At 39.3% G+C, this 542,761-nt stretch overlaps 22 protein-coding genes, 1 long non-coding RNA gene and 1 pseudogene across 36 annotated transcripts; 16 read left to right on the forward strand and 8 right to left on the reverse strand.

Moving 5' to 3' along the window:
• Positions 1-339: 339 nt before the first annotated feature.
• On the forward strand, positions 340-10,177 carry LOC146678155 (adhesion G protein-coupled receptor G2-like). The gene is made up of 10 exons (XM_085411093.1): positions 340-471; positions 1,898-2,005; positions 2,149-2,194; positions 2,367-2,461; positions 3,950-4,092; positions 4,362-4,630; positions 4,711-4,807; positions 5,334-5,463; positions 6,348-6,504; positions 9,576-10,177. The coding sequence occupies exons 1-10, from the start codon at positions 340-342 to the stop codon at positions 9,668-9,670; spliced, it is 1,272 nt and encodes a 423-aa protein (XP_085267219.1). The 3' UTR covers positions 9,671-10,177.
• Positions 10,178-11,133: 956 nt separating this feature from the next.
• On the forward strand, positions 11,134-32,602 carry LOC146678156 (adhesion G protein-coupled receptor G5-like). The gene is made up of 14 exons (XM_085413130.1): positions 11,134-11,364; positions 15,232-15,361; positions 17,239-17,314; positions 17,474-17,615; positions 18,321-18,440; positions 19,129-19,254; positions 19,377-19,422; positions 21,832-21,926; positions 24,430-24,548; positions 24,773-25,041; positions 25,130-25,217; positions 25,507-25,636; positions 25,795-25,951; positions 32,241-32,602. Exons 1-14 carry the CDS (start codon positions 11,134-11,136, stop codon positions 32,333-32,335), a joined length of 1,824 nt encoding a protein of 607 aa, XP_085269256.1. The 3' UTR covers positions 32,336-32,602.
• A 28,542-nt stretch (positions 32,603-61,144) lies between these two features.
• LOC146678157 (adhesion G protein-coupled receptor G2-like) lies at positions 61,145-73,337 on the forward strand. Its single transcript, XM_085411888.1, has 13 exons — positions 61,145-61,283; positions 64,432-64,507; positions 64,647-64,788; positions 65,057-65,176; positions 65,890-66,015; positions 66,137-66,182; positions 66,493-66,587; positions 68,821-68,939; positions 69,281-69,549; positions 69,626-69,722; positions 70,000-70,126; positions 70,298-70,454; positions 73,065-73,337. Exons 1-13 carry the CDS (start codon positions 61,145-61,147, stop codon positions 73,157-73,159), a joined length of 1,608 nt encoding a protein of 535 aa, XP_085268014.1. The 3' UTR covers positions 73,160-73,337.
• A 14,341-nt stretch (positions 73,338-87,678) lies between these two features.
• On the forward strand, positions 87,679-98,545 carry LOC146678158 (adhesion G protein-coupled receptor G5-like). The gene is made up of 12 exons (XM_085413142.1): positions 87,679-87,782; positions 91,237-91,381; positions 91,563-91,679; positions 93,714-93,839; positions 93,992-94,037; positions 94,207-94,301; positions 95,140-95,255; positions 95,559-95,827; positions 95,908-96,004; positions 96,261-96,390; positions 97,575-97,731; positions 97,856-98,545. Exons 1-12 carry the CDS (start codon positions 87,679-87,681, stop codon positions 97,948-97,950), a joined length of 1,497 nt encoding a protein of 498 aa, XP_085269268.1. The 3' UTR covers positions 97,951-98,545.
• Positions 98,546-111,035: 12,490 nt separating this feature from the next.
• Positions 111,036-118,839, forward strand: LOC146678159 (adhesion G protein-coupled receptor G1-like). The gene is made up of 12 exons (XM_085413151.1): positions 111,036-111,040; positions 111,309-111,450; positions 111,847-111,963; positions 112,710-112,832; positions 113,014-113,059; positions 113,241-113,335; positions 115,186-115,307; positions 115,418-115,686; positions 117,412-117,508; positions 117,803-117,932; positions 118,100-118,256; positions 118,730-118,839. Exons 1-12 carry the CDS (start codon positions 111,036-111,038, stop codon positions 118,837-118,839), a joined length of 1,413 nt encoding a protein of 470 aa, XP_085269277.1.
• Positions 118,840-132,825: 13,986 nt separating this feature from the next.
• Positions 132,826-135,576, reverse strand: LOC146678160 (uncharacterized). The gene is made up of 2 exons (XM_085411188.1): positions 135,269-135,576; positions 132,826-134,953 (listed from the first exon to the last, which is right to left on the reverse strand). Exons 1-2 carry the CDS (start codon positions 135,348-135,350, stop codon positions 134,562-134,564), a joined length of 474 nt encoding a protein of 157 aa, XP_085267314.1. The 5' UTR covers positions 135,351-135,576; the 3' UTR covers positions 132,826-134,561.
• Positions 135,577-138,146: 2,570 nt separating this feature from the next.
• LOC146678161 (adhesion G protein-coupled receptor G2-like) lies at positions 138,147-143,860 on the forward strand. Its single transcript, XM_085413164.1, has 11 exons — positions 138,147-138,230; positions 138,630-138,743; positions 139,397-139,522; positions 140,277-140,322; positions 140,482-140,576; positions 140,671-140,786; positions 141,086-141,354; positions 141,435-141,519; positions 141,742-141,871; positions 142,986-143,142; positions 143,766-143,860. Exons 1-11 carry the CDS (start codon positions 138,147-138,149, stop codon positions 143,858-143,860), a joined length of 1,317 nt encoding a protein of 438 aa, XP_085269290.1.
• An 896-nt stretch (positions 143,861-144,756) lies between these two features.
• LOC146678162 (adhesion G protein-coupled receptor G5-like) lies at positions 144,757-155,621 on the forward strand. The gene is made up of 14 exons (XM_085410765.1): positions 144,757-144,819; positions 145,535-145,594; positions 147,197-147,415; positions 147,533-147,692; positions 148,022-148,172; positions 148,355-148,477; positions 148,647-148,772; positions 149,189-149,237; positions 150,565-150,671; positions 150,881-150,996; positions 151,085-151,353; positions 154,043-154,148; positions 154,780-155,108; positions 155,197-155,621. Exons 2-14 carry the CDS (start codon positions 145,543-145,545, stop codon positions 155,307-155,309), a joined length of 1,920 nt encoding a protein of 639 aa, XP_085266891.1. The 5' UTR covers positions 144,757-144,819; positions 145,535-145,542; the 3' UTR covers positions 155,310-155,621.
• Positions 155,622-156,916: 1,295 nt separating this feature from the next.
• Positions 156,917-182,287, forward strand: LOC146678163 (adhesion G protein-coupled receptor G1-like). 4 transcript variants are annotated; one of them, XM_085411288.1, is made up of 14 exons: positions 156,917-157,209; positions 158,490-158,622; positions 158,813-159,152; positions 159,477-159,531; positions 160,283-160,367; positions 160,510-160,638; positions 162,428-162,577; positions 162,655-162,709; positions 162,789-162,880; positions 163,528-163,646; positions 175,893-176,173; positions 179,230-179,323; positions 179,426-179,754; positions 179,841-182,287. In XM_085411288.1, exons 3-14 carry the CDS (start codon positions 159,095-159,097, stop codon positions 179,963-179,965), a joined length of 1,572 nt encoding a protein of 523 aa, XP_085267414.1. In that variant the 5' UTR covers positions 156,917-157,209; positions 158,490-158,622; positions 158,813-159,094; the 3' UTR covers positions 179,966-182,287. The 4 variants fall into 4 exon arrangements, with proteins under 4 accessions (XP_085267414.1, XP_085267600.1, XP_085267540.1 ...); XM_085411474.1 differs by having other exon boundaries at positions 158,813-158,855; XM_085411414.1 differs by having other exon boundaries at positions 158,533-158,622.
• LOC146678164 (histone H1 pseudogene) lies at positions 170,711-172,543 on the reverse strand (annotated as a pseudogene).
• A 12,197-nt stretch (positions 182,288-194,484) lies between the features above and the next one.
• Positions 194,485-205,859, forward strand: LOC146678165 (adhesion G protein-coupled receptor G1-like). The gene is made up of 12 exons (XM_085411679.1): positions 194,485-194,600; positions 194,933-194,984; positions 196,622-196,709; positions 196,852-196,980; positions 199,573-199,713; positions 199,791-199,845; positions 199,924-200,015; positions 200,806-200,924; positions 204,397-204,677; positions 204,856-204,949; positions 205,045-205,373; positions 205,460-205,859. The coding sequence occupies exons 1-12, from the start codon at positions 194,543-194,545 to the stop codon at positions 205,582-205,584; spliced, it is 1,563 nt and encodes a 520-aa protein (XP_085267805.1). The 5' UTR covers positions 194,485-194,542; the 3' UTR covers positions 205,585-205,859.
• An 867-nt stretch (positions 205,860-206,726) lies between these two features.
• LOC146678166 (adhesion G protein-coupled receptor G1-like) lies at positions 206,727-217,090 on the forward strand. 4 transcript variants are annotated; one of them, XM_085411872.1, is made up of 13 exons: positions 206,727-206,862; positions 206,968-207,003; positions 207,141-207,192; positions 210,163-210,247; positions 210,450-210,557; positions 211,550-211,711; positions 211,789-211,846; positions 211,937-212,028; positions 212,875-212,993; positions 214,499-214,776; positions 215,693-215,795; positions 215,922-216,256; positions 216,347-217,088. In XM_085411872.1, the coding sequence occupies exons 1-13, from the start codon at positions 206,805-206,807 to the stop codon at positions 216,391-216,393; spliced, it is 1,533 nt and encodes a 510-aa protein (XP_085267998.1). In that variant the 5' UTR covers positions 206,727-206,804; the 3' UTR covers positions 216,394-217,088. The 4 variants fall into 4 exon arrangements, with proteins under 4 accessions (XP_085267998.1, XP_085268074.1, XP_085267920.1 ...); XM_085412029.1 differs by having other exon boundaries at positions 206,789-206,862; positions 206,941-207,003; XM_085411948.1 differs by lacking the exon at positions 207,141-207,192 and having other exon boundaries at positions 216,347-217,089.
• A 4,568-nt stretch (positions 217,091-221,658) lies between these two features.
• On the forward strand, positions 221,659-231,254 carry LOC146678167 (adhesion G protein-coupled receptor G1-like). The gene is made up of 12 exons (XM_085410778.1): positions 221,659-221,860; positions 222,167-222,224; positions 222,911-222,998; positions 223,139-223,267; positions 224,098-224,247; positions 224,338-224,392; positions 224,488-224,579; positions 226,545-226,663; positions 228,732-229,006; positions 229,603-229,705; positions 229,874-230,202; positions 230,288-231,254. Exons 1-12 carry the CDS (start codon positions 221,803-221,805, stop codon positions 230,398-230,400), a joined length of 1,569 nt encoding a protein of 522 aa, XP_085266904.1. The 5' UTR covers positions 221,659-221,802; the 3' UTR covers positions 230,401-231,254.
• Positions 231,255-232,532: 1,278 nt separating this feature from the next.
• Positions 232,533-243,667, forward strand: slc7a6os (solute carrier family 7 member 6 opposite strand). 2 transcript variants are annotated; one of them, XM_085412160.1, is made up of 5 exons: positions 232,533-232,791; positions 234,130-234,459; positions 237,160-237,366; positions 239,610-239,742; positions 241,037-241,404. In XM_085412160.1, the coding sequence occupies exons 1-5, from the start codon at positions 232,603-232,605 to the stop codon at positions 241,387-241,389; spliced, it is 1,212 nt and encodes a 403-aa protein (XP_085268286.1). In that variant the 5' UTR covers positions 232,533-232,602; the 3' UTR covers positions 241,390-241,404. The 2 variants fall into 2 exon arrangements, with proteins under 2 accessions (XP_085268286.1, XP_085268364.1); XM_085412238.1 differs by lacking the exon at positions 241,037-241,404 and adding an exon at positions 242,788-243,667 and having other exon boundaries at positions 232,540-232,791.
• LOC146678169 (uncharacterized) lies at positions 240,566-241,103 on the reverse strand. The gene is made up of 2 exons (XR_014912539.1): positions 240,981-241,103; positions 240,566-240,733 (listed from the first exon to the last, which is right to left on the reverse strand). It is a non-coding gene; the product is annotated as an uncharacterized LOC146678169 (long non-coding RNA).
• Positions 243,668-247,540: 3,873 nt separating the features above from the next.
• On the forward strand, positions 247,541-251,464 carry LOC146678170 (uncharacterized). The gene is made up of 3 exons (XM_085412439.1): positions 247,541-247,734; positions 248,185-248,260; positions 248,384-251,464. The coding sequence occupies exons 2-3, from the start codon at positions 248,186-248,188 to the stop codon at positions 250,238-250,240; spliced, it is 1,932 nt and encodes a 643-aa protein (XP_085268565.1). The 5' UTR covers positions 247,541-247,734; position 248,185; the 3' UTR covers positions 250,241-251,464.
• Positions 251,465-251,632: 168 nt separating this feature from the next.
• LOC146678171 (uncharacterized) lies at positions 251,633-254,870 on the reverse strand. Its single transcript, XM_085412559.1, has 3 exons — positions 254,239-254,870; positions 253,601-253,718; positions 251,633-252,098 (listed from the first exon to the last, which is right to left on the reverse strand). Exons 1-3 carry the CDS (start codon positions 254,830-254,832, stop codon positions 251,881-251,883), a joined length of 930 nt encoding a protein of 309 aa, XP_085268685.1. The 5' UTR covers positions 254,833-254,870; the 3' UTR covers positions 251,633-251,880.
• Positions 254,871-255,526: 656 nt separating this feature from the next.
• LOC146678172 (uncharacterized) lies at positions 255,527-258,250 on the forward strand. 2 transcript variants are annotated; one of them, XM_085413769.1, is made up of 4 exons: positions 255,527-255,626; positions 256,018-256,759; positions 257,058-257,276; positions 257,925-258,250. In XM_085413769.1, exons 1-4 carry the CDS (start codon positions 255,530-255,532, stop codon positions 258,121-258,123), a joined length of 1,257 nt encoding a protein of 418 aa, XP_085269895.1. In that variant the 5' UTR covers positions 255,527-255,529; the 3' UTR covers positions 258,124-258,250. The 2 variants fall into 2 exon arrangements, with proteins under 2 accessions (XP_085269895.1, XP_085269967.1); XM_085413841.1 differs by having other exon boundaries at positions 256,681-256,759.
• Positions 258,251-258,533: 283 nt separating this feature from the next.
• On the reverse strand, positions 258,534-265,045 carry LOC146678173 (G2/M phase-specific E3 ubiquitin-protein ligase-like). Of its 3 annotated transcripts, XM_085413511.1 has the most exons (14): positions 264,988-265,045; positions 264,475-264,667; positions 264,282-264,394; positions 263,419-263,728; positions 263,102-263,181; positions 262,883-262,938; positions 262,744-262,771; positions 262,637-262,656; positions 262,200-262,289; positions 261,793-262,103; positions 261,461-261,648; positions 260,951-261,123; positions 259,520-259,734; positions 258,535-259,012 (listed from the first exon to the last, which is right to left on the reverse strand). In XM_085413511.1, exons 2-14 carry the CDS (start codon positions 264,665-264,667, stop codon positions 258,777-258,779), a joined length of 2,013 nt encoding a protein of 670 aa, XP_085269637.1. In that variant the 5' UTR covers positions 264,988-265,045; the 3' UTR covers positions 258,535-258,776. The 3 variants fall into 3 exon arrangements, with proteins under 3 accessions (XP_085269712.1, XP_085269637.1, XP_085269786.1); XM_085413660.1 differs by lacking the exon at positions 258,535-259,012 and having other exon boundaries at positions 259,602-259,734; positions 260,940-261,123; XM_085413586.1 differs by lacking the exons at positions 264,282-264,394; positions 264,475-264,667 and having other exon boundaries at positions 258,534-259,012; positions 264,988-265,042.
• Positions 265,046-269,169: 4,124 nt separating this feature from the next.
• LOC146678174 (adhesion G protein-coupled receptor G1-like) lies at positions 269,170-275,473 on the forward strand. Its single transcript, XM_085413176.1, has 9 exons — positions 269,170-269,338; positions 269,381-269,652; positions 269,974-270,160; positions 270,391-270,433; positions 270,637-270,715; positions 271,768-271,890; positions 272,083-272,199; positions 272,729-272,771; positions 275,280-275,473. Exons 1-9 carry the CDS (start codon positions 269,170-269,172, stop codon positions 275,456-275,458), a joined length of 1,212 nt encoding a protein of 403 aa, XP_085269302.1. The 3' UTR covers positions 275,459-275,473.
• A 4,732-nt stretch (positions 275,474-280,205) lies between these two features.
• Positions 280,206-290,629, reverse strand: slc7a6 (solute carrier family 7 member 6). Of its 2 annotated transcripts, none has more exons than XM_085412762.1 (10): positions 290,505-290,629; positions 286,036-286,618; positions 285,820-285,945; positions 284,525-284,669; positions 284,285-284,408; positions 284,088-284,191; positions 283,861-283,957; positions 283,438-283,587; positions 282,888-283,071; positions 280,206-282,792 (listed from the first exon to the last, which is right to left on the reverse strand). In XM_085412762.1, the coding sequence occupies exons 2-10, from the start codon at positions 286,523-286,525 to the stop codon at positions 282,725-282,727; spliced, it is 1,488 nt and encodes a 495-aa protein (XP_085268888.1). In that variant the 5' UTR covers positions 286,526-286,618; positions 290,505-290,629; the 3' UTR covers positions 280,206-282,724. The 2 variants fall into 2 exon arrangements, with proteins under 2 accessions (XP_085268888.1, XP_085268809.1); XM_085412683.1 differs by having other exon boundaries at positions 290,333-290,585.
• Positions 290,630-291,987: 1,358 nt separating this feature from the next.
• adgrg1 (adhesion G protein-coupled receptor G1) lies at positions 291,988-313,657 on the reverse strand. Of its 3 annotated transcripts, none has more exons than XM_085413047.1 (15): positions 313,265-313,657; positions 302,709-302,783; positions 301,434-301,705; positions 300,926-301,112; positions 300,653-300,692; positions 300,371-300,449; positions 299,308-299,430; positions 298,999-299,115; positions 298,499-298,541; positions 298,282-298,388; positions 297,996-298,111; positions 297,652-297,914; positions 297,474-297,573; positions 296,970-297,247; positions 291,988-293,519 (listed from the first exon to the last, which is right to left on the reverse strand). In XM_085413047.1, exons 2-15 carry the CDS (start codon positions 302,752-302,754, stop codon positions 293,392-293,394), a joined length of 1,899 nt encoding a protein of 632 aa, XP_085269173.1. In that variant the 5' UTR covers positions 302,755-302,783; positions 313,265-313,657; the 3' UTR covers positions 291,988-293,391. The 3 variants fall into 3 exon arrangements, with proteins under 3 accessions (XP_085269173.1, XP_085269093.1, XP_085269012.1); XM_085412967.1 differs by having other exon boundaries at positions 291,989-293,519; positions 300,653-300,695; positions 302,709-302,778; XM_085412886.1 differs by having other exon boundaries at positions 291,990-293,519; positions 300,653-300,695.
• Positions 313,658-325,935: 12,278 nt separating this feature from the next.
• On the reverse strand, positions 325,936-331,638 carry syap1 (synapse associated protein 1). Its single transcript, XM_085413172.1, has 9 exons — positions 331,333-331,638; positions 330,967-331,085; positions 329,739-329,805; positions 329,086-329,159; positions 328,810-328,949; positions 328,447-328,598; positions 326,917-326,966; positions 326,655-326,808; positions 325,936-326,551 (listed from the first exon to the last, which is right to left on the reverse strand). Exons 1-9 carry the CDS (start codon positions 331,532-331,534, stop codon positions 326,421-326,423), a joined length of 1,089 nt encoding a protein of 362 aa, XP_085269298.1. The 5' UTR covers positions 331,535-331,638; the 3' UTR covers positions 325,936-326,420.
• A 297-nt stretch (positions 331,639-331,935) lies between these two features.
• phospho2 (phosphatase, orphan 2) lies at positions 331,936-334,320 on the forward strand. Its single transcript, XM_085413292.1, has 4 exons — positions 331,936-332,010; positions 332,520-332,597; positions 332,797-332,891; positions 332,971-334,320. Exons 2-4 carry the CDS (start codon positions 332,527-332,529, stop codon positions 333,534-333,536), a joined length of 732 nt encoding a protein of 243 aa, XP_085269418.1. The 5' UTR covers positions 331,936-332,010; positions 332,520-332,526; the 3' UTR covers positions 333,537-334,320.
• The last annotated feature ends 208,441 nt before the right edge of the window (positions 334,321-542,761 follow it).

Here is a 542,761-nt window from a genome sequence, read left to right on the forward strand (position 1 = left end):
TGTTTATATCCTATTGATGTCCAAATGTGCATGTATTTTTAGTTACTTTTGTCCTTATTTTCCCTAAGCCACAAAACAGCTTGTTTGATATTGCTTTAGCTATGAAATATCTGAACATGTTCTTTATACTGTAGATTAAACTTTCCTGCTGCTTTGCATTTCGGAGTCTGTGAACCTTAATGACTTTCCTCAAGTTCCAGCAATTTGAGATCATTTGGACTAAAATGGCTGAAGAGCAGTTTTGGATTTCCATTAAATTTATAATGCATGTTTAGATATATGCTAAGTTGAGAATAATGTTACTCTTATTCACATCATCTTCCTGTTTTTGGCACGTTGATGCATATGCAGGTACAACCAGGCCAGTCTCCTCCCAGCAGCAGAGTGAGAGTTCAGCTGCCGAGTGAACTGCAAGCTGGACCAAACAACAAGATTGTGTTCTGCATGATTAAGTGGCCTGAAATAAACCAGGTCAGAAATTAAACTCTGTTATACAAAATCTTGAATTTTATACAGACATAGATTTTACACTGTAAATTAAACTACAATCGTTTGTTGATTTAGCTTGTTTTAGCCAAGTAACATTACTAAAAAAAATCTTTTTACATAAGCAAACATTTGGTCCATATTTATTTTATCTTCCAGTCATTTAACATTATTTATTATTAAGAAACTTTTGTCTCACTATCTTGATAACAGACCTTCATCTGAGCACTCAAACCTGCCACCATTCAGCTCAAGTCACATTATTTAAAAACAAACAAACAAAAATATAAGCATATATACATAATTGACCCTTGACTTTAGAGAAGTAAAGCAGGAGACAAATAATAGATTTTTTACTTAGTGCAGACCTCTAGGAAACTAGAATAGCTAAAGTAACATCCACATAAAGGCCCCAAGGTCTCATAGTTTTTTGTAGTAAAACACTGCATTGTAATAAAATCAATTCTACACACATTACATGTCAATTGTTTAAATTTAGCTGCTTATACACCAAAAGTGCTTCAGCCTCAGCTTCATTTGGAAATATATGATAATTATCGGATAGAGTTGCTGGCAGAACAGTAAAGTGATTGCTTTTATGTTCATGTCAGGAAGACAGATGTGTAGATTTTATAAAGATTTATTTGGAACCTGCCGTGCCTCTGCACATCAAACTAGTGACAAAAATATAGCAATTTATTTTGAGTTAACTCGCACAGATATCTTCATGTGGAGAAACAGTTTTAAAACTGCAATGATTATTTACCCTGCTGTGTATTCAAAATACCTTTATGCCATATAATAGCATTTCTCCCAAGCTACAAATATTAATTCATATATGCAGTACATGAAAGCTCCAACACATGTAACAATGTACAAATAACTTTGTGTCCAGTACGTTATTGCCTCCATGATTTAATAAATGGATTGGATGTGTCTCATGAAGGAGCAATAAGTTTGGACTTAACATTGTTCTTTATGGTTTAATGTCTTCATATTTTAAACATAAAAGAATGTTTTGCCACAGGAACAATAAGTGAAATATTGTTAGTCATTTATTTATTTACATTAAATTAGTTTAATTTTATACATTAAAAGACAGCTATGGGAACTGCTCTAATCAGTAAGAGTTAATCAATTTGTTCAACTTTCAAACAGGAAGAGGATGAGTTATATATTTAAACGCAAATGTGCTGAAGGTCTTTAGCAATAATGCACAAAATATAAATGTGGTATATATTAAAGACACTTCTATGTATATTTTTATGTAGAAAAGTTGGTACACCAGGGAAAAATCACTACAACCTTTTAATAAAATGTAAATTACATTAAAATTATTTCATAATAGACAACAAATCTTAAATAAATATTTTCTCAAAAAACAAACTGAGGAATGTGTGTTTTATTGTAGACTGACGTTTATGACAGAAGACTGTTTGGCCTGAGTGTGCAGCGCAAGAGGATATCAGGACTACAGCAGCGTGTCAACATCACCATAAACCTAACCAAGGAAATAAATGTACTTAATGTTGTCATTTACTGCAGATGTGCCTTTTACAATATTATATTATTAAATATGTTTTATCTTTTGTTTAGCAAAAGTTAATAAAAAAAAAGTTAGGCATATATAGTATTTAAACATGCAATATTTCTGTGTCACAGGACACCCAAAAACCCTCGTGTCAGTTCATTAACTTCTCACCAAACAGTGAGTAACCAAGCATCACATCTGCCAAGAATAATGTAAAACATTAATATTTTTTTAAATAACCTTCAGTCATTGTTGTTTGTGTTTTGTCTTAAGATCACAAAGCTGATCTGATCTGACTTGGATATAAAAACATCTTATGTATCACTGATCTCTATTTTTGATGTATCAGCTTTTAGTGAGGATGGATGCATTACTCTATGGACTCGTGGTCAGAATAATGTCACCTGTTCCTGTGACCATCTCACATACTTTGCTGTGCTTCTGGTAGGACGGACAATTTTTCATTCTAAAAAAGTGGAATTTCAGGACTTACATGTCTTTAGACTTGAGGGAAACTCGATCAACAAAATATAGACAAACACCTCAGTAATAAAATGGGAAATCTCTTTTAGCAGGTGTGTTGCTAACAATCCAACAATTTCACGCTGAGTTGGACACAGTTTAGCTATCTGGTTCTGATGCTTTGGTAAAAAGTTGTTGTGTGTAATGGCCAACTTCAGCCTTAACTCACATAGTCAAACTTTCTATTGTAATTCCTTTAAGCAGTTGTCAAATTTTTGAAGAATAACTTCTTGAAGGACATTCAAAGCTCTTTTTGGATGTTGTCTGCCTCTTGCTCCACTCTCTGTCAGGATGATTGGATAATAACGCTTCAATAATGTTGTGGTTTTTTCTTCTCTTCTACTCTTTAACTGTAGTAATAGTATCTTTGGAATCATTTTAATGCTGAAACTGTCAACACATAGTATTGCATGGACAAACAAAATCTGACAGTACCTTTACTGTGTTCATAATTACATCAACTTTGATAAGATTTTCAACACCACTGTGTAAACATAACAGAGCCCCCGCTGTGTTCTACAGACAGCTGCAGACACTCACTGTTGTATCTCTCTCCTGACCTACTCCATATAAAAAAATGTGAACCAAAAAATGTCATTCCTCCATCAGGCATGTTACCAGTGATTTTCAGTACAGTTCTTATGTAATTTAATGTGCATCAGCCTTTTCTGAAGAATTAGAAGCTAAATATAAAGACATGAGGTGTGACTCAAGACTTTCATAGCACTGACTTTACAGTATGTTTAATATATGTTAAAACAAAAAAGATTCATTTATACTGTACAACGTACAACACTCATCTCTTGCCAAAATGTTTCCTCAACTATAGTGTGTTATTAAGAATGTCGCTGCACTGGGTGTGCCCTGCCGACGTCGTGTGATTCCTGATACTATCACTAGATGCCCCAAAGTGAACAAAAGTAATCTTTTTCTGTTACAAATGCTCCCTTTACACCATGACTACAATCTTCATTCTTTTGTTAGTATCATCTGTTCTCACGCACAGTTCATTGGCTCATTGACTTGTCATTGATTATCTTATCTGTGACTTACTTTTCCTCATCTACATCTTTGTTTTACAACACCTAATTTACTGAAAACTTTCTGAAATAAAAACCGTGTTCAGGGTGTTGTGATTTTAATTTGATATAGCCAAAGACTTGAATGATGAAGAAAAGAAATACTAAAACTGGACAAACAAGACTGTATTTCCCCAATCACGTGTCTGTCTCCTGCTTATTTTATTGTATAGAACTGTACTCTTGCATACACCTCCTCTATTCCTGTTGCTTATTTTGTATTGACTTTACTGCTTCACTGTTTGCGTGTCTTATGTTTAATTTCTACTCACTGACTACTTCTCACAATCAAAATGCTGCAAAATAAAGTGAGTGTGTATTTTCTGCACAGCTGCCTGTTTCTGGCTCTGATACAAATGGCACTGGGTCCCTCTCACCTAAAGACCAGGAGATTTTAACATACATCACTCTGATTGGCTGCAGTCTCTCTCTTTTTGCCCTGGTCATCACTGTTTTGCTCTTCATCACAAATAGGTAATTCATTTAATGACATTCTTCATCCTTTCTGTCTCTGCTTTTGTTATTAGACTCCTCCTATCCCATTGACTATTCAGTATGTACTATCGCCTTCCAGTCCTGACTTTTTTAACACCACAGTCAATTAATAACCTTTTTGTCTTTTTTCCTTGTTTTAATCTTTGTTCCTTATCACATCATACATGTAGATTTGGTCTAATTGTATTCCAAACAGAATAATACTAAAAAAGATGTGACTTACCATGAATCACATCTGTATTTGCCAGAAAGGTCAGAGAAGATGTTTCTATGAAGGTCCACATCAACCTCGTGATTGCCCTGATCCTCCTCAACCTGCACTTCCTGCTAAGTTCCAGGGTGGCAGCAGTGTCCTCCACTGGGGTCTGTTTATACATGGCTCTTGCCCTTCACTACTCCCTGCTGACTACTTTCAGCTGGATGGCTTTGGAGGGATTTCATCTCTACCTTCTCTTAGTCAAAGTCTTCAACATCTACATCAAAAGATACCTGCTCAAACTCAGTGTGGTGGGATGGGGTGAGTGGAATAATTTAAGCAAGAAGCTATTTATCATCGTCATCATCATCATCATCTAAATAACAGTTCTTGTTTTTCAGGTGTTCCTGCAGTCATTGTGTCAGTGGTGGTGATCATAGACAGAGGCTTTTACAGTCCTGTCTCTCTGGACGCATCTAAATCCAACAACACTGATATGTAAGGAAAATATCTGCAAGCATCTAAAATTGAATAAAGAAAATTTAAAATAACAATTCATATTTATTTATTAACTGTTGGTGTACGCATCAGAGTGTAGAGGGGAAAGTGTCATACAAGGGATAGGAATCAAACTCAATTTTACCAAACACTTATTTGCCTATATGGAGAAGACTCTGGTATATTTCACCACATGCATCTAAATTATCCGCTATACCCACCCCCAAAAAAGTTAATTCTGTTCATCTGGATGTAATGTTTTCAGTAGGAGAAACGTTTCACTCATTCAAATGATGGGAAAGGCTGGGGAAACCTGCAGTCAGCTGAGACTGAAGAAGTCACTTGGATGAGTGACGAAAAGTTTCTTGCAATGAAAACACTACGTCCATATGAACAGAATCAAGCTTTTGGGGCGATTTCCCATCCTGGATGATTGGGCATGCATCAATACGCCTGCAATAAGATTTCTATTACAGAAAGTACTTCTTAACTGAAACATGGGTCATCTGAACTCCCTTTCTTTTAGATGCTATATAACCAATGACAAGGTCAAGATGGGGACTACACTGGGACCATTCATCTTGGTGTTCCTCTTTAACATGATCATGTTTGCGGTGACAATCAGACGAGTTTGGACTCTACGCAAAACCACAGAGGTACTGGGCAGTTTTGTGTTGCTATTGTCAACATGTCCTATGAAAGCTTAAAAATAACAATAATGAATTAGTCTTATAAACAACTGGTAGTTTTATATAACAAGAAAAATAAAGGCTAACTCTAGTCATCACTATTGTTAATTTTTATTTTACATTAGTCGTTCCTTTTAAAGGATGAACTGTGGGATGGGTTGTCTGTTAGCTTTTAAGACCAAGTAAATTCTCAGAAAAAAATAAAGGAACACTTTTTATTCAGAGTGTAGCATTAAGCCAACTTGATGAAGTAAACTTCTGGGATACTGATCTGGTCAGTTAAGTAGCAGAGGGAGTGTTAATCAGCCTCAGCTGATTTGACGTTAATGAAATAAACAGCGAGAGCTATGGATGCCATTAGATATCAGGATATCCTTGATCCATTGTCAGACCCTAAATTGGATCAGTGGTTTCTTGGTTCCTCCTGGTGCATGACAATTCAAAGACTCATTTGGCAGCTCCTGAAGGAAGAAAGACCTGATACCATTAACTGCCCCCACACCTATCTGACCTAAATTCAATAGAACACCTCCGGGACATTATGTTTTGGTCCATCCGATGGTGCCAGGTTACAGCTTAACTGTCCAGAAGCTCAGTGATGCACTGGTCCAGATCTGTGAGGAGATCCTTAAAGACACCATCCAACATCTCATTTTTTTGCAATGAGATCTGTTGTGTTTTTAAAGTGTTCCTTTAAATCTTTTCAGCACTGTATTGTGTTTTGTAGTCATTTATCTAAAAACAAACAAACAAACAAAAAACATACTTTAGTATTGACTATTTAAACACATTTGTCTTACTGTGTGAGATTGTATATAATCTCCTGTGTCATTCTATATTTGGCAAATCAGTTTGGGCAGAGTAACCGTGACAGAGCCAAGAAAGACATTTGTACCCTGCTGGGAGTCATGACTCTGCTCGGCATTACCTGGGGCCTGGTCTTCTTCTCTTTTGGATACCTGACCACTCCTGGCATCTACCTCTTCTGCATCCTGAACTCACTGCAAGGTCTGTATAACCATTTGTATGTTAAGGCAAGGCAAGTTTATTTATATAGCACAATTCAACAACAAGGTGATTCAAAGTGCTTTACAGAGACATTAAAAAACAAAAACAAATATGAAGCACGATTTAAAATTGAAAAAAAAAAGGAAGTAACAGTAGATAAAATCAGTAGTTAAAATGTAAGTTTTGAAATTTAAGCTTAAAAGTAAAACAGTGTGGATTTGCTTTATTCAAATGCAGCTGAGAACAGGTGAGTCTTCAACCTGGATTTAAATAAACGGAGTGTTTCAGCTGATCTGAGGCTTTCTGGGAGTTTGTTCCAGATATATGGAGCATAAAAGCTGAATGCAGCTTCTCTGTGTCTGGTTCTGACAAAAAAACAGATCCAGATGACCTGAGGGATCTGGAAGGTTCATACTGGGTCAGGAGGTCACTGATGTATTTTGGTCCTAAACCATTCAGAGCTTTATAGACCAGCATCAGAACTTTAAAGTCTATCCTCTGACGGACAGGCAGCCAGTGTAAAGACCTCAGAGCTGCACTGATGTGGTCCACTTTTTTGGTCTTAGTGAGGACTCGAGCAGCAGAGTTCTGAATGAGCTGTAGTTGTCTGACTGATTTTTTAGGTAGACCTGTAAAGATGCTGTTACAGTAATCAAGCCTACTAAAGATGAATGCATGGACTAGTTTTTCCAGGTCCTGTTGAGACATCAGATCTTTTATCCTTGAAATATTCTTGAGGTGATAGTAAGCTGATTTTGTTATTGTCTTAATGTGTTTCTCTAAGTTTAGGTCTGCATCCATCACTACACCCAAATTTCTCGCCTGGTTTGTGGTTTTTAGATGTATAGATTGAAGTTCTCTGGTGACCTGTAATCGTTTTTCTTTGGCGCCAAAGACTATTACCTCAGTTTTATTTTTGTCTAGCTGGAGAAAATTGTGGCACAACCAGTCATTAATTTCCTCAATGCATTTACCAAGAGCCTGTACAGGGCCTTGGTCTCCTGGTGACATTGTGATATATAGTTGTGTGTCATCTGCATAGCTATGATAGTTTATTTTGTTGTTGTTTATAATCTGTGCCAGTGGGAGCATGTACATGTTAAACAGAAGGGGTCCCAAGATGAAACCTTGGGGAACTCCAGATGTGATACTTGTCTGCTCAGATATGAAATTATCTATTGATACAAAGTATTTCCTGTTTTTGCAAGTATATTTTGAACCAGTTTAGTACAGTTCCTGAAAGACCTGCCCAGTTCTCCAGTCGTTTGAGTAATATGTTGTGGTCAACAGTATCAAATGCTGCACTGAGATCCAGCAAAACAAAGACTGACATTTTTCCACTGTCTATATTCAGACATATGTCATTAAACACTTTAGTCAGAGCGGTTTCAGTGCTTTGGTTCTGTCTAAAACCTGACTGGAAGGCATCATAGCAGTTATTCTGTGTCAAGAAGTAATTGAGCTGTTGAGAAACTCCTTTTTCAGTGATCTTACTTAAAAATGGGAGATTTGAGATCGGCCTGTAGTTGTTCATTTGTGACTTGTCAAGATTGTCCGTTTTCAGTTTACCTGACACCTGACATTAAAGAAAGGTGGACGAGCTGTAACAGGTCTGACTCCAAAGCCTTTGAGACCTTTTTGAAAAAAACTTGTTGGCAGGACATCTAAACAGCAAGAGGAGTTCAGTTGACCTAAGATGTCCTCCAGGTCTTTGCTGTTAATAGGGTGAAACTGTTTCATGGTGTTTAAACAGTTTTTCGGTGGACACAGTACACATCCTGAATCTGCTGTTGATGTACCAATTGCTTGTCTAATCTTTTGGATTTTGTCTGTGAAGAATTTGGCAAGGTCATTGCAGGCCATGGTCGAATGAAGTTCAGCTGCCACTCACACAGGAGGGTTTGTTGGCCTGTCAACTGTAGCCGATAAGACCCTCGCATTATGACTGTTTTTGGTGATGATGTCAGAGAAGTAAAATCAATTAAGATAAATTCTGTCATGATTTTAGAGCTATTGTAGGTCACAAGTTTCTGTGTGGGCCCCGCATGGGAAACAAAGTAATGCAGGTGGCCAGGTCATTTACAATAATTAAAAAAAATATTATTTCATAGTGATTCGAGATTTTGGAAAGTCACAGAATATTTTCAAATTTTAAAAATAAACTAAAGAATTCATAGGCTTCTAAATGTCTACTGTACAATATTGTTTGCACTGCATTTCTGAGAGAAGCACATTACGTTTAAGGGAAAGCACTTTCTATTATACATGGAAAATAAATCCACTTAGCTCTCTCATGGTGAAAAACCCATGTTTCTGTTTATAGTTGCTAGTGTTGTATTCATCATGGTTATCTTGTGTCCCCTGTGTTTACTGTGTTAATTTCTGCCACCCTCTGTGTACTCATCCTTTTATTTCAGGAACCCTGTATTTAGTTTAGTCATGTTTCTGTATTTTCCATGGTTAGTTATCTCACTTCCTGTTTTATTTTAGAGTTTGTGTTCCTTGTTTGTTGTCATGAGTTTTACTTCCCTTGTGTTGTCTGATCATTCTGTTCAGCCATGTCTTGTTCTCCCCACCTCTCTTCGCTCCTCAAATCAACCTTCGGTATATATATTGTCACTGTCTACATGGATCCTTTTCAAAAAGCACCTGTTTCTGTTACTTGCTTCCCAGTGTTTTTGTTCTTCCTTTCTTTGCTCCTGCATCTCTCCTTGGCTTTATATTCTAGTTAGTGTGTTTTTAAATCTGTAGACTTCAGTTTCCCTTTGTACTCATGTTAGTCAGCCTGTGGTGTTTTTGCATTGTACATGTACAATGACAATGAAGGTATATTCTATTATATTCTATTCTATTAAACTATTCTATTAAATGAATGACTTACTTTAAGTTTCAATCAATCTGTCTCCAAGCGTCTGCGTTTTGGTCCTTCACAACTTACAATCTGCACATCCTGCAGATTCTGACACACAGATGAATTACTACTTTCATTTTCAAATGTGCGTACTCATTGCATCTCCTGTATAAAGTCTAAACATTTACTTCTCTTCCTCTGTCTTGCTTGTTCCATGCAGGTTTCTTCATCTTCCTGTGGTTTATGATGTCACTGAGAAAGGCTAAAACTGCAGTTACTAAGACAAGCAATGAAACACGAAGCACCAGCACCTAGCTTACACACAACTACCAATACCCCGAGAAGTTCCTTTGTGTGTGCTGTTGGAATGTTTAATGCAATATTAACTTAGAAACATTGTTGTATACATGAGTTCAAGAAGAAATTGTATCAGATAAGAGATCAGCTGACACTAAAAAAATGTATGTGAATGTATTAATTGTGAAGATTTTAACAGCTCAAATTTAGTTTGAAGTTTTCTTTTTATTGCAATAGACAGAGTTTTTATGGCAAGCAGTTTATCTTATTGTTAGAGGATAGATCACCTGTCTCTTTTTACACTCGCTTTCAGAGATCAGAGGCAAAACAACATAAAATTGCTATTTTGTCACATTTTCACCAGTCTGCACATTAGATCTTAGTTTCAAATGAATCTCACCTGGCATTAGTTTAGTATTTTAAGACGCTGTTATGTTGATTGATTGCACATACAGCATTTTGCTTTATTTTAATTGAACTGGTCTGAAAATTATTTTATATTAAAGCACATTGTGAATCACTAAAGGCTGTGGTGTTAGTAATAACAGTAATAGCTGTCTTATTACCTTCACCCTATGGACATTTACGAGTTACGGGCATTCTAAAGTGAAAATCTCAGTTTTGTTCAGTATCATTATCATATGGTAACTCATAGTTTAAATATCAAAAGTGTACTAATTTAATGTTTACAACACAGAATGTCAGAAAAAAACCAGCGGGACCCTGCATATAGGTAGAGAACCCTTTAAAAAGTGTATTTTGGGTAAACAGTGGTCATATCACTTCGTGGGACCGGTGGCTGCTCAGAGACACAACATGAAAGGTCTCTTCTTTACCCACACTTTGATAACGTACGGTTACTGTACAACCTTGGTTCTCTTAGTGAAAGACTATCTCTCCACACCATCACATATTCCATATGTACGGGGTACGACTCCCCTTGGTCGTGGCACAAGGATACTTACTTAAGACACTCCGGCACGCCCGGCCACAGCTCATGTATAAAACAGCTGTGCAGACTTGACACCGGTAATAGTTTGATCAGAGGGCGTCTTCAAGCGGCCTGATGGTGGAGAGATAGTTTCTCGCTAAAAGAACCAAAGCTACACAGTAATCGTATGTTCTCTAGCATATCAAGACTATCTCTCCACACCGTTACATATGTACGGGGTAACTCTGTAAGACATCCCGCGATGAGACAGTGCAACCGAACCGCCGAGAATGAAGGGTGCAATAAACTATTGACAAAGTACCCATAAGCAGACCACCCCGGTCAGGGATTTGCCAGACGCGAAGGCCAAGCAGGGGGATTGGAGGCAGCAGTCTGCAGACGCTAGACTGGCCCGAACTGGTTGTGCAGGATGCAGGACCTCAAGTGATCAGCCGCTCGAGGTCAGCCCGGGAACCACGAGGCAGACCACCAGGGAGCGCAGCACACCGGGCTGCCAAGTAGGATCCCGCTGGTCGCATAGGCCTACAACATGCAGGCAATGCCAGACAAAGAGTTGGCGCTACAGGCTGAAGAACTCTTACTCACCACAGCGAGTGTAAGCCAGCAAAGCGGGCAGCAGGCCAGGGGGGCACAGCCTATAGTAGCAGGTCAAGCAAGGGATGAGACCTGTCCATCCACAGAGCCGAAGCCGCCCAGTGCTGTTGACAGACAGGGAGGGGGCCTGCTGAAGTGGAGGGCTGAGCAAGGCAATGACTCAAAGGTCCACCCCCAGCACTGTCACTACGTGCTGTCCGCAGACAGATGAGCCTCAAGAGTGAACTCGAACAAGATACTCAAGCTCAGTCCCTAGAACAGGGCTGGCCCTTCTGATCAGCCTCGAACTCAGGAGGGGGATAATATTGTTTCCAATGCATTTCTGTTTAAGGGAAAGAAATTTCTATTATACATGGTGCTTGAGTTTTTTATGAGAGAGAAAACAAATATGCTCAAATGATAAGTTTTCACAATCTATTATTAACCGGTTAGACCGGTTCAAATTAGTTTGACATGGCACCATTGAGTATGTCAAATGTTCCCCACTGTGTACCCTTCCTTCTATTTCAGGCATCTTGTATTTAGTTCATTCATATGTCTGTGTTTTCTCTAGTTAGTTATCTCACTTTCTGTGTTATTTTAGAGTTTGTGTTCCTTGTTTGTTGTCTTGATTCTTCTTCCCTCGTCAAAGTAGATGCTTCTGTTCCTCCCTTCTCAGTGTTTTTTTTTTGTTAGCTCCTCCCTAGTCTTGCGTCTCTCTTCAGCTTAATGCTTTAGCTAGTGCGTGTTTTTAAATTCTAGATTTTTAGACTTCACTTTCCTTTTGTACTCACTCAAAAAATGACTCACTTTAGGTTTAACGCACTCTGTCTCCACATGCTTGTATTTTGGTCCTTCACAACCTACAATCTGCACATCCTGCAGATTCTGACACACGGATGAATTACTACTTTCATTTTCAAATGTGCGTACTCAATGCATCTCCTGTATACAGTCTAAACAGTTTTTTCTCTCGCTCTTTTTTGTGCCATGCAGGTTTCTTCATCTTCCTGTGGTTTATGATGTCACTGAAAAAGGCTAAAACCGCAGTTACCAAGACAAGCAATGAAACACGAAGCACCAGCACCTAGTTTACACACAACTATGTGCTTCTGACATATTTTTTGTCCTTGTCTCAGTTCAATATCTCAATATAGGGTGGAGAGCCACCCTATCCCTAACATCACAACAACCCGCTACAAGTCCTCGTTCACTGCATCCATGAATCTTGTCTGTGGTCTTCCTCTTTTCCTCTTACCTGGCAGCTTCATATTCAGCCTCTTTTTTCCAATACAGTGGGGCAAAAAAGTATTTAGTCAGCCACCGATTGTGCAAGTTCCCCCACTTAAAATGATGACAGAGGTCAGTAATTTGCAACAGAGGTACACTTCAACTGTGAGAGACAGAATGTGGAAAAAAAAATCCATGAATCCACATGGTAGGATTTGTAAAGAATTTATTCGTAAATCAGGGTGGAAAATAAGTATTTGGTCAATAACAAAAATACAACTCAATACTTTGTAACATAACCTTTGTTGGCAATAACAGAGGTCAAACGTTTACTATAGGTCTTTACCAGGTTTGCACACACAGTAGCTGGTATTTTGGCCCATTCCTCCATGCAGATCTTCTCGAGAGCAGTGATGTTTTGGGGCTGTCGCCGAGCAACACCGACTTTCAACTCCCGCCACAGATTTTCTATGGGGTTGAGGTCTGGAGACTGGCTAGGCCACTCCAGGACTTTCAAATGCTTCTTACGGAGCCACTCCTTTGTTGCCCGGGCGGTGTGTTTTGGATCATTGTCATGTTGGAAGACCCAGCCGTGTTTCATCTTCAAAGTTCTCACTGATGGAAGGAGGTTTTGGCTCAAAATCTCACGATACATGGCCCCATTCATTCTGTCCTTAACACGGATCAGTCGTCCTGTCCCCTTGGCAGAAAAACAGCCCCATAGCATGATGTTTCCACCCCCATGCTTCACAGTAGGTATGGTGTTCTTGGGATGCAACTCAGTATTCTTCTTCCTCCAAACACGACGAGTTGAGTTTATACCAAAAAGTTCTACTTTGGTTTCATCTGACCACATGACATTCTCCCAATCCTCTGCTGTATCATCCATGTGCTCTCTGGCAAACTTCAGACGGGCCTGGACATGCACTGGCTTCAGCAGCGGAACACGTCTGGCACTGTGGGATTTGATTCCCTGCCGTTGTAGTGTGTTACTGATGATGACCTTTGTTACTTTGGTCCCAGCTCTCTGCAGGTCATTCACCAGGTCCCCCCGTGTGGTTCTGGGATCTTTGCTCACCGTTCTTATGATCATTTCAAACCAGACACATTAACATCAGACATGGACTTTCAAAGTAAAACAGGAAACATAACACAGACTCACAGGCAGGCACTATAACAAAGGGAACAGAGACGTAGGACCAGGGCAGACACAGACACTGACTGGATGTGGGGATACAGCAGACAGGGGAGACAGCAACATGGAACACAGACAGAAAACCAGAACACTAAAACTCTAACCAAACCCCACCCAGAGAACCTAAACTAAGAATAATCCTAAAACCCATAAAGCAAAGCTAGAATATAATGAAATAACAAAATCAAAGAACCAAAAACACAAAACACTGGGTCAACGACCCAGGGACCCTAACAGAAAAGAATGTGTTTTAGTGCTGAAAATGTGAACAGTGTTCAGTATTATATTTTAATAACGTCATCCTGTATTTGCTGCATGCTCAGTAGTGACAAGGAAGCGAAGACGTGTATTTTTAGCTTTCCAACAAGTTGATACTTCCTCTTTCTTACTTAGAATGTCATTTACATTTGTTTCATCAACTTCCTTTACACCTCTTCCTATTCAGCTCTTTTCCCCCCCTGCTGTCACTTCTGCTGTGTTCTCTGTCCTGATGAACTGATTTCCACAGCAACATGCAAAGGTAGGCTATGCTTTGGTTCACTTTAAAGTACATTATACTTTTTGTGTTGATGCTAATAACAAGGATTAAAAAAAATATACATTTTATTTCAATGTATTTATTAGGATTATTGGTAGTATTACTAATAGTAGAAGTAGGAGGAGAAGAAGTTGTATAAGTTTTATTTCTTAATCTTTGTTTTTTTTTTTAAATAAGTTGGTGCAGTCTCTAAAACTGGACATCTTTTTATAGAAAACATCTTGTGGAGTAGCACTTTGACTGATGAGTCTTCAGGGTGATGGTGTGAGAGCTTTGGTGGCTGTCTCAATATCTCTACATTGACTAAAGGTCTTACTTTGTCAAATAGACCACAATGATAATTTAACTTTAAATATCTTTGTAGTATTTGAATTTCAAATTGTTTAACAGTATAACATTAAATCGATTAGTGTGCTACAGTACAATGTAAGACGCTATGACATGGAACCAATACCATCTCACATGTGTCCAGTTAGAGGAATTTGAACATCTGAACCTGTTACTCATTTACAATCAGTTTGCTGAATAGTTATAAACAGTGTTGATACTGATAACCTGTAATAAGTTCTGGTCTGTTACATTACCACTGCATTCATTACTCATGCTGCATTCCAATCTGAACAGTAATAGGTGGTTTGCCCCTGTCTGTATGGGATGGCCATACATCAAAGGAACATTGACTTTCAGTTTGAAACAGGAGCGAGGGCAGTTTCCAATGGTTTGATGACCCCTCCATCCACCGAGACCTCCTCTTGTGGTGCAGTTATATGGTTATATGGCTCAGTACCAACTTAAATCCCTTTATCCAATCATACATTCTGTGAGACAGTAAAACATAACATTTTTCACTCCCCGTACTGTACAATCAAATTACCGTTTTTAATCAATTAGAAACCTTAAATGCGGTGGGAATGATTTTCTGTCTACCTTCATCATAATGGCAACAAAATAAAAAAAGACAAATAACATAATGCTTGAATAGCTTTGTAAAATAATTCTAATCTAAATGAATCAACTAATTTTAATCTGAAAGGAACTTTGACAACATTTGACGGAAAAGCATAGATTTTATTTTTCATTCTAAATGTGAGTCTCTTCACAGGAAGAAGAGCTGGATATTCTGGTGGCTGATGTCTTTTGTATCTTATGAAATGCTTTATGAGAATTGGGTGTCAGGACAGGGTTCCTGTGAGACTATATGCAATATAACATCTAACATAGGTAAGTTGTTAACTGCTGTAATAAAATAATTACTTAAATCTGGGGACAGCAGACAATTTAGATTCTAACCCAAGAAACAAGGGGTGAGAGTTATTTACTTTTTCCTTTTGCCTTTTATGAGTTTATATAAACTCAGCTTGTTTTCTGTCAGTCTTTTAGCTACATGTGTCTATTTCTCTCCTACTCCTCCTCCTCCTCTTCTATTCTACCACAGCCCTAAAATGTCAGACATAAAATGTTATGTCCCTTTAAATCACTTTACTATACTTTAGAAGAAAGGATTCAATCCTCATTTAAATGTTCTTTAAATTTCTTTAAGTTTAAATTTCTTTAAGTGTTTTAGTTTAATAAATAAACTAAAACACTTTCAAATCACATGAGCCAATATTTTATTCAGAACAGAACAGAAATAACACAATAGAAGTTTAAAATGAGACATTTTTCAATTTTAAGCACAAAATTAGCTCATTTTAAATTTGATGCTTGCTACAGGACATGTTTACAATAGTGTAGCATCTGCTCTTCTTTTCAAAACATTTTGAAGACGTCTGGGCATCAAGGTTTTGAGTTTCTAGGGTTTTGGTGTGGGAATTTGTTTGATGTAGTTTTCATTTAATGATGCACCAAATGTTCTCTATAGGTGAAAGATTTGGAAAGCAAGCATAGCAATTCAGCACCCAGACTCTTCTCCGATGAAGCAATGCTGTTGTAATAGTGGCAGTATGTGGTTTTGCAATTTCCTGCTGAAATACAAAAGGCCTTCCCTGAAACAGATGTACTCTGGAAGGGATCATAAGTTGCTCTAAAACCTTTATGTATTTTATTTTATGAATCTTTTTATGAGGATTTTGTTTATATACAGAAAAAAGAACATATTGCAGATGACAGTTCCTTTCAACATTCAATGTTTCTTCCAAAACACGCAAGTTGCCCATATTGAATGCATTTCTTCCAACACATATCATCAAAGATGCTGACTTTTGAATTGAAAGCTGATAACACGCTGGAATGTCTCCCACTCTTTAGCCTGGAGGATGAGACGTCTGTGATTACCAACTAGGATGTCAAATCTGGACTCGTCTGGCCATAGAAAATGTTTCCATTTTGAAACAGTACATTTCACAGATATGACGCCGCCTCTCGATCATGTTCAAACATGGCTTCCTTTTTGCATGACAGAGCTTTAGTTAGTATCTGCAGATATCATATCAGATTGTGCTCATCGACAGTGGTTTCCTGGGCCCCTTAGTAATGTCAGTGACACAATCATGCCGATGAATGATGCAGTGTTGTCTGAGGGCCCGAAGACCATGGGCATTTAATAAAAATTTTCAGCCTTGTCCTTTATGCAGAGAGACTGTAGCACCTTCAGTGTAAATGGTTACAGACGCATCTCCAGTTTCTCTGAATCTTTTGATGATGCCATGCATTGCAGATGATGATGTTGAGGAACATTTGAAGTATTCCACAATCTTTTAAGGTACTGTTTCACAGATTGAAGAGCCTCTGCCCATCTTTTCTTCTGAGAGACTCTGGCTCTGTAAGACATCCCTTTTATAGCTTATCGTGTTACTTGCTGTTCTCCCAGCTGAAACGTTTTGATCTTTCTTGCTATTTCAGCCATTGTTTGTGACCTGTATCAAGCATCAAGTTTGAAATGTAAAATTTCTCAGTTCAGACATTTATTATTTATGTTTTGTTGTAAATAAAATACTAGCTTGCGTGATTTGAAAGTCTTTTGGTTCTCATCTTTGTCAAAATTTAACGAACATCCCTACTTTTCTGGAATTCATGTTTTATATACTATAACTTGTTTTGAACAGCCATTTTTTTAATTGTACAAGGGTAAAATGTGTGTTCTTACATTTTCTCTACAGGTCGTAATCATACAGAGTGTTGTATGGATTATACAGACAAGGTTTTGAGAACTGGAAAAGTCACTGACGCTATGACGTAAACATTTTAATTATTACACAAAATTTTCAGTATTTAAAACAAGATTTCAAATTTGTGTGGTTTTTTGTGTTTATTAATTATTTTGAAAAAAAATTACATTAATTTAAGGATGTAAATCATTAATATTGTTAATATTTTCCTATCCTCCTTCCCAAGAGCCATTACGACTCTAGAAAGTGTTCTAGAGAGAACAGAGGTGAATGTGAGCATGCAAGTGTGTGTCAAAACTTTTGTGGCGCTTCTGCACAAACCCAATGATACCTTTGGAGGCCTTAAAATTTATGCTGATGACACACAGGTAAAAAAAAAAGAACATCACATGATCCTATTGAACAATGGTTTGTAGTCAGACTCAAAGTGTAGCCAGAAATACCTACCAACTACTGAGCTGATATTTGGATCCAATTTTGAGGTTGGGTCAGATATTGGTTAGGACCTGCTTTTTTAAGGTCTGATACATTGTAATAAGTCTAATGTTCTGTTCAAGGTAATTATGGGGAACTTAATTACATCGAACAGGTAATTAACTCTTTGTAAAAAAGGAAATAATGGAAATAAACGTCAAACTAGGAAAGCTTTTATTAAATTTATGACAACGTCTTGGCATTACCTTGAGTGTTTTACTCCATTTCTATTTGTCAGCTCAAATCTGTGTGCAAGGAAGTGAAGAAAAATTCAGCCCACTTTTCTTTACACATTGTTTATTTCACTGAAGTCTGTGGGCATTAGTTTATGTGCAGATTAAGGTCTGGATAGTTATCAACATTATATTTTTATATTATAATTATTATATTTCTTATAAAATATTATATTTTACATTTTATTATACTTTTTGTGAAAAAGTTGGGAAAGTGAACTTTTAAATTCAGTTCACTTTCCAAACAGCAACACCATGACATCAATGTATTTTATTTACAATGTCAGTAGCAAGGGTTGCATTATGTTACTGCTATTCACATGCAGTTTTTTTCTTTCTGTTCTTGGCATGTTGATGCTGATACAGGTAACACCAGATGTGCCTCTTCTCAACAGTAAAGTCCTTGTCCAGCTGCCAAGAGAACTGGATGCTGGACCGAATAACAAGATTGTGTTCTGCATGTTTAAATGGCCTAAAATGAACGAGGTCATAAACTACATTTTCTTATATAACAATATGTAGGAAAAGGATTTGGTGAGCTATAGAACAATAGGATTTTTGCCAATTTTGTATTTACACATTAAATTTAAACTACTGCGAGGTTTTGCTTGTTTTAGTCTAATGAAATAACATTTGGATTTCAGGTTATATTTTTTTCTTATTTTTACCACTTGTTAGGAAATATGTATTTCTAGCTAATTTAGTAATTCTTTAGTGTTTTTGGTGATTTTAGTCTTTAGGTTTTGTTACTGTGCCTCCTTTGTCTCCCTTGTGTGTGTCTAGTCATCCTTGTTTCTATTTTTGTGTATTTCCTGGTTTATTTTGACAGTCCTGTGTCCCGGGTTAGAGTATTCTGTTTTGCTTCCTCCCCGTCTTGTTTGTCAGATTAGGTTCAACTGTTTCTCCCTTCTGTTATGTATTCCCTTTTTAGCCTCTGTATTTATTGTGTGTTGACCTTTTATTGATTAATAAAATGTAAATTAGTACACATATTTTTGAAGGAAGCTGGGTACACAAGGAAAGAAAAATCTCATTTTTAACTAAATGTAAATTATTTGAATATCAAACAGTGCATCTAGATCATTGAGTAGTGTGTTTTTCCCCCCCGAAAATAATATTAAAATTGTCTTTGCAAAATTGTTAAACCAGCTGACAAATTTGCATTTTATTGTAGAGCGTTTTTGAAAGCCCACATGAAGTATATGATCAAAGACTGGTTGGTCTGAGTGTGCAGAACAAGGAGATATCAGGACTGCAGGAGCGCATCAACATCACGATGGAGTTTACCAAGAAAATCGACGTAACTATGCTTTTTTTGATCATTTATTTCATTTCTACCTCTTGTTACTTTATTGCATAATTAATTGATACATATAATATGCTGTACATTTTGTACAAACATGAAATATGTTTGTGTCATAGGAAACTCAAAAACCCTCGTGTCATTTCCTTAATTATTCAACATGCAGTAAGTAACAAGCATCACATCTGTCATGAACAGTAATGTACACTGCTCAAAAAATAAGTAAAGGAACACTTTTTAATCAGAGTACAGCATCAAGTCAGTTAAACCTATGGGCTATAGGTGTGGTCAGCTAAGTAGCAGAGGGGGTAGATAATTTGGCGTTAATAAAATTAATACCAGGTGTACTAGATGGATAATAATGAGACAAACTCCCAAAAAAGAATGGTTTTACAGTTGGTGGACACCGATATCTTTCCATCTTCATCTATTCTGTTTTTTCACTAGTTTTGCATTTGACTGGGATCATTCTCATTACTGTTAACATGAGGACATACATGAACCCTACAAAGGTTGCAGAGGCAGTCAAACTCCTTCAAGATGGCGCATCAAGACATGTCATTGCCAGAAAATCTGCTATGTCTCCCATCACACTTTGCAAGAGCATAGAAGAGATTCTAGGAGGCAGGAGGTTACTTTAAGAGAGCTGGACAAGACTGTTAAAGGTCCTTAATCCATAAGTACCACATGTGCCCTTTGTGTAAGGAAGAACAGGAAGAGCACAGATAGAGGCCTACAAAACGACTTCCAGCAGACCCGACATCCTCAAGTAGGCTCATTGATGCCTTTGTCCAAATCTGGGAGGAGATCGCCAGGGACACCATCCAGTCTCATTAGGAGCATGCCCCAGCTTTGTCAGGCAAGCACAGAAGCATGTGGGGGACATATGAACTACCAGTGATGGGAATAACGGCGTTACAAGTAACGGCGTTACTAACGGCGTTACTTTTTTCAGTAACGAGTAATCAAACTAATTACTATTCCTATCGTTACAATGCTGTTACAGTTACTAACAAGAAAATGCGGTCCGTTACTATTTTTCAACAAACAGACGGTTGAAGCTGTGTTCAGCTTACCACATCTTGTATCAGTTGCATGGAAGTAGCTGACTACATAAGTAATCTGGACGCTACAGCTTTAAGCAGCTGCGCGCGCTCCCGCGGACAGTGATCACGATCACTGTCTAGCACAACACCTGGAGCTAAGGGGGCAAAACAATCGCATGAGTGCTGCTGTTTGACTGAGGAAGAGTAAAGTAGCTGTGGTAAGCCAATCACATGACCACTTAAAGACAAAGCAACAAGGTGATTCATACCAGTTTATAAATTGCGTTGATAGGCCACATAAAACCAGAGTCATGATAAACAATAGATACGCGGTGTTTTTCCTCAATAGTTTCGCAGCGAGACCTCTGAGCAACCCCCCCCCCAAAAAAAAACCAAAAAAAAAAAACCAGGATAAGTTTTAGGAGTGACAGTGAGAGAGAGAAAGACAGCAGAAAAAGAGGGAGAGAGAGTTTTGAGATGTGAGAGAATTGTGACGTTTAGCGTCTTTGGAGTGTGTAGTTAATATGTTGCCTTGTGTAGTTAGTGTGTAGTGATGTGGATAGTTTTGTGTTGTGTGTCAGAACAATGAGGCGACTGCTGTCTCCAAATAGAAAAAGGAGTGATACACCTGCTGCTGTCAGGCCTGCAGGTATCAGGCTGTGATGTTCTCCTTTATAGTGGACATAAATTGTGTTTTTGGAGTGGAACAAATAACTTGTGTGGCATCTTATTGAATGCAGAACAGCTGGTTGTTCTGTAATTGAAATGGTTATTTAAAAAAAATCAAGGTAAAAGGTAAATTGATGAATTTGTTGTTTGCAAAACTTGTGCATAGGATTTTAAAATTGATCATTTATATTTGCATTTAAAGTTCTGAAATATGATTCATTAAACATGTTTGTGGTTGTTAAAATGTAACTTTTTCTACTCTGATTTTACATTTTTTGTCTGATTTTAGATCAATTGTGTTAATACAGTATGTCAAAATGAAAAGATAACTGTAAATTCAGACACGTGAGGTTGTGCTTAAAAGGATGATACCAAACAAGGCAAAGTAAATAGTTTTTAAAGGTGAAATGTGGAGGGAAAATCAAAAGTAGTTTGAGTAGTTAAAAATGTTAACTAACTAACAGTTACTAACTTTTTTGGAGAAGTAACTAGTAACTATAATTAATTACTTTTTCAAAGTAACTTCCCCAACACTGCGAACTACTGAGTACCATTTTGAATTGGTATTCAACCCACTGTAGGTTTATATTTCCCTTTCTATCAAAAAATGTGGGATCTGTTCATTCTTAACACATTACCCAGTTGATATCATTATAGATAACCAGCGTGATTCTTTTCCCCCTCAAAATCTGATGTGTTTTTAAAGTGTTCCTTTAATCTTTTTCTGAGCAGCAAGACACCTATTTCTTTCATAAGTTGGACTCATTGGGGTTTGTGTTTTCACTCAGGGCCCCGACACTGAGTTGACGTTCAGAAATTTAATCTTTTGCATAATGGATCTGTTTGTTTTGTTTACCAGATTTTAGTGAGGATGGCTGCCTCACACACTGGACACGTGGTCAGACTACCATCACCTGTTCCTGTAACCACCTCACATACTTTGGCGTCCTCATAGTAAGATTGGACTCATTCATTATATAAAGAGGGATTCAGTGAACTGCAAAACAAAGTATAAATACAACATCTTGTAAAGAATTTGAGAGCTCTCTTGTCCTTCTGTCTGTCCATCTCTTCTCACCTATGTCACCAAACATTTATCTGAACTGCTTCAAACTTTGCAGCTGAATTTCCTGGGTCTCGAGTTAATGTGTTACTGAGTTGATGTTCATCAGATGAGTGGTTCTCATATAAGTCTGTTAAAAAAAAAGAAGAAGCCATTCTCCGTCAATTGGTTTTCCCCATGTATTTCTGGCACAGCATGCTTGGGAGGGGCACATTAACATATAGACATGTTTGTTTGGCTAGCTTCACAAGGACATGCCAGACCATTAATCAATCTACCTTAATTTTACCTCAAACCTTCAAACAGGCTTGTCAAGTGGTGTGGGGCAAAAGACAGCAAGCTTAAAAAAAACCTAGCAAAATGTAGTCATAGTGGTGACTGAAAGACGCACAGCTTCTCAGAAAGATAAGTGTTTTAGATTTCTTCTTTAGATCTTCGGTTTCCTCAGTTTCCTTTATCAGAAATGGTGATGAAGTATTAATAAACCCATAAACTTGCACAGCTACACACACATACAAACACCCACCCACACACACACCCACACACACAACAATTCAGGAAATCCGCATGTGATATAAATTTATAAATTAAAGTGACTAAAACATGGGTAACTGTGCGCTCATTGTATTAGTACAACTAATGAAAGAAAAAGCCAAAAGCATCTTTTATATGTTAGCAAATCTCTTTATCCGGTGTGTGAAAGTAAACAATGTAGTTTGCTCTCTGCATGCAAAGAAAAGAAACATTTTGCCATGTTACTGCACATGTATGTAATAAATGTGCAGTTTATATAACCTACACATTCATTGAATGTAAAAATTATGCATGAAAATATAGTAACAAATATGATTTGTTATAAATGTAGATACGTTAGTTGTGCATTTCCTTCTTTTCTTCTTTTCAGTTTGGTTTCATTCTTGATGGTGCCACCAGATGACACCAAACTGAAATGATTTCTTGTACAGAATGTGTTCTCCCTTCACCTGCTCTGCTCAACTTGTTTTCAATCAAATTACTATCCTGCCCTGGTCAGAGCATGGCAATGTTACATGCAACTGCTAAGGGCACAGTCTGGCTTGCGGCATAGCCCATCATTGCACCTTTATTCCTCTGACCGCACTTGAAAACACTGCAGCCAAAACTATCCACACTCACACAGAGAAAGTGTTTGCACTGTAATCACACACACAGGAAGTGTGCAGTGCTGTCTGTTATTGCATGCCGTTCCTGTATTGCTGCTATGTTGTATTGCTTTTCATGTTAATTGTTTGTGTGTGTTGCTCGTGCTTGCTTACCTATCGTTTGCCTCCGTTTGCCTCTGTTGTTATGATTGTATGTAGCATATTTATTTAATGCTTTATTTTATTTTTCAGATGTATTCAGCTGTTCTTTTAACTTTCTTTTTAGCCCTGCCCCCATTGTCTTCAAGGGACTTGTACCATTAGGAATAACAAGCATACTTATTAACTTAATGGGTTAAAGTTAAAGTTACAGTGTAAAAATAATAAGTAAGAAAGTATTTGCTTCTGGAATGTGACTAATTGTTATAATTAGGGTTGCACCGATACCCATACCGGTATCGGGTATCGGCCTCGATACCCCATTTTCTAAAGTACTCGTACTCGTTAAAAGTCCCCCAATATTGGGGACCGATACCACGGTCTGAGACCTGTCTATGTTTGAGCGGCATGTAAGGGGTTAATCACAGGCGCCGAGTAAATACCGAGTAAATACCTCTCAGCCCCATGTAGGAGTGTGGAAAGTGAAAGTCTTTGTAGCTCAGTGTCACACATTATAGATGAAAACAGAAACAGTCTGACTGAGATAATGCAGAAAAGCTACTTTTCTTAAAAAAAAACTGCCACTCACTTATTCTCTCCATTAAGTGAGTTATCTTAGACATGATGTTAATACCTACCTCAGTTGCACTGACTGCCACAGTTCTATGTTGGTGGATGTTGTTAGTTTATTCAAATATTGTGCACTAAATAGCAAAGATGTTTATTAATGCCCCTTGTGTTGTCCAAAGCGGCAGAGTTTACAATAAACTGAAAACAATACTTGAGTTGCACTGTCACTGTTTAATTTTTTTTTCATAATTATTTATTCTGTAATATGCTGCATACAACATGCTTTTCATTTTAAATAAATGCTCTTAATTCCAAACCAGTCCCTTGTTTGTTTGTTTTTGTTTGTTTTGGTTTTTTTTGTTAAATTATAGGACTAAAGCTGTTACCTGTAAATTTAAATCATGTTTTTATTAAGTACTCTGTATCGGTATCGGCGAGTACTGAAATGCAAGTACTCGTACTCGTTTCCAAAAAGTGGTATCGGTGCATCCCTAGTTATAATACAAATAGTGAAAGATGATATAAACATGTGTTTTCTCCACAGATAACTGATCCTTCCATCACAAAGAAAGACCAAGAGATTTTAACACACATTACTGTGATCGGCTGTAGTATTTCCCTTTTTGCTTTGGTCATAGCCATTTTGCTCTTTATTACAAACAGGTAATAAATTCATTTTTCATATTCTTCCCATCTTCATCAGTTCTTCCACTCGTTTTTAGTACCTCCTGTAATCTCATTTGCTTCAGTTCCTGTCCTCTTTTTCTGAATCATCTCTTACAGCAAATGCTCTCTTTATTCTGTACTTATCACTTCATCTTTTCTTTCTTCTCTTTTTACGGCCTACTATTTCTCCAGTTGTGATACAGTATGTTTCTGTTTGACAGAAAACTCAGACAAGATGTCTCTATGAAGGTCCACATCAACCTTGTAATTGCCCTGATGCTCCTCAACCTGCACTTCCTGCCCAGTCAGGCAGCGGCAGCAGGGTCTTCCTCTGGACTTTGCTTATACATGGCTCTTTTACTTCATTATTCCCTGCTGGCCACTTTCAGCTGGATGGCCTTGGAAGGTTTCCACTTATATCTTCTCCTGGTCAAAGTCTTCAACATCTATGTCAAGAAATACCTGCTCAAACTCAGCGTGGTGGGATGGGGTGAGTGGAATAATTTTAATCAGGAACCTGTCATTATCAATCTGGAAATGGTATGGTGAATAATCTTTTTTTTTTTTTTTGGCTCCAGGCGTCCCTGCAGTGATTGTGTCAGTGGTGGTCATCATAGACAGAAAGTTTTATGGTCAGGTTGCTCTGGAAACATCTAACTCTACAATGTAAGATTTGCTAGCATGTAAATTCAGGAATAGTAGTTTACATTTACTTATTTACTTATTAATTGTTTTACACATGGGTTTTTGTATACATGCATGTTTATTTTTTTAAGGGAGAATCAGAAAGCTTCATTTCACCAAGCATCTAACTTGCTAAAATTGAAACATTATTTCCTTTGTAGCCCTGGGGATGCTTTTACTACATAGATCTGCATTAATGTGTCTTTTACAGAGCACATTGTTAATTTTTCAGTTTGTGAGGTTAAAACATGATCTGCTCTTTTTTTAATAGATGCTATATAACCAATTCCTACGTGAAAATATGGACTACAGTGGTACTGTTCAGCTTGGTGTTCCTTTTTAATGTAATCATGTTTGGGGTGACAATCAGACGTGTTTTGATTCTCCACCACACCAGAGAGGTAATTCTGTAGTCTTAAAAGAAATATTTAAGTAGTAATCCATCAGTGTATCCATTGGAAACCCAAAACCAGCAATGAAGTATTTTTTTATGACAATTCAAGGTCTCAAACTTTGATTGTGTGTAACCTGGTATGTCATTTTATATTTGGCAAATCAGTTTGGGCAGAATAACCTTGAAAAAACAAAGAAAGACATTTGCTCCCTGGCTGGAGTCATGACTCTGCTCGGCATTACCTGGGGCCTGGTCTTTTTCTCATTTGGCCTCCTGACCACTCCTGCCCTCTACCTCTTCTGCATCTTGAACTCACTGCAAGGTCTGTAAACACACACACACACACACAATCATAGCGGCAGAGTTGACAATGTGGATTGCGCCCACAGAAAAACTGTGATTAAAGTTTCTAGAAACTAGACATATTGCCATTTTCACAGTTTATTAATTCAACAAACAGGGTTCTCAGTAGGGATGGGTATCGTTTAGGTTTTATCCGATACCGGTGCTAAACCGGTACTTTTGAAACGGTGCCGGTGCTTAAACGGTGCTCAAACCGGTGCTTAAAGAATGGAGAACACAAAATTGGTCCAAAAACCTCTCATGTTCAGCTGTTTTTTGTAAAAATATAACAATGTTAGCCTTTTCTGCAGCTATGGGGCATATATGGTATCACTCTTGGCTGGAAGCAGTGCTTAAACAATGGAAAAAACACAAACTTTGTCCAAAACCTCTCATGTTTAACTGTTTTCCACTTTTTCTTTGGTCATTTTAGCCTTTTTGGCCAGGGTGAAGGGAGTATCTGCCATGAAACAAGAAGACAGCCGCATGTAGCTATGATGCTGTTTGCTAGTTCACCTTACATGCATTAATTTAATAACGTGGTTAGCCTACTCAATGTAAATTACACACAAACAACATTAAGCTACTCACGCAGAGAAGAACGGCTGCTGCTGCTGCCACCATCATCCGTCATCATTTCTGCTACACTGGCAGGGCTAGGGGCCAGGACTCTCCTCTTCGTGTTTTTGGGGGATGTTGCTCCGGGTCCGATAACAGGCAACCCACCCGCAGTAGATGTGCACGGTGTGAGATCTCGCAGCAAGCTATCAAATACGGCGCATTCCTCGGCTTTTAAAAAAAACGCTATGCGTCACCAGGTGTTTCATCGGATTTCAGGTGTTACCTCCTTTGACAGTATCACAGTATCAGCTTAAAGCACTTGTTGCTGCTGAGTTTGCATCTTTTGCTGTGAAGTACAGCCAGACTTTTGACCGCTTCGCCTTGGGCATTTTTAATCTGTAGCTCTGCTTAAAAGAACGTCCGTACCTGGACCCGCCTACTATCCTCGGAAATGTAAAATGATTGGCTAGAATCTAAAGTGTATCACAGCTCAGGAAAAAAAAGCACCGAAATAAAGCACCGAAATGTGCGCTGCTTTTCGGTCTGGTTACTACCGTTTATGTCAGAACCGGTGCCATCATGGCACCGGATACCGGTACCCATCCCTAGTTCTCAGTCATATGTGCTAAATCTCGCTTTGTGGAAGTGCATGTTGCTATCTTGGAGGATAGAGTTCTGGCCCAGACTGTGGAGATATGGGACTGCCACTGGTTGCAGAATCTCAATGTCAATATCTCTGTTCCTTGACATGGATGAAACTAATGACAAGACTTGCTTTTCTAGTAAGGGAGCTGCTGCCTCACAACATCACACTGATTCCACCAAACGCTGTCACCCATGGTGCAGCGATCAGCACATCATTCTCTGTGTTTGCTCCACACTTTCACTCCATGCCTTAGGCAGATTCAGGACACATTGCTGAACATAACATTCCTCTACATGTTCGGGTTCTAGTGCAGATGTTGCTGACACCAGCTTAAACAGGCCGGACTGTGAAGTTCAGTCATGTTAAGCCCCGTGAGTCTGGGATAGGCGGCTTGCAGCCTATTCAGGATTGTCTGAGGACAGAGTTGTCAGCCATTGTCGCGAAATCAATCAATGTAGAGCAGTGTCACAAACCACGGAGGCCCCAGAAAAGTGCAATCAAACGATGAGTTTATTAACAGCCCGGAGAGAACATCAACATATGTCTTCTGACCAAAATACATGTTACATGGTACACGCCCCCCCATGGCGTCAATGACAGATTAAAATAGGTTCCAGGCATTAGTCACAGTTAACCGTACATCTTTAATAGCTATAAGCAGACATAGAACTTCTCCTTTCTATAACACCTTCCATACAAGGTAATAAACTTCAAGCCCTCAGGGTCTCTGAGGCTAATTATTGACTCTGATCGTCTGTTACCAAGTAGAATAAAATATATTAAGACACCAAATGAATTCAGGCCTCAGGCCGGATACATTCCTAGGGTGTGTGTATTATGTGTACTGTAAGCATGCATTGCAGTTATCCTTCTATGTTCTAGTTTCCCTCAGCATGTATCACCTGGACAGTCACGCCAGTGAAGCTTAAGACCCTTAATGAACTGAACATCAACTCAAAATAAGCACAGTATAAAGCAATGTGTATAAAATACTTCTAACCGTACTTGTAATAAAAGTAAACATAATAAAAGGATCCTTAAATGAAGATCTTCAATAAGCAACTTTAATGCAATCCCAATACTGTACGAAATATTATTAAATGGAACAATGCTGTAAAGAATGATATTAATGCAGGTATAATGATGCAGATTGTATGGCAGGAATAAAAGAATTTCTATATCTCCACATTCCCTCTTTTGACATTCCAAAAAAGGAATGTCACCACACCTCGTGTTGTATCACTCCTCAGCCCACTCTATGGCATCTAAGTTCCTCAGGTAGATTGAATCCACCCGTCCAGGGTCCGCAACCCTAGCCATCGTTTTACCAAGAATCCTCTGACACAAGGAATGACACAACAACCACAGGTGACCAGTATCCCTAAAAGTGTAGCGAATGAAACCATTGCTGACATAGCCAAACCTTTCCACCGTCCAAACACGGATCCATTCATACGTATTCACACCAGGTATTGCTAATAGTGGAGACCCCCGCGCAAATAATCAGATTCTGCACTCTCAGCAACATGAGCTCATTCATTTGTTTTATTCTGTTTTGTTTTTTTTTGTTTGTTTTTTTTAGGAAAATAGTTTTTTATGCTTTTGACTGGATTGAATCGCTACAATCCTTTTAGACAGGGACTTAGACCTAATCCGGTCCCCACAGGTAGCTTTCTCCTCAGCCAGTTGTAATCTGGAAAGCCCACCTTATGTTTGTTCTCCCAAGAATTTTCAGCGCTGTTATTCACTGTTGCAGGCCTGCTTAGAACAAAAATGAGAAAAAGAGAGCTGATTATTAGCTCATCAAAGCACAAAACAAAATCACCTGACAGGTTTTCTCTAAGTGCACTGTTACAAAAATCATGGGCCCCTCTCAGACAAACTGACCGAATCAATCCATCACTACAACAACAACCTCAAAAATCTTAAACACAGAACATTTTGCCACAAGTTCTTCAAGGTCCTGGCACTCTGAAGTCAACTGACATAATTTCACCTGCTAAATACACAGAAAGTTTTGTTAAACGCCACACAGTCACAGTGTCTCCTCCAGTGCAAGCTTCACTCACACAGTCAGACAGGAAACCCAAGTTCCTCTTTTTCTTTTCCTGTCCCGAGTCATTCAACTACTTTGCATACTGAGTCGTCTCTCAAGAAATTGCCGTGACAAGAGAAATACATGTTCAAACATTACCACCTTATTAAATTATTTTATTTCTTTCTACAGTGATCACTGGTTTTGATCACTCAGTACGAGAGCACTCCTAAGTCACTCTTTTAAAACTACTTTAATCACTGTTTCTTTTTTCCATAACTCCCTTGTCATATAGCTTCTTTGAGTTATTCCTCAGCTTCAAACTCAAGTGTATTTTATTAAACATTCACACCAGTCTATCACTCATACTAGTAGCAAGCTGATCTTCATTGCGTATGTTTGTGTTCTAAGCCAGGTTTAATCAATGTCTATGCATTAATCATCATGAGCTTGTCTTGTCTTTGTAAGGTTAATGCATTTTCTGTTTGTGTGTGTGTGATTTTGCATGTGTTCCTTTGCAGTGTTTCAGACTCCTTCACAATTTTCCCTTTAAACAGTCAATTTTCTCCTTCCCAAATTTGCTAACCCAAATTTTGATTTCCCACCTTAAATAACAGCATTCCTGGTCCTCAGCCAGAAGTTAGGGCCCACTTGTCAGGTTTATGGAGACACGGCGCTGTGAACAATTCAACCAGAAAGAGAGGGAGTGTTTTCTCTCTTTGGCTCATCACTGGTCATTGTTAATGACATTTCACCCTCCGCGTCAGCCCAGCGGCTTTACCCTTGAAGTCCCGTCTTCTTCACTTCATCTCACCAGTGAGTCTGAGCTCACAGGGACTGAGGCCAAGTAATCGTGACTGTGCCTGCCTTAGGTTGTCCCAGGGTTTCGAGGTGGGATCTTACCCGTCATGGGCTATCCAGCCTTCCATACTCGCCTGATACGGGGGTCAGGTGGGCAGGGGTGCTGTGAGGGGAGGGGACACACTGGCTCTGGAAATTAAAGGAGTGTAAGCTGCTTCCTTCATTGCATCTTATATTATAATCAGGTTTAATTCATGCATCTTTTCACTGAGCTGTGGATTCAACTATCTCACTTCTGATTCATTCCTAAAATAATTTCACATATGGCACTTTGTGTATGTGTGTTTTCTATTCATTAATGTAATTGTCAGTTATTTTCTCTCTTTATTTTACTTTTTTATCTGTTTGTTTGTAACGTTCTACTTTAGTTCTACTAAATCTTGATGTAAAAACAATACCCCCTCTTTCACGCACACACTCTGCAGTTTGCCTACGCACACACTTCTCTCTCAGACTTCCTCTGTTCACACACTCGCCTATGAGTTATTATTAGTTATTTATTATTTTGTACAAATCACACAGAATCATTCAAATCGAGTACTCACAGCATTCACACACTTAGAATCACTCAAAATATGCTTTCCTAAGAGTATTTTATCAAACATGCTTTCAAGAATCAGAAAGAGGAAGTAGACAACACTCAGTAACTGCGTCTGTCCTCTTAAAAGAGAAGCGAAATAAACACATATGGGACAATTCTCCCCATCTTAGACAAAATGTGACCTTAAATGTCCTTTTCTAAGTCATGTTCTTCTCTATACACAACTCTTGGCCTCCAGGGCATAACCTTTGGACTTATAACTCTGATATAAGTCCACACAGTACGGAGAACCTGCAAGTTCAGTTTTTTCTTTTTTAAATTCTCCACACACTTGAAGAACTGTTTGTCATTTATCTGCCCAAGAACTTCATCCAATGGACCTCGCCGGGTCCAGTAATCTTCAGCACATGTATCTCACCGCTGCCAGTGAGGATTTAAAACAGTTTCTTGTCAGCATTCACTTATCAAATGGACCACAGCCGATCCAGCAATATCGACACAATTGTGTATCCTCATGTACACAACTTAATCTTCACTGGTATCACAGCACATCTAGTAATATCTTCAGAATTACTTCATCATAGTAAACATTGATTTTCCTTTAAAATCAATTTACCATTAGAACTCAAGATCACAGCTGATTCGATTCTCTGAAATCCTGAGTCAGTTAAACACCTTGCTCAACTCAAGGTGTCCTCTTTCTCGGACTTCCTCGTCCGAGCTCACTCTTTTTACCCCGGCATCTCCACCAGAATGTTACAAGATCCTTAAATGAAGATCTTCAATAAGCAACTTTAATGCAATCCCAATACTGTACGAAATATTATTAAATGGAACAATGCTGTAAAGAATGATATTAATGCAGGTATAATGATGCAGGTTATATGGCAGGAATAAAAGAATTTCTATATCTCCACACCATATTGTCCTGCAAACTTTGACTTGAAAGTCTGTCTGCAGTTCCAAGTGCTGACAGAATGAGGACACAGTCTTTTTGTGGTGTCGTCTTCTTTGGACGCCCACTTTGTTGGTATTGACAAGTTTTTTTATGGGTGGACACACATACTCAACTCTGCTGCTTAATACACAAATGCATTTTCCTTATAGATACCATTTAAGGGGAAGTAATAGTATAAGACTTATTAAGTTTAGGGCGCACATAGCTCAGTAGGTAGAGTGGCCGCCCATGATCGGAAGGGTGGGGGTTCGAATCCACTGAGGTATGCTTGCCCAGAGGTATGCATTTGACCCATACCTCTGGGCAAGGTATGGGTCAAATGGAGAGAGAGTGCTTTCCCCATGGGAATCAATAAAATCCACATTATTATTAAACGTTTGCCATGTAATAATAGACTGTAAATGTGACGTTACTTTCCATTATAGGGGAGACATGAACTCTCTCTTCTGCCTAATGAGGACCAATGAACTATTTAAGATTTTTGTTAAAAATCTGTTTATGTTGACTAAAAGATAGGTAAGATTTCGTGTTGGATATGGATACACAGTGACTTGACAGATTTGACACAGATGCATTCTTAGAGCCAATTTCATGAACTCATCCTTTTCCCATCTAAACCTGAACATCTCTCTCTCTCTCTCTCTCTCTCTCTCCTTTGTGACTGCAGGTTTCTTCATCTTCCTTTGGTTTGTGATGTCACTGAGAAAGGCTAAAACCTTGGCTACTAAGATGAGCAGTGAAACACGCAGCACTAATAGCTAGTAGCAACACCTCCATAAGAATCTGTGTGTGTTGGTATAATTCATATTGTGATACAGTGACAACATGATTATTTCTTTTTTAAATCATGATGTTTATTTATAGAACAGCACAGCAGAAAAGGCAGCTGAGCAAGTGTGAACATTAATGTTATGTTTGAAGTATTATTGAAATACATGGAGTAAAACATTTGTGGTAAGGAATTAATCTCTCGTAAGAGCAACTTAGAGGATGGTTTTCCTATGCATTGTAAGCTTTTCCATATTTGAGCACAGTTTTCTGCCTAAAGTCAGTCATTTACATATATGCATGTTTTATAATTATCTCAGTTATAATTTCTTATTATTTTAATGTATATTAAACAACAAATTTGTATCTGAACATATATTCTTGCATACCTTGAGTGCCAGTATTAAAAGCATAATCATGTTACTGGATGCTTGTTTAGCCCTTGACAGGAAAACAATTATGGTTTACCGAGTTTATGACTAAAACTGTAGATATCAATCCACGTTAAACCAATCAGATCTGAACAGTTCCAACTTGACTCCTTACGAATCAACTGATATTTATTAATTTGTAGAATACAATTCTAATGTAATGCAATATGGCCAGACAGATTTTTACTTTCATCAACTGATAAAATTTAGAGTTAAAGTCATCTAATGCCAAAATCTTGGTTTATTGTCAGTGGCTGGGTCTGTGACCCAGCATTTTCAGTTTATGTTTTTAATTTCTTTTGTTATATTTTGAGATAATGTTGAGTTCTAGGGTTATTAATAGTTTGCCTTGAGTTTTAGTCTAGGTTATGTTTCACCTAGGTCTTCTTTGTTAGTCTGTCATGTATTTCTTGTATAAGCTAAATGCTGAGCTTATATTATATCTGTGTGACAAATACCTTAACAGCGGCCTCCCATGGACGAACATGACAGAGCCTGCCTGAAACTAGGAGAAAAATTGAAACGGTAGTGGCATTCAGGGAGGGAAACGTGGGTGTACGGGGCACGGGAGCCAACCCTGATGCGCGGCCTGTGAAATGCTACCCAGGGGTACTCTGGGACCCCCGGGGTCCGGAGCTGCCCCGACGGGGAGCACGAGGGTTAATACCTTACTCTTGCATTAATCTATAAAAATGAGAACAAGGCTTCAATGTTCATGTTGTGCATTTTCCATTGTTATACCCCTCCGACCTGTCTTCCCCATGTGATGTTTGTGTAATGTATGTATGGTCGGAAGGGTAAGATGGCGCTGGCACGGCTGGCTGCCTTAACCCAATTTCCCTCGGGATGAATAAAGTATTATCAATCAATCAATCAATAGAACACAATGAGATTGTTCAATCACTGAGAGGAACATTTACTATATTCGTCTGTGAAGGTTCTCAGTCATCCAGGTCATCGTAGTCAAAGGAGCTTGCAAAGAAAAGCGTCTGGACTTCTTTAAGTTGCTTGAAGACGTTTCACCTCTGAGAAGCTTCTTCAGTTCTAAGGTCAAATGGTGGAGAGTCCCAGATATAAACCTAGTGGGAGTAACCCCCCACAGAGGGACAAAAGGACCCCCTGATGATCCTCTAATCGCCTGAGCCAAGGTGTGAAACTGGGCGTGGGTCCCAATCAGCCAGAGTTTCGGGTGTGTTCATTGTGATGCCATACCCTGCATCTATGGACTTCCTAAGATCCACAAGGAAGCTGTCCCACTCAGACCCATAGTCAGTAGCATAAACTCAGCCACTTACAACATTGCTAAACACCTTGCTACCATCCTTGCGCCTCTCGTGGGGAACACCCCACACCACATCAAGAACTCCACCGACTTCACCGACAAGGTCCAGAAACTTACCCTGGATCCAGATGAAACCATGGTGTCCTTTGATGTAGTCTCTCTCTTCACTTGCATACCCACCACGGAGGCCGTGGAGACTGTCAGAAAACGACTACAAGAAGACAGCTCCTTGGAGGACAGGACCAACTTCACACCCGATCAGATCTGCACACTGTTAGACCTCTGCCTCACCACTACATATTTCAAGTACAACGAAGGCTTTTACAGACAAAAACATGGCTGTGCCATGGGCTCCCCCGTGTCACCTATTGTAGCCAACCTTTACATTTTAAGCAGGCTGCCACCTATAACAACACCACTGACCTCCAGGAGTACGCAGAGACTGTTACTGCCTACATCAACAAGTGTATTGAGGATGTAACAGTCACGAAAACTATAACTGTCCGGGCAAATCAAAAACCATGGATGACAGGAGAGGTCTACAGGCTGCTGAAAGCTCGGAATGTTGCCTTCAGAGATGGAGACGAGGCGAGCCTGAGGACAGCAAGGGCCAACCTTTCCCGTGGCATCAGAGAGGCTAAGAGACAGTACTCCAGGAAAATATCTCATCACTTCAAAGACAGCAGAGACTCACGGAGCCTGTGGCGGGGCATTCAGACCATCACAGATTACAAGCCCCCACCACAGACCTGTGATAGCACTATCCCCCTGCTGAACGAGCTGAATACTTTCTTTGCTCTCTTTGAAGTCCAAAACAGCACCACTGCACAGAAGACCCCACCCCCTCCTGGTGACCAGGTGATGACTCTGTCCCCGGACAGCGTGAGGAGATCCCTCAGCAGGATCAATGCACGTAAAGCTCCGGGTCCTGACAACATTCCTGGTCGTGTACTGAGAGACTGTGCAGTGGAACTCACTGATGTCTTCACAGACATCTTCAACATATCACTCATCCAGGCTGTCGTCCCCACATGTTTTAAAGCCACCACAATCATTCCGGTTCCAAAAAAGTCATCTCCCTCCTGCTTTAATGACTACCGTCCTGTTGCACTTACTCCCATCCTGATGAAGTGCTTCGAACGACTAGTCATGAAACACATCAAGACTGTCCTGCCCCCCTCCCTGGATCCCTTCCAGTTTGCGTATCGGCCCAACCGCTCAACCGATGATGCCATCTCCACTGCACTCCACTCAACACTCACACACCTGGACAAAAAAGACTCATATGTTCGAATGCTGTTCATAGATTTCAGTTCAGCATTCAACACTATAATCCCCCAACAGCTCACTCAAAAACTGGTCCAGCTGGGGCTCAACACCTCACTGTGCAACTGGCTGTTGGATTTCCTCACCGGAAGACCTCAAGCAGTACGGGTCGGCAGTAATACATCCAGCACCATCATTTTAAACACGGGGGCCCCGCAGGGATGTGTGCTGAGCCCCCTCCTCTTCACTCTGCTGACCCATGACTGCACTCCATCATATAGCTCCAACCTCTTCATCAAGTTTGCGGATGACACAACGGTGGTGGGTCTCATTAGCAACAGGGATGAGACCGACTACAGAAGTGAGGTGAGACGCCTGGCCACGTGGTGTGTTGACAACAATCTCTCTCTGAATGTGGAGAAGACGAAGGAGATTGTTGTGGACTTCAGGAGAATGCACACCCAACATGCTCCTCTGACCATTGACGGAGCGTCTGTGGAGAGAGTGAGCAGCACCAAGTTCTTGGGTGTGCACATCACAGAGGATCTCTCCTGGACGTACAACACCACAGCACTGGCCAAGAAATCACAGCAGCGTCTCTTCTTTCTCCGCAAACTAAGAAGAGCAGGAGCACCAGCCCCCATCATGTACACTTTCTATATCGAGAGCATCCTGTCGAGCTGCATCACTGTGTGGTTTGGAGCCTGCAATGCGTCCTGTCATAAAACCCTCCAACGCATAGTGAGAGGTGCAGAGAGGATCATTGGTGTCTCTCTCCCCTCCCTCCAGGACATTTACAGCACCCGTCTCACTAAAAAATCCCTTTGCATAGCGGCTGATCCCACGCGCCCAATGCAAAGCTTCTTCAAGCTGCTGCCGTCAGGGAGGAGACTGCGGAGTCTCCAGGCCAGGACCAGCAGACTGAAGGACAGCTTCATCCATCAGGCTGTCAGGAAGCTTAACTCCCTCCCGATTCTGCCCCCTCTCCCCTCTTCTCCTCCATGGTCTCACTGAACTCTGTCACATACACACACACACACTCTCTGACTCACTCACTGGCCTGCACCAGTTACCAGTCACTTTGTGGAGCATTGGACTGCCATTACCTCATAAGACTTTGTTGTTATACTATCTCTTACCATATATTACTAAATCTCCATTTGCACTATTTGCGTATTTGCACTACTCTGCCTGGTGTACACTCAATGTCATTTACCCTTACCTGAATATTGTATATTGTATATTGCATAGCTTTTTTGTTAAATTGTATTGTATTTATTTAAATTTTTACTTTTTAATTATTTTATTTGCATTTTTTAATCACTCTTATATTTAAATGTTCATTTGCTATTTCATCTAGGGTTTGAGAGTAATGAAATTTCTATTCTCTGTATGTCCTGTACATGTGGCAGAATTGACAAATAAAGTTGACTTTGACTTTGACTACATGGAGGAAGTGGAAAGGAAGGCTCTTGGCTCTTTCAAAGGAAGAGTACCCAGCCACTGGTACAGATATGTGGACGACACCTGCGTCAAAATCAAGACACAAGAAGTGGAATCCTTCACTGCGCACATTAACGCTGTGGATAAAAACATCAAGTTCACCAGGGAAGACACAAAGGACAACTGTCTGCCTTTCCTGGACTGCGCTGTGCACATTGAAGAGAACGGCAAACTCAACATCGAAGTTTACCGGAAGCCCACACACACGGACCAGTACCTCCTCTTTGACTCCCATCACCCTTTGGAACACAAACTTGGAGTAATTAGGACCCTACACCACCGGGCAGAACATGTTCCCTCTAAGCCTGAAGGAAAAAAGAAGGAACACACACATGTAAAGGAAGCACTCAAAACGTGCGGCTATCCTAAATGGGCGTTCTTAAAGTCAGCAAAGAGGCACAGAAAAGAAGACCAGACACCAGCGAGGGAGGATAAGAAGGACAGACGCAACAACATTGTCATCCCCTATGTAGCCGGTGTATCAGAGAAACTCAGGAAAGTTTTCTCCAAGCATGACACCCGGTGCATTTCAGACCCAGCAACACGCTCAGACAGAAACTGGTTCACCCGAAAGACAAAACGCCAAAACACAAACTTAACAATGTGGTGTATGCTGTACAGTGCAGTGAGGAATGCTCAGACCTCTACATTGGAGAGACCAAACAACCACTTCACAAGCGCATGGCACAACACAGAAGAGCCACCTCCACAGGACACGACTCAGCAGTCCATCTGTATCTTAAGGATAAAGGACACTCTTTCGAGGATGCCAATGTTCACATTTTGGACAGAGAGGACAGATGATTTGAAAGAGGAGTGAAAGAAGCCATCTATGTCCACTGTGAGCGACCATCTTTGAACAGAGGTGGGGGTTTACGACACCAACTCTCTACCATCTATAATCCAGTTTTGAGATCCCTTCCCAAACGCCTTAACACCCACTCACATCCTGGGCCATCTGACCTCAGGAATTCGCATGATAAGGTGGGGCCAGGTTTCACAATGAACACACCCGAAACTCTGGCTGATTGGGACCCACGCCCAGTTTCACACCTTGGCTCAGGCGATTAGAGGATCATCAGGGGGTCCTTTTGTCCCTCTGTGGGGGGTTACTCCCACTAGGTTTATATCTGGGACTCTCCACCATTTGACCTTAGAACTGAAGAAGCTTCTCAGATGAGAGGTGAAACATCTTCAAGCAACTTAAAGAAGTCCAGACGCTTTTCTTTGCAAGCTCCTTTGATTTACTATATTCATGCAATTAATTGTTTTTAAAAAATTGTGTGAATTTTTGTATTGATGTATTTTTCTTAACTTCATCTGTAAAGGTGTTCCACTTGGGGCTGGGGATCAATTTTGATTCCTATAATCGATTTGATTCCGATTCACAAGGTCCCGATTAAATTCAATTCACTTTTGACTCAGACAGTCAGAAATATTATAATTCTAATCATTTATCAGTACATGTTCATATTTTTATATCTACGGTATGTATAAAAACAAAGCTGACACTTGTGAAACCTCGTCAGCCGTGTAAGCGTCACAGCAGATCCCTTTGTGTCAAAGTAACTGAGGATAAAACACAGAAAAACATGAAGGAGACCTCGCCTGGCTTTTTATAGATGCCAGTCATGCTTGAAAAACACCATTTTCAAGCCTGACTGGCATCGTGTTCAGTAGCATGGATTGAATCCATCGCCATCTAAGTATATTTGGTAAGGACAACAATTTAAGGATGATAATACACTAAATGTGGTTAATGTATACTAACTGATAAACTAACTTTAAGGGATGGTTGGCTCAATAGAGCTCTGACTTTTTGTCAGCCTGGCTATAGTGCTGAAGACAAACCTGGGGTTGTTCTTATTTTCTTCAATCAGTGATGAGTCCTGGCTTTGCGGAGGGCTTTCTTATAAAGCAACCCTTTGTGCGGGTGTCCGCTCCCCAGGCTCCGAAAGCCTTGCCAGCCCTTGTGATCGGGTGGCACCGCCCACCAGGCGTGTGAAAGAAAGAAGAAAGAAGAAAAAACCCGGACCGGGCCGCCTGGCCACCCCTTGTGCGGGTGTCCGCTCCCCAGGCTCCGAAAGCCTTGCCAGCCCTTGTGATCGGGTGGCACCGCCCACCAGGCAGGGAGTGGACACCCGCACAAAGGGTGTCTCTAGTCAAAATGCCCGGGCCGATTTTTTGTCCCAGTCCAGCCCTGGGCTATGGAACGCCAGGACTGCCATAATGAATTAATCTGAGAGGGTGCATTAAAAAATAAATGGCCACGCCAGCGGTGCACATCGCAAATCAGCTCACATAGACACATTAATTGTGCTGCTTCTTAATGACGGTATCTTAGCTAACAAACCTAACAATCAGATTCAACTTGTAATTGGGTTAAAATAACTTAGCCTACTGGTGAGAGGGACGTTGTTAGCTTTCTACATTCCGACACTTCAAAAGCTTCAGGAGCTTTCCGCTCAGCACAGCATCAGCACCGCGGAAATACACGGATACATCCGTAGACTCGAGACAGAATTCACACAGAATTTTTGGGACTTTCAGGTGTTTGGACCAATGTTTTATTTTCTGATCAAACCAGAAATCTTTAATGAGCAGCTGGATTTGTCTTGCATTAACTGGCTGAGTTAATGTCAGTTAATGCGACATCAAAGCAGCTGGAATCCACTGCTGTGCGTATTCATGGAGCTGCCTTTTCACCTGTGCTTCACAAACAGGGAACAGTCTGTCTATTCTCTCCATCTGTCAGCTGCTGCTGACTCTTCCTCCTCCTCTTCCTCACACACTGCTGAGTTTGTCCTGGTGGATCATCAGGGGTGCAAAGCCTCACAGATGATGTGCAGCAGTGGGTCCCTCAGTCTGTCCTCACTTTGGACACTTGCAGTTGTCACACATGGAAATCAAATGTGTGATAAGCTGCAGGATTCAAACACAAGTGTAACTTATAAATACATGTTCATACTTTTATTCCACAATCAGAGAGAAAGAAACAGAGAGAGAGAGCAGGACAGACAGACAGGTGACAGTCTCAGGTGTACACACTGCTACAAAACAGCACAAGAGAAGGAGGATTTAGTGTTTGTGTTATTACGAGTGCTAAACAAGAAGAGTTCCCAGATGGTACAGTGGACACATGTGTGACTGCTGTGATTAAAGCATCTTTCTTTCAGCTTAACGAGTGAACCGTCAGCTCATTCAAACACACGTTAAAGTCCGTTTGGCTGGACACCACCGAACAGAGGCAGCAATATAACATAGCTAACATTAACAGTGCAGTGAATCCTGCTTGTGCCGTGATATTCAGGACTGCAAACCGAGCAGCATCACTGACTTTCAGCTTGTTGTGTTTGTGGATATATGGCTGACTTTAATTATCCATAAAATCATCACATTCTCTGTAAGATTAAGGTCAACTATTGAACGGGGTATATTTAAAAGTAAAGGCTTTAAAACCAAGTTAGTTGTACACCACTAATGTCACATAACTCTGCTGACATGTGGCCAACAGTCATGTTTTAATGTTCTTCATTATTAAACATTCGCACATAAATAAGTGACATCATATTCAGTAAACTTACTTTTGAAAGTTTACTCTTCGGCTGCTCCGCTTCTGCCCTCTGCCGTATTTTTCAGCAAAATTATCCACAACCCCCACCGCGCTATGAATTGTGGGATATATGGGACCACGAAGTGTACAGCGGACCACACTTCAAATTTGGGGAAATCGATGGCGCATTTGGAGTACACTTCAAATTGGGACAGCCGTCGTCACGTCGCTGTGACATAATAGGTTTCAAAATGCGTACTCAGGAGCGTGCGGTCGCTGGATTGGGACACAGCCAAGGTCTGTAGCTGTGTCAGAGCAAGCTTGTGTGAGCCAGCGGTGATATCTGTACACGCAGTACCTTTAAAATACTCGTGTGTCATTCTCCTGCTAGCAGTGGAGGAGACTTTCCTGCTGAGGAAGAGGCCCTGCTGTCCTGCCGTCTTACTGGTGCCATTGAGGGATCGGCGGCTTCTATATAGTCTTCTCGACCTCGAGTATTTGGACTGAAGGACTCACAGACACGTTTTATATTTAGCTCTATACATTTTAAAAAGATTTTTTAAAAATATTTTCTTATTCACAAAGGCTGTATGGAGACATTTTGGTTATTGCCACAGACGCTTTCTCTTACTATGGATGTAGGATGTTGCGGTTTTACAACCCATGGACTGAGAAAGGACTCAATAAGTAATATGTTCACATATTCCAGTGTTAAGGCAAGGCAAGGCAAGGCAAGGCAAGTTTATTTGTATAGCACAATTCAACAACAAGGTGATTCAAAGTGCTTTACAGAGACATTAGAAACAAGAACAAATAAAACGCATGATTTAAAATTGATTAAAACAAGCAAATAAACTAACTAACTAATTAACAAACAAACAAACAAACAAACAACAGTATATAAAATCAAAACAGATAAAATCAGAACAGTAGATAAAATCAGTAGTTAAATGTAAGTTTTGAAATTTAAGCTTAAAGTGTGGATTTGGTGCTTTATTCAAATGCAGCTGAGAACAGGTGAGTCTTCAACCTGGATTTAAATAAACTGAGTGTTTCAGCTGATCTGAGGCTTTCTGGGAGTTTGTTCCAGATATAAGGAGCATAAAAGCTGAATGCAGCTTCTCCGTGTCTGGTTCTGACTCTGGGAACTGATAAAAGACCGGATCCAGATGACCTGAGGGATCTGGATGGTTCATACTGGGTCAGGAGGTCATTGATGTATTTTGGTCCTAAACCATTCAGAGCTTTATAGGCCAGCATCAGAACTTTAAAGTCTATCCTCTGACGGACAGGCAGCCAGTGTAAGGACCTCAGAGCTGGACTGATGTGGTCCACTTTTTTGGTCTTAGTGAGGACTCGAGCAGCAGAGTTCTGAATGAGCTGTAGTTGTCTGCCTGATTTTTTAGGTAGACCTGTAAAGATGCTGTTACAGTAATCAAGCCTACTAAAGATGAATGCATGGACTAGTTTTTCCAGGTCCTGTTGAGACATCAGATCTTTTATCCTTGATATATTCTTGAGGTGATAGTAAGCTGACTTTGTTATTGTCTTAATGTGTTTTTCTAAGTTTAGGTCTGCATCCATCACTACACCCAAATTTCTCGCCTGGTTTGTGGTTTTTAGATGTATAGATTGAAGTTCTCTGGTGACCTGTAATCGTTTTTCTTTGGCGCCAAAGACTATTACCTCAGTTTTGTTTTTGTTTAGCTGGAGAAAATTGTGGCACAACCAGTCATTGATTTCCTCAATGCATTTACCAAGAGCCTGTACAGGGCCTCGGTCTCCTGGTGACATTGTGATATATATTTGTGTGTCATCTGCATAGCTGTGATAGTTTATTTTGTTGTTGTTTATAATCTGTGCCAGTGGGAGCATGTAGATGTTAAACAGAAGGGGTCCCAAGATGGAACCTTGGGGAACTCCACATGTGATACTTGTCTGCTCAGATGTGAAGTTACCTATTGATACAAAGTATTTCCTGTTTTCTACGTATGTTTTGAACCAGTTTAGTACAGTTCCTGAAAGACCTGTCCAGTTCTCCAGTCGTTTGAGTAATATGTTGTGGTCAACTGTATCAAATGCTGCACTGAGATCCAGTAAAACTAGGACTGACATTTTTCCACTGTCTGTATTCAGACATATGTCATTAAACACTTTGGTCAGAGCGGTTTCAGTGCTGTGGTTCTGTCTAAAACCTGACTGGAAGGCATCGTAGCAATTATTCTGTTTTAAGAAGTAACTGAGCTGTTGAGAAACTGCTTTTTCAATGATCTTACTTAAAAACGGGAGATTTGAGATCGGCCTGTAGTTGTTCATTTGTGTCTTGTCAAGATTGTCCTTTTTCAGTATAGGTTTGATTACAGCAGTTTTTAGTGATTCTGGAAACACACCTGATAATAAAGAAAAGTTGACGATCTGTAACAGGTCTGACTCTAAAGTCTTTGAGACCTTTTTGAAAAAACTTGTTGGCAGGACATCTAAACAGCAGGAGGAGGAGTTCAGTTGACCTAAGATGTCCTCCAGGTCTTTGCTGTTAATAGGTTGAAACTGTTTCATGGTGTTTAAACAGTTTTTTGGTGGACACAGTACATATCCTGGATCTGCTGTTGATGTACCAATTGCTTGTCTAATTTTTTGGATTTTTTCAGTGAAGAATTTGGCAAAGTCATTGCAGGCCATGGTCGAATGAAGTTCAGCTGCCACTGACACAGGAGGGTTTGTTAGCCTGTCAACTGTAGAAAATAAGACCCGAGCATTATGGCTGTTTTTAGTGATGATGTCAGAGAAGTAGGACCTCCTTGCATTCCTCAGTTGTAAATTATAATTGTGAAGTTTCTCTTTATAAATGTCATAATGAACCTGGAGGTTTGTTTTTCTCCATCTGCGCTCAGCTTTCCTGCACTCTCTTTTTTTCATTTTTCACCAGTGTGGAGTTTCTCCATGGAGACTTTTTCCTTCCAGAGATAACCTTCACCTTAATGGGAGCAATAGTGTCCATTACATTTAACATGTTAGCATTGAAGCTATTGACGAGCTCATTGACTGACCCTCTGGGCAGGTCAGGTGTTAATGGGAAGACCTGGTTAAAAATTACACTACTGTGTTCAGTTATACACCGTTTTGTGATCACTGTTGTTGATATATTTGTGTGGGCTGAGATTTTACTTTCAAAGAAAACACAGTAATGATCAGACAGGCCCACATCAGACACAGTAACCTTTGAAATGCTCAGGCCTTTGGAGATCAGTAGGTCAAGAGTGTGTCCTCTATTATGTGTGGCCTCTGTTACATGCTGAGTCAGCCCAAAGTTGCCCAGAGTGTTACTCAGGTCTTTAGTCCCTTTGTCCTGAGGGTTGTCCACATGAATGTTAAAATCCCCAGCAATAATTACACAGTCAAAATCAACACAGATCACAGACAGCAGTTCACTGAGGTCATTAAAAAAGTCTGTGCAGTATTTGGGAGGCCTGTAAACATTAAGAAACACAACTTTGGATGGGGCCTTCAGCTGTAAAGCCACATATTCAAAAGACTGAAAACTTCCAGGAGATAGCTGCTTACATTGAAATGATTCATTAAATAAGACAGCAACCCCTCCTCCTCTCCTGCTCGCCCTGACCTCACTGATAAAACTGTAGTTAGGAGGGGTCGTCTCGATGAGAACAGCTCCACTGTTACTTTGGTCCAACCAAGTTTCAGTTAAAAACATAAAATCAAGGCTGTGCTCAGTGATTAAATCATTAATTAAAAATGTTTTCCCAGCTAGAGATCTAATGTTTAATAAAGCCAACTTAAGTGTTTTAGAGGTATTACTTGTCCCCTCGTGTTTGGGAGCAGTCTGTGGCACACAAGGTATGTTTACTATGTTTAAAGATCTTTTAGAGTGCAGCTCTCTGTGTTTTGACCAGGCCACATGTCTCCTGTCACCTAAAAGTACAGAAATTTTAAAACCTTCTAGTAAACAGGGTCCCAGCTTCTCCTGGGAAAAGTCATCACTGCCATAATCCTCACAGCCCGGACCCTTCACACATCACGCATCAGACTGCGGAGACAGGGCATGAAGAGGAACTAAGGGGGGCGAGGCTGGGCAATGTGACTTCGATTGCTCTGTTGAGGGTGGGGCTCGATGGCGAACCTTTGGCCGCTCTGGTGGGGGGTTTATGGGGGACAAAAAGGGATTGGGACGGGGGGTAGATCTGAGCCCAGCATTGACCCGCTCCATCATCTCCTCAGTGAATTTCAGGTGTGGGGAGGAGGGAGAAAGGGAGGGGGAGGAGGGTGATGGCCTGTCAGGGGTTTGGGGGACTGGGGAAGGTCGTGGTCCCTTGTCCTGGTCGTTGGTGTTGTTGAGAGAGTTGGAGGCAAATAGGGACCCCTCTTCTTGCCTTAGATGTCTCTCCTTTCTGAGGCTCTTCCTCAGATGCCATGGATGTCTCTCCTTTCTGAGGCTCTTCCCGGGTGGGGGCAAATGGAGCTCCTCCTCAAGGTTTCTGCTGGGCTTTGTCTGTTCTTGGAGTACTGTTTGTTCCTCTTTATGAGATAACTCCTCGTTTATCTCAGCCTTGGCACCAAGCACGGATGGATGACGTATGGAATAAAACAAGTTGGAGGTGAACAGTTTCACCCCTGACTTGTTAAAATTAAATCCATTTGCTTTGAACAGATGCCTGCGTTCCCAAAAAATATTAAAGTTGTCGATAAAGTGCACTGAGTGGTCAGCACATGCTGATATAAGCCATTTATTCAGTGTAAACAACCTGCTGAATCTCTCGTCTCCTCCTCTGACCGGCGGTACAGGTCCACTGATGAATACAGCTGCATTCAGAGAGTTTACAGTATTTAATAATCCAGTAAAGTCCCGTTTCAGAACCTCCGACTGTTGTTTGGACACATCGTTTGACCCTGTATGCAGAACAATGTTTGTCACAGTTGGATATTCATCTGCAATTTGAAGAATTCTCTCCTTCAGGTTGTTGACCATATCGTTAGGAAAGCAGAGGACTTTAGTGTTCTTACCGCACATCCTTTGTACATCCTTTACGGCAGAGTCACCCACAATCAGAGTTTCAGGCCTAGCCTTTAGCTTTCCCTGTGGCCTTTCACTTTTCAACAGATTTTCAGACCTTATTTCGCTGCTTTTAGATGGATGGTTGTCCGATATAGATCCAGGGTCCTTTGATAGTGGAGCAAATCTGTTCTGCAGTTTCACATTCAGTTGTTTTGGAGGTTTGTTGTTAACCTTCCTATTCACGGTTGTCCAGTCCTGTTTCCTCCCGTATACAGGGGTAGAAGAGCTTCTCTGTCTCGTAGGAAGTGAAGGCCAGTCGGTTTCAGAGATTTCAGCTCGCTGTGCCCTGCCTGTGATACGTCCTCCCCCTTCCAGGAGACATGATTTATGTCTTGGTTTTGCACCAAGACAGTCTAAGGGGGGATTATCACTTGAGGATTTATAATAATGCACAGAGTCTACTTTCTTGGTCATGTTATCTGTGCTCCTTAGCTGTGTACTAGCTTGCTCATCGCCATTGTTTTGAATCAAAGGCAAGGTTGTTTCATTTCCACACAGTCCATTTACCTCCACGTTTACTTCTAAGCGATGAATTTTTGTCTCCAGTACTGCAATCTTCTGCAGGAGGCTGTGGTAGTCATCTGTGGAGAGGGAAGGCATCTTGTTGCTAGTTAGCCTAGCGGTTAGCACCTTTCCAGGCTATTGAGGCTGCTCGGTGCCCAGATGCTGTAATCAGGCTTCAGCTGTGTCTAGGCCACAGACACAAGGAGCGCTGAGGACAAGGTAACCATAAAATGTTGCTGTTTCTGTTAAGAACACTCTAGTCCTAATGATCTACAAGTGTCCAGAAGTTATCGCAGGTAAGCTCACACGGAAAAACGGGAAAAAATCAGCATAAAAATCAATAAAAATCAATATAAGAAGCAAAGCATTCAAGAGCAAAGAGATGAAGCGTCCACACTCACAAAGGGGAGGAGCAAAGTGAGTCTCAAACACAAGTGAGTCTCAATTGAGTGAAGTGTTGGTAACTGATGCCAATATTTTTCTTCTTTCTCCCTGTTTAAATCCCATTCATATAAGGGACCCTAATTTTATCCTGCTACAGACATATTCACCCAGTGTTATTTAAGTTTCCTGTAAACTACACATGTAAAGCGGATGTGAGAGAGGCTGTGATGAAGTCCTGGAGTTTTTAACGATGTACGTGCTCCAGTCCAGAAATTTGTATTATATGTTGGACACAGGTGGTAAAGTGCTGTCACACCCTGAATAAATTGCCCTCTGTTCTTTGGTAAGCTGACATATTTGTTACATAATCATATGGTTTATCAGAGGGGAAGTGCGAGTTTTAGAATACTGGAGCCTAAGGTTAGGTGCAATAATATTCAACCGTAATATTAACTTTTAACTAGGTCTTGTCAGTTAGCTGGTGTGGTGTCAAAAAATCTGCCATAAACAAATTTTCGGTATTTGTCAAAAACCAGTTGATCATATTTAACCCTCCTGTTATGTTGGTTTCCAGGAACACCAATTATGCTTCTGGGTTAAGATGACCCGGGGCAAATTTACTCATCCAAAAGTGTCAGAAACACTGGCATTGATTATTTTACAATTTTCTTTTATAATTTAGATTTTTTTCGTTTTCGGTATTGATGCAGATGACATGTGACATCTCTTCTGTTCTGGGTCAATCTGACCCGCAACATAATAGGAGGGATAAACTGCTATAGACAACTTTTTGGTCTATAATATGTGAAACATGTCATATGTATCCCTCATGAGTGATACTGAGTCATCTTGTGCCACAAACAACATTCCTGTCACAAGGTGGAAGCTGCAATCACTTTTTGGCAGTGATTTTTACTTCGTATTTATTCATTTGACATTAAAATTACTTTTTTAAAGAGTAATCTGGCCAAGAGGACAGCAGGAATTGCAACAAATATAATAATAGTTCTCTAAACATATTTTAAGTGTCCCAAAAGGACTGGGTTGGTTTTAATATAGTTATAATAACACAGAGTTATAAATATACTTGAAAAAATGGGTCGTTATTAAACTTGATATATACCCTTTTGTAACTCATGTTCACTAAAGTCTATTTACCAATATAAGTAAAGACATTGGAAATCAGTTTTTGTCAGACGATCACTTTTTGGCACAATACCAGAGGTAAAACAGGTATGAGCCTTCATATCTGGAGTGTGAAGGTGCCGACATAAATTCAGATATCTCTGGGATGTTTAAGAGTTTAGAATTTCTCTCGTTCATTAGCTTTATTAAGATAATTCAGTAATCACTCAAGGTTAGTTCACTAGTACTCCTGAATTCGAAGAAATAGTCAGGGTATTCGGCGCTGTGCTTTCCCACAGGCGAACTCAGGTGAAATGAAAGAAGTATTGGATGCCCTCCTCCTCTGGCACAATGATAACTCACAAAAGCTCCTTGGAGTAAGGAGATCAGGTTCAGAAGTGGTTCTTTCTAAGAACGTATATCTGTATTTATAAATGACATATTAAGGATGAGTAATGCTTAAATAATGAGGAAATTAAGCAGTGACCAATGACACATTTAACAATGTGTCATTTTTATCCACTATTCTATGTTTATTTATGAGTACAAGATCCTTTTTTTCCTATCAAATAACCTAAAAAATGACTGACTGCACCTTTAAAAATACTAACTTAAATAAACCAAGATAACCCAGCAGTCCATAGGAAATAATGTATGCACTATGTGGAGCAAGTATATTTGGCACATGCTGATTGCATTCTAATTCTAACCAGAACAGGAGCCGAGAGAAGAGAACAAGAGTGCAGCAGTTTAGTGAAAGGAACAGGAAAGGTGAAGAAGAGGCGAGCATCCAAAAGACGAGCAAGAGGACAGTTTCAAAAGAGAAATCATGGCACAATAAAAGCACAAGCTGTAAGAGCAGAGATTCATTCATGTTTTTACTATTTTTTTCTTTAGGTTTTACTCCTGCTGCTTACAATAAATCAAATATATAGTACAAACAAGAAAAACTCAAATTGCATTGTTGTTCAGTGTAATTGAGTGAACAGCTGAGTTTAGGACTCGGGGTAAAGGGATCAATTAAAATTTATATTTTATAGTTTGATGATTTAAAGTCTCACACACAACCCGTCGAAAGGGGAGGGATGTGTCATTGGATAATGGCAGGTCATCCTGAAACAATCAGAATCAGAATACTTTATTAATCCCAAAGGAAATTAGGTGGGTTACAGTTGCTCCTAGAAGAAATGGTAAAAATAGTAACAGTAATAGACTAAACTACAAACAATACATTATGTTACAGATTTTAATATTAATTAGTCATTGTTAATTATTGATGTGTCCTCTTCTCACTGTATGACAAATTATGATGGCTGTTTGGTAGACGTTTGCATACTATGCATACTCTCTCTTCATATGTGTGTGTCTGTCTTTTCTCTGGTGAAATTCATTATGGTTGTGCCAGAGGGAGTGTTCGCCCAGGGCGCCAAACAGGCTAGGACCGCCACTGGATGAATGTATGGATCAGAGTCTCTGGGTGGCATCTAGACAAGATGAGCTTAATTTTTTAGAGCCACGTCAACTGAAAGAAAGAGGACTTGACTACAGTATTCCTTAAAGCTTTACTGTGACTCTTTGGGCACATGCATTTGAGACTAATGTGGGATAAGTCTGGGTTTGCCCTGCCCATACAGCTTTAGAGTTCATCCCACCCACTTTGGGCCTGCGCAGCCATTTTTGATAAAACATATTTATTAAATAGGAAATGGTCACCACCTTGTTGCTGCATTTTCTTTTAATCAGTCTCCAACAGCAAAATAATTTGATACAATTACCAGAAAACCATTTATTTTTCCTAGTCACAAGGACATGTCATCCTATTTTAACTCAAAATAGATGAAACAACACAAACACACACAGTCATTAAATGCAGATAAACCTCAGATAGTATCAGGTTCCATCGCCTTACAACATCACTTTGTTGTTCATGATTTGCAATGCAAATCAAGGTTTTTTTTTATGCAAATGCAAAACTTTAACACCAAGCTGTAAGATTAGAAATACAGTGGGGCAAAAAAGTATTTAGTCAGCCACCGATTGTGCAAGTTCCCCCACTTAAAATGAAGACAGAGGTCAGTAATTTGCACCAGAGGTACACTTCAACTGTGAGAGACAGAATGTGAAAAAAAAATCCATGAATTCACATGGTAGGATTTGTAAAGAATTTATTCGTAAATTAGGGTGGAAAATAAGTATTTGGTCACCTCAAACAAGGAAAATCTCTGGCTCTCACAGACCTGTAACGTCTTCTGTAAGAAGCTTTTCTGTCCCCCACTCGTTACCTGTATGAATGGCACCTGTTTGAACTCATCATCTGTATAAAAGACACCTGTCCACAGCCTCAAACAGTCAGACTCCAAACTCCGCCATGGCCAAGACCAAAGAGCTTTTGAAGGACACCAGGAAAAGTATTGTAGACCTGCACCAGACTGGGAAGAGTGAATCTACAATAGGCAAGCAGCTTGGTGTGAAAAAGTCAACTGTGGGAGCAATCATCAGAAAATGGAAGACATACAAGACCACTGATAATCTCCCTCGATCTGGGGCTCCACGCAAGATCTCATCCCGTGGGGTCAAAATGATCACGAGAACGGTGAGCAAAGATCCCAGAACCACACGGGGGGACCTGGTGAATGACCTGCAGAGAGCTGGGACCAAAGTAACAAAGGTCACCATCAGTAACACACTACAACGGCAGGGAATCAAATCCCGCAGTGCCAGACGTGTTCCGCTGCTGAAGCCAGTGCATGTCCAGGCCCGTCTGAAGTTTGCCAGAGAGCACATGGATGATACAGCAGAGGATTGGGAGAATGTCATGTGGTCAGATGAAACCAAAGTAGAACTTTTTGGTATAAACTCAACTCGTCATGTTTGGAGGAAGAAGAATACGGAGTTGCATCCCAAGAACACCATACCTACTGTGAAGCATGGGGGTGGAAACATCATGCTATGGGGCTGTTTTTCTGCCAAGGGGACAGGACGACTGATCCGTGTTAAGGACAGAATGAATGGGGCCATGTATCGTGAGATTTTGAGCCAAAACCTCCTTCCATCAGTGAGAACTTTGAAGATGAAACGAGGCTGGGTCTTCCAACATGACAATGATCCAAAACACACCGCCCGGGCAACAAAGGAGTGGCTCCGTAAGAAGCATTTGAAAGTCCTGGAGTGGCCTAGCCAGTCTCCAGACCTCAACCCCATAGAAAATCTGTGGCGGGAGTTGAAAGTCGGTGTTGCTCGGCGACAGCCCCAAAACATCACTGCTCTCGAGAAGATCTGCATGGAGGAATGGGCCAAAATACCAGCTACTGTGTGTGCAAACCTGGTAAAGACCTATAGTAAACGTTTGACCTCTGTTATTGCCAACAAAGGTTATGTTACAAAGTATTGAGTTGTATTTTTGTTATTGACCAAATACTTATTTCCCACCCTGATTTACGAATAAATTCTTTACAAATCCTACCATGTGGATTCATGGATTTCTTTTTTCACATTCTGTCTCTCACAGTTGAAGTGTACCTCTGGTGCAAATTATTGACCTCTGTCATCATTTTAGGTGGGGGAACTTGCACAATCGGTGGCTGACTAAATACTTTTTTGCCCCACTGTAGCTGTTTTCCCATGGGCTTTAACTTTTGACTTGTAACAACTGGAGGAAAATCACACTGTGCATAAACTGGAAATTTGTGTTCATCTTAATTTTGTTTCTCAAAATCAGAATCAGTTTTATTTTCAATTTTATACACACAAAACTTTTTTTTTTTTTTTTTTTTCTTAAATGACATCAGAAACAGCAGTATGCGACATTACGTGATGGCAGAGCTTCAGTTCATCCTTTGTCATTTTTTTTTTTTTTTTTTTTTTTAATAAATAGGACAGGGGGAATGAATGAGAGAAAGAGGGGGAGAGAAAGAAAGAAAACCAAAGGGGAGAAGAGACGGTGAGAAGGGGGGGGAAGAGAGAGAAAAAAAAAAAAGAACTCCTGGGTCACCTGTATGGAGAAAAAAAAAACAAACAAACAAAAAAAACAAACAGAGGAGACAGCAAACAACAAAGAGTAACATAATAATAGAGAAAACAAAGCACCATCACAATAAACTAGCTAGTCATAGACATCAATATTTACTAAATAATAAACGATATTGTGCAGCACGCAAGATAGACAGCGCACAGTGTGCTTTGAGGCAGCAGCCAAGAAAGCTTTAGTCCGCGTCTGTGAATACCCATGTGTGCATACCTGTGTGGATCAGCATGCTTGCATTCCAAAGGTTTCTCCATGTAATGATCTGCTAGGGAGTGTGGGGGGGCCACAGCCCCGTCCTCCAGGGTGTGAAGCGGGTATGGAGGAGATCAAAACTCCAGACATCCAGAGGCCCCCAGAACACAAGAGACCATGGAAGACCAACAGAGGGGCAGCCGCGCCACTGTCCCAGTAAGAGCTGAGGAGAGTCCCAGATGAGGGCTCGCCCAGCAGCCGCGGAGCAGAAGTCAGGGGGAGTTGCAGTGACGCGCCCGTGAGCTCCGCCGGCCCCCAGCTGTGCCTGAGTGACCGAGCCCCAGGCCGAGAGGCCGGGGGCACCCCACCTCCAAAGGGGCCCGAGCGAGCCCCAGGCCCCAGGCCCCGACAAGCGGCCGCCAAGGAGTGAGCCGGTGTGTACCCGGACGCCCACCCCCAGACACAAAGAACCACCAACACACCGACACCTGAGGGAGTCCGCCACCGGCAGGGGAAGTGGTGGTGGGTGGAGATAGGCCTCCAAACCTTGGAGGGCCTGAGGTGTCCCCAGAGAGGTGGCGTCTGATACCCAACCTGACATATAGACACAGACATACAGGCACACACAGATACAAACATCCATTCCCACCCTCATGCTCTCATATGCACTCACTCCACACTCAACCAACGTGGAGACAGACATAAAGAGACGCTGTACACACAATCACACTCCCCAAGCGTACTCTACAAACCGGGTCTAGGTACCCTTGCCCCTGGAGGGGGGAATTGCACCCAGACCCAGGTGGTGTTACCCTTTTCCCTGCGGTGGGGAGAGGCAGACCACCCCGACTCCGCAGCAGCAGGGAGGCCCCACACCCCAGACCGCAGTCGGACGGCCAACTCCTCCTACTAGCCCTCCCGCTCCAGCAGGCCGCAGAGAATGGGGGTGGGAGAAGACTCCAAACCTCCCTCCACCCGCTCATTGTAGTGTTGATGCATATGTGTTCTAAGGTGCAATTAAAACCCAGGAGGGCATGGAGCTACCTGCCAAGGAGCAGCAGGTAAGCGCATAGTCCCTCCTGCTAGCCCTCAATGACTAAGTGTATTTAAAATTGAGAGGTGGGCAACGACGTCAGGGGTGAGGTATACACCCTGATGGTGATTTGGACTCCGTGATTGTGCCCACCCCCAAGATCCTATATGTATGTGTAATGAGAGTGTGAATAATGTGAATGTCTAAGTTGTGGGATAAAATTGAGGCAGAGGCAGCCAGAAGGGGACGGGGGGGGGGGGGGGTAGCCTCCTCTGCACCCTGGTGACATACCCCTACTCCAAGGCCCTGCATGTGTGGGTGGTTGTGGAGGAGCGGGAAGAGGGCGGCAGCTGGAGATGGGGAGGGAAGGAAGGGAGGGGCAGGTAACCCCTCCCTGGGGCCAGCTCCCCCGCTGACCCCAGTAGGCACTCCCACCCTCCGCGACCCGCCAGGGAAGGGGGGCCCAGGCCCATCAGACCGGGGCCCAGTGCAGTAGCGCCCCCCGGCTCCACAGAGCCCTGGACAGTCCACCCAACCCCACCACAGAGAAAACTGCACCCACCCCACCATCCACACATCTTCCAGATTACATAAGACGGTAAACGCCCAGGCTGAGATCTTCCTCCACCTCTCCTGTATCTCCCCCTCCTGCAGAGAGTTCCTGAAGAGAAGAAAGCTCCTGCAAGATGTGACCATCCCCCCCACCAGTTGAAGAGCCCCCCAGGCGGCTCGACGCACCGGCGGCACCCTGCTCCAGGGCCGGGCCCCCATGCACCCACCCGCCCACAACCCCGGCAACACACCAACCAGGACCCAAGCCCCCGAGGCCCGGCCCGGGCCCCAGCCCAGAGACGGAGCGCCCCCAGAACCTCACGCCCATCCCGGACCCACCCAGGGGCAGCCAGGCTACCAGGTCAGTAACCCACGTCCGTCAGCACAGACCCTCCCCTAGCCCCGCTGCACGCAGCCGCGAGGAAACAGTCACCTGAGAGCCAACAGAGCCCCCAACTGGACGTGACCGCTACCCCGGGTTGAGCTCCCCAAGGAAGATGCCTCCGGGGAACCCCCCGACACCCTAAGCCTGTCCCTACCCCCTCACCAATCACAACAGTGAAGGCGGGACCAAACTATGACCCCCCACCCCCACTAGGTGATGGAGCTGATAAAAGGGGCCCAGAGCAATTGATCTAATGTGGTGGCAGAGGCTGTGTCAAGACTAATGTAATCTAATAGATAATTTCTATATTGGTTAGAATTAAGATTATTTTTATTTTTCCAGTTCATGAGGACTGTTTTCTTGGCTATGCATAGGGCAGTGAAGATCATATGGGCTATATTCTTTTCTGAAGTGACATTATCTAAGCTGCCCAGTAGACACACTAAGGGGGAAGTTGGGATGTTACATTTCAGACACTTTGATAAGTCTTCACATATCTCGCGCCAAAACTTTTGCACTGGTGGACAGAACCAAAGAGCGTGGATGTAATTGTCTGGTGTATTGCCTTGACAGTGTGAGCAGTTGTTGGAAGATGTAAAGCCCATCTTGAACATCCGATGACCTGTATAGTGCACTCTATGAAGTATTTTGTATTGTATTAATTGCAGACTGGGATTTTTAATTAATTTAAAAGTTTTTAAGCAAATCTGAGACCAGAAGTTTTGGTCTAGGTTGACTGATAAATCTGCTTCCCACTTTGCAGTAGGAAGGGATATTGATTCATCTAATTTAGAAAGTGTTCTGTATATTTTAGATAATAATTTGGGGGATTTAAGAGTAAGAAAATGTGCCGCACTTAGTGGTGTTTGTAATTCAACTTGACTGAGGTTAAATTTCTTTTTTACTATGGATTTAATTTGTTGATATTCTAAAAACCTTGTCTTGTTGATCCCATATTGTTCAACTAGTCTGTCAAATGGAATAAAGTCTGTTCCTTCTAATATATGTTCTAAGTATTTAATTCCTTTACAACTCCATTCTGGGAAATTAATCATATTATTGTTTTGTAATATGTCAGGGTTGTTCCAGATAGGTGTACGTTTGCATGGGATTAATGAAGACTCCGTTATTTTTAGAAACTCCCACCATGCTGTTAGAGAAAAGCTGATGTTGATACTTTTAAAGCATTCATGTCTTTTGATGTTTGAGCTAATAAATGGTAGGTCTGAAATCTCTAGATCCTTGCATAGTGCCTGTTCAACATCTAGCCAGGGCTCAACTAAGAAGGTATGTTTTAACCATTCTGAGATGAACTGAAGCCTGTTGGCTAAGAAGTATTGGTGAAAATTAGGCAGATCTAATCCTCCTCTAACGCTTCTTTGTAGCGTTTTTAAGCTAATACGCGGGGATTTATCTTTCCAAAGGAATTTGGAAATATATGAATCCAGAGATCTGAACCAATCTTGTGATGGTTTGTTAGGGATCATCAAAAATAAGTAATTTATTTTTGGCAAGATCATCATTTTTATAGTGGCGACCCTTCCCATGAGTGATATGGGTAAAGATTTCCATCTAGTCAGATCGCCTTCTACTTTCTTTAGAAGTGGGATGTGGTTTAGTTTAGTTAAGTCTGAAAGCTTAGGAGAGACATTAATACCTAAATATTTAATATTTCCGGATTGCAGTGGGGCAGAGGAAGAATTATGGAAGGAGCAATTAATGGGGAGAACTGTAGATTTTGGCCAGTTAATTGAATAATCTGAAACTCTTGAAAACCAGTTTATTAAAGTAATTACCTCAGAGAGGTTGGTTTGTGTGTTTTGCAGAAAAAGCAACACATCATCCGCATAGAGACTGATTTTATGTTCTATGTTCTTACATTTTATGCCCTTAATTGTTGTAGCCTGTCTAAATGCTGCTGCTAGAGGTTCGATAAAAATTGCAAAAAGTGAAGGGGAGAGTGGGCATCCCTGTCTGGTGCCCCTCAGGAGACAGAAGCTGGAGGATGTCTGGTCATTTGTTCTGATACGAGCCGTTGGGGAATTGTATAATATTCTTATCCAGTTTATGAAAGAGTTTCCAAAACCAAATTTGTGTAAAGTTGCGAATAAAAATTTCCAATTAACTCTGTCAAATGCTTTTTCTGCATCTAGAGATAATATTATGGTTTCGATGTTTTTATCGTATGAGTAGTCTATTAAATTAAGTAATCTACGAGTGTTTGTTGAGGAGTGCCGACCTTTTATGAAACCAGTTTGGTCAGGATGAATTAAGAGGGGGGTCATTTTCTCTAATCTCTTTGAGAGAGCTTTGCAGATTATTTTAAGGTCTACATTTAAAAGAGAAATTGGACGATAGCTTGAGGGAAATAAAGGGTCTTTGCCTGGTTTTAGCAGGAGACTAATGTTGGCAGAATTCATATTTGGTGGTAGTCTGCCCTTTTCCTCGATTTCCTGCAACATGCTGTGGAATACTGGTGCCAAAATTGTCCAGAATTCTTTGTAGAATTCTGCAGGGAAGCCGTCTGGACCTGGAGCCTTATTATTGGGCATACTTATCAGGGCTTCCTGGAGTTCACTTGGCGTCAGTGGCAAATCCAGTTCCATTGCTTGACTGTCTAGTAATTTTGGAAGAGTTACGTTGTCAAGAAACAGATCAATTTCATTTTTAGATGGGTTTATTTGTGGTGAGTATAAAGTTTCATAGAAATCCCTAAAAATGTTGTTTATTCTTCCAGGATCATATATTGTGTTCCCCGATAAATCTTTAGCAGCACATATAGTTATTTTTTCTTTATTTATTTTTAGCTGGTTAGCTAGAAATCGACCTGATTTGTTACTGTGTTACTGTGTTACTGTGTTCAAAATTCTGCAAGCGAAGTCTTTGTATAAGGAATTGTGTTTTTTTATTAATAGTTTCATTTAATTCTAGTTTTGTTTTGCATATTTTGTTCAATGTTTCCTGATCTTGGTGGGACGCGTAGGCTTCTTCTAGTGATTTGATGTTTTTTTCTAATTCCTGAATATTTTTGTTTTCTTCTTTCTTTTTGTGTGATGAGAAAGAAATTATTTTACCTCTCATCACAGCTTTCCCTGCTTCCCATAGAACAGAAGCAGATATTCCGGGAGTGTCATTAAAGTCTAAATATGAAGTCCATTCCTTTTTAAAGTATTTAATAAAGTCTTCATCTTTAAGTAGTGATATATTAAATCTCCAGTTTTTACTTGGCGTAGTATTATTCTTGTGCATTAGTGTTAAAGATACAGGAGCATGATCGCTGACAGCTATAGGATGAATCTCAGTGTCTGAAATGTCACACAGCAGTGAGCTGCTGACCAAAAAATAATCCAGACGAGAGTAAGAGTGATGAACATGCGAGAAAAAAGTATATTCCTTACTGGTGGGGTGAAGAGAGCGCCATGCATCGCAAAGACCAAAGTCGTTCATATACTGTTTGATTATATTTGTGGACTGCCAATTACGCTGAGTTCCTGTTGTGTTGAGCCTATCCATTTCTTCATTTAGTCCAAGGTTGAGGTCACCGCCAAGAATGAGTGTGCAATCAAGGTGTTCAGAGAGTGCACTAAAAAAACCGTGGAAGAATGAGGGTTCATCAACATTTGGACCATATATACTAACAATACATAGTTTTTTGTTCAATATTGATAGTTTAATAATTAGAAATCTACCCTCTGGATCTATAACTGTATCGAGTACTGTAAAATTAACATTTTTATGTATTAAAATTGCTACTCCCCGTTGTCTAGAATTATTGTGGTGTTCCTCAAGGTTCTATTTTGGGACCTAAACTCTTTAATTTATATATTAATGATATTTGTGACGTATCTAAAAGGTTAAATTCGATTTTATTTGCAGATGACACAAATTTTTATTGCTCTGGAGAGAATTTGAAAGACTTGGTTGAAATTATGACTTCTGAGATGTTAAGAATAAAAAAATGGTTTGATGTAAATAAATTATCTTTGAATCTGACAAAAACGAAATATATGATATTTGGCAATCGTGTAAAGGAGGATAAAGTCATTATGTTTATAGAGGAAGAATTGATTGAAAGAGTTACTGAATTTCGTTTTTTGGGTGTAATAGTGGATGAGAATTTGACATGGAAATCTCATATTGAACATATTAGAAAGAAAATGGTCAAAAGTATTTATATTTTGGGTAGTATAAGAGATTTATTAAATTATAAAACAATGCGTATTTTATATTTTTCTTTGTTTTTTTCATATATCAACTATTGTGTTGAAGTTTGGGGGAATACATATGAGAATACCATAAAACCTTTAAACCTATTACAGAAGAAAGTTATACGAATAATTCATAATGTTAAATATAGAGAACATACAAACAAATTATTTATAGAATCAAAATTATTAAAATTAGGAGATTTAGTGAAATTACGGACATTATTAATTATGTTTAAGGCTAAAAATAATATTTTGCCTTTTAAGTTACAAAGAGTATTTTTGATGTGTTCAAGGGGAGAAGAGAATAGAAGGAAATTTTATTTTAAACATCAGTTAGCCAGGACTACACAAAGATTAATGAGCACAACGGTTAGGGGTATAAGACTGTGGAATTCACTTCATTATAATTTAAAGAATTGTATAAATCTACAATGTTTTAAAAAGTGTTATATGTTTAAAACGATAACTCAGTATGAAGAATGCGAATGAATGTGATGTTGGTTTGGGATTCGACCGGAGAGAAATGTCAATATTAGTTTGTTCCTGATTTTTGGTGCCCATCGGTGATATAAGTTCGATGGTAGATAGGGGGCAGGGTTTAATAAGAATATTTTCTTCTTCCTGCTCCTTTTCACACATGGTTGTTGTGTTTTGTTGATAGAAGATGTGGTTGTTTTGTTTGATTTGTAGTACCAAGTGTGAAATAAATAAAAATGAAATGAAATGAAATGAAATGAAATTATAACCGGCTGCAAACACGTTAGGAAACTCAGGTGTTTTAAGTTCATTTAAACCTGTGACAGGTTTGTGAGTTTCTTGTAATAAAACAACATCTGCCTGTAGTTTTTTAAGCTGGTTAAATATTTTTAACCTCTTTCCTCTGGTGCCAGCTCCATTTACATTCCATGTGACAAACCTCAGCATGCCCTTAATTGTGCGTGTATGTCTAATGATGTATGCTGGGTGTTTCGTTTAGACAGGTGGAGAGAATATGGAAACATCCCTTGTTTGTAAATAGAAAGAGAAAAAGAAGTGTGTTGAGAGACTCCATAAGTCTGACTATGTGTGTGAATATTCACTAATATGAACAAGCGTGGCTTGCTTATGTGTCCTGCAAGTCTGTGCGTGCTGTGAGGCTGTTGTGAATGTGCTGCCATTGAGCTGATGTGTTTGCGTGATCGTGTTGTGAAAATATGGAGAAATAGAGGGTGTTGTTTGTAGGTGAGTGGGGAAGTAGGTGACCACAGCAGTGAAAGACAAGAGAAAGAAAGAAACCACATGAACTGTGAGCGACAACAAAAAAAAAGAAACGAAACGGAAACATTCCAATTAAAGCAATGACGGAGGGTGACGGTGTTATATCTGCTATGACATCATATTGATATTACTAGCTTAAACTCATGTTAAAGGAGAAAGTGTGAATGAATAAGAAAAGAGTGTAGCGGGTTCTTATCTGGAGTGCAGTTAATATAACCACGGTGTGGTGCCGAGGTCGCGGTAAAGCTGTCCGTCCACGTAGAGCCGGTCCACGGCGATGACAGCACGGGAGCCTTTCTGGATGAAGCTACGTCGAACTGGGAACAGGACCTTGCGTCGTTCCAGGATCTCTTTGGGGAACTGGTCGTTCACGCTGAAGTCCGTTCCTTTCAGCTCTCTGCCGCGACTCTTCACCTGTTCCTTCTGTTTGAATTGACTGAATTTGGCCACAATAGGCCGTGGTCTCCCGGTCCGCGACCGCGCGCCCCCCAAGCGATGTACTCTATCGAAGTCGATGTTCTTTACGGTGTCCTCCGGCAGCTTCAGGTGGATTTTAATGAAGTTTTTCACCGTTGCCTCTGCGTCCTCTCCGGCAGTTTCTGGAATACCAGAAAACAAGATTATCTCTCATGCTACGGGCTTGTAGATCGATAACGGACTCTTTTATTTTTTTATTTTCAATGTTTAGCTGGGTCACGTTATCGGTGAGAGATTTAACCGACTCCCGTAGCGTGGCATTTTCAGCGGCAAGCGTTTCCACCTGCCGCTGGCTGAATTCCAGGGATTCTCTCAGAGATTTAAATTCCCGGTGTAAAATCTCCACCAGGGACAGCCTCGCATCGAAACTGGACAATCGCTTGTCGATTGACTCCAGGATTTCTGCGATGTCTTTGCCGGCAGGCGATGTTGTACTGGGGGAGTCTGCCTGGCGACTTCTCTTCGATGACGGCGTCTCGATTTTGGCCGGGGAAGATGCACTCTGGGCCTTATGCATTACTAAATCTTGAAAACAGCGGTCGATGTAATCTTGGAGAGCGTCTAAACTCTCCCCGTTGTCCTCCAGGGTGTTAGAGATGATAAAACAGATGTTGTTAGTTATATGACAATTGATTAGTATATTTGGTAATACTGAAGCTTGGAAAACCTTTGTTAAACTCTATGCTACCATTTGCTTTTTCTCCGCCAAAATCTCCGGCGTCTGACGTCACCTACAACATCACTTCCGTCACTTACCGTTCCCTTCCGTCCTTACCGTTCTCCTTCCGTCCTTACCTTTATTTTCAATTTTATACACACAAAACTTAATGTAATACTGTGTTCTGCTGTTCATAGTCATAATACAATTTTCTTGATATTGATCAATGACTTGCTTTGAGGGGAAAAAAAGTAGCTTTAGTAGTAGTTTTATTGCTGAACATGTGAACAGGGTAAAGTATAATATTTCAATGACGTCATCCTGTATTTGATGCATACTGAGTAGTGACAAGGAAGATAAGAAATGTATTTTTTGTCAGTTGATACTTCCTCTTTTTTACTCGAATTCAACCAACCCCCCCCCCCCCCCCCCTGTCACTTCTGTTTTGCTCTGTGTCCTCTATTAACTTAGTTCCACAGCAACATGGAAAGGTAGGGTATGCTTTGGTTCACTTTAAAATACATTTTACTTTCTGTGTTGATGCTAATAACAAGGGTTGTTAGTGTTATTAGGGTCATTCGACTTTATACTTTTTTTAATTTGTGATTTTGTTTCAATGTATTTCTTAGGATTACTGGTAGTAGAAATAGGAGGAGTAGAAGTTGAATTCGTTTTATTTCTATACCTGTGTTTTTTATAACTTGGTACAGTCTCTAAAACTCAAAATCTTTATGTAGAAAACATATTTTGCATTGTTCTGATGATGAGTCTTCAGGGTGATGATGATCTACCTTCAGCATAATAGCAACAAAATAAATTTTGTGCTAATCTAAAAAAAATTAAGACATTTTAATCAGAAAAGAACTTTGACTGAAAAGCATTGCCTTTTTTTCCATTCTAAATGAGAGAGTCTCTTTACAGGAAGAAGAGCTGGATATTCTGGTGGTTGATGCCTTTTATGTCTTATTACATGCTTTATCAGAATTGTCTGTCGGAACAGTATTTCTGTAGGACTGCATGCAATATATCAGCTACAATAAGTAAGTTGTTATATTAACTACTGTAACAAAAGAATGACTTTATTACTGGAACAGCCAGACAATTTAGATTCTAACCTAAGAAACAAGGCTTATTCACTTTTTCTTTTTGCCTTTTATGAGTTTGAATAAAGTAAACTCAGCTTGTTTTCTGTCAATTTTAGCTACATGTGTTTCTTTCTTTTATACTATATAAAAAGTCTGTACACACTATATTCTACCACAGCCCTAAAATGTCACGTCCCTTTAAATTACATTAAATTACGTTACTACACTTTAGAAGAACACATCCTATCCTCAGTGTACTGTCTGCAGCTACTGTAGACACTACGTCATCCTTTAAATTTGAAAAACATTATTACTGAAAGACTCATGTGAAGTCACATGAGCAAATATTTTATTTACCACAGAACATAAATAACATAAAAGATGCTTAAACTGAGACATTTGTCACAGGCTGGGTCTCTGACCCAGCGCTCTGAGTTCATGTTTGTATTTGTCTCATTTTGTTATGTGATTTAGTTTGTGTTATTTCCTATCTGCCTTTAGTTTAGGCAGTTATTGTTCCTGGGTTTTCTATGTTTTGGGGTTTTGTATTTATTCATCACGTATTAGGTCTGTTAAGTTGTGTTGTCATGTTTAGTTTTAGTATTTCCTGTTTTATTTTGACAATGTCATGTGTTCTTTGTTCATTGTATTTAGCTTTCCTCTCCCGGTCCTGTCATTAGGTTTATGTCTGTCAGCTGTTCCCCCATGTGTCCCCACTTCCCCTGATCACCTCATGTCTGTATTTAAGCCTTTTGTTTTCTTCATGCCATTGTCGGTTCGTCTGTTTACCTCAGCCATAGTTCTAGTTTTCGTCTGTTAGTTCCACGTTAGTCTTAGTCTGTTTATCTCACCAGAGTTACAGTTATAGTCTTAGTCTTTGCCTGTTATTTTCCACCTCAGTTATAGTTATAGTTTTTGGTCTTAGTACCTTTAGTGTTTTGTTTCTTAGTGTTTTGCCAGTTTAGTGTTTTGTTTCTTAGTGTTTTGCCAGTTTGTTTTGGTTTCCTGGTTTAACCCTGCCGTCATTTAAATAAAGCCTCACCTTTCTGTTAAACCTTACTACTCCTCATCGTCATCTGCTTTTGGGTCCTGTTTCCACACACACCGGCGCACCCCGCCGTGACAACATTTTACAATTTTAAGCACAAAATTAGCTCATTTTAAAATTGATGTTTGCTACAGGTGCATGTTTACCTTGGTCTTCTTTTCAAAGCAGTTTGAAGACCTCTGGGAATGGAGGTTCTGAGTTTTTGTAGTTTTGGTGTTTGAATTTGGTCTCCTGTTTGCCTGCTGAAGAGTTTGTAGTCATCTTTGACATTGTTTTCATTTAATGAGGCAGCAAATGTTCTGTATAAGTGAAAGATCTGGACTGCAGGAGAGGCCATTCAGTACCCGGAGTCTTCTCTGACAAAGCCGTGCTGTTGTAGCATTATGCAGTTTTGCAATGTCCTGCTTTTTATTAGGATTTTTTTCATATACAGAAAATGGAACATTGCAGATGACAGTTCAGATTAGAAGTCCATTGACAATGGTAATTCAAAATTTCTGGTGATGCCCTTCACTCCCGCCACCCAATGAAAACAGACAGCCAGTGGCCACAGCCCCGTCCTCCAGGGCATGAAGCAGGTATGGAGGAGATCCTGTGGTGTTCGATACTGCAGACCATAATATCCTATTAGAGCATTTACAGCATGCTCTAGGTATTACAGGTACTGCTTTGCATTGCTTTTTGTATCACGTCTATTTAATAGACTCCAATTTGTTCATGTAAATGGAGAGTCCTCTTCACACAATGAGGTTAATTATGGAGTTCCACAGGGTTCAGTGCTAGGACCAATTCTGTTTACATTGTACATGCTTCCCTTAGGCAGTATCATCAGAAGACATAGCATACATTTTCACTGCTATGCAGATGACACTCAACTTTGTCTATGATCCATGAAGCCAAAGAACACACACCAATTAGTTAAACTTTTTGTGTCTTAAACACAAAAAGACCTGGGTGGCAGCTAACTTTCTGCTTCTAAATTCGGATAACACTGAGGTTATTGTAGTCTGCCTTGAAAATATAGTATCTAACCAATATGTACACAGCAAAATCTCCAGTGTTAAATTAACACTAGAGAGAAAATAACTCAAAATGTTAGAAATTTTCCAGTGTTAGAAAATCAGCACTGCTCAGTGTTAGCCATTGTTAATCTTCAAAACTAACTAGGTTACTTTTAAACATATAACACTGTCAAAAGTGTTAATTTAACACTCAACAGTGTTGTATTTAACACTCAGAGGTGTGCACCCATATAGACACTCTCTAGTGTTAATTTAACACTGGAGATTTTGCTGTGTGGAAACATTCCTTGGCCCATTAAGTAATGTCAGTGACACAATCATGCCAGTGAGTGATTAATAAACATTTTCAGCCTCGTCCTTTATGCACAAAGACATCTTCAGTTTCTCTGAATCTTTTGATTATGTTATGCACTGAAGATGATGAGAGTTGCAAACCCTTTGCAATTTGATGTTGAGGAACATTTGAAGTATTGTACGATATTTTTACACACTCTTCCATAGATTAGAGAGCTTCAGCCCATTTTTACTTCTGAGAGACTGCCTCTCTAAGACATCTCTTTTATAGCTAATTATATTAAAGACCTGATATCAGTCAACTTAATTACTTGCTAAATGTTCTCTCAGATGAAACCTTTTCATCTTTCTTGCTTTTTCAGCCATTTGCTGCATCATGACATTTTTTGCTGAACTGTAGCAAACATCGGGTTTGATTTCATTTGAAAGTCTTTTGGTTTTCTTTTCATTTTTTTTTTTTTTTTTTACCAAATTTAACAAACATTCCAACTCTTCTGGAATTCAGGTTTTATATATTACAACTTGTTTTAAACAGTCATTATTCTAACATGGTAAAATAGCATTTAAAAATGAACCTCTAATGCCTTCCTCTCACATCTCCATTTCCCAATAAATGTCTTCATAAAGAAATGTGAAATTGGTGTTTTGAGATTAAACCTTCATATATTCTGTGGATATGAGGGGTGCTTTAATTAAACTGTACAAGGGTTCAATGTGTGTTCTTACATTTTGTCTACAGGTCGTAATCAGGCCGAGTGTTGTATGAATTATACAGATAATGTTTTGAACGGGGGAAACCTCAATGACACTTTGAGGTAAACATTTGAATTATTTATAATACATTGTGTGTGTGTGTGTGGGGGGGGGGAATTTAACACTTGACTGTTTTCTACATTAATAAAAGGATGTAAATTGTTAATATTGTGTTAATATTTTTGCATTCTACTCCCCAAGAGCCATTTGGACTCTAGAGAAGGTTCTAGAGGGAACAGAGGTGAATGGGAGCATGCAATTGTATGTAAAGACTTTTGTCGCTCTTCTGCACAAACCCAGTGGTCCCTTCGGAGGCCTTGAAATTTATGCCAATGACACAAAGGTAAAAAAATTAAAAATATTCACACAATCTTATTGAACAGTAGTTTGTAGTCAGACTCCACATGTAGTCAGAAATACCTTCCAAGTAGTGATGTACAGAGCTGATATTTAGATCCAATGTTGAGCGTGAGTCAGGTATTGATAACGACCGGCTTATTTAAGATCTGATCCACTGTATTCAATCTAATGTTGTTCTGTTCGAGGTAATTTTAGTGAACGTAATCTAAACTAAATCTTTTTCTATTCTTGGCATGTTGATGCTGATACAGGTAACACCAGATGTGCCTCTTCTCAACAGTAAAGTCATTGTCCAGCTGCCAAGAGAACTGGGTGCTGGACCGAATAACACGTTTGTGTTCTGCATGTTTAAATGGCCTCAAACAAATAAGGTCATAAACTACACTTCTTATTTAAAAACATGTAGAAAAAGGATGTGGTGAGCTATAGAATAATATGATCTTTGTATTTACACATTAAATTTAAACTACTGCTCATGGAGCTTGTGGGTTTTGCTTGTTTCAGTCTAATAAAATAACATTTGGATTTTTTTCTTTTTCTTTGTCAGGTTATATATTTCTTTTGTTTACCACTTGTTAGGAAATGTACTCCTGTTTATTTTCACATCATTATAAAGTTGTTTTAATCAAATTTACATGTCCTTAACAAAGGAGGGGTGTATACACATGGCATACAAAAAAAAACAATCAGATTTTAAAATCCCAGCTTAACAAGCCTATCAAGCTTACTTTCACCAGCTACACCTAACAGCCAATAAAATTAAACCCTGAATTTGAAGCTTCTGAATTTGCTGGATGCTTGAATTATTTGTCCAGCGGGGAATTTGTATTCTTTAGCATAGTGACATTATTTTATTAACACGTGAAATGTAAAATTAGTACACATATTTTTGAAGGAAGTTGAGTACATCAGGAAAGAATCATCACCTTTTTTTCTAACAAAATGTAAATGAGTTGCATATCAAACAGTGTAAGTAGATCACTTAGTAGTGTTTTTCCATTTAACACAGAAGATTCAGAAAATAATATTAAAATTGTCTTTGCAAAATTGTTAAACCAGCTGACAAATTTGCATTTTATTGTAGAGCGTTTTTGAAAGCCCACATGAAGTATATGATCAAAGACTGGTTGGTCTGAGTGTGCAGGGCAAGAAGATATCAGGACTGCAGGAGCGCATCAACATCACGATGGAGTTTACCAAGAAAATCGACGTAACTATGCTTTTTTGAACATTTATTTCAGTCTTACCTCCTGTAATTTAATTGCACAATTAGTTGACACATATAATATTCTGTACATTTTGTACAAACATGAAATATGTTTGTGTCATAGGAAACTCAAAAACCCTCGTGTCAGTTCTTTAATTATTCAACATACAGTAAGTATCACATCTGTCATGAACAGTAATGTACACTGCTCAAACATTAAATAACGGAACACCTTTTAATCAGAGTACAGCAACAAGTCAGTTAATCTTATGGGACACATTACCCATTCCACTTGATTATAGATATCCATCACGATTTATTCCCCCCTGAAAATCGAATCTTTTTTGAGCAGTATAGCGTAACAATATTTTCATAAGTTAGACTCATTGTGGTTTGTGTTTTCACTCATGGCCACTTAACTGAGCTGATGTTCAGAAATGTGATCTTTTGCGTAATGGATCTGTTTCGTTTGCTTACCAGCTTTTAGAGAGGATGGCTGCGTCACACACTGGACACATCGTCAGAATAACATCACCTGTTCCTGCAACCACCTCACATACTTTGGTATCCTCATAGTAAGACTGGGCTCATTTATTATTTAAAGAGGCCATTGTTTGTCCATTGTTCTTCACTTCTATCAACAAACACTTATCAGCAAACACTTATCTGAATTGCCTCAAACTTTGCAGCTTCACAAGGACATGCCAGACCATTACTCACTTTACCTTAATTCTGCCTTCAAACAGGCTTTTCAAGTGGTGTTAGGAAAGAGACCGCAAGCTAAAAATACACTGCAAAGTTTAGTCATACTAATGGGTTTAAAAGTCACACAGCTTCTCAGAAAGATAACTTTTTACAATATCTTATTTAGATCTTCAGTATCCTTTAACCTTTAAAGGTTGAGACCACAAACCACAAAATTGTACAGCTACATTTGGTAGCCGTGCACACTACCACACACACACACACACACACACACACACACACACACACACACACACACACACACACACACACACACAAACACACACACACACATGTGCGGACAGAGCAACTGACTGCTTGCATGTGAGGTCTTTAGAAGTAATAGTTATAGTAACTAATACACAGGTTACTTTGCATTCATTGAATTAGTACAACTAAAGAAGGAAAAAAGAAAAAGCATCTTTTATATGTTAACAAATCTCTTTCAAATCTCTTTTCTAAAAAAAACGTCTAAATAGAGACATTCACTTAATTTCAACATTTTCCCTTTCTTTATAGTTCAAGAAGATCATTTCTTTATAACTCTTTTTGAACTGTTTTATCTTTGGTTATTGCTTTAATTCCATATTCAAACTGTTCTACAGTTTCACTCCATGCACAGAAACAAAAAGCTTTTTCTTGCAGTACATACCTCCCCTATATTGAAGTTACAAAAACCCCTTAAATTATAACTTCTTTCCAAAAAAACATACTCTGAATATTATTGCAAAAATAGTGAGTTTGTATGATCCCCATAAGCTGCATTGTGGATGATTCGAACTACTTTTTTTTGAAGAGTACAAAGTGAATGTAATGTTTTTTAAGTTTTTCATCCATTATTTTCCCCAGTAATCAATTTTCACTGACTCTTTCAATATCAACACCAGTACTATTTCCAAATAACATAATTTTAGTTTTATTCAAATTTAATGATAATTTGTTTTTATCCAGCCAGAACTTTACTTTACTTATTTCATTAGTCATATGATCCAATAAATTCTGCTTCCATAGTGTTTCTTTTTTTTTATTTTGTTTTTTTAAGTGCTTGACGCGCTCCGATGGCACATGCATGTGGGTTTGGTATACAGCTTTTTGAATCTTTCTCCTTTCATAAAATCACATTTGATTCCTTAGTAATCTGCAGTTTAATGTATTTTTAATTTTTCTGGAGGGAGTAGTGAATATCTATGTATCTATCAGAATCATTTATCATTTAGAATCATTTATTTGGCCAAGTTTGTGCGCGCAAACAAGGACGGTTCACTTTGCTCTCTGCATGCAAAGGAAAAACAACATTTTTGCCATGTTACGGCTCTTCTATATAATAAATACACCGTTTAACCTACACATTCACTGAGTGTCAAAATTATGCATACAAATAAAATAACAAATATAATTTGTTATAATTGTAGATACATTTGTTGTGCATTTTCTTCTTTTCCTTCTTTTCAGTTTGGTGTCATTCTTGATGGTGCCACTAGAAGACACCAAAATAAAAAGATTTCTTGTACAGAATTCTACCTTCACCTGCTCTGCTCAACTTGTTTTCATTCAAATTACTATCCTGCCATTCTTGAAAACAGTGCCAAACTGTAACAGTGCTGTCGGTTATTGTATGCCTTTCCTGTATTGCAGCTATGTTGTATTGGTTGCTCGTGCTTGATTACCTACACTTTGCCTACCTTAATTCTGTGTATTTCATTGCATGTTATTGTCTCTTGTTATTTTATGCTTGTTATGATTGTATAAAGCATATTTAGTTAATGCTTTATTTTATTTTTCAGATTTATTCAGCTGTTCTTTTAACTTTCTTTTTAGCCCTGCCCCCATTTTCTTCAAGGGACTTGTACCATCAGAAATAAGAAAGCATACTTAATAACTTAGCAGGTTAAATAAAGTTACATTTGCAGTGTAAAAAAATAATAAGTAAGACAAGTATTTGCTTCCAACATGTTGTACCTGTTGGTCTGTTGACCTGTCATCGAGCAGAAGGTGAAAAGGCTTCTGACTAATTGTTATAATACAAATAGTACAAGATGATATAAACATGTGTTTTCTCCACAGATAACTGATCCTTCCATCACAAAGAAAGACCAAGAGATTTTAACACACATTACTGTGATTGGCTGTAGTATTTCCCTTTTTACTTTGGTCATAGCCATTTTGCTCTTTATTACAAACAGGTAATAAATTCATTTTTTCATATTCTTCCCATCTTCATCAGTCCTTCCTCTTTCACACTTTTAGTACCTCCTGTAATCTGATTTGCCTCTGCTGTTGTCCCCTTTTCTCAAACATCCTCATACCTTTGACATATGAGTAGCCTGTTTTTATCTTTCAGTTGCCTTAAAACATACTGAAATCTTCCTCCATTCACTGGCATTCACTGATCTTCTTACATCAAATGCTATTCTTACTCTATAAATAACTCTTCATCATTTCTTTCTTCTCTTGTTATGGTCTACCATTCCTCCAGTTGTGATACAGTATGTTACTTAACACAGATCAATTCTCTGTGTGACAGAAAACTCAGACAAGATGTCTCTATGAAGGTCCACATCAACCTTGTAATTGCCCTGATGCTCCTCAACCTGCACTTCCTGCCCAGTCAGGCAGTGGCAGCAGGGTCTTCCTCTGGACTTTGCTTATACATGGCTCTTTTACTTCATTATTCTCTGCTAGCCACTTTCAGCTGGATGGCCTTGGAAGGTTTCCACTTATATCTTCTCTTAGTCAAAGTCTTCAACATCTATGTCAAGAAATACCTGCTCAAACTCGGCGTGGTGGGATGGGGTGAGTGGAATCAATTAGGGAGGGAGCTGTCATTATCAATGTGGATGTAGATATTAATTAATTAATTTTGATCAAGGTGTCCCTGCCATGATTGTGTCAGTGGTGGTGATCATAGACAGAACGTTTTATGGCCTTACCCCTCTGGACGCATCTAACTCCTCCAGTACTGCAATGTAAGATTTGCCAGCATGTAAAATCAAGAATAATGATTCACATTTTCACATTTACTTATTAACTGTTTTGCCAATCAGAGTTTCTGTAAACATGCATGTTGGAGAAGCAGAAAGCTCCTTTTCACCAAGCATCTAATTTGCTAAAATTGAAACATTAATTCCTTTTTAGCTCTGGTGATGCTTTTACTGCACTACCTGCATTAATGTTTCTTTTACAGAACGCATCATTGATTTTTCAATTTTGGAGGTTAAAACATGATCTGTTCTTTCTTTTTAGATGTTATATAACCAATGACAAGGTAAAGTGGACTACAGCGGGATTGTTCAGCTTGGTGTTCCTCTTTAATGTAATCATGTTTGGGGTGACAGTCAGACAAGTTTTTATTCTCCACCACACCAGAGAGGTAATTATCTAGTCTTAAAAATAATATATGAGTAGTAATCCATCAGTGTATTCATTGGAAACTATAAACTAGCAATGAAGTGTTTGTTGTTTTTTTAAATGACAATTTAAGGTCTCAAGTCAAATTTAAAACTGTCTGTAACCTGCTTCTATTCTATATTTGGCAAATCAGTTTGGGCAGAATAACCTTGACAAATTCAAGAAAGACATTTGCTCCCTGGCTGGAGTCATGACTCTGCTCGGTATTACCTGGGGCCTGGTCCTTTTTTCATTCGGTCCCCTGACCACTCCTGCCCTCTACCTCTTCTGCATCTTGAACTCCCTGCAAGGTCTGTAAACTCTCTCACACACACACACACACACACACACACACACACACACACACACACACACACACACACACACACACACAGTTGAGTATGTGGGTTCTGGCCGAGACTCAATATCTCATGTCAATATCTCTGTTCCTTGACACGGATGAAACTGATGACAAGGCTTGCTTTTCTAGTAAGGGAGCTGCTGCCTCACAGCATCACACTGATTCCACCAAACGTTGTCACCCATGGTGCAGCAATCAGCACATCATGCTCTGTGTTTGCTCCACGCCATGCCTTAGGCAGAATCAGGAGACATTGCTGAACATAATGTTCAGGATCCATTGCAGATGTTGCTGACTCCAGCTTAAACAGGCCTGACTGTGAAGTTCAGTCATGTTAAGCCCTGTGAGACTGGAGATTGACTGTTTGCAGCCTATTCAGGATTGCCTGGGTAGAGTTTTGTCAGCCATATTGTCCTGCAAACCTTGACTTCAAATCTGTGGAAGGCAGTGTTGGGTAAGTTACTTTAAATTAGTAACTTAGTTACATTACTAGTTACTTCTATCAAAAGTAACTCAGTTACTTCAAGTTACTCGTTACTTTCAGAGTAACTAGTTACTAGGGAAAGTAACTTTGGTTTTACTCAGAATTCTCTTGTTAATGTGTTGCTTCCGTAACTGGATACCCAGCAAGATTGCCAGTCTTCTAGCTTGCTTACTTGACACAAGTGCACTGTGCCACCTACCAACAGAAAGGAAAACAATAATGTGCACATTTCCACGAGAGAAATCCCACGCCTGATTCTATCCTAGCCTGCTTTTTACATCCAACACAAAAACCGCAGTCGTGGTGCTTTCGATTGTACTCAGAACTTGGAAATGCTGCCTTCTGAATAGGAAGATGTAGGTAACACCAGACTGCAGATGAGCTGCATACAGGGCTGGACTGGGACAAAAAAATCATCCCGGGCATTTTGACTAGAGACCGGCCCACCATTATAGGAAAAATCATAAAGCCTTTGAATGAAAACAAACACTGTTGTGACAGTGATGTACACTGTTCTGATGGTATATATGTATCAATTTATCAATCGTTTGTTGTAAGATTCAGATAATTATTTTTTAAAAGCGAGACATTTTAAATGGGAATAAGAAAGAAAAGTATTTCTTTGTGCCCCCCTTTCCCTTTTAATGCCCTACATGGACCCCTGGCAACACTTTGCTAGACCCGCCCCTGCACAGTTACCAGCTGTGTCTCTCAGAAACAGTTCACAACTTCCCTTCAACTCATTCATGTCACCTAAAAGGTAAACCTGTTTCTCCATCACAGCTCTGATGATTCAGTAAGGACATCTCCTGGTTTCATCTTCATGTTTCCCTCTCACCACATAACCAAACCGATATCATGACCAGCAGGTTTACAGCTGAGGCTCCAGCAAACATCAACTGATACTAGAAATTAATATTAAATAAATTCTAACAACAGCTGATCAAGCTTAAACGTGCTGCTGTTGTTTAGCGCGAAATCCGCTGGTTTCCTCTTTCTGGCGCAAAGTGGGCGGTAAACAAACGAGAGAAAAGCCGATCAGCTGACCATTGATCAGTTTCATGACTGAAGTAGGGGAGGGTGAGAGGATGAGAGAAGAAGAGGCAGCTGTGCAGCGTAAACACAGAATAACTCCAGCTTTGTGTCTTTTTCATTGTAGCTGAAGTCCGGGACAAACTGTGTTTCTTTTCACCTCAATACGAAACGCATGATATTTTCTTTGAATACGAGACGATTCTGTTTTTTACTGGACGGTTGGCAACTCTAATAATTAACCTTATGAACAAAATAAAGTTCAACATCAGTAACATAGCACCACCCAGCTGTATAGAAACTCTGTCATGCTAGCTAGCACGCAGTACGAAAAAGTCAGCATAACGAAAATAAACTCCACATAAACTTGGTTCATATCTGACCCAGAGAGACTGCAGGTTATAACTTCTTACCTGAAGTTCAGTTCACCTGATACTCTCGGACCAGCGGCCGAGAGTATCAGGTGTCTCTCCTCTTGCCTCCCTTTTCTTTCATCCACCTGCTGGCCTCCACCACTTGCTAATGTTATTGAATCTGTGGAAGCTCCGCGATAGCCACCACACGAAGTAACGAATAACGAGCCTATCTAAATCCCAGTAACGAGTAACGCGTTCCCGGTTTTGGCATAATAACTAGTTACTCGCTCGTTACCACAATAATAACGTAGTTACTGTAACGCGTTACTTAATAACGAGTTAGTCCCAACACTGGTGGAAGGCTGCCTGCGGGTCCCAAGTGCTGACAGGGAGAGGAAACAGTCCTTTTGTGGTGTCCTCTTCTTTGGATGCCCACTTTGTTTGGTGTTTTTTTATGGGTGGACACACATACTCAACTCTGCTGCTTAATACAAAAATCCATTTTCATTATAGTTACCATTTAAGAGGAAACAGTAGTATAAGATTTTTTATTACATTTTACATAACATTAAAAAGGAAATCTCACTAGAGTTAAATTTGACACAGATGCATGATTTCATGAACTCATCCATTTCCCATCTAAACCTGAACATCTCTCTCTCTCTCTCTCTCTCCTTTGTGACTGCAGGTTTCTTCATCTTCCTTTGGTTTGTGATGTCACTGAGAAAGGCTAAAACCTCGACTACTAAGATGAGCAGTGAAACACGCAGCACTAACGGCTAGTTTAAACACTAGTAGCAACAACTTAATAAGAGTCTGTGTGTGTCGGTATAATTCATATTGTAATACAGTGACAACATGATTATGTCCTCTTTAAATCATGATGTTTATTTATACAACACCACATACAACAGTTTATTTATACAAGGCAGGTGAGCGAGAGTGAATATTAATGTTATGTTTGAAACTTTATTGATGAAATACCTAAAATCTTTGTGGTGAGGAATTAATCTCTCCTAAGAGCAACTTAGAGGATGTGTTCCCTTTGCATTGTAAGCTTTTCTATATAGCTTATAACTATATGGTTTATAATTTATGTCTCCCATATTTCCAACAACCATATCCATAGTCACATTCTGTGTATGCTACCATTGTATATAGTGTATTATCTTACTCATTTTATATTTTTTTATATTTTATTTGTATTTTTTATATTTTCCTTCAGCTATCTGTACCTGATAAAGCAAAAATTTTGCCACCGTGGGATCAATAAAGTCTTATCTTATATATATATGTACATTATAAGTTTGTATCCGAACATATATTCTTGTATACCTGTGTTCCCAATATTAAAAGCATAATGCTTGTTTTGCTGTTAGGAAAACTATTCTGTTTTACTGAGTTTATTACTAAAACAGAAGTAACATTAAATCTATCAGATCTAAAAACAGTTCCAACTTGATTCCTTAAAATCAGCTGATTTTTATTTATTTGTAGAATACGTTTGTAATGTAATGTAGCCAGACAGAATTTTCCTTTCATAAACTAGTAAAATTTAGAGTTGTAGCCATCTAAAGCCAAAATCTTGTTTCATTCCCTCACATCCTTTTTGTCTAAACAACTTTGAGCATCAACATGGGATGTATCACAGTTTTAGTATAAAAACTGCACCATTTTAATGCCTGTAATACCATTAGTTAATATAAACAAACAAATATGTACGCTATTTGAACTTTAAGATAATTTATTGGAGAACCCTTCAAAAGGTACATTTTGGGTGCAGTCCCAAGAGTCACATCACCAATATCGTGACCGAAATTAATTATGACATTTTTTTATTTTTTTACCTACTTTTGATATCATGCCAATATTTTCATTCTCTCTGTATCTAAACAGTTTTCTAATATACTTTTATATGTGAGTCCGTAGTGGCTCTCCAGCCTTCTGATACTGCCATTTCTTGATGAATTTTAAACAAATGGCAGAATTTTTTTTTTGAAAAAAAAAAGAGAGAAAGAAAAGAGAGAAAGAAAAACACCTCGCTCCCTAACCTTTCTGTATTATTAGCTAACAATTCACAGTGTATTGATTCGACTAATTATCCACATCTGAGACATTCTGTTCAGACTCACTTGGCCCAGAAAAATTGTCCCCCTGACTTAATAACCAATTATGATGTGTAAGCATGTTTTCAAATTCCTCTGCCCCCAACATGTCAGTCTCAATAATTCAATTCAATCATAGTGCTGAATTGATGCTTTTGACCCTTTTTACATAAAGTGCCACTCTTTAATGAGCACAATTGAAAAGTGTACGTAAAAAAATAAAATAAAAAATAAAGACTTTTATTTAATCATTTTGTTCCTAACAATGTATACATCCTGGACAGGGAGGAGTGCTGGTTGGGAGGAAGGTGCCTTCATTTTGCTTCTTACAGTCCTGTGAACTATCTGTGAATGGCAGACAGAGGAGGAAAAAGGCTTATAGTGGGTTGTATGTGAGGCTGGACACTGGTCACAGACAGAGTGATTAAGCTGGAGAAGATGTACAGCAGATTAAGGTCGTTAAGGATAGAGATGGAAATATTTTAATGAACGAAAGAAGTGGAAATGTGGAAGAGAGCCCGGAGAGGTGGAATTATTCCTTGGAGACAGGAGGTATGCTCAGAGGTGGGAAGAGGAATATCAGTAGAAGAAAGATTAATTATTATACTGCACCGTTATTATTAGGGATATATTAGAACTTAAGTAGCAAATCTGTGTTTAAAAATTCAATAGTCAAGATCACTGAATATAAATATTTTGGGATTTGATTAGATAATCATTCATCCTTCTCCTCTCCACTAACCTTTGCACCTTTATCAAAGGTCACCACTATAAATAAAAATATATTCTCAATGTCTGGTTAAATGAATAAGATATACTTATGTAATAAATAAGTATATAAAGGGTATAGAAAATTTGTATTTGTAGTTTTTAAAGATTACAGTTAGTAATGAAAAACAAACCATAAATTAGAACCTGTGGGTTTTAAACTAATGTAACACCATTGTGAAGATTTATTCACCCTTTATATAGGACACAATTTCGATTCGAAATATATAAACATCTCAGATAAGTATGGCATGACAATATAAGTGCTACAAGTCATTGTGAATGTGTATTTTCTCTACAGGTGAGTGCTTCCCTCTCAGAAAACGACCTGAAGATATTAACAGACATTACTCTGATTGGCTGCAGTCTTTCGCTTTTTGCTCTGGCTGTCACCCTTTTGCTCTTCATTACAAATAGGTAAATTACTCATCTTTCAATGATTTATTTCCAAGATAAATACTGTCCACTTACCATGTTGTCCTTGCTCCCAACAACTCTTCAGACTTTTTTACTGCTCTTTTCTAATGCCTTTGTCTTTCTCTCCTTCAATTCATTACTAAAAGGCAATGCAGGAGTGCTCTTCTGCTATTTTCCTCTTCTTTTTGCAGAAAATATAATGCCTTCATCTTTAATACTGTCATCTAGGCTTTCTTTCCTTACTTGATGATTGGCCTAATGTTCTTCAAACAATGACATCACCTGACAGGAAACTCAGACAAGATGTTTCTGTGAAAGTCCACATCAACCTTTTAATTGCTCTGGTGCTCCTCAACCTGCACTTCCTGCCTAATCAGGCAGGAAGAATGTTCAAGAATGTAGGTAAATATGTGTGATTTGACATTTTAATAAAAAACAAAAATCCATTTGTTTTACAGCTTTTTTGTGAAACAGTAAGAAAATTAATGGATAGTAATTATAATTATAAGTTTTACTATTTTTTCTGAATTTTTGTAAAAATGGTAAATTAGAACATTCAACAATAATTTAATTTTAACATTAAAAATATTATTTTGATTAAAGAAATAGTGGTGGCTGTAGCTCAGGAGGTAAAACAGGTCAGTCTTCAAATCAGAAGGTTGGTGGTTGGTGGCTGCTCAAGTCTGGATGTCAAAAATCCTTGGGCAAGATACTGAACCCCAAGTTGCTCTGCAATGCATCCATCAGAGTGTGAATGTGTGTGGATGTTGGGTAGAAAGCATTTAGCATACAAAAAAAGTGCTTGCATGAATGAGTGTGAATGAACGAGGAATGTTGTATAAAGCACTTTGAGTACTCGGATAGAGTAGAAACAACAATAATTATATCATAGCATTAAAATATAGCTTCAATCAAAAAGCTTGCATCCACCTGGCTTAATAGTGGATTAAACACTATAGAAATAAAAAAAAAGATTTTGGTAATTACCAGTTCTGTTAATTTAGACCAGCTGTAGCATAAACCCTGCACTGGGTGTGGTCTGAATATGTTAAACACTGTTAAACAAACCAAATAAGAAATGTGATTTCCCTCATTTGGCAAGAATGTTGTCTCTGAATTTAAAATCACTTTTCAAAGTCTCCTTCTACCAGTTTCAGATGTTCTGTAATCTCCTGTGTCACTGTAATCTCCTGTGTCACAAATCAGTTTGGACAGGTCGACCTTGACAGAGCCAGAAAAGACCTGTGTACCCTGCTGGGAGTCATCACTTTGCTCTGCCTTACCTGGGGGGCCTGGTCTTCTTCTCTTTTGGCTATCTGACTACTCCTGGCCTCTACCTCTTCTGCATCCTGAACTCCCTCTGCAATGTCTGCAAAACCTGCTTCTTTGTTCAATTGGTGTTCTGATAGTAACTGAAATGACTGATGATGAGTCCACCTAATGGGACATGAGGGTACTGCAGATGCATAATGAATGCTTATTCACAATTAATCAAAAAACATTTTGTCTTCACATTTTTTGCTCATTTTAAAAAGGGAAAATGTTAAAATTTTCGTTTGCCATAAAAAAAGAATAACAACTACAAAACCAAAAATCTATTTCACTCCAATGTGTTGATCAGAGATACAACCCATATGGAAAAGATATATATAAATCTTATAAAGTTTGTATCTGTCTTGTGTGAAACTTGTATGAAAAGCATACAATAGAGAAAACAGATATAAGATCCCTTGAAAAATTATGTAATGAAACTTGTATGTTTTGGATACTTACTCAAACAATATATGAAAGTGGCCACTTTCATGAGTAAATCATGTAGGTTTTTACTATTTCTTTTCCATATGGGAAGGTTTTGGTGTAAATCAAAAATAAAAATAAAATAACTGTTTTTGCCAGAGTATTTAAAAGTTGTAACTACTGAGGTATACTAATGTCTGCACTTCACCTATTGTGTATAGTGACATTAATGAATGAAGTTCATGAGTGTTGCTTGTAAATAAACAACCTACCTTCCTAGGTGGGAAATTAATCCTCTCCTTGTCACAGTGGAATTCATCCAAATTGTATGTTGTGTGTAGAAGGCAGTTAGGGTACTATTGTCCTTTGTTCTTACCCACATAGCAAGGAGGTCTGGCCCAGATCTGGTATCAAGCCGACACTGCTGGTTGACTTCTGGCATGATAAGACTTTTACCTTCTTGCTTTTTCTTTGCCCCCCAAAAAAGGAATGTACAAAACGAAGGAGAACAATGCCGGTCCGTACAAAGACAGACTTGATGAAAAGTCAAAGAAAAGATGCGAGGAAAAAATCAAAGGAGTGAAAGGGTTAGACCCTTACGAGCACATAGAGTGGACAAAAGACATTAGCGTGCTGCCCAACTTTCACCACGCTCATATTTATAATTATATGGTTCTTGGAGTGAGTGCATGCATTCATGAAGTTTTTAGTAACTTCAGGTCACAGCAACAAGCCCAGATACAGTTTACTGACGGATGGGTACAGGACCTCGAAATGCATCTAGTAGAACAAAAGACCATCGTACGAACAAAGGTAAGTTTACCAGTCTCACAAATCGTCTTCATAAATACACATTCGTTAAAACCGTTTATTAATAGGACCTTTGAGCTCAACGGTAATTAATTAGTAGTGGAAATAATTTCTGGTATGCGTTACAGAAATGTAGCAGTGACAATAATATTGTATGCTGTAATCATACTGGGCAATTAGTGATACAAAAAAACTATTTTATCCTGTGAATAAAAGTATATGTTTTTGTCAATGTACCATGGTAATAACAGAATCGAAACGCAATATTCTGTCAGGACAATTCACTATTTATGCACAATAAACAAAGGAGCATAGCGCGACAATTTCTGTTCAGCGCCAGACAGAGCCGCGGACCTTCAGTAATAGTAATAAATCACATTCATGTAGTTGTAAAAAGCATGAAAATATATTAAGTAATCCAAAGTATTCAGAATACGTTACTCTCATTGAGTAATGTAACAGAACACGTTACAAAATACATTTTGGGGCATGTATTCTGTAATCTGTAGTGGAATACATTTTAAAAGTAACCTTCCCACTTCCCACTGTTTGTACTTGCTCCTACTACTGTATATCAACTCTTATCTCCACTCCTCACTCATGTGTCCACTCTTATCTTCCTTTCTTGCTTGAATTTTTTCGCTGCATATTCCTGATTGATTTGTGGATTTATGCATTTAGTAATTTTTTTATTTTATTTCAATGCTTTAACTCTTTCTTCATTTTCTCATTTTTACTTCTTATCAAAAATGTAAAACTTCTTCCCAAGAACGATATGACCCTCGACAACAACCCAGAACTTGTCACTTGCCAAAGACAGCTTCTGCCCATTCTGAGTGGACACACAGAGAAGATATACCCGTGAAGATTGACATCAATTTTGTAATCACCCTGACCTTGCTTAACCTGCATCTCCTGTTCAGGCACACAGTGGCAGCACTGTCCTCCAATTGGGCTTTTTGTTTTGCAAGGCTCTTGGCTGTCACTGCTCCCTGCTGGCCAATTTAAGTTGGATGGCCTTGTAGGGGTTCCACCTCTGCCTTCTCTTTATTAAAGTGTTCAACAAGTTTGTCAAATGATTCCGGCTCAAACTTAGAGTGGTGGTATGAGGTGAGTGGAACAATTTCGGCAGGACGGTGTTTGTAAACATCTGAATGACTGCTCAGTTCTTGTGTTTCAGCTGTCTCTGCAGTCATTGCATCAGTTTCAGTGACTGATAGAGAGGTTTTTATGGCTCTGTACAGTTCTATAAAAACAAAGCAATGCAAGGAATACATTTGCAAGCATGTAAAATCTTATACCTGTTTGCTGTTTTGCATTTACATCAGAGTTTCTGGATCTTTGCATGTTTAAATAAGGATGGTGCATGCACGCATGCATGAGTCACATGCATAATTAACATTTTCTATTAAGAATTCATTTTTCATTGTTTCAGTGTGAGGGATTATATCATCAGTCATCATTCCCTCTATTTCTTTGTAGATGCTAGATGCCTGTCATGAGGCTCAGATGGTGACTAAGGTAGTGTTCAGGTGGGTTGTTCTAGGTTGTTCTCTGTTTTGTGATCATCCTTGAGATGACACTTACATGGTACATGCTAATGTTGTCATCTTTATGTATTGAAAAGTATAGTTATATGTAACATTTTCTCCATCAGTATACCCCTTTTTGCTCATTTTTATTATTGACCACATCTTCCAGGATACACACACTTGATGATAGGTTGTCGAATCTGTCAAAACAAAAAGTACCAAGAGCATCAAGCAGCAAGTTAAAAAGAACCGCTAAAAAATGTGACACTATTGATGTATTGTGATGTGCAGACAACAATATTTTCCTTGAATGGCAGTTTTAGCAGTCACTCTTGAAACACAATTTAATGTCTGTTAGTTTCATGTTGTAATCTGCTGTGGCATTTTCTGTTTGACAAATCAGTTTTTGTATGGAGCCAAGAAAGACATTTTTACCCCACTGGGGGTAGGGATGGGTATCGAAACCCGGTTCTTGTTGAGAACCGGTTCCCACTGTTTCAATTCCTTGGAATTGTTTGCTATTTTTGCAAACGATTCCCTTATCGATTCCAGTCGCCCCGAATGATGTCACCACATTGCGGAGCGTCGCTTACCTGGCAGGAAACATGGCTCAAATGCTCAAAAGTTTGGCTATACTTTACGAGAACGGATGACAACAGGGCAACTTGCAATACTTGCAAAGTAGATATTTCATTTATCTATCTATTTCATATTTCCACGAATATGCAAAAGTATTTGCTCACAAAACACACGATGACCTTAAATGAATGTCGTGTTTTTAATTCCGCTCCGGATTCGTGAATCTCAACCCAGCAGCAGCGCCAACGTTTGCACGTGCTCTCCCGTTAATGCGGCAGGTAAATAATCAACTAACAGTGCATATTATGTTAGCGCGATCTGCCTTATTACAAAATCTGCCATTACTGTGCATTTAGGTGACCATGATGAGAGAGACAGACAGAGTCTGGCTCAGATGCTGGCAGTTGTCGCTGCAGTCTACCGGTAGCGTCTCCTTTCAGGCCAGGATAGACGAATGTCACCGAGCAGTGACTAAGTTTGTGGTCAAAGATTTGGACCTATTTGCCACAGCAGATGCCCCGATTTTCAGTAAGTGAATGTGTTTAATTGTAGGCAGGGACATTACTGGATATTCTTGTGTAATTGCTACTGAATAATTTATGTTATACTTTGTTATTGCTACAGAAGAATATTTATTTTATTATTTTACATTTACTATTTTTTTCCCGGGGACCCTGTGACACCCCATTGAAGAGCCGTAGGCTGGATCTCTTAAGATCTCACTGCTGGGTTTGTAAGGCCATGTTACTCCTAAATTTCTATCTTGTTCAAAGAGAAGACATAAAACAAAGTTCTAAGCTAATCGACCTTAGTGTTCTCCTTTTTTAAAAATAAGAATCGATAAGAGAATCGATAAAGACTTGAATCGTTAAACAAAATCGAAAATGGAATCGGAATCGTGAAAATCTTATCAATACCCATCCCTAACTGGGGGTCATCACTCTGCTTGGCATTACCTGGGGTCTGATCGTCTTCGCTTTTGGCTACCTGACAGCTCCTGACCGATAAATCTTCAGCATCCTGAACTCTTTGCAAGGTCTGAAAAATGTTTGTCTTAGTGTTCAGCTCAGTTGTATGTAAATAATATTGCAAACTAAGCAAGTGCTGTGTGTGTGTGTGTGTGTGTGTGTGTGTGTGTGTGTGTGTGTGTGTGTGTGTGTGTGTGTGTGTGTATATATATATATATATATATATATATATATATATCTGAATCCATCTGAATATATTGCAGATATATGATATATTGCAAACATAATTCAGAATAGATGAATGAGAGAAAAACATGTCATGAAAAAACTACATCATATATAACATAAGAATGGGAAAAAATTCAGACATTCATAATTTGTGAATGTTTACTGTTTATAGTTCATTACAAGCAATGCTTGTCAAGTAAAAAGTATAAGAAATTTATCAGGAACTTTTAGAATTGCAAAACATGTGTATGCAGTGGAATTTTGCTAAAAGCAGGCTCCTCTGTCTACAGAGTATGGAAATCATTCTATGAGGAAAGAACATGACAGAGGCTAATGCGCAATATTATAATGGATGGTTCCACATGCAGATTTTGTTTTGTTTAGGGATAAACAGAAAACTGCCACTGTTGTTGTATCAGTTTGTAGCAACTACCTCTAATAATAATGGTTTTCGCTTAAAAATAAAATAGCAAGATGGAGACAGAAAACCTTTGTGGCAGCAACTTTACTCTTCCCACACTCAGCACCTCCACTTACAACACTTTGTTCTGACCTCTCATGTGACTAAATTGAGAATGTAGAATATGGAAAAGAATACGGAAATCTGAAAAACATGCAAACACCAAATGCAAATGCAAATGTGCAAATCGTTAGCTCTGTAAACACTGCAAAGACACGGCAGTTTCAGTGTTATTCTGTAGCTAATGCGGGAGACCTCAGTTCCCAAGTCGCCACCTCGGCTAACCAGACGCCGCTGGACCGGCCTGTGCGTCCACAGACAGGAGGGTTGCCACAACATGAACAAAATTAATTTCCACAGGTCCACTAGGTGTCAACCTTTGATCCTAAAATGTGTCTTCGCTCTAGTGCCCTTCAATTCACACATTAACCGTCACTGTCACCATGTTCCTATTTCACACAATGAAACACACAGAGAGCGCGTCTCACACGCAGAAACACACACAGAAACCTCTGAGCTCAACTTACAGTTTCTTGCCACAAAAGCCAGTCATAGACAAAGTTAAATGTGGAAGGTAACGTGGGCTGCAACTCTAGTCTCAACGTAGAATGTTTTTAGTATCTTGCTAGAGCCAGTTCGTATGACACTGGAATTCAGCCTCAACTTATGATGTTAGTATCTCGTGCCGAAAACCAGACACCGACAATTTAATGTGAAAATACGTGTAACTCAGCGAACAGATTAATTTAGAATTTCCAATATGAACATTTGGTATTTTTGATACAACAGGCTGTGCTTACCTTTTTATATTTGGACCGGTCCTCTGCTCGCCTCGCCTCACGATCTCACCACAGGCCAAATCGGCCTTCCTCAGCACACCAAAGATCCGGGTCGCGCAGCACCAAATTGTTAAAACCTCCCAATTGTTTTGATCTTTGGGCTGAAGGAAGGACAATACTGTATATAAATGGTGTATAAATGCTCAATCAACAATCTTTTATTCCATACTCAACACTTTATGAGCATAAACCATCCGGAGGAGAGATGAGCACGGGAGGGTGTCTGCCTGATCCCGAAGTGTCTCAGCGTTCCTCAGATTCTTATAGCTTCCGCCTCCCCTCCACCTAGTCATAAAACCTAAACATCAACATTCTTTCTCTCTCTCAGTGAGCCTGAGTTATGACCTTGGCTCCCTGTTTTTCTGCTTCCAACAAAGGTGGGGGTGAAGCTCCTGTGGAATGTGTTCTGTGCTCTCTGCACACAATATTCTCTTCTTAACTCAGCAGTATGAAATGTCATGAAACAGTGTAACTCATTCACAGTAAATCAACAGTATAGGATAATACAAACCTATCTAATAAATCTAATGATTTTCACATTCTTTTTAATTCAGAAATATAATGCAAACTATACTACATACTGATTATACTCTCTATAATAAGAAGTATAATGCGTCTTACAGCAATATAATGATTCACTGTTTGATACTTGAGACGGGCAATTGTGGCTCAAGAGTTGGGAGGTTGCCTTGTAATCGGAAGGTTGCCGGTTTGAGCCCCGGCTTGGACAGTCTCAGAGGGCCCGTGGCGCCAGTGTCCGGCAGCCTCGCCTCTGTCAGTGCGCCCCAGGGTGGCTATGGCTACAATGTAGCTTGCTGTGTGTGTGAATGGGTGGATGACTGGTTGTGTAAAGCGCTTTGGGGTCCTTAGGGACTAGTAAAGCGCTATACAAATACAGGCCAATTAACCATACTTGGGTGTTTTCGCTGCATTATTGTAGATTCTTAACCTTACAATATAAAGCATGTCTAAACATAACATATACAAATAAGGTTGGAGAAACCTGAGTGGTGAAACGTTTCTTTCTCCCACTGAAAACACTGTGTCTAGAAGAACAGAATCAACCTTTTGGGATATACATATTATATGACATATATAAATAAAACTGAATTTAAATAATGACCATTTTCATTCATCCATCCTTCCTGTTGTTATACAGTGAGAGGCAGGGACGGGTCTGCTACAGGGATAACATATAGGTAGAAAAATATTCATGCCCATACTCACATATATGTTCAAATTAAAATTGCCACTTAACCTTCATGCATGAAGCCACAGGACGCACAGAGACAGCTGGAGACCCATGGTCCTAAGTGCATATGAGAGCATGAGGGTGGGGATGGATGTTTGTGTCTGTAAAATAAATTCATAATTATAATAAAGGTCAATCAAATGGACCAATATGGCAAGGCCATGATGATCCACTTGGTAAAATAAATTCGCTTGGCATCTTTCTTGGCCTTAAGACAACAATTCTGATGGCTAAAGATCCAAACGGGACACAAAAAAAAAAAAGAACTGCTTTGAAATTCATATGAGCTGTTCGCACTAAAGTAAAAATCACCATCACTTCATACGGATACCCTTTGGGCGCCAGCTGCGGTCGCAAGGCTGGAGCCGAACAAAAACACCCTGATACCGACTGTGTTTAGTCTGTTCCTTCCCATTCCATGCAAGGCCACCTGGGTTGGCTGGAAGACTGTTTACTTAGCCTGGCAGGGCGAAGGACACTGTCTCAGCTGAACTCTGGACACGCACACACATACATATACACTGATATGCACACACTCCTCCCCCCTCCCTTTCCAAACGCCTTCGACGCTTATTCCCTTCCGATGCTGACGGAGACCAGCGCACGCAGGCCCGGATGTACTGTCTAATTAGGCTGTCTCTCACCCTTTACCCACCCCTGTTGCTTGTCATGTGTTTCTTTGGTGTATTAAGAGTTTTTTTTTTTCATGTGCTATGTGCAGATGTGTTTTTTTCTGCCTGGGGTTAGCTTCTGTTTCTGGGGATGAGAGTTGGGCATTCCCCCTTACCTTCTCAAGGTAAGCTATGTTAGCCTCCCATAAACCTTAAAGTGCACTTGAAAAGCTCGCACAAGCTTTTCAAGTGCACTTTAAGGTTTATGGGATTTTTTTCCCTTTAGAAATGTCCTGCATAATTTGTCTCTTTCCACTACAAGACACTTGCTTTATCTAAAACATAATCATATTCAAAGTAATCCAAAATTGGACTCTGGCGATTTCTCCCAACTTTTACTGACATGATTCTACGTGGGACGGAGCAGCAACACAGACGACTCGACTAACGTACTTGCCACCTGCTGGCATAATGAGACACAGCATAAAAAAAACCTGGAAACTACACTTCATTTTCACCCTAGACACACACACATCAATGAAAACTAAAATGGTAAATGGCCTGTATTTGTATAGCGCTTTACTTAGTCCCTAAAGACCCCAAAGCGCTTTACACTACATTCAGTCATTCACACACTGGTGATGGCAAGCTACATTGTACCCACAGCTGCCCTGGGGCGCACTGACAGAGGCGAGGCTACCAGACACTGGCGCCACGGGCCCTCCAACCACCACCAGTAGGCAACGGGTGAAGTGTCTTGCCCAAGGACACAACGACTGAGACTGTTGGAGCCGGGGCTCGAACCGGCAACCTTCCAATTACAAAACAAACTGCCAACTCTTGAGCCATGATTGCCCCAAACTAAACACATTTTCGCTCTAAATTCCGTTAAATTTAGTTAGTTTTGTTAACACTCATTACAGTTTTAGTTAGTTTTCCTTTTTTTGCAAAGTCTTGTTTTTATTTTTATTTCCGTTAACGAAAAAAAAATTCACTTCTAGTTTTCGTTATTTCGTTAGTTTTCATTAACGATAATAACCTTGTGCATTTCTACAAGATGTTTGATATCATCTCTGTCAGGTTGATTCTGGCATTTTATAGATGTAGAAAGCCAAGCCAGTGTGCAAACTGAGGGCCCTTTTCCCTCAATCAAACTTGGATTAAGATACTGATGTTTTGCAGAGAACTTGTTTCAGCTTCTTTTTCTTCCAGATTGAATATATCTTTATTTAACTTGTTCTCTTATTGGCTTATTTCAACAACTGTACAAAAACATATGACCAGTGAATTGCTTTCAAAATTGAGATAAACTAACTTCTAAAAAACATAACCTGTTGCTGAATGTGTGGGAACAGAATTTACAGCATATGCAGTTTCCAGTTTGCTTCAGTTATTTGACATCAGCCTGTATTTAGTTTAGGATCAGTGCCAACAGAGGGAATATTTTACTCTCCTGTCTGTTAACACTTCCTCTTTCTCTCTCAGACAGTAATTTACATCTTATTTCATTTCCCATTACCCTGCTCACTTTCAGCATGTTTAACTCATTTGCTTTTTTCCTACCATCATATCACCTGTGTTCTCTATTCATTTCAGAAGTATAAATAATATTATTTAAGAGACCCAGCAACATGCAAAGGTAGGATATGGTTTGGTACTCTTTGCATAAAAAGATGTTTAGCTTCATTATCAATATTGGGACTGCAAAATATATATTAGCTATTTAACTAAGCACACAAAATTGTTTTGTGCGAACACATAAAGCTGTAGATGAGTGTTTGCTCTTTGCTGTGTCTCTTTTAAAGACTTAGATTCACCATTGCTAAAATATATCTGTCTATCACTAATGTTCCGCATGAAATGGAATGAGATAGATTAATAACACCATGTGGTTTTGTCAGATTGTTTTATGCACTGCTATGTAATAAGACCTCATCTGCAGCCACTGGCTTTTGGTTGAAAAAAGGAAACCCATAGTTGTCATTTGTTATCATAATTACAATAATAAACGTCCACTTAAGTATATGGGGTCACCTTATATGAAAGCTATAAACACTGTCTGCTTGAAATGAGAGACAACACAATCTCTTGTCTTGTCTTCATCCTAGACCTCCTTTTGGCTTGTAAATTGCTTTCATGACAAACATCCTTTTTTTGTTAAGCAGAGACTTTTTTTAAAAATAGATTAATTTTCTCAATTTCACAGGATTAAGTGGGGGATACTTTGGTGGCTGGTGTCTTGTGTGTCTCATGACATGGTCTCTGTAAACTGTGCATCAGAAATGTCTATCTGTGGAAACTCTAGTTCTTTTTGTGATCCACATAAAAACATTACCATGAGTAAGTATTTCCATGTATTTATTGAAATTCCTATTGCTAACAGTATAGGAACATCCCCTTACTTTAATACTGTTGTTTTTTTGGCATAAAGCAGGTCTAAATGCTAGCCTATAAATTCTCTGAAACTGTCAAACTGCTGCAATACATGTAAACTCACCATTAAAACATCTTAAAATATGAAAGACCTCCTCACAGATGAAAAGGAAGTACAGGCAAAAACATACCATACACTTCTTGTGACTAGCATAAATAATCAAAACACAATGAATCATGGTCTGTAAATTCTAACCAGCATACTAATGGAGCTAAACAGGAAACAATACAAAATCAAGAAATAATGAGAAAAAAACTGAAGTGGAAGAAAATAACTAACAATCTAAACAAAAACCAGATAATCACAAAATGCAAAAATCAAAGCAATTAACAGTTTCACCTCCAAGCAAAATATGCGAGATGCTCAGCTATTGTCTGAAAGACTGAAAACAAGAGGCCTTATACACTGTAAACATAGGAACTGATGATACAGTTACTTATATGTCCCACCAGGCCTCCTCTCGGTGGGACATGCCTCCACCTCAGCAGGAGGCATCCTTGTCAGATGCCCGCAGCACCTCAACTGGCTCCTTTCGATGTGGTGGAGCAGCGGCTGTACTCGGATGACTTCTCGCCCTAAGGGAGAGGCCAGCCACCCTTCAGTGGAAGCCCATTTCCACCGCTTGTATTCGCAGTCTCGTTCTTTTGGTCACTACCATGACCATAGGTGAGTGTAGGGTTGTAGATCGACTGGTAAATTGAGAGCTTCGCTTTTACACTCAGCTCCCTGATTGCAGACTGCATCACTGCAGCCGCAGCACCAATCTGTCTGTCAATCTCCTGCTCTCTTCTCCAATCACTCGTGAACAAGACCCCGAGATACTTAAACTCTTCCACTTGGGGCAGGAACTCGTCCCAAACCCAGAGTGGGCTCTGCACCCTTTTCCGCCCACTCCGGGTCAGAGACGAGCTCCTGCCCCAAGTGGGGCATAATTATAGAGCTAATGTGAATTCAGCTAAGGTATGCTGAATCTTTAAGCTGGATGATTGTTTGCTTTTCTCCGACCTTTTGTGCTCACATTCTAATACATTTTTATAATTCTACATTGTCGATTTCTACATTCTAATATAACCCAAGTACAGCCGGATTCCTAGTAATGTCTTTTTTTTTTAAATTTGACAGGCAATAGAAAGAGTATATGATAACAATTCAAATACCACACAATAACGACATTAACCCTTTAACTAACTGTTGAGATCACCATTCTTCATCATCATCATCATAATCGTTTATTTGTATAGCACTTTAAGAACACACCAGGCAGACCAAAGTGCTGAACAACACAGATCAAAACAACTACCAAATTAAAAATACCATAGAATCATTAAAAAATAGACGCTTGTCTAATATGGAGGGGAAGGTTATTCCAGAGCATTGGAGCCGCGATTGAAAACGCTCGGTCTCCTCTGCATTTCAGCCATGACTTAGGGCCCGACAGCAACAGCCACTCAGCTGAATGGAGCAAGCGAGGAAGAACGTGCTTCAGCAAATCAGATAAGTAGACAGGAGCCAAACCATTTAAAGATTTAAAAACCAATAAAAGGACTTTAAAACGAACCCTAAATTCAATGGGAGGCCAATGCAAGGAGGCCAGAACTGGAGTGATGTGATCGAATTTCCTACTACCGGATAAAAATCGTGCCGCCGCATTTTGCACTAACTGCAGGCGTGACAAGGTGTCCGACCCAACCCCTATTAAAAGGGAATTACAATAGTCTAGACGTGAGGTGATAAAAGCATGAATAAGAGTTTCCAAATTTGTCACGGTTTGCCGGGGCAAGCCGTGTGGAGTAGTAGAAAGGACCCAAAAGGCGGCAGCTCTGGTGCAGGTGAATATTTATTTACAAGGGTGGGTACAAACAGCAATGGTGGGAAAACATGAAACCGGAAACCTAAACTGGGTAAACTAACAACACAAACCAGAAATGAAGATGCAGGGAGGTCCGGGGAAATACATACGGAGAGACGTAGGGAGACCGAGGGGAAACAACACAGACGAACCAGCAACTACCATGACAGAAGACACAACTTAAATACACTCAGAGAACACAGGGAGATTACACACAGGTGGGGAACACAGCTGGGAGTGATTACGTGACGAGACTAGGGAGGCAAACTGAAAACACTCACATAAGACGCAGACCTTCACAATAAAACAGGAAACACATACACACAATGACACAACACACCAACTTAACACAGACTGGGGGACACAGAACATAGGAACATGAACCACGAAACAGAAGAGTACAAACACCCAAGGCAACCAAAACCACAGAATACTAATAAACTAAACATAAACACGGAGTCGCAGACTCCAGACCATGACAAAATTGGGTTTGGAAAGGAAAAGCTTAACCTTTGATAGGCGTCTGAGGTGATAAAAAGCTGATTTTACCACCCCATTTACATGACCTTCAAAAGTAAGCGCAGACTCAAGTTTACCACCAAGATTAGTGATTGAACTTTTCAGATGGGAGGTCAAATCACCAAAATCAACATCTGGAGAATCAGTAGAACGATGCAGGCCATATAAAATTGCTTCCGTTTTGCGATCATTAAAATTCAGAAAATTATTTGTCATCCATAATTTAATATCGCTAAGACAGTCAAGCAGTGATTGACATGGGGAGGTATCCAAATGACTAAAAGGCAAATAAAGCTGACAGTCATCGGCATACAAATGAAATGACACTCCGTGTTTACGAAAAATCGCACCAAGAGGGAGTAAATACTGCGAGAAAAATAATGGCTCAAAGATAGATCCCTGGGGCACACCCCAAAGCAGAGGGGCAACAGAGGAAGTGGGCAGCCCCAGCTTAACACAAAAACTCCTTTTGGAAAGATGTGATTTTATCCATGACAATGCCAAATCAGAAATTCCCACACAGTGGTGTAAGCGGGAAATCAGCAGGTCGAGGTCCACTGTGTCAAATGTAGCTGTTATGTCCAATAACACAAGCACAGCATATTTACCACGATCAGTAGCAAAAAGAATGTCAGTCATAACTTTAACAAGAGCTGTCTCCGCACTGTGAAAGGGCTTAAAACCAGATTGGAAGATTTCAGACAGTTGCGAGTCATTCAAGTAATCCAACAGCTGGGTATGTACAATCCTCTCCAAGATCTTGCTTAAAAAGGGAAGCTTGGAGATAGGTCTAAAATTTGACATAACAGAACTACCAAGGCCAGGTTTCTTAAGTAAGGGGTGTATGACTGCATGTTTAAATCCACTAGGAACTTGACTGGTTAACAGACTAGTATTGATAATTTTCAGGATATAAGTCTGCACTTTAAGGTTTATGGGATTCATAAACCTTAAAGTGCACATCCATACAACTGACAAAAGTCAGTTGTATGGATGTGATGTAATGAAATGAGTGTCTACCGCTCACATGGACTGTTTCTGTCTGTTACTCTCTGAACTCTTTGTAAATGCAAGGTAAACAGCAGTATGCTGTTGAATATAAAGCTACAGATGCATATACAGTCTAGAACAGAAGTGAAAACACCACAGACTGTACATTAGCTACAACACTAAAAAGTCTGTTTCAAAAACAAAGAAAAAAAACCCTGAATCAAGTGCCCTTGAACTCTGTTGGAGTGGCTATAGCTCAGGAGGTAGAGCAGATCATGTGCTAGTTGGAAGGTTGGTAGTTTAATTCCTGCCTCCATGTTGCTGGGCCAGATGCTAATCCTGATTTGCTTTCCGATGAATTGATTGGCATATGAAGTGTGTGACTGTTATATAGAAAGCACTTAAGCATAGAAAAGGAACTCTAAAAAGTACTCTCATATATATGAGGGTATATGATATGTATCCTTTTTTTCCTTAACAGCTGAATTCTGTTTGATGAATACATGCAACTTTTCAAGGGGCCCTGAGGACACCATCACGTAAACATTTACATTTTTATGATTAATTTTTTGTCTGTGTTCCTTTCTGTTTTTGAGTTTAAAAAAAACCTCTTAGATCTAACATTTATATGAGAGTAAAGTATAAAGAATTAGTAGAGTTGAGATTTAAATCATATTCAAGAACAACACATTCTATGACATGAAATCACTGAATAGTTATAAATCAAAATGATTCATATTATCTTTTCCGTTTTTCTCTAAGGTCCTTAAAAAACATGGAAGAGGTTCTTAAGAAAACAGGCTTAAATGGAAAAACATTGATCGCAAATCCTTTCTGCAATTTAGTGGTCCTCGTGTTCCAGCCAGAGGCCAGTAAACGCATTGAAATGTATGCCAGTGACACGGAGGTACAAAAAAAGAAAGAAAATATTCTTAGTGGCAAACATGAAGTCAAACTACATCCCCCGCTGGCATTTTTTTCATTTTTCTGTCTTGACTGAAATTCACTACATTACCAAAAGTATTTGCATCACTCAAGTGATGCAAAATATTTACATACAGTGTTTCTCTCTGTTTCTGATGATATAGGCGGGCGTGGCTCCTCTCCCCAACAGCACAGTGAGTGTTCAACTACCAGCAGAACTGGATGCTGGACCAAACAACAAGATTGTGTTTTCCATGTTTACATTTCCTGAAACTAACAGGGTAAGACATTACACTTGGTTATATAAATGTATAGAAAAGGATGTGAATAGCTGTTGTTTAAGATGTGTTAAAATGGGGTGGCTGTAGCTCAGGTCAACTACTGATTGGAAGGTCGGTGGTTCGATGAATGTGTGTTAGTAAGTACTTAGAAGCATAGAAGACCTATGTTGTGTGAATGGGGTGAATGTGGCATGTTGTATAGAGGGCTTTGAATACTCCTGTAGATTATAAAAGCACTATATAAGAATCATTCCATTCCATTTTAAGGGCATCTATACCAGGGGTTGGCAACCCTTAACCCTTTTACGCAAGATAAAGATGACTTTGTAGTGGAAAGCACAGTTCTTCATTTCCTACCATAGAAGAAAGTGGTCAGTCAGAAACTCCACATCCTTTGCAGAGGTCATTTTCATACCTTCAGGGACCTTAATTAAAGGTGTCGACCAGCTCTCTCCCCGTGACTTGGGCCCAAAACATGACTCCATCACCTCCTTGCTGACGTTGCAGCCTTGTTGGGACATGGTAGCCGTCCACCAACCATCCACCTGGACCATCCAGGGTTGCATGCATCAGTGAACAAGACTATTTAAAGATTAGTCTTTATATACTTCTGGGTCCACTGCAGCTGTTTCTACTTGTGAACATTGGTTAGGAGTGGCCAAATAGAAGGTTTATGCACAACTGCAAGTTTCTGGAGGATCCTACACCTTGACGTACGTGGGGTTCCAGAGACACGAGTGGCTTCAAATATCTGTTTGCTGCTTTGTAATGGCCTTTCCGCAGGTGCTGTCTTAATCTGATGTATTTGTCTGGTAGAAACCTTCCTCGTTGTGCCTATATCTGCACAAACCTGTGTGTGCTCTGACTCAGCTACAAATCTCCTAACATTATGGTGATCACGCTTTAGTTTCCATGAATTATTTAAGGTTTTCATTACATGTCCAAGGCATTTAACTATTTCACGCTTATCAGCAGCAGACAGATCCTTTTTCTTTCCCATATTGCTTGAAAATGGTGATCTGTTTAATAATGTGGAATATCCTTCTTTTGTAGTTTTTCCTTTAATTGGGCTCACCTAGCAAACAAAGTCACTTTCATCAACGCAGGACTGTAAGCTGTCATCTGTAAGGCATGAGCGGTGTTTGGTTTTAACATAGCTCATAGTGGAAAATAGCAGTTCACATACATATGTGTATCCGAAGATCGTCATGAATCTGAATGCATATTTCTTCATGTTTATGTGTCGAGGATGGCATTCCATGTTTCAAACACAAGTTAATAATTTTATTTTAATATTTCAAGATCACACTAATCTTCCAATTTAGAACTACAATTTTAAAAAAAGAACTAATGCAAATAAATTTAACTTTAATTAAATTATTATAATTTATTTTGTAAAGTCATGCGGAGCCACAGTATAAGGACGAAAAAGGCTGTGGAGCCGTGGGTTGCCGACCACTGATCTATACTAATTCTGTCTATTGTTTACACTGTATTATTTAACTACCATGGTTGGTTAGTTTTGTTTGTTGTATCCCAAAGAGATTAAAGAAATATTGCCTCTAAATAGCACTTTGGCTTGAAATCAGTTTGTCGCTGCCATTAATTCCATTATTCACATTAATACCAGGCCTCAGTTTTTTATGTCTGTGCAGTTCTGCCAATAACCACAAATACACATAAGCTTTGAATAAAAGACACTAGAAACACATACATATATTTTTTATTGTTTTAGAAAAACAAAAATTGGTCACTATACTCTTTGGTCCTTCACGCCAATATGCTAGAGGAATATGCCAGATGTGCAAAGTGAATGCTCTTCTGCAGTTACTGTTTACAACAATACACCAAATGTAAATCAATATAAATTTAAATTAACTTGTAGGAATTTAAGTACACCGGTAAGAAATAACCATCACTGGGGGTCTTTTTCCTTTGGATACTGTAAAAGCCCTTCAGAATAGTGAAAAAATCTTACATGATGCATGTTTTAAACAAACCTTCTCATTAATATCAATGTGTCTTGTATTTTAGAAAATGTCTGAAGTGGCACGTGACCTATATAATCTAAAACTAGTTGGCCTGTTGGTACAAAATAAACCTATATCAGGACTAAGTGAACGTGTCAACATAACCATGGAGGTTACCAAAAATATAAATGTAAGTGCAACTTCATTTCATCATTTATTCCATTCATACTTTACATATTATAGTATTAAATAACATGGAATGCATTGTGTATGTGACTAAATATATAGCATATATATATGCATGTTATGCATAACATAACATGCAGTATAATTGTGTTACAGGAAAACCAGAATCTCTCCTGTCAATTCTTAAATTTGTCAACAGGAAGTGAGTAACCAGTAATCACATTTGTGATGAATAGTAACATGTGACACAAATATGTTATTTTATGAATAGGAATGATTGAGGTTCATGGTTTCAATAGGGACCTAAAAGTTGAACTGTAATTCATTGGTGGCATCTTAACTATAATGGATCTCTTTGTTTTGCTTACCAGGTTATAGTGAGGATGGCTGTGAAACACTTTGGACACGTAACCAGAGTAATGTCACCTGTTCCTGTAACCATCTCACGTACTTTGGTGTACTCCTGGTAAGACTGGACTTGTGCATTATATAAAGAGGAATTCAGGATATACAAAAACAAATATTAATACAAGAGCCATTCATTTATAGCAAAACAAACAATCATTTAAAAAAAAAACATCTACTATCTACTAGAGATGGACCGATCTGATATTACGTATCGGTCCGATACTGACCTAAATTTCTGGATCGGACATCGGAGAGAAATAAAAAATGTAATCCGATCCATTAAATATCACGAAAGCACTCCTCAAAACGTACGACATGGCGTAACTCTGCTCATAACCATAGCACGTCGGAGCAGTATGCGTCACGTGATAGAGCAGCTGTGGCGTGCGAGACCTGTCGGTGGTCTGGTTGAGCCTCGCTACCAAACCGGCATTTCATCTCCTAGAAAGTTATCCCAGAGAGAAGTAAAGCAAGTGTGTAAGTTCATCTCTGAATGTTTGTAAAGCATTCCCACCTTAAGCTTAACAACCGATATATGGAGCGACTGCCTCTCTCTCTCCCTCCCTCTCCTGTTGCTGCTTCAATCATGAAACTGATCAATGATCGGCTGATCGGCTTTTCTGTCGCGAGTCCGTCTCTCTTGTTTGTTTTTGGCCCACTTTGCACGAGAAAGAGGAAACCAGCGGCTGAACAACAGCAGCATGTTTACGCTTGATAAGCTGTTGTTAGAATTTATTTAATATTACTTTCTACACCAGGATACTTTTCTACGTAGCTGACGGCTGGTAACTGTGCAGGGGCGGATCTAGCAAAGTTTAGCCAGGGGGGCAGGTAAGAAAGGGGGTAAATCAACAAAAACATTGATAACTTTATGTAAATATGTATTTTCTCCACAGGTTTCTCCACATGTGTCAGAAAAGGACACAATAATATTGACGTATATTTCCCAAATTGGTTGTAGTGTCTCTCTTTTTGCCCTTTCCGTTGCAGTTTTGCTGTTCATCACAAATAGGTAACTTTTTTGATGATATTCTTTCAACATTCGTCAGTCATCTCCCGTCTCACATATTTAGTATCAGGCTCTTCTCACCAAACCTCTGCTCATTTCTTTCTGTCTTGTTTGTTGTTTGTTTTTGTGAATTTACATATTTATTCATTACTTTAATAAAAGGAAATACATTCTTTTCGCAACAAATTCTTTCTGGTTTATTATGTTAGTAATTCTGTCAACCATCCCATCCTTCTTCTTGATATGGCTTTCTTCAATGACATGACCACTAAATTTGCCACTTACTCTGTCTCCATTGTCTAACAGAACACTCAGACTAGATGTTTCTATGAAGGTCCACATCAATCTTGCAATTTCTCTCATCATCCTCAACCTGCACTTCCTGCTAAGTTCCACAGTGGCAGCAGTGCCCCCCACTGGGGTCTGTTTATACATGGCTCTTGTCCTTCACTATTCTCTGCTGACCACTTTTAGCTGGATGGCTGTGGAAGGATTCCACCTCTACCTTCTCTTAGTCAAAGTCTTCAACATCTATATCAAGAGATACCTGCTCAAACTCAGTGTGGTGGGATGGGGTGAGTGGAGCCATTTAAGCAGGAAGCTGTTATTATCAGTCACATAACATTTAAGTGACTGCTCGGTTCTTGTGTTTCAGGAGTTCCTGCGATCATTGTGTCAGTGGTGGTGATCATAGACAGAGGTTTTTATGGTCCTGCTGTTGTGGACAACTATAACTCCAACAGCACTGCAATGTAAGGAACAAATGTGATTGCATGTAACACCTCAACATAATTAAACTGTTTTGTATGTGCATTGGAGTTTCTGATAATACAATACAATAAAAGCTTAAAAAGGGAAAGGCATACAATCCTATTTAACCTAACATGTAATCTCACAATTTGACTCTGAATCTCAGTAGTTCCACCTACATGCACTCTTACTATGTGACTCTAAATCACCTGGGCAGGTGAGAGATTAAAATATGAACTGTAATCACTTTCTTTGTAGATGTTATATAACTAATGACACGGTGAAGGTGTTGACTACAGTTGTGCTGTTCGGCTTGGTGTTCCTCTTTAACGTGATCCTATTTGTGACAACTCTCTGGCATATTTTGATTCTCCGCCGTGTCAAAGAGGTATGGGTTAATCTTTAAATCTTTATAATGCATCTTGAAAAGTTTATGAATCTCCACATTTTTCTCATCGGCAATCCCTTTGAAAAGGCCACAAGGAACACGTGTTAAACATTCAGTAGCATCTTTATTTTAAAGGTAAATAAAGTGAAAGTGGGTTACCAGTCATTTAGTTTTTCTGATAAACATTTATCCATCTTCTAGTACATTTCTAAATTGTGTAATGGGTTAGGTATAAACTATTCCTGAGTGTAAATGCTCATCCTTGTGTATTCCTATCGATTTTCTGTCCTTAGTAATATTGCCTGATTACTGTAACCTGTGTTTAATGTGTCAGCTAATCACACATGTTGTTTTCCTAGTGTTTAGTGTTGATTTTCCCATGTTTGACTTTTTTGGAACAGTTTGGAATATGTTTTTTCCCTGCTTCTCACTGAGAATATTTGCCTCAAAGGATACCTTCCAGTGTAATGGCCACTGCCTATCTTGTGCCTAAATTAGTTTTTTACTCCTTAGCCATAAAAGGCTGATGGGGTACTGACATCACCCTGTTGGGCACATAGCCAGAGAGGTGGATGGCATGGACACCCAAGTTTGTGAATGCCAAAATTCAATAATGGGGTGACATTGGGTTTTGAAATTGGCACTGTAGGTGTAGCTACTAAAAATCTTGGACAAGTTCAAACCCTGGTGACACTGACCTCAATGTCAGAGCTCAGCCTTTCTAAAAATCACTTAGGATTTACAACTTTATACCATAGGTGTATCTACCAGGAGGCTGATGGGTAGCACTGGAATCGTATAGTATTTGTATAATTTTACTGTTTTTTACTTACTACCGCTGTGTGCGAGATACCTCTTCCTTGTGTCAAAGTGCTTGCTTGTATGTTATCAACTTCCATTTAGCATGCTGTATGAGCGAATGAAAGAGTCTAAAGATAATACACAAACTGAAAGAGATGTGATCTCATTCACTAGACAGGAGGCAGTTTTAGTGGTTACTGTTCAAACACATTTAAAAGTCATGTTAGCTTCAAGAGCACAATTTTACATAAGCTGAATAAGAGACATGCTTTCCCTGATGAGATAAGAATAGTGACAACGAGTTATAAAACAGATTTCAAGTTCTCATGCTGCTTGTCAGATGTTCTATAATGGGATGTTTCATTTTATGCTTGGCAAATCAGTTTGGACAGCGCAACCGTGACCGTGCCAAGAAAGATATTTGTACCCTGCTGGGAGTCATCACTCTGCTCGGCATTACCTGGGGCCTGGTCTTCTTCTCTTTTGGCCATCTGACCACTCCTGGCCTCTACCTCTTCTGCATCCTGAACTCATTGCAAGGTCTGCATAACCTGCTGAAAGATGAAATACTTGCTTTCAATTTTGCCATGAATGTTTGTAAAGTGTATGAACGAACTGTAACCAGGCACAGTCTTTACTACTTTCTCTCCTTTGTGTGATGCAGGTTTCTTTATATTCCTGTGGTTTGCGATGTCACTGAGAAAGACTAAAAATCCCCGTGCTATGCCAACCAGTGAAATGGCTACAACAAGCAAGTAGTTTGAACAACTACCAACTCATCAAGAAGCTCCCATGTTTGTGTAGTTTATAGGTAATACTGTAAGATGTTCCTACTAACATGTGCTTTCATTATTAATAATATGTCATGAAAAGAAGTGTAGCAAATCCAAATGCAGACTCCAGAAGCAGACGTAATGAAACGAAAAACAAGCCTTATGTGGCTGATTTAAAGCCAAAAGAATGAATCAAAACACTCAGGTCAACAATGAACATCATGCTGTTGTAAGAAAGTTGTAAAGTTTTTGCCTTGCAGGACGAATATAAGCTTACATAAGTGATATTAATCAAGGTTCTATATAATGTGATTTACATTAGTAATACTGTTAATAGGCTACATGTATAAATATACATCAGTGTAGGGTTTCTTTTCTCAGCTGTCACAAATTGGAAGATTCAGGAATTTATTTTACACTAACTGATTCCATATGTTCCTTAGTAATGAAGTGATGATTTTTACTGGTTGTTCTCATTCATATGACTTGCACGAATTACCACAACAAGAGCATTCTGGAGTAAACCAATATATCCCATATGGAAAAGAAATAGTAAAAACTTATATGATTTACTCATGAAAGTGGCCACTTTCTCATTACTTTCATATATTGTTTTAGTAAGTATCCAAAACATACAAGTTTCATTATATAATTTTTCAAGGGATCTTATATCTGTTTTCACTCTTGTATGCTTTTCATACAAGTTTCACACAAGACAGATACAAACTTTATAAGATTTATATATATCTTTTCCAAGGAGTCTAGAATAAGTGTCGCCAGATGTATCAATTTTCTTCTCCTAATTATTATTATAAACCTTTCCTTGATATGATGACGTTTTCCACTGAGGTCAAGAAAAATACACCTTCTGCATTGCCTACTGATGTGATTTGGTTTTGGAAAGTACCTCACCTGGTGCTGGTTTAGTCCTTTGTAGTGTCCTTTGTACATCTGAACGAGCATTGTTAATTCACTAAATGCTGTGACATTAATATCAACAATAAAAGAAAATTAAAATTGTTTATGTAACATGTTTGTCAAGGGTGTAAGTGTGTGGCAGGCAGAGGTGTGGATCCAAAACACATGACTCTGCAACACAGAACAATGGCTTTAAAGCTGGTGAAAAGGGCAACAAAAACAAAAGGCAAAAATACCAAAGTAAACTGTACCAGACGTAAAATAAACTCACTCACTATAAGCTGAACTGAAGGGAAACAATGAGGATCTTCAAGGTTCAAAACACTCAGTAAACTACAAAATCTGAAGTTTTGTTTCATTTCATTCCAGTTTCAACAGGTGGCGTACCTGCTGCTTCTAGGCACTCCGAGGTGTCAGGAAATCTATTTTTGTTAACCAGAGTAAATTGTAATTAATGAATTAATGTTTTATTGACATTACCACTTCTATATATTTAACCTTTATTTATACAGGTTGTCCCAATAACATTCACGATTTACAAGAGGGCTCTGTTTCAGACATACAGATTGTAATTACACCCATGTGTAAAAGAAAACAGTACCCTATATCTCATTATTTTTGCTGCAGATTGTGAAGCCCAATACAACACTGGAATCAAAAGTGTAATCAAGTAAATATGATATAGAAATTTGAATAGTATTTAAATACATTATTCAAATGATTAGAAGCATATAGATGAAAGAAAGAGAGATACTGCTGGGTGAGCTCCATTCACTCACATCATCAGAGAGTGTTATTTATGTATTACTCACATTATTTATTGTATATTGCCTTGGTGCCACTGGGTTTTAGCATGTCTCAATGTCTCACACATTGATGCCATTGAACAGCCGGATTATTTTATCTCAGGAAGTTGGGGGGAAGCAGACAATTCAACAGGAACAGTCTTTTGTCTCTTCAACCACTGTAAGAGGTAGCAAGGAAGTGTGAACTTTTCTTTGGGAGAAGACCAAAGGTGTAAAAACTGCCTTTTGTTTATCTCAGGATGGCTAAAACATACCCTCTTAGATGAACCTTGGCTAGATGTAGAACAAGCACTTTGCAATAATCTAGAGATCTCAGACCTACCATTTATCAGCTCAAACATCCAACGACATGAATGCTTTAAAAGCATCAACATCAGCTCTTCTCTGACAGCATGGTGGGAGTTTCTAAAATTTCTAAAAAGCGTCTTCATTAATCCCATGCAAACGTACACCTATCTGGAACAACCCTGACATATTACAAAACAATAATATGATAAACTTTTCAGATTGGAGTGGTAAAGGAATCAAATATTTAGAACATATACTAGAAGGAACAGAATTTATTTCATTTGACGGACTAGTTACACAATATGGGATCAACAAGAAAAGATTTTTAGAATATCAACAAATTAAATCCATAGTAAAAAAGAAATTTAAACCGGGTCAAGTTGAACTACAAACACCACCAAGTGTGGTTCAATTTCTTACTCTTAAACCCCCCAAATTACTTTCCAAAATATACAGAATGCTTTCTAAAACAGATGAATCAATATCACTTCCTATTGCAAAATGGGAAGCGGATTTATCAGTTAACTTAGACCAAAACTTCTGGTCTCAGATTTGCTTAAAAACCTTTCATCTAATTAGAAATCCCAGTCTTCAATTAATTCAATACAAAATATTACATAGAGTGCACTATACAGGTCATCGGATGTTCAAGATGGGCTTTACGTCTACCAGCAACTGCTCACACTGCCAAACCAATTCACCGGACAATTATATCCACGCTCTTTGGTTCTGTCCACCAGTTCAGAAGTTTTGGCGCGAGATATGTGAAGACTTATCGAAGTGTCTGAAATGTAACATTCCAACTTCCCCCTTAGTGTGTTTGTTGGGCAGCTTAGATAATGTCACTTCAGAAAAGAATATCGCCCATATGGTTTTCACTGCCCTATGCATAGCCAAGAAAACAGTCCTCATGAACTGGAAAAATAAAAATAATCTTAATTCTAACCAATATAGAAATTATCTATTAGATTACATTAGTCTTGATACAGCCTCTGCCACCACATCAGATCAATTGCTCTGGGCTCCTTTGATCAGCTCCATCACCTAGAGGGGGTGGGGGGTCATAGTTTGGTCCCGCCTTCACTGTTGTGATTGGTGTGGGGGTAGGGACAGGCTTAGGGCGTCGGGGGGGTCCCCGGAGGCATCTTCCATGGGGGGCTCAACCCGGGGTAGCGGTCATGTCCGGTTAGGGGCTCTGTTGGCTCTCAGGTGACTGTTTCCTCACGGCTGCGTGCAGCAGGGCTAGGGGAGGGTCTGTGCTGACGGACGTGGGTTACTGACCTGGTAGCCTGGCTGCCCCTGGGTGGGTCCGGGATGGGCGTGAGGTTCTGGGGGTGCTCCGTCTCTGGGCTGGGGCCCGGGCCTCGGGGGCTTGGGTCCTGGTTGGTGTGTTGCCGGGGTTGTGGGCGAAAGCCATTGCAGAGGATACTCTGAATGTAAAGGGAAGCTTGATCCAGCGGGCGTTCCAGGGACAAAGCTCAATATCTGACTATGTCAAGAAATGTGGGTAAAAGTATGTTGTGTTAGATGGCAGAGAAGGGTTTTGTGGGAAAGGGTTCAGCATGAACCAGTTGAAAGTTAGAAAAGCAGTTGGAGAGAAAGAAAAAGAGATGTTTGAGAAGTGAGTTAATAGGTTGATGTGTGGGTGAAAATTTTTAAAAACAATGGTGTAAAAACAATGAAAAATAGGAAATAAAGCAATGAAAACTAAAGAAAAAGAAAGAAAAGGAGAGGAGACAGTGTGGAAGTGTGTGAGAGGGGAATTGTCTCCAACTAGTGGGAGAAGGTGGTACTGCAGTCACCAGCTACCCTTGGTGCACACAAAAGAAACAAAATAGGAGTGTTATAATATTATGAAGAGCAATGTTCCCTCTAATTTTTCATGTGTCTGAGCGAATGCACAAACTCCCTGAGCGGTCCCTTGGACCACTGTGAGCAACAGCAGATGTGTGCACTGTGGTCACGCCAGCATCGAATCCATCCAAGTTACATGGTTTATTAAAATAATCAAATTACAACATTTACATTTATGTGAGACTACCTGTGTGGTTATAACAATAAACACAGCATCCTTTTCTCTTTATGTTTAACTTTATGAATTGATTTATTGTGAGCAACACGAATTTTTGCAGTAAAACAGGAACTAACACACAGAGAGAGACTCAGACACGTGGGCTTGATTCTGAGACCAGAGAGAAACAACATGAAAGCATGACAGACCAGAGAAACAAAGGAACGGAACACAGAGAAGACACTCAGACAACTTGGTATTAGTATCTTTCCCAAGGATATTTGGTATGCAGACTGGAGGAGACAGGGATCAAACCATCAATCTTCAGATTAGTAGGTGACCTATTTTACTTCCTGAACCACAGCCACCCCCGAATAACTGTATCCGGTATATATTGTAAGTGGAATCATGTGTGAAGAGATTTCACCTCCACAAACAGCAAATGCATGGTTTGTGACACAGGAGAATTGCACTGTTAGGTGATTTAGTTAATTAATCTGACCTTAGCACTGCTGTTATGTTGCAGGTCAAATTGATCCACTTTAAAAGTTAAATAAAAGTGCAGGTTTAAGGGTTCAGATGTGTCAAAAGCTAATGTGAGACATATTTCACCACAAACAAACAAACACACACTCCCTATTGACCTCTTGCAAAAATAGGGTTGTTTTGACTTTTGATGGGACCCTTTTCCCCTTGTGTGGGCAAACTCCACCTACACTTAGTGGAAACTCACCAGGAAAGGAGCAAACCATATAGAGTTTTACAAAATGAGCAGCAGATGTAAACAGCTGACAGCCATGGAGGCTTTGATCACAGAAGAGGAGGATGTGTCTAAAGATAAAGACCATGTTGAGGTTGCTGCTATTCAGGTAGTCTTGTTCATTTTGTTAAATTGGAAGGAGCTGGATAAAATGCATTTACATGTGTTCTAGGGGTGTGTGTGTGGGGACTGGTAACAAATGGGTCCAAAACAGAAGGATAGGAAAACAGAGGTGTTTAGTAAATAAAATAGTTTTTATTATAGATAATCTTAACTAGAAGAGCCGGCAAGGCCGTTCTTCCAATTACACTAGAAAAAGAAAGAAGGTCGCAACAACAAAGAACACAACCAAACAAAAAACTCGACATCACGAGGAGGAACTTCCAGGGGCCCACAGGCCCATCATGTCACTACCAGCAGCTAGCTTTACTGCGGCTGAGGCCCACAAGCTCACACTACTCACATGAAGCAGCTACACTCCCCACTACTCCCCACTGCTCCCACTACTCCACACCATAGGCTCTCTTCTGACACAATCTGGAGACACCAGAGAATACCACCCTGCCTCATCCAGTTCATCCCCAACTTCTATGACCTCAGAGAGGTGATTGCTGACTGGGCCCAGGTGGTAAACAAGCCCAATGAACAGCAGCTGTGTCCTGGGAAGAGAGAAGAGTGAGAGAGAGACAGATGGGTGGCGCAAGAGAGGAGGCGGCAGAGAGAACACCACACTCACACAAGAGTAGTTTCAGGAGGCCCGTAACACATGGATATACATGAATATATCCTCGCTCGGGTCTGTAGGTCAAAGGATACATCAACTTTCAGTCTGTGGGATAATGGTGTGCAGATAAATACTGGAATATCGATTCTCATTTTAAAATATTCACACTTTAATAATTTAGGGTACATTTATACTTTAACATTAACGGAAAAACAGTGAAAAGTAGTTATATTATCGGGTTCATCGGAATGATTGACAGAAGCTACTTGACAAACCTGTCACGGTGATATGTAAAATACAGCTGTATAAATGCGTCACAGCTCACGTGTGCTTCCAGGTGCAGCGGGAGAAAACGTGGAGCTGGAAGCACGCGTGTAGCTGAATTTGGAAAGTGTTGACGTTCTGTTGACATTTAAACAACAGGGACTTCCTCGTATGATAAATATTACAGAATCCCATTTGTTCAAATTTACATTCACAAATATGGTTATGAAATTAGTAATTAGTAAATAAATACATGCTACAGTACATAGCTGTATTAGTTTACCTTGGGGGTCATATGTGTGTCCCTGCCATCACATGGATTCAGTTGGACTAGATTTAGTCAGGTAAAGATGTAGCGTAGAGCATTTAAAGAGCATTACGTAGGTTGGGTATCATTAAAATATATGCAGTAGCTGTAAGCTACAACTCATAATATTTCATACATAAGATAGATCAATATAACCTGTATTGATAAAATGTTTCTCAGTTGTTTTATGATTTTCAATCAGTCACACTCATTTTTCATTTGAAAATTTAGGTACTTACTTTTCATGTTTTTTTATTTCTTGTATAATAATTCTTTCTAATTAATAAGAACAAGAAGTCTGATGTCTTTTATTCATTACAAAAGGTATACATTATAGTATACTGTATCATCGATGCCATCCTGAATTTTACTTGCTATCAGATCGGAATAGAAATCAGTATTGCACGTCACTGGCAGCCAGAGAGCAGCAGGCGATAGAGATGCTTTGGGTTTGTTTAGGGGAGCTGTTAGGTGTCCATGTTTTTCAACTGGTATTTCTTTCTATATTTTTTTTTCTGTTTTGCAACACAGATTCTCTTTGGGGTTGCATAAGGAAGGTTGTCTGGTGTTTAAAAAACTCTAACAGCTCAAACACAGCTGGCGAATGACAAGGGACAAGCCATAAATGGTTTGTCCAACCTGAAAAGAGAAGAGAGTAGTAGAGATAGATATAATTGATAGTTCCGCCTCTTGTTTCAGATAGTTTACATGTCATTTTATGAACTTGGCAGGAATCTTTCCAAGCGGAGCAGGTTTACTCATTTGCATTTTTCCTGCTGTCACATCAGGTGTGTTCTGGATTGTTTTCAGGTGAAATCATTTCTACAATGAGATCCAAAAAGGGTAGGCTATCATGTTGTTGTCCTTATATTAGAGAGCTCTTTTAGCTTTGTGTATTGTCCTTTAGTGTATTGAATTAGAGTATTTCGTCGTATGTGTTTTTATGTGTCCAGTACTAGTTTATGTGTAACTGCGGTTTACTTATTGATGCCTTTTTTAGTGAGGAAGTGGACAGTGCATCCTCGGTTTTTTAACATAAAACTCATTGTTGCATCCCAAATATGATCTCCTTAGACTAATTTTTAGTTTTAGTATCCTTATTTTCCTCTGACTTGTCTCTTCTGTGTCTAGGTTCTAGATCTAACATAATGTAATGGAAGTTTGTTAGGCACAACCACCACAAGACACAATACTGAAAGACAATGGCACTACACATATTCCTTAAAAAGTAAACTTTTAGCACTTACTTCAGATATCCTGCTATCAATCGGCAACTGAATGAAGTCAAGCTTGCTGTGATAATTCACTGAAAATTACGTCTACAGCCGAAATTCTCATTTAACGTAACTTATATCAATGTGACATTTAATTATTAGATGTCCATTCAACATCCTTCCTGTTCTAAAGGATTACAACCACAATACAAATGCCATACAAATACACCTGGCTGCAGGAATACAGATTGAAATCTGTCTGGAGATTCTCTCTAAATTACAAAGAAGTTACTTGCAAACTTCCAGCAATCTCTCTGAGAGGGACTGCAATCAGTCCAGGTCAGACTGTCACTCTTTGCAGAATGGTGGCTATCAGGCGGTCTGTGCAATTGCAGTGTGATCAAAAGTGGTCATGAGTGTTCAAGAGCCTCAAGTTCTGGGCATCCACCAGTTATAATCTGCTGGAGAATGTGAAAACATTAAAAAGAGCCACCAGGCTGCCACTGATTCGTTTTCATTTGTTGTTGTTAATTCAAGGAGGTTGCAATCCTATTTGTATTTGTGTGATTGTTTGATTCTCCATATTCAAAGTGCGTTTAGTGTTGGACAAGTTTGTTCAGCTAACGTTATCACTGGATGGTGGTGCAGGGGATGAGCCCTCTTGATGTTTAGTATTCTGAGTAGGGCTGCAGATTAATTATTATGGTAATCTATCAATTATTTCATCGATTCATCGAGAAATTAGATAAGAAATGCTTTTGGCTTATCAATGAGCAATAATAAATATTCAAATGAGAACAAACACAGGTCTTAAGTTGAACTACATTCAACATCTGTCCAAAAACAACAACTAAATCATTTGATTTTATGTCCGTGCCATATTGAAATTTAATTTTTAAAATAAACTGTTTCTATGTCAAGCATCATATGTATAATTGTCTACTTTACAATATAAAAGGGCCATTGGTGCTGTACAAATAAAATTGAATTGAACTGAAAGAAAGCATTTCTTAAATGCAAAAAGTATCTAAATAATCAGAAGTACAATCAAAGGTCAAAGTCACATAAAATACGGTATATATGGAATCTAAGAAATTTACCTTTACTATGTGTTCTTGGAAACCTTTCTGACATTAATAGGAGGCAAGTTTTTGTGTAGCTGAAAACAGACATTATAATGTCTCAGGTCATTTACACGTCATTTTTTATAAATTTACAGAAAACATTGTCAAAGACAGCAGTTTACTCATTTTCTTTTTTTCCAATTGTTACATAATTCGTGTTCCATTAACTTTTCAGGGGAAATGAATTCTACAAGGGCATCTAGCATCATGCAAGGGTATGCTTCATTTTTGTTCTCTTTATGTTAGAGATGCTTTCTTTATTAAGTATTTAATCTGTTTAATGCTAGTTTAAGAACACAAAATAAATATGAATATCAGGACTAAAAGTTGCCTATTGATGATTTTTGCAAAGGTACATGGCAGTAAGATTGTGGGGGTTTCTACATGCATGTTTTTTCTAAACATATTTTTCTATGAATATAATAATCATTATCATTATGATTATTGTAGTTGTTGCTATTGTTATTTTCATATATTCCATTCCATTGGATGAGTATTCCACATCCAAAACATTTTTCATTTAAATAAGGATACATTCAGATAAATATTTTGCTAATTCTCTTACTGACATGTGCAGTAAGGGGAAACTGTGCAATCTTATTGAAACACAAATGCAAAAGTACCCTGCCTCACTATTCCTAATGTTTTCTTTTTTTAATTAACACGCCAATTCTTTGCCTGTTTGATGTTAGAAGGCAATTGCATCAAATTTTCAATATAAACAATAACATCTTATATATAGAATCAGAATCAGAATCAGAAAGGGTTTTATTGCCAAATGTTGAGCAGGTTTACAACATTAGGAAATTGCTGCGGTGCGGTGGATCATAGCTTGGTCATTTTCAACCACACTAGGGAAGCTCGTCCCATTTTGACCCTGGGGCCTTCAGGTCATGCTCGGCACAAATGTTCCTGTATACTATGCTTGCCACTTTATGGCATTCTAGCATCTTGCACCTTGCACCCGAGCCTGTCCCAACTATTTGAGAAGGGTTCCTGCCATCAAACTCAAAATTACCTTATTTTTTTTCTTAAAATGTTGAGCTTAAAATTGTTAGATGTTTTGTGTGCGTTCTATTGTGAATAAAATATGGGTTCATATTTATAATCAAATGTATATTTATAATACAAATCACTGCATTTTGTTTACATTTACATTTAACACAGTGGCCCAGCTATAATTGAAATTGGGGTAATAGTTATATAAACCGATGCTCTTCACATTGGACTGATGATGATGAAGTTTATCACAAGGCCTATTCACCTTGATAAAAAACATGTAACTATAAATGAATAAGTGGTGTTTTGTTGTTGTTGTTGTTGTTGTTGTTCTAAACTGATTCTCTCCATTTCCCCAGGATAACATGTTGCATGCTTTGGTGGCTGTTGTCTTTTGTATCTCATGGAAGCTTCTCCTGGAGCTGTGTATCAGGAGCTTCCTGTGGCAATTATTGCAGTTCAGTTTGTAATGAAACATTCTGTAAGTGGTTTAATGCATTTCTCTTAACTTTATCTTAAGTAAACTGAGAAGAGACAGGGACAAGTTTTAGATGAATTTCATAAATATTCTTTATTTATTAGGGTGGCAGCGTGGTGCAATGCTTAGCATTGTCGCTTCACAGCAGAAACCCCAGGTTTTGAATTCACTGTGGGACCTTTCTGTGTGGCATTTGCTTGTTCTTCCATGCTTTGGTGGGTTCTTTCCAGTTACTCTGGTTTTCATCCACAGTCCAAATATATGCATTGGCCTAGGTTAATTGGTGAGTCTAAATTAGGCATAGGTAAAAATGTGAGTGTGAAGGGTTGTCTTTCTCTCTGTGTTAGCCCTGGTTGTGGTAACCAAATCTTCCTTAACCACAAACACTTCCTTCCTTCCCTCAACTTTAGTTGCCTCTGGAACACATTTAGAGAACAATGGTTCAAGTGTTAAATCCTCTTTCTGTAGCCAAGCAACCTCACTAGCACTAGGGAGAGCCTCGGACTTCAAAGGATATAAAATGTGTTCAGCTACTCTTGTTCTCTTCACCTTTTCATGTCTTCTCTGTCACGTGCTCTTTTTTGGTTTAGAATGAGTGCTAGACTCGTCCAATGGCGCATCCTCATTTGCAAAAGGCAATTCATCCAAACCCAAAGCATTAACCTGTTGCTCCTTTGCTTTTGACCTTGTGACCGCTAACAAACTTTCAACTGCTTCAGCCTGACATGAATGCTTGGTTATTAGCTCTGTAAATATTGGAAGATCACGGCCCAACACCACTTGATAAGGCAGAGTTTGCAGCACTCCCACTGAAAGAGTGTAACACTGGCCTTCAACTTCAATTGCAACCTCAGCAATTGGGTACGATACCTTATCACCATGAATACAGCACACATTCACTGTGGAGGCCTATCTCCCCCCACCACTTTCGCTGCCAGTGGCAGACGCCCTCAGACAAGGGTGGATGGATGGGCATCCAGGTACCCATCGGCTCACTCCTGGTGGCTGCTTGTCGGGGCCTGGAGCCTGGGGCTCTCTCGGCCTGAGGTTCGGTCACTCTGGCACAGCTGGCTGCCAGCGGAGCTCACGGGCACGTCACTGCCCATGAGCTCCGCTGTTTATTATATTGCTCTCTTTTTCTTTGCTTGTTTTCTCTTTTTTCTTTCTCAACAGGTGATCCAGGTCATTGATATATATATTTTTTTGTCTGTTTGTTTTGTTGGTTTTTGCCCTTTATCACCGTCCCTCTTCCCCGCTCTTTTTCTTTCCCTCTTTCTTTCTCCCTTTTCTTTTCCCCAGTCAAGTCTGTCCCGTGTTCAGCAAATGAAATTAAAATAAACAATAAAAGCAAAGGTGAATCAAATAGACCAATACGGCAAGGCTGGGGTGGTCCATTTGGTAAAGTAAATTCATTGGGCATCTTTCTTTGCCTTAGACAACAATTCTGATGGCAAAAGAACCAAATGGGACAGGCAAAAAAACAAACAAACAAACAAACAAAAAAAAAAAAACAAGTACCCCAATTGATGGCTCATGTTGCTGACATTCAAATTCATTTTTGTGATTCTCACTGACTTCAGTTTGTCTAGCAGAACAAATGTAATTTTTACTAACAGACATCTTTGTACACTGAGCTTTAAGATGACCTATTTGACCACACAAATGACATGTTTTATTGGTTTTATTTTTTGTCTCAGATCTGGCAGGATCTGAGTTATACCAGTTCTGTCATGTGTGCTTAGCGTTTAAGTCAGTTCCACCACCTAACTCGTTCGATGGCATGTTGGAAAAAAAAACCTAGCTTGAATGAAGTCTTTTGATGGTCGACAAGCTGCTAAGAAAGCTTCAGCCAGTTCTGCTGCGTGCTTGGAAGTCTTTAGGATATGTTCCTTAAACCACATCTGCATATCAGGATTCAGAACCTTTAGAAACTGTTCCATAACAATGGAATATCCAATTTGATCGTTCGTCTTTGGGGTTCCCTCTTCTCCAAAAGTACTAGAACAAAACCTCATTCGATAGGTGTCAAAACTTATTTCATACTTCTGCAAGACAGCACACTTTACTTTTGCATAGTCCATAGTGTCATCAATATCCATAGCTACATAGGCGGAACAAGCTTTCCCAGTTAGCAGTGGTGCTAGGTGAAGAGCCCACTGATCTCGTGGCAATTAGTAATTCTTTCAAATGTGATCAAATAATGTTCAATGTCCTTACCTTCACTGTCAGGTTGAATTTTTGGCACCTTCCAGTCTGAATGTCTCATCAGTGTTGAAAGCTGTGCTTCACTGGGTTGATGTACTGGCTCCAAGTCAAACTTATTTGATTCTTGTGTGCTGGAAGATGGTTCTGGAGTAGGTCCTCTTGAAGACGCAGATGTAGATGCTTGAACTTCAAGCAACTGACGCTATTGGTTGCCCTGCTGCACCTGCTGTTGAACCTGGGCAAACTGATGCCGGATTTGCCTGCATCTATCCTCCTGGTGCTTGTGCTCTTGCTCCAGTTTAGCATCGAGTTCAGCCTGCTGTTGCATCAGAGTTCGCAAACGTTTGGACAATTCAGCCACATTCTCTTGTCCATCAATATAGCCACTTACTGCCCCTTGTTGGTCGCTGCCATCTTGTAAATCACCTGCTTCACATTCTGGAACAAGCCCTCTCTTTGCTTGGGTAGACATCTTCTCCACTCATTAATTGGCCTGGAAACCCACTGCTGCTGCCACCAAATGTGGTAGAACTTGACTTAAGCGGCCAAAGAAGTGCAGGAGACAGATGCTGTCCAGTGTAGCGAGTGATTTATTCACCATTTTGTGACCAAACCATATTTACAAAAATAAATTAAAAAAAAAACTCAACTCCATAATTAACTCAGTTCAAATAAACATAACTAAACTTAAATCAACGGAAATTAAGGTCAAACTCCATACAGCTACACTGACCTGGTCCTTCCTTCCTGAACACCTGCGTTCACCCGCTTAAATAGTCCACTCACCCCTGGACTATTCCATTAGGTAGGTGAGAAGAACCAGAACCAGTCCATTTACTTCTTTTGCACAAAGTAGTCTATGGCTAAAAGTTCATGATACAATGAATAATGTCTATTTTGAGCTGAAACGTAATACCCCCATGAAAAATTTATTTAAATTGTTTCCTTTAATTACTTTACAGCCAGCTGCTGTATGAGGTATACAACAAACATCCTGGATGGTTCAACCCAAACAAACCCTGCTGAGTAAGCATTTTATTTACCCTAAATACATGATTTTTTTTTTCAGTTTGTCAGAATTTGGTGTTTGAACATTTGTGTGGTGGGTGAGTGCAATTTGTAAAACACTTTACATTAAAAATGAAGAATTTGGTAATATTAAGAATATTTTTGTGTTATTGAATCGATGACAGGGTGTAAACTAATATAATACTTGTGATGAACTATTCTTGTCCTTTTCCACCAGAGCCTTGATGAGCCTAGAAAAAATTCTAGAAGAAACTCCAGTAAAAGGAGTCATAAATATATCTTCAGGCAATTTTGTGGCTCTCCTCTTCAAACCCACTGGTTCCTTTACAGGCCTTGAAATTTATGCCAGTGACAATGAGGTAAAAACCCAAAAGACAGAAAGGATTGACACTGCTGTTTTCACTTTTTGGGAGCAATACTAACCACGTCCAATCATTTCTTTGGCTTGGGCTGAAATATCTGAACAACTGTTAGACGATATTTAAACAATGTGTACACACACTTTGATCTCAGATGATGACTTTTACTGATTACTGCTTTGATTGACATTGCCTTGAGCACAATTTGCAGGTCATATTATTTTCTTATCAATTATTACATCACTGAACAAATTTCCATTTCTAAATTTCCTTGCTATTAATACTTCAAAAAGCCTTTTAAATACCATCAACTGTGCAGTAGCTGTGACAGTTCTATCATACTACTTCATGTATTCAAATGCAATATTTCTCCCTCTGTTTCTGGGAATGATATAGGCAGGATTGAGTCAGGTCCCCAAGAGCAAAGTGCATGTTCAGCTACCAAGCACTCTGAATATTGGACAACAGGACAAGATTGTGTTCTCCTTGTTTAAGTTGCCTGAAACAAATGGGGTAGGGCAGCATATGGGCTTCTGTAAAATACTTTGTTTCTTCTGTTGTGTATAAAATTCTCCACAATTTTCTCACAGTCAATATGAAATATGTTTTGAGTTCTAAATCAAGCTTGTTCCAATGAATCCCATGGATACTTGATTCGACTGGGTATTGGGGAGCTATCTTTTTATTTGATTTGTGAGCAGGTACCATTTTTAAACCTGATTTATCTTTTACTGTTGTAGTGTTTATAGTTTATTTCTGCACGTAACTCCAACTGCAAATTCACATAGATTTTTTTTGTGATTGATTGTATATCATTGGCCAAGTTTTAGCCAAGTTCACACTCATTCAGAATTCCTTTCAGTATTTTTGTACATAATTTGCTTTATTATTATTACAAAGGAAAAAAAGTAAATGGGTTAAGGGTTGTGTTACACATCATGCAGGCTGAATTATGTTTTGAAAAAAGAGGAAGAGTTACTCAAACACAGTGATGCACAAGAAGTTGATCTTTTGGTATTATGTAAATCAAAATGTAAAGCAATACAAATTTAGAAACATTTGAATTTAGGGGGTAGAGTAGTAGTACATGGGAAAAGACAAACCTCTTGTTTTTACTAAGATGTAAATGACAGATTCAAAACAGTGCGACATTATCTCTGAGTTGCTTTCCCCTTTTGCAGTTAGAATTTTATAAAAATCTTACGTAAAATCATTATGAACAAACTTTTAAATGAACTGGTGTATGTGTTGCATTCTAGACTGATGCGGGAGTGTTATATGATGTATATGATCGAAGACTGGTTATCCTGAGTGTGCAGGGCAAGCGAATATCAGGTCTTAAGGATCCTGTCAACATCACCATAAACTTTAAGGATATAAATGTAATTATAATTTCATTTCATCACTTGTTCCACTCTTGCATATTGATATATAATCCTGAATATTATGGAAGTCTGTGTAAATTATTATTATTACTAAAAGTTAGTAAAAAAATATAGATGCATAACACTAAACAGATATAAAATAGTTATTTTGTTATATGTCTGTTTATTTTTGCCATAGAAAACCCAGGAACCCTCCTGTCAGTTCTTTAATTTTTCAACAAACAGTGAGTAACCAAGCATGATGTCTCTCATAAAAAGTAATATGTACCATAACTATGTCTTTTTTAAATTTGTAGTCATCTGGGTTTCTAGTTTCACTCAACATTACAGATTTCTGAGTGAACTGATATAATTAAGAGGTGACAGCATCTCATGGATAATAGTTGTTTTTGTTTCACTTACCAGATTTCAGTACGGATGGCTGTCGCACTCGGTGGACTGATGGTCAGAGTAATGTCACCTGTTCCTGTGACCATTTCACATACTTCGGCGTGCTCATGGTAGATTTATTCTTTTTTAATATACAAAGTATAATGAACAAAAAAAGGCATAAAATTATGCCAGTAATTTAAGAAATCTTTTAAATAAATAAATAAGAAGGAGAGTTTTAAAAAGAATTACATCACAGTTTTGTCATGCCTCAGTTAGGCTTGTTAAATCCAAAAGTTTAGGAAAACACTAAACAAGTATTGCTTGCTATGAAGGTTTGCCAGGGTTAGGGCTGCCACGATTAGTCGACTAGTTACGATTACGTCGACTATCAAAATCGTCGCCGACTAATTTAATAGTCGACGCGTCGTTTGAAGCTTTGTAAGATCACAAAAGACGCAGGAATAAGTAGCAGGATTTAAGCGTGTAATAACGGACCGAAACAGAAGATGGCAGCACTGCATGTACAAGGATGCCAGCTGCCATTAACCCCAAAGAAGAAGAAGCTGTGTCCCAGAATTCATAGCGCAGCCCAGCTCAGTTTCCAACAATGGCAGCAGCTAGTTAGTTTGAATATTACTGGTATTATTCTTTCTGGGTCACAAAATAAACGTTTAACATATATTCAGGCGAGAATGTAGCTGTGTAAACTTTAAATATCTGCTCAGTTTATCAAGACACCACATACTTTCAAAAACACTCCGACGTTTTCGGAGACGTCTGTTACCCACTAGCTCGATAGCTAGCCGGGGGCAAGGCTCACTAGCGCCGGTGAGAACACTGGACTCCCAGCAAACAGTTTTCAAACCCACCGCTGTCTTTCGCTACTCAGGTTAAACATATATGAGTCACTTAGATAACTTAAAAATGTTATTGTTTTGCTTTTTTTTGTATTTTATTTGTTCCTGAGTAAATCGGTTTGGCTGAGATTAAAGTTACAGTTTTTACACAGCTGAATAAACGTCAAGCAGACAGCTGATCATCAGAAGTGTGAGATGCTCGAGAATATACTCCGGTGTCCTGTTATATTTTAGATAGCAAGGAGCAGACGGCTGAGTTTATTAAACTCCACCGAAACAATCTGCAAATTTCATTAAAATGTAATAAACTAACATCTTGTCTTTTTTAGTTAGCACAGACCTTAAACACTTAAAGCTGTAAGCTAATGATAGTTATATAAGAGCAGATGCTGCTGGTGCAATAAGCTGTAGGTTTTACGTCCAATGGATGCATGATCTGATTAGTCGACTAATCGCAAAAATAATCGGTGACTAGTCGACTATCAAAATAATCGTTTGTGGCAGCCCTAGCCAGGGTAAGAACATTTATATGCAAATATTAGTAAATGAGGTCCAGTGTCCTTCAGACAGGCAAGAACAAAATGGAGGCAACGTACAAGAATACCAAACATGGAAAAGGTCCACGCAGCTCATACTCAAGCGTGGAATGATGTGGTACCTTGCAGTCATTGAGCTGACTGCATTCACGGTGTACCTATGCATTACAGTGTCAAATGTGAGGCACTCTGTCTGACAGCTAAAGCTTGGGTCAGGCAACAAGCTAATGACCCCTACACACCAGCTACTGGAATAAAAGTTGTGAGTTTATTATAACGGATACAGTAACATTTAATTAGCTTTCTGTTAAAAACAGCAGAGGTGATTTAATATGCCAGTTAACTTGCCAATTGTAACAAAAGCAGTTAGGTCTGAAATATTGTTATTAAAGTTAAAAAGGCTAAACTTAAACATTTTGTAAAATGAATACATTTAAAAAAACTATCTTAAATAAATAACCGACCCATTTTTAGGATTTGTCCACCTAGTAAATATAGAATCACTAAACTTAAAACATCTAAAAACCTCAATTTTGTGCCACTAATAATGTGAACAAATAATGTGAAAGTGTATTTGCTCCACAGACATCTCCTTCTGTGCACGTCTCAAAAAAAGAAATTGAGATATTAGCATACATTTCTGTGATTGGCTGTAGCGTGTCTCTCTTTACTCTGATCATCACCGTTTTACTCTTCATCACAAACAGGTAATTTGTGGTTTTTTGTTTTTGTTTTTTTCCCCATCAACATATTTTTCAATCAAATATGACAAAGAAAGTTGTCATTTACAATAGATCCCTTCTTCTCTATCCAACAGGACACTCAGAGAAGATCTTTCTATGAACATCCACATCAATCTCGTCATCGCCCTGATCCTCCTCAACCTGCACTTCCTGCCCAGTCAGGCAGTGGCAGCACACCCCTCCACTTGGCTCTGTTTCTACATGGCTCTTGCCCTTCACTACTCCCTGTTGGCCACTTTCACCTGGATGGCCTTGGAGGGGTTCCACCTCTACCTTCTCCTAGTTAAAATCTTCAACATTTCTGTCAGCAGATACATTTTCAAACTCAGTGTGGTGGGATGGGGTAAGTGGAATCCTTCAAACAGGAAGCGGTGGTTATTAGCAGTGTTGGGCAAGTTACTTTGAAAAAGTAATTAATTATAGTTACTAGTTACTTCTTCAAAAATGTAACTGACTCAGTTACTGAGTTACAAGATCCTAAAAGTAATTAATTACATGAAAAGTAACTATTAAGTCACTTTAAAAAAAGGTTTAACCCTCTGGGGTCCAGGGTATAATTGGCCATTTTAAACCACTTTTGATTTTACCTCTACATTTCACCTTTAAAAACGATTTACTTTACTTTGTCTGGTATCATTCTTTTCAGCACAACCTCACGTCTGAATTTACAGTTGTGTTTTCATTTTGACATTCTGTATTAACACAGTTGATCTAAAATCAGACAAAAAAAACATAAAATCTGAGTAGAAAGTTATATTTTTTACTGCAGCAACCACAGACATGTTTAATGAATCATATTTCAGAACTTTAAATGCAAATATAAATGATCAATTTTAAAATCCTATGCACAAGTTTTGCCAACAACAAAGTTATCTGCTGCAATTTACCTTTTACCCTCTTTTTAAAAAAAAAAAAAAAAAAAAAACATTTCAAACTGTTGACATAACAATCAGCTGTTCTGCATTAAATAAGATTCCACACAAATTATTTGTGCCACTCCAAAAAATAATTTCTCTCCACTATAAAGGAGAACATTACAGCCTGATACCTGCAGGTGTATCACTCCTTTTTTTACCTGGCGCCTCATTGTTCTGACACACAACACAAAACTATCTACAACACTACACACTAACTACACAAGACAACACATTAACTACACACTCCAAACATGCTGAAGGTCACAAATCTCTCACATCTCAAAACTCGCTCTCTCTCGTTTTCTGCTGTTTCTCTCTCGCTCTTTCTCGCGGTCACTCCTTAAACTTCCCCCTCTTCCTAAACAACCAAATGTCATGTTGCCATATCATTTTTGATTGGTCGACATGGTGCATTTTTTCACCAACTGTTTTCTGTTTTATTTTTTGGTCATAAGCAGAGAGTGCTTGCTAGCGCTGTCCTTAGACAGTAAACGTGACGAAACTATTGAGGAAAAAACGCCGCGTATATATTGATTATCATGACTCTGGTTTTACGTGGCCTATCAACACAACTGGTATATATCACCTTGTTGCTTTGTCATCTTGAAGTGGTCATATGATTAGCTTACCACAATTACTTTATTCCTCCTTAGTCAAACAGCAGCACTCATGCGAAAGTTTGCCCCCTTATAGAATAGAATAGAATAGAATTCAACTTTATTGTTATTGCACATGCACAGGTACAGGGCAACGAAATGCAGTTTGCATGCATCCAGAAGTGCTTTAGCCATGATATAGATATATTACAATATATGTAAGCTCCAGGTGTTGTGCCAAAAAGTGATTGTGATTGCCATCCGCCGGAGCGCGCACAGCTGCTGAAAGCTGTAGTGCCCAGATTACTTATGTGCATTAAGCTGAACACAGCTTCAGCTGTCTGTTTGTTGAAAAATAGTAACGCAACAGCACAGCATTTTCTTGTTAGTAACCGTAACTGCGTTGTAACGATAGAAATAGTAATCAGTAATTAGATTACTTGTAACTTAAAAACGTAACGCCGTTAGTAACGCCGTTACTTGTGATGCCATTATTCGCATCACTGGTTATTAGTCAGCAAACTTCAGAGTGACTAATCAATTCTTGTGTTTCAGGTGTTCCTGCAGTGATTGTGTCAGTGGTGGTGATCATAGACAGAAGCTTTTATGGCCATGTCCTTCTAGACAAGTCAAACCATGATGACACTAAAATGTAAGGAAAACCTTTTAAAGGGTATGAAATTAGGAATTATAATTAATGTTGACTTATTAACTGTTTTGGATGTGTATTAGAAATTCAATATATATTTCAATGTTTTAAATTGTCTTGTACAGCACTTTGCTCAATGCTCCTATTGTAATTAAATGTGCTATATAAATAAATAAACTATAAATTAACAAGTGGAAAAAAATATTAAGCAATGCTGAGACACTCAGTCATCTATATACACTCAACAAAAATATAAACGGGTAAGATGAAATCACTGTCTATTTCCTTTCTTTGTAGATGCTATATATCTAATGAAATAGTGAAGGTGGTCACTACCACTGGACTGTTCACCATGGTGTTCCTCTTTAACATAACCATGTTTATGGTGACAGTCAAGCGTGTTTTGAATGTTGGGTATAACAAAGAGGTATGAGTTATTCTTGCAATCTTTTTTAAATGAACATTAACCATTGATATTTCCAATAATTAGACACTGAAGAACAGCTTTTGTTCATACACAATTCAAGGCCTCTGTTAGCTTCAGATTGTCAATAACCTGCTGTGTCATATGTCATTGTGTATTTGACAAATTAGTTTGGGCAGCTTCACCATAAACAGGTCAGGAAAGCAATTTGCGCCCTGCTGGGTGTCAGCGTTCTGCTCGGGATTACTTGGGGCCTGGTTTTCTTCTCATTTGGTTACCTGACCACTGTTGCCCTCTACCTCTTCTGTGTTCTGAACTCCCTGCAAGGTCAGTATAGTTTGCTCCTATTCATTTATCTCACTTCTTTAACGACTTCGGTCACTGTGAGTGCTGAAGCTGGCATTTTAAAAACATGCATATGCAGCGCCAGGGTAACAATGCATTAAACAACAGCCATTTGGCTGCTGTTTATGCTATATATGGTATTTTTTACAAAATCATATGTTGGGGTCTTATTTTAGGTTTATGAAACCTGTTTATGCTCATAAACAGTTAATAATAGGAACGTAAACTTTTTTATAGGCCAGTTTGGGAATGTTACAGTGTTGGGATTGAATGAGTGATGCATAATATTAATATACATCCTTATACTTGGAGCAGATTTTTGACATTACTGTTATATACTCTGTATGAAACAGTAATGTCTGAAAGAGTTGAATATCAGTTTCGTTTGCATGATTTGTACTTCTTGTACACAGCCTAAACCTATTTCACCGTTTCTCCCCCTGTATGCTGTGCAGGGTTCTTCATCTTCCTGTGGTTTGTGAAGTCACTGAGAAAGGGTAAAAGCTCTGCCCCTAAGATAAGCAGTGAAGCAACTTCCCCCAACAGAAAGCTTAACAAAAACTAACAGCTCAGGAACTGAGTTGTTGGAATTTTTGTCTGATATTATTATTTCTGCTTTAGGTTGTTTACAGCGACTGATTTTTAAATTATTTAAATGAATGTGATATTTGTGAAATTTTTAAAGGCACTATTTAAATGTTATGTTTGATGCTTTGTGATTATAACATCCAGTGTAAAATAGGGCACTTCTGGGAGTGAAAGTTATAAATGCTGATATGATGCATCTTCATTCATTTTGTGTGTGAACCAACTGCCATTGGTTTCAGTAGCCTGAGTAATTTTGATATTGTCATGCAGATTACACCATCACTGTTGTGTTTTGCTGTATACTTATATCCTATTTCATGTGATATTTGAAATATCTTTCCTATATCTTCTTATCACATATATAAAATAAAATATATGAATCCTTTCAATAAAATCATGTATATTTGAACCTCTATTTGCACACATTGTGAGTTGCATACATTCACATTTCACTAGAATCTGTGTTTATGAATGCAGACATATTGCTGCCTGATGTTTTGAACTATTGAACATGTAAAATTAACATTTCCAACTGCAGCTATAAAGACAGAACCTTCTTTAACAGGCTGAAATTTAAATATGAGTGTTATGTAAGTGGCTAAAGTAAATAGCTTTTATCAAAAGATAGTCCAAGTTTAAACTATACTCTTTCTGTACACATCGGTGTTTCTGCCTCAGGTCATTGGTGTAGTTGATGATAGGGAGTTGGTTTAACCACATTCAGGTCTCTAAAAGCATCACTTACTCTAAAATTGTCCGGACATTAAACTCAGCCTACGGTAACCAGATGCCAAGAAATAAAGCTCCTACAATAATACAGTAAACAGAGAAAAGCCCAACAATCATATGACACCCTATGAGCATAATAACTAATGATTAAATGCAGAGACGTGTATAAACACGTAGTGAATGAAAAGGGTGGCTGAAGAAAAACTCACTCACTGATGTGCTGTTTGAGTGAGTCAAGATATTTAACAGTAACAGCTTTGAAAGTTATAACACATGGTGACACAAGATATATGTCAAGCTTTTATAAACACTGGAATAAGTGTCTATATGACTACCGCCCAGTAGCCCTCACCCCCATCATCACAAAGTGCTGCTAGTCCTAGCACACTTCAAATCCTGTCTCCCACCCCACCGTGGACCCCCACCAATTTGCATACTGTCAGAACAGGAACTCAGAGGATGCAGTCTCCATCGCACTGCACTCTGTCCTATCACACCTGGACAACAACAACACCTACGCCAGAATGCTGTTTATAGACTTCAGTTCAGCATTCAATACAATCCTCCCCTCACAACTCATCAGGAAACTGACAGACCTGGGCATCAGTTCCCTCATGTGCAAATGGTTACTGGACTTCCTGACCAACTGCCCCCAACATATCCAGCTGGATAACTGCTGCTCATCTACAATCACAATGAACACCACAAGGCTGTGTGATGAGCCCTTTCCTCTACTCCCTCTTCACTCACCACTGCAGACCTACCAGTGGTTTTAGCATCATCATTAAGTTTGCAGATGACACCACGGTGATTGGCCTCATCAAGGACAACGATGAGGGAGGAGGTGGATCGTCTGGCTGAGTGGTGCGACACAAACAACCTACTGCTTAACACTGAGAAGACCAAGGAGCTCATCGTGGACTACAGGAGGAATGCTGACCTACATCCACCCATCTACATTAAGGGGACGGAATGCATGTTAAATTCTAAATCTGCCTGTTCTCTTTCAGAAACCTGCCTGCAGAAAATTAACCTAAAGTATGTAATGCAAGGATGTCATCACTTTCAAGATGGAGAAAGCATAAAGTGACAATTATGAATCACTTAATATGATAAGGAGATTCTGCAGGTCATTAATCAATGTATAAAACTAAAATAAAATGTATTTTAGTGACACAGGACACAAACATGGAAGCAATATGTATAATTAGAATTTTTTATAACAATAAATTATTTCAATTTCTTTAACCATAAAGAATAACTAAATCCTTCAGGACAATGTCACATCAATGCACTGAACTCACTATGTTATCCCTCTAACAGAACCTCCACATGTTCTCACTGTAATTTCCCCCTCGTGAATGAATTTATGCTGCACTAATTTGAATGTTCGGGGGAAAATCAAACGCAGTACTCAAGCTGACTCACCTTTGTTTGAATGACGACTTGTAAGCGGTGACTCCACAGACAAGGTACGAAAATATGTCAGGCTACATCAATAGCGGTAGGTCTTCAGGGTTTCTACTCCACGGCCGTATTTCATACGGGTCCAAACCCCACCCTATCATGTGATTTCCTGTGGTCAGATGGCCCAGGATGTGAGTGGGTGTAAGGTGTCTAGGATGAGATCTCAGAACTGGATTATAGATGGCAGACATTTGGTGTCATAAAGCACCGCCTCTGTTCAAAGATGGTTGTTCACAGTGGACTTTCAGTCCTCTTTCAAAACATCTGTCTTCTCTGTCCAAAATGAACATTGGCATCCTCGAAAGAGTGACCTTTGACCTCTATATAAAGATGAACAGCTGTGTCTTGTCCCATTGAGGTGGCTCTTCTATGTTGTGCTATGTGTTTATAAAGCGGCTGTTTGGTTTTTCCAATGTAGAGGTCTGAGCATTCCTCGCTGCATTGCATAACACACACTATGTTACTAAGTTTTGTGTTTGGGAGTTTGTGTTTGAGATGAACCAGTTTTTGTCTAAATTTTTGGCTGGGTCTGAAGTACACTGGGAATTAGTGCTTGGAGAAGACTCTCCTGAGTTTCTCTGATATACAGTACCTGCTGCATAGGGGATGAGAATATTGTTCCTTTTGTCCTTCTGATCCTCCCTGGTTGAGTTTGATCTTCTTTTCTGTGCATCTTTGCTGATTTGATGAAAGCTCAATTGGCATAACCACATGTTTTAAGAGCATTCTTTATATGTGTGTGTTCTGTCTTTTTCCCTTCTGGTATGGCGTTATTTTTGTGCTGCTCGCGTTCTCAACATTTCTGCCCGTGCGCGCTCAACTCTTTCTCTACACCGTTATATTTGTGCCACAAAACCACCCAATCACAGACTTGGATGCAAAAAAATATGATTGTCTGTTTTGGTCTCCAGTGAGCTCGAAATGACGAAATGCATTATCCCAGAATGCATTTCGTCCAAAACTCAAATGAGGCAGTGGCGGAGGAACACAGAGTGGCAGAGTTTGAAATATTCCTCTTTCTGGGTCACAAAATAAACTTCTAAGATATTTTCATGCGAGAATGGTGCTGTGTAAACTTCAAATGTCTGCTCGATTTATCAAGACATCACATATTTACAAATGTGCTCTAATGTTTTCGGAGATGTGAAAGGGGCTGCTATTGTGTGTGTGTATGGATAATAGCAAACATTGAAATACATTTTTTGCACGCAGCAATGCATTTTGTTCACTCAAATTTAGCTTTTCTTCGCTCAAAATAAATTTCTCCTCAAAATGCAACACTTGCACCTGCTAATTTTTTTTACATGGACTCTATTTTTTTATACGTGCGGTCAGAGTGGCACAAAAATAATGCCATATTCTGGCTTACAGGGACTGGGCACTGGGCAGAAAACAAGATTGATTAAAAAGCTTGAGTGGAAGACTGCCCCAATTGGTTAAAGACAACCAATTGGTCACCCTAAATTCAATTTGTTGACACTAGTGAAAAACACAATGTACAAAACCAGGTTTATACATAGGATGTAAAGCTGTTTACAGAAATACCATGTGAGATAAAATAATTCATTTTTTCTTTATTAAAATCTCCCAAGGGTGTTTTAACTTTAGTTTTTGTCTCAAAGTAAAAATAAATAAATACAAAGAAAATGAAAATTGTTGAACAGAAACTATAAAAAGACAAACACAATATTGCTGATCAAGGAGAAGAGAGAGCTTGTAAGCAGTTCTTCTGCACCAGCCTTTATAGGTGATGACATTCCTAATTTAGGAATTGCTCCCTAACATTGCATGGTCAGGCCTAAGGTGGGGTAGGCCAGGACTACAGTACTCCAAGTACTCAAAGTTTGTATCAGGTTACACTTCCTCTTTTTTCCCCAAGTGTTTTTTACATGTTGTTTTTGGCGTTTTTAATGAACAAGATTATATTCTCCAACATTAAAACAAACAAGGTCAGAGACTACATATGAAGTTTTTAAAAGTGCTGTAATTAGCTATAGTCAAAATTAGATGCCTACCAACTTTGCATTGTAGTTGCACTATAAAAATATGATAATGAATAATAAAATAATATTTTGAGTTGTATTTTTGAGAACTGCTTTTGGAAAAGCATTCAGTAATTTCTATTGATTGTAGTGCACTGTTTAGATTTACAACTAAATGTAAACATGTGTCTTCATGAATCTCCTTTTTTTTATTTGAATGATTCTATAACAGAGTAATACAGTTGTATTGTAGTGATTTTTAAATACTGCAATGAAGCGAATAAATATAACTTTGTGTAGTACTTTGGCGTTGATCAGTGAAGAAATATTTCAGTCATGTAAATTTCATTTTAAATGCTCTTAATAGAACATTATTATAAAACATAAAATAAAAGAGTTGGTCAACATTTTCACATTTCATTCTGACTGAAATATGCTACCAAACAGAAAGAGAATCACAGTGAAGCAGAGGTTGTTTTTGTTTTTTCAGTAACAGACAAAATGTAAATTAATACACATTTATACAGGAACGTACGTACACCAGGAAATAACAACCATGACCTTTTTAATAAAATCTAAATAAAAAATGTCAAACCTGCTGAAATGAGTGTGTTTTGCAGAGTGTTTTTACCTCAAAATAAACAAGCACTAAAAAGACAAGAGCCTTTTCCCTTTTTAGCTCAAAGCCTTACATACGTGAAGGATAAATGGCAAACCAGGAGAGCAAACACAAAGGCTCAGAGTATTCAAAGAACTAAATGAACAAAACAATGAAAAAGGCTCATGGTAAGGCAAGGCAAGGCAAGGCAAGTTTATTTGTATAGCACAATTCAACAACAAGGTGACAAGGTACTCAATTACTCTACGTTATCGTGTTTTACTTACACTTTTCAGTTATAGTTGCTGACAATAAATAATATTGATTTGAATAATTAATGATTTTAGTACAATATAGTGATGAGTATAGATACCTATTTCACAAATATTTTGATTCAGTTTTAAACAAAAATATTAAGTACATGCAAAGAAGGTATTCTGTGAACCACATACTGAATTTTTTGTCTGAGATAAATGTAAATAAATACCTTAATTTTACACAAACACATACGCTAACATTTCAGACGTTTATTTCAAATTATCAAACTCAAATAATTACTAAAAGGATATTCATAGATTTTATCAAGCTCACCCAACTTATATATAGTGATTATATAAGTTGGATGTACAGTGGGGCAAAAAAGTATTTAGTCAGCCACCGATTGTGCAAGTTCCCCCACTTAAAATGATGACAGAGGTCAGTAATTTGCACCAGAGGTACACTTCAACTGTGAGAGACAGAATGTGAAAAAAAAATCCATGAATCCACATGGTAGGATTTGTAAAGAATTTATACATAAATTAGGGTGGAAAATAAGTATTTATATATAATATATTTATAGTATATATATATATATTTATAGTGATTAAGCCTCTGAATTACTTTTTAGAGTGTGGAGTGTCAGCTTTTATTGAGCACATAATTTGCAATTTGTATATAAAAAATCATCAAAACAGCTTTATTTTATCATTTTAGCTGGTAGAAATGTCCTCCAAGGAGGTACTTTTTACTTTCTTACCTTGAGTACATTTCAGAGCCTGTACATTTTTACCTTTTCCTGAGTAAAGAAGTTAAATTAGTACTTCAACTTTTACTAGAGTATTTTTTAACACTAGTATCTTTACTTGCACTTAAGTACAGAATATCTGTACCTTTGCCACCACTGCAACATTGCAAGGAAGAAGGGTTAAAGCAAGATAGCAAGTTCTTATGCTGCTGCATCACTTTCATACAAATAAAACAAGACAAGAACAGGTTTCCAAAAACAGAACAAGAACGGGTTTCCAAAAACAGAACAAGAACAGGTTTCCGTAAACAGATGGTGCAGGGGTGGGTGGCATTTCCTTCTTTCCAGTGGAAAAAATATGTAAATTTACCAAATGTAGGGATTAGTACTAGAAGGAAGACAGGTACACCTGGAAGGCATAACCACAAAATTAACATGATTTTAATGTTGATAAAATGCAGTGTAACTAAAAACAGTGAGTGTTCTTATTTCCTTTAAACACAATAAAGGTATTGTAATCCAACCACGCTTTTTTTGGGGCGATCGTGGCTCAAGAGTTGGGAGTTCGCCTTGTAATCGGAAGGTTGCCGGTTCGAGCCCTGGCTCCAACAGTCTCGGTCGTTGTGTCCTTGGGCAAGACAAGTTGCCTACTGGTGGTGGTCAGAGGGCCCGGTGGCGCCAGTGTCCGGCAGCCTCGCCTCTGTCAGTGAGCCCCAGGGTGGCTGTGGCTACAATGTAGCTTGCAATCACCAGTGTGTGAATGGGTGGATGACAGGCTGTGTAAAGCACTTTGGGGTCCTTAGGGACTAGAAAAGCGCTATACAAATACAGGCCATTTTCTGCTGCTGAGTCATTCTCAAACCAGCCAAGAGATATAATCTTTCCAGTGAGTCCTGGATCTGTCCCCGAAGGACATGCCCAAAACACTTGGCTAAGAGGTGTCCAGGAGGCATCCTAATCATATGCCCAAACCACTGCAATGTTAATAAATAAATATATTTTATTTACTCTGTATTATTTTATTCCTTTCCTATTCTGCCATGATGGTTGAGAGTCTGTACACCATAAAATCTATTAATCAAACCCTGTATCTCAGTAATTCAAGTTCTTTCAAATAATTTCTCCTCATTGAAGTGTAGTTAACTGTAGCTTCCTCCTCTGTTGTAAAAGGTCCTAATTGCTTCACACTTTTTAACTTGTGAATATACTTTCACTGCTAAAAGTGTGTCAGTTCAGACAAGGCCTTTATGTAATGGACACGACTCACATTCTATCTGTATTTTTATACCATTTGTGGCTAAATGCTGAAAGGGAAGGTTTACACATAATCTACTTTATTCAATGTAGATTCAAAGCAAACGGTAACAGCAGAAATGCAGTTATTCACTATATGTAATATATTCTTGACCCTCTCACAAAAATCTCAATAATAGTTGATATAATTTTTTCGATGGCATTTCATAAAATCAAGTAAATTGTTTACCACCGCTAAAGTCCCACTGCAATGGCCTCCTTAACAAATACTGCAACTACACAGGCTACAGACTTGGATCCAAGATTTGTAAGTTCCTCTTCACTATTTTTTGTTTCATCTTTTTGTCTTGCCAATATGCTTTGACTCAATGGCATTTATTGTATCTCAACAAAACCTGAAATCACACTCAGAAATAATGGGTGTTACAACGTAACAACCATTATTGGGGTCCCTAAGGACCCCAAAGCGCTTTACACATCCAGTCATCCACACACACATTCACACAAATGTAGTAGCGTACTGGTATGGTAAACTGCATGGAGAATAAACTCCTTACATTCGGTATACCTGTAAGGACAAGTTGCTGAAACATGTAATAATAATGGATTGGATTTATATAGCGTTTTTCAAGGCACCCAAAGTGCTTTACAATGCCACTATTCATTCACTCTCACATTCACACACTGGTGGAGGCAGCTACAGTTGTAGTCACACCTGCCCTGGGGCAGACTGACAGAAGCGAGGCTGCCATATCGTGCCATCGGCCCCTCTGGCCAACACCAGTAGGGTAAAGGACACAACGACCAGGACAGAGAGCCCCGGGATCGAACCGGCAACCTTCCAGTTACAGATGTGCTTCCCAACCCCCTGAGCCACAGTCGCCACCTAAATATCTAAATATATGTAAATATCTCCAAACCAAGTCATTTATCCTGCATCCACTCTTGTGTTGGGAATTCCAGCAGGACGTACAGCTATATAAAATCTATACAGTTTCTGCATAACTAACTGAATAGATTCAAATTTCGTTTAATATTTTAATCATATTAGTCTGTATGTGATATGGAGTTAGTGGCAAAAGAGGAGTGGGAGTACATTTAGCTTTCTATCAGGTTATGCTTCCTCTTTCTGTGTCAGAATGTTATTTACATGCGGTTTTCTCATTCCATGATCCTATTCCAAGCCAGGAAGAATATTTATTTGCTTTTTTCCTGCAGTTACATCAACTCATCTCTTTTCAGATTGTTTTCTTTCTCAGCAACATGCAGAGGTAGGATTGTGATCTTAATCATTTTATTATGTAGTTCTTTTTTTTTGTTGTTAAAGATGAGAAATAATAGTGCTGGTTTTTGTTCTAAACTTCACAGGATGAAGTGGTCAGCAGTCTGGTGGTTGGTGCTTTTTGTTTCTCTGGACATGCTCTCTCAGAATTGTGTTTCAGAAATTGGCACCTGTGCAGCCTGTGCTAAAAAGTGTGGTGAAAACATGAGTAAGTGCGTACATGTTTTTCTTTAACATTTTCTTGACAGTTATATTAAGATGTTATAAAAATTGCCATACCTTTTTATCATAATACAGGTGGCTATAAATACCTTGAATCCAGTAACGATGTATGGCAAATAGAGACACACCATCAGGATTTCCATAAAGCTGTATTGCCACAGTTTGACAATGACAATATTCCTGTGGGTGTTCTGTGGTGTATGATACTGGGATGTAGTAGAGGCATCTGCGGTGCAGCTGTTTATAGTTCTTTTTTTTTTTTTTTTCTTTTTTTTTTCTAAATGACATCAGAAACAGCAGTATGCGACATTACGTGATGGCAGAGCTTCAGTTCATCCTTTGTCATTTTTTTTTTTTTTTTAATAAATAGGACAGGGGGAATGAATGAGAGAGAGAGGGGGAGAGAAAGAAAGAAAACCAAAGGGGAGAAGAGACGGTGAGAAGGGGGGGGAAGAGAGAGAAAAAAAAAAAAAACTCCTGGGTCACCTGTATGGAGAAAAAAAAACAAACAAACAAACAAAAACAAACAGAGGAGACAGCAAACAACAAAGAGCAACATAATAATAGAGAAAACAAAGCACCATCACAATAAACTAGCTAGTCATAGATATCAGTATTTACTAAGTAATAAACGATATTGTGCAGCACGCAAGATAGACAGCGCACAGTGTGCTTTGAGGCAGCAGCCAAGAAAGCTTTAGTCCGCGTCTGTGAATACCCATGTGTGCATACCTGTGTGGATCAGCATGCTTGCATTCCAAAGGTTTCTCCATGTAATGATCTGCTAGGGAGTGTGGGGGGGCCACAGCCCCGTCCTCCAGGGTGTGAAGCGGGTATGGAGGAGATCAAAACTCCAGACATCCAGAGGCCCCCAGAACACAAGAGACCATGGAAGACCAACAGAGGGGCAGCCGCGCCACTGTCCCAGTAAGAGCTGAGGAGAGTCCCAGATGAGGGCTCGCCCAGCAGCCGCGGAGCAGAAGTCAGGGGGAGTTGCAGTGACGCGCCCGTGAGCTCCGCCGGCCCCCAGCTGCGCCTGAGTGACCGAGCCCTAGGCCGAGAGGCCGGGGGCACCCCACCTCCAAAGGGGCCCGAGCGAGCCCCAGGCCCCAGGCCCCGACAAGCGGCCGCCAAGGAGTGAGCCGGTGTGCACCCGGACGCCCACCCCCAGACACAAAGAACCACCAACACACCGACACCTGAGGGAGTCCGCCACCGGCAGGGGAAGTGGTGGTGGGTGGAGATAGGCCTCCAAACCTTGGAGGGCCTGAGGTGTCCCCAGAGAGGTGGCGTCTGATACCCAACCTGACATATAGACACAGACATACAGGCACACACAGACACAAACATCCATTCCCACCCTCATGCTCTCATATGCACTCACTCCACACTCAACCAACGTGGAGACAGACATAAAGAGACACTGTACACACAATCACACTCCCCAAGCGTACTCTACAAACCGGGTCTAGGTACCCTTGCCCCTGGAGGGGGGAGTTGCACCCAGACCCAGGTGGTGTTACCCTTTTCCCTGCGGTGGGGAGAGGCAGACCACCCCGACTCCGCAGCAGCAGGGAGGCCCCACACCCCAGACCGCAGTCGGACGGCCAACTCCTCCTACTAGCCCTCCCGCTCCAGCAGGCCGCAGAGAATGGGGGTGGGAGAAGACTCCAAACCTCCCTCCACCCGCTCATTGTAGTGTTGATGCATATGTGTTCTAAGGTGCAATTAAAACCCAGGAGGGCATGGAGCTACCTGCCAAGGAGCAGCAGGTAAGCGCATAGTCCCTCCTGCTAACCCTCAATGACTAAGTGTATTTAAAATTGAGAGGTGGGCAACGACGTCAGGGGTGAGGTATACACCCTGATGGTGATTTGGACTCCGTGATTGTGCCCACCCCCAAGATCCTATATGTATGTGTAATGAGAGTGTGAATAATGTGAATGTCTAAGTTGTGGGATAAAATTGAGGCAGAGGCAGCCAGAAGGGGACGGGGGGGGGGGGGGTAGCCTCCTCTGCACCCTGGTGACATACCCCCACTCCAAGGCCCTGCATGTGTGGGTGGTTGTGGAGGAGCGGGAAGAGGGAGGCAGCTGGAGATGGGGAGGGAAGGAAGGGAGGGGCAGGTAACCCCTCCCTGGGGCCAGCTCCCCCGCTGACCCCAGTAGGCACTCCCACCCTCCGCGACCCGCCAGGGAAGGGGGGCCCAGGCCCATCAGACCGGGGCCCAGTGCAGTAGCGCCCCCCGGCTCCACAGAGCCCTGGACAGTCCACCCAACCCCACCACAGAGAAAACTGCACCCACCCCACCAACCACACATCTTCCAGACTACATAAGACGGTAAACGCCCAGGCTGAGATCTTCCTCCACCTCTCCTGTATCTCCCCCTCCTGCAGAGAGTTCCTGAGAGAAGAAAGCTCCTGCAAGATGTGACCATCCCCCCCACCAGTTGAAGAGCCCCCCAGGCGGCTCGATGCACCGGCGGCACTCTGCTCCAGGGCCGGGCCCCCATGCACCCACCCGCCCACAACCCCGGCAACACACCAACCAGGACCCGAGCCCCCGAGGCCCGGCCCGGGCCCCAGCCCAGAGACGGAGCGCCCCCAAAACCTCACGCCCATCCCGGACCCACCCAGGGGCAGCCAGGTTGCCAGGTCAGTAACCCACGTCCGTCAGCACAGACCCTCCCCTAGCCCCGCTGCACGCAGCCGCGAGGAAACAGTCACCTGAGAGCCAACAGAGCCCTCAACCGGACGTGACCGCTACCCCGGGTTGAGCCCCCCAAGGAAGATGCCTCCGGGGAACCCCCCGACGCCCTAAGCCTGTCCCTACCCCCTCACCAATCACAACAGTGAAGGCGGGACCAAACTATGACCCCCCACCCCCACTAGGTGATGGAGCTGATAAAAGGGGCCCAGAGCAATTGATCTAATGTGGTGGCAGAGGCTGTGTCAAGACTAATGTAATCTAATAGATAATTTCTATATTGGTTAGAATTAAGATTATTTTTATTTTTCCAGTTCATGAGGACTGTTTTCTTGGCTATGCATAGGGCAGTGAAGATCATATGGGCTATATTCTTTTCTGAAGTGACATTATCTAAGCTGCCCAACAAACACACTAAGGGGGAGGTTGGAATGTTACATTTCAGACATTTTGATAAGTCTTCACATATCTCGCGCCAAAACTTTTGCACTGGTGGACAGAACCAAAGAGCGTGGATGTAATTGTCTGGTGTATTGCCTTGACAGTGTGAGCAGTTGTTGGAAGATGTAAAGCCCATCTTGAACATCCGATGACCTGTATAGTGCACTCTATGAAGTATTTTGTATTGTATTAATTGCAGACTGGGATTTTTAATTAATTTAAAAGTTTTTAAGCAAATCTGAGACCAGAAGTTTTGGTCTAGGTTGACTGATAAATCTGCTTCCCACTTTGCAGTAGGAAGGGATATTGATTCATCTAATTTAGAAAGTGTTCTGTATATTTTAGATAATAATTTGGGGGATTTAAGAGTAAGAAAATGTGCCGCACTTAGTGGTGTTTGTAATTCAACTTGACTGAGGTTAAATTTCTTTTTTACTATGGATTTAATTTGTTGATATTCTAAAAACCTTGTCTTGTTGATCCCATATTGTTCAACTAGTCTGTCAAATGGAATAAATTCTGTTCCCTCTAATATATGTTCTAAGTATTTAATTCCTTTACAACTCCATTCTGGGAAATTAATCATATTATTGTTTTGTAATATGTCAGGGTTATTCCAGATAGGTGTACGTTTGCATGGGATTAATGAAGACTCCGTTATTTTTAGAAACTCCCACCATGCTGTTAGAGAAAAGCTGATGTTGATACTTTTAAAGCATTCATGTCTTTTGATGTTTGAGCTAATAAATGGTAGGTCTGAAATCTCTAGATCCTTGCATAGTGCCTGTTCAACATCTAGCCAGGGCTCAACTAAGAAGGTATGTTTTAACCATTCTGAGATGAACTGAAGCCTGTTGGCTAAGAAGTATTGGTGAAAATTAGGCAGATCTAATCCTCCTCTATCCTTGGTTCTTTGTAGCGTTTTTAAGCTAATACGCGGGGGTTTATCTTTCCAAAGGAATTTGGAAATATATGAATCCAGAGATCTGAACCAATCTTGTGATGGTTTGTTAGGGATCATCAAAAATAAGTAATTTATTTTTGGCAAGATCATCATTTTTATAGTGGCGACCCTTCCCATGAGTGATATGGGTAAAGATTTCCATCTAGTCAGATCGCCTTCTACTTTCTTTAGAAGTGGGATGTGGTTTAGTTTAGTTAAGTCTGAAAGCTTAGGAGAGATATTAATACCTAAATATTTAATATTTCCGGATTGCAGTGGGGCAGAGGAAGAATTATGGAAGGAGCAGTTAATGGGGAGAACTGTAGATTTTGGCCAGTTAATTGAATAATCTGAAACTCTTGAAAACCAGTTTATTAAAGTAATTACCTCAGAGAGGTTGGTTTGTGTGTTTTGCAGAAAAAGCAACACATCATCCGCATAGAGACTGATTTTATGTTCTATGTTCTTACATTTTATGCCCTTAATTGTTGTAGCCTGTCTAAATGCTGCTGCTAGAGGTTCGATAAAAATTGCAAAAAGTGAGGGGGAGAGTGGGCATCCCTGTCTGGTGCCCCTCAGGAGACAGAAGCTGGAGGATGTCTGGTCATTTGTTCTGATACGAGCCATTGGGGAATTGTATAATATTCTTATCCAGTTTATGAAAGAGTTTCCAAAACCAAATTTGTGTAAAGTTGCGAATAAAAATTTCCAATTAACTCTGTCAAATGCTTTTTCTGCATCTAGAGATAATATTATGGCTTCGATGTTTTTATCGTATGAGTAGTCTATTAAATTAAGTAATCTACGAGTGTTTGTTGAGGAGTGCCGACCTTTTATGAAACCAGTTTGGTCAGGATGAATTAAGAGGGGGGTCATTTTCTCTAATCTCTTTGAGAGAGCTTTGCAGATTATTTTAAGGTCTACATTTAAAAGAGAAATTGGACGATAGCTTGAGGGAAATAAAGGATCTTTGCCTGGTTTTAGCAGGAGACTAATGTTGGCAGAATTCATATTTGGTGGTAGTCTGCCCTTTTCCTCGATTTCCTGCAACATGCTGTGGAATACTGGTGCCAAAATTGTCCAGAATTCTTTGTAGAATTCTGCAGGGAAGCCGTCTGGACCTGGAGCCTTATTATTGGGCATACTTATCAGGGCTTCCTGGAGTTCACTTGGCGTCAGTGGCGAATCCAGTTCCATTGCTTGACTGTCTAGTAATTTTGGAAGAGTTACGTTGTCAAGAAACAGATCAATTTCATTTTTAGATGGGTTTATTTGTGGTGAGTATAAAGTTTCATAGAAATCCCTAAAAATGTTGTTTATTCTTCCAGGATCATATATTGTGTTCCCCGATAAATCTTTAGCAGCACATATAGTTGTTTTTTCTTTATTTATTTTTAGCTGGTTAGCTAGAAATCGACCTGATTTGTTACTGTGCTCAAAATTCTGCAAGCGAAGTCTTTGTATAAGGAATTGTGTTTTTTTATTAATAGTTTCATTTAATTCTAGTTTTGTTTTGCATATTTTGTTCAATGTTTCCTGATCTTGGTGGGACGCGTAGGCTTCTTCTAGTGATTTGATGTTTTTTCTAATTCCTGAATATTTTTGTTTTCTTCTTTCTTTTTGTGTGATGAGAAAGAAATTATTTTACCTCTCATCACAGCTTTCCCTGCTTCCCATAGAACAGAAGCAGATATTCCGGGAGTGTCATTAAAGTCTAAATATGAAGTCCATTCCTTTTTAAAGTATTTAATAAAGTCTTCATCTTTAAGTAGTGATATATTAAATCTCCAGTTTTTACTTGGCGTAGTATTATTCTTGTGCATTAGTGTTAAAGATACAGGAGCATGATCGCTGACAGCTATAGGATGAATCTCAGTGTCTGAAATGTCACACAGCAGTGAGCTGCTGACCAAAAAATAATCCAGACGAGAGTAAGAGTGATGAACATGCGAGAAAAAAGTATATTCCTTACTGGTGGGGTGAAGAGAGCGCCATGCATCGCAAAGACCAAAGTCGCTCATATACTGTTTGATTATATTTGTGGACTGCCAATTACGCTGAGTTCCTGTTGTGTTGAGCCTATCCATTTCTTCATTTAGTCCAAGGTTGAGGTCACCGCCAAGAATGAGTGTGCAATCAAGGTGTTCAGAGAGTGCACTAAAAAAACCGTGGAAGAATGAGGGTTCATCAACATTTGGACCATATATACTAACAATACATAGTTTTTTGTTCAATATTGATAGTTTAATAATTAGAAATCTACCCTCTGGATCTATAACTGTATCGAGTACTGTAAAATTAACATTTTTATGTATTAAAATTGCTACTCCCCGTTGTCTAGAATTATAACCGGCTGCAAACACGTTAGGAAACTCAGGTGTTTTAAGTTCATTTAAACCTGTGACAGGTTTGTGAGTTTCTTGTAATAAAACAACATCTGCCTGTAGTTTTTTAAGCTGGTTAAATATTTTTAACCTCTTTCCTCTGGTGCCAGCTCCATTTACATTCCATGTGACAAACCTCAGCATGCCCTTAATTGTGCGTGTATGTTTAATGATGTATGCTGGGTGTTTCGTTTAGACAGGTGGAGAGAATATGGAAACATCCCTTGTTTGTAAATAGAAAGAGAAAAAGAAGTGTGGTGAGAGACTCCATAAGTCTGACTATGTGTGTGAATATTCACTAATATGAACAAGCGTGGCTTGCTTATGTGTCCTGCAAGTCTGTGCGTGCTGTGAGGCTGTTGTGAATGTGCTGCCGTTGAGCTGATGTGTTTGCGTGATCGTGTTGTGAAAATATGGAGAAATAGAGGGTGTTGTTTGTAGGTGAGTGGGGGAGTAGGTGACCACAGCAGTGAAAGACAAGAGAAAGAAAGAAACCACATGAACTGTGAGCGACAACAAAAAAAAGGAAACGAAACGGAAACATTCCAATTAAAGCAATGACGGAGGGTGACGGTGTTATATCTGCTATGACATCCTACTGATATTACTAGGTTAAACACATTTTAAAGGAGAAAGTGTGAATGAATAAGAAAAGAGTGTAGCGGGTTCTTATCTGGAGTGCAGTCAGTATAACCACGGTGTGGTGCCGGGGTCGCGGTACAGCTGTCCGTCCACGTAGAGCCGGTCCACGGCGATGACAGCACGGGAGCCTTTCTGGATGAAGCTACGTCGAACTGGGAACAGGACCTTGCGTCGTTCCAGGATCTCTTTGGGGAACTGGTCGTTCACGCTGAAGTCCGTTCCTTTCAGCTCTCTGCCGCGACTCTTCACCTGTTCCTTCTGTTTGAATTGACTGAATTTGGCCACAATAGGCCGTGGTCTCCCGGTCCGCGACCGCGCGCCCCCCAAGCGATGTACTCTATCGAAGTCGATGTTCTTTACGGTGTCCTCCGGCAGCTTCAGGTGGATTTTAATGAAGTTTTTCACCGTTGCCTCTGCGTCCTCTCCGGCAGTTTCTGGAATACCAGAAAACACAAGATTATCTCTCATGCTACGGGCTTGTAGATCGATAACGGACTCTTTTATTTTTTTATTTTCAATGTTTAGCTGGGTCACGTTATCGGTGAGAGATTTAACAGACTCCCGTAGCGTGGCATTTTCAGCGGCAAGCGTTTCCACCTGCCGCTGGCTGAATTCCAGGGATTCTCTCAGAGATTTAAATTCCCGGTGTAAAATCTCCACCAGGGACAGCCTCGCATCGAAACTGGACAATCGCTTGTCGATTGACTCCAGGATTTCTGCGATGTCTTTGCCGGCAGGCGATGTTGTACCGGGGGAGTCTGCCTGGCGACTTCTCTTCGATGACGGCGTCTCGATTTTGGCCGGGGAAGATGCACTCTGGGCCTTATGCATTACTAAATCTTGAAAACAGCGGTCGATGTAATCTTGGAGAGCGTCTAAACTCTCCCCGTTGTCCTCCAGGGTGTTAGAGATGATAAAACAGATGTTGTTAGTTATATGACAATTGATTAGTATATTTGGTAATACTGAAGCTTGGAAAACCTTTGTTAAACTCTATGCTACCATTTGCTTTTTCTCCGCCAAAATCTCCGGCGTCTGACGTCACCTACAACATCACTTCCGTCAGTGCATGTGGATTCTCAATCAGATCGAGGTCTTAGGATTTTGGTTTCAGATCAACATTTTGAGGTCTTTTTTGGGTTCTTCAAGTTGTTATTCAGTAGTTTGGGGATTTGATGTGTTTTTCTGTCTTTAATCTAATAAACTTTAGAAAGCAGAGGTAACCAAACTGTTTAAGAGTAAAGTGAGATCTTTAATTTAATGTGTTGCTTAGTTATTCCTTGTATGTGAGGAGAGGGATTGTATTAAACAAGGAGCCAATAAACAGAAGGATATATGGGAGAAATATGGTCTTTCTTTCTAGTCCCTGTCAGTACTCTCACCGCAGCCTTATGGCTCAACTGAAGGTGTTACATACTGATGGAAGGTGATGTTCGTCCAGGTGCACATTGGGGTGTATCACTCTAAAACATAGCAGTTCTGTGTCACTGCCGGCTTCTATTACTGCCCTGCATTACTTTTGTAAGGCATTACTTGTAATGAACCTTTGGTAATCAGTTTTTGGTAAGCAGGATAACTAATAGACAATAAAATAAAAAGTTCATAACATAAGATATGTAGCCTGGTCTCTACCAAAACATTTATAATAACATTTACTGAATCCAGTGAATTTCTGTGAATATATTTCATATGGAACAACACGGTTAAAAAGTCAAACGTAGGAATAACGTCATTTAGTTAGCACACCCACGTTACTCATCACAACTAATGTGCATTATCTTTGTTATTTGGTCACATTTATACCTTATAAACAGCAATTACACTCCACACATGTTAGTTTAAAGAAGTATCAACCTTAGTGCTGCACTATGATGTCAAATTATTGTCACAACAACAAAAGCAAGGTGATGTGTGGGGGCACAACCACATTAAAACAGCTTCACCAATAATTCTGAAAACCGTTTTTAACGTTTCAAATACTCAGGCTGCCACAAAGGTATTTCAGGACGGTTCGGGGAGATTTTAATGTTAATGTGCTTCAGCATTTGTTCGTGGCGTTCCAAGATTGCTTCCGGGGTGAGGACGGGCTGCGGGGGGTGTTGAGTCCGCTGAGTCCGTGCTGGCTGGATCGTTATTGTGTTATTGTTCAACAGGGAGGACTCAAGTGCGGGACTCCAAAATCAGCTGTACAGAATAATTTATTTACAGAATCCACCTTGTGTCTTTACAGGCAGTGCAAGGCAGTGCTATATACAATTAAGTCAGGGACGGGGCTCAAGGGAAATCCAAGGGGTTAGTCACGTGGTGTCCAGGGGTCCAGGTTTTAGATCTCACCCTGAGTAGGCACACCTGAATCACATGATTAGTTCATTACCAGGCCTCTGGAGAACTTCAAGACATGTTGAGAAGGTAATTTATCCATTTAAATCAGCTGTGATGGATCAAGGACTCATCTAAAACCTGCAGGGACACCGGCCCTCGTGGACTGGGATTGGGGACCCCTGAGTTACACAGTTCACTTTCAAACACTTGACTTAGCTTAGCTGTAGACTTCACTTTCATTAACGCGTGGCAGACAACAATCCAGCGAAGAACAGCAGTCACCTCCTGGCTTAAATGCATGCCACCCTGATTAGGCTCAGGTGTTTCCTCTCACCGAGAGCGTGGGCCGAGGGCGTGAACCTACAAAGAGTTCCGCCCCGGTGATAGAGAAGAGGTGAGAGAGAGAGAGTGGACGTTTGGAAAGAAAGATAGAAAAAACCTCTGATCAGCTGGACGCTGATTCCCCTGGCCGTGACAGGTATTAATGGGTAAGAAAATAAAGTAATAAAGTTACATATTATAATTTTAAATGTTTAATTGATCAGAGAAATCCAAAGACAAAAAACGTTAGACCCTACTACTAAACTCATACAGAGGCCCAAGGGATCGTGGGAATCATAGAATCATGATGTCATTTTTCTGAAGAACTGATTGTTCACTAAGTGGTGATTTGAACCTTTTGAAAATCTAGAACATGTAGCGATGACACATGTAGAAAATTGTGTATGATCCTAAATTTTTTTCGTAAATTAAAAGCTTTCAATATCTTCTCTCTGATATTTTTTGCAAATCACTTTTTTATATAATCTGTGGCATAAAATGATGGTAGAATAAACAATTTTTTTTGTGAACTGAATCTTTAATACCATTGAATATGTGGTACCTTTAATTGACCTTTTAAGCTTAGTATGATATGTTTTCTTTATTCCTTTAACAGCTAGCTGCTGTTTTCAGAATGTGTGGAACCCTGTGCAAAATGGCACCAAAGAAGACCCCATTAAGTAAATGTTTACATTTTTTGGTCATATTTATGCTTGTCTGAATATTTCTGTTTCTGTTTGTTTATGACTGATTTCTTAGTCTTTGATCAAGCATGTATATCAGAGCCAAACATAAAGAATTCGCTGAGAATTAAGATTAAAATCACGTTCAAGATACGTATTCTGTGATGCGTAAATACTCAAAAGATGCAAATACAAAGGATTCATGTTAATATTTTCTTCTTTATCTCCCCCTCTCCCTACAAGAACATTGGAAATCCTAGAAAATATTCTTGAGCAAACAAAAGTGGAAGGGGCCATATCAATGCATTTCCCTGATTTAGTTGTTCTCCTGTTCAAACCCAATCGTACCTCTGACAACCTTGAAATTTTCGCCAGTGACAGTGAGGTATGAAAGAAAAAATAATACATAATACACATAATAAAATATAATGATTTTGACATAATACATAATATGTTGATCCATGATTTTGTATTAAGCCCAATTAACATTGTTCTTGTGCAGCTCTAATGCCTTTGTTGTGCAGAATAATTTTTAGCAAAATTCTTCACATCATCGTATCACAGATACATTGCCATGAAATTTTGTTAGAATGAATTTAATAATTTTTAATAAATAATAATTATAAAATAATAATAATTTAATAAATGTTCGGATAATCCACCTTTTCCTCTAGCATGACTGTCAGGTCACTGTTTGTCATGTAAACACAACCTAAAAAATCGATCTCATCACTCTCAGCTGAAGTATTCACATGCAATGCTTCTCTATCTTTCAATAATATAGGCAGGATTGACGCCAGTCGCCAACAGGAGAGTACACGTTCGACTACCAAGAGAAGTTGGAGGAGGGGGGAACAAGATTATCTTTTCCATGCTTAAGTTTGCTGAAACAGCCAGCGTGAGAGACTATACTTTGTTATGTATTATAAAAAAGACATGAGCAAATAGTCCTACCCATGTATACTTACTATGTAAATTTAAACTCCCACTTACTTTGGTTTGGCCAGTAAGATTTTTTAGCAAAAATATAATGTTAATATTAACTTACATTAGCGTTTTTGGTATTGCCTTACTTGGTTTTTGAACATGATTAGTTTTAAAACTGGAATTATCTTTTAATGTGGTTTAGTTTATAGCTCATGTTTGCAGTTCTCCTATACATCCAAATACACTGATTAGGGGGGAAAAAACTCCACCATATAGCACCTTTACTTTCTTTTAACCACATGAGAACAAACCACATCAAATTGAATGAATAAAAGTCAATTTATTAAAAAATTCTGAATATTGGATCAGCACTTTTGTTGCAATTTTTTTATTTAACTTTAGCAAGCTAATAAATCTACTAAAAGACAACTTATCAAACTACATAGACACGACTTGCAGGTTTAGTACAATGAGTTTATTTACAATTAATGTTGCACAAAAAACAGAATATGTCCACAAACACAGACAGACTGATAGAGAAAAGAGGGGAGAAATGGTAGACAGCAAAGCAAGTAAAGAAAAACTTTCTACAAGCCAACTTGATGAACTTGTGTTGTATTGCAGAGCATGGTTGGAACCTTCCATGAAGTTTATGATCAACGACTGGTTGGCCTAAGTGTGCAGGGCAAGAAAATATCAGGACTACAAGAGCGCTTCAACATCACCATGAATTTCACCACAACAATAAATGTAACTCCTGATGTGATTCAATATTTTACTCCAGTCTTACTTTCTATACCTTTATATCATTGTTAAAACAACATATCAGGTTTATTAGTTGTTAAAACACATGTATGTATGCTGTATTGCATAAGATGTAAAATGATCGCCATCTCACAATGCTGTGATTGCAGCTATTCCCCAAAGCTGTATGAATGGTGCTCATGGCCACTGATCAGTGGATACTGATCAATGGTCATCGCAATTTGCATATTAGTGATCAAGAAACAAACCTCACAGCCCGTTTTTGGTCAGCGGTGCTGGTTTTTTCCTTATGAGAATGTTCTCTTCGTAACGTTCGGGAAACCTTCTTCAATCTGGGCTGAAGAAGTCACTTTGATGAATGATGAAACGTTTGTACCACTGAAAATGTTACATTCAGATGAACAGAAGCAATTTTTGGGGGGATATAAATGTTAGAAAAAAGATATGCACTCACCGACAACTTCAGTAAGGACACCTTACAAGTGGACCCTGGTTTTTCATTAGAACTGCATTAAATAGAGACTGAATGAAGTTTTTATTCCCATCTACTAATATTGTTTTATTATTACATTATCATAGCACAAGGTTCAGTTGGGTTTCCATAAACACAGGTGGTAGAAACATATTCTCCAAAGAGCTACTGTTCACTTTCTTACTTTAAGTACTTTTCTTGACCATGCCTAAATGAACGCATGAACAGACACGCATATATAAACACACAATATTTTTTGTGCCATAGGAAACCCAAGAGCCATCCTGCCAGTTTTTAAATTTCACAGCAAAGAGTAAGTAACCAAGCGTCACTATTCAATAGTAATCTATAATACATTGTTTGTGTTTGTATTTCTCAATTGTGGTTTCACTCAGCATCAGGAATTTGTGGTGATGTCATTCAGCTATCACAGCAACTCATGCATAATGGTCCTGTTTGTTTGACTTACCAGATTTCAGTAAGGAGGGCTGCCTTACCCTGTGGACACGTGGTCAGGGTAATGTTACCTGTTCCTGTGACCACTTCACATACTTTGCTGTGATCATGGTAGAATTTACCTTTTTCATGATAAAAAGGGGCTTTAAAACCATTTATCCATGCTACATCTCTAACTGTAACAATGTGTATGTATTCTCCTCAGGTATGTACTTCCATCTCACTTAAAGACCAGAAGATTTTATCATACATTACTATAACTGGCTGTAGTCTTTCACTTTGTGCCCTGGTCATTGCTGTATTGCTCTTCATCACAAATAGGTATTATTCCCACCTTCATCATCCCCCCTTTCACATCTTCAATATGTGGAATCAGTATCAGTATCTTTAGTTTCTGCTCCCCTTTCCTTTTACCTTTTTGCTGGTCTTCTTCTTTTCATTAATTTAAAAAGGAATGCAGTCATCCTCTCTTACATTCCTTCTCTTTTCTTTTTTATTTCATTTCTCTCATCAAGTATTTTTTTTATTCTTCCACTTAATTTCCCTACAAACATGATATGACCATTAACTTTACACAAAAGTTATCACTTACCACAGATACCTTCTCCCCTCTCTGACAGAAAACTCAGAGAAGATATCTCTATGAAGGTCCACATTAACCTTGTAATTGCTCTGATTCTCCTCAATCTGCACTTCCTGCCCAGTCACATGGTGGCAGCAGAGTCCACCACATGGCTTTGTTTTTACATGGCTCTTGCCCTTCACTACTCCCTGCTGGCTGCTTTCAGCTGGATGGCCTTGGAGGGATTCCACCTCTACCTTCTCTTTGTAAAAGTTTTTGACACCTATGTCAGCAGATACCTGCTCAAAGTCTGTGTGGTGGGATGGGGTAAGTGGAGCACTTTAAACAGGAAGTTGTCTTCACCAGTCTGCAAACCTTTGTCTGACTGATCAGTTTGTGTGTTTCAGGTGTTCCTGCAGTCATTGTGTCATTGGTGGTGATCATAGACAGAGAGTTTTATGGCTACATCTCTATCTCCCCTGAAACTGCAGTGTAAGAAACAAATTTGCATGCATGTAAAATCTAACCTTACTTCACATTTATAAGGTGATTTGCATGTGCATCAAAATTTCTATGTATTTGCATGTCAGGGAGGAAAATGTGTCTAATTTGTTTAAAATACACTGCATGTCCTACATTTCTGTTACAGAATGCTTTTCTGGCTTTTCAGTGTGAGACATTAAATTATCATCTGTTTCTGTTCATTCTCTTTAGATGCTTTATAAACAATCAAATGGTGAAAATGGTGACTACAACGGGACTGTTCCCCTTTGTGTTTCTCTTTAACATGTTAATGTTTGCAGTGACAGTCAAACGTGTTTTCTCTGTTGGACAAAAAAAAAAGGTAAATTTGTCAAAAAAATCTTTAAATTACTTCATTTCTAAATCCTCCATGTCAGCCTGTCCCTTGGAAACCCCAGACCAACTGGTCTTGCCAACATTATTCCTCATTTTTCAATTTAAAATGGATCTGCCCGGGACCTCCTCCAGGTGGGACATGCCTGGAACACCCAGGAGGCATCCTGTCAGATTCCCCTATCACCATAACTGGCTCCTTTCCATGTGGAGGAGTAGCAGCTTTACACTGAGCCCCTCCCAAATGGCTAAGCTCCTCACCCTATGTCTAAGGGAGAGACCAGCCACCCTGAGAAAAAACTTAGAAAGCTCATTTCTGCCATTTGAATCTGTGATCTCTTTCAGTCACTACCCAGAGCTCATGACCGTAGGCGAGGGAAAGGATGTAGTTCGACCAGTAAACTGAGTGCTTTTCTTTTACGCTCAGCTCTCTTTTTACAATGACGAGCCGGTACAGCGCCCGCATCACTACTGCTGCAGCACTAATCCATCTGTCGACTGTCCCACAATTCTCAATTGAAAACAAGAACTCGAAATATAATATAACTTCTTTACTTCACTAATTATCTCATCTGTAACCCAGGGTGGGCACTCCAGGTTGAGGGGCATGGCCTCAGACTTGGAGCTACTGATTCTCATTCCTACTGCTTCACACTTGGTTATGAACCACTCCAGTGCAAGCTAGAGGCCACCACCCGATAAAGCCAACAGAACCATATTATCTGTGAAAAGCACAGATGAAATTCTGAGATCACCCATGTGAAAGCCTTCCAGCACTTGGCTATGCCTGTCCATAGAAATTATGAACAAAATTGGTGCTAAAATGACAGCCCTGGGTCCAACGCGGACCGGGAACAATTCTGACCTATTCCTGCCATTGTGAACCAAGTTATTGGAATGGTTGTCTAATTTTAAATATTCTGAAGAAAGTTATTTACTGGTAATATTTTAAAATGTGTTTTTAAAGCTTAAAACATTTCTATTAAAATCAGACTCTATAAATGAACAAGTGCATCTGGAGAACACAAGCAATTTTGAAAACATTTTGTGGTCATCTGTGTTTTTTTTAACCTGCTGTGTCATGTTTCATTCTGGTAAATCAGCTTGGGCAGATTATCCATACCAAAGTCATCAAAAGTATTTGTCGCTTGTTGGGAGTCTGCGCACTGCTTGGCCTTACCTGGGGCCTGGCTTTCTTCTCATTTGGACAGCTGACCACTCCTAGCCTCTACCTCTTCTGCATCCTGAACTCATTGCAAGGTCTGTACAGTCTACTGCTATGTGTGTTTCTGTCAAAGGGAATAATGAGGATTAGCTTATTGATTCCCACCCAGTATCCAGTAAGGGTCCTGGCTAGACCACCCATATTGAAAACCAAGCCCTGGAATGGCGCAGCTACATCTGCAGCCTGTCTGCAACTCGGACACAAAAACATTTAATTCTTCCCGTCTCACCACCATGGGAAGCAGAGCTTTTAGCTGCTATGCTCCCAGGCTGTGTTCTATTTTATTGTAAAGTGTCCTTGGGTGTCTTGAAAGGCGCTTCCAAGTAAAATGTATTATTATTAGTAGTATTATTATCAGTGTTATTATTGCATGTTGTTCTGTGTATGGTTGTGTATGTGATGAATAAAGCTTGTTTGTTTGAAACTGAACAAAATTTTCCAACAAGGCCACTTGTTAAAGTGCACATGCTATCCATTTCATAGACATTACTTCGAAATACATTATTGTATGCAGTAGATTTTGACTTTTCGTGTGTATAAATGAACAGTAACCTAACACAGTTGACTTATCAGTTTATTTGAATTAATTGCACACTCCTCACACTTCCTGGACTCACTCTGATCCTTTGCCTAACACACTCTTCTTTGTGCCACACAGGTTTCTTCATCTTCCTGTGGTTTGTGATGTCAGTGAGAAAGTCCCAAAACTCTGCTAAACAGACGAGCATTGAAACACGTAGTAAAAGCAACTAGATTAAAGACAACTGGAAAAATACCAAAAGGTGTGCTGGTGAAATGTGCAACATAATGCTGAAATCTGACAGTAACGATTTTGTTTTACTTCTGGATTTTATATGCCCGGCAATTTACCATAACTGGCAGGAGCTGATTCTAAATGATGAAAATAAATGTAATAGTATGAAGATTTTGACAGTTCTGCTGCTTTATTTGAAATTTTCTTGTTTATATAAATCTTTGTGGAAAAGGGGTTATCATTCCAAAATAAAGCTTAAATAGGATGACAACATCCTATTTAAGCTTTTGAGAGTAAAAGTTGCCATACTGAAGAGAATCTAGAATGACTAGATTCCATGTCCGACTGGATTGTCAAGAGGACAATCATCGATTATTGATATTTTTCCCTTGAAGTCACCTGTCCTCTTTTTTTTCGATTGCACACAGAGCAGATCTTGCTTTTAAATGCAGTTCACCCTCCACTGGTTTAGTGCTTTGAGACATTTTGATATAGTTATGTTGATTACACCATTGTGAATTTACAGCATGTTTCCTTATAATCCAGCTTTGAGATTATTAGAAATTGTGTTAGTTATTTTATGTTTTGAACTTTTCTGTGCCAGTTTGTACATCTGAACATGCTCAATGCATTGCTAACTTATAAAAGCTACAGTGTCAGTGTGAATAATAAAAAAATGATATTTTTTTTGCTTTGCTTGTTTGTTATATTTCATAATATTTCTATTAACAGACCTAGTTTAGAAAAGACTGATGTCAGACTCCAAACTCCACTGAAAATAGTTTTTAGAACTGCAGTCATATTATTGCCCCCATAAAGAACATTTGCCTAAAACAAATACCTCCCAAAGACCACACAGAAGCGCCTCTTAAACATTAAACACATAGTCACTCAGGCAGATTACTGGTGACTGTCTGGTCCATCGTGCTCACCTCAGAGATGTTGACTGAATGTTAAGGTAAGTCTTTCTTTATTTTCTCATTATTTATTTCTTTGTGTGCTTTGTATCAAATGAAAAAAAGACATACATTCAAAAGTGAATTTTAGCTAGAAAAAATGCTTAACATCTTTATTAGTTTTGTAATGTATTTCGGCAAACACTTGCTAACTACTAGTCAAGCATTACTAAATCTTGAAAGACTGCAATGCAAACCAGGAATGGAGAAGACTGACCCTTGGACAGTAGCTAAAACCTTTCAAAAGCTGCAACTTTTACTATGAAGGCAAATGGTCCCAATTTCTAGTTTGTGTTGCACTTTTCACAGCATCACTATAGCTGGTCTTGAGGGAAAAAAATAGATCATTGACATTTGGCTACACCTGTATGACTGAGGCTTTAGCAATTATTTCCCCAGTGATTGGCATCAACCTTCAGAAATTACTTGCAAAGCGTCAGAAAATGCTCAAAATGGTCAATGGATACTTAAAATGAGAGAGAACTTGAGGGTAGGTAAACATTTGTATGTTTTTTAAAGGACTTGAAGACAGTCAGACAAGTGCATTATTGTTATCAGTACATGCTTTCCAATATGCATATTCGAGCTTACTTCCTACTACCTTCCTCATATATGAATGTTTATTGACATGGATTTTAAATAAAGCTGATTGAAACTCTCTGAAACACATTCATTTTGTTTTATATTTTCTTTTAAATTTATTCCACATATTCACAGGATAAATAATGTTGACCGTACTTCTTTTGCTACTGCTGCACGAATCACTGGCTGACCAAGGTATGAATGTCTGTTTTGTTTGCTCACTCATAGGAATTTATATTTATTTATTATTTATTTATGTATCTATTTATTTATCTAACATTTTTGTGCAGTCTTCAAAAAATAACACAAATACAAATTGGATTTAAAATTCTGGTTCTCACCACTTATTTCTGTGGAATATTTTTTTAAATTTACCTCATATTTTATATTTTCTTCCATTTTTTCTGCCTTGTCGTGTATAAGACCTCATGTTTACATGAAGCTGTTATACCAACCACAAAGATAATTTGTAACACACGATTCAGAAAAATTCTATTATTTTATAATCTTACAATATATAGCACCTTGTGGCGACTGTTGCTGTGATGCTGTACTACTTGTTCCTATGTAAAACATTAAAGTTCTAGGAGATTTAGAGGGAGCAAGAACTGCAATCAAGCTCTATTTACAGTTTTTGCTATAACTTGCCTGGAAATTTGTTCTAACTGGCAACAGTTTTTTCACATCTCTGTGGAGGAATTTTGGCCCTTTTTCTTTGCAGAACTGATGAGTAAATTGGAGCGGGAGATTGAGAGACAGATTGGGGCTGCAGCTGCAATGATGTGGATGCTGTATCAATCTGTTGTGGTAAAAGGAGAACTGAGCATAAAAGCGATACTCTTATTTACCAATCAATCTATGTGCCTCCTCTCACATATGGTCACATTAGGTGTGACCAGCCGCTCACCAGCCTCTGTTGGCCTCACCAGCTGTTGTTTATCCGGGGCCTTGAAGTGGAGAGGGTGAGCAGCTTTAGGTACCTGAGCGTCTACATCTTTGAGGACCTCACCTGGACCTGGAAAATTTGGTATGTCGGCCAAGATCCTCAGCAGGTTCTGCAGCTGCATTGTGGAGAGCACACTGACAAGCTGCATCACTGCATGGTACAGCAGCACTACTGCCATGGACCGCAAACACCTGCAGAGAGTGATAACAACTGCTTGGAAGATCACTGCTGTCACTGCAGAGCACTTACCATCGCAGAGCCCAGAGGAGAGCTGCCTCCATCCCCAAAGACCCCCCACACCCCCAACACGGGCTGTTCACACTTCTGCCATTGGCATGGAGGTTCAGAAGTCTGATATCCAGAACATCTATACTCAACAACTCTTTCTTCCCCATTGCCATCAGACTCTTGAACAGCTGACCTATTTTTGACCAGTAATAATAATGTTTTGCACATCAGGCTGCATATTAAGCTATAGCTCTTTTGCACACATCTCTGTTTCACACTTCAATATTTTGTCTCCTTTTCTGTACTTTTGTACTATTTGTATTTTATCTGTTCTATTTCTGTTGTCTATATTAACCGGCATCTGAGGGTGGACAGCAAAGAAAAAAATTCATTGCACAGAGAAATGCCCTTTCCCCCCCTTTGGACACGTGACAATAAACACTTTGAATCTTGAAAAATGAAAAAAACTGTGAAATCAGGGAGGGGGCTTAAACTTTTTCACAGCACTATATGTGTACTACTTGGTCTCTCTGGAATAGTTGCTCTTAACTTAACCCTGACTGAATATGTGTAAGTTTATGTGAGTTACATCTTTTTTTTTTGTCTTCTGTGTCTGTGCACAGTGTGCCTCACCATTTCTACTTACACCACTGAAATTAATGGAACTAATGCAAACATCACTGAACATCAAAGTACGGTGGACTGTCAGATGCACTGTCAGACTTCCTGCGTCTTTCTATGCATCCCTGGAGAAAAGGCATGGTTCAATGGTACGTCTTACTGCTTGGATGTTAAGCCTGAAACAACACCTGAAAATGGAACAATTTATCAACTGGGAAAATGTAAGTGTGCTGAAATCTAGTCTGATTAGGATAGAAATTGTTCTGCCGAACTGCTGATTCACAGCCATTCCCACTTGTCCTCTCTTTTTCTTAATCTCTTTCGTGTCTCTTTTCCAGATCACACTTGCTACCTGTACCCATGCCTGAACAGTTCCATCTTGCGACTGATTGATTCACTGGATTATAAACAGAAAAACTTGATAACACTCTTCAACATAAGAAACTCGTGTTTGAACCTCTTCAATAATAATCAAAAACTCAAGTGGACCTTTATAAAGTAAGTAGGAGTCCTGCAGCAGGCACTCCTGCACATGCTGTTGAGTAGGCACATGTATTTGTCTTTTTTTCCTTTGTTCTATTTTTTCCCTTTAGTACTGTTAATCTTTAGCCCTGTGACCAAAATTGCTCACAGGATGGTTGATCCATCAATTTGGGTCAGACTGAGACATCTTAATGACAGTCGGGTCACCTTGGCACAAATTTTCGTGCCTTCACGTCACACTAGCATTTGTGGTTGCCAAATGCTAGTTCATTTAATGCAAATGTATAAATCTGATTGCAGAAGATGTTCTTTCATTTGCAAACATGTGGATTTTATTTCTGCAGTGAAGAAAGAAAGGCCATCCATACCCTCATAAATAACACCCAGACTGAGGCTGCATTGTCCAGTACCTACAACCAGCAGTACTTGTCTCTGAATGTGATCAACATCAGCAAGGCCCCAGTGAATTCCATAGTGGAAATAGAAGCTCCCCAGGTACACAAGCCAGATGTTGATGAAAAACACAAGGGAATAATATGGACTCAGATAGCATGACAGTGGTTGTTTAAAAGTATTGTCTTTGATCTAGTTACTTATACTGTATGCTTGATTAAAACTACCCTTAAATTGTTCTGCAGAAGGATATAAATGGACTTTTTTTCCCCATCCACTGTTAGCTGCACCCTCAGAACCATTCATTCATCCCTAAGATTTGGCTGCCTGTCGATGCTCTAAAGACCATCCCAGAGGAGAAGAGGATTATTGGCTTGGTCAGCTTCATGTATCACGACCATTTCCAAGTATATCCTAAATCTTTTATACTATTTCAATATGTTTTGATGAACTTTTTTATATTCTCAGTCATGAGCATTATCCCCATTTAAAACAAATTATGTACATAAAACATTTGTATTTATACCATATAATAATGGTCTTTATTTCCTCTCTTACTGTACATTCCTTTGTTAGTTTGATCAGGAAAAGATTTTATCAGTGGTTCTCAGGATAGAGGTGCTGGGGGAAGAGCGCCTCAGAAATCTGGCTTCTCCAATCAAGATGACCTTTAGAGTTAAAACAGACAAAGGTCAACTGGATGTAAGTCTGTTTGTACGGAAATGTTTATTCTTTTAGTTATTGAAAATTTGTAATCGGATTATGGTTCCACGGTGTAATGGTTTACATATTTGTCCAACATGTCAAAAGTCCCTTTGATGCTGTGGCAGTAAAGGCATCTAGCATAACAGCCTGTCAGATCAAACATGCAGTTCCTCCTTGTGATTAAGGGAGCAACTGAGATCACTGTGTCTGATAATCTCGGTGTCTGTTGCCTAATCATACACTGAACCACTAAATTGTGCAACACTAAATGTTCTGGCTCATAAAAAGGGGAAAAAAGATGTGACTTGATTTCATCATCATCATAAGTTTTATAGAACTTTTCTTTTACTAGTTTTATTCTGTTTAAGAAGCTTAATTGACTTTGCATTATTAACATTTTTCTAATTTTACAGAATGACTCACAGTTAGTCTGTCACTATTTTGATGAATTTGATGAAAATGGTAAGTATATATCAGTTTTATTGGTTACTTCAAGATGAACACCAAAGTAATGAGATTGGACACATTAATATTTTTTTACCTAATTATTTGTTAACTGACAATTTGGGGAATCTTTAACTACTGGCTTGATTTATTTACGCTATATTGGCTTTATAAACATGGTGTTTTAAAACTCCTGTAGTTTGGTGTAAGTAAATGGATCTTTGTACGTGAATTAGGACATGTAGTGTAATAGACACAGTGCAACATTGCTGCAGAGACAAGCATAACTGTATTTTGATGCAGTCGTTGTAACCTCTAATCTAATCTTTTGTTGAGAGCTTCCTGTTTTATTTCTGCATGTTCTTCCTGGGGAGGGGGGTGTTTCTATTCAGTACTCTAACCTCTTTGTACACTCATTTCTACTACACTCATTTCTACTACAAACACACCGTTCTGCCCTGCTTCATAGATTGAAACTCGCCCAAAATGCCGCGGCTCGCCTTCTAACTGGTACTGGTAGGCTTGAGTTTATCACCCCAATTCTCTCTGGCTTCCACTGGCTTCCAATTAAATACCGCATTGATTTCAAAATCCTACTGCTCACCTCTAAAGCCGTAAATGATATCGCACCTAGCTACTTTATTGATCTCCTCAGTGTGTATATTCCCAGTAGAACACTGAGATCATCTGACCAATTTCTCTTGGTGCATCCTAGGTCACAGCTGAAAACCAGAGGTGACCGTGCCTTCGCTTCAGTCGCACCTAACCTCTGGAACAACCTCCCTCATGCTATTCGCTCGTCTGACTAAAGCCAGACCTTCAAGTCTCGATTGAAAACCCACCTTTTTAGTTTAGCCTTTCCGGCTTCCTAGAGCATGCCTTTTAAGTGTACTTTCTTGCCCTCCCATTTTCCTCTTTTGCTTATATTGTTTTATCAATTTTATCTTTAAGTCTTACTTGCTTATCTGCGTACTTGTATGCTTGGTTAATCAATGCCTCCCACCTGCTAGCTTATCTGCTTTTGTATTTTGCTACTGTTTTATTGGATTTTGTGAAGCACTTTGGTGTATCTCTGGTTTTAAATGTACTATACAAAAGTTGTATTGTATTGTATTTCGTCTCTAGATGTGGATGTGTGGATCCACATCTGTGGATGTGCATCCTCAGTTAGGCCTGTGATGGACTGGCGGCCTGCCCCACATTCTATCTCTTGCCTTTTAAAAATTTTGCATATGCTTAAGTGAAGTTAAGAAAGCAGTAATGAAAAGGCACTGATGTATAGATTACTGCACTTAAAATAGGAAACTGTTCATGTACAAAGAACGAAGTTTTACTTATTTTTTAGGCTCACCCTGGAAAACTGATGGATGTGAGACTCAAAGCTTCAACCAATCAGATGAACAGGACATTGCGTGCTATTGTGACCATACTACACCGTTTGCTGTTCTTCTGGTAAGTTGTTCCTGATGAACTTCTTGTTTTTAGCCGCTTTCAGTTTTAAGATATAAGAAAATAAATCTAATTATAGAGATCTTTATTCAATATGTGTTCCAGAGGTTAGGTGCGACTGAAAATCCCCTATTTCCTAATTTTCTCACTTGTTTTTAGATATTGGTAAAAGTAAATATGTAAACTACAGACAATTTTCATCACTTTTGCAGATAAGAGGTCAAATTGCAGCAGTCCACTGGAAAATATTGTCATACATCAGTTACATAGGCTGCGGTCTGTCAGCTTTCTTTACTGCTTTGTCTCTTTTGATGTATGCTTTCAGTCGGTATGTATCATAAAATTAGCATGCATAATAATGTGCTTGTCTGTGGACTTCACATATCTGATTGTTTTTTTATTTGTCTCCTCTTCAGTAACCACAAACTGGACTACTCACTATCTATTCACGTATCCCTGAGTGGGGCCTTGTTTCTGCTCAATTCATCCTTCCTGCTGACTGAGTGGGGAGCTACACTGGACCTAGAGGGCGTGTGTGTGTTTGTTGCAGCATTCATGCATTACTCCTTGCTCTGCAGTTTCACCTGGATGGCCATAGAGGGACTTCACCTCTATCTAATGCTGATCAAGGTGTTTAACACCTACTACAAACACTACCTACTGAAACTTTCACTTGCGGGTTGGGGTGAGTATTGCAAAATTTTCAACGGTATTTACTACATGAGAAAAGAGGAAAGGGTTTATGAGGAAACTTGCACTGAACCAGAGATCATGTAGACAATGGCTGCAATCACTATTGAATGTGAAAGTATGGGTAGCTACTAGGGCTGGGTGATATATCAAGTTTTTAAATATATCGATATATTTTTATAAGAGATATTTGATGTGACAATATTGTTTATATCGATATAGTCTATGCTATGTTATAATTATACTTGTGGAGCTGCAAGTTTACCTCTCTTTCTCCCACTTTTGCCTACGCTACGTTACTCTGACTCCCCTCTCTACTTCACTGAATTCACTAGCTGGGCCCACGTCCTCAAATTAGGTTTGACAAAGTACTGGTAGGTAAAAGTGAATGCTTTGACACGAATTGAGCTGCGGTTTGGGGAAGGCCTCGAAGGGGACTGGCGATGGCTCCCAGGCCTGGCCGATCCCCATGCACTAAATAGAAATGAGGAAGTTAAAGAATTGAGAACAAGGAGGGAGGGAGGGAGGGAGGGAGGGTGAGGCACGTAAACAACGATCAACTGCTTGCAAGAAAACCATTAATCAGCATATGAACATTAACTGATGCTACTGAAGTGAAGCAGAGCAAAGTTACAGAGGTTTTATTAGAGAGCGAAGCAAGTGAATAATGCAGAAAACAGAGCGTTTTAGACGGGAAACAATTCCTGAGAGAGAGAGAGAGCTCTGCACTAAGCATGATTTTATCATGGTGGAAGCAAAACAGCAAAAGTCAGAGGGAATTCATGACGATGTTTATGTGAAGCGAAATGTGAAGCGATCTTCTTTTGCTGCTGGTTCAGTCAATATTGTTTGGAGAGAGATAAAAACCTGCAGCATCAGAATCGAGCGCAAAAAGGACGTAAACACAAAGCTTTCGGCTTTCAGCCCCGACGGCGTGTCCATGCCCGTGCTGTCAGGTGAGAAAGGCGACATCTCACTGATTCTGATCAGTCGGTGGGTCCGCGTTTTGTGTTTACATCTTTGTGCAGAATCCCTGTACCTGCTGTCGTTTACTGTTTTAGCTGTTTGGTGGTTGTTGAAGTTTTTTGATGTTTAACCTGAGATTCAGGCGTTTCGAGCAAAATAAATGTATATTTAAAATTCAATTCAGCATTTTAATGAATCGATATCACGCTATCCAAGCTAGAATCGATTTTAATCAATAAATCGATAATCAAAACCCACCCCTAATCCCGACTAAAGGCTGGAGGACTAATAGTATTTTCACCATTTACAACAGCGCCATAAAGTGCAAAATGAAGACTGTGTGAAACTGCGTGCTGTAGACCGCAAAGTCTCCCAGCCTCCTGCCCCGAAACAAACCACCTTACCAAACTCGTATACCGTATTTTTCGGACTATAAGCTTACACTAAAATCCTTTCATTTTCTCAAAAATCGATAGTGCGCCTTATTTATAAATTCTGGTTGTGCTTACTGACCACGGACCGATTTTATGTGGTACACAGCACTCAGAAATCTGTCAAAAATGTTTTAGTACGACTTTGTTAAGCTACATTGCTGCACCACTTGCTGGAATTGTTGGAGCATTACGGCTACCGTAGTCAGGAGCCTCGCAGAGTGATACGTACTGTGCTTCAACGTAATATTGCCATATTGTGTGTGTATAAGGACCACAAATGACACCTGTTAAGAGACATGATTATGAAGCGGATTTCAAACTCAAGGCTGTCAGTCACGCAGTAGAACTTGGGAACAGAGCAGCTGCGAAATCTGTGTGAACCTGCATCGTGAACTACGAACGATTAACCCCTGTGTTACGTCCCCTGGCTAGTCTAGGGGGTTGAAGGGACGAACATAAAGGTGGATAGTGAAGGAGGAGCCAAGATGGTAACTTTAAAAGGTTTATTTAATGCTGGTGATGAGATTTGGGTTCAGACTGAGGTATAACTTCAGGGAGAGCCATGGCCAACATAACAAACAAAACATCCCTGATGTAAAAATAAAAGAAACTTACCTAACTCCAAAGAAAACAAAATATACAACCTATAACCATAACCTACCTAACAACACATAAACAGGAGAAAACGGGATGTCAAAACAAAAGGCAGCTCTCCCCTACAAGCAGTCTGAACATGAAAACAACAATGCTCATACAAATCACAAAGGCATGCCAGCCTGTACAGGTATGGCAACCAAAATGGCCAGAGGGCACAGAAGCACAGCTCCACAGGCCTTAAGTAGTGCTCTGCTGATTAACAATTAGCCGGACTCTGAGCAGCATCCAATCAGGACAGAGGAGGTGGAGCCTAGACGAAACAAAGAGTTAGTAGGGAGAAGAGACATCCTCCTGGGGGATGTAACACCTCTGAGTCAATTGTGAAGTTTGAGCAGAAGCTGAATAACGCGACTGAAAAAAATCGCACAGTGTATGCCAGCTTAAAGAATATCAATACCAGCCCTAGTAGCCACCCCTTTTGAGATTTCCTTCTACATTCACTGTATGATTAATGAACACTGTTAAAATTGAACAACATCTCTTAGAAATATGTCTGACTTCTTCAGACTCACTTGACTGCCAGATTTCCCTAAACTTATGAATGAAGTCTTTCATATGCTGGGTGCCTCTTTGATAGTAAATAACTTGGTGTTAAACTGTGTCTGTGTCTTATTGTGTGCTTCTTAGGTATTCCTGCTGTAATTGTGGCAGTCTCTGTAGGAGTGATGGATTGCAAACAGTTTTATGGAGTTAAACAGATGACCATGGCTGACACCAACCAAACTAGTTCGATGTAAGTAAACCTGCTTTTGGCAAGACTATAAACTAGCACTATGCGCCTTTAGCAATAGGAATCCAAAACCATGACTGAGTTTGCAGGGCAACCTGTCTGCTACACATGACACAGGCCATGTCCACATGAATACGTTTTTATTTGAAAGCGTTTTGGCCTTCCATCCACACTGGCAAATGGAGCATTTTGAAAACACTCTCCAAAGCAGATACATTTGAAAATGCAGTTTTCACGTCGCAGTGTAGACAACGAACCCGGAGCCTTTTCGAAAACGATGACACATTTTAGTTTTCAAATTTATCCAGGCTAGTGTAGACGTAGCCACGGTGAGAATTTTCATGCCACACAGACATATTTAAAAACCTGCTGAACATTATGTAGTTTTTAATCAGGATAGCAAATAAATTAAATAACGCACTGGAAAAAATGTTCTTTACAGGATGTTCCTGCCTATTAAAGTAAGATCTGTCTTACAAAGAAGTGCGTACTGCTGAAACCATAAAGTACCAACAACCAAGTTTCATATCATTATGAAATTATACTGTTTCTGTTCTTTGTATGCTGGACTGTAGGCAGACTATGCAGCCACAGATTTTGAAACTGTACTTTGACAGCTCTGCCTGTTTTACAGCTGCTGGATCACTGACGACACCTTCTTCTACTCCTTGAACCTGGTATATTTCACCCTTGTTTTTATCTTTAACACTGGCATTCTCATGGCAGTGGCTTCTAGCATATGTAAGATGAAACAAGTGTTACAGACTACCTTAAAGACAGGAGCCACAGCTAAGGGGAAATTGTGGGGAGACCGAGAGAGGCTTAACGCATCCTGTAAGAGTGGCCTAACATTGTTTGGTCTTACCTGCCTGATGGGTACCACCTGGGGCCTGGCCTTCCTGGGTTCTGGATATATCAACTACCCCATTCTCTACCTTTTCTGTATCCTCAACTCCACACAAGGTCAGTTTAGTGGTTTGTGTTTGTGTGCAAGTGATTTGGGCATTTTGTGTCTGATCTGTTCATTTGTTTCTCTGGTTTTCTTGATAAGGTTTCTTTATCTTCCTGTGGATTTGTCTGTCAGCAAAGAAGCAGAGAAAGAGGGCTAAGGAGGACCGAACATCTTCAGCTCCTGTGAGAACTACAGAATTCAAATCTGATTAGAGTTACTCTCTACCATTTCTGCTCTACATGTAATCTTCTGTTATGTTAGATTTAAAAACACACTGAAACTTTAAATACTATTGCTTTATAGTATGTCTGTATTGTCTATATGATTTAATATTTTTTCTGTTTATATTCTGTTTATTTATTTTTTTCTGTTTAGTCAATCATATATATTTTACCTCTAATATTCTTGATATGTATAATTGAGCAATTTGTATATATTAGAGCTATTTCTTTTTTTTTTAAAAAACTCTGTAACATATTTAATTACTTTAGTCTGTTACTGTTAGTGTCTTGGAGCAACTATAACCCACATAATTTCCTTAGAGATTAAAGTATATTCTGATGTATGCTTCTGAATAAAGTTGTACATGATATATGGTAGACTGGTAATGGACTGATTCTTATATAGCGCTTTTCTACTCTCCCGGAGTACATAAAGCACTCTATACAACATGCCTCATTTACCCAAGCACTTCTAAGCTCAAGTGCAAACTAATCTACATTCACACTCCAATTAACATATCAGAGGGCAACTTGGGGTCAGTATCTTGCCCAAGGATATTTGACATGCAGACTGGGGAAGCCAAGGATCAAACCGCCAACCTTCCAATCAGTAGCTGATCTGCTCTACCACATGAACCACAACCACCCCACTGAAGTGTTGTTAAGTTTCTATGGGCCTGAACACGATTAACTTTGCCCTTTTCAGACTTCCTCACACGACACACTGAAGAATTAGACCATTTCTTCAAAATGTAATATGCTAGTGAAAAATATCTCTGTATCCATCCAGGTTAATGTTAGGTTAACTGTGCTTTCATTTCAGCACATGCACCAATAGCCCAGTGACCTTTGGACAACCCCCTGTTAAATAGATAACAATTCTTTATAAGACCGATTTATAATATAGTGATGTCATCAGTGTGATAAGTCGGTCTGACTGATTTATTCAGAATTCATTGAGATATGCATATGATAAACAATTTACCGAACTGTGGATTTTGCAAAGCTGAGCTAGTGAACTAATATTAACATCTGGAAAAGATCCGGAAAAAGAGTAAAATAGATCCATTGCAATGAACTCCTTATGGAGATTTAACTTTTCTTCCTTTCCTGGTGTGGTCCAGAGAGACTCAATTTTTATTATTACAGCATTTAATGCACCATTTATTCCAGACTTCAAATAAAGGGTGCAACAGTGGTCTGTTTTCAGTTTGACATTTTTTAGAGAAATCAACTTTCTTAACTTCTACATGTTTAAATCCTCAGTTCTTTTCTCAACCTCAGTGGGTTGTAATAGTTCTCTGAGGTTTGGCCAAAGGGGCCAAAGGTAAGAGATGAGAATTCCGGAGTAAGTACTCAAAATTCCCATGGGATTAAATGCAACAATAATATATGGTATTCACAGTTAAACCCATGTGATCTAAATATAATCTAAATGTAATATGCATTTTAATACGTCACAAAGGTAAATGTAGTTAATTAGAGCAACAAAACTATCTTATGAATCACAAAATATAATTCCCTCGTATGCAACTTCGAATGTTCTAGAGATCTGTGAAGGTAGCATATTAGTTTTGAGCGGAGACTGAGAAGGAGAGAACGTATAGCGGAGAAACACACGGGTGTCAGTTCAACACGTGCGACATACTTGGCTTTGTTTGTGTGTGACCAGACGTTAACAGTGTGAGGTGACATTTCCGAGAGTCGCACCACAGTGTAGAAAGGTGTTTTCAACTGCAACTGCTAAGGTTAAAGGTTGGTCGCGACAACTCGTCTGATCAGCGGACCCTGATATGGACCGTCGGAGAGCTGTAAAGTGACTTGCTGGCGCGCTGTAGCACAGACAGCGCGGTGTCCTCAGGAGGAGCCGAGAACTGGATTCAGTGGACTGGTGAGCAGCCACCGACAGAGCCACTGTGTTTCCATTTTTATGTGCAGTGTCTTTACTTATATTGGTCAAGGGACTTTAGTGAACAGGATTTACAAAGGGGTTATGCATAAAAATAAAAATAAAATAACAGTTATGACTTTATATCTTTATGACTGCATGTATGTTACTGTACATACATAACCAGTCCAGTACTTTTTGGCCACTTAAAATATCTTTATAGAACTCTTGCTATATTTGTTGCAATTTCTGTTGTCCTCTTCGCCAGATTACTCTTAAAAAGCCATTTTTTAATGTCAACGAGACTTTTTAACTGGACAGTAAACTAAAAGGCACTTTGCCAAAAACTGATTGTGGCTTCTACCTTGTGATAGGAATGTTGTTTGTGGCTCAAGATGACTTGATATCATTCATGAGGGATATATTTGACACATTTCACATAGCATAGGCCAACAAGTGTGGTTTGCTTTTTTGTTTTTTTTGTTTGGGGGGGGGGGGGGGGGGGGGGGGTAGCAGTGTAACTACGGGCCATCGCTTCTTGGTAAATACCAAAAATCAGTTTTTGACAGGCAATCACATTTTGGCACAACACCACCAAGATGTGATAACCTGCTTCTGTGTTGCTTAATAATATTTCATATGGTATTATTTAATTTAAAATATCTATTTCATTTTCTTGTGGGGATAGGTTAATTGGATAATCCAAATTGTCACTATAGGTGTGAATGTGCGAATGAATGTCTGTCCCTGTGTGTTGGCCCTGCGACAGACTGGCGACCTGTCCAGGGTGTACCCCGCCTCTCGCCCTATGACAGCTGGGATAGGCTCCAGCGCCCCTGCGACCCTGAAAAGGATAAGCGGAAGCGAATGGATGGATGGATGGATGGATGGATGGATGGATGGATATTTCATTTTCTAAAGTAACTGTGATATCATTTGAATTTATAAAAAATGTGTGTTTTTGTACATTTTTATGCTGCACCAAAGTACAGTAAATGTTCTGTTCTTGTGCTTAAGTTGTCTGGGATCAATTCTTTCATTAGTGTTTAAGTGTAACCTGCAGGCAAGGGGTTTATGGTTAGTTTCCTTGATTCCTGTCCATACCAAAACCATTGTGGAATCTGATGCAATAACTAATCCAACACCCAAAATAGTGGGTCTAAACTGATGTAAGAGGGTTTAGACTCAGTATAACGGGTGGAGTGCTACACTTTTCATGACATCTGTTGAAGTTCTTAGACCTGATATATAATTTTGAATAATTTGTGCATGTCTTTATGAAGGTGTCTGACACATCTTCTTGTCGATCTGGTTACCCACTAGCAGAGGAAGAACAGAAAACTTTCCTTGCCACTACTTAAAATGATAAACCTGTAATACCACAAGTCCATCACACCAAACCTCATTAGATCTAAGGTAAGTTTAAAGCAAACCACTACTAACGGAATTTTTGGAATAATACATGAGCTATTCTGATTAGAAATGAAATAGACTATGTAAAGAGAAACAGGTCAGGAAGAATAGAAAAATACAGCAGTCCAGTTACCTCCAAAGACTTTATTTTCAAAGATTTGCATCTTATTTTACTGTGTGCTGCAACCTGTAGAACTGGTGTGGCGCAAGTTCCTGTTTTACTTCCTCAGCAAGCTGTAAGTATCAGCACTTCTTTAGTACTTAAAAGTACTTGATTATTGTGATAGCACTGAAAGAAATTGCCTGATGTGAGTCATTTCCTTTTCTGAGCTGTGAACCACAGATCTGTTAAAGCATGTGATATATGTAGATATGAAACTCCCATTTGATTTCATTCAGCAAACACAACCAGACAGAAAAAATTACCCTCTGGACCTCTTACAGCAAATCTATATCTGTTGATGAGTGAGACGCAATGTGGATTATACTTTTTATCACAACAGCCCTCTGTTTTTCTATGTCCCGAGCTATTGGTGAGTAAACCTACCATGTTATCACTCTTATGTTGAAAGGAGTATACTTGTGAAGTGAATCTCAAAGTCATGAATCCTTGAAAAAGTAAAATTACCCAGCTTCTTTGTTACCAATAGCTATTAAAGACTCTAAGTCAACCAGTTTCACAAAACTACCTGCAATTTTATCAAGTGCTGATCAAATACTTGTAAAATAACATCTTGTCTCTCATGTGTCTCTGGAGTTAGATGCCACTTAGACGTTTTATCAGCTTCCAGTCTTGTTTAAATGTATTCATTATGCTAATTTTGGTCTTTCCTTTTCTGTGTGTTTTACTTTGACAGACTTCTGTGAAAATGTTCTTAAAGAATGCCGAGACAGTGACCCATCATGGATAGGGTAATGCAGCTTCTACTGTACATGTCGCATTCCTGTTTGTGAAAAATAAATTGTCCTACATGAATGAATAAATGCTGTCAGTACTTGTTAATTGTTTTCAACAGTGGCTGCTTTTCAGTGGTTTTACATGGCTTCATCATCAAATAAGAATCATTAGAGTATTAGTATACAGCCTCTAACATATACTCATTGTAACAAATACTGCTGTTTCAAACAAGAACACAGTGTAACACTTTGGAATAACCATAATTTTGTATTATTGTTTAAGTGTATTGTGTATGTTGGCGTGTATTTAAACTTGTTACATACTTGATTTATCTAGAAACATTATTTGGATGATTTACTGTACTTTTTATATTTCTTTCTTATTTTTCTTTTTGGATTTTGTTAGCTGCTTGGAATTGACAAAGCTGTAGAATGTGATACTGTGATAATATGGACATTATTATTTAATTATTGTCAGAGTTTCACAGCTCAGCATTATTTTGTGCAAATTGAAAAGCACTGAAGGATGCTTAAACCAAATACAACAGAATCTATTTCTGTTCATCTCAAGTTCTTGCAGTTTCATTTTTTCTCCTTTAAATGTATATCCATGAACAAATGAAGTAATCAAATAGCAGAGAAAGGTCCACTATGAAATAATTGATCTTACTTCTCATCTCTTTGCATTAGTTTGTCTTTTTTATCCTCAGTTATATCCCTGTTTGCATGTTTATATATCTGAACTATGTTAAATATCTGTTGGTAGTTGTTACGAGGATCGAATTATGACCTGCAAAACAGGCCGCTCCTTGACAGGCATCAAACAACTCAAAGTAGACTCGCTTCAAGAGGTGAGGTCATTTGGAGCTGAAGTGCTTTTTAGAAGTGAAAAAGTTACATTTGATCGGAATTTCTGTATTCTTGTATTAATGAACTCTAATTACTGACAATCAACACATTTTTTAAAGTTATGTTTTCGTGTATGCTTTTTAGGTTGATGTGAGTCCTACATTTGAACATAGAGTTCACATCCCATCATCAGCTCTCCAGAGAAGCATAGGAAATGTGCCTGAGGTGGATGTCCTGGTGGTGGCCTCTGTAATAAACAGCAGTTATTTTAAGGTTGGTAACGCTAAAAGCAACAGAAAAAAAACTTAAATATTCCCACGAGCAGAGTCTCTTCACAATCAGCTGTTGCTTATCATGAAAAATGATTAAAAGTTGCTCCTTTAATAAAGAGTTGTTTTCACTGAGGGCCACAATGAGAAATGTTTGCTTTAATTTAGTCTAAAATGTTTGTCTTATATTTGTCTTATATGACAAATTCCTCAACCAGTGTACAAACAACTTTATTAGACTTTAAAATGTTTATTTCAGAAAAGTAATGCATTCTGACTACAGTTCTATAAAAAGGCTACTCACAACAACAATCTTTGGCTACCTTTACCTAATATTACTGTCACGGATTGCCGGGGCAAGCCGTGTGGAATGTAGGAAGGACCCAAAAGGCAGCAGCTCTGGTGCAGGTGAGTGTTTATTAACAGGGGTGGGTAAGTACAAACAGCGGTGGCGACAAAACATGAAACTGGAAACCTAAACTGGGTAAACTAATAAGACAAACCAGAACAAGGATGCAGGGAGGTCCGGAGAAATACATATGGGAAGACGCAGGGAGACCAAGGGGAAACAACACAGACGAACCAGCAATTACTAAGACAGAAAATGCAACTTAAATACACTCAGAGAACACAGGGAGATTACACACAGGTGGGAAACACAGCTGGGAGTGATTAACATAACGAGACTAGGGAGGCAAACTGAAAACACTCACATAAGACGCAGACCTTCACAATAAAACAGGAACACACGGGCAGAACAGAGTAAACACTAAACAAAGGAAGAACAGAACCAAAATCGAAGAGAAAACACAAAATGCTGGGTCAAAAGGACCCAGGATCATGACAATTACAATTTGTTTAATGGTCTGAAACATGTAAGTGCGAGAAATATAAAAGAAATCTTCAAAATGCAAATACTTTGTTCATAAAACTGCGCTTGTGGCTGTACAAACTGTAGCTACAACTAGCCAACATTTAAAAAAAAATATCTTGAAATTTAACTACAAGTCCTCTGCCAGGATTAAAGGCTAGATTAGTTTTTGAGATTTGAGATACATTTTTTCATATTAATCCCACCCTAACATTTTATTTATTTTATTTATTTATTTATTTTTTTAGAAAGAGGGGCAATACATATTAATGAACATTTTAACAAATGTAAATATGCCAGATTATAGGCTTGGGCTAATTTCCATCTGCAGACCCTCTGGCAGGTTGGTGTTAAACACAAGTTAGTAAAAACATACAGAGACACTATTTACAGGTCATGTGACAAGGACAAAAACAGTGATCACATTATACTAGAACAAACAATGACAAGGAGAGTGGACACAGAGGACAGTATAGATGACAATAACGGAAACACATCAATTATATTGCACAAACCCCAGTATTGTACATGCCCTGACCATCGTGATATTGCGTTCACCCATTGCACTAACAGTTGTTTCCCTTTTTGTAATACACTAACTCTTTTCCCCGTCCAATATAAAACATGATTATTAAACATGATTACATGTTTGTGTGTCCCTCAGCCGCCCTTTTAAGTGACTCTTAAAGATGGGTAGACTTGTACTTTCCCTCACTGACAGTGGAAGACTATTCCAGAAGCTCACTCCCTGATATGACAGAGCATTCTGTGAAAAGGTGGTCCGCCTGAGTGCCAGTTCACAATCACTTCTAACAGTGGCCTGAGTTAGTCGAGACCCGGCAACACTGCTAGACTTTTGTTTAATAAAATCACTCATTGGTGGAGGCGCCACTAACATAACTGTTATGTGCCGTCCTTTCAGCTGAGTCCTCCCCAAAGAAGTAGGATACCACAAATTCACCGCAGAAATGGCAAAGTATTTAGGGACTCAGCCGTATGTGTGCGGGCAGGAAACCGTGCAGTCGAGAATCTCTCACAACCCATCACGTTAACCTTCAAACACAACAAAGAGGTAAAAAGACAAAAGTGTTGGACGAACATCTTAAATAGAAAATGTAACAACCTGTTTACCGTTCATTTTGATTCCAGGTTGAAAGTGGAACGTGTGTATTTTGGAAGGAAACATCAGCAAAGGATGGAACAGGTACTACTGGAGATGTCAACCTTCAGTGTTTTTGTTTCTAAATAAAATGACTTAGTTACTCCGAATGTTTTCTTTATAGGTTACTGGAGCAATGAAGGCTGTGACACAAATTACACGGCACATGAATTTATTTGCAGCTGCAACCATCTGAGCTTCTTTGCTGTGCTTGTGGTGAGCTGAAAATCTCTTCCTACATATGATAAAAGCCTTTGGCAAACACCATATTTATCTAATTAATATTTAATTAGATAAACATGTTGATAAACAATTTGAATTGAGAGGCTGTCTCAAATTTATACTGTATAAATAGCCACATATTTAGTTCCAGTCTTTCCACAACCAAATGACCAGAACTGAAATGTCAGCAATACACTCAAAGATGATAATTATGATATTTAAATTATAATTATAGTTATAAGTTCACTGTACACATACTTTGTTGTGCATGTAAAATAACAATAAAGGGCTATTCTATTCTATGAGCAAACTAGTGTGTTACACATAGATTGTATAAAAGATAGAGGGAGCCACCATGGCATCAAGTCACAATTTAAGGCTATGGGTCAGCACACCTGTCACTCTAATTTTAAGCTTTGCCAGCACATGGATCACTTACAAAAATAATTAACTCATCATATAGTTGTGATGAAGGGTGAACCAACCGATACATTCCCAACCATGTATTGCACCAAAATGTCTTGCCATCTTAACATGGAAATTTAGCAATTGATAAATTAACAAATCTTGGTCTACTACTAAAACAAATTTCTTATGTAAAATACATTTCAAAACAACAACTTCATCTTTTTATGTTGCAGAATCCAGGAATATCGGTGACAAAAGCTGATGCCGACAAGCTAAACTACATCACTTACATTGGATCAGGATTCTCCGCCCCCTTCGCACTGATCAGTTTGTTCATCTATATTTATCTACAGTGAGTAGATATCATATTATTCACATTTAAAACTTTATAGTTTTCAGTTCCCAATTGTGATCAAATGAGAAACTGGAGAAAATAGACTGTATAAAAGCTATTGAGTTCGTTAGTGACAGCAGCTCAGTGATAAGGTCTCTGACCACAACACCCACACTCAAACATGAGCAGATGAAAATAAGAGATGAAAAAATAAGAACAAACCGATACTCTTAAGAATTTTGCATCTCAAACGATGAAGAAATTAAGGAAGTACCAGGTTGTTTCCAACTGCTTCTTAAGCAAAGTATGCACAATTTGGACTTCTATACCTGGCTGATGCTCATACTAGCCTTTGGCTTCCAGCTGTCTTCCCCTAAATCAGTGATTAATGACCCACTCTTAGTCACGTTAAGTTTAAGGAAATCGTCATTCCGAACATTTAACAAATGCAGGCAAAGCATCAGCCAGACCTGACTGTGAGGTCTGAAGAGGAGGCAGCAGTGCAGTGTTATCAGGAAACTTCAAGTCTAGGAGCTGTCTGTGTACATGATAAAAACCAGAGGAGAAAAAACACAGCCCTCAGGAGAGCTGGAGTTTGATAGGTTTGAGAGGGTTGGACATTTTACAGAAATCCCATTCAAGTTTCTCAGTTAAAAAATTCAAATGTAACATTAAAATCTGATCAAGTAAAATAATTTCAGAGGCCAGTCAGTCCATCAGTACATGGGGCTGCACCTTATCAAAAGCAGAAGATGCTTATATGCTGTATGATCTAGAACAATGAGCTTATCATCATCTATATCAATGCTTACTTTATAAGCAAACAGCAGTGGCTCTAATCTGTCATCAGTTGAGGACACAACCTCATCAGTTTTTTTTTTATCACAAGATGTGTAAATACAGCTGATCTTAACTCATTTAGTTTTCTTGCATCTTTTTTTAGTATTGTGATTAATATGTTTTTTTTCTAAATGACTTCACATCAGTTACATTTCATTTGTTCTGTATGCTGGTTATGTTTCCACCCTCTACACATCTCTGTACGATTGTAGAAAAATCCTCACTGAGCTAGATGGCATCGGGGGCCAGCAGCTGTCCTAATATTCACCATTTTCAAGATGGTTTCAGCCTGTTCTAGTGACATGACAAAATGATTCTGAGAAAGATTCACTAGTATGAAAAAAACATTTTTTCATTTCACATTTCTCCATTGCTTCCTCACTTCTCCACAGCTGGTGTTAGCAGCAGCACCAGCAACCTGTAAGGATTGGTTACTATTTGTTGCTGGTTCACAGTCAGGCAACCCTGACGGCTTACATGCCGTTACTTTGACACATTTTGCTGCATTTATGTTTAGTTTAGTTTTTTTTTATTGTTTTCTCTCAGCTTTCCAGCTCCACCTTTTCACCACTTCTTCCACAATAAACTTTTTCACAAGGTGCGTGAGAAGGTAGAGGGGAGCCGGTCACATTAAGAAAGTTGATTGAACAATCCAGTGGCAGTATTTAAAAAATGAACAAATGGTGTCAGTGCTTTGACACCTGTTGTGCCAAGGTAGTTATCTCCTACAGCATTTGTGTCTCCTGCGCTCCCAACGGGGGAGAAACTAATTCTGTCAGGGATAACTAGCTTTGCATGACACCTGGTGCATGGTGGCCCTTCAGGCAAAGACAAGCAAAGGGAACCCATACAGTTAATATACATACATTTAATAAAATGTAATGGAGTAGCATGATGGTGCAAGTATTTCCCGTTTTTTCACAATATTAGTTTTGGCTATGATATTATACAGAAGACAACTTATTACAGGAAGAAGAGGAGTGGGAAAAGGTGGTGGTACTAGGGGAATCGAGGGGGGCAGTATATCTTGAGGTTCAATGTTGTTATGGCACTGAGAAGTAAACTGCTTTTGACGCTGTTTCTCAGGTGGCAACAGGTCAAAAGTGAGACCAAGATTATTTACTCAATCCTGCTAAATTGAGTAAGTCCTGTAGAGAGGCCGTAGTTTCTGCACAATGTGATACAGTACTTTCTGTAAAAAGTCATGAGCTGTTTTTGACTCACTTTGGTCTTCCCGAGTACTCTGATGAAATGAAGTCATAGCTGTACCTTCTGCTAACTGCAGAGTCTTCTTTAAATTGCAACAATTAAAGTCTCACAAGGAGGAATTTAGCAAATGGAGCAAATAGAGTCCAGTTTGTGCATTAGGTCAGCGATTATCTGAGGAGTAGCTGACATGTTGACTTGTGGATGATTAAACACTGCTGTATAAAACAACTGTTGTTGTTTGGCAAATAGAATACATGGAGTGAATTTATCCACAGTTCCACTGCAGCAGTACATATCCTGATGTTTGCAGTATTACACCGCTTCCATTTACATAAACAGCTGGTATCTGTAGAGCTCTGTAGGGAAAGAAGAAACTCTTGACTCAGACTAACTCTCCTATGTGTGTCTCCACAGCAATGTAATTACATAAAATAAAATAGAATGCACTCATACTCTGTGTTAGGTTTGTAGCTTGAACCTATTCGCTGGAACGTTAAGACAATATAATTACACTGCTAAGCAAGACACAAATAGGCAAAGTTCTTCATGTTACTCGTGCACGGGAGAGAACCGGACAACCGCTTGACTCCAGTTGGTCTCGTCCGTTCTCCCGTATCACTGTCCTTTTATTGAGGTTACATGAATATGCATAAGTTCATTAACATATGACGTCTACATACACAAAGAGTACCTTGCCTGTGTGTGTGTGTGTGTGTGTGTGTGTGTGTGTGTGTGTGTGTGTGTGTGTGTGTGTGTGTGTGTGTGTGTGTGTGTGTGGACTGCTGATCAAAGGGTCAAACATCCTTGGTCAGGAAGAGGGTAGCCTCCCCCTCACCCTAGATGGTTCATCCTAGATAACACGGTGAGGAAGTCCTGCAGTTCATCTAAACAAAGAGCACTTAGACTAGAACAGACGCAACTACGTTAATCCTACCATAAAATAATAAGACACGGTATGACCTCTCATGCTCCCAAAGTGCTGTCTAATACACACAAAGTTTGCAGACTATCAAGGATCAAAACCTCTACCAATCTACAACTAATTACAAAACTCTAAGCATATATAAGTAAATATTTCTAAGCATAAATGACAATCAACAATACAAATCTAACATTTCCCCCCTTTTTGACCTTTATGCCTGAAAAGTTCCCAGGTATGAATACCTCATGTCTGACAGTTTCAATGCAAACATTTTTATACTCAGCATATGTCAAATCACCCTAAATTACTGAAAAGGTACACAGTTCAACAAATGTATTAGCAGTTATCCCATTCATTGAGCTCATCTCATGGCAAACTGCATCTTACGAGCAAACAAAGAAATTGTTAATTTAATAGTGAAAATAAAAAAGTAACATTTTCAAAAACATCTCAGCTTGGTAATGCTTCCTCCAGGTGTGCACATCACATGTCTCTCTGCAGAGTGGTTTGAGTTCTGCAGGGCGTCATGAATGTCTCTTCCAGTTGTTTCCATCGTTGTCCATAGGACCAGAGTCCAAATGTATGTAGAATAGACATTCAAACATACCAGTTGGTTTTGTTGTTTGTCAACATGGTTCTCAGCTATTTCCAAAGCTGCAGACCTCTCAGCACTCTAGTTTTATGGCCTCCCATTACCTCACTTCAGGCCTTCGTCCTGTGAGGGGGATATTTATGACTCCTTCATTGTCCTTCATTGTCCATACTCTGCAGAAAACACCTCTGTGGAAAGGGTGCAGGGTTGTCTTACTGCTATTATGATCCCAGCAGCCTTCAGAGTGTCATCGTATGCACAGTACAGTGGCACAGCGTTAGGTGATGTTCATAGGAAACTGCTGTTATCACCACCATAGCTTCTGGTTCCTGTGCTTTTCACAGAATCATGATGTCATCCTCGAACTCCTTCTACGCTGTCGATGGAGCTTGGCACGCTCCTCATCCCCTGAGTGTTTATGTTCCAACGCTGCTGAAGGTTTAAGGCAGAGCACGTCGTACACCTTAGTCGTCTTCCTCAGCGTCAATATTGAATCTTTCATTGTATTTAAAATCTTGCTGTGGGAAGTCTCCTCTTGATTTCCTGGAAGCTTAGTAGCACAGCTCTCTGTGTGATGTCTGCTGTGCTGAAGATGATCTCTGATCCTCCTGAAGCCTCTCTCCCATCTTGTGGACGATCCTCTCCTCTATTTTGCAGGCAGTTTCATGGTCCTTGCTGTGGCTCCAAGGTCTGATTTCATGATGGGCCCCAATCAGCTTGATCTTTGACCTCAACCACTGCCTGGTCCTGTCAGCTATGCGCTTCTCACTGGGCCTCTGAAGATTTCTCAGGAGATTACTGCTGCACCTGTATTTCCTTGCTAGGAAGACAAACTATTTGGAGAGTATGTCAACAATCATCAAACCACATTCTTTAGTTCAGTGAACTTTACTTATAGGCCATCAAAGCCTCATCTGAACATGGGTGCACCACTTGCATAGGTTTAATATTTGTAAATAAAACGGCTAATCACACAAATCACTGCAACAATAATAAAAAACATTGTTTAATGTTAATCCTTGGACCCCTCCTCTTGACGCATGGACACACCCATGCGTCAACTCACCAAACCTGGATTCCAGTCTTAAAGAAAAAGATTAGCTAGATCATATCCCAGGCAACATCAGGGCATCTCCTCCCCTGGAGCAGCACCACCCTGGACCTATAATCCTGCAATGAAAATGTTAGTGTGCTTTGCATATTAAGTTTGCTTAACACCCGGCTCTCCCAGGAGCCTGCATACACACCATCATGGCCTGGAAAACAAAATCTGGAAGTAAAATCAAACTCCATACCTGTAAACAATTGTATCATAAGGACAAGAAGCATTCAACATCAGCAAGACAAGTGTCATGTGCAGGTTTTCTCAAATCAGTAAACTACAATTATTTTCATAAGTCGCCTCAGACATGGATCATCCCATGTACTCAGGCAACATTAATGTAATCGGTGACTGCTCTTAAGCAAAGTCACTCCACTTATATACTACTATGGGCTCAAAAGTGGCCAGCTAATGAGCCCATATCAAACTATCCCAGAAACACTGTATCTCTTATTTGTTTTACTCATGTCACTTGTCCGTTCCAGCTGAATCTTCCACAGCATTCTCAAAGAAACTAACATTAGCAATACACATTGACTGTAGTCAGACAGAGGTCAGACACAGGTCAACAGGTCCCAGAGGTGCCATAAAAAGACCATAAAGTTAGCCATCTATAGCTGTGGAAAGAAGTAACACCAGTTCTCAACACAGGAAATTTCACACAGGTTATTCACATTATCAAAGTAACCTTCACATTTTCCCATCAACACAACGCAACAGCATCACCACTCATAACCTGTAAACACAGTTTTCCTCACACATAAACCCAGAAATCCTGTAGTAGGAAAAAACATCAACCAGTTGTCCTGGCATAAATCGCATCATCAATTCACATGAAGAACTGGCATGCTGTAAGAAAAGAAAATGCAAATATTAGCGCTTGCGCAGGCGTATGCATACTTTGTCACAGTTATCTCTGTGAGCAACTCAAGCCTATGAATAACACACCTGATAAATGCACAGACACAGAAAATGGCATTTAAAAGGTTAAATCATCATGCAACCTCGAGTGTTGCTGTCATCTTTCTGCTCCTGTAAAAGGAAACACATGGGTTCATCTGCACCTTTGTCAGGTGGGGGTTAACTTCACACAATCATGTTCAGTCAGTCAGTTATTTTAAAATTCTTACTCATTCACTCAGTGGTTCCTTCTTTTGCTAATTGTGGAAATTATCATCGCATTCGTTTCCACGCTCAGCAAAACGACGTTATTTCAAAAAGAAAAATAATTTAGACTGGATTTCCTCGTTGAATCCTTTTTGGGGGGGACTCTCATTTCCTAATTGTCCCAAATAAGTGGCTTTCTCCTGAACCCATTTTAAATGTGGAGAAACTCACTTGCAACAATTTTCTTGACGACGTGTAACGCTTTCAATTCCCGACTTGCAGATCTGCTCAAAGAAAAGAAATTCACAAGCAAAAATCAGTGCTTGTTCAAAAATGAAAAATAAAAAAATAACAGAGATTATCAAACCAAACTCTCAGTGCACTGTGAAAGTATCAAAATAAAAAGGCCTTGTTAAGTCATGACACAAACTCCTCATCATCTTCACAACAGGAGAAGAATCATCAGCTAGATTCACTCCAAACCAACCATCAACTGCACAACACACAACATAACCCTAATGTCATATTAGCTATGAGTTTAATCACCCGGTCTGTGCTCTTCACTCGTTTAGGCCACAGATCTATTTTATTCAATTTTTCCTTTTTCCCTTCATCATAAAACATGTGACATGCTGTCATGCACTTCACAAAAGACGTTTGTTCTGATGTATTCAGAGTTGTGTATCTAAATACAGGATTCACTCGCACATCAAAACAGGAAACTCAGTGTTTTAGAGTCTCCACTCAACACACAACAACTCCAACACATCTCATTCACTCGTACTAGAATTCAGTCACCTTTCATTAATCTAAAACCAATCAACTAATTTGCATATCAGCTATTAACCCACTAAGTTGACAGGACGACAGAAAAGCATGTTCAAAATAGTATCACAAAAGACAATTTCCCTCATACAGTAAATTACATGTGCTGCCTCAATCAAGCAGGAAGCTTCTCCCAATTTACCATTTTAACAACTAAATTTATTGTCTGATCACTGGTTGGTCAAACCAGGATCTTTTTTCCCACAAAAGTTAAACTGTTGTCCTGCAACCTGGAGAGTCAATTTTTTGCATTGGATAAATTCAGTATTTAATAACAAGTGTCTGCTAAATTGACACTATTTTAACACTGATGAAAGATAACAAGCTAATTTTCATTGCATGGGTTTGTGTTATTAGGCAGGTCTAATGCATGTCTGTGGAGCTGCATCTCCAGCAGAGCATGTTCTTAAAGCTGCCTTTCCTACACACTTCTCTGCTATTATTTAATCATTTCTTAACTAATGTGCTATGAGTCTTCATGAGTCATTTTGTGTTTGGAATTGTTAGTAGGGTTAATGCATGTTCTGCTTGTGTGTGTGTGATTCTGTATATGTTTCTATTTTCGCAATGTTTCAGACTCCGTCTCAATTTTCCAACTTAAGCAGTCAGTTTTCTTTTCCCCAGGTTTGCTAACCCAAATTTTGATTTCCCACATTAAATAATTCCTATGTGTTCTCACCTAGTCTTCTCACTCTGTTGTCCTCTCACTCTTTTGTCCTCTCCCACTTCAACAGTCCCGGCAGTTCTCCTTCAGCTTTGTCCTGTCTAGTAGCTGAAGTGCTGCTGCTGCCTTCTTGGGCGACTTCTTAGCAGCTGCTGCCGGTTTCTTGGCTTTGGCCGCGGCGGGCTTCTTGGCTTTGCTCTCAGTAGCCTTGTTCATCTTGAAGGATCCGGAGGTCCTGGTGCCCTTGGTCTGCACCAGAGTGCCCTTCGCCACCAGGCTCTTGATGGCGGTCTTGACACGGGCCTTGTTCTTGTCCACATCGTAGCCTCCGGCAGCCAGAGCCTTCTTGAGAGCGGCCACAGACAGGCCGTTGCGCTCCTTGGAAGCGGCCACGGCTTTCACAATCAGCTCGCCCACGCTGAGGCCGACCTTCTTGGGCTTGGAAGTCATCATCTTCTTCTTCTTGGCCTGAACCTCGGCGCAGGGCGCAGGGCGTGTTTATGATGGAGCCTTTCCCACCACAGCGCTGGCACGTTGAACGCATCATGAAGGGTCCATTTCTTTCATGTCGCTAGCCAGCATGCTAGCTGCATGTGGCTTGCCCGAGTCACTCAGTCCTTTTTGAGCATTTCAACATGCTGCCACCGCCATCTTGCTCGCCCCTCCGTGGAATTCATCCAATCAGACAGGAAGATGGGTTTGCTTTCTTCTTCTGCTGCTGTTTATCCACATTGCTGCTGCTTTGCTGGGACTTTTTGTGCTCAGGACTTGCTGCTGTCTCTTTATCATGTTATTGCTTTGGAGCTGCATTCCTTATCTTCAGGGAGGAGTGAGCTCGCTTGTGAGGTTGAGAAACACATGGCACTGTAAATAAGTCAGCCAGAAACTTGGCCTGCATGTTTCCAATGATGTTAAACTATAACTTTCTTCCGACCGCTGCATGTGGAAAATTGATTCAGGTCTGCTTTTCACCTGAAAGTGACAAACTAAGACATTTCATTATTATCATCACTGCTTAATCAACACACATCTCTCTCTCTCTCTCTCTGTCTGTGTTTGTGTGAACAATCCTTTCTTAAAAGCAGAAAATGACATTGTAGTTGTTTTTCGGCTGATCAACACAAAACCTTTTTCCTATGATTATTTCTCTTCGTCTACAATGTAGTAATTTGTCTCTTTTTCACTCTTTTTTTTTTTTCTTCACAATAGCTGGTGGTCTGCAAAATCACCGCTCTCACTCACAATCAGAGGCAATCACTTTTGCACAGTGCACAAAAACACTGTGATGTCAGACACATTCACACTCACTTTTTCATCTGCATAAATAAACCATATGGCTGGAGATATGTGCCATGGTGATCCATAAGCATGATCACCAGTTTATTTAATTATTTTTAATCCAACAACACAAATAAACAAAAACATGATGCTGATGCTACACACACACACGAGTCAAGGTGCAGAAAAACTGCTCATGGAAACGCTGCACACTCTCTGTTTCCCTCTCTTTGAGTAGTTCTCAGACAGCTCTTGATCTGATAATGTGTAGCTTGCTCATCAGCTCAAAAAACAAAAACAAAACTGCAACGCGACATCACACAGTAGTTGCATGCTCTGCCCACAGTGGCAAAGTCTTACACTTTCATATTCAACACAGCTTCTCCATCATGTATTTTTAGATGTTTCATACAGGGTTGAGCATATTAGTTGTTTTCACAGATGTGCTCTATATCTCAACAATGGCTCATAATAAGACGAAAGTCTTCCACACAGGTCAAGTGCCTCTATGCACTTCATTAGTTTAAATATTTACCTATATCACTTCACCTCACATGTCATTGTACTGAATTTAAGCAACCACAAGTTTAATGTAGGTTACTTTTAACAACTATCCACCTCAATGGTTTGGCACACAGGCTGTTAACATTTTGTGTCAGGAAGGGGTGGGGGGAAAGCCACCCACCAGAGCACAGCTGCTGATGTGGGCTGGCCTTTTCCACACACTCTTCAAGGCTGGTGTGTTTTCTGAAAACTTCTAACATTTGAATCTCTTCCATTTATAAGCCTGCGATTAACCGCACGGCTCAGGTCCGCGTGAAACCCGCGCGACCGCATTCGCGTGCACCCACGCAGCTGTGGAGCCTTCGCTCTCTCTCTCTTTTATACATAAATACTTTGTGCTGCCAGGAGCAAAGTCCAGCACAAACGTCTTTCTCCCTCTAACTCACTCTTGGTTGCTTAGAAACCCATGATAACAACAACAGTCGGTGTTACAGACCACGTGTTCTGCTCCGCACACACTCACACAACAACAACAACAAAAACGACGACGACGACAACAATGACAACAACACAAAATAGGCCTACTCCGGACTCACACCGGACCGCTCGGGACCCTGACCCAGTTGTGGGACGCTCACCCACTCGCGCGACAAAACCCAATGAAGGGACGCTCGGGACACACACCCAGGGCGATTTCAAAACCGGACACTCACCGGACGCTTGGGACCCTTGGGCGATTTAACCAAAACTTCTTTTTCGGGACACTAACCCAGTTATCGCTCCACAAAGCAGCGAACTTCTCAACGCCTCACAAAATGGCGGAGACTGCACAACGACACGGTTATAGAGTCGGCCTCTTTAAACTTACTTGGCGTTGCTTAGCGTGTAATATCAGCCTGAATCCCGCCGATCGCCATTCATCGAGGAGAAAGACAGACAGCGAATCCACAGGAACTTCCTGGCTGACGTCAGTCTTTCAGCGTGCCTCCCCCCCCTCGGTGAATGCGATCCCAGGGAGCCGGCATCGAAGGACCAATTAATGTTAGGTTTGTAGCTTGAACCTATTCGCTGGAACGTTAAGACAATATAATTACACTGCTAAGCAAGACACAAATAGGCAAAGTTCTTCATGTTACTCGTGCACGGGAGAGAACCGGACAACCGCTTGACTCCAGTTGGTCTCGTCCGTTCTCCCGTATCACTGTCCTTTTATTGAGGTTACATGAATATGCATAAGTTCATTAACATATGACGTCTACATACACAAAGAGTACCTTGCCTGTGTGTGTGTGTGTGTGTGTGTGTGTGTGTGTGTGTGTGTGTGTGTGTGTGTGTGTGTGTGTGTGTGTGTGTGTGGACTGCTGATCAAAGGGTCAAACATCCTTGGTCAGGAAGAGGGTAGCCTCCCCCTCACCCTAGATGGTTCATCCTAGATAACACGGTGAGGAAGTCCTGCAGTTCATCTAAACAAAGAGCACTTAGACTAGAACAGACGCAACTACGTTAATCCTACCATAAAATAATAAGACACGGTATGACCTCTCATGCTCCCAAAGTGCTGTCTAATACACACAAAGTTTGCAGACTATCAAGGATCAAAACCTCTACCAATCTACAACTAATTACAAAACTCTAAGCATATATAAGTAAATATTTCTAAGCATAAATGACAATCAACAATACAAATCTAACACTCTGCATCACCAAAGAACTTACTAATAGCCTGTAATACTCTGACAGAGTATATCTGAGTCTGGTTTGTGGCAAAAACCTCTGAGGACACAAATACTGTGAGTTCCTACTGTGCTGTTTATGAACTAAAGGGTCGAACTTTTGCTACAGATGTATTTGCTAACTTTTGTCAGGGTTCCCTGTATAAAGAAACATCCCTCTTCCTTTAACAGTTGTCTCTGCAAAGAATGATGAGCGTGTGTGTCACGGTCTGGCTGGCAGACCGTGGGGATGTGGGGAAAGGAGGACCCAAAACGCAGACTCTGCGATGCAAACAGTGCTCTTTATTTACAGTGAAAAGGCTGTAAATACAATAACTCCCCGTTGCTCCCTCGAACCCCGTGTGCGTGCTTCCCTCCGATATCTGTGCTCGTGCTCCCCGCTGTTGTGTTTTCGCACCCCCGTGCGTGCTGCCTCTCCGGACCACTCCTCCTCCTGTAGGGAAACCAGAGACGCAGCCGTCAACACTAACCCTCGGCGGGCATATACGCACAGCACAAACCTAAGCTAACACACACTGACTTGGTACGATAACTCAATGATCCCGCGCCGGTGGGAGCTCCAACTCTCTCCTAAGTAGCTCCCCCGACGAGCCCTGATCACCAACAGGTGTGGCATGAACTTCAGGTGTGGCCAGTCCTTCCGCAGGGCCACACCCCTCAGGCCTGCAGGTGGCTGAGCTCCATCCTCCAGCCACACCCGCAGACATACACACCCATACCCTGCCTATACATATGAGTGGGACACAGACTAACACAGCACAGTGCAGAAAAACACACACATCACCAAAATAATAATAATAACAACAATAACATCAACAGTCAAAACTGCTCACGGACCCCGAGTCCTCCAGAGCTGGGTCCGTGACAGTGACAGTGTGAGGTTGCAGAGATTGCGTCACAAAAGCTCAGTTGCTGCTTACATTTTGGGAACTATTTTTTTTCAACATGTTGATACTGGTATAAACAAAATGTAGTCACTTCCCCAGAGACATCTTCTGTCAAGTAGCCTCAAAGAAACACTGCTACGAGGGCCTGGAAATGCCATAAAAAAAACCCTGAACATTAAGAAAACAAACTCAATAATATTAATGGTAGAAAAAAAAACATGTGATTGTGAATGAAATTTGTAAAGTAATTAATTAAAGAAATGTTGTGTACAAATGTTGTGTCTTTGTAATTTGTTTGTTTAATGAATTTGTTGATTTTCCCATTTCAGTTCAACCCATATTCTGTTACATTTCTAACATTATATGATGCAAATGAGGCGACTGCTACTCAAAGTGTGGTATTAAGTGAACTTTGTGGCTACATCTAGTTATTAAGAGACCATTAGAGAAGTGAGGCTACAGCCTCATGGCCTTTCTTACATATTGTTTTATCTGCTGCATTAGTGTGGAGTTATTACCATCATCTCACATCTAAAAAGGCAAGATAATATCCACTATCTCCACAGTTGGCAACAAGAGAATAATTCTGTTTCTGTTTTAGTCGGCGGCATCCTGAGAAATCCATAAGTCTGCACATGCAGCTAACAGTGGCGATGTTCTGCCTCCATCTCACCTTCCTGCTGTCCAGCCTCCTGGCCCAACTACTGAAGGAAAAAGAGGACGGCTCATCTTGCCTGGTACTGGGTCTGGTTTTACACTGGTCCCTGCTGGCCACCCTGACCTGGAGTGCTCTGGAGGGGTTCCACCTCTACCTTCTGCTCATCCGGGTCTTCAACATCTATGTGAGGAGGTACCTGCTCAAACTCAGCCTGATTGGATGGGGTGAGTGTCGTTTAGGTGGGACGCTGCTCTGCAATACACTGTCACAAATCTTTAAATGAAAGTGGATTGTGTTGAAGTGTTACATCACAATAAAGGCTTAAACCCTTTATTCTGATGTATTGTGATGTCAAGTAAATTCGCCTTATTTGCATAACCTACTGTATTTAAGCACAACAGACACTGACCAAACACTAGGGCAAATAGGTACAAAACTACTTAAAAAAATCACGAATCATGAAATGTCTTGTATGTATTTTAAAAGTAATTAAATGACACTGTTATAAATTAGGCCTTAACTGAAAAGCCTGTCTAAGAGAGATGTGTTTTAAGTTCAGATAATAATACTGTGAAACAGACGATCTGATATGGACGATTGTATATTGTTCAGCTTTAGTCATTCTAATTTATTCTGTTGTTTAGAATCAACAGCTGTTGGTAAGATCACCTGTGCAGTCAGCATGGGGCACAAAATTTTAAGGACAGGGTTCGTACAGGTGCTTGAAATCCTTGAAAATGATAGAATTTTAATATTGTCTTTTCAAGGTTTGAAAAGTGCTTGAATTTCAGATGTGGTGCTTAAAAGTGCTTGAAAGTGTAACTGTATGTCATCACCACAAATAACATTCTGATTGAATAGTTTTCTTATCAGATAGAGAAATAAAATGAGTCGCAAAATGTAAAAACAAAATTTCAATTTGGGTCGAAAGTGCGGACTTCAAACTATACACCAGTTTTTAAATTGTGTTGATCGGCCATGTAAAACCAGAGGTATGATAAAAAATACACGCAATGTTTTTTTCTTAATAAAACAGTGGTGTTTGCAGGGGGAACAAACAGCACTAGCAATCACTCTCAGCCTGGGAGTGAAAAAAAAGGAAAAGAAAAAATACTCCTTCCCTATTGGTGGAAAAATGTACCATTTCGACCAATCAAAAAATGTGGCATTTGGTTGTTTAGGAAGAGGGGGAAGTTTTAGGAGTGACACCAGCGAGAGAGAGCAAGTGAGCGAAAGAAAGAGAAAGTGAGTTTTGATAGATACGTGATAGATTTGTGACGTTTACCATGTTTGGAGTCTCACGTTAGTGTGTTATCTTGTGTAGTTAGTGTGTAGTGTAGTCGTTGTTTTGTTTTGTGAGTCACTTCTACTAGAGAATGTCACAGTTGCTGCAAAAAAGCCACAAAAGGCAGATCGCAGTGTAAACGCTGTCTCCAGGTGGAAAACAGGAGTGACACACCTGCTGTCAGACCTGCAGGTTTATCCCTGTGCTGTTCTCCTCTGTCTTAGTGGATACAAATTATATTTTGGAGTTGCATAAAGAATTTGTGTGCCTTCCTATTTGGTGCAGAACACCTTACTGTTCTGTAAGTAGTTTTAAATGGTTATATAAAAACGTCTTAGCCTTGGTTGCATTTTTGGGTGTAAATAGTACCATATAACTTTGTTGTTTGCAAAACTTGTGCATATTTTTTTTAAATGTACAATTTCTATTTGCATTTCAAGTCTGAATTTAGATCAGTTGTGCTTATACAGTATGTCAAAATGAGACCATAACAGATGGGCAAGATAAACAGTTTTTAAAGGTGAAATATAGACGCCAAATAAAAAGTAGTCAAAAATGGCCAATTATACCCTGGACCCCAGAGGGTTAAAGGCTAAAAGCAAAGTTGTCACCAAGTACTGTTTATATTTCTATGTATTTCTGCAGGCACTAAGTATTAACTTAGTGCCTTTGGGTGAAATAATGATAATATGAGGGACCGATCCATTCGGTCACAAAGAATAGCCACTTGCTACCAAAGTTCCCCGGCTTTCATTCACAATGTGATTATCGTCAGCACCTACACATTAAACTACTTAAACATTATAAATGTCTTCAAGCTCACAATGAGGCCACAATAAGGCCTGTATCTACTGTCTCAGCCACTGAGACAGTAGATACATTTATATGTGTTTTTATAAATGAATATTTCATACTTTAAGGCTGCCTGTTTATTTAAGGGAGATGAACAAAATACTGTAGCGGGTCAGGGCTGTTTGGGGTTTGACAGCTATGTTTTGTTGTTCCAGGCGGCAGCGTTATGTTGCCATGGTTACAGGTGATGCTCTCTCTCTCTGCGACTGTGTGTTTCTGGGTGGAGAGAGCGCCTTTTTCTTGTGGTTGTTGTTATGCTAGAGCTACGCCGAGCAGTTGAGTTAGCAGCGTTGTGTTTCCTGTTGAATGCTAATAAACGGCTGTGCTCCCTGGCTAACTCTGTGGGAAGCAAGACCAAACGATCCCTCTGTCTCCTCCTTGTCTGAGCTCGCCACAATGCATTAGAATTGTACGTGATAATATCATAGATGATAGATTAAATAAAAAATTTTAAGTAGATGCTTGTGCGTTCTTAAAGTCTTATATATTGAATTGAACTATGTGATCTATTCAAAGCCTCTTGCAGTCAGTGCTGTTCTCCATGCCTGTCTGACTGTACATGATGTTATTAGCACAAACACTTTAAAGGTGATCATTTAGGACTTCAGCAATAATGCAAACAGCAATGTAGTTAAACATCTTACAGTTAGTTTTATTAGGAATTAACTTAAAAAACAAACAAACATCTGTCTCCTATTTTTTGTGTCATACAGGAAAGAAGCATCAATATCTGATAAGAAGACTTATTTATTTCTGTTTTGTTTGTTTTTTTCAATAGGAAATGAATATCTAACAAGTTGATCTGATCACATTTTCACATCTTAATTCTTAAGTGAAATGCGCATTTTGAGTTTATACAATATATGCATTTAAGGCGACCATTTCCTTTTGCAGTATGTTTGTCTGGTGCGTTTTTCTATGTCTTAACAAAAGGGCAACAAAGATGTTTAAGTTCACCTTGGATGATCTGTTTTAATTTTCACATGGTCTTACTGAGGTGATGCGAACTGAAATTTGCATTCTTTGGGGGGGGGGGGGGTAAATGTGAAAAGGGACCTTAAAGCAGAGGAACAGTGACAATAATGCCTCACGCTGTCCTAAAGAACACTCAGCTGACATTAATTCTGTCTTCCATGTTTTCAGGTTTTCCTACACTGGTTGCAGCTGTTTGTGGGATTTCACGTGTTTATGGCAAATACACTCTGAAATACAGCAACAGCAATTTAACACAACACATGTAAGAACCTATCTTTGGTATCATTTTATATTAGAGTGAGCCAGGAGATTTTATTTCTTAGCAAATTCATGCTGTTTTTTTAATTTCTTTATTAATGAGCAGGTGCTGGATGAGCAACGAGTCTGAACAAAAGCTCCTCGTAGTCAGCTACATCACTACCGTGGCCTTTCCTTTCTTGGTGGTTGTGTTCAATGCCTGCATGCTGGGGCTGGTGGTGTTTAAGATGTTGGAGCTAAGAAGGGGTGATAGAAGCTTTGGAAGCAGCAGTGACTGGAAGAAGATAAACAAAGAGAGAAAGAAGAGGTTATGGAAGGACTGTGTCACAGTGCTGGGCCTCAGCTGTGTGCTTGGGTTACCTTGGGGGTTAGCCAGCACTACATACGTTTCACTCGCTGGGATCTACGTATTCACCGTATTGAACTCCCTTCAAGGTTAGTATGTGATCATCATGTCAAGGATTAATTGGACTTTGATCATTTAATAGAAGAACTGACAAACTATGTCTCTCTCTTCACAGGTCTATTTATTTTCCTGTGGTCTGTGGCGATGGCCTGGTCAAAATCTCAACCTGAAAATAACTCATCAATCAGAGACTCTTCCTCTCAGAAAATGATGACTACTAGTTTCAACAGCAGAAACTGAAAAGACTAATGCATTATCCATGACCTATATTAGGTGTTGCGCTTCTATTGATATGTAGTTCAGTATAACCAATAGGGCTGCCACGATTAGTCGACTATCAAAATCGACGACTGATTTAATAGTTGACGCGTCATTTGAAGCTTTGTTTGCTTTTTTTGATGTATTGTGCACTTAGAGATGCTCTTCTGTATAACCTGGTTGTAATGAGTGGCTCTTTGAGTTTACATTGCATCACCCTTTGAGGTCTTTCTGATAAATCGTTCCTAGTGCTGTACCTACTTATAATTAAGTTATTATTTATAGCAGCTTTCAGGTAAAAAGGAAAAACAACTAGAGTAATCTCTAAATGATCTATATACATTAAGAGTATTTTAAAATACATTGTATTTAATCTCCCCAATTCTTCCCAGATACTGATACTGTTAATATTCAACTCCATCATCATGACCTGACATAAGAAGTCTAACCAGGTGGCAGGTGCCACAAGGTGGCAGCAATACCCACAGGAGACACTCTTCTTCTTTTTTTATGCATGAAGATAAGATAAGATAAGATAACCTTTATTAGTCCCACGTGTGGGAAATTTGTTTTGTTACAGCAGTGGAGAGTGGAAAGTTACATGGAAAATTAGAAAAAAGAAAAACACTGGAATAAGATATCAATAGATACTGTGCGCAACTGTACACAATAGAATATAATAAAATAAAATACTATATACAATTGAATAAAATAGAATACAAATGCTATATACAATTGAGTATAATACAACGATGCCAGAAAAGAGTATTGTACTTAGTGTTATTGCTATTGCACATGTGTGGATGTGTGTGTTTGATCGGTTGAAGTCTTTGTTGTGGAGTCTGACAGCAATAGGGAGGAAAGACCTGCAAAATCTCTCCATCCCACATTGTGGGTGCCACAGCTGCCACTGAAGGAGCTGCTCAGTGCTCTCAGAGTCTCCTGCATGGGGTGGGAGATGTTGTCCAACAGGGATGACAGCTTAGCCACCATTCTCCTGTCACTCACCACCTCCACTGCGTCCAGAGGGCATCCTAGAACAGAGCTGGCCCTTCTGATCAGCCTGTTCAGTCTCTTCCAGTCCCCAGCAGAGATGCTGCCCCCCAGCAGACCACACTGTAAAAGATGGCTGAGGCCACCACAGAGTCATAGAAGGTCTTCAGGAGTCGGCCCTTCACTCCAAAAGACCTGAGCCTCCGCAGCAGGTACAACCTGCTCTGCCCTTTCCTGCATAGGGCGTCTGAATTATGAGTCCAGTCCAGTTTATTGTTCAGATGAACACCAAGGTACCTCTAGCTGTCCACAGTCTCAATATCAATACCTTGGATGTTCAGTGGTTGCAGTGGAGGACGTTTGTGCCTGAAGAAGTCTACCACCAGCTCCTTGGTTTTACTGGTCTTGATCTGGAGGTAGTTCTGCAGGCACCAGTCCACAAAGCCTTGGGTCAGTCGTCTGTACTCCCTGCCGTCCCCATCAGTGATCAGGCCAACTATTGCAGAGTCATCAGAGAACTTCTGCAGGAAGCACTGGGTGGAGTTGTAGAAGAAGTCTGCAGTGTAGATGGTAAAGAGGAACGGTGCCAGAACCGTTCCCTGTGGGGCCCCCATACTGAACTCTTATGAATTGCTCATGCATTTCATGCATGACTCCATGATCTGCTTTTTACCTGGATGGCCAATGATGCACTTCTGTCTCCTGCTGATAAAGGTGTTTATCACCCACCCCTAGCTCCTGAAACTGTCAGGAGTAGTGCAACATCACTATGTAGTACATGCTGTTTGGATCAAACAGTGTGTGATGTTGTTTAAGCTTAGCACAGGATATACCAAGAAACACGTTTCAGGTTATAGATGGAAATAGAGGAAACAGTTTGCTAGGAAGCCTGCTGAGTCTCTCTTACGCAGAACCCTGTCCACATCTTCTAAGATGTTTTTCTACACTGATAAGATAAGATAAGATAACTTTTTATTGTCATTGCACAGTCATACATAGTACAGTAGTACAATGAAATTGGAAAACTGTCCTACGTCGGCACTACATATAACACAACACGACACGATATGACACATCACAACGCAACAAACAACACAACACAGTATATTAACTTAGTATAAAAAAGAAGAATAAGTGTATTTGTATTGCACACTGTTATTATTGCACATTAATTATTATTGCACCTTGTTATAAATATAAATATTATTATTGTTATTGTTTTAAACATTGTTACCTCTGCCTTAAAAATTCCAGGGAGGTAGCCAGTCAGGTCAGCTATTTACATTGTGGGCTTTCATCAAATCTTTTAGAAATGGCATAATATGATTCACATCATGTATTATAAATGAAATCTTACATGTGCTGGTTGTCTCTTGAATATGATCTTTGACATGTCACTCTGCATGCATGTTATTGTGTGAGGATTCCTGGTGTAATCATCCAAACCAATTTCCTCTCATATGAGGGTGACAGATTAGGTATTCTCAGACCTCGAGAAAGTGGTGACACATCTGAATAATTTAACTTAAAGAATAACTTAAAAAACAATTCAAATAAATAATTAAAAGACCAAATTTACCACTGACATTCATGCCAGTGATGAGCGTATGTAAACTTCTGGCCACTACTGTCAGTATCCGAGCTCTGATACCAGGGGAAAGGACAAAACACATTCAATAAAAGCATAATAAAATAGAATACTCATATTTTTATCAGTGTAGAAACGAAAGTTTCCTTAAATATGACAGATGCTAGTTTTTAAAGTTCAGATTTGAATCATGAATTCTTCCGCAATATTTACAAGACTGAACGGACTCCACTGACTTTCCCTCAATGGACCGTGTTGCCTATAAGACGATTTAATTCTCTCTTCTTTTTTGCCTGTCCCGTTTGGTTCTTTAGCCATCAGAATTACTGTCGGAAGGCCAAGAAAGATGCCCAACGGATTTACTTTACCTAGTGGATCATCGCAGTCTTGCCATATTGGTCCATTTGATTGACCTTGGTTTTATTTTCAGTTGTTACAGACATGACTGGGAGAAAGAAAGAAAGAAAGAAAGAAAGAAAGAAAGAAAGAAAGAAAGAAAGAAAGAAAGAAAGAAAGAAAGAAAGAAAGAAAGAAAGAAAGAAAGAAAGGGAGGGAGGGAGGGAGGGAGGGAAAGAAAAACAGAGGGGAAGAGGGACAGTGAGAAATGGCACTTAAAAAAAATCACCTGGATCACCTGTTGAGAGAAGAATAAAAAGAGAAAACAAGCAAAAAAGAGAGCAACATAATAAACACAACACCATTGCAATAATCTAGCTAAGCATAAATAACAGTAAATACTAAATATTGAATTTTATTTTGCAAATGTCCAGGGTGCGAGGGGTCTTTGATGATGATGCTGGCTTTCTGCTGAAGTCTGCCAGTATAAATGTCTCTGAGGGGAGTTAGTATGGTGCCAATTGCCCACCCACGTGTTTTTTCCTCTTGTCCTCCGCGGTGCAGTAGTTGAAACAGAGTGTGCAGTAGTAAGTCAGAACGCTCTCGATGGTGGAGCGGTAGACGTTTCGAGAACCCTCTGACCTACTGCTGCACACTCTGGTTGCCATTTTTAGAAAAATAATAAGATGCAAGTTCAGGTTTCACTTCCTTGATAACCTATAATTCTCAACAGTTCCTGACAATTATGGCTTAACTTCTTCTTATCTGTTGCGTATATGGAAAGCAGTACCATTTGATCACTTCCTTTTTCTTCAAAACATCATCTCATAATAGTTATTTAGTTGCAAGCAATTGACTTTTGTTTCTGTGTGACCGTTATGTCATTGTTTTTTAAAGTATAATTGTATAAATGATCAAGACTAGCGCCTCAAGGTGCTTTATATTAACTCCTGGCTCCACCCGGAGCCTGCACCCATACCGCAACTGCCTAGAAAAAAAAACCTGAGTTAATATGAACTTCACATTTGCAAGCAACTGTGGGTCAGAAGAGTAATAAGGGATCTAGCACTGTTGCCATAATTTGCCCAAATCATGGATCATCCCATCTGTTTACGCAAAACTACTGTAACCAATGACTGTTCTTAAGTAATTTCACTTAGTTGTTTTTCTTTCTTGCTCATTGTGTCAGATGTTTAGTTACTCCTCGGCCTCCTTTAGCAGTAATGATATCTGTAACAAATGTAGCATATTTGCAGCGCTGGAGGCCAGGATTACTGAATTGGAGACTCGGCTTCGCACCCTTCATTCACCCGTAGCTAGCCAGGCCCCTGGAGCTGGTGCAGCCGAAGATAGCGTAGGCCCCGCTAGCTGTTCCCCGGCAGATCCCAAGCAGCTGGGGAAAGAGGGCGGCTGGGTCATGGTGAGGAGGAAGCATAGTCCTAAACAGAAGCCCCAGGTACACCACCAACCCGTTCATGTGTCTAACCGTTTTTCCCCACACCCGCCGGGGGTCAAACTCTGGTAATTGGCGATTCTGTTCTCAGACATGTGAAGCTAGAGACACCGGCAACCATAGTCAATTGTCTTCCAGGGGCTAGAGCAGGCGACATTGAAGGAAATTTAAAACTGCTGGCTAAGGGTAAACGTAAATTCAGTAAAATCATAATTCACGTCGGCAGTAATGACACCCGGTTACGCCAATCAGAGGTCACTAAAATCAATATTGAATCGGTGTGTAACTTTGCCAAAACAATGTCGGACTCTGTAGTTTTCTCTGGTCCCCTCCCCAATCAGACCAGGAGTGACATGTTTAGCCGCATGTTCTCCTTAAATTGCTGGCTGTCTGAGTGGTGTCCCAGAAACGATGTGGGCTTCATAGATAATTGGCAAACCTTCTGGAGGAAACCTGGTCTTGTTAGGAGAGACGGCATCCATCCCACTTTGGATGGAGCAGCTCTCATTTCTAGAAATATGGACAAATTTATTAAACCCCCCAAAATATGACTATCCAGAGTTGGGACCAGGAAGCAGAGTTGCAGTCTTACACGCCTCTCTGCAGCTTCTCTCCTCCTGCTACCCCCCCAAAAACCCATCTCCATAGAGACTGTGTCAGCTTCCAAAAAGACAAAAAACAAACTAAAAACCAGCAACAAACAACTTAAACATAAACAATTACAAAGAAAGAACAATACAGTATCCACATCTGAACCAAAGAGTAAAACAGTGAAATGTGGATTATTAAATATTAGGTCTCTCTCCTCCAAGTCTCTGTTAGTACATGACTTAATAATTGATCAACAAATCGATTTACTCTGCCTTACAGAAAACTGGTTGCAGCAGGATGATTATGTTAGTTTAAATGAATCAACACCCCCGAGTCATTCTAACTACCAGAAACCTCGAAGCACAGGCCGAGGGGGCGGTGTGGCAGCAATTTTTCACACCAGCCTATTAATTAATGAAAGACCAAGACAGACTTTTAATTCATTTGAAAGCCTGATGCTTAGCCTCGTCCACTCCAGCTGTGAAACTCAGAAACCAGTCTTACTTGTTATCATCTATCGTCCACCTGGGCCTTACACAGAGTTTCTGTCTGATTTCTCAGACGTTATATCTAAATTAGTTCTGAGCTCAGATAAAATAATTATTGTGGGTGATTTTAACATCCATGTAGATGCTAAAAATGACAGCCTCAACATGGCATTTAATCTGTTATTAGACTCAATTGGCTTCTCTCAAAATGTAAAAGAACCCACCCACCACTTTAATCACACTCTAGATCTTGTTTTTAACATATGGCATAGAAACTGAACATTTAACAGTGTTTCCTGAAAACCCTCTCCTGTCTGATCATTTCCTGATAACATTTACTTTTACAATAATTGATTACACAGCGGTGAAGAGTAGACTTTATCAAAGTAGATGTCTTTCTGAAAGTGCTGTAACTAAGTTTAAGAATATAATCCACCCACTGTTATCATCTTCAATGCCCTGTACCAACACAGAGCAGAGCAGCTATCTGAACGCTACCCCAACAGAGGTCGATTATCTTGTTAATAATTTCACCTCCTCACTACGTACGACTCTGGATACTGTAGCTCCTGTGAAAACTAAGGCCTCAAATCAGAAGTACCTGACTCCGTGGTATAATTCTCAAACACGTACCCTAAAGCAGATGACTCGTAATCTGGAGAGGAAATGGCGTGTCACAAATCTAGAGGATCATCATTTAGCCTGGAGAAATAGTTTGCTGCTTTATAAGAAAGCCCTCCGCAAAGCCAGAACATCTTACTATTCGTCACTGATTGAAGTAAATAAGAACAACCCCAGGTTTCTCTTCAGCACTGTAGCCAGGCTGACAAAAAGTCAGAGCTCTTTTGAGCCAACCATCCCTTTAACGTTAACTAGTAATGACTTCATGAACTTCTTCACAAATAAAATTTTTATCATTAGAGAAAAAATTACCAATAATCATCCCACAGATGTAATATTATCTACAGCTACTCTTAGTACCATTGATGTTAAGTTAGACTCTTTTTCTCCAATTGATCTTTCTGAGTTAACTTCAATAATTACTTCCTCCAAACCATCAACCTGTCTTTTAGACCCCATTCCTACAAAACTGCTCAAAGAAGTCCTGCCATTAATTAATTCTTCGATCTTAAATATGATCAACCTATCTCTAATGATCGGCTATGTACCACAGGCCTTCAAGCTGGCTGTAGTTAAACCTTTACTCAAAAAGCATCTCTAGACCCAGCAGTCTTAGCTAATTATAGGCCAATCTCCAACCTTCCTTTCATATCAAAAATCCTTGAAAGAGTAGTTGTCAAACAGCTAACAGATCATCTGCAGAGGTTTATTTGAAGAGTTTCAGTCAGGTTTCAGAGCTCAGCACAGCACAGAAACAGCTTTAGTGAAGGTTACAAATGATCTTCTTATGGCCTCTGACAGTGGACTCATCTCTGTGCTTGTCCTGCTAGACCTTAGTGCAGCATTCGATACTGTCGACCATAATATCCTATTAGAGCGATTAGAACATGCTGTAGGTATTACAGGTACTGCGCTGCAGTGGTTTGTATCATATCTATCTAATAGACTCCAATTTGTGCATGTAAATGGAGAGTCCTCTTCACACACTGAGGTTAATTATGGAGTTCCACAGGGTTCAGTGCTAGGACCAATTCTGTTTACATTATACATGCTTCCCTTAGGCAGTATCATTAGAAGACATAGCATAGATTTTCACTGCTATGCTGATGACACCCAGCTCTATCTGTCCATGAAGCCAGATGACACACACCAATTAGTTAAACTGCAGGAATGTCTTAAAGACATAAAGACCTGGATGGCCGCTAACTTTCTGCTTCTTAATTCAGATAAAACTGAGGTTATTGTACTCGGCCCTGAAAATCTTAGAAATATGGTATCTAACCAGATTCTTACTCTGGATGGCATTACCTTGGCCTCCAGTAACACTGTGAGGAACTTTGGAGTCATTTTTGACCAGGACATGTCCTTCAATGCACATATTAAACAAATATGTAAGACTGCTTTCTTCCATTTGCGCAACATCTCTAAAATTAGAAATATCCTGTCTCAGAGTGACGCTGAAAAACTAGTTCATGCTTTTATTACTTCCAGGCTGGACTACTGTAATTCATTATTATCAGGATGTCCAAAAAACTCGCTGAAAAGCCTTCAACTAATCCAAAATGCTGCAGCAAGAGTCCTGACAGGGACTAGAAAGAAAGAGCATATTTCTCCTGTTTTGGCTTCCCTTCATTGGCTTCCTGTTAAATCCAGAATTGAATTCAAAATCCTGCTCCTCACATACAAGGTCTTAAATAATCAGGCCCCATCTTATCTTAATGACCTTGACCTATTAGAGCACTCCGCTCTCACACTGCAGGCCTACTTGTTGTTCCTAGAGTATTTAAAAGTAGAATGGGAGGGAGAGCCTTCAGTTTTCAGGCCCCTCTTCTGTGGAACCAGCTTCCAGTTTGGATTCGGGAGACAGACACTATCTCTACTTTTAAGATTAGGCTTAAAACTTTCCTTTTTGCTAAAGCATATAGTTAGGGCTGGACCAGGTGACCCTGAATCCTCCCTTAGTTATGCTGCAATAGATGTAGGCTGCCGGGGGATTCCCATGATGCATTGAGTTTTTCCTTTCCAGTCACCTTTCTCACTCACTATGTATTAATAGACCTCTCTGCATTGAATCATATCTGTTATTAACCTCTGTCTCTCTTCCACAGCATGTCTTTATCCTGTCTTCCTTCTCTCACCCCAACCGGTCGCAGCAGATGGCCGCCCCTCCCTGAGCCTGGTTCTGTCGGAGGTTTCTTCCTGTTAAAAGGGAGTTTTTCCTTCCCACTGTCGCCAAAGTGCTTGCTCATAGGGGGTCATATGATTGTTGGGCTTTTCTCTGTATCTATGAAGCGCCTTGAGGCGACTTTTGTTGTGATTTGGCGCTATATAAATAAAATTGAATTGAATTGAATTGAATTGAATTAACACTACAAGCTCAATAGCTTGAGATGAACAGTAATACGATAATGAGCCCAACACTAAGATATTCTGTAACCACTGCACATCCTGCTTTTTTCACTCATGTCTCTCTGTGTGATGCCAAATCCTCCACAAAGACCCTTAGAGAAAAAAACAGCATTTCCCAGTGGAGCATCGTGGAGGTCCAGCCTGGATCAACAGATGCAAGAGGTGCTGCTGTACATCATGTGATCAACTCTCCTTGTCTTTGAAAAGAGTGATACTGATTTTAACACCGTATATGTTTCACATTGTATACATATTTTTCAACAATACAATGTGATTGCATAACCAACAAGCCGCCAGTAAAACCACAGTTTCCTTCACACACACACACAAAAAAACAAAAAAAAAACACAAAAGCCTGATAAATCAGACACAAAAAATTGTTTCCTTGTGCAAAAATGTGGTGTGAGGATTAGAACTTCAGGTGCCATGACATGCAGTGTTGCAATCACTGCTTCTGGCAGTGATATTACCATTACCATTACTAAAGTGATATGGTGGGTGCTGGGGTTACCTTGGGGGTTGGCCAGCACTTCATACGTTTCACTCCCTGGGATCTACGTATTCACCATGTTAAACTCACCTTAAGGTTAGTAGGTAAATCCTTATATGAAGTGTGCATAGGATGAAATATGCTAGAAAAATTATTAATCTTTAATAATGTGGGGCTTTGGCTCAGAAAGCAAAGACTCTTCAGACAATGATGAACACCAGTTTAAACAACTGCAGCAGAAATGTATTATCCATGACCTATATTAGGTGTTGACTGTTGACTGATGAACAATAACTTTATTTTTTGATGTTTTATTTCTTCTTTTATATGAAATCTTATTAATATTATATCAGTTTTGAAAAAATGCAGCTATGATTCTTATGGTTGCATTATTTTCAGATACGAGAAGGCAAAGATTTTCAGCAATTTAACAACAAATCACTTATTTAAAAAAAATAATAATGTGTTGTTGTATTATGGCTTAGATACGTTGCTGTAGATGGAAATTATAGATGTCCTGCACTCGTTTCTCATTTAGAGCATTTACTTCCAATGCCCTGTCAGATCCCATTTGGCTTCACTGCAGGTCAGTTTCTCAGTGAGGTGTACACTTTCAGGTATTTTCTTCTGGCTTTTACTTTTTCATTAAGTCCAGGATGACTCAAGCAGAAACATTTTGATCACAATATTGAAATTCACAATATTAAGCCTTCACACTTAAAAATGACACTTTAATGATCAGCTCTGGGAACTGTCATAAGGTTCGAGGTTTCTTGTTGGTTTCATGAGCTAAAAACCAAATGTAACCTCTTGCTTCAGTGGTTTGGGTGCAGTGATTGTTGTCGGTCACATCATGACTTTACAGGTGATTGTGAAACATGAATGTTGCATGACAGCTAAGTGGAAACATCAGTCATCAGTTTTCATGGTTTGTACACACATAAACCAATACTCTGATTGGTTTGGACTGAACTGACTTTTTAGTAAAATGGGGCTGCAGACGTCATGTGATGGTATCTGAGAGGAAGTGAAACTTTTATAAACTTCTATGAAACTCCACAACAGAGTTTCTCTGGAGTGATCCCTTGTGCACAATATTTTCTGTGTGCTTTTGGTTTTGCTCGTGCCTCTAATGGCTGATTGTTAGATTCTTAGATTCAATTTAGACACCCTAGTCTTTATGCAATTGAAATACTAACTTCAAGTGATCAAATGAAATGAAAAGGCTTTCTTTCCAATATGGAATATGGTGTTGTAGAGCTTTTTACCCCACTTCACATTTTCACTTTAGGCTCGTTGATTCAGAACAGTACGTAATATGACAGATTTCAATTCAATTAAGCTTCACGGCACCTTATATTGTAAGGCAAAGACCCTTGGAAGGAAAACCAAAATCATATGGTGGCCCCTCTGTAAGCAGCACTTCAGCATAAAGTAAACAGACAAGATCAGATCTTCAACAGAAGCCATCTGCTTTTGTTGTTCCAAGTGAGGGGAAATAGAAGATAAAAAAGAAGAGCACATAGAGATAAGGAGGGCACAAACTATGAGAAGGCAACATTTTGTGGCACGCAGTAGCGCCGAATTGCTCTGTGCATCATGGGAAGTCCTCTAGCACAGGAAATTCGGGGGTAGCTCTACACTCTTTTATACTATACTATTTTCAGCAGTGCCGTCCTCTGCTCAACGGACATGGTAGCTTCATAGGGCTTTATAATTATTTTAGCTGCTGCTGTGTAGCTTTATCTATACAGATAAAATATTTAAAAAAAATGTGTTTCTAGATTGAAAAAGTAGTTCTAGATTGTTATTTTTTTTAATCTGTAATATGTAATAATAATAATTTAATCTGTAATAATAATATTAAGTAATAAGTAACCAAAAATATCTACCATTTTCTGCCCACACCCACACAAGGGCAACTCCTCCTGAAGTTGCCCTTGTGTGCGTGTGTCCGGCCATATCTCCTGCCTTAGGTGCCACCTTTTTTTATTCAGCTGACTCCCATCAGCAATTAGAAGTACTTAAGGCCAGAAAAAGGTGAGCTCTAGTTCCAGAGAGCCATGCTGGTGTTTGCAGCTAGTGAGCTGTGTGTGGTGACTGGTTGCTCCTGCTCGATGGGGAGGAGTGTTTGGTGATTAATCCTTTTTTTACTTACTTTTCATTTACTGACCAACACCTGAGTTTTGTTTTGTTTCTTCAAATGGTGATAACAGCTTAACCGTCTCTTTTAGTTCAGTTATTAATAGAAGGATTACTAAAACTCTTTAACTTAACCATTTTGCCTCCATCTCTACTGGGTCTGCCCTGGTGGTCCTCCCAGTAGGTCTTGGAATTGGAAGTGCTAATTCTCATTTCTGCCACTTTCACACACAACACAAACGGCTCCAGTGCAAACTGAAGGTCACATGATGAAGCCAACAGAATCACATCATCTGCAAAGATCAAGGATAAAATCATTAGGCCACCAATCAGAATAGAAACAGAGTACTTTATTAATGGAAATTATGTTGGTTACACTTGCTTCAAGGCAGTAACAGTGACAGACTAAACTATTTAAACAATACATGTACAATGTTACAGATTTAACAACTTTAAGAAATAGAACTGATATATACAAATCACTCGATTAAAAATATCAACATTTAACAGAGGTGATTATAAATAAATATCATATTTATGCATGCATATCATATTGAGAAGAATATTACAGAGTAGATAAAAGCGTGTGAAAAAGGCTGTAACTATTGCAGTGTTTACAGTGTATTAGATGGAGGAGGTGTACAGTGAGATGGCCATGGCCAGGAAAGATGTCCTGTGCCGTTCAGTGGTGCTTTTTGGTAATCTCGGTCTCACTGAATGTGCTCTCTGACTAGCCAGCACATCATGGAGTGGGTGGGAGGTAATGTCCAGCTTTGTCCTTATCTTGGACAACATCTACCTGTTAGACACCACCCTAAATGAGTCCAGCTCCATCCCCACAACATTACTGGCTTTGCGGATCAGTTTATTTAGTCTGTTGGCATCAGCAACCCTTAACCTGCTGCCCCAGCATGCAACAGCATAGAGGATAGCACTGACCACAAAAGACTCATAGAAAATCCTGAGCATCGTCTGACAGATGTTGAAGGACCTCAGAAAATAGAGACAACTCTGGTCCTTCCTATAAAGTGGAGTGGTGTTTTTTAAAGTGCAATTTATTGTCTATGTATACTCTGAGGTATTCATAGTCCTCCACAATGGCCATATTGACCCCTGGATTGAAACAGGAGTCAAGGTTTTCCTGGTTTTCCTAAAGTCACAATCAATTCCTTGGTCTTTGCCACATTGACAAAGGAGTCAACCACAGCCCGGTACTATATCAGAGTGGGTAGTAATAATAGAGTGGATAGTAACAATAATAAACATCATCATTATCATCATAATCATAATAATACATTTTATTTATAAAGCACCTTCTAGTGTCGCATGCAGCTGTGGAGTTAGCAGAGGAAGGAACGTAAACAGCCACCAACATTACTTGGGTAAATTCCCTGGGCAAATAATACAGCCGGAGTCCAGCAGTGCACAGTTCAATGTCAGGACAGGAAATCCGTTCTTTGATTGATATGTGGGCAGGGTTGTTGTTGTTAACAAGAATGGCAAACCCCCTTGTTTCTGCTTACCGCTCGCGGCGCTGCAGATATCCTGTTCATAAAAAGATTTTCTGTTCATAAAAAACTATGAAAATTATGAACAGAATCATGACAAAGGGCAGCCCTGGCGGAGTCCAACACCCACCTGAAACAGGTCTAACTTACTTCCAGTGTTACAAACTGAGCTCTATTATTTATATTTTTATATTTGTACAAGGACCGAATGGTCTGTAAAAAGGGGCCAGACGCACCATTCTCCCGAATGGCCTTAATAAAACAACAACTGATAATTCTCTTTCATGTGACCATAGCAGCACAGTCTCCAGCAGACAACTCTCAAACTGATTCAATGCCTGTCATGTCACGTGGTTATATGCTGCCTGTGTGGATATTTCTATCATAACTCAGAACCACAACTTGTTACGTGATCTTTGAGATATTTTGGAAAAAGTAAACGTTGTCATGAATCACCTTCTCCAATGAGGTGTTATTCCTCCCTCTGCCAAGAACATAATGAACATTATTATTTATGAAGTACCAAGCATGATATTATTAACAGCCAAAATATAGTGAAAAAGTACATGTACATTCAAAAAGTACTTTAGTTGCAGTCCAGTGACCCCTGTCAAATAGATAAGAATGTTTATACGACCACATAGTGATAACTCATCAATGTGAGTAATTTATTCAGAATCCATTAAGAAATTCCATACCACATATGTGATAAACAATTTACTGAACTGTGAATTCTGCAAAGCTAAGCTTGAACATTCAAAGAATATTAATATAGATAGGGAAACGAGCATAATAGCTCTGTTGTAATGAAATCATTCTGCAGATGTAACTTTCCTGGTGTGCTCCTCAGTGATGCAGCTTCTAATATTACAGAATTTTATGCATCATTTATTTAAGACTTGAAATGGAGCTTTGCAAAAGTAATCTGTTTTCAGTTTTACATTTGTCAACTTTCTTAACTTCTACATGTTTAAATCTTCTATTTTTTTAATCTTTTCTATGAGGTGTCTTGGGTTTGGCTGGATTGTTGTCATCATATTTTGATTGTTCATCACAAATTGTTCATCAATTTTGAACAAACTGTGAATGTCTTTATTTTCTCGTGGACCAGTTAACCCACAAAACAGAGAAGCAGAGAATACTTTCTTTCCTACCATTACTTCAAATGATAAACCCGGAATACCACAAATCTCTTGCATCCAATACTTCTAATGTCTAAGGTAAGCTTAAAAAAACACTACTAACTGCATTTTTAGAATAAAACATTAACTGAATAGAAATGAAATACTATGTAAAGAGAAATACATCAGTAAGAATAGAGAAATAATATATAGTGCAGACCCGTAACCTTCAAAGATTTAATATTCAAAGATTTGCATCTTATTTTGTGTGCTGCAACCTGTAGAACTGGTGTGGCGCAAGCTCCTGTTTCACTTCCTCAGTAAGCTGTAAGTATCAGTATTTCTTGACCATGGTCCCCTGACCTTTTGTTTTCTACACATGAAAACTGTATGATTTAGAAATGTCCTCCTCTAGATGCCATCTAATGTCAGCCATTCAGTTACAGCACAAATATTTGTATTTGTTTCTAAGTTATTATTTTTTTTACAATACATAAATTATTAGAACTGTCTTCACAGACAGACTCTTAAATGGTTCTACTGTTTTTTCTACACAGTGTACCAGTCTCTATTCTCAGTTAATATTTCTGTGGAAATTTAGAGCAGAAGCTTAAAAGTATTTGATCATTGTGATAGCACTGAACAAAAAACAGCCTGATGTGAGTCATTTCCTCATCTGAGCTGTGACACACAGATCTGTTAAAGCATGTGATATATGTAGATGTGAAACTCCCCCTCATTCAGCAAACGTCAACCAGACAGAAAAATACCCTCTCAACCTCTTACAGCAGATCTATATCTGTTGATGAGTGAGACGCAATGTGGATTACACTTTTTATCACAACAGCCCTCTGTTTTTCTATGTCCCGAGCTGGTGGTGAGTAAACCTACCATGTTATCACTCTTATGTTGAAAGGAGTATACTTGTGAAGTGAATAGCACACTAAATATCTCAAAGTTATGAATCCTTGAAAAAGTAAAATTACCCCAGATTCTTTGTTACCAATAGCTAGTAAGGACTCTAAGTCAACCAGTTTCACAAAACTCCCTACAAGTGTGCTGATTAAACACTTGTAAAAGAACATCTTGTCTCTCATGTGTCTCTGGAGTTAGATGCCACTTAGACGTTTAATCAGCTTCCAATCTTGTTTAAATGTATTCATTATGCTAATTTTGATCTTTCCATTCCTGTGTGTTTTACTTTGACAGACTTCTGTGAAAATGTTCTTGATGAATGCCGAAAAAGTGAATCATGGATAGGGTAATTCAACTTACTGTACATATCACATTCCTGTTTTTGAAAATGTATATAGTTAAATGTTAGATAAATGCTGTCAATACTGGCTAAAATGTTTTCATCTCTACAGTGGCTGCTTTTTGGTGTTTTTACATGGCTTCATCATCAAATAATACTTGTTAGAGTGTTAGTATACAGCCTCTAACATATAAATCACACACTGATACTTGTATGCTGAGAGCAAGACCAGTCTTATCTGAGAGGACAGTGGAGAAATGAGTCACAGATCTATAAACTAGAGCAGGCGTGGGAAACTCCAGGCCTCGAGGGCCGGCGTCCTGCAGGTTTTAGATGTGTCCTTGAACCAACACAGCTGATTTAAATGGCTAAATTAGCTCCTCAACGTGTCCTGAAGTTCTCCAGAGGCCTGGCAAGGAACTAATCATGTGATTCAGGTGTGTTGACCCAAGGTGAGATCTAAAACTTGCGTTACACCGGCCCTCGAGGCCTGGAGTTGCCCACCCCTGAACTAGAGGAACACAGTGTAACACTTTGGAGTAAACATAATTTTGTATTATTGTTTAAGTGTATTGTGTAAGCTGGTGTTTGTTAAACTTAATACAGACTTGATTCATCTAGAAACATTATTTAAATGACAATTCTAACATTTTAGCTGATGCTCATGTTTCTTGATTTAAAGAGCTCAGACGTAGGCAGAAGTGCTGGAGATGGCGTAAATCATAAGACTGCGAACCTCTGTGTCCTCTTTCTCTCACTGTTGACTTTTGTCTGTACTTGTCTTTTTTACTGTACTTTTTATATTGGTTTTTTATTTTTATTTTTGCCTTGTGTTAGCTGCTTTGACAGATTTAGGCAGCTAAAAGTTTTGAGTTAGGTTTAGTAAAAAAATGTGGACTGGGTTAAAATACCACAACTTATGCCTTGTCTTATCATTTCTGCAGCTCATGCATCAAAGAACCAACTGCAGTAACACTGCGGTCTCTGGCATGGCAGCAGCTTTGTCTGAATTTCTCACATTGTTTTCCTGTGAAAGACAACATCATAGTATTTAAAAAATGTTCTATGTACCAATGGCTTCATTTAAATATATTTATGTTTATCAAACTATGAGGTTCTTATGTATTAGTAATGGTTAGATGTACGAATCAAGATTAGTTGGTAAAAAATGTAGTTTAGTCACTAGTTTGGGTTAAAATAAGCCTGTTTACTTTGAAAACTAACCGGTTAGACAGTACATTCAAATGTTACGCTGAGGGCTCAAGGTTAAATGTTTATTTTAAACAGGAGTTTATAATCGTTGATGCCAAAGGTAGCAGTGTCCCATTTTGAAATGCCAAAAGACTTAACAAAGCTGTAGAATTTGATATATGATAATATGAACATTATTATTAAATTATTGTCAGAAATTAAAATTAAAGCAGTACAAGAGAATTTATTTTTGTTCAACTCAAGTTCTTGCAGTTTCATTTTTTCTCCTTTAAATGTATATCCATGAACAAATGAAATAATCAAATAGCAGAGAAAGGTCCAATAATTGATCTTACTTCTCATCTCTTTGCATTAGTTTGTCTTTTTTATCCTCAGTTATATCCCTGTTTGCATGGTTATATATCTGAACTATGTTAAATATCTGTTGGTAGTTGTTATGAGGACAAAATTATGACCTGCAAGCCAAGAGGCCGCTCCATGACAGGCATCAAACAACTCAAAGTAAACTCGCTTCAAGAGGTGAGGTCATTTGGAGCTGAAGTGCTTTTTAGAAGTGAAAAAGTTACTTTTGATCTGAATTTCTGTATTCTTGTATTAATGAACTCTAATTACTGACAATCAACACATTTTTTAAAGTTATGTTTTCGTGTATGCTTTTTAGGTTGATGTGAGACCTACATTTGAACATAGAGTTCAGATCCCATCATCAGCTCTACAAGAAAGCATAGGAAATGTGTCTGAGGTGGATGTCCTGGTGGTGGCCTCTGTAATTAACAGCAGTTATTTTAAGGTTGGTAACGCTAAAAGCAACAGAAAACAAACCTTAATTATTTATCCACAGGAGGTTCAACATTTTCTAATGCTGATGCGTCTTGCATTCCTCCAGCAGAGTCTCTTCACACTCAGCTGTTGCTTATTATGAAAACTGATTAAAAGTTGCTCCTTTAATAAGATGTCCAATTACGTTTCACTGAGGGCCACAATGAGAAGTGTTTGCTTTAATTTGATCTAAAATTAAAGTTTGTCTGATATATCTTACAAATTCCTCAACCAGTCTACAAACAAAGTTAACCTTTATTTCAGTAATGCAATGCATTCTGACTACAGTTCTATAAAAAGCCTGCCATACAGCCAACTCACAACAACATGCTTCACAAGCATGAATCCGAAAGCTTCTGGAGCATTTAGTTTTGTCCATCAACATAATTCTAAAAATCTTACAGAGCCTGTTTCACAGGCCTGAACATAACAATGCAATTTGTCTTTACAGCTCTATCTCTTTGAGATTGAACCTGAAGAAGTGTTCTGGGTTGTATTTTCATTAGTGGCTCAGCTCTCTACCATGAATGTTTCACATGGGTCTAATCGAAGTCTGGACTTAAGATATCCTGCTTGAGATATTTAAACACAACTATATACAAACCATTCATCTTCAAAAATCCTTGTTTGACTGAATTAAAACAATTCTGCAAAGTAGACTGGTGTCACGGCTAATGGAAGGTATGGACTCAAGTGCGGAGCTCTGGATGCAAAGCAGACAGTGCGTTTATTTACAGTGCTCAAATACAGTCTTAAACAAGAAAGAAGTGCGATTCTCCAAAGGTGATTTTCTCCCAATTCCCGAAGGTGGTGCAGGTGAGTCTCTTCAATGAAAATCTGTGTGTGCTTCTCCTCCTGAGTGATAAAGGGAGGGAGGGAGACACACACACACTCACACACAAGCAGGTCGTCCGGGGAGGACCGTCTGACTGTGAAAACTAGGACAAATTCCTCCACAGTTATGTAAAAAAATTGTTGACAGTTATTGCAAAATAATAATAATAATAATAATAATAAAAATAAAAAACTTTATTTATAAAGCACACTGAAAACCAAGGGTATACCAAGGTGCTTAAAAAGTAACATAGAGAATAAAAGAAAGATAATAGAAATAGAAATAGCAAGTACTAAGTATGCAAGCAGATAACTGTCACTGATACATAGAAGAAGAAGCAGATACACAACAAACAAGGAATTAAATGAGCATAAAAGTGCATAATGTAAAATCATAAGTGAAATGTTAACTAGAGAGAAAGGCAAGATTGAATAAGTGGGTTTTTAGTCGTGATTTAAACAGTGCAATAGAATCAGAGGCGCGGAGGTCGAGAGGGAGGGTATTCCACAGTACCGGGGCAGCCAGAGCAAACGCATGGTCACCCCGAGACTCAGCACTAATTTACTAATAGTTTTGAACGTAAGAAGTAATAATTTAAATTGAATACGGTACTTTATGGGCAGCCCGTGCAAGCCGGCTAGAACAGGTGTAATAGAGCAGAATTTCCTTGTACCAGTCAGAAGGTGAGCTGCCGCATAGAGATTAGGCGCAGTTGGTGGAAGCTATATCTCACTACAGCAGACACTTGCTTCTTACTGAGTTTGAACGAGCTATCCAGCAGTACACCCAAGTTACAAATATACCAAAATGCAAAAAATTTTTCATAACACTGTACTTGTGGCACTTCAAACTGCAGCTGCAACTAGCCAACATTTTCAAAAAAAATCTTAAAGTGATGTGGAAATTAGTGGTGCAACGGATCATGGTTGATCCGTAACCCAAACCGATCCCACTCCACGGTTCGGCACGCACGTGATCCGAAAAAGAAGGAAAAAAAGGATGTGTATGGTGCGCGTGGTCAGTCTGTCAAGCGATAGTTATGGCCAGCGTTAGCGGTCCAAGTGGAGGAGCAGAGGAGTTTACGGCATTTAAGCAGCCCTTTGCTGCCCAGTCTGACCGGGCTAAAGCTATTACAAAAGCTACTGGGGTGTTTAGCTGCAGACATTCTGCAAAATAAGGGGTTTAAACTATGATGAACGTGCTTGAGCCACGCTATGATATCCTGTTGCACGTCCACTTCAGTGACAAGATTGTACCCAGGCACGTATGAGCAGGAAAAGTATAAAGTTATGGCTGAACTGTCCCAGGCATCTTCTGTTGCCCAACTACAAATGGGTGGACCTCCAGGGCAACGGAAAGCTGCGTGACCGTGACCGCTCATTATATCACAGCGGAGTGGTAGATACAAAGCCCTGTACTGCCCTATATTGCACCTTAATTAGTTTTTATACAATTGCATGGAATGAGTCTTGAGTTGAATGTTTTAATAGCCAAAAAATAATTAAATAAGTTAATAAGTAAATGTTTTTTTTCTTTCTTTTTTTTGCTGATCTGAAAATTTATCCGATCTGTGACTTAAAACCGTGAGCCAATCTGAACCTTGAGATTTTTAATCCGTTGCACCACTAGTGGAAATGTAACTACAAGACGTCTGCTAGGAATAAAGTTAAAAAAAATTTCCAATTAATCTCACCCTAACATGAATGTTATGTATCATCCTTCTTTCAGCTGAGTCCTCCCGAAAAAAGCAGGAGACTTCTTGGGGGTCTGGAAGTATTTAGGTACTCAGTCATATGTGTGCGGGCAGGAAACCGTGCGGTCAAGAATCTCTCACAACCCATCACGTTAACCTTCAAACACAACAAAGAGGTAAAAAGACAAAAGTGTTGGACGAACATCTGAAATAGAAAATGTAACAACCTGTTTACCGTTAATTTTGATTCCAGGTTGAAAGTGGAACGTGTGTATTTTGGAAGGAAACATCAGCAAAGGATGGAACAGGTAATTTGGAGATGTCAACCTTCAGTTAGTTTGTTTCTAAATAAAATGACTCAGCTACTCAGAATGTTTCCTTTATAGGTTACTGGAGCAATGAAGGCTGTGACACAAATTACACGGCACATGAATTTATTTGCAGCTGCAAACGTCAGAGGTTCTTTGCTTTGCTTGTGGTGAGCTGAAAATCTCTTCCTACGTATCATAAAAGCCTTTGGCAAACACCATGTTTATCTAATAAATGTTTAACAACTGTTACTGTTGATAAACAATTTAAATTAAGGAGCTGTTTCAAATGTATGCTGTACTCTTACTGTGTAAGAACACAACAACAGACAGAGGGAAACACAGAGCTTAATCTGACAAAACGAGACAGGGAGGAAGCAAAACTGGAAACACTGAGCATGGGAGGCGAGACTATCACAGCAAAACGGGAAACAAGAGACATACACAAAGACGCGGACTTAGCACTGTGACGTGGAGACATGACTTACTAGGGAACTAGAAACATGAGACAAAAGTAACTAACCATGGAACACAGAGAAGGCACAGTAGAAGAAAACTAAAGACTAGGAATGATAAATATAACACAAGCAGAAAACGATAAAGAGAACCAAAATTGTGTAAAACATCAAATCAAAGAAAATAACTACAAAAACACAAAACACTTGGTCACAGACCCAGTACGGTAACAAGCACACCTGCCACTCTAAGACACACACACTTAATTTTAAGCTTTGCCAGCACATGGATGACTTCTACAATAATTCACTCATCATATAATTGTGATGAAGGGTGAACCAACCAACACAGTCCCAAGCATTTATTGTTCCGACATGTAAACATCTCGCCATTTTAACATGGGAATGGGGAAATTTAGGTATAGATGCTCCTGTACAGATGTCCATCAAACACGTGAATGTAAATTACATTTCAAAACAACAACTTCATCTTTTTATGTTGCAGAATCCAGGAATATCGGTGACAAAAGCTGATGCCGACAAGCTAAACTACATCACTTACATTGGATCAGGATTCTCCGCCCCCTTCGCACTGATCAGTTTGTTCATCTATATTTATCTACAGTGAGTAGATGTCATATTATTCACATTTAAAACTTTATAGTTTTCAGTTCCCAATTGTGATCAAATAAGAAATTGGAGAAAATAAACAATTTGCAAGTTTATCCACAGTTCCACTTCAGCAGTACATATCCTGATGTACATATCCAGAGTGAACTGCTTTGTCTCACACTGTGAAGTTCCACAGTATTCAGTTGAACAGAGGTAGTATGCTTTATGGTATTTTAGTCAAAGAGATGAAAAATATGTTTTTAAAAACATATTATTATTGGATTTATTTAATCAAAAAGTGTTTTCATTCTAAAGTCAAACCACTGTAACAAAGTCACAGATAGAATCAAAACCACAATCAGAATTTATTAATCCCAGAGGGAAATTGAGTTGTCATAGCAGCAAATATGCAACAAACATCAAGCACTCATATAAAATGAAGTGTAGAGATTGAGATATTTTTAGATAAATATTAAGATAAATATAGAGGTATCAGTATAAATAAATATATATACATTTAAAAGGGACACACATATGTGTGTGCGTGTGTGTAACACGCCCCTAGTGAGAGGGCAGCCAACAGATTATATCTGGTCCTGAAAAAAACAGGTAAATGCTGAGATGGACGACAGGTAGTTTGTTTTCCTCTCTCGCTTCTGTCAGATCTTTAATTATACACATTCATGTGTTCAAAATCGGTTACAAATCGTCTGAATCTCTTTATCTCACATTCCTAAAATCAGAATAAACTTAATGATAATATAAATAATATAAACAAAAATCTAAACAGCCATATCGCTTGTTTGTTACTCAGAGCTACAAATCACACTCTTTTTACCCACACATAGTTTAATAAAACAAACATTCCTGCACTCTACCATATACTAGTGGCTTATCTGTGTAGTCAAAATCTCCACATCAACATTGCAGAGTGACCAGAGTTGTTATTTCTCTAACTTTAGTCAGTTACAGTGGCAGCACATCAAACTGTCTCTGTGAATTCACTAACTCAAATATACGGGAGCGGTGTTGTACTTTTGAGGGAGACTTAAGTTTAAAAAAAGACAAAGCCAAAGGCTACACGCAACTCCAGCATGCGGCGAGCTAAGCTAGGTCCTCCTGTCTTAACCGTAACAGATTTCAAAGACCAAGACAAATACAGATCCCACCGAGACAAACTAATCGTCAGGTTTTACTTTTACTTGGCATGTTAATTACGTGGACCACATTAAATTTTTCAGTTCAATTAAATTTTATTTATATAGCGCCAAATCACAAGTGCAGTCGTCTCAAGGTGCTTAATATTGTACAGTAGATCGTACAATAATAGATACAGAGAAAAACCCAACAATCATATGACCCCCTATGAGCAAGCACTTTGGCGACAGTGGGAAGGAAAAACTCCCTTTTAACAGGAAGAAACCTCAGACAGAACCAGGCTCAGAGAGGGGCGGGGCCATCTGCTGCGACCGGTTGGGGTGAGAGAAGGAAGACAGGATAAAGACATGCTGTGGAAGAGAGCCAGAGATTAATAACAAGTATGATTCAGAGCAGAGAGGTGTATTAACACATAGTGAGTGGGAAAGTGACTGAAAAAGAAACACTCAATGCATCATGGGAATCCCCCGGCAGCCTGCATCTATTGCAGCATAACTAAGGGAGGATTCAGGGTCACCTGGTCCAGCCCTAACTATATGCTTTAGCAAAAAGGAAAGTTTGAAGTCTAATCTTAAAAGTAGAGATAGTGTCTGTCTCCTGAATCCAAACTGGAAGCTGGTTCCACAGAAGAGGGGCCTGAAAACTGAAGGCTCTCCCTCCCTTTCTACTTTTAAATACTCTAGGAACAACAAGTAGGCCTGCAGTGTGAGAGCGGAGTGCTCTAATGGGGTGAAATGGTACTACAAGGTATTTAAAATAAGATGGGGCCTGATTATTTAGGACCTTGTATGTGAGGAGCAGGATTTTGAATTTAATTCTGGATTTAACAGGAAGCCAATGAAGGGAAGCCAAAACAGGAGAAATCTGCTCTCTCTTTCTAGTCCCTGTCAGGACTCTTGCTGCAGCATTTTGGATTAGCTGAAGGCTTGTCAGGGAGTTTTTAGGACAATAAGGCCACAGTAAGGAATAAGGTCCACATGTGGCCTTATTACTTACTAAACTGAATAAAATAATTAAATGATGAGACGGCCTCTGCTAGATCTGATGAAGAGCAGTAGCATTACACTAAACCATCTCACTAGGGCGGAGGTGCCCCCTTGTGGTGCAACTTGGGATCTCAGAACATGTTGGCTCTCCAACAAAAATCACAAAATTAAGGCCCTTGTGTAACAAAACTACACCTGAAAACAATGTACAAAAATTAAATCACATAATATGGCCATACACATTATAGTGTTCCTTGTGCAAATATATGTCATGGAAGAATGAAGTTATGTTGTGAAAGATCAGATATATTTCACAAGTATAACCAGTTTAGTTATGCTGTGACAAAGTCGGTGGAACACAAAACCAGTTCGTCATAACTGATCACATTTCTTCTGAAAGTCTAGCAGCCCACAGTCATGGGGGAAAAATGTTTAATAAATTGATCATTATCAAGCTGTGGGTATTAATCTGCTTATATTTGCCATTCGATGGGAGAGAGCAGCTCAGTGTGGTTTGTGGCAAAAACCTCTAAGGACACAAATACTGTGAGACCCTACTGTGCTGCTTATGAACTAAAGGGTAAAACTTTTACTACAGATATTTTTACTAAGTTTCGTCAGGGTGGCCTATATAAAGAAATGTCTCTATATCTGAGCATTTATAACAGTTTCCTTTAACAGTTGTCTCTGCAAAGACTGATGAGCGTGTGAGGTTGCAGAGATTGCGTCACAAAAGCTCAGTTGCTGCTTACATTTTGGGAACTATTTTTTTTCAACATGTTGATACTGGTATAAACAAAATGTAGTCACTTCCCCAGAGACATCTTCTGTCAAGTAGCCTCAAAGAAACACTGCTACGAGGGCCTGGAAATGCCATAAAAAAAACCCTGAACATTAAGAAAACAAACTCAATAATATTAATGGTTAAAAAAATGTGCTTGTGAATGAAATTTGTAAAGTAATTAATTAAAGAAATGTTGTGTACATTAATATATCTGCCTGAGAGTGATTTTGTCATGTTTGTCTTTGTAATTTGTTTGTTTAATGAATTTGTTGATTTTCCCATTTCAGTTCAACCCATATTCTGTTACATTTCTAACATTATATGATGCAAATGAGGCGACTGCTACTCAAAGTGTGGTATTAAGTGAACTTTGTGGCTACATCTAGTTAAGAGACCATTAGAGAAGTGAGGCTACAGCCTCATGGCCTTTCTTACATATTGTTTTATCTGCTGCATTAGTGTGGAGTTATTACCATCATCTCACATCTAAAAAGGCAAGATAATATCCACTATCTCCACAGTTGGCAACAAGAGAATAATTTTGTTTCTCTTGTAGTCGGCGGTATCCTGAGAAATCCATAAGTCTGCACATGCAGCTAACAGTGGCGATGTTCTGCCTCCATCTCACCTTCCTGCTGTCCAGCCTCCTGGCCCAACTACTGAAGGAAAAAGAGGACAGCTCATCTTGCCTGGTACTGGGTCTGGTTTTACACTGGTCCCTGCTGGCCACCCTGACCTGGAGTGCTCTGGAGGGGTTCCACCTCTACCTTCTGCTCATCCGGGTCTTTAACATCTATGTGAGGAGGTACCTGCTCAAACTCAGCCTGATTGGATGGGGTGAGTGTCGTTTAGGTGGGACGCTGCTCTGCAATACACTGTCACAAATCTTTAAATGAAAGTGGATTGTGTTGAAGTGTTGCAGCAACATTGAGAAGTAGAGAAACAGTGATAATAATGCCTCACGCTGTCCTAAAGAACACTCAGCTGACATTAATTCTGTCTTCCATGTTTGCAGGTTTTCCTACACTGGTTGCAGCTGTTTGTGGGATTTCACGTGTTTATGGCAAATACACTCTGAAATACAGCAACAGCAATTTAACACAACACATGTAAGAAACTATCTTTGATATCACTTAATATTAGAGTGAGCCAGGAGATTTTATTTCTAAGCAAACCCATTTTTTATGTCTTTAATAATGAGCAGGTGCTGGATAAGCGGCAAGTCTGAACAAAAGCTCCTCGTAGTCAGCTACATCACTACCGTGGCTTTTCCTTTCTTCGTGGTTGTGTTCAATGCCTGCATGCTGGGGCTGGTGGTGTTTAAGATTTGGGAACTAAGAAGGGGTGATAGAAGCTTTGGAAGCAGCAGTGACTGGAAGAAGATAAACAAAGAGAGAAAGAAGAGGTTATGGAAGGACTGTGTCACAGTGCTGGGCCTCAGCTGTGTGCTTGGGTTACCTTGGGGGTTAGCCAGCACTACATACGTTTCACTCGCTGGGATCTACGTATTCACCGTATTGAACTCCCTTCAAGGTTAGTATGCGATCATCATGTCAAGGATTAACTGGACTTTGATCATTTAATAGAAGAACTGACAAACTATGTCTCTCTCTTCACAGGTCTATTTATTTTCCTGTGGTCTGTGGCGATGGCCTGGTCAAAATCTCAACCTGAAAATAACTCATCAATCAGAGACTCTTCCTCTCAGAAAATGATGACTACTAGTTTCAACAGCAGAAACTGAAAAGACTAATGCATTATCCATGACCTATATTAGGTGTTGCGCTTCTATTGATATATATTTCAGTATAACTAACAATTAAAAATATATACACATTTAGATGTGTTATTTCTTCCTTTTTGTGCAAATACTATGTAGAAATTTTGAAGAAAATTCTTGTGATTTTCTGTTTCCTCTTTCAAGCAAATATCAATAACTTGACTGTAATGAGTGGCTCTTTGAGTTGACTTCCTATCAGTTGGAAGCAGTGCAGTTATTCTACTCTGACCTCTGGCAACAACAAGGCATTTTCTTCCAGAGAACTGATGCTCTCTGGATATTTTTTCCAGCTTATTCTCTGGAAACTGCAGAGAACTTAGTGTTGGAAAATGCCAGTAGATCACCAGTTTCTGAAATACTCAGGCACCAATGAGCACACCATGCTCACACCTCCGTTCTGTTTCTCCATCTAGTTTTTGTGGTTAGCGTGTGGGTTCAAGGCCAAGCCTCGGAAGGGGTGATTTGGGAGTATGGGGTATTCAGTCCACTGTTACAGACAGTCTGGTTCTTATAGAGCTGCAGACAAACACTATATACTGGAATACAGATACCTTCAAAAATCTGGATTTATTTTCATGTATTGCCATCTTTAGAAAAATGACAAGATGCGAGTTCAGGTTTCACTTCCTTGATAACTTATAATTCTCAACATTTCTTGACAATTATGGTTTAACGTATTCCTATCTGCGTATATGTAAAGCAGTAACATTAGAGTAATTCCTTTTCTTCAAAAAAAACTAATATTCATTATTCAGTTACATTTTTTGTTTCTGTGTAAGTGTCAATTAATTTTTTTAAATGGTCAAGACTAGCTTCAAACCAGTTAAAGCTCTGAAGCTTGTTTTGGTTAAAGCAAACTAAAAGACCATGATGTGGTCTGGCATCATGGTCTTGGCTGGTTAGTCATGTTCTAATGCTTTTTCACAGTGTGTCAGTCTATGTTTACAATGAAATTTTCAGTGGAAATTTAAACCAGCAGCTTCAAATTGCTCAGTCATGACATCTTTGAAAAAAACCCAAAACATTAGCCATGAATCACTTCCTCCTCTGACCTCTGAACCACAGCTCTGCTAAGAATGTGTGAAATTCTCAGCTCACTTGGTTAAGCACACTTCAACCTGGTAGGGCAGCACATTGAATGGTCCTCTTACAGCATAGAGCTATTTGTGGACGAGTGAGACACGATGTGGATTACACTTTTTCTCGTCAAAATCATCTGTTTTTCTATGTCCCAAGCTGTTGGTGAGTAATCTTACGATGTAATTGCTGATATGTTTACAGTTGTTTCCTTATGAGATGAGTAACACTAACTGTAAACAGCCCCTTAAAACACTTCTCTACTACCAGGTGGCAACAACAGTTTCACAACGCAGAAGCCACTAAGTAAGTACTGACCAAACAGCCGAACATCTTGCCTTTCATTTGTCTCTGAATTCAGACTTCAAAACTGTATCAACTTCAAATCTTGTATGACTGTTATTTTCTGATTCCTTCACTTTCTGTTTGCTTCACTTTGACAGGGTGTGAAGATGTCCTGCTTCACTGTACACAAAGTAGTCTTTTTTGGACACGGTAATTTAAATGATGGACATCTAAACACTCCTGTTTTGGATAAGTTGCATTGTTGTACTACATGAATGAATTAATGTGGACACTATTTGCTGTGGATAAATGCTGGATTTGACTTAACGTGACTGTCAAAAAGAGAAACACAGATATACATAATAAATTTTGTTTATGGAATCAGACATTAAACCTATTGAAATTAAGATGAACAACATGTTCATATCTAGATTGTCATCATTTATGTGTTTTGAAATATCTGCCTCAGCTAAAGGCTACGTCCACACTAATACGTTTTCGTTTGAAAATGCATCGTTTTCTCTCTGTTTTGGCCTCCCGTCCACACTGAGACGGCGTTTTTGCTGATGGAAAACGCAGCGTTTTCAAAAAGTTCTTGAAAATGCATATATTTGAAAACGGTGCTTTCACGTCGCAGTGTGGACAGCAAAAACGCAGACTTTCTAAACGATGACACATGTTAGTCATATGATGCAGTCATGTGACCAATTAAACTAAGATAGCGGAGGGCATTATAGAGCAGTTGTTTTCTATTGCTCTCAATTTTGACAGCCTTATTAAAGATTAATATCAGTTTGTACATGCTCCAGAGACCTTATTTAATTCTCACTCGCTTTTGCATCTTTGTACTTTTGTGTTACTCGCAGCAACAACTCCACCTCATTGTTAGTCCATTTAAAAAACTCTGTGCTTTTCCTAAACATTTTGCCGCGACATTTCAAAGAGCCTGAAACTAAATAAACGGCAGACAGAAGTGAGGCAGGTCGAATCTTCTTGTTTCACGCATGCTCAGTACTGGAATGTAAGCGTTTTTGGCCGTTACAATGTGGACACGCAACTCTGTGAAAACGACTGAAAACGCTAGTGTGGACGCGGAGCATTTTCAGACAAAAATGCCGTTTTCAAATCTATCCGGGCTAGTGTGGACGTAGCCAAAGAGTACTCCTGAGAGTGTTAGTGCCTTTCAGAGTCATAAATGATGCTATCCAACTGCCTGTTAGGGTACCTGGGTGGTCGACCCACTGTTTGTCCAGCAATAAAGCAAAGTTTGAGTTTACTTCCGCCTCTTTGAGTCTGCATATTGGGTCCCCAAATCTGCCTGCCACACACAGCCACCATGACACTGACTTTTACTAAAAGCTGACAGTGTCATTTGGTGTCAGTGCGCGGCTTAAATCACCAGACTGTCATGCAGGAAAATGGGGTTTGTGTGCTTTTAGAGAACTTCATGGGGTTTTTTTTTTTTCTTGAACTTTTGGAATTCGGAACATATTCCATTAAACAATGTGTTCGATCAACTTAGTAGATCCATGTTTATGTTTATCATATATACACTACTAGTCTGTTTACTTTTTACATCGTACATACATATTGAAGATATCAAATACCCAATTTCCTTGCGGGCCAACCTTCGGGATCAATAAAGTTTATTGAATTGAATTGAATTGAAATATATAAAGCAAGATATATGGAATTATGCAGCAAAGAACAAAATGACAAAATGACTCTAAATATGTCTTATATTTTAAATTCCTCAAAGTAGCCACCCTTTGCTTTCTTGACAGCGCTGCAAACCCTTGGCCTTCTGTTAATGATCTTAATGATGTAGTCACCTGAAATGGTTTTCACTTCACAGGTGTGCTTTGTCAGGGTTCATTTGTGGAATTTCTTGCCTTCTTAGTTGGGATGGGACCATCAGTTGTGTTATGCAGAAGTCAGGTTGGTACACAGCTGACACCCTGTTTCACAACATATGTTAGAATTCGTATGATGGCAAGAAACAAACAGCTAAGAGAAACAGCAGTCCATCATTGTTTTAAGAACTGAAGGTCAGTCAGTCTGGGAAATTGCTTAAACTGAATGTGTCCAAGTGCAGTCGTGAAAACCATGGAGTGCTGCCATGAAATTGAGGACTGCCACAGGTAACGAAGACCAAGAGTTACCTCTGCTGCTGAGGATAAATTCATCCAGTCACCAACTTCAGAAATTAACAGCACCTCTGATTAGAGCCCAGATAAATGCCACACAGAGTTCCAGTAGCAGACACATCTCTACATCAACTGTTCAGAGGAAACCACGACTAAGGAAGAGCAACAAGCAGAAGAGATTTGTTTGGGCCAAGAAACGCAAGGAATGGACAGTAGACCAGTGTAAATCTGTGCTTTGGTCTGATGAGTCCAAATTTGAGATCTTTGGTTCCACCCGTTGTGACTTTGTGCAATGCAGAAAAGATGAACAGATGGTATTTGCACGCATGGTTCTCACCATGAAGCATAAAAGAAGAGATGTAATGGTGTGGGGGTGCTTTGCTGGTGACACAGTTGGAGATTTATTCAAAACTGAAGGAACACTGAATCAGCATAGCTACCACAGCATCCTGCAGTTGGACCATCATTTATTTTTCAACTTGACAATGACCTCAAACACACCTCCAGGCTGACCAAGAATGAAAGTGATGGAGTGCTGCGCCAGATGACCTGGCCTCCACAGTCACCTGATCTAAACCCAGTCGAGATGTTTTAGGATGAGATGGACCTCTGGGAACTCTTTCAAGTCTGTTGGAAAACCATTTCAGGTGACGACCTCATGAAGCTCAGTGAGAGAATGCCAAGAGTGTGCAAAGCAGTAATCAAAGCGTGGCTATTTTTAAGAATGTAAAATATAAAACATGTATTGACTTTTTTCACACTTTTTTGTTTTCTACATAATGCCATGTGTGCTCATTTATAGTTTTGATGCCTTCAGTGAGAATCTGCAACATAAATAGTCGTGAAAATTAAAACAAACCAGTAAATGTGAAGGTGTGTCCCAACTTTGACTGGTAGTGTTTATCAATATTTGCAGGTAATATATTATCTGATTATTGTAATGGAAACGTCACCTTCAGTATATATTCATAGATTTAGTTGTGCCATTTGTTTCAGATCAGTGAATACTTATATAGTGAGTATATCTTTGCAGGTGTTATGAGGAAAGAACTGCAGCCTGTGAACTCAAAAGGCGTATATTCGGCTTCAGTCGTCAAACCGTGGACTCATCACTAGAGGTGAGCACATTTTTGGGGGGTGAGTTTGTTGTTTTTATAATATCTTTTCTTGAAAGATCTATAAATACCTGAGACAAGGAACAAGGTGCAAGCAAAGGTAACTTTTATAAATTATAACCTGTGTTATATATATTTGTATTGATATACTGTGGAGGATGTATGCATTCAGATCTTTTTTCATGCTCTTGTTTGTGCTTTTCAGGGTGATATGAACCCTACATCTCACCACAGAATTCACATCCCATCCTCAGCTTTCAAAGGAGCTGCCACCACAGTGATGGCTTCTGTTATCAACAGCACTTATTTTAAGGTAAGTAGAACCTTAAGAGAGAACCTTAGTCCCATCATACCGTAAGAATACATAATTTAAGTATTGTCTTTCATAGAAACATTTTGCATCAACTTTTTTTTCCAAAAATTTTGTTTATTTACTTTATATCCTCTGTCCCTTGAAGTGGAGATCAGGTCTTGTTTGATTGCAGAATGATATGATGGCTGAGCGAGGCAGAAAGGATTTTACTCAGAGCTGTAGAAGTTTATTTATAGCTGTCAGAAGGTGATGTGGAAGAAAGCCAGACGTTAGAGACACAAAGGTGAAAGTTCAGATGGAGGATGGCAGCTTTTGAAAAGCCTGAGCAGGGGCAAAATGACAACATCCAAAAGTCCATTATGGCTTTGCAAGATAGGGCGCTAAAGTTGTAGGATTTGGATTCTCAACAGGACACTGCCCTGCAAAACGAATCATCTTTCCATGGCATCCTTGTTGCATTCTCTTTAAGAGTCCTCACTTTTCAGAGGGCTTTATTATTTTCTCACGCATCAGTAGGAATGGAAACTTATAAGAATTTAGCAATGCTGATTCCATTATCAATAATTTTTACCCACTCGATTGCTTATTGATGCTCATTAGGTTCTCGTGGGCTTTGCTTTAAGAGTCACCACCAGCTCCAAGCAGCATGTCAAAGATATGCAAATGAATTGCATGCTGTGAGCTATTTCCCCTCTTTGTTGTTATCAGAATTGGGGTCTTTTAAAAAGCAATGTATTACACATTGAACAGGATACTTTTCTTCAAAGTAACGCAGTACGCTACTTAGTTACATCTAGGGCAACATAATTCATTATACTACTCCTTACATTAGGAGTAGTATATATACATACTCCTTTCTCTGTAAAATGGCCCAAAATTCACTCTTTCATAATTACCATTTCATAATATAAACCTACAGCCTACAGTCCCACACACAACAAAAATCCCATTTTCAACACTAACATTACTGTCATGTGTCTGCCTCATTGCAGCTGAGTCCTCCTCAGAAAAGTAGATTCCAATTCCACCGCAGAGAAGGCACTGTGCTCAGAGGATTAGTCCTCGCGGTGAAGGCAGTTAACATGACAGAAAATGGTGAAATCATCAGAAATCTCTTACAACCCATCATGTTATTCTTCAAACACAACAAAAAGGTAAAAATACAAACATAGTTGGGCTAACATCATATTTAGAAAATGGAATAACCTGTTTCCATCTTATTTTGATTTAGTCTTCACAGATTACAGATGGAACTTGTGTATTTTGGCAGGAATCAGACAATGGAACAGGTGCTGTTATCGATGTCATTGTTTGGTATTTTTATTTCTAAGTAAAAAGGTGACGCACACTTACTTGCTCTGATTTTTTTTCCTGTGTAGGTTACTGGAGTGTTAAAGGCTGCAAAACCAATAAAACTGAAGATGAATTTATTTGCAGCTGCGACCATCTCAGCTTCTTTGCTGTTCTTGTGGTAATATAATTTAACAGAAAATGATCAAACTTTGGTCATAAAAATATATTTTTGTCTTATTATTGTTTAGCAGCTGTAACTCGGCACAGCATATCAATTAGGAGACAAAATGCCATGTGTATAGCATTTGAGGGGTGACATATTTTGTATAATTAAATATACCAGAATAAATGAGAGGAATAGATTTTTTAATGCCAGCGTGAGCTAACTAGTGTATTACATATAGATTGTATAAAAGCAGGATGTAACCTGATATGTCACTCGTTAGTTTTGGAATCAGCATTTAGAAGCCTCAGTGTTAGCCGCCTTGAGGAAGAGAGGACAGCGGATGTTAGGAATCTTCATCAATAATCTGTATTGGTACATTGTACAGATACAGATATCTGCTTTTGATGACTTACGAAACAACAATAAAATACTGGAATACTTGTATTCTCTCACTAAAACTGAAGTACAAATTGTTTGACTGGGTTGTGTCACACCACATAGTATTTGTTAAATAATATCACTAATCTAAAGGTTAGCTGACAGTATTTAGCCAGAGCTGTTTATGCTAGCAAACATGTTACTCAAAGCTGGCGCATGCCTGACTTTGAGCCTCTCGTTATAACTACAATTATAACTCTATTACAATTGTAATAAATAGGATGAAATTATCTATAGAACCTCAAAACTATTTTTGTACTAAGCTGTAAACTTGATTGTTAATATCATTATGGCAATTTTAACCTTAGTAATTAACTTGCTTTTGGGGGAACTGCAGTGTTTAGCATGTCTACACCAGCTTCTTGGTCACACTGGTACTTCCCTTATTTTTACATACGTACATATTGTCTTACGTTTCAGAACCCTGAGATATCAGTCACAAACTTGGAAGCGGAGAAGCTAAGCTACATCACTTACATTGGATCAGCACTTTCAGTCGTCTTCACATTCATCAGCCTGATTGTCTTCATTTGGTTACAGTGAGTGTCCTCATGTCCCGTGATGTGTCATATTTAAATATTGTAGAATATCTCTTTAGTTTAGCAGACGAGACATTTTTTTCATCCTTTCATCAAGGACCTAAAGTAATGTGTTCATACTAAGTGAATTACTGCCATCTCATTTCATAGAAAAATTACATTTTGTTTTGTTTTTTACTATGTTGTGAAAGATTAGACATTAGTTATTAAGCATCAGAAAACTAACTTGTCCCACACACTTAACATGACATTCATTGTGAAAGATTTCACATCAAGCATTTCATTCTGAGTGGCAAAAACCCAGGTCACACAAATAGCCAGGAAGCCCACCACAGTGTTTGGTGGCTAAGTAGATGGCTTGCCTGTTTCTGAGAACACTACTATGTTATGTTGCTAGGTTACAGCGCCTCTCACCACATGTTGCTTCATAGGACCTCAGTTGTTGCTCCAATTTTTGAAACTTTTTAAAAATAATGTTTGAACTTCCCTGCATGAATGCTTTTTTGCAAAACCTATTTAGTTTGTAAACCTAAAGAAATGCCTGGGTTTTTGCCATTTGCAGAGAGTAGGTTTTAGTTCCTTATAAATAAATTATTGTTCTCTCTTCTATAGTTTGACTTGTTGTCTGTGACACTGCACCCTGCTGATAGTAAACCACTTCAGCCCCCAGTCTAGTTTCAACACACCTATATGTCAGTATTGCGCAGCAGCTATAGCTATAGCTGATACTTTCGCTTTAGTTCATTGTAAATTTACATTGAACTTTGGCCACATCTCAATTTACCTTAAAGTATTTTACGGGGTTGGAAAGCTTTGAAACACTGTGAATCCTGACACCTATGTCAGTTGTTGTGAAAATGTTTATATTTAATGGCTCTTGCATGTGACGGTGCCAAAATGACATGGTTACCAAATCTGCTCCAAACTTCACGTTTGATAAGAGTCCAAGTGTGGAGACGTCTCTATGTCTTTTGGTCACAGATGAACGAACTACTGCATAGGCATAGAAACAAGAAATTGGGTACTTAAGTTGTAAACATCATTCAATGTTCATGAGATGTACAGGAAATTTTCATTGTGGGTTCTACACAGGACAAGCAACTCCTTCATGAAACTACCATGAAGAAATGTGTAAGCTATTCATGTGACAACAGGAAATAGCTTGACAGTAGCAACAGTTGGCCTCAGCTGTAGCACACTTTGACAAAGTGTGAAGACCCTATCATCACTGCTGCCAGCTTCAGTTTTTTGTCTTTTATTGTTTAATCCACAGGACCACGTGCCTCACTTACACATAGACAAGACATTTTATCTTGTATATTTAGTCTTATAGCCATTATAAACAAACAACAAGCTTATAATCTCTATTGGTGTAAAGTATGGAAAAGCATGAAAAGTATGAACAGATATTGAAACTGATTTTAAAATTAAACATCTAAAAATGCCAGATTATGTCTACTGTCTGCAAAACTGGTGATAAATAAATAATCCTGTTTCTCTTGTAGTCGGCGGTGTCCTGAGAAGGCCACAGGTCTGCACATGCAACTTACAGGGGCAATGTTCTGCCTCCACCTCAGCTTCCTGCTGTGCAGTTTCTGGGAATGGCTGAGGAAAAATGAGGACAGCTCAATTTGCCTGGTTCTTGGTCTCTTTCTGCATTGGTCTCTGCTGGCCACCTTGACCTGGAGTGCTCTGGAGGGGTTTCAAATCTACCTTTTGCTCATTCGGGTCTTTAACATCTATATCAGGAGATACCTGCTCAAACTCTGCCTGGTTGGATGGGGTTAGTGAAGTTTTGTTGGGACATTGTTTCTGTCAAATATGGAAAAAAAAAAAGAAAAACACTAATGAAGCAATAGTTCCAAGACAAGACTGAGGGCAATTAATATAGGCAAGGTAATTAATGATTTGAAAACAGGAGAGTAACAAGACAGCTGAATCTAATCTAACTTCTATCGTTATCCTTCTATCAAAAATGAGAAACTACCTAAACGGAAATACTGAGCACAAGTTGGGGTGAAACTCATAACAGTTGAGACCTGACAATAAAGAACACTAAGAAACCAAAAAACTGACAAATAACCTTAAAAACAAGTAGAATTATACAAAGAAAAATTCAGAAACAAGAGTATCCTGAGCTCTCTTTGGCTGTTGTTTGAATTGGTCACCTTTAAATTAAGAAAAAGTTATAGTGGGACATTTTCACACATTATCTACTAAAGCTGCTGAATGTTATTGACTTTTTTCCATTGTGTTGCAAATCACTTCCTCTCTCAGTTCAGCTTCTAGTCAACTGAACAAACTGACAAAGTCTGGCAGTTTAGAGATAAGAGGAATATGTAGATGGGGCTCAATCTCAAAATTTCTCAAGGTTGGTGATTTGTGTAGACTCGTATTATTGTTTTTTGTTTGTTTGTATTTTTTTCATGTAGAGCAATTTCTTTTTGAATAAATTAAATTAAGAGAAGCCACATTCCAGTGTTTGCGTTTTACCCGTACACACACAGACACTGGCAAGGTTCTTACACTGAAGCCCAGAACTTGGTGATAATCTAACATTCTCCGTATATCTTTTATTTTATGTTTGAGAAACTGCAATGGATATTGCAAATTTAAAAAAAAAAATGTTACATTTGATCTTATCTTGGTCTTTGTATCTAATGATTCAATTAAAGGTAATTGATCATTCTCTTGTCCAGGTTTTCCCACATTGGTCGCAACAATTTGTGGGATTTCAGGTGTTTATGGAAAGTACACTCTACAACTAAGGGAAACCAAAAATGGCAATTCAACAGCACAAATGTAAGAAACTCAGTGGTTTTGATTTTAAATATGTAATTAGCATGGTATTTTGATTATGCACAGATACATGCTGTTATGTTAAAGGAGCTCACTGTATTTTTTTATTTTATCTTTTTTAATGGGCAGGTGCTGGATTAGCAGCGACTTCCAATCAAAGTGTCCTCTAGTCAGCTACATCACTACTGTGGCCTTTCCTTTGTTGGTGGTCCTGTTCAATGCCTGCATGCTGGGGCTGGTTGTGTGTAAGATGCGGAAATTAAGAAGTGATGATAAGAAGATGAGCTTTGTAAGCAGCAGTGACTGGAAGGAGATAAACAAAGAGAAAAGAAAGAGGTTATGGAGGGACTGTGTCACAGTGCTGGGCCTCAGCTGTGTGCTGGGGTTACCTTGGGGGTTAGCCAGCACTACGTACGTTTCACTCACTGGGATCTACATATTCACCATTTTGAACTCCCTTCAAGGTTATTATGTGAATGATTCTTATATCAAATATGCACTGGACTTTGATCACTTGCAAGAAGAATTAACACTCGTTTTTCTTCTCTTCTCAGGTGTATTTATATTTCTTTGGTCTGTGGGTTTGGCCCGGAAGTCTTGATCGGGCTATGTTTCATTAGTCAGAGACTCTTCAAAAAATGTTGAACACCAGTTTCAGCAGCCAATAGCCAATAACAGCCAAGATGTATTATCTATGATGTATATTAGGTGTTGACTGTTGAATGAGTTTTTGGGTTTTTGTTGCTGTTTTGTTTCTTCTTTTATATGCAAATGTATATTTTCAAAAAATGCAGCTATGATTCTTATGGTTGTATTATTTTTAGTAGAGAAGGCAAAGATTCTCAACAATTTACTGATTCATAAAAGACAATTCATGTATTATGACTTAGGTAAGTTACTGTAGATGGAAACTTTTGTGCTTTCATAAAAACATTTGGTTTCACTGCAGGTCAGTCTCTCAGTGAACTATACACTTTCAGATATTTTTGTCTGGCTTTCTCACGTATGAGTCAAGTAGGAAAACTATGATTAAAATATTTTAATGCACAGCATCATTTCTACACACTTAAATGGTCTAAATGATAATTTCTGGAAACTATCATAAGGTTTAAAGTTTCATGTTAGTTTCTTGAGCTAAAATTGCACCTAACCTTTTGCTTTAGTGGTTTAGGTACAAAGATTGCTGTCAGTCCTTCTGTTTTAATCAACAGTACATCCTGAAACACAAGCCAGCCTATCACAGAGCCCACATACCCTCTCAGCAGCTGACTCAATGTGTATTAGTCACCTATAATTGAGGAGACTATGCAGACACGCCATGACTTTTTGCTACTGTACAGATGATTGTGAAGCATGAATGTTGCAACATAGCTCAGTGGTTAGTACTGTTACTGATGGAGTGTTTAACATGAAAAAATACTTTAATTGCTTTGGACTGAACTAACTTTTCAGTGAAATGGGGCTGCAGACATCATCTGATGTTATCTGACAGGAATTGAAACTGAGTATTGAACTATGAAACTCAATAACAGAGTCGCTCTAGAGTGACCCCTTGTGCACAATAATTGCAGCCTTTTTTTGTTTTATTCGTGGTTTTACTCATAGGCTGGTTGATTTACAACAGCACATAATGTGACAGATCCTCCAAAACACATGCAACCAGAGTAGCATTTAATTCAATTAAGCTGTAGTTATACATCCAGTTCATAAGAACATTATTCTCAAGGCACCTTACATAATAAGACAAAGACCCCAGGAAGGAAAACCACAACCATATGGTGATCCTTTATAAGCAGCACTTGGCCATAAAGGAAAGAGACAGGAACAGATCTTCAACACAAGCCATCTGCTTTTGTGGTTCCAGGTGAGGGGAAATAGAGGATAAATAAGAAGAGCACACAGAGATAAGGAGGGCACAAATTATGAGAAGAAGGCAACATTTTGTGGTAAGCAGCAGTGCCGTAAAACACATCAAGAGTGAAAAGAGTTTAACAGAGGAAGAATTCTTTTGTGCATCATGGGAAGTCCCATCACATCTGTCAAACAACTCACGGTTACAGCTGTTCAAAACACCACGAGGCTGGCTGACATGATTGTGATGGGCAAGCCGTGAGTGCTCAGACTGTGTTTATTGAACGCAATATGGATGAGATCTTGGCTCTGCAACGGGGAATTGATACAGGGAGTGCAGAATTATTAGGCAAATGAGTATTTTGTCCACATCATCCTCTTCATGCATGTTGTCTTGCTTCAAGCTGTATAGGCTCGAAAGCCTACTACCAATTAAGCATATTAGGTGATGTGCATCTCTGTAATGAGAAGGGGTGTGGTCTAATGACATCAACACCCTATATCAGGTGTGCATAATTATTAGGCAACGTCCTTTCCTTTGGCAAAATGGGTCCAAAGAAGGACTTGACAGGCTCAGAAAAGTCAAAAATAGTGAGATATCTTGCAGAGGGATGCAGCAGTCTCAAAATTGCAAAGCTTCTGAAGCGTGATCATCGAACAATCAAGCGTTTCATTCAAAATAGTCAACAGGGTCGCAAGAAGCGTGTGGAAAAACCAAGGCGCAAAATAACTGCCCATGAACTGAGAAAAGTCAAGCGTGCAGCTGCCAAGATGCCACTTGCCACCAGTTTGGCCATATTTCAGAGCTGCAACATCACTGGAGTGCCCAAAAGCACAAGGTGTGCAATACTCAGAGACATGGCCAAGGTAAGAAAGGCTGAAAGACGACCACCACTGAACAAGACACACAAGCTGAAATGTCAAGACTGGGCCAAGAAATATCTCAAGACTGGTTTTTCTAAGGTTTTATGGACTGATGAAATGAGAGTGAGTCTTGATGGGCCAGATGGATGGGCCCGTGGCTGGATTGGTAAAGGGCAGAGAGCTCCAGTCCCACTCAGACGCCAGCAAGGTGGAGGTGGAGTACTGGTTTGGGCTGGTATCATCAAAGATGAGCTTGTGGGGCCTTTTCGGGTTGAGGATGGAGTCAAGCTCAACTCCCAGTCCTACTGCCAGTTTCTGGAAGACACCTTCTTCAAGCAGTGGTACAGGAAGAAGACTGCATCCTTCAAGAAAAACATGATTTTCATGCAGGACAATGCTCCATCACACGCGTCCAAGTACTCCACAGCGTGGCTGGCAAGAAAGGGTATAAAAGAAGAAAAACTAATGACATGGCCTCCTTGTTCACCTGATCTGAACCCCATTGAGAACCTGTGGTCCATCATCAAATGTGAGATTTACAAGGAGGGAAAACAGTACACCTCTGAACAGTGTCTGGGAGGCTGTGGTTGCTGCTGCACGCAATGTTGATGGTGAACAGATCAAAACACTGACAGGATCCATGGATGGCAGGCTTTTGAGTGTCCTTGCAAAGAAAGGTGGCTATATTGGTCGCTGATTTGTTTTTGTTTTGTTTTTGAATGTCAGAAATGTATATTTGTGAATGTGGAGATGTTATATTGGTTTCACTGGTAAAAATAAATAATTGAAATGGGTATATATTTGTTTTTTGTTAAGTTGCCTAATAATTATGCACAGTAATAGTCACCTGCACACTCAGATATCCCCCTAAAATAGCTAAAACTAAAAACAAACTAAAAACTACTTCCACAAACATTCAGCTTTGATATTAATGAGTTTTTTGGGTTCATTGAGAACATGGTTGTTGTTCAATAATAAAATTATTCCTCAAAAATATAACTTGCCTAATAATTCTGCACTCCCTGTATACCTGATGACCAGTGAGGGACATTAGCCCGACTGCAAAATCGGATGCAGTTGTTCACATTAACCCAAACAACAGCAAGTTTATTTATTCATGCGGGTGGCTGTGGCTCAGGTGGTAGAGCAGATCAGACTGGAAGGTTGGTGGTTTGATCCTTGGCTTCCCCAGTCTGCATGTCAGATATCCTTGGGCAAGATGATGCGTTCATCGGAGTGTGAATGTGTGTGAATGTAGATTACTTTGTACTTGTGTTTAGAAGTGCTTGAATGGGTGGATGAGGCATGTTGTACACAGTGCTTTGAGTACTTGGGGAGAGTAGAAAAGCACTATATAAGAATCAGTCCATAATCATCTCCTTCACTCATTCGGCTCTGGAACAACAAATTCTTCTCCTTGATAACAGGACTCTGTTTTGACTCTCTGCCCCTATCCTTCAAGGACACCTGCATCAGCCGAGGACTGTTGACTTTTGCTTAACCAGGTGAAAGGACACACTCTCTCTCAAGCTGAACACAGGATACACACACACACACACACACACACATATGCATGTACACTGATGCAGATATCACCCCCCCCCCGTCCCCATTCCAAAGCCTCTGATGCTTGCTACCCACCTGATGCAGACGGTCCAGTCCAGCACTGGAAAAGGCTGCAGGACAACATGGCTGCTGTCTACACCGGATCATTCCTTACCCCATAGAAGCCTAGACTTCCCACACCCCACCTAACTCCTCCAACTCACATTCCCAGGCAGCTGAGAGATACAATCTCTAGTGAGTCCAGGGTCTGCCCTGGGTCCTCCTCCCAGTAGGATCATGATCTTGGAATGGGAAGTGCTGGTTCTCATTCCTGCTGCTTCACACTCAGCCACAAACTGCTCCATTCAAAGCAGAAGGTTACCGCACGATGAACACATCATCTCAAAAAACCCAAACAAAGACCCTCCACCACCTTGCCATGCTTAGATATTCTGTCCAACACCAACCGGAAACAAGTACAACTTACTACCAGTGATATGAACCGAGCTCTGGCTTTATTTGTACAGGGACAGAATGGTCTGTAAAAATGAGCCAGGCACCCCATTCTCCTCAACAGGATATCCTGAGGGACCCTGTCAAATGCCTTCTCCAAGTCCACAAAACACATGTATACTGGTTGAGCAAACTCCTACCCACCTTTGAATATCCTTGAGAGGTTTAAGATGTGGTCTAGTGTTCCACAGTCAGAACAAAAAAGTCATCATTCCTCCAGAATCCAAGGTTTGACTAACTGGCAGACTGTCCTGTACCCTGGCATACACTTTCCTAAGGAGGCTGAAAAGTGTGATCCCCTATTGTCGGAGCTCTTCTTTAACAGGGGAACCACCACTACAGTCTGCCATTCCAAAGGCACCCCCTGAGATCTCCACTGAACATTTCAGAGGTGTGTTAACCAGGACAGCCCTACAACATCCAGAGCCTTCAGGAACTCAGGAAGGCAGCATCAAAATAAACCCATAGATATATTATAAAGACATGAAGTACAAAATACAATATTTACATACAAAATATAGTGAAGGAGTAGCAGAAATAAGCTGGAAATAAGCATAATAGATTAATTTTAAATGGTTTCTATGACTCAGTAATGAAACCTTATTTAACTGAGGCTTTTGTAATGGTACTGATGGCTGTAACTATCAGCATGGTTTGAAACAGGGTGCAACAGTACTCTGTGTTGGATTTTTTTACTTTGGAAATGTCTTTTATTTTTTTAAACTTATTTCCTAACTCTCTTTTTTTCTTTAGGGTGGATTTTAAGATTTCTGTCAGACTTGTTTTAACATTAATTTATTGAAGTTCTTTGCCCAAGTTATGATCTCATCAAGTTATCTTGTGTTTATGAATGTTTATCTTTCTCTGGCTCTCTCTGTCAACCAAGAAGCACAGCATAGAAAGGATTAAGGTCATACCATTAATTCAAATGATAAAGCCTTGATAAAACAACTGATAATTTTCCTTCATGTAACCATAGCAGCAGGGTCTCCGGCAGACAACGCTCAAACTGATTCACTGCCTGTGTGTTCAGTGTGGTTATATACTGTCTGTGTAAATATTTCTATCATAACTCAGAGCAACAACTCGCTACTTGAACTTCTGCCTCTGCCAAGAACATGTGATATATACAGATGTGAAACTCCCACTTTGTCTCAGTTAGCAAGCCTCAGCCAAGCAGAGCAACACCCTGTGGACCTCATAGAGCATACCTGTGTTTGTGGCTGAGTGAGCCACGATGTGGATTACATTTTTTCTAGTTACAATCTTCTGTTTTTCTATGTCCCAAGCTGTGGGTGAGTAAATTTACCATATCATTCCTATGATGTTTAAAGTTGTGTGCTTGTGAGGGAAATACCACTCTAACTGTTATTATCTCAAGGTTGTGGATTTTCTCAAACCACGAGAAAAGTAAAATCACTGACTAGCATCTCAGCTATCAGGTAGCAGGAACGCTAAGTTCCTAGTGTTGATCAAACAGCTGCTTCTCACTTGCCTCTGGAGTTAAATGTCACTTTGATGTTTTATCACCTTTCAGTCTTGTTTAAATGTATTAATGATGCTAATTTTGATCCCTTCACTTCTGGTGTGTATCACTATAGCAGACTACTGTGAAAATGTTCTCCAGGAGTGCCTAAAAAGGCCCACTGCATGGACACGGTAATTCGTTTTATTCTGTACATCTCACATTCCTGCTTTTGAAAGGTTATATCATCTTTCTCATGAATAAATAAACTTGCTGTTGATAAATACTAGTTTAACATAATTGATACAACCTGAAGGAGAGATATGATCACTGTTTATGCATTCACTCCATATAACAGAAGTTACTGCCTGTTAAAATGTTTTTATCTCTACATAGGCTGCTTTTCAGTGTTTTAACATGGTTTCATCATAAAAACGTACTAAGTGTATAATCTTTTTAATTTATACCGTAATCTCAATCAAATGTGACACTGAGGGCTCCTGGCAAAGTGTCTGTGTATAAATAAATATTTATGACATGAAAGGACACTTTGTCACATTTTGAGATGCATTTGACACTCTGGAAGCGTAGGACATTATTTTTAAATTACTGTCAGGGGTTTTCAAAGATCAGTGCTATAATGTGTCTAACTGGAAAGGGTGTTGGTTGCACTCCCCAAAATAACTGATACTTTTTAAAGCAAGTAAATATAATATATAACTGTGAACAAATGAAATCAATAAATTCAAATCACACCAAAGCAGACTGTGAAATAATTGTTTTTTTCTTATTTATTAATTATTTCTATTAGTTTATTGTCTCTGTCTTCAGTTATATCACTAATTTGTATATCTGAACTATGTTAAATTTCTGTTGGTAGTTGTTATGAGGACAAAATTATGACCTGCAAGCCAAGAGGTCGCTTCATGGCAGGCATCACACAACTCAAAGTAGACTCGCTTCAAGAGGTGAGGTCATTTGGAGCTGAAGTGCTTTTTGGAAGTGAAAAAATTACATTTTATCTGAATTGCTTTATTTTTGTATTAATGAACTCAATAAATAACAAAAACAGAATATTTAAAATTTTGTTTTTGTGTATACGCTTCAGGTTGATGTGAGTCCTACACATGAACATAGGGTTCACATCCCATCATCAGCTCTCCAGAGAAGCAGAGGAAATGTGCCTGAGGTGGAGGTCCTGGTGGTGGCCTCTGTAATAAACAGCAGTCATTTTAAGGTCAGTGACTCCAGAAAGAGAACGTTGATGTCATTCACTGAAAAAATGCTGATCTGTGGGGGTTGCAGGTTCAGTTTCACTGAAGGCCACAGTAGGAAATGAGAAATACTGTCCTTTATATCATGTCAAATATGTACGTCTGGTAGTATATTTAATCAAATCTTAAATTTCCATGTACATATACCCAGAAATCTCACCAGTTTTGTTTCACATTCCTGAAAATGACAAATCAGTTGTGTGGGAAGTTTCATAAACAAGAGTAAAAACATGTTTGAGCACGTAGTTCAGCCTTCAGCCTCCCTTCTTCCCTCGAATTAGTGCACATAAACTTGCCTTTACAGCTCAGGTACAGAAAACAGAAACATACTGGGCTGTATGTCTCTTGTAAATTTGGCAACTTCCTAAAGTCGCTGGTGTCCATCTGTAACTCCACGTCTCTTGTCATGCTGGTGTGTGGATTCAAACATCACAATCACAATGTAAATTATGTTCTTTAAAAACAGATATATGGCGCTCTGTTATACAAACGTCTTCTGCTAAAAACAACCTCAGACTTCCATCTTTGCTTGCATCTGCTTTCCTGTTTGTTCTATTCTGCTTTTTCTAGCTTGTAAGCTTTCAGGTGGTTTTGAGTGTTGAGTCTGTTTAGGCTGTTTACTGCGTGGGTGTGTGTAGTTGTGTAAACCACATACTAACAAATGTGTTAGTATGTGGGCTGAATTTAAATTAGTGAAGGGCTAGATTTGGCCTGTGGGTCTTCATGTTAAGAGGAGAGTTTTTTGCAGTCAATCTCATCCCAGCACTTTGTTCACGTGTCTCACACATTGCAGCTAAGTCCTCGTTCAAAAGGCAGGCAAATACAGTTTCACCGCAGAGAAGGCACTGTGTTTAGGGGCTCAGTCCTATCGGTGAAGGCAGGAACTCTTTCAGTGAATAACCTCCAGCAACCCATCAAGTTAATCTTCAGACATGACAAAGAGGTAAGAAGACATCAAAATGGTTGCAACAGCATCTTACTTTGAAAATCTAATAATCTGTTTTCATGGTATTTCTATTCATTTTTTTCACAGGTGGAAAATGGGACTTGTGTATTTTGGGCGGAATCAGCAATGGGAAATGGAACAGGTATTATTACAGATGTCAGCCTCCAGTATAGTCATTTCTAAATCTAAAGAAGATTTACAACTACTTAATGTATTTGTACGTATTTATTTTATTAGGTTATTGGAGCACTGAAGGCTGTGAAACCAGTAACACAGGAAATGAATTTATTTGCAGCTGCAACCATCTGAGCTTCTTCGCTGTGCTTGTGGTAAAATGATAACTTCTTTCTACAGAATGTAATAAAGCCCTGTGATAAAATCTGCGCTTGTCTAATCAGTGTATAGCAACTTTAATTAGGAACAGCATATGAATTGAGTCTTTAAAGAGCTTGAAGGGTGATATCTTCAACTTAAATGCAAGCAACAAAAGAGCCATTTTCTCTTGGAAGTTCCCACATATAATAACAAATTCTAACAAATTCAATTCAATTTTATTTATATAGCACCAAATCACAACAACAGTCGCCTCAAGGCGCCTTATATTATAGAGTAAAACCCAACAATCATATGACCCCTTATGAGCAAGCACTTTGGCGACAGTGGGAAGGAAAACTCCCTTTTAAAAGGAAGAAACCTCAGACAGAACCAGGCTCAGGGAGGGGCGGCCATCTGCTGCGACCGGTTGGGGTGAGAGAAGGAAGACAGGATAAAGACATGCTGTGGAAGAGAGACAGAGATTAATAACAGGTATGATTCAATGCAGAGAGGTGTATTAACACATAGTGAGTGAGAAAGGTGACTGGAAAGGAAAAACTCAATGCATCATGGGAATCCCCCGGCAGCCTACGTCTATTGCAGCATAACTAAGGGAGGATTCAGGGTCACCTGGTCCAGCCCTAACTATATGCTTTAGCAAAAAGGAAAGTTTTAAGCCTAATCTTAAAAGTAGAGATAGTGTCTGTCTCCCGAATCCAAACTGGAAGCTGGTTCCACAGAAGAGGGGCCTGAAAACTGAAGGCTCTGCCTCCCATTCTACTTTTAAATACTCTAGGAACAACAAGTAGGCCTGCAGAGCGAGAGCAAAGTGCTCTAATAGGGTGATATGGTACTACAAGGTCATTAAGATAAGATGGGGCCTGATTATTTAAGACCTTGTATGTGAGGAGCAGGATTTTGAATTCAATTATGGATTTAACAGGAAGCCAATGAAGGGAAGCCAAAACAGGAGAAATCTGCTCTCTCTTTCTAGTCCCTGTCAGGACTCTTGCTGCAGCATTTTGGATTAGTTGAAGGCTTTTCAGGGAGTTTTTAGGACATCCTGATAATAATGAATTACAGTAGTCCAGCCTGGAAGTAATAAATGCATGAACTAGTTTTTCAGCGTCACTCTGAGACTTTTTTAGAGACTAATTTTAGAGATGTTGCGCAAATGGAAGAAAGCAGTCTTACATATTTGTTTAATATGTGCATTGAAGGACATGTCCTGGTCAAAAATGACTCCAAGGTTCCTCACAGTGTTACTGGAGGCCAAGGTAATGCCATCCAGAGTAAGAATCTGGTTAGATACCATATGTCTAACAAAGTAAGAGATGCTTTTCAGAGCTTAGCTAACCCATGCATTCAATTTTTAAATAACATTTGATTGAAGGAGTTTTAATTTAGCACTTCAATTTAAAAAAAACAAAAACAAAAACAAACAAACAACTGAATTCAGTGATTTGCAAATCTTATGAATGCATGTGGGAAAATACCCTTAATTTGAATTTGTTGGCAACAACAAATCTCAAAAAGGTTGGGACAGGGGCTATAAAAGGCTGGAGAAATAAAAAGACAGCTAGAATAACATTTTACCTCTCATTATATATATTCCCAACAGATTTGCCTTGAATAAATTTCTGTCCACAAAAAAAGGCAGAAAATCAATAGTGGATACTCATGATTTCCGGTGGAACTTACATGATTCTGTCATGGAAGTCACTGAATGGGCTGAGGAACACATCCAGAAATCTTTGTCTGTAAAAACGGTTCACCATGCCATATGAGAACTTGAAGCAGGAGTGCAGCAGTCTTCTATGGGTCAAAACTAGAGTGAAAAAAGTGGAAAAGTTGTTATAAGAAGAGGTGGAGTGATTTTAAATTATAATACCGAAACTATTTGACCGAGGCCCGTGGATAGGCCTCCATTAAACATCTTAACATAGACTTCATTTCAACAGTGTCTTTTTATGTTCCAGAACCCACAATTATCAGTGAGTAAATCTCATTCGGAGACACTCAGCTACATCACTTACATTGGATCAGCACTCTCCGTTGTCTTCACATTCATCAGCTTGATCATCTATATTTGTCTACAGTGAGTACATATGTTTTACTTGAATGTCCTTTTAACTTCTGCCATGTTTTGATATTTTCTCTAGTATTACATTTTAAAGAGGTGATGTGTTGATAAAGAAATATATTATTGTTGGCTTAGTTCATAGAAAAAATTCTAAAGGTCAACCACTGACAGAAGTTATGTTGTGAAAGACTGGTTTATTGCATCAGTCAGACCAGTTTAAATGTACTGTGTCACATCTGGTGGGAAACAAACACTTGCACATAATCTTTCCTAAAGTGTGGCACCCCACAGTCGTCGGTCAAAAACTGTTCACACTTGACTGATCCTCAGTCAAGTGTGAACAGTCCTGAAGCCCTCTGCATGTTTGCAGACAAAATTGGATTTTTTTTTTTCTGAAGCTGAAGTCTAGGCAGTTACATTAAAACAATTTCCCCTAAAGCACTGGTTCCCAAACTTTTTTTGCTAGGCCCCCTTTGTTTTATAAGATTCCCACTGTAACTTCACTGTATAATGAGCTAACATCTCCAAAATTTCAGTAATTATAAGAAGTGTTCATGTGAGATAATGTTTGTCCGTTATTTGGACAGTGAGCCCAGTGCGTGCTCCCGACGCAGGGGAAACCTACCTTGGCACAAGGGCTGGGTATCATCAATGATTTCTAATCAATTGGATTCAGATTCGATTTGATTAAATTTTGCCCCAGACAATCAGAAATATTATAATTCTGATCATTTATCAGTACTGACACTTGTGAGACTTCATCAGAGGTGTGAGCATCACTGCAGACACCTTTGTGTCAAAGTAACTGAGGATAAAATACAGATGGGAAACTGTTTTAAAAAATACACTGAGAGAGAGAGCTGTGCAGGAAGCGTGATTTTATCGTAGTGGACACAAAACGGTGAAAGTAAGAGGGAAGTAATGATGATATTTATCAAATGTGAAGTGTAATTTTGATCTTTTGCTGCCGTTTCAGTGAATTTAGGTCAGAGAGTGATAAAACCTGCAGCATCAGAAGCTGTGAGGTGTCAGCTTTCAGCACCGACAGCGTGCCCGTGTATGTGCCGTCGGGTGAGAAAGCCGACATCTCACAGATTCTGATGCGTCGGGTCTGCGCTTTGTGTTCACATCTTTGTGTGGAATCCTTTTTCCTGCCATCATTTACTATTTTAGCTGTTTGGTGGTTGTTGATATAGTTTTGTGAGTTTTAACCCGAGATCCTGGCATTTCTGGCAAAATACATTTATATTTAATAATCGATTCAGGATTAAATAAATGATCGGAAAATCGAGTTTTGAAACCCACCCCTACTTGGCACCACTGTTGTACAGGTGAAGCCAATGGCAAGATATGCTTCATCACATTTGCTAGTCTTTGGCTTGGAAGTTGGTTCGGAAGCATATTTGGCGATGCTTCATCTTCTGCTTTGTGTTTGTGTGGGAGCTCCGTCAAAAAACCTGTCCATAGCAGTGTCCAAGGCTTCTTTTATTATTCATACCCCACCCCCCTCCGCCAATGGCTTTGCACCCTCCACTTTGGGAACCACTGCCATAAAGGAAGTAGCTGGAAGAAGAAACAGAAAAAGGAGCACTGGATCCTCTGACACTTATCTCCTTGGATTAAAGGCAGTTAGGATGCAAAGATAATCATTATTTTACATAAAACCTATACATTATTAAAAAGGGGTTATAGTCTTCAAATAAATAAATATAGTAGCAAATTATGAAGAAATATCAACATATGGGTCATACTCTAAATTGCTACATTTATTTATTTAAATTTACTTCATTTATCTCTAATATTACTTTGAAAGGGTTTAGTTCTTTCTTCCTCCAGCTTCATCATCTTCTTCCCATTTTTGGCAGTCTTGGTTCCCGTACTCTTGGTTACATATAGAACAGGATACATTATCTGGCATATTTAGTCTGACAATAATTATGGGAAATCACAAGCTTCTCAGTTTCATCTGTGTGGAGTTACTATTGTTAGTGTTATCAAAATTGAGGGTTCAAAGCGAAAGGTTTAAAAAAAGGCCAAATTTCTTCCATTGTTAAAAAAATTGTAATTCTGTTTCTCTCTTTAGTCGTCGGCGTCCTGAGAAGACAACTAATCTGCACATGCAGCTAACAGGAGCAATGCTCTGCCTCCACCTCAGCTTCCTGCTGTCCTGTTTCTCGGCATGGCTGCTGAATGAGGACAGCCCAGTTTGTCTGGTTCTGGGTCTGATTTTACACTGGTCTCTGCTGGCCACCTTCAGCTGGACTGCTCTGGAAGGGTTCCATCTCTACCTTCTACTAAGTCGGGTTTTTAACATCACTTTCAGGAAATATCTTCTCAAACTCAGCTTAGTTGGATGGGGTGAGTAAAGTAAGGTTAAAACACAATTTCGTCAGATGCTGTCAAACAGGCCAAATGGAAATGGATAGTGTAGGTTTGTTGTTGTTGTTGTTGTTGTCGTTTGATACTACAAAGTTGAGAAAACATCATAAATTTGGTGATTAAAATCCAGGTAAATGGCTAAATGAGATTGGTTTGTCCATATGGTATGTATACAGTATTTTTTCCATTTTCTACAACTTTTTTTTACTACAAATACTTCAGTGATTTGCTGAGAGTGTCGAATAATACTATATGAAATTGTAGTATGTGCACAAATGTCGAGTGATTACAATGAGCATGGAAAAAAAAAAAGAAAGTCCAGCAATCAGTGTCGTAATAAAGCCTCAAGGATGGATAATCTTGAAAGGCTGGTGAGTGGTCTAGATCCACACTCAACTTTTGTTTTTAATTATTTTTCATGTAGAGCAACTTCTTTTTCAATAGAAAGACTGCAGAGAAGTCATGTTTGCTAACATTTGCACTTCAAGCTGTAGCACATACAATTTTTTTTTATTTTATCTTTGTAAATGCATTTAATACTTCACTTCAAAATCATTCTATTTCTACTTCTTTAGGCTTCCCGACACTAGTCGCAGTGATTTGTGCGATTTCAGGTGTTTATGGTAAATACACCCTGCACATGCGGGACGCCAAACTCTCCAATACAACAGCACACATGTAAGAAAATATCATCAGTAGGACTTTTATGCATGCAGTGACCCATGAGATTTGATTTCTCAAGACAAAAAAAATCATACTTTGGTGTTAACATTGGTGACATTTATATCCTGCCTCCAAAATGTTTTATATTTATTTAATACATATTTGTTTTTCAACAATGAGCAGATGCTGGATGAACAGCGAGTTCCCGAAGAAGCACCTTATAACCAGTTTCATCACTACAGTGGCCTTTCCTTCCTTGGTGGTGCTGTTTAATGCCTGTGTTATGGGACTAGTTGTGTTTAAGCTCTGGGGGATAAGAAGGGGTAGTGGAGGCTTTGGAAGCAACACTGGCTGGAAAAAGACAAACAAAAACAAAGGCTGGAATTTATGGAAGGACTCTGTTAAAGTGTTGGGCCTCAGCCTTGTGCTGGGGTTACCTTGGGGGTTAACCAGCATCACATATGTTTCACTCCCTGGTATCTATGTATTCACAATATTCAACTCCTGTCAAGGTTAGTATGTGACCAATTCTCGTATAAAGTATGCACTGGATTTTGATCATTTGTGAGAAAAGTTGCATTTTTTCTCTCTTATCAGGTGTCTTCATGTTCCTGTGGTCTTTGGCTTTGACCAGGAAGCCTCAATCGAACAATAACTCATCAACAGACACCTGTCAGAAAAAGCTGACCACCAGTTTAAATAACAGCTAAGACAAGTGAATTATCCTGACTTACAAACCCAATTCCAAAAATGTTGACATGGTGTGTAAAAGGTAACTGAAATCAGAATGCAAACAAATGAAACAATTAAAACCTCATATTTTATTCACAGCAGAACATGGAAAATATATCTAGTTTTTAAATCTGATAAAAATGTACCATTCTAAGAAAACTCCCAGCTTGAATTAGACGCCAGGAGAACATCTGAAAAAAGTTTGGACAGGGCCATATTTGCCAGTGTGTAGGATCCTCTTTTCTTTTATTAGAGAGGAAGCTGCAGACTCTATCACTGCAATATACAAGGTATAAATATGCAATAATTTACAGTATAAAGTGTCTTGAGGTGACTGTTCTTGTGATTTGGCACTATATGAATAAAATTGAATTTAACTGAATTTTAGGACGCAGAGACCAGCTGCTGGATTGGCTGTGCCAAATGTTTTTAATTTGTGAAAGGTTCAGACTGGAGACTGGGCAGTTCCACACCTCCACTCTCCTATTCCTATTATGCTGTTGTAAAACGTGCCTCTTTCCATTCTAAATTAGCTTTGAGAGCAGCTGGCAGTCCTCTCCATCTACTATATTTTTATATTTAAACAACTTTTAAATATTTTTATATTATCTACGTTCCACTGTGAATAAAATATGGCTTTATGAGAATTGGAAACCGTTGCATTCACTTTTTAGTTGCATTTTACACAGCATTTTCTTACATTTTCCCAATGACATTCATATATGGTAATGAAGACTCATTTTATTTGTTGATGTTTTTTTTTCTCTTCTTTCTTATTTTGGAATCAAATACAAATATGATTTTTGTTAGTATATTCAACAATTAACTTGTGAATCATTTAATTAAAAAAGCAGTTACTGTGAAGATCATCTATATTCTTTAAACTGTATTATAGGTATAGGTCAGGTAATGTATCTGTCCTACAAACTTAACCTATATACTACAGAATGTTATTAATTATTGTTACTGTTATTGGCTAGACATGGTAGATATTGATCTTCATAAAGCAGGTGACTTCACTGCAGACTAATCAGTTCAGTTATGTACTCTGTGGTATTTTAATATTTCTGCATTGTTTCATCAAGTATACACTCACTAAAATGCTTGTTATGTTAGCTGACTCACTGTAGGGGTGATTCAAATTGTAATAGAGAGACAGACAATAACTGCAGGAGTAAATAACGGATAGGTTGTTTTTGACACTGCCCCCTGGTGACAGTAAACGCCTGCAATATGTTGACAAAGGTCTACATGACTGTCATCAATGTAGGGAATGCGAAAATCTATATAATCTATATTATTTTGCATAACCATTGTTTTACTTTGGGCAGCTGAAGTCTATTTTGTGGACAAAATTGTTGCACTGTTAGGCTATATAAACAGGATTATGAAATTTCACTAGTAAAAGGTCTTTGTAAAACAGTTATTCCACCCGAAACAATTTTCAGGTTAGTGCAGCACCATCTTTGTGTGATAACAGATTTATTTTTAGGTTGATTTTATGATCAAATGTTATATTATGTATAATATTATGTATAATACAATTTTTGTAATAAAATAAGTACAGTTTAAAAAATTTAAAAATATATATCAACACTGATCATGTTTTATTATTATTTTATTAACTGATTAAACCATAGATTGGGATGTTGGACTATTTTTGATAACTATGTTTGAAAGCATTTTTAAGTTTGGCAAAACGTTTGAGAACCACTTGCGACTCTTTTGTCCGGAGACAAAACACTGTAGAACTTTGCAGCTCCATCATCACAAAAACAAAAAAAACAAAACAAAAAAACATTTATGTATTTGAAAAAACAAAACACAGCAATCACAATGACGTAATGTCTAAAAAAAATAGCAGAAGTCCACAAAGTCAGCTTTTAATTGGACAACGTTAACAGGAAGTGCTTTTACTTTGAAGTTTTAAGAAGTAAAATGTTTAATGTTTTATTGAGATTGTGGATTACAGTGATACATTGGAAACTCGTGACAGCAGTTTAGTTAATTTAACTATATAATAATACGAGGAAACGTATCAAGTAAACTACATCAAAGAAATTATTATAGTTTTACGAGTTTCTTCACATTCGTAGTCACCGGAAATAAAAAAGGATTGCGCTCTCTCGTGTTTCCTTTCTTTCCAACTGCCAGACACACTAAAGAGAGACGGAGACAACATGGATCCAAATACTACGATTCTCCGAGTGAAAAGAAAAAGGGGAACCGACCCCGCAGATGCTTTGCTGCTGGCATGCAAACGTATCCGTCCCGAAACGTCCCAGAGCTCAGGCGAAACGGTACCTGAGCCCAACGAAGCCGAAGTGGAAAACTCTGTCTTCAAACTCGTGGCGACCGTAGCAACACAGGTGAGGGGCCCAATGCTATCGCCAGAGCAGCGGTCAGTGGAAGGGGTAGCTTTTGAAAAATAGTGGTGGTGGGGGGTGGTATTTATCACGATAGTTGAAACCACTCAGAAGAGCTGAGTGGGTGATAGCGAGCTGAATAAAGCTGCTGAGAGCGTCACTTACTGTCCGGAACAACGCGCCTTTGTGCTTATTGTTGTTAGCAATCATGCTAGCCCTAGCTACCCCACAAACTGTTGTTAGCTTGTTTTGTGTTTTTTACGTAATCTGGGCCTTGAAAACGAAGTGACAATTAAAATCCAGGCTGTGGTATGACTAACGTTTGAAGTAAATTAAATATTTACATGCGCAATTCAATAGACGAAATAAGACCCATTACGTAAGCTAATTAGATTAGCTGTAAACACTGCTATATACAGTTGTAGCACTGCATTTGTTTGTGTAATGTGTATACCGACCACTATGGTTTTCTTTGTGGGATTCGGTAAAACGGACAGATGGCTAATGCATCTTTTTCCACTTCAGTACATTTTGAGAATGCTTCCTTTAGTGAATGATGGGCGCAATGACTGAAAAATTGATATCACAATATTGATTCTGGTGAGCTTTTATATTGGGTTTTTTGTACTCAGTCTTGTGTCAGAAGTAAGCTGTCTTAAAGTTTTTAATGTCATTAGGAAGTGAAATGGGTATGAATAAAACCACAGCCAAAATGAGGAATACACCACTCCTAGGCTCTGATGAAAAAGTTAACTATTTGGGAGGCGGATAAGGAGTCTCTCCTTAACAGGCTTTTCTGTCTTTTCTGCATTTTTAGGTGCGTGTAATGTCTTTTTATTTTTTTAACAGTAGGCTTTTCCTGGTGATAACTATGCTTTGGGAGGTGACCAAGCAAATAACCATAATTGAGTCACATACAGTTAAGGCAAAGACTCTTTGTTACCTTACATATTTCTCTGGATTTTCCTTTTATTTCTTGCCATTTGATGAATGTTGATTGTCATTTTTGTGCTAGACCTATATTGTCTTTTGAGGGCACCAAACATTTCTATGCGCAGAGAAAATTCTGGTCATTGTGTTTTCAACATGTGAATCTTGCATCTTTGCACATGTCCTATTGCTACTATTGTCTATTGTTACAAATTGGTTGTTTCCCCGTTGTAGAAAATTGGATGTGGGGTTTTTAATTGTTGGATTTCGATAATATTTGCATTAAATTAGTGGAACCGCGAGTAAGATGAGTGTGCAGTTCCGGCAGCTTCTATGAGTTGGGAATTAAAAGGGAAATCCATATTTATGTTAAAGCCTCGTGGGTTGTTATCTTTGTCATCCCATCACCAGGAAGCTCCCGTTCAGACGCAGGTTCGACAGGCTTTGGCTCGGCCTCGCACAGCGCATGCACTGCGTCCCTCTGCTGCCAGCTCACAGCGGATACTTGGTGATTTACGCAGCACAAAGTGGAGTACTCGGAGAGAGGAACGCTACAGAATACTCTCAAGCCACCGTGCTGGTCTGTCAGCCCCAGCAGAGCAACAGACACCACAGATGGGTGCTTCTGAGTGTGTAGAGGAAACGGGGAAAGAGACGGACAAATGCTGGGGGCTGGGTGAAATCCAGGTGGTGGATCTGATCCATGAGGATGGAGAGGACCAGGATAAACCTTCAGGCAAGGTAAGTTGATAGTTGGAGATTCTGGGTTTTGTTTGCAGCAGTTGTCCTAGTGCTGTTTGGCAAGCGTACTCATGAACAGCCCAATCATCAGTTATTATACTCAATTTAGGGTCCTGATATGTTGCACCTTTTTCACTTAGTGGAGGCTAAATTACAGAAACAGTCAGTTAAAAAAATAAATACCATGCTGCCGTCAGACTGTTAAAAACTATAAGTGGTTGTCCTCATAGGGCTGCTTGATTGTATTTGGGATTGTTTAACACAGATTATCATTTTACCAGAATTTACCAGGCATTAAGCTTTTACTGAACACAATTGTGCAGTTTAACAAGTGCTTTTCAGAAGGCAGATGCTACAAATATCAATATAATTCAGTTGCTGAGAGTCATCCAGTCTTAGCTCAACCACATGGCTAGCACAGTCATCAACTGTTACTGACGCTATTATCATTGGTCGGTCTCACAGATCCAATCTTCTGATTTCTCATCGTGTCAGCACATTTCCTATTCTGTTAAGTAAGGATTGTCCTGGTAATTCATTTACTATAGTCATTAGAAATTAGAGAAAAAAAAACATTAACTGGTCAAAAGTAAGAAATTGTTCAGCAAACAGGCAGAATTGTTAAACAAATAGTGCATGTCTTCTTGAGCTCTCAGCGAAGGCGGTCGCACTTTCTCCTCTCCTCCTCACCCTTATCTTCCCTGCTTCGCCTCTATGTCCTTGTCTTGTCTTGTGTGAATTTACTTTCCCTGGAACAGTCTCTCACTGTCGTTCTCTAAACCTAAAAGAGAATTATGGATTTGATCAACTGGTCTCTGAGTGCTATTGACACCCTTTTCTCAACGAGAAGTCTGGGCTCGGGAGAGCCTGAGTGCCCTGGAGGGACTTTCCCTGCCGGTTACACGATGGACGGGTGGCAGAACTGGAGGACCGTGTGCCTGGCGGGACTGTCGATCGAGGACGCTGAAGATATCTACCTATTCGGAACCATGATAACAGGGTTATCATGCAGGCCCAAGGCTGGAGCCCACCAAAACAACTCCCTGATAACGACTGTGTGATGACTATTCTTCCCGCCCCATGAAGGACACCTGGATTGGCTGGAGGACTGTTTACTTAGCCTGATAGGCCGAAGGACACTGTCTCAACTAAACTATGGACACACACACACACACACTTACACTGAAAAGCACTCACTCATCCCCCTCCCTTTCCAACGCCTTTGATGCTTGTGCCCTACCGGGGATGATAGCAGTCAACTGGACCAGCACAGATGCTGCAGGACCGGATGCGCTGTCTACGCCGGCTCTCTTACCCTTTACCCGCCCCTGTTGCTTGTCTCGTGTTTCTATGGTGTATTGATAGTCATGTGCTTTTGTGCTGAGGTGTTTTTTCTTTTATCAAACTGTTCTCCCACTAGGAGCTCAGTCTGAGTGGAGTTTTTTTTCTCCTCCTCTTACCTCATGTAGTGTATTTTCGTTGTTTTTTTCCTATCAGCCTACCTTCTGACATGTCTGCCCAATGTGATGTTTGTGTAAAGTTGGTCAGAAGGTTCCTTTGTGAGTGCGCATGCGCCATTAGCGTGCTGCCTGCTGTAACCCCTAATTTCCCTCGGGATGAATAAAGTATTCTGAGTCTGATTATTTAAAAACCTTTTGGAAGTGCATTCTTCCCCAATCGAATCACATTGATCTCTGGTCTTGCAATGTTGGATTGGAAGTGTGGCTAGTGTTAGCAGGGCTAGCAGGAGCAGCAGCAATCTTTTCTTGGAGTTTAAAAACCATGCACGAACAACACTGCATTACTCCAGTTGAGCTTTCACTGCTGACAAATAGACAGGGAGGGAGAGAGAGACACACACACACACACACACACACACACACACACACACACACACACACACACACACTGCAGGCCTAGCTAGTTCTAGACCAGGGGTGTCAAACTCAAATACACAGTGGGCCAAAATTCAAAACTGGAACAAAGTCGCGGGCTAACGTTAATATTTATTGAAACATATTTATTCCTCCAGATATAAGAATGAATCTTTTCTTATGGACTCAAACACGTTTTGCTGAAAAACTGAATATGGAACAAGCAAAAGTTAATACTAAACAATATATATATTAGCTGTATAATACCAGTAGGCCAGCTCTAATAGTAATTTGGTATGGCTTCGCGGGCCAAATGTAATTAGTCTGCGGGCCAAATTTGGCCCGCGGGCCAGAGTTTGACACCTATGTTCTAGACTGTGACATAACATCTCAGAACAGTTAAATAGTGTTGCACGTGTATAATTAGCTTAACTATACCAACCAGCCAGGTCAGCTGTGTTAAGGTGTCTGATCGAAGAGTCACGTTCATTTGGCTTTTTAAGAAGCGTTCAGGCTCGACCGTTTCAGTCACAATTTCAGTCGTGTGCTTCAGCTGTAGGAAAGATCACTTACTTTAGTGAGAATGTCTGGAGTTACTGCAGCCACTGGTATTACACTGCCTACCAGCAAACACATGAAGCTCACAACTTGCCTCTTCCTAACAGCATGTGTTTTGATAGTTACCGGTAAACAGCTGTGAGATTTTTTTTTTTTTTTTTTCCAGTATTGATGTAAATGTCATTTAATTTGCCATTAGGCCCAACTAGACTGACTATCAGCTCATTAATTTGTTCCATTTCTAATCACTTGCTTTATTTTTCTAAAGATACTGTCCTCAGAACCAGATGAGATTCTCTGTAACAACACCAAGATGCTGCGGGAGCGTCTGAGCATATCTGGAGATAGACTGGGGGAAGAGCACCGAGAGCAGGACGATGGCTACGTCTATGATCTTTACTACCAGGAAACGGTCACCCCAGGGTGGATCCAGGACATCCTGTCTGTCAGAGCCTATGCTGATGAGGGAGAACTGGTGTGTGTGGATGGATGGACGGACAGATGAATGAGTGCTGAAATTGGAGTGAGTGAATGGGTGGAGTGGTCCAAATTTTACAGTGGGGCAAAAAAGTATTTAGTCAGCCACCGATTGTGCAAGTTCCCCCACCTAAAATGATGACAGAGGTCAGTAATTTGCACCAGAGGTACACTTCAACTGTGAGACACAGAATGTGAAAAAAAAAATCCATGAATCCACATGGTAGGATTTGTAAAGAATTTATTCGTAAATCAGGGTGGAAAATAAGTATTTGGTCAATAACAAAAATACAACTCAATACTTTGTAACATAACCTTTGTTGGCAATAACAGAGGTCAAACGTTTACTATAGGTCTTTACCAGGTTTGCACACACAGTAGCTGGTATTTTGGCCCATTCCTCCATGCAGATCTTCTCGAGAGCAGTGATGTTTTGGGGCTGTCGCCGAGCAACACGGACTTTCAACTCCCGCCACAGATTTTCTATGGGGTTGAGGTCTGGAGACTGGCTAGGCCACTCCAGGATTTTCAAATGCTTCTTACGGAGCCACTCCTTTGTTGCCCGGGCGGTGTGTTTTGGATCATTGTCATGTTGGAAGACCCAGCCTCGTTTCATCTTCAAAGTTCTCACTGATGGAAGGAGGTTTTGGCTCAAAATCTCACGATACATGGCCCCATTCATTCTGTCCTTAACACGGATCAGTCGTCCTGTCCCCTTGGCAGAAAAACAGCCCCATAGCATGATGTTTCCACCCCCATGCTTCACAGTAGGTATGGTGTTCTTGGGATGCAACTCAGTATTCTTCTTCCTCCAAACACGACGAGTTGAGTTTATACCAAAAAGTTCTGCTTTGGTTTCATCTGACCACATGACATTCTCCCAATCCTCTGCTGTATCATACATGTGCTCTCTGGCAAACTTCAGACGGGCCTGGACATGCACTGGCTTCAGCAGCGGAACACGTCTGGCACTGCGGGATTTGATTCCCTGCCGTTGTAGTGTGTTACTGATGGTGACCTTTGTTACTTTGGTCCCAGCTCTCTGCAGGTCATTCACCAGGTCCCCCCGTGTGGTTCTGGGATCTTTGCTCACCGTTCTCATGATCATTTTGACCCCACGGGATGAGATCTTGCGTGGAGCCCCAGATCGAGGGAGATTATCAGTGGTCTTGTATGTCTTCCATTTTCTGATGATTGCTCCCACAGTTGATTTTTTCACACCAAGCTGCTTGCCTATTGTAGATTCACTCTTCCCAGTCTGGTGCAGGTCTACAATACTTTTCCTGGTGTCCTTCGAAAGCTCTTTGGTCTTGGCCATGGCGGAGTTTGGAGTCTGACTGTTTGAGGCTGTGGACAGGTGTCTTTTATACAGATGATGAGTTCAAACAGGTGCCATCCACACAGGTAACGAGTGGGGGACAGAAAAGCTTCTTACAGAAGACGTTACAGGTCTGTGAGAGCCAGAGATTTTCCTTGTTTGAGGTGACCAAATACTTATTTTCCACCCTAATTTACAAATAAATTCTTTACAAATCCTACCATGTGAATTCATGGATTTTTTTTTTCTTTTTTTTTCACATTCTGTCTCTCACAGTTGAAGTGTACCTCTGGTGCAAATTACTGACCTCTGTCATCATTTTAAGTGGGGGAACTTGCACAATCGGTGGCTGACTAAATACTTTTTTGCCCCACTGTATATTTGGAAAAATAAATGATGGTCAGGTGGTAAACAGGTGGCCTTTAAAGCAGAAATATTATTTGATATTTACAGGGGAGTATCCTGTCATTGCTATAAAATGATCGCTTGTTTGTAAACAAGCATCACTACTTTGTAATGGTGCCTGGGGAATGTAGAAACATTTTGTTGCATTACTGCCACCTTCTGGTGGTGGTAGTTCATTACAGTTTGGCACTAGTTTAAAATAATCTCAAAAGGGTAGAAGAGGGGTTAAGATGAGAAAAATGTTGGGGTTTTTTGTAACTTAACTGATGATTTTTAAATGGTGTTTATTTTAAAGCATTGAAAGTAAAAATTTAAGCAAGAAGATTGTTTAGTTTTGTTGCCCTGGATGTGTGGAGAAGTAATTTGCCAAAGCATACCGTTAGGGTTTCTTCTTATCAGTGATGACTCAAAATCTCACTGGTAATTTTTAATATCAAACCACAACACTGACTTAAACATTTATAAAAAAAAAAAAAAAAAAAAAGCTTTTCTGATAAATGTGGTGTTTTTAATCTCAGGTTCCTGACCTTGTGGTTCATGAAGAGGAAGTGTATGAAGATGAGGATGATGAGAACGAGGAAGGCAACTGGAGGAATGACTACCCTGATGAGGAGAGCAATACAGACAGTGACAGAGAGGAGCGCTATGGTGGTATGTATTTAGAAACATGTCAGTTATTCAGTGCTGCAGTCTCTACTTGAACTCCTGTTAATTTAAACAAATGTCTCCCATTTCATCTTTTACTATGATAGCAAGATGCCAAAAGTTATTTGGTCAAACCAGGTTAGTGTGATATTCTAGTCATTTTCACTCATAGACAGTATCCTAAGGTCTTAGTTATACTTTTGATTGTCTAGACCTCTGCATTACGAAACTTAGTGTGCATAACTTGAGAATTGGTTCTCTACAAGAACTCATTCAAAGTCGTTCATTTCCTTCCTTCCTTTGCTTGCCAATCAATTGCACTTGCACTACATTTAGCTGATTTCAGTTGTTGTGCCAGAGGAGGAAAATGGTGGCGCAGTCTACAGAGTGGATATAGACAGTACTTTTATTCTTATTGTAAAAGAGGCTGCAGTGTCCGTTTCTACCTGTTCATGTTTCTAAAGTAGAATCACTGTGGCGATCCATTTGAATGTCTGTGTGCTGGTTTTCATCTTTTGCTTTTTGTTGTCAGTTTTGCATTCATACCGAAATACCAAGAGAAAGCTCATATGAGTATCCTCATTAAAATACAGATTTGTGTTGGTGTGTGGGACTGTAGCCTGTATGTTTGTATTGTTACATTGATATTTATGAGAGTGCATTTCAGTTCATTTTAAGGAGAAATGCCAAAGTAATGTAACAAGTAGTGTATCGTGTTACTTTCTCCTGAGTGTAATTCTTTTTTTTTTTTTTTTTTTTTTTTTTTTTTTAAATGACATCAGAAACAGCAGTATGCGACATTACGTGATGGCAGAGCTTCAGTTCATCCTTTGTCATTTTTTTTTTTTTTTTTTTTTTTTTTTTTTTTTTAATAAATAGGACAGGGGGAATGAATGAGAGAAAGAGGGGGAGAGAAAGAAAGAAAACCAAAGGGGAGAAGAGACGGTGAGAAGGGGGGGGAAGAGAGAGAAAAAAAAAAAAAGAACTCCTGGGTCACCTGTATGGAGAGAAAAAAAAAAAAACAAACAAAAAAAACAAACAGAGGAGACAGCAAACAACAAAGAGTAACATAATAATAGAGAAAACAAAGCACCATCACAATAAACTAGCTAGTCATAGATATCAATATTTACTAAATAATAAACGATATTGTGCAGCACGCAAGATAGACAGCGCACAGTGTGCTTTGAGGCAGCAGCCAAGAAAGCTTTAGTCCGCGTCTGTGAATACCCATGTGTGCATACCTGTGTGGATCAGCATGCTTGCATTCCAAAGGTTTCTCCATGTAATGATCTGCTAGGGAGTGTGGGGGGGCCACAGCCCCGTCCTCCAGGGTGTGAAGCAGGTATGGAGGAGATCAAAACTCCAGACATCCAGAGGCCCCCAGAACACAAGAGACCATGGAAGACCAACAGAGGGGCAGCCGCGCCACTGTCCCAGAAAGAGCTGAGGAGAGTCCCAGATGAGGGCTCGCCCAGCAGCCGCGGAGCAGAAGTCAGGGGGAGTTGCAGTGACGCGCCCGTGAGCTCCGCCGGCCCCCAGCTGTGCCTGAGTGACCGAGCCCCAGGCCGAGAGGCCGGGGGCACCCCACCTCCAAAGGGGCCCGAGCGAGCCCCAGGCTCCAGGCCCCGACAAGCGGCCGCCAAGGAGTGAGCCGGTGTGTACCCGGACGCCCACCCCCTGACACAAAGAACCACCAACACACCGACACCTGAGGGAGTCCGCCACCGGCAGGGGAAGTGGTGGTGGGTGGAGATAGGCCTCCAAACCTTGGAGGGCCTGAGGTGTCCCCAGAGAGGTGGCGTCTGATACCCAACCTGACATATAGACACAGACATACAGGCACACACAGACACAAACATCCATTCCCACCCTCATGCTCTCATATGCACTTACTCCACACTCAACCAACGTGGAGACAGACATAAAGAGACGTTGTACACACGATCACACTCCCCAAGCGTACTCTACAAACCGGGTCTAGGTACCCTTGCCCCTGGAGGGGGGAGTTGCACCCAGACCCAGGTGGTGTTACCCTTTTCCCTGCGGTGGGGAGAGGCAGACCGCCCCGACTCCGCAGCAGCAGGGAGGCCCCACACCCCAGACCGCAGTCGGACGGCCAACTCCTCCTACTAGCCCTCCCGCTCCAGCAGGCCGCAGAGAATGGGGGTGGGAGAAGACTCCAAACCTCCCTCCACCCGCTCATTGTAGTGTTGATGCATGTGTGTTCTAAGGTGCAATTAAAACCCAGGAGGGCATGGAGCTACCTGCCAAGGAGCAGCAGGTAAGCGCATAGTCCCTCCTGCTAGCCCTCAATGACTAAGTGTATTTAAAATTGAGAGGTGGGCAACGACGTCAGGGGTGAGGTGTACACCCTGATGGTGATTTGGACTCCGTGATTGTGCCCACCCCCAAGATCCTATATGTATGTGTAATGAGAGTGTGAATAATGTGAATGTCTAAGTTGTGGGATAAAATTGAGGCAGAGGCAGCCAGAAGGGGACAGGGGGGGGGGGGTAGCCTCCTCTGCACCCTGGTGACATACCCCCATCCTGAGTGTAATTCGATTAAATGAAATTTATTGATCCCTAGGGTTTTTTTTTTTTTTTTTTTAAGTATTCTGATTCTGATTAAGGAAACTACTGCATTACTTTTAAGAAAAGTGTTCTGCTTAAGACTGTATGTAGGACATGGATGGAGCCACCACGTCACTCAATGGTTTTTGTAGTCTTTCAGACCAGGAAGTTAACATATATGGGTGAGAAGGTTCGGTGCTGAGGTTTGTAGATTGCATCGATAAACTCGCAAGACAGACATAGATACGTGCTAGTTGTTGCTAAGCAACGGACTGATGAAACACTTACTAAAACTAGAGTACAGATTTCGCAATATTTACCAACTTCAAATGGCAATTCAGTGAAGTTCAGTTCACTAAGCTGTTGTTTCTTGCTCCCTGTGTGTTTGCTTCATTTTTCAGCCTCAGTGTCACTTAGTGCAAACAAGTGTTAAATGGTGTTTATTTGCTAACCATTGCATTTGCCTTCTGTGCAGGATACTGGGAGGAGGAACACTCCTACAGCAGGAGGAGCTGGCAGCGCTACCAGAGGGAAGTGATGCATGAGCTGGGCTGCCGTGGTGGTGACGACGACGACAACGGCGATGATGACGATGGAGACAAATATGATTCCGATTGATCTGCTCTTCACCCCACTTGTAGTGGATCTTTCCAGTTACCTTTCCACAAGTAACCCCTTACTCTGTGCAACATCTGTGTAGCAGAGACTGAAAAGGTTATAAAGAAATCACTTTTCACAGTGTAGCAGTTTATGTGTAGCACTCAACAAATGGGCAACCTTTCTGGAAAACACCGGGAAACAATACCTTGGTTAAAAACGTGCCAAAAGTATTTTGTCACAGTTATGAAGTTCAGTGGCCACTAACTGATCAGATCATTTTCCTACACAGATGGTGATGGAGTAGGTGAGTTATTTGCAGAAGGGTCCCGTGTGTCCTTTTTGGTTTTTTTAAACTGTGGTGGAGTGAATTCATGTGTGGATGTTTGTTCAAAGTGGATGTGTGTTAGAAAATGTTGCACATTAGTGTGGTATGCCTCGTATGCTTTGTGCTCTTATCCTTCTGTTAGTGAGACGTCTCGGGCCGCGCGTGGTTGCAGTTTAGGGTGTTTGCATTTTGTGCATGGTAGTGCGTGAACGTATAACTGTGTTAGATTTTTTTTTTTTTTTTTTTTTTTTTGCATAATGTGAAAGCGTGGTGCATCAATTCTGTTGTGGGTGTGCGAGTTGGGTTCAGAAAATCTCCTCTGGAGTTTAAATTGTTTCTCTTGGATGCCTGTTCTGTTAAGGTTTTTGTAAATATGTAGATGTGTATAAAAGAAAAGCTTTCAAAATAAACATGAAACATCTCAGTGTCAGTTTGTCCTGCATTCTAAAGAAGAGGTTAAAATGTATTACTATGCCATATCATTGGTTTGTAAAACATGTATAAATATCTTATTACTTTATAAACATAGTTTGAGTTCAAAGGCTTAGATGGATTAATGGCAGGTTCTTTCTTTATTTTAATTTTTTTTTTCAACCTGGTTAAGTGACCATGGTAACTTCTGCTCAACCTATAGCCAGTTAAGAGCAGAGACCTGTACTGTGAAGCAGGATTTGGGCTAATCCAGGGCCCCGTACAATAAAGGGGGTTCTGACTATCCAGGGTATCATTCCACTATCACTTGCTAATATTGGCAATTGGGACACACAGACCACTTAAAGTGGTTATCAACACTTAAAAGTTATTCCAGGGTTTCCCCTGGATGTTCACATGAAAGGAGCGCTGTTAACAGAATTTAAGCAATTTATAAGTTGCAGGATCATGACTCTTCCACAGAAACTGATCCCCAAAAGTGCCACCTACTTCAGAAACACAATGTGCCTGTGAAATGCAACACACAATTAATAGTGCAGAAACTGGTTAATCTGGTGATTTAGCACATAAAATAAACATTTTAATTTAATTGGCTGCGTCCCTGTCAGTGCTGCTGTTTATTTCTAAGGTGACGGCCCATTACAGCTCAGAATTCCAATATATAAGCTTAGTTTACATACTTAATGTGTGGTCACCAAGTATCTTCCGTAGATGTCCTATTTTAAGATCAGATTTTAATGCTATGGAACAATAATTGTTTCCTGCCAACAGGGGAAAAAATCAAGGAATGAATGTGTCTAATAATCTTTATTTATTACTAACACTCATTATGGAAAGGAAAAGACATTAGAAACAGCAGAAAAATTGAACACTCTGCTACTCCCCCCACAGAGCTCTTTGTCCAGAGCTGGTTAGTTTCCAGAGTAGAGATCAACAGATCATTCTGCTGATGTGGGTAAACTCCTTCTGTTGGTAGTCCTTTTCAGTATGGTGTCAAAATACACCAGATGATGTATTGTTTTAATCAAAAATATGAGCACAGATGTCTGTGAGCCTTAGGGTGGTAAACTCCACCACACAAGCACATCAATTAATACTCTGTTACCCATCTAGACTTTAGAGCAGCGGTCTCCAACTCCAGGCCTCGAGGGCCGGTGTCCTACAGTTTTTAGATGTGTCCTTGATCCAACACAGCTGATTTAAATGGCTAAATTACCTCCTCAACATGTCTTGCAGTTCTCCAGAGGCCTGTAATGAACTAATTTGATTCAGGTGTGTAGACCCAGGGTGCGATCTAAAGCCTGCAGGACACCAGCCCTCGAGGCCTGGAGTTGGAGACCCACGGAATACAGGAAGAAAATGTAAATTTGAGGGGTTGTTTTTATATACAGCAATTACAGAAGCTTGAATTTCATCAGGATACTTTTCATTTCTCACATAAGAAAAATAATGGTGAGCATCACCAGCGTGGTACAGTTCCAATTGTAACAGTTATTGTTATGTAAATATATCAATTGCATATACATAGGAAATTGATATCATAGATTGTGATACAGTTTACTTTTTGTTGTACAGTAAACCTGTCAGCTGGTCCAGCTGAGGTGTACAGGGACCAGTATCCCCGCCCCCTGCTGCTAGGTAACTTTCCCACCCATCCTCCAGCCAAACACAGCTGCAGGGTCAGGTAGCAGCCAAGGTCCTGGCCAGAGGCCAGCGACAAGTCAAAGCCTTTGGCTTTGACTCATCACAATTGTTGGGCAATCGTGGCTCAAGAGTTGGGCGTTCGTCTTGTAATCGGAAGGTTGCCGGTTCGAGCCCCGGCTCAGACAGTCTACTGGTGGTGGTCAGAGGGCCCAGTGGCGCCAGTGTCCGGCAGCCTCGCCTCTGTCAGTGCGCCCCAGGGCAGCTGTGGCTACAATGTAGCTTGCCATCAGCAGTGTGTGAATGGGTGGATGACTGAATGTGTAGAGCGCTTTGGGGTCCTTAGGGACTAGTAAAGTGCTATACAGGCCATTTACCATTTTACAATCGGTCATCACACATTAATCTTACCGTAATTATTAAATCTTACACAGCAAGTGGCACAATCTTATAATATACCTTATAACAACATTGGTTACATACTTAACATGGTGATTCTCATATATAAAAGTGTGTGTGTGTGTGTGTGTGTGTGTGTGTGTGTGTGTGTGTGTGTGTGTGTGAGAGAGAGACAGATTATATCACATGATATTTTATTGTGATGTGTTCAGGATCTCTGTTACAATGTTACTGTTTTGGTTGTGCTGCGTGAAAGGCGTTGAGTGTGCATTGGGGGAGGTTAGTTACTGGAGCTGCCCTGTTACTGTACCACCTTAATAAACCATGTGCTTAAGACTTTACGTGAAAGTTAAAATATATATGTTCAGTGCATAGATATATAGTGTGTATAGTTATATAGTTATATGTAGCCGCTAAGACTGGTGAACCTAAATCTTCACCACCACGTCTGTATACATGCAAGCGAAAAGGGGAGCGAGCGGATCAGCACTCAGGGCACAGAAACTAAGCTGGCTTCAAACACACCATTTATTTCCATAAAAAAAAAAAACACAGCCAGAATCACAAATACAAGTTAAAATTCCCCATATACAATAAAAATAGTGTTTGCAACCCGCTAAAAACCCTGCCAGGACTCCACACCTGAACACGGCCTCCCTCGTCTCACCGTCAGATGCAGGCAGAAGGGCATCCCTGCCCTGTTGTGAATTGCGGCCATCGCCACCCACTGTTGCTGTTCCTGCGTTGGGACTGGATCGCCGAACCCCCCCTACGGTGGCCCCTAGAGACAAAGCACGTACAAAATACAAAACACATGCAAAACCCATAGCACATGCAAAATACAAAACACTTACAAAATACAAAACACATGCAAAATACAAAACACATGCAAAATACAAAACACTTACAAAATACAAAACACATGCAAAATACAAAACACATGCAAAATACAAAACACATACAAAATACAAAACACATGCAAAAGACAAAACACATGCAAAATACAAAACACATGCAAAAGACAAAACACATGCAAAATACAAAACACATGCAAAAGACAAAACACATACAAAATACAAAACATATGCAAAATACAAAACACTTACAAAATCCAAAACACATGCAAAATACAAAACACATGCAAAAGACAAAACACATGCAAAATACAAAACACATGCAAAATACAAAACACATACAAAATACAAAACACATGCAAAAGACAAAACACATGCAAAATACAAAACACATGCAAAAGACAAAACACATACAAAATACAAAACATATGCAAAATACAAAACACATGCAAAATACAAAACACATACAAAATCCAAAGCACATGCAAAAGACAAAACACATGCAAAAGACAAAACACATGCAAAAGACAAAACACATGCAAAATACAAAGCACAACGGAAGTGCTCCAGGACGCTAGGGGCAGTGTTGAGTTTTTGTTACCTAGTGGCTACATAAGCCATGAAGTTTCTAATGACCGGATTTGGTGTGTGGCAGTAAAAGGTAAATGAACCTTTTTTTTAAATTATTTGAATATATATTAGTGTTTGTGTATAAATCAACAACTAATACACATATGTATGGAAGCCCGTTTCCGCCACTAAAAAAAAAAAAAAAAAAGATCCATAACTCGAAATTTCGAGTTATCTTTCTCGAAATTTCGACTTATTTTCTCGAAATTTCGAGTTATTTTCTCAAAATTCGGACTTATTAACTCGAAATTTCGAGTTATTAACTCGAAATTTTGAGAAAATAACTCGAAATTTCGAGAAAGATAACTCGAAATTTCGAGAAAATAAGTCGAAATTTTGAGAAAATAACTCGAAATTTCGAGTTAGCGCTGCCAATAAGAAATCTACGTGGCTGATGTCATTTCCTTGTTACCCGGAAGGATATGGCGCAAAGGGGTGCGCACTCAAAACTGGATCGTGTCGTGAGCTGCTGTATTAACAACAAATGGCGCCAGGTTCTTCAGTTTTGAATGCCTTCCTACAAATGATAACTGGATAAAAGGTATATAAAAACAGTGTGACAGCGATTGTTACATACAAAGTTGAATAGAATGCAACGTCAGGGTTAACCAAAGGTACCTATAAGGTTTCTGTTACACGCTAATGACACCTGTTACGTCTGATGAAACAGACGTTTTGCTGAAAGCATGCGTAATAACTATACAGCACTGTATAAAACAAAATCACAAATCACCCAAAACAGGGAATATGACTGACAACTATATAAATAAGGAACAAAACCAATAAAACTGTAACCAGACAACTGAGAAAATGTGGGATTGACTGTATTGTGATGCTGATTGTAGTTACAGTGCAAATGGACACTTAAAAATGCAGTTCCCACTTCTCCACCATAGTCAGAGCTCATAATGTAGGTAGGCACAGATACTTTGACGATAATATGGTGGCTTTATTTTAATTTTGTAATTTTAATTTACATCCTTCCTTACAGCATGGGAGACTTGACTGAATTCTTGAAACAAAGAGAAGTCTCTGAGGAAATTATACAGACCTTGGAGAATGAGAAGGTACTTAATTCCAACAAGATACTGGTTGAAATGCAACTTTTCCTCATTGTTCTTAAGTTAAAAATAGAATTGTATTTTCAAGGCTGGTTGTTTCAATAAATTAAATTATTTTTCCATCTTTAGATTGATGCCAGTGTCATAAGTCTAATGACAGATGAGGAGCTGAAGACTTATTTGCCATCATACGGTGATCGTCTAGCAGTATTTGGATTTTGCAGACGGAGGGGCAGCAGCCGCAAGTCAGCGCTTTTTGAACGGCTGAAATCCAAACTGTCCAAAAGAAAATTATCTGAAGAGGATGGCAGTAGCACACGGCAAGAAGAACATTCCCAAACAACCCATAAAAGAAATGCTCTGAAGAGAAATAGAAAAATAGAAATAGGATGGATGCATTATGATGAAGACACTGAGGTTTTCAAGCAGGTTAGAGCTAGACGAGGAGGAGGAACAAGAAAAATAGACATCTGCAAGGATGCCAAGAAAAGGGACATATTACAGGTTGCAACAGGCCTGTTCTTTCCAGATGGAGGAAACATTCAGGGGCCCTTAACAGATTTTGACTGTGATCTGAAGGATTATCAAGAGATGATAGTCGATGATGCATTGACAGTAGGAGAACTTTATCATGTCACAAAACTTAATATCCTCAGGTTCTACCTCACCACAAAGAAAAAACAAAATGACAGCCTTCAGAGCTCCAACCCAGGTTTGCATCCATCTTCAGAAATTGAAGCGAGTCCTCAAAACCAAACCTCTTCTTTTACTGTCACTACAGTCCAAACATCTGCTCCATTTGAAACAATCAGCCATGATGTGACATACATTGAAGACACTCCAAACGATAACCTTCCACAATCTTCCACGCAGTCTCTAAGCGCTAACACTTCTCACAGCAGTGACATTATTTTTGTTGGCCCCTTTTCTGACAGTGAGCCAATAAATTTGGATGACACCCTGATTTTTTCTCCACAACCTGGTCCATCCAGTGAGAGAGTGAGGAGAGTAGTGGTGGTCCACAGAGGGCAGGTAATGTCAGAGCTCATTTCACATTTTAGTGATAAGGACCTTGAAGATGTCGACATCAAAATCCAGGTCTTACTGCCTGATGGAACACCTGAAATGGCCCATGACGATGGGGGAGTTGTGAGAGACTGTCTTTCAGAATTCTGGAAAGAATTCTATGACCAGTGCACCACTGGAAACGTTTACAAAGTGCCCTTCTTAAGGCATGATCTTGGGCAACCGGAGTGGGAGAGTGTGGGCAGAATCATTGCATTTGGATGGGTTAGAGAGAAATATCTGCCTGTGAAAATTTCACCTGCCATTCTGGAACAAGCTGCCTTTGGATATGTAAAGAGTGATATTGTGGAGAATTTCCTTAAGTTCATGCCTGACTCTGAGCGTACAGTGTTAGAGGCGTGGCGATCAGACTTTAGCACCGTGGACCAAGAAGAACTTATAGACATACTTGATAACCACAGCTGCAGAAAGATACCAACAGCCTGCAATGCCACTGAAGTCCTATTGGAGCTTGCACACAAAACACTTGTCCAAGAGCCTGCCTATGTTATTGAACAGTGGGCAAGAACACTCAGCACTGCATGGGAAAGCCTTTGTGATCTATCTTCAGTTTATGAAACCCTCCAACCAACTGTGAGAAAAGTTCTCAAGTGTCTCACTTTCCCTGAAACAATGACGGCTCACCAGAAGCTGATTCAGAAATATCTAACTACATATGTGAAGAATGCTGAGAAGGAACATTTGTGTTTGTTCCTCAGGTTTTGCACAGGTTCAGATTTACATCTGGGAAAGAACATCATCATTGGGTTTAACGAACTGAAAGGTTTCCAGAGACGACCTGTGGCACACACATGTGGGTGTGTACTGGAGCTGTCGATAAATTATGACAGCTATCCTGACTTCAGATCGGAGATGAACAGTGTGTTGGAATCAAATGTGTGGGTTATGGACATTATCTAAAGGTTTGATTCACGGACAATGGCTTAAAAGCCATTGTTGTTTTACAACAGATTATATTTGAGTTGTGAACTAAGACTAAAGTGTTCCCATGTGAATGTCACAGCAAAGGTTTCAGGTGTTTAAAAACTGAGTTCCAAGAAAAAGTATTTGGTGAAATACCACTGTAATGCAATTTGAGGTACTTCTTTGTGTTTCTGTGTTTTCCTATTACAACTGAGGCAATATTTTTCTAAACACTTGTGAAATGCATTTCTGCAGAGGTCTCAGAGTGGCAGTCTGGAGACCATTTATAAGCATTCCCATTTCCTCAGTCAGCATGTGTGCATGTGAACAATGAAAGCAGTTTTTCCACCTTTTATTCATTTTTTCTATTATTTGAATCCAAAATCAACTTTAAAAAATGCATTAGGTTAATTTTAATTTGTCAAATTTTATTAATGTAATGTCAAAAGATGACATGTATTGTAGTGGTTCACCAGAAAATTAGAGATTGAGACCCCTGCAATATGTAGTGTATAGTACATGTAGGAGATATATGCAATATCTCCTACATGTTTTATCATTGTGCACACATTTTACAGTTTACAAGTCAGGTTTTACTTTATCATTGTATTTTATTACAGTTATGTTTGTACAGTTCTGTTTAGCCATCTGGGTTATGGTGACTTTTGCTAAATTGAATGGCCATAAGGCACACCTATATGCTTTTATTTTGGATTTCTGTGAAATCAGCAATTGCTTAGCTGAAGGTTGATTTTTGGTTGGCTTTTCCTGATTTTTGTAATGGAAAAAAACCCCTGTGTATCATAGCCCCCTTTTTCAAAACTACATAGCCGATGGGGTAGTTATTTAAAAGATATTTTCCTATATTTCTGTTTTCATGTTTGAGCCTAATGTATTTGCTTCATAGTGGTTTTAGACCACACGTTCTTATTCTTTAATTGTAGGATATTGTTATCAGATCTTGCCATATTATCCTCAATCTCTTTTTATTGTCCCATTCTTTTTGTATTTTTAATAATAATTGAACTTTTGCAAAACATATTGCATATTTTTGTTGAGTGTATTATCGTACTTTTTCCAAGTCTTGTGCTTGCAATTAGCTTTTTATAAGAATACTTTAAGGTTTTTTGTGTTACTGTAAATACAGTACAGTTATTTTGTTTTAAGACAAGATGATGGCAAAAGATCTGTGTTTTATAATAAAGTGTTCAATGAGACAAATTACATCTTTAATTTTGGTAATTTCTGGGTTTTTATTATTCTGAGGCGCAATCCGAAAAAGCATATTTACAAAAAGTTGAAATCATAATTCCAAGGTGACATGCGCTGCATATCCTCCAAATAGCAGGTCTAACGGACATTATGTTTACATATGTTTTAATAATAAGGCTTTTAAAACAAAAAATTGGTTTGTTAATTGAAATAAACCATCCAAAAAAAAAACAACCCTCCAAAAATTAAATACAATTTTTATAGCCTTTTTCAATTGGCCCTGTTCGTGAAATACATTTTCAGGCCCTCAAAACCCATGTATGTGTGCCCCAAAAACGACAACCATCCAAAAATTAATAACTCATAAAAGTTTACAATTTAAATATGAAAATACAGAATTAAAAATGCATAACGATGTCTAACCTTTAAGGCAAAAGCTCCAACTCAGTAAGCATCAACTGCCTTAGCTTTACATACAGATCCACTGTATGAAACACATCATCTGAGAAGTCCAGGTTATGTTCTGACATGAGTTCTACACAGAGATGAAAGACATCCTCTTCACATGGAAAGTCTTTGAACACGCATTCTTCAAGGCAGGCTTCAACTTTGTCCATATTGACATGTTTGAGACAGTCCCTCGTAGGGCTGAACGATATATCGCATTTGCGATAATATCGTGACATGATCAAGTGCAATTTTCTAACCGCAAAGGCTGCGATTATACTGCGATTATATTATACAATTCATGGGCTGCATCCTCCTGAGGCCGCATTTGTAGACCGATTACGTCACAGCGACGCGCCGAAGGCTGTCCAAATTACTACCATATCCCAGAATTCATAGCGCGGCCCAGCCAAACTCCAGTTTCCAGCAATGGCGGCCGCTACTAAGTTTTAAAATTACTCATACTAATCTTTCTGGGTCACAAAATAAACTTTTAACATATTTTCAGGCGAGAAAGTAGTTGTGTAAACATCAAATATCTGCTCGGTTTATCAAGATATCCCATATTTGCAAAAGTGCTTCGACGTTTTCAGAGGCGTCTGCTACCCACCAGCTCGACAGCTAGCCGGGAGCTCGAGGGTTACTGATGCGGCCGAGAACGGCACAACTCCCGGCACATCATTTTCAGATCACCGCGGAGTTTCGCTGCTCGGGTTAAACGTAATATATAAGTCACTTAGACAACCTAAAAATGTTATTGTTGGGCTTTTTTCAGTGTTTTGTTTGTTCGTGAGTAAATCGGTTTGGCTGAGATTAAAGTTATTAGATTAGATAAAATAAAACTTTATTAATCCCCCGGGTGGGTTCCTCCTTGGTTTTCACACAGCTGACTAAACGTCAAACAGAAAACTTATTAAACAGAAGTATGAGACAGTCGAGAATTTACACCAGTGTCTGGTTATATTTTAGATAGCAAGAAGCAGACGGCCGAGTTTATTAAACTCCACCGAGACAGCGGTGACGCTAATCAGAACTAGCCTTCTGATTAGCTAATCATAAGGCTAGACCGTCCAATTTCACGCCTTTAAACTTTAAAGGCGTGTTTGTGTGTGTGTTTATACAATTGCTATTATGTTTGCACTTTATGTGTAATGTTACTGACTGCAGAGATCAGTAAGATGTGTGTATTTTTTATTTATTAGTTTTATTTATTTAATATTATTTTTTAATTGAATGACTGTCTAGTAGTTCACAGATGTCGAAAAACTGAGTGTGGTAAAGCCACTGATTTTTTTTATGTATATTTCTGCAATCTGCACATTGTACTGACTTTCATTTTAATGTTTACACCAGGGTTCCTTGTCAGCACTTTATGCTCAGATGTTTGTAAGCTAAAAATAAACTATTGTGTATGTTCAAATATACTGTTGTGATTGAAGAAGTTAAATAAAAATGTCAGTCATCAATTCATGCATCACCTCATGTCATCATAACAGAGGTCTGTCTTCCAGGAAAGAACAGTTTAAAATTAATGTAATATAGTATTGGCCATACTATATGATGTATTGCTTGTCTTTGTTTAATAATACAGAAGACAAATACCTTAAAAAATAATCGCATATCGCATCGCAATCGCAATATTGGGGCAAAAAATCGCAATTAGATTATTTTCCATAATCGTTCAGCCCTAGTCCCTCGCGCCATAAATGTCTGGGAGGGCATACATAAAAGATGGTCGGCCATGAGGACTTCGGGAGTTGTGGACTGGGCGCATTCTGTGGTCATTCCAGGCCAAAGCAACTTCATTTAATTCTTCCTAGATGAAAACAAAATGAACAAAAGAAACATTTTCAGGCATACAATATGAAAATGTTAATGTACAAAAGCACAACTAACTTCTACATTGATTTTCTTAGCTTACACACCATTAATTTAGCTTTGAGCTACATTAATGATATATATCCGTATATATACACACACATACCTATACACACACACACACACACACACACACACACACACACACACACACACACATCATGAACAGACAGATACTTATTTACTTAGTTTTGACCCACCAAAAATGCTAACCGAGTACAGAGAGAGGCCTAAACACATAAATAATCAATGTGTTATAATGTATAATTGTGTTCCTTGATATATATGTGGAATTTTTTTTTTAACAAAACAGTTTAAAAAAAAAAAAAAAAAAACACTACTTTTCACGTGTACTTTAATATATCTGATGTTTCTATAATATACAAAGGCCGTGTGAGTTGTTACAAATTAAACAGTTACAATACATGTCGTTTACACAATCACCTATGTAAACTCACCTGTATAATGTGAAGAAAACAGAACTGGACCAATGATTTGTCCAAGAAAGAGTCTGAGAAGTGGCCATCCTCTCTTAGTTTGTCAAATAGTTCAATCCAGTACTGGATACACTGGCTTCGTAAGATTAGCCACCATCTTTCAATGCGTTGATTTCCTGTACTTGCTCCAAATATGACGTGCTCTCTTTCTGGTTCATTGTCTGTAAAGTGCAAAAATCGTTGCATGTGAGCCACATGGACGTTTTCTGTTCCTAGATCTAATCTCACTCGATCAGGGCAACCACCTTGTTGAATCACGGCATCCATGAAGTAGCCAGCAATTACTCTCGGGTCATTATTTGTCTTGTAAGCGTCTAGCCATATTATACTCCTTGAAAATCCGTCAATGCATCCACTGATTGCAATCCCAAATGGCTTCAGTTTATCGTAGCCGTCGATATGCCACACATAGTTGGGGCCTCTGCTATGATACACTCGCCTCCGCAGTCGTCTACGTGACCTCAAATCCACACCTTCTCCATCGAATAAACGGAGCAGAAGACGAACGGTTTCTCTGTCAGTAACAATGCCATTCATCCAACACTTCTGGTGCATCCAACGATACCCATGACACTGTCCTGAGGTTGCCAATTGTGCTGCCACCTCTCCCACCTCTGTTTTGTTCTTTCTGCGCCAAAGTCGGTTGTTGTGTAAAATCCTTTCAAGTGTACGGAGGCTGATAGTAATGCCATGTGATTCAGCTAATAACGCAAGAATCTCCTCATTTGTGAAGCCACGCTTAAAATACTCAGCAATTTGTGAATTCATGATCCGTATCTATAATTAGCATTTCTGTAGCATTTGTAGCTGAGGGCTTCAGCTTCCGGGTAACACGGAAATGACGTCATTCACATAGATTACTGATTGGCAGAGCTAACTCGAAATTATGAGAAAATAACTCAAAATTTCGAGTTATTTTTCTCATAATTTCGAGTTATTAAGTCGAAATTTCGAGTTGCTAAGTCGAAATTTCGAGTTGCTAAGTTGAAATTTCGAGAAAATAACTCGAAATTTCGAGTTAAGTATCCTTTTTTTTTTTTTTTTAGTGGCGGAAACGGGCTTCCATACATATGCTCTCAATTGTGTAATTTAAGTTATCTAGGTAGTTGTGTTTTGGAAGTTCAGTTTTACGCTAGCAACGTAGCTGTTGTGTTGGAAATGCGTCTGTGTATATACACTTTAGCTTAGGTCTGCCCTTTTCCGTTTTAATACTCCATTTTAAAAGAAAAATGCTGTTTGTTTCAGGGTAAGAATGTTTTGTCCATATTGTGGCCATAACGTGAGAGAAGTTGTCAAGTTCTGCGGTTCATGTGGCAAACATATTGAGTTTTTGGCGTTTGTCAACAACAGTAAGTATTTCACAAATAACATATATAAAAAAGGTTGTCTGAACCAGTTCACAAAGCTGCCATTTGGCTGTTTACAGTTTATTTACATTTGAATGCAGTCCTTATTTACTATATTATTTTTATGTTATATAAATTGCATACACATTATTTTGCAATCATTTAAACCAGTAAGGTATATATCTGTGAAGATTCTTAGTCGTCCAGGTTAGGGTTATAGTTGTAGACTTTATTTGTCTTGAATTTACTGAGGCCCAAAGAAGCAACATATTAATTTCGTTTAATAATGAGACAATACATTGGTTTTTAAATGTCATTGTTATTTAAAACTGCACATTTCTTGTCTGATGATCTATATTACCATTTCCCATCTTATTTTTTTTCTGTTTATAAGGATCAATTCAAGAAAACATTTCCATTGAAGACCTCATTCAGAAATATTTCAGAGACGGTTACTCCTATAATGAAACATTGGACATTTTGGCCTCAAAACATAAACAGAAGATCAGTCTGACCACACTTAAAAGTAGATTAAGAAGTTTATCACTGTCCCGCAAAAAACATTACTCAACTCAGGCCTTGATTTGTGCTGCAATAATAGAAGAGCTGAAGGGACCTGGTCAACATTATGGATACCGTTCAATGTGGCAGACACTGCGTCAGAAACACCATCTTTCTGTGAAAAGGCATGATGTAATGGTGATGATGGCAGAGCTCGACCCATCTGGAGTCCAAAAGCGCTCAAAGAAAAAGTTTTTACGAAGAGTTTACGATTCACCTGGACCAAACCACACTTGGCATGTTGATGGATATGACAAATTAAAGCCATATGGTTTGACTATCAGTGGTTGTATTGATGGCTATTCGCGGAAGATATTATGGTTGGTTTGCGGAGCAACTAACAGCAACCCAGAAGTCATAGCTCAACACTACGTTCAGTGTGCTTCAGAGTTTGGAGTCATACCAGTGCGACTTCGCACAGACTGCGGCACTGAAAATGGGACGATGGCAGCAATGCATTGTGCCTTACGGTCATCTCATCAGGATTTTTTTGCAGGAGCTGCCAGTCATATGTATGGATCTTCAATAACAAATCAAAGAATTGAAAGCTGGTGGTCGTACTTCAGAAAACAGCGGTAGGTTTTAAAATTTTTCAAGAAACAACTATATTAAGCAAATAAAAGTGTGGCTGTAATATATAGTCTGTGATGCAGAAGCCTTGATTTGTATTACACCACCTTTCCTTTATAGCTTCAATGTGTAGCCAAGTATAAGATAGAAAATTTAAACTGTCAATAAAGAAAGTGAGATGAATAGAAATCCAAAATGCACGCACTTTACATCAACTCAAGAAACAGTTTCATAAACGTAAGAAATAGTGAGGCTTTGAAGGATAGTGATTTTGAACTGATGGTATGTTTTTGTCTCTTCTAGAACACAGTTCTGGATGGACCTTTTGAGTGACATGAAGGAAATGCACCTCTTTAATGGTAGTCATGAACACATGTGCTTGGTGCGCTTCATTTTCATGGCTGTGCTTCAGAGGGATCTGGATGAATGCAAAAGAAAGTGGAACACGCACCTGATCCGTCCAGTTAGCCAGTCACGCTGTCCATCTGGTAAACCGGATGTGATGTATTACCTGCCTCATAGGTTTGTATCACTCTTGTCAATTTAAAATGTGAAAAATCAAAAGTCTGTAATTTAAGTAGAAATCACAAAAATGACATTTTTTTTAGCACCTTTTAATCTCTAAATGGTAAATGTCCTGTATTTGTATAGCGCTTTACTAGTCCCTAAGGACCCCAAAGCGCTTTACACAAACAGTCATCCACCCATTCACACACACATTCACACACTGGTGATGGCAAGCTACATTGTAGCCACAGTCACCCTGGGGCGCACTGATCTATGCACTTGATCATATAGTCTTCTTTTACTGTATGGTCATAAAAAACAGACACCACAGTGTTTGTACCACCCAAAATTTGGACTAAATAGGTCTACTTTTTTCACATGTTGATTCCAGTGCTAAAATTTATGAAAAGCCGTTTTATATTATCTCCTTAAATACATGACAAAAATCTGCCAATGTTTTCAGCAAGTCAATTGTTCAAGACAGGTAGTTACAGGAACTCTGACCACCTTCTAGTCTATTCAATGCCATAATACAGCCAGTGGTCTTAAGTAAAAGCATATGTTCACTTTAAGCATAATTCCCCCCCCCCCTACAGAGACAAGGATGTTGTAGCGTTTTCTTAGTATTTTAATAGTAAAAATTTTCCTTGTACAAACTTTTAGGTTTGGTGGACGCGACTGTGGCCTTGCAGTTGGACATCAAGAGCTGAGCCAGTTCAGGATGAGTTCAACTCCCGATTTCTGTGGAGACCCTCACCTACAGGAATATTTTGAAGGACTAAACAGTGGCTTCAGTTCATCACAGACATTGGAATCTTGTGTGGAGAACTACATCAGACTAAAAGGACTTGCTGGGTTGTAATGCCAAGGTTCCCACACATCCCAGAACTGTGGATTCCACTTTGTGGTTATAATAATGCACCACCTGCACTTTTGTTAAGGCAAAAAAAAAATGTTTTTTGCTTCAAGTAGATCACAATTATAGTTCATCAGTTTATAGTCACTTAAAAAAATAGCCTTTGTGTTTTTCCAAATAAGAATATCAGTTGTGACGATGAGATCAAATAAATTATTTATCCTAACAGATGATATTGTGAAGACTCTCTTAACCTCCACCTTAAATGCAAGACACGTGTTGGTATTATTAGCTTTATTAATACAGGTTGATATAAAATAAAGGAGTAAAAACACTCTAATTTAAGTAATAAGATTTATTGTTAACGTTAACAAGGCAAATTACACTTTGCACTGAAATAGAAATTGTGTAAAATGTACAATATCTATGAATATATCTTTTCTAAATGCTGGATAGTAGTAAAGGGAATTCTAAAGCTAAGGGTACTAAAAAGTAATCCTTTCAAATCACAGACATTTACTTTAGCATTGTAACTAAAACAAAGGCCTTGGCCCAACAGATATCTAGCCAATTTCTTTAAACAAACCTTTTTGTATAAGAACAAAAACACAGTTGAAATGAGGACTATATTACAGTGTGAGGATCAAACTGTAAGTCGATCAATACAGACCAAAACCAGGAGAGTTTAATATTCCAAAGTCCATATCATCCTGGAACTGCTTATATGACTGAGCCATTGGTATCACAATGGTGTTTGCACATGTTTTCCCAATTGGGAAACGTGATGCATCACCAAACAGCAATCTTGGTCTTGGTTCCATTCCAGCTGGTGGAATGCTGTTTAGGCCCGTGGCAAACATCAGGATGTCTTGTAGGGAGACTGCTGTTTTGGTATCTATAATTAAATAGAATGTAGCTAAAGATAATTCTTTATTTTATAATAATTCCAAATACAAAGCAGAATATCAGAAACTTGGATCCTCAAATGTTCCAAAGTGTTATGTTTTTACTGTTTTTCCAAGATTAATAGCACAAACACCCATACCAGTTCAATATAAAAAAATATATAAAACAGCAGCTCTGTGGTGACTTACTATTGCGGTACAATTTTTCCATTTTAAACAGAAACTGTAAAGGTGATAATTTGACTCTGTTATTATTGTTTTGTTCATGCTAGGTAGCTCCCCAATAGCCACTGCTGGCAGCACATTCATCCCCCAAGGGATGAGATTCAACTGCTAAAAGACAAAAAAAGTGCTTCTGTTCTATAGCAGAAATATCACCTGACAGTTTAAACTTAAAAAATATATATCATAAAAGTAATATTCATGAAAGAGCTGCTTTATTGGTTTTCACTGATCGTAGAAATTTGTTTGCAGTACAAGTTTTGTATTAAACAAACCTTCAGCGTCTATCAGATAGTCTCGCCAGAATCCAAGCACCCTGGTTTCTTCCTGCCGTCTTGAACTGCCAGGTTCGCTCAGGACCACAGCAAACATGTCCTCTAAAAAATCAGATGTCAGCGGCTCTGGTCTTGAGCACATGAAGGGTTGGAACAACAAAGGATGCTGCTGCAGGGCATGGATTACACCAAGTGTTGCGAGGCCATCCTTAAATCTATAAGGGGAAAATTGTCATCAGCACTACAATAAAAAAATGAAAAACACTTTTTGAATGTTTTATTTTAATTATTCCGAAAGCACAATGAATTTTACAGACTTTATTGATCCTAGGGGGAAATTAGATCTCAGCATTTAACCCATCACCCTTGGGGTGAGCAGTGAGTTAGTGCTGGCTGTCTTACTCAAGGACACACCTGGTGTGTGGGCTCTCATCGAACGTGCTACCTTCTGAATCCCAGTCTGATGTTTTATCCATTGCTCCACCATGCCACCTTCCGAATTTATATTTTACCATCTGCATTTCTATTCATCAGCAAGTGAATGTTGGAAACTGGAGCTTAAGTTACTTCAGCCACAATGTTGCAAATGCATTTTCAGTCAGTACAGTACTGTAACGATGGTTAAGTGTTACTGGACAGTGACATGTTGGTTTTCTCTGCACACTGTTGTTGTTCCTTTAAGATTCATGTTTGGTTGGGCTGCAGAAAGTAGTGAGGGTGGTGTACAGGAAGGGGTGGGGTGACCTGGTTGTTCTGTGTGTGTGCCAGGCTGAAGAGAGGTGTAGTTCGAGAGCGCTTCCCCCTGAGTTAACAACCCGCTGGCTTATGTGCCGAATAAACGGACAAACTGAGACCCCAACCGTCTGGTTCTTGTGAACGTTACAGTACGGTTTATTCTCAATAAAATCAATAATGTAAAAGATCAAACCACCTGCAAAGATCAAATTTGCACTGCATTTTTTTAAAGTACCTGCCTAAACATGGTCACTGGCTGAACTTGTGTTTGCAGCTTTATCCAGTTTTATGCGGGGACTGATAAGTAACAAGAATTCTAATAGAATAAGTGTTTAAAAGTTTGAAATTTGATCTCTGTCCTCGCAGCTTCACATGATTTTTTCCATACTGAGTAAAGCACATGCATGATAACTCAAAAACTTTTTGCAAACATTAGGCTCAAAGTATAATTAACCATGGAAACTATAAGTAAAAAGGGAAGATGCAAAACTGTAAAATTAAGCAGAAACATACATATTATTCGAAAAAAAAATTGGTCAAAAGAATAGGCGGCTTCTGTAGCTGTGGTTTGTTATCAATTCATTATAGTGTTGCTTATGGTTTAAAAAACAATTTTGTTAAAAAACTATTATTAAAATACTGTAGCTACATTGCCCCATTATTTAGTATCAGTCCAAATACTTACAAATATGTTACCTTTGGATTGAGAAGTGGTTGCGGTATATGATGTACCACTTAAGGTAGTCCTTAATGATGTTGCCTTTACCATCTAAAGAGTCCGGAAATACATAGCAGCCAGCTGTCTGCAATAAGCTGCAATGCATTTCAATGCACCCATGGAGTTCCTTCAGCGTTGCAGCATTGGATATCTAGTGTTTACATAATAAAAAAAAGAAAATTGCAGTATCACAAGGTTGTTGTCCATGACGTTCACATCAAAATCATTTTAAATATAATTACTAGTGCACTTCAATGTTTGGTCTATATTTTAAAGCATGTTATTCTGGTATTGTTTTCTACTCCTCTACTTAAAGTCAAACATTTATCTTTGTTCATAATTAACAAACATTGGTACACTTAGCATGTTGATTAAAATTACAACTACTATGGAGCACAGCGTTACAATCCAATGTGCAATTAACACATCAAGCTTTGTGATAACAAAGGAAATTGTAGTTTTACAATCGAATATTTAAATCAACATACTTCCAACAGAAAAGCTTTTGTAGCTTCATCAGTTACATCTTCAATCGTGACCTCCACCACATCAGACTTTGTTGTCCCAATCAGATGCTGGTAGAGTGTCTTGGAGAGGAAGGCAGGCCCTGGACCACCATGTACCAATGATGTGGCAATCATTCTGCCAGTAAGGAAATATTCATCCTCTCTTGCAGCTGGTAATGGATTTATTTAGTTAGTTATGCTAAAATAATGCTTTAAATTATATGCCTTTTTATTTTAATAAAAAATTAATCATCCAAGCTTAACTTCAGAATGTATTAATTTAATTTTATAGTCAGATGGTATAAATTTCTCACCAGCGCTGTCAAATGTAAGAAATTTGCTGTCCTCAGGTCCATCAAAGATTCGTCGCGATCTAAGGCATTTCATTAATAATGTCAAAAATTCACGTTTAGGACCACCATTATCCATTCCATCTTCACGCTGTCCTGCATCATCGCTGAACTTCACAAGTATATCATCAGTTGGGTTGTAAGACACACGTCTAAAGCCCCGAGCTGCTCCATCCCAAACATTTGCCCTGTTTATATTAAATCTGCTGACAGATGTTTTTATTGTCTTAGACGCCAGCTCTTCGAGTACTTCTGCAGCAGACAGGCCATTTGTACTAGAACATAAAAAAATTATTAAATATCACATAAAATGAGGATGTTATTACTCACTTTTATCATATTTACATTCTCACATTTAAATGTATACTTACCTTTGTGTTTCACTCTCATCCTTTTCGATGAGAACTTCTTTGTCTGAGTCACTATCAATTACAATCGGTGCATAAACACTTGTGTATGTGCTGCAATGAAAAACATTTAGTGGGCAAAGTAGAACATTTCTTAAAATCTAAAGTTAACTAATATTTTATTGGTCTAGTGCAGTGGTTCTTAACCTGGGTTCGATCGAACCCTAGGGGTTCGGTGAGTCGGTCTCAGGGGTTCGGCAGAGCCTCCACCATGACATGCACGGCTCATTTTGTGCACCAATAAAAACATATCTATGTCTTGAATTTGAATTTATTTTTTTTTCACTAAAGAGGGGTTCAGTGAATGCGCATATGAAACTGGTGGGGTTCGGTACCTCCAACAAGGTTAAGAACCACTGGTCTAGTGTGTCAATACACAAATTTCTGTGTCCAAAACATACCTGTAGCAGGGACCTTGAGTCTAAATATCAAAAATATATGAACAGTTAATATAATTTATGTTTGTAGCCTGTATGATAATTATTAATGACATTTTTCAGAGTCTTACTTCAGAAGAAGTTTGCAAGTTTGACCCCCTGTAAAGAATTTAAATAATTTCAGAATTTACAATATAATACACAAGAATGTATTTTGGCTCCACCCTATTCACGGTCGCCGCACTGTATTCTCCACAATACAAAACTTACCTATTTCTTGAAGGTGCTCTTTCCGGCGTGCTGTGATTATCTGGAAAATCCCATACCTGATAAGTAGTAAAATAAGATTAACAGCACTTTTTAAAACTTTAAACTTTTCTTGATTATATTGGTGTATACAAACACACACACACACACCCACCCACACACACACACACACACACACACACACACACACACAAAACACCGTTAAAAAAAAAAAAGACTAACCACAGTGTCCGACAGTGGGCTTTCTACTACTTTTACTTGAACTTCATTGTCCTCTTCAAATTCACACTCTGTGTTGCAATCTGCAAATATTCAATGATTCAAAAAATACAGTCTAATTTAAATATATGTATGTATTGAAAGGTATATCTAACAATTAGCAAACATATACAACACTTTGGCTATGCAGCACAAATTAAATATATTTAAAATCTGTGGCAAAATCATGTCACTCTCTGATTAACATTTTTTGGAAAAATCTTGAATTATTTTTAATATCTAAACTTTATGATTGTCACTGCTTTATCAAAATCACTTACCAGTATTAAAGAAGTCATCATGGTTACAAATGTAGAGAGTTACTCTTTGATAGGCCTTCCCTATGGCATCCTTGTATTTTTGGATGGTGAAAGGGGTGTTGGTTCCAGGAATTGTGCTAACTTCCCTTGCATCAGGGTATAGCAGTACATAGGGTCCATCGGCCATGGCCTGGTTAAAGTCCTTATGTTTTTTCACGCTGGCAGACAAGATTTGCTCAGTTGACCAGTGAGAATGAACATCAACCGGAAGTGACTTTCCTCGAACAGGTCTTATACCATCACTGGTCCTTCTCATGATGCCAATCTGTATCTAGAAATGAGATTAACAATAACATGTTTTTACATCTTTGTTCCTACATGGTCTTCCATTTTATTTCTGATCTGTAGTTGTGCTCCAGCTGTGCTATGACTCAAAAGACAACATTAGCGACTAAATATAGTTTTAACAGGGGGCATATATTATTGAAGGACTGTTGACCAAAGGCTGACAATTAAGAAATTCAGATCAGGTTAAAAATTGTAAGCCCTGTATCAGTGGTGAACTACAACCCCCAAGAGCGGCAACTAGATCGTTTCTAGTTTCTTCGACGTTCCCCGAGCAACACTAATGTCCAAGGTTGTGATTAGCTGAACACACCATATACAGGCAATGAACAGCAATCAGCCTGAAAGTAAATTAAACAGAGATAGTACGGGGGGGGTCCATAGCTGTAGAGGACATAGTTAGCCACCCTTGCAATATATACAGTTCCTTTCATATGCATATGGAAGTTTACAGTGATGCCTTGGCAGTGCTAAAGGTAATTTGGATTTTGTATTAGCAACAAAAGTGGTCAACTTCCACGTTCAAGTTTATGACATACCTTCACTGGTTTCTGTTCCTTCTGTTCCTGGTGTTTCTTTGAAAAAAATGCCTTTCTTTCCCTTTCTTTCACATCCCGAAATTTTATGAATGACTCCACTAATGATTTCCCAGCTATAAACAGAAAAAAAAAAGTTATAATTTTAGGGAAGGGACAGTTAACAAGATTTATTTAATACAAATATGTTTTTTACCCTGTGTAGACTGTATAGTTGTGCCAGTCAGGATGCTGGAACTGGTAGATGGAAGAGCTGCTGCCTCTTCACTAAGGGCAGGATTTCTCGACACAGTGCTGGTGATGTCCTTTAAAAACTTGATGTTTTTACCACATAGACTACAAAAGGCTGGACTGTCTGCCAAGAGGTGTCCACAGAAGGGACAGTACATCTGTAAAAATGACCCCATCAAATGTTTTACAAAATTAAGATTCACTACAACCCACAGAAAATACAAGTATTTCACATCTTACATTAAGACTCCTGAATGCACAGGAGATTACATATTTTATCTTAACTTTCATTATATATATGTATATAAAGTGCACAGCATGCTACTTTGGATGTTTAGCAAAGGACAGAAATCGCTAAAACATTACGTTTTCATACTTTTATCCATTTTTTAAAACCAGTTGTCTATGAGCAAAGCATAAACCAAGCGTTCATATTAATAAAAACAAACAATCAAACTAACAACAGTTTGCACATTACCTTTATTATGAGGCGTGGTGACTATCCTTGATGGTGTTTTCCGCTGGTATCCATCTCCATGTGTTTTCAACAAAATTGCCGTTTATTTTGCAAATCTAGCTCAACACTGCCCCTAGCGTCCTGGAGCACTTCCGTTGTGCTTTGGATTTTGCATGTGTTTTGTATTTTGCATGTGTTTTGTCTTTTGCATGTGTTTTGTATTTTGCATGTGTTTTCTCTTTTGCATGTGTTTTGGATTTTGTAAGTGTTTTGTATTTTTGCAAGTGTTTTGTATTTTGCATGTGTTTTGTATTTTGCATGTGTTTTGTCTTTTGCATGTGTTTTGTCTTTTGCATGTGTTTTGTATTTTGCATGTGTTTTGTCTTTTGCATGTGTTTTCTCTTTTGCATGTGTTTTCTCTTTTGCATGTGTTTTCTCTTTTGCATGTGTTTTGGATTTTGTAAGTGTTTTGTATTTTGCAAGTGTTTTGTATTTTGCATGTGTTTTGTATTTTGCATGTGTTTTGTCTTTTGCATGTGTTTTGTCTTTTGCATGTGTTTTGTATTTTGCATGTGTTTTGTATTTTGTATGTGTTTTGTCTTTTGCATGTGTTTTGTATTTTGCATGTGTTTTGTATTTTGTATGTGTTTTGTCTTTTGCATGTGTTTTGTATTTTGCATGTGTTTTGGATTTTGTAAGTGTTTTGTATTTTGCATGTGTTTTGTATTTTGTAAGTGTTTTGTATTTTGCATGTGTTTTGTATTTTGCATGTGTTTTGTATTTTGTAAGTGTTTTGTATTTTGCATGTGCTATGGGTTTTGCATGTGTTTTGTATTTTGCATGTGCTTTGGATTTTGCATGTGTTTTGTATTTTGTACGTGCTTTGTCTCTAGGGGCCACCGTACAATATAAATATCAATAAACAAACATGCAATATAAATATCACAATAAAATCATGCAAATAAAATCAACACTATGTACCAATACACAGATTGATAAAACATAAAAACATAAATTTCCACTGTATGACATATACATGTCATACAAACGTCCACCACAAGATGAGTATGGAGACCATGAATTATAAATAGAAGCAGACATGAAGATAGTGTTAAACCACCTGCTAGCCAATACGCCACATTGTATGCCATATCTTTTTATGAGGTATGAAGATTCATGTGCTTTTGTGCTGAAGGTTTTCTTCTGTTCTCAAACTGCTCTTCTCTAAGAGATCAGTCTGGGAGGAGTTCTTTTTTTCTCCAACTCTCTCCCCTCATGTATTGTGTATTTCATTGTTCTTCTCGTGCTGCCTCTTCTGAATTGTCTTCCCAATGTGATGTTTGTGCAATGTATGTATGGTCAGAAGGGGTCCAACTTCACTGGATGTAACATGCAGAGGTGGGACCAAGTCATTGTTTTGCAAGTCTCAAGTAAGTCTCAAGTCTTTATCCTCAAGTCTCAAGTCAAGTCTCAAGTAATGTCAGGCAAGTCAGAGTCGAGTCTCAAGTCACTGGTGTAAAAGTCCGAGTCAAGTCACAAGTCTGAAACTTTGAATTTCAAGTCCTTTCGAGTCTTTAAAAAAAAAAAAACGAAAAAATAATGTTGCAGTTATGCTAAATGTAAATATTAGACCATGTAATTTTAAAATCTGTGTTTTTCTCAACACATGACAAAATAGTGAACTTAGAAAATATACACAAATTGTGAAATTGCACCTCTTTAAAATGCAGCTCCAAGAATAATTTTCACCGACAGTTCTGAGATAAGCTGCATGTTATTCTTGGATGCGGTTGTAGGACCAGCTTTAAAATCGCATGACAAAAATATCATACACATTAAAAAAAACTGTATCACCAACGTAGCCTGGACAACATTTGCTAGTTAGATGAAGTCAGCTATCTCATCTTAGCATATTTATATGCATATTTATAATTATACGGTTCTTGGAGTGAGTGCATACACTCATGAAGTTTAGTAACTTCAGGTCACTGCAACAAGCCCAGGTACAGTTTACCGACGGATGGGTGCAGGACCTTGAAATGCACCGTGTAGAACGAAAGACCATCGTACGTATCATAAGTTTACCAGTCTCACAAATTGTCGTCATAAATACACATTCCTTAACCGTTTATTAATAGGACCTTTGAGCTCAACGGTAATTAATTAGTAGTGGAAATAATTTCTGGTAGCGTTACAGAAATGTAGCAGTGACAACAATATTGTATGCTGTAATCACCGCGCGGATAGGAGGCGGCTGGCTTGACCGCGGCTCACAAATGACGGCTCACTTTACCGCAGTCTGTAATCGCACTGGGCAATTAGTGATACAAAAAACCTGTTTTATCCTGTGAATAAAAGTATATGTTTTTGTCAATGTACCATAATAACAGAAGCGAAACGCAATATTGTGTCAGGACAATTCACTATTTATGCACAATAAATAAAGGAGCATAGCGCGACAATTTCTGTTCAGCGCCAGACTTGCTTGTAACCTATATCACTAATTATGTTATGAAAATGACGTATTAACTACTAAAAAACACTGACCTTCGTGTAAATGCTTGGAGCAGACTAACCTGTGAGCTGGAGGGTTCTGGGACGTTATATTTGGTCTTTGAATGGCTGCAATCCAGGCCATCCGTCGCGTCTTTGTTACTTCGGAAACATGGCTTGAACAATTTCTCTTCAACGACGTAATCCGATAACAACCGATCTCTTTACCCGTCGGCTTCCCGTGGCTGTCATGCGACCGGCTATTGCAGTTAATAATACAACGGCTTCTTGACATTTTTGTGTTTCTTTTTATCGCTGTATAACTGATTTTAATTGAAAGCCTGCGTGCGCTAGTACCGCTTGCCACGAGTTCCCAGAATCCTTTGCGGTTCTACCCGTGAATGACGTCACATTTTCAATCTCTATATAATATGCATGTTAAATTTTATATTTGGGGTAAAATATCAAGTCTTTTCAAGTAAACCGGTTCAAGTCCAATTCAAGTCCCAAGTCATTGGTGTAAAAGTCCAAGTCAAGTCACAAGTCTTAGAACATTTTTTCAAGTCAAGTCTAAAGTCATAAAATTAATGACTCGAGTCTGACTCGAGTCCAAGTCATGTGACTCGAGTCCACACCTCTGGTAACATGTACGTGTAACATTGCGGTGACAAATTAAGGCTCATCATCTAGAGTGCTAAATTGTCAGAAATGTAAGGTAGCTCAGTAAATGAACTTGTGCTCATTGCTCTGTATTATTTAAACATTCAGACCCCCAAAGGTCTTTTTAGTCATGTTTGTTTTGTCTGTGGTTCAACAGGTTTCTGTCTTCCTGTCTTCCATTTCTTACAACACATTCACACTGTTACGCATACACAACCCAACTCTGCATGGCCACAGATGCAGTATTTGTTAGTCCCGCAGTGGGAGCTTAGATGAATATGTTCAAGCTATTTCTGTTTGGTTATGTGTTTTGCGCTTATGAGTGTAAGCTTACAGTACACTTTAGTGGCAGATTTTTAATGGTGGAGTATACTGAATTAATGTTTTCTTCCATACTAAATAGTGAATTATAGGTTTGTGTAAAAACTTTTTTTCATTTCTACAGAACAGGTGTGAGCAACAGAACCCTGGCTGATGGAGAACATAGTGCGCTTCTTAATCATCCTCTCCACTGGTAAGATCACCACACAGGAACCACACTTTGTGATAGTTTGTTCATACATGTGTGCTGTATTCATGCTGTGCTGTGTCATACATTATACGTTGTTGTATGCTGCTGTGTGTAGGAATATTCACTTAGAAACATAAAAAAATAGGAGCATTTACTAACTTTTCCTCTGTGTAACCGCTATTTAGTTTGTGAGCATCTCAAACTAAATAAATAATTTAGTTTGAGGTGTGAGAATTAGAGTTTCCACTTTCACCTATACTCTTTCACTTATATAAGAGCTATTAATTATTAGCTTAAAGCACAGTACACACTGGCTTCAGTGAACTTATTTACTGATGAATCACATCTGTGCTTGTAAACTCTGATCTGAAAGACTGTAATGTAAACTCCTGCAGTGCCATGTTAAAAGTCCATCCATCTATTCATCTTCTGCTTATCCAATTCAGACTCGGACCCACACAGTGTACTGTAACTGTTTGTTTGTCTCTTTAATGTTATGGCACACACAATGCTTCCAGCTCAGCACCTTTGATTTCTCCATGGCCAGCTTTCCAGTTGGATCCACGCTCCACTGCAGGTCCCCAGCATCATTAAAGAACAAACAGTTCAGCAGAGTTCAGCAGTGTGATTCCTTCCACCTGGCCCAAAGCCTCCATGGCACTGCCCCTCCACTGCAGCAGAGCCAGAGATCACACCACTGCCACATAAGTTGAATATTTTTTTTTAATACTGTGTGCTGTATTTTAACAGTTTCCAGTAACAATGACAATGACCTGGACTGGAACTTTTGCGGCACATGGCACCATGGCAACAACCCCCTGAGCCTGAACCTCAACATCTCTACTGGCTGTAAAGGAATCTCCATTTCAGCCAATGAGAGCTTTCTGTCCATCAACGGGCAGATCACAGCCCAGTGTAGGAGATCTGAAGTGATTACCTTCAAGCACCTTGGACTTGAGTCAGGGGAGGACATCAAGTTCTGTCTGGACTGGGAGCCACTGCTGGACCAGTTAATGCTGACAGTAAGTGATAACAATTTTTAAATTTAAGTGTGGGTTCTAAATGCTATTTTTTTTTGTTTCATCATTTGACACCCATTATTTTACTCAATAACATTAAAGTTCAGGAGAACTCAACTAAAAATGAGCGTGAGGTAGTTAAATGAAAGATGTGGAAAAAGCACATGTGTATAATAATATACCACCACCACATTCTAAAAGCCATATAACAAAATGTAAAATTTATATGATGTTCTGTACACTGCATACACTACACTAGCTAAATTCAAGATTATTATGATAATTTCTGTTTTTTGTTTTTGTTTTTCCTGTTGTGATGTTCAGGTAGGAGAGAAGAAGCTTATTCTGTGCTCACCTGCAAGCCTGCAGGATTCCTGCTGCACTGACCTGAGTGATGTCCAAAACACACAAGAAGCAGACTACGGCATCCTCAATACCGAGATTAATCATGATTTCATCACCGACAAAACACGGATGGCGTACAACTTTCAAGCAAATTCCACCAACTACAGTAAGGAAGATTACACATATTGTGTCAGCATATTCTTGATAGAAAATCTATGAATGAAATATATTTAGCAAAAAATAAAATTGATGTTCTGTACTGTTTTATTTGTTCCAATAACTCAGTTTGTCTGTAATGTTGTTCATATTTAGCTTTGCTGAACCAGCATTTCAGATTTCTGTTATCAAGTGCAGCATGTCAGAATCAGAACTTTCTCTTCTTTTCTGTTTTTGCAGCAGAATTATGTGAACAGGCGAAACGGGAATCCGGCCCCAACAAGTAATTTCCTCTCTTTTCCTCACATGCACCAGTTTATTGCAGGGATATCATGGCAGGATGTTGTAGACTTGATCCTTCCTGAAGTACACAAACTTTGATTACAAACGAGGAGTGAAGACATTAGCTGTCTGATGTAATATTGCTCCATTCAAATGAAACATGACAAACTTATAATCATGGCTGTGCCTGATGTTTGTGTCCAGGTGTGCTGAGCCTCCATACGCTCACAAATCTGATGTGGAGATGAAGGAAGATTTCAAAGGCCACAGCGTCACATCACCTGTAAGACAAACACACAAAAGTTAAAGAGACTTGTCTTCAGATTAACCTTTTCTTTTCCAAACCAACCAGTGTGAGAAGGCTTTGATTTATTTTTAGAGAGTGGATGCTCTTTGTGATAGTGTGTCAGCTGTTGTATTGCAGTGTTACTGTTCTGAACTACCTCATCTTACAATCTCATTTAATTATAGCTACATTATAAAAACGATAAAATTGAACAAAATTTTATTTGTAATAAACTATACTGAAACAAAATGAAATTTATTAAATTTCAATTATTTTTCAAAAAAACATTTGCAGTTCATTGTAATTCATTTATGTCGCCCACTGTGGCACACAGATATATTTTTATAGGTTAAGAGGAACACAGAGGGCAGAAAACATGTCAGGTTTTGGATTTGTGTACACTCAGTAGTGTCAGTTATTATTTGGTGTAGTAATGAGTTTAAAAACTGGAGGAGTGAAGAATGAAGTTAGCCTTACCTTTGCTTTCTTTAGTGCTCAGGCTGTGATGAAATGCAACCTTTCCTCCTTAGACACACAAAAATGTCCCGCTCTGCAGAGTAATATCACCTCTTAAATCCAATTATTAGGTTTCTGTAGGTTTCACCTGAATCACACATCTGCAGAAGTGAGGTTTCACTTTCAGTCATACGACTGGGATGAAGATTCATATTTTTAGAGTTTGCACTGCTGACATTAGCAAAAAACCTTCTTTGCATCTGAGACTGTGTGCTTCCATTTTTAATCCAGACTTACTTTACAGCACATTTTTGAATAACCTAGAGTATTCATGCAAGTAGAGGGGAGAAGTGATGTAGTACAGAAAATAGGGTGGGAGGTTAGTCACATAAAAGTGACTGATGGCAGCATTCTACTGACGATTACAGGATGGTGTTGAAAGCTGACTTTTTTTTCCCTCTAAACGACCCTAAAATAGAGTCATTTAGTAACCCAACAATCTCAAAGCAGAGCCACAAGCAGAGCTGCAGAGTGAAGCAGGTTTTGCTTACATTGTAAAAACTCACAGTTCTTATATGTGCTGTCTTTTCCAGGCCATTGCTGGTAGACCTGTCAAGTCCAATATCACTGTCCACCTCCCTGCTGCCTTAAAACAAGCTGCGAAAAATGTTAACAATGTAGCCTGCACTTTCTTCAAGAACATCTCCCTGTTACAGGTAAGGCTGTTTGCCTTCAGTCGATACAGGCACATATGACAGGATTTCAGGTGACCTTATTTAGCTGTCAGCCTGCAATTTTTTCCAGTGTTCACATTTGCGATTCTATCTGGAATACTTTTGTTGCTTTGTGTGCAAATATTTATGCTGCATTGTGTAAGATGAAGGTCAAGTTGTGTGTGTTTGTTTCAGGAGGCTCACAAAACTGCCAAGCCTATCAATGATGTGGTGGAAATCACGGTGGAGAACGAGATCATCAGAAATCTGCCTGAACCCATTAGGATAGATTTTTACCATGAAGCCGTATCTGTAAGTTTGTGTGTTTCTGTGGCGTTTAGCCTGTATCAGTACGCTCCCCACCCACTTTATATTACTTAAAGCTACTTCCTTAAACTGACACTTACTGTACCAAATAGTAACTGCTGAATTGACTGCAATGTGCTGCAGTGCAAATATCAGTAAACACTCAGGGTGACAAATATGGCTCAGGTGCAGAAAACAAAAGCAAAATGCTGTTAAGTTCTGTAATATCAGCCTGTTGACCTCAAAGGTGCAACAAGCACAGAAACCATGTGTAGCAAAAATAGACTGCGGTCTTAATGTGCATAGTTTCTGTGAAGTAGTCACGGTGACACATGAAACTCCCTGTTTTTATGTTAACTGTGATCTAAACATTCTTTAGCATTATGGCGATACACAGTAAGCCAGATTATGTATGCAGCAAATAGGAAACAACTTTAAAGGAACTAAAATGTAAATATGTCCAACAAATGCGATATATGCAACTTCTTATTGGGAGATGTCTGCAGCTCACATCTTTGTTCCCTCTTTATTTCAGGAAAGCTATTTAAGGACATGTGTTTCTTGGGACACTAGAAAAGGTTGGAATCCTTTAGTGGCCATGCATACAGAGGTTTGCAAAAGTATTCGGCCCCCTTGAACTTTTTCACATTTTGTCACATTACAGCCACAAACATGAATCAGTTGCATTGTATTGGTCTTTCACGTGGAATTCCAAAGTGGTGTACACATGAGAAGTGGAATGAAAATCATACATGATTCCAAACATTTTTTTTACAAATAAATAACTGCAGGGTGGGGTGTGCGTAATTATTCAGCCCCCTTTGGTCTGAGTGCAGTCAGTTGCCCATAGACATTGCCTGATGAGTGCTAATGACTACATACAGCGCACCTGTGTGTAATCTAATGTCAGTACAAATACAGCTGCTCTGTGACGGCCTCAGAGAATATTGGGAGCAACAACACCATGAAGTCCAAAGAACACCAGACAGGTCAGGGATAAAGTTATTGAGAAATTTAAAGCAGGGTTAGGCTACAAAAAGATTTCCCAAGCCTTGAACATCCCACGGAGCACTGTTCAAGCCATCATTCAGAAATGGAAGGAGTATGGCACAACTGTAAACCTACCAAGACAAGGCCGTCCACCTAAACTCACAGGCCGAACAAGGAGAGCGCTGATCAGAAATGCAGCCAAGAGGCCCATGGTGACTCTGGACGAGCTGCAGAGATCTACAGCTCAGGTGGGGGAATCTGTCCATAGGACAACTATACTAGACCTCAGTGCATCGTTCGATACTGTTGACCATAATATCCTATTAGAGCGATTAGAACATGCTGTAGGTATTACAGGTACTGCACTGCAGTGGTTTGTATCATATCTATCTAATAGACTCCAATTTGTACATGTAAATGGAGAGTCCTCTTCACATACTAAGGTCAATTATGGTGTTCCACAGGGTTCAGTGCTAGGACCAATTCTGTTTACATTATACATGCTTGCCCTAGGCAATATTATTAGAAGACATAGCATACATTTTCACTGCTATGCAGATGACACCCAGCTCTATCTGTCCATGAAGCCAGATAACACACCAATTAGTTAAACTGCAGGAATGTCTTAAAGACATAAAGACCTGGATGGCCGCCAACTTTCTGCTTAATTCAGATAAAACTGAGGTTATTGTACTCGGCCCTGAAAAGCTTAGAAATATGGTATCTAACCAGATTGTTACTCTGGATGGCATTACCTTGGCCTCCAGTAATGCTGTGAGGAACCTTGGAGTCATTTTTGACCAGGACATGTCCTTCAACGCACATTAAACAAATATGTAAGACTGCTTTCTTCCATTTGCGCAACATCTCTGAAGTTACAAATATCCTGTCTAAGAGTGACGCTGAAAAACTAGTTCATGCTTTTATTACTTCCAGGCTGGACTACTGCAATTCGTTATTATCAGGATGTGCAAAAAACTCCCTGAAAAGCCTTCAGCTAATCCAAAATGCTGCAGCAAGAGTCCTGACAGGGACTAGAAAGAGAGAGCATATTTCTCCTGTATTGGCTTCCCTTCATTGGCTTCCTGTTAAATCCAGAATTGAATTCAAAATCCTGCTCCTCACATACAAGGTGTTGTGTCCCCCACAAGCCATGTGGGGGACACAGCAAACATGTGGAAGAAGGTGCTCTGGTCAGATGAGACCAAAATGGAACTTTTTGGCCAAAATGCAAAACACTGTGTGGCGGAAAACTAACACTGCACATCACTCTGAACGCACCATCCACACTGTCAAATATGGTGGTGGCAGCATCATGCTCTGGGGGTGCTTCTCTTCAGCAGGGACAGGAAGCTGGTCAGAGTTGATGGGAAGATGGATGGAGCCAAATACAGGGCAATCTTGGAAGGAAATCTCTTGAAGTCTGCAAAAGACTTGAGACTGGGGCGGAGGTTCACCTTCCAGCAGGACAACAACCCTAAACATAAAGCCAGGGCAACAATGGAATGGTTTAAAACAAAACACATCCATGTGTTAGAATTGCCCAGTCAAAGTCCAGATCTAAATCCAATCAAGAATCTGTGGCAAGATCTGGAAACTGCTGTTCACAAACGCTGTCCATCTAATCTGACTGAGCTGGAGCTGTTTTGCAAAGAAGAATGGGCAAAGATTTCAGTCTCTAGATGTGCAAAGCTGGTAGAGACAGACCCTAAAAGACTAAATAAATCAGTCTTTGCAGCAAAAGGTGGTTCTATAAAGTGTTGACTCAGAAGGCTGAATTATTACACACACACACACACCCCACTTTTCAGTTATTTATTTGTAAAAAATGTTTGGAATCATGTATGATTTTCATTCCACTTCTCACGTGTACACCACTTTCTGTTGGTCTTTCATGTGGAATTCCAATGCAATTGATTCATGTTTGTGGCTATAATGTGACAAAATGTTGTCACATTACAAAAGTTCAAGGGGGGCCAATACTTTTGCAAGCCACTGTATTTGACATTATTAATTATTATCTATCTGTATTTCCCATTTTCTTTCCCATAATTCCCACCAATGAGCTTTAACTGATTTATATTTTCCTGCTGCAGATTCTCTGCAGGTGAACTGGTCAAATGATGGATGTGAGACACAACAGAAAGGGGAAAACCACACTGTGTGTCTGTGTAACCATACAGCTTACTTCACTGTCCTGGTGGTAAGACACCGTTTTTCATACAACAATAAAAACAGTAATGAGATGTTGCTTATAAGTACTAAGTCGTTTTAAAGATGTATAAAATAGATGTTCTCTAGCATATCGAGACTATCTCTCCACACCGTTACATATTCCATATGTACGGGGTACGACCCTCCCCCCCCCCCCCTTGGTCATGGCGTGTGGATATTTCTTTAAGACACTCCGGCACGCCCGGTGTGACCATGAGCTGGGTCCCCTCCAACACCTGCTGCTGATTCACTGCTGGCCCCTCCCACAGCATCCCTCCCATGGCTCCACCTCTGAGGCCTGGGCCAGTGGAGGTTGACTATCAAGCAGTGGAGGTTGACTATCAAGCGGCAGATGTTGAAGAGGTTTCCATCCTCTCCTTCGGTGTTGCCCACCTCTCCCTGGTCTGCTCCCTGCTGGTCCCTAGGCACAGTGTTGGGCGAGATGGGTCCCTTCAGCTCTTGATTGGAGCATGCCAGTTGTGGCAACTTGCCCTTCCTGGGGTCCCGTCTAATAGAGCGGACCTCAAAGTTGATGCTATCACGCAGCCATAGCGCCTCCTATCTCAGGTGCTGCTGCTGCCTGATTGGTCTGGTTGCAGGCAGTTGAGTGCCCTGCCCCCCAGCATTTATGGTCCCCTTCCCGCAGTTGGTTGCTGCCATGGTGGGAGTAGTAGCCTTTAGCCCTGCCCCTGGTCCCTCTGGATACCCCTTCGGGCCCTCATGTGCAGGGCAGCATGCCCTACAAGGGCGTGAGGGTAACTGCTGCCCTGCTGGTGGCCATTTTGTCGCTCGCTTTATAGGGATGGAGCTTGACACAACAGCTGCAGGCAGGGTGGGGACATGGTGAGCCTCCCCCATCTGTGCCTCTAAGGAGAGCAGGCTAAAATGGGGATGATGGCTGCAGTGTTCCCTCCCATGGCTCCGCCTCTGTGAGGCCTGAGCCGGTGGAGGTTGATTATCGTGAGGTGGATGTTGAAGAAGCTTCCTTCCCATCTGGCTGCCACTGGAGTGTGTCCCGGACGGGTGAACCCATGTCTGGGTTGCCTGATTCCGGGGCCCTCCCACAGTGTTCCCTCCCATGGCCCCGCCTCTGTGAGGCCTGGGCTGGTGGAGGTTGATTGTCAGGAGGTTGATGCTTATGACGCTTGGCTCCAGTCAGACGACCAGAGTTGCCTCATGGGACTGCCTGTCTACCCTGCAGCCACCTCGCTGTGCTGAGGGGCCTATACAGGCGTGTGGAGACAGCCGTGTTCAGTTGAGGCGAGTAGGACCTCGGAGCTTAGGCTCAGCTGTACTCCAGCCACCCTCCTCCCTCCTGACATCTTTTGAGTTGGGCCTCGTGGCCAGGACTGCTGAAGGCTGTGTTCCCCTGGCATATTGCCCGCGCTTCACCAGTTTATGCGCCAGTTGGCTCGGCCACCAGTTGACAGTTCTCCGGCCTGCGGCGCTGGCTCTCTGTCTGGGAGATTGCCCAACTGTTGCGAGTCTACGTGGCCAGCAGGGCCCACTCAGTGAGCTGACACCCATGGTGAGTCACTTCCCTGGCTTCACTGTAGCTCCAGGCTGTCTTCCCCTGGCGTGTTGCCCGCAGTTGCCGACTTACGCGCCAGTTGGACCTCGCTGCAGCGAGTGAGCATTCTCCAGCCTATTTTAGACGGATTTTCTCTGGCATGTCAGCTGCTGCAACTCCTGGCTGTGTTCCCCTGGAGTATTCCCTGCATTTGCCGGTTTACATGCGAGCTGGACCTTGCTGTGTTTGATTCTTCAGCCGGCAAGTGAGTGTTCTCCAGCCTGCAGCGCTGTGCACGAGTGTCTTGTTTGAAGTTCACTCTTGCTGCTCCCCTGTCTGCACACAGTGCTAGCGACCGCTCAGCCCTGGGGCAGACCTTTGGGTTAAGTCCCCGCTTGGCCTTCAGTGGGCTAGACCGCACCTCCGTCTGTGGACAGCTGGGCGGCGCCGTGGCTGTGTGGATCGACCCTTCAGGTCGCATCCCTGCCTTGGCCCTTCATCTTTGCAGCTGTACTGCTGCTGCGGGCTGTGTTCCCCTGAGTGAGCTGACACTTGACCCTTGACTGTCCGCCAGTGTCTCGTCAGGCCCACTCTTGCTGGCCCCCTGTCTACGGATGGCTCAGAGTGGCTGCTATGCCCTGGTGGCGAACCTTGGGTCGCTCCTCACTTGGGCCCTCAATGGCCTGAGCCACCAGCCCCTCCCCTGTCGTGGATGATGCAGGTTGGCTGCTCAGCTCCTGGGACAGGCCCTGGGCCTCGTCCTACCTCGGCCATCCACTGAGTGGCCGAGATGCTGCGAAAGGCTCTTTTCCCCTGGCACTGTGTCACTGCCTAGTGCCAGGCGGGGATCTGTTGTGACTTGGCAACTCCAGCCGGTGGCTACGACTTCCCGACTGGAGCGTCATCGCGGATTTCGGTCACGGCGATAGCCAGCTGCTGTGCACGAGTGGCTTGGTAGGTTGTGTTCCCCAGGCGTATTGCCCGTGTTTGCTGGCTTTCATGCCAGTCTGACCTCGCTGGGGCGAGTGACAGTTCTCCAGCCTAGTGTAACTTCAGCCAGTGAGTGAGAGCTCCCTAGCCTGCTATGCTGGTTCCCTGTCTGGTGCTTTGCCTGTGTGTCACGGGCTTACATGGCCAGCACGGGGACACCCAGTGAGCTGGGACTTTGTGTCTGACCTCGAGTGTCTCGTTTGCGAGTTCACTCTTGAAGCTGTAGTGACAGTGCTGGGGCAGCTACTTGGCAGCTCGGTGTGCTGCGCTCCCTGGCGGTCTGCTTTGCGGTTCCCGGGCTGACCTTAATCGGCCAATCACTTGCGGTCCTGCATGACTGATTCAGGCCAGTCTGGGGTCTGCAGACTGCTGCCTCCACCCCTTGGCTCAGGCTATGCGTCTGCGAAGCCCTGACCAGGGTGGTGTGCCTGTTGGTGCGTGGTCACTGACTCCCAGCACTTTCACTCTCAGCGGTTCAGTTGCACTGTCTCCTCGTGGGGTGTCTTACAGAGTTACCCTGTACATATGGAATATGTAACGGTGTGGAGAGAGTCTCTGACTAAGAGAACCAAGGTTACACCGTAGCCTTACGGGGGGGGGGGGTTGTGTTGCTTTTTTTTATTTTTTTTTTTTATTTTTTTTGTGTATGAAGACCTTTTTCTGCTCATTGCACTGTCCACTTGTAGGACCTGAAGCCTCGATCAGTGTGCCAGCCCCTGGAACTCACTGCTATTCGATATGTAGGCTGTGCTGTATCTATGATCAGCAGTTTTGCTCTTATAATTTATCTTGGCAGAAAAAAGGTATGTGTGCATACAGTCTATGGAAACAGTTTTTAGATTTTTTTTTTTTTTTTTTTTAAATTTACACTTAGGTAATCTGTTTCTTTTCAGTACTCCCATGCAAATATCTAGCAATGACTATTCCATTAGACACATGCCAGTATCTTCAAACACAAGGAGTTTGCATTGTATTTTGTATTCTTATACTATAACTGCATTTCTTGCATTATATAGTTCTGCTTCTAGATGTTATATTTCAACACTGTCATCCAATTAAATACACAGTACATACAATACATAGATTTGAGGATTTCAGTTTTTTGTACTTTCTCTTAAACTGGCTGCTGTAACAAGGTATTTTCTTAAGTTTTGGAATAAAGTGTTTTTGTCTTATCTTATTTGAAGAACATTTGGGGTATTTAAGTATAGTATACATATTAATATTAATATAGGATTACTGAATTATTGTAAGTGCAAGCAACAATAGAACAAGTTCATACAAAAACTTGGTGGCATTACTGTGATCTTGTGGTTAACTTGCTGAAAATAGAGATGCAGCTCATGTACCAAAATATGTGAGCCGTATCACCCTTGATGTTAATAACAGAATCGTATTACTGTTTTCTCACCACATTCTTGTCATTTAAAAACTGGAAATGTTTCTTTGTTTTGTTATGTTTTTTTTTTTTTTAACAATTTCTGGACATGTGAACCAAATTTATTTTCAGATTAAAATACCTTTGCATGGTCTGGCTATGTTTGCACAACTGATTGTCGAGGTGTCTTAACCTCACACTATAAAGTGCTTTGAGATGACCGTTGTTGTGTTTTACTGCTATATAAATAAAATGTATTTGATCTCAAGTACAGCTGCAATCTGCAAAAAGTGAAAGAAAAGTGCTTTTTTTTTTTTTTTTTTTTTTTTTTTTTTTTTGTTTCATCTCATCATAGATTATGCTGCCATTTGTCATTTTGGCTGTTTTTTGTTAAAATCTTTCAGGTTTGGTAAGCAAGAAGTGCTGTTTGTTGACATCATGCAGCACCCTTCACTCTACCTGAGGAACAGGTACCTGGCCACAGGAAAGACTTCAGCTTCAAATCATAATCCAACTACTCCCACAGTTAACTATGAAGAAAACTTCATGGTTAACTGTGTATTATGCAGCATTTTAGAGGCAAACAGTTTATTTATATGTACAGCAGTATGACTCTTTATCTCATACCAACTGTTGCACCTGTGTTTCAGTTTGGATCTCATATCCAGTAGATGTTCTTGTACACTGTGTCATCTTTATAAAGTCTCACAATCCAGCTTGTCACTTCAGCGTTTTCAGCATACCAAATCTAAGTGATCTGCAATTTTATACAAGCTGGAACAGCTGAGGTAGGTTTTGTTGCACACAGGTGAAACAGCTGTGGTCAAAGGTTTTGGTTTAAGTGTCACTAATGCCAAAAAATGTATTTATTTGCCATTAAAAGTCTTGAATGAATAAATGAATGAATTGCTCATGACTGCTTTTCACTGTGTCACAGAAACATGTATTAAAAAATAAATAAACAACTTGAATAAAAATGTAAGCAGCAAAGTGTATGAAACAAGGCCATGAGCGAAGCTGGTTTGGACCACGTAGTTGTTTGCCAACAATATACCCACCAATACAACATCACTGTAGTTCTCACCAAAGGGAGGAAAGCAGCAGTAAGATGAGCTCAGTAGTAGAACAGAATCAATACAATACCCATAGTTCATTAGATCAGAATTGTACAGCTCATGCAGCACCACCTGAGGCAAATGTTCCAATAGCTCGACTACCATGGTGAACATGACATCAATGATGATGATGACAATGACAGTGGAGACAAATATAATTTAGATCAATTACCCCAGTTGCTAAGAAAGCTTTCTACTTCCCTTTCCAAAAATAACCTTTTACTCTGTATGTTGTGTAGCTGAGACTAGACGGAATATAAGCCAAGAAAGAAATCCCATCTTATGAATGCTACGTGTAGCAGACTACATGTAGCATGCATAACATTTTATGACAGTTCATAAATTCATGTAAAAGTATCCTGATAACACCTGGAAGCTTTGAAAATAAACATGACCGTTTGTGCTTTTGTTCTGCGCCATAAATGTAATGTTGTTGATTCAAAATAATGATTAATAACTATATATTATGATAACTTGTTCGAAAATTCCTGACAGTCATTTTGATTGCTTAGAAAAGTCTCCAAATGAACAGCCACTATACTGTAGTGCAATTATAAACATCTGGATTAGAAATCAAGTAAAAACAGATGGTTTAAAATACTAAAGAATGTATATCTAATGCTCATCCTGTAATTTTTGTCCTGCTTCACTCAATTTCTCATTTTTGCTTTTAGTTAGTTACATTTGCTAGTCGAAAACATGTGGTTTAATGTTAAAATGCAGTGAGTCAAAAATAGCTATGAGACTAAACAGGGCACAACAGGATTGGACTCCTGTGCAGCTGCTGGAGCTGATCAGGCCCACTGAAAATTTAACTAAAAATGCTAATCAATCTTAATGAAACTAACTTCAAGCTGCACAGAGCAGATGAAACAGCAGGACGTCTGCTGAACATTTAGTCTAATTTCAAAATGGAAGACCCTGAACAGACTGAATGCTTTGCTTATGAAATGTTCCCGGTGTTTTTCAAGCCAGGCAAAAGATGTCACATACACAGACACACCCTTTATATTCCTGGGATAAAACCAGTCTCAGGATCATACCTCTGAGACAGGAACCGCTTTGACTAAACAGCAGTATTTGATGTACTCAGAATTAGACTGATCAATTGAGCTTCTTTTATCCATATCGCCCTGTAAAAAAAAACAAAGCAACCTCTATTATAAAACATCTACCTTGCCAAGTCACACATATTTCTACATATAATTCCACAATTCGCTACATCTTGCTTAAGATGATGGCCATTGCTGTGCAGCAAATCAATAACAGTGATCGCTCTGTGATGTTTACTCAGAATGTCCCAGGTTTATATCTGTAAGCCAGCTAGACTAGCTGTTTTTTCTGCAACTTTTCTCATTTGCAGTCAGGTTTTGACAGGACAGATCATTTAAAATAATAATTATGGAATTTTACAGACAATTTTCAAAAGCCATAAAGCAGCTACGTGCATACAACAACAGCTAGCAGACTGGACTAAAACTAAAGCTCCAAATCTGACCAAGGCACAAATCTGAAACTAAAAGTTTCTCTTTTGAGATGAAATGAAGATTCTGAGATACAAGATGTCTGGAGCATAGTTTACTTTAGGAGACAGGATGTGCAGAAGTTCCACAACTGGACTAAAGATGTGGAATGAACAAAGTGTCTGTGTGGACATGATTAAGAACAAAAAGAAATAGTGCATATTAGTTATGTGTTTCAAAAATAACAACAGTGGGTTTAAAAAAAAAAAAAAAAAAAAAAAGGCTTACAGCATCTCATACTGTGAAACAGGGTGAGTTACACTAAACCCACCTCAGCTGGTCAGCTTGAAACACTCAAGAGTCACTGAATTCAACACATGGAAAACATGTTATGTTGGTTGAAAAAAAAAAAAAAAACAGCAAGAAACTGCAAGCAATGAGGCCAAGAGTAAATAAAGGCAATGACATTACAGGGATGAGTCACTGTCCTCAAATAGCAGTAGTAGTATTTTCTCCCCTTCTTCATTAGAAAATAAATAAGACCAATAGTTTAGATCAATGTTAAACACACTCACACCTTTTAGTTAGAACCCAGGAGAGAATATTAACCTGCATTATGCTCTGGTCCCTGCAGTCATGTTCATAGCACCAGTGAAGTCTCAAAGGCATATACTGTTTAAAAGGCATATAGTATATAAAATTACCTGCTAAACTTAATAAGGATTAATAATAAATAAACTGCATAACCACCTCTCTACTGCACCTTGAAATGTTTTCCCAGAACAAAAATCTTTGTTTGTTTTATACAGCTGAAGGCCACATCTGTTGGCTGTGAGGATGCACAAACTCCTGGGTTTTAAAGTGTAACAGTCTATTGACTTTTGTCCATCTCAGTCAGCACACAGAAGCAGGTGTACTGGGTGAAGTCAGTCAGAGAACCTGCAGAAAACAGACAACACCATGTTGGTTAGTTGACTCAGGTGAAGTTAAGTGAAAATGACAAATCCTTCTTGCTTCCCATGTAGTGCACTCACGCAGCAGCTTAGTGATGACAGGTGGTCGTTTGGACTCTGGCAGGTAGACACCCAGGAAGTAGACTGGAACACCAGACAGGGCAATGGCAATGCCGATCAGGGAGTTGATGGTGTCGCTGTAGAGAGGAACTGCCACCAGGAAAATGGTACAGAGGCAGAACACCACCGGGTATAATAATGAGAGCTGCAGAGAGAGTCACGAGTTCAAAAACAGATCCTCCTAAATAAAAACATAGTATGAAAATATTTGCTTCATCATTATTATTTTGGATTTTATATGAGTAAACCTACACTGTGACATTCTTCATACCTCAGCATAACATCCATCCAGTTACTGTAACTTTACTTATTAGTGAAACATTCAGCCTAATGTTGGCAAAGCAGAAAAGTGTGTGTAGAAGCTGTTTTTTTTTTCTAAAGCATTAAATAAAACCAAATTAAATCTGTTTCATTACTTTTAATACTATAATTACATATAATTAAAATGAGTCACCCACATTCTAACATTACATGCATTATATTCAAACTGAACATGGAAAACCTGAGATACCTTAAGAGGTCTGGGTCTGTCTGGCTCCTTCATGCGGAGGTAGATCTGGCCAGCGATGGACAGCCCCATGAAGAACCAGTAGCTAAAGCTGTAGTAATTGATAAGCTGGAAGACGTCTTCCACTGTCAGGTAGATCAGTGACATGACACACTGGACAGCAGACGGGGAAAATGACACCAGAATCTGAGTTTGTGTCATAGTTTGAGCAAGTACAATAGAACAAGTGTGCCAAGGGCCCCTTATGGTTTACGGCCTATGATAGCAGTTTGTATTATATCCTTTTATTTCCCAACACAAGAAATGAAACTGACACCCTTGAGTTTCAATAATGCAATCAAGGAGTAGTAATCACAGGATTCCCAGTGAGCTGTTATTAAGTAGGAGTTTCTTCCACCACTATAATCTGCATTTCTATTTACATACATTGAAGATCAGAGCAGGAATCGGAGTGAATCTCTGTATATGGATCATGGACAGAGCATCTGGAAGGTGACCCTCACGAGATCCCACAAAGAACAACCTGGACACAAAGGATACCATTTCTGCCATTTAAAGATAAATCAACCCGTAAAAATAAATGGTTAAAAAAAAGAAATCACCACAGTATATTTATTGCACTTCTTAAATCATTGCATATTTGTTTGTTCTACCTGGATGCAGCTATAATAGATGCATTGAGGCCTCCATAGCAGGACAAAGCCACAGCAATGGGAATGGTCCAGCTCATTACACCAAGCGTGTGATCAGCAAACGTCTAAGCAGTAAACAGAAACTGGTTCAACAACTTAAACTCAAACACAAGCATAGTTTTCCATTTCATTAGCTACTTTTCAGTTTGTTTACTCACCACTGCAACTGCATCACTGGCCAGTATAGCACTGACATCCAGAACAGCATAATAGGCAACATTAGTGAGGATGTAAATAATGGTGACAATCGGCATAGAGATGGCAATCGCCATGGGCAGGTTCCTGGAAAAACGGGGTATTTGATCAGGCTGAGTATTTTTGTCACATCTTTTCTACTGAGGAAAATAATAATAATATTATTAAAAAAAAAAAAAAAAAACACTGAAAAGAAAATGTACTTTTCAGGACTTTTGATCTCCTCAGTTACAAAGTTGAGAGTGTCCCAGCCAGAGTAAGAGAACAGGGCAGAGTACAGCGCCAATGCAATGTCACCGGGGTCGGTAGATGATCCCTGAAAGGATGATTCGAAGTTGCCTGTGTAGCCTAAAATGGAAACATGACAATCAAAGCAACAGTCTGTGAAATCTCATTGCATTCAAATTAACAGTGATAAGATGCCACAGATACACAGCATTAGGTGTTCTGGCGAGAAGTATGTTGATGGTTCCCGAGATTTCAGTTTGGTTTGTAGCACCAAGCAGTTATAAAAGGATTCTGAGGACACATTCGTATGGTAATTAGTAGCTGACTTGAGGTAGCCCCTGCTTTATCACTCACTTTATTCTAAATGAACCTGTAATTTTCAAAATTTTATACCATATTCATTACGACATTGAACTTGCGATTAAGACCATAAAGTCCTTAGGAAAATGTTTACTGAAGCAATATCCAGAGTCAATTTGTCATAAACTTTCATGCAAAGATCTCTGCTTTACTCCTAAGCAGAAGTGTTATTATTTCTGAAGGCACTGCTGACCTTCAGAAATAATAACAATCTAAAGCAATCCATTAATCAGGATTAATGCATATCAATATGATTATACAGACCTTATCATTAATTGACTTTTTCTTTGGAACTGGAAGGATTCTCGTTTCTGTTTATAGTTTGGGTTTGTTCACCAAACACATTACAGTAGACTTTGTGTGGATGAAGTTAATCAGTCTTTGTACTGATCAAAAGAAGGACTTGAGACTGGTGGCTGCCATCTGATGATTTAGATTTTTTTTTTAACTTGTTTTTTTAATAGTGTGCATTTGCAGGCGATGACCACCACAGAGAAGAGGAAGACATCTTGACTTTACTTGAAGACTCCATAAATAGTTGTTGGCCTGACCAGGTAAACTAGAGAACTATCCAATGAGTTCCAAGACTGCTTTTGCATTGGGTTTGCTTTAAAACCTGGAGGATACATTCATTTTTATGAAAGTTCTGTACTATTTCAAGAATGGGTTTACAGCTACACTGTTAACTTTCTTCAGCTGCACTGATAATTCAGGACTGAAGTCCTGATTTAAAAGTTCCTAACTGACAAATAGACATTCCATGAATTATGCGTCCAAAACAAAATTAATTTTCCTGACACCTAGAAAACCTCCAACAAGCACTAAAGCCAAGGGATCATCTGTCTGTGGATGTTATTTAATCATAATTTCCAAACTACATGAAAAGGTGAGTACTGTCGTCACCACTCACCTTGGCATAGCTTGACGATGCCAGTGACTATAATGACGATCAGGGCTGCCACCTTAGCGTAGGTGAAAATGTCCTGAACACGGGTGCCCCACTTTACATACGCAGAGTTGATGAATGTCAGCAGGCCTGGAAAGAGAGGAACACTTACTACTGCAGAAAAGGCTAGATAGATATGAGCAGACAGAAGTTGGATATAAACAGAACTAAAGTACTTACAAACACATGCTGCAGCAATGAGCCTGGATGCCGCATACGGTGGCTCACATGTTGGAAAGAGCGGCTGCACCAGGTAGTTTGCAAATGTGATGGCTATGACTGCCTGGCTCGTGGGCTCAATAATCAACAGAGATGTCCACAAACGAATAAATGCAATAAAACCACCAAATGACTCCAGTATGTATGCATAAGAGGCTCCTGATTTGGTGATTGTGGTGCCCAGCTCAGCATAACAAAGGGCCCCAATTACTGAGAACAGACCTCCAATCGCCCAGATGACTAGTGAGAGTCCGTAAGAGGCACTGTAAATGAGGACACCCTTCGGGGACACGAAGATCCCAGAGCCTATCATGTTTCCTACGATCAGACTGACTCCATTAAGCAATGAGATCTCTTTTTTAAGCTGCATGCTCACTTTGGGTGTTTCCAAAAAGGTAGAAGAGTCACCAGAATTGCCATTCATCTTCTTGGACTCTTCACGGTTGGCCATGGTGCCGCTGCAACAGGGCAAAACCAGCAAGAACTGAAGACCGGCTGTGTGTGCTACAGTCCCTTGTCAATTTCTGAGAACCTCTGAAACAACCTGTCCAACAGAACCAGAAGAAGAAAATTCTTATTGGTAAAGTAGAGAGTAAATAAGATAAGATAAGATAAGATAAGATAAGATAAGATAAGATAAGATAAGATAAGATAAGATAAGATAAGATAAGATAAGATAAGATAAGATAAGATAAGATAAGATAAGATAAGATAAGATAAGATAAGATAAGATAACCTTTATTAGTCCCACACGTGGGAAATTTGTTTTGTCACAGCAGGAAGTGGACAGTGCAAAAGTTATGACGCAAAAATTAGAATACAATAAGAATAAATACAGTACACAGCTGTACAGAATAGAATAAAATAATATACTATATACAGTAGAATAAAATAGAATAAAAATATACAATAAGATAAAAATAGAATACGAATACTATATACAACTGAGTAAAAATACAACGATGCCAGAAAAGATTATTGCACTTAGTCTTATTGCACATGTGTGGATGTGTGTGTTTGTTCAATTAAAGTCTTTGTTGTAGAGTCTGACAGCAGTGGGGAGGAAAGACCTGCGAAATCTCTCCGTCCCACACCGTGGGTGCCGCAGTCTCCCACTGAAGGAGCTGCTCAGTGCTGTCACAGTCTGCTGCATGGGGTGGGAGATGTTGTCCAACAGGGATGACAGCTTAGCCGCCGTTCTCCTGTCACTCACCACCTCCACTGGTTCCAGAGGGCATCCTAGAACAGAGCTGGCCCTTCGGATCACCCTGTTCAGTCTCTTCCTGTCCCCAGCAGAGATGCTGCCGCCCCAGCAGACCACACCATAAAAGATAGCAGAAGCCACCACAGAGTCATAGAAGGTCTTCAGGAGTGGGCCCTCCACCCCAAACGACCTGAGTCTCCGCAGCAGGTACAGCCTGCTCTGCCCTTTCCTGTAGAGGGCGTCTGAGTTATGAGTCCAGTCCAGTCTGTTGTTCAGATGAACACCAAGGTACCTGTAGCTGTCCACAGCCTCAATGTCCATACCCAAAATAAATTCTCAGCAGTCAGAGAAATGTCCAGTGATTGATTTTCAGGGTATCACTTATTGCCAGAGATAGTCAAGTGGAGAAACATAATTTATAAGGCTATGACATGGACCTTTTTCATTGTGCATGGAGGATGCTGAAGGTTGTTCAGCCTTTAACTTCTGTTAAAAGGGAAATAATTATTTAAAAATAAAAACCAAATTAGAAATTATAAGGCTGCAAAAGTAGTCTGAATATGGGAGAAGCAGTTTAGAATATCAGTGGCTTTCTGTGTTGTCAGTGTGGAATGTGCAATTTACAGCTCAATTACATGACCACAACTTGATATGATGAGCTGCTTATTAACTCTTATTATATTCTGCATTAATCATCATTAATGGGCAGCTGCTTGTGCCTGTGTGCATGCGAGGTACATGCTTCACTTCAATCATTAGGCATCTGTTCCTCACGCACAACCTGGCCAGCACACCACCTGTTTACCTCATGATAATTTAACAATCAATGAGTCAAACAAGGTCACAGCTGTTGACTCATCACTCAACAACAGAGGAGATAGAGCTGCCTTCATGGCTGCGTTAAGCTGCCTGTGCCTCATTAAAGCAAAGGGTGACGGTGGTGTGAATCTCCATATGTGCGAAATGCAACAGGTATCATGCAACTCTGCTAACGATCCTGAAGATTACACAACACAAGAAGGATTCAGCATTCAAAGAGAGTTAAAACTAAACAGGCATCCCTTGGAGATCTTTTCATGCAATGGTGATATTCTGGATTTCAACTGACTTTCTCCCTGTGGTTTCAAAAGAAGGCTAAAATATAAAAATAACAACAAAGTACACTGCGTAGTAGGTCAACTGTCCAATGTTAAGAAACACTTGACTACTGTATATACAGAAGATTTTTCCAAGCACAATATATCCAACTGTTAGATTGTTTGACTGAACTGAATCCATATCCATGTTATTTTTATCCATTAGATAATCAGTACTGTACATCAAGCTTCAGTAACTGCAACCCCAAAGCTGGTTTAAAATCGGTAGCATTCAAATCAAATCACATCTAATTTATTTCTATAGCACATTTAAAAGCAACAGAGTTGACCAAAGTGCTTCACAATTAGTTAAAAACATGAGAAAACAATAAAAATAAAAAAAACAAATACAGATGAATTATGTAAGGCAAAGACAATGTATAACATAAAAACAAAATAAACATATTGTTTTGTTTTCCACATTGGAAACGGTGGCTAAAAAATAAGGTTGGTAACAAAAATGTTTATTGTTAAGGAAAATCGCTGCATTTCAGAGGAAAATTGTGTTCATGAACCAAGTAGTTGCATCCTCATTCACTTCATATTCTTTTGATTAACAGACCCAAAAAACCATAACCAATAGTTAGCCGAATCCTGCTTTTGAAGATCTGTTTTGTAAAAGAATCAAGAAATATTCCCATGAGAACTATTTCAAAATTGCTTCCAAGCTTTCTTATATTTTGCCTTACAGTTGTACATTGCGCAACAAAGACGTGATGGCAAGGAGGGTAGTTTTTATAGAAGAAAAATGACCAGGAATTAGTAGGTGAAATGAATCATACTGAAATCTATCTGTACACATCATGTATTCTACTGGTCTCAACAAGTATGTAAGCATGCCAGCATGTTCTGCAATTACAACAAAAAAAGGTTTTATCTGTCCTTGCATTCCATTCAAGATGTGTGTTCAGCAGTGCAGGAGGAGCTACAGGCAGGTAAACACGATAACAGACAGTCCCTAGTAACAAAAGCAAGCAGGGCTTTTAGGGTTTGTTTGTTTTTTTGTTTGCTGTAGTCACAATATGTCTATTGTTTTATATAATTATTAGAGTGGACCACCGTAACAATCTTTAATTTTGGTTTTTTGGTTTCTAAAACGCGGTACTGTTGTGCTGAGCAAAAGCAGCACGTTCAATGACACGTTATTCCCTCCTTTGTGAAATACATTTGTTGGAAATCTAATAAATAATGATGTGAATTTTTTTTCTTCTTAAATTAAATCTGTAAAATGTTGTTTTTAAGGCTAGAGAATTAACCTATATACGGATATGATCTAATAGCTCTCTTGCCAGTCCCCTGCCTACCTCAAAGTCAAAATAAAACATCTGTCAACGCAAAACAGCAGCAGCCGGTGTTTTCTTCCTAAAACAATAACCTTACTTCCGCTTAAGACTTTCAAAATAAAGTTACAACCATCTAGTGAATCTCTGGTAGAAAAGGGCTTTCTCTATTTTCTCGCACATTCTCTCTTTATTTTTCAAGGCAACCTTGCTACATTTTGTTGTCAATTTTATCAGTCAAATCCACGTTCATCAGGTTCTTCGTTACTAAGCATTTACCTCAATTCAAAAACGAAAATGCGTGCGCGGTGAATAATGATATATAGTAAACGAACAAAAAAGTGTAACAATTAATAAAATGGAAAAAATTGGTCTAGTTTACCTTAATGTTAAAAACAGTTAGAACATGAGACTATCCAAATTATATTAGCCTGTTAGCTTATTGTTTGAGCCGACTCACTGCATATCATAGCTTTGATTTCTTTGAGAAAAACCATGAAGTTGCTTTTTTCTTTGTTTTGTTTTTCCCTAACAGCAGAAATTCCCCATCTTTTATCAAGCGACACAGCTTTAATTTCTCACGAATTTAATTGGCTAATTGTAATTTTGGCTTTAATTTTGAATGCGGAGCTTCTTACCTCCTGTACCGTCTCGCCTCTTTGCGGCTAGCTTGTAGCAAACGGACTCCCCCTTTCTCCCGTTTCTCTGTCTAAATTCAGATAGTGCTAAAACTTCCGAACACGAACACATTTAACATAAACTATGCCCGCTAAGTGACGACGGGTTCAGAGCCGTGCTTCCCAGTGGTACCTGTGCTGGTTTTCCTCCTGTCTAATGATTTTGACAGCTGGCCAGCAGTGCGTCCTCATCACCCAGTAAACAACCGGCTGCTGCTCAGGAGGAGACGTCGTCACGTGATCTTGCAGTATTTTTGGCTCTTCGTATACAACTGCGCATACCCATGATCGACATATCATTGTTCCGATACCAAAGAGGGACTAATTGTGTTTACACTGAGGCAAAAAAGATGACAAAAAGTCATCACAGGATGCTACAAATAATAGTATCATCAAGTTGTTGCTGTCATGTTCCTAATCACTTCTCTCAGTTATATTGGCCCCTTGGCACTTGATGTGAGTGTGTAAAAAGCACATGTGTAATTAGAGCATTCCTGTTAGAAGCATGGGGCAGAGGGGTACTTGAACAGAATGTGCCAATATTCTGTTAGTGAGATGTCAGGTGATGAAACAAATGTATCCATGTCAGCACACCCGCAAAAATCCAGGACACATTCATAGCTGTAGACCTTTTGTGCAATGCATAAAAAACAAAGTAGTGTATTACAAAATAACTTTAAGTGATGGGTCTTGTTTCCTAAACAGCAAAAACCATGAAAGGCTCACCACAGAGCAAGTAACTGCTGGCAGCCAAAAACAACCAGTCATAAGTTATTTATTAATGCAACAGTACCGGTAACCTTTTGAGCTCTGATGCCTCACATCACGAGGGTCCTGGGGAGTTTGCATATTTTCACCATGTGCTAGTTTCAAATTCTTTGATTAAACTCAAAATGTGATCTTTTAAGCTTCAAGGAATTATACATGCAATTTCAATAATCGTTTTATCCTTTAAACACTAAAATTGACCAATTATGAATTTGAACAATGATTTTAAGACTTGATTTTGGCACAATGTGTATATATAGCAGCTGGATGGCATAGTGGTAACACTACTTCCCTCCTGACCAGGGTGTCTGTATCCAATAGGGGTCGCCAGGCTAGGGCCTGCATATTTAATATAATGTATTATTATTCCTTTCAATAGGGAAAGTCAGTGTGAAGTGTTCTGTTTTATTTAGTTTATTATGAATATATTACATGTTAAGGATGATGAAATAATGTTTCCATTGAATCTTTGGAACAAAGACCTGTCCTCTGAAAGACACCATGTCTGAAAAGACAGAATAATGTGACATCCATATGCTAGGAGCAAGGATGTATTTTATTGCTATGGTGCAAAAAAATGTAAAACACTATCATGAAATTTATTAATGAAAGTCTTTTGAGGCATTAAGAAAAGCCATGAATTTTTTCTTCGAAGTATCAGGCTGGCTTCTTCCACCAAATACGTACGCACTGTATCACAATAGAGATGGAAAACAAGCAGCAAGAAAGCAACAATTAAGAAAAAACAAAACCCAGGGGAGGAAGCAGATAAGAGGGAGGGAACAGGAAAACAGCAAGCTGCAAATGTTCTTGTTGTGCAGTGTGGCATGCATCTACACAAACACACAGCAGTTCGACATTTTTAACCAAAAGATTTTTTTTAATTAAAAGTCAATATATATCCAGAAAACCAAAATATACACATTAAATTGAGTGACATATATTTTAGTTTTAAAATTTTGAAAAAAGTGCAAACATCACAGTATCTAAAAGCTTACATATGTGAGTTCTGCTGGACATGACTGAAACATAACGCCAATGAAATACATGACAATTTTACATTTCTATTTATTACTGGAACGCATCCAACCAAATAAATGCATTTTGGCCCATTTTAAAGACAAAGGTCTGATAATCAGGTTTGAAAAAAAGAAAAACAGTCACTCTGGATTCATTTATAAAATATTCACTTATTAATTTACAGTGTGGACAAATGCAATATGGAATTTACCATCTGCACATTAAAACAGTTCAAAAGAAAACTCACTGAGGCTCAACAAGTACATGTTTAAATGACCGAAAATCTAAAGTGCTACTTTAAACAACTTAGGAAGCAGCTATAAAAAAGCATACATGATACAAAATATAAAATAAAAAGCTTATCTAAAGTTCAAAACATCGTCAATAGTATTATATAGCTTTCTTTTTTTTATATACAATAGAACAGTAACCTGCATCTATTCCTGCTCGCAATTTCCGTGTTGGGAATAATTCATAATTATTTCCAACTTACAATTTCTAATTTCACATACGTTAGTTTGAACTTTGACATCCCCCTCCTGTACAACTAGAGCCAGTCTAGCTTTTCTGCAAACGCAGGCTTTAGGCCTGATTAAGGAGTTCCTGAGTGATACTGTCATTTCTTTGCCACGGGCCTAAATTAAAAGAATCAAGTGATTAAATGCCTTTTTGTAATGCAACTTGAGTGAATTATTGATATATAATATTTAGCTAATCGCCACCAAAATTAATTATAACTCAGAATGTGTGACATATAGAGCTATAAATAAACAGCAAATATATTTTGTAAAATGTTTCTTTTTTCTCCTGTTGTAATGATTACTAAATAGAACACAAGCTCAAGAATAAATAATTTAGAGTGAATAAAAAAGGTTTGTACACTCAAAGTTTGAGAAGTTACAGCAGCTGGATTATGTTTGGGAAGGAATACTGACCCATCTTCACTTTTACAGTTACACAGCAGGTCATATTTGTGTTTGCCCGTACAGCTAACTTGTGCTCGTTACTACCGAGTTACAGAGTTAAGAAACGTAGGATATATGGAGAACCTGCAGTACCTTTTTTTTTTAGCTGTAGCTCATATTCTCCTGCAGTTACCACCCCTGACAGACACATTTCATCAGAACACTCCTCCAGGAGAAACGTCCTGGTCGACCTCCAGCTCCTCCATCACTGGTGGTATACTGGCATTATTTTTACATTCAAAGTCCGGCTTCTGCATCTTTGTTCATTTAACTCTTCTCCTGGGCCTGGAGCATGTGCTGCCTGGTAGATCCGGTGCTGCTGCTGCCAAGACCAGAGCCACCAGCCTGCTTCTGCATCCAGTCCAGCATGCAGAATCGCAGCATCAGGAAGAAACCTGTGAGCGACAGACGAGAAACCAAGATTCAAAATGGATTGTTTTTACTCAGTTGCCACAGTATCTGATTGTTTTAAAAAATCTTTGACGTGAGTGTTATAGGGACAGAAAATTTGCAGTAAATATGCTAGCAGGAAACGAGCATGATTTGCAGTAAGAATAAGTCAGTGGCAAAACGTTCTCAGATATACTACATAAAAAATGAGCCTTTAATATCTGTTATTTGCAGTAAATGCCACCACAGCTCTGGAAAACCTCCTGTGTTGTACCAGTGCCAAAGACTTCACGCCCCAAGGACCTCAACAGCTACAGGCCGGTGGCTCTGACATCCCACCTGATGAAGACCCTGGAGCGGTTGGTCCTGGCTCAGCTTCGGCGCCTAACAAGCTCATCACTGGACCCACTTCAGTTTGCCTACCAGCCTGGCATTGGAGCGGATGATGCCGTCATTCACCTCCTACATCGTTCCCTCGCTCACCTGGAGACCGCTGGAAGCACTGTGAGAATCATGTTCTTTGATTTCTCCAGTGCCTTCAACACCATTCTTCCCTCGGTTCTGAAGGACAAGCTGGAGAACTCTGGAGTGGACCATCACCTCACTACCTGGATCCTGGACTACCTCACCGACCGACCACAGTATGTGAAGACTCAGGGCTGTGTGTCGGACAGGGTCGTCTGCAGTACGGGGGCCCCACAGGGAACGGTTCTGGCTCCGTTCCTCTTCACCATCTACACTGCAGACTTCTCCCACAATTCCACCCAGTGCTTCCTGCAGAAGTTCTCTGATGACTCTGCAATAGTCGGCCTCATCACTGATGGGGACGACAAGGAGTACAGAGGACTGACTCAAGACTTTGTGGACTGGTGCCAGCTGAACTACCTCCAGATCAACGCCAGTAAAACCAAGGAGCTGGTGGTAGACTTCCGCAGGCACAAGCATTCTCCACTGCAACCACTGAACATCCAGGGTATGGACATTGAGGCTGTGGACAGCTACAGGTACCTTGGTGTTCATCTGAACAACAGACTGGACTGGACTCATAACTCAGACGCCCTCTACAGGAAAGGGCAGAGCAGGTTGTACCTGCTGCGGAGACTCAGGTCGTTTGGGGTGGAGGGCCCACTCCTGAAGACCTTCTATGACTCTGTGGTGGCTTCTGCTATCTTTTATGGCGTGGTCTGCTGGGGCGGCAGCATCTCTGCTGGGGACAGGAAGAGACTGAACAGGGTGATCCGAAGGGCCAGCTCTGTTCTAGGATGCCCTCTGGACCCAGTGGAGGTGGTGAGTGACAGGAGAATGGCGGCTAAGCTGTCATCCCTGTTGGACAACGTCTCCCACCCCATGCAGCAGACTGTGACAGCACTGAGCAGCTCCTTCAGTGGGAGACTGCGGCACCCACGGTGTGGGACGGAGAGATTTCGCAGGTCTTTCCTCCCCACTGCTGTCAGACTCCATAATAAAGACTTTAACTGATCAAACACATCCACACATGTGCAATAAGACTAAGTGCAATAATCTTTTCTGGCATCGTTGTATTTTTACTCAGTTGTATATAGCATTCGTATTCTATTTTTATCTTATTGTATATTTTTATTCTATTTTATTCTACTGTATATAGTATATTATTTTATTCTATTCTGTACAGCTGTGTACTGTATTTATTCTTATTGTATTCTAATTTTTGCGTCATAACTTTTGCACTGTCCACTTCCTGCTGTGACAAAACAAATTTCCCACGTGTGGGACTAATAAAGGTTATCTTATCTTATCTTATCATTCCTCAGCAGAACAGCTCACTTCACGTGTTTCTAAAATCATTCAAAAGCCTTAAAATATTTTTTTAACTCAAAGATATTGCATAATTTTAATATTTTTTTATTTAAAGAATTTTTGAAAATAAATTATTTTACAGTGTACAGAGGTGAACCAATACACTCGTGTTTTTATCAGCTGCCTGGATGTAGCTGAACAATGACTCTAAAAATGATGAACAGAAAATGAAAAATTATATTCTGTTTTGTAAAAAATAAACCATATTATTTACAACAACTTCTGCTGACAAAAATATAATACAATAAATAATCTGTGGTATCATTTATGTGGTAGTTCTTACAATGATATCATAACGATTCAGTTTAAAAATAATCTTTAATCTTGTTTTACTGTTACGAGACATAGTTTATTCATTTCTATGCTGCCTGCCTTTGCTTGGATCAGATGGTCTTTGTGTTCGTACCATTCCAAGCTTGTGTGCTAGCAACAAGGAAGTTGCAGAGAATCCTATTCTATACAAACGTACAGCCATTATAAATGCAGATAATGTCATGTCAGCAAACAGCTAGATTGGGCTCTAAATTGTTTCTATGTTTAAGAAAATAATACACCTGTAGGTAGGGTCATTTACAGACGTAGCATTTAGCCACTGCATGTTATATGGCTGGCATAGAACACATTCTGATACCACTATGCAGCAATAATGGGGTTAATAAATCACATATTTGGTGCTGAATCAAAAACAAGCATGCTGCATGTGAGAGGAAACAGCTTTGTCTCTGATAGGCAACAGCAACTGAAGGCCTTGATTAATCATGGCCATTGTCTCATTCCCACACTGATACAATAGGCCACTGGCTCCACATGTACAGTCACAGTGTATGAGCCAACAATGAATATACTCCCATCTAACAACCGACTATAAATAGTTAAAAGCTATAAAAGCACGTGGAGATTATTCCAAGTCACTTTTTCTTTGGATCTGTGTATTTATTAGATGACAATGATGTAATTTAATGTTGAGAAGCATCATCATCCTCTTTTGACAGCTTTCTGGAATGTATTCATAAATAAGAACAAATGCAAAGTAGTTCATAAACATGAGCTCATCATGTTTGCAAAGCCAATGGCATGTGTCCAAGGAGTCTGTCATTTCCATTGTTTCCATCTACTGTGCTACAAAAACATCTACATAACACACTGAGGTAAAGTTGCATTGTGTTACAGGCTATGTGGTGTTGAGGTACACATTCCTTATTTGCATAAAGTTGAGGTGTAGGGTTCTATATGCAAATTAGGGGTATCCAGCATAATATAATGCCTCTGGAAACTCCCGAAGGATTTTGAAAGATGAAGATGCATGGCATTTCATGCCTCAGTTTAATTTTTTTTTCCTTTTTTCTTTTGCTGGATATTTACAAGTGAGTGGCCATGTTGGTTTTTGTCTGAAAAGCAAAGAGTCCATGTGAGCTGTATTATCAGGAGCAGTTCAGTGTTCGCACAGCTGTAGGAGAATGTATGAGAGTGAGAGCATCTCTCAGTCATCATGACTGTCGAACTGCTCATCTATCACGTGATGGTCTGCAAAATATCCTTATGGTACTTGTCCTTAAGTATAACATCTCATTTTAAACCTGAAGTGTAATCTGGAATCACTGTACAGCAAAAGCACTGACCTTGAAATGAGTTGAGGATACAGGTGATGAAGAGAATAAAGGTAGAAATGGGCTCAAACTTAAGGAAGGCCAGACCCCAAGTGGTCCCATATAAGCAGCTGAGGCCCCAGATGCTGAGAAACGCCACTCGGTTCTGTTTCCATTCATCCCTGGTGCGGATCTGCCTGTAGACCAGGAACAGCATCACAAGGCCAGATGACACCAGGAGGGCCAGAGTCATCATGTTGGTCAAACAGAAAGCTAGCCAGCCTTTATTCTCATTTATATCCATCCAACACCTGGAAAAATCAAACAGTCAGAAGACAAAGAAAAAAAAAATCCAGAATAAAAATGCAAATATAAAGGCCAAATGATGTTCAAAATATGCTCAGCATTTTATTAAAGATTCCCATAATCCCCTTGAAATGTTTTGCTGTTGCCTTGAAAGCATGATTTTAAATACAAGCATGTGCTTGTATTTATTCACTTTCCAAATAATTTTAGATCAGATAAGGAAAGGCTTACATCTTATATGGATTCTCAGGGTCTTCGCTTGGTGGCACCTCTATGAGCCCATAAATATCACCTATTGGAGCCAGGATGACAACGGGAACAGCAGGAAGAGCTGGAAAAGAATAATCAAGAGTCTTACATGTGCTTTACCTTTATGTGTCATGAGATACATTTCAGAAATGAAACTCACCAAAACCAACTAGGTTCCAAATGTAGGGCTTCAGACGGGGGGTGAAGACCATGTAGACCAACCAGAAAGTGTGCAACACTTCGATGCCCATCCAGGCGAAGGAGCAGAGGAGGGCGTAGTGAAGTACTGCTCCTACCCAAGTGCACACACTTTCCCCTCCCACGTTAGCCAGGACTCCATTGAAGAAAAAAATCAGGCTGAGGAAGGCGAGGGACACAGCTAAGCCCACATGGATGGGCAAGGACTGCTCCTTTGATCGCCTCCTTGAAAGTCAGTGGAAAGTTAAAATAATAAAATAATAAAAAAAATATCTATATTGTATATTACATTAATAACATCTGTACCTTTTCCTGCAGAGATATATTATAAGAGCAACACAGCTGATCAGAGATACGGCACATCCCAGATATGTAATGACAGTAAGCTCCAGCAGGTGGGGCACTGGTTGACGATTCAGGTCCTGCCATAGGAAACAGTGCAGTGAGCAACATGGCCTTCACAAGACACACTGGTACAATGGAGACTGTTGATTTCTGTGTATCTTTTAAAAATCATTACTAATCTCATCACTATTGGTTTCTGTCTGTTGTTTATTTGTTGTATGAAAAGCAGTGTATCCGCATGTCTCACCACCAGCACAGTGAAGTACGTCAGATGGTTACACTGACACACAGTGTGGTTTTCCCCACTCTGTTCTGTCTTACATCCATCCTTCGACCAGTTCACCTGCAGAGAATCTGCAACAGGGAAATATCAAATCAATCCGCATTGCTGAAAATTATGATAAACGAAAATACAGATAAATATGTAAAGTAGCACATAATATTCATCTCTAAATGGTTCCAACCTTTTCTGGTGTCCCATGAAACACATGCCCTTGTTTTTCTTTTCTGAAATAAAGAAGGAGGGGAGAGACATGAGCTGCAATGTCACCACAATGTCAAAGAATATCCACGTCACAGGTGCTTTTATGTGTTGTTGTGTGCATTGCACAGATGCAATAGACAGCCTCATAAATTGCATAAACAACAGTCTGTTTCTGCCAGACATAAGGTTAGAAAAGAAACCTATAAGTGGTTTCTGTGTGTTTGCTGCACCGTGGAGGTAGATATGCAGACGTCACGGAAGTAAAAACCATCTTGTTTGTCTTTTAACAGCATCCACACCTGAGCCACATTTGACAGCCTGTGTGTGTATTGACATCTGTACTGCTGCACATTGCAGTCAATTTCAGCAGTTACTATTTGGTACAGTAAGTGTCAGTTTAAGGAAGTAGCTTTAAGTAATATAAAGTGGGTGGGGAGCGTACTGATACAGGCTAAACGCCACAGAAACACACAAACTTACAGATACGGCTTCATGGTAAAAATCTATCCTAATGGGTTCAGGCAGATTTCTGATGATCTTGTTCTCCACCGTGATTTCCACCACATCATTGATAGGCTTGGCAGTTTTGTGAGCCTCCTGAAACAAACACACACAACTTGACCTTCATCTTACACAATGCAGCATAAATATTTGCACACAAAGCAACAAAAGTATTCCAGATAGAATCGCAAATGTGAACACTGGAAAAAATTGCAGGCTGACAGCTAAATAAGGTCACCTGAAATCCTGTCATATGTGCCTGTATCGACTGAAGGCAAACAGCCTTACCTGTAACAGGGAGATGTTCTTGAAGAAAGTGCAGGCTACATTGTTAACATTTTTCGCAGCTTGTTTTAAGGCAGCAGGGAGGTGGACAGTGATATTGGACTTGACAGGTCTACCAGCAATGGCCTGGAAAAGACAGCACATATAAGAACTGTGAGTTTTTACAATGTAAGCAAAACCTGCTTCACTCTGCAGCTCTGCTTGTAGCTCTGCTTTGAGATTGTTGGGTTACTAAATGACTCTATTTTAGGGTCGTTTAGAGGGAAAAAAAAGTCAGCTTTCAACACCATCCTGTAATCGTCAGTAGAATGCTGCCATCAGTCACTTTTATGTGACTAACCTCCCACCCTATTTTCTGTACTACATCACTTCTCCCCTCTACTTGCATGAATACTCTAGGTTATTCAAAAATGTGCTGTAAAGTAAGTCTGGATTAAAAATGGAAGCACACAGTCTCAGATGCAAAGAAGGTTTTTTGCTAATGTCAGCAGTGCAAACTCTAAAAATATGAATCTTCATCCCAGTTGTATGACTGAAAGTGAAACCTCACTTCTGCAGATGTGTGATTCAGGTGAAACCTACAGAAACCTAATAATTGGATTTAAGAGGTGATATTACTCTGCAGAGCGGGACATTTTTGTGTGTTGTTCAAGTGTTGTTTTTTACCTATAAAAACATATCCGTGTGCCACAGTGGGCGACATAAATTAATTACAATGAACTGCAAATGTTGTTTTTAGTTCATCCCTGACACAATGATCATCTTCTTGAGCTATCATTAGTTTTTATTAAATTTCAATTATTTTTCAATTTCATTTTGTTTCAGTATAGTTTATTACAAATAACATTTTGATCATTTTATCTTTTTTATAATGTAGCTATAATTAAATGAGATTGTAAGATGAGGTAGTTCAGAACAGTAACACTGCAATACAACAGCTGACACACTATCACAGAGCATCCACTCTCTAAAAATAAATCATCAAAGCCTTCTCACACTGGTTGGTTTGAAAAAGAAAAGGTTAATCTGAAGACAAGTCTCTTTAACTTTTGTGTGTTTGTCTTACAGGTGATGTGACGCTGTGGCCTTTGAAATCTTCCTTCATCTCCACATCAGATTTGTGAGCGTATGGAGGCTCAGCACACCTGGACACAAACATCAGGCACAGCCATGATTATAAGTTTGTCATGTTTCATTTGAATGGAGCAATATTACATCAGACAGCTAATGTCTTCACTCCTCGTTTGTAATCAAAGTTTGTGTACTTCAGGAAGGATCAAGTCTACAACATCCTGCCATGATATCCCTGCAATAAACTGGTGCATTTGAGGAAAAGAGAGGAAATTACTTGTTGGGGCCGGATTCCCGTTTCGCCTGTTCACATAATTCTGCTGCAAAAACAGAAAAGAAGAGAAAGTTCTGATTCTGACATGCTGCACTTGATAACAGAAATCTGAAATGCTGGTTCAGCAAAGCTAAATATGAACAACATTACAGACAAACTGAGTTATTGGAACAAATAAAACAGTACAGAACATCAATTTTATTTTTTGCTAAATATATTTCATTCACAGATTTTCTATCAAGAATATGCTGACACAATATGTGTAATCTTCCTTACTGTAGTTGGTGGAATTTGCTTGAAAGTTGTACGCCATCCGTGTTTTGTCGGTGATGAAATCATGATTAATCTCGGTATTGAGGATGCCGTAGTCTGCTTCTTGTGTGTTTGGGCCATCACTCAGGTCAGTGCAGCAGGAATCCTGCAGGCTTGCAGGTGAGCACAGAATAAGCTTCTTCTCTCCTACCTGAACATCACAACAGGAAAAACAAAAACAAAAAACAGAAATTATCATAATAATCTTGAATTTAGCTAGTGTAGTGTATGCAGTGTACAGAACATCATATAAATTTTACATTTTGTTATATGGCTTTTAGAATGTGGTGGTGGTATATTATTATACACATGTGCTTTTTCCACATCTTTCATTTAACTACCTCACGCTCATTTTTAGTTGAGTTCTCCTGAACTTTAATGTTATTGAGTAAAATAATGGGTGTCAAATGATGAAACAAAAAAAAATAGCATTTAGAACCCACACTTAAATTTAAAAATTGTTATCACTTACTGTCAGCATTAACTGGTCCAGCAGTGGCTCCCAGTCCAGACAGAACTTGATGTCCTCCCCTGACTCAAGTCCAAGGTGCTTGAAGGTAATCACTTCAGATCTCCTACACTGGGCTGTGATCTGCCCGTTGATGGACAGAAAGCTCTCATTGGCTGAAATGGAGATTCCTTTACAGCCAGTAGAGATGTTGAGGTTCAGGCTCAGGGGGTTGTTGCCATGGTGCCATGTGCCGCAAAAGTTCCAGTCCAGGTCATTGTCATTGTTACTGGAAACTGTTAAAATACAGCACACAGTATTAAAACATAATTAACACATTTAGCTAATTGGTTCTCCCACTTGTTTTGAAAATGAAAAATTTCGTCTACTTCACAATGGTATTAGTGACCAGTCCAGATGATAAAAACAACCCTCTTGCTGCACTCTACTGTATGTGCTTTCATCCTGGTGGTAGTTTAAGGGCAGGGATTATTCAAGAGAGAGAAGTTAAGCATTTCTAAAGTAGACCTCTTGCAGGGACTTTGCAATGTGGACTACAAGTGCTCAAATAATATTTTTCACTTCTCTTCACTGAGGTGATTTAAATATTTGTGGTTTGAAGCTACTGGGAAACTTAGTGGGTTGTATTGCAGTTCTATAGTACTGAGTGTTTCCTAGCATGTTGTCGCTATATTATTTTCCTCCTCCAGGGCTTTGCTTTGGTTACATGACTGAAAGCAATGAATACTACACCTCCGCATTCAGTAACACAATCCTGCCATCTACCTGCATTGTTTGCTAAAATGTCACTACTTTGGCTAGACTTTAGGTTCAGGGCAGAAAACTGACATGTAAATGAATGTGTGTCTGCCAGCACTTGGGTAATAGGTCACAGTTACAATTTACAAATTTTAAACTTATGATCAGTTCATGAGCTCGGCGTTGCATTGATTCCTATTGGAGCCCATGTGTCCTGCCTTGCTTTATGATACTGACCGAAGAGTTCTTATGGTAGTGGAAGCTTTAACTCTCCTGTGTCAGCAAAGTATTTCCTTACTATCTGAGGCACTCTAGTTGTCTAATGCTCACAAACAGAGGTCACATAGAGAAAAATACTATAAAGGAAATGCTATGAAAAACTGATAATCTAATATATTTTTGAGAATTCTGTCATGTTCATTTAATGTCTCTTCTAGAATATCTATAAAAAGGGCAACATAACGTATAATGTAGGAAGTGGCACAACATGAATGCAGTTTGCTTTATGATGAACAAGATAAAGTATCTCTAAGACCTTACCAGTGGTGAGGATGATTAAGAAGAGCGCAAACTTCAGATTATCCATCGGCTGCAGCTCGGTTGCTAACACCTGTTCTGCAGAAATACAAAAAGTGAAACGGTTTTAAAAGGGGAACAAATTTATAACTGCGTAAATGCTTATGCAAGGAGAACAGCAATTTAGCACCATTAAAATCAGTGGCTAAAACTGTGTGTGTGTGTGTGTGTGTGTGTGTGTGTGTGTGTGTGTGTGTGTGTGTGTGTGTGTGTGTGTGTGTGTGTGCATGGTTAAATGAAAGAGCACAGTGTTAATTTGCAGCCAATTTTAACCACATATAGAAAATGTTAGAACAAATAAAAAAAGCATATCAATTACATTCTTTTTACATGAAGTCATAAAAAACGAAACAAAAAGTTCCCAGTTTAATGTAATGACATTTTCTTAGTGATACCATTCTCATTTGGACGCCTGGTTTGTTATCTGTCCTTATATATCAGTGAACACAAATGAGTTCAGCCTCAAAATAAACACAGCGACCTTTCTAAGCTCTTATCAATGGAAACAGTCTTCCCCTTGTAACGGGAATGAGAACACATACACATGCATCAGCAATTCAGTCTTTCCATAACCCTACAGTGAGCTGCTTTTCCTCCAAGGTCAAGTGCTGAATAGTCAAGCAAGCTTATACTGACAGTTTCCATGTCCACCACCAGTTAGTGTCTAAAGCAGAAAAATATACAACTGGGAATTTTCTTTGAAAAAAATCCACTTTGCATCATATTAGAGAATCACATGACTGTCAACAGACGGACATGTCTCAAATAACCACAAATGCATTTTTGTCATTTTCAATTTCAACCAAAGACGGAAACTCATCCTAGTCTGGTGTCATTGCTTTACATCACCACATCCAGACAAGCTCATAGCGTGGAAGTTAAAACCTAACAAATACTAGATCTGTGACCACGTCGCGTGGGTTTACTGCATGGTATGCGTGACAGTGAGAATGTCTGGAAAATAATCAAAAAAGCAGACAGGAACCTGTTGAACCACAGACAAAGCAGGCAGACAGACAGAAAAAAGAACAATAGAAAGACAGGGAAATATCACACTGCATATCCTGAGAGGACAGCTTGCTATTTATAACACCCACACTCGATACTTGAGAAAGATATAAGCCTTGCACAACCCACCCATTAATGCACAGAGACATACAAATAAGCAAACAAACACACACAAACAGGAGGTTTATTTGATGAACACACAAAATGCTACCTTACTTTTTTGCATTATGCGGCACTTTCACTGATGCTCTATTGGCCTGGCTTCAGTTTTAGAGTTTGATAAGTCGGTGATGTTAACATGCTCAGTTCTTTGTTGTTTTTTTGCCTCTATATCTTCCTCTTTCCTCCCTTTTCCTTCTCTTGACACCCAAATTGGTCAATGCAATTGGCTGCCCCTCCCAAGGCCTGGTTCTGCTTGAGGTCTCCTCGTGTCAAAAGAGAGTTCTTCACCCCCACCATTGCCATATACTTACTCATAGAGGATGTCTGTTGTTAGGATTCTCTCTATAAAAACAGTAGGGTTTTTAGCTTACAGTACAAATTGCCTTGAGATAATAATCTGTCATGTAAATAAAGTCATATTGAATTAACTGCATTTTCTTATATATACCGACATGAGAATGCTCTAAATTTTAGAGCGTTAGTCTGTTCTATCGTTATCTGTGTCACATGTCTTCACTATGGTCATCCCAGTCAACACACAAGCCTCACCACTTGTTACTCAAGCATTTAGTTTGAGAGCGACAGCTGAACATTAGCTTTCCTGTGAAGATGCCACGTCACACCAGCCAGTTCTCTCAGCTGCGACACTTCTTGTGATGCAGAACTGTGGTTTGACATAAGATATCTTCTTGAAATGAAGCCAAGAAGACAATATCAAAATATCCCACAGTTTACTTTTCAGTTCAGTTATCTAACACAAAGACGTGTGAAAATGAAACCTTTGTATTTTCCGTGTCAAAGTGTGGTTTTGGCATTTCGTTCTCTGATAATTTAAAAGTGACAAAAGCAAAAAAGTTGCTAAGGTGTAACTTCAAGCGGTGCATGCTTGAGAAACTAATGTGTAATATAGTGACCTGCCAGGAAGGAGTGCAGTAATATTTCTCTGCCTCAGTTAAACAGATATTGTAGTTTAAAATATGTTACTGTCTTTTCATTTATCAAGGCTTTAGGATCTTTAGAAAACTTATTTATCTGAATTACAACTTTTACTAGAATAGCATGATACAATATGATATAATAACATGATTCATTGTGGAGCTCTGTATCATAATTTCAGCCTCTATGTCAGGAAAAAAGTGATTTATGAGATATTGAAAACGATGTGATTGGTGGTGTCAATTTACTGTATTTTTTCCACCCAACTATCTCTACGGTTAACCTTGAATGGTCAGAAAAAGAGAAAATATCCACTGAGCGGCAGTTCTCTGTGTAAAAATATCTTGTTGTTCAGAGGAGGAGCTTGCTTTGAACTGATAAGAAGGCAACAATTACTCAAATAACAATCCACATATGTTCACCAAAGGTAGATGATAAACTGTTGCAATAGTTTGATGGGTGAGAATTTGGTGTTAATAAAAGCATTCTGTCCTGTATCAACAGGTCAGCAGGTCAGAGTGGTAGTGGTAGAGTCTTTGTACATAACTTCCAAAATGCCACTGACTCCCTGAGTATTGTTGCTATGGTTGTCCATCCCTTTACAATCACAGAACAGCCATCATCTAATGACTGATTTCAGGATGATGATGCACCGTTTCACAAATTCAAATGGCCTCTTCATTCACTAGATCTTAATCCAACAGAGCACATGCAAAATGGGAGATTCACATCACGCATTTGCAACTGATAAGTCTGCAACAACTGTGTAATATCATCATGTCAATATGCTCCAACACATCTGAGGAATGTTTTTTTGTTGAATATGTTACAACAGTTCTGAAGGCAAAAAGGATCCAACCTTGTAACACCAAGGTGTGCTTAATGAAGTGGCTTAAGAAGAAGTAAGCTTGAGCATGGGATAATTGCTGTTATCAGTGTGTCTCATGAGAGAGACATCTGTTAAGGAAAAACATCAATTCCATCGGTCTGTTTCATGTATGTTATTACAACGGAAACGAAAGCTCAAGAGACCAGAGCTTGGATGAATCTTCAAAAGCAGTAAGTGATGAGCTTGTTTGGTGGCCCTTGTACCATGGTACCATGCTAGGACAGAAATGAGCTGTTGTGGTACCTTAACCTAAACACACACCTCTGTCTCTCCTGGTGGACTCGGAGGAACAGGAGTCCCTCCCTCTGTAGATACAAAAGGATCATTCTAAGGTTATAAAAACACGACAATAGTGTCATCAAAGTCCTACATATGACCTTTACACCTACATACCAATTTGGACTTTTTCGAGCTAAAATTCCCAAAATGATCCTTCCACAAAACCCTAATTTAGTTTGGCTCAAAATGTCAGCTGATCTCCTCCTACATATATACATATAAGCTGAAATAATGAAGTTGTGAATAAACATGGGTGTGGTTACTTTGTCAGCTGTTCCGTTTCTCATGAAAGTACATTTTAGAAACTACCCATATCATCAAAGAGAGTTCCTATTTATATAAATAAATAAATAGGTAAGAAGGCCAATCTTGAGGCTTTAAAATGTTTGTCTTAATTTGTTATGTCTTATTGTTTGCATCTTCATAATAGAGTCCATGGTCCCAATACGTACTTAACACAATCCCCAAACTTTAAATTTAGAGTTGGGGTGAAATATCAGGTGCATCGCAGTGGTGATGAATTCACACACAGCATTAGTGTATGATTTGTAGCAGCATCACCCACGAACTGCTCATTACAGTTTTCTCATTATATCTACGAAGAGATCAGAGGTTAAAAATAAATGGCCACTGTCACCACACCCAGAGCTACAAGAGTGAACACACACTGTAAGCTTAGTTAAGGTGACAATGATGCCTATTATCAAATCTTTTATGTGCAATTATATAATTGGGTTCGAGTCTTTGCAAAGTTTGCAGTGACACAAATAATTTAAACAAATATATCCACTCTCTCTTACACAATATTTCAGCTTGTCGTGTAAACTATCTCTAATTCTGCACTCACTCTCTATTGTTCATGTACACTGGCCAGGGATCAATTCAGCACAAGAATTTCCCCTTTTCTTTCACTTCCTATGCTTGTGTGAATGTGGGTGTGAAAGAGATGCAATGACCAAAGCCTGGCATACGTGGAAGTGTGTTAGTGAGACGCAGTGCTCGCATACCGTAGCAGTCTTAGAATTTCTCACCTTTCAGCACAAAGACTCCACACATCCAGAAACTAAATTCACTCCATTTGTCACTCCTACACATTTATAAGATGATATGATAAGAGCCTTTGCCTCAGCATTTATGTGAACACATGCATCCATTCAAACTACCCACAACTGTGTTAACGAGACAACACTTGTGATTCCCCCGTCTGCTTGATTCTGTTTTCCAGTAATGACATATGTGGGTCTGACTCACCTGCCTATATGAATCATCTTTACAAGTTCTCACACTATGGCACAAAAGTCAAAACAATGTGTGACACAGATGGCAGAAAATGATACCAGACGGAGTACGCAATCTGTGTTCCAAGGTACATGGATATGTAACACTTTTATATTTGCTAGTGAATTATCCAAACCTAATATATTTTGCCACAAAAGTTTGAAACGTTTCTGCTCATCAAGGCCGACTGTCTTTGCCGTTCTTCATTCTCATTCATCAAACATAAACTACACTGAGAAGTGGACATGAGAAGTCTGCAACAAATGCGTTATGCTATTGTGTCAATATGGACAAAAATCTCTGAAGATTGTTTCTCTAATGTTTTTGAATCTTTAACACGCAAATTTTAGGCAATCTGAAGGCCCGAGGGCCCAACCTTGAACTACCAAGGTGTTAGTAATGAAGTGGCTGTGAAGCTTGAGGTAGGGCTGCTCGATTATGGCAAAAATGATAATCACGATTATTTTCACTGAAATTGAGATCTCGATTATTTGACGATATTTATTTAACCCTTTAAGACCTACCATAGAACCAAGTCCACCAGAGCTTATATATATTTTTTTTTACATGCTGTAGTGCCATTTTTGGGAGCATTTCAAGTTGCTATACAACTGTTATAGCCCATATTTTAATAATATGTATGCATTAAGTCCATAGTAATTACATTAATTACAAAAAAGTGCAATAAACTACAAAACAATTGAAAATCGTTTTTTGTTTTTGTTTTTTTTACATATATTTCTACTTGGGGAAATTTAAGAGGCTTATCCCTCAAAACTTTAAATACAAAAAAGTTGCAAAAAATAGTTTCCCACCACAGTAAATTTATTTTGAGTGTCTTCATAGTTTTATTTTGGAGATACATCAATTTTTATATACTGCAGGAAAAACAAAAAACAATCCTATGATGCAAATTTGCAAAGAAAGCAGCATGTGCATCAAAATAAACTATTTCCAGCAGTGCAATTCGAGTTCTAAGCATCACAGAAACTATTCAGAAAAGTCAAACATGACTTATAAAAACACCAGTATAGGCTTTTAAGGCCTACAAGTAAAAAACTACATTTTCCGTGAAAATGAAGTCGGTTTCGGACAGGAAATGGCGGACATGCGATAGTTCGCGTTGACGTCTTGTTCAATGTGGGAAGTGTTACGAACAGCTGATCAGATCGGCAAAGCGTGTTTCTGGAATATTATTTTTTTGTTCCTGCAAGCGCTTTTTATGCAATTTTTGCAAAGCTTTATGTGGAAGGGAACCGTGACCGAGGACAAGCTGATGGCATAAGATGTAAGTACAACTCCTCTGGTTTCATATGCAAAACAAATTATTGCGCTAGCTTACGCGGTTCAGGTTCTACAGGGATTTAAAGGGTTAACAATAACAATGTATTGAATAATGACTTTAAAAAATAATATAAAATAGTGTGCAAATACTGATAACAGTGCAAATGTTTGCAATATAAAAAATAAATGAAAAATGTAAACATCTATGTTTAGTGAACTTTGCAGTGTTGCTCTCAGTTACGACACTGTAGCAAAGTGTACACACTATGTCTACTTGATCCACGTCAAGTAGAACCCATAATGTTTCCACACCACTGAAGTTTTTTTTCTTTTACCTCTCTTTTCAACCAACGGCAGTCACTCTCCTCCCCAAATAACTTCTGCATAGCTTTCCGAGCTTCCCTTGGGTCTTCTTAATTGTTGTGACACATGTTGGAAATGCAGAGAGGTGCGCTTGATTTGCCACACGGAGCAGCGTGAGAGTAAAGCACGAGGGAGGGGCTAATAATCGGCTCAGTCATTTTTAATGATCGTTGAAAGCCCAGATCGTAATCGTGATTAAAATTCGATTAATTGAGCAGCCCTAGCTTGAGGATAGGTAATTGTAATAATAATAAAGAGACAAATCTGTTTCAAAAATCCAGTAGTTTAAATTTGTTTTATGTATGCCTTTACAATAGAGACTACCGCTTGGTTATCAAGCAGGGTTATAGTTGTTATACTTACAGTTGCGGTGTATGTTTGGTAGCAGTTTACTACCACAAATACACTGTGCTAGAGTACCAATAAATCTGCTGCGGTTGTACTTTGACCTACATAACCAACCTGGTTTACGCTTGTACTACAATATAAGGTAGTCTAAGGTAGTGATCAACATTGTGGCCAGCGCTTACAACTGTATGGGCTGCGTTGACAGCAATGTGTAGTTACCTTTCTAGGCAGGCATAATCTTGTTTTGGTTCTGGCATATGTGAAAACGAAGTACTGACTACTGGTACTTTTTGGTGTGGGTGATATAAAGCAAAAGAACGAAAACCAAAAAAGTGCCATCTACATCTAAATCAGACACATGGACTTATTTTTTTCTTACAAGGGCAAGACAAAGTAGATGGATTTGTAAAGAGTACTGTATGATAGTAAAAAGTCTGAAAATAATCAGCCATGGATGCCAAAGTAAACACTAGAGCTACCTCCCAATTCAGAGTGAGCTAAGAAGATAACATATCGATCACCTGGTCTTGATGAAGACAATGGGATCCAGATATTTGACACCATCTCAATGCTTTTTCATGTATACAGCCACACCTAGGTTCTACAGAGAAGGGAAGTGCAAAGTTGAGGAAAGGTACAGCAGAAAGGGTTGCATTAACCTGACACATGTGGACATCACAGGCACTGGATTCATACAACACCTCACATCTCAGAAATGGTGATCACTCTCTAGGTTCAAGACTTATTTAATGGTACAATAGTCTACATGTTTGCATTGAATTGGTAAGTAAATAGAAAGTATTTTAGTTAGTCAGTAAACTGGACTAGATTGCAATAGAAAAAGTTCAGTTTGTCAGGTGCATGCAACTTTAATTACAAGTTTGAATAAACTGTGTTGGTCAGTCTGGCTGGTTAACAATCACACTTTGCTGTAGAAAAAAATGACTGAAGACATCATTTGCAACAGAAAATATATGATAAAACACAATATATCACAATAACTTATTGCAATATTTAGCAAAAGTATCAGAATCACAATAAATTGTATCATTGAGTTGGGTATTATGATAATATTGCCCCTTTGGGTCTTTGGTAATTCACACCTCTAGCAGATGAACTGAAACGCGTTGCATCGCCTCAGACAAAGACCTGTGCAATGTGGGCTAGATGTTAAGTGTGTTGTGTTATTTTGGGACACAGCCCACGCCACGACTTCTAGCATCTATGCAGCACACACATTTGCTAGATATAGCCATAACTGAGCAACGAAGTATACCAAAAGTATCTTAATGTAAATGCGTGTGACAGACTTATCTTCTAGTGAATTATAATTTACTTGTCAGTTGGGTTGATTTTCAACCAAACACGAAAAGATGAAGCTCTGACGACAGTAGACGAAACTGCTAGGATCAGCATTTCAGCGTTGCCACTGAGGGCATGCTAGGATGCTCACATTAGCATTTCTCTTCAAAAGTAAATGTTTATTTCATATACACATCTCACAAGACTTAGGTATCACATTATACAATTCACTTGTGAAAAGGGGCAACATTTACATTTTTAGTCTATTCTTAGTTTAATCTTTCATGAGTTAATGAGAATGTTTTCTACAAATGATAAGCACCTCCTATTAAACCCTTTGATATACGTGACCTGGTTTCAGTAAAAGTACCTTGAAAATACCATTTCCTGTCATTCTCAAAGATTTAAAGTACCTCAGGGTAACATTTTCTGTCACTGCTTTTCATGTCTGTCCTTCTATTCTGCTGACTAGTCACCTGAGTTAAATATGTGAAAAAAAAAAACGACCCATCCAGTTTCACCATTTCTTTTACCCTCAGTCTTGGAACAAGCTGGAGCATTTTAAATTATAGACATATTAACATATTTATTATGAATGTGCCTTTAAAGTAGCCTGAGTTTGTTTCCTGTGGCAGTTTTCAATCTAAATTCACCCCACTCGTCTACAAGCAGCAGAGTGAAGCAGCAAAGAATGTGCATGGAAGAAGAGTAAGCCAGGGAACAAAAGCTGCTCTTTGTTGTCAGGCTTTAGAGCTGAAGTGACAGCGAGCATGAATAAGGGTCAAAGACCACTGGCTGATTCAGAGGCTGGTTCAGCCAGTGGTTAAAAGAACTGTGCACACCCATACTGACAGCTTACACTTACAAAGCTGTCACTTACTTTTAAATTAGAATATTCGCTGATTGCATTGAAACGTACGTATGTGTTTGGATTTACTTATTTTATGGCTCTATATGATTTTTCATCAAGAAAAATGACAGAATCAATTAAGGGACAAAAAAGGGGTCCTTAATAAGCATTTCAAGCCTTTTCTAACACTGGCTTAAATGGTGCTGCTAGGAGGAGACTTCACTGGGCTACACTTTTGTGCAACCGTTTCCTAAAAGATAAGACGTTTTTGTTTTTCTGAAGCACATTACATGAAGCAATGGGCCCAGCAGTGCTGCTGCTGTCATGTTGATTTACAGCACTAACGCTGAGCGGCTACTGAATGAGTCTCAAAGTGAGATTCTATTTGTAATAAGTTGTTTGTTTTTTCTCATCTCACCACATGCAGCAGACACTCAACTAAACCCCAGGAAAGCTGAGTCAAAGCAGGAATGCGGAGATATTTTTCAAGGTTAGGTGGAATATGGGTCGTGGGGAATGTTCCTGAGGGTACATTTGCATTGGACCTTGCATACCTTCCCATAGCACCACAGTGATGCAGGGTGCATGTCTGTGCATGTGATTACATGGCTCCTTTATCTGTATCTCGACATACTCTGCGAGGAAATTGGAGGAGCAGGTGGAATGCTGCACACATTTCCTTCGGGGATATGAATAAATCAATAAAACAACACACATACGAACTCTGGCACGGACAAAAGACTGCATATTATTAAGTCTAAATCACCCCCAGTGTGGCCTTAGGTGATCGCCAAGGGCTTTGGTTCGCCATCAACGGCTTTCTTTTCCTCATTATTAAAAAAAAAGAAGTCAGCACAAAGGAGAAGCGCTTTCTGCAATGAGTCACACAACCACAGCAGCATTTGCATTTCTCAAGATGAATGGTTAAAAAAAATACCCTTCTCATTTGTTACTTTATCACTTTCAGTTTCCAGTAGTTCTCATATCTGCATGTGCTGCTTTATCTAATTTAATTTGGGCCATTGCCCATCTTCTGTTGTTCAGGAGTTTTTTTTTTCTACATGAGTGAAGTCTTTTGATTGTGCATCTCATCACTGACAGGAAACCGCACGCTACAGCTGTAAGGAGAGCAAGTTCGAGCTGTTATCACTACCTTTGATGGCTGCCTTCAGGCAGCAGCATGAACCCAGACATCACCTCTTTGTACAGATACAGGCTGAGAGAGGTGAAGAAAATGGTAACCAATGTCACAACCTTTTTACTGTAAACAGCGCACTGATGTATTCCTAGCTCAAGCACGCACATAAGCAATGAAAAAAGAAATTAATGTGAAATAAACAAGGCAAAATAACACATTAAAAATGGGTCGACCACTGTTAACCAAGCCATTTATAATAAATACTAACACTGAACCACCATTATTATCTTACAGGGCATGTAACAAATGAGCCTTAGTATCTCTCTCCTTTTTAATGTTTTTGTAAATTAATTATCACTTTATAGCACAAAGATTATTTAGTAAGATTATTTTAGTTTATATTTTATTCACAAAATGTTTTCATAAATTAATTGAGGTGCAAATGTATATCAGAGATACTCAAACGCATACATAAATAGATACACACACGTCTATCTAGCTATCTATAATGTGATATATACATATCTCTCTGTCTCTCTATACACACGCACACATACACACATATATATAGAGAGAGCGAGAGATAATGTGATATATACATATGTGTGTGTGTTTAACTTTAGCCTAGGTTTCTAAAGCCAACCAATATGCAGCATTATTCTTCCATGAGCGCGTAGGCTTACCTTGAATATTTCCCCCGTCAGTATTCGAGGTTTCAGGTCTCCTCGTGAAAATCACCACCACGCTTTATGATGTTCAAAGTCTTCACCTAACACTTTCGCCCACTGTTCCACTCGCAGTGAACCCACTAAAAATGGAAAAGTGTAGTTCCACACGCCCGGGATTCTCCAATCAAAGAAGCGAAAATGTTAACCGGGATAAGGAAAAGTTCATCCTGGACCGTTGCTGCTATTTTTTTTTCCCGGTAATTGCGGCAGCAGCAGTTCGAAACCGTGAAAACGTTTTTTGTTTTGTTTTTTAAAGGAAAGTGAGCGATTAAAAAAAAAGTGTCCCAGTAAAACGATAATTGAAGCCGACCACCGCGAAGCCTGTCCACAGATAACTAGGTGTCCGCGCCGGCAGCTGTCGAGTTTACTATAATAAGGGAACTTTTCCTTTAGACTTTCAAAATAAAACCTAAGCAAAATAAATAAATAAATAATAATTAAATAATGCAAAAAACTCATCTTGTAATCTCAGACAGATTCTATGTGTTTGTTAAAAGCATATGCATCTTTAAAAAAAACAAGAACTAAATTTAGCCATAGAGTAATTTAGTTACCTATATTTTTTAGGAAACTGAACTTGACTAAGTTTCAATTTCACACTTTGGTCATTGGTGCTTTTATTTTGAAGCCACGCAATTTTGTCCGTATCTCTCTCTCCCTCTCTTTAAAATTCCGAGTTTCACTTGACTGCTGTCACAGCAGCAAGGTGTTCAACGGAAAGCCAGACAGAGTGACTATCCCTGGATCTTGGGGGGAGGGGGGGAGCAGAAGAGAGCGAGAGAGAAAGAGAGGGCTGAACTGAAGAGGACAGGCGAGAATCCAATTACTCATTCTACTTCTAAGAACATTCTCAAGGGGACAAACCTCAGCACTGCATAGCTTTATTGAATAACTACCCACTTAATGCGATTGTTATTGGCATATAGACATTTATTACATTATGCTTTGTTATCACATCTTATAAACCTCCTAAAATTTATAATTGTATTCATATCGATTTATTTTGTTCACTGTGGGAAGGTTTGTTCTGAGTTGGGCATTGCTTAAAAGCGCAAATCAGTTATTCTATGCGTGCTTAAATGCCACTTAAGTAGGCTACTTCTTAAGTGCCTGAACACTTGAAAAGGCAGGCCTGTCTCCACCTTATCAATAGATCAACATGCCATAAAAGTGACTTATTTTTTGTGATACTGATATCAGGAAGGCAGTTATGACTGTACAACGTCAATGCCACAAGCAGCTGGCATGCTTTTAGACTTCAAATATCACCACAAACCACAGCTTCACCTTGGAGATGCTTTGAACAGAGATGCAAAGAAATCAATGAGAAAACCCCACAGGTGAAGTGCAAAAGACTAAAATTTTGTTATAATGTGATATTTAGCATGAACAACAGACAACCAAGGCCCTCGGTGTCCTTAATTACAAAAAACAAAAGTGTAACATTACGAACAGCTGTAACACTGTTCCTTCCTTGTGGTGTCCAAGATAGATTACATTCTATCAACTAGTTTATAAAATAATCTTCAGCTGCATGAGACTAGGAGAAGTATTACTCTACATATTTGAGCTGAGTTTATGGCTCAGCAGGCAATTCTTCCTAATCGCGACAAATTTTATGTTGCAAGATATCAAGCAACAAAGGCTTGAGTGTCTTACTACTGGCAACTTTCAAGAAACCCCAAAGCTGCACAAAATATAGACATAACCTTTTTTCAAGGTGCACACATGCACAAAGTGTATGCTTGTATATGTTCAAAATCTTTTTTCGTGCACTGTCTTGTGTGGAAGTATTATATGCAGTGGCTTGCAAAAGTATTCGGCCCCTTTGAACTTTCCCACATTTTGTCACATTACAGCCACAAACATGAATCAATTTTATTGGAATTCCACGCGAAAGACCAACACAAAGTGGTGTACACGTGAGAAGTGGAATGAAAATCATACATGATTCCAAACATTTTTTACAAATAAATAACTGCAAAGTTGGGTGTGAGTAATTATTCAGCCCCCTTTGGTCTGAGTGCAGTCAGTTGCCCATAGACATTGCCTGATGAGTGCTAATGACTACATACAGCGCTCCTGTGTGTAATCTAATGTCAGTACAAATACAGCTGCTCTGTGACGGCCTCAGAGGTTGTCTAAGAGAATATTGGGAGCAACAACACCATGAAGTCCAAAGAACACACCAGACAGGTCAGGGATAAAGTTATCGAGAAATTTAAAGCAGGCTTAGGCTACAAAAAGATTTCCCAAGCCTTGAACATCCCACGGAGCACTGTTCAAGCCATCATTCAGAAATGGAAGGAGTATGGCACAACTGTAAACCTACCAAGACAAGGCCGTCCACCTAAACTCACAGGCCGAACAAGGAGAGCGCTGATCAGAAATGCAGCCAAGAGGCCCATGGTGACTCTGGACGAGCTGCAGAGATCTACAGCTCAGGTGGGGGAATCTGTCCATAGGACAACTATACTAGATCTCAGTGCATCGTTCGATACTGTTGACCATAATATCCTATTAGAGCGATTAGAACATGCTGTAGGTATTACAGGTACTGCACTGCAGTGGTTTGTATCATATCTATCTAATAGACTCCAATTTGTGCATGTAAATGGAGAGTCCTCTTCACATACTAAGGTCAATTATGGTGTTCCACAGGGTTCAGTGCTAGGACCAATTCTGTTTACATTATACATGCTTGCCCTAGGCAATATTATTAGAAGACATAGCATACATTTTCACTGCTATGCAGATGACACCCAGCTCTATCTGTCCATGAAGCCAGATAACACACCAATTAGTTAAACTGCAGGAATGTCTTAAAGACATAAAGACCTGGATGGCCGCCAACTTTCTGCTTAATTCAGATAAAACTGAGGTTATTGTACTCGGCCCTGAAAAGCTTAGAAATATGGTATCTAACCAGATTTTTACTCTGGATGGCATTACCTTGGCCTCCAGTAATACTGCGAGGAACCTTGGAGTCATTTTTGACCAGGACATGTCCTTCAACGCACATTAAACAAATATGTAAGACTGCTTTCTTCCATTTGCGCAACATCTCTGAAGTTACAAATATCCTGTCTAAGAGTGACGCTGAAAAACTAGTTCATGCTTTTATTACTTCCAGGCTGGACTACTGCAATTCGTTATTATCAGGATGTGCAAAAAACTTGCTGAAAAGCCTTCAGCTAATCCAAAATGCTGCAGCAAGAGTCCTGACAGGGACTAGAAAGAGAGAGCATATTTCTCCTGTATTGGCTTCCCTTCATTGGCTTCCTGTTAAATCCAGAATTGAATTCAAAATCCTGCTCCTCACATACAAGGTGTTGTGTCCCCCACAAGCCATGTGGGGGACACAGCAAACATGTGGAAGAAGGTGCTCTGGTCAGATGAGACCAAAATGGAACTTTTTGGCCAAAATGCAAAACACTGTGTGGCGGAAAACTAACACTGCACATCACTCTGAACGCACCATCCACACTGTCAAATATGGTGGTGGCAGCATCATGCTCTGGGGGTGCTTCTCTTCAGCAGGGACAGGAAGCTGGTCAGAGTTGATGGGAAGATGGATGGAGCCAAATACAGGGCAATCTTGGAAGAAAACCTCTTGCAGTCTGCAAAAGACTTGAGACTGGGGCGGAGGTTCACCTTCCAGCAGGACAACGACCCTAAACATAAAGCCAGGGCAACAATGGGATGGTTTAAAACAAAACATATCCATGTGTTAGAATTGCCCAGTCAAAGTCCAGATCTAAATCCAATCGAGAATCTGTGACAAGATCTGAAAACTGCTGTTCACAGACACTGTCCATCTAATCTGACTGAGCTGGAGCTGTTTTGCAAAGAAGAATGGGCAAAGATTTCAGTCTCTAGATGTGCAAAGCTGGTAGAGACAGACCCTAAAAGACTGGCAGCTGGAATTGCAGCAAAAGGTGGTTCTACAAAGTATTAGTGATGGGTCGGTCGCGAACGAAATGGCTCTAGAGCCGGCTCTTCGACGTGAACGACGCGAGCCGGCTCCTTATCACGAGCCAGTTTTTTTGTTTGTTTGTTTTTTTTCTTTCTTTCTCTCACCCTCTCTCTTGCGCTTTTTTTCCGCTTCATTCAGCACGCGAGCCTTGTGCTTTACGCTGGGCAGAGGGGGGAGGGGCGGTAGTTACACTCAGTAGCACAGGAACAGAGCAGGAGGGAGAGACAGAGAAAGAGCCAGGGATAACAACGTCACATTAGAAAGGTATAGTAATCATCCACAACTATTTTCAGTTGCAGATGATAAAGGATTGAGAAAGTTTATTCATGCAGGTCCATATGACAGACAATATGCATGTTCTTTTTGTTTTCACATTATAATTTATATTTAATTGTGTTGTGGTTTGCAGTGTTTTGTGTTGTTTCACTTTAAATTTGTAAAAGGAAAAAGCTGAAAATTTAAATAGTTAAAAATTGAAATGTGAATAGTTGACTTTTGTATTATATGATTTATTTATTACATTTTATGTGGAGTGAATAAATAAAAGTATATTTACGGTGGCCCCTACAGACAAAGCACATACAAACTTCAAATCACGTACAAACCCTGAAGCACGTACAAACTCCAAAACACATAAAAAAACACGTACAAACTCCAAAACACGTATAAACTCCAAAATACGTATAAACTCCGAAGCACATAAAAACTCAAAACACGTACAAAAGGCAACAGAAGTGCTCCAGGATGCTAGGGGCAGTGTTGAACTTTTGTTACCTAGTGGCTACACAAGCCAGCCAGTACCAACGACCGGATTTGGTTTCTGGTAAAAACTGTTTTTTTATTATTTGACTATATATGAATGCTTGTGTATAAATACACAAACAATACACATATGCTTTCATGCTTTCAATTGTGTAATTTAAGTGATCTAGGTAGCTCTGTTTTGGAAGTTCAGTTCATGCTAGAAATGTGTTTTGGAGTTTGTACGTGTTTTGTCTCTAGGGGCCACTGCATATATTTATATATAAACATATATAAATAAAACCACTTTTTTTTTACATTAGTAATTCCTTTTGTGCATAATTTTATATTATTGTTAATAATAAATTAATTAAAGCAACAAAACAACCTGAAGAGCCGGTTTGGAGCCGAAAGAGCCGGAAATCCCATCACTACAAAGTATTGACTCAGGGGGCTGAATAATTACTCACACCCCACTTTTCAGTTATTTATTTGTAAAAAATGTTTGGAATCATGTATGATTTTCGTTCCACTTCTCACGTGTACACCACTTTTGTGTTGGTCTTTCACGTGGAATTCCAATAAAATTGATTCATGTTTGTGGCTGTAATGTGACAAAATGTGGAAAAGTTCAAGGGGGGCGAATATTTTTGCAAGTTACTGTAATATCCAAAACAAAAAAAGAAGTTGTGGTTAAAGCAGCATTTCCTTCTCAATGCTGTTTCCTTGTTAATAAAATTAGGTTTGAATGAACTTGACTCTGATTTGCATTGCACAAAACTGAGAAATCCAGGAAATATCTTGAGCTGCAGGTTAATGTTTAAACCCCCAGCACTGATATCTGATACCATTTCTTGTACTCACACAACAATTTAAAACCTATTTTCCACTGCAAACCTCTTAAAATATCAAATTTAAGCTTTTGTATTCCTCTGAAAAGACAAATATAGAAGAATAAGAAGGGAGAAAGAGAGAAGGAAATGGCTTGGTCGAGCACCTGGCTCCTATTTTCAGTTTAACTGTCTACATGATTGGTTGGTAATACGTGCATGTGTGTGTTCTTGTCTGGAGCTGAGTTTGTCAGCTGCATTGCGTGGGTTAAGGTAATAAAGGGCTCACTGTGTGTGCGGTGGCAGGTGTGCTTGGAATCATGCACACACCCAAAGACAAACACAAAGGACAAACAGGAACAGAACTAAAAGTGAGAGACCTTTGTCATCTAGAAGAAGTGCAGTGCAGTTTTGAAAGTAGAGGTGAGAGTGCAAGTCCGGTTGGTGAATGGGTGCCAGACAGACAATTGAGAAGAGGAAGAAAATGCTGATGAAAGGCAGCAGTGTAAGACCATTACGCATCTGCGCAACTTAGCTATCTTATCTTCCATCACCATGCAAAACCATAACAGACTACTCGAGTGGCTGAAGTCCTTCCTTAATACATGACCTATTAAAGGCTTTGTGCTAAACGGCTAAGGTGCAGCAGAAGAGAAAATATTTGATCATGTTTGCCAACATCAAATAATGTCCTGCGTATTCTGCCTCCTGAGTGTATTGGATATACACTGAATAGTATCCCCTGTGGAACGCTCCAAATGCAGTCAGAATCTAGGCTGAACTGCAAGACAATTACTTATACAATGCACGCGGTGATGTCACGTTGTGCAAATGTCAGCTTCACAGGAAAAACAGACAAGCAAAAAACTGTGTTTCAGTCAATCGTACTGCAATTATGGTTTCCCACCAGCAGCTACCAAAGAATGAGATCCAAAAGAAAATCCTCTTCAAGCTCAAGTATTATTTTGGAACAAACATGTTGCCAACACAATAAAAAGTAACTGTGCAAATACTCAGTAGTGGTAGGGGAAACACACACACCACTTTGGAATGAGACACTTGCTAAGGCATTCTGTTGCACTGTGCACACAGAAATGTAAGGCTCTAACAACTGTAACACATTTAGCTACATGTGAGGCCTTGACAAGTTTTTTCTTGTTTCACATCTTGTGTGACGTTTCACTGGTTCGACCATCTTGACCTAAATCTGAAGTGTTCTGAAATGTAATTCTCACTTTCAGTCTTGCTCAGACTATGTTAGCTTGTGATCTCTTGGTAGGTGTTTCTCACGGGGGCCCCTTTCTTGTTAAATTAAGAAACAATGGTCAAAGCTTTCTGGGGTTCTCAATAATTACTTTATAGCTCTGTCATAAAAGAGAAGCTAGCTTTTGCAGCAGAAACAACAGGGTCCTGAATCAGCTCTACTTGCCACAAGTTCATCTGACCTCGGTACATTTCACACCATTTTAAAACAATTATTCAAATGGGTATACAACAAAGATAGTTTAACTTAAAGTTGTTAGTTCCTGACACATAATTAGCTAATTGGATGGGGCTAAGGCACTTGAATTCTCTGCTTTGTCCCAATTGACTCTGAAGGCAGATGTTGGCGGTGGGAGTGATGTCACTCGCAAGTTCAGAAAAGACGCCTGGTCACAACTGTGCAACAGTGGTAGTGCATTGTACAAGTTTTTACAGTTTTGGTAATGTTCATGTGCACGACTACCATTTTGGACTGTGAAGTTGGGGTTTGTGGAGCTGAAAGTCCAACTTGAGGGAAACTGGGACTCAGAAATTCAGAGATCAAATGCAGCAGATCCATAAACAGCAGTAGAACTTTAAAACTTGTAATCTCTACTGCAACCTTTGTGTATTTCGTGTTATTGTGACTTGCTAAATAAGTTATAGACATGATCCATGAATGTGCTACAGGGGGGTTTTAACCACAAAATCAAGCACTGTGCTGTCTTTCTAATGATGCGCTACCTTGCTAAAGCACAAAACAAATTCTATTTTTTCTTGCTTTTCTCACTTCACTGCTAGAATCGAGTCACTGAGTGGAAAGTGGACAACTTGCAAATGACTCCCAGATCAGACATCCAACTTCTGGGGGAAATGGAAATCAGCACTGCATACAGGCTTTCTGGTTGTAGGAAAAGTGGAACAGACTACACAGGGTACCGCTGGCTGGAATGCTAGCCTGGAATAAAACAAACAATAACAAACTTGTCAGATATGAAACTATATCTATCAAAATGACTGAGCACAACTTTAAACCACTTACTTCCTTTTAGAAACAACCAGAGAGAATGAAGCAGCAGCAGGTCCTTCCCCAATTGATGCGACATCAGGTGAAATCATATAATAGCAACCTAAGGTTTTTCCAAGCAATCATTTGCATTGATAGCAGTTTCAACAATACTAAAAGTATTATCCTCAACTGTATGCTGGACCAATGGTTCTCAACTAGTGCACAATAATGTAAGCATAACTTCCTTAGGAAGCCAGTGTGCACAGCATATTGAGAAAAAAAATAAAAATAAAATAGAAATATTACAGTATAACTTCACTCCATTGGGCACATTTCTGGAAACTCAAAGGAGCTCATACAAAACTCTATTGTTAACCTGCAAGACACACTAACTCACTCAGGGGGCAATCGGAACAAGTCACATGTAATAAAACATCTACTTCAGGTGACATTACGGAAATCAGAAAAGTCAAAATCTTTAGATTTGTCAGTAAGCATGTGTTCACCATTTTTTAGCTCCTAAAAGTCTTATTTTACACATTTTTCTTGACAATAGCAAAATATTGCTGACAATCACCACACATAGCGCCAGATCAACAGATTCTCATCAATCCTTCCTCTTACAATCCAAGAAGTGAAAATATGCTGTTTGTCACATCTGTTGTTTGCACGCTTTTCCATGCTCGATCTAGATGTTTGTCTTGCAAGGTATGGAAGTATGTTTAACAAAAATCATATCTTAAAAATGTTCTCTGCATATCCGATTGAATACTGTGATGATAACTCTTGGAGAATAAAGCTACTTAGCGCATAATAACTTGTCACAAAGTGACAAGTCACAAATTGTTTGCACAATCAACAAAATGTGAAAATGTTTGCTCATCGTTCTAACAACTTCAACTCTAATTTCAGAATTGCGCAAAATAAAAACTGTAATAAGTAGCACCATATGTGAAACCAGCCACAGCTGCAGTCCAACCACCAGACAAGTGTGTCTGATGACTGAAAGGAAACCTTGTGTCTAGAAAGATAACTTACAGTTTACCACGTTCCTTGCTGGGGCCCCTGGGTGTCTCTGAGTGAAGACTTATCTTTGACATATGTGCACATTTAGCACATGAAAATTGGGTGTTAGGGATTTTAGATTAGAAGCTGCACAAGATGCTTCAAGTCCAATTATGAAAGCAGATAATGGTAAAGGATATTCAGACCATATATGTATAAAGGTTGACATTTGTGTTAAGTGTCTGTCCCTGGTTTTCTCACCTTTACCTCATTCTAAAAGCCTCTAGCTCCTGATTGGTTAGTTCATGGACAAGGGCTCAGAGGGAGGAAATTTACATGGTGGTAGAGATGAAATGTGAACAATAAAGATGCTTCTTATAAAGTTATCCATCTCCCTCTTACTGATTCTTCTAGATAAGACAGAACTGCATGTGGACCCACATATAACAACAGGAGTTCAACCTTATCAACTAAAACAGTCATGTTTGATTACTGATTTAATCTCCCCCAGCCTATTACAAAATAAATATGGTCACTGTCTTTGTAACACCACCAAACAAATCAATAAATGAAAGCATCTTATTTTATTCTGTGAAGGTGAAGTCAATGCTGAAATGCATTATGCTTAGAGACAAGGTGGGGGAGGTTGACGGATTAAGGAAGTGTGAGAAGAGACACAATAGACAACATGCACCACGATAATTAGTATTGTGTAGTAGAGTGTGTATTATGTATAGCAAAACAATCACCTTACCACTTAAATAAATGAAAAATAAAAATTAACTTATTCACTTGGAACATTCAAACTGAGGAATTCATTTGTGAGGTTTTTTAAAGAAAAATATGCTTAGGAAATATTTCTATGCTAACATGAATTCAGTGGTGGTATACTTTCAAAACAAACAAACAAACAAACAAAAAACAAACAAACTTTCTTTGTTGTCTTTGTTTGATAGCAGCCTCCACCCTTTAGCAGACGATTGGGAGTACAGTACCTCCTCTGTATGTTTCTTTCTTCTGCAGTCCTCACCTAGGATGTCTGAACACCAGCAGTAAAATGTAATAACAGCATATTGTGTGCTGCACATGAAGTGTGAAGTGCAGTTCAGAGAGTTCAATGGGGTTTTTCTTCATTTCTGTTTCTTCTTCATCCTCTTTATCTTGAAGTCAGACAGAAGATCTGCAGGCTATGGGGGCTAGACACACAACAACACACATACGCACAGACAAGTCTGCCCCTATGCATTATTAAAACACTATTAAAGCAGCGTCGCACACAAGCAGTAAACCACACACATGGGTCCTCATCTGCTGGGCTTTATCACCATGGTGATGGTTGTGCAGCTGACTTGAGGCCAGCTGGTGGAGTCTAGCTGTGATGATGTGATGTGAGTGACATGTATGTGAATTAGAATGAGAGACAGAACAAAGAGAGAAGACATCACACAGCAGCACTGAGAATGAGCCTACCCATAAAACTGCCTGGAAGCACCTCAAACACAAGGCACAGCTCACATACAGGGTTTATTGATTCTTGTATTGATTGCTAGTCCCAATGAGCATTCATTTTGCAATTCATTTCAGCATCCTTAAAGTGGTAGGAGTAGCATTAACACTACAGACAGTGTGGCATCTGTTCCTTCCAGTCTCATATAGACTGTAAGGAGCGTGCTGGGGCAGGTTTGCTGTCTGGTTGGCACAAGCAGAGATATGTGTTTGTTTCATTTCATGATTACAGACTTTCTACTACCAAACATCCAGGACATCATTCCACGCTGACTGAATCACTCTTTTGAAGGACTTTCTTTTCTCACCTTACTCCGAATTCCACTTCACATTTGGCTAGGACAAGCATTGTTTGTACATAGAAACAACACATTATATTGCAAGTACTTTAACTCAGTTTTGAGGGGGTACAGGTATGGGCATTTCTGGGAATTCAAAGGGCTTCAGAACTTCCATTTTATTCTCGTGGGAAGAATGTAAGAATGTGGCATAATTGCAAGGTCAACACTGTGGACCTCTGAAATTATATTGAAGTGGAAGAAAAGAACATTTGAAAAGCACTTGACCTGGTACTGAAAAGTTAGATGAGAAATTTGAATTGGATTGCCATGTTTCTCACACGACATTTAGTACACAAATGAAATTATTATTCGTTAGGATCTCACAAGAGACTGAAAAAAAATCTATTCATCTGCAATAATTAATATTTGGTGGCATGTTTCTGTTTTGGAAACTCTCTGCATTCTACACAAATATAGCATAGAAAAGAACAGGCATCAGTGACAACAAATACAGCATCAAGTGTACTATAGGATTAAAAAGTCAGACACTGTATGAAAGCAGAGGCTGGCCTCCAATACTAATGATGTACTTGAATGTTCATTTAGTTTACTGGAGGGTTCTCTTGAGTTTTTAAGACTGTACTGCAAACAAAACAAAACAAAACAAAAAAAAGATCACTGACTTCTACCGTCACTGACAGTGGAAAATAAAACTTTTCACATTTTTGTCAGAATGGATTTAGTGGATTTTATTCCTCATCATCCCCCAAAACCTCTATGTTATAGACTTCTAAGTGGCATGACTGTATGAAATATTTCGAAACATTTCAAAAGTTAGGCTGAAAGCTGAAAATGATAATAGGACGTGTAAAGCACACCGATCATGTGAGTTTGATGTTTACAACAAAGGTTACATGACTGTGTCGGTTGCACATTTTTCCTGTCTGCGGTCTTTGTCTTCATTTGTCTGTGTGTTTGTTTTTTATACATCTCTTGCTGTTTTAGACTGATGGCTATTATGAATGCCTGTTTTTTTCTGCTGAAATACTCGTGTTCCTCCCCCCAGTTTAACAAAATTATTTTTAATGTTTCATAACTTTCTTTAAACAAACATTTAAAGAAAACTGTATTTTTTTAAGCACTGAATATAAATTACTGTTGAGGCAGGAATGACTCTAATAATCATGCAGTTAACTGATAAAGCCTTAGACTTTGATGTATTGATTATTTTCTTTCCTTTTTCGTAATCCAGCAACCTGAGATTAGTCTCAATAGAATATCTAGACTTTACTTTCAGTTAATGAGCATGAGATAAACTGATATGTGGTTGCTAACACCATTGTTGTAGCTCTGGCTCCACCCTGAGGCTGAACTGTGTTATCTGCTCTGGATACTCTTCAGCTGGGTGTAGACAGAAAGTGCTGAGTATATGGCATTTCAAAACTGTTTAATATGCAGGACTGCTTTGTTTTTTCAACACAGGATTAAATATTTATAGTGATTTGCAAATTGCTGTTTTCTTTCATTTATATTCTAAAGACTGTACCAGTGATTTTGGAACTGGATTATAAAGCGTGACCACTTGTGTGAAAAGCAGTAGGAATGTATATACAAATGAATCCATTACCTGTCACTGAAAAGTGTCACCAGTGTTCGATCTGGGTGAGGGGGCACTAAATCCTCACTGAAAGTCACCAAACATACCTCCGACTGTGCAGACAGTCACAAAACATAAAAGTAAAAAAACATAGTCAAGTCATTACACATAAATATTTTAAGGTAGAATAACGTTATATGTAGTAGGTCAGAGCTGATTTAAAAGATTTGTAACATAGTTTAGAAGTTTCCAAAGGAAGGTTTTCAGGTTATCAGCTGCGGTTATCAGTTTTCCTTGACTTTGTGTCCACCTTGAACATGAGGCATAATTTTCCATAACAGATGCATTTTTATTAAAGGCTGACATATAAAACAGAATGACACAGCAGTAGCAGCAAAACACACAGACAGATATAATTAGAGAGAAATGCACCTGGCAGTTTAGTGTTACAGTCTTCTTTATTTACATACACGTTACTTTACATTTGACTTTGACTAGTACTCTGTACTAAGATTATAGCAAGACGTATATACACGACTGTCCAAGCCACCAGGAACCAGCAGTGAAAAACTAAGATTAAAAAACAAACAAACAAAACATAATAAAGACCATTTTTCTCCATTATAAAATTCATAGTACTTGTACTGGAGTATCATCTAGTGATATTTCTCATCAAAAACACAGCTGATTAGGAGAACCAAATAGAGGAAACTCATTTAGGAGGGAACAATGAACTCACTAATATGCCAGAAAATGACTGCTGCCTCCAGCAGAGGTGACACATTCTTGCTATAATTGGATCTACGACACTTCATCAGATACGAGATAGAAATGAGAGTCGTGTAAAGTTCCTCCCCTTGTGCATCAATGGTCACGATTCATTAATTTCAGCCCAGACAAGTGACTATAAACGCATCAAACACACTAGCTGTCATCAGACTGGAGCATCTTCTCGATCTCTTGATCCCACTGGTCGTCTTTGTTGCCCGATTCAGTGACCACCTCATACTCCTGAAGTTCTTGCTGCAGCTCCTTTTCCCAATCTGCTGATTCGTCTGGATATGAAAGGGAGGAAATATTATGAGCAAAGCCATTCTCTTACAGAACAAGAAATACTTTGAGCTTAAAAAAAAGGATAGGAACTCTTCCAAAGCCAACCATCAGGAGAAGGACTGTCCTTCTTGTCCAGCACCAGCTGCTCCATCTCTTTCCTTAGGTCCTCCTGGTTTATGGCCGTTGAGTCAAAAGCATCACTAACAAACTCGGACACTCCGGGACTTGTTGAAATCTCCTCATCTTCTTCATGTGTTGGCTATGAGGAAAACAGGCAGCAGAGAAAGAGGAGAGCGACTCTTGGTTTTTTTTTTTCTTAACTTCTCAAAAGGTGGTTGGAAAAGTTCAACGTGTGCAGTGCTTTTACCTTCTGTATGTCACTGATGGAAACTGGCGGCGTTTTTGGTCTGACATTGTCTACAAAGAAATAACACATTGATATTACAATGGACTTACTCTTTAACCTCTGACCTTTGGATGGTGTCTGAGGTCATTTATCAAAATATGAGCACAAACCTTATTAGCTTTTACCATGGATGCCGCCTGATCCATTTAGGTAACTCTATAATACTATATGATATGACTTCTTTACCTTTCAGTCCTTAAATAAAATATCTAATTTGTTTACCAGTTCAACCAAGCAGAAAATAAAAAAGAAATGACGTTTTACATGTTTATATTGAATAATTAAAAAAGACAGATTTCTTTCCCTAATTAAACAATTGAATCAGACATTCAGATATTGTGTTGGAAGTCCACAAGTGCTTCCCAAACAGTCCACAGGTGCTTCCCAAACAGTCCACAGAGCTTCCCAAACCGTACTAAAACAGTATTTAGCTCCATTTTATACATTGTAGCAAAGTACTGTGACTTGGGGGTAGTGTTAAAAATATATGGAACAACTGGTAATGTGGGCTGCTCTTTATGTTTCCACCGGTTTTGATCCTTTAGCTTAGAGAGGAAGCCTTCATTACATAACATGCCTCTTCCTGGTGATCATCCTTTTCCTGGTTCCTTTAGCTTATCAACCAATCAGCATTCTATCTACATAAACCATCACTGTTGGGTAACTTGTTCTTGGCTTTTTGGACAACTGCTCTCAGCGCTACTGAAAGCCTTTGTGTTTGCTGGATTACAATTTCTCTCTCTCTGTAGCCAATGAGCTACTCAAACAGACAAGGACAATAAATTCCACATCAGTCTTAACAAACACTGTATGTGCCCATTTAAATAAGGGAGGAAAAGAGATTTCAGCGATGCATTAAGATGATTGGGTTTTTCCATTTCCTTCATTATTATTTCACATCAAATAGACACCTTCCTTTTATTCTGAATGCTGTTGCCAGAGTATCAATAAAGCCCAAGAAAAGAACACATGGCAGCAATTTCTGCCATCGATTCCAGTGTGTCAGAGAACAATTTAAAGTACTGCTGTTTGGATATAAAGCTCTCTGTGGCTCTAGACCACAAAAGATCTGACTGAGTAATCTTTATTGTACAAGTACTCTTGAATTCTCAGACCATCTGCCAACTTTTCCTAGAGAACAAAATAAATATAGCTTTTAGCTCCTTTCACAGTATCTGCTTTTACATTTTAAACTGATATCTTTCCAACTTTAAGAGAGAGCTGTGCCCCTTTCTTTCTTACATGGTGTTTAGGTGCCTGCAAACTGTAAAATAACACAGCCTAAGTTGCAGGACTGTGAAGGTCTTTGACTGTATAAACCACCTTTATAAAGCCATGATCAAAGATTTTGAAAAGAGATTTTCAAATCACTACATTTTAATTTTTCCACTGTGGAATTGGGGTTGTAAATCCGCCTGCCTTCCTGCAGCTGTGATACCACAAAGTTTTCTTGGTGATCTCTACCTCTCTAGCAGAGCTAAAAATTCAGACCTGTTAGGACGATGTCTTCAGGTGAAACACTGGCCCCTTTGTCCACACTATCGTTCCGCTGCTGCTGGGCTGCCAGGGCTGTGAGCTGAGCCGACTGCTTGATCAGAGACACCCGGTAGAAATAGTTCCGCCAAAACATCTCCTCCTTCACACTGTCAAACACAAACATGTCACCATCCATTTTTAAATATCAGTTTTAGGTTGACTCTGCTATAAATGGAGGCAAAAACAGGTACATTTGCACGCACACACACACACACACACACACACACACACACACACACACACACACACACACACACACACACACACACACACACACACACACACACACACACACACAAATGTTTGAGGAGCACTGACTGTTTAGGAACCAGGTCAAAGCGCATGCGATTGAGGAGCTCATCTTCTTCCAGCATGACTGCAGCTAAAGGATACATCTGCTCCATGTCAAAGTGGAACTGAACACCAGCGGGAGGGTCGCGGAGGAAGTTCCTCTTGTCCTAGAATCAGCAACCAAACAGCTCAGTTTCTACTCAAAGCATAATTTATAAATTTAAATAAGTAAAACAGTAGCCACAAAAATAGCTACCCATTCATACATTTGTACTATATACTGTGCATGATGTCTTTGCTTACAGCGGACAGAGCGAGAATCTGTTGCTGGATTGTCTCCTCTTCATTGTAGCCGACCCAGGGTGGCACTGCTGCTTCTACACAAACATCAGAGCATGTGTGCACACACACATTCAGTCATGTACCATCAGTTCTCTGAGATGCACACATGTACAAACCTGGCTCTCTGTAAATAGAAGCTGCTTGGCCAGTAAGTGACGTATGCTGATAAAATCGTGATAATATCATTTCTGCTGCCCCTCACAGGCGCAATGTAAAAATAAATATTAAACAGTTTATCCCAGTCAGGTCTCACAAGACTCCAATTTTAAACAAAGTGTGTCAATTTCAAAGTGTAAGTCTTGCTTTCAGAAATTAATATTTGAACTTTTGATTGATATATTTATTTTCATAGTGGTTCAATAATTGACTTTGGAAAACATTATGACTACACTTCATTCACCTTGTAGCACCAGTTTAATTCTTCATTGCTCAGATTCAATAAAATTCTGGAAATATCATGCAGCGATTTTGATCCATATTGACATGATAGCACCACACAGCTGCTGCAGATTTGTCACTGTAATCCCAAAGGTGTGTAATCAGCGTATGTGGTGACTGTACGAATCATTTGAGGTCATCAGTAAATAACATTCATGCTTTAAAGTCTGGTTTACCTGATTTCTTGGCCTTCTTCTCCTGGACAAATTTCTCTTGCTCTTTTTGGAAGTCCCCTAAAAATGTCTACACACACACACACACACACACACACACACACACACACACACACACACACACACACACACACACACACACACACACACACACACACACACACACAAATAAATAGATTGGAAAAGCTGATGCATAAATGGAAAGTGTTAACAAAGCAGGAAGTCCTGAAAAAGTTATGATAAAATCCAGGATTTTACTTGCATATGAAAAAATCTGGAAACTTTGATACAAATTTTAAACTTTAACACTTTTAGACTTAAAAATACTTTGAAATTTTTTTTAAGTAATGTTTAATCTATGGAAGCTTTATTTGCCCCTGATATTTTTTATTGATCAAACTGCCAAAAATAAGAAGAGGGTGTGTAGACTATATACAGCACAGTGCGCTTATGTGTATAATCAAACCTTTAAGTCCAGAGGCCAATGCTACTTAATAATAATACAATACTGCTTATCCAGGTAAGCTCAGGCTTAACCCCTGGGTTTTCTGTACTTTGAAGGTGGTTCACTTCTTACTCGGGGTAAATCGCTATCTGGAGCAAGTTAAGATCCAGAATAGAGATCAGCAGATATGAACTCACTGCCTACTAATTAATCAATTCTCCAGAAAATAGCATCACTATTCCTGGAAGATCCCTCAAACTTCTGTGCATAAACAGGAGTCTAAAGTTTTCTTCTATAGCGTCTACTGTCTTTGTTTTCCTAATAAGAATCAGAAATAAATACTATAGATTTCTAGACACAACTTTATTCTTTTGGTTTTAATAAACAAACTATAAGTATTAATATCTGATCCTAAAATAGGACGCCGACAGTGTACTTGCTGAACTCATATGAAACTTATGTAGACTAAGCCAATATTTGAATAAAAAAAACCAAACAAACCTTTACTCTCAAACCTTTAAAGTTTGCAGCTGAGAATATCAAAAATAAAACTGCTGGGAGAAGGTTATGCTCATCTTCTTATTAGACTGCCAGACAGTAATCTTAGGTTTCAGAGTTCTAGGAGAAACCCTGGGTTAAATTAGCGAACTGATAACCAGCTTTGTGTGCCAGTTCGGGGAAAGCAAATACAGAAAACTGACCTACAAACCCACAAATGCACAGATGAACCCCACGCCGTTTTTAAAATCTGAAAAACCAGTCAAAAAGAATCTGAGAGCAACATGCCTTGTCTATGATGCCATCAATTTTTCCTTCTTCCACTGTCTTCTTGATGGTCTGGGCAGTCTCCACCATTGAATCAGAGATTTTCTTGGTGGCACTGGAAGCAAAACTGAAGATGTAACCTTCAAATGGAGAAAGAGTCTGTTAATAAAACCATTGCCACTGCAATAAAAGATACATATATGAGAGAACAGATTCTCCTGCAGTCATATTTGCTCTTGCTGGGAGTGAAGAACATACAAAAAAGATGAACAGGAAAGCCTTCAGGGTTCAACACAGACAGAAAGACTAACGTCACGCTGAGTAACTTTGAGCACGTAGCTTAGAGTTAATTAAGAGTTAATCATCCAGATATGAGCTGTTCCTCACCGCCGAGTCCTGTGGACTGTTCCGAGTTTTCCTGCTCCGCCTCTGGTGTTCCATCCTGGTCAGCTGGCTGCTGTTTGTTTACCTCGGTTTGTGCTTCTACCACCTTCTCTTCCTGCCCCACATTCAGCTTTTCCTTGTCAACCGACGTCTCCGTAACGGTCGGGCCCTCCAGACCCAACCACGTCCCTAAACCTTTTAACATGTTGGTGGAAAAACACCGATCGATTAAATTAAAGATACGGAAAAACAATCTGCACGGACTCTCCTGACTATACAACCAGGAAATAAACTGACGTTTTCTTCTTCTGCGTTCTCGTGTGTGCACTTGTGCGATACTGCCACCCGGAGGCCAAATATGGGAAGTCTGGTTTGATGGGTTGTTGTTAGTGCTATGGTGGAATATATGAATAAAAAAAACGGTATTTATCAGTAAAAACTATCACAAAAGTGTTGCACGTTGAAAGATCTACACATTTCCTAAAGTAGAAAAATGGTATGTCTTATAAAGTACGTGCTCATTGTTGGCAGTAGAGGAACTACTACGTTTTAACGCAACATCCAAAAGAAGCTGCAGGTGGCGGTAATGAGCTGAGATTTGTTCCACTTTTTGCGGCAAAGCAAGATAAGGAGAAGGAAGATAAGGAAGATCGGTGAATTCCTGACGGAGGACTCGTACCGGTAATTTTGCAGTTGCTCAAAATTTTACATTATTATTATGTGTTTTATGTGTATTTATCTTGGGTATAGTTTACTACAGTTTATTACAGAAAGCTATGTAATCCCAGTCACGTGTCTTCAGCACGTTAGGAACCGCTGTGACTGACTGACTAGCTCTACCCGTGGGCTGTTTACTTGTAAGGGGACGAGTTTACACCACACTTCCTTTAAAAAATAAGGCATTTAAAAGTTCGTTAGTTTTAACGTAGTTTTGATGGAGAAAGGAATAATAAATATTGTTAAAAAATCTTATTTGACATGTCAAGTAAGGATCGGCTTTAATGGGAAGGGTAATTTTTAAGAAGCGGAAGTGTGGGCTCAGTTACTTGTGTTTTGAGCTGATAAGACGTAAATAGACCGGTTGAGAGCAGTATCCGTTACCAAACGAAATAATAGAAGGGTGGAGCTTAAAAATAACTATTATCTTGCTTAATTTATTAGTTAGTTTTGTGTGCTATTTTGCTTTTAAGGTGCCAAATGAAGATTCTGATGGTGTTTGATTTTGACCACACCGTGGTCGATGCCAACAGTGACACTTGGGTGGTCAGGTAGGTCAAGAAAGTTTTACTTCAGCTCTTTCCATGTTTCTTGTCATCTGTATGTATTATCTTGACAAAGATTTTCTGTTGCACTGCTCCTGCTACTACTCTGCAATTACTGTTTTATACTAGGACCTTAATACACCATTAGAGAAACACTATAGCTGAGTTATCCTGATTTCTCTTATTTATATATTCCTTGTGTCAGGTGCCTTCCTGATAAGACACTTCCTGGCTCTGTGGAGAATTCGTACAGAAAAGGCTACTGGACTGAGTACATGGGCAGGGTGCTGAACTACATAGGTGAGTCTGTCATGCTGTTTGTTTTTGTTTTACTACTTCCTGAAATCTGCCTTCAACATTTTCTAATCTATGCCCGCAGGTGAGCAGAAGGTGAGCCCAGACAGGGTTCGCAGTGTGATGGAGACCATCCCCTTCACAGCTGGAATGACTGAGTTGCTGACATTTATAGCAGAGAATAAAAGTGCCATTGACTGCATAGTCATCTCTGATTCCAACACCTTGTTTATAGAATGGATTCTCCATGCTGCAGGACTCCAGGCGGCTGTTGACAAGGTTTTTACCAACCCAGCTAAGCTCAATGAGTTGGGCCACATTGAGGTGCAGTGCTATCATTCTCACGCCTGTGATCAATGCCCTGTTAACCTCTGCAAGAAAAAAGTCCTGGAGCTTTACCTTTCTGAGCAATCTGATGCCGACGTGGAGTATGAGCAAATCTTTTATGCGGGGGATGGGGGGAATGATCTCTGCCCTACTTCCTGTCTGAGAGGCCGTGATGTTGTGATGCCAAGAAAGGGATACACTCTGGAGAAGCTGCTAGCCAAACTGGAAGGTCAGGAGGGCAACTTTTCTGTAAGAGCTAAAAACATTGCCTGGAGCAGTGGCACTGACATTCTCCGGGAGCTGAAAGCAAGCATGCAGTCGTAGCCGTGGCACATGAAATATTACAAATATTGAGCCTGCACTGCAGGATCCATTGTGCCGCCTGTATTCTTTTTTTTTCATATTATAATTCAAAATTTTAGAATATTTTATGAAATTTTTAACTTATTTAAAACGACAGCATTTGCACATGTAAACCAGTCTTTTAAAAAGGGTAATTTGTCTGCAGGGAAATTTACCTTTATCTTTTATCTTCATGATCTTTACAATTTTTCTAATTTTCCGTGGTGATCGAAAATAGAGGCGCCTGAAACCACTAACAATACATAGGCAGTGTGTCACAACGGCAGCTTTTACATGTGCAGTGTATGTTAAATACTACGTAAGAATTCAGTTAAGATTATATTTAGTATAGTATTCAAGATCTGTTGTTGGGGCTGATCCAAGAAGCAGAGATGAACCAGCAAGTTAACTTGATCTGATAAAGTAGAAGTCAGGGAAATTTCTGAGCAGATTTGAGACATGGATTAATTTTAGTCCCAGACTACAAGAAAAATTAAAAGATGTCTCCATTGAAATGTTTCTGGACTAGGGTTTCTAGAAAGGTTCATGTTAAAGGCATTTTATTAACCTGAAAACCTTAAATCAGTGTACTTCATGCAGTCTGCACTATATCTAGCCACAGTACTGTGCAAAAATATTGAGCCACCCCTTATTTCTTTATATTTTGGTGGAAAGATAGAAAATTGGTACAGCAGTTTATTGAAACATGTGGAAACATGCATGGAAATTAAGTATGTATATATATATATATATATATATATATATATATATATATATATATATATATATATATATATATATATATAACAAAAACAGCATTTTTATACAGTTATAAACATAAAAAGTCAATATTTGATACGACCTTTACTTTTCAAAATTTTTAAGGTATTCATTTATTTTATTTTTTATTTTCCCCAAACCACGAAAGAGCCTCCTGTTTTACACACTGACTGATGTGGATTTCTTCTAAAAACACTTTGGAAATCAGCTCACTGGTACTATAATGCAAATTCATGCCTGTCAAACTGTGTCATCTTTGGTGTTTTTTACTACAGAAGTGGGGACATCATTGTGTTTTTGTGACAGGCTGCTAATAAACATGTTCTAATAATAGGCCAAAAGATAAAAATTTTAATTCGTTCTTTGTTTTGTGGGTCTCAACACACACTTGCTCAATTTCCCAACCTTGAATTAAGCCTGGTGATTAAACTCTTTACTCAGTGAAGACCTTCACTGATGTTCTTTTCTTTCTTTTTAAAATTTTATTCATTTTGTGAGCACCAGACTTGGTCTGTGTTTGGGAAACTGGCTGACTGGATATATGTTAATATTTCCAAACCAATGAACAAACAATGGGTTCTGGATATCGCATTTAATTAAATTTGGTTTATAGTTTACAAATGTTAGTTGTCTCTTCACATTATGACCGAAAGCTTAAAGCACTCCTACTAACTTGAGTAATTTTTCTTTATGAATCTGAGAAAAACACTATACCAGTTCTTCCCTGCTATATTCTGTGTAAGACATTTTGATTTCTGAAAAGAAAAGCACTGATGTTACTGATGGCATTATGGTGTGTTATATTTAAATGCTCCAGACAGTGTTACAGCATGCACCATACCAGGAACTTGAAACTGCCAAATGGCATGAAGTTGTCTGTCTTAGTGTAAACTGACTAAAAATACGTCTGTAAAAGGCACATTATAATGTAACTACAGTTTGATAAAATAATATTTTGTGTTGTTAATGTGTAATTCCAGTGATTAAATCAAATTAATTACCTCTTTGATTATTTTTTCTCAGGTTTTACTCAAATCCTTCTAGAGGCAAGTCTTACATCTCACCAGCAGTGATAAAATATTGGGGCCATATCTTTAAAGTATTATCTCCAATATATTTCCAAATTAATGTAGTGCAAATATTTTCCACTGCAGTAATTAAGATGGTTTTGTAACACTGTGATGGTGAGGTGAGATTTCATTATATTGTGAGGTATTGCTTTAAATCGTGTTTCACAATGAACAATTATACTAAAAATACTAAATGTAGTCCAATAGATTTTTGAGGGGTACTGACTATACAGACTCATAAATGGATGAAAACAAGCTTCTCGTTAGAAATATTAAATGAGAATTGAGAATGAGACAATTATGAGACTAATTAAGATTAATTGTTGTCCTAAAATCTAAAGTAATTTTACGACTCAGTGACAAATATAAAAGCTAGCTTCTAGACTCTCTAGATGAAAGGATAAAATGAATTGAATTTAACGACACATATACATATATACTAGGGGTGCAACGATATTCGTATCGATATTGAACCGTTCGATACAGTGCTTTCGGTTCGGTACGCATATGTATCGAACAATACAAAATTTGTAATTTATTTTATCAACTTTACTTCTGATGATGCTGTCTGTGTTGAGCGCTCAGTGAATCTGCGTTCGACTGCTCCGCCTAGGGTCGACAGTGCAGCCTAGGCGGAGTAGTCGAACGCAGATTCACTGAGCGCTCAACACAGACAGCATCGTCAGAAGGAAGAGTGCAGGGCAAGCTAGCGAGACAGAAGTTAAGCTCTCCTTACAAGATGGACCTCCCCCACCCTCATTCAGATCTGGCGTTTGGAATTATTTTGGTTTTCATGTGACGTATGACCCTGAAGGTAAGCGAGTCATGGACTAAAGTAAAACAGTATGTTGGATGTGCCATGCAATGCTCAATTACATGGGTGGGAACTAGTGCGTTAGCGCAGTTAGCTCGTTAACGTGTTGGCCGTCTAGCCCCATGCACGGGCGATCGGCGGTAGCTCGTTAACGGAGATTTGCCGTGTTGTGGCGTTAAGGTCATTTCAACGAGATTAACCTGAAAGCACTAGTGGGAACACAACGAATATGACTGCACATTTACACCGACATCATCCTAGTGCAAAGACAAGTGGAAGCAGAAAAAAAACAAGCAAGCATGCTACTAACTTTAGCCGAGTCATTTAGACAGCTGTTTAATATGCTGCTGAGAATATAGCCCAGAAGAAGCGGATAGTATAGCTTTATTTTGGAAAGAGACATTTCTCTGTAATAAACTCTCTTTTCCAAAGATGAGTGATTCCTCAATCAGATACAGGGCTCGCAATATCGCTAGCCCGATGTCCCGGGGCTAGCGATTTTTTCAGTCGGGGTACCAAAATCTATCTCTGCCCTGCCCGTCGGGCTATTGTAGGAAGGAAAAATATATGTCAATGCTTTTGCATTCTTTCGGAAATGTAGCTGGGTAATTATGTCATTGGCATCGGTGAGCCACTGTCAATATGTGACATATTGAAATCGTGTTTGAATTTGCGCTTGTTTTTTTGCTTTCACTTTGCAATCGCGCGAACTGTGTATAGAGAGCGACAGCACTGATCTGTGAGTGATGATAATTTGTGCACCAATTCCTCTGACATCGTCTTATTAATCGTTAGCTTACTATGCAAACATGACAAGTGAAATCTCCCGCAGCTTAAACATGTGAGAGGTTGATCGCGCAGAGAATCGCTGAGCTTATGTGAGTGCGCGTGTAAAAGCATTTCAGTTCTGCTGAGCCAAATAAGACAGGTCAGGGTGAAGAAGTGACAGCCAAAGAAAAGCTTACCACAAAACGGAGAAGTTATGACAAATCAGACTATAAGGCAAAAAGAAAGTGCAGCTTTATGGTTTCATGGACAAAAGAATTTCTGTGGATGTAATATGACGAGCTAAATAACCAGGGCTGCACATAAGTGGTCCGCAGGTGCGTATTCGCTGTCAAAATAAAAAACACGCACAAGGGTTAGGGTTAAATTTAAAAACTGTACTTTTGAGTTAAAATATATATTTATAATTTTAATAAATGACAAATTAAAAATGCATGAACATTTTTTTTGTATCGAAAAAATATCGAACCGTGACACCAAAGTATCGAACCGAACCGAACCGTGAATTTTGTGTATCGTTGCACCCCTAATATATACATACATATATACACACATATGTATGTATACGTATATACATGTACACACACACACACACACACACACGTGTGTGTATATACACACACGTGTATACACACACTACTGATGATGTGTCCCTAAATCTTAATATGATAATCTAAATCAGCTCTCTAATCCCCCCCCCCAAAATGGCAGATTAGCTTGGGTAAAAGATGGAAAGTTGAGGCACACAATGATGTGTGTTGCTGGTAAAGTAAAGTTTCTGGGCTGCCCTTCCTCATAACAGCCATCTCTTAAGATTCTCGCCTTTTAAAGCAATGCATTATCAAGGACTACAACATTTGGTCCTTTTTCTTGCCCAACACTAGCCCAAAATATTTAATCCTCTGGGGTCCAGGGTATAATTGACCATTTTTCACTATTTTTGAGGTTTCCTCTACATTTCACCTTTAAAAACTATTTACTTTGCCTTGTTTGTGTAACCGAGGACAAGGGATGAGTAAACGGGGCAAAGAAATAAATTGATAATTTATTTATTACATTAATTAGACATACAAATTCCCAGTTATTTCCAGACAGGACTTACAAAACATCCGGCTGATGCACATGAGACTTACCACACAAATGGTGCGAAAAATAACACAACACTGCAAACCGTTACACCCCGTTTAGCGACACTGCAATCGATTTACCTGTGGCACGCACTGCATTCAATAAGATGCCACACACACTCCAAACATGCTAAACGTCACAAATCTCACAATCTCAAAAAATCTCACGAAACTCACTCTCTATTGCTGTCTTCCTTTCTCTCTCTCTGGACTTCACTCCTAAAACTTCTCCGTGTTCCTAAGCAACCAAATGTCATGTTGCCATATTATTTTTGATTGGTCGACATGGTGCATTTTTCCACCAACACGGACGGGCTGTTTTTTGTTTTGTTTTGTTTTTTGCTCATAAGCAGAGAGTGCTTACTAGCGCTGTCCTTAGACAGTAAACGTGACAAAACTATTGAGGAAAAAACGCCACGTATATATTGTTTATCATGACTATCAACATAATTTAAAAACTGGTATATATCACCTTGTTGCTTTGTCATCTTGAAGTGGTCATGTGATTGGCTTATCATGACTACTTTATTCTTCCTCTGTCAAAAAGCAGCACTCATGTGATTGTTTTTCCCCCTAGCTTTTGTGGTGCCCAAATTTATGCACCTACTTGATTTTGTTTAAACAATTATTGCACACTTTCTGTAAATCCAGTAAACTTCTTTTCACTTCTCAGATATCACTGTGTGTGTCTCCTGTATGACATATTTAACTGACATTTTTTTATTGTAACAACCAACGATTTATACGGGAAAATAATGGCTATTAACAAGGTTGCCCAAACCTTTGCATCCCACTGTGTTAGTATATTTTGTCGTTAGTATAATATGAAATAAATTCTACATGTGTCAAGTCGTGTGCCAACATTTGCTGTGTAGTAGAACTGAGACATTAGTCATTATAAAAATTTATTTGAAATAATATTAAAATTTACAAACAGAAAAACATTAAACATAAATATATAAAATATAAGAATTTACAGAGAGACAGGAATAAAAAGGACCCAGCTGCTCTCCAGAGCAGGAACAAGACTGAGGAGGAAATGCTCCGTTGAAGACTGGCGTGGCATCTTCAGGGACACCAGGATGGCCAGCTCCACTGCCGATGGACCGTCCTGGGACCTGTCCCTCATCTGCCTCGGAGCTGTCCTCCTCTGTGGGCCTGTAAAACACAGCACAAAACACAAAGAAATGAGAAGGCTGCTACTACACTGTTCCAAAAAATAGTAATGTCAAAGTATCTTACTGTATATCTTACAGTTTTGTACTGTCTTTCTAGAATATCATTAAATTTACATAAGTAGACTGTGATTTTACATGTCAAAGGTAAAATAACATAACATCACTGTAAATATAGTAAAACACAATTTACTTGTTTTTTAAATATATATTTTTTGTACATATGCATATTTAGATTGTAAAAATACATTCAGAAATGTATCATAATTTCACAAATATTTGTCTGTTATGTGAGAGAATGATCTGTTAAATTCAAATGTAATACTATGGAAAATATATAAAATGATCGAAAATGAATGAAAATAATCAATAATTAAAGGAGTATTTCAATTATAATTTTGCTGAAAATTTCATGTCATCTTGGTCTGATTCAATGATTCAGAGATAACAAGTGAAAATATAATTAATAGGAATAAAAACAAAAAAAACAAACATATAAAACACTGCACGGCCACGCTGTGCTAATTATATATTTTAAAAAATAAATGTAGAGGTAGGAATTGCAATTAATAAAAATCTCAAAGTATTCACAACATTCCTGAACAGAAATAGGCCTCTGCACCTGGGGTGAGGGTGTGGCCATGAAAACAATGTGACATGCCATTGGATGTTGGGACACATAATAACATGACGCTAAGCATCGGCCAATGAATGTGAACTAACAACCACAAGGTCGTGGGTATGGCTGTACTGTAGGAAAAAATCCTAATATAAAAGTATTTTACTGTGCATTGTACAGTTTTGTTCTGTTCTTCTAGAATATCTTTAAAGTTACGTAGATAGACTGTGATTTCACATTTCAAATGTAAATTAATGTTAAATCACTGTAATGTAATAAAACATAATTTTCATGATTATTAACTGTATCTGTCTGTACATATGCATATTTAGATTGTTAAAATACATTCACAAATGTATCATGATTTCACAAATATCTGTCCGTTATTTGAAAGATTGAACTGTTGAATTCAAATGTAATGCTATGGATTTGATTTGATTTGATATACCTTTATTAGTCCCACAAGGGGAAATTTCATAAGGCTGCCGACCCATTGCACGCAATGGCGTCGCCATCTTACCCTCCGACCATACATACATTACACAAAACATCACATGGGGAAGACAGGTCAGAGAGGTATAACAATGGAAAATGCACCACATGAGGAAAGATAAAGAGAAAAAAATAACTCCCACCAGACTGAGCTCCAACAGGGAGATCAGTTTGAGAACAGAAAAAAACACCTCTGCACATAGCACATGAAAAAACTCTTAATACACCAAAGAACACAAGTATCACATAAGTATTATTATCATTGCTATTTAGGACGATCGTGGCTCAAGAGTTGAGAGTTTGTCTTGTGATCAGAAGGTTGCCGGTTCGAGCCCCGGCTCGGACACTCTCGGTATTGTGTTTGTGGTCAAGACTCTTCACCTACCGCTCACTGGTGATGGTGCGATATGGCAGCCTCGCCTCTGTCCCAGGGCATGTAATCCATTAATATTTAAACTAACTATATATTTCTGTACATTTACGTATTATGATTCATATTGCCACATTCATTGACCTTGTTTATAGGTAATTTCATTGTTTAATCACATTAACATGTTCCTAATTTAATGTTTAAAATCACTTGAAAAGGCAAGATCCCATGTAAAATTAGCGCAACAAACTGTATTGTCATTACTGGAAATAACTGTATTTTTACAGCTACCTCCGTGCAACTGATATAAGGTGCAGTAAGCTGAAGACAGCTTCAACCGTCTGTTTGTTGAAAAATAGTAACGCGACCGCACCGCATTTTCTTGTTAGTAACGGTAACGGCGCTGTACTTGTTACTGAAGAAAGTAACGCCGTTAGTGACGCCTTTACTTGTAACGCCATTATTCCCATCACTGCCAAAGCCATAAGCCTTGGTAATTTTAAAAACATGATCATTTCATTGCTGGAGGTGGACACCTTAACATGGGCCTCTATGGGGACTGAGTCACTTCTGGAGCCAACCTCAGGTTACAATTAAAGGAAATGTGTTTGGTACTGGCTCACTGGCTTCATTTTTCAGCCCTGGAGGTTGCTGCTTGGGTATTTAGAACTTCATGGTAGAGCTGTATTGGTTTGGTGGAATGATTTACCAAATTTAATTTAGGAGCTTGGAGCCCAGCCTCTGAGTTACTGGACTAGTTTGCACTGCCTCTGTCTATTTCTCTTGCTTGATTTTTCACTTGTTTCTCCAAAATAAAAATAAAAAAAAGGAAGAAGAAGAAAGAAAAAAAGAAAATTACAACACACTTGTGTATTACATCACACCTGGAAGGGTTTTTTTTCTCAGTTCTTGATCTGCTGTGCTTTGGATTGTGCCTCAGCGGTACATCAGTACGGATTATAGTGTCTGCCAAATGAATAAATGCAAATGGGCTGTTGTCACCCAGACTTCAATCAGTGGCAAATGAAGGACTGATTTATCATTTCTATCCAGAGAGGCAGTTACATCCTGTGGAGATGCAAAGATATTCCTTCCTAAGACTGAAAGCCCCCCACACATCAGTAGGTTGGCACAAATGCATCACGGTTGGAACATAGATTTAGAGTATGAATCAGGACTAACAACTCAATTGCACTTGTCTAAGATCTAACCTGGTATTACAGTCCAAGACAAGCAGGCTTTGTTTACTCTCTGAATTCACTCTTCAGTAGCAAGAGGGTTTAGATGAGGATTTTTGTATTAAACGAAGATGCTTAGAAACAGCCATCTTGAATACTGAAGCTGTCAAACTTGGGTACAAGTTTTCTGAATTTGGACTAGTTTCCTTGGAAAGTTTGGCAAAAGATTGTTCGGAAGCAGTCAGTTTCATTCCAACATATGATTTTTGCATCTGTAACTCATTTGGCATGCATAGTAAAGGAAACTGGATGCAAATGGACCTGCTTTCCCATTTTTCTTTCACAGCAATACAACCAAAGTAGGTCGTCTTGCATGTTTTAGAGTTGGGAGACCTTTTACACCTTTCAGGATTCCTCTCCTGACAAAAAAACAAAGAAATTAGTCTCTCCTTCCAGGATCAAAGCAGGGATCGTTTGGTTGTTAGAGGAATGTGCAAACTGCTACACAGTGGAGCTGTTAAAGTAACTATCATGCAGTAAAAACAACAATAACAACAAAAAAGAAACCCACAAATAATATAAATGTGTGGAAGTACAGGGCAGGTCCTCTTCACACAAATGTAATCATGAGATTGGCATTTAGAGGTTAACTTTCATAAGAAGTTCTCAAATGTGTACAAACATTTTAGTTTGAAAGTAAAGATGTTATTTACTTCTCTCATCCAAGCTGCTGGGGGCAGACGCGGCGCTTGTGTTGGCCTTGGGTGACTCGTGTCTACTCCTCCAGAGTCAACATAACCTTGCTGAACGTGAAAAGCTTGCTAAGGGCTGCTGACCTACTGCAGTTTTGAGCAGTAAAAGGGGCCTGAGAGGCCCTCCTGGTTGTGGACAAGTGCTTCAACATGCTAGCATTCTCTCAGCTCTATGCGCGCCCTCCTGCTGATGAAAGAAGCCCACAGGCTGCTAGCAGGCAGGTCAGAGATCAAATCTCTATTCTGCTTTTCTCTCTTTAACATTTTGTCAGGTGTTGAAATTATGTAGCAGATGGATCTTTTGGTTTCAAGGGCAACTATATCTAAGAAAAGGTGTAAAGTTTCACAGTGGATTTCAACCACCATAATATTACCCACATCCACGTAGCTGTGTTAGCAAATCTAGTCACAAAAAACAAATAGAAAAGACAAACTTATCTGAGATTTGTTTAGTATTAAGTGCCTGCTCTTGACTGTATGTGCAAAAAGACACATTACTTTTAATTTAACCTTTTTATTAAAATAAATCTATGATTGTCATGCTGTTGCTCCCTGCAGAGTATGGGATGTGCCTGGTGTCTTTGAACAGCAGGCTGCGCATGGTAGGGGGCCAGACCACCCTCACTGAGTGCTTCAACCCAGACACAGAAGAATGGATCCCACTTGTCAGCATGAAGGAGAGAGGGGTAGAGTGCAGGGCGGTGACCATGCTGGGCTGTGTGCAAGTCACAGGGGTTTCTTCCTCCACTAAAGGGACCTACCTGCAGCGCATAAAGAAGTATAACCCTCATACACAGATACAGAATATGACAAATTGTTAGAGATGTGCCTGGAGTGTAAATTTGCATGGCTGTATCTGAGTTCATGATGGTACATTATGTGGATGGATCAGACCATACTGAATTGCAAAAAAAATGTAAGTTTAATCAATCATGCACTTACATTTCAATTTAAAAATGACAAATATTAATAAATGAGTAAACCTATTTTTCACTGGATTTATTTTGTATGATCAGTGATGGAAAAGAACAGATCTAGGAAGCACAATGTGTCCGTTGGACATTGGTCATGGTTACAGCAAAGTAAAATGATTGAGACCACCGGTGAAAATGTATTTCTTTTTTATGTAATTTAATTTGCTTAAATGAATATGGCTCATATTTAATATTTAATAATTCATTATGATTGAACATTTAATTATTTCTGAAACGCTGCATAAGTCAGAGAATCCCAATCAATCTGTAGTTTTATTTGTTCTCTGTCTCTCTTTCTCTTTGTGTGTGTGGCTGGGTGGGGCTCGCTAAGGTACACCCTGCTCTGTAGAACCTGGTTTAAGTTAAAAAATGTAAAGGGACATCATTAAACTGGGGAGGTTTTCATGAAAGGACACCTGAGATTAAGTATGAACTCCAAAAACACAAGCAGCACTGCGCTTTGTGCCTCTACAACACTGCTAAGAAAAGGTTTTGTGGGCTGATGACACTATATTAATGACTTCAGGCTCTAAGGTGATGGATGAGCATCAGGATTTGAAGCATGCTTGAAGTGTACTGTTTTTTTTAGTGTCCCAAAAACTGGATGGATTGTGCTTCGTTTACCCGATGATGACCTCTCATGATTCCTTCCATTGAGGCATTTCATTGTCTGTTCTTAAGCTGCTTTCTTTGTTTTCTGACCTGGAAAACTCAAGCACTTGAAATGAACTGGACCTCTTTTTGGTTTATGAAGGCATGTCACCTCTCATCCAAGAGGCTTTTCAGTTCTGATGCACTAAAAGTGTTTAACCCTTAGTGGGCTTGTCCCCTGGGAGGTGGTGTTGAGAGTGGTTAATCCACTCTCCAATCCTCTGCTCATAGTAACTTACATGATGGGGGTGGGGTAGGGTAATGTCTCACAGTGGATTCACACCTTGGCCCGTGCGACATTAACAACTCACACCTTGACTCACAACTTGACTCATGTGACTGCAAACGTCTTACATGATTACAGGGTGGGTCATTTACTCTCAGGATCACTTCTGAGGGGACAGCTCCAGTTCTGGTTACACACCTGTGACTTTCAGTCAGTTTTTACTGGGTAATAGTTAGAATGTATCTTTATTTTGAACTTGTTAAAATAGTATAGCAACAACAACAGAAAAAAAAGGAGACAAACAAATAATATATCAATATAGTGCCAAATAAATATTGTGAACACGGTAAACAATCTGTTTAGTTTGGCAATATCAGTGATAGCATGTTAGCAGAGTTAGTATGTTAGCATGCTAATATGAGCTTTAAGCTAGAAGTGCAACACCCTCTAACTTTGTCACATTCTTCTTTTTGAAAGAAATAAAAACTGCAATTTATTCATTTTTTCTAAAATTTTTTAATTCAGAATTACTCATAGTTATGGCAATTGTAAAAAGATTGAGTTCCAGATTGTCTGATTAATTGATAATCTGTTTTGAAATGGAATTAGTGCATGTGAAATTGCTAGTGCTGGATATTTATATAAATAAATCTTTTACTATTAAAGTTTGCGGTGTTTTAAACTATAGAAAGAGGAAGCAACTAAAGTGTGACACATTAATTATACTCAGTGACAGCAAGTCTGGCATTGGCTGTAATAAAGCAAATATGCCTTTGTAAATCATGTGAAACCCTATTAAGTATGTGCAGAACTCAGTCTGAACTAACATGACAAATGCTTACCCTTTTCTACCAATTACTCCTACATCCATGCCCATTGTTCTCTTTGACAATAATGGCCTAGATCTAAATCTCCTTGACCCATTTAATTTCAAGTTCCATGCAGGACTGCATAACTCTGCTCTTTCTTGCAAGTTTGGTGCCCTCTGCAGCATTGTCGGCGTGGGTTCAAGTCAGAGTAATGAGCAGAAGCTGCCAAGTGATGGCAGTGTTGTTCTATATTGAGTAGACTTGAAAAGCAGTAGAGTTTGTGAATAAAAATGGCTCTTACACACGCTTTTGAGATTTTCTTACATTTTGAGACCAAACTCAGAGGAGCTTTGCTCTTGACAAGCAAGGACATGAACAATCATAAAATCAATGAAAGAGCTGATGGACAAGAAAGTCGTGGTGAATTGCCTTTGGATGTAGCCAGAGTGAGTGATCATCCCTTATCAGGTGTGTGGTGCAGGATAAAGCCTTCTCATTTAAACTGTGTTACTTGCAGAATACAGTTTTCCCACCCTGTGAAAGCCAGAAACCATGCAGAATTTATCAAACCCTCAGAACATTTTGTCAAGTTACCCTTGAGGAAGGCTGTTAATCCTCAGCAGTAGTTAATATAGCACACTGCAATGGGGATGGAACCCGTGTTATTTTATGCTTTCATATTAATGTAACAGTTTCAAATAATTTAGCACTAATATCAGCCCATAACAATAGAAGACAATTAAACTGTGTGATTCTGTAGTTGCACATAGCTGTCAATAGAGGTTGATAGAGGTCAATGTGACTAACAGGAAAATGAGGAGGGCATTTCTTTAAACACCCAGCATATTCTGCTCCTGTTCCTCCCTTTCATCCGCCCTCTCACCCAAGTTCTGCTCAAAGCCCCGATTCTTGTTGTTTTCGCCCACTTAAAGCCGATAATGAAATGTATGCACTGGGTGATGCAGGCGATTTATCAGAGCAGATGTGTATCTAGGTGAGTGCCAGACCAAGTCTCTGGTGCACAGCGGCCTGACAGTTCAAACTCCACACCGGCTTTAGTAGGGAATCCTCGCCTCGCCTCTCACCCAAGGGTTGTCACTGCCAACGTATGTGCCAGCCAGCCTTATTACAATTAATTAGCCGATGCTGAAATGTTCTCACACTTCAGAAGCGATCATGTCTCATCTTGGCCAGCGAAAAGGCTGCTGGTGGGCTGTTGTCATGTTGGCTGGCCTGATAAATCTGGGATGACAATATACTAGCAAATCATGTTTTTTTATAAGACCACTTTAATCTTCATGTGATATTTTACTCTGAACTAAGAATATTACAGCTGTTGAGAAGTTGGATCGCTTTTTCCCCGGGCACCTTATGATATTTTCCTTCTCCTAAGTTAACATTATAATATTAATCTTATATTTGCATGAATATCTCGCATGTTAATAATAGTATCTAACTTTAATATACCACTATTACAGTTGCGCACAATGCATAGCAGGGAATATATAACCTATATAGCCTGAATTAATAAAAAAATTGTTTTACAGATTCTACATTATATTCATTGGCTAATTTATTTGATCCCGATCACGCTGCAACGTTCCATAAATCCTTATTAGATGTTACAGATAAATTTTGGTTCCATTCTTCTAAAATGTCTTTGTTTACAACAGTTTCTCTTCCTGAGGGCTACAGCATTAAATCTGCTAGTGTGTTAGTGTGTGACTGAATATTCCATGATGTTGCCTGCATTATGTTGCAAGATTAATTGTAACTTACAAGCTGGGCGTAATTCAGTCCACTCTGTTCATCACACACATTTTCAAACTGGCAAGAGCAGATGCCTTACTCAGTTGATTAGTCAAAATGGAAATGATGCTAAACCACTATTAGGTCCATTGCGTGGGACCTGATGCAGCTGAACTTGACTCTTGTACATTGCTTGCCTAATGAGGTGTCTAGTATTCACAGATATAAGCTTTACTTGTAAGTCTTTGATTGGGAATTACAGTAAGTGTTATTTCATAGTGTTTCTGTGAGAGGTGTCGTTGCTTCACAGAATATTTTGACCACTTTCTGATTGAGGCAAAAATGACCCTTTTTTAACCATGAAGTAGTAAATTGATAATGAAATTTTCACTTGCTGTAGGTAACTGGTGTCAGAAAATAGAACATTATATGCTATTATTTCTTTTTCTTTTGTCTTTTTTTGTTTAAAGCAAATTTGGTTTTATACATATTGCAGCAGACAATATTGGTGGATGAGACGTGTGTGCAAAAAAGTGAAGAAAAATCCTGAAAAAGAGAGATATTGGTTTAATTTATCTGATGTGTACACAAGTGGTCTCACAGCAAAATGGCACACGTTCTTGAGTTTGTCAAAATTCCTATTCCGAGATTGTAACTTTACCGTAATCGCTTGCCAGTCTCATATTTGCGCCATTTCCAAATTAAACTTTGATTCTCAAATGCAAACAACTACAGAGGCCCCACTGAGAATTAGAAAATGTTTCCAGCACAAATAAAGTGATCAGCTGGTCATGCAGATGTTACAACAAAGAGTAACGTTATTAGTTAGCACTAAGCCAGCTAGCGAGCTAGCTGAAGTCTAAAAATGAAATATTAAAACAAAGAAACAACTAAATACTAGGAAGAGTTAGTCGACATATTTGCCACTGCATGGCTAGCTGCAGAAGTATCATTAAAGTAATGAAGACAACATATTTGAGAAGCTTTGGGTGAGGGGTGGTTAAATAGATACAAGACAGTCTTTGCGGGTCAGTCATTGGGGAACACCTACACACCTGTGAGTAAATGAAGGGCAGACCAAGCTCATCAATTAGGACAAAACTGGAGCCGACAAAGAGATTCAGATGGCTCTATCCACAATGAAGTTTGTAATTAACATCTTGCTCTATGATTCGAAATATTTGCTACCAAAATGTCACAACCCCAATCAAATCTGATCAAATCTGTACACCATAAGGTTTTAAAAACTGAGCAGAAAAAAATGTTAACAGAACAGTGGCCAATTTTGAAAGGGACTCAACAAATGAAATAGAAGATTAAACACAGAGGCAGGTTCACGTGTTGTCAATGGACTTCAGGACTTTCAAAACGATGTTAAGAGAAAATACTAGTAAAAAAGTAGTACATGCAAAGAAAGCTTGCTAGTCAAGGCACTGCTCTTTTATAAAACTCCCATTTCTAATCTCTGAGAAGACTGTGTACTTAAAAAAAAAAATCCAGAGCTGTAGAGACATAACACACTTTATGACCTGGCTCTTTTACTTAAAATGAATTCCTTTATGAAGCTGGGATCCTCAGTCAGAGGTGACTTTTATATGCGGTGCTGAAAGATCACAAATCATAATTGGACCTCATCTCACCAGTCTCATCTGAGGAACCAGACAATGGTGATGTGGCAGAGAGCTGATGGGAAGAGAACAGCTTTATCTCTCCAGCACTGCCATTAGTCTCATGCATCTTCACAACATCTGTACTAGATGAACACAGAGATGCATTCAGCCTGTGGTAAGGGTAGGTTTTTTTGCCCATCCTGACCCCCGCTGTTCATCCGCTGACATCAGTGTGATGAACTGCCTGTCAGTGAGTAAAACAATTTGCTTCTAAAGGATGTGTTTGTGGAACTATGTGTGAAAACTGAAACTATTATATTTCTGATGCCTTAGTTTTTTTATGCAGCTGAGCAGAGACTGGAGATATGTGGGCCAGTTGTGCAATAAAACACCACATTGTTGTTATTTTGTGGTTAGAATTAACCACTGCTCATTTCTTGTCTCCTATCAGATACTATTGAGTAATTTAAGGTACTGGCAATCTCCTTCCCCCTTCATTTCCTTCTCTGCAGGCTGTCATTTACTCTTCTCTCATCTCTGAACTCATAATCACTGTCACTCAACACATCTTCACCTTGACACATAAATACTTGTATTTTATTGTGTGCGCTTGCCATATTTGCAATACAAAAGCGTTAGTTTAAATAGAGTGTTATTTTAAAAAGTGTTGATCCTAGAAACTGGTGTCAACATTGTTACCATAAGTTATCAACCCTAAGGCTAAAATATACAGCTTAATAATAGGTTTGATAATATGAAAAATAAATACTCTGATGAATCAGAACTAAAGTATTCCTCTTCAAACATATTCATTGCCAATGATTTAAACTGAATGTGAGGTAATAACTGGTCATGGAAAATAACCTTCTATCATCAGTGGTTTGGGGTTTGACAATTAAAAAAAGGTCTGTTTGAGTGGTAGCAAAGACTATTTCACAAAACCTTGATGGGAAATTCTAAAGCAGCTTGAAGCACCCATATATTTACCTTTCTTCTGTTTGTTGCTGGCTGGGTAGTGTTCAGAGCTATTGGGGAACAGAAAATACAAAGAATGAGCTTAAAGTCCAAAATTTTTTGTTGATGCAAAACAAGGCGTTAAGTCTCTGTGGGATCGTCACTATAAACAACTCTTTGTCATTATATATACTTCATTTTTTATTGCATTGGCACAGAAAGCTGCCATTAATTGCAACATAAATTACATAAAAGATAGCAAAGTGTGAACATAACCCCCATAACCATTTGTCTGAAATACTACCTCAAGTCTGGGAAACATATCTGAAGATCCATTTCTAGTTAACATTCTAGTTGCTACAAAAGTTTTCTTGCAGAACTTTTTTTGTTAAAAAAAAGAGTGTATATATTAGGGATTTTCATTTACATATATTTCCCTTCATATCCCATATGAGTGAACATTTGGTTTAGAAGCTTTGATAAAACCAAGGTTGGTAACTCTTTCTCAGCTGTCGTGCCAATGAGCTCAAAACCCTGAATCTGAACTGCTTCACTGCTGAAGACTGCTGCGACTTTAAAAAGTTACATATTAATGTCTCAATTAAAGGTTGAACAGTATACTGTTACAATACTGAAATACTGAGTTCATTTATTTATTATTATTTGGTTTATTTATTATCCAAAGATATCAAATTAGTGTAATTGCAAAATCAAAATACCTTTATGTGGTGAAAAAAGAGATATATCACACAGTCCTGTTTGGAAAGCATAAAATACTTCAGATTGAAACCCACAAAAACTTGACATCACACCAGACGAGGCCCCCTGGGAGATCTGTGGCATAAGGGGAACTCTACCACAAGTAGAAGTGGCCAAGCAGAACCACAGAAGACACAAAGTGAGGAGATTCTCATTCTTGAACAATTCTGTTGCATGCTGCATGCAGAGGTCAGTGTATGGGTCAAGGAACTGCATGTAGAGCTGCTTGAGGCCTACCTTGAAGCAGGACAAGAAACCATGACCTTCTTTCGTGAGACCAAGCTCAAATGCACTGGCAGCTCTTGTGTTCTATTTCAGATCCAAGTCAAACTAATACAAGACAGAGAAGGCAGCAAACAAGTAAAAAGTCATCCATCTCCATTTTTTGTCACTGTAGGCAGGAATACACATCAGGCTAGAATGTAGAAGGTCACACAAAAGATGCTAAGACTCACCATCTGTGCACTTTGATAAAGCCAGGAGGTATTAGAAAGTCAAGCAAAAGGCATAGATCCTGTGTGATGACCTGTGGGTGTTGCAAAATGTGCCCATGTGTTTGCCTTCCAGGGGAAGACGTATCGGAAATGAGAAAGGCTTAAGTTCAAAAGGGGAAGAATCTTAAGATCAGTTCAGTGTTAGAAGGAGTAAGGTGCCAGTGTTTCAGGGGATGCAATCTAGCATCTTTTTGTCTTTAAAATCGGCAAAAAATATAGATAAACCCAACCCTGACATGGCCAGTCTGGATTGTGTTCTACCAGCTATTTGTAAAATCATCTTTTCATTTCACTACTTCAAGATTTTTTTACCGCGTTTCAAACTTTTTGTTGTACAGCAGGTATAACAAATAATATTTGTGAGACAGGTTTAATCTACCTGCTCAGAAAGAGGCAAATGCTAACCCTCAGCACTGTTAGAAACCAAAAACAAAGAAATTCACCTTTGTCCAGACACTCTAAACAAAGGCAATGTTACCCTGGGTGTGTAAATAAGGAAATCTTTGTAAGCACGCCATTATCAGCTGAAAAGGTCACATCACTGTTAGGATGATAGCCTGTAAAGAGTGGCAAAAAATCAGATATTGCAGGTTTAATAAGTGCCACAGGCAGGGAAGACTTTAGTAATGTGTAAATGACTTGGTTAAAAAAAGAAGTCGCTGCAGCACATGCTGATTACTGGCACACATGAATATCATGGGTTTCATTTCACTGAGTTTAGACTGAGTTGGACATACTTGACATACATTCATATCTTTATGGGGATGTTTCTCTTTGGTTTCATCTATGTTAAGAAGTGTAGAATTAACATTTGCATAATTCATGTTTAGTCAAGTGCGTCACAATATTTTCCCCATGATTCCCTAGTAAATGTATGTATGCATCATAATATAGTGATTCAGTCATACTTAATAGAACAATATGATCAACAGCAGACATTGTATTGTTATTCATACCAAACGAATGCCACTGTGTCTGAATTATTATTTCAGTTTAATAACGTATTGATACAATACACTCTCTAACTTGCTTTACCTCACTTTCATGTAGTTTGCCCCGGCCTGGTCTCGTGGCAGTTCACGGAAGAGTCACAAAATTATGAATCTACATTTTTGTGTTCATAAACACAAAGTATGACATTTTTTGTATGTGTGTTAGTGAATGCAGACGTGTAAGAAATTCATTTCTATAGGAAATATATTGAGTGTCTGAATTGCACATTTATTTTTGCATAGAAAGAAGGGAGGTATCACCATGGCAACCAGAAAGATAAAGATTTGAAAGACAAGGCTGCCATTGTGTTATAACCCAATCAATGATATTTGTCCTCGTGTTACCCAGTAATTTTAAATGCCTGATCTTATCGACCGATTTATCGATCCATCCATCTTTTTGCTTGCCGACTTCTTAAACAAGAACTTGTAACAGATAAACCCAACTAAGTAAATGGCTTGTATTTATATAGCGCTTTTCTAGTCCCTAAGGACCCCAAAGCGCTTTACACATCCAGTCATCCACCCATTCACACACACATATTCACACGCTGGTGATGGCAAGCTACATTGTAGCCACAGCCACCCTGGGGCGCACTGACAGAGGTGAGGTGACACATTTTATTAACATGAGCCAAACCTGGAGCTCTGATGCAAAAATCAAGATGATATAGGGCTCAAACATCCCTCTGACCTCCATATGAGGAACAATAAATATTTTTGGGAAATTCACATTGAGAAACACACACATACACACACACACAACAATGAAAATTTGTGTCTAACACCACCAATCATTCGATTAAATGTTATTACTACAGGATGAACGGCCACAAGACCAGATTGTTTCTTCCCTGTTAGTTATCCTTTAACCTCCAATAATTGTGGAGTAGTACTATTGTTAGAAAAACGAACAGGGGAATGTGTTAGTTAAGAGGACCTGCTTGTCTTAATAACAAATACGTGAATATAAAAAAATATGGTATCCATAATTCTACAAGATCTTAACAGAAAGCAAAGCCATAGCAATATTTTAAATTTCTTTTACATCCTGACTCCATACTTTAAACATTTTTTACACTTAATTGTCAAACTTGGCAGTTATTTGGACTAAATGATAACAGTTAAATTGTCTGCATGGTGAAAACTGTTTAAATTCAGCGAAAAGTTCCCACTGAGTAAAAGCTGTTTCATAAAAATCAAATTTTAAAGCCAGACCACATTCTGCCAGAAAGTTGATGGCAAACAAACAGAACTGATGTATTTCTCTCTAAAATGTGTTTAGGCTGTGGATGAGAAAGACTTGAACAGGGCGGGCATCTGACTCGCCACAGTTATAGGTCATCCTCCCAACAGACATGCCTCAGGAGAGGCCTGGGTTGTTCAGACATCATAGACAAAGTTGTCTGGTGTCAGCTTCACTCTAAAGCCAAGAGCATCCATTCACGTGGAGAACACCTTCAGATGATGAAAGCAGATGCCCAGTGGGAGTGATTCTAGACAACAGGACAAAATGGAGGCAACTGCGGGGTGGCACATAAAACCAGCTGACAGTTATGGATGTTTTAAGCCCTGGTGGGCTGGCACTGATCTACATATACATTTTTTTTTTCAAATTCTTTGACCTTTTGTCTCACCACTACCAATAAAAGTAAGTTACCCTGGGGTGAAGGGCAGGAGAGGGCATCTATGGATCTCAAAAAGCCCCCCTGCAATGAATCAGAGGAAGCCACAACCCACAACCTTTTTTTTTATACCCTCTGCATCCAAGCACATGCTCTGGTAAAACTGGTGTCCTTCTCTGGAGCACACAATCTTTTCTTTCTTTAGTTTGCTGCTAACCAAATGCTTTTAAAAAATGTCCCCCTCTTCCTTCTAAGCCTTTATTCTGAAAACAAGTGTATAATGCATTTAAATTATTAACACTGACCTACACTGACAAATAGTGCATGGAGAGGTATTTGCACTGAGACAACTTACAACCCTATGTGATGCTATATGCTTCTTATTATATGGTAAGTGTCATGAATCGCTGTGTGGCAGGCAAGCAGGAGTGGTGGACCCAAAATGCAGAACTCAGACGGAAGTGAAACTTAAGGCGCAGCTTTATTGCTGGGAAAAACCTCGTACAACTAAACTCACCAAAAGAAAACCAAAAGTCAGAACAGCGGAACCAAGGACTGAAACACTGGAAAGAAACACTAAACTGGAGCAGGAGACCAAACACTAGGAACATAGAAGCAGAACACACAGCTAGTTGAGGGTACGACGCGACACTGACACAGAGAAACACAGGGCTTAAATACACAGACGGCAGTAATCAAGGGATGAGAGACAGAAGGGGAACACACCTGGGAGAAATCACAGCTGACGAGACAGGGGAAACGTAACTGAGCACACTCACATATGACACAAACCTTCACAATAAAACAGGAAACTCAGACACATGGAACCAGGCAAGACATTGAACTAAACAGACAGATTCACAAACAGATGGGGTGACACCATAGACAGAGACAGACTCAAAGGCAGACCAAATATAACACACAGAACTCAAACAATAATAATCATCATCATAAACTAGAAAATGATAACTAAAAGCGCTGGGTCACCGACCCAGGACCATGACAGTAAGTCTATATAGTATGTTTTTAGGTCTGAAAACAGGCTGCAAAAAACTGTAAACTGTGAAGGTTGAGAGGTTAGAGGAACACAATTAGACTTGCTGGTAGATTTTGTCTTAGGTTTGTTAAAAGATTTGGATTTATCATGGTGACACAGGCAGCAGGGCATTATGTGGATAAGCTTTGAAGAAGGCACTCCTGTGCTGAAACGTCAGCTTATGGAATAAAGTCTGTGTGGCATAATGGTCAAAGTATTCCCGCCTCTTTGCAAGTATTTTTCAAATACTTTTATTGTGTCACTGTGTGCTTATAATAAACTTAAGGATTATATGTAACTCTACTGTATGAAGTGTATGCACCTTGTGCAACAGTTCAAGGATCAGCCATGATTTATGTTAAAAAATGCTTTCAAATTGAGACTTTTGTGACATCTGTACTCTATAACTCAACATGCCTCTGTTTCAGTCGATGATCAGTAAGCAGGTGGATCAAAGGGCTGCAGCATATTTTCTAACAGGAACAAAGAAACAGCTTAAGCTTCTTGCAATCAGATTCTGGTGAAATACAGAATTCAAAACAAAGTTCTAGTTATGAATTATTGAGCTCTACAAAGTGAAGTTTGTGAGTACATTTGTGGCTTGCTGAATTCGTATACCTACAGATTGGCAAACCAGTTTTAAAGCGTCGAGATTCAGTTCCAGTGAAAAAAGAAAGAAAAAAGAAAAAAATTCCATTTCCTCTTTTCCATTTTTTAATAATTTCTGTCTGGTTTTTTTTTCATGCTTTTAATGCAGAAAAAAACAACGACTCACATCTTTGTACATTTTGGAGTGCATTAGCTACACAATAGACTGCATGATGGCTACATCCGTGAAAGAAAGTAGAGAAGAAAAAGACCAGTTCACAGCAAAAACCTTGAACATATATTTCAGCAGTGAAAAATTTTCAAGGATCAGTCATAGTTCTAATTAAAAAATGCTGTTAAACTCAAGCTTTGTCACTTTGATACTCAGCATTCTGCTGCTGGTTCAGCTGTGGTGCTTTAGTCTGTCTGCACATAGTTCATAATGCTGAAGCCCTTCATTCAGTAAGGACAAAGCACAGAAGCAAATTGTCCAATGTCAGCCTTTCTCTGTTGGCTGTGAGAAGAATTTACAATTCAGTGCAAGGTTTTAGTTATTACTACTACTTTCTTTATCTATAAATCTCTCCTTGGGCTGGTTCCATCTTATTTATGTGTTTATATGTGTAAAAACCACAACCAATACAGCCTTCGTTCTTACAATATCATACAGTTGATTGTCCCAAAAATCAGAACAGAATTGGGGAAAAAGGCTTTTAAATACGCTGCCCCTGCTTCCTGGAATAATCTGCAGATGGAACTGAAATTATCAGAATTGATTACCTTGGGAGAGTTTAAGTCTGTCTTAAAGGAACGAGAGAATAACTCTTCTACTCAGTGTGATTGTTTTTAATGTACTCTTATCTTGATCTGTTATTGTATATCTTTCACATGTTTGTACGGGATATTGTATTTGTTTTAAATGTTGTATACTTATGTGGTACGTGTATTTTGACTTTTGTTGCCATGATGCCGAGTCTCTCTTGGAAATGAGATTTTTTTTTTTTTATCTCAATGAGCTTTTTTACCTGGATAAATAAAGGACTAATAAAAAAATAGTTATTCAGCCAGTGACTACCTTTCTAACTTGTTGCCCTATAGTATTTGTTGAATAAGGCGAGAGCTTGAGTTGTAATAGCAGAAGGCCATCTTTGCTGGTTTTACCCAGAAACACTCTATTTACCTTTTACTATGAGATTAGCCTTTCTGACAGTCCTGACCCTTAAAACTGATTTCATTTTGTAACCTGGTATTAAATAAACAAAAACAAAACAAAACAAGATATTGATTTCTTTCACTCTCATTTCTCTTTTCATGTTTTTGAATGTGAAACTCTTTGCAATGGTAATGCAGAATAAATAGGCTTCTACAGAGCTTTTTTCTCTAGTAAGTTTGATCATGTTTTTGATAGAAGGGGCCAAAGCCAAAATGTATAGTTATTGTTTGGATTTGAGGGAATGTGTCCTACCATGAATTTGTGGGCAAAATCACCATCTATCAGGACATACAATATAGGATATATATTTATATAGGGATGCCGCCCGTTGATCTGTTTATATGTACTGCAGTCTTTATTGCATTAGGACTCCATCGCCTCTTCTTTGTCTATTCAAAGAAAGTGGAAAAAAAACCTGAAATAACATTTCTGCTTCTATGTGTGTCATTCTGTCTGTGTCTTTGCAAGCTGCATTGATGGCAGTTCAATGGCTCAGTGTTTTCTAATGGTTATTGCAAACCACAAAACCTTATGCTCCACTGTTTGGCTGCTGGCTGCATAACACACATTTCATGCTATAGCAGTTGTTCTGCTTTCCTTAGATTATTGCATCATATGACACACAAAAGATTGTTTTATATTCTTATTATACTAACTCTTCAGTTAAACAGAACACTTTCTTCCCTGGGTGAGATTTCACGTATGTTCTGATGCAACCCTTTTTTAATGCAGGTGACATAATTTGTGAGTTTGACATATGGTTTCTCAGAAAATGGATAGTTGGATCTTTTTCTGCTCTTTCCACTGTATTTTTATCGGTGAACCAATGGTAGCAACTTACTCAGTCTGCAAAAGCTGATTTTACACTACCAGTGTAGATGGAGCATTTCTTATATAACTATAGGTGTTAAACAGACATTACAGTGTAGACAATGGTCATCTGATAGTTAAAGCCATACAGTAGGCCAGCTTTGGGAAGTAATGACAAATTGTAGCAGTTTCTTTTGTGTCATTCTTAACTTCATCTTTCATCTGTCTTTCATCTTGCAGCCCTCGTCTGCTGCACAAAAACGCTTCCGTATCTGCTGCTCCAAATAACCTTGTTTGAGGCTCAAAAGCACTGCAAGGAGCACCACTTTGACCTAGGCACATTTAGAACAGTGACTAAAACAACTGGACAACAGATTGTCCACCAGCTTCCCTCACACTGTTGGATTTGTCTGTAAAGACACAAAAAGATCTTACCTATATCTGCAATTGTTCTATACAACTTGAATGAGGACCAGAAATTATGTGATAATCTTCTTGGAAAAGAGTTTTGTTGCCATGGGAATTCTGGCATTGTTTGCAATGTAATGATAAGATTGAATTTATATGTCATGACAATCTGATCTTAGAGAAAAAGAAAAAGACGTGGGAGGAGACACTGGAAGACTGCATTATTCCTGACACATATCTCAGTTCGAGCAACATCTGCTTCAGTCATCTCTCCATCCTCCCAAACATAGGCTTTGAAGGTGACAACTTCAAGAAAGCAAGAAAGCAGCCCTCAGTTCTCAGACATGATAGATGTGGAAAAGGTCTTTCGGCTTGCAAGGTCTACTTTGGCTGGATGTGGGTGAATAGGAAGCCTCTGTAAAAGAAACTTCACCCATTGTGATGTCAAAGATAGATGAACTTTTGCGACTCAGTATATGCTTGAAAATGACTATTTTGTGTGTTTTTGATAGATTAGAAACCAAAGTACATGTATTAGATGCCATGGATGCATGTTTTATTACATTTAGCACTAAATTTAATTTATATTTTAAAAAAAAGCAATTACTGTCTTTATAATTGTGAGACATGTAAAAGAAGGATTTAAGAATTTCATCTGTAAACATGCAGAACAGTAACTCTTTAATGTTCTTTTCTTAACTTTTAGGATTTATTTTTGGTCTTTTTTTGTCTTAAATACATAAGACGATGCAGACTGGAAATATGGAAGAGCGTTAGGGTAATGAAATGCAAGAAATGGTCTGGGCCTGACTCCAACGCTGGCCCCTGCAGATAAGCTATGGCGGCATCCTGGATTTCATTTCTGCATTACCAGAAATTGCATTTCCTAGACTGGCCACATGAAGGTGATTCCAGAAGTGAGGCAACCCCAACGGACAATTTTACAATTGCCCAAGTTTTTCATCATTAAAAACATGTCTACAATTACATTTCTTGATATTGAATTTTTAACAGAAAGTTTAACAACTTAACAGTCATAATTTATCTGTAGACTTAATTACCACATTTTAAATCACCATCAATTAAAAAAAAGTAATTAGTATTTACATTATTCATCATATAATCATATGCCATATTGAGCTACTTATTAACCAGTTATTAACTAGAAAATCTTCTTTGTTTTTGTGTTGCTTCCTAGCAACTAAAATTAACTGTTACTACTTTATTTATCAAATTAAAATGTACTTTCTATGGCTTCATTAAAGTCCTGCCGATGACAGTAATCAAGGAGCTGTTTCTTTTTAAAGAGAAGCCCCACTTTTCAAGGTTTCTCATAAGTCTTAGTTTGCAGTTCTGTTTAATAATGGTCTAAAATTCCACGATATCATCATTGATGATATCTGCTGCTCATAGGACTGTCAGTAGGGTTTAGCTTATGTAAAGAAGTGCAAACATTACATGCTGGTCTGTGACAGGAGACAGGAGGACAATGCTTGTCTTATAAAGTGCAGGATCATTGCATGAACAAGATAAAAAAGGAAATCCATCCAGAGGAACATTGGCCAGGTGACAGATAATTGATATCTTGACAACAGAGAGTCTGACTTTTTAATGGGGACAGAATTTCACCATTTGTGGGGAAAAGGGAACCTATGTTTATAATTACCTGGAACAAATACAGCATAAAAAATATATATATTTTTTTGTCATTGCTTAATTCTGTTTTCTCAACACCAACAAAAATCCAGGAAAAATAAGAAGAATACAACACAAAAATCTGTCAGACAGAATGGGATGGCAGCATTATTTTTAGAGCATCATAACTCTGAATATAGAGTGTTCACCTCAAATACACACAATTTCCTTGCCACACTGGAATGTATTCTTAGCTGAAGGCATGACTTCGTGCATGCTATTAGACCAATGCAATTGTCCCAGCTAGTTATGGTAAAAATAAGTTGCGCTGTCAAGGCAATTACTAATGGACCAATGTATTACTTCTCTAATTAGCTTAGACACAGTACATGTCAGGCAAATTTAGACTGAATGCATGACAAAAAACATGCTGACAGATGCATGCCAGTAAATTAGGAATAGATATTTTTTCATTGTAAGGTTGGGCAGTACTGCACATCCTGGTGGGTTGGTACAACAGTTTGGCATAAACTGAAATATTGGAAAGCTACCATGAGTTCGTTTTAGTGAAATATTTCCACAACTAATTGATAAAGTGTCATGAATATGTCTACAGATGAATAGACCGAAAGAAGTCATGTAAATAAATAAATAAATAAATAAATTTTATTTATTTATTTATTCATGTACTGAATTACATATAGTTATATACCTAAGCAGAGCTTTTGATAATCATAAAATCATTAAATTTGTAAAGAATGTGATCAAACAATACTATGGCTTGTTAATAATGGTATTATGATATTATGTTACTAAGATACCTGTTGAAGCCAACCAACATAATTCCACAGCTCCAATTACAAAAGAAACAAAAATTGGGGTTCTGTGTAAAATGTAAATTCAAATAGAATGCAATGATTGTAAATCTTATCACCCAAATTATTTTCACAAGACATAGTTTACAGTCATGTGACTCACTCACAGTTCTGGCAGGCAAAACATTACTGTGTCATGATGGTCAATAGTGGACAGACAGTAGTACTGCAGGACAGAGGGGTGTATTTTTTTCACCTGTCTCAATCCAAGACTACTTCGATCATCTATCCATGGAGGAAAAAACAAAGAGATGCAGAGAAACTACCAGTTTTGACAACTTGTAATCGATAATCTGCCCCGTCTGCTTTATTTAAATCCCTCCAACTGGCAATGTCTTTTGCAGAGCCAAGTTTGGTGACATATACATGTATCTTTTAGAGAATAACTCATCTTACACTGCTGCCAGGATGAATGCTTCCAGCAGCATAGATTTTTGCTGGATGGGTAAATAATGCTGCTGTGTGAGAGAAAGAACAGGGTGAAGAAAAAGAAATTATTCACTGTAAAAACATTTACAGTTTACAGGTAGTATTAATTTGCCACATCAATGTTGTGTCATAACAGTAAAGGCCACAATATTTTTCAATGTCAGGTAAATCATACCTACAGTTTAAATGAGCCACTGACAGCCTGGGCTGCTGTGGAGAAGCAGGAATTGGTGTGATCTGGTCTGTAAGGCAGGGTTATGAGAGGTGTGCTCACATGTTGATGCTATACTAAACACCCTTTTTGGCAGCTATAAATAAACTTTGATTAGTGCATCCGATAGCACAGCAACTATCCACTGCTAGGCTGGATGGCAAAGGACGCAGTATTGTTTTTGGGCGTGTCCCAGTAGCCACAAAGATGACCACAAATTATCCCCAAAAAGTTGACACAGGGACATCAAAAGGTTAGAAGAGTAAGTGGTAGTAAAAAGAAACAACTGGAGCAACATTTTGGGAATAATTAGATCAGCAACAAGACTGTATAAAAAAGCATCAGAGGCAGTTTCTCAGAAATAAAAATACGTAGAGATTCATCAGTCTACAAAAAGACAATTTGTGGAACATATCCGGTATGTAATCCAGTATTCCACATAATCCAAATCCAGTATTCTTCCTCACTGTATAATTTTATTGCTCATTTAAAATGGATGGAGACAAAAAGAAAAACCTGTTCTGTTGTCAGATGAATTACATAGAAGACTAATGAGAAGAAGCAGCAATCAGTTCAAAGTCTGCATTTTTGGTGGTATTAGTGCCTATGGAATTTGGAGCTTGTACATCTGGAAAGGCAACATCAATGTTGAAATGGATATGCAGGTTTGAGAGCAACAGATGATCCCATCTACATGTCTTTTACAGGGAATTTATTACATATTTCAGCCAGACAATGGTAAACCACATACTGAAGCTATTAAATAGCATTGCTCCATAGTAAAATATTTAAGTGCTGAAGTGGCCTGCCTGCAGTCCAGACCGTTTGCCAACTGAAAACAAGATTAAATGAAAAATATGACAAAGAAGACTCAGGACTGTTGTGAAGCTATAGTCCTATATCGGACAGAAAGGGACAGCAGTCCTCTACCAAAGGTCCATCAAATGGTCTCCTGTTCCCAGATGTTTAAAGACTGCTAAACAAATTGGGGATGCTACACAGTATGCATACATGTTGCTGCCATCAAATTTAAAATTATCTCTTTTTTTCCCCTAGAAATGACACATTTTCTTTTTTTCAACCATCTGATATATTTTCTATCATCTATTGTGAATTCATTATGAGTTTATGAAATTTGCAAATCTCAGATTTTGCATTTTGCATGTCTGAACTTTTCTTTGGAACCGGGGTAGTACCTCAAGATTGCATAGCTTTATCCTAGTGTTCTATCTGCCCTGAGTCCAGCATGGGGTGAAGCAAGAGTGCTGAACAGAAAATATCTTTTTTTAAAGGTCTTATCCCTACCTCTTTGCAAGGCATGGTGAAGTAGTCAGAGTGCTGGATAATGACAGACAAAATTGCTGGATGGGATATGTTTTTAGCCCCAGCATTGGCCACAATCATCGTGCACTCTGTTACACTTCCTCAAACACTTCTTATGATATACCCTCCCCTGGACAACAGCAATGGCAAAAACTGGAGGCTTGATTCCTGCAGCAAGACATGAATTTTCAGCCGATCATTATGCAGGTTGGTGGTTGGATAATGTGTATGCTGTAGTTGTGCCTGGCAGTGTCTTCTACACTGATTTAAGTACCCTAGTCAGTATTAAAACACACATATAGCTACATCATGAAAGTGGCCTCACCATCCAGGGCTATTTAACAGAAATAACAGTGACCCCTTCTGCTATACTATTTTCTACAAATGACACCTCTAAAGATTAATGTTCTATACACGTGAATGTCTGCCACATATCTTTAAGTTTGGAACAAGCTATCATGCAGTGAGAACACGTCTGTAACGGTCCACATGATATGAGTGTAAAGCTTAAGGCAGTTTAATGCTTCATGTAACTCATGTTACTACGTAGCTGACCTTGAGTCAGTTATTCATCAGAATCTCATCTCCCTCCATTATTGTGCATAATGAAAGCAATGTACAAAATGCTGTGCATGTTCTCTTCATGAACACCCCCAGTGACAATTTTCTGGCACCCTTGGATGAAAAGTGATGACAGCCGTCCTCAGAGAGAGAGACAATCTGCCTTACTGAGTTATACAATGCGATCTAAGGCAGGATTCACTTGTGAACCAGCATGTAGCGTAGCGGTACCCTACATAACTGCACCCCTCACCTTTTCTGTCATTTTACAGGACGGGCTTACCTGGAAGGCCCTGTTTAACAGTTAAAGCCTCACACAATCCCATTTGAAGTCTACTCTGTGGATTCAGCCAGTTTTTAAATTCAAATCACTCACACCACAGTGTCAGGACACGGGGAGGGTGGGAGGGGAAGGTGGACTTAATATAAAACCCAAATCCCATTAGAGATGGACCGCAGGAAAATGAGGGGTTGGCACTATGTCGCCGTACCTCACGATGTGACGAGAGAACTCTTTGATGGAGGTCAGAGATGATGTCCCATACTGCACACTTCTTACTTTTTTTGTTTTCACATTTCTACCCATCAAACTGGAAATAGCCAGAAGTGAAATGTATCATTACAGGATCTGTGTCCGCAGAGGAGCAAGGCTAGAAGGAGTAGGTGACTTATCTGCCACAGACGCAGGTCTTTGGGGTAATAAGGCATGCATGAGAAGCTGTTTCCCTCCTCTGAATGGGGTATCCATGTCGCTTGGTCCCTGTGTAGCCTGCAGACTCTCTGAAGTGGTCGACTTAGCATGGCCTTCTTGTATAATTAGTCTCCTGAACCATGTAGGATGTGTTTCTCAATGGCTTACCCCCTCTACTTTCATTTTTACCTGTTCTTCTCTCACTCTTTCTCTCCCTGTGACTCTTCCTTTTTCTTATTCTGTCAAGGCCACACACACACACACACACACACACACACACACACACACACACACACACACTAGTCATTTTCAAAACATGACTACCTAGATCCTTAGTGCTAGTCTTGATTCCTTTGTTGTTATTGACCTTTGAACAGTAATGAAATTCAAGTAAAGCAGACACCTCAATGCTGAATAGCTCTAATCTCAACCATTTTAAAGCTGTGTTTTTTTTGTCCTTCCTCTGGATGTTGCTGTTCTTCCATGCAGACGATTCCTAGCGTTTCAAGGCAGAAGGATCCAATAATATTCATATCATTCATATTTTATTGTTCTGTAATGATCTCTCCAATATTCCTAAGAAGAGAAACACTGCAGTCACATGGATTCTAATAGGTTTATAGCATAGTGCAATAAGCAGTTACTATATCTGCCAAAGTTGCCATTGGTTAGATGATAGACAGTGTATGAAGTCACCTTTAACACCAAATCATAGCCCCTGAATTCATCTCCTCATGTATTTCTGAACAAAATCAAGAAAACAGGCAAGCCTTGGCCTGGCTACACCAGGAGCCTTGTAAAAACTGGCTAAAACTGCAAAGTTTTACTCTTGAGGAAATCAGTTTACCAACTGACTAAGAGATTGAAACCCATAGATGTATGATGCTTGCATGGTCAAATGATGGGGGAAAAAAACCCTTTAAAAATGCAAATTAAAGTCACCAGTTTGGGCTCTCATCAGATTTCACACCAAAATACTGAAGTATGTGCTTGTGGACAAAAGTATATATCTATTATGTCAGTATGTTTTAATATTTATCTTAACTAGCAAATGCTATTTTAGTCAAGGTAATTATATTTTGACTATATAGTTTCTATGAGTTACTGCTCACCTTAGATTTGTCATTTTTAATTGAATATTGGGAATACTTTAAGTATAGATGCTCATATTTTATTAGTCTAATTCAACCTGGCAGACACTCATCCATGTCCATCTATAGTGCACGATATAACTGTTACCTAATATAAGAAGATTTACCGATCCAATGATGTGTTTTCTTAACAACTACTGCAGCTGTGTGAGGCCTATCCCAGCAGACGTTTGGCAAGAGGTGGGGTAGACCTTGGCAACCCAAAGCCTTATTGCTGTGAGGTGACTGTGCCACCCTTATTTACTGATCCGTAACCCCTAAATAAATCCTTCCAAGCTGCAGCTCTACAGAAGGGTAAGAAAGGTTAGTTAGAATTCCCTACAATTGGGCAATTAAAGGAATGCAATGTTTTACAACTTCTGGTTGACCTGCAATAACATCCAGTTTATTTCACTTCTAACAATCACCTGAGAGCTACAGCGAGAAATACAATTTACAGAAAAAAAGCAAGCATGTAACACTGAGGTCATTTGGTTCAAATACTCGGATTGGCAGGGGTAAACCACTGTGTAGGAAGACAATGAGCCACTTTGACCTCTAACAAAATACTGCCAATCATGGTGCCTTTGAGCAAGACCCCTGAACCACCATCTTTGCCAGTGCAGCAAGAGCAACAATAGAAGACATATTTTGACTTTGCTCTGCTCATACATGTGGGTGTACATTGTTTTTCTACGTATAAAAATAATCTATGCACTAAATCAAGCTTCCCTGGATTCATAAACCTTAACAATAATCAAGTCTCTTACAAAGTGTAGCTTAGTGTGCTATAACACTGATTAGCCTTCGCAGATTAGCTAAAGAGTAGCACTCCCTGGGTCACATTTCCTCCATGCTTCAGTACAAATAAGATTGTTCCTAAGTTGAGAGAAAATGAAGAAATAAATGACTGAGACATGGGAGGGAAAGAGGGCAGCCTGGCTTTGCTTGCCTGCCTCGTTAAAGGAAAGAATAATTACTGGAGCATTGCATAGTAATGCATCAAATGATCATGTCAGTTTTGACCATGCATGGGTAATGATTAACAAGCTAGTAGAGTCATCTTGCAGTCTGAAATAGGTGCATGGAAAAAAGGGATTTCATTGGTTTTTTTTATATTTTTTAAATTAAAGAAAGAAGAACACGGACAGATTCTGTCTTCTGTCGAGGAAATGAGGCTTTAAGGGTCACTGCTGAGCTTTAATATTCAGACATGCACACAGATACTGTAGTTCCTGGACAACTGACCCTGTGATATACAGTATCATACATTAGCTCATATGAATGCTGACAGCACTGATAGATAATCTAATGTAATGCAGATAATATAGATAGTGGACCTGTTCTTTTTGGAATGTAGAAGCATCCTACGATGGGGCGATCGTGACTCAAGGCAGTTCGTCTTGTAATCGGAAGGTTGCTGGTTCGAGCCCCGGCTCAGACAGTCTACGTCGTGTCCTTGGGCAAGACACTTCACCCATTGCCTACTGGTGGTGGTGGTCAGAGGGCCAGGTGGTGCCAGTGTCTGGCAGCTGTGGCTACAATGTAGCTTGCCATCACCAGTGTGTGAATGTAGTGTAAAGGGCTTTGGGGTCATTAGGGACTAAATAAAGTGCTATACAAATACAGGCCATTTACCTTTTTTTTTTCTTTACGATAGATATGGAGAATGTAATGTTCACAGTAAACCCAAATATTTTGAATGCCCTTCATTTCATACGTCTTTGGTTTATCTCAAGGTTGGTCAGCTCAGACTACACTGAAGCCTGGAGTGACTTAACATATCTTTAAACTCACAGCTATGTAAATTACAATGTTTAGCAGGGACATAGCAAGAGAACATCGGGTGGTGCCAGTTTTTTTTTTTTTTTTGGTCAAAGTAATTTGACTAAAATTATTACACATTTTAGTCAAACTACTAAAACTAAATTTATATCAGGTGCCAAAGTTATCACTTACAGTTCCCGTATTTCATCATACGGGTCCACATTACCAATGCATGCTATTTTTTCCAAGTACGGTCTCTTGGCGTCCGGGCGCAACCGGTCTCGATACAGGCCTTTGACTTTTTAGCTGATTTTAAGCATGGTTCTGGCAGTCGTCCTTCCAACACAGTGTGTTTGTTTTGATTTGTGGCCTTCTCAAATGGTGCCGCGCTCCCACAATGCATTGCGGTGTTACGTCAACTCCAAAGCCCTAGGGTGGGGGTTTTTTTGGTTTTGTTTTTGCTCACAGGCGGAGAGTGCTTTCGAGCTAAAACGCTGTTTTTACCGTTTCTTCCCGCAGTAAATATAAACAACAACACAATTTAAAAACTGGTATAAAGTCCACACTTTTTCCATCAATTGTTCCGTCTGTCCTGCTCACATCTCCAATGGTTGTACACGTTGTCATTAATGTGGCTTCACTCCACATCAGCCACGCTGCTTTGCTAGCTAAAACACCGGTGTCAGCACATAAGAACGCTGTCATAGCTTGTCAACGACGTTGATTAGCTGCATATATACGAATGTGAATCACATCATTGGCTGGACTATGGGCTAAGGTGGCATCGTTCTAATCCCATACGTGAGTCGCTAGTCACTTACTGACCAACACTGCAAAACACAATTGTTCAAGTTTTAATTTTAATTGCAATTCAGGTTAGATTTTTTTTTGTGCGCAATGCAGATTTTCTGTGCGCAGAGACCGTGCCAGCAGTGCGCAATTGTGCACGCGCGCAGCTTAGAGGGAACATTGCTCCAGAGTAAGACACATCATTTGTCTAGCAGATATCTAGTGTCTGCAACTTCCATCTACAGCTGTCAACACAGCAATCAAAGTAGCCACAGCCCTACCTTTCAGCTTTTAAAAAACCCAAATGTAATGTGTCTTTTTTAAAGTTGCCCACCAACATGCACTTTTCTACCAGAGTGAAAACTTTTTATTATACTGCAGAGGTTTTTTTTTTAATGATGTGTTCATTATCCTGGAAATAGAAAACACATGAGGTGTCCTTTGCACTAAAGAGTGTACATTTTGTAATACACTATTTTATGTTTAGTCCTATATATTTATGGAACAAACTTTAGTTGCAGTTCACAGCTGAACAAAATTAAGAAGAGCATCCACTGAAACTCAAATCCATAATTAAAAAATCACCTGAAAATATAGCTTAGCTTACAAACAGTGGCCACCGTCTGACGTGCAGAAACATGCCACCGAAGATAAGAACAAGATGGCTGCTGTAAGCCAATAATAAAGATGAGTTATGAAGAATGTCTTTGTAAATACCTGATGGATATCAGAGTACGATACATATATAATGCTGAGACAAATATGTCCAGAACCAAACAACAGAACTGTATATCTGACATTTATGTTGTTCTTTTCAACTAATCAATCTTGACTCACTATAATCACAATCATAACTCCAGTGCAGCCCAGAAGACAATCCATTCAGTCATAGAACATATTGCATTTATAGCAAGAGTTCCCGCAAGTGGTAAATGTTCCCTCAGCTGGACTTATATAATGTATTTAAAGCACGGAATCCTATCTCACTTCTTTAATTAATTCCATAAATCATTATTAATAACCTTTAAAGCCCCCCATCTGCATGGTTATAATCACCATAGTCAATCTTTGGTGTCAGGTTTGATTGCCAATCCATGTCCTTCTCTAATTGACCTTGTCCAGTGAGGGAAGAGCAGACAATATTGCTTTTTCCCACTGGTGCTCCACTCATTTCTGCTCCAAATGAAGACTGCTCCCAGTTTGTTCAGCAGATTGATTTCCATCACTTTATCCTTCAAATAGCTGACACAACGGTTACTTCAATTTAAAGTTATTGAATGCGGAAATTCCACAGCCGCATCCAACATAAACTGATGTCAAATAATCTTATCTAATTTTACACGGAAAATGTGTTTTGAATGAATATTGTTTGATTGATATATCTCATTCAGCTGCATGTGTTAAAGGTTCATGGTATATATGAAATTATGGCCAAAAAGGGAATTGCACCGAGAAAGCAGGTATATGCAACATCCCTTCAGTATATTGTCAAAGGACTTGAAAATCTTAGAAAAATCCCATTTTCATCAAGCTTTTTAATTTTTTTTTAATTATTGTGGTGACTTTCTTATCTGTGGCTAACAGGTCATATGCTCCTTGTCCACTGGTTTTCCTTTTTAAAAACAGTCATGTGATGATATCTTTTCTTGTTATCATATCATTGATGTCAAAAGTTTTTTTCTTTTTTATGTACTATACAGTATGCAGAAAGCCTGCAGAATGTATGTAGACTGCACAAGCCTACTGATTTCAATAGATTCTTTACTCTTATACTCATGGTGGTAAAAACAAAATAGGCTGCTGTGCACATTTTATAAATTCAAGTGTCATTTGAGGAATAGTTTTTATTCAGCTTAAAATCATTTTTAGTTAGACATTAGTGAATGAGATCCTAGTGTTCTAGGACACATCATGTGGTTACACGGTGGATTGTGGCATGCTGCTTTTTTGGCATTTCTGTGCCAAAGATCTCACATGAATGTCCACAGTGAGTCCTTAGTACCTATGGGGCTAGATGTACTGATGGCAATAGTCAGATGTTTCACTCCCACATGGTCACATTTGGACACATGTAAAGAATCCCTTGGCAATAAACACACTGGGTTAACAGTAGGCACTTGCAAGGGTTAGTGTTGTGAAAGTGCATCATTTTTTTAAAACCTAAACCAACAAGTGAAAAGGACCGTCAGGACAAACAGGAAATGAATATGGTTTCCTTCTGACAGAAACAGTGTTTCACATTCTGGGAAGAGAATGCATTGGAAGTAAGGGGCCAGAAGGTATGTAACATAGCAGATGGAGTCATGATATAATTCAGTCTTCTAATATGTCAAGCACTTTGTCAGCGCTTTATGAAGCTGTTTTGTTAACACTGTCCCTTGGGCTTTTCCTAACAGGTGAAGGTTTGGCCCCAAGAGACGAGTCATCAACCTGGAACTGAAGGCTTAGAGAAAACTGTTGGAAACTGTGTTGCTACAGTAGAGGTGCCAATTTATGGATCTCTTTAGGTGAAAACTGAAGCAACATCTCAGTGCTTAATCTGACTGGGATATGTTTGCCCTCAATTTGTATTGTGCTTCAAGGTCAATCTACCTGGTTGCAGTAGTCTATTCAGTCACTTTTTAAACAGTTACAGCTCTCTTTTTTCTGAGTTAAGCTATCCAATTTTGAGACATGTTTACTTTCTGAACTGTTATGAGATTGATTTTGTGTCTGTCAAATAAAAAAAAGATTGCTTTAATTTCTGCAGGATCCTTGAAATAGAAAGGTTTTAATAGTTATTGAAACCGTTGCCTATTTAGCTCAGCCCCCCCTGAACTTTTCAGGATACCACCACTCACTGTGTGCAATGTTTCTTCAAGTGGTAGCAATGCACAAACCCAATTCAACTATCAAATAGTGCTGGAAGTACAATGAGGGAAAAGCTGACACTACCACATTTACTCTTGTTTTGATATACTGTGCAATGACACAGAAGTTAAAAAATGTGGCCTTTGTAATTTTTGTTCTTGTCAAAGATTATGCTGAAGAAAACAAGTTTTCAAAAGTGACCCAATAACACATATACACATGCAGACACATACTCTCATTGGTAGCATGATTTATTTTAAGACTCAGAGAGTCTAAGAATGCCATTTAGTAAAGATGGCAGTAGGTAATAAATCCTCATCAAGTCTGGTACATCCTGTTAGCTTCTTCCCTCCTAGTGACAGCTTTTTAATAAGCTGTGTGCGGTCCTGTATGTGTACTTGACATTTACTAGCTGACGTTACCCCTCCCTGTCCGTCAGTGCACATTATGCATATTCTACTAGAACCTGCGCAAAGCATTACAATGTACTATAACCATGTCATTCATACTGTTCAAGGTCTAAGGGAATGGGACTAGCCTGTTTGTTGCCATAATTGATTTCTTTTTATCCCTGCAAATGAGTTTCTTATTTCTTAGGAAGTTATTTATATGGAAATGGTGTGATGTTGTGACTACATTAGTGGAGTTATTCTCACCTCTCTCTAAAGTCACTACCTCCTGGGGAAACTCCCTTTGTTGCCATTTGCTGTTTTGCTGATTCTGTCAGCAAAAATTAATTGGTGTCCATTTTAACTTCCCTCGAGCCTTAATTTCTATGAGCAGAGAGATACCCGCGCCCAATTACATGGTGTAAATAACATTTGCTCTATAATTGCTTCAATAAAGATTTATCACCTTCTCTTCATTGTCCTTATGTTAAGGCATTGCACAGCTAGCCAGGGGAGACTGAGTCATGGCAAAGTTTTGAGAGAGTGGTAAAGACAGGCTGCATGAATGAATATAGCCTAAATGGTTCTCTATGTATCTAAACAGTATCTACGCATGTTTATCTAAGGTATTATGGGTTGCCAGGAATTGAACAGTGTGTGCCCTTCCTAGTGTCAGTTGAGGAAATCTTTTTAACAAGACCAGGAAGGACAATCACAAGGACAGACTTTTGTGAACTTCATTTATGGAGCATATACAGTGGAACCCCGACTTAATTAATTAATACTTAATTAATTTGTTCCCGAGGGTCTTTCGTAAGTCGAAAATCTTCGTAAGTCGAAGCACCCATCGCGTGTTTTGACTGAGGTGATGCTGAACGATAGGCTATAGGCTAATCGCTAACTAGAACAACAATACGTCGTTCAAGTGGAACAATGAAGCGCAAGTACGGAAGCCAAGGGGTTGTCACATGATTCGGAAGGCATTGTGAGCATTGTAGGCTCAGCCAATCAGAGCCAGCGGATTTCGTTACTCGGGCATTTTGCCATAACACGGGCAAAAATATTGCCGTTCAGTGCCTTCGTAACTTGAATTTTTCGTGAAACGGGGTATTCGTAAGTCGGGGTTCCACTGTATAATTAAGTAAAATTCCCTTTAATGCAGATATATTGTGAAACTAGAAGCAGACTACTGTATGACAATATTCCTGGTTGACTCTTTGCTGTTTTGTCAAACTCAGCTTCAGTTTTCCAGCTTACTTTGGGTTTCCAATAGCCTTACATGTTAGAGTAGCATATGTTTTGTTCAATAACAGTATGAAATACAACTAACATCCATTATTAATCTGAATAAAAGCTTCACTGAGTTTTTGTTTTAAGAGTAACCTGGCCAACAGGGCAGAGACTGACACAATGTATGAGTGAGTGAACGCAACATTAGAATGATATGCAATAACATATCAAGAACAAGTGCAACTTCAATAATGTGTCCTTCATTTCAGATGAAAGCAGTTTTAGCCTGGTGGGCTTAGAGAAATAATGCATGAGGAGTGCGAGCTGTAGGTAGGTAGTCCAGTGGTGAGAGAAGTGCCCTAGTATCCTAAAGCTCCTCTTCTCCGATAGGTTATTATTTTTGAGTGCAATTCATAATAAAACTCAATGCAATGCAGAAGAACTTAACTACTACCCACACTATTACCTCATAGCAAGAGGGTCTTGGGTTCAATCCTGGGAACTGCCCTTCATTGTGGGGTTTTCATGTTCTCCCTGAGCTTGCAAGAGTTTCCTCTTCTCACACACACACACACACACACACACACACACACACACACACACACACACACACACACACACACACACACACACACACACACACACACACACACACACACACACATTTATACTATAGGAGTAGTGTCCACTACAGGGTATGGATGCGCTCTGTGCTAGGAATCAGAAAGGCTGCTGATATTTCTGTTTGAATTTTTCACCAGCTGAAGACAATAATAAATCCTTTTTTTTTTTGAACGTTTTTGATCTGTCTGGCCAAAATATATGTTTGTTGGAGGTGATACATGTGACAGAGCTGCATCAGTGGATGTTGAGGAAAGCAAGTTTTTCATTTAAACTTCTGGATGATGTTTTGGTATCTCTGACTGATTCGGATAAAAAAATAAAGAGAACACTTTGTACCTATATTTAGCTGTAGGTATGAATGTGTGCATGAATGGTTGTTTGTGTTTCTGTGTGTCAGCCTTTCTTTGGACTGGTAACATTTTCCAGAGTGAATCCTGTTTCTTTCTTTTTGACAGCTGGTACAACTCCAGCCCACCCTACGAGTCTGAACTGGATAAGTGGAAGAAGGATGGATGGAATAATGTGCATATAGATCTTGTTAACATAGCCTTAGTTGCAAATAGCCACCACTAACTAAGCTTTCACATGGTGAATATTATTAAATCATGTAATAAAAAGAAAAGCATTTATATACATTTGTTTTTGGTGAAAGTTGGCCAGATAAACCTCCCCAAAGCAAATAAAGAGCTGAACCTATCCTACTAAGCTAAACTCTGATTGTGGTTAGCATCAAGTACTTGCTGTATCAACTTTAAATGGTGCTATTAGAAGGTTAAACAAAACAGAGTCTCAGTTTTTAATCTGGCATATGTGAAGACATCATTTGCCAGGTTTTCTAACATTAACAAATTACTTTGGGGTGTACTGTTCATACTGCACTTTCTTTTAGCATTTTTGGGTTTAATTTCACAGGCTCATGACAACCGTCACGTCTAATTACACATCCTAAGCTTGCTCAGTCCTTTGCTGTTAATGATCAGTTAAGAACATGAAATCTTTTAGTATTGCTCAAATTAATCCACAAGAAGTGCATGGTGTGTGAGTGCTTTGTGAGCGGGATTTACCTGGAGGAGCATTTATATTATGACCACAACACCAGTCGAGTCAAGAGTACATTCAGGTCAGAGGAATCCACCGCTCACTGACACCACATTGCATTGTTTCTGAATAATACAATATATAATAATACAGTTTTAAATTTTCATCAGCAGAGGTTACATGTTTATTGCACATAAATGTCAGGAGATGAAACTGGAGAATGAGGTCATCACCTTTAATACAAAATACATGGAAGTGATATAAATCTATGCCTGGATATTTGCAAGCAGGAACATGTTTTTTTTAAGAATGCAATCTTTTTTCTTTTCAATGTTTCATGCAGTAGCTGAAATCCAGCCAATGTATTGTTACGCTGTACTCTCACTTAAACAGCCAAGATTGTAAATCAAAGATTAGCAACAATTTTAGAAAACCTTTCCAGGGTGATATATCATTTAAGCAGTTCACAGTTGTATTAATGATGTTTAGAGATATGATGATTAGCGAGGGAGAACTCTGGCTCGCAAAAAGTTCCTCTGCTCATCGGGGACCTCAGATCTATTAGTTTACCAGCATTACTAAAAGCTGTCGCTTGCCTATTCATCCATTTCCATGTAGATCCAAATAAACATGGCATTGCTCGGTCTGCCAGGTGGATCTGGGGCTTGCCACATCCTGTCCTCTGTTCCCTTTCCTGTATTAATAGCTCCTCAGGAGAGTCAGAGAGGTCTGTATGTCAGGTTTTATCTCCAGAGAAGAACAGGGGGAAAACTAAATGAAGCCTGAACTTGAGAACAGCCCCATCTAAGCTTCTCAAGGGAATGCTCGGAGCACATTAAGGGAAACATCAGTAATGTGCAAAACAAATGGAGGGATGTAAAAACCCCCAAAGACTTCCCCCCCAGCTATGTTGAGCTGCTCCCATAAATCTCAGGACCTCTGTGCACATTGTTGTATCCAGTCTAGGGGAGTGAAAGAAAGGCAGAGCCAGGTTTCTTCAATATGGAGACAGTGTAAATGTCAGAAGGAGGCTTTTCATTTCAGTGCTTAGCTCTGAATGTGGGGTGCTTGTTGTCTCCTTGCCAAAGGCTTTTTCAAACTTGATGCGCTAAACAGTTAGTGGAAAAGTTAAAGCAATTATCCATCAATGATGTCCGGAGAGTATTTCTCCTGCCTTCAATGACAGTCTGTTTGTAACTACATGATTTGGATAAAGACTAATGGCGTGTGAGTAAAGCAGAGGAGCAATGGGATTATACTAATAAAGATGTATTATGGCTGAGAACAAAAGGCCTTGGCAAGGTATCCGACCACTGGGGCTTGTGGGCTGTTTGTGGATAGGCTAGGTGGGCGGAACCACTAAGCTGTACGTTTTCCCTGATGAAATGCAGGCATCCTTTGTAGTGATTGCAGATTATACTCTAAACACAGTGAATGATGAAAAGGCAACTGTGTGGAAGTTTTATTATCAGATCCTCTTAATTTCTACTACAACAACAGGGATCTTTTTGGCCATGGGGACTGAAAAAATTGGCTTGTTTTTCAGTCCACCAAAGCATTGGAACCACAGTTAAAATTACTTTTAGTGGTATTTTGTAGAGAATTTGAGGCATAACAAAGTTATAGCCAACTTATTTGTTGACTCCCCAACTTTCACATACTGTTTGTGGTCTTTTTATACACCTGGCTTATGGACCTGGACAAGAGGTAATCAAGCTTTTGAGGGTGTGGTGCCAGACCTGTGGAAGGCTCCTTCTGCACCTCTAAGTTTGCTGGTTGTTGACTAAAGTCCACTAAAGACATCTGTTTAGTTTAGCATTTGAGTAAGATGTTTCCCCCACTTCTGCTTTTATGCAATATACACTTTATTGTCTTAATTCATTTACTTCTTTAACACATTTACTGTCTCTGTTTTTGTTTCAAATGAAGAAAAAATATTTCTTTGTTTTGATGGTTTTTTTGTGTGTTTCTTTTTAAATTTGATATTGTTTTATCACTTACCGTCTTCATTAAAAATGTTTGCATTATCGAAATAACTTTTTGAGTCAAAGGGTGTGCAAAGGGCTAAGAGATAATGTGTTAACTGTTGGATGAATGGCCACCATCATAGTGTTTAAAGTTACCATAGACTTATAATCCAGCGCTATGAAGAAACCTTTTTACTGATTTAAGACATTTTAGTTCGGTAACAATAAAAAAAGGACACAGTGAGTAACCATACATAGCAAGGCAGGAAAGATATCAGTTTTGTAGGACCTAGTTTAACGGTCTACACCAGACATTTCCTGTTGCTACTTATGCGACTTGAACAATGACCATCACTGAACAATTAATCAATATTTGTAATATTTGACTGAATAACTTTTTTTTGTCATATAGCAACATCTCATTTAGGAGTTAGAGAAACTCACCTGGCTGTTCTACTATATATATATTTTTTCTCACCGTCCTTTGTGATGTCATTTTGTTAACAGACACAGAGCTTGTAACTGTTTTAATCTTTTGAAGGTCAAAACCTTTCTAAACAATAGTATTCATAGCCTCTTCCATGACACCTGAGTTGACCTCGGGTACATCGTATTCCCAGAAATTATTTGTCAGATGTTTCTAAAACTTGATTGGAGTCCACATGTAGTAAAGTCGGTTAATTAGACACAATTTGGAAAGGCACACACCTGTCCAGACAAGGTGCCATACTTGAGGGCTTGGTTTGTGCTCTGACATGCACTGTCAAGTCCAAGGAAATGTCTGTAGACATCTGAGACACAATTGTCTTGAGACACAAATCTGGGGAAGGTTACAAAAAACTTTCTGCAGCACTAAATCTCCCAATAAGCACAACGGCCTCCCTCACTTGTAAATGTAATAAGTTTGGAACCAGCAAGACATTTTATAAAGCTGGCTGTCCAATCTCAGTTACCAGGGTAGAAGGGTCTTAGTCAGGGAGGTGACAATGAACTCGGTGGTCCCTCTGACAAAACTCAAGCATTACTGAGAGAGGAAAACTCTCACAATGTTCTGCAGCACTCCACTCCTCTCCTCTCCTCAGTAATATAGGCATGACTGCCCACGCTGAGTTTGCCAAAAGTCACCTGAAATATTTTCAGACTATGAGAAATAAAAATTCTCTGGTCTGATGGAACAAAGTTTGAACTCTTTGGCCTGAATACCAAGCGTCCTATCTGGAGGAAACCAGGAACTCCTCATCACCTGGCCAAGACCATTCCTGCATGGCGGTGGCAACATTGCTGTAGGGATGTTTTTCAACAACAGGAACTGAGAGAGTAGTCAGAGTTGAGGGAAAGATGAACACAGCAATGTACAGAGACATCCAGTGAACTCTTGACCTCTGACTGGTGAGAAGGGTCATCTGCCACAAGAGGACAAAAACCTGAGCCCACAACCAATATAACAAAGGAGTGTTTAGGGACCCCTTTGTGAATTTCCTTGAGTGCCCAAGCCAGAACCCAGGCTTGAACCTTACTGAAAATCTTTGGAGAGATCTGAGATCTCCCCCTCCAACCTAATGGAGCTTGTGAGGTTCTGTAAAGAAGAACTGCCAAAATTAGGTGTGCCAAGCTTATAGCATCATACCAAAAAAGACTTGAGGCTGTAATTGGCTCCAAGTGAGCTTCAGAAAGTATTGAGCAAAAGCTGTGAATATTTATGTACATGTTATATTTTTGTTTTTTTATTTTTAAAACATTTGTAAGAATTTCAGGCAAACTTTCTTTCTCGTTGTCATTATGAGCATTCTGTGTAGAATTAAAAGGTGAGAAATGAATTTAATCCATTTTGAAATGAGGCTGTAACATGATGAAATTTGGAAAAATATACTTTGCATACTTTGCACTGTACTCCATTTGCAGATTGCCTGTCTTACTGCACATTATCACCCATGCATTTGGACTGACATCTCCTGTTTTGTGTATCTCTATAAAGCTTCTTCTAGGGCATTTTTCATACCAAGTAATTTTTCTTGAAAATAGCAGACTTTGCATGTGGAGGGATGCACCTGCCTTCTTAACTGGAACACCTGACCCCAAGTAAGTCTTTTTGGAGTTTCACTCACTTTTAATGATTGCTTTGTGCTTTTAGACAACAGTACAGCTCTTTTGTTTAGTTAAATCTTGTTCATGCACTTGGATAAAGATCTTGATAATTAATAGAAGCAGAAATCCTGTAAGTCGAAATGGCCTCAAAACCTTTTCTTGGAACTGTAATATACATTATGGAAAATTTGGTAAAATGTTTGCAGAGCCATTTGTAAGCATGGCAATATGTTGATTATATCATTCACCTCACGGCACCACTGAGTCTAATTAAAGTCTCAGAGGGATTTTACCCTATGTTGTCTTTCTCATCCTGCTCTTCAAAGACCATAAAATCTGACAGTTTGGTAATATAAGGTATACCATATTTTATTTTTGCTCTTTAACTAAAACAGCTAGCCAGCTTCAGGCCTGAAATGTGTGTTACTTTATTTCATTTGAAGTTGGTATGGTAGTTTAGATCATTTAAATCCAAACTTAAAGTGACATTTTCAACAGATAGTAATCTAGCATTTTCTTTAACTGTGTATGTTTTGCTTTCCAAAGAGTTTTATTTAAGTTCATCTTCTGAGACTTGTTTGCTGTTTTAAGGTTGTAAACCCCTCACTACACATTTTCTCTCTCGTTTAAATACCCTCAAAGGTCAAACCTTCGTAGAAAAATAAGTCCAGTATTATAGAATGAAACCAAAGGCAACCACAGGTGCCTTGCAAAACGTTTGCAAGGTGATGGTGCAAAACTGTTTCATTGACATTAATGTGTTTGTTGGGGTGAAAACTTACAAACATACAGTACAGCACTTCAGAGTCACACTGCTAGCGATCGAAGAATTATGTAAATTTGATAAGCTGGACACATTCTGTCCTGTACAGGAGACATGGCACGGGATTGATTGACAATGTTCTATCAGGGCGCAGAACACAATGAGCTTAAAAAAAAAATCTGCAAAACAGCGAGGCCGCTAAAGGTGAACCGCGTTATAGCGAGGGACCACTGTACTGAGCATTCGTAAGTGTGGTACTTTTACATTTTTATAGTTATATAGCATATTTGAAATGAATAACAAAACTCAAACACAAAATAATATTTGACTTACTCTTATATTTGAACCCAGGGCCCTTGCCTGACACAATAAGTACAGGTGGGTGATATCTATCTATACACACACACACACACACACACACACACACACACACACACACACACACACACACACACACACACACACACACACATGACAGGTTGATATTCTTAGCCAACTAGTTAGCAGATTTCAAAAAGACACTATCATCCAAGATTGCAAGCAAAGAGAAAGAAAATCTTGGGAATCATAATTAGGTACCTTTGAATATCCAAATCAGCAGCAGTTAAAATGTCAAATGCTATTTATCAACTCACTAAAGGTAGCAGAGCAGTTTGCAGATTGGGTATGAATTACCATTCTCCTCCTTCCCCTCTAGCTGTTGCTCATACTGAATGGTCAGAGTGGCTTGCCTGGCCTCATTTGCTGGTTAATTGCATTTTATAGTTGAGCTAAAGACCTGTCATCTGTTTCTCTGGTTTCATTTATCTTACAAATAACCCAGAGACGGTGGGTTAAAGTACCTGTGCAGGCCAAATAAGCTCTTTTCCTGAATTTTCCAAAAGCCCTTTATTGCAGAGATCACACTTTATTTCATGTCCGTAATGAGAAAGAAATGCATTTTGGGAATTAATGCACTTGAAAATATTAGGGGAAAAATATGAAGAAAGGTATCTTTTTGTGAATTCTGGCTGTCAATCAAGAACGGCTGCAATAAGAATCCTTACATGAATTTTGTTCCAGCTTTGGAACTGTAAAAACATTAATAAGTTCCCCACCTAAAAACATGAACAGTATAAAAATATCTATTCTGCTGTAGCACACAGCATTGTGTTGCATCTTTTTTTCTTCAAGGTAGTGTGTATTCCCACTGTGAACGGTGTCCCCATTCCTTGTAATTATGCAAATGACACATTAATGAGGTGTAATTGTGAATTCATGAAACAGCGGGGATAAACTGTATAAAGATGCCATGTCTTAATAGTGGTAGTGGGACGCTTCATCATCGAAGGGCTGAATACGCTAATTGTTTACCCACCACTGCTACTTTAAGTAGCACATATTCATTTTGGGGGCATGAAGTCTAGTTATGAGTGTTTATACTACTTAATGAATGGTGTTGAGTGTTCATAGTGGCAAGGAACATTTACTACACAAACTATACATTTTAAAAGACACAGAGCCAGTGTAAAACAGCCCGAAGCAAAGGCTCAGCTTAGCCTTCACATCATTTCTTCTATTCTGCATGTGAGAAAATTAGTGCACTGTATAACTGCTTATTGCTGTCAGTGGCCTTTTTCAGTTGAAGTGAGTCAGCAGTTTCCCCAACAGAACAATATTTAAATGCATTGTGAATCTGTAGAAAATCGCTCTGAGCATTTTGAATGTGAACAATTTAGAATTTAAAGACTTCGAGAGGAACTGATGAACTGACTGAACTGGAGTCAATTATGTTTTCTTTAGAGGGCATTTCATAGCCAGCTTCTTTACACATTAACTACTCGGTATGCAGTTTATTAACACACAAATGCCTTCACTGATGATGCATTATGTAGATTTATTTATAAAAATAATCTTAATGTCTGACTCTAGATTGAAACATTTATTGGATGCTTACAGGTGTTAAACACTGCAAATCTTACAGCCTCCTCGCTTTAGCGTTTCTTCATGAGGTTGTTAAAGTTCACTTTGTAAATAATGTATAAACAGAATTTGACATATAATTATCTCCTAAAGCTGGTAATTTTCTCTGCCACTTTAAAGCTTCATTTATTTCAAATAAGTGAGTGGGACATGCGAACTATAGGCAGTATTAAAAAGATTTACATATCCACCACAATGGAACCTTGAAAACAAGTTATAAGTTAACAACAGATAGTTTGTTAGCAAGCTGCGTAGATAAGCTGTAAAGGTGCAATGCACTGAGACAGATACCTGCTAATTAGTGCTAAGTAATTGCGCAATAAAATACTAGAATTTTACTCAACAAACCTGAAACACAGTACTTCTAAATGCTTTGCAGCATTGTTAATTACATTTCCCCCCCCCCCCAGATAACTGTATTAAGATGCTCCAAAAGGTAGCAACAATGCAAACATAGTGAAGAATTCCAGTTTAGCAAGTAGAGTTATAGGAGATGAAGCTACAGCTTCTTTTGTCGGCACAGTCGTCAATCAAAGCAGCCATAATTTTAGCAGCTTTCAGCCCTAAAATTATCTGAATGCATAAGAAATCATAAAACAAAAAAAAACAAAACCCCAAAACATAGTTTAAATAAATTTGCTGCATTTGCTGTCAAGGGGAAAAATATCAATAGAGGCATAATTTATTTATTTATTTTTGGGCCGCAAACATGCTTTTTAAATTCTGTTAAAATCGGCATTTAAAGATAGTAGACACCAGATAGTCACCAGAGATCCCAAACTTGCATAAAGAAAAACTTTGAGCAGACAGAAGTTTATCAGAAGAAGAGTGTGCATTGCTCTGACCAGGAGCATGACTGGTATTTTTTTGCCTCATTCACCAGGTTACACGCTTTGAATTTGTTCTCCAGGTAGTCAAATGTGGCGTTCTACTCTAACATCCTGAGGTATTAAAGAAGAGGATTCATCTGAAACTGTGGTGGATGCTGTTGGGTTATGCAGGGCTGGAACAAATTATTTTCGGCCACACAAACACAAACACTTCACTCTCTTTTTGCTCTTTAACTCCACGTGACTTCATCTTCTCCCACAAAATGAGATAAACAAATTTAAAACTAATAATTTTATGGACAGAGTGGCAGAGTTATATACACACACACAAATTTTACTTTTTGTAGTATGACACATAAGAGCGAAAATATAGATGTTATAAATATAGTGACATGGGATTTCTATATACTTAGCAGCTGGCAGCATGATCCACCATCCCCAAAAACTGTACAAATATAGTTCAACAGTAAAAGGTGGATTAAAAAAGAAAGGGACTTATTATTTTATTATTAAAACTTTATTAGCAACAGTATTGTTCTCACCTTAACTCCTAAAATCTGGAAATATAGCAGTAGTGCTACAATGGATGCCAGGGAATATAATTACCAATTATCTTGTTTAGTTAGTCTTTCTTTAAGAATCGACACAAAAGAAAAGTTTCAGAGGTGCTTGTTAGTATTCAAACAGAGTTTAAAAGTGCCAATGAATCTGCTGAAAAACAGAAACTGCATCGCTTCTCTTTAGTTTAAGTGGAGCAAGTTATATTGCGGATGTCAATGGCAGTGAGTTAGAGAGTGGCAGAGAGGGCGTGCTTTTGCATTCGTGACACATACAGATGTCTGGAATCAACTGCACATGTCAGGGCTTTAATTAGTTTCAACACTAAATCGATGGGGACTGATTAATAAGACAGGGGCCAGTGCGAAGGTTGAGGCAGGTTATCGAAACAAGAGAGCTTGCTTAAGGAGAAAAACTAATTGTATGAATTATTGAGCAAGCTGTCCATTGTGAGCAATAGTGCAATTGGACTTTTGGAGAAATAATAATAAATAAATAATAAAACAAAATGTACCCACTGGACTTAAAATTTTCTTTAACTTAATTTACTGTGGTGGATGATTAAAGATTTCTTTATGACTTCTTAATTACATAATGAGAGGCCATCGAAGGACTGATTGATAGCTAGATCTAACCTATTTCATTCTATGAAATCATTATGTTCCTTTTTGCCTTTTTTTTTTTTTTAAATATTCTCATCTGGGCAGTCCAGACTCTAATTTAGGGGAGTAACTACCATCGCGGTTGCCAACTCATCATATTCTTCAACACCCTAATCGTAAATTAACTTTTATTCAACCCCGAAAAACCTTTTAAAAACCAGAAATTGTACTGAAAAGGCATTAATACAGACAATAAACATACATAAAGATGAGACAGATGTTCAGGGAGATACGGGAGCTACAAAATGAAAACCATGTGGACGTAGAAAGGAAAATAAGTGGTGATTAGTGCTTTAGCTGTATAATATAGATTTTCCCTCTTGCATTTATGAATCCAATTAATGGTTTCAGATTTATAATGAAAAGACATGTAATTAAAGCTGATTACTCATCATAGAAAATCTATAAAAATGTAACCCCTATCCATGACACGTGATTGTAAGCTGACATAAATTAGTTACTGGCAACTTTACATTACTTTCTGACTGATGGGTATGCATGATGACTTTTTCATATTAAATATTTAACTCCAGTCCAACTAGTGCCTATTTACTATATAGGTTGACTGTGAAAGCCAATCTCCAGTTTAACACAGAACTAGTCACTGTGCTGCTGCATTATGGGAAAAGAGAGAGGGACAGAGAGAGAGAAAGACATCTGTATGCATACTTGACAACAGTTTGAACCAAGCAGATGGAAGAAAGGGCTGCAGGGTCAGAGAAACAATGCGCCTCCTTTACTTGTTCTCTTATCATCTGTAGTTCTTAATTATGCTGCAGGTCTTTGCTCATTAGGATTTCAGTGGGCAGAAAAAGAGTTAAAAGGTGATTGACCATACTACTGCAGTGATACATAACATTTCTAGACACTGGAAAAAAAAAAGTAGTCAAAGTGGTTGACTGATTATCTGGACATTCAGTCAAAGTCTAGAATGGCTGGTGGACCAAACATGGTCAAGGGCCGTCACACACACCGAAGTTAGGCTGGCACCCCAGATTGACTTGCTGGCAGCTGCTGGCCTAAATACTAATCAGAGGCCATGTGTACAACGCTGTTTTCACTGCAGCTCTGAGCTTCCCTACGATTTATCCAGCAGAGCTGTTAGAACACACAAATCTTTTGCACATATGCAACAGACATTTGTGTTCAGATTGCTCAGTTCAGTCCAGTGGTTATTGCTGGCTTCTTTTCTTCATTTGTTTTTTCTGTATTTCGGATGTTACTGTGATATGTATGCTGTAGCAGTCAGGGATAACTTTCAGTCTGCAACATGTAGAAAATATGTGAAAAGTGCTGACGGAAATTTGTCTGATTATGCTCCCCCCAAAGAAATGCCAAGACAAGTCAAGTTTATGTGTGTTTATGTGAACCAGGTTTAGGATTTTTATACTTTCTAAGCACTTCATGATTTGTCCACCCTTATATAGTTCAAAACAGCTTTACTAAAAATTGATCAACACAAATAAATCTGATTTAAAAAAATTACATATATGTGAGAGATGTTCTACTGCATTGCATTAGATTCAAAGACATTCCCAGAGTGATTGGTAAGTAAATATAGCGAGCATTACAATGAAGAAAACCTTATGATGAATAAATTATAATAGTTATTGTCAATAAATAAATAAACGAGTAGTTTCAAAGGACTTCATCTATTCCAATGGGTGTATTAAGTATGGTAATACATGCACAGCAGGCTAGTGAAGGAGTCGGTATTGTAGCTTGACTTGAAAGAACCAAGCGTCCTTGAAATCACTGACTTTCTTACGTTTGTGATACAAGTAGAGTGGTTGGTAATAATACAGTTATCCTGTCACAGTGTTACAATGTATGGTTTGACATGCTTGATTTTTTAATTTTTTTAATACATTTTTTAATATTTGTTTTAATATCTAAATATCTGTTTATCAGACACAAAAGATATATAAATTGTACTTAAATGTACATGTACTGTAACTACATGATCAAAACACTTTCTAATCCATTAAAAGCATTAAATGCTGTAATCAGAAATAGAAATGTAGGTCATGGCCTGTGAAATTATCCAGACTTTTGATTCAGAGCATAAGGTGATCAGCGCTGTTTTTACTGAGGAGCCAGTGACTTGAATACAATGGACTGTCATGATCCACTTTTCACTGTGTGTTTAAGCCAGGATAATCAAACCTACAGCTCGCAATACAATTTCATACAATACCAGTCAAAAGCTTGGACACACCTTTTTACTTTATTTTTACTACACTGTGGATACATACTGAACAGGTCAAATAAATGAAACAAGATATATGGACTTATGTAGCAAAGAAAAAAAATGATAAATAACTCTAAATATCTCTTCCTGGACTGCAGAATGAAGGCAAAAGGGCCAACAGAGCTCAGCATCTCTGCGAAGAATAGAGAATACCAAGAGTGTGCAAAGCACTAATCTAAGCAAAGGGTGGCTACTTTGGAAAGTTTCAAATATAAAAATAGTTTGCGTTATTTCATACTTTTTTGTTTACTACATAATTCAATATGTGTTCATTCATAGTTTTGATGCCCTCAGTGAGACTCTACGATGTAAATAGTCATGAAAATAAAGAAAAAACATTAAATGAGAAGGTGTGTCCAAATCTTTGAGTGGGGGTGTATAACAGTTATTAATGGTCTGTCGGTATGTGGAAGCCAGAACTTCAGCCCTGCTGACATCCATACAGGCAGGGGTGGGACTTTATTTTGATGAGCACACCCTGCCTCACAGGCCTGAATGTGCACTTGAAGCCATTTGTAACTGTTAACATGTTTGATCTACTGCTCACCGCAAACAAGCACAAACATAAATGTTGGATTTTTAATTGCATTTTCATATGTTTTACAGCTTATGGATAGACAGATAGAATTTATTTTGAACATGCAAATATAACTGAAATAACAAGAGAAAAAAAAACACTTAAAAATCATCAGGTTTTCATGTATATGTCTATGTCTACAGAATTTGTGTGCTCGAAAATGAGTAGGATGAAGTTTACACTTTTCCTGTTCCTACCCCCTTATTTCAAATTTCATTGCTTACAAATCCAGATTCAGAATTCAACATTATTTGATCCATATATGTTTAACTATGTACAAGTCTAACACATTGAACATACACAAATAAAACCATTTTCTGCACGTAAACCAAAACAACAACAAACTACATTTTTACATAAACGTAGCACGCAGTGTTTAACACTCGCTTAATCTCTGAGCTTATTTTATATCTCTGTGAAAAACACCTTAATGAACACTTAAGCCTGGGGTTCTCTGTCCTTGATCTATAAAAATGAGGACACAACGAGACAACTCAATCACTGAGAGGAAGATTTCCTATATTCATGCAATTTATTATTTTTGAAAAATCATGTGAATTTTTTTATTGATGTACTTTTCTTGATTTTGTCATGGTCCTGAGTCTGAGGACTCAGTGTTTTGTGTTTCCTTATGCTTTTGTTCATTCCGAGTGTGTATTCTGTTGTGATTTTGCCATTTGTTAGGTTTCTGTTCTTTGCCTGCCTGCTCCCACTTCTCTGTGTTCCCTCTGTCTGTCCATGGTGTTATTGTGTCTGCTCATGAGTCTGCCTGTCATGTTCAGTGTCCTGTCTGATTCTCTGTGTCTGTTAGTTTCCTGTTTTATTCTGAAAGTTCATGTCTCATGTCAGTGTGTTCAGTTTTAACTCTCCCCTGTCTCGTTAGCCTTATTGCTCCCAGCTGTGTCTCCCTCCTGTGGCCCATTCCCTGATTACTCCCCGTGTATTTAAGCCCTGTGTTTTCCTGTGCTCTCTGTTGTGTCGTCTGTTTAACTCCGTGTCCGTCTGCATCATTCTGTGTAACCTGGTGTTTAGTCTGCGTCTCTCTGCCATCTTTCATTGTGTATTTTGTTCCTCCCTCTGTGCGTGTTTGGTTTTAGTTGAGTTCTTTAGTTTTCCCCAGTTTAGGTTGGTTTACTCCCCGCTCTGCTCCTCCTGTTTTTGTCCCCTTATCACCTCTGCAAATAAATATTCACTCGCACCCCAGTCAGTGCCTGCATCTTGGATCCTTTACTCAATTCACCACACGACTGCTGTGCAGCCGTGACAGTACGACGCGACCACAAGATGGATCCAGCGGCCCTGACCGGGGAGAGCGACCTCACACGGGCCCTACGCCTGGTGGACTGGGTAACCCACACCTCCAATGCACGAGCGAAGGTTGTGGGGATAAATGCCGTTGAAGCAATCCTGGCCGGAAATCCCTATCTCCACCAGGTCCGGGGATTTACAGACTTACTCGCTGAGCTGCATAAAGCCCGGGAAGCGGTGCAAGCTCGGGAAGTAGCGGATTGCGCCCAGCAACAATGGACTACGACCGCCACAAAGCATCTGTCTCAGAGTCACCCACCGGAGGTTTCACGGCCCGACCCCCCAGAGGTTTTTCCCTGCCTGTCGGAGCCGTCAACGGTTGGGAGGAAACATTCGCACCACCGGCGCTTCACCCCACAGCCGGATTCAGGGACTCCTGTGCGACCAGCTGTGGTGAGTTTTAAGGACGCTGGTGCTTCTGGGACTGTGTTTTCTGGGGCTGTTCATAGTGAAAGTAGAGACAGTACACGGCGTTTACCTACCTTCGTGGTAACTGACCTCTCACAAGTTGGCATTTTCAAAACATCCATAACAGTAACTGACTGTGTTTCATCCACTCCACCACCAACTCCAGTCTCACTTCAACCAGTACATCAGCCTTTAGCCAGTTCATTAGCCCAGCCTGCATCTATGCCATTAGCCCGATCACCCGTTCCCTCCATACTGGAGGCTGTGTCTGTGCCACCCATTTTGAATCCCGTTCCTAGCACCCATTTTAAGCGGAGAGACAAACCCATTAAAACCACTCTAGTTTCTCAGAAACTGGCTAATTTAGAGACTGTTACTCGCCCCAGGGCCTCCCCAGAGGCTGGGTCTCAGCCCCCAGCAGACTCGGGACCCCTGGCGGTTAAGAAGCCAGCTGGGGACGGCACCCGGCCGTCGCTGCCTGAGCAGACTCAATGCTCTGTGCAGCTGCCGTCTGCCATGTGTTTGCCAGAGGCCCGTGTGCCTGCTGGTTCTGTTGCGTTCCTGCCAGAGGCCCGTGTGCCTGCTGGTTCTGTTCTGTGTGTGCCAGGGGCTCCAGTGCCCACTGGGTCTGAGACTGTTTTTGCTGGGGGGCCCGAGGAGCCCGTCCAGCCTTCTGCCTCATCAGCTGGGGGGCCCGAGGAGCCCGTCCAGCCATCAGCTGCAGTCTCATCACCAGCTGCAGTCTCATCACCAGCTGCAGTCTCATCACCCTCGCCTGCTGCGGCCTCAGAGTCTTCGGCCTCGCCTGGTCCGGTTTCAGCATCTGCTTTGGCTTCATCCTCGTCGCCTGGTCCAGCGTCTGCTTTGGCTTCATCCGGTCCAGCCTCTGCATCATCCTCGTCTGGTCCAGCCTCTGCATCATCCTCGTCTGGTCCAGCCTCCGTGTCTTCATCCTCGTCTGGTTCAGCCTCCGTGTCTTCATCCTCGTCTGGTTCAGCCTCCGTGTCTTCATCCTCGTCGCCTGGTCCGGCTCCAGCATCCTCATCCTCGTCGCCTGGTCCGGCTCCAGCATCCTCATCATCCTCGCCTGGTCCGGCTCCAGCATCCTCATCATCCTCGCCTGGTCCAGCTTCTGCTTCAGCGTCCTCATCAGCTTCGTCTGGTCCAGCCTCCGCCTCCGCCTCGTCTGGTCCAGCCTCCGCTTCGCCTGGGGCTGCAGGGGCCACGCAGCCTTCAGGTCCCCTACTACCACCTCCACATCGTCGGTCATCTGCCAGGCCGCTTGTTGGGCATCTCCGCCACCGTGGACGCCCTCCTGAACGCCCTCCTGAACGCCGCCACTACCTTCCACGTGGCCGGCCTCCGGACTTGTTTCCACGCCGCTGTTGCCGTCCGCACGGTCAGCCCCCAGAGCTGTTTCCACGCCGCTGTTGCCGTCTGCACGGTCGGCCCCCAGAACTGTTTCCACACCACTGCCTACTGCGTGGCCGGCCTCCGGACCTGCCCCACTGCCGCTGCCTTTCACACGGTCGGCCCCCGGAACTGAACTGTTTTGGCCTCCGGGTCGGCCCCCTGACCTTGTCCGTCTGGGCCTTTTCGGACTGTGTCCCTCCGTCCTGGACCCCCACCGCCCGCCCTGGTCGGGTCGTTTTCTGTTTTTTGGTTCGTGGGGTTTTTTTTTTGGTTTTGGTCCGTTTTTGTGTTTCTGTTGGGCTGTCTGGTGCCAGCCCTTGAGGGGGAGGGGGGGGGGGGGGGGGTACTGTCATGGTCCTGAGTCTGAGGACTCAGTGTTTTGTGTTTCCTTATGCTTTTGTTCATTCCGAGTGTGTATTCTGTTGTGATTTTGCCATTTGTTAGGTTTCTGTTCTTTGCCTGCCTGCTCCCACTTCTCTGTGTTCCCTCTGTCTGTCCATGGTGTTATTGTGTCTGCTCATGAGTCTGCCTGTCATGTTCAGTGTCCTGTCTGATTCTCTGTGTCTGTTAGTTTCCTGTTTTATTCTGAAAGTTCATGTCTCATGTCAGTGTGTTCAGTTTTAACTCTCCCCTGTCTCGTTAGCCTTATTGCTCCCAGCTGTGTCTCCCTCCTGTGGCCCATTCCCTGATTACTCCCCGTGTATTTAAGCCCTGTGTTTTCCTGTGCTCTCTGTCGTGTCGTCTGTTTAACTCCGTGTCCGTCTGCATCATTCTGTGTAACCTGGTGTTTAGTCTGCGTCTCTCCGCCATCTTTCATTGTGTATTTTGTTCCTCCCCCTGTGCGTGTTTGGTTTTAGTTGAGTTCTTTAGTTTTCCCCAGTTTAGGTTGGTTTACTCCCCGCTCTGCTCCTCCTGTTTTTGTCCCCTTATCACCTCTGCAAATAAATATTCACTCGCACCCCAGTCAGTGCCTGCATCTTGGATCCTTTACTCAATTCACCACACGACTGCTGTGCAGCCGTGACAGATTTCATGTGTAGAAGTGTCGCACACACGAGCTCCTCTGACTGTAATACTGTGATATTTTACATTTGTCCTTACTACTGGCTTGCTGAACACAAGGATTCCTCTCAGGTCATGAGTATTTGGTCTTATTTGGAACAAGTTCTGAATGTTGTGGGGCAAAGATTTATTTGCTGCTTTGTACATTATTTGTGCAGTTCTGAGGTCAACCTAATCTTTAAATTTGAGAATATTTAATTTGATAAAACGTGGATTTGATGGTTCTCTTGAAGTAGCTTTATTTATTATCCTTATTGCTCTTTTTTGCAAATTGTATATTGGATGGGTGTGTGTTTTATACGTGTTTCCCCACACTTCCTCACAGCATGTCATGTACGGCAGTATAATAGAACAATAGAGAGTATGTAATGACGTTTGATTTATGAGATCCTTAACCTTGTAGAGAATTGCCAGAGACTTTGATATTTTGCCTTTGATATGAGTAATGTGAGGAATCCAGGATAGTTTGTGATGTATTATCACACCAGGAATTTTATTTCAGATACTCTGTCTAATTCAGTGTTATTTATTGTCAGTTTACTATTGGAAGAATTTGTGCAATTCCCAGCTTTTCCTAGTGATAAAAACCTCCCTTATAGCTATCCATACTACACACAGTAATTATGCAATAAACGATTAACCTGTTGAACCCCAGTGCTCCCGGTTACGGGGGCAAGAGAGAGAATATCTGGTTTAATGGGATGTTTCTTCACTCCAGCAGCAAAAGAAGACCAAAGCTATGCTTCACGTTTGAAACATTGTGATGTATTCCCTTTGACTTTTGTTGTTTTGCTTCCATGATAAAATTGTATTTCCTGTACAGCTCTCTCTTTGTGTGCTTCAAGACCAGTTTCCCATCAAAAATCTCTATTTTCTCCATTATTCGCTTGTTTATTACACACCAGTCTACTGTTGTGTACAGTGTTGTTAGCCGCTGGTTTTTGGGTTGTTTTTTTTTTTCCAAAAAATGACTTTTGTGAAAGTTTAAATATTTTTGGTCTGGAATAGCAAAAATTTGGCTTTCTTGTCAAATTATGCCGATGTCTGTCATAAAACCTCTGTGACTTTGTGAAAAACAGAAATGTTTGTGTTTTTCACTTTCTACTATAGAAATCTCTATTTTTTTTTTTTACAACTACAATAAAAAGCAAAAAATACCAAACACAAACAACAAATTAAAAAACACAGGACAGTCTGGGTAATGAGCTACCAGGACCTTTTCTGTAATTTCACAATTTCTATTATTTTCTTACAATTTAAGTCCAAGGAGTTGTCCTGACAGATTTCTTTTTTTTGTTACAGCAGCTTTTTATTTATCATGTAGAAAAACAGTTAAATATTTAACTTCTCTACAGTTACAAAAGAGGAGTTTCACTGGTCCGGCCAGCTTAAGCTCAAAGTGGGCTGGATGTGACCCGCAGTGTAAAATTACTTTTTTTTTTGTTCTATCACTACTGTGTCAGTTCCCCTTTAAGCTTATTCTTGGATCTACTTTTTGCTGTTTAGTTACTAACTGTCACTTCTTGTTTTAATTTAATAGTTGTCTCGTGTGCTTTATGTGTAGTTTGACTTCCCCTCCTGTTTCATTATCTTCATCTGTGTCTCATTACCCTGCTGTGTCCTATTTCCTGATTGCCCTTTTGTGTAGAAATAGTGCTGTCATCCACTCAGTCTTTGTCTCAGTGTCTGTTATCAACCCTGTGTGCCCCTGCATTTCCATGTTGGTTTCGCGGTGCATGCCTATATTCAGTGTTCGGTAATATTTGCCTATATTCAGCCTCATATTCAGTCTTTGGTAAAGACATATGAGGGTTTGTTGCACCTTATTGCACAAATGGGTTATTAATTATTTGCTCCTGGATTTTAAAGTAAAACCAACCTGCTGCCTCATTTACAAACTGATTCTCGCATTATGAATTGAGTTTAGTGAAATGTGTTTCTTAAAACACTTGCCAGAAAGCATGAAAAATAAGTGAATGGAAAACATGGGATTGATGGATTCTGTAGACACATGCCACAAGTCTGTTTTTCTTTGTTGCCAGTACTTTAAATATCTTAATATTCTCAATATATGGCACACCTGTTCATCTCATGAGGGCACACAGGTAGCACCGTGAATTTGTTTTATTTATTCATCATTTAATGTTAGCTGGTGTGCTCAAATAATTAGTTAAATCTATGGTTAAAGTGTGTGTGTGTGTGTGTGTGTGTGTGTGTGTGTGTGTGTACACAAATGAGATAAGACTAATTGAGTTTTGTTCAGATTTTAGGTAACAGAAATTGAATCAGATCTTTTTATGAGCATGACAGAAAGATGAGAAACAGGAGGAGAAAGCAAAGTTGCCAAGGATGTGACGGACAGACGAGAGAGCAAAAGAGCTACAGGAGAGGTGAAGCAAGGGAGCGCATCAGATGGACAGATAAGACCAGAGTTAACACAGTTTGTCACAGTTCAAAAGAAGACCTGGTCACACAATAGAAGAAAAGGCCATGAGATCAGAGTTGGCCAGTTTTCTAGACTGAACAAAGTACTGGCAGCACAGAATCTGCCACATAACTACATATTAATGTCAAGCATCTTATTTTTTTCTTAGGGTTTCATACAGAGGTTAGAACTGTTGCTTCAAAGCAAAACTAGACACATTAGGTTAATTGGTGGCGTGTGAATAGCTGTCTGTCTCTGTGTGTCAGCCCTGCCTGTCACCTGTCTCGGCAAAATCTGTGTTGTAGGCTATAGCCACAACAGGATCCTGACTAGATAAGCAGAGTGGATGAATAGATGGAAGTTTGGAAAGTTTGTGCATTAGTGAGCGCAAAGAACCAGTGGAATGCTATTGTTTTAGAATATTTAATTTGATCATGTAATCATTATCTCTCAGTTGTTTTGAGAATTCTTGGTGACATTTAATGTCATTTTTATGTTTTCAAGAAGTAAATGTCAGTAGGTAGAGATTAAGGCAATGTTCTAGTTCAGTTTTTTATTTTATTTTAAATATTAATAAAATTATGTTCCTGTAAATGTGTGGTGTATTGGAGAACAGAAAATTTAAAAGTGAGAACAAATATTTGTAGAATTACAAGTACAAGTACAAATAAAGCTACTTTAACATAATTTGATATTAAAGTAACTTTAATATAACAAGGGTGTAATACTAACTTATGAAATTTACAATTACAATGATTTGCCTATTTACATTGTATCATGTATATTCTACTAAATCAAACATAATTTTGTCTTTTGGTAAACATAAATGTTCCTTGTTTTTAGCTGTGGGACAGCAGTTCACATCATTTCACTAGAAAACTTTATTTCAGTGTATCTCCCTGTCTTAGCATGGGATTCTTAATTAGACAGGGTTAACAAAAGAAGAGCAGCCACCAGGATTCACCCCTCTCTGGCATGTGACACCTTTGAAAGGATGTTCTAACTTGCCAGCCTAGTGGCCATCTCCTGTGATTAATGTGTATGTGCCGAGAGCTTCTTTTGGCAGGGTCTTGTCTGACATGTCTTGAAAGTTCAATTGTATTCATGGTAATCAGTGCTTAATTCAAATGAGAGCATTAGAATTGCAAATGCTAGTAGATGGTTTATAAGTTCAAGTACAGTGGGGTTAAAAAATATCTAGTGGGATCACATGGGTGTAAATGGAATAGAAGAAAGGAGTAGCAGAAATGTATATTGCACAATGGGGACGCATCAGAAATAGAATAGCATGAACTGGGGGACTATATTGTATCTAGGCAGAACAGCTGGTCGATTTTTCTCCGATTAAGCATAAATATTCTTTGATCAAAATGAACTCTCAGTCATGTCATCACAGTTCACTTGAAATGCTTGTGCAGATCAACCTGTTAGTACTTAACCACTTTGCAATGTCTCATTTCAAGCACTCTAAACTGTGATAGATAGAAATAGACAATTCCACTTCAGAATTGCCTGTTAATCACTTTGGCATTTTTCTCTCAATGTGCCAAATATTTCTTGGTGTTCAGAGTTTTCATTTGCATGCTAATGAAGGTGAAGGGCAGAAGCCACTAATTACAATCCAGTAAAGGCCTGCCTAATGGTCCACTAAAGACATAGCATGGCTGAGCCCATAATTCCATTATGCAAATGCATAGTCAGGAGTGGAAAACCCACAGTCATTGCAAACTGGATCGACTGTTGCTGGACTTCTTTGCACTTGGTCAGGATGTAAAACAATATACTTGTCTTTGCAGCTTGTGTGAATAATGGCTAAGGACATGTTGCTACAAAAACAAACAAACCCAACAGCAACTAAAAAAAGCAAACAAAAAATAAACACAAACACAAAATCCCACTCCCCCAAATATAGCAGCAGTCGTTTTCTGAAATGCTGTATTTGGATCAATGACTGTGAGTATACAATTGGCACAACTGATGTAATATTGTCCTATTCCACTAACACAAATGTCACGGTCAAAACAAAGAAGTCAAATGTAGAATGAACAAAATTAAGTCTATATTGTTTGATGAAAACTAAAACAAAAAGTCTAACAAAGACACCTAAAATGAGCACGAGAAGCATGAGAAGCATGCATCCTACAATTACACAGGATTAAATAACAGAGGGGGGAGTAAACAATAAAAACACTGGGCAAGGAATCACAAAGGACACAAGCCAAAGACAACAAGAAAAAAACAATGTACATATTCTTGTATCTTTGATAATGTTTTGCAACTGTTGTTGTGATTTGGCGCTATATAAATAAAAATGAATTGAATTTGATATTATTATCTAAGACCCCGACTCTGCCTCCAAACTAACCCTCACCTTTAAGGAAGCAATACTTTGTCTGCCCAAATACCTCTATGCTCCCTTCCACTGAACACAAAAAGACACAAGTCCATCCACAAAAATTAAAAATCATATCTGATGCCAATTTTGGCCATTTTACTGGATTTCCCTTTCTCACTGCAGTCTTGTTACGGACCTCAAATGCACACAAAGAACAAACATCAGCTTCTGTCTGTGAAACTGACACGACTTTCTAAATCTGTGTTAAGTGCCACTGTGTTCGTGTTTTAGTGCCCACACCAATACAATCCTTCCTTAGTTGCTGAAAATGAAATTTTGACAAATTTCGATGTATTTTCTATGATCATGCTGCACAACGCATTTAAAATGCAAGGAAACTAAACATGCACATGTCAACTCAAACACAATCACAGAGAAAAGGTTTGGTTTTAATTGTTGGCAACTTCATGATATTGATGATGATATCATATTGCCACTCGAAATGAAATAAGGACTAAGATAATATTGGTTAGATAAAATTTCATATTCTCTAGATACATACAGTGGGGCAAAAAAGTATTTAGTCAGCCACCGATTGTGCAAGTTCCCCCACTTAAAATGATGACAGAGGTCAGTAATTTGCACCAGAGGTACACTTCAACTGTGAGAGACAGAATGTGAAAAAAAAATCCATGAATTCACATGGTAGGATTTGTAAAGAATTTATTCGTAAATTAGGGTGGAAAATAAGTATTTGGTCACCTCAAACAAGGAAAATCTCTGGCTCTCACAGACCTGTAACGTCTTCTGTAAGAAGCTTTTCTGTCCCCCACTCGTTACCTGTATGAATGGCACCTGTTTGAACTCATCATCTGTATAAAAGACACCTGTCCACAGCCTCAAACCGTCAGACTCCAAACTCCGCCATGGCCAAGACCAAAGAGCTTTCGAAGGACACCAGGAAAAGTATTGTAGACCTGCACCAGACTGGGAAGAGTGAATCTACAATCGACAAGCAGCTTGGTGTGAAAAAATCAACTGTGGGAGCAATCATCAGAAAATGGAAGACATACAAGACCACTGATAATCTCCCTCGATCTGGGGCTCCACGCAAGATCTCATCCCGTGGGGTCAAAATGATCATGAGAACGGTGAGCAAAGATCCCAGAACCACACGGGGGGACCTGGTGAATGACCTGCAGAGAGCTGGGACCAAAGTAACAAAGGTCACCATCAGTAACACACTACAACGGCAGGGAATCAAATCCCGCAGTGCCAGATGTGTTCCGCTGCTGAAGCCAGTGCATGTCCAGGCCCGTCTGAAGTTTGCCAGAGAGCACATGGATGATACAGCAGAGGATTGGGAGAATGTCATGTGGTCAGATGAAACCAAAGTAGAACTTTTTGGTATAAACTCAACTCGTCGTGTTTGGAGGAAGAAGAATACTGAGTTGCATCCCAAGAACACCATACCTACTGTGAAGCATGGGGGTGGAAACATCATGCTATGGGGCTGTTTTTCTGCCAAGGGGACAGGACGACTGATCCGTGTTAAGGACAGAATGAATGGGGCCATGTATCGTGAGATTTTGAGCCAAAACCTCCTTCCATCAGTGAGAACTTTGAAGATGAAACGAGGCTGGGTCTTCCAACATGACAATGATCCAAAACACACCGCCCGGGCAACAAAGGAGTGGCTCTGTAAGAAGCATTTGAAAGTCCTGGAGTGGCCTAGCCAGTCTCCAGACCTCAACCCCATAGAAAATCTGTGGCGGGAGTTGAAAGTCGGTGTTGCTCGGCGACAGCCCCAAAACATCACTGCTCTCGAGAAGATCTGCATGGAGGAATGGGCCAAAATACCAGCTACTGTGTGTGCAAACCTGGTAAAGACCTATAGTAAACGTTTGACCTCTGTTATTGTCAACAAAGGTTATGTTACAAAGTATTGAGTTGTATTTTTGTTATTGACCAAATACTTATTTTCCACCCTGATTTACGAATAAATTCTTTACAAATCCTACCATGTGGATTCATGGATTTTTTTTTTTCACATTCTGTGTCTCACAGTTGAAGTGTACCTCTGGTGCAAATTACTGACCTCTGTCATCATTTTAGGTGGGGGAACTTGCACAATCGGTGGCTGACTAAATACTTTTTTGCCCCACTGTACGATAAATATAAACCCCCAGTATCACCATTATTAAAAGCTACTGATGAAGAGATAATCTTAAAATGTTGGAAAATACTGAAAGTAAGCGATAACTGCATTTTCATGAATATCAGGGAATAATTCAGTAAGATCACGAACCTGCCAATTCAGTGTGGAACCTCTTTTGGTTTTCACAGCAATGGTGTGTAAAGTGAATGCCATGTTGTCTAATATTTACATAAAAACATTATTATACATCCATGTCTACATGCCTGACTTGTTGCCATGTGATTGGCTGATTAGGTATTTTTTGGAAAATGAGCAGTTGAACAGGTGTACCTAACAAAGTATGTAGATTACATGTAAATCTCCTCATTTTTTCTGCTTAATAGTAATTTTAAATCAAGGTTTGGCAAATTCGGATTGTGTCTAATCCACTTACCACCCACACTTCTTAGACTTCTGACAGTGACTTTTTCCCCTTTCAGAAATGTTCCAACCATTGCTGCCAAGATGCTGTATTGTCACCAGCAAGTCAGGTAAGCATCAGAGCAGTTTTCCCATCCTAGGAATTCAGATAAGATCAGAGAATGCTTCATTTGTAAAGAGGCTTTGGGGTGCAAAGTTGTCAGCCTTGGTGGATTAATTTTAAAGCTGAGGCAATTTGCACTTGTAATTGGTAATGAAGGAGCCATTTGCTTGCACTTTTCAGGGCTTGTTTGCACCACAACCTGATTTGCATAATTTTATTAGGGAAATAAGCAAAGAAGATGTGACTGAGTTGCCAACATGTGCACAACTTGTCCCTGTGAATCGCTGGTTAGACCAATGAAAAGAATCAATACTGATTTTTGTATAAGGCTTGACACTTTGTTGAACACTGTGCTATCAGCACAGTATACATGTGTTTATGCTGGACACCCAATAATCTTACTGTGATCCATGCAGAAAGACAGATACATAAAAAGACCAACGTCCCTTTAGCAGTTCTGTCATTGAGAAATAGTCAAGTGTCTCACTGATTTGCAGCAACCTGTCAATGATCACAGAATCCCTGGGGGAAATACAGCAGCACAGCAGGTGACAGTCATTTAAAATGCTGGCTTGGCTCTGAATCCCTACATCAAAGACGAAGAAATGGGACTAATCTCTATTCAGGTCTTGCTTGTGGCATTCTCTGAGCAGTTATAGAAGGATCACATGGGCCCTTCATACTCCCTTAATCTGTTTTACAAGCCAAAATTATAGTTAAAAACATTCAAAACAACAGTCTGCTGCATGGGCATTCTGCCCACAATGTAAAAATACCATGGAGTTCCAGCCTATATAAAAATATGTGGCAACAGTACTATAATAGAGTACTTATGTTTTCCTCAAGGAGGGATGCAGGGAGCCCTGGCAATTTGTGACCAGGTGCTGTGGTAAGCCACAGGAAACAAAACAGCAAATTACATCATAACTAAAAATAGACTGCATCAGGGAGGTTTGTGGCCATACTGGTTGGGGGAATTAGTGCAGTTACAGTATGTCCTGGGTTACAGAAATTGTAGAAGCAACAAGAACTCTGACAGCTATATGTATATATATATAATGGGTAATGACTTGCCTTTAGAGCCAATCTCAAGTGGCCTTTTGGCACTTCTCTACTGGCATCTCTTGGAGCTTACCACCTGACTGGATTGGGCTGCTGCAGTAATGACTTACTGGTTTGTTATACAGGGATTCCACTGTACCAGATCAAACAGACAGCAAGAGAGACTGCAAGCCTAAATAAATGAGTAAAAACACGTTTTTGATGTCAAGTATCTGGTAATTGTTTAGTTGGCTGTGGTTAGAACCCTGACAACTCTAGCCCAAGCTACTGCCACATATATAACACGGTATATATTTATATTGTGGGTAACTTTTGATTGACTTGAATACAAAGTGGTGAAAGGGCAGCAAGGATAGGTGGTGTCTGACATTTTAGTACATCACACTAACATCTGCGTACAGAATTCCTCTTCAGAGCAGCCTGTTGACAAGTAAATACACCTGGAAGCACCAATGGAAACTGTGACTGTACTTAACTTTCTAACCTTAGTATGGACTAAAATAGCATAATACGTGGAATAGTAATTATGGCTGGAATCACCAGGGGAGAGATGACTGAGTAGCTAAAGCCAAAAGTCTAAGACCCTGGACATCTGCTTTGAAAGACAAAAGAAAAAATTAAAACTTTTCTTTCCAGTCCATATGGCCAATTAGAAGAGAAATCCTTAGTGAATTTGGCCTTAATTATTTCTCTACCTCTTACAATGAATGGAATCATTTTACCGTAAAGGACTTCTAATCAAGGAAAAAATGTCATATTACAACTACTCGTGGAAATTGTGTAGGAAAGTTTTCAACTACAGATGTGCTTAAGAACACCTTGCTATAGGCAGGTTTAGGAAAAAAACACAAATCCACTTATTGTGAAAGCATCTGTTGGAATGTATTATGACTGAATAAACTCACTGTCAAATGCATCCCCTTTGGGTAGTTTACAAAGCAGCCTCTTGATGTGAATAAATGATTCTGGTTACCACGATTGAAATCTGTAGAAGAGAAAGGCCTGCAGCCAGCATGCATTTAGTTATTCCTCTATATAACAAGCCAGTGACTTGCTGTAGCTCCTCCGGGACTGTACCATATCAAACACTTCCAAACACTACACACAGGTATGCCTGCTCATAGGTTTATGAAGCCATAAGTCTGATATTCATAGATTACAAGCATTCTTTCTTATCCACACTAGCTCTTATGAATTTCATTTTGCTATGGTCTTTATTAGCTTATCAGCACTTATTTAGTGTGAAATGCAAAAGCGCCCAGAGAGCTGAGTTTTATGTTACCAACTGTGCAAACTGAAAGTCTCATACATTTGCCAATTGTTTTGAAGAATCTGAGTTAGAATTAAAATGACTTTTAAATGTATTGCTTTCCAAATCTTTTCTGTGAAGAACCCCAATAGGAACTACATTTCTTCAACCCATGAAGAAAACTGCTCCCCCTGTCCTGTTATTAGACTGTAATGAAGATTTTGTCTTTAATTAAATGCAATTTTACCAATACTGCCAGCTGTTTGCCGCTTTCTGTTAAGTCTTTCAATGCCTTCACGAGATTTCTATCCAAGTGTGCTCTTTTCTTTCACAAGTCCTGCTAGTGTCCTTGAATGAGAGCTGCTTGTATGAATGAGCCATGTCATTTAGGAGATAAAGACTGAGAGGAGAGACATTTAACCTCCCGCTCCTCTCGTCTTTTTGCAATCTAACCTCACGCGCTGTAGGTCTCAACTTGCTCAGTCTGAAATGTAATGCTCTGTGCATAGCAATGGCCCCGTCTTCAGATGCTTTTGGCCTATGCAATCCCTCTCAGTCATTCTTCATTACACAAGAGATGGAGAGGCTCATCCTATGCCATATTGCTCTGACTCCTTTACCAGCAACGGTATTTAGATGGTCTCATTTCTCTCGCTTTCACTCTGCCTTTCATCATGAAAAGGTGTTCTAGCTTGGAACACACATCTAAGCCCTTTTATTTTTGTTCTTGTAGTAATCAGCTGAAAAAAAAAAAGAAGAACCTGTGTGTGCAAGTGTGTGGTTGCATGGGGTCAAACCATGGCAAGATGTTTATTCAAGGGATATGATACCATTCAATGTTTCCCTTTTGCTCAACAAATCACAGGAAAAGATCAGCAAAAATGTGTTTATCTCCCAAAACTCTCTGTTTTTACAGCTATTTACTGCAAGACGGGGTATGTGTTTTTGACTCAAATTAAACTACTGTGTCTATGTTTATAGTAATGCACTGGCACATCACACACTGTAATTGCATGGCTTATTTATGTGTTTTTGAGTACAATGGCCAATATGAAAGACTGTATCAAAGACTATAGTTAAATGAATATTTAGGTCATTAGCTATGCTATCATATGCTATCACTCCACGCTTCACATTCATTGTTTCTCATGGCTGTTCACTCTGGTAGCACTATATTTCCAATGACAAAATGTTAAGTCATCCACTCCCCATTTGCATAAAGTGCAAAACTTCCAGATGTTGATCTAACCTAAAGCCAGATTCAGCAACAGCATGCCACATCTCATGCCTCAAATGTTCTCTAAAATACTGCAGTTACAAGAAAACATGGAATATTGGTTTTGATTTGAAATCAAGGAGCAAACAGTCTGTATGAGGTTTGTCCACACAGGTGCAGCTCATAGGAGACGGAGAGAACCTGTCACTCATTTATCTTTACTTTCTAATGGCTTGTCTATCAAGAGTCCAATACTGGGAAGTGAGGTCATATCTTCGAGGAAGAAGGAAAAAAAAAGCAGACTTTATATAAAAATGGACAAAGCCATCATGATTTATTTTATGTTTTCTGGTTAGTGTTAGCATTTTGGTCATGTAAACATTTTGGAGTCCATGTTTAGGCCAAAGAGTGAAGTGCTAAGTTTTAAGTTTTGAGCTTCAGGTCAGTGACTTGTATCTGGTACAGTAACCATCAAAACAACTACACGCACAACTTTAAGGCCCAGATTATAATCTGTTGTTGGACATGAATTATGGATGAGTTGTCATTCATAAAAGACTGCTTAATTAGATTTACATCACTCTAATCCATCCAGTAAAAATCTACCAAATCAAACATGCAGAAGTGTGGAGAAAGAAAGAGAACATGCAAACTTGAACCAGGATCTTCTTTCCTGTGAGGCAAGAGTGCTAACCCTTGTGCCACCATGTTTACTAGGTGCTGTTTTTCTCATACCCTAAGTGTACCTTAAAACGTGAGAAGAAGCAGCAGCTCCTTGAATAGCAAGTTAAGGGATCACCCAAGTAGCAATGATAATCTGAAAAAAAAAATGCATTAAATTTCATGAGAATACAATAATGGGATATTTCAGTAGAACCAACCAACCTATACTGTCACCCGAAGAATAATGCTGCTATGGTGACAAAAAAGAAATTAAAAAGGCTGGCATTTACAATAAGAAAACAAGGACAATAACATTAGCTTTGTCATTTAACTATAGCTATTCATTGTAAACTGTACAAGCCTATTTTTAAAAGAGCAGGGATGCTGTGCAAAATATAAATAAAACGGAACGTGATAATTTGTAACTCATGTAACTGTCTTGGCTGTTTAATTTTACTCAGCAGATGGTGCTTTCTTTGAAAGACACTTGTTTGTACAGAAATTTAAACTGCTCATGCACTTTGATGTTTTTGTTGAGCAGGAGTCAGAAATGTTACAGAGAATCCATGACCACCCATGCTGATATAAAAACAGACATTTCTAATACCGTTTCAAACACCAAAGTGTTCTGTGCAACTTTAGTTTCTATGACTATGACAACTCCAAACAGAGACAACTTTAAATAGACAAGCACCAATGAATGGAGCGATTCCATGTGAAAGGAAAAAGTGGGTGTTTTGCTGTGATTTGAGACAGCTGTCTTAGGACGTTTTCTGAGATTTCTGTTTTATTTCAGTTTCTCAGCCCCAAATTGTCACCTGAGGTGGAATTAGATGAATTCAAGTGTAATCGGCGATTCAATTTTCAACATAATCTTCTCACAAGCCCTTGAACAAAATGTGAAAATAAAATGCTGGTGACAACCCCTCATACATTTATGCAATAGATCAAATATTAGGGTATTACAACAAGTTGACACATGTGCCGCAACCTCCCTGAAGTCACAACACAATATTCATCTCTTACAGCTATAAATGGATCTGCAAAGTGTCTGTTATTGTTTGATAAGTCCCACCATGAAGAGATTTAGGTGCGCTGTCTGACACTGAAGTTGGATTAGGGTTGAACTTGTGCTGGAGAGACTAAATTGCATATCACTTTTTAGCCTGAAACAGTTGAAAAGCTGCAAAAACAAACAAACGAACACCAACGTCATGCTCCAGAGCTTTTCACTCAAAATTAACCGCACCTTTTCACATGACCGTCCTCCATCCATATGCATTTTTAAAGTGTGACAGCTGGATTGCAGTTGTTTTAGCTTGCTCAGTTGGACGACTGCTATTTGGAACAGCTTTTTTTTTTCTTTTTTTCTCGTTATTCTGGTGCTGGCAGTCAGTGCTGCCTGGTTTGATAAATAACCCTAAAGCGCTTTCCACCCACTACCCCAATCTAAGAATATGTGCATTTCTGCAGTCCCTTGCTTGCATTTGATAAGACAGTAAGTGGTGAATATTCCTCCCAGTGATGAAGACCATCAGCCCGCTGTGGCTGGTTTTAGGATCAGATACAAAGAGGCCAGTGGGAGTTCAGTGGCAGATGGTTTTAAACAAGAACTGGGTGGTAAGCTTTGATTGACAGCTCCTCAGTGCCACCCTCCCCTACAGCTTCTAGTTCTCAGTGATGGCTTAATGGTGTCAACAGGAGAGATAGGGTCCTGACTCTTTTATCTGGACAAAATCTTAGACCCATCACCTTCTCTGTTTGCAGTAATTGCAGGAGCAGTGTGGAATCTGTGGGGGGAAAAAGGCAAAGTAAAAGCCAAATCAAAAGGCTCAGCTTCAATCCACTTGACCGAGTGGGTCAACGGAAATAAATGACTTTCCTTTGACCGCCTGTACATCCATCTCTTCAGTGTCACCACTGTCAAGGACACTGGGGCCTGTCTCTGCTGCACTCCTGCGCTGATAAAATGAAAACAGACTGGTTGTTAAGAAAAATGCAGTTGGTATTTTGTGTCTGTCACCTCTCTTATCAATGAGGAAGAATCTATCTATAACACGCCGCACTCTCATCACCTCCAGCTGTTGATTACACCAGAGAATAATGCATAAAAGAATGTGCCAGATGTGTGAACACACAAACACACACCCCAAAAGAAAAAAAAAGTGGGATTCCTCCACATGTAGGATCTGTGTTGGCACATCTGTTACTTTCAAGTTCAAGGATCCTTTAGTGTGAACGTGTGTGTCCACAGACAGTGTGGATCCACTTCACTCCCCACCTGAGAAATAGAAGGAAGCAAGAGGTATTGGCATGGGCAGACATGGCAAGTGGCAAAGCAGATGGCTCTCTGCTTACGATCGTTTCCTCTCCCATAATGCTTCAGGAGCGCAGCGCACGGAGCACATATTACGCTCTGTCTCCCCATGGGAAGAAAGTAGCTAGAGGGTGCTCATTTTTAAGGAACGAACAAGCCCAAGCGCTGTGCAGAAGCCCTAATTGTTTTCTAGATACCCAGTTCCACTTGTATTTTTTTGAAGCATTTAAAAAAGACACATCAGAAAAAGCAACATTTGCATGTAGTGTTGATGCAGCAGATGATACCTTTCCTTCCTGTTAAGCCACCTACCTTGTTAGCCACCTTGCAGCCGGTGCCAATGAACTGGACGACAAATCCAATTGGAGCTTTTCATGATGTTCCCCTTCTTCCTGGCTCCCCCAGTACTCTATTCTTTTCATTGGCTGCCCAGGCACCAGATGGAGCCCGTCGTCTCTGCTCCACCCCGGGGCTCTTTCTCTCCGTTTGCGTAGGTAGAGCGAGACCTGTTTACACTGCTGCAGCCAACACACACACAGGGGTACTTTACCTCTTTCTTTTCATCTCTTTTAAATGCTCTCTTGGTCATATAGTGATCTGTTCTAATTGTTCTGAAATCATGGGAAGGTTATTACAGCCGCTTACTTTAATAAAGGCGCATTTTTCTTTATTATTACTTGCTGTTTTATGACACTCTTCTTGAATGCAGCAAATACTCCCTTCTTGTTTGTGTTCATCATAATGCCTCAGAAATTTCCATCCAAGGTTACCTGGAGCTCGATGACAGAAAAGCTGCAAAACAGAACATTGTTCATTAAAACTGACAGAAAGCTGTGCATTTGCTTTGTGCTTCCTACAGCAACAACTCCACAAATAGCAGATGGTGGTCATCTGGTTTGAAAATGTGAAATCATTTGCTGCCCTACTTCTGCTGGATGCTACAGAATATCAGAGAAATTGCTTGTCTTGATTCATACCCACATTTAATATTAAATAACATAAAACAACATGCAATATATAGAGACTACTTGGATGTCAGATATGAACACGCAAAGGAGGCTAAAGTATTTAAAAAAAAATAAACCCACACAGTGCAATCTGGATCTTTTCAGATGCTCATCTGGCAGTCTGGCACTCCCTTTCACTGTCTGTAGATGGCAGAGAAGAACACTAATCTGAGTTTTGGCCATTATCACACAGCTTATAACTGAACGCAGCTGATTCAATCGCATTCAAAATGCTGGAAATTATAATAAAATGACGAAATTTCTTCAATCTAAGCAGGTACGATCTGAAAAAGATAAACCCCATAAGGATTTCCACCCTCATTTAAAGCTTCCATCATTCAGTGTAATAGGTAAAAGCCAAAGTACTGCTGAGGACAGCAACCTGCCATCCATCACTATTTTACCAACACTTGTATGATTACACAAGCTGTCATTGACTAACATAAATCAAGAACTAAACCCTCGAGGTTATAGAATAAATCAGCAAACATTAGCAAGGCCTCTCCATTTTTCAGATAATGAAGACAGGTTTATAATCATCTCACATTCAACCCAATATAAAACCCCATGGTAAATAAACCATCGTTTTTCATGCACTCACTCACTAACTTACTTCATGATGTGCCTGAGCTCTAAATAATCGTTCTATGTGTACACATCGATATATTTCACCACAGACAGGTCAAAAGGCATTATCCATGCCTTCTGCTGCAGCTAAGAAGAGTAGCTGCTGCAGGTGTTTGTCTGTGTGAGTGGGTGTGCACGGCGCATCTGTGTAGGTGCAAGCCTACATGTGTCTGTGTGTGAAATGTAACAGCTTTGACTGGCACAGCACTGCAGCGTTGTAATTGGCTTTTGGAGAGAGGTAAACAGGACTGCAGCCACGTGGAGGGCAGCTGAAGATTGACCTTCAGAAAAGCGAACGAAAAGAACGGACCGGTGGCTGCCTTGGGCACTGTGTTGCTGTAGCTGTCATTTGACTGCAGCTTTGACACGGTTCCTGTTATTTTTATTTTTTTTTAGGCAGTGGGAACGCATAGAAGGGTTATGATAAGCAGATCGAGCTTTCAATATCCCCATTACTCATACAGAACACCTTGTAAAGAGGACACCTTCCTCGAGGATGACTGAGTTCCTCGTGTGATCAGGGTCATCCATGTTTCTCCCTCTGATAAGGCTGGGCAGCGGTAGTGTCTCTTGGCTGCGGCGGTGCACTTTGGCGCTGGAAGTGTGATTACTACATATCTGCAGAGGTGAAAGCAAGACACCCACTGAGAGCTTCTAAAAGGTGTCGAAGGGAGGGTGATGGTGTTGTATGAGCTTTCAGCCAGGGAATTTTACCTTCCTAACCAAGGGGAGAGACCTCACTCTCTGTGGCTGCTGGCACACGGATGATGACAGGCTATTTGTTGAACTAATTACTCAGTGCATATTATAATGTGGCTTTATGTGCATCTGTGTTATAAATCAAAATGTTTGGCTTTGCAAACTCTGGAATATTTAAACTGATATCGAGTTGGATTATGTAGTTTTACACCCTCTCTTGTTCTTTCTCATACAAATACACACGGTCCTCCCTCCTTCGCCATCTGCTTGTATATACAGTATTAATGGGAGCCAATAATGGCCCTATGCTTGGTTTACAGTGGCAGTTTGTGATGGATGGTAGAGAGTTTAATTGGGAATAACGAGGCTGTTATTGGGACATCATTCGCTTACCAGGTGGGTGAAATGGGCACACGCTCCAAGTGCACTCGCTATTGCAGTGGTTCTCATACAAAAGATAAAAGCACAGTATAAAGTGTTGTTACTGAAAAGGTGGCGTTATCACAGTTAAAAAATGTTGCCATCTACATCACCCCTTTTCATTCCTGTCCTGGACAGAAATTTGTGATAAATACAAAGAGCAGTGTAGTACGCTTGATTAGCTTCAGCTAAGATGGCCGGTCCTGTACACTGATGACTTTGTTCCACTCAATCTTAATTAGGAAGTGGAGATGCTTCCGCAGGTTTGATGAGGTCAAAGTCATTCATTTTCCAGCTCAGCGGGGACCTTTCTCACGTCTCCCTTTTGTATTGACACTAGGGGATAATCATATCGGTGACCTCTCTCTCGCTCAACTATACCTCTGCCTCTTGCCGAGCAACACAGTGGCTGGTCTCGCCTGAGCTGCGAGGGAATCAACGCCCTCCTCTACTTCTGCTGAAGAGAGACGGAGAGAATCAATCCACTTCAAGGCTTCTAATGAAAGAAAGGGGAGAGTCAGAGTAAGGGTGTGTTGCCTAATACCGCTGCTGGCAGATAAAGGTGTTGGTTACAGCAACAATTAACCTGCATCTGTTTTCGTTACCGACACATCAGCCATGACATGCTGATTTCCGGGGTAATAAATGGCGGCTGATCGAGCACAGGCAGACCCGTGAAGGAAGAGTTGCAGCCCAAAACACTGAGCCTACATATTATACAGTAGCTAACTTTTCCTTGTGGCTGAAATTGAAATACAGGCAAAGGGAAAAGAGAGTTCGTCTTAGCTAAAAGAAAAAGTGAATTAATAGCAGACCATATACACTTAGCATATAATTGTGTAGCATGTGATTTTCCACACTGTAGTGTCGTCTCATGAAATAATATTTGACTGTGCTAGCCATATGACACTGCCCATTATCAATATTGTAACTTGTATTAATGTTTTAATGGCATCTCACGGTATTACAGACACACTGACGTTATTCCTCTACATTCCCTAGATCGTACAATAATGCAAGCCCAATCATGTCTGAGAGCAAGAGCATCATGTCAGTCTCCTGCTACAATTTAGTACCTGATAAGGGAGCTACTTCAGTAACTTCCAACAAGGCAAAACAATTTCTGCTAATGGTGGAAACAGCAAATGTTTTTCACCCAAGGGATAAAAACAGAAAATAAAAGCAGCTGGTGATGAGAGACTCAAAACTAAACAAATGACTCAACTGAGCATTTTTGGAGTACTCACTACGTCATATGTCAGGAAGAGGAAACGGTGCAATGAAGTTACTGATGCTGTCACATGGCACTAAAAAGGACCTGTTGTTAGAAAGCTCAACCCAAGATACAACATTCCAGGTGGAAAACATTTTCAATTCCAGTTTGATTCTGTGATACTATTGTACAGCTTTTGTACGCAGCTGTTGTGCAGTTTACAAGGTGAAGTGACTAAAGCATTAAGCAGTTATGTTATACTTTTACTTAAAATGTTCAGAGAAAACACTACCAGGCTTACTGTCATATGCTTTGTCACCATATTGTACTGTGCATTGCTGGAGTTCCTGACATCTTATTGCAGGTCAGAGTTTGAATTAGGTAGTCTGTCATCAGTGACAGTAGCTAATATAAAAGAAGGATGGAAAATGTCCTTAGTTTACTTGCACTTATAAAAACATGCTGACTGAACTGACAGATATAATAGTTTTTGTTCTACATGGTCATAAATATCCATCCATTCTGTTCCGCTTATCTGGGTTGGAGGGGTGCTGGAGGCTGTCTCAGCTAACATACACCCTGGACGGGTCACTAGCCTGTGGCAGGGCTAACAGAGAGACAGACAGCCATTCGCTCTCACATTCATATCTATGGGCAATTTGGAATCACCAATTAATCTAACCCCAATAAGTGCATGTGTTTGGACTCTGGGAGGAAGAAACCTACACAAATACATTAAGAACGTGCAAATCCTACACAGAAAGACCCTGGCCAAACACCCCTGGAGTCAAACTCAGGATCTTTTTTCTGTGAGGCAACAGTGCTACCTCCCGTACTACCCATCAATATCACAAATTTCCTTAAAGTGATATATTTTAAGGCTATGTTGCCCACCCCTACTAGCTTTTGTGTTTTGTGAAGAAAATGATCTCTAACCAGACAATACACTGCATAAATTAACATAACAAGTAAACTCTAAACAATGTCACATCAGGTAATGTGTGATGCTGATGACGTGACCTTCTACTGTTGAAAATTGTTTGGCGGTCTTTCCCTTTTTGCAATGAAACCCAGATGGTGGCTATTGAAGGTGAGCCGCGTGCAGCATTCCACACTCAACTTTTTACTCTTGACAAGTACACTGACTTCTAATATAACACCAAATACCAACATGCAAATACCAAATGAGATTATGGTAGAAAGTGACTTGAGACACAGCATATGTGTTTGACATTTCTTTTAGTTAGTCATTTGTTCAGATGTTGCTGTTCTGTGTCAACTACTTACTGTCCTAAGATGAGTAGGAAATGATGGTTTTTGAGTCTCAATAACACAGCTGGATGTCTATGAAAGAGAAATATCTACAGAGAACTAAATGTACTGCATATTGAACCCCACAACACTGATTTGCCAGTTATTTAATCTTTGCATTGTATAGACCTAACCGTAAAAGACATTTTTAGACCATGGCATCGTTTTTTTTCTTGTTTTTCTTGTGAGTTTGCCTCTGCACACTGCTGCAGCTGATTTTAAATCAGCAATCAAGATGTGGATGAATTGCAGATTTTAGGCTTTAATTCATGGGTTTTAACAAAAATATTGCATTAAGTGTTTAGACAACAGAGGCTTAACGGTAACTGAACAACTGACAAGCATCTTGTTGGCTATGTGTGACCTGTCCTCTCATTATCAAGAAAACTCGACTTGTGACTGCAGGTAGTGAGCATGAACTTTGAGAATGATTTTTATTCAGTAGCATATGTATGATGTTTAGAACAAAACTGAGTACGTCAGTTTTTCTTCATAAACCAGAAGAATTTTTTGTGTGCATTCATGTTTTTGCACATAACAGTGAATGTGATGCAGTGACAACATTGTTTCATGTACACAGCTCTGCCTTTGAACAGAGAAGCCCACCTTCTGTCCAAGGGACAGCTAATCAGAAGAAGGTGTTTGTGAACTGAGGGGCTGCATTAAGTATGATATAAATAAGAGTTATTTTGATCAGATATTCATGCACATCTACTAGAGCCTGACAATAAAAATATGGCATTAGAAGTGGGCATATTAGCCCCACTTTAAGGGTAAAATCACTGGTCCAGTGTGGAACTGGAAATGTAATCTATTAATTTAACCAGTAGCTTGTATGCAACCACATCCTTCCTCTTAACATGGATTTCTTGCTCTGTCAATTTGAAAACAGTACAGCTCCATCCATGAACATCAATGAATCAACATAATTTTGTGGCAAGATACAATTTTGTGGGTATCTAATATTTTAGCAGCTGCATTTAGACTAGCTGGCAGACAATGAACACGGTCCAACAGCTTACATTCTATGTGTATTCTAAAATCTACAATGACACTTTATTTGGAGGCCAGTTTGGACATGCAGTGTCTGGTTAAATTTTGCGGTGTTTTACTTCCTTTAGCCTACAAATAAACTAACCTGTAAATTTTCTTTCAGCTTTTAACAATGTCTTATTGAACCTCTTTTTTCCTATTTCTTTAGCAATGTCTCAGCAAAATCTATACTGAAGTACACCATAGCTTTCTTTTATGATGACCTGTGTAGTTATGATCTTTCAAATCTTTACTGTGATGATACCATATAAGAGAAATTCATTTTGATAAGACTCCAATATGTAGTTTAGTCAGATGTGATAGGTAGGCTTTCAACAACTAATGCCACCATACCAGTTTCTATTTCTATCAAAGCTATAACCCCTTCTCTCAGTGGCAGGCACAGACCTGAAGACTATTTTGTCCCTTTAAGAACTGATGTGTACAGGCAACACTCAGGAGCTTACTCTTGATGCTTTTTGTCCAGTTTGGTGCAAGAACAGGCAAGTCTCCTGAAAAGCACTTCAAGCAACCTGTTGTCCAGGCTGTGTAGGTTGGAGAAACTTGCTGGAGCTTATCACAATAAAGGCATAACAAAGAGTGCATACTGAAAGTACACTGCAAACAACTGCAGGGTGTTTTGAGATAGCATTGTCTAAGGAACTAGATCTTGGCTGCAAGATGCTGCATTGCTTGATAGGCATATTCTCTCTTAGTTTTCCTCTTTTTTTTACTGTGTTGCTATTTTTGCCTTGTCTTTGTACAGGGATTTGTATTGGATCCAGCTAATAGGTGAACTGGAGATATTATAGGATTTGCTAATGTTTGTTGCAGGCTTATTGAGCCGTCTCGCACCTTTTTTTTTTATCTTGTATTCCTACCAGAAAACCTGGCGGTGTAATGGTGGCAGATCCACTTCTACTGAATGTAGTGGTGTGATGTGTTAATGGTGTGTACTTTTATGTCAGTTGCTAATGTTTGGTTTTGCTGTGGAAAGGTCACAGCACACGTGTAAGCAAATAGGTGAGTCCTTGTTTGTTACATATTGTGTATGTGTTTTTATTGTTTTTAAATTACCCTAAAACTGATTCAAATGATTTCAAAAACAAAAACAAAAATACAGCAGCATATGGTTTTGAATGTGAGTACTTACAATAATGACCTATTTGATTTGTCTCTTTCTTTTATTTGACAGTCAAAGTAACATGCTCTCTTGAAAAGAGAGCAATTTGTGGGAAGTGGTTTCTTTAACCACACAAATGCTTGCTGTACACACTATTAAGCCTCACAGTGGCTTTTTTCTCTCTCTTTTACACACACACACACACACACACACACACACACACACACACACACACACACACACACACACACACACACACACACACACACACACACCACTGCAGTTCTATATCTCTATCTTGCATTACCAAAAGACACTCCTGGGCAGACGTCTCCCCCAGAGGCTAGTCTGTGCAGAGGGACGACTTGATGGAGTGCTGCAAGTTGGCGGAAGGACAGGCCGCACGGCCAGGGGGACTTGGACTGTGACATATTACCTTTGGAGAGTAGCAGCAGGGCCACTCACAAGAAACCTATTAGCAGAAGTATCTGTAGCTAGTACATACACAGCTCAGGTGTATGTAAAAACTAACACTGTAGAACTTCTGGCAGCATCCTTAAACATAAACACACACTGAATATTCACAACCATCAATTACTTTGTACACAAAGACTGATATGAAATTGCGCTCAATAATACCACCAAGCACTGTGTTAAAAATGTAACATTTCTCAGTTTTCCGAGAAATGACTACAAGCAAAATTGGGAATTTACACATATTTATTGAATGGGCTAATTCACTGAAGCAGTAGGTTAGCCCAGAGGCCATGTTTTATCATTGGGGATCGACTGCAGCTGCTCGGCGTAGCAGATCACCCTGACACCTTTGAGAGAGACAGAAAAAAAAGGGACGGCAGAGTGGAGCACAAAAACAAGAACAAATGGGTGTACAACAAGCAGGCACTTATAGACATACAGTCAGGTGAGCGTTTGGAGTGTGTACTTATATTATCACAAATGTTTCAAACAATGTTCGATGGCAGAGAAATCCACTATTTTTTTTTTTTATCTTCCACCTGTCAATGACATTATCGACTTAACTTGTAAGGTGATCTTACAAGTAAATTTATCCCATGTAAATACAGTAGCTTTACACTGCTGTGTACTACTGATCTGGATTCAGGTTGCAGAGGGAGCAGTCTGAGCAGAGAGAAGTACAGATTTCCCTCACCCTGGCAACATTTGGGGGGACAATAGCAGCTAGCAGAGCGATCTAATCTCTTAAGTCCTGCATCTGTCCCAGGGCCTCCTCTCTGTAGGACATGCCCAAACCACTTCGTCTAGGAGCTGTTCAGAAGGCATCCTACTCAGATGCTTAAACACCTCAACTGGCTCCTTTTGATGGGAAGGAGTAGCGGCTCTAATTTGAGTCTGTCTTGAATGACCAAGCTCCTCACCCGATCTCTAAGGAAGAACCCAGCCACCCTCTGAAGGTTACTCATTTCCACTGCTTGTATCTGCAGCCTCATTCTTTTCATCACTACTCAGATAAGGGCTGGACATAACTGGTTGACAGTTTTGGTGCAGTGTCTGCATCACTGCCAACACATCCGTCTGTGAAACTCATGCTGCACTTTCCCTCTTGGTGGGTTGTTGTCTTCACCTGGGGTAGTAACTTGGCAGTTTTCCAGCTGAAAACCATGGTCTTGGACTTGGAATTGTTGCAAGCTGGAGATCGCCATCTGATGAAGCCAAATGAACCACAAAGTAGAGCCCCTCTCTTCTGTCCACAAAAATTATGAAGAGAATCAGTGACAATGGGCTCCCCTGGCACAGTCCAACACACACTGCAGGTAATCTAAACTAAGCTAAGCTCTCAGTAGCTGTACATAAACCGAATGGCCCATAACAATGGGCCACACATACCATACACTCGAAGCACTCCCAACAGTGGTAGAATGCCTTGTCCAAGGCCACAAAACACATGTAGACTGGTTGGGCAAACTCCCACAAACAACAGTCGCTCCATTATTCTGAGACTAGATTCCTCCTGAACCTGAGGTTCGACTAACGGATGGACTCTCCTGTCCATTAGCATGGCATAGATTTTCCCAGCGAGGCTAAAGAATCCGATGCCCTTGTAGTTGTAGCACATCCTCTGGTCCGCCTTCTTAAACAGGGGAACCACCACCTCAGTCTGCCAGTCCAGAGACACCACCTCGGATCTCCCAGATTTCAATGTGTTTGTTCAAAGGGGGTCATTTCATGGTTGGGGCTTTCTCTGTATTACAGTAGAGTTACACCTTACAGTATAAAGCATTTTGAAGTGACCGCTGTTGTGATTTGGTCCTACGTCAATGGAACTGAATTGAACTGAAATTAACTGAACTGAATTGATAGTGAGTTGCACACCTCATACCCTCTGCTTCCATTACAGAAGTGGGATTGAGTGAGTTGGAAATGTTTTTTCCACTGCCTGATCCTCAGTTGTAGTAGGAGAAAAGGAAAAGGGCACCTTTTCCCCCTCCTGAATCATCTGACAGTTTGCCAGAATTGCTTTACAACCAGCTGAAAGACTTGTCCCATAGTCTCACGGAACTCCTCCCACACCCGAGTTTTTGCATCAGCCACTGCTAGAGCTGCGTTCCACTTGTGTGAGTATATGTCAGCTGCCTCTGGAATCTCACAAGCTAACCAAGCCAGATAAAACTCCTTCTTCACCTTGATTGATCATCTCTGGTATTCACCTTCTGGTTCTTGGATTACCGCCATGACAGTAGTTGATTTACTTGTAGTTTGAGTTGCCATTTTATGAGAGCTCAAAAGAACATAGGGACTACATTTGGGATTGGATCGTGCCATTTCTGTCCAACTCTGTTCTCCACTGCATTTAAGTATTCCAAAAAATTGTTTTTATAACTCTGCAGCTTTGAAGTTGTTTATGTGGATCTCACTGTCTGATGTGGCAGGTACATGAAAAACTCTGAAGAAAGACCGCTATCAGTAACAAAAAACAACACACAACACTTGTTTTTCTACCTACCTACTGATGTTCACTGTGAAGTTGTGTCTTTGTGGATGATCCAGTGATACAAATGTGAAATTACAGATAAAAACAGTCAAATTGCACCTTATATAAAAGGTACTTTTGTAATTTTGGAGAGGTTTGTGTGAACACCATTTTAGGTTAGCTTAACTTAACCACCTTACAAGTGCTTCTTTAATCTCTGACAAAAGAATTATATACCGGTTTATTTCTTGGCTGGGACCAGTAACTTCCTGGAGACTGTGCTACTGCATGCATTGACACATTTGGCTGCACATGGTTATCTGAGCTTATAACCACAATCTGCCAAGTCAACAACAGTATGGCTCCACTAATAATAGACAACAATCCTCGTATGTTGATTCCCCCAGTCTGCTAGTTTCTGGCTGTGACTAAGACCAGAGTCTGCTGTGTGAACTATACATATGTACATACATCTCTAGAACATCAAAGCAGATTAGCATGTGTTCATCTTACACTGTAAGGAATTAGACCCAGGGATTTTTGAATTATGTGAACTTCAAAATCACTGCAGTGATACGGTAATCCAAAATCCAAATAGGACTGCTTAGGAATGTGAATACAAATAGTGTGCTTGAAGTAATTATTACAGAGTCCAATGCTGTTGTGCTTCTATACTTATATAGAATAGAGAGAAAAAAACATGTTTGGCTGCCCTCATGTGGATTTGACAACAGCAATGGATTACCATAAATTTGTTTTATAGGAACATATTTAGAGTCGAAGAATGTAAAAAAGAGATTATTACAATCTCTGGGTGTTGGGATTTCTCATGTCACTGTTTCTTTCTTTTTTTCTAGAGAGATATGAAGAAGGAATGGAAGTGTCAGGGAGGGCAGAAAAAGGATTCTCTGCTGAAGCAGACATTCTCTTTCTTGAATAGCAGACAATTTCACACAGACCACAAATGTGCCAAACATGGACAAGGCCACTGTCATGACAGCTTGTCTTCTTTATGTACTCCTATCTTAATATCATTTCAGAGCAGGTTTGTTACATCACCTATAGATTTAATTTAAAAACAAACTGTGTTTTTGGTGCAATCAACATTTTTGATTTATTCAATTAATAGGACTTTACCTCTATAAAATATATGATTGATAATACAGTCAAAATGTCCATAAAAATGTAACACCATTAACTTCACCCTTGTGCACAATAATATATTTATGAAAAAATAGGAGTTGGTTTGGTAAGATAAACAGCTGGTGTCACTGACTCTGTACTTCAGAAGAGGATGGCATGGCAGGATGATGTAAAAAAGTAAAGTCAAGAAAAAAACAAGCTCAAACCATTTTTCATTTCACTGGCAGAGTGAAAGCTTCATTTACGGTGCATCATGCTGAAATTGAAAATGTGCATAAAGAGAGATGGATGAATACACATCATGTAAGACATTTCCAAGACCATTAACTTTGATGTTAAATTCATGGTAAACCTTTCAATTCAGCTGGAAGTTTAGATGAGAAATCAAGGGAGCACCAAAACAGAATTCAAAAATCTAAATGATTAAACTTCTGAACTTAGTAGCGGTTTTATTACAACATTAACTCAGTAGCTCTGAATAAAGTAACGTACATAAGTGTTTCAATCACAGACACATTGAGTTACTGGCAAACCACTGTTAATAAGTTAGACAGATTTATTGTGTGCATTTCTAAACTTGAAGGAGCAAAATGTCCACCAAAAAAACCCCACCCAAAACTGTTGCACACACTGATATGTGACAGTTTCAGGAGCATCCCTGTTGTTGCAACTATTACTGCTGTTCTGACGCTGCTACAACATTTATTGCTGACCTTTGGCAGCGCTCGAAGATTGGTGACAATCAGTGTTACCTTAGCCATGTCGAGCAAGCAAACACTGAACTTAACCCTGGTTTTCTTCACTTGGATTTGTGGCTCACTTATAATCAGGTGCAGTTGCACAGTCACTAAGCCTACACTGCTTTACAGAGGATTATATTCAGGCTGTGGAATTTTATGTCTAAAACCCCATTATTTGTTCAAAAACATTGCAAATATATGTCTTATTAACAGAACATTACAGAAGCATGCTATTAAATTCTTATCAGACAGCAGAGGAATTCAGCAGGGCACTGATGTTATGACAGTTCACACTGGTGATCGGAAATAGAATAAATGTTTGTTGCATTTTCAAGCTTCATGCCCAGTCTGTAACTAAAAGCAGGCTTTCTGTTTCTGTTCTATTCAGGTAGCTTACATCAGATCACTGTAGTTATCAATAATGAATGCAATGTGATGCATATTTAGTGTGCTGGAATTAATTCACAGGATTCCCAAGGGTGATTGATACAATATACTGCATTTTGATCAGTGCAGCCCTCACAGCAAATGAGATGGACTCTGTGAATAAAAATGTTTCCACTTTCTCAATGAGATGACTTATTATAGGAGCAGAGAAATGTGTTCCTTGTGTGTTTAAATTCTTTATACAGTTTAGACTTGACCCAGGACAATTATTCTTACTCACCTGCTCCCAGCTGTTAATTTTTTTTTATTATTTTACTTACAGTACACTGTGACATTGAAACATCTTTAGTCTTTTACTTATAGCATTATTTATGGATGCAGTTTTTACCAAAAAAGCTTAGCATCCCCGTTGTATGCTACCTGCAAATTGCCACATGACACAAATACAAGGTTAGTGTCTAGCTTGAGAATGAACTGAGAGGCCATATTGGTTCACTATTTTGCATGCCCTTGATGGATATATCTTTTGATTGATAAGTGAGATTATTCTCATGGGACAGCTGTTTGGTTTCAGTCAATAACGAAAATTCAGAGAGGAATTGTACCGCTAAGAAATCTGACTTACCCAGTGAATGCCTTTGTATATGTTGGACTTGTAAGCATGTCATAATACTATAATAGGACTTACAGTGGGTATTAGCACGACTTTACAAACTAATCAAAGAATTACCCTTGAGTAACACAAAGTGAACAGTGTGCTTTGGTTTCTTCTGTTTATTAGAAAGGTGTGTAATGCAGCATCAATCCACGTCTGTGCGCAAACGATATGTCATTTTTGTCTCCTTCCACATGCATTCATCGTTGAGCTTTGCAACGTGTTTTTTTTTCTTTCTTTCTTTTCTTTTTTTTCCTTGAGGAAGCGGCTTGAAGCTGTCAGGGCCCGCTTTCCGATAACAACCTGGGGTGGAGAATGACACCTTGAGAGTGACAGATGAAAAGGAATCAAATTCTCCCTGGAGCCAACTGTATGGAACTGATACAGCCTTCCCCCCGTTTCTCTACCCGTAAACATTCCACAGCATTAACTTATTTAAATAGGGGGTCAAGCCTTATTTTAGACACAAGACCTGTCCCAAGGAGCAGAGCAGGAAGGGGAAATTGAATGGAAGTTGAGGAAAGAAAATTGAGTAATTGTCCTTCTGAATTAATGCCTTTTAATCTCTTCCTTAGCCGCTGAGCGATAATGAAAAAGTACGAAAAGGGCGCTGAGACTTGGCAAGGCGAGGTTTTGATTGTGCCTTTGCAATAACACCGACTTACTGACTTAATATGAGGGCAACCAAACTGAGACATATTCTGATGAGAGCCCTTAAGAAACCCCATTCAAGTGTCCCTTCCCACTTTATACATGTAGTCAGGAATCAGACGTGTAGTCAAAGAAGTGCCCAAAAACCACGCCGCATACACCCAGCATCATTCTGACACTTACCCTGAAGAACACTCAGGATGAACTTCATCTGTGATCCTTCAATTAAGTGCAAGAAGCACGTTGGTCTGGCTTTTATGAAGGTAGCTGACATTATAAGCAATGCGTGTTTTACTCCTTAAGGTTGAGTCCATGGAAAAGGTAAAGGTTGGGTGACTCACACACAGCTGCAGAGATTAGAGATTGCTCCCCCGGCACAAGCGTTTTCTGGGCATTCTGGGCTTCTTCCTCTGTCTATCACTTACCCTCTTATTTCTTCTGAGAGCGAGATCCCATGCTGTGCTGCAGATTGAAGACACTGCGTCTGGAAATCAACTGCTTGGCTAGGTAATTTGGCTAATGGACTAATCTCAGCTAAACTTTTGTAAATGAGGGTTTTATGAGGTGACTCTGAGAAAGAAACATTTCACCAATGTCATGGATGATAAACATGCAATTGAGCAATCACATTGAGATGAAAGCTGTACTGGCGCTGTAGGAGAATGGAACTCGGTGTCCTTGTATCTCTCTATGGTAATAATGACTAGATCTGTTATACAGAAATGCAATCTCAATTTGATTTTGAGACCCAGTAAATCATAGAAATGACTGAATGTTGTTTTAGTTCTAGTGAAGAAGGGCACTTAAAACTTCCAAACTTTGTTACGACATCTTCATTGAGAAGAACATTTCATTTCCAGTTATAATAAATTCCATTACCATTTTCTTACTAATCCCCCCTGAAGGAAATAAATAATTTCACTTCATTTTAATGAATTTGCTTTAAAGTTTTTATTCTGTAGTTGCAAGTGGACTAAAAACATTTGTTATTTAGCAGTTTTTTTTGTGTTACTCATGCAACTTTAGTGCCTTGTACACTGGTACTGGGGGGACTTTTGGGAATAACATTCTGCACACTTTGTCACTCTCTGCACTGCAAAAAGCATCTGCATAATATAAAAAATACATAAAAATCAGTGAGTACCTTTGGTCATTAGTCCTTTCTCTGCCTATGGAAAGCTGCTTCATCATGCAGGAGCTTTATGAATGGCCCACATTTGCAGAAATGAAATGATTAGGTTTTTGAGAATTTAAATCAAAGATAAAAATGCAAATATCACAAAGCACAGAGCTCGGCTCTCATCTAATGATTTAAAAGCTCCAGCTTCAATAAAGCCTTTATTACATCTACAGAAAGGTTACTTTTCTTATTTACTGTGTTCTTAGTAATAGTCACTCATCTCTCTGAAAATGTATGGAAGGCATATTGCATTTGGATTTTTTTAATGAATCCCATCAACTAATCATGGCCAGACAAGTGAGACTGGAGAGATGCCTCCAATTTTAATTTAGCATGGGAACATTATTGAATTTAATGCAAATATCATTAAATTCAGAGCCTTTATGCAAGCTGTATTCTTCATATCTGTATTTTTAGCATTACGGCTTTTATGCCGCTTTACAAAACCTTAAAACACAACAGGCACAGGAAATTTATAGCTCTTCTGTCACATGCTGTAACTCTTTATTTTTGTCCTTCATCCCCTAGCTCAGAAAGCAATTTCTGGCAATAGTGCAAACTTTGAAGCCAACATGGCCACTGAATGAACTGACAGACAGACAATATGTCGGTTCTGATTAGGACTAAGAGGTGGTGTGATAGAGGAGGACGGGGCCAGTGAGGTCTGCCACGCCGTCTCCACTCATACTGCTTGAAGGAACTCCAAATTGTCTCACCCTGGAGGTCAAAAGCACTCTGGATGCAAAGCTCTCTCTCTGCACACACATGCGTGCACAAACACACACACATAGATGCACACACTTCTTGTTTGCCTGCTGACTGTGGATATTGCAGATCCGTGTCCGGTCCTTCAGCGATGGGTCGGTGATTGGCAGGTAAATGGCTGCTCTGTTTACAACATGGCCGTCAGATCCAAGCCCACACTGTCCTTGACCTAAAGCTCTACCTGAGCTGCATAAATTTGGATTAAACCTTCTTCCCATCAAAGGTACCCGGAGGACCTGACCCTTTTGATTTCCATTGCAACAATAACCCTGCACATGCACACTGGCACAAACAGCACAGTCCTAAATGAGAGTAAAACGTAATATATTTCCATCGTGGTGCTTGCTACAGTTTGTCCTCTTAAGGAATTTATTCAGTCGTTCCCTTTAATAACAATCAGTTATGGCCTTTACTTATAGCTATTTAAAGTTGTGATATTCTACCTATTCACAGTCTAATGTATATGTTTTATTTAAACTTAATTTTCTTTGTTGCTTATACAGGGAGTGCAGAATTATTAGGCAAATGAGTATTTTGTCCACATCATCCTCTTCATGCATGTTGTCTTGCTCCAAGCTTTATAGGCTCGAAAGCCTACTACCAATTAAGCATATTAGGTGATGTGCATCTCTGTAATGAGAAGGGGTGTGGTCTAATGACATCAACACCCTATATCAGGTGTGCATAATTATTAGGCAACGTCCTTTCCTTTGGCAAAATGGGTCAAAAGAAGGACTTGACAGGCTCAGAAAAGTCAAAAATAGTGAGATATCTTGCAGAGGGATGCAGCAGTCACAAAATTGCAAAGCTTCTGAAGCGTGATCATCGAACAATCAAGCGTTTCATTCAAAATAGTCAACAGGGTCGCAAGAAGCGTGTGGAAAAACCAAGGCGCAAAATAACTGCCCATGAACTGAGAAAAGTCAAGCGTGCAGCTGCCAAGATGCCACTTGCCACCAGTTTGGTCATATTTCAGAGCTGTAACATCACTGGAGTGCCCAAAAGCACAAGGTGTGCAATACTCAGAGACATGGCCAAGGTAAGAAAGGCTGAAAGACGACCACCACTGAACAAGACACACAAGCTGAAACGTCAAGACTGGGCCAAGAAATATCTCAAGACTGGTTTTTCTAAGGTTTTATGGACTGATGAAATGAGAGTGAGTCTTGATGGGCCAGATGGATGGGCCCGTGGCTGGATTGGTAAAGGGCAGAGAGCTCCAGTCCGACTCAGACGCCAGCAAGGTGGAGGTGGAGTACTGGTTTGGGCTGGTATCATCAAAGATGAGCTTGTGGGGCCTTTTCGGGTTGAGGATGGAGTCAAGCTCAACTCCCAGTCCTACTGCCAGTTTCTGGAAGACACCTTCTTCAAGCAGTGGTACAGGAAGAAGACTGCATCCTTCAAGAAAAACATGATTTTCATGCAGGACAATGCTCCATCACACACGTCCAAGTACTCCACAGCGTGGCTGGCAAGAAAGGGTATAAAAGAAGAGAAACTAATGACATGGCCTCCTTGTTCACCTGATCTGAACCCCATTGAGAACCTGTGGTCCATCATCAAATGTGAGATTTACAAGGAGGGAAAACAGTACACCTCTCTGAACAGTGTCTGGGAGGCTGTGGTTGCTGCTGCACGCAATGTTGATGGTGAACAGATCAAAACACTGACAGAATCCATGGATGGCAGGCTTTTGAGTGTCCTTGCAAAGAAAGGTGGCTATATTGGTCGCTGATTTGTTTTTGTTTTGTTTTTGAATGTCAGAAATGTATATTTGTGAATGTGGAGATGTTATATTGGTTTCACTGGTAAAAATAAATAATTGAAATGGGTATATATTTGTTTTTTGTTAAGTTGCCTAATAATTATGCACGGTAATAGTCACCTGCACACTCAGATATCCCCCTAAAATAGCTAAAACTAAAAACAAACTAAAAACTACTTCCAAAAACATTCAGCTTTGATATTAATGAGTTTTTGGGTTCATTGAGAACATGGTTGTTGTTCAATAATAAAATTATTCCTCAAAAATACAACTTGCCTAATAATTCTGCACTCCCTGTATATTTTGTCTGTGAGCACTACCTTAATACATATAATTCATTTGACAGCATGGCACAACAAGCTTGTGTTTGTATTAGATACTCCCTAGAGTTTGATTTGAGCTTTTAAGATTAGCCACAGGCTGTTTATGTTGGGAAATTTGCTTTTTTCAGACTTGATGCTGTGTATGTCCCATCTAGGTGCCTCCTGCAAGTTAAAATTCCTATGCCGTCCAATGGGCTGAAAAAGGGAGGGGGCCAATAGACTGACAGCCTGAAAAAAGGTGCCCAGAGGAGGCCTCAGCATGTATGTGTGTGTGTGTGTAAATCATTGTGCCAGTGGACACTGTGTATATGTGTGTTTCAGAAGTTTTTTTTTTAAAGTTTTTTTCTCCTGCAGGTGGTGCTCTGATGGCAACTGGAATGAGGTCTACCCCTACTCACCTCCCTTCCCAGCACTATGTGGTTGCCTCCAGCGAAGGTCTATATGTTTTGTGCTGCCATTTTTACCCCTTGTGAAAACACATTTACACACATACGCATACAACATTTATAAGCACATGTCTCCACTGGCACATGGCTGACTCCTACCTGGCTCAGCTCCTCCATTACCCCTACATCCTGCGCCCCGCCCTCCCCTCAGCAGGATAACACCTGCGGTTAAGGTCATTGCCCTGCCTGCCAGCCTCCTCTGCTGCATTAAAGCTTCACTCTGTTTTTTCTACTCAGCGTACTGCTTTTTGATCATTTGTTTGCATCACACAATGCATTTTTACAGCACAGGCAGATTATCTTATCTATATCAGTCCTGCCCTCAGGGAACCTCACCATGCTCTGATCTGTCAATGATGGAACCATCTGTAAAAAGTACATATTGTATGTCTCTCAACTCTGAAAAAGTAACTATAACATTACCATTGGTGCAGCCAGAATTGCTATATACAATAGAGTATACTCTGTCTATCAAGAGAACTAACTAAGAGAAATAACTTTGCTTTTTTCCCCAATCGTGCTTACCTCCAAGCCACACTAACAGTGAACCAGTCGGATCCCTCAGATTTGATGTTTCAGAAAATCTTCATTGATGCATTTCCCTTTTTATTAGTCTGGCAGTCAGTGTGTGGTAGACGGTAGACACCAATAAGAAATAAGGCTGAAATTGAGCCCTCCAGAATTCCCATATCTGAGCCTGTTGAATTCTCCCTATTTTAATTGTGACTATGCAAAGATACAGTGGAGCAGTCAAGTATTATATTAGACCCCCTTTTAGTATTTACATGTCATTCATGATTCCAGGCTCAGCTGAGCTATTATTAAAAAAAAGTGGAGCAGATTTTAATTGACATGTTTCATTAATATGCTCCTTTGTAACTTGAGTAGAGGTAGCCAGCAAATGCAGAAGGAAAAGGGGTATGACATGAAGCAAGAGCCTGGGAGGTCAACTGTGAATGTTGCAATTACATATTATGCACCTTAGTCTTTAAGCTGCTGGACACAAAAAAGATTCAGTGAGAGATTAAGTGAGTTATGATCCCAATTTTCTTTACATTACTAAAATTATGTAAGCAGATACTCCTCGCTATGCACCACTAAATGCCCTGACAGCTATTTTTAATTGCTTTGATATTAACGAAAACTAAAATCAGGAGTTATATTCTTTGGTCTATGATTACCAACTACAGTTATTTGTTTTGGGCATCACTGATAATAAGATACCAGAAAAGTGCAAATTCCTATCTTGGTAAAAAACAAACAAACCCAAAAACCTGAGGTTCTCATACTCAGCTGTGCTAATATTACTACCCCAGTCTACCCCCTTACAGCTTGAAATGCTATTTCTTCTGAATGTAGTTCATTAAACTGCAGCAAAGTTAGATTTTGTTGTGTAGTAAAGGGAGAAAAAATGACTATAGGGACTCAATAGTTTGCTTTACATACTGGATGCATCCTGTGTGGACTCTGTATGTTTTCTGTGTCTTTGTTCAGAGTTGTCTTTTTATGCCCTCGTCTCCTCTCGGCTTGACCACTGAAATACTTGTTTAACTGGGCTTCCTGAAAAATCAATAAACAGGCTTTAACTGGAACACAATACAGCTGTCAGAGTTCTAACCAACACCAGCATACAGAGCACTTTACATTAGTATCTCCACACTGGTTCCCTGTATCTTTCAGAATAGAATTGAAAATATTATTACCAGGTTATACAGCACTCTCTGGAAAAATAGATCTTGACCACAATGAAATGACTTAAAAACAAAAGAAAGGTTTAACAAGAAGAAGAAGAATGACAACACAAAATAATAGATGAAAACATATCATGGCTCAAGACAGAGAAAGCATTGGGAGACAGTAGAGCTAAAGGGGCTGGTTCTCTTGCACTGTTCTACTCTACCTGAGCACTCAAAGCACTTTTTAAATTCAATTTATTTAAAAAGTACAATGCAATTTACCTTAGTTCCAGTATGGAGCATGAAACTGATGTGCTGCACCTAATTTCCAACCCATTGTTCCTTGTTTTGTTCTTGCATTTCATTCATAATAATAATATAAATGATTATTGTTGTAATTTCTTTATTAATATCCATGACAACATATAGGTGTACAATATTTTCCAGTTTTACAATGATATGGCATCGTCACCTTGAATCTATAGATGTATTTTCTTTTCAAAATGCTATCTCCTGCATCTCAGTCGGTGAACATTATCCCTTATCAAAATTGAAACTGCATTTCAGTTCTATGATCCCACTTTACTGCTCTCTTCATAACCTTCCCTTCTTTTCATCCATTGTTCTTTTGAATAGTTTGAATAGTTTGGTCTAAAAAAAAAAAGATATTGCCAGAATGACAACATAATACTTCCAACAAGGTGACTAGAATAATAGAGACCTAAAGTTTTTTTGATCAAATTTGAACTTAGAGGAACTGCTCAAGCAAAATTCCCACAGCCATTATTAAATGGGCATCACTGGAAAAACAACTAATGATGTATAATACCATTTAAATGTGTCTAACATGCATTAAAAATTTAAACACAACTTGCAGTTCAAAGTGTCTCAAAAGAACTATATATAAATATTCCTTCTTCTTACAAGGTATATTGCAATGTTACCTCTAAAATAAAATGCTTCAGGATGAACAGATGTCCAGCTCAACAGAATACCACAATACGTTCTGAGAAACAGAGCACATATTTTAATATATTGCACTCTATTTATTTTTTTTAGTATGCTAAATATAAGGAATTAAAAGGGAATAAAACAAGAATAGTCTTTTAATAGTTTCACCAACTGCAAACTGGAAGATGAACTTCTCCAAACACACACCAATTGATCAAATATGTAATTAAAGAAATACAAAAAGGGGCTGTCATGCAATTAAAAATAATTATAAGGCATGGTTTTGTGTTCTTTGCAATTAATCACAAATTTCTTTATTTTTTATTGTTTGAAATTTTATGTGTTGTGAGTATATATTAAGAAAAGTGTCCATTTTTCTGCACCTATAAAACATTCACCTTCAGGACTGGATCTCTTCTTCATTTGAACCATCAGCATTTAATTCTTCAGCAGCTAAGATTTGCATGTGATGTCAAGAGGTCCAGTTCTTTAGCTAGTTTTGCCAACATGTATCTTAGAGATTTTGGGTCTTGTGGGTAACTTAAAAGATTTTGAGCTGCTGGATGTGATCCAGATTATGTTGTGAAGCACTTTATAATCCACTGACCTGCATTCATAACATTTATTTTCTTGCATTGTTTTGAATACTAGTTAGCCTTCCTCATCACATATTACCAGTGATGTAGGTTTTCTTTTAAATGTTTACTATAGCTAATATATATATATATATATATATATATATATATATATATATATATATATATATATATATATATATATATATATAATGCTGTCTTACCAGCTTGGGCTCGAATTCAGTATACATCAGTAACATTGAAATTTCATTATTTTGTTTATTTCAGCAAAATTATAAACTAAAGTCTTGCAAACCTCCAATTCTACTCTAATAAAAATGGACAGAAAGAGTTATTTTTTGAGATGCAGTGAAGATTCCAGTTTTAACTAAAACACCGGTGTGTTACAGGTGTTTATTCCTGCTGTGATCTGAAAATACCAGCAGTGAGCTTTTTTTATCAGAGGACATTTTGAGAGTATGGGCTTGTTCTTAATGCATCTCTGTAGAGATGCATTTGTCAGAGTGTGTGGGTAGAAAACTTTGTGTCTGTTTAAGTGCTGATGAATACCTTATTGTTTTCCCTTGCAGTAAAAAAAAAATCTCTCCACATGTCTGCATCTGAATCCTTACCTTTCTGTCTACCCATCGTGTGCTTCGTCTCTACACCGCATGCCTTCATATATGAAATTAATGTGTGATAGGAATTGCTGGACCTCCTGCTTGGTAAAAGCATTTTTCATTCTCGAGTCCAGACTAAAGGAGCACATTGTATTTTAGGCATGTTACCTGACCAGCACAGTCCTAAAACCCTCTAATTTACATTTAGAGTGAATGCCATACTGTGAGGCTCCATTCCATTTGGGCAAAGCCCCTCACAGGCTCTCGTCTGCTACTTTGTACAACACAGAGAGTAAAATAATAGTTGTAGCAATGGGGAGGAATGAGACACACTAATTTAGTGTTAAGGTAAAAGTCTTTACTAGAATAAGAAGCATAATTTGGAAAGCGGGATGGAAAAGAATAAATCTCACCGTGTCGAAAGTGGCAAAGTGGAATTTTTTCCTTATGAATTTTAAACAAGGAACTAGAAGAATTCATATACTTAACGTATTCGAGAACTTCTTTTCACTCAAGAACCCCTCGAATGGAGCCTCATAGAAAGTATTTGAGGACGTTTACTGCAGTTTCGCCATTTATCTGAAACTTGCTCACCTGTTCGACTGCATGTGCGTGAGTAAACCAAAGGAAAGGCAGACCCATCAAAGCGTGCTGTGTGAGGCTACAACTATACTTCAAGGCCAAGTATACTCAATCAGAAATAGTACCACCTGTTTAATTTTGGAATTTGTTGGTAAATGGCCTGCATTTGTATAGCGCTTTTCTAGTCCATAGGACCCCAAAGCGCTTTACACTACATTCAGTCATTCACCCGTTCACACACTGGCGATAGCAAGCTACATTGTAGCCACAGCTGCCCTGGGGCGCACTGACAGAGGCGAGGCTGCCGGACACAGGCGCCACCGGGCCCTCTGACCACCACCAGTAGGCAAACACGGGGTTAGTATCTTGCCCAAGGATATTTGGAGGCAGCCTGGGATCGAACCACCGACCTTCTGATTAGTGGCTGACCTGCTCTGCCACCTGAGCTACAGCCACCCTACTGGGCTATGTCTGACAAATCTTACAACTCTGTGATAACTCAACATTTACGCCTAACGGTTTATTGGATTCTTTGTTATGACAGCGTTGTCAAGTTAGGGTGAATGCTTACATTTCCTTTCAGTATTAGTATTAACCACTGAGAATAGCTGTCAAAGAAATGGAAATCAAGTTGTGGTAAAAACAAAGCAGTGGGCAATTCAAAATTGTGACCCAATAATAATCGAAGTGGAAGTTTAGGTTTTCATAGTTTATTGTAATGAGCCAAGACACACTACCCCAGATAATTCAATCAAAACCATAAGAGTTAACCTTACAGTGGTTTATAGCAGAAAACTGTAGAGGCCGCTACATGAAACACCTGACAAAATGAACAAAAGTATTACATTTTAAGATAATCAATCTTGTGCTTTTGTGAATCTAATAAAAATGTGATTTTTAAAATGTATTTATTTATTAAATTTTTGCACCACTAAACATCCTAAAGTGGTCGTTCCTAAAGTGAGATTAGAGAGTTAACAAAACTATAAGAGTTAATGAGACTGTTACAGATTATTTGACTTCATAACTTTGGTGCCAACAGATAAAAAACAAATAAACAGTGTCTCAATTAAGATAGCCAGGATATGGCACAAGTCCATTAATGAGAATGCAGAGGCGCAGCAAAACAGTCTAACAACAGCATCTGAAACTTATTTTTCAGTATGTGCCCTCAGGTGAGTTTAATAACTCATCTTTAAATCACACCTCATAATTGGTTGAATATTACTGTTGATATTTTCCTACCTTCTGGGAAAGCTGCTGCTGCTGTTTGTGTGCCTGTTTCCCAAACCACCTGTGACCAATGACCTGGCGTCACCAGAAGCTGAAACGATATTATATTCTTTTTGTTTGTGGATCACTGAGTAATGTAACTTTTATTAGTTGTGTTTCTTGGGGTTGCAGTGATGCGACAGAGGACCAAGGGTGCTCTGTCTTTGCAGGAAGCACTAATTATCCCTCTAAGAGATAATAACTGTATTTATCGTCTGAGGTGTTCATTTTCTGAAGGGTTATTTATCAAATACCATGCGGGATTAGAAAATCAATTCCGAGTGTCACAAATTAATTTGCAGCCATCATCTCACTCGTTCCCATGAGACAGCAGGCAGCAGAAACACCTTACTAATGTCGAGAATGCTGTGGCATTGATTTATTTTTCCATATCTTCCATATCTAATGAAGAATGCTTGTGCGAGCAGTGACAGAAGAATCACCCTGTACCTGTGTGCAATCGGTGCTGCCGTAATAGTTTATCACTCAGTCAGCTTTAGGGGACACGCAGATGATTATTAACATGTTGTCTCCCATCAAGCACATTCCAAAGTTGAAGCAGGTTGAGCAATGAATTACAGCCAGAATGTTTATATGTTTGCAGCCAAGTACAGTGTGAATGTTTTCCCTCGTAATGCTCCTCATTAGATTAATCTGATGCGATATTCTGGCATTTTCCACTGAATCACAGCCAAATGAATTCTGACTCGCGCCACAGCTTTTCTGTCATATGACTGAATCCTCCAAGGTTCAGTTAATGTCTTTGCAGTCATAAAATTCAGCAAGCTAGCAGTTGGTTCCTTTCTGTTGTGGCTTGTATGGTTTCCATAGATAATTTAATTAGAGGAATAAAAAACAATATATTAAATATACACATCCATCTAAACCAAAGCTTTAAAATTTGATGGCATATTAAATTATGTGTATACTAAAATTACTTGGCGAAAAACTTGATGTTTTACTATAATTAATAATAGTATAAACTCAGCTTTTTCCTGATGCATAATCATCATGAATACATTTTTCATCAGATGTGTCCCTTACTTATATGTGTGATTTTAAACGTGTATTGATCCCTATATAAAATAGCTTTGTCTTACTTACTTACCACTTTAACACAGTTAAACATGCTTCCATTTCCCTCGGATTGATATTATCTAGCCCTCAAACATTATTGAATTTGTTTGTGGTCGCATCTGTTTGTTGCCTGCAGAGCAAACATCAAAATGTGTTCTATGTGTTTGTCGTTTCTGATTCGTAGATAAAAGAGACCCCCCCAGTCCAGAGTTGAATGGATAATCTGGTTATATTACTGCTCGAGGCAGTTTCTTTGAATTAGTGCTTTACTTAATAAATACAGCCAAGTTGGGGGGGGGGGGGGGGGGTTTGAAGTGCTGCTTTCTTCCTTTACTATGTTAGTGAGTTGAAAAGACAACATCACTCAAATGATCGCTCGAAGAATGGATTCACAGAGGGAATGAGCCCCTTTAAATCAAAAGAAAATTTGAATTTAGCAGAGAATGTATGCTGGAAAACTAACGGCAATCACAGAACTGTACACAGCTGACAACTGAGCAACAAACAAAAACACTGCATTTATAAAACTAGTAGCATTTTGCTCGTTTTTCCACAAAGAATGGCTCTTTTGAGTTAGCGTTTGACAGATGCCCTCTTTTCTAAGCCACTGGCATAGCTACAGCTTGCAGGCTTCATCTATCCGATAGCACAGCCATGCCAAGACTCTGGCATATAGCCTCACACTGCATCTGAGATAGCCTTTGTGATTTTTCAGTTTATGTGACATGAATATGAAATATCATGTACACCCAACAGAGGACAGCTGAATAGGATGTAAGGTTGTCTTGCTTGTACAGGGATAACAACAGACCAGTGGGAAACTATGCGTATTTTTAAATTTGAGGTCCCACTGCTGGCTTTTCCTGTCAAAGCCAGAAGAGAAAAGTGCTATCCAACTACTCACCCCCCTCTAAAGCACACATACACACACGTGTGTGTCGGAGAAAGAGCTGTGCAGCTTTCAGAGCTCAGCATGAGAGCATTTGATATTCATAGAAGGGAAGAGGAGGAGAAAGTGAAACAACAGTGGGGGCACTGCCTTACGCGTGATATTACATTGTAATTATGATTTGGATGCAGACACTGTGAAAGCACTGAGGGCGAACTGCAAATGGACAAAAATGTATGCACACATACACACACAGACACAAACTTTGGAACACATACAGCGCAAAAGGTGCAGTAATGGCACATACTCTTTGGGTGGAACCACTCGAAACTTCAAACTGCCCATGTCCACATCGTTGGAGGAGTAATGTGGAGCGGGTGCAGTACGTTGCATTTGGCACTTGTTTTTGAAAGCAAGGAGATGAGGTCCGTGAGCGAGCTCCATATAACCATCGACAGAGCTGTTCTGATTGGTTTGTTTACCATCAATATTTGCAGATGTCAATCTGGACGCCTTTGAGAAAATGGATTTTTTCAGCATGAAGTAGAATGTTCAGAGAAATCGTTGGTGTTAGGACGGCATGAATCTAAGATTAAGAAAAAAATTGTTTCATATATATTTATTGTGTGTGTGTGTGCATATAATATACACATGTATGTGTGTATGTGTGATGTAGATACGTGCTGGCAGACAGACAGGCAGGCAGGAAAGACAAACAGAGAGAGAGAGATTATAAGCTACCCAATAATATCCTGAATGAGTTCTCTCAAAAATGATTGATTTGGAGTATTTTGTGTTGCACGCTGGAAGCAGGCCAGCAAATTTTCAAATTTGATTTACAAAACCCATTTTCAAATAAAAACAAAGAGGGAGACAGGTAGCAGAAGAAGAAGCCACAGCTGAAAAGAGAGATTTTGCATCATAGTATACAAAAGAAACAAACATATATGTAAAAATTGCAAATGCACTAAGATATATTTTTATCTTAGTGTATTTGCAATTGTATTAGTAAAGGTTTAGAGGAGAAAGAGAGAAAGAAGGTGCTGTCAGGCTCCTATGCTGGCACATCTACGCTGCCTCTTTTATCAAAGATAAGTAGTATTGATTTACTTTGAGGCTGTAAAAAGTATTCGTCTTAAGAGCTGACATTTAATAATCTCCACCTAATCCATGTTTTGCTGGGAGCCTCTTGAGATGCTGGTGAGTCCTCTATTGTTCTGTTTTCTTCTGCACCTACTATATACATAATGATGGAGGCTGATGTTTCAACTCTCCACTGGCTCCTTGCTATACATGCCAAAGATGTGAGATTCAGTGTTTAGCAAATGAAAGGTAAAGGAATCCAGCAACCATTGGGTAAACTGACTCGGTGTGGATTGATAGGATGCTTTTATTTATGTGTGTGTGTTTATCTGTTAAAGTAAAGGTGCCATTGCATTGCAAATCAAATCAATCGATCGATCGACCGGCCGGCCGACCGACCGACCAACCAACCAATCAATCAATCAATCAAACAAACTGTAGCAGCTTAAACACCAAGTTAAACAGAAATTAAACAACACTAAAGCATATACTCGCACAGCATGTACAAAAATGTATAAAAGCAAAAATAAATAAATGAAAAAATAAATATGCAGGTTTAAAGAAACAAAAAACTTAACCACATTTTTTCTCCATTCTCATAACTGTCACAAACCAACACCTTTATGGGGTGCTGAGATATTTTTCATTCACATATTCACACAGCTGAAAGGGGTCACCTACTAAACAACTGTTTGAATTCCCCCGAAAAAGAATAGACTGGTATTGTTTTTTTTTCCGGGGAGATCAGGTTGGTTTCAAACCCCCCACACCATTTCAGTGGGAATCAAATCTGTCTTTGACTAGGCCAGAAGTCAGCAACCTTTAACACCCAAAGAGCCATTTGGACCCGGTTTCTACGCAAAGGAAAACACTGGAAGCCAGAAATACTTTTTGACATCTAAAATGAAGATAACACTGTATATATTGTTTTTTTGCCTTTATGCTTTGTGTGAACAACTAAAGTGTGTTGCTTATGAAATCCATGAAGTGCTACAGAGAAAACTACATTTTATTTATGTAATGAACACATTTTGAACTCTTAAAGAAATATTCTGCATGAAGCTTCTTCAGTTCTAGGGTCAAATGGTGGAGAGTCCTTCACGGATGAGAGGTGAAACGTCTTCAAGCAACGTAAAGAAGTCCAGATGCTTTTCTTTCCAAACTCCTTAGACTACGATGACCTGGATGACTGAGAACCTTCATAGACATGGAGGTAGTGGAGTGTTCTTGAATTACATGCCAAATGACCACTGTCTTTTTTAACAGTTGTTGATTCTACCTCTGCTGCTCTTGTGCCGCTATCAGTGGCACACAACACAAACACTATCTCTTCCAAAAACACACAGATGAAAGCTACAATATAATGTAATTTTGGGCAGTTTGATTGTTTTACTTTTTTTATTTGAATTTGATCGAGTGCCAATCGGTGTAATCAAAATACGCTATACTTTATACTGAATGCAGCTTCTTGTATTCACTCAACTATGTGTAACAATCTTTCCAGCAGCTTATGCTATTTCAGATTTCACTCTCACTTCAACGTGTACAGATCCTCTGCACTCTGTCTTGGTAAAAACTATGATTTTGTGATTTTCAGCACTGGCATTAGCTGCTTATATATGCTTCACTAGAGAAGGATCTTGTAAACTCTTGATATTTCATTTCTATCATTGAAAATACTCTAAAGAATAATTATTTGCTAGAAGTTATCAGCACATCTCAAAGTGTTTTTAAACAATATTATTTCAAAGAAACTTCAGCATGTCTGCAAGAGAACAACTGGACATATATGGAGTAAAATAAATCATCATATTTTGTAAAAAAACAAATGAAAAAAGAAAAGAAAAAGAAATCCCGACTGCCTAATAGCCTCAATCCTTAGACTTATTTAAAGTCTTTGAATCTACCCTGCTGATGCTCTCCCAGGCATTCACTGCAGACACCTTCAGCTCCTGTTTGTTGTGGCTTCATTCTTTCTTTAGACTGGTCTTTAGAAAGTGGAAGTGGAGCTTAGCTGGCTCATGATAGTCCACCTTCACCGTGAAAAGCTCTTCAGTTGCTTTGGCTGTAAATTCAGGACCATAGTCCTCTAACACACCTAAATGCCTAGATCCACATTCATAAAGCATTCTTGACTCACTGTGTAATCAGAGAGATGCTTCTCTTTGTGAAGCAAATACCTGTGCATCTCAGTCTAAAGCATGTTAGTAGTGAAAATTTGTCATTTTCACTGCTTATGTTAGAAAAGAAAAACACTCTTGATTTTGGTTAACCAACTTCTAACAGCTGTGGTATCCTCTTTACTCCAACTATGATTCACTTTAAAAGGTAAACCCAAAGTTTTCAGTCAGATCGGAGTTTAAAGAAATCATTTTAAAGAATAGCATGACATACTGTAATCTACAAGGTAGAAATGATAGATGGCAGGTAGTCCAGTTACTTTTAAAACTTTGCAAACTGGACAGCTCTTACAAGACATAAACCTTTAATTCAATGTGATACTTTGACTTTTTATTTCATACGTAGTCTTTCATTTTTATATGTAATGTGCTTGACATGTAAAGTTAAACATAGAAACAGACACGGAATCCAATTATCTTGTATCACTGGGAATGCTGTCAGGGTTAGACAGATTTTCTTCAGCTGTTTTTTCTTGCATATAAATCAGTTTTCTGCTACTGTTAACATTTAAACATTTCAAACAATACTGAATGTTTATCTTATTTATTGATGATATTTTGACTTTGAATTTTAGATTAAACTAAAGTCTAAAGTAAAGCCAGAATTCAAGACAAAACTATAAATGTAAAGCAAGCATCACGTTGATCAGCAAAGAATGAAAGACGGAAAAAGCTCTGCAGTCCTGCAATCCTGCTGTCATCTGACCCCAGATGATAAAGGCTGAACGAGGTGTGTTTCCTTTTAGATTTGCAGACATGTCACGAGAAATGGAACATCAAAATCAAACAGGTTCAGAGAGCTTGCACGCTGATACATTTGCCCCCATATCGTGTGTACTAATGAGGTCATTAACATTTCGATCACATTTCATTTCATGTCATGATTAAAATACAAATGGATCAAACTTGATTGATTTCTTGTTAATAAATTCACCACAGAGGCCAATCTAACAGCTTGATTTTGCAGCTTGAAAACCCTGCAGTTTTCCATGCTCTGGTGTCTGAATTTGGTGAAAAAAATACATTGTTGTGTTTGATAAGCAAACTAACACTATCATACAGATTGTCACTGCAAGCGGACATAAAAAAGATTGCTGCTTTCATTGAGATAGTGCCTCCTCTCCACCAACATGAAACTGTAAAAGAGTCCAAAGTGTTCTTCATTGTGTGTTTGTGCACAATAGGGCACAACTGAAAGGCTCAACGAATGGTTTCTCGGTGGGGACTGTAAATTTCGAGCCCAACTTCTGTCCATTAGCGAAGCTATGCTTTTTCCCAGCTGCCCCGGCTGCCCGGAGTCTCAGTGGAGGTGCTCTGAAACACAACACACCAAATGAGATGTGACTTGTGCTGCCATACTGTTCTATTTATACTGAATGGGACGACATTGAGGAAGAGATGCAAAAAAGCGCTCACCTGCTGCTTGATGAGGTCTGGTGGCTCTCCAAGCCCAAGGAGGAGGCTGTGTAATTTTCACCGTCACATCTAAGGGTGTAAGGGAGACCTCACCCCCCTCAGTCCCTCCCTTCTCTGCTCAGCCAGCATCACCCACCTTCCTCCCAAAGGCAAAGAAAAACAGCAGATAATTACCTGGTGTGAAATTTCCTCACAGTTAGGGTACCCACCATGATGTGGGGGTGTTACAGAACTCATATTTGACTGTGGTTTTGAGGACATGCAACAAGGCTACTGTGTTGATGTGGGTGTTGAAGGTGCCCTCCTTGGGGTAATGGAGTAATTCAAAATTTTCCTTTTTTCTTTCCATTTTCAAAACAATAGCCCAGATTATGTTTTGACTCTGAACCGAAGTTAAAACAATACAACGTTTAATTTCAAGATCACAAGAATGAACTAATTTGTTATTTTTATTTTAATTGTATTTTCTTTTTCAAACTGCTGATTCATTTAAGACTGAAGGAAGGCTGGTTTTTTTTCATTGTTTTTATCAGTGTAAAAACAACCTAACCAGCACTAGCAATTTTTTTTTTTTTTTTGCCATCACTTTCCATGAAATATCATTGTCTGTGGTTGTCAGTGTGTGAATAAACTATTCCTATTATATAATTTCTCAGATTTTCTTTTCTGTCCAGGTTTCCTCTTGCTTTCGTTTCAGTCAAATGTCCATTATATAAATAATAAAAATAGTGATTATTGTTATTTAATTTTTTTTTACTAAAACATATACCATCTGGGTTTTTTCTTTTTCTTTCTGTCTTTTTTGTTATAGAGCTTAGACACCTTTTACCAATAAATAGTTTTGTAAAACTTGATAAAGTTAATGTTCCTGTTAAATGTCATGACCATGTATTCTCTGAAACATCTGTGTACAAATAAGACTAGAAATTCAAATTCAAATTTGACATAATATACCTGAAATAATTTCAGTGGCAAACTATGTGGTAGGATTTAAAATAGACACCTGAGTAATGGTGGAACACCTGCAATAATAAAATGTTTCAAACACTGAGAGCTTCATTATGAATTCATTATGTGGCCTTAATTTTAAAACAATGGGAGATTACAATGATTTGACAAAAAAAAATAGATAAACTAAAGTATCCACTGACATTGACATTAACTTCAGAAAGCAGCAGTCAAAAAGAACCACAGCCATTTGGGATGTGATCACACCAGCTGCAGAGCCTTTTAACATGTTGTCGTTGCAACCCTTGAGACTGATTTGTGAGTTGAACTACATACCTGTGAAGATTTGTCTCTACATCTTGCACTGTTGTGATACTTTTGTGATAAAATCTGTCCATAGACAGAAAGAGAGACAGAAAGACAGGTAATTTACCAAAGCTATATCAAAGTTCTCTTTAACTGCCTTTGTGGTAGTTCTTGCTAGAGTATGAGTCTTCAGAAGAACAGTTTAACACAGTGGCACACACAGACACACAGACACAGATCAGCAGTGCTTGGCAGTAGAAATGTTAGCTATTGAAAAAGTCAATAATGGGGTTTTGAGTCCATTTCCATGTATATGTGGTTGCTTTCTCATACATAGTGTCAAATACTTGCGTCCACTCATCATTGGACACAAGGTGTCCAATGATGAGTGGACGCGTTGTGTCTTTTTTTACTTTTGCTTTCACTGGATGGTTAGTTTTAGGCCCCAAATACTAATGAAATAAGTCACCCTGAATCTTTCCTTAGTTATGCTGCAATGGGCTGCTGGGAGATTCCCATGATGCATTGAGTGTTTCTTCTTCAGTCTCATTTCTCGCTCACTATGTGTTAATAGGCCTCTCTGCATTAAATCATACTTGTTATTTATCTCTGGCTCTCATCCACAGCATGTGCTTTATCCTGTCTTCCTTCTCACTCCCCAGATGGCCCCGCCCCTCCCTGAGCCTGGTTCTATCGGAGGTTTCTTCCTGTGAAAAGGGAGTTTTTCCTTCCCGCTGTTGCCAGAGCGCTTGCTCATAGGGGATCATATGATTGTTGGGTTTTTCTCTGTATGTATTATTGTAGGGTCTACCTTACAATATAAAGTGCCTTGAGGCAACTTTATATATAAAATTGAATTGAATTAAAATGAATTCCAAGAAAACAACAAATACATAGGATAAAAAAAAAATCAATTTGCGCTTCCTCCCCAATAGATAACATGAATACTTTGAGTAGCCTATGGATTATTAAAATAGAAATCTTCTTATTGTTACTCCTTTGTTTCCTCAGTTTATTTCCTTTGCTTGCTACAGATTGGTTAAGTAGCTTGATTAGCGTGTCTTATTGTTAAGAATCAGAGTAAAGAATTCCATTAAACTGGCTTTTTAACGGATTCTTCGGTGTCTACTTCACAGAAGTAAAATACACGCAGTTCTTGATATGCTTCACTTCACCTTTTTGTGAAAAGAATATTTTACATTTCTGTGTTAAAATTAGTTTACAAAGCTGCTCTAGCAGGGATTCTCTACTGCCATGAATTATTGATTTCAGTGGGAATTTTCTCTCCATGCCATGAAGCATTATGAATATGTGAAGCACTTGTCAGACGATGGTAAACTCCTCCTCCCGCATGTGAAAAATCAGCAAAGGTTCCATCACTCAGACCTCATTTAGCCCATGCCCCTGTTAGCTTCAATAAATGCCAGAAATGGGAAGGAAGGGGAAAGAAGTGAAAGGGGGGAGTGTTGTTTAAGAGCGGGTCTGCAGTAGGATTAATGATCAGAGCTGCAAACTTGGCTTTTGCTTGCATCAGGTAATCAATGGCGTTGAGCGAGGCAGACGTGCCGGCCGGCGGAGAGGCTCGTCGAGCGCTGCAAGAGCCGAGACTAACCTCCTCTCATTTCTCAACAAGACAGAGAGCACCTCGCTGCCAAGCAGACAAGGTGAAACACTGTGGGGACCCGAGTTGAATGGCAAGGGCTTTTATGCAGTTTAATGATTTTATTAATCTGATGAGTCAAATGCTTGTGTCTCAAGCCCCTGTAATATGTCATTTGTCTTAAGTGGCTGTTTTCACCAACTGGTTTTGCCCTTGACTGGGATTAGGTAGATATTAGAAATAGTGAACAAACAGGAAAATAATAAATGATACTTCAAGGTTGGTGCAGAAATAAAAAAAAAAACTGCTTTGTTACAAAGAAAACAGAACTGTGAAACAGCAGCACTTTTTTCTAAAAAAAGGATAGGTGTTATCCAGTAAAACTGAAGTACATTTATAAATACGCCAGCTCTGTTCTGCCTTCAGTGAGTTATTACAAAGCATTTTCTCTTCTGGGTTTCAAAGACGTAAGGCTTTGATTGACATGTTGGTTTGTTCCTGGTGTTTAATTGTATTTTCAAACATCTCTCCGGGATCATAAGGTTGACTAGTTGTTGTGTTTATCATGTTTTGCTGCTTTCTTGCTTCCTTTTGATCTGACTTTTTATGCTCTTGAATAAATGCCTGCTTTTATTTTGCAAATGCACATTGCTTTATAATTGAGGATGAAATGGGCCTGTGCCACTGTAAGGCTTTTTCCTTCATCATTAGTACCCACTGCCATTATGAGACACATCAAATCTGAAGGAAAGGGTCACCATGCTGACATTTTTAAGCTGCACGGTAATTCTTTTGAGAAATCTTTTAATGGAGTAAAATGTGCGATTATGTGATGACTTTTGTGTATGCAGTGTTTGTCTTTTATCTGGACATTTAGTGTTTAATAAAGCTTGACTGATTCATGGATTGAATCACTGTTGGATGTTACTGTAATATAAATCATGTTTTAGACTTCAGGAAAGACACAGTTGACTCCTGCTGTTATTTGAAACAAAGAACATGCATTAACCCTTGCCAAACATGAATGACTTGTGTATATAGGTCCTTCTGCAGGTTTGAGGGGTGCATGGACTGCCTCCAGCACGGATATATAGCCAGGAACTTTCAAGTCTAACACACCAAAGCTCTCAGACTTTATTTTTTTGGATTTATGTGAATGACAGAATGACCTCTCCTTTCTACTCTACCAGCTTTTGTATTTTACCACATTAACTGTTAGCCATATAAACCACGGACACCCTTTGTATTAACTCAATCTATACTAAATTATGCTCGCTTATTACAATGCAGGTGTTTACTTTATAAAATGCAGATGTTATTTCATTATGGTCCATACTGTGACATTATGGTGCTTTAGTGATTTTTTCATAAAAATAAAGCACAGGCAGAAGCTGCTGGAGTCTTAATGTTGGTTTATAATGGAGCACTGTAACAAAAAATAATTTCCCCCAGGGATCAATAAAGTATTCTGATTCTGATAAGTTAATAGCTTTATGTAGCATATCGCTTATTCTAAGGATATTTGTGCCCTTTGCACTTATTTAGTCAGAAAAGTGTGCACAAATCTAACAGACATGTTTATGTTTGCAAATTACTTCAATATTTCAAGACACTGAACTTTAATATTTCACAATAGTAAACACATGTGAGTTTTGATCCACAGTCTCTTGAGATTGTGCCTTACATTGCAAGACAGCACAAAAGGTTCATTGCTGAGGCATAGTGGATCGATACAGAGTCATCAAACAAGACTGATTCACTACAGCTTTCTCGCTCACTATAATCTTTCGAATTGTTCATTTTCCCTCATTGCTTTCAAAGCTGCAATATAACATACTGGAAGGCTCCAATCTTAAAAATTGTCATTTTTACTCTTCCTGTTGTTCAAGCTTTGTTAAATCTATAACTGTCAAGATTTGGCAGATGTATGCAGCCGGAGCAGATAAAGTCAGTCTAACAAAATCCTTTTAACCTTAACATGTTCTTATCATACAGCCAACTGTCTAAAAGGTGGGTCAGATTGGTGATGTAGCAGCCATTAGCTTGAGTGGGATGACCTTACAAAGGAAATCTGTCACAAACAAAGTTCTCTCAAGTATCCAGCCTCCAAAAACGCATGATCAATTGAGCTGACTCAAGTGTTTTTACGAGTGAGATTCTCAGTCAAGAATGTCAGTCTGTGATTATACCTCCATCTATCATTGTGATGGGACTAAGTATTGGCTCTTTGTGACAGACTCTGAGGAATAGGACTCGACTTCAAGACAGACTTCACAGACTCACTAGATCAGCAGTCTGGAGCATTCACGAGAGACGACAGGCGCTCAGCTTTTTCCTTATCCTCTCAACAACCACTTAATTTATAGTCCAGGGCTTCCTTTTCTTAGAGTTTTTTTGCTGCTGTTTCTGTCCATCTTTGCCTTGAACTTCCAGTTCTGAGAGGTGATAAAATTAAGAACTGGATTACCTGAAACTGTACAGATCGATACAGAAGCATTAAATGATCTCTGTGAGAGAGAACTTACACTATGTGTCAATGTACTTAAAAATTGATGGCATGAGATTTAAACTGTCTATATATATATATATGTGTGTGCACATACAAAAAAGGCACACAAAACTTACCTCAAAGTCTTCATGAATTTTCAATCCTTTTTGTTATTCTATGAAGCTACCTTTTTTCTTAACTTTGTCTTTCTCTGTGGAAGACCACAAAACAGCTTTCTGAAGAGGTGGGCAAGCCAATCCCCGTTGAAGAATTGATGCTCATCAAATAGACTGCTCTCAGTAGTCTATTTTTACAATTAGAAGTTAGTGAAGCTATTTATATCGGCAGCTGATGTCTATTTTCCTTTAATTTGTTGTAATTTGGAAGGAATCGACTTAATGCCTCGTCCAACAAGAACACATTTTACTGATATGGATTGTTTTAAGGCAAGCTTAATTGATGCTGAGTGTTGTAGCAGAATTCTCAATGAAAAAGCGATGAAACAACTGAAAGCTTGACAACCTACTTGGGTACCACTTTTCTTCTTCATGTTATTGGAGACTCTGACTTCAGAGACACAGCCTGTGCTTGGCTTTGGTTATTTTCTTGTCTTTTAAACTTGTTTCGATAAAACTAACAGTGGTCAGAGGTCAGAGGCCAGTACAGTGGCACAGCAACAAGGTTCCTGGTACAAATCCTGGCAGGGGTTTTGCATATTCTCCTTGGAACTGTGCAGGTTTCCTCTGTGTAGCCCCACAGTCTAGGTATATTGGTCATTGTTCAATCAGTAATTATTTATTACAGTAATTTATTAAAGTCAGTTTATATATCTGAATAGATCTGCAGGTCAAATTTGGTATAGATTCTTGCTATGAGGGCCTCGGTTGCCCTGGATTGAAACTGGCCCAAACCATACTATGAAAGCATGAAATGTGAACAGTAGTTAAGTGTCCAATCAGCCTTCACTGTCTGTCATTCCAGACAGGTGTGTGCTTGTCAAATCACTATTTGCATGGTGACTTCATTTGAATAATAGTCAAGGAAAAAAGGCTGAATACTTCACTTTTGTCTGATTAAATTACATGTTTCACTGAATCTTAATTGCTTTTTTGTGAACCTGCTTATGTGATCTGATTTGCAATTTTCAGTGGGAATGGTATTGTATTACTTTAATATCAAGGAAAGTCAGACAGGGCAACAAGCTTTCCACAGTTTTGCTCTTGGACTTTTAATGGCATTAAATACAGTTCAAAGGATTCAAGGATTATTATTATCAAAAAAGACAAGTTAAATTATTCTCTCTTTTTTAAAGACATTAATGTGTTAGGTTTTTAAAAGTCAGGTTACCAAAACTGTGGGAAAAAATCGTATTATCCACTTCACTACAGACTACAAAAAGCTCTTTGCTTTTTTCACATACAGGAGACTAAATCCCAGGTGAAGGTCTATGAATATATGGGCACCTCTCCAGTGATCATCTGCTGTAAGATTGGCGCTTAAAATGCATAATCAGCTGTAATTAATCGAACAAAGTGATTAATCACATTTAGTTCCTTTTCTTTTTGCATGCAACCTGTCATAATCAATTATTTGTGGAATAAATTGTGACTCTGGAGATAGGGGTGGCAGAAGTGGAGCGGGGAGCCTGATGAAGACTGATGACAGCCCTAAACATGGGACATGACAGTAGGAACATGGTGGAGATTGAATCCGTAACCCTCCGAGCACATCATAAATTATCTCACTCAGAATAAAATGATTGATTTGCATCGCTTCTTGTTGCACCTGGAATTGCTGTCCTTCACAGGAACAAACCAGGTGGGTGAGGACTACATTCGCTATCATAAGCTATGAAAGAAAACACTAGATGTGTTATTTAAAGCCTGTCTGCAGAAATCCCTTTCTCTCTCTTTTTTTCATCCTTGAGGACATTAGGTAAACACGTCTAGACACAGGGAGCAGCCTGTCACAGAATATATAGACGTGCATGTAAGTCATAGAAACTTACAGATGCATATAGCTTCAGATTAACAACAGATTTACAGTGAGTTTCAGTCACAAACACTCAAAAAAAGTTTTGCACTCAGTAAAAGGCAAGTTCACAGAGTGATACTCTCCTGAAGTGACAGGTAGCTGATATGACACTAAAACTATAAGACTAATTAATAGCTAAATGAAATAAATGATGTGAACGTGTATTCTTTTCTTTGTAAAGAACATTCAAGCCAGTGTAATTATTGTAATGTATTATTTCTATGTTGCTTAACAAAAATGAACAAGTATGTGCAGCTATGTGAGGCACTTATACAGTATATGGATGCTAAAACTGTAACACTCCACCCTCTCGTCCAAGTATGGTCTAATATTAAAAATAAAAAAAGTGGTCAAGATGTAGAATGTAAAAATTAAATATTCAGCATTGCATTATATGGCAATGTGTAAGCCTCACTTGCTTGTATTTAAACATTGCTAGTTATTTTACTGATCTGTTACTGTAAAGTGGTCGTAATAGATGTGTTGTGTTTTTCACTAATGTTAATGATGGCCATAACTGTTCATTATGGAATCTAGAATACAGTGCACAATTTAGCCTGTGACATTGATCGCTTTTAATCAAGTCTTCATTTAGATGTTGTGATAAAAAATGACTTCTACCACAGGTGACATAAAAGATTTGAATTTTAACCACAAAGTAAAAGCAACAGTTTTTTTTGATTAGAGGTAAGAAGTTGTATCAATTATGTTTCATTGGAATTATGTTTAGTTAGTGATGCTCAACAGGCCCAATGGTGTACCGCGTCTCTCTTCCTGTGACAGCTGAGAGAGTCTCCAACAATGAACTGGACAAAGAGAAGAAAATAGATGGATATTCATGCTCACTTCGTAAATGCACATGTTATCGTGTTTGCTTAACGCTGTCTTGATTTTGGTAGTGCACAGTCCTTCATTCGATACTTTCATCTTCAGAAAAGGAAAACACAAACACTCCTTGTCTCCAAGCAAGAGGAAATGAAGGTCTAGATAAGCCCAGACAGAAGCCTTGACTTGGCACAGCCATCATAGCAGGTCAACACTCAAGGCGCTACACAGTCAAGACTGTCATCTGGTATCAGTACCTGCGTCTCTCTCAAACACATCAAACAAGCTCTCACACTAACCGAGACCATCCAGACCATATCACACACACACACACACACACACACACACACACACACACACACACACACACACACACACACACACACACACACACACACACACACACACTGATCTATTGATACACATATACATAGACTATATGCACACACACACACAAAACTCACCAGGGCTACACAGAATTGTTGGGGCTAAAAAATCCAGGGGGTTGATGGGTAGTTATGGCAGGTGACAGAGTGTGCTTCACGCTCAGACAAATGGAGTCTGGCAGCTTCCCCTCAGAAAGACTTCAGGCTGTTTTTTCCCCCTTTTTCTTTTTTTTATTACTGCCTGACTGACTGCTTCTGCCTTTTACCAAACATCTATTGTTTACCTCTGTTCTGTTCAGTCTCACCTCAGATGACAAGCCATCCATAGAGGGCCACTTCCCTTTCATTCGCTCCCTCTTTTCTTCCTTTCTTTCATCTTCTCTGTTTCCTTCCTTTCCTTTTGCACTGTGGCTTTTCAAGCCTTTTTGCCACCGTAATAAATGAGTTTTAAACTGACATGTTGTCGGCCTTTCTCCCATGGAAGTTCACAGTTTTATAATTAGGTCTGGCAAACCTCACTGCAAACTTGGAGTAATAATCATATGACGGGGAATAATACCTGTCCGCTCAGCTAACTACAGCATGTGTTTAGATTGAGATTTAAAAAAAAAAAAACTACCCGGAATATCGAACAGGAATGAGATACATTACAATAGTGACAGATGGCATTTGGATACAGAATAACTAAAGCATGCACTGATATTGTGAGCCTCTGAATATATATAAAAATCAATGTCACCTTACACATCCGACATTTGCTGTACATGAGCCAGCCTCTGCCTACATAAGATTTAGTCTGATTTCTCTCAAACCTGACATTAAAATACATCTCTGCTGTCCAGGCTGAAATTGCATTGATTTTTCTCTTGGTAAAATTAGATTGCCAGGCACATCACTTCCTCTCACAATATTTACATCCGAAATAAGTCTAGTGTCTGTAAGATCGCGCTATATGTTGTTATCCCTCACATTTCAAAGCAAGGAACATTTTGTCTTTCACTTTCTAATTGCATTAATGTAATCTATATGAGCTAAAAGCACAACTCGCTTTAATGACAAACTCTCTGATGAATTAATTAAGAAGTCTAGAAATGTGAGTCACATTTTCTAAAACCATTGCAAATTAAGACACTCATAAATTAGTGAAGAGAAGCCTTCTTTTCTGGTAACATCACATTAAATTCATGATAATGGGCACATGTGTGTGCTTTTTATGAGGATTTTGCCACACAGCTATAACTGAATACTAATCTGAATAGGAAAATAGATTCATGCTATTAAAATGTCATTTGGTTTTGGATTGTGCCGAAGTCTCAATCATAGATGAAGAACAGGCTTCATTAGCATTTGCCCCCCTTTTTTATTTAGGGAAAATGCAGCAAATGTGGTGTAGCTCTTTCTTTCTTTCTTTCTTTCTTTCTTTCTTTCTTTCTTTCTTTCTTTCTTTCTTTCTTTCTTTCTTTCTTTCTTTCTAATAGTACAGACAGAACAATGATTGGGACATTACAATGTCACATTTTAATAAAATGTAAGTTAACTCATAGAGTAAACTACAACTTTTGTGATAATCTTGACGCCTTTTTGAGATGTTTGTTGTTTTTCGGAATGCATTGGCTAGTTTGTTCATTCTGAGGTTAATGGGAAATTTTGGGGGTGCTTCCAATGTATGTATCTCTGGATGGTACAGAAGGAATATATAATTTGGGCTCGTTGTTTATGCATATGGACATACTTTAAAAGAAAAAAACAAAAACAAAACACTAACAACCAAATAACTTCCAGTATCAAAGATTTAGTCCCTTTGTCTTCTCTCTCTCTTCTCATTTTATTGAGATTATGTTTGAATGGGGCATAACTTAACCATTTGGCTGCACTGGATAGGCGTAGCAACAAACCATGAACCAGTAACATGGAATTTACTGGTACGATTATCATTTGCATTGGCTCACCTTAAAACTCACCAGATGTACTGTAAAGGATGTGCTGTTAATCTTTCAGATACAGAGGATATTCAGCGTTCTCATAGAGACTGAGTGTCAGTGGGGTGGAGCTGTTTTGGCAGTGCTTGGAGAACAAACAGCACATTAAGCCATGGAAGGTCATAACATTTGGGCTAATCATTGTAAAGGACCTTTGCCTGTAGCCTGATGTAATTTCTGATGACTTTTTTATGTTCTTCTTTCAGTTTCCAGATTCTTATTTGTCTCCATATTTATTTATTGAATTGAATTTACTGCATTGGCTCAGCAATCAGTCCAAAATATACTCTGTCTTTTGCCTTGTGGAAGCTGGGAAAGCCTCCAACTTTGAAAGTGGGATAAGTTGCCAAGATGGATGGATGGATTTTTCTTGGATCAATTATCAAGAGTTGATGAAGAACATGCCCATGCATTATAAAATAATAATAATGATAATAATAATAACCTTTTTTTATTTTAACTGTCATGAGCAGAGAACAGGCTTAAATCATACAGTGTGTCCCTTTTAAGTTGTGTACATGCATGTTTAATAAATAGCTCATGAAATTTAAATGTGACAAATTACTGTGCATTTAGACCTGATGTCCACTTATGAGAGTGTACCTACTCTTAGAAAGCATAAGCGATAAAGTAAAAGATTGATTGTTGCTTTGAAACAAATGCCCTTATCAGTATTTCATTCTAAAATATTAGACTTAAAATAGCTGCACTGAGTTATTAGACCTGGGGTTTCATACAGCACAGGGGATATTAGGTGCACATAGATTCTGTAACCATTCCCAAGTTTGGGATTTTGAGCCTCCATCAGAGATTATCTGGATCCCATAGCAGGCTTATGACAGATTAGTCAGTAGATTGATTGATTTAATTTACTGGCTGTAGATGAATCTGTCTTACACATACAGGTGCTTCAGTGTGACCAAATCTCTGTCTCTGGTTCTAACAGAGGCAAAAATACATTTAGAAGGCAGTGCAGCAATACATTATTAAGTCCTGTGATGGTCATTGAACATAATGTCACTGAACTTTGACAAGTTTATTGATTCATAGTAAGCCTTTGTACAAACAAGCCATTGTTTGGGTTGTCAGCATATCAATACATGTAAGCAAGTGATTTTATTGGCATCCCCTGACATTCTTGATCTTGTAGTTTCACTTTCACCCACAAATCCTTCTAACAGCAAAGTCATCCTTATGAGAAATACTGTGAACATTTGTGTCTGTTTAGCTTCTGTTATAACCGAAGTGTATTTCTTTTATTGACCAATGCTGATTGGAACTGGCAGTGCTTGTGGCAAATGGCTTGTCATGCTTGACTGTTTGTTAGAGTGGAGGGAATCAGTCACATTAATGATTCTGGTAAGCTATAAGCCATTGTCTGTCAATCAACCAATCACAGCCTGCAATCTGACAGCACATTTTTCTGCTCCGGGGTGGTAAAATAATGAATATTTAAACTTACATTAATGGATTTCTTAACCACTTGGGGAACCGCAACAAGCTGAAAACATAGTACTGACATGTTATCACCTCTTTAGGGTTGTAAAGCAGATTCGAAACAACATTAATATTTACTTGGCATGCATTGCACCTGCACGTCATTGTGTCTGATTTAAAGGAACAGTTAAACTGTAATGTGCACATTGTATTTGATCTCTTATTTCAGTAAGAGCTCACAAGGAAAAAAATATTACTATTATTAGACTTTAAATTGGTCAGAGGTTACAAATAATAACAAAGAGGTAAAGGTGAGATGAAAAATAGACAACTGTGGGGTAAGGCATCTGTGTCATGCTCAGTATAATGAATAGAATTATTGATGGGCAATGATCCATCACTAATTCCATTATTGATTGACCTGCACAAACTGCAGGTTTTGCTTTCTTTTGATTGTCATGTTGATCAGAAAAAATACCCACCAAATGATTTTTAGAAATATGTGCATACATTTTGGAGGAGGTCACTTGAAATAACTGAAATAACACATTTCATGTTTTCAGTATAAAAGGTAAGACAAAGTACTAACCAGGGAAATGCAGCAGGGTTCTTTGTAACTAAGAATGTCAAAATAATTTCAGGAGTTAATTGGAACTGAAACGAGGATACACTATTGATCACCTTATTCCCAAAATGCATTAAACAGACTGTGAGTGTGTATGATAGTTAGAAAGCATCCATCTTAAAGGTGTTGAATAAAGTGGTAGAAAAGAGTGCCTGTACCTTGTAGTAAAAGGACTCTTAAGTGCTCATTTAGAGTAGAAAAGCACTATAGCAGTAAAAGTACATTTGACCTTATTTGTAATAGTAGTAAATGTGTTTGTCTGGCTGCAGTGTGATCCTGGGCAGGTGCCTGCTATTGGAGAGGGGTTGGAAGGAGAAATGTGATACCGTGACTGAAACAATGCACTGAAGAAGACTAAACTGCTCCACAAAGTTCAGAGCTTATCAGTGACAGTTTTTTGTGGCACTTCTCATGTGAATACATCATTGTTTTTTTTATTCATGGTTCATGTAAAATTGATTAGTGCAACTATCTTGGACAACTTTTCTTGAGTTGCTGTAGTCCCAGATGGACCTCAGCTGTTGATCATCAGCTTAGTGTAGTCTTACTTTGTTTTTTCATACTTTGTTGAAAAATATTTCTTCATTGCTTTGTTTGGACTAGTGCCAGGTCTGCCTGCTGACTAGACGAGTATTTTAAGACTTTACCCAGGCTGTCTTAGCAGAAGCACACCATTTTTGTAAGTCTTCTGAGAAAACATCATAGACCACTGGCTATCACTTTTCTTAGTAAGGTGAAAATGAACCTTACCCATATATGAACATTGTATATAAGGATTTTGGACTAAAACCCCTTGAGTATACTGATCACAGACCATGGGACTTTGAAAATGATATAGACCCTGAAAACAATTTCTATACCCATAAGCATGATCAAAAATGTGAGTATTATACAAATGAGCAGTTTAATCAAAATATAATAACGGATAATGTAATATCAATCATACATTTTAATAGTAGAAGCCTCAACTCAAATCATTCAAAAAATCCTGGACTGTCTAGCACAGTTTTCTAAGAAATTCACTGTCATTGCAGTTTCAGAGATTTGGTTAGATGGGAATCAAAACTTAGTGAAGATTGGTGGTATTGCATCAAAAAAAATAAAAAAGGGACGGGGTGTTGCCTTGTATACTGATAATAATTACAAATGTAGAATCATGAGTGAATTGTCACTAGCACTGGATAACATAATGGAGTGCATAACTATTGAAATAGAAGCTGAAAAGTCAAAGAATCTGCAAATCAACTGTATCTACAGGACCCCTGGATCTTGTATAAAAATGTTCACAGAGGAAATGCTGAAGATGTACAATCCCGTTAACAACAAGAACATGAAATTTATTTGTGGTGATTTCAATATAGATTTGTTGAATCCAACTGTGAACAGTGCCATCACTGATTTCATCCATACAATGTACAGCATTAGTCTTTATCCCTTAATCTGCCGTCCAACAAGAATAACCTCACATAGTGCTACACTTATCAATAATATTTTCACTAATGTTGCTGACATGAATGTTGTAAGTGGATTAACAATAAATGACAAGTTCACAAATTCACAAGTTGTGAATTGATTTATCAGTTAACTTAGACCTAAACTTCTGGTCTCAGATTTGCTTAAAAACCTTTCATCTAATTAGAAATCCCAGTCTTCAATTAATTCAATACAAAATATTACATAGAGTGCACTATACAGGTCATCGGATGTTCAAGATGGGCTTTACGTCTACCAACAACTGCTCACACTGCCAAACCAATTCACCGGACAATTATATCCACGCTCTTTGGTTCTGTCCACCAGTTCAGAAGTTTTGGCGCGAGATATGTGAAGACTTATCGAAGTGTCTGTTTGTTGGGCAGCTTAGATAATGTCACTTCAGAAAAGAATATCGCCCATATGGTTTTCACTGCCCTATGCATAGCCAAGAAAACAGTCCTCATGAACTGGAAAAATAAAAATAATCTTAATTCTAACCAATATAGAAATTATCTATTAGATTACATTAGTCTTGATACAGCCTCTGCCACCACATCAGATCAATTGCTCTGGGCTCCTTTGATCAGCTCCATCACCTAGTGGGGGTGGGGGGTCATAGTTTGGTCCCGCCTTCACTGTTGTGATTGGTGTGGGGGTAGGGACAGGCTTAGGGCGTCAGGGGGTTCCCCGGAGGCATCTTCCTTGGGGGGCTCAACCCGGGGTAGCGGTCATGTCCGGTTAGGGGCTCTGTTGGCTCTCCGGTGACTGTTTCCTCGCGGCTGCGTGCAGCGGGGCTAGGGGAGGGTCTGTGCTGACGGACGTGGGTTACTGACCTGGTAGCCTGGCTGCCCCTGGGTGGGTCCGGGATGGGCGTGAGGTTCTGGGGGCGCTCCGTCTCTGGGCTGGGACCCGGACCGGGCCTCGGGGGCTTGGGTCCTGGTTGGTGTGTTGCCGGGGTTGTGGGCGGGTGGGTGCATGGGGGCCCAGCCCTGGAGCAGGGTGCCGCCGGTGCGTCGAGCCACCTGGGGGGCTCTTCAACTGGTGGGGGAGATTGTCACATCTTGCAGGAGCTTTCCTCTCCTCAGGAGCTGCCTCTGCAGGAGGGGGAGATACAGGAGAGGTGGAGGAAGATCTCAGCCTGGGTGTTTATTGTCTTATGTAGTCTGGAAGATGAGTGGATGGTGGGGTGGGTGCAGTTTTCTCTGTGGTGGGGTTGGGTGGACTGTCCCGGGCTCTGTGGGGCCGGGCGGCGCTGCTGCACTGGGCCCGGTCTGGATGGGCCTGGGCCCCCTTTCCCTGGCGGGTCGCGGAGTATGGGGGTGCCTACTGGGGTCAGCGGGGGAGCTGGCCCCAGGGAGGGGTCACTTGCCCCTCCCTTCCTTCCCTCCCCATCTCCAGCTGCCTCCCTCTTCCCGCTCCACCACAACCACCCACACATGCAGGACCTTGGAGTAGGGGTATGTCACCAGGGTGCAGAGGAGGCTACCCCCCCCTCTGTCCCCTTCTGGCTGCCTCTGCCTCAATTTTATCCTACAACTTAGACATTCACATTACTCACACTCTCATTACACATACATATAGGATCTTGGGGGTGGGCACGATACACGGAGTCCAAAGTACCATCAGGGTGTACACCCCACCCCTGGCATCGTTGCCCACCTCTCAATTTTAAATACACGTAGACATTGAGGGCTAGCAGGAGGGACCATGCGCTTACCTGCTGCTCTCTGGCAGGTAGCTCCATGCCCTCCTGGGTTTTAAATGCACCTTAGAACACACATGCATCAACATTACAATGAGCGGGTGGAGGGAGGTTCGGAGTCTTCTCTCACCCCCGTTCTCTGCGACCTGCTGGAGCAGGGGGGCTAGGACTAGGAGGAGGAGTTGGCCGTCCGACTGCGGTCTGGAGTGTGGAGCCTTCCTGCTGCTGCGGAGTCGGGGCGGTCTGCCTCCCCCCACCGCAGGGAAAAGGGAAACACCACCTGGCTCTGGGTGCAGTTCCCCCCTCCAGGGGCGGGGGCACCTAGACCCGGTTTGTAGAGTACGCTTGGGGAGTGTGATCGTGTGTACAACTTCTCTTTATGTCTGTCTCCACGTTGGTTGAGTGTGGAGTAAGTGCATATGAGAGCATGAGGGTGGGAATGGATGTTTGTATCTGTGTGTGCCTGTATGTCTGTGTCTATATGTCAGGTTGGGTGTCAGGCGCCACCTCTCTGGGGACATCTCAGGCCCTCCAAGGTTTGGAGGCCTATCTCCCCCTACCACCACTTCCCCTGCCAGTGGCAGACCCCCTCAGACATCGGTGCGTTGGTGGTTCTTTGTGTCCGGGGATGGGCGTCCAGGTACACACCGGCTCACTCCTTGGCGGCCGCTTATCGGGGCCTGGAGCCTGGGGCTCGGTCACTCAGGCGCAGCTGGCTGCCGGCGGAGCTCACGGGCGCGTCACTGCAACTCCCCCTGGCTTCTGCTCCGCGGCTGCTGAGTGAGCCCTCATCTGGGACTCTCCTCAGCTCTTTCCGGGACAGTGGCGCAGCTGCCCCTCTGTTGGTCTTCCTTGGTCTCTTGTGTTCTGGGGGCCTCTGGATGTCTGGAGTTTTGATCTCCTCCACACCTGCTTCACGCCCTGGAGGACGGGGCTGTGGCCCCCCCACACCCTCTAGCAGATTATTACATGAAGGAACCTTTTAAAAAAACAAAAAACAAGCGCGTCCATGCTCACAGGTGTACACACGGGTGATCACACCCACAAACTACACCCTTTTTGGCTCCTACCTCAAAGCACACTGTGTTCTGTTGATCTTATGTGCTGCACAATAATGTTTAACATTTAGTATTTACTGTCATATTCCCATATATCATTGTGATGTTGTTTATTCTATTACTCTTGTTCTCTTCTGCTTGCTTTCTTTTTTCTTTCTCAGCAGGTGATCCAGGTGATTGATATATGCATTTTTTTTTCTCTGCCCGTTCTGTTGGTTTTTGTCTTTTGCCCTTCTCAGCTGTTTCTCTTTCCCTCTTTCTTTCTCCCCTTCTTTCCCCCAGTCAAGTCTGTCCCGTATTCAGTAAGTGAAAATAAAATAAACAATAAAAGGTGAATCAAATGGACCATTACGGCAAGGCTGGGATGGTCAGTTTGGTAAAGTAAATCCGTTGGGCATCTTTCTTTGCCTTTAGACAACAATTCTGATGGCAAAAGAGCCAAACGGGACAAGCCAAAAAAACAAAACAAAACAAAACAAAAAAAACAAACAATAAATGACTTAAGTGACCATCTACCAGTTTTTGAAACAGTACAGAGCTACACCAGGATTAACAGATGTGAACCTAATAAGAAATTAATTAACATAAAACACAAGAAGCGATTTTGCCGCCTCAAGAAAGCTCAACACCCAAGACTGGAGTAACATCTATGTTCAAGATGTTGACGTGGCATATGAAAACTTCTTATCAATAATATTAACTCTTTACAATAAACACTGTCCCCTGGTGAATAAAACAAAGAAAACTGAAAACTGAGAAGAAAACCATGGCTAACAAAGAAGTTGTAAAAATTGTAAAAACTGGGCACCCTCCTAAAACTAAAACTATTAATGTAGCAAACTCAATGTTTATGAGAGGAGTAGATTGATTGATTGATTGAATCTTTATTTTGAACATGTTGAAAAAGTACAACAAAATAGAATTAAAAGAGACAAATGAACAAAGCAAAACAAAAGGGAAACGAGCAACCACAACTACAAATAACCTTCATGTTCAAAAAGGAGCAGGAAGAAGCATACAGTGGGGCAAAAAAGTATTTAGTCAGCCACCGATTGTGCAAGTTCCCCCACTTAAAATGATGACAGAGGTCAGTAATTTGCACCAGAGGTACACTTCAACTGTGAGAGACAGAATGTGAAAAAAAAAATCCATGAATTCACATGGTAGGATTTGTAAAGAATTTATTCGTAAATCAGGGTGGAAAATAAGTATTTGGTCACCTCAAACAAGGAAAATCTCTGGCTCTCACAGACCTGTAACGTCTTCTGTAAGAAGCTTTTCTATCCCCCACTCGTTACCTGTATGAATGGCACCTGTTTGAACTCATCATCTGTATAAAAGACACCTGTTCACAGCCTCAAACCGTCAGACTCCAAACTCCGCCATGGCCAAGACCAAAGAGCTTTCGAAGGACACCAGGAAAAGTATTGTAGACCTGCACCAGACTGGGAAGAGTGAATCTACAATAGGCAAGCAGCTTGGTGTGAAAAAATCAACTGTGGGAGCAATCATCAGAAAATGGAAGACATACAAGACCACTGATAATCTCCCACGATCTGGGGCTCCACGCAAGATCTCATCCCGTGGGGTCAAAATGATCATGAGAACGGTGAGCAAAGATCCCAGAACCACACGGGGGGACCTGGTGAATGACCTGCAGAGAGCTGGGACCAAAGTAACAAAGGTCACCATCAGTAACACACTACAACAGCAGGGAATCAAATCCCGCAGTGCCAGACCTGTTCCGCTGCTGAAGCCAGTGCATGTCCAGGCCCGTCTGAAGTTTGCCAGAGAGCACATGGATGATACAGCAGAGGATTGGGAGAATGTCATTTGGTCAGATGAAACCAAAGTAGAACTTTTTGGTATAAACTCAACTCGTCGTGTTTGGAGGAAGAAGAATACTGAGTTGCATCCCAAGAACACCATACCTACTGTGAAGCATGGGGGTGGAAACATCATGCTATGGGGCTGTTTTTCTGCCAAGGGGACAGGACAACTGATCCGGGTTGAGGACAGAATGAATGGGGCCATGTATCGTGAGATTTTGAGCCAAAACCTCCTTCCATCAGTGAGAACTTTGAAGATGAAACGAGGCTGGGTCTTCCAACATGACAATGATCCAAAACACACCGCCCGGGCAACAAAGGAGTGGCTCCGTAAGAAGCATTTGAAAGTCCTGGAGTGGCCTAGCCAGTCTCCAGACCTCAACCCCATAGAAAATCTGTGGCGGGAGTTGAAAGTCCGTGTTGCTCGGCGACAGCCCCAAAACATCACTGCTCTCGAGAAGATCTGCATGGAGGAATGGGCCAAAATACCAGCTACTGTGTGTGCAAACCTGGTAAAGACCTATAGTAAACGTTTGACCTCTGTTATTGCCAACAAAGGTTATGTTACAAAGGCTGCCCCTCTGTTGGTCTTCCATGGTCTCTTGTGTTCTGGGGGCCTCTGGATGTCTGGAGTTTTGATCTCCTCCATACCTGCTTCACACCCTGGAGGACGGGGCTGTGGCCCCCCCACACTCCCTAGCAGATCGTTACATGGAGAAACCTTTGGAATACAAGCGAGCTGATCCACACAGGTATGCACACGGGTGTTCACTGCTCGTAGACCCAAATTACACCTTTCTTGGCTGCTACTTCGAAGCACATCTGTCCTGCGTGCTGCACAACAACATTGAATATTTAGTATTTACTGCTGTTTACACTTAGCTAGATTAATGCGATGGTGTTGTGTTTAGTATGTTGCTTTGTTTTTTTTTTGCTTGTTTTCTATTCTTCTCTCAACAGGTGATCCAGGAGATTTTTATTTTTTTTCTCCCCCCCTTTCTCACTGTCCCTCTCCCCTTCTGTTTTTCCTTTCCTTCCTCTTTCTTTCTCCCTTTCCTATCTCTCATTCATGTCTGTCCCGTCTGTAACATCTGAAAATAAAATATAATAAATAATAAAAACAAAGATCGACCAAATGGACCAATACGGCAATGCCACGATGATCCATTTGGCAAAGTAAATCCATTGGGTATCCTTGTTGGTCTTCAGACAACAATTCTGATGGCTAAAGAACCAAATGGGACAGGCGAGAAAAAAAAAAAAAGAAAAAAAAAAAAAAAAAAAAAGAAAATCTGTGGCGGGAGTTGAAAGTCCGTGTTGCTCGGCGACAGCCCCAAAACATCACTGCTCTCGAGAAGATCTGCATGGAGGAATGGGCCAAAATACCAGCTACTGTGTGTGCAAACCTGGTAAAGACCTATAGTAAACGTTTGACCTCTGTTATTGCCAACAAAGGTTATGTTACAAAGTATTGAGTTGTATTTTTGTTATTGACCAAATACTTATTTTCCACCCTGATTTACGAATAAATTCTTTACAAATCCTACCATGTGGATTCATGGATTTTTTTTTTCACATTCTGTCTCTCACAGTTGAAGTGTACCTCTGGTGCAAATTACTGACCTCTGTCATCATTTTAGGTGAGGGAACTTGCACAATCGGTGGCTGACTAAATACTTTTTTGCCCCACTGTAAGCTTATTTAATCCCACCCCTTTTCCACTATCTAGTATCAATAGACTACAGAAATACCTCCTTGCAATTACATTATATGTCATGTGTATTTTTCTTTTTCAATATATATACATATGTTTCTATCTATCCATACACACTTATATACACATACGCACATATACACATTTTCAATAACCCCATTAACACCTCTAGGATACACAACCTACAAATATATATATATATATATATATATATACCCATACCAACATACCCGTGCACCTGCACACACATGAAAATATTAGACAAGAACACCCTATCAAATCTCTACCTTTTCCCTGTACCCTGTAAAAACCATATCCTTAAACCGCTTTTTAAACTGCGCCATGCTCGGACATTGCTTCATATCTTTACTTAGTCTGTTCCACAGCTTCACTCCACACACAGAGATGCAAAAACTTTTTAATGTTGTACTGATACGAGGATGTTTTAAATTTAATTCCCCCTCAAATTGTATCGCCGTTCCCTTTTAGAAAACATTTTTAGAATATTGTCAGGAAGCAGGTTATTTATTGCTTTATATATAATTTGTGCTGTTAGAAAATGAACCAGATCTGTGAATTTTAGAATTTTTGATTTTAAGAATAGTGGATTTGTATGATCTCTGTAACCAGTTTTATGGATTATCCTTATGGCCCTTTTTTGTAATATAAAGATTGATGATAGCGAACATTTGTAAGTATTGCCCCAAACCTCTGCACAGTAATTCAAATACGGTGCAATCAGGGAACAATAGAGAATGTGGAGTGATTTGTGGTCCAGAATGTGTTTTACTTTACTCAAGATTGAGACACTTCTTGAAATTTTGTTATGTATATGATTTATATGAGACTTCCAGTTTAATTTATCATCTATAATCACACCAAGAAACTTATGTTCAAGTACTCTTTCAATTTCCACACCATCTAAATGAATCTGCACTTGTGCATTTCTAAGGGAATTTCCAAATAAGATTATTTTAGTTTTACTTAGATTTAGCGATAGTTTGTTCCTGTTTAACCATTTTTTAATTTTGCACATTTCTGAAGTAATTGTATCCAGCAGCTCCTTTAGATTCCCCCCAGAACAAAAAATATTTGTGTCATCTGCAAATAAAACTAATTTTAATATATCAGATGCCTTACAAATATCATTTATATAAATAATAAATAATTTTGGACCCAGTACAGAGCCTTGTGGAACACCACAAGCAATGTCCAAGCATGATGAGGAATGGACACCCAGCTTCACAAATTGTTTCCTGTCACTTAAATAATTTTTCACCCATTGCAGTACAACCCCCCTGATCCAGTACCGTTCCAGTTTATTAATTAATATGTCATGATTGATTGTGTCGAATGCTTTCTTGAGATCCAGAAATACTCCAGCTGCATACTGTTTCTGATCTATAGCATTTGTAATCTCCTCAAATTGATTCGATTAATGCCAGAGATGTTGATCTTTTTGATCTGAATCCATATTGACTGTCAGAGAGTAATTTATATTTATCTAAGAATTGTCTAATCGTTTATTAAACAGGTTTTCTAGGATTTTGGAGAATTGTGGTAGTAAAGAAACAGGCCTGTAATTTGTGAAGTGGCGTCTATCCCCAGATTTATACAGCGGCACAACTTTAGCTATTTTCATTTTGTTTGGCACTTTCCCCGTCTGAAATGATAAGTTGCAAATATATGTTAGAGGTCCTACAATTCCTTCAATGACCTTCTTGATGATTTTCATGTCAATATCATTACAATCAGTAGATGTTTTATATTTACACATGTGTACAATGTCAATTATTTCTTTTTCCTCCACTGATGTGAGCAACATTGAGTTAGGGTTCCTATCAATCAGGTTTTCACTACAGTCTACTGATGGCAGTGACTCAGGAATTTGTTCTGCCAGTTTTGGTCCAATATTTACAAAATAATGATTAAAGCTGTTGACCTTATCAGCAGTGTTTTCCATAATATTGCCATTGTCGATAAAGTATTGAGGATAACTTTGTTGTCCAGAATTATTTTTAATGATACCGTTTAAAACATCCCATATTCCCTTCATATTATGTTTATTGTTGTTCAATATTTTACTATAATACTCCTTTCTACATACACGTATAATATTGGTCAACTTATTTTTGTATTTTTTATATTTATTTTCAGCATCTTTTGTTCTTTGTTTTAGGAATTCCCTATAGAGTGTATAGATGAAGAGGAAATTATGGATGTAGTTACATCCTTTAACTCAAATGACTCAAAATCAAATGACTGTGATGGCATTGCTATGGACTTAATTAAAGATATTATTGGATGTATTATGAAACCATTTACCTACATTTGTAATCTGTCATTACAAAGTGGTTTATTTCCTGATAAGATGAAAATTACATTGGTAGTTCCAATATATAAAGCTGGAGATAAACATCGGCCCATCTCTCTACTACCGCAGTTCTCTAAGATACTGGAAAAAATATTTTACAATATATTATATAACTATATCACAAAAAACAATGTACTATATGAACAGTAGTATGGATTTAAACCCAAAAGGACCACAACACATGCCTTAATGGAGTTTATAGATACAGTAACAACTGCTATTGAAAACAAAGAATATGGTGTCTGAGTTTTTTAGATTTAAAGAAAACATTTGATACAATTGATCACAACCTTTTACTTAAACTATGTACATATGGGGTCAGAGGGGTGGCATTATCATGGGTTAACAGTTACCTTAAAAACCTTAAAAAAAACCCAAATAAATGCCATAAAGTCAGAATTGAAACCCATTGTGTGTGGGGTTCCCCAAGGATCAGTTTTAGGGCCGCTGCTTTTCATATTGTACATTAATGAGATATGTGCAATTTCAATGTCTTTGAAAATACTATTATTTGCGGATGATACAAACTTACTGTGCTGTGGAAGTAACTTGGAAAAACTTCTGAATGAACAAGAAAATGAATTAAATAATCTGAAGACCTGGTTTGACCATAATAAATTAACGTTGAACCTGAGTAAAACAAAATTCATAATATTTGACAATCACACATATTCTACCAATAGTAAACTGACAATAAATAACACTGAATTATAATGGATTGGATTTATATAGTGCTTTTCAAGGCACCCAAAGCGCTTTACAATGCCACTATTCATTCACACACTGGTGGAGGCAAGCCACAGCTGCCCTGGGGCAGACTGACAGAAGCGAGGCTGCCATATCGTGCCATCGGCCCCTCTGGCCAACACCAGTAGGCGGTAGGGTAAAGTGTCTTGCCCAAGGACACAACGACCAGGACAGAGAGCCCGGGGATCGAACCGGTGACCTTCCGGTTACAGATGTGCTTCCCAACCCCCTGAGCCATGGTCGCCCCAAGTATTAGACAGAATATCTGAAATAAAATTCCTTGGTGTGATAATACAACACAAACTATCCTGGATTCCCCACATTACTCATATCAAAGGCAAAATATCAAAGTCTCTGGCAATTCTCTACAAGGTTAAGGATCTCATAAATCAGAATCAGAATCGTGTTTATTGGCCAAGTATATGTGCAGACACATACAGGGAATTAGGTTCCGGTAGATGGTGGCTCTCAAGCACAGTAATGTAAATCACACACACACACACACACACACACACACACACACACACACACACACACACACACACACACACACGTGTCTATATATACATTACACATACATACACAAAGCTGTGTAAACCAACTATAAATAACGAATCTAAACTTATATACATAAAATACAGAAATGAATGAGGTGGAATGAATACTACAAAATGTACATAAGGTGCAGCTGCAGTCTGGCAGTGACAGGTCAACTGTTTAGGAGGGAGATGGCGAGGGGAAAGAAACTGTTCCTGTGTCGGGTGGTCCTGGTCTGCAGGCTTCTGTACCGTCTGCCAGAGGGCAGCAGATCAAAAAGTCTGTGTCCAGGGTGTGAGGGGTCTGTGATGATTTTCCCTGCCCGTTTCCTGGTTCTTGAGAGGTACAGATCCTGGATGGAGGGCAGGGGGGTGCCGATGATCCTTTCTGCTGCCCGTACAGTCCGCTGCAGTCTGCTCCTGTCCTGTTTAGTGGCTGCTCCATACCAGATTGTGATGGAGGAGCACAGGACAGACTCATTGACCGCAGTGTAGAAATGGATCAGCAGCTCCTGTGGGAGACTGTACTTCCCCAGTTGTCTCAGGAAGTACATCCTCTGCTGGGTCTTTTTGAGGATGGAGTTGATGTTGGTCTCCCACTTCAGGTCCTGGGAGATGGTTGTACCCAGGAACTTGAAGGTCTTCACAGTTGACACAGGGCTGTCTGATATGGTGAGGGGGAGCAGAGTTGAGGGATGTCTCCTGAAGTCCACTGTCATCTCTACAGTCTTAAGAGTGTTCAGCTCCAGATTGTGCTGACTGCACCAGAGTACCAGCCACTCAACTTCCTGCCGGTATGCAGACTCATCACCATCCTGAATGAGGCCAATGACAGTGGTGTCATCTGCAAACTTTAGGAGTTTGACAGCCGAGTTCTTGGAGGTGCAGTCGTTAGTGTAGAGGGAGAACAGTAGTGGTGAGAGGACACATCCTTGAGGGGCACCAATACGGAGGGACCGGGTTTCAGAGGTGATCTTCCCCAGCCTCACTTGTTGCTTTCTGTCTGTCAGGAAGCTGGTGATCCACTGACAGGTAGCTGGTGACACGCTGAGCAGGGAGAGTTTGGAGGAAAGAAGTTCAGGCACAATGGTGTTAAAAGCCGAACTAAAGTCCACAAACAGGACCCTGTCATAAGTTCCCGGGCGGTCAAGGTGTTGCAGGATGTAATGCAGCCTGATGTTTACTGCATCATCCACCGACCTGTTTGCCCGGTAGGCAAACTGCAGAGGGTCCAGCTGGTGGTCTGTAATGTCTTTCAGATGGGCTAACACCAGTCGTTCGAAGGATTTCATGACCACAGACGTCAAGGCGACAGGTCTGTAGCCATTCAGTCCTGTGATGGTGGGTTTCTTGGGAACAGGGATGATGGTGGAGTGTTTGAAGCAGGAGGGAACTTCACACAGCTCCAGGGATCTGTTGAAGATGCGAGTAAAGATGGGAGCCAGCTGTTCAGCACAGGTTTTGAGGCAGGAGGGTGAGACGCCGTCTGGTCCGGGGGCTTTCCTGGGCTTCTGTTTCTGAAATAGTCGGCTCACATCCTGAGTGTGTATTCTGAGTTTCAGGGAGGAGGAAAGGGGGTTGAGAGGTGTGGTGGAGGTCATTGAGTCTGGATTGGAGAGGGTGGTGGTGGTCATTGAGTCTGGATTGGGGAGGGTGGGGGTGGTCGTTGAGTCTTGATTGGGGAGGGCGGTGGTGGTCGTTAGGTCTGGATTGGGGAGGGTGGTCGTTGAGGCTGGATTGGGGAGGGGGAGGGTGAAGGGGGGAGAGGTGGAAGGTGTGTTGGGGGTCAATGTCTGAAGCAATGTCCCTGGGGAGGGGAGGGTGAGGCGTGGGAGTCTGTCCGTCTCAAACCTGTAATAGAAAGTGTTTAACTCGTTGGCCAGGTATTTGTTTGCTTCAATAGTGGGTGGGGGGTGTCTGTAGCTGGTGATTTCCTGCAGGCCCCTCCACACTGACGCTGGGTCGTTGGCTGAGAGCCGTTCTTCCAGCTTCTGGGAGTAGATGCTTTTAGCTGCTTTGATCTCCTTGGTCAGTGTGTTCCTGGCTTGCTTGTACAGGGCCCTGTCACCACTTCTGTAGGCGTCCTCCTTGGCCTTACAAAGATGTTGGAGTTTAGGAGTGAACCATGGTTTATTATTGTTGTATGTGCAAAAGGTCTTTGTTGGCACACACACGTCTTCACAGAATCAAACGTCATTGTCTATTGTTCTATTATACTGCCGTACATGACATGCTGTGAGAAAGTGTGGGGAAACACATATAAAACACACACCCATTCAATATACACTCTGCAAAAAAGAGCAATAAGGATAATAAATAAAGCTACTTCAAGAAAACCATCAAATCCACTTTTTATCAAATTAAATATTCTCAAATTTAAAGATTTGGTTGACCTCAGAACTGCACAAATAATGTACAAAGCAGCAAATAAATCTTTGCCCCACAACATTCAGAACTTGTTCCAAATAAGACCAAATACTCATGACCTGAGAGGAATCCTTGTGTTCAGCAAGCCAGTAGTAAGGACAAATGTAAAATATCACAGCATTATAGTCAGAGGAGCTCGTGTGTGCGACACTTCTACACATGAAATCAAGAAAAGTACATCAATAAAAAAATTCACATGATTTTTCAAAAATAATAAATTGCATGAATATAGGAAATCTTCCTCTCAGTGACTGAGTTGTCTCGTTGTGTCCTCATTTTTATAGATCAAGGACAGAGAACCCCAGGCTTAAGTGTTCATTAAGGTGTTTTTCACAGAGATATAAAATAAGCTCAGAGATTAAGCGAGTGTTAAACACTGCGTGCTTCGTTTATGTAAAAATGTAGTTTGTTGTTGTTTTGGTTTACGTGCAGAAAATGGTTTTATTTGTGTATGTTCAATGTGTTAGACTTGTACATAGTTAAACATATATGGATCAAATAATGTTGAATTCTGAATCTGGATTTGTAAGCAATGAAATTTGAAATAAGGGGGTAGGAACAGGAAAAGTGTAAACTTCATCCTACTCATTTTCGAGCACACAAATTCTGTAGACATAGACATATACATGAAAACCTGATGATTTTTAAGTGTTGTTTTTGTTCTCTTGTTATTTCAATTATATTTGCGTATTTGAAATAAAAATCAATCTATCTATCTATCTATCTATCTATCTATCTATCTATCTATCTATCTATCTATCTATCTATCTATCTATCTATCTATCTATCTATCTATCTATCTATCTAAATAGAGGCATTTTCCAATAAAATTGAAGGCAAGATCATTTTTAAGGTATAGATTCATATGTTTGAACACAACATGCCATTACTCAAATGCAAACTAGTGTGTCTGGCCATGAGACAATAAAACCTGCTGCTGGAAACATAAAAACAAACAAACATAAAAGTATAGAGTTTTAACAGATATCATGCTGGATTACATAACTTCATCATTCATGACTTATAACATTCATTTACAATGACCAGCGAGCAGTGTGAGAGTCAGGGATCAAACATGAGTTTAATACATTACGCTTCTTGGAAGCTTTCTTTTTTAGGTTTATTGCTTTGTTTAGTCCTTGGCCACATAACAGTACATAAATGCTTTCCAGACAGTTAGATGATAAAAATATAGATTCACTCAAGCAAGTGGATAGTCATCACATTCTCATCCCAGAGTGTCACACTGCTTTTCTGCCACATCGAGACATCGATAAGATACACACAAAGTTATCTTCTTATCGTCTTCTACTTTGTGCTCAAAAGTCTTTTTGGCATGTCAGGCAGTAACAAAGGTTCTTCCGTTCTTCAGTCTGGTTCCAGTTTTAGGAATGCTGGTTCAGCTGTGAATTGAGGTTCTATGCTACCAAAGTCAATGGTATCTTAGGTGATCCTCCTTTGCATTCTCCCTCAGGTGTACAGTGTAGACTCAGACTCACAGTGTAGACCCAGTACAAAACTGGACCCAAGTGTGGGACGAAGTGCGGAGGCAGGATAGTTGAACTAAAGTAGTGGTTTTATTTATCACAAGGAAAACAAGGAGAGACAAACCTAGGAATTTGGCATGGTGTGATATACAATGGGCTTGGTGGGGGGAATGCTAGTGTGGGGCAGGAACAAAACCTAGAACCTTGGCTTAACACACAATATAGTACAGGGCAGGTGATCCTAGTACAGCAACCAGAGGCATTTTACTTAAACAGAGGCTGATGCGGTGCTCGCTGATCTTACTAGAGGGAGAGAGAGAGGAAAGGAGTTAGTGGGTGCATGGGTTGGTGCTGGAGCAATAGTGATTGCTGGAATGGAATGGCTTACTTGGGCAGGAGGCTGAGGCTCAGACGTGGAAGGCAGAGGTCCGAGGGGATGGCAGAAGGGCAGGCAGGTGGTGTGGTTGACGATGCTCTTAGCCTAGCTGAGAATCCTGCATGGGTTTGTGTCCAGAATCTAGCAGGTGAACCTACTAAAGCTACAGGATTAGGTTAATGCAACCTTTGGTTTTCTTTGCTCTTTGTGTTGTTATGTGATTTAAAATATTCTGCGAAGGTCAGGTTGAAAGAGGTGTCTTACAGGTAAACAGAGGCAGGTTCATTAATATCACTTAATATGCACATAAAAACAGGTCAAATCAGCCAAATCTCTATGGGAACCTTTGTTATCCACATCTGTGACTTAACTTTAGCTGTTATATATGTGCACACTGAAAAACACACATACAGACACAGATTTAAAATTTTCATTTGCTTTCTAATGAAAATTATGTAAAATACACTGGAAGAAAACAGTTTAAAAAGTAGTGTTATTCAAAATGTTACTGTATTATTTAGCCACAAAAAGCAGTTTTTACATCTTGTTGTTTTCAGGTGATATTGAGCAATAGTTATCTGGAGATCTTAAAAAGTTGGAGAGGTAAAGAAAAACAAATGAACAGTCAAAGTCAGAAAAAAAAATCTTAAGCCATTCTTAAAGAAGAAAAACCAAGCGAAAAAGATGAGGTATGCCAAATTACAAAGTACTGTATTGAAAATTAGTGGGAAAACAAGAAAAGACTGTATAATTTCATGCTGTTATTATTCATTGTTCTGGAGTGATGAATCCAAATTTGAAATATGTGGTTTACATCATTGCCAGTATGTTCCTAAGAGGTCAGGAGGTAACAGCTTAACTTCCCAGCATTACAATCCTTCCAAACATACAGCCAATGCAGTAAAAACAAAAGCTGATAAGAAAAACACACAATGAAACATTTTCATGGATTGACCCCTCCAGAGAAAAACACTCTAAACATTATTAAAACAAGGAATGAAAGATAGGCAGCCAACATGAAAAGAAGCGCTTTGGTGTCATTTAAGCCCAGAGAACTGTTCCTGAAGACTATTGAAAGAAATTACAAAAACGCCTGAGTTCATGTTGTGGTGAAGGATAAATGTGGCCATACAAGATATGGAATTTCACTTGAAATTCCATGTATTTACATGTAAGACTGCACAAGTTTCAACCAATTGCTGTGCCTATGTTCCATTTTCCTTACAAATTATATAGAAATTTGTGGTGACTAAAGGCTTTTGTACAGTATTGTAGAAACTGAATGGCAAAATCTTCTTTTTAAGAAAACAAATGAATCACACAGTTTGTCTGTGAAGGTTCTCAGTCATCCAGGTTATCGTAGTCAAAGGAGCTTGCAAAGAAGCTTCTTCAGTTCTTAGAACTGAAGAAGCTTCTCGGATGAGAGGTGAAACGTCTTCAAGCAACTTAAAGAAGTCCAGACGCTTTTCTTTGCAAGCTCCTTTGACAATCACGCAGTTTCTTTTTTTCAAATTACCAGCAAAAGTTGTAATTTTGAGTGTTTGTCACTGTTGTTTACTATTATTGTTGCTATTATTATATTTTTAAAAAGTATCTCAAATGCAGACTCACATCTGTATTTAACTAGTTTAATGCTCAGATGTAGAATGTCTTTTCTATGTTGCATTCTGAGCATTCAAAGAAAGGGGCATCGTGTTCTACTTCAACTTTAGCTTGTCACTGAGCAACACTGTTGGCAGTTGATGTAGGGACAGGGGCATGAAACATTATCATTACATATTTTTCCTGTCAGCAAAAAATAAGTAATGATAATGTTTGGTTTTTCTTTTTTTCGTTCTTTGGAGGTGCTATTTCTCATTGAATCGTATTTTTTTTTCTTTTAACTGTAAAACTGGTACAAGATTGGACATATTCTGGAAAGAAAGGGAGCCTAGCTACTCTGTTTTTTGCTACAGAGAAACCTTGGAATCACAAATCACAAGGAAAGTGCTGCTACATCAAATGTGAGGTGTCAAATGGTTGGCTCATTTACCTTTTCCTATTTATAACACCCTAGTGATTTCCCAACAAGTCCACAGTGACAGTGCGCCAAAGCTGTATCTTGTCTACCTGGCTGGCCAATTGCACATCCAAGCAAGCCACCTGCTGACAGTAGAAATGTTTCTAAACTGAGGCCTTTTCATCCCAGGGACAGCTAGAGACTGTCCTCTGTATACATATATAAATAAATAAATATATATATACACATTTTTCCCTCATTTGGATTACTGTGACTCTGTTCCTCTCTGCAGTTTCTGAAAAATGTTTCTTCCCCCTTACAACTCCTCCAAAATGCTGCAGCAATGCTTGAAGGAGAAATGATCTCCACTGCAGCTACCTGTGAGTTTCAGAATTGATTTTTTAAGATTCTACTTTCATGGCTCAGCTGGCTATGTCCTGTGGCTATCACAATTCTTGAAGTCCTGTGCAAGCTAGAGCACAGTTTGAGATCCTCGGGCTTGGTCCTTCTGATTGTTCCAAGGTCTTGATTGAAAAGAATAACTTTTGATTTTCTTTAAACTAAATATGTCAGTAGTATAGAAAAAGGTCTGATGTTCATATCCTGTCGGAAACACGTATACAAGTGCAGCTGAAAATATTTGGCTTCAAAATAGGAGTGGCCCTGGACACTGTTAATCCTTACTTCCGTGTATATCTTCAAGAGTGTAGGGAAATTTGGTTATAGAGGCTCATTAAAATTCTTGCCAGCTATTTTGGACAAAACAAGCTTTCTTCAGCTCTTTTGTTCCGTTAGTCATTCAGAAATAGTGCATTAATTTCACTTTCAGTGTTGAACACTGCACTGAACCAGAGGTCCACATAAGGTCAGAGCAAAGCAAGACTTGTCCAGAGATAACATTTTGTCCTCTGCCCAGGTGGATAGAGAATTTTTCCTTAAAATCAAGTTTTTTACTTCTTCATTACATTTATGTGATTTTTTAAATGTACATGGAAGTTTTTTGTTTCTGCATCAAGCATGGAAAAGGTCACCTTAAGCCAAAAGGAAGAAACATTTTCTTGATATTCCTGATCTGCTTTTAATTCGTCATTGACGTCCAGTGTTCCTGTAACACTGTCAACAAATGCACTCTCATACAACACTAAACAGGTGACACAAAGGGGATACTCCAGACAGACTGTAGAAGGACACTCTGTTGGGGGCTCATAACTCTTGCTTTCATATGACCTGCTGGGTGTTGCTTTTCAGGTCATTTGTCCACACTAAGTAACCAAGTTACTTATGTTCCAAACATGTGACCCTATTGTGCACACGTAAAACAGGATTACAAACTTTATTTATGTAATCTAGGAATCATCAAGTTACAAGACTTACAAAACAAAACCACATTACAAACAAGTAAGTACAAAAATAGAGGTTAATGTCAATTGCAGTTGCAGTGAACAAATGCAGCACATGGTTAGTTTATCTTTGCTAAGGTGATATTAACTGTACTACATCTTTCCGGCACTAGACTTGGCTTAAAATGTGATTATTTAATTAATGTTGTGGAGTCATCTCTGCACAATCAAAATGAGTTCATAGACTCAGAACCAGTTTTAACAGCATCTAGCCTCCTCTCTGCATCCAGTTCCATCAGCTGTGCTCTGAATTAATAGCAGTGTTGCAGCAGTAGCACAATCAAAGTGCTGATGATAAAAGCAGATATATCTTAGCTGATCACATTTCAGCCTCCATCAGTACTTTAAAACAGATTTTGACAGGACAAAGAAGCCAGCCTGTTAAAGTACTGGCATAAAACCAAGCAGTCCTACTTATGATTATTACAAAAAAAGTAACTCAACATGTAATTTTAGTTAAGAAAGTTCAAAGTTTTAAATTACTACCTAGAAACCTAAATCTACCCCACATCAATCTATTGCCAGTGTGATCTGAGCATTTAATAGAGTTTAAGTATATAGCAAAGGCTATTGGCTTTAGAGCTTGATTTATTTGCTAATGTTTAACCATTCCTGTATGTTATAGTATGAATGTGCAATGAGGTACATTTCTATTAATTAAGCTATTAAATATTCATTTTAATTTGCCACATTTTGCTACAATACATCACTCATGTTAAGTGCAAGCTCTGAGAAGCAATCAGCATGAAGGAAACATCATAATAATATTGTTGGTTGACTGTAGGGAGTGTGGTTTAGGAACGCATCATCCAAGATGACTTAAGGACTGTTTTATCCCGACATAATACTCTTAGATACGATTTATCTACTTATCGGTTAATCCCATCACATTTATTGACTGAGGGTTACAGTGGGCTAACGAGATTCCAACACAAACACAGACATGCAAAGAACCATAAATGCACACTCGCACACAGACAAACAAAAGTCTCTTATTCTGTCATCTTATTGCATAGGTTCCTTGGAGCGAACTGAATTCCCACGTGGCTCGATTGTATCCCTGCAGCGAAAGGGGAGCAGGGAGCTTTTATCGGCCACTGTTGCTGGTGACAATTAATGTCACTGATGTGATGTGTTCCAGCTCTCGGGCGGGGACACGGAGGAAGGATGGGGTAGAGGTGAGTATAGCCCGGATCTATAGACTGAGAGGAGGTGGCGGTGGTGGCAAAGGGATGCATGCCTGTTGGCTGAGAAACTGTGGAACAATGCCAAGTTCTCCATTAGGGAGCCCTGCAAGGTCACTCCAGTATTCAGTCGTTGTGCCAAGCGACCCAAGCTCTTTGCTCTGTCCTATCGGGAGGGTGAAGTGGAGAGGGGGTGGGAGACGGGGAGAGCAACAGATAGTGAGAGACACAGGGCGAGCAAGGGAGCAGGAAGAAGTGTGGGCCAGAGTCCAACCCATCTGGGATGCGCTCCACAGACAGTCGGTGCCAGAGGTCACTGACAAAGCCGACCACATCTTTGTAGAATGTCTGAAGGTTCCCTGCGAGAAAATGAGTTTTAGGAGGGAATAAAAAATGCCAGCAGACTGGTCAAGATCCTTAATCAGAGCAAAGGTCCACAAGAAAACAAGGGTGTTGACTCGCAGAAATACTAATGTTCCCCCTCCTTGCAAGAGTTTTTATGGCACCTTGCCAAAAGAGGGGTGAGACGGGGTGCGGCTGGTGGCATTATAAAAAGACGGGACAGTAACTCTTTTGCCCTTGAGAGAGAAAAACGAGTAAAATGCTTAGTTTTATTTCTTTTCTCTTCTTCAGCTTCTGTGCCGACAGAATGTTAACTTTTGTTCCTGCGGGAAGACTGATTTCTGCTTGCTAATATGCCGAGTGCTTTTCAAATTAAGAAGCGAGGGAGGACCACTTCACAATAAACACTGTTTTTGTTTACCACTTTAAAGTACCACTTGGTTGTCGCTTATGGTGTAGATTGTCTTGTGAAGAAGCCTGCGCAGTGCAATAGAAGTCTGAAGTCTGTTTAGAGAAAACTGACTGGAGCTCATTAAGGGTATACATATATATATATATATATATATATATATATATATAATGTGTGTGTGTGTGTGTGTGTGTGTGTGTGTGCGTGTGTACATGTGTGGATGTGTGAGACTATGTGAGGTATTATGTACCTGTATGCATGAGGGTTTTTCAGTCTAGCATTCATCCTGGCTGCTCTCCCCCTCAGCAATACTGGCTTTAGAGCTTTTAAATTGTAATGTGATAGGGTTCACCTGCAAAGCTACCACAATGAATTATTAAGCTCTCCACTATGGATGAGTGAGTCTCATTATAGCTCCCCTCAGTACTGCAGGAAGATAAGCATGGCTGATTATTCCTGGGTTCCCTTTTGCCTTTGCTTTCTAGAGTGCCTGGAAAAGGAAGAATTCGGCAGTACAGCTGGAGTGAGATAAGATTTCGAATGTGTATTCAGATGTTCTTTCACGCTCTGGGAACTGGATGCAGTAGAAAAGGTATGGTGGCATGGTTCGACATCTCTCTCTCTCTATTTCTCTCTCTCGCTCTCACACACACACACGCTCTCGCTCCCTCTCCGTCTCTCTCTCTCTCTCTCTCGCTTTATCCCCAAGCCAACAGTACAGGCTGTATGGTGATAACTTTTCAAAGTGAACAAAGGCATCAAAAGGATGGAGGAGACCCGGGGATTATTTAAATACTAGGTGCATTAGAAGCCCCGGTGTGCTTTCCATCCCTTAAGTCATCAACAAAACCTGCTCCACTTTTCTCACTCTGGCTGAGGAACATGTATACTACTGACAAAAGAAAAGAAAGACGAGGATAAAGAAGACGCTCTGGCAACCTGGCTTAAAAGTATTATGTTGTGTTATGCTTGCGAATAACAGTGAAAAGATACTCTGTCCATGTCACGATAAGATAAGTGATGATAACTGGGTACATTTGCAGAATACTGATGTCTACGGAAGCAAAAAGTTTTTATTTCCAGATTTTACTTTTAATGAAGTTGGTCTAAGCTAAACAACTAACTAAAAATGTGAACGTGTAAACAAATCTGTCGTCTCGCTTGATTTTCTGTTCTATGCGGCCATGAGACAGCTGCAGCATAGACTGCAAGTGGTGTCCCTCCACAAAGCTCAAAGTGCAAAACATTTTTTTTTTAAATTGTGCAAATGCCAGTAAAGGCTGAACAGAGCTTTCAAGTTTCCTATCAGCCTTTGATCAACTGATATCATAACCTGTCACCATATAGCAGGCAGGCTTTCATTGGTTTGGCATGTTTTCTGCCCCTGGTGCTTCGATGAGTGGCGTATCATTAGTGCTGGCTGTCATCACTGTACCCCAAGTCAGCACTACAGACTCAGATTCATTTGGTAACAACGCATGCATTTTGAAGCGGCAGACAGAAAAGTAGTACTGTCAAAGCAAAACCTTTACAAATTGAGTAAAATGTGCAACCTCTGTCCTGATTAACTGCATAAAATGGATCACTACAGACACAACTTTTGTTTTACTTTGTGAAAAGCTGCTATGATGTAGATAACAGGCTGCTAAGTGTAGTGATGCCTGCACAACACAACCAAAATGAATTTTAGCCAGATGAGCAAATTCAGTGTAGCAGAACATTTACACAAAGAAATCGACATCTGAGTTTAGCATAATTATCTTAAAACTAAAAAAACAAGATTATCAAAGAGTTTAGTAAATTTCACCTCAGGTGACTGTTATCTGTTTCTAATTATGTTTAAAGGTGTAATAAAACTGTTGAAATGAAAGATAAATGACTTGTTTTCAGAAGCAAGCAACTCAATACAGCACCTCAAAAGGCATTAACGGCAGTAATACTCTTCACTCCTCAATCGATGCTGAGCAAAATTAATATTGGAGAGTAAATCTTTCATTTTCTTGATTGATTACCACCATTAAGAGCATTGATCAGCAGCAAGAAGAAAAAACAGTAAGTGGGTGGGGGAGCAGCTTGTAGCTTTTTATCTGCCTCAGACAACATTAAAGAGGAAAACAGAGGCTCATCCTCTCCTCACAGCTCTGTCTGGAACATAGATGTCAGAGAGAAATTTGCAACCATCAAGGGAATGTTTTTGTTCTGACCTCCTCTAGCTAAATGAACGCTTGTCCTTGATCATGGGAAATGGATGCATAAAATGTATAAAAAAAGGAGAGATGCGTGCAAAGTCTTCAAGGTTAATTTACTCTTAACTCTTATTAAGTGTTCGTCTGTTGGGGCTTCATTAGGGTGACATGCTAGTTGTGGCTGAGGACGAGATTAACCTTGCACGGGAGGGGCAGGCGGGCTTTCTTTTTCCATCTTCCATCTATCCTCATACTGGCTCTATCGCCGTGGGGAGGCTGACGCACGTGCTCAGTAAACATCTGTAGCGCATGAGGCATCTGGCATAACAAGGACAAGAAGGTAGCAACAGCAGCACCGAGGCAATGCGGACTCAGTGTTGCTAGCACAGATTAATGTAATAAGCTGGTGAATAAAAACACCAACCTCACGTTAAACGTCACTCTCACCTTTCAAAAAAGTAAAAACAAACAAACAAACAAAATCACGGAGTTCACGGGCTCGTCACTGCAACCCCCCCTGGCTTCTGCTCCGCGGCTGCTAAATGACCCCTCATCTGGGGCCCTCCTCAGCTCTTTCTGGGATAGTGACACGGCTGCCCCTCCGTTGGTCTTCCTTGGTCTCTTGTGTTCTGGGGGCCTCTGTATGTCTGGAGCCTGGATCTCCTCCATACCTGCTTCATGCCCTGGAGGACGGGGCTGTGGCTCCCCACACCCTCTAGCAGATCATTACATGAAGGAACCTTTTAAATACAAGCGCGCTCATGCTCACAGGTGTACACCCATGTGTACACCTGTGAACACCTGTGCTCACACAAACAAACTACACCCATTTTGGCTCCTACCTCAAAGCACACTGTGCGCTGTCGATCTTACGTGCTGCACAATACTATTCCATATTTAGTATTTACTGTTATATTCACATAGATCATCGCAATGATGTTGTTTATTATATTGCTCTCTTTTTTTTTTGCTTGTTTTCTCTTTTTTCTTTCTCAACAGGTGATCCAGGTGATTGATAGATGTATTTTTTTGTCTGTTTGTTTTGTTGGTTTTTGTTTTTTGCCCTTTATCACCGCTCCTCTTCACCGCTGTTTTTCTTTCCCTTTCTTTCTCCCCTTTCTTTCTCCCCAGTCAAGTCTGTCCCGTCTTTAGTAAGTTAAAATAAAATAAACAAACAAAAATCACACATACAAATATGCTCACCTGAAACTTTATTCGGTAAACCTGTTCAGCTGATTATTAATACAAATATCTAATCAGCCAATGACATGTCAGCAACTCCACATTTAGACATTAGACATTTCGAGCATTTAGACATGGCTAAAAGTTCAAACAAAGTATCAGAATCAGGACGAAAACTTTGATTCAAAAAACTCCTGACATTTTTCTGCACAACAGTAAGTCAAATAACCACTTGTTACAACCCAGATACGCAGAAGAGAATCTGAATACACAACATGGCCAACTTGAAGCAGACGCGATGCACTGACAGAACATCACACTGAGTGCCACTCCTGCCAGCTAAGATCGAAAATGGACAGTTTTCATCAAAAATAGCAGCTTGGAAATATGTTTCCTGTTTCCAGTGAGTCTCGATTTTTGCTGTGACGTTCGGACAGTGAGAGAATTTTGCACAAACAACATGAAAGCATGGATCCATCCTGCCACTGCCTCAGCTCAGGCTGGTGGCAGTGGTGCAGTAGTGGAAGATATTTTCATGGCACACTTTCAACCCCTTAGTAGCAAATGAGGATCATTTAAATGCCAGGTCCCCATTTCCATCCCTTTTGTGACCACAGCATACCCATCGTGTGATGGCTGCTTCCAGCAGGACAGCACACCATGTCACAAAGCTCAGATCATCTCAAACTGGTGTTTTGAACTTGACAGTGAGTTCACTGTGCTCAAATGGCCACCAGAGTCACCAGATCTCAATCCAGCACATTTGGGATCTGGTAGAATGGGATATTTCCATCATGGCTCCAACAATGTAACCAAAAAATTTGCAGCAACTGTGTGATGTCATCAAGTCACTATGAATCAAAATCTCTGAGGAATATTTGCAGCACTTTGCTGAATCTATACCATGAAGAATTAAGGCAGTTCAATTATATACTAGGACAGTTCACTTAATAAAGCACAGCTAACTGTTCATTGATCTGTCCCAAATTATTTATCCTAAAGGGAGATAGAGTCATTTTTAAAGGCAATACACTTAAATTATTATTTTTATAATCCGATAAAACTTATTCCTTAGAATTAGTCACCTCTTATAACCTCACTGACACTGTCACTGAGTGTGACAGGAATGCAGTATAAAATATATTTCATTTAAATAATTGAGTCCAAACATTGCAAACTAAATACAAAACATTCCCCAAAACAAACAAACAAACAAAAAACAACTGGAATAATTAACTGTAGAAATGGATTAAGAACAAACGGCTGACTTCGACTGAGGCACTTGCTGAGACCGAGACCGAGTGGAGGTTGGCACTCAAAGAATGGTAATTAGAAATTAATGAGAGAATTTCAAGATCCAAATAGACAATCGTCTGCTTCATAGTATCATAACTAGACAATATATGAGCCACTCATGCTGTTTGTTTTTTTCACTGACCCACAAAGTAGAATTTAACACCGTTCTGTAACATACTTACAGGCGATCGTGGCTCAAGAGTTGGGAGTTCGCCTTGTAATCGGAAGGTTGCCGGTTCGAGCCCCGGCTTGGACAGACTTGGTCGTTGTGTCCTTGGGCAAGACACTTCACCCGTTGCCTACTGGTGGTGGTCAGAGGGCCCGGTGGCGCCAGTGTCCGGCAGCCTCGCCTCTGTCAGTGCGCCCCAGGGTGGCTGTGGCTACAATGTAGCTTGCCATCACCAGTGTGCGTGAATGGGTGGATGACTGGATATGTAAAGCGCTTTGGGGTCCTTAGGGACTAGTAAAGCGCTATACAAATACAGACCATTTACTTTATATTCTTCTTCTTGACTTAGACTTTGAGGTCTAAGCCAGTGACAAAATTGGAAAGTCTTTTTTATTTTTTCTCAGAAATATAGAGAGTTAATTATTAACTTCAGTTAGTTCACTGTTGTTGTTTTGTATCAAATCTGAGTTATGATTTTATACGTGCAGTTTTGTCCCAATCCCAGTGAAACTTATGACCCTGTCCTTTCATTTCCGTATGGGCTTGGTCGTGTTAACATGAAATAGTTTCCAGAGTATAGGGGGGGGATTCCATCTTAGGACTTTTGTTAAAGCCTTGTTTTCCTAGACACAGCAGTTTAAAAGCATGTCCCTGCAAAAGTGTAAATGTACGTAACAAGAAAGGAAATAAAATGCATAGAAAAACCAGCAAAATGTAATAACAATAATATTTTACCTTTCAGTTTGATCCTATCACAGTATGAAAGGTTTAATTCAGTTCATATTTAGTGATTAATATTATTATTTTTTTAGTTAAATGATAACAGTGGAATTTCTTTAAAGTTACAAAAGACAACTATATTTTTTTTCAGCTCAAATAATTCAACCATTTTCCAGTTTTTGTGACTAATCATGGTAATATTCACAAAATATTTGTGAAAATGATTTTTTTGCCAAAATCGAGCAGCCTTATCTGAAAGCTTTTAAGCTGTTTAAAAGAATCCCTGGTAAACCTGTGCAGAGTAATGAAAGTTATTCAGTGGGTAATCTAGCTAATTACATTTGCTGATGAGCAATTAGTGTAATAATGTAATTACCTTTTCATTATGGTATAAAATATAATGAGTGAAAAATTAGATATTTTGAGCAACTTGTCCAACAAATGTTGTTGTGGAGGACCAGCAAGAGCCTCGCAGTGTTTTAAATGAGCTGAAAACTCTCAACTGGTTCCAGGTGTGACTGTTTTTCTGGCTATATGTGCCTCCTGCCCTGTGTATGTTGGGGAAGTAGATGAAAATAATGAACGGATAATGTGCTCACTAACGGTCACGAGCGCTGTCTCATCATCTGCTGGTCTGATAAAACCCAAAGCAAAAAAAAAAGATAGACCCACACAGAGCAGCACCTGAAAGTTTAGACTGTTTCATAAAAACTACCTGACATGAGCAGTAATCTCCATTACCAATATTTGTATTCATCTGAATGTTTAGGGCATTGTTGCCTCATTTTGTAAACAGAAATGTGTTTATGGGTTGTTATTCCTTCAAGACTAATTAAATCTACCAGCAGACAAGCTTGACATTAAACACTTTCCACAATAGAAAAAAACAAACATTATCAGCACATAGTCATGACCTTTCCAGTGTTTGTTTTTCTCAGAGCTGTAACATAATTGTTGAATCTCTCAAGTTTTCTAGGACTTTGAGAAAGCTGGACATGCTGCAGTAAACCGACCGGTTAAAGAGTAGATGATATTTTTTAGAAAATCTTAAATTTACTAGATTTGTGTCTAGATTTCATTTAAGTTTACAAAAGCCTATTAAAAGGTTATTAAAATAAAAAATAAATAAATAAAAACAATCTGACCTTCAAAATTTCCAAAATTTTACATAGTCTTTCACCGTTGTTTGAAATGAATAAAATGAACCATCCGCAGTTTTTGAGACCTGGCATCAATCCAGATGCGGGGTGCCAAAAACAACACCCAACCCAGGCAAAGGTGCTGATGCTTCAAAGTGTCAAGCTAAATTCTCACTAATGTAGTTTGAGGTTATGGCTTGGTTTCAGAGTAGGTCACAATTAGATTAGCGAAATCCTGCCTTTGTTTATCACCATGAACTCCTAGTTTGCACCGTGCCTACTGTACGAGTGGCACATACTGTATCTGAGAAAAACGAGATTCTGCAACCTTCCCCATCATCAGTCTTTCTGCGCCTACATTCTGCAGGAATATGATCTGCATTTTACTGTAATAAAGATATAATTGACCTGTGCACAGCAGGAGACGCAAAGAAATGGGATTGATGTCCCACAAAGAAAATTTTCCTCCTTTTGGGTGAGGGTGGTGGTGCTTCTGACTCAGGCTAAATACTTATTCATCCCTTCTATCCCACACCCCACCACAGACCCTGCCGCTCTCTATTCCCACCTCCTGATTTTCATGTCACCATCAATTATTTTCCTCTGCGCTCTTCTGGAAATAAGAAAAATCTCAGCTGCAAGAGACCGAACACACAGTCAGACGTGCAGAAGGCATCCCAGTCTAAAAAAATGATTGCTTTCTGCAAGGCAACGACTTGCTGTGCACACTTTTCAGTTAATGTGTTTTTCAGTTCATGTTGACTGTTACTGCCCATTTTTTTAGAAATATTTTACTTTTAATTGCATAAAATAATCTGTCTTTATTTTTTACAATTTTATTGTTCATCTTAATGAAGTTGTTTATTGTTGCTTTTTGTCTGTATTACTGCCCTAAGTCTCATCCTGTACTTTTCACTGAGGAGGTGAGATGTCGTCTTACTCAAATAAAAGGGGAACCTGAAATGATAGCGTTACCATAATAGTTGAAAATTGTTTGCTTCAAAGAGCTCTGGCCATGCATCCACTAATGACATCTGTGGAAATCCATAAATAAAGAATACACAGAATGTACAAGATGTGTTTAATATGGTTATTGTTTTTACACCACTAGAGGAAAAATGTAAATGCAATTACTTTGTCATTAAATGCTTATGTGGCATATCATTTATGTTTTCACCCTTGCACACCCACAGCTGTGCCCTTAAACAATAATTTGTATTTGCAGAACAGTGTAGGATGACAATAATCTAATTGCTTAATCTAATGCTGAGTGCCTGTGCATGTTTAAACTGTGATTATATGAGAAAGCTTTAACTGAGGGAAACCTGGATGCTGAGAACACAGTGGTGCTGTGCTGGACACAGACATCTGTTGGACTGTATAAGTACAAATATGAGAACTCTGAATACCAAAATGTTCAAGTTTCTTACTTACTTACTAGAAACTTTGTTAGGAAACTAAGTCATACATTCTGTTCTTGAACTACTTGTATTTATAGAACAGAGTACTAACTGCTTTTAACACAATGTAGGAGTTAAAATATGGTATTGAACTATAGTTTTATTATTTTCTGTAGCAAGAAATAATAAACATTTAAAGTCAGATGCTCGTTATGTAAAGATCTATCACGAAAAAAAAGAATACTGAAAAATAATAATGAAAAAAGTTATGGAACACCTGTTTAAAGTGGATAAATGCTGGGATTAAAAACTGACAAAGCACTTTTATGGTTTAAACAGCATATGCTTGTTTAATTCAGAGTGCGCCAGCCACATTTGTATGCATCTATAGCCTACTGCACACAATCTTGCATGTATTGATGCTGCGATCGGGCTAGACTGTGGGTGCCTCTTAATGGAATTAATGGTCTCTTCTACTGTTTACCTTTCAACAAATCTAATTTAATCTATGCGTGCTTACAGGTGTGAAAAACCTAACTACAATGTCATCCAGTGTTAAAGACATACTTTTCTTTCTTATTGTCATTTAAAATGTCTAGCGTTTAATAAATAATTATCTGAATCTTACACCCAAAGTTTTAATCTGATGTAAAATGTATAGAAGTCCATTACTGTATATATTAACTATTAAGTCTAATATACCCTAGTAAGCTATAGTACTTTTTCCTTTGGGAAGGTACCATCTGTGCAGTCTGCAGTTCTGTTGAAGAAAGATGTTGAATCTATTTAATTATTCTTGAAAAATAATTGATTTCTGTGCATTTTTTTTCACACTGCATTAAATTAAAGTTGATTACGTCAATTAAGCATCATGAGGTGGGGGGTGGTTCCCTTTTTTTAATTTATTTTTTTTATGGGAGTTTGCAACCCGATTAGTTAGGTTGCTTACTCTTTAAAATACCAGAATAGGGAGGATGGAGTAGGTTTAAGTTTATTAAATTGATCAGTTTTGCTGAACTATGAAATATTTTGGGTGCAGTATATTTTTTACATACAGGCATAACAGAATAGCTTTAGTGTTTTTTTTTTTTAACTTGAGTATGAACTTATACAAAATGCAGCAAGATATAAAAAAAAACAGTTTTATTGATTAAAAAACACACTATATCGGATTCATATCGGTATCGGCAGATATCCAAATTTATGATATCGGTATCGGACATAAAAAAGTGGAATCGTGCCATCTCTAATTTTTATGTAAAATAATTTAAAAGTGAAGAGCTATAACCCAACCTGTTTCAAAGATTCATTTGTGAAGACTTTGTGAAGAGAGAATTAATTAATTAATTAACCTTACACAAGGTCTGTCACAAAATCATTCCTGTTTTGCTGGAATAATATCTTTAGCTAGATAGCTAAAAGTAATCAATGATGTCTCCACTTCAGTGGCATCCATTAACAGGTAACAGAGTACTTCTGTCATTAATAAAAAATCAAACGTTATTACCTTAGGTAAGACGATAGAGCTGCTTCTCTCCGAGAATTTATGGTCAGTTAGGAAACTAATAAATACAAACCCACATCATCATTCCCTCACTATTTTCTCCTGTTTTTCATTTATGAAAGCAAACTGAGAAATCTCACCTTCCTTATAAAGGCCTTCCTCTATTCAAATACATTTAAAGAGGAAATAGATTTCCTTCCTTCAATCTGAAGGCAATTTATATTTGAATTTTAAGGTATTGTCCTTATTTATGATATTCCATAATGGTGTCATGCTTCTGATCATTTCCATTTGAAACAGGATGCTGTGGCAAGATTTTAATTCAAGAAAGGCTGTTCAAAATTGAACAGGTGGCACCAGAACCAATACAGACAGTGACTCAGTACTTTGCTTATAATCCTAAGCTTACAAAAGAAGAAAAAGAAGACAATAAAAAGAGAGAGTGAAAAAAAACAAACCAGAAAACTCAGACACGTGCTCCATACCATCATACACGTTGTTGTTCTTAGTTTCTTGGTGTCTGTGTTGGGATAAACCATGAAAGTAATCAACATTGTTTTTTAGGTTTCTAAAATAAACAGAAGTGTAAAGAATGGAAATATAAATCACATAAGTTCGATGCACAGTGAGACATAGGATTGCAGCAAACACGATTTGAATCTTATTAGTCATCTCAAAATAATTTAAAAAACCCAAAACAGTGAAGGTGAGAATTCTCCAATGAGGGAATATGTGTCACACAGCTGTGGGTAGTGCGACTGCACAAAGCACACACTTACAACAAGTGACTCACTCCCATAACACAGGTGCCACTTTAATCATTAATATGCATATGGCAAGTGATTAAATGTACAGCAGATAAAATGTGACACATCATAATGAATGGGAATTTTAAAGCATGTATTCAAGTTCAATTAATCATTTAAGATGATCACACTGTCAGGTTTATCAGACTGTTGCATGGAAACCAGAATAAAGAAAAGCGAAGATGGTGAAATAGCACATTTTTAACACACCTGGCCAGGTATTGTAGATCTGTGTTTCACTTGACTTCTACTATACGTAACATTTCCCATTTCCCATCTGTTGGACACCAGTGTTTTGATTCATTCATGTAAATCTTTTTGCACCTCCCTTAAACCTGTTCTAACTACCACATGAGTGTTCTTTAATTAAGGTGGGGAATTTAGATAATATCAAAGGAGCAGTCCATCGCATAACATTACTCTTTATAGACTCTCCTGTGATTACCAAACCTTTCTAGTCCTCTGTGTTTTCCCTCTGTGACAAACCACACCCATCTGGAATCTAATTAAGAAAAAAGGCAATGGGAAATTGTATTTCAGCCACGTACGCCTACCTGTTACATTTACTTGAAAGAGTGCATTAGATGTATTTTGTAATGCCACCTTTGTGACAAGGTGGGCTTGCTTAAGATGCAAAAGGCCTGAATGTCACATTTGTTCATTGATTTTTGAATCTCACAGAAGAAAAACGTTGTGTCTGGTGGTGGAGAATAGGGGCAGGATGGGTATGACTGTCATTTGACCTAGGAAGTCTATTTTAGATATGTGTGATATCAGCTTTCAACAGATGAGTATCTGTTGAATAAAAAAGGTCACGGGCAAACTCGCATTTAAGATTGAATGTGCACTCGGAGCGCAAACAAACCCAAAACAAACTCAGCATTGCAACTCAGCGTGTACATTTTTGAGAAAAGAAGAGATCAATCAATCTCAAACATCAATATCCGTTTGCATCCCTTTAGCCGCACACGTTTTCCAACTAATGAAATCTGTGCATGGCTCCCCTGTTATCGATTTCAGAGAGGCCCTAATTTGCCGCTTGAGATCAGGCAGCTCTCTTACTCTCCTCTCTCTCTCTCTCTTCTATCTCTTAGACTTTCCTCGCGCTCTCTTCCTCACCACTTTTCTCCTTTCCTCACTCTTATGCAAGCACGCACACTCACACACATTTTGGTATGTGTAACAGTCATGCCTTGGGCAGCATATTGAGCAGTGGCTGCAGTAGAAGGGAAATCCTGTAGGGCAAACTGTTTAGAGCAATATCTGAAGTCGTTAGATATGATTAATAATGTGCTGAGAGGAGCCATAAGCTATCAAACAGCTCATCAGAAGCACATATCACCTGGTAACTACAGACTCACATTTTCAAATACATTTATATCTGCCATTTTGGACTGAAGATGCTTATCAAAAGTGCTTTACAACACTGTGAGTGCATGAACTTTTAGCGTGGGAGGCTTAAAAATGAATTTTTAAAAACAGGTCTCTCTCGTGTATGGCTTAAAATATAAAAATGTTAAATGCTTTCATGTTATTTTAATCCGCAGATCTGTCCTGGTGCCATACACTTAAAATCGATTAGCAATGGTAATTGATAGACACCGATAGATAAAAGCATTAAAAAGAGCCTGATTGTAGGAAAACACATACTTTTGCTATGCTGCCATGTTGTGGGAGTCTTTTATGGAGAATGAGGGAGACAAATTAAACTGAGAAGACTAATTGATTGCTTATTTATGAATGATGCTATGTTTTCTCACACAGTCTACAAAGACTTTATCTATCTATCTATCTATCTATCTATCTATCTATCTATCTTATATAGATAGATAGATAGATAGATAGATAGATAGATAGATAGATAGATAGATAGATAGATAGATAGATAGATCCGGAAATAGCATGAGACAACTGTAGTGTGCTAGAGGATCACTGTAGAGAGCACTGTTGACTTTAATTAAGGTGGTATTAAAAGCATTACGGGTGTAAGTTTAAGTCCTTAAAAGACAGCTAAATAGTACAGTGACATCAGGGAGTGCCAGATGCTCACTAAATATTCCTTGGAAGCAGACCCCCTGCCTGCACTGCAGTGGGTGGTCTCCAAATAAGACACTGAATGCAAATTGAACCAAGACAAGTGCAATATCTGTGCAATGTGTCATCTTTTGGCTAGGGCTGGTTTGCAAACACACTGTGGATCGTGGCCAGCCCTTTGACGCTCACGCATGTCAGTGACTCTGTCATGACAGTTGAAGCTTTAAGTTAGACAATAAAAAGACTGTTTTCCCTAACATTTTCACTTTAATCTTTACTATTATTTCGATTGAATTTTAACTAGCAACATGACATTTTTCAGTAACAAGCAACAATTAACATGTCATCTCCCAAAAATGCTATGGTATGTTTGGAGCCAACTCTACAAAACCACTGTGAGTAACAAACTGCCAGCAGACTTTATAATCAGCACGGTACTGTGGGCAGTTTTTTTTTTTTTTTTTTTTTTTTTTTTACCACTGAAGCTACAAAACATTATTTAATGTTTAAACAGAGTTTTATTTTGTGTGTGTGTGTGTACCCTGAGCCTACATAAAATAAACAACTTTTGGAGATTTACACTGACTGCTCTTGGTTTATAGGGAATATATACAGACAGTTATAAATCTAACATCCAATTCTTGAGTAAAATAACTGGATTTTTAATGAGTAAATGCTCTATTATTTATTAACACTGAATTGAGTATAGACTGAACACAACAGAATTAATATTTTAAATATGTCTATGTATACCAAGCTCTTTTTATAGTGCAGTATACACCTTGCAAAAGGTTTATGGTATGGAACGACACATTATCTGAAAATCCATAATGACTTGTCTGTTATCATAGCTTCTATTTGCTTAATCGTTTTTCAAGTTCATGGTGGGACTAGAGCTGATCCCAGCTGTCACAGAGCAAGAGGGAAGGTATACCCTGGACAGGTTACCAGTCTATCACAGGGCTAACACATACGTTTACAGTCACAACTGCTGCCAATCTAGACTCACCAATTAACCCAACGTGCATATCTTTGGAGTGTACCTCGAAAGAACCTATGCAGACGCAATGAGAACATGCAAACTCCATACAGGTCGAAGCCAGCAAGTGGATTTGAACACAAAACCTTCTGCTTCAAGGCACCAGTACTAATCACTGAACTTCATTTCTAAATCAGGCTATAGGTAATCAGGTAATTGCAATTCCATATGTTTTTTATGCTTCAAGTAAAGCCTCTAAACAATCCAAAAGTGCCAAAAAGATGTTAGCCAGAAAAACAAAACCACTATAGACTTTGTCAGAGGAACTGAAGAATCAGAGTTTGCACCTCAGTGTATCTGTAATGGATCCCTTGGTGCCTCCAGTGGCTTGTTTCTGACTGTCATCCCCATTCCCAGTCCTTTGCATGAGTGTGTGTGTGTGCATGTGTGACACACCTGTGTTCCATCAGCTCATCTTCCACTCGGGTTTTTAGGTACTGCTTCAGCCACCCAATCTTCACCAGATTCCCATCTCTCTCTTTCTTTGCCACTAATACAGGCATCCATATGTCATTCGATTCAACTCACTTACCAGAACTCATCTACATCCTCTCCAGTGTGACAGCCTGTCCTCTCATGGGGTCTATTCCAAGTATTCAGTTTGGATAGGGAAATTAACCCGTGAGACACTACATGAAGTTACTTGACCTGAGGATTGCCTCGCCTGCCTAATATATTCTTGTTTTTGTAATAAAACCCCTGAAACATGCTCTGTCTTGAAACCTATTAGCTTTTAGTGAAAATTATAGCAGTGTCACTCAAATAAACACCATAGAATGTTACCCACTGTTACCTAGCAAAGGTACCCACTGTTAAAATGGAAACATTGGTTAAAGCTGCTTTCTTGTTACATTCAGCTGTCAAAATCAGCAGGATTAGTTCCAGTATATGTGCATGTGGATTAAAAGGTGAGCAGGCAGATCTAAAACAAAACAAACGTACAGCAGCTGTATTATTATTGTAATTTCTCAATGAACTTTGTTAGATTAAAAACTCACACTGTTAAATAAGCAAACCATATGAAGGAAAAAAAAATCATTTTAGCACACTTATTAGATAATAACTCCCCGATCTCCATTAGCGAGTTCTTACTTTATATGCTATTTTGACTAGCACTATGGTAAAGACAGGTTGTTCCGCAGCTTATTACTTTCCAGGAACTGTTAGACTTTTTTTCTGCCTTGCACAAAAGTTCATCTGGTTTCCTGTGTTACAGCTCACATGTAAATGCAGTAATTTATATATAACTGAGCCATAGAGTAGACCCATGGCTTTGTATTCTTGTTTAGAGCATAAAACCAATTCTCATAGAATTCAATTTCATTTAAATCCACACAAAGAAATCTGGACAATAGAAGCTAATTTGGTCTTAATGGAAAACCGTTCACTTCCTTTCCCTCTCACCGTCTTTGTCACTCTGTGTGTTATTTTCTCCTCGCACCTCTCACTTTCTTTGTGTCTTTCTCTTGGGTGTTTTGTCAACATTGTTGTTACTGTAACTGCCATTTTGCTCTATTAGTTGTTTTCCTACAGTGTTCATACTCCCCTATTTTGCAGAGCTCAAGTGCTATTAAAGGAAATGAACACTCACAGCGCAGTGTGTTCCTTTATAAAACACTCTGAATCGTTTTGAAAGTGGAAGACGAGTATGACTCAGTCTGGAGTGTGATGCATTTCTCTTCTGACACACACAACATGGGGGAGGAGAAAAAGTGGCAGACCTCCTAAAAGTCAGAGAACAGAGAAAATCGTGTTGGGGAAAAATAACTATTGGCCTCCAGTGCACTGTACATTTTGGTGGGTCAGGTGTTAATGATGTGTTAATTCATTGCCCAACATTTGCTTGCTGTTCTCTAAAAATTACCATCATTGTGAACAAGCACGGTTGCACGTCTGTTGTGTGAAGATAGGAGTATTGGAACATGTAGGTGTGGTGTGTGTGGGAGAGTGCAACAGCAGGCAGCGACAGACGGTTGAACCTTTGGTGTAAGACTACATCAGCCCTGATGGCTGGTCCTCTGGCTCAGGGCAATCTGACATTTCATGAGATACGCTTGAAACAGCTGGATTTTATTTTTTGTTTGTTTAAGTAAAGCAGGTGAACAACTAAATTGTCATCTTTTACAGCAAAATGTTCCTGTTTCTGGTAATAGTGAATGCACCAAACCTTGGCCTTCACTTACACTGTCAGACTTGCTCCGATCATGATTTGGTGCATTTGTTGAAACATCTTCATCACTCGAGACTTTATGATGGCTTCACTGCCAGCGATTTTCTTCTTTTTAAGTGAGATTTATCACTACAGTGCACATTGCTGACATGCCCGCTGCCACTGTAGTGTGGTGCCACATAAGACCACAAACATAATCACACTGCTTCTTTCCAACAAGATGAAACACTGTCAGCTCCGCAGAGTGCTGTAACAGACTGACTAACAGGACAACATCTGGCAAAGTTGAGTCAGATGATCTTTTTTCTCACCTCATGGAGCTCTGGCTTCTTAAAAAAGTGAGTTCTGCCTCTGATTATTCAAACATGTCTAAGCCTCTTGTCTCAGTGTGCATCTTTTAGTATTTCTCAAAAGTGGCCTTTATCACAGATAGGGAGTCAAACTGGCCACTGAATGTAGGCAAGAATGGAACTTATTTTCACTGGCTTAAAAAACTGTTTGGTAAAGGAGGCAATTGGCTCTTTGTGTTTCATCACTTCAGCCCAGCCTGCACCCTGACACTTCACATTATAGCTCTCCCATAGTTTTTGACAACCAATTTTCACCTATCACATTTCATGTTACTCTGTATTAAAGAATCCTAGCGGCCACCGGGATGGTGATGTGGTATGCACTTCAGTAAATTGCCTTTGTTGACAACACCTTGCATATACATTCTAAAGGCCCTAAAACCTATTTTCACAATCAGCGTGTTACAATTTGTCAGAATTAGAAATGTTCAGGTTATCAAATGATAATGATCTGGTTCTTTGTGTTTGTGTAGTTACTTTTCTCAGAAGTAGCAGGGATTAGCTGGACAAAGGAGATGTCATTTTTCTTCTGGTACCAATTGAAATTAAAATGTGAACATTTTATTAAAAAGGTAATGAGATCTGGTAGATTGCAGACCACTTCAGTGAGTTCTGATCATATCACACTATACAGTACTTTTTCCTGAAGTTGTACTTTTGCCGCAGTTCACTTAGTTGTGAGTATATATATGATATGAAGCCACTGTTTTCATTGCCTAATAAATTCAACACAATTCCATTTTCAACATGGTAGTAACCGTTTCAGGGACACCTTTTTCTGTTTTAACATCATCACAGATCCATGCTCACTGGGAGATAAAGAAAATATTCCCAAGTTTGATGTGGCTGAAAAGCAGACAGGCCTCCAAAAAGTCTTGACCTCAACTGCATCAAAGACCTTCAGAATAAACTGGAACTTAGTGAGTCAGAACTTATCACTCAAGATCAGTGGGTGACCTTACTAAAGTTGCTGAATGTAGAAGAACTGTACCGGTATATTCAGATATGGAGGCATAAGGTTCAAATTCACCTCTGGGCAGGGGCATTTACTGTAATCTGCTGAAAAATAGGTGCAGATACATATCAGTGCCCATTTTGCAGAGAAAACTTGCAACCAATCATGCTACATTCTTTCATATATTCCATGGTGTTTAATATATGCATGAACATTTTTGTACTTTAACTTTATACTTCATAAAATGAACCAAGCCTGGGGACCCTGAAGAAAAATGTCACTTCTCTTCCAGCTTTTTCACAACCATAACTCCGGAGCTTCCTTCATGGATAGGTTTAAAATGGAGAGTACAGTTAAAACCCTAGCAGCTAGCTAAACAGGCACAGATAACTACAAATATGAAAGGAACAGACCAAAGAACATCATTAAACTTCGACAATAGCAAATAAAACTGTCTGACTATGACAATTCAGAAAGTTACGATCTGGAAAATATCCAGAAAAAAAATATTACACAATTAAATATTGTAAATGTTGTATTTAAAGATGTATTATATATTATATCTTGTTGTCCATATACCTGTGGAACAATGTTTATATACCAGTGTTTTGCATTCGAGTGCAGCAGCTCTATATCCTACAGGTTGCATCTTGTATTTGTGATGATGCGGACACAAGTCCAGGCCTTTGTGCTCCTACATCTGCTACTGTAGTTACACCTCTGCTTTCTGCCTTTGTGGTGTCACATGACATAGGTGAGTTCCAGATGAGAAGACTTGGAAACAGGATAGTGCACCTGGCCAACAGAGAATGTGAAGAGAATATGTAAATGAGCGGCAGAGGTTATTTGGTATTTGTGAGATGAATGAAATTCTCCCCTCTCTTTTCCTCATTTCCCCTCTCACATTTGTATGACTAGACTAGTTAAGTCCCTGTCACTCAAGCTGCCAAGGTCCATGGGGCACCAGAGCGAGAAGCCGAGTAATATGAGAAAAAGTGAGAGAGAAAGAGAGGGAGAGAAGGTGAGAGAAATTGGGCCAGGGATGATTGCAAATTGTCTGTCTAATGGCTGCCACCCAGGAAGCCATTTCAGGTGACTTGTTATCCGTCATGAGAGAGGCAGACCTGCCAGGATCCCTCTTCTCACTCTCTTTCTCAGTGGGCCACCATTGCCTAAGAGCTTTAGGCTATCACCAGTGACCTCACATCTTAAATCTCCTCTGTCTCCAATTTTAGATGCCTTTTCTCTTCTCTTCTCGTCTCCCTCTCTATGGCTTTCTCTGTGTCTCTCCCTCTCCCACTTTGCCTTGTCCTCCCTGCAGTGCATCTCTCTGGCTTCTGCTCAGCAGCTGTTGTTTAGTGATAGATCAGTGAAGCAAAAAATGATGCCGAGTATAAAAAATAGATCTTAAAGCAAAGCACAGCCTCCCTTTTCTGACTACCTATTGTTCTGCATTAGCAGCAAGACTTTAGGGATTCATTCAGAGGTAATCATTTGTTACTCAGGGGCACGGTGTCTTTCAAGCACCAATGATGAAGTCACCTCTGAAAGGGCCACAGATGAGAGAGAAATCATTTGCTGTCTAACCACAGTGGCTAACCATTGATTGGTGATCCTGCAATGAGAAAACTTAACATCTAAAAGTAATTTTTTAAGGCTTTTAATCTCTTCCTGAAAGTCAGTTTTGGTGTTTCTTTTTTATTACAACAATTTATATGGTTTTAAAGATTCAATATAGCTATATGCTGTTACCATGGCAAAAAAACACTCACCCCTCCACTGCTTCAGATTGACATGAGAGAGGAAATTGACATGCAAACCAAGTGTGCTGAAAGTTAATCTGTATGTGCACCATATCACGTGGATCAGAGCTTGGAGGCAGCTAGCATTAAAAGGAACCTGTCAAGCTAAGTGTGCTTCTCAACCTTTCTGCCATTACTCTGACATGTTTTGTGACCCGTGAATTGAAGTCTTGTCAAGACCTAGTCATTTTACCAGCTCTCAACACGGACGGGAGGACTCCCAGTAAATGTGCTTCTCCTAAAACAATATTTTCGGCCTTCTCTGCACGGCAGGTGGCACTGATTGGCTCCTGCACATATCCCTCACTTGTCATTAGTCCCAGTGATGGCTCAAGAACTGTCCAGGGACATCTGGCTTTAGCCACTGGTCCTGCCAATAACCAAGTGTTGAAGCATGAAGCAAGTAGTCAGTCAACTTGCATGTCAACATAATCAGCTGATCTATCTCTCTCTGTAGTGCTCTTATTAATTGTGCTTTAGTGATCAGAATGTAGTCATACATTGTGTGTCTGGATTTTTAGACTGGATTTAAACTTCAGCCCATTTTACACCAGCAACTGTTTCTGTCTCTAACAAACTGATCACGTGCTAAGTGACAATAGAAGTTGGAAATTTGTACTGTATATTCAGGTGACCACTGAATAGCTGTGTCAGGCAAGAGAATGGAAATGTTCTGATGGTTATTGTATTATTTTTTTCTTGTAGTTTCTGCAATATGCATCTGTGAAGTTATTAACTTACTTCAGAAGTAAGTTAATATTACTAAGTAAGTAAGTTAAAACTGATATGTAGTTTGAATATTATGAAATTAACACAATTCTAATAGTAGCTTATAATATTTTTGTCGGTCCACAATTTTCAGTGTACACCTGAAAATGCAGAGCTAATATAGCCATACCTATGGCCAAGTTAGAATCACTAAGTAACCTAAAAACATTTCTTTGGATTGTGTGGAGAAAGCAGAGTACAGAAGAACTCACTCAGGCATGAGGAAAACATGCAGAGAACATGCATTTTGTGAAAAGTGCTTTTACACTTTTCACAACCAATTTTACCTCAAAAGAAAATCAAACTTTTTGTGTAATGAAGACCATACTACATGTTATACAAATAATAATGTTACAATTATCAAGCATCATGGAAACTTTGAAAGTCTCTCATATCAGGATTATTCTCTTATTTTGTAATCTTATTGTGATTACATTTACCATATATGTGCAGATATTTGGATGCAAACATTTGCACAGTCTCGCATAAAACTCCTATAAACATCTGTTCGTCCTAGCTATGACTAAAAGCAATTAAAAGCAAACTCTCAAAACAAAATTCAGGTAGAATAAAAAAAAAAGACTTCAAACCCTACATTCCACAAAGCTATTGATGCATCAGATGGAGACAACACCACATAATCAGTCGTCACCTAAAGATCTTTTTCAAGCCAGCCATTCTGTGTCAGCTCTCTAAAGATAGTTGGATAGCATGTTTTGATGCTTCTGGCTCTCTGGGCGACTGTCCTGTGGAGCCTGATTGCCTTACAGCCCCCGCTCTGTGGAGAAAATGAGGTTGTGGTAGGCCACTCGGGCCTCTCTAAGGCACAGAGCCATTGCAGTCGAAGTGGAGCCCTGACCCCCAGCAGATTTCTAATGGATTTTAGGCGTCACAGGCAAACACACAGCTGGACTCCAAACAAACTCATCAGAGCACCCCAGATTTGTGGCTCCCCCATCGACCCACGCACCCACCCACACATACATCTCCCACACACTTTTTGTACTTGTGACAAGCAGTCACAGTCTGAGAAACTGGGATCCACTGCAACTACTTCTACTTCTGAACAATATTAAAACTGTACTAAATTTACTTAATTTCAATAAAAAAAATCAACTATTGTGCTTTTCTGAGTATTTCTTCCTTTTTTCTTCTTAATGAATTCCCTGGGAGTAACCACAAATTGATTTCCGTGTTTTATGACTTACTTTTCCAGGGTTTCCCTCTTTTTCTGTCTCTTCTGTCCCTGTGTGGATGCTCATTTGTGTGCAGCCTTATTTTTGTGAAATCCTGTTATATTAAGTCACATCACACAATAGTTTATTTCAACTTACAAAGTCAGAAAACAGGAAGGTGACCAACTAAAAATCACGTAATAATGAAAGGAACAATCAGTCTCAATTTTTCATATTGTGATTTAAAATGATGAGCAAATACACTAATAACATTCAATATTCAAATATATAACACATGCACATCTCTCCGAGTATCCTGAATGGAATGACACAAAAAACCCTGCATTGTCACTGTTCGATGAAGTAGGTGATCCAGTGTTTTTGGGACTTTGCCATACATGGGAAAGTCATGAGTGCATGTCCCTGGCAAAGTGGTTCTTGCCTTGGCAAGGTCTTAGCTTTTGTCTCATGGAAGTCATGGGTATTGATTCACGCTTGAGGTGTCCCTCTGTGGAGATTGGCTTGCTGCGCTAGCATTATCTTGGGTGGCAGTGTATTCATAGTGTAGTGAACAATGGAGCTGAGGGACGAGGCAGCTAAATTGTTCTGAATGACTTTCATAAGCAGAGGCCTGTGGGTTGTAGGAGAGAGCAGACAATAAACTTTAGAGGATATTGAGGGCAAGGGGACCTCTTCATACTCAAACTTCTTCCAAGTTACTTTCTAGTACAGCAGCTTACTATGGTGTTTTATTTTAGCAGATTAAAATGCCTTTCTGGGAATTGTTACATGCTGATTCAGGATAGCTCGATGTTGAAAAGAGACAAATGATCTTGTTAGTGCGCAAAAAATACTGTCCATCAATCAAAGAAATGTTGGTCCAGGGGAAAAAAATAAAATTAAATAAAATATTATGTGGGGTCTCAGATGGAAAGTGGACAGTTAAAAGACACATTTAACTTGTTCTATAATGATTTCACATCATTATTTGAATGTTGTCCTGCAGGGAAAAGTTTTTACTGGCTTGTTTAACTGAAATGCTGGATAGTTTTTAAATCAGATACAAAATTACCACATACTTTTGTATAGCAAAACAACAAGTAGCGTAAGGCACTGCATGTAATTACACTTCTCAAAACTATGTCATACCAGGATATCAGTGGTGTGCCATTGAAACTAACATTAGTAACAACTTATATAAGGTTTGTTGCCAAGCTAAAAAATATATTAAAAATAATGTATTAATGATGCTCTGTTGCTCTTGTGCTATAGTTTTTTTTTCTCCTCCAGGGTTCAAAACAAGTCACATGACTGAAACTGTTAAATATCTTAATCCATATCTGAGAACTTTCTATGCTTTTGTCATCTATATTTTTTTAACAACTGTCTATCTGATCTTTTCAAACATGCTGTTCAGAAAGTTTGGGGGAATTTCTGATCATTTGGCTTCAACCACACGTGCCTTTACTAGGGGTGCAACGATACACAAAATTCACGGTTCGGTTCGGTTCGATACTTTGGTGTCACGGTTCGATATTTTTTCGATACAAAAAAAATGTTCATGCCTTTTTAATTTGTCATTTATTAAAATTATAAATATATATTTTAACTCAAAAGTACAGTTTTTAAATTTAACCCTAACCCTTGTGCGCGTTTTTTATTTTGACAGCGAATGCGCACCTGCGGACCACTTATGTGCAGCCCTGGTTATTTAGCTCGTCATATCGCAGCCACAGAAATTATTTTGTCCATGAAACCATAAAGCTGCACTTTCTTTTTGCCTTATAGTCTGATTTGTCATAACTTCTCTGTTTTGTGGTAAGCTTTTCTTTGGCTGTCACTTCTTCACCCTGACCTGTCTTATTTGGCTCAGCAGAACTGAAATATAAATCCTGCTGCTTTTACACACGCACTCACATAAGCTCAGCGATTCTCTGCGCGATCAACCTCTCACATGTTTAAGCTTGCTGCGGGAGATTTCACTTGTCATGTTTGCATAGTAAGCTAACGATTAATAAGACGATGTCAGAGGAATTGGTGCACAAATTATCATCACTCACAGATCAGTGCTGTCATTGCAAAGTGAAAGCAAAAAAACAAGCGCAAATTCAAACGCGATTTCAATATGTCACATATTGACAGTGGCTCACCGATGCCAATGACATAATTACCCAGCTACATTTCTGAAAGAATGCAAAAGCATTGACATATATTTTTCCTTCCTACAATAGCCTGACGGGCAGGGTAGCCCGTCTGAAAAAAATCGCTAGCCCCAGGACGTCGGGCTAGCGATTTTGCGAGCCCTGTATCTGATTGAGGAATCACTCATCTTTGGAAAAGAGAGTTTATTACAGAGAAATAGCTCTTTCCAAAATAAAAGCTATACTATCCGCTTCTTCTGGGCTATATTCTCAGCAGCATAAGGAGAATCATGTGCTAACAGCTGTCTAAATGACTCGGCTAAAGTTAGTAGCATGCTTGTTGTTTTTGTCTTTGCACTAGGATGATGTCGGCGTAAATGTGCAGTCATATTCGTTGTGTTCCCACTAGTGCTTTCAGGTTAATCTCGTTGAAATGATCTTAACGCCACAACACGGCAAATCTCCGTTAACGAGCTACCGCCGATCGCCCCGTGCATGGGGCTAGACGGCCAACACGTTAACGAGCTAACTGCGCTAACACACTAGTTCCCACCCATGTAATTGAGCATTGCATGGCACATCCAACATACTATTTTACTTTAGTCCATGACTCGCTTACCTTCAGGGTCATACGTCACATGAAAACCAAAATAATTCCAAACGCCAGATCTGAATGAGGGTGGGGGAGGTCCATGTTGCAAGGAGAGCTTAACTTCTGTCTTGCTAGCTTGCCCTGCGCTCTTCCTTCGGACTATGCTGTCTGTGTTGAGCGCTCAGTGGATCTGCGCTCGACAGTGCAGCCTAGGCGGAGTAGTCGAACGCAGATTCACTGAGCGCTCAACACAGACAGCATCGTCAGAAGGAAAGTTGATAAAATAAATTACAAATGTTGTATTGTTCGATACATATGCGTACCGAACCGAAAGCACTGTATCGAACGGTTCAATATCGATACGAATATCGTTGCACCCCTAGCCTTTACAGTGGCTGCTACAACTAAATGCCAAACACACAACCTCAAACTCCCACAAATATTGGCGGACAAGTGAAATGTATTTTTTTTTTTGTTTTTATCTTTAATTTCTGTCACGTGCACGCACCCCCCCCCCCCCCCCCCCACACACACACACACACCCACATTTAGTGATTGAATCCTCATATATGTACTCTTTTTTTAAAACGACAATTTTATAACCACCATTTAATGAATTTGTGACTTCGAAACATCTCCATAATAGTAAATAAACAAATGGCAACAGTTTAAGGGCTGACTTTAAAACTTTTTTTAAATGGATTTTTGAGGGGGAAAAATACAGCACGCTTAATTAAGACATCAAAACTTTACAAAAACGTAACCTTCTGTGTAATATGCTTTGCTGAGTTGCTTCTGGTGATGATAACACCATCTTGATTAAACCAAGAACTGCCTTTATCTAAATCACTGCTGAAGTTTCAAACCTTCATCAGTGTATCAGTAAGACAGTTTCCTCCTTTTCCCTCCACATTTTATTATTTTAACTTGTACAATAAATAAAATCAATGGAGCTTGACTTAGCTTCAAGTGTCTTGGCTTCCATTATTTCCCCAGTCGTAAGCCTCATACACTCATTATTTGAAGTCATTGCACGAGATTAATTTTGTCTTCTTTCCTCCTCCATAACCTAAACTGACCTTCTGGCAAGCCCAACACGACATCCAGAGAATGATGATGACACTAAAGACACTATTCCTCACAGATGATATTCCAGTGATTTCCATCTTATTAACATGTCTTCATCTCTGGAACATAGCTTGTAGGCTGCCAACGGCAAGAAGATATCTGAATAAATCCAGCCCACATGCAAAAGAAAAAAAAGTTTTAAAAAGTCAAAAGTGCTGTTTTAGATAACAGCATGGTTACATAATTACAAATTAAATATTAAGCCATCCATCTTCCATCTGTCAGCTGGTACGTGTTAAAAGTAGTATATGTTATGAAGGAAACAATGCTAAATTCACATGTTGTCAGTTATAACTGGACTTCATTTTAACACAATACAAATAATGTATTAATTACTTAAAAAAACATATACATCTGCATGATACTAACACAAGTATTTTAAATCTTACAGTTAAAAAGAAGTGAGAAAATGCAAAAGCAGAATCACCATAGAAACAGATGAACAGCTCAAGGTGAGCTTTTCTCAAAACACAGCAAGAGAAACAATACTTTGTGGAGGTGGCGAGCCAAGGCACATTCTGAAACATATGCATGCTTACCATATATCTCAGCTGACTGAACCCACTAGTTCAAGGTTTATGCTTCTGGACTAAGTCTCCCTTGCTGTAGGTTAAAACACTAATCCATAATGAAGTCTTTGTGCACTGTAATAAAGTACCTGAGTTGAGCTCTGGAAATGTGGAAATCATTTGTGTTAGCTTAGAACCTTTTGTGATTTGAGATGTTGTATCCACCAAATTTGTTTGCACTTTCTGTTCATAGCCCAAAGCAACAGATTTCAAAGTGCCTGCAGAGCACAGATAAAACCATGTAAAAACAGTGCTTTCATAGCGTATAAAAATAATGGTTCTAATTGAAATGCTTGTTATGCTCTTGTCAAATCAGATAAGTATTTTAGTTCTCTTTTACAATGGTACAAATTACAAAGATAAAATCAAACTGCAGCTAACAGTTTCTACATAATTATTTATTGACTATTAGAAACATGTAGAACATAATAAATAATAAACCTTAAATACTTCTAGTTTTATCCTTTTTTCTTTTCTTTTACGGCAATTTAATTTGTGTTTGTGCCACACTTTTTTTATTAAGCACACAATGACCTTAACAGCAGCTACTTAGCTGGCTGGTCGTTTGTGAAGTATAATCACACTCCTGCTTTTAATAAATAATATTAGTATAACTTATTAGATCAAAGGAGCAACCTTATGTGATATCACTTCTTACAATGAACTGGTTCAGTTTAGGATTTTACTCTGGAAAGTCTTCAACAAGATTGTCAGCTCACATTCAACATATTCATAACCGTAAAGGAGAATGCCTTCAATTTTGCAGAAACTATTCTTAAATGCATTAAAAGACAGTTCCAGTGAAAATACTCGGAAGTGACTATTTTCAAATTCATTTGGGGTAAACTGATCAATAAAAGTACAGTTCTGTGCAAAGTTTCTCGAGTCACCATGTACGGTATATAAGGCAAAAGAAAGAGTTTGTATAATTCTAACGAGCTTGTTAGAAGAAGTCACTATTTGGTATGATCACCTTTATCCTTCAACTCTCTTAGGCAAGCGTTCTTATAATTTCTCTCAGTAATCTTCAGGAACAGTTCTGCAAGCTTCTTGAAGGATACCTCAAAGCTCTTCTTTTGATGTTGGCTGATCATCCATCATTATTACGATAATGTTGGCGTCTTTTCTTTAGGGAGGTTAATCCATGGCTGATAGTGTTCCATTGTGTGTTTTTCTATACATGTATAATTTTACTGCACTGATAGTGTGTTTGTCACTCTCACTCTCTTGCCATTGATTTTCAGTCCAGGTCTTGTGTAATTTGCCAAACCTTATGCTATTCTGCCCATTTTCCTTCCTTAAGAATGAATTCTTGACAGCAACTCTTTTCTGAGACCATTTCTGATAAGGAACAGTGAACAGTAGATGGATGAACTGAGGAGCAAGTTGCATGTCTCGGGTTTATTTTGTTCAGATTTCTCAAGGACATCACTTTCAGATGCCATTCATCTGGTGTACATAGTTTTTTTTCGGCCTGCCACTCTTTTGTCCGTCATTTATTCCCTTTCCTCAAAATATTAAGTACACACTGCACAACATGTCAAGCTATAGCAAGAGCTAATATCTCTTTGGGATTCACTTTGTTGCTACAAAAAATACATTTTATGCCTGTCAAACTGTGTTATTTTTCCTCTATATTCAACTAAAGAAAAGGGAACAAATTATGTGTTTTTGCAACAGGCTATCGTTAATAAGATAACATTGGGTATTTGCTCTGTTAACTGTAGAAAGGACACTGGTTCAGTTCCTTGTGTTAGATGCCTCTCTGATGCCTGACTGATTCTTTGTTGAAGTGCAACTGAGTGAAAAAGCAGCCATTGTCCAAAGAAAAACCTGGTGTACTATTGCTTAAGACGCTCTTTAAAACAATACAGGAAAGAAGGGCTCCTTGAAGGGGTTTTAGGACTGCACTGCACTGTACTGTATTCAAACTGCTCTGACCTTTCCATCGTTTCAAATTCATTTGATTGCATTTCATTAGGTGCATTGCCTTTCCACATACTAAATAAATAAACACACAAAAACAAATAACTATAATATCCAACTAGTTAAATGCAGGAATTAAAGATTTGGTTTGGTTTTTGTTACAAAGCTCCAGTAAAAGGTTTTGTTGGCGGAGGTATTTCTGTATGTATTTGATCACCCATTGATCACCCATTGATCCCAGGGAAAATTCCAGATTCTCTGGAAATAAATGAAAACATTGAAACATATGTGGCATGAGTTTTGCAAATGATAGTCTAGGCTTCTAACCACAATACAATAAAGCAGAGCAGTGGTGAACTTCCTCAGCGTGTGATTGCGGATGTATATTTATGAAGATATTATTGCTCTAACTGCTAAGTTAATTAAAAGTAGTGCTAGTAGGCTGAAGGTGATTGAAGCTATGCCAACTACCATAGGGTACACCCTGGACAGGTTGCTGGACCACCTTAGCACCTTTACCTTATTTTATTTTAGTGAAGTTGGTGCGTCTCCATGCATGACATCCAGGAGGTAAAATATTGCACTTCTTTAGGGCGTCTACACATTTAAATAGGACGCTTCTGTTCGAAAAACCATCAAACATTTCATAGATTTAATATGAACATAGAACATCCAAGTGCCCTAAAAGTCCCACACTTAGCCACTAGCTACCGGACTTGGTCACCATCTATCAACTACTGTATCTATCCTATATGTACAATCTATAAGATGCATATCTATGTTTAAGTACTGCATGAATTTTTTTGAAATCCCAATGACAGCTGTGAGTGTCTCTGACTATTACAGGAGAACTAATCTGGCCTCAAAGCTGGCCTTTTGTAGTGAAACCTTCGACATCACGTCTCCTTTTAGAGGAATCTTGATGTTTTAGTTTAGTTTTAAAATGGAGTGAAGAATATTCAGCTATGCAGACACTGAGATGAGAGACACTGAATGTGGCCAGCATTAATGTATAAATGTCTGTTTTTAAAGATACTGGGGTTTTAAAAAATAGTTTCAGGAGTTTTGTGTCTTTTTTTTTCTTTGTATGATATTTGTATGCTTTCATCAATATTATATTATTATTTAACAGTAATTTACCCCACTATCACACCCCTTTCTCCCTAATAACGGCTGACTGGATTCAGTAACTTCTGAAATGTCACTGCTGTTAATTCTTTTTGACATATTGCTTGAAAGAGTCTGTCTCATTAATGTCATTTAAGTACACATAAAAAATAGTCTGTTATTAAATTAGGCTTCTTAGGTAAGTTCTTAACGTATATAGCTTTGCTCTGTTTTGTTTTGGGCTTTTTTGTTGTTCTGTTTGTTTGTTTTTGTTTTTTCTGAGCTGTTTTCCGTTTGTTTGCTTTTTTTCTCGTTGCACAGAAACAAGTTCTACATCGAGAGACCTGAAAAATCCCGAACCCATCAAGTGAACTTTGATTCACATGACTTTATCTTAAGATTTAATGTCACTCCACTGGTCTGTCATGTGACACTATCATTTGAGGAAAGAACTTCCAGTAATGTTCCTGTGGTCCACTCTTTTTTTATTGCTCTAAAATCTGCAGCTGAATTTAATATTTTATGATCCTCTTTTTAAATCAATAAAGGCCTTGGCCCTAGTTTATCTGTTGAGAAGCAATTCAGTCCCTGTACACAGATGCATTCATAGATGTATAAAAGTAAAAGTAGTAACCACAAAGGGACCAGTGTACTGTATGAAATATGACAAACTGTCAATTGAAGGTATAATTAAAACTGATTGTTACGATGTTTTTTTTGTGATTATAAAAAAATGTCTTATCATAGTGCCATATAATCACGTTTAATATATTCTTTTTTTTTTAAATAACCAAGATGTGCTGTCCTTCTGGTTTAACTATTTTTTTTTTATTAACTACTGTGGAATTTCTGCTTTTTTTTAAACATGATCCCATATTTTCCGAGGCTCAAAAGCAATTGAACAAACTTGCATAATTTTAAATATAATTATAAGATTGTAAATCCATCTAATCCCACATACATTCATCCATCCAATTTAAGGTTGCTGGGGCCTATCCCACACAGAGCGAGTGGTGGGGTACCTGCTGGACAGGTCGCCGGCCTGTTGCAGGGTCAATTTATTTATTTATTTAATTAGTTAGTTATTGCCAGTGATCAAGGACAGCCTGAAATGTAGAACCCATGGACATCACCAAATGTGTTTCCCCCTGCCAGGCCTTTAGATCAACTACCTTTAGTTGCTGCTTGTTTCTGCATGTCCTAGGCTTCAGTTTGTCTTCAGTAATGGAAAATTATGCTTTGTTGGTTTGAGATGAAAGGAATTATTTGCCAATGATGAATCTTCTTCTTCTTCTTTTTTTTTTACCTTGAGAAACTCTTGGGTTGGTTTTACAGTATGCTCTGGGTAATAATGTATTTGAGCTATGGTGATGGTGGCTTCCTTCACTTGCACAGACATCTATTTCCAAGTTCAAGCCTTGGAACCAATTTGATATATATTATAGGTTTAGTGTGTCAGAAATCAAGGTAACTGGTTCATTATCCAATTCATTTTATTTTGGACCCTTTAAAATGTATAAAAATGCCCGTCAATCATCAACATGCAATGCCCTGTTAAACCCCTTGAAATAAAATGCCTGTACTGCATGCAACAGTTACATCTTGATTATTTGCAAGTTTGCATCTATTATATGGAGCCAAAAACTTAGGGGCCTAGCTTAATGTGCATTTGAGTTAGTAACATCGATCTTTTCAAGTCAGTTAAAATAATGTAGATGTGTTATCAATTCAATGTTTATTTTTAAGTGATTCTTATGGATCAGTAAAACTTATGGCAGTGACATTTTTAAAATCAATATATCACTGTCAAATCACACTGCTCATTGTATCTTAGCATAATTACTCTGAACAAATGAGCCTATGGTTGACTAGCGTCTTTCTCTCAAGACGTCTTTTTGTCTTATGAGTCGATCTTTGTGGTTTGTGTTATATTTAATTCAAAATCATGTTTTTTTAAATTAAATCTATGCTTTAGGAATATTCTTGTGTTTATCTAATGTCGCATACTCTGGAAAAAAACAATATGGAGAGAAATGAAAAAAAGTATCTCCCACAATTAATTAAACTAAATGGTAAAACCCAATCAATAAAATGCTCAGTATTAATTTACTTAATTCATTGTTCTACAATATCCAGTCTGGGAACACAGCATCCAACTTTAGCAACTATTATCATTTCATCACACCTTGAATTTAATACTAGGAAAAAGTAATGGCATTTTTTCCTAACTCCGACCTTCTGAGCCTTTAACAAAAAAAAAAAAAAAAAAAAAAAAAAAAAAAAAAAAAAAAAAAATATATATATATATATATATATATATATATATATATATATATATATATATAAAATATATATATATAAATAAAATATATATATATATATATATATATATATATTTATTTATTTTTTTTTTTTTTTTAAACATTTTGCCTTAACTAAATATCACAAGATTGTGTCCCTAACAGCTTAAAAACTGTAATGAAAATAAAGCACTGATTAAAATTTTTTTTGTGTGAATGTTAAAAATATAGTTAGCCTTCTCATGAATGGAAACTGAATGTCAAAAAATCTTATTCTCTGGGTTTCTGTTTGCAGTATTCATGTAGTCTGAGTTCTTCTGGCCAGGCAAACTGCTGCTAATTCAAACTACATGCATGGATGCATGGTACTTCTAGCTGTCCTGTCAAACAGTGTCAAGCAAAACACCCTGTCCAATTTCATATTTAAACATCTAAAACTATTTGAGTTTAGTTCACTTGCCAAGCACTACTATCTAAAACCTATTATCTGCTAAGTAAAAGCAGCATTGATGCCATTATTTGGAAAAATTCAGACCAATGCGACTGTGCAGTTTGTTCAGTTGTCTGCCCATTATTTTCTTTTTTACCAAAGAGGAAATGTTTTTTCCTTGATCCTCTTTTAATATACTTAAAACAGATATGAAAGCCTTGATTGTTTTTGCTATTATGACATCTAATTTGTTCTTTTGTAAGATTATTATTCACTCAAAAGCTTTGAAATTGATCAACTCTGATTTTTGTATGTTAAAAAATATTATTTGTACCAACTTTTATTTGAAGCTTTCATTTTTGTGTGTTTGTTTTTACGCTCTACAGCTGTGGGGGAATTAAATCTGTCTAATAGCTCTTTTATAAACAAGAATTCATTAAAAATTTAAATATGGAAACTTTCCTCAGGGTCTTGACTTTCTAGGTGAACAACATTTGACTATATTTGACATATTTTTTCAGTGAGCCTGGGGTTAGACTGCTTTTTTTCTCCTTGGCAGGTGTTTACACATGCAGATGTGCAGCCTTTACTAAACACATTCAAATATCAAAGGCTCTGTAACTCCTCAATGCATAATTAATGATAAGAATACAGTAGCTGTAATGGGTGTGTGGAGGTGTAGATCAGGCAGCCTTCACCAAAGCTACATGAAAGTTACATTAACATCATAGCAAGTAAAGATATGCTCCATGCTTAAGTGTAATTCCATATGTTTTTTTCTTTTTTCTTTTTCTTTTTTTTAAAGTTTAGCAGGTTAGGTTTATGTTCCGGCAACCTTGTGTCATGATACAGTCTCTGTATCACATGAAAACAATTCCAAACCCATCTTATGTGTTAATAATAGTTGGATCTGTTCCCACCGGTAATTCATTAGGCATATTTTAAGGTTCTCTTCTCATGTTCTCTATTACTATAGATAAATACAAATGAAAGTGACTTAATAATGTCTATTAGAACACATTAAAATATATCATCATATATATATATATATAGACAAGAATTTAGTACAAATGGGTAGCTTGGCATGATGTCATTGCTGCTGTAAAAATGCAATGCAATTTACCCTACAACTAAAGCTGTATAAATACAATTAAAGATGATTGGAAGTACCCGTTACAGTCATTCAGCTAATGAGTGATATGACCTGATACTATTTACTGTACTTGTCAGCGACACTGTTAATGGTGTATTGCAGCTAAATACTGCTTCATAGCATCCAAGTGCATTAGACATAGAGAATAGACAATTTCAAGTTCACTTTTACTTTCATAGCAAGAAAAAGTTTCTCTAATGGCTGACTACTGCTATTGAAACAAATGGCCCAGATAAGATTGAACAGCTAAAAAAGTACAAGTACAGTATATATATATATATATATATATATATATATATATATATATATATATATATATATATATATATATATATAATATATTCAGAGGACATCATTAATGTAAAATAACTTTTCTAAGAAATGATTGACAGTGAAATATATGGAGAACTGTTTGATAAAAGATGAATCATTACTGCAGAGCTGATAGGGTGGCTGGCTTTGCAGAGCAGTACGGGAACCTTGGATGAAATGAGCAAAGAGTCCAGAGTGTGGAGAACTAATCCAAGCAAATGAAACCCAGAGCAGAGCAGATGAATCGGACAGGTTTAAGGCCTGAGGAACAGAACTAAGAAGGGCTGTGGATTCATGCTTAATTCATTCATGCAAACATACTTCTGTGAAGTCCTCCAAAATCCTAACTGCAGAGTGCTAGACATGGATGACGATGTGCATCAGTCAGATGCTTTTTTGTTTAACAGGTGAGCTGGAAAAGGGAAGAGAGCGACTGTGGAGTTCATTAGCAATGGGATAAATGTAAAAAGAAAAAAAAATAGCATCTACAGTGGAGTCTTTTCATTGTTGTTCACACTTGGTTTCACTTCAGCTCTTTGTATATGTTGTGTTCTCATGCGGTGTGTTGGAACACTGACTAAACACTTAGTTAAACACCAAACATCACGCCCTGGCTGATGTTTGATTATTAGTATTGAAATATGTTTTAATCAGGTTGGTACAGTTGTTGCTGGGTTAGGATATCTTAGTTGCACTGCCATGCAGCATGTGACAATTAAAAGCCACACTTTAGCTTTTAGCAGTAGCTCATGGTCCTAGTTAAATTTACCCTTCATTTTAATTTGTTGTTGTACAGTTATTTTATTTTTAACTTTAATTTTTATATTTTATTCCTTCCTGGCTAAATTTACCCCTCATTTTAATTTTCATATTTATTTCCTATACCATTCATAGTCTTTTTTTCTTTAGGTCACGAGCAGTTGTCTAAGCATTTCACTGCATATCGTACTGTGTATGACTGTGTATGTATTGTATTGTATTGTATCTTTATTTATTTCAGACATAATAAAACAAACAACCAAAAAACAAAAAAAACAATATATACTCGTCTACATGTACTTTCGTTTACGGATACGAATATATGTGTAGATATACACACACACACACGTATTTGTACAGACAAGCAAAAAAGAAATATAATAAAATAAAACACATTCGTCTAACATGAAATATGTGAAAATGTATGTGAAAAATAAAATTTGAATTTGATTTGAATTTGAATTTGGTCAAAGTAGTCATCCATTTTACCTGAATTCTTGAATCTCTCCCATCCTAATTATCTCCCTCCACCTATTTTTTTTATCAAGTTAATTTTGCCTCTGTGTTGTCCTCACTCTGTTGTTGAGACTGCTGTATCTCTCCACAGCTGGTGCTAGCTACAGCAGCCTCCTGTGATTGTGAGGGCTTTATATTTATTGTTGCTGGTACTACTATTGACGGTGCAGCTGCTGCAGCAGCACCAACAGCCAACATGGTGGTTAATTTGACACATTTGCTGCATCTATTTCTGCTTTGTTCTTCTTTTTCTCTCTCAGCGTTTCAGCTCCACCTTTTTGCCATGTCTTTTACACTAAACTCTGTTCAACAAGGTGCAAGAGTAAGTTTCCAGAGACAACAAGGAAGGGCCCCATTGTGTTAAGAGATTTGATTGGGTGTTACAGTGACAATAAGGAAAATGAACAAACTGCTGTGAGTGCTTGTGTGCTGGTGCGCAGAGGCCCTTCAACTGACCTATTGGCCCAAAAGTATGTCGTCCCACTGGGCAAATACCTGATATGCAGATTACCAGTCCACCCTTGATCCAGGACAGGCAGTCCATTGGTGCCTTGAAGACAGGGGGAGAAAATGCTTTATAATATATCAGTCCAGTACATTTCATAAGTTTTTAACTGGGCTGAGATATGTTGGCCAGAGCATATAATTCACACAATATTTATAATCAAACCATTCAGTGACTCCTCAAAGTTTGTAGATAGGGGCATTTCAGTAAGGAATGGATGTTTTATAGGAATATGATTCTTTTGTGTTCATTTACAGAGACCCTTCACACTAAAGGGATGAGTGGAAAATAAAATAAAATAAAACACCATGATAATAATGCACATATCCATCAGATCCACTCACTGAACTAACTCCTACTTGAGAATTAACATAACTGTTCATAATAAGAGCAAATCAAATCAGAATATGTTATTAATCCTCAAGGACATTATGTGGTTACAGTTACTCCAAGACAATAAGAACATTAACAGACTGAACTAAATTAAATAATGCAATATATTAAAAGTTACAAGATATAAGAAATAGTAATGTATAATATATACAAATAGCTCAATTATAAATATCCAGAATATTACAGAGGTTAAATATATACGACTGACATGTTGGCCTAAACTGCAAACTGTAATGCACTGTGTACTGTGCATTAGATGATGGAGTTGTACAGTATATGTACAATGAGTAGTAAATGAGTATATTAAAAGAATGAAACAAGTATTTCCCCCTCCTTAACCCTGAAATCTGCACAGACACACAGGCACAATATGAAGTGACACAAAAACATTATCAAAGAGATTATTACAGTCATCATGTGCATGTTAATCCACTTGTATATGCTGTGTTAAGCCATGGTGGCTACACACTCTGGGTAGGACAGGAGCCATTCATAATTGATACCCAATGTTTACTGCAAGCCCAGGTGTGTTGCAGGAAATAACCACTGACCCAATTACAGCTTGCATCCAGCATGCTTTGGTTAATTTGTGTAAAAGCCATAATTGCTCTTGGTTTTATAATTCATGAACAAGGGCGTGCGGCACTGGCAGAGCACCAGCGCCTATTACTCAACCACCCATGAGTGTGTCCTTAGACTTCCTCTACACAGACAAATAGTAAACATTTGCTATTGTGTGTTTGTGTGTACACACACACACACACACATTGGGACACACACAAAACAACAAACACAAAGCCTGCAAATGCACTTGGGCTAAATGGTTGCAGATGTTAATATTATGCGTGTGAAAGATTATGAACTTGAACTTGGTGAGTTGCCACTGGGAGATACTAAATTGCTTTGACTGTTGTTTTTTTCCCACAGGTGCTGCTGCCATTAGACAAGATTGGCAGCTGGTTGGGAGTCAACATGCTTACTGTTAACAGCACTGCCCATAAAAAGGAACGGCAGCACATGCTTGAGTCTGTCTATAGTTCCAGGATGGCACAGATCAAATTCACACTCACTATTTATTAGTGTTTCTTTTTTCCCTGGTTTCCCCCATTCTTCTTGATTCACTAATGTCCTACCATATCTACATATTAAAAAAAAAAAACAACAACATCATGAATTTCAACAGTAAAAGAAAGGTTGAAGTGATCATTATTCATGTCCACAATAAGGCAATAAGCTATTATGGCCATACCGGGTTGATATTATAAAGAGCCGCATGATGTAAACAAACTCACAACTCAATTTGTCCATTAAAAACATAAGAAAAAAAACTGTTAACTAATTTCTGTTTCCTTAATGAGCTATGGTTAGTGTTATTTTTAGTGGCTACATTGCATAGTTACAATCATAAGTTCAAAGGTATTCATCATCATCAGATGGCACACATCAGTATGAGTGTATGTTGTTGTACTAATTTTTAGGTGGTGCAGGTTAGAATGCTACAGTTGCCAGCACCGTTCTTCGATACTGCCTTGCTTGGATGCCTTGCACTAGAATAAAACTGTCCATCCAGTTAATTTGTATTTCATAGTAAACAATGTTTTGCAAACTGCTGTAATATATTTAGCATTTCAAAGTACACCTGGAAATCTAGTTAAAATGCCAGTATGACACTGTGTGGAGTTTGATTTTTTTTTTACTTTCGTGGTTATTTGGTAATGACGTCGCTACTTGGAATTGCATCATATACTTCTATAGACATCAGCATGATGCTCATCTAATTTGCCTTGGTGCAAAAGCAGAAATAAACAGATAACTTAAAATGGCGGTACAGTATAGCATACCCTAATGCCTTTTTGTGATGGTATTAACTAAGCAGAAAATCTGTCAAATAGCCAAGAATTACAGCATTCATGGATAATTTAAAAAGGGTAAGAAAGAGTGACGAATCACAGATGAATCTTGTTTCCAGGATGGTCATCTTGTCATTCCTTCTAGAAGTATTCCCCACAAAACATCTGCAGCAAAAGTTTTAATGCATTTTTCAGATTGACTTTTGAGCTTCCTTTGGCAGTGTCCACTTCTAGAAACATAAGTAGAACAGAGAACATCAGTATTGTGGTTTTCTTATGTGATATACCTTCATGCATGTGTGCGTTTTTCCCCAAAAATCAGTGTGAATATATTTTAAAAGTATCTTTCTGGGTATTCTTTTACCACGTTCTGCTGTCTGCCTTTAATGTTTTCTGTGATCTAAAGGATTTTAGATCACTGCCACAATGAGACTTTTCTGGGACATTTGGACAGAATAGGCAATCACTGCTCACGTGGTTTTAGCTAGGTCGGGGGCTGATTATACATGGTATATCACAGTAAAAAAGCATGCACATGAAAATGATGAGGACAATAGTGGATGGAGGGTTGCGGAAGGAGAGGGAGGCTGAGGGAGAAATGTAGAGGAAATGTAAAAAGGATTTTAAAGACTCATTTGTCTGGCTCCTTAATGAGAGGAAGCGGAACAAAGACCCCGGCTAATATTCCGAGGGGTCTAATTAAAATTAGGTGTGATCCGATAGAGAAAGGAGCCACAGAGGTGATTTTAGTCACAGCCCAAAAGAGACCAGCTAATTAGGGAGAGTGATGGCCTTTACTTGGAAACCACTTGAGAGTCACAGGGCACACACATTGTCCACGTCCCACTCGCATGGCATGGAGCTTGCTGCCATACTCTTTGCTACAGCTGGGAGATAAAAAGGAGGACATCATGTGGGATGAGACAAGAACACTGGGCAAGAACAGGGTCGTACAGTCAGAGGAGGGATGTGGACTGTGACTGGACAACCCAGTAAAAATGAATTCCATTCCTGCATTTCTCACTCCCTCTCTCTCACACATGTACTTACTTGATTCCTGTTCTCCTTGGCCTTATTTGTGCAAGAGGGTGGGGGATTTTGACTCAAACTAGAATGTGTCCCCTGGCTGCTTGAAGAGGGTCTCACCCTTTTACCAGCTACATTACACAGAAACAACACTGATTCCTAAAATAAATTAATCAGAGTCATCTCGCCAAATTCCAGGGTAATTTCATTGCAGTCCTTGATCGGGATCCTCTCCAAGCTGTGGAGCCATGTCACTCTCATTGATGAAGAAACATCAATAGCTATTTGTCAATGTGAGCATTATGTATATGAGCCATCAGGTTCTCTTTGATTTTCCCCAACGGCTTGTACATGTTCATTTTACCTTTGACATTGAAGGAATACTGTCTTGTTGTTCTTTATGACACTGTGATAGCGCTTGCCCTAATCTTAATTGATGGCACTGTGGCTCATCTGCTAAAAGCAGCCTATATTTATCTGCTCGGACTATATATGCGCACTAATAGCAATTGCTTTCTGCCGCCTGTCCTTGGGAAGCTGCCAGGAAGACTGTGAGAGGGCAAGGAGTATCATCCTAATGTCTCAGCGCTGTAGTGCACTCAATCATCCTGTTACTAATAAAGACACAAAAAGGCCACACGGGTACAAGCGCACATTCACAAGAGGTTAAAAAATGTATCGTTCAGTTAAGAACCACAGACAGAGATGATGGGAATGAGTGAAAGACCTCAGCTCCACCTGAGACTCAAAGCATCTCTCTGCTTGCAGAAGCATTTTCACCAAATATGACCAATTGCTTTTCATACTACAGGCATGGAATTGTTAGAAGAAGTAATGCAAACATTCTTGTGTCTGTAAATAGAGCCATCAGCTTTGTTTAAAATAATAACTGACGTGGTGTGTTGGTAAATTACAGACCCACAGACCAGACTGCTACCTTGTTTGGCTCATCATAGGATATAAAAACAGTTAAGAGTTTAAAATGCTGTAATTACCAAGCACATCTGAGGCAACCAAATAAAGACACATCAATCTTTCCTGTCATGCATTTTATAAGACTAAACTCTGGCCTGTCTAGCAAGCAGCAAACTGTTGAATAGTCTACCTCAGAATTTTATTTTATTTTTTTGCGTAAAAAAATTTAAAATATTTAAGTGTGATAAAAAACAACAACTGATAAATCAATTATGCTACTTACATAAAAGACGTAACAATAGAAACAGCAATAAAATTAGCAACAAAATGCTAACTCGTTAGCGAAAAAAACAAAAAAATGTATTTCTGTTCAGGTCAAAGAATATTTTTACTTTGTCCAAACAATGATCCATAGTCAAGTCTTTTCATCTTTTCAGCCCTTGTGGAGCATCAGTGGAGTGGTCAAGGTAAGGTGAATTTAATGCATAATAAGCTTTCATCTGCACCAAAGTGGGAACTATGAGTACAGAGTATTTGCTGATAGGACTTGTAGCTTTGATGCACAAACATTCAAGTTAAACTAGAAGTTAATCTTTTTTTTATTATTTGGGGGCTCGAATGTATTCAGCAGAGACAGGTTTAGCAAACAAAAGAAAACTTTGATAAAATATGTAGAGTAGATGGCATAACTGAAAGGGTTGGATAGTTTAGCCTGAGCATTTAACAGATGTCCAGTTTTTTTTGTAACCAAAAGGAAAAAAAAAGAGCAACACACAAGGAAGAAAACAGGTGGAGGGTAAACAGACAGACTGGGAGAGACAGGAGAGCGTAAAAACGAATGTGCTAATGTGCTAATGTGCTACCAGAACACTGATGAAACTAACTGTAGCAGGGAAAGCAATTATGAAGGCTAAAAAATAAAGACAAAAAACAACCAAAAAAAGAAAAGGTTATAAACAGAACAGGAAGGAACACAAAAAGCACAACCAGGTGACATACACAAGGAAACACAATAAACAAACAACTATGAAAAAATCCAATGCAGGAAGCAGGAAAGTGGCATGAATACAATATCATCTTTCAATTTGGCAAAATTGTTAAAAAAAATGTTAGAAAAATTTACAAAATAAAACAGTGAACTAAAACTTGATATTAAACTCTTAATAAAGCCGAGGAAACTTTCACATTGTTTCTGAATTTCCATTTGTCTGTTTTTGTTTAACGATTAAAAGGTAAGAAAGTTAAAAAAAAAACACACCTGGCAATACCGCAGACCTTCCCAACACATTTTCCCTTCACTATTAAGTTATTTATTATCTTCAATAAATTGTCACTTCAAATCTGCAACAATTTGGTATTTGTTTAAAGGCTCACATTACTGTGTTACACTAAAACCGCTCAAATGGGACCTGATGTGCCCAATGGCAGAGATCTGACAGGCTGCGGGTGCCACAGCAGGTTTACAAAGACCTCCAATGAGAAATTGATCTGACAACCATTCAAGGGTAAATCATTTCCACAAGTTAATTACTTTGGAAGAGAAAAAAAAAATACCACGGCTGAAAGTCTGAGGCATCTGTGCAGAGTGCAAGAGCCAGGTCTGTACCGAGGGAACACCACTACTTACCAACTGATGGATCACACAAACTGCTCAGTGTCTGCTGCTGTTTATTGATTAATCTAACTTTGCATAAGAACCCCAAAATCTGGAGGATACAACATTCATGGCCATTTCGTATTCATATAAAGAAATGATGAAAGTCAAAACTCATTTTTCTTTTTAGAATTTTTCCCATCTGTGTATTAAGCTGCATGATGTTTATTAATAAACTACTTGTTATTGATAGAAGACTAAACAAAATCATTATTATTTTTTTCCGCCCTATTCGATGTCTTTGCTTTTTAGTCGGCCAATTTACACATCGTCTCTGATTAGATTTGTGCATTTTATTAAAACCATGGGTGAACTCCAATCTCCTCTAAGTGACTTTAATCTGCTCATATTAGTCGATTTGTGCCATGTGTGAGTATAATGCTGCGAGAAGGGATGCATTTTTATGGATAAGTAGTCAATAACATCACCATATTACTGCCATAGTGCTCCTTGGCTGGGGTCCAACCTGTTAATACTATTACAACAATACTGGTAAAAGGCCTGTTGGCTTCACAAATTGAGCCACTGTAGGCTCGCTGGGATCTGATTGGATTTCCTCCAGTCCTGCGGCTGGGAACATGTGTTTCTGCGATCCCCAGAGCAGCTGTCAGTTTTCTGACGGCGATGTTTCTTTCCACCGGGGGAAAGAAAGAACAGAGAGAGAGAGAGACAGAGACAGAGAGAAGCACCCGTGGCTATTTACAAAACATTCATTGTTTTATCTGCACGAGGCAGTCAGAGGCCTTCCCAGTCCTCAACACCTCTCATTAATCAGTGACAAAGCCTTATTTAAGTGCTTGTTGTTTTGACCTATTCATGACTGACGTTGACATTTAAGAAATACCAGCAAAGAGCGCCGCGGTATCGGCAGGGTGGATGTGGAGGGAGGGTCTGCACGTAGCATTTTAGTGGGAAGCATAGCCATTAATATGTTTCTGCTCAGAAGAAGTTGTCAGCATGGCGACAGCCCCCTTCTCAGACTCATCAGTCAGCGGGTGAAGGGAGTTCACTCCGGGTTGATGAGCTCAATGGGTGATCACCTTTTGTAATGAGAACGACAGAGAGATAGCAAGGAGAGCAAAGCAGAGACAGCCAGACAGGGTGAATCACCTGTTTGGAGAGATAAAAGAAAAAATAGACAAGCTTAAAAAGAGACTAAATGAGAGGTGTGAAGAGGAGAGTGAGTAATCTGTTCAAAAACACACAGGAAGAAAAGTAATAGAAGAGTGAGAAAACCGAACTGTTGCAGACAGGATGACATGGGGGCGGTGATGATGGCTATAATTATTTTGGTGATGATGTCGATGAGGTCGATATTCCAAAGGCAGCGGAGAAGTGGAAGTCCACGATGGATTCGGTTGACAAAAGGTCAGCCTCTCACAACTTCCCTTACTGACTTCTGTATGGCAGCACATCAGTCAGCATAGCTTCATCATTAACACGTTCCCTGTCAAGGCTTTATCACAGGTCAAGTTCAATGGCGCTCCTGGCAAATAAAAGTGCTTCATAACTCAGCTGCTTTATAAGCATGACTGGATGATTGACAGTGGCGTAAGTGATGAGGTGACAGCAGAGATAGATGGAAAGAAAAGCAGAAAGAATTGGGAGAGAGAGGCAGACAGGCTAATAGCACAGTAACCTATACACCTAAAGAAAGCTCATCCAAAAGCAACCTAAAAACACACTAATGCAAAGATGTGAGTACATGTGGAACAGGTGCATGTTACCATGCTGGTCATGCTGTTCACAAAACCTGGAGGTATGTGAGAAGAAAATGATGAATGTGGCTTTTGCACATCTTGTATGTAATGGTTTACTTATTAGAATTAAATAGTGTAAAATTATAATTTATGTATACAACATCTTAATAACAAAATGTAATAATGTTACCCATCCTAACTCAGTCTCTCCAACTAGGTGAGGAGTAAAACGTAGGAGATGTAACTATTTTATGTATAGATATTTAGATATTTGCATGTTTGTCGACTGGCTGTTAGGTTTTAATTCTTGCCATCCTGGTTTTAATAAGTCCTTTCTAACAGTGGAGTGTGAATTTAAACCGTACTGCCATGCTGGAGTCTTATGTCATTATCATTCTCTGCATTTTCCTTAGTGAGTTCCACTTCCTCTTGTTTTATGTTTGTTTTCCTTATCTGTCTTAGGACTTCTCTGGTCATGTGGTAAACGTGTCATCTTCATCTCCTCTCCAATTATTGTGCACACCTGTGGTTCATCAGTACATTACCATGGTGTATATCTACTCCAGGTCTTTTGGAGTAGATATACACTAGTAGATATAACAAAGTAGTTAAAGATTTGTGCTTTGTTTTGTAGGACTGTACTCTCTCTGTGTTATGCTCTCCTATAACGCAACTCTTTTGTGATTTCTCCAGCCATCTAATTGTCTTTTCACCCAGTCAGGTTTGCATTCTCCAGCTCTAACCCTTCCCCCAGCCATCTTTGCCTGCATGCTTCAAAGACCCATCTTATTCAGCCCAATGACTTGGTTACACACAATAAGGCTACTTTTAAATCGCTGCCAACCAGAATCTGTGTCCCAGTTTTGGTCAAAAATTCTTGTTGAATGTAACACTCTGGACATACACTTGGATAAACTCTTGAATCCTATTTTTTTCTATTATTTTCAATTGTTGATTGTGGAAGAACTTTAATTTGCAAACAGCTTCAGGAAAGAAGTAAGCCACAAAAAGAACAACAGACTTATATTTCACAAGGGATAAAATAATACACATTTATAACTATGCGGTTGTGCTTTATACCATGATAGACTTTTGATTTAGAACAATACAAGTGAGGTGTTAAGTTCCTTAAATGTTGATTATATTTGTACACCAGTACAAATATAATGCAGTAGGTCACCAGGGAACACAAAAGTGATACATTACAGTAAAGTGTTCAATTTCTGGTGTTGGAAACATACTTAAAATAACTAATTACCTGGTTTACTATTGCAGATATAAGCTGATATTTACAGCACATTCCTGTATTTCATTGTGGGTTTGTTTCCATTAGGTTAGTCTGTATGTGCAGAAAAAAAGAGACAGAATCTAAACTGAAAAGTACAGATACAATTAGTCACAGCACACTGGCACATAACAGTATGTGAGAGCTTTTTTGTCTTCTCTCAAGTTTTTTTTCCCCCCTTATCTGCAGAGACCCTTCTGTGCTGCTGTTAAAGCTCTTTCCACCTACATGTGCATAGTACACAGAGTCCTTTTACTTAGAGCTGGTTAAAACGCTTCTCTATGGAAAAGTAGAGTTTCACAAACCTATGCAGAAAATAAAGACGGGAAAAAAAAAGTGTTTCAAAACGGGTCAGGGCCACAATAACTCTGTTATTAGTCTTGACTCAATCACAGACATAACTTCAAGTATGCATGATAATTTTTTGATGTATGGTCTGCTCAAACAACAAGGCCTTTTCCTTGTTACACAAACTCATATAGCAATACCAATGCAAATGCCATGCCAAATGTCCAGACAGTACATTTCTCAGCATACCGTCTGGATATTCAGGAAAATAAAGCTGATAAATGGACTCCATGATGACAGACAGATTGCTTCCGATAGGAAGCAAAGAGCTGGTATGTTTTGTTTCTATTCTAATTTTTACCATTTCTGGTCAAATATCATGCTTCACAACTTTCGTAGAATGATGAAAGTAGTAGTAAAAAATAAAATAAATAAATAAATACCCACGCTAATCACTTCATCCTCAGCTGAAATATTACCGACGTAATGCACCTTAGCTGCCCCTTTCTGACCAACCCCAACCCCGATTCTATCCCATCCAAAAAACCCACTATTTTTCTGCTAAACCAATAATCCAGCGCCCTCCCCGGCAGGTCCACTCCTTTTAGTTTTTCCCACGGATCACTACATCCCACATGTTGGTATTTGGAAACCTTGCTTGTCATCCCAGACCTATCAGAACAAGTCAAGTCTTTCTGCTAGAAGTGAATATTAAAGCTGTGGGATACATTGGGTGGGGTTGGGGGCTTCAGGAGCAGTGGGGGGTGGGCAGAAATAGTGCTACAAAAAGCAGAGACAGACAGGGAGAAGGAGAGAGAGCGAGAGAGAAGGCCCTGGCAGCATCAAGCAGGGCCGAGTCTCAAGATTCAAAGGGGGATTTTCACATTATGATTCTGCAACAGTGTATTGCATACTTCAAAGACCTTATTACAACGGCCTATTAGCATTCATGCTGCCATTCACATCACAAGTCCAACACCTGCATGGGAAACAGGGGCAAGATTTGCGGTGAGAAGAACTAGCTGAGGATCACAATGTTAGGGCAGAGGACTTGGGGAAATGGATACTTTCAGAGTGAGCAGTCACATGAAATGAATTCTAATTAATATCATTGTCTGAATGCTGAAGTGATGATGGCAGGGAAGGGCAAAAACCTCAAAAGAACCTTGCTTTAACCTTTCAACATGTTGTTAGTTTGTTTTTCAGAGTATTTAAATTGAGCTCATCTTCATGTTTCACATTGTTCGTTATTGCTTACAATCAAATAAATAACTAAACACATAAATATAAATGCATTTGTCATGCATTATTATTACCAGTAGAATCACTCTGCGTATCGCGCATTCATATCAGTTATTGCAACATTATAGCTACTTGGAGTCTTTTTAATAGGGTTATGCCATTCCAGTGCATCAGACTGGATAATGACATGCCCACTCCATGCGAAATACTGTTTCATGTGCTTTGGCTTGTTCAGTTTTGCCAATTTAAAATGACCCTAGCCTGCACAGAATGGATCACTAGCAATCAAAAGTAACAAAATAATAGCTGAAAAACAGACTTCATTGTAACAAGACTGTTACTAGTTTATTTGAACTTACTACAAATGTGCCACTTTACTTCATTTGTCATATTTTGTTTGTTACAGTGACTGGAGCCTTTTTTTAAAAACAACAGATCTCTTGTCAGTTGAAAACTATTGAACATTCAACATTGAAGTCTATCGGTATCGTACGGTCTCGTACAAAAGGTCTGGATCCGCAACGATTTATGGTTGTTGTTTTTTTTCGTTTTTTGACATAAAATTAAATACAGGTTGCTAAGAACTTTCGTGACTTTTTGCACAGTCCTTTACTCACAAATTCATTTTCCGTTGCAAGGTTTTTATTTTTTTTATTTTTCATTACTTAATCAGTGACTTTTCAGTGAGTTTTTTGTGGTTCCTAGAAGATCAAAATTCGTCTGACAAAGCAATAAAAAGCACAAAATAAAATAAAATACAAAATGACATCATCTAGTTCTTTTTCTGGAAAAAAAAGTTTACTTCCCTTTTCACAATTTTAAAGAAAATATTTTGGATCAACACCAAAGAGAATGAATGAATGATTGCCCACAATCCACCTCTCAACAAAAAAGGGGGACATCTGCTATCCAAATATGGTTGGGTAATTTTTGCATATTCTTAATGACAACTAAGTGATAATCATTAATGATCACATTCTTCCATCTTGGTTCTTAATCTATTTGAATATTTATTCAGTTAAATCTCAACCACTTTCTTATTTTATTACATTGTTTAAAATACGACTTTGGATGCTGTTTAGTAGCTCACAATATGAACTTAATTATAGCTGAGTGACTTCATCATAATACACTTTGAATTGCATTCAGCATAAATACGGAGTCCTGTTGTGGAATAGGATCTGATCATCTTGATCAGAATAGGTTTATTTTTAAACTGCTGCCTTGGGTTTGCTTGTGCCTCTATAAGGTATTTAGGTTTGTCAAGCACAACCCTAAAGAACAGTCACTTTGTGTATCTAATCAGTTCTCACTCCAACTTGTCACATACTAATGCGTGCACAGGACCCAGAGGCAACACATTTGAACACACTGGGTATGCCTTTAGCTTCATTTTTCAGTTCGCAGGGTAGGCAAATAGACTTGAATAGCTCCCACAATGTCTAAAATAGATGCCACGAGACAGGAGGCAAATGTGCTCGGCTGGTGTTGTCACTTTGGCTCGATGTATATCTGTGTTACCAAGGAAGTAGTGAAAAAGCTTGCCTTGTAATATGTGTTTTGTATAGTGAGAGGGTGTATTTTCACCCAAACTGTGATCTTTTCATAGGCTTAGCCATGTAGATAGGGTACCTGATAACAACGCTCAAATAAAAGATTTATATAGAAGCTGCGTAACTACTTGAAGAATATTTTGGTGATTAATAAAGAAATGTAAACATGACACGATCATGTGCTCTGTAACATTAAATTATTAAGTTAAATTACTGTTGATTAAGGTTCACATTCATGTTTTACAGAGCCCCGCAGGGGACATGGGAGAGAAAAAAATTAAGATGGACTTTTGCGAGAAGTTAAATTCCAACAATGGTGGCAGCTACTTAGTTGTAATATTACTCTTTCTGGGTCACAAAATACACTTTTAAGATATTTTGAGGCGTGAATGTAGTTGTGTAAATGTCAGATATCTGCTCGGTTTACAAGACATCACATATTTGCAAAAGTGGTCCGACGTTTTCGGAGATCTGACACCCACCATCTTGAAGGGAGGTCGAGACCTACTACAGCCGGGAGGAACAACGCTCACTCGGCACATTGTGCCTCGACCTCCCGGTCGGCTTCGAGCTGCCGGCCTCCGAAGAATGCGGCTAAAACTTTTGCGAGATCTCGCACAAGTTTTGCGAGATCCCGAGTTTGTTTTACGAGATCTCGCAAAAGTCCGTCTTAATTTTTTTTCTCCCATGTCCCTTGCGGGGCTCCGTAATGTTTAAATATTTTTCAGTGCCCATTATTATTTTAACAGCTCAGATCGCTGTCTTTAACATAAACACTAACCATTTTCTGGAAGATCTATGCTGATCGTAGTTACCAGAAGTTACATGTGTGTTTGGCCCCATCTCATCTTAAAAAATGTTAAAAATTTAGGGTAGAGGAAAAAATAGCAGACAGATATAGGACTGGGTACTGCTAGAGTTGGTATTATAACAGGTTACTTGCTCTCTGCACACTTTTTTGAGGTGGGGCAAATATAATCGCAACATTGTAGGCGTGAGACTCCTGAAGGTGAAATAAATTAATATTTCATCCAAAGCATTCCATCAAAAAACACAAACAGGTTGCATTGAAATTGATTAGGTTTGAAACATTTTTACTGATGCAATATTTTATCTACACCTTTGCTAAAGGGATTTGAATTTTCCGAAACTGGAGTTATACTACTTTTGAAAACCTGTTAGATCCAGGCATTGCCATCATTCTCAAACAGCTTGTGTTCATTTTTATTGGAAGTGATAAGAAAGCCCAGAAACACGATACTAGTCTTTTGAAAAGTAAAGTCACCGTATAGAAGTCAGTGTGATTCATTTTCACAGCAATTTGAGTGGAATCTTTGTTATGTTGGGTGTCTGTTCTTTAGTGCAACGCTGTCTGCTATTTATTTTGCTTTCACTTGTGTACATGTCAATGGATTATGTCTGTTTTCCACAAGCCTTGGGATACAGTTTATTCACTTAGGCTTGCTCTAACTGCCGATGAAGGGCTTTTGATTCAACTGCACTCTCTTGCTACACCCCACAAGCTGTTTGCTATGGTTCATTAGCTTTCTGTTGAGTTGACTGCTAACAGTTGATATTGTTGCAGGCTCTTCATTCCACAAATTTCCTGCCCACTAGCAGAGAATGATTGGAAAAAGAGAGTGCCTGCCATTAAAATGGGACAAATGTTGTATATAAAGTGCCAACAGAGCCAACAGTTCATCATTATGAGTGTTTTTAGTTTGGCTGATTGAGTATTCTGGTTTAAGATGGTCCAAGAATCACAGATGAAACAGTACTAACCAGATGTTAGCAAAAGAATAGCTCTTGAAACATTATTTTAAAATAAACAAGTGTACCCTTACTGTATAATTATAGAAGAATACCCTTGTTAGATGTGATAAGCCACAGATCTTGATAAGTCTATTAGGACTCTCTCTTTGTTTTTTGTTTTTTAAAGCTCCACTGGCAGTAAGATGCATTGATTAACCTAAGTACAATATAGCTATGGATACTATTTTAGGAAGAAGACACTGCTAGCACTGCTATAAGATGTTATTGTAGGATAATTTGGATGTAACAAAGAAAACTGCCTTGACCTCTGTTATATTAGGCTTAATATTTTATGAAAGTTAAAATATCAAACCAGCGTGCCTTTCTTAGTTGCCACAAAGGGTGAATAAGAATGTATTGCAGTGTATGTAAGCTCAAACTGCTGATTTAACAACAGGAAATACCCAGAATACAACACGTCACCTTGTGAACTGTGGTTAGGCAGCGGTATATGGACATCAGCGGCACCAGTTGGATGGATCAATACGGTTGCTCGGAATAAGAAGTCCTGGGCTTTTAAAACAGATTGCACTCCTAAATGGATGTGAATGCCTGCTCAAATGCCTCCCAGTGTTAGTCAGCTTAGTTGGAATCAGAGCTCGGAGGGTGTTTTTTTGTGATTTTTTTTCTATGCCATTATCTCTGACTTGTATTAAATCCTAACTACTATACTGCCCCTCAGGTGCATTAATATTTGGGATAAACAGATAAAATTGTCTCATTTTACTAATATGAGTTTAAAAACAAAACAAAATTGGAGTTTTAATTTTTGTTTTTAAGCCAAATCTCTTTGTTTTTTTCAGCCAAGTCTTTTGTTTGAAACACATTATACCCCTATATGTATCTGGATTTAACTGACTGCAGTTCAGCTGTGTGTGAGTCAGTGATGGGAGAGGTTGGAGTATCAGTATCCCTTTTTTTTCTGCAATTCCTGTGATCAGTTTCTCTGCAGACTTAGGAGCATTCACCTTAAAAAGAGAAAAGACAAACACCAGTCACAGTAGAATGAAAAGAGAGAAAAAAAACTGTAAAGTTAAAACAGGATGTATTGCAAATGTTTTAATGAGTCTGCTCTTAATTAGTGCCACACGAAATCAATGGTTAGCCCAAATGCTTGTCATTAACAAACCAGCAGACAGCTAACCCGTGGGACCTGTGCTGAATAACTTTTTCTGTCACGTGCTGCAGCTGAGGACGAGAAGGAAAGTGGAATTGTTGGTAAGTGTGTGCATGCTTGTGCTTATGTGCCGAATGCCTGCTGAGTGAAGCAGAGCATTGATGTTTCTAATAGCTTGAGGTGACAGAAGAATAGTTGATGTATTTTAGCCAAAGACCTATAGTGAATTTCTGGTTCAAGCTGACATTTGTGTATCTCTGATTTCTTTTTTACTATCCGGTTACAATTTATCCCTAAACAAAAGAACAATGGATCCTTTGTTTTTAACCTCAGGCTATATCAAATCAAACACACCTAAAAATGAGGTGAACTAACTTTAGTTGTTTCAAAAATACTTTAGCTCCAAAAATGTGTCACTTACACTTCAACACATCATTCAGAGCAGAGGTTCATTCATTCATCATTCATTCAGAGGTTCATGAATTACAGTTTTACTTGTTAATTGCTGAGTTACATTTTTGTCCATTTGTATTTTTCACAACTTCTGTCCAGCTTTGTCCTGGCTGTTAATTCTCATTTGACAGGAAATTTCACATTTTTTAATACTTAATGTCTGAAATAATTACATGATGTTAAATGCTCATTCACAGTGCTCCTGGGTCTTTTCCATGCTGTGTTGCAAATCCATAGAACGCAGTGATTTTAAGCAGCCTTTGAATATGTAATGCGTTCACACTGGGCAAGTCACAAAATGAAATATACACTATGCATACTGAATATAATACATTTCTGAGTATGCAGTTCGTGTACCTACTGTCTGAAAGGTTTTAGACAAAGAAAATCGGTTTTCCACAGCTGGAAAACAAATAAAATAAAATGTATGAAATGAGTGATGAATCAGTTAGTAAAAAGTCAATTACTGATTAATTGTAGTTGTTCCCGAAACACGTTCAATCAAAATAGATAACGATAGGTTAATGGAAAGCATACTGGGGGATACTGCTTTAATAAATAATGAAGTATCTGAGATGACATACAGACTACTCTTTTTTTCCTGATGAAGTCTGATTAAAGCAGCATACTGTTGCTGAGCAGTAATTTACTTTAGTATACAAAAAGTAACTAATCTAAAATAATTTGTTACTGTAAAAAAGAATGACATCACAGCATGCTTACAGAAACTGTGATATAATATTCAAACTGAACGACAGAAGATATTTGTTGTGCCTTAAATCAAAGCTCTTGAGACATGGAAAGCATCTTAACTTTTTTATTTAGGGATATTAAACCAGCAACGAAAACTGCATTACGCTATAGGAGCGCTTTGAAGATTAAACTTAACTGTCGTCTCATTCGACATTACAGTAGGTACTTCCATGCTCCGAGACAGCATAATATATTTTCATCAGGATATGTCAGCGTCAGTTGCAGGAGGAGTATGGCCTCTGTTTGTGATGGCTTTGACACGCTGAGTGTTTGATTGGAACACACAAGTTTTAAAAGGAGGACAGGACCTCTGACTTTGATGGATTTCCAGGCAATATTAGTCAGCGAGCATGTATCCCCCTAAGCTGTGGTGGAACTGATCGAGGTTGACCAAATAATCTGCCAATTCCCTCCCAAGAAATGCAGAGACGACAAAAAAAAACGTCTAAGTCTCTCAAGCTCTCATCCCCGAGAGCTGGATCAGCAGTTGTGTCAAAAACTCCCGTTAAGAGCACTACATTTCAACTTTAGAGAAGGTGGTGGGAGGACTTGCAATTTCATGGCTTCACTTTTAATCCGTGTTTAATCACACAATCATTTACGGTATCACAGAGTGAGTACTGATGGGGTGTGACAGTATCTTTAAAAGAATCGTGATCAAATGTCACAGCATCGGTATTGTTATGCAGCCTGAAATTAACTGTCACAACATTCCCTTAAACCTCTCATTTATTTCTCAGGTAATGAGTCAAAACGTGATAAGATTTCAGTGTTTGTCTGTTCGTGAGTCGTGTCAGGGGATGGCCTTGAAACTCCCAGCACTCTCTCATTCATCTCACTTCATAAAGCTTCAGGCTTCCGAGCCCCATAAGTGCTGGAATAGATTGTGTCAGTCTGTGTGTGTGTGTGTGTTTTCTTTTCTTTTTTTTCCAGGCAATATAGTCAGTATGGTTTATGAAGCTGAGGTCTCCCCAGGTCACATGAGAGCAGGACATGAAAGCCAAGCGCTCTGCCTCCACTTCACAAACAAGCTGTCCCTACTTCAAACGGGTGGCAAAGCTGCCCCACATTTCTTCTCTTTTCACTTCCAATAGCCAGCGCTGCTAATGGCCGGCGGCTCTCTCCATCTCCCCTTTCCACCTGGCAACAGGAATGTGCTCGCAGCCACGGCCAAAGGTAGCCTGAACCATGACAGCACATGGCAGAGCAAAGAGCATTTAATCCCAGCGCTGTGGACACCCACTTAAAAATTAGGGTTATTATTATTATTTCCTTATTTTTTGAGTGTTAAAAAATATTACAGGATGTTTTTTTTTCATGTTTTCTCACTCAATCATCTCTTTTTTCTCCCTGCTGATAAAGCACCGTATGCAACAAACCAGGTCAGAAGGCATTACGCTAACAGAAAGTGAAGAGAGAGATTCAACTATAATTAAACCACTATTGATTTTTTTTTTCTTTTTCACTCAGGCCCAAAATTGGTCATTCAGGTTTAAAAATAATGGAAAATAAAATCTGATAAGCCCTTGTTTTTCTATCTACTAATTCAGTACTTTTTACTGCATTTTCTATTCATCCTACCATTTTCCCATTACCTAGTGTCTCTCTCTCTCACCTTTTTTTTTTGCATCTCAGGAATGTGTTTCATTTGGTCTTCAAACACATTTTCTTCATTTTCAAGGGAAATACACAAAAATGTCTCTGCGGAGAAAGGTGCCAAAAACATGTAGCATGGACCTGCACACGTATATACAGCACCCGACTGTTTCATGTAATACCTGGTTGTAAATTGTCCTTATATGAATTGACATTTAAGGCATATATTTCAGACTAGTGAAATCATTGCTTATATGAAACTGAATTCCTAATTTTTCTCTTCTTCACACTGGGTTGAGTTATTTCACTGTCCTAATATTATCTTTGTTTACTTTATGTTGAGACTGCTAAATGTCATGCTGCCTCATTGTGCCATGTAGAGTTTAGTGTGGATAGAACATGAGAATAACACTTATTTTAACGGCTGTACATATGACATTATCTAATTCTATGCGGACCAGACATTTGTATTTTTGTTTTTTACTCCAGACTAACTAACACTACCAAATCTTCTTCTTTTTTTCCTGATTACAATTCCCCAGAAGAAACAAACAAGCACAGGAGAACAGGCTGTTTTTGCTCCTCTAGTCAACTGACAGTGTAGCTGGTCAGTGAGGACAGAAAGCACATTTGCCAGGTTCATCATTTTAAGAGTTAGTAAGTCACAATAGCAGGAAAATAGTAGAATTTTTAGAAGATAATGTGGCTGTTTGTACTTTCCCAGATTTCTTTTATTTAATTTTTATTTATTTTTATTATTATTTTTGAGTAAAAGACATTCAACTGTCATTAAACCATATTTTCTTGGATTTGTGACATTTGGGCCCGTAATCCTTAAACAGATTTCAAACTGATAACCCTGGATTATATACTCCTCCATAGCTAATAATCTAAATTATTAGCTAATGCACCTTCTTTCAGTGGTCTGTGTGTGTGAGAAAGAACAGGTAACATGTACCTAAAATATACTGTACTTGTTTGCCTTCACAACAGATTGACAGTTTGCTGCCTCACTAATGTGACACTGTCCACATCTATGTGTATGCAAAAACTATTTATGAATTGCTTTCTGCTCATTTTCCAGAGGAGCACACAGGCACCGTGTCTCCCCTGCTTGTCTGCAAGCCTAGTCATCTCCACTGACCCCCCCCCTCACACCCAACTTCCCCACTTCAGCCCAGTGATTTGGACCCCTCCCTCCACCCCCACCTTGCTGCCAATTTGACTGGAACAGCGAGTGCGGGCTGGGCAGCCTTCCAGGAGCCTTTCTAAAGCAGCTGAATATTCATCTTCATTAGGGGGTATCACCACCCCCGCTCCGTCCAGGGTTGGATCCTTTTAACAAGGAGCAAGTGCTCTAAATGCACTTGGGGAAGGGTTGGGGGGTTAGGCGGCAAGGGGTTGGTGAGATGTGAAGACAAGTTTTTTCCTTCTTTATTTTTTGTCTGGAGGCTGTGTGGGCAGTCTGCCCTTGTCAACATATTTTTAGTATTTTCCCAGTCTTGTTGTTTTGACACAGCAGGTAGAAGACTGGGAACAAGATGGCTGCAAATAGTTTTGGAGCTGGTGCCACTGATTTGTCACTGCCTGTTGAACATCAACAAGAGAACAGGACACAGAAACATCAAAGATCTGACAAATCCTCCATAGATGTTCCATTTAAATGACAAATTCCATGGTTTAGGTGCAGAATTCAAAATCCATGTTTGTCTCCAAAAAAAGCAGATTGCTTAGCATTCTGGTTAGGCACAATACTTTCTTTATTTTTCAGTTTGTTATTGGTTGATTTGTTTGTTTGTTTTTTCTCGGTAGGGGTTCTGATTTCAAATGGACATGGGAATCTGTTAGGAGGTGGTGGGTAGGTGTACTGTTGTTGTTTGGGTTTTGTTTTCCTTTTGGTTATAGGTAGGCGAGGCGGGGCTTGATGGCATTCCAACACACCTGCGACGCATCGGACGTCATCAGTGAGCGCTTTTAGGGAGCAGAGTCACGGACGTCTGGTGTCGGAGTATTATCGCTGTCACAAGTGGTAACGAGTTAGCACAGGCTGCATCTGTTGATTTTACGCTGTGGAGCTGTATGTTTTAAAGGATCCACGTTTCGCCTACTTTTCTTTGTCTTAGCCTGTTCCATCGCCTGCCCGCCAACCTAGGATTTTGTGTTGGCTATTCTGGATCCGCGACGGAGTGCTACGTACCATCAGGCGGCGATCACCGCAGCGGCTGTGGTTTGGGTGGTCAAGTAAGCTCTCCAACTCTCTCCGTCCACTTGTGTTTAACGTTCGGCTATCAACGGTATGCCATAAACCCTGTTTTGTTCTCTGTTGTCAGGTAGCTCCGGTGCGTCTGCTACCTACCTGTATGCTTCGGCTCCATCTCATCGCCTCGGTGTTTTCCTGCTGGCACATTTTTATTTATCACTGTATATAGCCCCTTTCCCTTGTAAATATTCCCCCTTACTTGTGTATATATAAAACTTGCATCACCAACTATTCTGCGTCCGTGTGTGTTTCTGCCACGTAATCCATCTGTGTAATCCAGCTAACCCAACAGGAATCTATGTCAAAAGGGCAAAACACCACTTGGATTGCTGCACGTTACCTGCAGTCAACTAATTATCTTTTTAGTGCATACCTGCAGGAAGAGACATCGGACCTATTATTTATCATTTCCAGTTACTGCTATGGAAATGTCTGCCCTGTGAGCATGCATGGGTAAAATTTGCAACTATAAAAGCTTTGATTTTTTTTAATGTAAAGTTGGAGATGACATCTAAACTTTTATTTAACTTTTATTATACATTTTTGCAAGCTAGTTAAATCAGTTGTCATTTTGTCTAGTTTTTTAGTATAGTTTTTCTTTTTATTGTATTGTTTTCTTCTCACTTCATAGCCTTCTATAAGTCTGGAATAGATCCCCAGAGTTCTTCACATGGTTCTGTGGTTTTCTGGAGATATGTGGAGATAAGACCGTGCAACCTTTTGTTGCATCATAAACAAATTGCTCCAGGTGTTGTGAAGTGCAAGTTTTATTTGTTTAAAAAAAGGTAACAGGTAACAAATATGTTCAGAGCTGCTCTCTATTATTTTAAAATATGGTCATTCTGATAACTTACAAGTATTAAAAGTGATATATTCAGCCACTAACAGGTCTGCAACTGATTGCTTGAAATGAATAATCTTGGGCTCTCGGGGGAATTCTAATAAATTACTTTTAGTTCTATCACACTGCCAGTTTGAGATGTGACATTTTTACTTCTGTCCCACCAAATCTGTAAGTTAGAGACGGTTACACACACATATAACAATCAGTAAAGTAAAAACTGCATTTTGACAACTCAGCCAAGTCAACAGAAAAGGGTGCACTTGCACAATGCCATGTCAATATGAGTCAAATTAGCGCATTAGTGCATCATTTTTTTTCCCCCAAGATGCAATGTTTTTTCTTTCTTTATTTCATTTCAAATGATTAAAATTTCAAGAAAACAAACACAGGAAAAGGAAAACATAAATAAAAAATGTCCAACAAAATGGTCGGTACAACAAAAACAAAAAGTGTTCCAAAGGGAGCAGGAAGAAGCCGTGGATTATCCAGTGCTGTTGCCTACAAATTCTTAATCAAACTGGTAACCATATATATATATATATATATATATACACACCATATATATATATACACACACACATACAGTACTTACAGACAAATACTCTCTCATATTGCCAGCATAACGATATTCTCATTCTATACAATGGTGCATCTATATACTTCTAATGGGAATCAACAGACAAAAATAAACTATAAATCTTTAATTTTAATACCCATCAAATATGTATTGCTCATATTTATTTTTAAATTGTCCAGTATTTTCACTTTGTTTAATTTCTTCTTCTGGGCCATTCCACAAGGTCACTCCAAAAACTGATATGCACAAACACAAAACACGATTTTTTTTTTTTTTTGCAAGATGTAGGTTGTTTGTTTGGATCTCTAATACTGATTCGGATCATATTGTATTTAATTATATTCAGTTCAGTTTTTCCTAATCAAAGCAGAATAAAAAAAAAGGATGTTTAAATACACTGCCCCTGTTTCCTGGAATAATCTGCAGATGGAACCGAAATTATCAGAATTGGTTACCTTGGGGAAGTTTAAGTCCACCTTAAAGGAATGAGAGAATAACTCTTTTACTCAGTGTGATTGTTTTTAATGTCACTCTTAATTGATCTGTTATTGTATATTCACATGTTTGTACGGGATATTGTATTTGTTTAAATGTTATATTTGGTACATATATTTTTGACTTTTGTTGCCATGATGGCGGGTCTCTCTTGAAAATGAGATTTTGAATCTCAATGAGATTTTTACCTCGATAAATAAAGGACTAATAAATAAAAGGTTGGTATATCTCACAATACCAGTCACCTCAAGGCACCTTATATTGCACTTGGCGACAGTGGGAAGAAAATCCTTTTAACAGGAATATACCTCCAGTAGAACTAGGCTCAAGCAGGCACAGCTGTCGGTTGGGGGTTAGGGGATAGAGACAAGACAAAATAGTTAAATTTTAAATTTGCACAAAGAAAGTTCATTCCATTTCAGTCCTTTTTTTTTCCTTATCCATGTTGAAGATTAGCTTCCCTGAAGTAGAAAAAAAGGTGATGGCAAAGCAACATGTAATGTAAAGTTAATGTAAATGTATGTAGGGGTTAATTTCTGCCCTTTGGTGCAGTATAAATAGCTATGTATTACTACTACTATTATTATTATTATTAATATTTACCATCTTGCTTTATCTTTCAAAAAAATGGTTCAGAAAATCAAAAACTGGAGAACTTCAGTATGTTATTCATCCATCGTTAATTTTATCCAAACATCCATTCGCTTCCACTTGTTCTTTTCAGGGTCACGAGGGGCGCTGGAGCCTATCCCAGCTGTCTTAGAGTGAGAGGCAGTGTACACCCTGGACAGGCCGCCAGTCTGTCGCAGGGCTTAATTTTAATTATCAATAGCTCAAATTTAATTAGGAATGTTTTTTAATTACAAAAGATATTTAAAAGTATTAAATTTGATGTGCACACTCCTCCAAACTACCCAGTGATACCTGCTAAGTTTTGGATTTCATTTCTTGGGTGGGGTGATATAGTGTCTAAAGTTTGGAAGCTTGTAACTCTCTGTGCATCAAACTTTTCTGTTGTTTTCCCTTTTTTTACAATCAGAAGAAAGGTATTCGTCTATTTTCATACAGCTTGACAAGAAAAGAGAAAATAATGACAGAAGAGTAGCATTCTTTTCTACCGGGAGCACGTCAAGAGTTGGATCATTTTCAGCTCTGGGGTGCTTCCTCAAAACTGCCAGAAGCAGGTGAATGCACAGTGCCTGTGGTGCAAACCAGGATGCTATGTTTCAAATTCAATAGAAGAAAATATTACTGCACAAAAAAGGGTGCATAGCTCTACATAAAATGTCTCATGTGTGATCATGTCAATCCCTTTAAAATAATGCGACAATAGAGCATTTACAATAAGAGTGATGCACTGAATAACGTAAGCAGTGGGCTGCCACTAAGCTACCAGGCAAAAATGGTTAAAACATATAGGAGTAGTTGTCTTTACAGTATGGTATCTCGGAAGGCTCATCTTGGACCTGAGGGCAAAGAGCCTCATGCACATGGTAGAGTTCCAGAGTTAGGGTGATTTCTTAGTTATTGCAGTATGTGTATATATTTTACTCTTTTGCCAACGTGAATGAAGAACTTCTGCAGAACACAAAGCTTCAGACCCAAGACATTTTCTGCCAATTACATCATTTATTTCTCCCAGTTCTGAATCTAAAAGGGATTTGCCAATTTTTGCTGCAATTCCCTGATGCTTGTCAGATTGTGCGTTGAGTCCCTGCCTAAACCCTTCCACCAAACACTAAAATATGCATTACTGCTTTGTTTAGGATTTGTTTTACCTACCTGCCAATTACGCACATGATATGCCTAGCTATGATGTTTTATTGATACTTCTAAGCTTTGTTTGTCTTCCTACTTCTGAATATGCTGCACGATTACAGGTGAAATGTAAAAATGATTTGGAATCACTTGCAGCTTATGACATTTATATGTCATATTTTAGTTTTATATAATGCAGGATGTATTTCTTTCTGTCCTCATGGGAGTAGCCACCTAACAATACATAAATCATAGAATTTAAGCAATATAAACAAGTTCAGAATAGCTGCAGGTTATTAAATCTTTTTCCCCTTCTTTTTTCATTCTAACACTGAAATAATTTGCTTTGATATTAAAAAAAGAAAAAAAAAGTTACCTGAGCACTGAAGACCTTTGGGAAATCTAGAATATTCATGCCTTTTACAATTACTTACAAAATAGATCAGCATTAGTTGTGCCAAATTTTCTTCCAACTAAGACTTTACCTCCTCAAAGGGAATTTTCTACTCCGTGGTAAACAGTCTTTTTCTATAAAAGTATGATAGAAATTGTCTGTGACAACCGCCACTCAAACTGAGCGGCCCATAACGACAAGAGAGCCAAGAACAGGCTTAATACTATTTATAAATCTCTGAAATGGCAGGGTTTGCAGAAAAGTGTGAAGGAATGAAGGATGGAGGGTAGGAGGTGGTATTTTTTTTTTTTTACCCCAAAGCTTCTTATGACCTTAGTGTTCCTCCAGTCTAAACATAGCCCCACTCTACACACAATAGAGCCTTCCAATCCAATGCACCCTTTAGACAAGCATGCATTTTAATCACCATCACTGCAACATTTCCGTTTTTGTTTATTGGGAATAATTTGAAATTGTTTTCTTTTCTATTTCAGTCCTTAATCATTTGGGGTTGTGATCATGTGTTAATCATCTGTACTCAGGCACAGACATTTTCTAGGTTTCTGAGGAGTATTAATTTTCCAAGTGAAATATTCTTAATACCAAAAATAGTTTTGTCCTGCACACCATAATTTCAACTCTTGACTCTAAGTCTCCTTACTTTTCCAAGAGCACAGCAAGTGTTCAGTCCTACAACATCCAGTTCTAAGAAGTCCCAAAGGATTAGCCAGATTATTGAATCACGGCTTTAGATAATACCATCAGTTACAGTTTACTTCTGAGAACAGATGCAAAAAGGGGCAATATGGCAATGTTGTGAATGTGCTAATGATAGCAGCAGACTTTTCCTCCAAATAAGCAGATGCAGTGAAGTTTGAACAGCTGTCAAACGTGATGAGCGTGACACAAGCGCCTGCAGTGGAAACTGTGGGACTTCCTATGATATAGCAGCCTACACACCAACAGAACATACCAGATGACAAATCACGCTATCTGTGAAACACCTGGCGCTTCTCTTTGAGAGAAGATTCAGAGTGCAGAGGAAATATAATTTAATCAAATGCAGCATGAACAGGTAAAGTAAGTATAACAACCCAAAGATTACTCAAAATGACACGACAAGAGCAAAGCATGTGCAGCTTTATGTCAGCTTACTATATTTTGAGTAAAGTGTAGAAATTCTGTTATCGTTAGAAGCAAATCTGCAGTGCTCTACTGTACTAGAATACATTCACTGGCCTTCAAACTTGACAAATTTTACGAGACTGCTTTCATCTGTTTATGTTATTGAAAACAACTGGTGCAATAATCAGTTTAACAAGTATCTCTTACCCTTTGTGGTGTCTACGTGTGTGTGTGTGTGTGTGTGTGTGTGTGTGTGTGTGTGTGTGTGTGTGTGTGTGTGTGTGTGGTACGACAGTGGTGCTTACACTGGCCAAAGTCATGGGAAATTACATTTAAAAGACAATCTGTCCTCATAGCAACATTGTTCCGTTTACTCAAGGTAACCCATGGAGGACAGGTTTTCAGGTGGAACTAGTTCCCCCCTTCCAAGAAACTGCTCCTTTCACTTAACTTGAGCCTTACAAACTGTGTTATAACAAAATGTTTTTGCATTTGCAATTTAAATGTACATATACATATGAGCTACTGTTCTAGCACATAAAAAATGCAGTTCGTTATTTCAGAAGACCATTTCACTGGATTTTTTCCAAGGTAGCCAAAAATCAGTGACTTTGAGGTCTGAAATCTGCAATATCATCTGTTGCAGAAGAAATGCTTCAAGCTTTTGGACATTAGTGTAGGAAATTTTGCTAAAAAAAATTGTAAGCAGCTAGACTCTATAATATTGTGATTTTTGCATCTGGCTTTCAAAAAATCAACATACTTAAGCATGTCATACTAACAAAACAATACCAGTTAGATGTCATCTGCAACCTTAGAATGTCAGTGCTGAAGCAAAAAAGAAAACAAAATCTCGTTAGAATGACAGAATGTTTGTTTTGTTTTCCCAAATCTTTTGAAGCTAATTTATTTTACATTTTGCCACTGTGAGAGGCCTGTGGCTTGCCTTGTGGAACAATAGGAAGTGTCAACATAACATCATGTAACACAAGAATACTTTTAGAATTAAATCTTGTTGGTGTTCATGAAGAATTGATTAATTCTATCTGTTTCTCCAGTGTGATTGCTACACACACCAGCCTCCTTTTAAATATAGAATAGGAACATTATGCTATCTCATAAAAATAAATAAGCACTCCAGGCATCTTTGCAATGAAATTTCACCTGTGGTAGTCATCCTCATGACAAATAGTTAAATAAATTATCATATAGGTCAGTGTTCATGATTTAACAATAAGAAGGATACCAGGTAAAGTTCCAAGGTATAAACCACAGCTGACTAAAATGAGCATAATGGCTCATTTCACATGTGCCAAAAAAAAAAAATCTTGATGATCCCCAAGACTTTTGGGAAAATATTCTGTGGACTGACAAGATAAAAGGTGAACTCTCTGAAAGATTTGATTCCCATTATATCTGGCATAAAACTAACACAGCAATTCATAAAAAAGAACATCACACAAAGAGTCACACATGGTGGTCAGTGTGATGATCTGATGCTGCTTTCCTGCTTCAGGAAACCATGAGTTCTACTCTCTACTAAAAAACCCAACAGAGAATAGCATGAGTATGAATGTCATGGTAAGTATGTATTTCTTTTATTTTTCTCCGATCAGCACAAGCGATGCACCCCAACTAATACTTATATGTTCCTTAGCAAATCGCACCTTACCAGACACTTTTGTTACCCATCGACGAGAATCAGGCATAATTTTGGCTGGATGATTGAACACTGTTCTTGGTGGAATTAAAGTTCTACAAAGTTCATTTAAATTAACTGCTTTTCTTGCATAGACCCAGCTTTTAAGCATAGTTATCCAGTGTCCATGTATTCCAAAAAGAATTTTACATCTTTCATGTGGCCACTTTGGCTGAGAGAAAGTGATGGGATTTTTCAAACATATTCACATATGGCTTCTTCTTTGCATGATGGAGCTTATATCCAATTATGTAGCTTACCTGAACTAATTAGTCGCAAAAGGTTCCTATTTTTTTAGCCTTTTGTTGCCATCCCAACTTTCTTGTAAAATGTTGTTTTCATCAAATTTATATATATATTTTTTTTATGAAATAGTATATACCAATCTAGTACAACATTATGACTGACTGTCATATTTTGAGAGTCTCTAGCAAAACAACAAAACAGCTCTGAGGCACGGATTCATCTAGACCTGTCTAGAGGTATCTGGCACCAAGATGTAGACAAAAGATCCTTTACATCTTCTAAGTTGTGAGGTGTGATCTCCATGGATCAGGCTTGTTTATCCAGCACATCCCACAAATGCTTGATTGGACTGAGAATTTGGGAATGGAGGCCAAGTCAACACCTCAAACTTGGTGCTCCTAAACCATCATTAAACCATTGCTGCTTTGTGGTAGGGCACATCATCTTGCTGAAAGAGACCACAGCCATCAGGCAATACCATTTCTATGAAAGCTTTTACACAGCCTGCAACAAGCTTAGTTAGTTGGTAAATGTCAAAGTGACATCCACATTGTTGGCAGTACCCAAGATTTCACTGCAGAATATTGCCCATAGCATCGCACTGCCTCTGCCAATTTCCCTTCTTCCCATCCTGCCCCAGATGTTTCCCTGGCAAGTGATGCATTGTACCTGGCCATCCACTTGATGTAAACAAATGTGATTCATCAGGCCAGGCCACCTTCTTCCTTTGCTCTGTGGTCCAGTTCTAATCCTCACATGGGTGTACCTGCCTGTCATATAAGCGCGATAGTAATTGGCCATGTCCCTTCCTTTATAACCAAAGTGTACACATTTTCAGATAGTTCCTTTCAGCAGGATAAAAAATCATTTCACAAAGCTCAAATTATCTCAAACCCATTCACTGTACTTAAATGGCCTCACAATCATAAGATTTCCATGTAACAGAGCACCTTTGGGGTGTAGTCTAATGGGAGATTCACATAATGAATGTGCAACCAATAAATGTGCAACTGTATGACATTATCGTGTCAATACGAAACAAAATCTCTAAGCAATGTGTCAGCACTAAATCTGTCTTTTTTGACTATCTTGGAATTAAGTTAGTTCCAAAACCAAAAGTGGGTACCATATTTTTCGCACCGGATTATAAGGCACACTGTCGATGGACTGGGATGTTTTCACATACAAGGCGCACTGGATTATAAGGCGCATTAAGCAAAACAAAACAGTCAGAAAAGTGTAACTTTACTCAACTCATTCTTCTTGCTTCCTCCACTTCTGTACCATGGCTTCATTAATGTTGAATTCTCTCGCAGCTGCTCTATTCCCGTGTTGTTGCAGTATATTAATGACTAACCTCATATTTTGGATAGATTATCTCAGTTGTTCTCCTGACTGAAGTTTGGTCCGTTTACAGCATCCTGCATTGCCATTGCATTTGTCCCTAACCATTGGCAACCCTCCCGTTATCAGTAGAAAAAACTTAGCGTTCATTCTCCAGCTTCACTCTGTTTATGTTATGCTAACATAGCTGTGTTGCTAGCGATCACGTAGCACATCATTATATACCAGCTAGTCCAACTTCAGTAACCCTGCAAAAGGCACTGCTGTTCAGTTTTCTGTCTTTATTTATGTTGGAAGTGATAGCAGAGCTATACCTTTTATTTTTTTCAGAAATCCCTCAATCAGAACATGGTATATCATGTATATCATGTTTAGGTGGAAACTAGCCAGCTAACTTATGCTAACTCTAACTCCATTAAATTTAATAAATTGAGTTTTCATGGATGCCTGGATGTTAAACTTAATTGTTACACCTGGTAAAGCAGCAACACTGATCATTTTATTAAAGATGGTATGGTAGAGTAATGCTCCCACAATCAATCAAGCGGTCCGGCTTCGTAGCTTACCAAAGTCATACTCAAACATTTTTTGACAGATTTTTGAGCGCCGGGTATCATATAAAATCGGTTTGAGGTCAGTAAGCACAACTAGAATTCATATATAAGGCACACTGGATTATAAAGCGCACTGTCGATTTTTGAGAAAATTAAAGGATTTTAACTGCTCCTTATAGTGCAGAAAATACCATATAAAAATAGTGTCCATTGAGTGTATGTTTCTCTGGTCAAAATAAACCAATTCATGTTTTAAACCTGTGTAGGTAGAACTGGTTTGTGATGCTATGCACTACTTTTAGAAATTTTATGGACAAAGCATTTAGTTTAATACTGCATAACTGTCAGTTAAATGCAGTCTTATATATGAATATTTGATCAGTAATGTGTTAAATTCTTTGTGATCAATTTAGAGAATGATTAAATCTCCTTCACCTCACTCTCCCCACTTGACAAGCTGCCACCACTGCCTACACTTCTCTGTTCTGTTACAATTACAAGATTAATGGACAGGGTGGATTTTGGTTCACAGGAATTAATTGTGTCTCATTTTATTCCCATGCCCCGACAGACGAAACAATCAGGGCAGTAAACCTGGTGGTGATTCTTGTCAACACGAGCGCAGATGCAAATTAATAGATGCTCAACAGGCCATAACTTCCCACAGCAGTCTGGGCAGGTTCAGGATATAGTGGATATACAAAAAACACTCTTGGCGTGACACCACTAAAACATTGTTTTGGTGGTTTTCTCCTTCAACTGTTCTCTCAGCTAGGGTCAAAATGTTGTGTACAACTCATGCATCAACTAAATATTTCTATTTATACTGTAACCTCTAAAAACTATTCTGGCCATTCATTTCAATAAAACATTTACTGCTGAATCTGTAAATGTTAACACATGTTTTGGATTAGACACCACACACTAGACACAAGCCTTTAATCCAGTGACTACTTATTTAAGTTACGTTGACTTTAACCTGGCAGATCATTTGAAATGTGATGCTTAGTAGTAGATTTCTTGTAAGTAATGATTATATTTTTTTCTTTCCTTCTTCTTCTTTTTTTCCCTTTTTACAAAGTCCCAAAAGAAAAATAAAAAATAAAACATAATCATATAGACAGACATGCACTTAAATATATAGTATAGTGAATGTTTTCCAGAGAAGAAAAAAAATATGGTGAAAGTCAGGCAGCCCACTGTTAAACATGCTCTGCATGGCTGTTTTTTCTCCCCCCAAAAGGAGGGAGTATGTTATTGGTTTGTTTGTCCATCTGCCTGTTTGTTAACAGCCTAGTGTCCACAGTTTTCAAGACATCATTTTCAAACGTTGCGCGATAGTGGATACCAATAAGAGCTTGAGCTCTTATTTTTTTGTCATAAATTGGTCAAGGTCAAACTCGCATCAAATGTGAAAAATCAGTAAAAACTATATTAGCCACAATTTTTTTATGGAACATTTTCAAACTTCACATTAGTTAATAAGCTGGCCTACGTATTTAAACCATGACTTTCATTGTTAGAGTTACATGTCAAAATTGACCTTGGAAAGAAAAATTCAAGAAACCATTCTATATATTGAGTTATATATCATATAAAAGGGCATGGAGAGAGCTGTAAAACATCCTGTTTTATTTCTCAATATGACACCCTATGATTTGAAAATTACACTGTGAAGTTTCACAAAGTCACACACTGGAAAAATACATCTTAGAGTCTTTAGTTTTTACAGCTTGCACAAGCCCTAGCTTTCAGTCAGTTCTGCTTCAATCATAAAGATAATCAAAAGCTCAATTTTAGTATGCATTCTTTCAAGGTTATAGGTCAAAGTTCAGGGTCACACAATGTTGGAAAAAGTTCTCTTTTCCATTGGATCATCTCCAAACTTTAAAGTGATCTATTAATAATTGGGGAAATTGTTTAGTGCTTTAAAAAATTTTTTTAATATGTCTGCACAATGACACAAAGACACTAATATGATACACTAGACGGTAGGGATGGAAATAGACCCTGCACATGAGAAAATGCTAACTTTCTGTTTTAAGACCGGATGTAGAGTTGTCCAAAACACAAAAACGGAAAGATTGCGTTAAGTTACAAAGAGCAGAAGGTGGGAACACTCTCCATTACTGTGTCATAAAAGAATCAAATGATCAATTTTGACATTTGAAGAGTGTAGATCAATTGATTGTTTACATCACTCAACACAAGAAGAGCTGCATTACAAAATTAGAAGACCATCGTCCACGTTCAGAAGCACATCTCTGTATAGTGATAGTTCTCATGATTTAAAAAGGCAAATGTTTAGCATTCAAACTACAGGTGAACAATAGTCAAAGCCAGATGTTTCCCTCGTTATGCCAATATCAGCTAGTCAACAAACAGTGAAATAAAAGCCAGAAAAAAAATGAATAAATGATTGCTGGTAAGGGTCTCGATATATAAAAGGTATATAAAGTATATAAAGGTTTGAACTTTGAGAGTGTTTAAACAAGAGAGTAAAGTGTGGAAATGTTCATGCCTGTCTGAGAAAAGTGTATAAAGTGTGTAGTGAGGGGTTTTACAGCCTTAAAACATATATAATAACTGTAAAAAATAAAGTTGGCTATTTAGTGCATTTTACCTATTGCTGGTTATTTTTAGAATGTAACTCCCGCAATAAACGAGGGACCACTGTATACGAATACTGAGAAATATATATTTTGAATCCTTTCTCTCTTTTGCTCTGAGGCGTGGGGGAAAAAATATCAACAAATCGATGAACATCATCTACAGATATATTTGGTAAATGCCCAAGACATCTTGAGAAATGTAAATCGCCACTTGATTCATCCATTTGGTTGACTTGTTTTGGAAAACCCGACTGTAAAGAAGGAGCGAAAATCACACCGGAAACGAAGCGCTATACAGTAGTTTCCCCACTGGAAGTAGCATATGCTAACGCACACATAGTCTATAGATTAGATTCTTTATTGATTCTCTTATCGATTGTTATTGGGTCCTCATTGGCTCTGTTTCAAGAGTCACCACCATTGCCAAGCAGCAATAAATTAGATTAATGCTAATTAATTGTATGCGGTGGGTCAAATGTTTGTGCATGTCTACTGAGATATTTCCCCACTTTGTTGTCATCAGTGTTGGAGTCATTACTCAAAAAAGTCATTATTACACATATTACACAAAGAACCTTTCTTAAAAGTAATGCAGTAATTTATTATACTACTCATTACATTATTTTAATGTTACTCTGTAAAATAGCTGAAAAACATTGTCTCATAATCAACATTTAACAAGGGCTACAACCCCACACACCATCACAAATCCCTAACAATCACTCACATCTCTAAGATCTTTGTCTTCGTAGAATACAAAGCTGACAGCACAAAGCAAAGACGAAAACCAGCACAAAAAAGCAATCACGGTGATTCTGCGTCCATAACATGAACAGGTAGAAAGGGAGGCTGCAGCCTGACTGCTCATCTGCTTGTTACCTGGTGAAGTTAAGGCTTTGGCTGCTAGGGTTGGCATTCACTCAGTTTTCAATCTGGGTTCTTGCTAGCTTAGCGTTAGCATGTCGTCTAGCAGCATAATACAGTTGTTTCTGTCCTGGATGCAGTTATCCGCTTTACCATTCATCTTGTCCTGTTGTCCAATAAAAATAAATGTCCATACCCATGCTCCAGACAACATAGGTTTTTTTTTCTCCTCTGACACTCGAACTGAAATCAGCTGATTGTAGTGTGAGTTCAAGAACCAATAACCAGGATGGACAGGCAGGCAGACTAATAATTCCAAGGAATTGGGCTACTGAGAACCAGTTTTCCATAAGAACCGGTTCTTGATTCCCATCCCTACTACACTGCTTGCCCCCTTATAGGGGATTTATGGCTCAGCAGGAAATCTTTGTCACAACTACACTAACGTTTATGCTGTAACCTACAGCTATTGTGACTGGCCTGTTCAGTACTATCTATTCCTCCATTGCCGCGTCTTCTTTTTCATTTTATAAGTGAGATTATATTATATACAACCATACAGTAATTAACACATAACCTACATTGACCACCTATGGGGGTTATGTTGTAGATTCTACAAACATTCCCAGGAGTCTAAATCAGGTCTAAGAAATCGAGTACTGGGCTGAACACTTGAAATATCAAATCTGTGGGATAAAACTTGTTGGCAGCAGGCGGGGCTTACAGGTAAGCTAAAACAAACAAACAAACAAAAAGAGAAAAACATGTAGGGTATATTTAATGGGGAACTGACTCTGGTCTCTGTTTTGTCTTCACAAAGAATGGTGTGCAGTCTTTCAGTCAGTGTGAAGTCTAAAACAATTCCTTTTCACACAGAGAATCTCAACTTGGCCTATTACCGGCTCTACAGTGTTGGAGAATGTCAAGGATCCTTTGAGCCATTGTGAGTTGCCAGTGATAGATATTGGCAAACAGCTTGCCTATGTGAGTAAGGATAACCTTCCATTTGATCAATTTTGCACCCGTCTCTAAGACTATACCCTCCAATAAATCAATAGCCTAGATGTGTTTGTCCTGGTGCTTTTCATTCTCCTCAAGCCCCTTCCATACGCTCCTGTCCTGAACTACCTTTCTTTCCCTTTGCTACTCTCAACACGCTGCCTTTGATATCCGTTTCCCTTTGTTCTTTTGCATCTTGGTTTTAAGCTTATTTGTTAGATGTGATCTAGAAGCTGTTGCAAATTACATTTTCGTGATTTGCCATGATACAGTATTTCACAGTTTCCACTGTTTGTCATCAAACAGTACTTCAGACTTAGCTGCTTGTTTTGGTTATTTTTGTAGGGAACAAAGGAAACTTTCTGTAAGCTGCAGCAAAGGAGAAGGAGTTTTGGACTGAGAAAGCAACAAACAGAAGGAATTAGATTGAGAGTCAGGACAAGTGACAATTTATTATCAAACAATTAAGTAAGGCACTGAAAACAACAAGACTTGGGGTGTTAGTGTATTAATATGTTCCCATAAAGAACAATCCAGCCTGGGGGGGCAATAACATAAAGATATATATTTTGCTTTTAATTTTACATTACAACAGAGTCATTATTTTTGTAATAGTCAAAGGAACAAGTTTGTAGATGCTGCAATTACATTTCCCGAACAAAATACTCAGCCATGCAAATCCCCCAGGATGTCTCGTCCCTTTTTATCTCTACTGAGATTCCAAAGAAGGGGGTGTTTTCTAATGACTTCAAATAATCTCATAGAGCTTCAGCCACATATACCAATTATTAATTAGAAACTAGAAGCTCCACTGGGAGCTTTCCTTGGTGAAATTAAAGAAAACAAAAAAAGAAAAACAAGGCGTACATTGTCCCATAGTTCAAACTTCAAATCATTTAAATGTAAGATGTACAAGAGGTGTATAGCTAGATAAATTAAGGCATCTTCACTCAGATTTTGTAGTGTCTTACACAGTGACACAATTTCATGAGATTCTTGTCCTGTGTTTCAGTAGCGTCTTATTTAAATGCTTATTACTGCATTTGTATATATATTAAAAATCCACTTTAAAAATGTAAGTGCTTTGAGAGTATGAATCAGTACGTAGATTAACAGGACATTTCCCAATAAAGTTAATAAACACACAAACAGTACTAAGTAACGTACAAAACATTTTTTTTCAATATATCTTGTGTTTTGGCATTTATTGTTGCAGATTAGCAATTTGGGAGATCGGTGTGGGGGGGGGGGGTCCGACATGCCCTAAAAACCCAATAGTTGCCCTTATCAGATGACTAAATAGCCTCCTGGCACCTTTCAATGTGCAGGAATAGTGGTTTTACTCTGAGTCCCTCTGTATGACCAACTCTTCCCCCTAAACCAAAAGGCGGGTCCAGTTAACCTTCACAGGAAGCTAATTTCCACTGTTTGTATCAGCAGTTTCATTCTTTTGGTTACTACCCAGAGCTTGTGGCCATATAGATCAAATATTGGATGAACTTGTCAATTGTTCTTTTTTTCTCCATAGGGTTTTTCTGAATTACTCTTTGTCTGGCCCCTTACCCAGTACCAATTTGTCTCTAGAGTCCCTACCAGGAGCAAACCCCTTAACTACAGTCGCTTGCAAAAGTACTTTTGCACATTTTGTCACATAACAGCCACAAACATGAATCAATTTTATTGGAATTCCACGTGAAAGACCAATACAAAGTGGAGTACACTTGAGAAGTGGAATGAAAATCATACATGATTCCAAAACTTTTTTACAAATAAATAACTGCAAAGTGGGGTGTGAGTAATTATTCAGCCCCCTTTGGTCTGAGTGCAGTCAGTTGCCCATAGACATTGCCTGATGAGTGCTAATGACTACATACAGTGCACCTGTCATGGCTACTGAACGGACCCACGCGCAGACAGTTCTTTCAAGGAAACAAAAGGGGATTTATTTACAATAGGGATCGCCTTAGTGCAAAATATATGTACAGTGAGTTGGGAGGGGGTCCAGGGCTCCAGGGAGAGAAGGAGGGGGGGGGAATCCACACACACGCTTCCTCTTCCACTCAGTCACCGCCACCGCTCCTCCGCACACACGCACTCCTCTTCAGCCGCACTCGCTCTAACACTCCACACACTGCCCCACTTGGACAGGTCCGGTGATTCGGTCCAGAATCTACAGACAGAAGGTCAAAGGTTAGTTCCACAACATAAAACACGTGTAAGCGATTCTTCTTTGAATATGCCGCGAGCACGAACTCAGGTGGTTCGACGTTCCAGCGGTGAGCTGCTCTGTGCCACTGCCTTAAATAGCAGCTGGGGAAATCAGCCAGATCAGCCGCAGGTGGACACCATCCACAGGGGTGCGTGGGCCAAGAGTGAGAGCCCGTAATGAGCTCCACCCAGGCAGAGAGGAGGAGGAGAGACAAAAAACTAAAACTAACAACAACAAAACCTGTAGCCAGCGTGGGCCAACCAGAGAGACACGGGGACCGTGACAGTACCCCCCCCCTTAACGGGAGCCTCCCGGCGACCCACCAGGCTTATCCGGATGAAGGCGATGAAAGTCGGCAACCATCCCGGGATCCAACACAGCGGAGCGGGGAACCCAGCAACGTTCCTCAAGGCCATAACCCTCCCAGTCCACCAGATAGTGAAGACCCCTCCCGCGACGGCGAGAGTCCATGATGCGGGAGATCGTGTAGGCAGGGAGGCCACCAATGACCCGAGCGGGCGGAGGGGGCCTGGAAGGAGGGCACAATGGACTGGAGAGACACGGCTTAATCTGAGACACATGGAAGACATTGTGTATCTTCATGTTGCGCGGCAACTTAAGGCGAACAGAAACAGGGTTTATCAAAGCAGCAATTTCAAAAGGCCCGATGAAGGTTGAGGTGAGCTTCTTCGATTCGGCATGAACAGGAACGAAGCGTGTGGACAACCAAACCTTTTGACCGATGGTGTACTCAGGAGCGTGAGTGCGGCGCCGGTCAGCCAGACGTTTGTAGCGTTCTTTCGTGCGCAGCAAGGCCGCACGGGTGGCCCTCCAAACCCGGCGACACCTACGAAGGTGAAACTGGACCGAAGGGACAAAGTGCTCACCTTCCAGAGCAGGGAACAGAGGAGGCTGATACCCCAGGGAGGCCTCAAACGGAGATTGCCCTGTAGCTGAAGACGTCAGGCTGTTGTGGGCATATTCCACCCAGGGCAGTTGGTCGCTCCAGATGGTTTGGTTGGAAGCAACTATGCAGCGCAGAGCGGTCTCCAGCTCCTGGTTAGTGCGCTCAGTTTGTCCGTTGCTCTGTGGGTGGTAACCAGAGGAGAGACTGACCTTGGCTCCTAGCACCGAGCAGAACTCCTTCCACACACGAGAGGTGAATTGCGGCCCACGATCCGAGACCACGTCCTCCGGGATGCCATGGAGGCGGAACACATGATGCGTGAGATGCCGAGCCGTCTCCAGGGCCGTCGGGAGCTTGGGGAGTGCAACAAAATGCGCAGCCTTTGAAAAGCGGTCAACAATAGTCATTATAGTGGTGTTACCTGCTGACTGTGGGAGGCCGGTAACAAAATCCACCGCGATATGGGACCACGGCCGAGACGGTGTGGGTAAAGGTAGCAGCAAGCCGGCCGGAGGTTGATGTCCCAGCTTGTTGCAGGCGCAGGTTGAACAGGCAGAGACGTACTCCCGAACGTCTCGTGATAATGTGGGCCACCAGAAGTAGCGCTGAAGGAAGGTGATCATTCTGTGTACTCCTGGGTGACATGTGAAGCGGGCAGTGTGAGCCCAATGCAGTACCTGAGACCGAGTGGCCGATGGAACAAAGAGCCGCCCCGCTGGTCCTCCTCCTGGATCTGGTTCAGCCCGCTGAGCCTCACGAATGGCCGACTCGATTTCCCATGTTATTGTACCAACGGCACAAGTCGCTGGCAGGATGGGCTCAGGGTCCTGCCTCTCCTCAGGCACCGAGAACTGCCGTGATAGGGCATCCGGCTTCACATTCCGCGAGCCCGGTCTGTAAGAGATTGAAAAGTTGAAACGGGTGAAAAAAAGAGCCCACCTGGCCTGTCGAGCGTTGAGACGTTTTGCTGTTTGCAGGTAAGCCAGGTTTTTGTGGTCCGTCCATACAATGAATGGCTGAGCCGTGCCCTCCAACCAGTGCCTCCATTCCTCCAAGGCCAGTTTTATAGCCAAGAGCTCCCGGTCTCCCACGTCATAGTTGCGTTCGGCTGGGGAGAGGCGGCGAGAGAAGAAGGCACAGGGCCGTAGCTTACCCTCTCGCTGTTGTGAGAGCACCGCGCCGACCCCCGAGTCGGAGGCATCCACCTCCACAATGAATTGGAGTCGCAAGTCAGGCTGAGCCAGGATGGGTGCGGTGGTGAATCGGTCCTTGAGCTGTGTGAAGGCCTTTTGGGCCGCCTGATCCCACTGAAAAGAGAACTTAGGAGAGGTTAAGCGGGTCAAAGGCAGAGCGATTTTACTGAAGTCCCTAATGAACCGGCGATAAAAGTTGGCAAAGCCGAGGAACTGCTGAAGCTGACGGCGATCAGTTGGTTCCGGCCATTCCACAACAGCTTTGATCTTGGCCGGATCCGGTTTGAGGTTACCCTGGTCAATTATGTAACCCAGGAACGCCACTGTTTGAACGTGGAATTCACATTTCTCCCCCTTTACAAAGAGTCTGTTCTCCAGCAGCCGCTGCAGGACCTGTTTTACATGGGTTACATGTTCGGTTTCAGTCTTAGAGAAAATCAGGATGTCGTCCAGATAGACGAAAACGAACCGATCTAGGAAATCACGGAGCACGTCGTTAACCAACGCTTGGAAGATGGCTGGGGCGTTGGTTAGCCCGAAAGGCATCACCAGGTACTCGAAATGACCGAGGTGTGTGTTAAAAGCGGTTTTCCACTCATCGCCGTCTCGGAGTCTGACCAGGTGATATGCATTTCGGAGGTCCAGTTTGCTGAACATGGTGGCCCCGTGAAGGAGTTCGAATGCAGATGAGAGAAGCGGGAGAGGATATTTATTCCTGACTGTAATTTTGTTCAGCCCCCGGTAATCAATGCAAGGACGTAGCGATTTGTCCTTCTTCTCAACAAAGAAAAAACCAGCCCCTACCGGGGACGAGGAAGGGCGTATTATGCCAGCAGCCAAGGATTCTGAGATGTAAGTCTCCATTGCTTCCCGCTCAGGCCGCGAGATGCTGTACAAGCGGCTCGTAGGTAACGGAGCCCCAGGAAGCAATTCAATGGCGCAGTCGTACGGCCGGTGGGGGGGTAACGACCTCGCCCTGTCTTTGCAAAACACCTCGGCCAAGTCGTGATAAACTGGCGGCACAGAGGAGAGGTCCGGTGGTTCCAAAGCCGGGGGCGGTTCGACAGTAGAGGCGAGGGGAAGGGCTGATCTAAGACAGTTCATATGACACTCCTCCCCCCACCCAGACACGCACCCCCTCTTCCAATTTATGCGCGGATTGTGTTGCTGCAACCAGGGGTGGCCCAAAACCAGGGGGGCGTGCGGAGCCTGAAACACAAAAAGGCTGATTGTCTCAGAATGATTGCCAGATAACGTGAGGGTAACCGGCTCCGTAACATGAGTGATGTCTGGTAGGCGCTGCCCCGACAAAGCAGAAACACGAAGGGGGTGTGGCAACGGGTCGGAGACCAAGTTTAAGCGTTTGGCGAGGTGTGAGTCAATGAAGTTTTGTTCAGCGCCAGAGTCTATTAAAGCGGAGAGAGAGTGTGTCATGGTTTGCTTAGTTATCTTGGCTGGCAGCAGAAGACGTGGAGGAGAATCTTGAGAGAGCCCGCCCACCAGTATTCCTGCCTTTACTGGCGGGCGCGCCCTTTTGATCGCAACTGGCAGTTTGCCACGAAATGGCCTGTCTTGCCACAAAACAAGCACTCACCCGAAACCAAACGGCGATGGCGCTCAGTGGCGCTAACCCGGGAGTGCCCCAACTGCATGGGTTCCTCCTGGTCCAACTCCTCCCTTCGCTCACGGAGCTCTGCCTGGGCTCCTCCGGGCACCGTCTTGGGCCGCCCCGAAGGCTCATGAAAGGGGTGGAGCCGGGAACTCCGTCGTGCACGCAGGCGGCCGTCTACTTTCACACACAAACTCATTAAAGCATCTAGCGAGGAGGGCAATTCCCGCATGGCTAATTCATCTTTTAACTCCTCACAAAGGTTATTTAGCAGGGTACAACATAATGCATCCTCACCCCAGCCGGTCTCCTCAGCCAGAATCTGGAAGTCAATGGAGTAGTCTGCCATACTCCGCTTCCCCTGCTTCAGGTTCAGCAACCGATGAGCTGCTGCTTCGGCGCCGGATCCCTTCTCAAAAACATTTTTAAATTTCGAGAGAAAAACAGCATAGGTTATGTCTGGATTGGCTTTAAGCGCTGCCTGTGCCCACAGCAGCGCGCGGTCACGTAACAGCTGTACAAAGAATGCGATTCTTGCTCCATCATCTTCAAACAAACGTCTCTGTTGGCGGAAAACCAAAGAGCACTGCGTCAAAAATCCTGCACACTTTGACAGCTCACCAGAGAAGGGCTCAGGGGCAGGTAGACGGAGTCCTGCGGTGCCTGGCTCCAGAGCAGAGGGGGCTGTTACTTCAGCTGCTGCCGGCTCCACAGCTTGGGCTTCGGCGCCTTGCGGGGCGGGGTGAGCCGCCGAGGGCGTTCCTTCCAGCGGTGTAAGCCGAGCCACTGCCTGGGTGAGGGACGCAATCTGGCCAAGCAGGTGTGAGAACATCGCCTCGTGGCGGACCAGCACCGTCTCCTGTGACGCAAGGGCTCGCTGGACTGGGTCAAGGTCTGCTGGGTCCATATTCTGGCTGGAACATTCTGTCATGGCTACTGAACGGACCCACGCGCAGACAGTTCTTTCAAGGAAACAAAAGGGGATTTATTTACAATAGGGATCACCTTAGTGCAAAATATATGTACAGTGAGTTGGGAGGGGGTCCAGGGCTCCAGGGAGAGAAGGGGGGGGGGGGGGGGAATCCACACACACGCTTCCTCTTCCACTCAGTCACCGCCACCGCTCCTCCGCACACACGCACTCCTCTTCAGCCGCACTCGCTCCAACACTCCACACACTGCCCCACTTGGACAGGTCCGGTGATTCGGTCCAGAATCTACAGACAGAAGGTCAAAGGTTAGTTCCACAACATAAAACACGTGTAAGCGATTCTTCTTTGAATATGCCGCGAGCACGAACTCAGGTGGTTCGACGTTCCAGCGGTGAGCTGCTCTGTGCCACTGCCTTAAATAGCAGCTGGGGAAATCAGCCAGATCAGCCGCAGGTGGACACCATCCACAGGGGTGCGTGGGCCAAGAGTGAGAGCCCGTAATGAGCTCCACCCAGGCAGAGAGGAGGAGGAGAGACAAAAAACTAAAACTAACAACAACAAAACCTGTAGCCAGCGTGGGCCAACCAGAGAGACACGGGGACCGTGACAGCACCTGTGTGTAATCTAATGTCAGTACAAATACAGCTGCTCTGTGACGGCCTCAGAGGTTGTCTAAGAGAATATTGGGAGCAACAACACCATGACGTCCAAAGAACACACCAGACAGGTCAGGGATAAAGTTATTGAGAAATTTAAAGCAGGCTTAGCACTGTTCAAGCGATCATTCAGAAATGGAAGGAGTATGGCACAACTGTAAACCTACCAAGACAAGGCCGTCCACCTAAACTCACAGGCCGAACAAGGAGAGCGCTGATCAGAAATGCAGCCAAGAGGCCCATGGTGACTCTGGACAAGCTGCAGAGATCTACAGCTCAGGTGGGGGAATCTGTCCATAGGACAACTACTAGTCGTG

Source organism: Rhamphochromis longiceps, linkage group LG1 (assembly GCF_057381845.1).
Source record: "Rhamphochromis longiceps isolate RC_006_pf linkage group LG1, R_longiceps_female_GT1.1, whole genome shotgun sequence".
Lineage (NCBI taxonomy): Eukaryota > Metazoa > Chordata > Actinopteri > Cichliformes > Cichlidae > Rhamphochromis > Rhamphochromis longiceps.

Coding starts and splice junctions, on each gene's coding strand:
- phospho2 (XM_085413292.1), top strand. CDS start 332,527: ATGAAGATTCTGATGGTGTTTGATTTTGACCACACCGTGGTCGATGCC. Junction 332,598..332,796: donor AGTGACACTTGGGTGGTCAG/GTAGGTCAAGAA, acceptor TCCTTGTGTCAG/GTGCCTTCCTGATAAGACAC. Junction 332,892..332,970: donor CAGGGTGCTGAACTACATAG/GTGAGTCTGTCA, acceptor CTATGCCCGCAG/GTGAGCAGAAGGTGAGCCCA.
- LOC146678157 (XM_085411888.1), top strand. CDS start 61,145: ATGAGAGAGTCTCTTTACAGGAAGAAGAGCTGGATATTCTGGTGGTTG. Junction 64,789..65,056: donor TTTATGCCAATGACACAAAG/GTAAAAAAATTA, acceptor ATGCTGATACAG/GTAACACCAGATGTGCCTCT. Junction 66,588..68,820: donor CATACTTTGGTATCCTCATA/GTAAGACTGGGC, acceptor TTTTCTCCACAG/ATAACTGATCCTTCCATCAC.
- LOC146678167 (XM_085410778.1), top strand. CDS start 221,803: ATGTGGATTACATTTTTTCTAGTTACAATCTTCTGTTTTTCTATGTCC. Junction 226,664..228,731: donor ATCATCTATATTTGTCTACA/GTGAGTACATAT, acceptor TTCTCTCTTTAG/TCGTCGGCGTCCTGAGAAGA. Junction 230,203..230,287: donor AATATTCAACTCCTGTCAAG/GTTAGTATGTGA, acceptor CTCTCTTATCAG/GTGTCTTCATGTTCCTGTGG.
- LOC146678162 (XM_085410765.1), top strand. CDS start 145,543: ATGTTGACCGTACTTCTTTTGCTACTGCTGCACGAATCACTGGCTGAC. Junction 149,238..150,564: donor TGATGAATTTGATGAAAATG/GTAAGTATATAT, acceptor CTTATTTTTTAG/GCTCACCCTGGAAAACTGAT. Junction 155,109..155,196: donor TATCCTCAACTCCACACAAG/GTCAGTTTAGTG, acceptor TTTCTTGATAAG/GTTTCTTTATCTTCCTGTGG.
- LOC146678166 (XM_085411794.1), top strand. CDS start 206,759: ATGGTCCTCTTACAGCATAGAGCTATTTGTGGACGAGTGAGACACGAT. Junction 212,029..212,874: donor GCTTCTTTGCTGTTCTTGTG/GTAATATAATTT, acceptor CTTACGTTTCAG/AACCCTGAGATATCAGTCAC. Junction 214,777..215,692: donor ACTCTGCCTGGTTGGATGGG/GTTAGTGAAGTT, acceptor TCTCTTGTCCAG/GTTTTCCCACATTGGTCGCA.
- slc7a6 (XM_085412762.1), bottom strand. CDS start 286,525: ATGGCCAACCGTGAAGAGTCCAAGAAGATGAATGGCAATTCTGGTGAC. Junction 284,670..285,819: donor CATCGTCAAGCTATGCCAAG/GTGAGTGGTGAC, acceptor TTTCCATTTTAG/GCTACACAGGCAACTTCGAA. Junction 283,072..283,437: donor ACAGACCCAGACCTCTTAAG/GTATCTCAGGTT, acceptor CTCTCTCTGCAG/CTCTCATTATTATACCCGGT.
- LOC146678156 (XM_085413130.1), top strand. CDS start 11,134: ATGCAGGCAATGCCAGACAAAGAGTTGGCGCTACAGGCTGAAGAACTC. Junction 15,362..17,238: donor CAATATAACATCTAACATAG/GTAAGTTGTTAA, acceptor TTTTCTCTACAG/GTCGTAATCATACAGAGTGT. Junction 25,218..25,506: donor GAAACATCTAACTCTACAAT/GTAAGATTTGCT, acceptor TTTTTTTAATAG/ATGCTATATAACCAATTCCT.
- LOC146678155 (XM_085411093.1), top strand. CDS start 340: ATGCATATGCAGGTACAACCAGGCCAGTCTCCTCCCAGCAGCAGAGTG. Junction 4,808..5,333: donor AAATCCAACAACACTGATAT/GTAAGGAAAATA, acceptor CCTTTCTTTTAG/ATGCTATATAACCAATGACA. Junction 6,505..9,575: donor CATCCTGAACTCACTGCAAG/GTCTGTATAACC, acceptor TGTTCCATGCAG/GTTTCTTCATCTTCCTGTGG.
- LOC146678165 (XM_085411679.1), top strand. CDS start 194,543: ATGTGGATTACACTTTTTATCACAACAGCCCTCTGTTTTTCTATGTCC. Junction 194,601..194,932: donor TTCTATGTCCCGAGCTGGTG/GTGAGTAAACCT, acceptor TTACTTTGACAG/ACTTCTGTGAAAATGTTCTT. Junction 200,016..200,805: donor GGTTCTTTGCTTTGCTTGTG/GTGAGCTGAAAA, acceptor TTTATGTTGCAG/AATCCAGGAATATCGGTGAC.
- LOC146678158 (XM_085413142.1), top strand. CDS start 87,679: ATGACTTCTCGCCCTAAGGGAGAGGCCAGCCACCCTTCAGTGGAAGCC. Junction 87,783..91,236: donor GGTCACTACCATGACCATAG/GTGAGTGTAGGG, acceptor TTTTTCTCTAAG/GTCCTTAAAAAACATGGAAG. Junction 95,828..95,907: donor ACTCAGTGTGGTGGGATGGG/GTGAGTGGAGCC, acceptor CTTGTGTTTCAG/GAGTTCCTGCGATCATTGTG.
- LOC146678170 (XM_085412439.1), top strand. CDS start 248,186: ATGGGAGACTTGACTGAATTCTTGAAACAAAGAGAAGTCTCTGAGGAA. Junction 248,261..248,383: donor AGACCTTGGAGAATGAGAAG/GTACTTAATTCC, acceptor TTCCATCTTTAG/ATTGATGCCAGTGTCATAAG.
- slc7a6os (XM_085412160.1), top strand. CDS start 232,603: ATGGATCCAAATACTACGATTCTCCGAGTGAAAAGAAAAAGGGGAACC. Junction 237,367..239,609: donor ATGCTGATGAGGGAGAACTG/GTGTGTGTGGAT, acceptor TTTTAATCTCAG/GTTCCTGACCTTGTGGTTCA. Junction 239,743..241,036: donor CAGAGAGGAGCGCTATGGTG/GTATGTATTTAG, acceptor ATGATCTGCTAG/GGAGTGTGGGGGGGCCACAG.
- LOC146678161 (XM_085413164.1), top strand. CDS start 138,147: ATGCATTTCCCTGATTTAGTTGTTCTCCTGTTCAAACCCAATCGTACC. Junction 138,231..138,629: donor TTTTCGCCAGTGACAGTGAG/GTATGAAAGAAA, acceptor TCAATAATATAG/GCAGGATTGACGCCAGTCGC. Junction 140,577..140,670: donor CATACTTTGCTGTGATCATG/GTAGAATTTACC, acceptor TATTCTCCTCAG/GTATGTACTTCCATCTCACT.
- LOC146678160 (XM_085411188.1), bottom strand. CDS start 135,350: ATGCATAAGGCCCAGAGTGCATCTTCCCCGGCCAAAATCGAGACGCCG. Junction 134,954..135,268: donor TCGCCAGGCAGACTCCCCCG/GTACAACATCGC, acceptor CTGGTATTCCAG/AAACTGCCGGAGAGGACGCA.
- LOC146678159 (XM_085413151.1), top strand. Junction 117,933..118,099: donor ATGTTGGGTATAACAAAGAG/GTATGAGTTATT, acceptor TTGACAAATTAG/TTTGGGCAGCTTCACCATAA. Junction 118,257..118,729: donor TGTTCTGAACTCCCTGCAAG/GTCAGTATAGTT, acceptor TATGCTGTGCAG/GGTTCTTCATCTTCCTGTGG.
- LOC146678171 (XM_085412559.1), bottom strand. CDS start 254,832: ATGCACCAGAAGTGTTGGATGAATGGCATTGTTACTGACAGAGAAACC. Junction 253,719..254,238: donor GTTTTCTTCACATTATACAG/GTGAGTTTACAT, acceptor GTTTTCATCTAG/GAAGAATTAAATGAAGTTGC. Junction 252,099..253,600: donor CCTCCCAGACATTTATGGCG/CGAGGGACTAGG, acceptor CGTTCAGCCCTA/CGAGGGACTGTCTCAAACAT.
- LOC146678163 (XM_085411355.1), top strand. CDS start 159,095: ATGTGGATTATACTTTTTATCACAACAGCCCTCTGTTTTTCTATGTCC. Junction 159,532..160,282: donor AGTGACCCATCATGGATAGG/GTAATGCAGCTT, acceptor ATCTGTTGGTAG/TTGTTACGAGGATCGAATTA. Junction 160,639..162,427: donor TAAACAGCAGTTATTTTAAG/GTTGGTAACGCT, acceptor CCGTCCTTTCAG/CTGAGTCCTCCCCAAAGAAG.
- LOC146678174 (XM_085413176.1), top strand. CDS start 269,170: ATGGCCAGCTTTCCAGTTGGATCCACGCTCCACTGCAGGTCCCCAGCA. Junction 269,339..269,380: donor ATCACACCACTGCCACATAA/GTTGAATATTTT, acceptor GTATTTTAACAG/TTTCCAGTAACAATGACAAT. Junction 270,161..270,390: donor AGCAAATTCCACCAACTACA/GTAAGGAAGATT, acceptor CTGTTTTTGCAG/CAGAATTATGTGAACAGGCG.
- syap1 (XM_085413172.1), bottom strand. CDS start 331,534: ATGTTAAAAGGTTTAGGGACGTGGTTGGGTCTGGAGGGCCCGACCGTT. Junction 329,806..330,966: donor TTGATGGCATCATAGACAAG/GCATGTTGCTCT, acceptor GTGTGTGTGTAG/ACATTTTTAGGGGACTTCCA. Junction 328,599..328,809: donor TTTGACCTGGTTCCTAAACA/GTCAGTGCTCCT, acceptor TGTGTTTGACAG/TGTGAAGGAGGAGATGTTTT.
- adgrg1 (XM_085412967.1), bottom strand. CDS start 302,754: ATGGATAATCTGAAGTTTGCGCTCTTCTTAATCATCCTCACCACTG. Junction 301,706..302,708: donor CTTAATCATCCTCACCACTG/GTAAGGTCTTAG, acceptor GTATTTTAACAG/TTTCCAGTAACAATGACAAT. Junction 301,113..301,433: donor TGGACCAGTTAATGCTGACA/GTAAGTGATAAC, acceptor TGTGATGTTCAG/GTAGGAGAGAAGAAGCTTAT.
- LOC146678172 (XM_085413769.1), top strand. CDS start 255,530: ATGTTTTGTCCATATTGTGGCCATAACGTGAGAGAAGTTGTCAAGTTC. Junction 255,627..256,017: donor TTTGGCGTTTGTCAACAACA/GTAAGTATTTCA, acceptor TCTGTTTATAAG/GATCAATTCAAGAAAACATT. Junction 257,277..257,924: donor ATGTATTACCTGCCTCATAG/GTTTGTATCACT, acceptor ACAAACTTTTAG/GTTTGGTGGACGCGACTGTG.
- LOC146678173 (XM_085413511.1), bottom strand. CDS start 264,667: ATGTACTGTCCCTTCTGTGGACACCTCTTGGCAGACAGTCCAGCCTTT. Junction 262,290..262,636: donor ACTCAAGGTCCCTGCTACAG/GTATGTTTTGGA, acceptor TTTTCATTGCAG/CACATACACAAGTGTTTATG. Junction 262,104..262,199: donor GATGAGAGTGAAACACAAAG/GTAAGTATACAT, acceptor TTTATGTTCTAG/TACAAATGGCCTGTCTGCTG.